The sequence below is a fragment of the Myotis daubentonii genome, chromosome 4 (genome assembly GCF_963259705.1).
Source record: "Myotis daubentonii chromosome 4, mMyoDau2.1, whole genome shotgun sequence".
Classification (NCBI taxonomy): domain Eukaryota; kingdom Metazoa; phylum Chordata; class Mammalia; order Chiroptera; family Vespertilionidae; genus Myotis; species Myotis daubentonii.
In genome coordinates this window covers 48,612,422-49,189,137 of record NC_081843.1, presented here as the reverse complement: position 1 = coordinate 49,189,137, position 576,716 = coordinate 48,612,422, and the positions used below count along the sequence as shown (strand labels likewise).

Below are 576,716 nucleotides of genomic sequence, written 5' to 3'. Positions count from 1 at the left end.
GGACCTGATCCCGGAAAAATATCATTTGGGCGCTTAGTAGGTGGGTACCCTTGGACGTCCATTCTTCAATGTAGAGGGAAATGTCATTTATTAGGTCCACATATGCATAGTAACTTGAATGTGGGTAACCATGATTTAAAGGCGGCCATATGTGTGATATAATTTCATGACTCTTGAATATGTAATAAGATGAAAAGGAATATACTTTCTCTGCATTTCAGGAGGAGGAATTCAAGCATTTAGTGTCTCATTGATTTAACCAAAGTCAAACATTAGCAGTATCATAGATATAAGCTTTATTGGACCAACTCAACAGATCAGATTTCAGTTTTACAAGTACATTTTTAACTTCATTGTCTTAACAGGAATAGTTGGATAGATTTAACTGATTAGCAATGTAGGGGAAATATACACATTTTTCATACTATCTTCCAAAACTGAATCAGGAAGAATCAGAGAATATGGACAGAGAGATTATAGCTAGTGAAACTGAAGCAGTAATCAAAAAACTCCCAACAGAAGTCCTGGACTAGATGGCTTCACAGGTGAACTTCGCCAAGCATTCAAAGAATTAACACCTATGCTTCTCAAACTGAGTAAGTGGCGGACTTCTGACGAGTCTGTTTCTGTCTCTCATCTTTGTTTGACCTCCTGCCCAATCGAGTGTGTTTTTATTTCGCCCACCGCCATTACTTTTCCCTTCTTGAGGCCGTGCGGAAAGATGAATTGGAACCGTCCCTGGAAGGACAGAGCATCTGAAGACAAGGTATTATTATTACCATAATTCTAAGCACCATTCTGCCAAGTACACCAAGAAAATGAATCATCCCTTGCCTTTGACAGACCGTAAGTATTGTTTCTGCAGTTCTGATCTGCAGATACTTAAAAAGCACACACTTCTGCCTGTGGTGCCACCTTCCCTCTGATCACCACCCATTCTTGAGTACCTTGAGTAGCACCACTCACGAGCACTGCATCTATGACGGCCGCTAGGACCCAGCCAGGTCTTTTACATCTTTGGTTACATTTATTACTAGGTATTTTATTTTATTTTTGATGGAATTGTAAATAGGATTGTTCTCTTAGTTTCTCTTTCTGCTAGTTCCTTATTGGTGTATAAAAATGCAACTGATTTCTGGATACTTATTTTGTATCCTGCTACTTTATTGAATTTATCAGTTCTAGTAACTTTTTGGTGGAATCTTTAGGGTTCTTTTAATACAATATCATGTCATCTGCAAATACCAGCAGTTTTACTTCTTTCTTTCCAATTTGGATGCCTTTTATTTCTTCTTGTTGTCTGGCTACTGTGGCTAGGACTTCCAGTACTATGTTGAACAAGAGTGGTGAAAGCAGACATCCCTGTCTTGTTTCAAGTCTTAAGGGAAATGCTTGTAGTTTTGAGTATGATGTTGGCTATGGGTTTGTGATACAGTATATAGCCCTGACCCTCCCAAGGTCTCCTAAACCCCCTGCCCTGTCCCTTCTGTGAATGGTCCCTTATCCCTCCTGCCCTGCCCCCTCTCTCACGGGCTTGTGAGGGCCGTGTGCTCTGGTCTCCAGGCTTCATCTCTCCTGGAGGTGCCGCGTGCTCACTCTCCGTACCTGAAACACATTTCTCACCCTCTTCATCTGTCTAAATCCTACCTGTGCTCTCAAGACACATCTCAAATATCATTTCAAATGTCATATCACAGAGTGATCTTTAAAAAATATAAATCACATCATGTCATTCTCCGCCTAAAAGCCGTAATGGTTCTGATAGCATTTTCAGCTCACCCAAGGGCCCTTTATCCACCCGTCTGCTCTCCCCTGCACCCCAGCCAGCCTGGCTCTCTCTGCCCTGGGGGCAGCTGCTGTTCCTTTGTGAGTGGCTTCCCCAGTTCTCCATATACCGAGCTCTGTCTCAACAGCTAAGTCTGAGTGTACCTATGACAAGATCTTGGGAAGCCCCTTTCTGAGCCTGCTGGGGAGTCACCCTGCAGAGGCCCCAACCCAGTCCTGTGGGTATCATGTGGGAACAGGCACACCGGTAAGGTGGTGACTGTCCCTGGTCGGCCAGGTGGGCCAAGGTAAGCAGGTGTTCTTGAAAGTGGGATGGGGGCAGGAGAGTGGGTCAGAGATGCCATGGGAAGGACTCAGCCTGAGTTGCTGGCTTTGAGGCTGGAGGAGGAAGGGACCTGGGGCCAAGGTATGCAGGCGGCCCCTGGAAGCTGGGAGTGGCTTTGCAGGGACACAGAAGGGAACTGTCCTGTAAGGAGTGGATTCTGCAGCACCCCAGGAGCAGGGGGCGGGGCCTCCTGGAGCCTCCAGGGAGGTGCGCAGCCTGATGAGCCTGCCTCGGTTTCTGACCCACACCACCTGCGATCACACACTTGGTGGCGTAGGCCACGCTGTTTGGGGCCACTTGTTAGGGCAGCAATGGAAAACCAGTATAGTGCCTATTGCTCCCTAGTCACATCACCTCAGTCTGTTTTCTTCATGGCTCTTAGATCTTCTGAAATAAAGTTCCTGTTCTCCTGTCTGTCTCCCAGCCCCTCTCAGCACCTGAAAGGTAACCTGTGAAGGCCTTGCCCCCAAGACCCAGGTCCAGGGAGTGCCACAGAGGAGGGGGCGGCACACACATATTGAATGAGTTTGGGAGCGAAGGGCTCCTTTCTGATTTTATAAAAGTTTATTTTTGTAACAAAACTGATTCATTAACATATAAATACGTATGATTTCTTAAACCTCTTTAGGACATCCCAAATAAATAAATAAATTCACGAAGGAAAACAAATGCTTTAAATTTGGGCGGGGGGGGGGAGGGGGGGCGGTGTCAAAGCCTGTGTTTCACTTTTTGGTTCAGAAATGCAGTTGCTACTTTGTGAGCTGCCTGGAGGAGGGAGAGGTTCCTGACAACAGACCCAGCTCACACTAGGATTTGCCTCCTGTCCCCCGTCCTCCCACAGGCCGGCCCTTTGGCCTCTGGTGGCCAGTGGGCCCGCGGTGCTGCTGACACTTCATCTCATGGTGTTGCTTCTGATGGGTCTGAGGGACTCCGATCCCGGGGCTGTGACAGCCCTGTGATCTTAGCTCCTCGAGTTGGCATTCATTTATTTGGGGGCCAGGAAGTGCAGCCATTCGAAGTGGGGGCACTCGGGTGCTGTTTGCTCATGACTGCAGGCCTTCCGGGAGAGGGGAAAGGCGGTGAAGTCCCCCCACTCCTGGCCCCCTGCCCGGCCACACCCTGGAGGGCAGGTCCCCTCCTGGTTCCTTTGAGGTTCCCAGGGGCAGTTTCAGGGACAGAGTGATGTGGGGGTCTGGATGGCCTCCCTGGGTGTAAGAAAGCAGGTGCTTTGGAATTAGGAGAGGGGACATGCTGTCCACAGAGGAACTTCGTTTCTTCTTGGGAAATGCTTCCTGTCAGGAGACTCCAGCAAATCTAACAGCAGTTCTGCAGAGGGATGAGTTTGCCGTCCAAAGGTGAAATTGTGAAAAGTAAAATGGGAAACCCAGATGAATCTGTTCTGCAGTGTGTCTGTTTTATGAGTCCTGCCCTGTGCGAGCGTGGGCAGGACGCGGATGGCAGGCACAGTGGCGGATGTCAGGCCCCACCGTGTCCGCTTTGCTCGCTGACGGTCCAGCCGCCAGTCGGCAGACCCACAAAGAGCAGCAGCTGTCGGGCCCCTGGTGGTGTTTGCTGCGAGTTGCCCCTGACTCTGGCAGGAAGGCATTTGAACAAGACTCGGTGACCCCAGGGCTGAGGGCTGTTGGCCCAGGACTGACGGAGAGGATGCCCTGGCCTGGGCTGTTTGTTTTGTGTGGCTGTGCCCGCAGCCCTTGTGCCACTGAGCAGCTTTCTGGCTGTCGCTCGGAGCTCAGACCAGAGCAGCGCCCAGGGCCACTTTCAGATGCTGTCATCACCAATGAGAACGACCTGTATTTCAAATAAATCACTTCTGGACAGCAGCCCAAGGATTGGACCCATATTTCCTCCCCCAGGCTAATAACAATAATTTTCTGTCCAAAGCCAGATACTCCAGCAAAATTAATATTGTAATCTCACTCAAACCCATCTCCAGCATGACTCAAGCTTTTTATGTTTCTGGTCCTCTCCACACCTGGAGCAGCTTTTCATTTCCTCTCTGCCTGTTCCTGTCCCACCACACGCAAAAATCAGGTTGTGATCACCACAAGCCCTGTGTATGGCCTGCACAACCTCCCTCTCTGACCTTCACACCCTCCCTTTCTGACCTGCACAACCTCCCATTCATATGCACAGCTTCCTTATCGAGGGTTCTTTTGGGTTTGTAGCTTCTGCTCTCATTTGAGATCTTGCGGGGTCCCCATGTCCTTGTATGTTAAACTAAGGTTGGATAATATGATTACCAAGATATTTCCATGCCTTGAGACCCAGTACGTTTTATGAATTCTAATATTAATGAAAACCTTGTAAAGAAATATAATTCTTTGGAATCCATACTTTTGATTTAGATACATCTGAATAGCGTGATGAAATCTCTTACCATCTTACCCTGCCCTGCCCAGATGTGAATCATCCATGCTTTATACACTTGTTTGTCAGATCGACCACCATGGTATCACAGTGCTTGTGCTCAAATAATATTTATTTTACTTAACAATGTCCTGAAAACCATTCATATAACATTTGTTAAAGTGTACTGTTAGAATTGTTCTATTCTGTTATTAGTTATTTTTGTTAATTGCTTACTGTGCCTAATTTGTAAATCAAACTTTATTGTAGGTATGTACGTATAGGAAAAAAACATAGTATTTATAGGGTTCCGTTTCAGGCATCCACTAGGGGTCTTGAACACAGGAATCATGGATAAAAGGTACCATGTATATAAATATAGATGTATATGGTGTCTTCTTTAGTGTTAAATATTTAGAAACTTAACCAATATTTTAGAAGTTGTGAGGTACAGACCCCCTCCCCCCCCACAATGTGTCATTAGCAGTAGTTTTCCTTGAAAAGATAGGAAATATTTTGATTATTTTTTGACGATTGACGTTACAGATACTAGGTTCATTTTCCAAGTGATAGGTCAAATACATACTCTCATTAATGATTATTTCTATTAATTGGGTAGATGGGCTTTCCTAAGGGCCAACTTAAATGTTCTTACTAAAAAATGTATTTCAACAAATAATTAGTAAATGAATCTCACTTTTCCTGGAGTTTGTGTAAAATATAATCATGCGCTCTTGAGTTTACTTTGGGGGAAGAAGACAGTGTATCCTGTGAACCAGAAACATTATCTTTCACTTTGAGAAGTAAGTTGGTGAGCAAAGCCAAATGAAGCTGGCATAACTTCTGTAGTCAAAGAGAAAGAAAATACAAATCCTGTTCCCGGGAAAGCACATTTAGTGAGGACTCCGAGGAATGTGCGGGACTGATAAGAGCACTCCTTCGGGTTTTTAATTGAAATGTGACTACAGCGAGGGATTGACAGAAACCACCTCTGATTGCCAGATAAATGCACAAATCCAGTGTCATTGAAAGCTTATAAGACAGATTTCTATAAAAGAGATTTTAAAAGTACCTCCTGCCTTGTTTATTCCAAAATGGGACAACCCCTTTATCTGACAACTGAATATTTAATAGCTACCTGGGTGTCATTGACAGTAAAGTAGGATTATTTCCATTTTCTCAGACTTTTAAAAGCTCCTTTGCTCCCCGTGGCTGTCTAAATGCAAAGTAGTCCGATAACATCACCAGCTACCATAAGGGCTTTCATGTTTGTTATTAGAGCAGAACACTCCCCTCTAAGGTGGTTGGTTTCCCAATGTGCCAAGAAATTTACTTTCCTGAGTGAGGTCTGACATTTGTGATGATCTCACCCTTACACATGCACCTTGGAGTGAATGTTGCACAGCATAGCATGCCCATTGGGAAGGAAGTAGCGTGGGTCTCCCTACCAACTTATTCCCCAGGAATGAAGCTTCTTGTACTCCATGCAAATCCGAACTAAATGTCTGCTTGCCTGCTCTCCCTCACCCTGTGTGTGAATGGAGCCCTTCCTTTAAATGTTCCCTACTCAGCAGACACAAGAGGTTTTACACAGACTTGACTGAGTTTCAGGACCAGAAAGAGAGGTGGGAGAGGGGGATCACACTCCCCAAAGGAAAACAAACCTGTACATATAGATTTGCTCCCTGTTCCAGATGGGCCCCCTACCGACACTCTATACTCTTGGCTCTGGACGCCCCCGAGTTGCTGGAGGCTGTCGATCTTCCTGTATGAGAGACTCCTTCCTCATTTCCACTTTCCTGGGTCTCAGGGCCCCAACACTTTTCCTTATCTGCTTATGAGGAAGCAATAAAGCACCTCCTAGTTTCAGCCTTTAACATTATTTTTACAGAGCAATTTAAGTTTAGCTACTTATTGGCTCAACTATGGGGTTTCAGAATAACATTTGCTTTTTTTTTTTTTTTTTTTTTACCCCTTCAGAGTAAAGTACATTTGAGTGTTCTGTTTTGCATTTTTCACCAGGATAGCTCTGGCTCTTAAAAGACCCTCTACATTTTGAGATGATGAATTATTCTTAAAGGCTATGAAAGTACCAAACCAAATTATTAAGCAGATGTGTCATCAGAGTACTTGAATTTTCCTTTCACTGAGTCAGTTTCTGCCAGTTTCAGCTAGTGGGAAATTTGTTTCCAAGAAAATATATGTGTGTGTGTGTGTGTGAACTGCCAGATGTTAAAAAATTTTTCCTTATACATTAATATTCCTGATGTTGCATAATTTACCTTATAGTGATACTTAGCAGAGGAGAATATTCGTACAAAAGCATACCCATACAAACATTTCTAAAAGAACTTGGGGAGGAGTTACAGGGAGTGAACTTCACTCCCAATCTATCATATCTATCAATCCTCACGTCCTATTCATGTTGCCTCCTTAATGTCTCTCAAATATCTCTCTTCTGTCCACTTGGCAGGTACCTGCTGAAAGGTGGTCTCTGCTATTTTTATATTCCCAGCTCATAAACAAGACTGGCAAATAGGAGGTGCTCATTTAAAGATTGCTGCATGACTGGGTGGACAGAGGAATGAATGAGAGGAACTAGTGGTGCTATAACTGAGGATGGACTCCTAGGCAGGATTTGAAACCAGAGCTGCCTGAGTCTAGATATGGAGCTCTTAGCCTCTGTTCTATGTTGCTTATACATTGTATCTCCATAACCTTAGTGTGGCTTGGTTATCATGTTTGCAAGAAGGAAGCAGCATCAAGGCAGGAGTGTAAGTTTAAAGGAAAAAAAGAAATGCTGGGAGGAGGGGCTCTGGGCATTCCTGACTCATTTCCCAGCTTTGCCTGGAGTTGCCTTAATTATTCTGGGGTCTGGGTAAGTTTTTAATGATAACTCTATACCAGGTAAACACTCAGTTCTCCCAAAAATTCATGTTATGGATGCAGAATCTAAGGTTCAGAGAGCTAATACCTCATACGAATACATATAGTAATACCTTACAACTGAGATTCAACCCTGACCTGTTCGTCTCAAGGCCTTGTCCTTGCCATAACTCCAAGTGACCTTTTGTGTGACAGTAAACAGTTACCTTGGGTAGATTCATACTATTTTATAGTGAAAGGATAGCACAGGGATTGTTTCCACTGCTTTGTGCTTGAGGAAATGGAGTGTAAAGAAAATGGACTTGACAGTGATCATGGGGCCAGTCATTCAAAAGCAATGCTAGGATCCAGGTTTCTGGGGTTCCATTGAGTCTTCTTTTGGCCACCAGAGTAAACTGCCTCTTTAAGTTTCAGGGACATCCTTCGATCAGTTATGTCCATATCTGTAAACCAACATGGTACAAGGGCGTCTGCTGCTGTCTTGAGGAAGTTCTCTCTGTCAGGGAGAGTGATTCACCAAGGGCCCCACCTTGGGCTCTGAGCTGTTTTCTTTGATGCCCAGTATGAGAAATTGATATTACTGATTGCTTGCAGGCTTTCTGTTAGATTTTTTTAAAACAACCCTGCCAGTCAGTTGTTTAAAAATGAAGGCTAATTATCCGCAGACTCCACAGTGATGGTGTATTGGCATTCGAATACTGCAAATATTTGACATGCATTATATACTAAATGTTTAAATTCACCCAACCCAAGTGTATGACTCTGGGACCCCCTAATATCTGCTGAAGTGTAGACCTCGGAGAGTTCATGAAGCAATGGGAACACTGATGAAATTAAACAAACTTGGGAAAAACAGACTGCTTTTCAACATGTATTATTGTCTCTCATTTGCATGACCAATTATAGGGAAGTTCCTTATTGTGAGATGCAATAATTTTATGTAATTGCAGCAGCTTCAGCAGTTTTGAAGGAGGTTTCCCTGGCTGAACACAGTCTCAGGGTAAACAAATTATGTTGATTTACTAGCAATTCTGCAAATGGGTTGTCTGGGGGAATCAAGGGGAGTCTTTTTATGAGGCACAAAGAAATTGCTCACTATTTGACATTTTAAATTGCTTACTTGGAATATGCAGAACTGCAGACATCTAATTGTATGTTGTCATCTCTGAGGAGCCACCATTTTGGGCTTGGATTTGTAGATTTTCTGTGTGATGATTAAGGGAGAGAAATGATACTCATTCACCCAAGTTGTAGAGGGCAGGGCAAGGCTATGAACATCCAGGATAAAGCAAAGAAGCTAGTCTACAGTAAATTCCTATATAAGACAGAGCTAATAGCTCTGCGGTTTTACTGAAATTAGCTCATACGAATGTTGTCACCCAAAGAGCAGCATGAGAAAGGAAGGCACATGGCAACCTAAAGATCTCCTTGTCTTGTAAAATCCAGGCGAGATAGGCTTTAGAGATGACCAAAGTATACCGCTGTTCACTCTGCAGGCAGGAACCTGGAGAGTTTGGACACGTCGTCCAGCATGCGGGAACCCCGAGAGGGTAGATGTGTCGACCAGTTGGCCAGTAGCTGGCTGTGGAGGAGCCAGGCTGAATCCTGCTGGCAGGGGTTTCTGGTCCCATTAGGGTGGACAATCCCAGGCAGTTTGATGCTGTCAGATAGGGTTTTGCAGAATTTTGCAAGCACCTTATGTCAACCTTTTTTTTTCTTTTTTCTGTGAGATCCAATAAACTGATCGTGGGTTTTCAGATGCCATTGAATTTAAAACATCAGAGGTGAGTAAACATGATTAGGTATGGGAAAAGAGACGATTAGTTGGGCTAATATTACTAAAGAAAAACTCCTAGAGTTGTCTGGAGATATTAGAGAGCAGTTAATACAGAAAGATGATACAATGCAACATAAATTACACAAGAAAGAATGGTAATATTTGAAGGGATAATACTTTTTCATAACTGAAAAGAGATGTAAGTTCTCAGATTGAAGAAGAACCACAATGTATTCAAAAAAGAATTTTAAAAACCTCTTTCTATATAGTTATCTAGTATTATCATTCTTTTCATCACAAACCTCATATTTTACTATACCCATGATATTGCAGATAATGCATCCATGAGTAAAATGCCTAAAATAGCCCCTATATTTGGAGAATTTATGCTCATCATAATCATTATATTCACAATCATCCTTAATGTCATCAGCAATAATGTTTATTGAGCTTCAGAAACTGAACTAAGCTTTTTAGGCCAATTACTTCATTTACTATCAAAGTCCTATTTTATAGCTTCTCCAGACTAACTGGAAGATGGCAATCTCTCTGTCTTCTTTTGAATAAAGTAAAGAAACTACAATTAAGTTTGCAGTAAAATCATGTCTCTTCTCACAGTCTGTAAAAGAAAAGCATTTTACATATATTTAATGTAATTCCAATGAATGACCAGCCCAATTAGATTAATTTATTAAATAATTCCGTGGACAATTATTGGTCACTTGCTATGCAGACTAAGGGGTGTAGGCCCTCTAAGATCTGAGGGTTGTGCCAATTATAGTTTATTGTATATTAATATAGCTCAAGACTTAGTGGCTCTAAACAACATCCATTTATTTGCTCATAATTCCATAGGTTGGCAATTAGGGCTGGGACAATACATTTCTGCTCCCCATGGTGATAGCTCACACATGAATTTGGGCTTTGGCTGGGGTGTCTGGTGTAGCTGGGATGGTTGACACGGCAGAGACCTCACTCTGCATGTTCTCACATTCTCCAAAAAGCTGTCTGGGCTTTTCCACAGGGTGGTGGAAGAGTTCCTAATAGGCAAGCACATTTAGGCCTTTATTGCATCATGTTTTCTAATGTCCCATTGGCCAAAGTAAGTCAGTGTGTGTGAGTACCCAGTGGGCATGGATACAGGAAAACATAATCCACTGGGGTCATTTTTATATCAGTTTAATTCAAGGGTAATTAGAAATTTAACTGGAGTCAAAATCTCAATGAACTGAAAATTGTGTGACAAATAAAATGTGAATTTTGCTATTCCCTTTACGATTATAAACCTTAGTCATTTCTTAGATCATGATCTGACGTATTCCCCGAGGGAATTAAGTCCAGATGGGCAGCCAATCTGATTCCTTACGTAAAAGCAGGCTTCCATTAAAACAGCTTCTAAAAACCTGTCCATTTAGCTGAGTGGGTTGGTTGGATACAGTTCCTCTAATGTGATCCTTTGGAGAGTTCACCTTCAAGGCTGTGAATTATTGCTTCTGTGGAAGGACCAAGTGACCAACCTTCCATTCCTATCTCATTGCCACAGGCACAGAAGCTCTTGACCTCTTTAGAAGCTGGATGCCTCCTAGTACACCGGACAGTTCAGCCTGCAAGAATAAATTAATCATTACTTTCTGGGTCGCTCCTGAAACAGTTCCTTTATCACCATCCATCTTTTTATAAACAAGATCTTTAAATTTGCTTTGTTAAAGAAAAGAATAATGTGGCTGCTTTTTGTGGGCTTGGGAGAAGAGTTTGGGGAGGGCATCATTTTATTTTATCTTGAGGAAGAGATTTTTAAACATTTATAAGTATATTTTTTAAGTCCTATGGTTCCTGAGGGTATCTGTGTCTTCAGAAAATTACTACTTATACACACTGTCGTGGACATTTGCTACCAACACTATTGTTCCTTTATTTCTTCCCCCAAACCCAGATTGCCATGTGGAAATGTATGTGTTTCATGGAACGCTGGTTCTATCCCTAGCTTTGGAGCTGGAACCGGAGATTGTAGCCAGACAAACAGTGAATTTTATTCCATTGGCCTGGGTTCAGATGTGAGCAGGTAACCTAAACTACAATTATTAGATTGAATTTGTGGGAATGTAGGGACAGTTATATTTTATTTTCTGCAAGTCAAGGAGGGAGAAGCCTGTGGAGCTGCTGATAGCAGTCTCTTTCAGGGCCACAGATGGGACCAGCCCTAAGGGAAGAAAGCCATGCTGAAGGCAGTGGCAAGAGAGGAAGAGATCAGGTCCAAGGTGACACCAGTGAACTGCTGAAGCAAGCTTTACCCGAGCAACTTCTTAGTTATGTGCATTAATAAATTACCGTTTATTTAATCTGGTTTGAATTAGGCTATATTGTTTATAAACTAAAGCATCTTAACTAATAGCCTCATAAAGCAGATGAAATTCTCATTTTGTAAAATCCCTTGACGGCCCCGGGGTGAGGAAGGGGATACTTTTAAAAGATGATAATGAAAGAGAGGATGATTATAACACAGAAGACAGGAACTTTGTCTAACACATTGTTCCTAGCAGAGACTCCTGTAAGAAGGACCTTGGCAGGTGACATTTAATGGCACAGGAACTAATGATGAAAAACATACAGAAATGGACTATGCTCTCTTATAGAATGACTAGAGGCCCGGTGCACAAATTCGTGCATGGGTGGGGTCTGGCCAGCCCAACCTCTGATTGGGGTGGAGGGGTGGGGCTAAATAGGGGCGGGGCTGGCCGGGAGTAGGGGCCATGGGTGGTTGGCCAGCTGGCCCCACCCCCTGGTCGAACTCCTGGTTGAACTCCCAGTTGAGAAGACAATTTGCATATTAGCCTTTTATTATCTAGCAGTGGTTCTCAACCTGTGGGTTGCGGCCCCTTTGGTGGTCGAACGACCCTTTCACAGGGGTCGCCTAAGACCATTCTGCATATCAGATATTTACATTACGATTCATAACAGTAGCAACATTACAGTAATGAAGTAGCAACGAAAATAATTTTATGGTTGGGTCACATGAGGAACTGTATTTAAAGGGCCAGAAGGTTGAGAACCACTGTTTTATAGGATAAGGACCATTTTCACCTGTGAACAGTTTGCCTCGGTATTCCTTTTATATGCAGAGTCATTTGCATTAAAATTAACTTATTGGGCACCTATTATGTACCAAATGCTTGGAATACAGAGCTTCATCATCATCATCTCTATATTCAAAAATTCAAAAAGCAAGAAGAAGGTGGGAGAGACCCAGTAAAATAATCAAAGTTCAATATAGCAAACCTGTACAAAGTGATAGAAGAAAATTGATAAAACAATCAATTCCATCTGTAGTCTAGCACAGTGGCTCCCAGATGCAAGTCCATGGTTGTTTTTTGTTTTCCTCTGGTAAAATGAGAAAATTTCTAGAACAACCAAATAAGTGTATAAAACCAAATTCATGAAATTGAAAACAATCATGTATTCTGAGATAATATTCTTCCTATTTTTTGGTTCTAACTTGTCCTATATATTATGATAGGTATGTGTGTGTGTGTGTGTGTGTGTGTATGTGTGTGTGTGTGATCTTTCTTGGCAAAGTAAAAAATGAACAATACTATATTAGGATTCCCTTATTTTTTAATAGTAACAATGTCTGCATTATAAAACATTGGGAATCACTTGTCTAGGACATAGTGGGGGTGGGCTTTCGGGTAAAGGTTATTCTGTAATGGATCTTGAAGAATAAATACAAGTTCAGTAGGCAGAGTAAAGGAACAGGTGGCTCAGCATAGCCCCTGGATATACTAGTAAGCTGGTCAGGCCTGTTTGAGGAATGGCTTGCATTTTGGCATATTTTAAAAAGATAGTATATGCAGGGAATGGCAACCTCTGAAGTTGAAATAATTGGCTTGATTCAAATATTAAAAGGCCTTGGATATTGTGCTAAAGAACTGAGATTTGACCTAATAGGCAGTTGGAGCCACTGAAGCATTTCAAACTGGGAGGTAACGTGCTCAGAAACATGATTTCGAAAGATAATAAAAGTAATAGGGAGTTGTGTTCACTTATTTGAGTGACATTTTCAGTGGATCCAAAAATAGAAGCTACTTTTAAAAACTGGTAAAGGACTCTGATCTTTATCAGCAGAAGGAATTGGTCAGTGACTCATACAAAAATGTGAATCACAAACTTGGCTATTTCAGACTATTGTCAAACTCTCTCTCTCTCTCTCTCTCTCTCTCTCTCTCTCTCGCTCACACACACACACACACACACACACACACACACACACACACCACATGCCACATCTACATGTGACTTCAGAGCACACCCTCTATTCCAGTAATCCCTCTTATTTCATTTTATCTTAGAGTTAGGAACAGTTTCTTGAACAAATATCTGCTGGTCTTCCCAGGAGCCAAGCCGTGTTTGCAAAGGAGCACCTTGGGAACCCTTGGGAGGCATCTGGTTACTATTATGAGGCGTCTGGGAAAGATAAGCTTGTGGAGTCTGTGCCTCTCTAAGGAGACACTCTATTTGGATTAGGAGATAGTTGTTAGTTTGTTTTCCCATTCTAAATGAAAATAAAATCAAAGAGCAACTAAACTGCCATTGCACCCACATCGCAGCACTGGATTAAAGTGAGGCATCATAGGCTGGAAAGAAAAGGCTTTGTGGTTGAAAAGAATTTTGTTGGAGTTCCAGGTCCTGGATTATTAGTTGTGTGACCCTGGCCAAGTATTTTAACCTTTATGGTTTTTCAGTTTGTTCAGGTGTCTCCTCAATCCCGTAACTTTGCCAAGAGTTTTATGTAAAACTAGAGGCCCGTTGCAGGAAGATTCCTGCCAGAATAGGGCTTCCTTAGGCCAGAGTGAAGTGGAGAAGGGAGCGAAACCCGCTGAGGCAGGATTTGCTCCTGCCTCTGCCACCCCGCTTGCTTCCCTCCCGCCTCCGCTGCCCCGCTTGCTTCTCTGCAGCTTCGCTCCCTTCTGCAGCTCTTGGCTTCCTTCTACGTTGTCTTCAGTCTTCGCTCCGCACCTGAGTATGCACATTAACTGCCATCTTTGTTGGGTTAATTTGCATACTCATCTGATTGGCTAGTGGGTGTAGCGGAGTGACACCAATTTGCATGTTTCTCTTTTATTAGTGTAAATGATGTAAGTAAAGCCCAGTTCCTGGCCATCATGGATGGTCACAGATGAACAGTTGACTTCTCACAGATGAGAATCACAGGCCACTATCATTTTATGTTTATAGGGTCCAGGCAAGAGTGTAAATGGAGGCCTATCAACACATGTCTTAATGCTTAAAAGTTATCAAGCAAACTAACGTACATTTAAATAAATATGGTATATGTCCTAGATTGCCAAATATACCTTCACAGTGAAAAGTTCAAAACTATGTGTAAAGTGACAGTATAACAAATAACTGTGGATGGTGCAACTCCAAATTAATTTCAAGTTCTCCAAAGACTGTGATTCCCTCTGGAAGATTCACTGGCAGCGGCCACTGGGCTGCGGCAGGAGGAAAGGAGGGGAAGGGATTTCTCTTTGACTTGCTGGACAGCCCATTCTCACTCCTCTATCCTCCCTGAGTTTCTCTTCCTCTTTCTGCTGGAGAGACCCCTTTATCCCTCCTAAGAATGCACTGCTTGCTCACTTACTACCTCCACCTCTGCCCCACCATCCGCTAATTTGTGAGGTTCAAAGTGTTGCAGCTTCAAGATTTTTCTGCACCTGCCTCATCTTATTCAAATTACCTCAATGCAAATTGCCATTGACACCCTTACCCTCACTAGCATTTCCCTTTTAAGTTTCTCAAAGGAACCTGAAGCTGGAAGGCCAGGCTTTTACATCCCCTCTCACCTATGGCCCAATGTAGTCCAAGGTAGTCTGTTCTCCTTATCTTTCTATATCTGACACTGTCCTAAAACAGGGTGTCATGTGAAATAGACAGATATGCCAGCCAGTGGGTTCCAGTTCTGTCCACTCACAATGCAGTAGCTGCCCTTGCCTGTCCCTTGGCCGAGGGTTATAGAGAGTGGTGGTCTCTCAGAGAGCTGGACCAGGGAAGGGGCCCACGCAGGACCTGGGACTGGAATTAGGACCACAGGGGTAGGGATCCCGAGTTCCTGACCTCAAACATTGTATAGACGGGGAAGCACAGCCTGCAGGTGGACACAATACCTTGTCCCTGTCTGTGAGCGGGGCTGTGGATGGAGAGGGCAAGATTGGAGACCCTCTGAAACACAGGGCTCAGCACAGGGGAACTTCTTTTCTAGGTCTGGGTGGAATGCTGCCTGTAAGAGACAGTTTTGCGCACGATCCTCTTCCCTGTTACTCCAGTCTGCTTGTTAGTGCCTCTGATTGCCTTTTTCTTCTTTGTTTTATCTTAATAGTGTTTTACCCTTTTTCCATGTCCCACTTGTTCCTACTTTCTTTCTCACTTCTCTGTATACCCCAAGTAGCTGTGTGTTCTCTATCCTTCTGGAGTTGCCTAATGTGGAGTTTATAAACAATTGACCACTTTTCATAGCTTGTTCATAATAATTACTAAAATATTACTCCTCATCTCCACCTATAGTTGAGCTACATGCTATTTTACCTCTGACTCAGGAACTCCACTCTTCATTATAAGGAAGAGGGGACATGTAGCAGGGTATTCATTGCTGTGTGAGATGATGATGTAGGGGAGGAACAACTTTACCTCTACCCATCTTAGATTTTCAGCTGGATTCTTTAACAAAGAGGCAAATTCACAAGGCAAAAACAAACAACTCATTAACATGTGCAGTGTACATCATGCAGGAAATTTTAGCGGAAAGTAACTTTTGCCGGCTGACCAGCAGACCCTGAGCAACGGATGAATGATTACTCTGATGCAGGATTGCTGTGAAAGAGAGGGCTAAGGGACTGCCTGGCTAAAGGAGCCAGACAGCCTCGATCGCCTGCCTCTTCAGACTTTTAGTGTAACAGCAGTTTGAGATAAAGTTTATCTTTTAGATACTATCAGTAGGGTAAGTAATCTTGGGAGGACACATGTGACTGCAGTGTCCTTTAAGCAAGGACACCTAATGATTAAGGATAAAGATTCCGGTAAACACCTGAGGGTTTGCATGTATACAGACTTGTTTGAAAAGGTCAAGGAACAAGTAGGGGCAGCTGCCTTCAGCCAAACTCCCCTAGGTCGGAATTCTGATAAACAGGGCAGGCCGCCTTCAGCTCACTTCCCTTTTCAGAATTTCCTCCTTACAGACTTTCCAACCAAGTCTCCCATGCTTCCCTGCAGTAACTCAATGCAAGGGCTTAATATTTCAGCTTGTAAAGCTTGTCCAACAAGGAACAATACATTTGTAGAGCAATGACAGGACAAAGGAAAGAAGTTTTGACTTTGCAGGGTGGCAAACCGTGGGAAGGTAATGCATGGGAGAGAACTAATGGAGGAAGGTTTGTTTGCAGATTCCTCTGGTGCCATCTCTGGGCTAAGGATCTGTCACTAGTAAAAGGAGAATTTACACCTTGCCTTTAGTCAGAAAAGGAGGAGCTTTTTCCTGTGTTTGTTGCTTTCTAATTGCTTTTATCTGAAATTAATTTTTAGGTCAAAGAGGCATTTTGGGGGTTGACATTCTGGTTTCCTTCATTGGGGAGTTGGGGGCACCTTGGAAGCCTATTACTGGAATATTGGACAGACAAAATGTTGTGGGTATACATGTGTGATGCTTCATGTCACTAAAAGTCATAGAATAAGTATTCAGATAGCAGCATGTATGGATTATAAAAGTATTTTAATGCATGAAGAAGTAGCAAAGTAATACCATTTATCTATATATATAAAATCCTAAGCAACTGTTACAACCGAACAACCACAATGGCCAGAACAACCAGTCGGCCAGTCGCTATGATGTGCAGTGACCACCAGGGGGCAGATGCTCAATGCAGGAGCTGCCCCCGGGTGGTCAGTGTGCTCCCACAGCCAACCTCCCATGTTCCCTACCCCGGCCAGCCGGCCCTGATCCACCCTGATTGGGACCAGCTGGCCAACCTCCTGCAGTCCCTCCCGCAAGCCGGTCCCTCCCCTTGTCTGGCAGGCCCTGATCAGCCAGCCCCAATCAGCCCGGCCCTGATCAGGACTGGGCAAGATGGCCCCAATCAGCCCTGGTCTCTGGCCAGGCCTAGGGACTCCACCCATGCATGAATTCATGCACCAGGCCTCAAGTGTAAAATAAAACTTCATATTGTCGACTTTAAACAAATAGCCAGATATTTCCCCACCAAAATGGGTTTATTTGGGAGTAACAAAGAATTATAATTCGGAACATGCAGCCCAATGGCAGAATGAATGCACAAGTTCAGAGAACAAAAGAGAGGAACTTTCTTTTATAGAGGAAAGGGGGAGTTCAGAGAGGCTATTGCAAATGAAGAGACTGGTAGAGGAAACTGGGAGTTCAAAGTGTAGTGGCTTTTCATTGGCTAAGTTGTAACAGTGGTTGCTAAGCAAAGGGAGGGTCCTTCTTTTTCCTGCTGGACTAGTATAGGAGAAAAACCTCTTCCTGTGGGAGATGGTATGTAGGGCCCCTTTTGCTTAGGGCAATTGATGAGTGGTAGGGTGTGAGAGCTCCCCCTATTGGCCCTCCCAACTCCAATATAAATGAGGTTTCTGTTTATTAATCTTCACAATATAAACGTATAGAGCGATTTTATAAAAACAAGAACACGAAGGGAGCCTAAACATGATTAATTCAACTCTCAGCATCTGAAATTCAAAAACAACAACATATCATTTTGTGGTGGGCAATCTATGTGTGGTTATTGAGTTCTTATCTCCTAGCCCACCACCTAGGTACTCCAGTCCTGCTTCTCGCTGTCATAACCTCCTTGGTGCCCTTGATCCTTCACACTTCTGGAGGGGAGTGGGCCAGATTTCACCCTACTGGGGAATCACCTAGCTCTCCCCTGGGGACTCTGGGAGGGCTTGCCATTTCTGCTTAAAAAGAAAGTCAATTTGTAGATCTAGGTTCTGGAAGGTGTGCTCCTCTTTTCATTTACTGGTTTTAAAATGATAATAAAACCTCAGAGAGAAGGCAGAAGAGGGTGGGTGGGTGGGATAAGAGATCAACCAAAGGACTTGTATCCATGCATATGAACATGACCAATGGACACAGACAGTAGGGGGATGGGGGCATGTTCTGGGGGGCGTGAGTGGGTGGGGAGAGGTCAATGGGGGGAAAAGGAGACATGTAAAACTGTCTACAATAAATAATTAATAGGAAAAAAAAGGGCTATTGAATTCTCCACTGGGGGGGATAAAGATAATAAAAGTTGCTTTGGGGTTCCCTTCTTCCTCTGTTCCTCCCACTTTACTACTTTGCTCATTAAAATGAAACTAGAATGACCAGTTGAACCAAAGTGTGAGCCAACTGTTGTAGACCAAGGCTAACTTATGGTTTTCAGCAGTGATATCCAGGGTTGAACGGGTAAGAGAATCTATTGAGCTGTCAAGATAAAGTTAGAAATGTCTATTTACTTTTTATCTTATCCTTAATTTTTAATTTTTCTGTATTTTTATAAACATAATACATTAAACTATATTAACTAAAGGTACAAGCTAACGGTAGTTGGAGATCACAGCTTTAAGAAGGTATTTGTTTGCTCACACCCTTAGGTCCTTTAAATGGTGATACAGCATTGGCATGCCACTGTGAGAAAGTCTTTTACTTTTCCACAACCTTTTTGGGGATGATCTGTACTTTTGGGGAGGTGGGTGAAAGGAGTTACCTGATTGCTCCAAAACATTTAATGGGTTGCTTGGTATTGTTAAAATGTAAACATTTAGTCCTAGAGTTTCCTCTTGATCCTGCAATGTTTCGCAACTGAGAGGTGCTGGTGGAGTCTTAGGAGGGACAGTTCTTCTTGGTGTGGGGCTTCTTGGGTATCACCAGAGGGTTAGCAGCCCTGGCCTCCACCCACTAAAAGGTGGGGCTTCCCCATTCTTTGGCAATAACCCCAACTCCCCGATGATTTCCTCAGAACCCTGAGGGAGGGGTCATTACCCACTCCTCTAAGGACAATTCTCCCCGAAAATTTGCTACCCCTTTCTGGCCTTTTTGCAAACACCCTATCCTCCCACACCTCCACCATGATACCCTCCCTGACTGTACCAACACACAAAGATCTCTCCCTCCTAGGAATTTACAATATCATGTATTAGGCAGATGTATATTTACTTTTGTGGTATCTATTATTTTGTCTTATGTCATTATTTAGTATGCATATGTTTTATAAACTTTTATGCTTCTATATATTACTTGCCCAATTAATTTATAAGCTAGCAAACCTGAAAGATGAGGTAAGAGAAAGAAAAGGCCTCCACAATGTTTCTTGTTCTGATCAATACCTCCATCTAAACAGCTTTCTAGGTTAGATTCCAGGAAAGCTTGGAATAGTCTCCAAGCAGTTTAGGAAGGACAGTAGAAATTTCATTATGGATTGAAAACTTTACATTTCTATTGTTCAGTTGAGTTTCGCTTTGGGACATTTTGGTTGAGTGAGCTTCAATAAACATGTTGGATAAATGAATTAAAAGTTTGAGCAACGAACCACTTGTGAGAACTTGATTGAAACCGCTTTCTTCCCTCACTATAATTGGAAAATTTCCATTTTTCCAATGAAAAGAATGTTCTTTCCCCAAATGTCTGTGTCTCCCCCGCCTCTTTCCAGCCACATTTATTGAACATAACAAAATTTTATATACAAAGACCTGGGTCTGCTGCCTCAAATGTGATCCTTTCTCACGAATACTTTTATAAGTTAGTTGATAGTGTAAAAAAGCAGCTGACTCTAAAATTAATACAGAAGTGCCCAATGCACATCAAATGAATGGCCTAACTATTAACTATTGTTAATAGTCTGTAAGGTAAGTAACATAGGTAGGATCCAGTCCCTCTGACCGGCTCCTGTGAGATGTTAAGAGGCCGTTTTGTGCACTGCCCTGTGACACCATTATGCTTCTTGATTGTAATGTTTCCATTATCTGATTTTAATTTTTATTGATTGATTGCTTTTAGAGAGAGAGGAAGAGGGAGAGAAAGAAACATCGATTTGTTGTCCCATGTATTTATGCATCCATTGGTTGATTCTTGTATGTGCCCTGTCTGGGGATCAAACCCGCAACCTTGGTGTATGAAGACTATGCTCTAATCAACTGAGCTACTGGGACAGGGTCCCCATTATCTAATTCTAGACACACCACAGGAATATCAGTGGGGTCTGAGGTTAGCTTAGCTGCTTGCTGGGTTAGAACAGATGTCACCCCAGCATGCTCATCTGACAGGGTCCCATAGCAGCCCAGGTTAAGTCCTTGTGAATCTGTGCACAGGACACCAACAATGGATGGATTCTCCACTGTGTCTTCCCAGTGCTACTCCACAGTTGCCTCCATCCACCAGCCATCCACTCCTGTCCAGGACCCCACAGCGCGTGGCTTTCTTCTCCACCATAAGCCTCCAGCACTCCAAAGTGTCTATGTCTTAACAGTAAAAATCACCAAGGATCTAGGTAGCACTTTTGCTAACACCAAAAGCTCTTTTTCCTAATTTAATGAAGTGAGGAGAAAGGCAGTGACAATTTAAATACGTTTATTTGCCTCCCAACCCCTCCCCACCCAGGAACATTTTGGATGACCTTCCTCTCCCTTCATGCTTGTTACTTCGAGTCTAACAGCCAATTAAAGTTGCATGGGGAAAGACCTATGAGAGCTTGTGGGTGGAAGAACAGAAATGCTAGGGAACATTTAATAAGTTGTCAGTGTGTGAATCGCCATAGGCCCGGCCTTTCGAGCTTGTTAAGCTTAGAGCAGAATCAGCAAGAATTACCAAGTTAAGGGGACCTAGCACCCGTGTCTGAGAGGCAAGAGTATGAAACTGATAAAGGCGAAGTAACAGCACAGGGTTCTGGTTCCCGTTCTGCCAGTATAATATGCCATTTGGCATTAGGATTATTTTGACCTGGAGGCAAATGAAAATCAACAGATGCAGAAAGACATCTTCCCAGATTTTCTGTTATCTGACTAAAAGCAGAAACTTCTGAAAATGGGAACTGCCATAAATCTCCTCTTCTGGGAAAGGTTCACGGCCATGAGGAAGGTAGAAAGTGGGCATAAGCAATCATTATCCTATGAGTTTCCCCTATAAAGTTACCTTCTCACAGTTTGCTGTCCCTGAAAGCAGACAGCCCTTTCCCTTGTCTTGTCGCTTCTCTACAAATGAATTGTTCTTTTGTTAAGATGCTAATAAGCCTAAGTTTTAACCACCCCTGTGGTTACTCAAGTCTTTCTACTTCGGTGTACTGAATATACACACCGTACATGTTAATAAACGTGTTTGTTTTTCTCTTGATCTGTGTTTTGTCAATCTGATTTCACAGGGCCCCCTCCAGAGAACCTCAGAGGGTAGAAGAAAAAGTAATATTTTTCTCCACCATGCAAGCCAGTGGAGTTAGGTTGAAGGGCATGGGGGTGGAAGTGCCAGGTTGCAAGTGCTGAGGTATTATCTGGGTTGGCCCCAAAGAATGGAGATATATCAAAACTCTCCTATTTGATAAGGTTGCCAGTTATAAAAACAGTCACAGGCATGTGAAATACAGCATAGTGAAATTGCCAATAATATTGTAATAACTATGTGTGGTGTCAGATAGGCACTAGACTTATTAGAATGATCACTTTGTAAGTTATGTAAATGTCTAATCACTATGTTGTATACTTGAAACTAGTATAATATTATATATCAACTGTAATTGAAAATAAAACATTATTAAAAGATAAAGATAAAATGTTGGGCCTGGACACAGATTAAGTCTCTTTGTAGTGAACTTGACAGTGTATTTGTTCCAGGAAAAGAGACGTATTCCTGCTAGAAATCGTGCTGCCAGGCTGGCAGTGCTGAAACTAAATGGCAGCAAAATCTCTGCAGGGCATGTATGAGTAAAAAACAGTATGAATTCAGAGAAGCAGGTTAGTGTCAGCTCAGCTCCATCCTCAGTTCTCTCCTTCCTGGTTGCCCCAGCCACACTGCCTTCTTCCCTGTTCCTCAGCTCCTGCCACACTCTCACCTCTGGGCCTTTCGGCTTAATTTTTTCTGCCTGGTTGTTAGTCACCTAGATAATCACATGGCCCACCTACTCGCTTCCTTCTGGTCTTGACGCAAATGGCACTTTCTCAGTGAGGCCATCCCTGAACACCCCATCCAAAATTGCCATCTTCTCTCTTATTATTTTTTCCCCAAGCTCTTATGATTATTTAACAGATTATAAAATGTGCTCATTAATCTTTTTCTTTCACCACTCTGCACTCCAAATCACAATATTAGCTTCATTAAAGGGAGGTTTTTGTCTGCTTTATTCACAGCTCTATCTTCCACACCTAAAAGAGTGTTGGGCATGTAGTAGGTCCTCAATAAATACTGGTTGAAGAAATTGAGGACTGGCCTCTCTAGTTCCGTGCAGCTCCCCATTGGCCCAGTTTTCATTCTGCAGACAGATAGCTCAGCCTCCACCCTGCACTCCCATCTACTTTGCTTCCTCTAGCTCCTGGGTTCTTACCTCACTGGGCTGCCCTCTTTGATATGAGGAGCATGCTTCCCAGGTCTCCTCCCTCTCTTACCTCTGTCTCTCTAGTCACAACACAACCTTCCAATGGGTTTTCACAGCTGGTAACTACAAAGAAGCAGACAGGGTTAGCTAAAATAACAATAATAGTGGCGAAACCGCCCCGCTGGCATGGCTCAGTGGTTGAGCCTTGACCTATGAACCAGAAGGTCACAGTTCTATTCCTGGTCAGGTCACATGCCAGTTGCTGGCTTAATCCCCAGTGTGGGGCGTGCAGGAGGCAGCCAATCAATGATTCTCTCTCATCATTGATGTTTCTATCTTTCCTTCTCCCTTCCCTCTCTGAAATCAATAACAATATATTTTTAAAAAAGAAATCACCAGTTATAGTGAATCTCACAAAGTATAAATATTACCCTTGGTTTCCAGCAACACGTAGAGGGTCTAAGCTTGCATTTGTTTTTCTGTCTCCCTCTATTTCCTTATTTGTGAAGCCAATGAGAGAGCGCTGTCCTTTTCATCTATTTTGAGTTTCCACTTTTTTTTTTTAACCTGAAGTCCTCCAAAGTCAGTTTCCCATTCTTGTCTCTTCTAAACCATCCCTGGGAAAGTCCCAGTGATCTTGTTAGGTGAGATTACAAGGTGAAAACCCCTCGGGGGCTATGTCTAATGCTGGTCTCTAGGTGGAATTTCTCCCTCTCCACTTGCTCTGACCCAGCAGTTTGACTTCCAGGAATTTGGTCTACAAATGAAACAACTGTGGACCCAGCTAAATGCACAAGGACGTTTATGGCAGTTATGTGTAGTAGGAAAAACTGAGGAATAACCCAAGTTTCCATCAGGAGGACAGATTCAACAAATAATGTTATGTTCTAGAATTCTATTGCCTGTTCAAAACATGGAGGCAAATTTTCAAGAGATATTTAACTATGTCGTCTCGCAGATTGTATCTGCAGAGAATAGCTCTGGAAAGAGAGGGAGTGGGTTGTAGCTGAGAAAGAGAGCTGAGTGCTGCAGTTCACTGTGTACATCTTCCATTCATGCCTTCTTTTATATTCTTCAAGACACTTTTGTAAATTTCCCAGTAAAGGCTTGCACATGTATTTTTAGGTTAATTGTAAAGTCCCTAAGACATTTTGACTTTGTTGTGAACAATGTTGTTTTCCTTTTATATTTTCTTGTTGATATGCTGATATATAAGAATGTATTGTATAAAGGGTTGATCTTGAATCTTTGCTGAACCTGTTCTTCATTCTAATAGATTAGTTCTAAGGGAACACACGGTGTTCTCGTATTCAGAGTCTCTTGAATTTTCTATGTAGCCAACCATATTCTTTGTAAATGACAACTTAGTGTTTTCTTGTTCAAGCCTTCTTTTTTTTTTTTGCTATGTATTTGCTTTCTTTTCTATTTTTTTAAATTTATTTTGGCTGAATTAATCAAGTATTCTGTACCCCCTCCATTTCTTCTTTGCTGGCTTGGAGGTAATTATCACTAAGTTTTTAGTATATATACTTCATTACATAATTTCTTTTTTGTAAAAAATCACCCATATGTATTTATTTAAAATATTCATCACAAGGACTCAACCAGAGACTTTATTTTCTGTACAGAAACCAAAGAAAGGAAAGACCATCTGAGGAGAAAATAAAGACAACACAGGGAGATAGGCTAGACGGCCAGTCAGGGCTCTTGGAGGGAGACCTGCTGTGAATAGTTTTCTTGTCGGTTCTCAAAGGTTGTGCGTGTTTCCAGAACTTAGCCGCATGTGTCTTCAAAGGGCTATTGATGTTGGATTCTCAGCAGGCCCTGCATGGAGAGCAGGATGGTTCTGATATCACACTGGACTGACCACTTGTCCTCCAGGATGTCCGCACAGAAGTGACTGGTGTCCACGTGGTGGTGGACACCACGTGGGCTGTGATGGTAGACACTGTGACAGTGGGTAGGCTCTGCGACTGTAGCGGCTGGTGAACTCTCTGGAGAGGCCTCAGGTCTTTACTGACTGTTTTGGTTGCTCCATGGATGGTCCGCCCATTTGAAGAGGCCCAAGTCAGGGAGAAAGAGATTCTCTTGTTGCCACACTTCCTGCCGATCATCAGGCTGGGTCCCCTCCTTTACAAGTGGCTATTGGGTGGTGGTTCTGGGAGGCCATCCAAGCCATGCTGGCAAGAACCCAGACCTTGGAGAACACGACTGCAACTCTTCACTATAATTTCTAATACAATCTAAACTTATTTTGCCCCACATAATAGGTATTCAGAGGTCACAGAAGAAGGAAGGATAAAAAGTATTTGGTTTGGCCCACAGTGAAGATTCTTAAACAGTATTTGGGAGCCTCTGCTCTTGATAAAGATGTTACAAAAAATGGACTAAGTCAAGATGTTACTCAGTAGGGAGGAGTAGCAAGTTCAATGGACATATATGAAGAGAGCCAAGAAACCAAATTAAAGCCACTGATATAAGACTCTGCTCAAATCACCTCTTCACGTTTTCCAGCCACACTGGAATCCCCTTATTTCAATTTCCTATTTTTCTCAGGGCCCCACAGTTAAATCCTTAGCTGATTTCTCATTGTCTTAAATATGGTAGTTCTCAGAGCTCTTCGAGGTTAGGCAGTAGGTCCTGAAGTTGTGTGTTGCTCAGGACACAGCTTTAGAATCTGTGGCATCAGAAAGTGTGTACCTTTCATTTGAGAGAACTGTGAAACGAAATTGTATATGTCTCCTCTTACTTAGCCCTGAGTAGAAGCCAGCTACAGGCATGGGTACTTCAGTTTTCAAAGGAAGCAATCACCTTGGGCTAAATCGCTTCATGTATTCAGGTACTCTGCTTTTTAAATAACCCTTCTGGGTGCTGATAAGAATGGTGAAGGTTGAAGAATCATATAATTGACTAACTAGGCTGAAGAGGTCTTAGATAAAATGAAATTTGTCTCCTCACCAATTAGAGACTTTTTCCTGTGGTGTTTTCCTGACATCCAATGGAAAGAAGTAAAGATTCTTAAGGTCAAATTGTTTTATTAAAGCCACAAGGCCTGTCTTAAGTGGAGAATGTAGACCCATAACCCCAAGGCTTGTCTTAAATCCAAATGTTTAAAGAACATATTGTATTTATTTGGAATAATATATATTTACTAGAGGCCCGGTGCACAAAATTCATGCACTCGGCAGCAGGGAGGTGGGGGTGGGGGGTGGAGTCCCTCAGCCTGGCCTGCTCCTTCTCACAGTCCGGGAGCCCTCGGGGGATGTCCGACTGATGGCTTAGGCCCACTCCCAAGCCAGCAGTCAGACATCCTTAGTGCTGCTGCAGAGGCGGGATAGGCTCCCTCCACTGTAGCTGTGCTTGTCAGCCATGAGCCTGGCTTCTGGCATACTGACCACCACAGGGCAGCTCTTGCGTTAAGCATCTGCCCCCTGGTGGTTAGTGCACATCATAGCGACCAGTTGTTCTGCCGTTCAGTCAATTTGCATATCAGCCTTTTATTATATAGGATTGTAAGGAATAGTGTACTTTTATGAAACATAGATGCCACATTACACAGCTTTAAATGACCTACCTCTTTAGTTTTTTTTCTCTTTTTCTTCTTTGTTCTAATATATAACCATATTCCATAAAACCTTGGGAGGAGAGAAACCAGTGCTGCTTGCTTTTGCCCCTGCAGCTGCTGGTATTAGAATAAAGATGCCTCTGGCAGTTTCTGGCTCAAGTCCAAATCAAAGCTTTGTTTCTTCCAAATCCTCGTGCCAGGCACCTGGCAGGTGTTCAAGTTATACCTGTTGATTAACTGAATTGAAAATGACTAACTTTTTTTTAATGAGGAACCCAGAGACCTGTAGGCATTTTCCTCTAGTATTTTCCATGAGAATTTGCCTGCCCTGCGTTTTGTGTAATCTTCTCTACTGGACACAGACTGTGAGGCAGGTGGTGAAGACACAATTTCTTGCCCCCAAATGTATATTGGAGAAGAGTCCATGGTTCTAATTAAACCCCCTGTTCTGTGTTTAAATTAAAGCAAATTAAATGCAGGTGGTAAAAAGCTTTGAAGGGTTATACTATATAGGCCATTTTCCTTTTAAATCAGAACATTTAGCCAATCATCTTATGAAAAAGCATGCCATTGAAATAGAGGCTGCCACCATTCTGCACTCTGGGTTCTTGTTTGTTTCCCTAGTTGGTGACATTTGGAGCGGCCCAGAGTTGCTGCCGACAGCAGGCTCCTTCAGGGCAGCAGGGTATTGTCTGACTTGTTTTGTCCAAAAACTCTTCTATTCCCCAGAAGACTGACAGCAAATAGACTTCTGTCTGAATAACAAGCAGAGGCGGGTGACAGGCTGACATTCTTCAAATTTCTACGGTAACCAGTCAATCCGCTGTACCTTCAGGCCTGCCCAACCTATAGTAAAGCATTAGAAGCCCGACTCCTGTCCAAATGGAGCAGGAAAGCTTAGTTTCAGGACTGGCAGGCAGTTTAAAAATCTCTCCGAAGAAGCACTTTTGTGAATTAAGAGTGTGTACAATGGCAGCTGATGTCCATTACTGAAATGGACATGTGAATAAATCAATCTGTTTCTGTTTAGAAAACACTTTCTCTTTAGATTTTTATAATGAAGCCTGAGGAATAAGAAGTCCTCCCGCCCCCTACACCCCCCAGGAGCTAGATGTGTTAGAATGTTAGGTTGTAAACCTAAGAGAGAGAGAATTCATTGATTTGGATGGATTAAATAGAATTTATTTGAAATTAATAAGATTTATATTACTTGAGATTTTTTATTTATACGTGTGTATAAGATGTCATCATATGGACACCAGGTCGAGAGAGTGCGCCACTGGTTTAGGGGAGAAGGAACCACCAGTGATGAATGTCACCTGCTTTATACTGTGAGTTGGGAAGACTAACCATCGGAAGGGAAGTGGCTCGCCTGTGCCTCTTTTATTTCCTGATGCCCCTTGTGAATGCTGGGTGGAGAGACTGCAATAAGAAAGCTCTGAGAGCCAGGCTCTTGGCGGGTTGATGAATAAATGAAGGAGCCCCAGGGAATACCTTGCACAGGAAAGAAAGGAAATCACTGTTAAAACCATCCAGCAGAACTTCTTTAAGTAATAGATATATAAATTAGTTTTTGTAAAAAGGATCCATTGAAACTGCAGGAGAGAGAAAGCAAAAAGTAAAAATATCTTTAAAAGTCTCATTACCTAGATCAGTGGTTCTCAACCTTCTGGCCCTTTAAATACAGTTCCTCATGTTGTGACTCAACCATAAAATTATTTTCGTTGCTACTTCATAACTACAATGTTGCTACTGTTATGAATCATAATGTAAATATCTGATATGCAGGATGGTCTTAGGCGACCCCTGTGAAAGGGTCATTTGACCGCCAAAGGGGTCGCAACCCACAGGTTGAGAACCACTGACCTAGATGAAAGCACTGTTTGCCATTTTTACTTTTAAAAAAGGTTCTCACCCAAGGATATCTTTATTGATTTTAGAGAGGGAGAGAGGGGGAGAGGGAGAGAGAGGGGAGGGGGGGAGAGAGAGATATCCATGTGAGAGAGAAACATCTATCGGTTGCCTCTGAAACATGCCCCAACCAGAGATTGAATCTGCAACTTACGTATGTGCCCTGACTAGGAATTGAATGCAAAACCTTTTGGTGTAAGGATGACACCCCAACCAACTGAGCCACTCAGTCAGGGCACTGTTTGCCATTTGTAAAGACAGGAGATATTACAGCAGGTCTATATGTTGGGATTGATTCAGAAGAGAGGGAGAAATTGATGATGTAAGAGTGAGAGAGGGGCAATCTTTCGAGCTTTGCCTTTGAGCAGGCGAGGCCAGGGGGTAGAGTATACTACTGGGGAGTGTGCTGTAGGTCGGAGACAGCAGGTGTACTAGTCCAGTGCAGGGCAGGCTTCTCTCCTAGGCAGTGCCCCTCTGGCTGGTGATTCTAAAACTGGAGCTCCAACCACGGTGCGGCTCTGCAGGTGAGACAGAGAGTGTGAGCCGAAATCTCAAGGGACATTTTAGGGGCCAGGCGTGGAAGTGGCTTGTATTACTTTCACGACATTCCTCCTAAACATCACACAACTATACATGCTCTAACCCTATGACAAGGAAGGCTGGAAAATAGAGTCTCCTGTTTAAAAAAGGAAGAAAGGCCGAAACCGGTTTGGCTCAGTGGACAGAGCGTCGGCCTGCGGACTGAAGGGTCCCAGGTTCGATTCCAGTCAAGGGCATGTACCTTGGTTGCAGGCACATCCCCAGTGGGAGATGTGTGGGAGGCGGCTGATCGATGTTTCTCTCCCATCGATGTTTCTAACTCTCTATCTCTCTCCCTTCCTCTCTGTAAAAAATCAATAAAATATATATTTTTTAAAAATAACAAAACTATTTTAAAAAATAAATAAAGAGGAAGAAAGGACTAAATGAGCTAGTCAGTTTTTGCTGTAGGAAGGAAGGCAGGACATATGTATGCAAATGATCTCTTGTTAGATGCAGTTGTGGAAATGTGCAGATGTTGTCTTAATTTCTCAGTGAAATAGGAAGTGAGGAAGTGGGGAGGCAGGAAAATTAAAGGTTGGAGGAAAGAGGGAATGGTGTGAAATGGTCAGGTAGAAGTGGGCGACTAGTAAATGCTCGGGGAAGTGTAGTAGAATACCTTCCAGGGAGCTGTAGGCAAGTGCTGGGGTTGTCTGTGGGTGCTGTTGCTCAGTGGGGTCAGAAGTGGGGAGACGAGTTGGAAGCTGAAGCCCACCAGGGCCCTATACATCTGTCTGTCATTCTCTGTGACAGCCTTGGCCTTTGAGAAGTATTGGCCACTGCTTCATTTCTGCCTCTAAACATCACACAAGTTCCTCTTTTGGTTAGCTCTAACCAGAATCCCCAGTGGGAAAGAAGTTTTAGAAAATGTAGTTTCTAGCTTGAGTCAAGGTAACAACAAAAACCAATCCAGTGTCCTGGCTTTATTTTTCAGCAAAGAACCTATCCATCACTCTCTGACATATTATATATGGACCGCCTTTGTTTCTTGTTATCACAAAATTTAACTCCATGAAGATATTGGTTTGCTATTATCATCTGCACTTACAACAATGTCTGGCATTGAAAGTATTTGTTGAGTGAATGGATAAGTTTTTTGGACATCTTCCCAGATCTTTTCCTATATATGTATAAGACAACAACACAGATATAGAAATAAGATTTTATAAAAATGGGATCATACTCTACACTTATAGCTCTGGGACCTCCCCCCCCCCCCGCCCCTTATCTCAAAGTCATAAACTTATTTCAGCAACAATAACTACTGGTCAATATCACATTTTTTTTAAATATATTTTATTGATTTTTTACAGAGAGGAAGGGAGAGAGATAGAGAGTTAGAAACATCGATGAGAGAGAAACATCGATCAGCTGCCTCCTGCACATCTCCCACTGGGGATATGCCCGCAACCCAGGTACATGCCCTTGACTGGAATCGAACCTGGGACCTTTCAGTCCGCAGGCCGACACTCTATCCACTGAGCCAAACTGGTTTCGGCTCAATATCACATTTTAAAATTGTTATAAAGAATTTCTTCATGTCTATCACAACCTAATTAAGAATTACATTGATGTGATTAATTTGTTCCTGATTGGTAGACATTGTGCTGTCCTGGCTCAAAGTTGATAAGGCAGTCTTGATGGAACCCACAGAATGGTCTTGACTGGATTCTTTGAAATAAAACCAATACAATATGACTTTTTCAATATAGCCTGAGTCATAGATGCATGCAAACATAGTTTGGCATGTTCCCCAGCCATAGAGTGCTCTTCAAGGGGTTCCTGTGAGCTAGAGGGCAGGGTGAGTAGGATATGGCACATGTTCACCAGAAGCTTTCTGTCAAATACCAGACTAGGCAGAGACAACTTGTACTTACTGAGCAATTTGGTCTCAGGCCCATGAAACTTAAAACCTGGTATGCCCAGACTCACAAGTTCTCAGATGCCTATGTACTCTATTCTTACAAATGTTCTCCATTCCTCCACTAATCAGATATGGGAAGAATAGGACAATGAAGGATGATGTTTACAGTATAAGTGTTTTGGAACCCAATCATACAGTCCTCTACTGGGGCTTAAGGCTGAGGTTTAAGTTGGGAAAGTGATAATATAGGGAAGCTCCATGAGGAGATATGCAAAACACTCTGAATTCAGGCCCAGGAAAGTGCAGAATCTCCTTGTTACTGGTGAAAATATCATGGACATGCCTCAAAATCAAGAATTTACCATCTTTGCAGTGTATCTGAACCAATTAAATCAAGTCTCTGGGAAGGGAGCCAAGACATTGACCTTTGAGAAATCTGAAGAAAGTGAGCATGAAATTTGCCACAAGTGGATGCATTTCTCCAATTTCCATCTGTGCTTTGAATTAGAGAGTCTGAGGCCTGTGACCGTGTGAGGCATGGGAGAGCTGTTTGAGTAAACTGTCAGGTGGTGTCAGTGGCAGCTGCGGCAGCAACCTGGTCAGAGAGTCTGCTTATGGGCCATCAGTGGGGACCTGCTGTCATCCACGGCTGGCAGAGTGTGAGCCTGGTCAGCTGAATTGTGGAGGACAGATCCCCACAGGGTGGCGTGCTCTTGGGCTCGTGACTGTGGCCACCATTCCCCTGGATTTCGCTGGTTCAGTCCCTGCCTGTGTGCTCCTTAGCTCTGTGCTTTCTGCTGTCATTGATGGCTGCTGGGGCTTCAATTTGCAAACATTTCTAGCAAATAATACAGTACGTGTAAAGTGCTCACTCCCCAGGGGAAGCCACTGGGGACCTTGTGAAGATCATCTTGTAATGAATTTACAGAAATATTAGTATTGTTATGTTCCTCATGTGATTGTCCTGTGGTTTCTTTTTGTTTTGTTTTCCCTAAGTGAGAAAAGTATGTTATCGTAAATATATATTGTATGATCCCATTTTTAAAAAAGCTAAGATTACCAAGCTTAAAAAAATGACTAAATATTGGTGTTTTCATGGAGAAAGGCCTGGAATGAAACACGTGTTATAAGTTTTGGTGTCCTGAGGTAGGTGGGGGGAGCAAGGATGAAACGAGAGGGATAATTAATTAATTTTTTTGAATTTGTGTTAATAATCACCAAGAGCACATGAACTTTGTAATGTTAGAAAAGGGATTTTGAAAAAAATTAAAATATATCATCAGAGATTTTTCAATCCCTTTGTGCTTAATATAAAACTCAGGCAGAAAGAGGGCTCCTTACAGAAAAAGATGATGGAATCTTGCTATTGACGTCACTACAAAACTAGCAGTGTTCATTCATTCATTCAACAAATGTTAACTGAGCCACGGCCATGTCCCAAGTACTGTCCTGGCATTGTTCTAGATGCTGGTGCAACAGCTAATGATGCCTTTACTGCCTTCTCTTGAGGAAGAGGCAGGTTCTAAACAACTGATATATGGGTCTGGTAGTGAGAAGTGGTGATGGAGAAAGCTGAGCAGAGGTAGAAATAGGGATGTGGATGATGGTCAGGGCAGACCTCCCTGAGGAGGCAACACTTCAGTAGAGATTTAAATCAAGCAAAGGAACAAGCCTTGGGAAATGGGGAGAAATGGGGAATAAGGTTCCAGACAAAGAGAACAATATGTTCAAAGAATAGCGAGAAGGCTGAGTGGCTCAGGAAAAGTAAAGGAGGGAGAAGAGGTCAGGGAGCTAGTCATAGCCCAGATGATACAGGTCTTATTGGTTGATGGTAAGGAGTTGTGATTTTCTTCTGAATGTGATGGGGATCAGTCATTAGAGGCTTGCGAGTAGGCAACATGATCTGATATACACATAAAAAGGCTCACTCTGGATGCAGGGTGAAAAGACTATTAGGGGACAAATGTGGAAGTCAGTGGCCAAATCGGAGACTGTTTTATTAGTCTGGACAGAAGACTAGGAGAATGTTGACCTCTTTAACTTGCTAGCGGGTACTCACTGTTTCTTTGGTGCCTATCCTTTGTTGCTCATGGGTACGAGGAAGACAAATTCAAAGGGAAGCCCCTATGAGGTCATAGGTGGGGATTGATTGAAGGCAGTGCACCCAAAATACATTACCTACGTGTCTGAACCACTTGATCGTGTAATTTATTTTTGCATCTGGGCCTTCTCAAGCCCAGTCCGAAAGGTAGCACTTCTATAATGTCATGGAACACTTCTAACCTTATGACTTGGTATCTTATCTAATAAAAGAGAAACATGTAACTTGACTGTACCTTTGCTACACTCACAAGCCATGCCCACCAGCCAATCAGAGCGACTATATGCAAATTAACCCAACCAAGATGGCGGCCAGCAGCCACGGAGCTGGAATAAGCAGAAGGCTTGGTTGCCCCGGTGATGGAGGAAGCCAAGCTTCCCGCCTGCCCTGGCCGGCTGTGGGCTCCGCTAAAGGCAACAAAGTTTCAATTATAGAAGATAAATAAATCCCAGATACCTGCCTCCAGCCAGCCTCCACTGGGAGCTTGGGTGGCTGGGGGCTGTGGCCAGCTTGCAAACAGCCATCAGCCCCTCACCCAAGATGGCCACACCCACATGGGGTGAGGGTCCCCGCTGAGGGGCTTGGCCAGCCTGCAAAAAGCCATCAGCCCCTCACCCAGACTAGCCAGCCACCCCAGTGGGGACCCCCACCCTTAAGGGGCTGTGGCCAGCCTGCAAACAGCCATCAGCCCCTCACCCAGGCTGGCCAGGCATCCCAGCGGGACCCCCACCCTGATCCAGAACACCCTTCAGGGCAAACAAGCTGGCCCCCACCCATGCACCAGGCCTCTATCCTATATAATAAAAGGGTAATATACAAATTGAACCTAACAGCAGAACGACTGGGAATGACCGGTCACTATGACACACACTGACCACCAGGGGGCAGACGCTCAATACAGGAGCTGCCCGCTAGAGGTCAGTGTGCTCCCACAGGGGGAGCTCTGCTCAGCCTCAAGCCAGGCTGACGGCTGCCAGTACAGCGGTGGTGGCGGGAGCCTCTCCCGCCTCAGCAGCACTAAGGATGTCCGACTGCAGCTTAGGCCTCTTCCCTGCTGGCAAGTGGACATCCCCCAAGGGCTCCTGGGCTGCCAGAGGGCACATGCTGGGCTAAGGAACCCCCTCGAGTACACAAATTTTTGTGCACCGGGCCTCTAGTATCCTATATAATAAAAGCCTAATATCCAAGTTGACCGAATGGTGGAACAACCTATCACTATGATGCATACTGACCACCAGGGGGCAGATGTTCAACACAGGAGCTGCCCCCAGCCCGTAGGCCCCAGGCTGGCCACGATGAGTGCCAGCAGGGGGCCCTTGATCACCCCACCGGTTGCTCCCCAGATTGGCCCTGATCACCAGTCAGGCCTAGGGACCCTACCTGTGCACGGATTTCGTGCACCAGGCCTCTAGTCATATAATAAGAAGCTCTTAATGGGCAATTCAAGTTGAATAGTTAGTGGTGTCCGATGCTCAAAAACTCTCTGAGCATGACCATATGAAGTTAAGCCTCTTAAAAAACTTCCCACTTTCCCACACATTATTTACTAGGTTTATTAGATATTTTAATATTTTGCTACTCTGATGAAGGTAAATGGCATTTTATTTTACCACTTTCATTCATTTTAACTGCTGGATGGAATTTTCAATGAATAGACTTTCTCTGATTATTAGTGATGTTAATCACTGTTTTATACATTCATTGGCCATTTGGATGTTGTCTTATATGATTTCCCAGTTCTTATAAATTATACATTTTATTGTTTGTCTTTTTTTCATAAATATGTATTTGGTATATGTATTGTTAATGTCTTCTTGCAGTCTATGACTTCCTTTTTATCTTTTGCTATGTGGATTACCAACATTTTTAGCATGATTTATTGAGTAGTATATTTTTTTCACTACTTAATTTGTAATACCTGCTTTATCATCTATTGGCACCCATATGTATTGGGGCTCCCCGAGCCAATATTGCATTGCTTAAATTATTATAGTCTTAGAGTAAGTCAGTATCTATAAAAGAGCTCTCATTATTATTTTTCCTTTAAAATAGCTTTGGTCACTCTTGGCTTACTGAGTGAGTTATAGATTAACTTGACAAGTTCCTTAAAAAGCCGTATTGAGACTTTGGTTGAAATTATATTGAATGTTAATATATTAATGTTAATATAGTATTTTCTAATGTTAGATGACCCTTAATTCCTAGGACAATCCTTGTTTCACCATGTTCTATTACTGTTTTTCTATATTGCTATAATGTTTGCTAATACTTTATGTAGGATTTTTACTTCCATATTCACCAGTAAATTGACTTGGATTCTTAACAAGAGGATAAGTGATTAAAACTAATGTTTTGTGAATGATGAGTAGAGATAAGGTGTGAAGTCATGGTTACCAACAGTCTAATTCCAGGAAAACGCATAGTAAATATATGCATTCTTCTAGAGTAAATAAATCAGGCAAAAACCTTAGGTAGGTCCGAAGATTATGATACCGAAAGGCAAACTCCATGCAAAAGCAAAGATGTAAGGGAACATTCCCTGTTACTGCTGTGGAAACAACTGCAGCAAAGCAAACATGACATAAAACTGTTCAGCAGAAACATTGCCTAAGGCAATTAGGAGCTAATTGTTTATGGAGGAGGAAATAGGCTAATTAAAAAGAGATTGAGGTTGGTATTAAAAGAAAGCAACGGATATTATAAAGAAAATGTTGAGGACCCAAAAGTGGTCCAAGGGATTTTGTTTGTTTGTTTTTGGATACTATACAAATACCAAAAAGGTTTTGGTCAGAGAGAAACCGTTGAAACAAGCATTTCTTCCCTTTAGCCTGTACCTCTGGGGCTCAGGGATATGAAAGAGCTACAGAATGGGTGCGTCTGAGTGTCCTTTCCAGATGTCAGGGCTGTAGATGTTGTCAGGGAGGTGCCCGGACTGCCATTTCTCTGACAGACAATGATGGTTCAGAGCGTGTTGCTATGCAGCTGCCTTTCCCTGAATGTGGTCAGACACCATTTGCTCATAGCAGCTTGGTTAAGTGGTTGACAGGTGCCTTGGCAGCTGACACAGGTGCAGGAGAGTGGAAGGGACATGGAGGGTAAAAGGCAGCCAGCACTTTTAAATGAATCGATATCATTCTCTCTAGTTCTTAGGAAAGCCTCTGAATGAGTCCCAGGGTGGTCTGCTCCTAATTGTGTGCTGACACTGCCTCACTCACATATGCATGCTGTGCTATAGTGGAGCACTGGACTGAGAAGAGAGGGCCAGGATTCCAGGCCTGCTGTCCTGTGTCAGGCTCTGCCAGGGACGCCTGGAAAGACCCAGACAAATCACTTCACCTCCAGGGCTTGCTTCTCTCTGTTTTATCTAGAGATCATGGACTATGCCAAGTGCGGTCCCTTAGCCCAGCGATTTTCAACCTTTTCCATCTCATGGCACACATGAACTAATTATACTAAAATTCTTCAGCACACCAACAAATATGTATATTTTGCCACTCTGACAAAAACAGGTATAATTTTGATTCATTCACACTGGGTGGCTAATGTTGTGTTGGCTGTTGTCACTTTTTTATTTGACAATCTAAGGGAAAAAGGTCAGTGCTCCTGACTAGAGTCAAGTATTGCATGTTTTAAAAATTCTTGCGACACACCAGTTGAAAATTGCTGCCTTAGTCTTACACCACTGTTGAAAAATAAAAGGCTATAACAATGACACAGAAACTTGAGATTTTTATCTTTAAAAAATGTGTTTAATCTTTTTTTAGCCCCACAAGGCTTTGTTCACATGAGATTTTTTTTTTTTTTTTTCAGAATTCAAAGGCAAAACACACACAGGAGCTGCCATTTGGGTTGAAGTGGGCTGACTGCATGGAGCCCACTCCTCGCCCCCTCCTCACTCACACCTCAGCACATGCCAAGGGGCCTCTGAGCAGGTGAGATTTAGGGCAATTTGTAAGCCACTCTTTTACAGATGAGAGCCCCTAATCTGAGAAGGAGTAATTAATTGGCTTGCAGGCACTAAATGGAAAGCTGTGATGAAAACCTAGGGCTCTTGACTCCTAGTCTAGTGTTTACTGTTAGATACCAGGTGATTCCTTTCTAAAAAATAATATGTTTTTATGGATTTCAAAGAGAGAAAGGAAAAGGGAGAGAGAGAGTTAGAAACATCAATGATGAGAGAGAAACATTGATCGGTTGCCTCCTGCACACCCCCTCCTGGGGACTGAGCTCACAACTCAGGCATGTGCCCTGACTGGGAATCAAACAGAGACCTCCTGGTTCATGATTCGGCACTCAACCACTGAGCAACACGGGCTGGGTCACCAGGTGACTCCTTTAATAAAGATTGGCAGAGTCCAGAAGGCACAATCTGATTCGTTGAAATTAGCCTGGGACTTGTGTTCCCACAATATGTTTTCTAACTAATCTGAAAACCCTCCAGCAACAATTAGAAATGCTAGGTAGAATATCACAAATATATTTTTTAGGAGGTGGGGGTATTAGACAAATATTGTTTTAAATGCAAAGTTGAACTCACAAGAAAAAGTGAGTGTGTTGTTTGCTGGGGCTGCCATGACAAACTACCACAGACTGGGTGGCTTAAGCAACAGAAAGTTATTTCCTCACAGTTCTGGCAGGCTGGAAGTCCCAGGTCAAGGTGCTGGAAAGATTAGTTCCTTCTGAGGCCTCTCTCCTTGGCTCTTAGGTGGCGGCCTTTTCACTGTGTCCTCACAAGGTCTTTTGTCTGTACTATCTGTATCCAGATTTCCTCTTTTTGTAAGGACACCAACCATACTGAATTAGGGCCCACCCCAATGACCTCATTTTAATGTAATTACCTATTTAAAGACCCTAACTATAATCACATTCTGAGGATAAGAGATTAGGACCTCAATATGAATTTGGGGTGCAGGGATGGGGGTAACAAAATTCAGCCCGTAAGGGTGATTTCCTAGTTTTTAAAACTAGAGAGAGATGATGTGGGAGCCCTGTTTAGAGTGTGCCCGATGTGGAAGGCCACCCTGAGTGCAGCACTCCTAGTCAGGGTGTTCAAGGCTAATTTGCTATACGCAGGTGCAAAAGCAAGGACACAGCAAGCGATACACTGCGCAAGCGTGCCTTTCTGCATTTGGCTCAAAGCCTCTTTTGTCTGAGCTTGTTTTGAGCTTGTATGTAAGCTGCCACTAACCAACCTGTGGCTGGCTGCTTTGTTTGCAATAAAGCATGTCCCATTTGCCTGCTTATACCCGAGTGTTGGTTCAGTTTCCTGCACCCAAAAGGGTCAAGTCCCTGACTGGGGAGCTTGCCCCTAACAGATGGAAATGATTGTTAGTGTGTTTGAGCTGATGTGGCCGACGCCATCAGTGGAGTGGAGGGAACTTTGATGCTCATCAGAGACAAGAGATGAAGTTTTGAACCTAAGCAAGACACAATGTTAGGACCAAAATTCAGCCCGTAAGGCTTTGAAAGCCTATACCTTCAGGGCAAAGGTAGGCTTGGGATAATGTACTGACTTACGCAGGGTAGTCAGACAGTGACCTTGCTCTAAAGGAGCTTGCAGCCTGCACAATAGAGATTGGACAAGCCCACAATAGCCATGTTACAATATAGACAGGAGCCCATGGGAGGCTGAGAAGGAACACAACAGGAATCCAAAGGAAGCAGCTGACTCAACTTTGTATTTCTCACTAGTATCTGGGGAAAAATAATTTTTAAAATTTTTTGCTGAGTAAAACAAAATGGCATAAACTTTGAAAGCCAGTTTAAGATTCTTAGTAAGCATTTTTTTCTCCCCTGGATGAATAAAAATGGCCAAAAGCATTTACAAGGTAGTTTTCTTAAATCTGGAAAAATATGAAGACAGAAGAGAAAAGGAAAAAGAAATAGGGAAAAGTAGGAGAAATGGAGATGGAATGGTGGGGAACAGTAATAGAGATAACAGCTATTGGTTCCAGTTTTAAAAGCAACAAAGATAACAGAAAATAGTACGTGCTTTTTTCCTTTCTGAAGGAAATACTGCTCTCAGAATTGCCAATGTCCTGTGAGCAGCGGGCGGAAGCTTTCATCTCCTGCAGTAACTCTAAAGAGGGACTTACTAGGAAGAGATGGGACTATATAGCCTTGGAGAAAAGGCTGTGATATTTGGAAACTGGAAACTGCAGGCGCTAACAATTGATCTACAGTAGCCATTGCTACTTTTTTTTCCATTCAGCTAACAAATATCAGCTGAAATATATCTAATTTTGTTCTTGATCCTTTATATTTCAAGTAAGAATTTTAAGTATAGTGCTAAAGAGGGAATGAAGTTTTGAGCCTTTATCTCCCCACCAGAGGTTCTGTGAGAAATGGGAAGAGAACAAGTTGTCTCAGGAAGAATCATCTATACCCTTGGAATTTGGATTGACATCATTAAACTCACAGGTATGTCTGTTGTGTATATCTAAATTCCCTCTCTGTATCTAACTACCTATCAGTATACAGTTGACCCTTGAACAATGCAGAGGTTAGGGTCACCGATTGCCCCACAGTCAAAAATTGCATATAACTTGCAACCCTCCAAAACCTTAACTACTAATAGCCTACTGTTGACCGGAAGCCTTACCAATAACATCAATCGTTGATTGACACATATATTATGTTATATGGATTATATACTGTATTCTTACAATAAAGTAAGCTACAGAAAATGTTATTAAGAAAATCACAAGGAAAAGAGAATACATTTATAGTATTTATGGAGAAAAAATCCACATATAAGTCAGCCCACGTAGTTCAAACCCACGTTGTTTAAGAGCCAACTGTGCTTTCTATATAGATAGATAGATTTGGGGAGTTCCCAAGGCTTATTGATTTTGAATCACATAATATCCAAGTTGGTGCTATAAATTGCCTTTTCTCATTTTTACATGAAAAGTTTCCATTTCATAGAGCTCGCATTTCACACGCTCCTCTGTACAAAAGCAGCTTTGCTAGTGATATTCAGAGCCTTTGGAAGATGCCCAATCTTTATAATAGCTTCAATGATGGCTCATTGAGCTTTGACTATTTATTTTGTTGAATTCTGTCTTGAGTCCACATTGAAAAAATCTCCTGTTGTGGTTGAGGTCTTTGCTGATAGCAGCAGCAGCATTATGGCATGCCCTTATTATTTGTGTTGCAAGGTCTATATAGTGTAGTTGGTTTGAAAGAGGTTTGGGGTGGATTTCCATGTACCTACCTGTAAAAACCCATTGTAACCTATAAATACAAGTAAGACAACATCAGGGCAGATTACTAATAGCATAGGCTCTGGAGCTTGTGCAGTTTGGGATGCCATTTTTAAGAGAGAGTGTACACAAATATCTTAACTTTGTAATCTGCAAAAGCATATGATCATGTGAACATATTGTTAAGGACCTTCTTCCTTAGAGAGGACCTTGGATGTGAGAGTTTATGCTTCATTAACATCACAGTGAATTTGCCTCTGGTTAGCACTTGTCTTTTCCTATTTCTTTCCCTCTCACTTAACTCCAAGTCCTTGGGGGCAGAGGCCATGCTTTTTAATCTGTTTATATTTAAGATTTTTAAAAAATGCTTATTAAACTGAATTGACCTGAAAGTGCATTAGGAACAGGCAGCCTTAATATTCTCACACTTTGTCCTGCAAAAACTAGGTCAAAAGTTCTTAGGAATGTGAAGGAATCTTCACTCATTAGCCTTATGCTTTTACTTATCTTGACAAGTTAGGGCATGATCTTTTTCTGTGAGGTTTCATGGTTAAAAATTTATCAGTGATTATTGTCACAGCAGTAATTAATAACAATGTAGAAGTTATGTTGTAAGATTGCTTGCAGAGTAATTGTTTTACATATAAGAAATAACTGTCTTTGGACTCATAATTGACCTATACTGATGAAAGTATTAGGAGGAGCAGAAAAGAAAGGAAAGATGGACGTAATTTGCAAAGAGCTGGGGTTTGCTTGTGTATGGTCATCTCTAGCTAAAGCCTGAAAACCTAGTGGATTTGTGGAGACCAGAGCAACTGACCCAGGTCAAAGCAGGTGTGCAGATACGCTGCAAGTAAAGAGTTTTACATCTCAGTAGTTTTGATAAGTTGATCTCATGTTCTACATCTTTTATATTTTGATTCAAGGAATGATAATGTAGATAAAAAGTCTGCAAGTTAAAATGATGTTTCACTTTAGAAAAAATATCAAACTGGCTATATTCTAAGATTAAAAGTGCTCTAAGCTCACCAGATACCTTTGCTCATTGATTGATCAACAAGTTATTGAGGGAAGAAGATATGAGGCAAATCAAATGTACTAATCAAAATGCTAGGAGGGTTTGTGGTATGCAGATGTGTGTATATAAATAAAATTTTATAGTGATTAACACATCTTTTGAAAAGTGGAAGTTTATGTCATATGATACTTTGACTTAGTCTTATATTTATAGTATTCCTTTTTAAATTGACACATTTTCTTTGGTTTTGTTCTTCCTTCCTCATACCCTGAATTCTTTTATCTGGCTCAATTATCTGAGCACCCATAGATGAGATGGAGGTGATTTTTCAAAGCCTAGCCTGATTGGGGGATATAAGGGAGGGAAAAAATTTTTCCTCTCCCCTCTCATCATGTTCAGTGATTGGGGCCTACTAATTGAACTGACAGAAGAAGGATTAACAGAAGAAAAAGCATACACATTTTATTTGATTTTAATATTTTTGATGTTTATTTGCATGGAGGCCTTCATAGATAAGATGTGAAAAGACCCCAAAGAGATGGTCATAGATTAAAAGTCTTTTATATGATTCTAACAAATGGCAATACATTTGTGGAAAAGTGACAAGAAAAAGTAAAAGGAGTCTGAGCTTCTGGGGGAAGGTAAATATATTGGGAAAACTAATGAAAGATAATGGGGATTTTAGTAAGGTAATGACTTCCTGTGATGTAAAGGAAGGAGCCCCACCTGGGAATCAAGAGACTTGTGTGCTGGCCATGGTTCTTCCTACAGCCATGGTGAATGGAAAGTCACTTTACTTGGGGGGTGTGTGTGTGTGGGTGCGGGGGTGGGGGGAGGGAAGTCAGAATAGATTATCATATTTGAAAGCATATTCCATGGAACACTATTCCTGGATAGAGCCTTCAAAGAATGGTTCCTTGGACAATTCAGCAAGCAACCTTCCTTTCTTGGAGATTCACAAAGCACATTAGCATTGAGAATTGCCCCAGTAAGGAAATCTTCCAAATGTGGTTTTACCCAGCATTGCCAAATATTATTGACCATTAAAATACTCTGTTTTTATTTTTTAAATTTTAAAATAGTGATGTTTAGGTACTCCTGACAATATAAAATACATTGGAAAAATCTAAGCTTGATGGTTTCTAAGACACCTTGCTGGTCTTACCCTGTATAATTAAAAAAATTAATTTACTTTAGAAAATAATTCATTTGTACATACTAATAGTATGTTGAGTGCTCTACAGATGGGGTCAAATAAAGTGCATTTGTTTTTTATTAAAGACTTGGTGATGTTAACACAGAAAATAAATAATACAATTGTTGGTATACTACAACAAAGATATGGTAATATAGGCAGAAAAATCAATTCATTTGTAATATGTGTACAATTTGCACACAATGGGCAGTTCAAGGAAAAGAATTGTGGGAGAGTTCTAGTTGGGAGGTGGGTGGGATATTAGTGAAAATATACAGTCATATGGGAGAAGCTAACGAGTGAGGAAAATGGGCAGGGGAAATTAGGGAGCATCTTAAAGAATCAACATTAGGTTTTGATATTGAAAGGATGGTAATACAGCCTTTGAAGTGGGAAGTCAAGGCAGTGCAGTGGGCAAGAGGCATATGAATCTGACTGAAGATGTGTAGTGCTGAAAGAGGGAGCTCTGAGATGGTGCAATATTTCACTCAGGACTGCCCTGTCCTGAGCTAGGATCTTCACTGTGGTTACAGAGGTGGAGATAGATACAAAGAGGACACTGGGACAGATTACATGTGAGCAAACATGGGCCAGGAAGAGGGAGTGAGAGATGAGCAGGAGTGATTCATTGGGATTGGTCCAAAAGCTGAGTTCCTTGATGCCAGTCAAGGGCCAACTTAGCAATCATGCCCATCTGAAGAGAGCAACCTTGGGCCTACTAGTTTAGCTCTTTTCTTCAGAGGAAGTATATGAAGCTATTCTCAATAAGGTATCTGAGAGGAGAAAGTTAATAGGGTAAAACTAAAATGGCTCAAAGGGATTAAAATAACACAGAGAAAGCAGTTTTCTATTAGAATTTAATGGAATGGCTTATGCTATTTGGCTGATTTTTGAAATTAGCAGCCCTATGCACTTATGGAAATTTTTCACATACCTTTCTGGTAAAAGTCATGCATAAAAAGAAAATAAAAATAGTAAAGGTTACTGAATATATGAAAATGTTGATTTTGTAGAGGTGTACTGTTTTTTAGAAGTATTTTTTTAAGGGGGTGATTTGTCTAGTACAGAGAAATTTAGAACTGGTTATCTACCAAAATCAACTTAGCGGCTTTTCTATTTTCTCAATTGCTTTTCCCAGGCAGAAATAATTATCAGTTGCTTTCTTCTTTCTAGCCTTTTCCGTCTCGTTTGAACACACAGGCCCTGTTATTTTTTTCACGTCTGCTTCCTACTAGATTTAAATTCTCTCAGGGTACCTGCATTTATTAACATAACAACACAAACATTATTCAGTTTTAAATTTCTTATAAGCCAATAGAATATTTAACATCTGACAGAATTTTCTGCATGGGCAGGAATAGTTGCTATTACTAAATCTATTAAAGATGTCTTTCTTAATATTTAATCATGATTTAAATGCTAATACATTGAAGCTCACAAACTTTATATGTCATAGTTACTTAAACCTTGAATGACGATCACAAAGTTCATCAAAATTTGCCTAAATATTTCAATTACAGTACAAGTCCCAGAGGTCAGTTTCTCTTAAATGTTTTATTCACCTTTAAAATGCATGTAATTATGCCAATAAATTAAAAGCTATAATTAAACCCATCTTAACAACAGTTCTAAAATATAAGTACTATCAGCATGATTACTTTGTTATTTGTACATCTATTTGTATGGCCACATTAGTTATAGGTGTCTATATTACACCTGCCCTTAAGAGAGGCAATACACTTTACAAGAGCCGAAGTTGCACTTCCTGGGTTGTTGCTTGTTGGGCCACAGGGCCTGGTTGTGTCCTCCATGGTGATTTCAATTTGCACTAGAAGTTCTTGGAGTGGGTTCTTGCTGTGGTTAAGTTCACCTGCCATGTATGTGAGCCTTGTAAAGCCATACTGTTCCTTGCAAGCTGGTGCTACCCTCTCTTTCTCCCATGTTCATCATGCCTTAGCTCCAGGGTGTTCCTCCTTAGTTCACAATGTACTTCTTTATGCCTTATTAGTGTTAGACTTTTCATTGTTCTCTGTTTATGGTTGCCGGTGCTAGTAATTCTGTTTCTGCATATCATCGGCTTCACTCTTACAGGACTTCTTAGCATGGAGAGATGTCTGAAGTCTCAGGTCATGCCCCAGGTCGGTGGTCATCTCAGAGACAGACCTTACTGATTCTTCTAACTGCAGGACCTCCAAGGACAAAAACTATGAAAAAGTTTCACAAGCTGTTTTCCTCCCAATGAAATGCATGTGTGGATGGCTTTCAGATACTGCCTGCATTGCTTTCAGCCTGACATTTGCAAGTGGGAGCCAAATCTCATTCAAAGGCTCCTGCATCTGTGTTGGCAGAGGGCTGTCTTGGCTACTTTTCGTAAACTTTCTTGGTGCCGAGAGGCCAAAGTTTATAGCTGAATGATGAATTCTACTCATAGATTCCTTAGGTTTTATACCATTACCTTTCTGGGCAAAGTCTACACCAGGGCAATCCCTTTCACTCTAAATAAAGAAATAAGGCAATAAGGCAAGTTAGCAGTATCCTTGAGCAAAGACTTGGGTGGCATTTGCATATGTCATTTCCTTCCTTAATACAAACAGATATTTATTCAGAAGAGTGTTATTTTCTTTGACCTATCTTTTTTTAAGAAACAACAGTAAAAACAAATATTATTCTCTACTAAAATAAAAATGGAATGTGTTACATTACTAGTATCAAAGGAATTCCAGACTCTATTGGGAATGGAGATTTACTGAGCTTTTCCCCAAACTTCCTATATTCTGTAAAATTGTCTCCTACTTGCATTTAAAAAAGGTTTCCTGTTAGAGGCTTCCAGAACCTTCTCTTAACTTCCTATTTTACTCATTCATTTATCTATAGTCAAATTTTCTAAGGTGGAATACAGGTGCTAGACATGGTACTAATGAAAGAACAAAATATGATTGGATTTAAAAGAAACTTTTCTTATAAAGGATTCTCTGTCCGCTGGCGGGGAGAGGAGATAAGAAGTATGGCTTCCACATCACTGAGTTCCGGTGCAGAAGTCCCAGCAGAACAGCCTCCAGGGTCAGGAGGAAGAATGGAACCTGGGGTGAAGCAGCGGAGCTGTGTGCCATCAGCAACAGGGCAGCACACACAACTCATCCTATGGTTATTTTAACTAGACTTTTATTGCCAGAAATATTGACTAGGCTTTAGGATAATAAAAAATATGACCAACTAAAGTTAGAATGCTTTTTATAAATTTGTACATTGTCAGTGTGGCAAACTTGTTTTCTCATTTCCAAGGAGATACATTTCATAAATATAGAAGCAAATAGGAAATGCAGGAATAAACTGCCATAGAAAGATTGTGACGTGATACTATCTTCTCTGAGTGATATCTGTTATGTGTACTCTCTTCAATCATAAATGTCTCAAGTAAGCCATGGAATGAATTGTCCTGTGTTGCTAACTAATGATGTTAGCGGTAGATTTAGCACATGGGGGATGTGGGACCATAGAGCAATATACTGTTGGCACTGTCTGTCTATCGGGGTGGGAGCTGTAATCTGTTTAATCATACTCTAATCTGCCTTGGGGATGCTTTTGCACTTTAGTGGAGAACCATCATAAGTCCAGCCCTAGTTGCATCATTTGTGGGCCCATTTTTCATTTTGCACCAGTACAAAATAAAGACATGGGGCTTTAAAAAAAAAAAAAAACAGGGAAAAAAAGTACACTTACAGGTGCTAAAATATATGAATAAAATAAAATTCCAAGTAAAGAAAGAATAAAACAAATTATTAACATGAATTTTATCATTCATCTTTATGTTGTAGAATTCTAGCTTTATTTTTTTCAATATGTATTTATTTATTTATTTTTTAGAGGCGGGGAGGGAGAGGTTGAGAGAGAACCATCCATCAGCTGCCTCCTGGAGGCTCCCTACTGGGGAGTGAGCACACAACCCGGACATGTACCCTGATCTAGAATTGAACCAGTGACCTTTTGGTGCATGGGACACGCTCAACCAACTGAGCCACACTAGCCAGTGCTAGAATGCCCATTTTAAATACAAACCCAAGAGCCATTAACTTGTATGCTGAATTGTGGATATCACACAATTTGTAGTTTGCAGCTCAAACAAGCAAATGTATAAAAGTAATTACTTCTGACATTTGGATGGGTCTTACAGTTAATGGAGAGCTTTATATTACTCTGTTTACAAATTAAGATATAAGCTACTATCATTGTTTTATGGATGAGCCAACAGGGGCTCAGAGAATATATTACACGCTTACTATCTCTATCAAGATAGAGAATCTTATTTAAGGTAATCTATTCTGTTAATGCTGTGTTTCTATCTCTTAAATCATATTGCTATCATAAAAAGTTTGAAATCTATAAAACTGCAGTTAGTTTTCCTTTATTCAGCACTTCATCAGATCCTCTTTCCTTCTGTGGTACCACAGGCTATGGGCCCTCTCTGATAAGCGGTAGTGTAGTGTGTAGGGTGCTGTACACCCCATTTTCTTGCTCTGCAAAGCCTTGCACAGGTCAATGTGAGGACAATAATAGCACCTAATTGGAAGGATTTTCATGAAGATAAAAATGAGGTACCACGTGCCAAGCACTCAGCAAGTGCCTGGCTGTGGTAAGCAATCACTGTAGAAAAGCTAGTGTTATTATTCTTTTGGGCGGCCTTTCTGTTGCTCATTAGCACTTGTATGGCAGAAGGAAGATTAGGGGAAGAAAAACAAATCCAACAGTTGTTAGTTTTTCTACTTCCCGCAAATATGATGAGACATTTCATTTTGGGACTAATTGAAATAAAAGAATATAAGACCTTTTTTTTAAAAAAAAATAGTTAAACACTGCATTTGATTTGAAGCTCCACAGGTTTTATTTGTTCCGATATCCCCAGTTGTGCCCCCAACTCATCTGGTAGTTATCTCTCCGGAGCAGAAGCATTAGCCTCTCTGGGCCCTGAGTGGAAGAAAGATAAAAAAGGGCACACCAGTGAAAATCTCTCATCCCTGGGAAAGAGAAGACCGTTGGGTCCCAGCTTTAGAGTGAATGGTTAAGCTGTCCGTGTCCAATTTGGGGGATTTAGAAGAATACCCAGCTGCCTGCTCAGCTCCCCGCCCCCCCCATACATATTTTTAACCTGGAATCATAAATTTGAAAATCCACCATCAGAGATAGGTTATTGCGTCAAAGCTCCTCTTCTATAAAGCAGACACCCTGGGGAGCTGTGCTGCTTTTAAGCTGCTAATTTACCTTCATAGCTTCTTTTCTTTTCAAGCTGAAGGAACTTGGGAGGTTAGAGTGGTGAATGGGATGGAGCAGTGGGCAAGGGTCAGAATCAGAAGTGGACAGCAGAAGAGGGGCAGCAGAAGACAGGTTTTGCTCTGCAGGTAGAGTTGATGAGCAGGAAAGATCAGTGGGCCTGAGTCAGGGACCTGGGTCTGCTCTTGTATTTGCACCAAGTCACTGAGCAGCCATGGCAGGTCACAGAGCTAACTCTTTGAGGGTCATCCCTGTTCTGATATTCTGTGATTCCCTGTCCCCATTGTGTTCAGTCTGATAGCTGGTTCTTAATTGCTAACCTAATTCCATTGTTGCAAGAAAACATACTGTGTATGATTTGAATGCTGATATCTATATTACAGGTTGTTTCATTGCCCAGAAAATGGTCTATCTCTGTAAATGCTTCATATGCTCTTGAAAAGATGTGTATTTTGCTGTTGTGTTCTATAAATGTCAATTAGGTCTAGTAGTTGGTTAATATAGTCTTGTAAATATTTCTTATATTCTTATAAATATTTCTGAAATATTTATATTCTTATAAATTGTTCTGTGATGCAGTTTAGTTACTTTGAAACAACTTAATCATTTTATGTCTTATCTTAAAACTTTGTTAGGTGGAGGCTATGCAGTTATAAAAAAAGAAGGATCTCTTACCCTTTGAGACAGCATCAAGGAACCTGGATAGTATTATGATCAACAAAATAAGCCAGTCAGAGAAAGACAAGTATCACATGGTCTCATTTATATGTGGAATCTAATGAACAAAATAAACAGACAAAATAAATCCAGAGACATGGAAGTATGGAACAGACTGACAAATCTCAGAGGGAATGGGGGAAGGGGGGCAGGAAGAGGTTAACCAAAGAACTTATATGCATAACCCATGGACACAGACAATAGTATGTTAGGCGGGGCTCGGGGTGGTGGTGGGGGGGTGGAGGGGGTCAACGGAAGTAAAAAGGGGCACATCTGTAATACTTTCAACAATAAAGGTAAATTAGAAAAACTTTCTTAGGTGGGATAAGAGCAGCATTTAATTGAGGGAAAATATCAGCCCACGACTGAGACAAAACCCTCCTGATAATTCTACCAGATGAAACATCTATTATGAGATTTTTCACTCTGGCTGATGGGAACAGAAATTACTTCTATTTCTGTTTAAGCTGCATGCATTCTTCTTTCTCATCTTTTCAGGTGATTCTTTTCCTGAACTTGGGTTGTTTCCTTACACACATGTCCTGCTCATTGCTTAGCTGGATTCTCAAAGAGGATGCTGCAGATTTCTAGAGTTTTCTGTCTGTGCAGCTCACTTCTTGCTGATATTTTGCTCTGTAAGATCTAAGCTTGCCTCCTTGAACTCCCAACTCCATCCCAACTTGGGAGACTGCTAGGCTCTCATCTGGGCTCCTCGTCTTTGTCAGCTGGGTCCTCCAGGAAGAAGATATTTAGACAATTAGCATGGAAGGAGGTTTTAAAGGGGATATTAACTGTGAATAATAAAAATGGGGAAGAAGCAGGATTGTACAGTTAAGGCTTCAAATTGCATGAAGATATGAAAGGAAAGGGGCATTGAAGAAAGATTAGGCAGCAGGAACTATAGAACACAACTTGGAGCTGATATCTCAGCCTATTCAACAGGAAGCTCTACCAAAGACTCCTTGATGGAGGAATCTTACACTTGGAAGAATTAGCCAGACGTGGTTTTTAAAAAAAAAAATTTAAAAATTGATTTCATAGAGGAAGGGAGGGGGAGAGAGAGATAGAAACATCAATGATGAGAGAGAATCATTGATTGGCTGCCTTCTGCACACTCCACACTGGGGATTGAGCCAGCAACCCAGTTATGGGCCCTGACTGGGAATCGAGCCGTGAGCTCCTGGTTCATAGGTAGATGTTCAGCCACTGAGCCCTGCTGGCCAGGCCAGACCTGCTTTTTGATTGAGTGCACGCTGCTTGGAAAGAGCATGATCTTGGTTTAAAAGTTGAGGAAAATCCTGAAGATTCTGAGAATTGTAGGACTTGAAGATAAACAGGAAGTTCTTTTCCTAAGGGAGAGCAAAGCAATAGAGCCTGTGGCTGCCAGTTATACTCCATGAAAGCAATTATAGCCTTTCTTAGTAAATAAATACCACTGAAACTAAATGTATACTTTGAATTATAACACAACATATATACTTTGTTGATTAAGTCAAGTAACACTTATCCAATACAAATTTGTAGAGCGCCCACTACATGCACAACACTGTTCCAGGCACTGGGAATATGGTGTTGAATAGACATTATACTTCATGAGCTTATGTTGTAGTGGAGATGCATTCAGTTGAGCTGTGCGGTTGATTTTAGGTATTACGCAACATAGCAAAGTATACACACCAGACTTGAGCTCTCTGAGGCCTTGAAGTCATTAAGCCTACCCAAAAGAGGAGTAGGCAGGCTCCCAGAGAATGCTGACAACAAATACATATTACGTGTTCCTCCCTCATCTGTTGTTCCCAAGCCAGACCTGAGAAGTTGCCTTTGAAAAAAGTAGCCAAGCTCACCAGCAACCCAGGGACTCCCTTCCCGGAGAGTGAAGAAAGGCATTCTAACATTTGCCAATGTAAGGTTGGCCCCCTCTGGAAATCTGTTCTTTTGGTCTTGGGACAAAGCCTAGGTTCCAAGGCTACCTTACTTCATAGCAAGAGCCAAATGTTGAGAGCTCAACTTGAGCCCGGGCTCCTCACCTTCTCTGATATATACTCATTGTATAGTGTTAAGATGCCAATGCTTCCAATTCCATTCCAAAAAGTGAAAATTTAATCACTTCCTATCTCCCTGGCCCAATTACATACCCAAAAAGTTTGTGGCTTAATAAAATTGTTCTTATTATTTAAAAAATATAGAAAGATTAACTATAAATTTTGGGTGATGAAACTTATAAAATGTACACTATGAAAAGGGCTTTGTAATTCAATGCTATTAATTATCCAATTCATTTACTGTCGATAAGGCACAAATCATACTGGCCATTTGAAAGGACATATGTAGTTCTTTAAGAATGGAAAAGCTATTTTTATAAAATAAACATATGAAAACATTATGATGAAAATCAGCTTTAGGGGGATAGAATAATTTGGGGCTTAATTTTCATTGGTATTAATTAATCAAAACTAATGTGTATTCCTCCCCCTAAGTCTAAAGACTTCTCTGACTCAGACACTAACTTATCTGGAAAGAGATGTCAGCAAATGATAGATGCTCTAGCAATGTAATGGAGATAGTCTAGGATCTATGGAGAGGCAGGTATTCTAAGATCCTAATCTAAGCAGAATCAAAAATAGATTCGGGCTGGAATATTCAAGTGGAAAGACCCTTTTAAATATAGATTTGGGACAGTGCTGTTGAGAGTACCCCCTGAATCTCAAACCTATAAGGGAATTCTGTCCCCTTACATACTGCTGAAATAGAAGTATATTCTGTGCTATCCAGACCTTCCTGTAGTTCCACACGGCTTGTGTTATTTTAGTATATTCATTTATGAGAATAACAGATTTTAGGTTATTTTTATGTCTTTGACAAGAAGACAATCTTTCATTACATTAATTGAATAAAGTGTAGCGGCCCCTGGCAGCTTTATGAATTTCACTCACCAGAGCAATTAATAGGGAATCTCATCTAGTGTGGATGGAGTGGGTGGGTTTGGAAGTTTTCGCTGAGAAACAGATAACTTCAAATTGGAGTTAGTGGGGGGGGGGGGGGAGGTGCGGGGGGGCCGGAGTGAAAGCAGTTCAGATACAAAGAACACTTTTTGGAAGGCCTCAGCTATAGAAAATGTAATATTCTTTACCTTTTTGAGGAACTAAATAAAAGACAGCATAACTATGAAAGAAGAGAATAGTGCAAGGGAAAGGTATAAGATGAAGTTAGAGAGGCAAACAGGAAGTAGATCCTGTAGGGTGTTATGAACCAGACTAAGTCAAATTTTGGCCTGATTATCTTTTTACCACAAAGTTCATTCTCTCTCTCTCTCTCTCTCTCTCTCTCTCTCTCTCTCTCTCATTTATTTATTTACTTATTAATTTATTAACTTTTTGGATCTAGTCACTGTTCTTAGCACTTGATATATAACATTTATTTCCCACAACATTCTAATGAGGTAGATGCTATTATTTTTTCCAATTTTACAGATAAGGTTAAATAACTTGTTCAAAATTACATGTCTACTGAGTGGTAGAGCTGGGTTTCCGATCCAGAACTATATATTTTCTCCCAAAAACAATGGGTTGTACTAAAGGATTTTAAGTGGAGGACAGATGCCATCAGTTATTATTTTTAAAAAATATATTTTATTGACTTTTTTTACAGAGAGGAAGGGAGAGGGATAGAGAGTTAGAAACATCAGTGAGAGAGAAACATCGATCAGCTGCCTCCTGCACACCCCCTACTGGGGATGTGCCTGCAACCAAGGTACATGCCCTTGACCGGAATCGAACCTGGGACCCTTCAGTCCGCAGGCTGACGCTCTATCCACTGAGCCAAACCAGTTAGGGCATCCATCAGTTATTTTTCAGAGCTTGCTCTACCCAAAATGTGGAGAAGGAATCTGGTAAAAGTGGGCAGACCAGCCAGGGGTCTATTGCAATATTCTAAATGAAAAACAATGGTGCCTTGAAACATGGCAGTGACTAAGGCTACAGAGTGATGAGATTAATTAAGAGATGATTTGATTTTTTTAAAGAGAGGCTTAGAATTGACACTTGAGGAGAACAAGTGATTGAGGTTGTCAAGCAAGTAGGTAGATGGTGATGCCACTTAATGAATAGGGTGCAATGAAAGAGAGCACATTTTAAGGGAAAGATGGGAAGTTCTGTTTTTCATGTGTTGAATTTGGAAGTGAACTATGGAATAGGCTTTCTAGTGGCTGGGTATAGGGCAGATGGGTAAATTTTGGGCTAGTATATGAACTTGAAATTCATCCTCATATGGATAGCACAGATTTTTAACTAAACTCATGGTAAGAGAGGAAATTGCTTGAAGAGAGTATAAACTGAGAAAAGAAGGCCGAGGACTGAAGAAGTAAATGGAAAACAAAAGCAAACTTATTTGAAGCTTTGATGAATCCGAGAGTTGTCTTATTGTGATGTAATATATTTTCTAAATTATGAAATAGTCACTGCAGTTAGTGAGAACCAGGTTAATAATTAGAGTATTATTTTAAATCTTAGATCCATGGCACTGTAAAAAGAAAATAAGTAACCATAGTATTTACTCTCGTCATGCACTGAATGCCTCCCAATCTAGTCTTATCCACGATGCTCTTTGTGACCCCAGAATAAGGATTGCTTGTTACTCTGCTCTGGAGTAGCCCTGGATGATAACGACAGAGCATCACAGATTAACACCCTGTATCACAAAGGAAACATTTTTGTGTTTCTCTTACTTGTTTTTTGTTTTGCTTTCTTTTATGATAAAAGCTGTCTTTCCTCTGGAAAAATGTCTTCCCATTTAAAATGTGAATTTTGTGTGCCAGGAAGTAATTTATTTACTGCATTCCTTTAGATTTATTGTGTTTGAGAGCACACATGTTAGGGATAGGAGGTTTCGAAGAGAAGAGACCAGATGGGTTATGGTCTAGCATATTTATTAATATCATGAGCACTCAATAGATACACAATATTTACAAATTACACTCACCATCCATTCATTAACCCACACACCATCACTTATTAATTAATCCTTTAGTGAAAAATCTATAATGTTATAGAGACTTGTCTTTTGAGCTTTACCAATGGCCAAATATGATGTATAAGACACCTGAATAGAAATAAAGCTTAAATAATATGTGTAAACATACATGCATCTGTATTGCTAAAATGACAAAGATAAACAATTGACAAAGATATGGTACAAATACTGTTAAAAAACTTTCAGTATCTACTAAAGTGGAATATATTCATTCCCTATGATGTATCTCTTACGTAAAATATCAACAAAATTGTGTATATATTCACCAAAATATGTATTCTAGAAAGGGCATAGCAGCTCTAGTCATCATGCTTACAAACTGGGAACTACCCAAATGTCCATCAATACTTACACAGAAAGTAGAAGACTATATGATAATGAGAATGAACATTGCAGACACATGCATAGGCATTTTTTTTTTGCAAAGGCAGCAAAATATCTTACTTGTAGGAAAGAATAGTCTTTTCAACAGATGATAATAGAACAACTCGATATTAAAAATCACATATTGGAAAATACCTTTCACAATTTGCAAAAAATAATTTTAGATTGATCATAGGCTTAAACATGAAAGCCAAAACTGTACAACTTATAGGATAATAAAAGGGAGAATATCTTTATGCCCTTGGTATAGGAATTTTTTTTTTACGTAGGACACAAAAAACATGAACCATAAAATAAATGGTAAATTGAACTTAATAAAAATTATAATCTGTGCTTATAACAAAACACTTTTAAGAAAATGAAAATGTAAGAGTGGGAGAAAATATTTACTCTACGTAACTGACAAAGGACATACTCAGAATATGTAAAAACTCTTTACAAATCATTAATTAAAAATATGAACAACCTAATTTAAAATTGGGCAAGAGACTTCTACAGACATTTCACAGAGGAGATGTAAGCTTATGAAGAGGTACCCAACATCATTAATCATATTGCAAATGCTAATTAAAACCATACTGAGGTCCCACTTCACACCCACTCTAATGGCTAAACTGGTAACACTAAATGTAGGTGCGAGTGCAAAATGGTACAGTCACTTTGGAATACAGTTTGGCAGTTTCTAATAAAAATTAAACATACATCTCATTTATTTCCTTATATAATTGGCTACAGCTCCCATTACTGTGCTAGACTGAAGTGATGGTTGTAACCTGCCTTATATTGTACTGGAATGTACCTAAAACATATCCATCAAATAAAATTTTGACTGTGTTGTTTGGATATATCCTTTATCTTTTATCAATTTAAAGGTTTTCCCTTCTAATTTTACTTTTCTGAAACTTTTTAACATTTTTATGGATGGAATGAATGTTAGATAATATGCATCTAAATGAAAATATTAATAGGATTTTTCTCCTTTTAGCTTCCAAATTGGTTAATTACATGAAGAGATTTGCCCGAGTTCAACTTTCTTTGCATTCTCAAAATAAACCCTATTTGATCATAATATATTACTATTTTTAATTAACAGTATTATTCCATTCAAATAGCTATTTTATTATTTTCATATGAGTATTCATAAGTGAAATGAGGACTTCAAAGAAAATTTGAAGAAAAAAGATAAATTTATTATGTGCAAATGTTTCTATATAATAAAAGCCTAATATGCAAATTGTCCCTTCAACTGGGAGTTTTACTGGGAGTTTGACCAGGGGGAAGGGAGGCCCTGGCCGGCAGCCAGCAGCTGCTAGGGACCCTACCCATGCACAAATTTCGTGCACTGGGCCTCTAGTATTATTATAGACTGAAAACAAGGAAAAAACAAAATTTCCTTACTTAGGACACAAAAAACACTAACCATAATGTAAATAGTAAATTGGACTTAATAAAAATTATAATCTGTGCTTATAATAAAATACTTTTAAGAAAATGAAAATGTAAGAGTATAGAGTAGTTATTCTACATAACTGACAAAGGAATACTTATATTCAGAATATGTAAAAACTCTTACAAATCAATAATTAAAAATATGAACAATCTAATTTAAAATTGGGCAAGAGACTTTCACAGATATTTCACAAAGGAAATGTAAGCTTATGAAAAGGTACCCAATAAGAGGAGAGTTTGGCAGGGTCACTGAATATAAGATTTTCTTATAAAAATAAGAAATTATGCCAAAATATTCATCTATAAAACCATTCCATTCATAATAGTATCAAAACTGTAAGTATATTGTCATTAACAGAAAAACCACAGGCCCTGGCCAGGTGGCTCAGTTGGTTGGAGTGTCATCCCATATACCAAAATGTTTAGGGTTTGATTCCTCCTCAGGACACATACCAAGGTTGTGAGTTAGATCCCCACTCGGGACAGGTGTAGGAGGTAACCAATCAATGTTCCTCTCCCTCCCTCCCAAGCATCATTTTCTCCTTATGTAAAATGGTGGTTAACCTAATTCACAGGGCCAATTTGAGAATTAACTGGAATACAGATAAGCAATGCAGACACCATAGAAGATATAATGAAGATTATACCAAGTTATTGATATAATCATAAGAAATAATATCAGAGGAAATATATTTTATGTGTTCCTGGAGTTTGTTAATAATTGGTTTTGACCCTTTCTGGAGAAATTCTAGAATGTGCTAAATTAATGCCAGGATTGAGTATATTACATGTGCTTTTAGGCTGTCCATAGCCACATTCATATGTCCATTGGTTTTTGAGGATTTTAAGGAAAAAATTAACTGGTCTCTTTAATTGAAGCCTCCTGTACTCTTTATAAAAATCATCACGTGGAACTAATGCTATTTTTTTCAAGTATGAAGCTATTAGATTAAAAACACACACACACAAGTAAGTGACAGGAAATCCTTATTGAGCCATCAAGATTTGGACAGGAGCACTTCAAAAGGCCCTTTGCACAGCAGTTAAGTGAGAAATGCATTCCCCACCTGTCAGGCAGGTGAAATAGGCTGCCCACGGAACTCAGTCCATTCTGTGAATGGGTGGGCGTAGTGCTATCAGAAAATACAAAGGAGTAGGAGAAGCCAGGACTTCAATAGGAGGGCTGCTGGCTCTGGGAGCAGCAGTGGCAGTTTGATGTTAAAGCAGGTCAAATCCTGTTATACCTATGAACAAGAGATTTAAAAAAGGACATGCAGCAGGCAAGAGGAAAGCTCATTGATTCCTTGGATATATATTGAAGCATAATATGAACCAGGTAGGAATATAGGTGTTGCAAGCTGGAATGATTAGGAAAGGCATCTATGGAGGAAGTGGATCTTGCGATGTGTCTTAAAGTTGGTAGGAATTGAAAAGACCAAGGAGAGAGATGAGGAATTTAGCAGCAAGGGGTTGTTACTTATGATGCTTAATTTTAGTTACATCATGGTTATTGTTTCTATTATGAACCGGACAGTTTTTTTCTTATTTCATTTTCTAATTGGTTTTGCTAATGCATATTTATTTTAATTCATTGACCTTCTACCCCTCAACTTTGCTAAAAACTCTCTTAGGACATAATATAACATGTGGTTCTTCATTATTTCTTCTATAAGGCCTGGGAATTCCCCAGAGTTCCTAACCCTATGGAGACATAGACTCTCGATAATAATCTCTCATAGTTTCTTGTCCTTCCTGACTGCAAATACTTTCTTTGGTGCCTATTCCAATTGGAGATCAGGAGAAACGTATGGCTGTCTTTCACTCAAATGGCCCTGTGGCAGCATGACAGGTAAGAATTCTGTCAGTTGCCCTCGGCTCCTTCTTGTTTCTTGTATTTATTATCTCTTGAGATAGAACTCTCTTGGTTCCAACTTTTTCAACAGTTTTCTCCTGACCATGTTTTTTACTGTGATTAAAATGTTCAAACTGATTTCATCCATTTTCTTCTATTCCTCCCACCTCTGCCCCATAATGTGTGTGGGCATATATGGAAATATAGAGGAATGAGACAGGACTGGTTGTTGAAACCAAAGCCTACTTTTCCCCCTAATGTATAGTCATGTGTTCAATTACTGTTTACTAAGTCCTTCATCTTTTCCCAGTGTTTTGAAAAGTACTTTCTTTATAAAGTGAAATTTCAAATCTTATTGGAATTTTGATTGAATTTTTTGTATATGTAGACTAATTTAGGTAGAATCTATATACTTTAATATTGTCTTTCTAGGCACGGACATGATATATTTCACCATTTACTCATGCCTTCTTTTATATCCTTCAGTAAATTCTTACATCTTTCTCTGTACAGACCTTGAACATTTCTTCTATGGTTTATTCTTAGATGCTTTATTATTTATGTTTTCATGTGAATGGGATCTTTTAAAAAGTAACATTTTCTAATCAACTATTGCTGTTATATAGAAAGGTCATTGTTTTTGCCATTCTTTTTCTTTTTGTTGTTCAGTTTGGATCATTTTATTAATCTATTTTTCTAGTTCATTGATCCCACTGCTAGATTCAAAATGCTATTAAACATATCTATTGGAATCTTGATTCCAATATTATATTTTTCAGTTGTACAATATACAGTTGATTCTTCTAACTTCAGTATCCAATACAGAATCATCTGAGTTTGTTTTTATTGGCTTTCAATCCCTTTGGGATTTGTCCTGTGGATCTTATGCCTTGGCATGCCTAGTAATCTGTTATTGAATGTAGGACCTTGTTTATTAAGAAAAAAAAGTTAGAGACACCAGATGATGTTTATTTCCATCAGAGATGGTTTACTTTTTCTTCTACCAGGAAAATAAGAGTATAGAGATGACTCCCTGTGTTCAGCCAGGGACTAAATCAGAGTGAAGCCCAAGCTGTAGATTGGGTAGGGCCCAGTGCTTGGTTTCCCCTGTTTCAAACCCATGGCTTTCCTTGGCTTTCATTTGAGAGCTTGACAGTTATTTGTCTCAGAATTGAGAGACTGATGGAATTTCTGTCCTGCTTTTAGAAGTATTAAGCTTACCTCTTTTATTTTATTTTCCCCCCTATCCCATGAAGCTACAGACATTGACAGTTATTCTAAGGGGAGAACAGCAGTGTCTTTGCAGATTCTCAAATCTCCAATTTTGTCACTTTAGCCCCATATAACTGCCAAAAGCTCTGTGGGCTTTTCTGTTCTACCAGGGCCCAAGTCTGGGTTCTGAGCTTCTGCATCAGCCCAGATAGGAGTGTTCTTACCCAAAAGTCAGTTGCAGCTCATTGGTGTGAATTATTCACTCTCTCTAGGAATTTTAAGTCTCCATGGCTCCTCTTCCTGGCAAGTATTTTTCTCTTAAGCACTACAAGAATGCAGAAAATTCCATTTTATCTTCTGAGGTTTTCTTCTTAGCGCTTAGCCTCCAGCCCAGCCCAGCTTTGGGAAGCCAGTTGTTTCCATTGCTTCTGAAGCTCTGGATTTCATAAGTGTTTTTAGTGTGAATGTTAAAGTGCTTACCATATCTTACTTACCCAGTAGTAGAAATGTCGGGACTTTTATTTTTATAAGTTGACCTTGATTGCAGCACAGTGTTTCCTTCACTGTGGCATTCTGACTCTCCCACATGGCCAGGGTTTCCCAGAATTGCTGAAATCCTAGGTCTGGTAGGGAAATCAGACCTGTGAGATATTACTTGGGCTGCGAAGTTGGCCACGTCTTTGAACATGAGCATTAACATGGCTGAGCCTTGGCCTTTTGAATTCACTTTCAACAATAATAGTACTGCTGCTCTTTTTATACAGTCACATTCCAACTTGTGAACTCTCAATGCTAATTGAACAATTGATTATTTAATACATGTCTTTAAGTTATAAGGGCATTTGGATGGCATGTTTTCTGAGCCCTTGTGCACTTGAAATTTTTCTGTTGCTTTCATACGTGTTTAACTGCATGTTTTAGATTATTATTACATGAATAATAAACTCATTGTCCCTATCCCAGGACTCTGCAGACATTTCTTCAATGTTTTCAGGCATTAAGTATGTCATCAGCCACAGTAATGTTTCTTCCTCAGTAGGAAGCTGTCTTTTATTTCCAGTTGCTTATGTTTGAGTGATTCTCTCCAGATCTTCTTCAGACCATAATGTGGGATAATTTTCCTCAGCACTCATCACACCTAAGTCCGTTTCTCTTTTCCTCCAAATCATACTATGAGAGTGAGGTGTTGCTTCCATTTTACTTCTCTGATGCAATAAATATAGGAATACAAAGGTGGGTAGAGTTTTGATAAATATTTGGATTTTGCTCTCCTCAAATTTCTGTAAAAGTTCCTATTTCAATGCTCTGCCAGCAAAGGTGTATTTCCATTCCTAGGCTTTGACTTATTTCTCCAAGATTGTTTTCCACATCTATGAGTTCAAATTCTGTAATAGTACTGCTTTTCCTTCCTTTAAAGAGGATTTTACTTCAACTAGTGAAATTTCCATTTTCTATTCTCTTTAGTGATACATTGAGCTCCTTTCTAATATCTCCTGTTGTAGCTTCATTTTGCCATTTACTTCTTATGGTTTTCTTTATGTAGATGACAGCTTCTTGGATTATTTTAGGAACACATGTTTTCCAAAATGACACTTTATTTCTTATAATAAGTAACTTCACACATCCACTATTACTCTGAATTTCTAGGAGAATGTTCCTTTCTCCCTATTATGCATTTATTCTCATAGGTCTAAAGCTTTTTTTTTTCTTTTTTCGGGCTTTTATTCAGCTAAGGCAGGAACTATCTAGGCCCTGTATTTGTCAAAAAACTGTATGTGTGGAATTCATTTGGCTTTACTCATTATCAACTTAGGTACTGGTCAAATCCCCTTGTCAAATCTACTGTTGATGTGAACAGCATCAGCCAAATTCCTAACATTGAGCAGGCATTTGTCTACTACAGCTTGGCTGTACAGAGGTGGGAGCTTCCCTTATTCCCAATGCTTGGCTGTCTGACACTCTGAACAGATGTAACCGATGAGAAACTATAATTACAGGGACAGACCAGTGCCAGGGCTTTTTCTGCCAGGGAATTTCCAAGCCCAACTGGAGCACCTCCCTGTAGGATCTGCACATCCTAGATTAAACTGTGTCCTCTGCGCTGCCCCCAACTCCCATGTTTGGTCTGATGGTTTGTTGCCTCTCAATGAAGAGAAACAGCAAAGGGGGCAGTGATCTGCCTACTCGAGGAATGTAATTAATAACTGACAGATACAGGATGGGGCAAAAGTAGGTTTATAGTTGAGAGTATGCAAAATGCAGAGTTTATTCTTGTATTATTATTTATGAACAAGAGGCCCAGTACATGAATTTGTGCATGGGTGGGGGCTGGCCGGCCCACCCTGATGGGGGCCGATTGGGGCCAGGCCGATGTGGGGTAGGAGCTGCAGGAGGTTGGCTGCCAGCTCCGTCCCCCCTATCGGGGTCTGGCTGGCCAGGTGGGGGGGCTGTGGGCGGTTGGCCGGCCAGCCCCGCACCCAGTTGGGGTGAGGGGAGCCGATTGGGGTAGGAGGACCGACCAGGGGCAGGCTGGCTAGGGGGAGGGGCTGCAGGAGGTCAGGGGCCGATTGGGTCGGTTGGCTGCCGCAGTGCATGTCATAGCAACCGGTTGTCCTGGTTATTCCGGTCGTTCCATTTTTCCAGTCGCTTGGCTTTTAGAGATTATTGTATTATTTTCTACATGAACAATTGTGAACCTACTTTTATCCCATCCTGTATGTAAAAATTGTTTTCAAAGTCAGAGTCTCTGGGCAAGGAATCAGTTGACAGAGGAGGAATAGATTCTTTTTTACCTTCTTTCAGACAGGTGGTAAATCAGAACAGCTTTTGTCAGCCACTATCGCTTTTCTTTTCTTTTTTAATCCTCTCTGATTTTTAGAGAGAGTAGAAGAGAGAGGGGAAGAGAGAGAGAAATATCAATGTGAGAGAAACACATTGATTAGTTGCCTCCTGCACCTGCCCTGATAGGGCCCAGGCCTGGGAAGAGCCTGCAACTGGGGTACATGCCCTTGAATCAAACCCGGATCTTTCAGTCCACAAGCTGGCGCTCTATCTACTGAGCCAAACCGGCTAGGGCTCTATCACTTTTTATAGTTAATAGAAATTTCTCACAGTTTCTGCTGTGGGTTATGATGACAATTCAAGTTTTCATCGTGAGAAGTTTTGAGTGTACGTTATTATGCCTAGAATGATGCTATTTTCAATGGGGAGTCACACTCTACTGTCCCTTGAACATAACATGTGAGAAACTGGGCATAAAGTATTCAATCCCCCTTCTTTATTGGTCTGATGAAATCTAAAACACTCCTGACCCATCTAGATAGACTTTTCCTTGATGGGGTTGGTGCCTTTAACTGAAAGAAGAATTCCATAGGCAGTGTGTAATTTTATTAAATTTACTTCACATGTGAGTCTGGAAGCAGTACTTACTATGTGCATGAACATTTTGAGTAAATTAACTTTAAATAAGTGATTGCTGGCTGAATGAATCAATAAAGGGATGCATGAGTAATCACTGAAATTCCTTACTTGACTGTTTTGTAATAATGACATTGAACTACATGTTTAGCTTCTTGGTGGTGAGACTGATGGAGCAGATGTTATTAATTGTGGAGCCTCTGTGACCTTTCAGTGACCCCACTGCTAACATAGGTATGATACACTGAGACCAGAGACACCAGTGTGGCTCCCTGGAGATTAGTTCTTTCTCCTGGCTCCTCCCACCAATAAGTATATAGCTAAATTACACCAATATTTTTTTTTCTCCAGTAGCTAATTTATCTTTTTATTTCTCTGATACTAAAAAATACAAATTTTCTTTCTCTTCCTCCATATATATCCCTGTGTATGCCTATCTTTTCTTCTTGCCATAAATACATGTGGCTAATTCCCTCATTTCCTGAAGTCTTACCTTTTTAATAAACTCTACTTTGACAGCCTATTAAAAATTTGCAACCCAAACTCTCACCTTGATTCCTTCAATCTCTCTTGTAATCTATTTTTATTCTATGGCACTAAGCATCTTCTAACAAACCATATTTTATATATTTGTATTCTTTGTTAGTTTATGTCCTTCCTCTTCACCATCATGGATATCAGGTTCATAAGGGCAGGCTTCTTTGTACGTTTTCTTTATGGATGTTTTCTAAGTAACGAGAACAGCATATAGTTCCTGTTTTTGAAGGTATGAATGAATGAGTGAATGAATAACATGCTGTTTCTCATTTTCATGCTGTTTCCTCAGTCTGGACTTTAGAGCCTTGCCTCCTGTGGAATTTTGCTTATTTTTTTTCTTTCTGTAATATTCAACTATTATGTTTTCCTGCATTCTGTCTACTCTGTAGAGGACATTTCTCTTTTGTTTTGGTAATGGTAGAAGGTGTTTATTGAAACTGTGGCTTATTTGGCCATGGTGTTTTTGTATAATGAAGTTCAGACTAGGGAAGTGGTGAGAGTGGTCAGATTTGCGATGTATTTTGAAGGAAGAGCTAGTAGGTTTTGGATTAGTTGGATATTAAAGTGTGACGGAAGGAATGGAGTTAAAGGTCATGCTAAGATATTGGACCTGAGTCTAAGTGGAGGGATAGAGGAGAAGATCACAGGAGGAACAAGTTGGGCAGGAAGGTAAGGGGATGGTGTTCGAATCAAAAGTTTGGTATATAGTGTGTGAAATCTGCAGCGTCTGTTGGACATCCAAATTAGAGATATTGAGTAAGCAATTGGATATCACAGATTGAAGTTCAGGGAAGAGGTCAGGGCTAAAAATAGAAATTTATGGTTCACGATTGTATTGATTGTATTTAAAACTTTAGGGTTAGATGAGCTCCCCTAGGAAGAAAATGTAGAAAGAGAGTGGTTCTGAGGAATTTCTCTCGGGGATTTTAATCTTCGTTGATTCACAAGGTAAGGAGAATCCAGTAAAGGGGACAGAGAAGGAACAGCTATTAGGAAGAGGAGACCTAGGAGAGTGTGGCATCCCAGAGGGCAGGAGAATAAGATTTTAAGGGGGAAGCAGTGATCAGATGTGACAATGCTATAGTAGTTCATTTAGGATGGGGACTGTGAATTGGCCACTAAATTTAGCAACTGGTAAGGCCTTAGTGACCTTAATAAGAGCAGTTTCAGTGGAGGGTTGGGAGGATAAAGCTCAATTGGAGTAGGTTCAAGAGAGACTGAATGGAAAAACTAAAACCATTCTTTTAAGGACTTTTGTTACAAAGAAGACCCAATAGTTGGATAGGACACAGTTGGATAGGATAGCTGGAGGGATACAGGATTATAGGAATATAGTAAAGAGATGAGGCAGGCAAGAAAGGGGACAACTGGAAGAGCCATGTTCTTGAGCTGGCAAATGGCGATGGGCTCCAGGGCTCCAGAGAAGGAGTTTCTGGAGGAGCCCAGGAAGTTTAAGACTTGGTGGGTAAAGGATACAAAATTATAAAGTTAGGTCTTATGATGAGGGCTTTGAATAATATTTTTCAGTTTTAAGTTTATCACATAGGACATAGGGAACCACTGCATACTTTGAGCAAGAGAAAGGTATGATTACAAGGACATGGTTCTGATTATGAGCCAACAACTTTAAAAATTAGTAATTTTTAAATTAGTAGTTTTTCTTTAAAAATTACTGATAGTCCTTTCTTCCAAGTGACTCTCCTCCAGATTCAGCCTTCTTTTATTTATTCTACTGTAGCTAGAATGTTTATAGTTTGCTTTTTTTTTTGCATTTTTTCCAGAGTTTATAGTTATCTGCAAAGATTAGGTTTAGTATGTACTACTGACTATATTGGAAGCAGAACGTAAGTCATATTTTTGGAAAGATATTCCAGTTGTATGAACCTAAAGCACACTTTCTAAACCCTTTGGCATGTCCTTTGGTGCCTCAGATATCAGCTATTAATGGCTCTCGAACGTTGAAATGCTTTAATTAGAACATATTATCATGATATTATCACACTTTCTGACTCAATGACATTATCAGAAATATACTCTTACAAGTAAACTGGACATTGAAAGGAAGGACCCAGGTACTGATAGTAAACATTTTTTTTTTTCCTAAACCATCTGGTCTAAACCATCTGGTCTAAGGCTCTAATACTTGACCGCTTCCTGTGCTAATTCAACTGTCACTTTGTGTATACATATTAGATGATCAGAGTATAACACTGTTTCTTGATTTCTCTTCATAATGATTAATAGGAATAAGCCACATATAGAGCTGAATGATCAAAGCATCATTCCTGAGAAAATCAATTTGTATTTACTCAGTTTGCTCAATCAATGTTAAATTAAACCAAGTCATAATATTGAAAATGAAAGCTGGCTCATACCAAGCCACTGATTGACTAGATGCAAAGCTATTTGAGTACCTCTTTTAAAAGGGCAGTAATTTTGATGTTAGACACTCAAGCAATGGTTTGAAATCATGTTGGTCAGTATAAACTTTTCAAGCTTCCTACATGTTCAACATAGCATAAATACAAAGTATCAAGTCTCTGTGGATTTTGACAATAATAGACTAGGTTTTCTAGAATGTGGTGAGTGAAGTATTGAATGATTACTAACTGAGAACTCAAGGCAAGGATAAAAATGATAGACTCTGTATTAAATACATAATTTGACGATGTGGGGAGCTTGAGTGTGTTATCCTATGTAATAAAAGCCTAATATGCTAAGTGTCTGGTCGTCTGGTCATCTGTTCAACCAATCAAAGCATAATATGCTAATGATATGCTAAGGAGGCTCAACCACTCACTGCGATGTGCAGAGCACCAGGGGGCAGACAGTCAACTGGTCAACCAGTCGCTATTATGTGCACTGACCACTAGGGGGCAGATGCTCCAACTGGTAGGTTAGTTTGCTGCTGGGGTCTGGCCAATTGGGACTGAGCAAGATGGGCCAGACATGTCCTGGAGTCCTCCCGTGGTCTCTCCCTGGCTGGCCAACCTCCCGCGTCCCTCCCCTGCCCTGATCGTGCACCGGTGGGGTCCCTCAGCCTGGCCTATACCCTCTTGCAACCTGGGACCCCTCAGGGGATGTTGGAGAGCCGGTTTGGGCCCGATGGCAGAATGATTGGTTGCTATGATGCACACTGACCACCAGGGGGCAGATGCTCAATGCAGGAGCTGCCCCCTGGTGGTCAGTGTGCTCCCACAGGGGGAATGCTGCTCAGCCAGAAGCTGGGCTTATGGCTGGTGGCTGGCCAGCGCAGTGGCAGTGGCAGTGGCAGGAACCTCTCCCACCTCCGTGGCAGCGTTAAGGATATCGGCTTATCAGTCAGACATCCCCCAAGGGCTCCTGGACTGAGAGAAGGCGCAGGCCGGGCTGAGGGACCCAGGTGCACCAGGCCTCTAGCAGTAATATATTAGGAAGTCAGTAGTGTGGCTGAAATACCAATCAAACCTCAGCTCCACAGTTCAGGACAAATAGCACCATTATCAGCACTATCAGCTGAGCACTGCAGTGTGCTTGTCATGCTACATGACAGGGAACAGGATGGGCAGTGTGTCTTCTTGTGGATATTAACTCATTAATTTAGTCATTCATTAAAAGTATGAATATGTTGGACAAAGTAGTTATTTACATTGTAATGAATTAAAATGAAATAAGATTTAAAAACTTAATTTCTTTTTACTTATTACATTTCAAGTGCCTCGTTACCCCTCTAGCTAGCGATGATGGTATTGGGTAGCGCAGGTCACTTGCATTGGGAAAAAAGTTCTAGACGTCCTGGCTGGACTTACTTATAGTCCTACAGAAAACACCTGTCAAAGCAGGTCATAGAACCCCAAAAGGGAGAACTTTGATAAGTTGAATGATATGGAGTTAAAAACTTTTGCATAGCCTATTATATCATCAACAAAATAACAGAGTGAAAACATTTTCCACTTTTAAGACAGATAAATGGTTAATTTTCATAGGTTTATGAAAAATTCACATAATTCAATAAGTTAAAGAAAAACAACTTGATTAAAAGTAAAGTCAAATGTCAAAAGAATATGGAAAGATTTTTAATCTCAGCCATTATTAAAATATACAAGTTCAAACAATGATGACATGCCATTAATATCTATTAGCTTGACAAAAATGAATAGTTTGGGTTCTAGTATAGATGTGGGGCCTGGCTCGGTGTGGCTCAGTGGTTGAGCATCACTCAACCACTGATTGATTACAGATTGATTCCCAGACAGAGCACATGCCTGGGTTGTAGGTTCAATCCCCAGTGGGGGGAATGCAGGAAGCAGCCAATTGATGATTCTCTCTCATCATTGATGTTCCTATTTCTCTCTCCCTCTCCCTTCTTCTCTGAAATCAATAAAAATATATTTTAAAAAAGATAAGAGAAGTTGCCCTATGAATTAAATACATTACTGTATATTTTCATGAATAAATTAGGGTTTCTAAAGGAAAGGATGAAAAGCAAGGATTAGACTGTGGTCAGTTTGGACTGCTGTAACAAAAATACCATAGAACTGGGTGGCTTAAACAACAAACATTTATTTCTTACAGTTCTGGAGGCTGGTAGGTCCAAGGTGAAGACACCAACAGAACCTGAGTCTAGAGAGGGCCTGCTTCTTGGCTGGTAAATGGTTGGCCCCCACTCTTATGACCCAATTACCTCCCAAAGTCCCCTCCTTCTAATACTGCTACATTGGTGTTTAGAATTTCAACATATGACTTTTGAGGGGACACAAACATTCAGTTCATAACACCAACGCTCTTTGCTACCTGTTTAAAAAATTTGCCCAATAGGCATCATGTTATATATATGTTTCTATATTTATTTATACTTTCATATTAGATTTTTGAAACTTTTCCATATCAAGTCAATGAATATGTAGTTTTAAAAATGACTGTATGGTATTTCGTTGTAGGCACATGCATTAACTCTTAGTTGTAGATATTAATCTTCTTTTGAAGCCCGTGGGCTACATCATGATTGGTCTGTATAAGTCATGGTGGTTCCATTCTTACTTATCCTCCCCTCCCCCCATACCCCCCCCCCCCGTACCCCATTAGCAACTCCCCTGGCCCCAACATTGCTTTAGAAGTTGTTATGTAACCCTGCCAATAAGACATGAGAGTTATCAGGAGGGCTCCTGAAAAACGTTTGCTTCTATAATTAAAAGAGATACTGCCCTAGCTGGTTTGGCTCAGTGAATAGAGCATCGGCCTGGGGACTGAAGGGTCCCAGGTTCAATTCCGGTCAAGGGCACATGCCCAGGGTACGGGCTCAATCCCCATTGGTTGCAGGAGGCAGCCAATCAATGATTCTCTGTCATCATTGATGTTTCTCTCTCTCCTTTGTCTCTCCCTCTCTCTTCCTCTCTGAAACCAATAAAATATATTAAAAAAAGAGAGATACTAATAGGAAATGGTCCCTCTACCACTGGATGTGGTAACTCTAACCTCGGTAGCCATCTTCTGGCCATGATGCATGCTAGCCTAAGGGCCAAGCTTATGTGCCATTGAGGACAGTGCAGAAATATGGACAAATCCTGGGCCCTTGAGGATGCTGATGAGCACTTAATTAATCCCAGAGCTACCCTATCTCCATACTTCCTGTAATATGAGGGAGTAAAATATTTGTATTTTTAAAGTCAATTAACTGAACTGGAATGTTTTGCTACTTGTAGCCAAAAACATCCTAATTTTTACAATTGGTATATATGTAACTTTGCTCACACACTTAATTTTTAAATCATTATAGACTCACAATAGGTTGTATAAATAGTATAGAAAGTCTAGCAACTCCCAATGGTAACATCTTGAATAACTGTAGTACAATATCAAAGCATGAAACTGACATTGGTACAATACTACAGATGTTATCCAGATTTCACTATTTTTACAAAAATTTCTCTGTGTATTCGTGTGTAATTCTATACAATTTTATCCCATATGTAGATTTGTGTAGCTACTACCACAATCAAGTTGTAGAATTATTCCATCAGCACAAAGGAACACTGTCTTGCTATCCCTAGACCCTACCTACCATGACAACCACTAATGTGTTCTTAACCTCTATAGTTTTGTCATTTTGGGGATGTTATCTCAATGAAATCACATAGTGTGCAATTTATTGGGACTGATTTTTTTTTCTTAGCATAATGCCCTGGAGAACCATTTGGGTTGTTAGATGTATACATAGTTGTTTGTTTTTATTGCTGAGGATGTTGACTTATCTGTATGTTATAGAATTTATTTCACTATTCACCCAAGGATGTTTGGGTTGTTTTCAGTTTTTGTTATTATCGTTAAGCTTTCATGAACATTAAGATACAGATTATGTGTGTGTGTGTGTGTGTGTGTGTTTGTGTGTAAGTTTTCATTTCTATGGGATAAATGCCAAAGAATGTGATTACTGGGTTATGTAGTAAGTACAATTTCATAATAAATTGCCAAAAATTTTTCTAGCATGGCTGTACTATTTTACATTCTGACTAGCAATCTATGAGAATTTCGGCTTCTCTGCAGTCACCAGCATTTGGAATTACACTACATTGTTAAGCTGTTCTAGTAAGTATGTGGTGATACCTCATTGAAACATTTTTCAGAGGATATATAGAAACTACTAACAATGGTTATATTAACAGAAACCATATGCAAAAGCAAGAGGAAGAATAGACATTTTATTTGTGTCCTGTTTGGTTTGGATTTTCTTATGTAGATATATTCATTAATTTAATAGAGGAGCAAGATTATGGGCCATTGTTTTTGGTTTTATCTTTGCATTTCTGTTTTAAAATCCATAATAAATGTTTAATGATTCTGGTATTATTTCAAATTGGAAGTAAATGTCTACATATCTCTCTCTCTATGTTGACACTAGAATTAATGTCAAGAAAAAGCTGCAGGCTTCTAATAACATTGACTGTCCTGGTTTTACATTTCACTGTCTCAATACTCATTTACCCAAACTGAATATAACTATTCCCTTGTGTCTACAAATTTGCCAGATTATATTCCGTTCTAGACATGAATCCATTTGTTGTCTTCTGAAGTCACGCAAAGCAGAATACATTTCCCTATTAAATGCCACATCTAATAGCATTTTGGAGTTTAATTGCTTGTCTTTTATGCAGCTAAGACAATGCAGAAAACATTGCATCATTCATTGCCTTCCTTGAAGTCCCTGTTTGTTTTCCCCACAATACTATATTTAGTCTCATATTGATCATTTTAAGAGGAATGTTTACACTTCACTGGTGTTTTGAATAGGGTCACATAAGAGTAAATGTGTAAACACTACTTATCTTCTGTCTGAATAATAAATCTGAGAAAGGCCCGCAAACCCTCTGCATTCATCAGAGACAGACAAATTGCCCAATCCAGCAACACAAAAGCAGCAGAAATAGAATGAAGTAGGACCTGACTCCTCCTGACAGGACAGGTGCATTGTAGCCGGGCAGAATCACGACAGCCACCTCATCACCTTTGAACCAGAATAGATTGATGGAGTGTTAAACCAGGCTGATTGTTCATGCCTCAACGTCCTTTGGCCAAAGACCAGTAGGTTGGGTTTCTTACTCATCACAATGAGGAAGAAACCACACCATAGGAGACTATGGGTGTCTTAGTAAGATGGTGGTAGAAAGAGACTATTATAGGATTAGGATTTTTACTGGATGAGATGGGAAAATGTCTGAGAAAGTTAGGCTTGTCTCTAAATTAGCTGTCAGGAACAAAGGGCAATTCTATGATTGGGTATCTCAATATTATATGCATAGAGGGGAGATGAGAATGCGCAGAGAATACTAGAGGATAAAGAAGTAGCAATTACTCATCTTAAGAGAAGAGTTGTTGGGCATTTTGTGGATGGTACAGTGACCTTGATTTTTGTCTTTGCTTAGAAAAAATTATGTAGTGGCCTTGCTATTTTCTCATTTAATCTGTGGTCTCAGGCTAACCTGGCCTGAGGTTGGCAGCTGTGAGATTGTTAATTCAATAAAAGAGCAATGTGGTCTAGCCGGGGGTGCCAGACCAGCTTCTGAATGTGAGTGGCTGCTGCTATTTTTTCTTTCTCACATGAACAAAAATGTTGATGCCATCATACTATCATTTGCTTTATGGACCACTGCTTGGCATATGCAATACTCACGTGGCTTTTAAGTCCATTTCATTTATATGTCACAGTTTTTTGACCTGACATTATTCCAAGGTTAAATGCAAACATAAAAGGCATGACTTTCCCGTCATCCTAGAAGTCAATCTCCAGAGCCTGTCAGATGGAGCCTTCTGCCTCCAGGCTAGGCTGCCCATAATGACTGAAAAATTGATGTCTTTTCTGCTTTTAATGATCTAACTGAAAGGAAGAAAATTCCACTATTGCCTTCAGAAGTCCATAACCTTCCCTCTGACCCTTTGGAAATGTTTTTGTACTCCACCCTCCATGCAGACGCTTTCTCTCCTGTGTACTTGAACTCATTTCCTAGAGCAGGCTTTAGAACTGAGCACTCAAAAACAGTCTTTGTGCCAGATCTGGCCAGCTAACCAATTTTATTTTGTATGTATTGTATCTTACAAAAAGTAGAGATTTTATATAAGATTCATCTTTTCACCTCCCTTAAAGATCAGAATATTTGGCCACACTGGAAAACAGTCTGGTTGGAGCTGTGTAAAAAGTTCCTTTAAGTTATCCAAAGATTGCCTGGCATAGCTTACTGCATTATTGCCCTATGCCACTTATTTGTGTTTCCTATCCAGGCCTCATAACATTTGAGTTTCCAACCGTGGTTTAGATGCCTTTACTCTGCTGTGTGTATATATTTCTCAAAATGGGCATGGATTATAAGGTGGTCTATGGGATATATTCAGTGTCCCTCAATAAACATAATGGACCTTTCTGGAGTGTTAATTATGCTTTAAGGTTTAGAAAACATTATTTTTATATTAAATTCAATATAGATATAGAATGCAATGAGAAATGGATTTAAAGGCAAATATGGAAATTAAAAGGTAACTCTTGCTTCAGGTAACACCCATGGGTAACACCCATGGGGTGTTATTGAGGAAGGATGTATGCCTTAATCTTTGCCATGGGAGACACTTGGTGGAAAAGTTATAGAAAAGCAGTATTAATATAATAATTTTGAGTTTATCTTTTTCTATTTTTTATATTTCCAGAATGTCACAGATAGTTGAAATAAAACTAAATTTAGATGTTAACTAACCTTTAATTGACCAATTTTTTTTTTTGGAGCATAAAAAAGTTATCAATACATAAAGCCAATGTATTAGATTTCCAGATTCCCAGTCCCATCTATTAAATGTATAATTGCTAGAAACAATGGCAAAAAGAGTTATACATATTATTTTATAGTATTTACTATCTTTTTGGTTTGATAATTATATTTGTTAATTATAGAATGGCAGGTATAAGATAACTTATTTCTCAAAGAAATTCAAAAGTCTTCCCTGACAGAATATGATATTTAGCTTCTGATGATGGTTAAACTAAATGATGTCAAATCAGACTCAAATGGATATTGCTGGTTATACCAGAAACAACATATTTGATTTTATAAGTTGGCACCTTTTAACCATGAATTTTTTTAGCCATGATAGTTTTAACTATGAATTTGCAATTATCTGAAGTACTATAGTTGTGATGGAGAGAGAGCGCTAATATTTCCCCCCATTTTTGACACTATGATGGACATAGCATAGTCATAGATCAAACTTCCTGCTTCTGGTATAACAAGGGTCATACATTTAGTTTTCTCCTCTATAGTCTCCTGAAACCTTTTCTTGTTATGTGGTTGGTGATTAGATTGAATTTGCATACCTATAGTTGAATAGTAATTGGTAACATTTTGAACAAAACGATATTACAATAGAAAGAATTTGATAAATTATTTGAGTTTATGGAAGCTGTAGTTTGAGTTGTAGAAGTAGTTAACTGATCTCAGAGGAGTAACCATGAGTCAGACTTGAATTTATTTCTTGGCAAATCTCCAGTGGTGAATTGCTTCCTTTTAAAATTCCTTTAGTTATTTATATCAACTACTATAATAGATCATAACTACTTTAATTTGTTTTGAAAGAAAGTGATTAATAACTACTGCCAAAAATACATGGTGCATAAAGACTATTTCATACCATATGCAAGTTTGAAACTTATGTATTCTTTTTTTAAAATCCTCACTCAAGGATATGTTTATTGATTTTTTGAGAGAGGAAGGGAGGGAGAGAGAGAGAGAGAGAAACATTGATTTGTTGCCTCCCATATGTACCCTCACCAGGGATTCAACCCGCAATCTAGGTATGTGCCCTGACCAGAAATAGAACCCACAACCTTTTTGGTGTACAAGATGGTACTCCAACCAACTGAACCACTTGGCTGGGGCTATGTATTTTTTGTAAATGGCTCTCTTACATGAAGTGTGGATAGTGTAATAAGTTAGCTTAAAGAATATTTAGTGTTTGCTTTTTAATCTAAAGGCAATAATATCACTGTTGGTTGAACAGGAGCTCCAGGTACTTATTAGATCTAAACATACAAATTACCTTTCATAGGTCAAAGTGGTTGAATGTTTGTAATTTCATTTGGTTTAACCTCAACTCTCCAATTGCCTGCTTGTTTTACTCATAGGATCTCAAGGAACCTCATACTCAACAGATCCAAGAACAAACACATGATCTTCTCCCACAAACTGGTGTCCCTGCATTAGATGTTACCACTGTCCATTCAGCTTAGGAAGCTGAAAAACTACACTCTGTTTTATACCTGATGCTGTAAAATTTGGGACTTATCTGTCTCTAGCACTGCCTCACACTATAGCTTATTGTCATTTCCTCAGATCTGATTTTTTTTTTTTGCTTTCTTATATTCCAAATTGCTGATTTGATTCTCAGCTTCATTTACTCTACTGTTGATTTCCTGTAAATTATTCTTCATTTCAGTTAGTGTATCCTTCATTTCTGACTGGTTTCTTTTTATGCTATTGAAGTTCTCACTAAGTTTGAGCATCCTTATAACCAGTGTTTTGAACTCTGCATCTAGTAGATTGCTCGTCTCTACTTTGTTTAGTTCCTTTATGGAGTTTTGTGCTGTTCTTTCATTTGGGAAATGTTTTTATGCCTCCTCATTTTGGCAGCCTTCCTATATTTGCTTCTACGTGTTAGGTAGAGCTACTATGTCTCCCAGGTTTGGTAGAGCGGCCTAATGTAGTAAGTGTGCTGAAGGGTCCAATGGCATAGCCTCCCCATTCACCCAATATGAGCACTCAAGGTGTGCCCCCTAAGTGGGCTGTGTAAATCCTCATAGTTGAGCCTTGATTGATGACGACATATCAATGGGAGGGACTTACCCCTGGGCCAGTCAGCTGCAAGGACTGGCTGTTGGACACTGACCACTAACCTCCAACCACCGTGGAGCATCAGCTGTGGAGGGGCCCCCTTGACAGAACATGGCTTAGTTCAGTGGGGCTCTGGTGCCCCTGAGTCTGCTCCTTGAGTGTGTCACTTGTAGAGGTGGGTGGGAGGTGATGCTTCCACGTGGTCTGAAGCTATCCTCTAGGTGCAGTGTCACTGTGGCCTTCTGGGAGATGCAGGCCAAGGCCAGCCTCCACATGTGTGCTGCCCTAGGGCACCTGGCGTGAGCTACAAAGTAAAGTGCACATGGCTGCTACTTGTGCTAGGGGGAGGTGGCCCGGGCAAGCTTGAGAACCAAGAACAGCTGCTGCTAGTGCCAGGTCTGGGGCCATTTACTGAGAGGTATGGGGTGCACTGAGACGAGATACTGCCTGTAGAGAGATTTTAGGAATATCTGACACATGAGCCATGACAGGCCATTCATATAGAAAAGCCCCTGGAAATAGCTTGAGTGGGCCTGAAAGTTGGGTGGGACAGGGTCTCAAGGAATCACTATGGCAGGGCAAACTGTGTGAGCCAGGTTGATTGAGTCTCAGATCTGATGCCTTACTTCAGGCTCTATGGGGGAAGGCTCAGAAAAGGAACAGTGGCCTCTGCCAGCACTTCTATCCTGGAGAAAGCTGCCCTTTCCCCCAGCTCTCGCATTGATGCCAGACAATGCAGTTTCTCCCTGTATGTTTCTGGAGCCTTTCAAGCTTCTGCCCCAGTGCTAGAGCTCAGCGGGAGTGAGTCCAAGTAAGTCCAAATAAGAGGACTCCCTCAGCCTCAATCCCTGCTGGTTTTCATAGCTAGAAGTCATGGGGTCTTTTCTTCCTGGCATGTGAACCTTGAGTTTGGGGGCCTGGTGTGGGCTGAGACCCCTTGTTCCTAGGGGGAACCACTGCAGCTCAGATATACCTCCTGATTTTTATCCACCACTCCTGCATATGGGACCAGCCCGGTCTGCATCTCTGCCCCTCCTTCTAGTCTAGATGTGGCTTCTCCTTTAATTCCCTGGTTTTAGAACTTCTATTCAGCCACATTTTAGGCAGTTCTGAATGATGGCTGTTCTGTAATTTAGTTGTAATTTTGATCTTTTACTCATCTTTATTGCATTTTTAATTATTGAGTTTTGAAAGTTTTTTTTTTTTAATATTCTGGATACAAATCTTTTTTTTTTTTATCAGATATATTCTTGGCAAAGCTTTTCTTCTTGTCTGTGGCTTGTAGAGTGTCTTTTCATTTCCTGAACAGTATCTTTTGAGGAGCCAAAGCTTGCAATTTTGATGAGGTCTAATTTATCAATGTTTTCTTTATATGGTTCATACTTTTTGTGACTTTTCAAGCACTTTTCTCCTATATTTCTTCTAAAAACTTTATAATTTTACCTTTTATAATTAGGTCTTTGGGAGTTTAATAAAAAATCTATACAACACTTTGAATTTTATATTTGATTTTGGCAATTGAAGTTTTTTTCAGACCAATTTTATATCCATACAAGTGAAAGATATATATTTTGAATTCTCAGTGACTCAGTATTCCTTTTTTTAAATTAAATCTTTATTGTTCAGATTATTACAGTTGTTCCTCTTTTTCCCCCCATAGCTCCACTCCACCTGGTTCTCACCCACCCTCTGCCCTTACCCCCGCACCCCACTGTCCTCATCCATAGGTGTATGATTTTTTCCAGTCTCTACCCGCACCCCCACACCCCTTTCCCCCAAGAATTGTCAGTCCATTCCCTTTCTATGCCCCTGATTCTATTATAATCACCAGTTCATTCTGTTTATCAGATTATTTATTCACTTGATTTTTAGATTCACTTGTTGATAGATGTGTATTTGTTGTTCATAATTTGTATCTTTACCTTTTTCTTCTTCTTCCTCTTCTTAAAGGATACCTTTCAGCATTTCATATAATACAGGTTTGGTGGTGATGAACTCCTTTAGCTTTTTCTTATCTGTGAAGCTCTTTATCTGACTTTCAATTCTGAATGATATCTTTGCTGGATAAAGTAATCTTGGTTGTAGGTTCTTGGCATTCATCACTTTGAATATTTCTTGCCACTCCCTTCTGGCCTGCATAGTTTCTATTGAGAAATCAGCTGATAGTCTTATGGGTATTCCCTTGTAGGTAACTGCCTTCCTTTCTCTTGCTGCTTTTAAGATTCTCTCTTTGTCTTTTGCTCTTGGCATTTTAATGATGATGTGTCTTGGTGTGGTCCTCTTTGGGTTCCTTTTGTTTGGGGTTCTCTGCACTTCCTGGACTTGTAAGTCTATTTCTTTCACCAGGTAGGGGGAGTTTTCTGTCATTATTTCTTCAAATAGGTTTTCAATATCTTGCTCTCTCTCTTCTTCTGGCACCCCCATAATTTGGATGTTGGTATGCTTGAAGTTGTCCCAGAGGCTCCTTACACTATCTTCATATTTTTGGATTCTTTTTCCTTTTTGCTTTTCTGGTTGGGTGTTTTTTACTTTTTCATACTTCAAATCTTTGTCTTGATTCTTGCAATCCTCTAGTCTGCTGTTGGGAGTCTGTATAATATTCTTTATTTCAGTCAGTGTATACTTAATTTCTAGTTGGTCCTTTTTCATATCCTCAAGGGTATCACTAGATTTATCAAGGGTCTCACTAAATTTATCGGTGGTCTCTAGAAAATTCTTGAAAAACCTTAAAAGTGTGGTTTTGAACTCTATATCCAGTAGTTTGCTTTCCTCCATTTCTGTCATTTGTGACCTGTTTCTTTGTCTCTGCATTTTGGCTCCTTCCCTGTGTTGATAGAGTGGCTTGCTGTGCTGGGTGTTCTATAGGGCTCAGTGGCTCAGCCTCCCCAATTACCTGAGGTGGACACTCTTGGTGCACCCCTTTGTGGGCTATGTGAACAGTTTTGTTGTAGTTAAGCCTTGATTGTTGTAGGTATCACTGGGAGGAATTGACCTCCAGGCCAATTGGCTGTGAGAATCAGCTGTGTCTACAGTGGGAGAACTTCTGGGCTGGAGACACCCTTATGAGGCAAGACTTGCTTTAGTGGGGCTTTGGTACTCACTGAGTCTGTCCTCTGAGTGTGTCCCTTATGGATCTGAGGAGTTGTAATCTGGATGGTCCCACTCTGACCACTGGGTACACTGGCTCTTGGATCTCTAAGGAGGTGCTAATTTAGCTTCTGCCTGAGGCTACCCAGCAGGAGAGATCTGAAGATTCCTCTTCTTTGTTTGGGGTTTGGAGGTGCCCAGATGAGGCCCAGCTGTGAAGCAATGCAAGCTGCTGTGGGGCCTTGGGCCTTCTTTTGGATGTTCTGGGTCTCTCTGACCCAGTTGCAGTTTGTTAGGTAATTTTAGATTGCAAAGGGCCAGGCCATTCATATGCAAAAGCCTCTGCACACAGCTTGGGTGGGGTGGGGTCTCAGGGAATCAACAGGGCGGAGCAAGCAGCTATGGCTGATCCTCAGCTATGCCCTAAGAGGCCCTGGGTCTCAGTGACCCGCGGTAATCTCTGCAAGCACCTCTTAGAGAAAGCCATCCTCGAGTTCCACCTGATGCCAGACAGTCCAGTTTCTCCCTGTATGAGTCGGTCCCCAGAGACTTGCCCGGAACTGGAGTTCAGAGCAGTTGGGAGCTTGTGACTCCCTCGCGATTGAAAAAGACAACTACGTCCTCAGTTGCTAGCCCTTTCACCATGCACCTCCATACCTCTGCACTTTACTTCTGCACCTCCTCTCAGTCTCAGTGTGCTTTTCTCTTTCCTTCTAGTTGTAGAATTTTCACTCAGCTAGCCTTCCTGTGGTTCTGGATGATGTCCGTTTTGTCTTTTAGTTGTATTTTTGAAGTGATTGTGCGAGGCAGCAATTTCAGGTGTTTACCTATGCCAACATCTTGGTTTCTCCTCAGTATTCTTTCTATAATATTCCTTAATTCATGTGTTACCCATGATACTAAAAGTTCTTTCCATGCCATCATTACAATTCAGTTTCTTTTTGAAGTCTACAAATATTGTGTGTCAATCACAGTTCCTTGGTTGCAAGCTTTGAGTTACACAGATAATTTATTGGAAACCAATGAAGAAGTTGAGGAACTAGGTTTTAAATAGAAGGAAATAATTTTCTCCAAAGGGTCTTGGAAGTATGAATGCTCTGTTGTCTTACTCAGGCACTTCCACTGCAATAAATGACCTGAAACCATGTTGCTATCTGGGTAGAGTGGGGGTAGGGTTATTCTTTTTTTTTTTTTGCTTCACAATTCAAAATGGTGGGTAGGAGGGGGGTGGAAACAAAAAATACCAATTGGCCTAACTTGGGCATGTACCGACTTCTTGGCTAAGAAGGGTGTCCTAATCAACAGCCTCATCAAGCTGTATTCTGTGGGAGGAAAGGTCCTTCCCTAAAATGAGTTTTGGGTGCTGATGCTTAAAAGCAGGGTGAATGCTCAGCTGCCCCAAACAATAGATGTTCTTTATATATAACATGTTTCTGTGAACTCTCCTAGCGCATATGTGTGTGTATTTCATCTCATATACAAAAACCAAATGATTGTAAATAAGTATGTCTGTCTAAATGAGGTGATCAGTCTGGCCCAAATTTGTCACTAAACAAACCAATTTGTAGTTCAGATTTAAGAGAGAAAATATGGATTAGAAAGAGAAAGAACTAGGAGCCAGGATAGCTATATTCTAGTTCCTTCTCTAGATATTAAGTAGCTTGGTATCTGGACAGGTCTTTTAATCTTTTTGAGTTTTAATTTCCTTAACTATAGAATAAAATTATTATGTCTAAGTCTCTTCCTGCTCTAAATTCTGTAATTCTAATGATATCATCTATGCAAATATTATTTGTTCTTGCATTAAGAACAGTATAGCAAGAAAATTAAATACACACAGACATACATACATAGGTACAGTAGGTTGGCAGACAAAATACAGGAAACCCCAATAAATTGAAACTTATATAAACAACAAACAAATAATGTTTACTAATAAGTAAAATTATTTGCTTATATGAAATTCAAATTTAACTGGATGCCCTGTATTTTTATTTGCTCAATATGGCTACCCTAAGACAGACAACAGATAGACAGACAGACACACACACACTTTGAAAGAGTCAATGGGTAGAAAGAACTACAAGCAAGTTCTGAAATAACATTGTCTCCACAATTTTTTCTTTTCTTTTTTCTTTTTTGCTAATCCTTACCCAAGGATATTTTTTACATTTTTTTAGAGAGAATGTAAGGGAGGGAGGGGGAAAGGGAAGTGAGAGAAAGGGAGAGAAACATTGATGTGAGAGACACACATAGATTGGTTGCCTTCTGGATGTGTCCAGAACAGGGCTGGCGATGGAACCTGAAACCCAGGTATGTGCCCTTGACCGGGAATTGAACCCAAGACTATTTGGTCTTTGGGCTGATGCTATAACCCTTGAGAACACTGACTAGGGCTATATAATTTTTTCTTTTCATATAGCAGCTTTAGTGTAATTTTTCAACTGAACTCAAGAGGGGTTTTATAGATGAAATAAAACCCTGCCCCTTCTGTATAAGACTATCTTGATTTGGTCTCTTTTAAGAAATAATATTTAATTCAAACAAATGTTTCTTATTCAATTTCATGAATGGCTTTGATAATTGTGCTATGATATACAAGCTCATGTTTGGTCTTCACCTGGGGCATAGAAGTATTTTTTAAAGCAGCTTAATGGGTTGATGGCTGAATGAGTATTTTGCCTTGTTGAGAGTTGAAGTTGGCTCTATCAATAAAACCCATTGTCTTTCTTAATCTCCTTTGTTTTGTGCTCTTGTACCCATTAATCACAAAGAAGCTGCTTATCCTTCATCATCTTGGCTTTGATGGATACTTTATGTAATAAGTCCAGACCATCAGCACTGAGTAATCACTTGGGGACTCCTGCTTATGAAGGTTCAATAACTCTACAACAGTGATACGGCTGATATATGAGCTCTTTTTCTTTCATGCTTTCCCGACTACATGTACCGAAATGACAGAATATCTTTATTCTGTCTTTGTAATTTGCAATTGCTTATTTTAACTTTGACATATAATGTATGAGAGCTTAACCTGAACAAGGACTTCTCATTTGTAAGTCACATTTTAGGTATTTGAAAGCATGCATGCTTTTAAGGACAAAATTTAATTTATCGACAAGAGTAAATTCTCTTTTGTTGTGATTCTAATATGGTAAGTATGTATAGTAAATGCCCTTAACAACCTATGGCTTTGCTGTCAGAAAATGTACCAGCATAAAACTAAAGTAGTAAAATGAAAAAAAAAATGAGTGGATTGGTTGCTTAGATAAGTAAATACAAAAGAAAATTGTCTGATTGTATTAAAACTCAACTGAAAATTAAATGAATTGTGGGGTAGTGATGTGAAGATTTTGTGATTCTTAAGGAATTTACTAGTGGTTTGGTAAGCAAGTTGAAAATTAAACAATTCCTTCACTAATTCAATTTCTGAAAATTATGGCCAAGAGAAAATGCTGAGTCACATATTCATACATTTCAGAAACATATTTAGTAAAATAGATATATGGCTTATCTAAACGTTTCCCCAGTCTATGAAGAACTTTTTATTGATTTCAGAGAGAGGGAGGGAGAGTAAGAGATAGAAATCCTGATGAGAGAGAAACATCAACTGGCTGCCTCCTGCATGCCCCCTACTGGGGATCGAACCTGCAACCAGGCATGTGCCCTGACCAGGAATGGAACAGGTGACCTCCTGGTGCATGGGGCAATGCTCAACCAACTGAGCCACACCTCTAGGCAATGAAGAACTTCTTTTTTTTTTTTTTTTGCAGAGTCCAATATTTATTTATTTTTTGATTAATTAAATCTTTATTGTTCAGATTATTACAGTTGTTCCTCTTTTTTCCCCCCATAACTCCCCTCCACCCAGTTCCCACCCCACCCTCCTTCCTCACTCCCCACCCACTGTCCTCATCCATAGGTGCACGATTTTTGTCGAGTCTCTTCCCACATCCCCCTCACCCCTTTCCCCCCCAAGAATAGTCAGTCCACTCCCTTTCTATGCCCCTGATTCTATTATAATCACCAGTTCATTCTGTTCATCAGATTATTCACTTGATTTTCAGATTCACTTGTTGATAGGTGTGTATTTGTTGTTCATAATTTGTATCTTTACCTTTTTCTTCTTCTTCCTCTTCTTAAAGGATACCTTTCAGCATTTCATATAATATAGGTTTGGTGGTGATGAACTCCTTTAGCTTTTTCTTATCTGTGAAGCTCTTTATCTGACCTTCAATTCTGAATGATAGCTTTGCTGGATAAAGTAATCTTGGTTGTAGGTTCTTGGCATTCATCACTTTGAATATTTCTTGCCACTCCCTTCTGGCTTGCAAAGTTTCTGTTGAGAAATCAGCTGACAGTCATATGGGTACTCCCTTGTAGATAACTGCCTTTCTCTCTCTTGCTGCTTTTAAGATTCTCTCTTTGTCTTTTGCTCTTGGCATTTTAATGATGATGTGTCTTGGTGTGGTCCTCTTTGGATTCCTTTTGTTTGGGGTTCTCTGCACTTCCTGGACTTGTAAGTCTATTTCTTTCACCAGGTAGGGGAAGTTTTCTGTCATTATTTCTTCAAATAGGTTTTCAATATCTTGCTCTCTCTCTTCTTCTGGCACCCCTATAATTCAGATATTGGTATGCTTGAAGCTGTCCCAGAAGCTCCTTACACTATCTTCGTATTTTTGGATTCTTTTTTCATTTTGCTTTTCTGGTTGGGTGTTTTTTGCTTCTTCGTACTTCAAATCGTTGACTTGATTCTTGCGATCCTCTAGTCTGCTGTTGGGATTCTGTATAATATTCTTTATTTCAGTCAGTGTATGCTTAATTTCTAGTTGGTTCTTTATCACAACCTCCAGGGTCTCATTAGATTTCTTGTAGGTCTCATTAAGTTTATCGGCAGTTTCTAGAAAATTCTTGAAAAACCTTAAAAGCGTGGTTTTGAACTCTATATCCAGTAGTTTGCTTTCCTCCATTTCTGTCATTTGTGACCTGTTTCTTTGTCTCCGCATTTTGGTTCCTTCCCTGTGTTGATAAAGTGGTTTTCTGTGCTAAGTGTCCTCTAGGGCCCAGTGGTTCAGCCTCCCCAATTACCTGAGGAGGACACTCTTGGTGCACCCCCTTGTGGTCTTTGTGCACAGTTTTGTTGTAGTTAAGCCTTTATTGTTGTAGTTACCACTGGGAGGAATTGACCTCCAGGCCAATTGGCTGTGAGAATCAGCTGTGTATGCAGTGGGAGAACTTCTGTGCTGGAGACACCCCTCTGGGGCAAGACTTGCTTCAATGGGGCTTTGGTGCTCACTGAGTCTGCCCCCTGAGTGTGTCCTTTTGGTTCTACAGAACTGCAAATTGGATTGTCCCACTCTGACCACTGGGTACACTGGCTCCTGGATCTCTAGGGAGGTGGTAATCTAACCTCTGCCTTAGGCTATCCAGCAAAAGCCTCCCTGCAGGGCTTGGCCGGGGCAGGTCCCACGGAATCAACAGGGCAGGGCTAGCAGTTATGGCTGCTCTTAGTCCAGCCCTCCGAGGCTCCGCTTCTCAGTGTCTAGGCAATCACTGTAAGCCCCTCTGAGAGAAAGCTGCCCTCGAGTTCCGACTGATGCCAGACAGTCCCCCTCCTCCGGTATGAGTCTGGGTCCCCAGAGACTCACCTGGAACTGGAGCTCAGAGCCTGAGACTCCCTCCGGATTGAAAGCGACAACCGCGCCCTCAGCCGCCAGCCCGCTCCATGTGCGCCTCTGTACCTTAGTATTTTACTTCTGCACTGCGCCTTCTCTGAGTCTTGGTATGCTTTTCTCTTTCCCTCTAGTTGTATAATTTCCACTCAGCCAGCCTCCCTATGGTTCTGGATGATGTCTGTTCTGTCTTTTAGTTGTATTTTTGAAGTGGTTGTTTGAGGCAGCAAACTCTGGTGTTTACCTATGCCGCCATCTTGGTTTCTCCCTCAAGAACTTTTTATTACATATTGTTTGGAGTCTTTTTTCCTCTGCTCATCCAAATTCAAAGGACAAATAGCCTAGTTCACAAGCATTGGGCGCATTCCTATTTCTAGTGGCTGTGGACTCATTCTGCTTCTCATATATTACGCACATGTCACCCTCAGAAGATCACAGAAAGACCCTATATTGTTGTCTGGACTAACCCCCTGGAAATATTTAAGATTATACATGCTAAATTCTTGGAAATGGTTTTATGGCTAAATTGGGCTTTTGACTTTTCCATTTTGAATTCAGTAAGAATAATCTGCATGGACATGTTCCCATTCACACACCCTGGAGTGGGTCTCTGACCATGGTGGCAATATTATCCTGCTTCACTATTTTGGGCTTTTGGATGACACTAGAGGACTGGCAAGATGTTGGTCTTCCTCTGCCTGTTGTCTGTTAACTTGTCATTGGAGCATGGATTGGCATTGACAGGAACACTTTTTCATAGGAAGCAGCCATTCGAAAGAGGAGAGAGAGGATTTATGCACATCAGCCATTTCTGGGATTTTTAGACAATTGAGGAGGATGGAGGAGATGTATTATATAAAGCTCCTAACCATGAGTCTTCAACTGACAAATTAGGGGATTTTCTCAGTCATTAACTGCTTGACTGGTTGAGAGTGCAAACTGCTTTGGATTGATTCTTGGTGACAATCTTGTTAAGCTGTGACACTTTGTGTCTCTAATGTCTTCATTCTAGTATAAAATGCTCACATAAAGCCCATTCAAAGGAAATATCTTTACATGAGGAAAGAGTAATATTTCAGCAGTCAACTTAAAAACTACCTTCACATATTACATATGAAATAATTTTAAATACTGGAGAAAAGGAAATATATTAATCAAATAAAATTGATCCCACATTTTCCATAAGGGCAAACATAAAACTTGGAATGATAAAATCCTTATGAGGTCAAAAAATCTGGTGATTCATTTATATCCAACATCTAACCATAGTGATAATAAAAGGTAGATAATTGTTGAGTTAGTTGTGTTATTGTTTTTAAATCCCTTGGTGCCTGCGACTGAGTGATGTTCTCCCACCATCCTCTCTCTTCCGTAATGAAAAGGTATGATTTTGAGAAGTAGCAAAATTTAAGCCTACCTTTCTTTTACAGGATGGTTTATAATATGATCTTTTATAAAACCCTAAAATCTTCACAAAGAAGTAGTGGGATACTTCCCCCTTTTGGAGGATATGATATAGAAATTGCTCTGTACCTGGTGAAACTGATTCAGCTCAGCATCTTGGAATTGTTTTCTTTCTTTCACTAGTACATAACCTTGACTCTCCATTATTTTTTTTCATCCTTTTGTCTTTTTTCTTCTATTTCTCTAAGCTTTAGCATTTCTTTGTTTCCTATTTTGTTATTTCCTTTCTTTTTTAAAAAATATATTTTATTGATTTTTTACAGAGAGGAAGGGAGAGGGATAGAGAGTTAGAAACATTGATGAGAGAGAAACATCGATCAGCTGCCTCCTGCACACTCCCCACTGGGGATGTGCCCGCAACCAAGGTACATTCCCTTGACCAGAATCGAACCTGGGACCCCTGAATCTGCAGGCTGATGATCTATCCACTGAGCCAAACCTGTTAAGTCTGTTATTTCCTTTCTTTTGCAGTGTTTCATCTAAGGGTATGGATATAAACTCTTTTGGGGCTAGAGACATTTATTATTCTTTTGTACTTCTCACCACTGTAAGTAGTTGTTATGTGCTGTTGAGTCAGCTACGGCTTCTGGTGACCCTATGAATGAACCATGTCCTTAATGTCCTATCCTCAATAGCCCTGCTCAGCTCCTATAGACTCATGCCTATGGTTTCTTTTATGCTATCAATTTATTTCATATTTGGTGTTCCTCTTTTCCTGTTGCCTTCTATTTTCCCCAGCATTGTTGTTGTCGTTTCCAAAAAGAACCCTGCTTTTTTGTGATGTACTCAAAGTAAGACAGCTTCAGTTTTGTTATTTTTGCTTCCAGTGATGTTTCAGACTTAATTTGCACTAGGACCACTTGTTCGTCTTTCTGGTGGCTCAAGGTATCCCTGGAGCTCTTGTCCAACACTGTGTTTCAAATGAATCATTTTTTTTTTCTTATCAGCCTTCTTCACTATCCAACTTTTGCATCTGTACATAGTAATTGAGAATACAGGGTGTTGATGACCTTAGCCTTGACCTCTAATGATACATCTTTGCTCTTGGTGATCTTTCCTAATTCTTCTATTGCTGCCCTTCTGAGTTTCATCTTTCTCTTGATTTCTTGGCTGCAGTCTCCATTTGACTTGATGACTGAGCCAAGATAAGCAAAATCGTTAATAATTTCAATGTTTTTGTTGTTTATGTTCAAGTTGTGAATTTCTTCCGTAGTCATAATTTCTCTCTTCTTGATGTTCAAATACAATCCTGAGTTGGTACTTTCTTCTTTCACTTTCCTCTTTTCTATATTATTTCAGTAAGATGGTGTCATCTGCATATCTTAAGTTATTGATATTTCTTCCATCAATTTTCAGTCCTTTTTTCACCTTAACAAGTAACAGACTATTATTGGATTTCTATATGTAGCTGTTGTAATGTTAGGCGCTTGATATTTATTATCTGTTCATTTTTTCAGTAACACAAATAGTAGGTTTAATTATCTGAATGTAAAGGTTCAAGTGGTGATGGATGTTAAGTAGACTTATCATGGTGAATATTTCACAGTTTTAAAAATATTGAATTGTTATGTTGTATGCCCAATACTAATATTGTGTTATGTCTATTGTATCTCAATAAAAAGGTTAAAAAGTGAGATTAAAAATGATTACATAACATTCTTAAGAGCAAACCACCATTAAGTAGTAGAGTTTAGAATTGAATGCAGATCTGTTTGACTCCAATGAATAATCTTTTGAATTCACAATTTACATTATATTAGTTTTCTATGAAGTCTAATGTCATATTAATATTATACATTATTGTGCATGTCTTGTTCACCAGTCATGGTATTAAATATTTTGTATATATATCACTCTACTGAATTCTCACAGCCATCACCTGCAGTAGGTATAAACACTTCATTGAAGAGGTTAAGTGACACCCCTGTTGTCACACAGGTAGTAAATGGAAATGTTTTAGAGCATTGCTCTGGAGTCATGTGCCACAAGATGCTAAATCTTGAGCCAATTTTCCAGGATACATTTTACGCACAGAATTAGACATAGTCATATATGACCCTGATTGCTATCATCAAGAATGAAGGACAAATGACAACTGCAAATTTATACAGTGTGTGTATTTTTATAAATGTGGTATTTCTGTTTTAAAAAGGGACCTAGCTGTATTAAAAATTTTCACTTTATTCACTTCCTCTGACTAGATCTGGCTTGTTATGAGGAGAAAAACAGGACTATGGTAGCCAGGTTATTTGAATACCAAATGTGGGTTCTTCCAATTTAGTTATTTGCTAATTGGCCTTTCCCTACCTGGCGTTTGCACATACATTTAAATAATACTTGCTGACCTGAAACTTTCAGGAGATCCTGCTAGCCTATGATCATAAAGAAGTATTTATACATTTTTAAATCATGAATTTCGGATGAGCAGTGTGGCAATAGCAACTGTTTTTGGTGAGCTGAATTTCATTGCTTTCTTTTACGTAAAAACACTAGACACAAGCATAAAAAACTATGACATTGCATTCTAAATCTTTGAGAAGTCAAACATGTGTGGAACATGTTAACTGTGGATTTCTTTGAAAAGCAATTTACTTTATAAATAGGATTAAAATCCCAGCTGTCACATGTGCTTCTTCATGCAGAAAATGCTTTGCACTACCCTAGGTTTTTGCCCAAATAGCTATTTTTTAAACCTGGCAACTGAATAGTTTAAAGTCTTTTGGGTCAAATTGGGTTGGTCTTAAATTATGGATGGACTTACCCAAGCATGGTTCATTTATATTGAACTTGCTTTTAGTGGAGAGCTGAACAGTGGGAAACCTATCAAAATGCTTAATCAGTTAGCTATCCCACACACTACAAGATGCTGGACGTTCATAATGCAGTAACACTTCATAAAGAACCGCACAGGGCTCAGCTGCACATGGTTGACACCCGCACAGCTCATTCCAGCTCTCTTCATTGCTACACAGTCCATTTATGGGCAAGCCGTTCTCATGGCTCTTGGGAGATTGGCATGCATCCACTGAATCTCAGAGCTAGAGATTCTTCTGGAATCCATCAAAGTTTTTTTCTGGGTTTGAATCCTGGTTCTACCTGTTACCAGTTCACCTACCATGGGCAAGTCATTTAGCTTCTCTGACCGTATTTCATCTCCAATTAAAGGGGATAAGAAAAGTTGTAAGATTATATAAAGAATTTACACAATGCTGGACCAGTAGCAAATACTCAATAATTGGTAGCTTTGTTACTGTCAGCAGGCAGAATACCTATTTACTCTAACCCAAGCAATTGTGATACTCTTCCATTATTAAATATCATTTTGAGATGGAGATTCCCATTCATTTCTAGGCAGCTCATTTCCATTTTTAACTTATGTGTAAGTTTGTTTTCTCCTGCCACATTAAAGATTTAAGACAAATTATCAAAGGCAAATTCCTTATTTAGGTAAAATGTTAAGTCATGCCATGTAAGATTTTCTCAGGCAGTTTTGTAAATGCCCACAAAAATTCTGTAAGAGACTTACAGAGGCCTCAGGACCTAGAATGGCACACTTTGCCTGTGACACGTAGAACTGGGTATGTTGGAAATAAACATAGTTGATGGAACACTGACTTTGCACCAGTCTGTGTACTCAATAACCTGGATACAAAGATAAACAAGGCACAGTTCTTGACCGTTGGGTTCTCTGGGAAACATGTAACCAATCTCATATTATATAGCACAGTTTATTGTTTTAGTGAACACTCACTTCTAGTATCTCCCCTTCTCTAAGCCTTTTTTGATAGTCCCCTCTATTTCCACATCCAGTCATCTCCTACTCCCCAACTTCCCACACCTTAGAGAAACTGGACTTTTCCTTTTGGTCTACTGTCCTCTCCTATCTCTTCCAACATCTCAGGGCTACATCCCTTCCACAAAACTGGCTGACAAATGCCTACGGGGTCTAAAACACTTGATTTAATTTCCAGTGGTAAATGTCTAACTCCTCAGGCAACCAGACAAACAGCCATTACACAATGATCCCAAGGAGAAGTTCATTCCCCTGTACAAACTCCACGGATCTGGTAACACAAAGACGGCCTGTTCCTAATTCTATGAAGGTTGAGATAAAGATGAATAAAATAGATAAAGTATTTAGAACCTCTTCATGCTGAAAACCAATGATTAGTCATCTTTCTCTGAAATGGTTATGATATAAAAAACTGACCTTATAGTAAAAATGCTTTAAAACTTGATTATTCTGGTTATTTCTAGCATAGCTGTTTATCTCTTCATAGTAAAAACTAAAGAAGAGAAAGACTTGACATTCTGGCATTGGAATTGGTATTTGAGGGACTAGGAGTAATGTGTTTGGAGCCCAGAATAGTCTTTTTAATAATTATTATTCCTTTCTGTGTATGAATTTGTGATTTTCTATCGTGTTCTGGGTGTACTTGGGTGAAGAAGACCTGCTTGGAGTAATGTGCTTAGAGTCTCTGCCTGGGCAGTTAGAAACCCAGGGGGCTGAGTTCTACTCTTTCTAAATCTATGGCACATAGAGATCATGTGTTCTCAAAACAAAAAACCCACACAACACATGCACTATTTTATAAAGCCTTAAAATTGGCAGATAGAAAAGAAGGCAAGGTTTAGAAATATTCCAATTCAGTGACCTTCAAACTTATATGTTCATGAACCCCTAAAAGAATTTTGAAAAACATATTTTTAGATTGGCATAATTTTTGTCATAAGTTTAAATAAATGCTAAGAGTATAATTTCTGATTGTAACACTGACCAGAGCAATTGCAAATATTGACATCTATAATAATAAAAGTATAATATGCTAATTAGACTGGACAGCTGAACGACCTTCCAGACATCATTCCAGACATCCTTCCGGATGAAGCCACGGCGGTGGAGGCCAAGGCAGAGGTGGTTAGAGGTAATCAGGCAGGCGGGCGAGCATTTAGGGGTGATCAGGCAGGCAGGTGAGTGGTTAGGGGCAATCAGGCAGCAGGCAGGCCAGCAGTTAGGAGCCAGCGGTCCCGGATTGTGAGAGGGATGTCCGACTGCCGGTTTAGGCCAGATCCCGCAATGGGATCGGGCCTAAACCAGCAGTCGGACATCCCTTGAGGGGTCTGGATGGCAAGAGGGTGCAGGCTGGGCTGAGGGACCTCTCCCCTACCCCCTGCATGAATTTCATGCACCGGGCCTCTAGTTTAAAAAATAAAACATCATTTTTTTCATGTATCTAATAGAATATAAATACAGCAGACATTTGGTAGCCAGCAACATCCTTTAAATTATACATGAAAAACTCTCTAACAATTACACATTTTGCATTCTCCATTTTTCTCCTTGACATTGCATTACCATTTCAAGTCCCACACAGAATTCTATCCTAATGTACTCTTTATAAATCCTCATAGAGATCATGTGTTCTCAAAACAAAAACAAAAACCCCATACAACACTTGCATGATTTTATAAAGCCTTAAAGTTGGCAGATAGAAAAAAAGACAAGGTTTAGAAATACTCTGATTCAGTGGCCTTCACACTTTAAATATAACTTTATTTTTGAAAGCCTTTTATTGATATTGCTTGTCCTCTCATACATTTCTGCAACTGTGTGTATGTACCTTTAATTTTTCAAAATATGTGTCACCATAAAGTTCTAAGAATTAAAACTTTTTTCTTGAATGAGTTATTACAATTGTTAATGCACACTTGATCAAAACAGTATTATTGATACTACATATTATTAAGCACAAAAAGTAATGTTTTATTATAAATATATCTCATTAAAGTGAAGGGAGTATCCTGTCCTTGATTTATCCCTTGGTTTGGTGCCCTGGAGATGTGTACTTTATAGAAGGCACTATGTAAGATTTCGAGCTGGACGCAGATATCAGAGGTCTAAGAAACACAGTCCTAATGCCTGCCTGCCCTAAAATAATGTAGAATATGGGTTATTTTATCACCTGTAGGAAATTTGAGATTTTCGTGACTGGATTTTCAGAATAGATAGTAACTTTGGGCGCAAAGAATTTCTTCCCTATTTTCTCAATATCACTTCAAACTGTATATGGACGTAAAATCCCCAGGAAAATAGCTCCTTCTTGGCCCCCTCCTTTACCCTGTTTGGAGAAATTGGAGGGGTAGCTAGACGCTCCTGCAGTTTTTCTACTCTTTAATCTTCTATAGTGTTTCTCCAAGTCTCTGAGACTTTCACAGAGCTGCCTGTGAGGTCAAAACCACTTTTACTACAACAACAACAACAATAATAATAATATATTATTTTTACTGTGCTGATATTTGCACTGCGGTACAAAGAACTTTAGTGGTAGCCATGGATTCCTTCCATGTCAGGTACTGACAGTTGGTAACGTGCCAGCTTCATTTAAGAATGTCTTTGATAGCTCTGGCCACCTATTCCTTCCTCTTTCTCTAAAATAAATGAAAACATATTAAAAAAGGAATGCTTTGATAAAGCAGTATACATTTATGATTATATTCAGTTTCAACAAGTAGATGCTTTCTAACATTCTGTGTAACAAATGGGAAGTACTCTTACAGCCCTTCTGGTCCTTACTGACCTAGGATGTTTGTCTTAAGGAAAAGCACATGTATGACTGTTTATCCCCTGGAACACATTTGTACTTGAAAAGACATTGACAGACTAACTGTGGTCCCTCTGACTTGGATATTTGACAGATATTTTCCTAAAAATGATTGATGTGATTCTAGCACGTTAAGGAAAACAGCTGATAGCATTTGCTGACAATTAGGATACTGGAAATTTCAAGTGCAATTTAGAATTTTGGAAAACTGGGGCTGCCACTAGGAGTTTGACAGCTGCTTAGTTCTTAAAGACTTTTCTGAGATTGGGTGGTATATGTTATATTTTTGAATATAAATTTAACATGTTTAATGGAAACATAAATATTTAAAAGATCTGGGTAATTAGTGAACTAATATTTTCTAAATGAATAAAGCGTAATTTCACTAACTCATGCGTGGGTAAAAGATCCATTCAAATGGTGAGATTCACCAACGGATTTTAACATGAGAGAGAAAAAATGTTCATTAATATGGGTTCAGATTCCACATTGAAGCTGTTCTTCAAGAAACTCTCACTTGTTGAATTTTAATGTAATATCAAAGAAGAATATCCACAGTTGTCTGAAAAGCTCATTAAAATATTATATTTTCCACTATCAATCAGCAGGAGGCCAGGTTTTCTTTACCTACTTTAATCAAAAATATCATATTAAAACAGAGTGAAAACAGACACAGGCAAGAGCATCCAGATGTCTCCTATAACATTAGCCATTAATAGATTTACGAAATTATAAAACATTGCCACTCTCCTCACTAAAGGGTTTGAGAAAATATACTTATTTTTCATAAAAACATGTTAACGTATAATGAGTTTATTGTTATTTTTAAGTGAGTTAATAAAAATTTTAAAATGACCAGTTTTAATGTCTAATATGCTGATATCAATAAATAATACCCATCTAAACAAAAGCTCTTTGGAGTCCTCAATATATTTTTGTTTGGTTTTGTTTTTGTTAATCCTCTCCAGAGGATATTTTTCCCATTGATATTTAGAGAGTGGAAGGGAGGGAGGGGGAGAGAGAGTGAGAGAGCAAGAGAGAGAGCGAGAGAGAGATTAGTTGCCTCCTGCACTCGCCTTGACTGGGGCCTGGAATCTTGTACCTGCAACCCAGGTACAAGCCCTTGATTAGGAATCAAACCTGTGACCTTTCAGTGCATAGAGAGGCTAACACTGTGATCACTGAGCAACACTGGCCAGGGCCTCAATAATTTTTAAGAACGTGAAGAGATCTTGAGACTACAATGTTTGAGAACACCATTCTAGAACAGTGGTTCTCAACCATGGCTGGACCTTAGAATCAGCTGGGGACCTTTTTTTTTTTTTCCTTTTCTATATTCCTATCTTGCCAATACCTATTAAAATATAAAACACACATGACTTTTTTTCTTTATTGATTAAGGTATTATATATGTGTCCTTATGCCCCCATTGCCTCCCCCCCCCCCCACTTATGCCCTCACCTCCCTGGTGTCTGTGTCCATTGGTTAGGCTTATATGCATGCATACAAGTCCTTTGGTTGATCTCTCCCCTTTACCCTCACCCTCCCCTACCTTCCCTTTGAGGTCTGACGGTCTAATCGATGCTTCTCTGTCTCTGGATCTGTTTTTGTTCATTAGTTTATGTTGTTCATTATATTTCACAAATTAGTGAGATCATGTGATATTTATCTTTCTCTGACTGGCTTATTTAGCTTAGCATAATGCTCTCCAGTTCCATCCATGCTGTTGCAAATGGTAAGAATTCCTTCTTTTTTTACAGCAGCGTAGTATTCCATTGTGTTGATGTACCATCGTTTTTTTTTTTTTAATACACTTATCTGAGGACCTTTAAACACTTCTAGTACTTGGGTCCGGCCCTCAGAAATTCTGGTTCATTGGTCTGGGTTGTAACCTAAGGAAAGGGGTTTGAAAACCTGTTCTGGTGAATCTAATGTGTAGCCAAGGGTGACAGGCCCTGCCCTGGCCTGAGTGCCTGATGATTACTTTAGGCACGAATACTCACAAACCCCGTAGAAACTCATTTCCTAGCATCTGTTTCCAGAGTAGAACGGGATGAACTCTTTTTGGTATCTCTAGAAACTCTTGTTCCTTGTTGCTCATGGAAAGCTGAGTTTTTAATTTATCTGTTTTTCTTTATATGGGGTGCTATTTTCATAAATCATTCTGGTTTCTACTTGCTTGCAACTTTTCCTTTCACTTATGCAAGTATTTATTTGATAAATTATTTGAAATGCGCTCTTTCTTTGCTATGGGTTTAACTGATGAAAGATAAGAAAGTTGGTTAAAAGTGACTGGAGAGTAACTTGGTTATACTAGGAAATCATAATAAAAGGGGTTCGATTTGAACAAAGGTTAGAGGCATTTTCCCTGGAAGAGCGGTAAGTTCCAGTGTGCAGTTCTGTGCAGTTGATAATTGCTTTATTTAAAGTTATTTATCACATAAGGTTTTTGCCTAGACTCTTAAAGGCTATCAGAATTAGTGTTCTAATGACCATATTTCTGTTTTCCTGAAATGTCCTTTTTTGGACATACTAACTTCTATTCATTCCAAGCATCTACTGTGTGGTACCACTGCTGACATATTAGCTACTAACTAGAGCAAGAATAATGCCATTTTTGCAAACATGGGTCTTGTTTCTCTATAAGCAGCGTAGTTCTACCCTGTGTTCAAAACTCCCAGAGCAAAGTTGGTGAGGAAATGTTCCCTCTGGCTCAGTTCTTTGTGATGCCTTGTACTGGCCACCAAGTGTCACCCTTGCTCTTTTTGCTATTGAAAAAATACTTTTACTGACAAAAGGACACTTAGTCCCAGTCCTGGTTCATAGAGTCTAGTTCTAATTGCAAGTGGTTGAAACCAGTTCTCTTGTTTAACATCATTTTAGCAACTTAGGGCTGATAGTTTGGGTCCTGCTGTTTGGGTAAATGGCACAGAGAGGAAATGGCAAAGATATGTGGATATGATGGATGTGCGCTTTTGTGTCCCACTCACCTGGGCCCACTGGGTTGCCCAGCTCATTTCTTATCTTGGAGAAATTATTCCGACAATTCTCTATGCAGGTGACCATTCAGAGTCAGCCACATGTAGATTCCTGTTAATGGGAATGAAATGCTGGTTATTTATAGCAGCAGAACCATGTAATTTGAAAGGGATAGAAAATGATTATGAACTCCATTTTCTTACCCATATAAGGCCAGTTATAGAAGCAGAATATATAGAGCACACTATTGAGAAAGAAATGTATTGTGATAAGGATGCTCAGAATCTCAATGACAATATTCTGTAGTATATGGCGTTTTAGTTCATTCTTTTAAGTTTTAGCCTATAGTTGGGGAAGGAGTCAATCAAACTGGATGTTAGTAAACAGATTTTCATAGTTGATGTCAGTACAAACTTGATGTCAACCTGGGCTCACAGGTAGAAATATGCTTTCGGTAAAGATGTATATTAATTTTTCTAGAATGTACATTCCTAGTTCCATGGTCAATGGGTATAAAATAATACTTAGAGCCTGCTGACAAGAGGTTAGACACATGGCAACTTCTTACATCTATCCATTGACCTTCTGAAATTCATAAAGCAGGGTTGGAAGCCTCAGTATTGGATCTAACCTGATTTTCATATGATCCAGGGCTGTGACTAAGAGATTAGACTTTGTTCTTCCTGCAATTCTCTGGTTCCCTAAAGGTTTCTCTATTAGGGCAAGCTGAGGTGGGCAAATAGAAACTGAGGGCTGGGGTAAGAATGGGGACCTGTGCTCACTGACACCCTCTCCCCCCAAATCCTATTCAAGAGGCATTACTTTTTAATATTGCACATACATCTTCTGGGTTGCTGTATTAAAATAAGGATGAGTATGAGCTAGGTGAGAGGCTTAAGGTAAAACATTACTGGCTCTGTAACACATTGTAAGCCACATTGTGTCATGAAGTGAATATGGACTTTGAATTCCTATATTTCTGGAAGTTAATTTCTGGTTCTGGCACATGTTAACTACATGACCTTAAGCAACTATCTTCACAACTCTAAGACTTAGTTTGTATAGTATTAAACTGAAAAATAATAGCATTAATTTTCCATGTGTTATAATTAAAATGTGTGTGTTTTCTTTTTGGAGAAGGAAGGGGGGTAAGTGCATAATAATCAATAAAAATTTTAAACAACTGGATGATGAAAAATACTCCTTAGTTCTCCTTTAGAATTTTCCATGGGCCATATCTCCCCAAATGAAAACGAACATAAAAAAAATACTTAAACTTCCCTACTAGGTAACTGTACTCTAGCCATTTAGTGAAATGTCAGAAGGTGGCAGTCCCAAAACAATTATTAGTTGATGGACTAGTTTTCTATTGATGCTGTAACAAATGAACAGAAACGTGGTGGTTTTAAACAACACAATTTTATAGTAATTCAGAGGGGTTAATTAAGTGGCTTCAAGGAACAGGTGCTCAAAGTGGTTTTCCTGGTTAACATTTCTCATATGTTCAAGGGCATAATCTTCTGTCTGGGTGGGGGTGGGGTGTGAGGAATAGGGTAACCTATAGCATGCAATAGGACCACAGTTACTCTGGTTATCACTGGAAGGAAAGAATTAAGTGGAGAGTAAAATTTTATTACTGTAGCAACAAAGTTATTATAAGGATGGCGTTATCATCAGGCTTCTTAAAAATGATCCTAGGGAGCACACAGAGGGACAATTAAAGGCATGGACATCTAATCAATAATACACGTGGAGAGCTCAAAGGTCTCTATGGAAGCTTTGGAAGAATGATTTGTCTCCTAATGTTTCAGGATAGATATGACTGTGGACCCATCCCGGGAAAGATGATCAAGGCTGTGGAGTTGAAGACCTCGTGGAGTCTCTTAGTAAGGACACTGGTGGGGCTTAAGTGGAACCACAAGAAATAGGATAGAGACTTGGATAAGACCCAAAAGTCTTGAATTTCTCCTAAATTCCCTTTGCCTATTAAAAACTTTTATAAAAGCCTTTCAATTACTACACTTGAGGCACTGGCCTCCCAAACTGATGCCAGTTCTCTTCAGCACCCATCCTTTCCACCTCTTTTTGCCTCCAGGACAGTTACAAGATTTAGAAACCAGCTTTGTTAAGAGGCTTAAATACAGGGCTTCTCAGAGCAGCAGTAGCCTATAGACGAAAAACATATAAAATCTCAGCATCTATAATTACAGCAGCGTGGGGAGCATACGGGAGTGAATTCTAAAGGTGTTTGAACAAGAGGGATGAGACAAAAGGCTCAAATAGCCAGATGCTCTGCTATGGGTGTACCACCAAGGAGTCAGGATTTGATGTGCTGGTTCAAGCACTTGGAAGTCATATTTATCATCTGCAGGGTTAGAAAATCTAAGTATAACTCAGTGATGGCCTAGATATTTAAGAACTTGGAACACTGAAGTTTCTCTGGAATACCATAAAGGTGAGTCTGAAGACTCAGGGAAATGGGAATGTTGGGAGAGCCTAGGGCAGGGGTGGGTAACCCCCTGGCACGCGTGCCAAACATGGCACGACAGTAACTTTTGCTGGCACGCGAAACCCTCTCTTATAATCTTCCATTTACAATTTTTTTCTTAATATTGACTTTTTTATTTTTTAGATAAATTCAGTGTAGGTGCATCTTAGATAAATAGTTTTACATAACAAGTTATCTTAAAGACTATAGACATAGATTGACGAGAGAGGGGAAGAGCAATTTCTATGCCTCTGCCTTAACTCTCCCTGCCTTCCTAGATCCGACCAGTGTTTTGGTTTCATCCACATACGCTTGTGAATCTTTGTTCTCAGTGATGAATTTTGTTAAGTCTCATAATAGGAGTAGCCTGACGGATGAAAGTAGTAGCTCGTGCATATCTCTGAAGGTCATGAAATATAAACCTGATGTAAAATCTCTGTCATCAGTGATGCAGCAGCAAAAGTCCCACTGATACTATCAAACAGAGTCATAAAGTTTTCTGTCGGACTATCAGTGTACATGTATCCATTAAAAAATAAATGTATTTTTCATCATCATAGACTGTGTTTTTGTCGCTCGAATGAATTTTATTATTTCTTCAAGGTTCTTCATATACGCACACCTTATGAGATATCAAGTAGGCGTAACATGTTCTCAAAAAATTAGGGTTGGCACACAGAAGAATTTTGAGTCAGAGATTTTGCTGGTTTTGGCACGCACTCACAAAAAGGTTGCCCACCCCTGGTCTAGGGCTTAATAATATATGCATCAATGTTTGACAATAAAAGGACATTTTTAGTTTTTAAAAACAATATTTTATACATGTAAAACTTCCTTCTTGAGTCCTCCTGTAAGGTTTTCAACATTTATCAAAACAACCTGTGGAAATAACATTATAAAGCATGGGAATTAGAATTATTTAGAATAATGAACAGAACACGATTTAGAATTGATGGCCATAGTTTTAAGACAACTAATTGCCTTATATAAAAATAAAATAGCATCATTGTAATGCTATCTTGAAAATTCAATTCTTAATAATGACCTTTGACAAACTGAACTTAAATAAACATTCACATTGCAAAAGCCATCTTTATTTAGATTTGGTCACTAAAACCAAAAGAATCCCTTGAAAGTGCTATTCTTTTCTTTTCCTTAAAAAATACTACTTAACAATTGTATGTCAGTTTGCTTTCCAAAAGTACTTAATATATTAGTCATATGTTATCTCACACCTTTATTTTCTTTTATTTTTTCTGTTTTATTTTTTTATTTTATTTTTTTGTTTACTTCTAACTATACATCTCTTTTTTAAAATTTTTGTTTTATTGCTTAAAGTATTACAAAGAGTATTATATATGTCTCCTTTTTTCCCCCTTCTTGACATTCCCCTGGCTTCCCCCATCCCCCAGTGTCTTATGTCCATTGGTTATGCTTATATGCATGCATACAAGTCCTCACACCTTTATTTTCAAATGCATAAACATTTGATTATAATTTAATAAATAGTTAAAGGAAATTCTTACACAAGAAATAGTATGCTGCCAGTATTCCCAGACTCCCTGTTTGCACCTAACTGATTTTTCCACAAAGTTAACCACTGTCCTAGATTCACTTGCTTTTTTGACATTCTGCTACTTATGAATGCAATTTTAGGCAGTCTATTTTTCTCTATTTTGCACTTTTTTTTTCAAAATTTTTATTTAAAAAGTGTCAGGCCAAGAGAAAAGTTGCAAGTGTTGTTAAGTTAATTGAAAGAGACATTTCTGGCATAATTAAAGAAATTTAAATATGGACTGAGTATTAAATTGTATTAAGAAATTTTAGTTTTTCTTAAGTACAATGATGCTAATTTGGCTAAGCAGAGGAATATTTTTAATTTTAGAAATGCATACTAAGATATTCAGGAGTGTATTATTAAGATGTCAATAACTTACTTTAAAATGTTTAAGTATAAAGAATAAAGTGAGTTTTAAAAGCATGTAGGCTGCCTAACCTGCAGTTGGAGGACAGAAGATGACCTTGTCATCCTTTGCCAGCGGCTACCATCTCCGTAAAAACAGCTCCTGGCTTGCACTGGATCCTGGCTGAGGCTGAATGAATGGCTATGAGTCACCGAGTATGTGACCTCAACTGCCACTGAACCTTAAAATTGGACATGCACAGAAACACTCTACATATTATAAACTGGAAGTTAAATATAGAGACCAGGTCTGACAGATCCAAAAGGCAGAAGTAAACTGTGGTCAGGTGGCTCAGACCCTGTATTTGGAACTCAAGAGGTTTCAGATGAAAGCATGGCCAAATTAACATTGTGTGCTAATTCGGGAGCTGGAGGAAACGTGTGTCCCTTATATTGAGGACATAAACTTTTCACTTTTCAAGAATAAGAGTGGATTAAAGATGGGCTCTGCTGTCTACCCCGCATTTGCCATTTCAGGGCTATCTTCATCCTTCTTCACCCTTGTCTATGCCATAGGAAGCTGATCTATGTGGATTATATAAACAAACTGTCTTAACCTCTGGCTTCAGATTGAGTTTGGCCAGTCAGAGATTGGAGGAAGAGAGGAACGTAAACGTATAATATTTATGTCTCTAGCCCTATCACTGTAGGAGGGAGCCTCTGGCTAACTGCTTCTCTTTACTACTTCTCTCAATAGTCATTCTGCATGACTGACTCTTGTTGAGTGCTAGTCATCTCTTCCTTCACTAGGGATGTAGGCTTGAAACAATGCCACTCTTCAAATTCTGTGGTACTCCATATTTTTCATGTTTCCTCTACATGCTGCTTTTGCCTTTGAAACTGGTCTTTTTATGAATCCTCCTCAAATTACTCTAATTTGGTGCCAACAATTGCCTGCTGATACCCTGCTAGATACTATGGTTGTTATCACAGCATGTTTATAAACTGATGGAAATGACGAAGTAGAGAGGGAAAACTTGATGATGCAGAAGTAAAAAAAAGATACTTGCAAGAGAGAAGGACTTTCATGGATCAGAGGGAATGGGAGCATTGGCAGGTTTGGTCTTAGTAAGGAGCTGGGAAAAGGTATCCATTGTAGTAGGAGGAAGGGCAGAGTATATGAGCAGAATTACAGGTTAGGTTGATAGATCTACCTGTTAGGGTAGATAAGCTGTTAGGGTACATAAGCTGTTTTTTCATTACTTTTATTTTCTCAGTGAATTAATAAATGTAACTTCATTAGCAAAGACTTCTTAAACAATACATAAAAAGCACTAGCCACAAAAGAAAAAAAATGATAACTTGAACATCATTAATATTAAGAAAGTATGTTTATCAAAAGACAATAAGAGAGCGAGAAGAAAATAAATTTATCTCTCTCTCTATCTCTCTATCTATCCATCCATTAAAGGATACACATCCAGGATATATAAAATCCTACAAATAAATAAGAAATAAGAAAAAGATAAATGGCCCAATGAAAAAAATACTCAAACTGGTACTTGACTTAAAATGATATCTAAATGGCTAAACACATATGAAAAAGTGCTCAATATCATTATTCATCAGAAAAATGCACATTAAAATCACATTGAAATGCCACTACACTCAAATAACAATGGCTAAAATTTAAAAGACTGACAATAACAAGTGTCAATGGGGACTTGGACTTAACCTAGTGAAGTTTAGTTAGTTTAATATTGCAAAGGGAGGCAAGGGAATTGAGCCTATGGACCAAGAAGTGATTTTAGCATGGAATCTGAGGTAGGGAAGTGGGAATGAGTACCTGAGGGGGCGGGGGGAATGGAAAGTGAAAAGATCTGTGATGGGACCTCATGTGCCTAAATAAGTTTGGGGGTTTTAACTCACTGCTTGTGCTTAGTATTAAGAATGCTCCATCTCTCTTCATCTTGTCACCACGAGTTGCACCTCAGGGACACAGGGGCATTACATCCAGGATGTATAGGAGGAGATATCCTCAAAATGCTTTCTTGCCCTCGAGAATACTTTTGTTCCCATTGAGTAGATGCATGCCTTTACAATGTCAGTTAGACTGTGTAAACACAACATTAATCTTTTTGTATAATCTTCTATTTATGTAAGTTAAAGCTATTCATTCCAGAGGAAAGCAGCTGTGCAGTAACTCCATTTCATGGTGAAAGGGTGACGAGCTAATGGGAGGTGATTTTTTTGAATGGCCAAACTGTCTTCAGTACTCATTTCATATAAACATAAACATTCACCTGGATGTTAAAAAGTAAGTGAATAATTTATATAATAAAGAGCTACTTTTAATTATTGCACTGAAGAGATTCTCAGGGTTGTTAGACAAGCTGCCAGGCTAACATATTGGCTTTTAAATTATTTCACTCATTCAGCCAGGAAAATGGTTTTATGTTTTTTTTTTCCCCTTTCCTGAATACAATAAAGAATGAAAGATAGCCAGCCTGGCTCATGAATACATAATGAACAGTGACTAGAAGAGCTGAGTCTGGTAGCACCGCAAAGAGTAAATCAACTATAAACTATCCCCTCGTTAATTTTCTGCTCAGCAAGGTGCCATTGTTATGAATTTGAGGCAACATATAAAGACTCACTGGGAAGGCTTCATACCCTAGTGACTTACAGGGCAGGTGCAAATACTGTTCTCCTCGGGTATCACCTGTGAGGGCTAGGCACCCTGGCTGCAGTGTTTTGCTTGTTTTCTATTTTCTCAAATGATGTTGCTATCTGCCTCTAAAACATCGTATTTTTATTTCTTTCCCAGTGCTTAAACAAAGAGATTCCATATTATTTCTGTCTTCTCAATTAATGTCACATGCTTTACCACTTATCAATGCATTATGACTGAAAATCCATCTATTATACCCTTGTTTTATTTCTAGATTTCAGTTTTATACCATTTGTTTCCCCAATTACATTGTAAAACCCTCCAGAGTCAGGGCATTGTCTGGATACTGCCCTCATTGTGCATATCACAGTGCTTTGTGCTCAATGTTTTTGTTTAAGAGATAGATGAGTGAAAAGATGATTGATTGCTGGATGGGTGGTTGCATGAATGAATTTGCAGATAACTGTGCACCTGGTTTGCTAAATGAGTGGGTAAAGGAGGATAAAATATTGACATATCAGGCTATGTTCTTTTTTGTGTTTGTTATTGTTCTTATGAATGGAAGTAAACTAGCCAATTTCCCAGTGAATTGAGTATTTTGAGTCCAAGTAATAAGAGCTGTAAATTAGGAAAGGCTATATTCACCAAACCTAAATATTTTATTTTTATATAATTTTTTGTTAATCATCTCTGGGGATATATTTTTTACATTGACTTTTTTAGAGAGAATAGAAGGGAGGAAACAGGGGGTGGGGAGAGAGAAACATCAATGTGAGAGAGACACATTGATTGGTTGCTTCCTGCATGCTCCAGGACCCTGGCAGGGAATGAACCCAGATATGTGCCCTGGGCTGGGTATCGAACCTGTCTGTATATTTTCAAATACTTTGATCTTTGGTATTTCCAAATACCTTGATCTTTTGGTTTTGCCATGAATATGATTGGATCAGCAATCCCACACACACACAAATATATATATATATAAGAGCTTTTAGGAGCCTCAAATTATTTTGCACACTTTAGGAAAAATAATACCAGTAGCAGGCATAATATTGATAAAATATTGTTTTTCATGTAAAAGAAATATATGCTCATGAAATAAGTTTCAGACAATATAAAATGTTTAAAGAAAGTAGCCATGACTTATATAACTCCAACACTGGAAGATAACTGCAAATATATCTGAAAAAAATGTGCTCTTTCTTTCTTTCTGCGTGTGTGTACTATTTTAAAATATAGGTTGGGTGTAAAGGGTCAGCCATCCCTCATCCTTAACCAGAACGCGAAGTAAGAAATGCGGGGAGACTTGCCTCTCTTTGATGTCTGCAGCAGACTGTTTCCAGGTGCTGCAGTTTCCACATTCATCTACTGTCACCCGTCCTCTGTTCCCCCCGCCCGCCCGCCCCCTCAGGGAGCCTTAAAATGTGTGAACTGCACTTCAGCATTGTTGGTAAGGCAAACTTTTGCTCTATTGCTGATTTTTGCTTCTTCCCAGAGCCAAGAAGAATGTAGCCCCTTTCAAAATCTCTTTCCTAAATGTGCAGCAGAAAGTCAGCAGTGGCGAGGATCCAGGGTCAGAAACCTGGCTTGGGGTCTTGATAGAATGTTTTCTCTGTTTATTATCAGCTAGGCTAAAAAAATCAGTAATATTTTTATTAAAGTGTTTCATCCTGACTGCTCTAATTTAAGGTAAAACACTAAACCTGCTCTAGATCCTGATATAGTTTTCTTCTTGAAACTTTCCTTTCAGATATGTCTCAACTTGAAGCAGAGATGGTAGGTAAAGTTGACAGTGCTGATGACAGAGGGGTCATAGCAGTGGAATCCTGTTGCTCTCACTGAGGTCTTTAAAGGGACCTCCTGATTCTTCTGACCTCAGTGGGAACTGGGGGAAGGATGCATTAATTGCTCCCCTTTTCTGTGGTTTGGAGAGAACTGCTGTCTGTTAGGTACAGAGAATGGAGACAGCCTCCCAGTACCTCATCAGAAAGGTTAGAGGTTTCCGTGTAACATGCCTTGCCTGCAAATGTGGACAATGCTATGCCTGAAGACTGGCTACAGTAGAGAGATCCTGACAGCCTGACCTGCATAAGTGTGCAAGGAAGACAGGTCCATGAGCAAGTGAAGGAAATTTACAACCCCTTCAAGGGACTCTCTAACTTGGAAGAGCAGGACCTAGCTGATGGGGACAGATGGCTCTAAATGAACTAGAACTAATGGAAGGAAATTTAAGTAATAGCCCGTGGGAACTCTCAAGGAGATAAAACTAGTATTAAAAGTACTTAGGGAACAAGATACCATCTTTTCTGCATTTGAAATTTGAATAGATGAACTTAGGAAAAAAAATGACTTCTCCTGAGCACAGAATTTAAAAGAAATCTCTCACAATGGGGAGCTAGAACACAGAGAGGGAGAGCTGATGTAGAAAAGGGTAAGAGACTTAGAGGATAACTCTAGGAGAGTTATATGGGGTATCCTGAATCCCAAGGAGCAAAGAAATTCTTAGTAGATTACAGCAGGGGAAAGATTACGTGTGTGTGTGTGTGTGTGTGTGTGTGTGTGTGTGTGTGTGTGTGTGTGTGTGTGTATAATAGCTTAGGATGCTTGGTATCACTAGAAACTAGAAGAAAATGGAATAAATTGTGTAGATCATTGAGGGTGAAGAACAACTATGATTCAAGAACTCAATTTTCAGTCAATATATCATTTATCATTCATCTGTGAGGACAGCACGGTAGGCATGATTGTAAAGATGGTCCCCAAACATTCTTCCCCTATTAAATAATAATGTTGATACTGATGTGAAGGGATTTTTCAGATACAATTAAAAATCCAAGTTAGTTGACCTTAAGATATGAAGATTATCCACGTGGTAACAGCAGATGAAGTCAGAGATTCACGCTATTGCTGGCTTTGAAGATGGAGAGGTCCATATGCCAAGGAATGTGGGCAGCCTTTGGGAGCTGACAAGGCCCCTGGCTGACAGCCAGGAAGAAAATGAGCGCCCCATTCCACCCACAAGGAGCTGGATTTGAGCACCACTCTGAGTGAGTTTAGAAGTGAATTTTCATCCAGAATTTCCAGATAAGAACCAATTTAGGCCAACACCTTGATTTCAGCCTGTGAAACCTTAAGCAGAGATTCCAGCCTGAGTTTCTGACCCATACAATTTTGAGATAATACTGGCTGTTTTAAATTTTAAGTTTTATTGAGAAATAATTGACATCACTGTATTTTAAGTTTGACTTATTTTACGTTTGATGGTTTGATTTAAATATAATTGTGAAATTATTACCACCACAGGTTCAGCTAATTCCCATTGTCTCAAATAAAAAAAAAAGAGAGAAGAAAAAAGAAAGAAAAAAAATTATCCTTGTGATGAGAACTCTTAGGATTAACTCTGTTAACAACTTTTCTATGTAGCACTGTTAACTATAGTCATCACGTTGTGCATCACATTTGTAGTACCTTACTTATCTTACAGCTGAAAGTTTGGACCTTTTGACCACCTCCCTCAGTTCTCCCTTTTCCACCTTCTACCTTCAGTAACCATAAGACTTATATGTTTTTCTGAGTTAGGTCCTTTTTTCTTTTTCTTTTTAGATTTCACATATAAGTCAGATCATACAGTATTTGTTTTTCTCTGCCTGACTTACTTTACATAGCATAATGCCCACAATGTCCACCCATGTCTTCAAAAGTGGTTGTATTTGCTCATTTTTAATGGCTCAATAATATTATATTGTATACGGATATATACTACACCTTTTTATCCACTCATCCACCAATGGATACTTTGTTTTTTTCGATATCTTATTATAAATAATGCTGCTATGACCATGAGAGTGCAGATAATTTTTTGAGTTAGTGTTTTTGTTTCCTTTGGATATATTCCCAGAAGTAGAATTGCTGGATCACATGGTAGTCCTATTTTTAATTTTCTAAGGATCCTTTCATACTTTTTACTTTATTTTTAAAATTTATTTTAAAATTTATTTTTTAATTCCAGCTGACATATGATAATATATTAGTTTCAGGTTTAAAACACAGAAATTAGGCATTATATAACTTATGATGAGACCACCCCAATAAATCTAGTACCCAGTAGATCCCATACATAGTAATTACAATATTTTGACAGATATTTTCATATGCTGTACTTTACATCCCTGTGACTATTTTTATAACTGGTAATTTGTACTTCTTAGTCCCTTTCACCTTTGTCACCTGTCCCCCTACCCACTCCCATCTGGTGACCAGCAGTTTGTCCTCTGAATCTATGAATTTGTGTCCTTTTTGTTTGTTCATTTATTTCACTTTTCACAGATAAGTGAAATCATATGATATTTGTTTTTCTGTCTGACATAATACCTTCTAGGTCCATCCATGTTGTTGCAAATGGTAAGAATTTTTTCTTTTTCGTGGCTGAGTAATATTCATTGTATATATAAATCATATCTTCTTTATTCATTCATCTATTAATGGATACCTAGGTTGCTTCCATATCTTGGTTATTGTACATAATGTGGCAGTGGACATAGAGGTTGCATATTCTTTTCAGATTAGTTTTTATATTTACTCAGATAAAATACCTGGGTGATATGATAATTCTATTTTTAATTTTTTGAGGAACTGCAATACTGCTTTCCATAGTGGCTACACCAATTTACAATCCCACTAACAATGCACAGATTTGGTGTCCACCTGCACTTGCGGCTGAGTGGGAGGAGTGTCCCACAAAGGAACAATGGCCCCTGGCAGTGCTTTTGTCCCTGGACAAAATTGCCCTGGCTTCTACCCGCCTAGTCCTCGCTCTGAAGTTAGTCAGTTTGGCTCCTCCCCATATGTCTGTTACTTTTTGAGATGCTGCTTCTGCACTGGAGCTTAGAGCAAGTGAGTGTGTGAGAAAGTGAGTCTGTGCACTATTTATTAAAGAAAACCACAGTCTCTAGCAGTCCGTTGTCTTTCTTAGGTGCAATTCCTGCTGAATGAACCAGATGTTATGGGGACTCCTCTTCTCTTGCCAGCACTGAAGCCCTGGGTTGGGGAGCTCAGTGAGGGTAGGAACCCTTTTTCTTCAGGGGGGACTTCTGCCTCACAATTCTTCATCGCCATACCATCGATTTGCAACCTGCTCGTTCCATGTCTCTGCCCCTCCTACCAGTCTCAATGTGGCTTCTTCTTGATAGCTTTAGTTATGGAACTTCTATTCACCTGGTCTTCAAGTGGTTCTCAATATTGATTGCTCTATAAAATTGTAATGTTGATGGGATCAAGGTAGGAGGCTAGGACAGACTGGCACTTTGACTGGCACTCCCTTTATACTGTTTTCCATAGTGGCTGCACCAATTTATACTTCCACCAACAATGCACAAGGGTTCCCTTTCCTCAACATCCATGCCAACGTTTATTACCGTGTGTGTGTGTGTGTGTGTGTGTGTGTGTGTGTGTGTGTGTGTGTATGAAATATATTTTATTGAATTTTACAGAGAGGAAGGGAGAGGAATAGAGAGTTAGAAACATAGATGAGAGAAACATCAATCAGCTGCCTCCTGCACACCCCCTACTGGGGATGTGCCCACAGTCAAGGTACGTGCCCTTGACCGGAATCGAACCTGGGACCCTTCAGTCCGCAGGCCAATGCTCTATCCACTGAGCCAAACTGGTCAGGGCACCTCTTGTGTTTTTGATGGTGGGCATTTTGACAGTCATGAGGTGATATCTCATTGTGGTTTTTAAAACTGTCCGGTTTCCTGTTCATTTGCTATGCAGCAATAGAAAATGAATAAAAGTGTATTTAAAAATATATACATTTTCAGAGAGCAAAATATCCCATGTCCTATCCTGAAAGAAACACCATACTCTCATTGAATTAAAACAGAAATCTTAAAATAGAGGGGAAAAATGGAGAGCAAACAGTAATAAGCAATGAGGCTTTCATTATAAGTGATTACAGGTACATAAAAAGAATAGAAATCTGTAACTGAGGTCGCTGTAAATGTTAATGAGTTAGACTGGTACTTAAAATTCTGAATTATCCTAGCAAAACCCACAAAATAATAAATGTTAAGAATAAAATATTAAGCAAAGATATATAAGGTGAATGCAAACTAAAAGGAAATAGAAACATATCTGATGTGATGATAAAGGGCCCTTCAAAGCCAAAGCATTTAATGATACAAGGAGGAATGTTATGTGGTGATAAAAGTTACAATCCACCAAGAAGATAAAACAACCACAAACTTTAATCACCAAATAAAAACTGCTAAGTGTATAAAGCAAAAATTCCTCCAAATACAAAGAAATCAAGATGAAAACAAAATGATACCTTTTAATATATGCCCCTCAGAATATAATGAATCAAGGAAGTAGATGATATAAATAATATAACCAACATAAATACATATCTATATTTTATAGGTATTTGGAGAGATAAGAACATGGTATAGATACAAAATCTTGTACTGAATAATAAAATATACTTTGCTTTTTCATGCTCATAGACCTGTTATTTTTTAAAACCAGTCATGTACATGGACAAATAAAGCTTAACAAAGTCTACAATGTAGAAGCTTTATAGGTTATATTTCCTAACCATAATCTAGGAAAGCCAACTATAATAATGTTAATTATGTGAAAAGTAAGAATTTACCATTAAAAAATGTCTGTATCAAAGAGGAAACCAAGACTGAAATTAAATATTATCTTTAAATTTTCAAAAATGAGGGGAAAAAATCCAACCAAGAGTAATAGAACATGATTAAAGCTGAATATTGAAGAAACTTTATGTCCTTAAATTTTTTTATGTTAATTAGAAAACAGAGACTAAAAATAAACTAATAGATTATCTAATGATTAAACACTTTTTTTATTTCTGGGATAGTACATATCATGATATATATGTTTATACTGCTTCTTTGGTTTACTAATATTCTGTTTAGAATATTTGTATATATTTTATCATTAGCAATAGACACTAATTTTAATTTTTATAGTATCAGTCACATTTTGATATCAGGTTTAGATTTGTTTCATACAATGAGTTGGGTTGTATTCTTTTTTCTCCCTCTCCCTTTGGAGGAGTTATTTATCATTATTATAACTATTTCTATTAAGTGCATGTTTAATAGCACTTGACTAAAAAATTATCTAGGCTTGATTTTATCCTTGTGGGAATGAATATTAACTACTGATTTAGTTTCTTAAAAAAACTAATGATTTTTTATTTCTTCTTGAATCAGTTTGGTAATTTATATGTATATGGGAATGTATGAAGTTCATCTAAGTTTTCAAATATATTGCTATAAAGTTTTTCTTTTTTTTAAAAAAATATATTTTATTGATTTTTTACAGAGAGGAAGGGAGAGAGATAAAGAGTTAGAAACATCGATGAGAGAGAAACATTGATCAGCCGCCTCCTGCACATCTCCCACCGGGGATGTGCCTGCAACCCAGGTACATGCCCTTGACTGGAATCGAACCTGGGACCTTTTAGTCCGCAGGCCGACACTCTATCCACTGAGCCAAACCGGTTTCAGCAAGTTTTTCTTTTTAATCTATGTTCCATTTATAGTTTTATCTTCCTTTTCATTATTAATATTGTATACTAGAGGCCCGGTGCAAGAATTCGTGCATGGGTGGGGCCCCTCTGCCTGGCCGGTGATGGAGGCCTATTGGAGGGCCGGCTGGCCAGGGTAGGGGGACCCTGGGAAGTTGGCCGGCCAGCCCCTGATCGGGGCCCTTTGGGGGGGCTTGTGTGGGGGGGAAGGCACAGGAGGTTGGCTGTGGGAGCACACTAACCACCAGGGGGCAGCACCTGCGTTGAGTGTCTGCTCCCTGGTGGCCAGTGCATGTCATAGCGACTGGCTGACTGGTCGTTCTGGTTGTTCAGTCTTAATGGTCGCAATGGTCACTTATGTTTTTATATATAGAGATGTCTCCTCCTTTTCCCCCTTGATTAATCTTGACAGAGATTTTTTTTAAAATTAGGCTTTTTAAAGCACCAACTTTGATTTTGTTGATCTTTTCTATTATATGTTTGTATTTAATTTTTTTCTGATCTTATTATTTTATTTTTCCTACTTAATTTGGATTTTTTTCCTGTTTTTTCTTTCTCTAACTTTTTACGCCATTTATTTTCTTCTAATATAAGAAGTTATGTGTATGCTTTTCTCTCTATGCATCACTTTATCTGTAGTTGAAGCTACAGCTAATAGTATTTTTTAAATTAATAAATCAAACTTTAAAAATTTAATGAAATCTCATTTTTATATAAGCTATGCTTTTGGCACAATTCATTTGGAAAACAATAAGGCAATACATAGCAAGAATCATAGGAATGGCTGTGTGATGCCATTGACTCAAGAAATCCACTCCAAAGAATTTTTCATAAATAAAAATTCCTGCAGGAGTAGCATCCTTGAAGGTGTTCTTAAAGTTATCAATCACAGCCAAATACTGAAACAACCTCAAAGCCCAGGATTTAGTATCTGTAAAAGGTGCTGTTTCTGTCTGCCTGGCTTGTTTCTTCCCCACCACTTCCGCAAACCCCTCTTAAACACAGGGGCAGGCACATGACCCAGGATGACCAATCAGATTGTCCCATCTCCATAGCTCACAGTGATTGGTTTAGAGATGAGCCAATAAAAGTTCTTTCCTAGGACTTTTTCTATTTTTTATTTTAAAAATTTCATTGAGTTTATTTGGGTGACATTGGTTAATAAAATTGTATAGGTTTCAGGTGTATGGTTCTATAATACATCATCTGTATATTGTATTGTGTGTTTACCACCCCAAGTCTCATTCCATTACCACTAATCCCCCTTCACACTCTTCTACTTCCCCCTTTCTTTCCCTCTGGCAATCATCATACTGTTGTCTGTGTCTATGAGTTGTTGTTGTTGTTGTGTTTGCTTAATCTCTTCACTTTTTTCACCCAGCCCTGAAACCCCCATCCCTTCTGACAGCTGTCAGTCTATTCATTATGAGTCTGTTTCTATTTTGTTTTTTTGTTTATTTTGTTCATTAGATTCCACATATGAGTGAAATCATATTGTACTTGTCTTTCTCTGACTAGCTTATTTCACTTAGCATTAATGCTCTCCAGGTTTCTGCCTGGAGACACATTTGGAATGTGGAGGGAGGTAGAGAATGCCAGGCACATTTGCAGTTGAGGAGGCAGAGGTAGGAGTTCAAGGTGTCTGAGATAGCTAGAAATTGTGAGAAAGAGTTCCTGAGAGCAAAGAATGTCACAGAAAAGAGTTCTACATACCTGAATGTGAGTTCCCTAGACTCTTTAGCTGCATAATGATATGCTCATGCATAGGATGTAATTCTGTATGTTCAAGCAAGAGAGCAACTAGGGAGCTGTGAGCTGAACAGTTCCCAGAATTCATCCAGAGCCACAGTGAAGAGTTCTCATTACTCACCTAGTGGATACCAAGAAAGACCACACCTTAGTATTGGGGCGAACCAAAATCTAGAAGTAAAGGCTACTCTGGACTCTAACAAAGCTTAAAGCAAAATTTGAAGGATCAAACTAAATAGCAAGTACTTAAATGTCATGGAGTTTATCATTATTAAAATTGTCACTCTTTGAAAGACATCATTAAGAAAGACTGGACAACTGGCCGGTAGCTATGACGCTCACTGACCACCAGGAGGCAGAACCTCAATGCATGAGCTGCCCCCTGGTGTTTATTGTGCTCCCACAGCCAACCTCCTGCGGCTGACCAGCCTCCTGCAGTCCCTTCCCCCGGCTGGCCGGCCCCAATCAGGACTGGGCAAGATGACCCTGATTGCAGGCCAGGCTGAGGGCCCCCCCAACCGTGCAAAAATTCATGCACTGGGCCTCTAGTATATACATAAAATAGATGTAAGAGTTCTTTTTATATTCTAAATACATAAAGAAATCTTATAACTCACTAGGGGCTCAGTGAACGAATTCGTGCACCTTGAAAGGAACTGTGGGCTGTGGTGGGTACAGGGGCGGGTCTCAGCCCATCCTCCGTGCCCCTGCCTGGCCCCTCCTGCTATGACCCCCAGTCCCCTACCTGCCAGCAGCTCTGCTCTTTCCACCTTCACTCCCACGCACTGACAGTGCCAGCCCCACTCACACCTGCTGACGGTGTGGAGCAATTGGGATTGGTGCCAGCAGCAGGTGCGAGCAGGACCGGTGCCATCAATGGGTGTGAGAAGCGGCTGCTTCCCTGATCACTCCTCAGAAGCAGGGGAAGGTGGAGAAGCCCTCAAGGGCTCAGGGTCGGCAGCAGCCGCTCGCACCCACTGCTGGCACCGAGCCATCAGGACCGGTGCCAGGCACCAGCAACCGGTGTGAGTGGGGCCGGCACCAGCAGTGGGTGTGAGTGGCGGGTCCAGTGCCAGCAGTGGGTGCGAGCAGGGCTGTCACGGGCAGCAGGTGTGAGAGGTGGCTGCTGGCCCTGATCACCCCTCAGGAGCAGGGGGAGGTAGAGAAGCCCTGAGGGGTGATCAGGGCCGGGCAGCTGCCACTCACACCTGCTGATGGTATAGAGTGAAGAATTTTAAGTAACCACCAGAGGTTCGCCCCGATGACAGCGACTGGCGCCCCACCTTGGTCTGGCGCCCCCGCTCACCTGCTCCACCATCCTGCTGCAGCCGACGCCCACCATGTTTCGTGCTCTTCTGCCTGCTGCTGACACCTGCCATGTTTTGTGCGTGCCCCTGGTGGTCAGCGCGTGTCATAGCGACTGGTTGTTCGGTTGTTCCACCGTTAGGTCTATTTGCATATTAGGGTTTTATATATATAGATAATAAGGAGACAAATAATCTAATATAATGTAAGCCAAAGATCTGAGAAGACCCTTCACAAAAGAACATATATAGTCACTAAGCAATGAAACATTGCTCAACATCATTAGTCAACAGAGAAATGAAAGTTAAATTCACAATGAGATACCACTACCACAATAACAAGAAAGGCTAAAATGGAAAGACTGACAATGCCAACTGTTGGTAAGTACGTGGAGCAATTAGAACTGACATTTTGCTAGTGGGAAGGTACAACGTTGAAAAACTGTTTGGCAATTTCTAATCAAGATAAACACATACATATCATATGACCTAGCAATTCTACCTCTAGATAGTCAAGGGAAATAAGCAACATCTACACAAAGACCTGTATATTATTGTTCATAGCAATTTTACTTATCATAGACAAAAACTGCATGTATTCCAAATTTTCATCAGTATATGAATGGATAAACAAATTATAGTAATCCATACAATTGTATACTACTTAGCAAAAAAAAGGGGGACTTTTTGTTACACATAGCAACATAGATGAATTTTTTAAATATTATGCTGGGTGAAAGAAGCCAGGCACAAAGAAGCGGATACTATGTGATTGTATTATATGAAAATCCTAGGGAAGACACATATAATTATAGTGATAGAAAGCAGATCAGTTACTAATTGTAGCCAGGAGCAGAGATTGGGAAGGGATGTGAAGAAAATCTTGTGGGGGAGCTGGAAATGTTCTATATTTTGATTGGCTATATGTTTAAATAAAGTTGATTTTTAAAAACATGGTCATTTGTCTCTTAAAGGCCTGTTACAGTTTACCTTTTTTTATTCAAAGTCAAGAGGTTGCCCTTTAGCTCTGCAAGATCCTGAATGTTTTGTATTCTCTCCTACTTTGTTCCACTTTTAGTTGAAAACCAGCCAATTATTTTATGAGCTCAACTCTTTTTGATTTTACCTCGTCAAATATGGCCTAATTTTTCTAAGGCTGCCATAACACAATTCCACAGATTGGGTGGCTTAAAGAATAAAAATTCATTTTCTCACAGTTCTGGAGGCTGGAAGACCAAGATAAGGTGCTAGTATGGGAGATTTCTCTTTTCCTTAGCTTGCAGAGGGTAGTCATTTTGCTGTATCCTCACATGGTCTTTTTTCTGTGCATTTGTCCTCCTTCTCTCTCTCTCCCTCTCTCTCTCTCTTCTTAGGAGGATACCAGTCATACTGGATTAGGACCTCACTTAAAACCTATGCAATTCTACAATCAGAGCACCAAGAATAGCAATTACAAACCTAATACAAAATCTTGCACAGTTAAAGGCATAAACACTATTATAAACACAGGCCTTTATTTGAGAAAATTAAATGGTTAGCGTGGTTTCATGGAGTTAATATAAGGAAAGTTACAGCTGATAAGTTATGGGACCAAGAGAACTAAGCCCTTACAAGAGAGAACAACTTACCAAAACTCAACCCAACCCAAATGTAATTAGATGGTTGTCACGTACAGACTTATATTCCTCTGTGGCTTTCTGTATTTTGCTGTATTAGTTTGTTTTCAACTGCTATTATTTGTGTAAAGTATTAACATACTGGAGTGAAAACATCATATAGGAACCAACAGTACAATATTATCCCCTATTTAACAATGACATATGAGTTTATTATAAATATAGTTGCAGAAATATGCATTGTAGCAGAAAGGCTGTATTAAACAGAAGAGTGGTATGGTGCTATAGGCTCTATAGTTGTCAGCCTAATTCTAATCTGAAGGCATCAGGAAAGGCTTTCTGGAGGAAATGACTGCAGCTAACACCTGAAGGATTTTTCAACGTCAAACTGTTAAAAATAATAAGAGGAAAGCATTTCAAACAGAGGAAATATTTTGGGAGAAATTCCCTGAAGTAAAAAGGCAAAAAAGAAATAAATCTGGGATTTCTGCAAGGAGCTAACGGAAGTTCAGTATAGTTGGAGGTGAGAGAGCAATTGGTGTGAGATGAAACGAGAGATTTAAAACATGGCCAAACCATGCAGGGGCTATTGGCTATATGAAAGATTTTTTTTTTTAGTAAAAATGGAAGGGAGTGACAAGATAAAATTTGGCTACTAAATGAAGAATAAATTATTACTGGGACAAGAGTGGGAGCAAGGAGACCAGTGAGAAGGTTATTGCAGTTATTTAACAAAAAGTAGATCATGCTTGGACCCAACTAACTACAGTGGAGAAAAGAATATATGGACTCAAGAACTTCAAAGAAGTAAAGCAAGTAACACTTAGTGCTGGGTGTTTGCATGAGACAGGGAGAGGATGGGGAGCATGAGAAAGGGGGACATGCAGAGTAAACAATATAAGGTTAATTTTGGTCTGTTGTCCCTAAAATACCAGAGATATTGTCCAGTTGCTGGTCAGATATATAAGCCTGTGTATCAGAAAACAGTATGGGCTGAGGATAAATTTGGGAGTTAATAGCACAAAGATGGTTATTAAAACCATGGAGTGAATGTAAATATTTAGAGAGTGCCTGAGAGAAAAAAATTGAGCTTGGATGGTGTTTATTTCACAATTTTAAAAAAATATATTTTATTGATTTTTTTACAGAGAGGAAGGGAGAGGCATAGAGAGTTAGAAACATCGATGAGAGAGAAACATTGATCAGCTGCCTCCCACACACCTCCTACTGGGGATGTACCTGCAACCAAGGTTGATCGAAATCAAACCCGGGACCCTTCAGTCCGCAGGCCAATGCTCTATCCACTGAGCCAAACCGGTTAGGGCTATTTCACAATTTTTTAAATTGAACTTATTGGGGTAACATTGGTTTGCAAAACCATACAGTTTCAAGTGTACAACTCAACAAAATATCATCTGCTCACTGCATCCACTGCCCCAGGCAAAGTCCCTTTCTTTCCCCTCCCCTCCCCTTCACCCCAGCCTTTGTCTGGCCTTCTGTCCTCTTGGTCAGTATAACTTAATCCCTGAGGAAACAATGGCTACGGAAATGCTGATGATGCAGCAGAGGAGAGTCAGATTGTGCCCAAGGTACCACATGGCTGTGCCTTCAGGGGTGTTTATCCATGTTAGCTGCTCACTGGTAGAGTCCCAGGAAGAACAGAAGGTAATCAGCTTTCTTCTCCTGTTCTAGCATTCAGGGTAGTTAGGATACTGAGCTGCTGCCAGTGATGTGCAGAGGGTCCAGTCCAGGATGCTGGGCTGCTATAACTGGTGTTTCTGAATTACATGGAAGTAATAAATATCGGTGAGGTACATTGGTTCTACCATTTACTAATCATGGTGCCTTGGGCAACTTGTCTGTGATTTGATTTATTTATATTTAAAATGGGCATAGTATACTAATTATAACATTGAGATATTGTGAGGATTGAATTATTTAATACATCTAAAGCACTTAGGCCAGCATGTCGTAAGCCTTAAATAAGCATAAGCTATAATTATTACTTATCTTTAGGTTCAATGTGAGCACAGAAGTAGGGGTCAAGAAAAAAAAGATAGATAAAAAATAGAGGAGTTTAACGGCTTCCCTCTATGAGCACAGCAGGAAATAAAAAGTTAATGGGTATAATACTGAATATGCCCATGCCTTCTTATAGGTAGGTAGCTGTCTGCTAAATGGCTTAATGTCCCCAGTGTCAGGCACTATGCATACTCATATCGACAGTAACTTCATGAGTCAATGAGTCAGAAACTCCCCTAAAAGTGACATTTTCTTGGCATTTTCTTTAACATCTTTATAGGTTGCCATCTAGATGGGAAAACCATAGTTCACGAATCAGTTACTCTGAGTTGGAAGTAAAACAGTGTTTAATGAGACAGAGTGTACTGGCTGGATATTGGAAGGACTTGAATCACCAATCTATGCCCTGGTTTACTCAGTAAGTCTGAAGTTGTCCTTCAGATCAAGCATGGGTGTCATACCTGTATCATTCATTCATTCATTCATTCAACAACTGTTTATTGAGAGCCTACACTGTGCTGGAGTGCCATTCTAGGACATATTATTGATCAAAACAGACAAAGATTCCCATTCTTATACAACCTGTATTCTACATTGTAAGGAAGGCATGGATGTGTAGATAATGCATGTAAAACAACTTGCATAGATTTCCTGGAAACAAAATTTCCAACCTGACTGAAATTTTTTTTTACTGGTTTATCTTGACTTTCTGACAACTTTATTCATACTGGTGAGCACCCCTTCTCTCTGATGCTTCCTATATTCTTAGCAATTACCACATACTTCTGATCTGTAAGTATACTGGGAACCACCTGGTCCAAACTTCTCATTTTTATAGATGTGACAATTAAGGCCCAGAAAATGAAAGGTACTTGGCTTACGTCTTCAGAGTGGCTGCCTTTGTCAGATGTAAGATTACTTGTAACAGATCCCCCTCCTCCTGAAAATTAGGTGAAAGGGAATAAATAAAATAGTCCACTGACTTTTTCTTCCACCCTAATGTATGATGCTCCAACTTTTGAGTCTTCCAATTGATGTTTGCTTATAGTGTATTTCTATTACACATCAGCCAGAAATGGGTTTGTCACCAGCAACAGTAAATACCAATACAACAGTGTCTTAAGTGAAATGGAAATTGATTTCTCTCTCATATGAAATAAATATAGAGATAGGCTTCTCAGGGGGTCGTATGGTAGCTCTGCAACCTTCCTGAATCAGGTCTTTGCAGCCCACCTCTCCACCATACCTGGAGTGTGGCCCTTGTCCCCATGTCTGAGTTCATGGCTCATCTAGCAATCATATCCGTATTGTAGACATCAGGGTAGTGGAAAGGGAAGAGAGTGGCAAAGCATGCGTGCCACTGTGTCAGCATTAGTGAGGGTGTGATCAGAAAAACAGGTCCACTAAGAATGAAGTAGAATAAGGGATTAATTTAGGAACTTGACCTTCCAAATGGTTTATGTTCTGCTATGTTAGTTCTGTGTAAAGACTGCAGGACAGAACACCTAGTAGAAAAGGTGGACATTTTCATGGTCAGGCTTTTGTGCCTAAATTAGATGCTGTGAAGGTATTGTATAGATGTGACTGAAGTCTATAATCAGTTTAAGTAAGAAAAATTATCCTTCATAATCTGGGGTTGACCGATTCAATAAGTAAAAGGCAGAACTGAGGTTCCAGGAAGATGAAGTTTCCCCTTCTGGCTGCAGCTTCACCTCCTGCCTGGGAAGGTCCCACCTGCTGTTCCTGATGGCCTGCCTGACAGATTGCAGGCTTGCCTAGCCAGCTTCCAGGGTAAGCCCACTTTTTGTAATAATTACCTTTATATACTTCCTTCCCGTCCTGTCTCTCTGGTGGAATCCTGACTGACACAGACAGAGAACAAGGGTACCCTAGAACCCACGAGGACGCAGTAAAACCTGCACTAATCTCGAACCATCTCCAAACCCACAATGCCGATGATGCTGGTGACCTGTGGGCAGAGCCCGGCCCTTTGTCAGGGAGCAAACGGGCTCTTTGTCCAGGAGCTGGAGGAGCAGCAGGATCCAGCAGGAGCTGCTGCAGGCTCAGCTGCTGCCATGCTGACGAGATGAGCCAGCAGATTGTGACAAGGTGCAGAAGCGGCAACAGCACCTGACTTCACAGTGACCTTCCGGGTATAAACATGGCTGCTGCTTCACCTTCCAAACCGTGGAAATGTCTCCTAGTCCAGAACCAAGCAGGGAGGGAAATTCTGAGAAACACTGTTCTAGCTTAGGTAGGTTGACACAAAACCAAACCACCCCCCCCAGGTATCTTGGGCGAGGTTTCTGGGGGGCACCCCCATAGCCCTTTATTTTATAGCTCATTGGCACAAGTGTGCAGACCACATCGGGCTGCAAGTCTAAAAATCAGGGGTTCTCTTCTAAAGAGAGGGAGGACGGACATCGGTGTCGATGACTAATCCTTTGTGAGAGGGCACCAGTCTTATAGGCCCAGTTCCTTCCTTCTAGAGCCTAATGTTTAGGAGGGGAAATTAGACACTGTTGTACAAAGCCATGTTGACCTTTGAGTTTTCAGTTAAATAGAAATATTTCCCCTTCATAGATAGTCTCTTGGAAAACTTCACAAAGTGTTTTTATATTTAAAGCACGTTTCATATATCAAGATGTTATCCTCAGGACAGCAATGAACCCCTAAAAGCTGGTGATTTTTTACCTTGGGTGTCAGAGAGGATCTTATAGATTAGCAGCAGGACTTTTGAGGGGATGTTTTGTTTCCCTAAAATAAGAAAATGCAGGGCAGTGACCAGGGACCTCCTGTACACGTGGACTGCCTTGGGGATCTCCTCTAGTACAAGGAAAAGGAAACCCACTCAGTTTGTTCTCTGTATCTACCAATCTGTTTCTGTTTTGTATGTTGTGTATTTTAGAGTCCATGTGTTGCTAGATTTATTGTGGTGATCACATCCTAAGGGATATAAATGTCAGATCACTATGTGGTATACCTGAATCTAATATGATATTGCATGTCAACTATACTTTAAAAACATTTTTATAAAGGAAAGAAAAGGAATCCCACTTATAAATTTACGTAGGTAGAACAGATTTTCTTTAAATGCCTCTTTGTACACAAATTCAACCAAATCAACTCCAGCTCATATTTGTGCAGTACTAATAATACTTAATGTGTTGAGCTTTAACACAGGCCAGATACTGGTCTAAGCAATTTACATAGATTATCATATTTAATTTCAGAAGAGCCCCATGAAGTATCGACTGTTACTCTTATTCACATTTTACAGACAAGGCGCTGATACACAAATAATTTCAACATGATCCTATAAATAGCCAGAATGAACCCAGGACACAGGGCTCCAGAGCTTTGCACTTGCATTTCCCTGATGCATCCTTGGATCTTGACTCATCTCAGAAACAGTATGTCCAGAACCTTGGCTCTACTAGGGCGGGAAAGTGAATACAGGGAAAAAGACTTTCAACAACAAGGACCTAAGGGTTTCTGCTTAGCTCATACATAACTAGAAAGTTAAATTAATGAGAAGCCCTATTCTAGGATCATTCTGAATAAATACAGGTAAATAATAACCTCTTACTATATTAGGATCTGCTCTAAAAGAAAAACCCAGAGGCCAGAAGGTGGAGGACAGGGAAGGAGTGGCAGAGGTGGATGGATTTCGCACCCCCACCTCGGACCTGCAGGAGTGCCCTTGGTGGAGGCTTGGCTTCTTCCACAGCCCTGGGCTAAGTTCTGTGAGGGCAGATGCTGTTGGTTGGTGTTTCTCTGCAGCACCCAGGGGTCCTTCAGGGGATTTGCACGGCACAGCGGCTCAAGAACTTGTTCCATCAGGAGGACTTGAAGGAAGGGGCTTGGGAGCCAGGTTTAGGACCTTCTAGACTAGTGCAGTAGGCTGCTGTAAGCCTCGGAGCAGTAGGTGGTGTTTTCTCCTGTGTCACCAGGACCCACTGGGGCCAGAAACCCATATGTGACGCTGTAAATAGCTGCTTTTTGTTGTTGTTGTTGAGGGGTTGGGGTGTTAACCAGAATTTGACACGGAGACAACCCAGACGTGTGTATCATGCTGATGGGCAGCCCTGAGACCCCAGTAAGCAGGCAGTCACATGTCAGAGGGTGTGGTTTTTGCATTGCTCTTGACATGGCTTCATACCTCTTTGACCAGGGGACTGACAGGCAAAAACCCAAACAGGTTGAGTGCTGCAGAAAACGATATGAGCCTGGAGCCTGAAAATTCATGAAGGACTCTTCCCCGCCCCCCCATCCCCACCCCCACCCCAGCATCTGATAACAAAAGGTCCCCAGCATGACAAATTGCCTGTCTGAAATTCACCTGTCTCAAAACCTGTTCTCTCTCTTTCTCTCTCTCTCCCCCCTCTCTCTCCTTAGAAATGGGGTATAGGAAACAGTGAACAGTAGCAATCAAAATCCAGAAGGCTACAGACATTTCTGCCATTCTCAGAATTTATGCACATCCCTGTTTCTGGAAGGCTCTCTGAGCCTACCCGCTCGGCGCGGCTGGTGAGTTCCCCGCAGCAGCTGGCAGCGGAGCTATAAATAGAACGGGCGGGAGGGAGCTCCGCGCGAGGAGCTGGCGGAGATTCCCGGCTCTCCCTCCGCCCGCCTCTGGCGCGTTCAGGGCCGGGGATGCCAGTGCGGGGGGAGGCGGGCTGGTGCGAGGGCGGAATTAACCCCTGCGGTACCCCGGGGCTCCGTGGAGCTGCGGGGGAGGGCGCGATGGAACACGCTGGGCATGGAAGTGAAGACAGGGTTCTAACCTCGCACTGGGAAAACCACCGTCTGTGATTTCTGTCCCTCCCCCTCTCTTGTCTTAAGCTCTGGTTAACACCTGAAATTCAGTGTTTTCAGTGTCCTCTTCTCTCTCTCTCTCTCTCTCTCTCTCTCTCTCTCTCTCTCTCTCTCATTTGTTCCAAGTCTTTTATTTGTTCCATGTCTTTTTCTTTTAAGTGGCTTAAATCCAAATCTTAAAATTACAACCATCCCCAAATTTGGTCTTGGGAATAATGTTGGCTTTCCGATTTCAGCGCGGCGTTCCCTCCCCCGTGCTGCTTTCTGCTGCTTAAGGACAGTTACTTCCCTCTGGAGGGTCGATCAAGGGGAAACGGTGCGGGTGTGTGTGTGTGTGTGTGTGTGTGTGTGTGTGTGTGTGTGTGTGTGAGAGAGAGAGAGAGAGAGAGAGAGAGAGAGAGAGAGAGAGAGAGAGAGATTTGGGCGCATGCACCCCCCTCGGTAGCTTCTAGGTATGCAGTGCCCTGACAGCCAGGCTTGCCCCCGCCAGCCAAGGACTGGAGAAGGAGGGAGTCCCCAATCCTGGCAGGGCATCCTGTCACCAGCTCCGGAATTCTGCACTGTCGATGCTGAAGCAGGGACAGGCAAGTAGGAGTTGGGTTCTTCAAAGGTGGATCCCAACCAACCAGCCACCAGCGGGCAGTGGGGGACGGGCTACATCGGCTAGCCCCATGTGCCCCCTGCCCGGACCCGCCCTGGGACTGACTCCCGGAGCCAGGAGGAGGGAGGGAGGGACACGCGCTCTCCCGGGCTCAGAGCTGTCATGGAATTTGACACTGGAGAGGCAGCGGGTCCCTGGCCAGGACTCCTGATCCTTCTCAAATGGAAACAGTTTCTCCCAGTGAACCTACTGGAATTCTCAGTGGAATCTCACTTCGGTTTTGCTTCCTGGTGCATTTAACCAAGGCCGCATTTCCCACTTGGGGCCAGGAAGGCGCCAAGTGGAACAGGGCTCCTGGTTGCAGAACAAGGTAAGCTCACCCTACGGTGACATTGACACGGGGGTGGGTGGAGGGCACAGATTTATCGGGACCATCCTTCCCCAGGCAGGATGGTTAGGTGAAGTTTGCCTTGGGCTTCACCTTCCCTCATCTCCCTCGTTGGGCCTCTGGTCCCTTCTCCACCCCTCTTTCTGGGCTATCTTTCCCCTGCCCCTATTCAGACCTTAAAAAGAAAAATTTCCCTGGGTGTGTGGATAGTTGAGGGACTCCCTTATGTTCCTATTTTCAGCATTTTAATGTTCTACACTAGAGGCCAGTGCCACAGTGCGATCTGAAAATTTCCATCTCTCCCAACCCCCGCCTGTCATCCTTGCTCCCTGTCTCAGTTCTCTGTTCCCCTTTCCTTATCCAGCTTACTTATATGCCTTTGCCTTCCCGCATTCTAACTTCTCTTTCCTGTCTTTGAAAATATGAACCAGAATAAAGGGAGACAGAGGGGACAATATCGTGACTTCGTGTGTGACAGGGTTATCAGCTGCATGGATTGATGGTTTATGAATCATTCGTTCATCAGCATTGTTGAGCACCTACTCTGTGCTGTTATTTAACTTTTTCTTGTATGGGATGATCAGATCATTCTCTTGAAAATAGACTGCCCCCCAAACTTTCCTCCAAGTGCCCCTCTACTTTTCTCTAGGCTGTGGGAATGGGAGGAGGGGGACGTAGAGTCTGTGGGAGAAGGGAAAGCTCATTCTGCCCAGGCTGGTTTGGTGCCTTGTGCTCTCAAGCCATGGAGCAGTAATAACAAAAATTGCACCCTGATAATAATAACTGGCATTTATGGAGTGCTTTTTGGTATTGTTCTAAAAATTTTACAAGTATTAACTTACTTAGAATTCATAACAACCCCACAAAGTAATGAATATTATTATCTCTTATTTTACACATGGAGAAACTCAGGAACAGATGATTTTAGTAATTTGTTCATGACAACCCAGCTAGTAAGTGGGAGAGCTGAGATTGAAACTCAAATGCTAGAACACAACTCTTAACCTAATATATGTCTCTTTCATCATATAGTCATCCAACCGCTCTGTGCTTGGCACTGTTTCAGGCCCTAGTGATGGAGGAGTGAATATACAACCACGATGCTTGGAGCTTATATTTTAGTTGAGGGAGACAGACAATATATCAGCAACCAAACTAGGTAATTTCAGGTAGTGGTAGATGCCACAAAGAAAACAGGGATGCGCTAGGGAGGGGTGACCTTCACCTGGTGAGTGGGCAGAGAAGTTCTCTTTGTGTTGGAAACATCCGTATCGAGACCTTGAAGCACTGAGGAGAAGAAATACCAATAGCTGGTGAACATATAAAGTGAAAGTAATTATCTTTAGTAATTATGGAAATATGAATCAAGGCCGGAATGAGATATCTTTTTACACTGATTTGTTTGGCCCAGAATTTTGAAAGCCTGATAATTTCAAGTGTTTGAAGAGGATGTGGATCCATAGGACTTTCAAAGATTGCTGGTGGGAGCATGAACTGGCACAATGATTTTAGAAAAAAGTTTGGCATTATATCCTAATTTGAACATTTGTACACTTGGGATCCAATAGTTCAACTTCCTCCTAGATTTATGCCAGTAGAAATTCTTGCACATGTTCAACAGGAGACTATATATATATATATATATATATATATATATATATATATATATATATATATATTCATAACAGCCTGGTTCCCAATAATGAAAACCTGGAAAGAACTCCAGTGCCCATCACTGGTGAAAAGATGAATAGTGCCCTATGCTCACATAGAGGAATATTATGCAACAGTCAAAATGAATACACTAAGTGACATAGAATTGAATTTTAGCAATATAATGTTAAATGAAAATTGTCTAAAAGATTATATATAGCATGGTTATCTTTTATAATATTAAAAGCTAGTAAAATGCCTCCCCCCAATTATATAGGAACACATATAGATATAATAGCATTATATAAATGCAAAATCAAGAGAATGAGAAGATTTGTACTAATGGTTAGTTACCTTAGATAAGGAGAAGCAGGGGACCTTATGGTTAGAGGCAAGTCATTGGCAAAGTCTCAGCTGTGTTTTGGCTGGTAGGGCCAGCTATGCTTGTTACATTAAAAATAATAGCTACACAATGAAATATGACAGGGCATCCATGGGCTAAAATATGAGAATATATGATGAACTAAATATTAAGACTAACCCTGTTGTACATACTGCGATTCAAACTGGAAGGGAAGAAAGAAAACACCTCAGTCAGAGGGAAGGGAGCTTGAAGTTTTATATTTTTAAGGAAGAGAAAGGTGGTCAGAGTAAGGGTGGACCAGCAGGTCAGAGAGGTAAACTGGGGCCAGATCAGTCAGCGCTTGGAAGTCAAGGTAAGAGCCAAAAGAGTTTTAAGCAGGGAAGTGAAGATTGGGTTTAAGAATTTAAAGGGCCACAGTGGATGCGATGTGGGGAATAGACTATGGGAGGGGCACTTACAAGGCTACTGCAGTAGTAGAAGGAAAATGGCAGCACAAGTGTGACTGTGTTTCTGCACAGTGTTATTTATTGCACAGGGCACCAGCCTGGAGGTCAAGTGGAAGTTGAAATCCAGCCCATGCTCTGCTTATCAGCAAACATCCTGGTTCTGGCAGTGAAGATCTGCAGGAAGGGCACCTTTTCTCAAATACGCATCAAGGGCTCTGTAGGCCTGCAGCAGCCCATGATGGATCAGGGCGGTGAGAATGGACTTGAAGAGATGTGGATGGACATGTTTTGGAGGTAGAATACACAGGACTCATTGATGGATTATAAATCAGGGTCGGTAGGGAAAGAGAGGCATCAAAGGTGACTCCTGGATTTTTGTTTGACTCTGAGAATATTGAGGCTGTTACAGAGAAGAGGAAGAACAGGAAGGGAAGAAAGTCATAACTTAGATATATTAATTTTGAAATGCCCTTAGACAGCCAAGTAAACATGTCTGGTAGGGAGCAGGATGTGAGCCTGAAACTTGAGGGAGAATTTGGGTCAAGAGACATAAATGTGGGAACTCTAAGACTGTGTGGAGATGGTACAGTTCAAGTTCCTTCACTTAGTTGTCATTGTCAGACTGTGAATTCCTTTGGAACAGAAACATTTTATTTGTCTTTTTTGTTCCCAGCAGAGTTTAAACTAGAATAGTTTATCAATAAATACTGGTGAGTAGATGACAGAAGATTACATAAACAATATAGGCGTGAAGAAATAGAGGGGAGCATGGAGGAGGTGTCCTCAGTGTCTGGGTCCTGCTAGTGTCCACAGGTGCATCTATGAAGTTTCCAATCCCTTCTGAGGCCAAAGCAAGTTTAATGGTGGTGCCAGCCCATTTGGAGGATATGACCAGGGGTGTTGGGGCCAGTGTCACAGGTGGACATCCAGAGCTATTCAGAGAAGCAAGGACTAGAGGGTGAAGACAGGAGAGTGGCCAGGAGGGTCCTGGGGACCAGAGAAGGAAGATGAAGGAGCACTGAGCTAGATCAGCAAGTCACTCAAGAATGTGGCCGGCTTTGTAGGTGCTGGGATAGAGTGAAATCAGAAAGAGGCGAGAGGACCAAGGGGCTGAATGAAAGGATCCAAGGCAGTCCGTACACATGGTTTGGTTTAAAGGGAGTGAATTGCAAGCCTATTTGATCATCTCCAGGTAACTAGCTTGGAACCTACCATCCCCATCCCCACAAGACCTCAGGCTGTATTGTCTGTTGTGACATCTCATTTAGGAAATGGCTGCTGATCCTTTCCTATGCTAGGAATCCCATCTCACCACTCTCCTAGGGCAACTCTGCAGCACCTGCCTGCATAATACCCTCCTGGTGTCTGGCCTGAGGGGCTGGCCCTGCCCTCCTACAAATGGCACCACATTTCATCACCCTGCTGATGTCTAGTTCCCTAGACACCACCCTCTGATTGCAGTTCATTTTTTAACCTGTCTGTCTCCTTTCCTCAAATGGCAGCACCTTGGCTCATCACTGGTGTATCTCTGGAGCCAGCACAGTGACTCGCTTAAGGTCTGTATGCAGGAATTGGGAAAGGAAGAGGGGGGAAAAAAAGAATTCTCCTTTTTTCACTTGGCCTTAAGATGACCTACATTCTGCATGGTAAACACACAAGGACCTCATATTTCTCAGAAAGCTGGGTAAAATATTGGGTAAGAATGTAGGCTCTGGAATAAAAGAGACCTAGAGTTCAATTTTAGCTCTACCACATCCAGCTTGATGATTTTACGTAACCTCTCTCAGATACTCAATTTCGTCATCTGTCAATGTGGAATGTCACAAAACCTGCTTATGTTGTTGTCTATAAAAATAAAAGCGTAATATGCTAATTAGACCGGAAGTCCTTCCTTCTGGACAAAGCTGCGGCAGGCAGGGGCCAAGGCAGAGGCGGCCACCATGGCCGCTGTGGTGCCAGGGGGTGAGAGGGGGGGTAGGGGGGGCACAAGGTCCTTGCATGAATTTTGTGCATCAGGCCACTAGTATGTTTTAAATAAAATAATGTGTAGCTTAGCATAGTACCCTGCTTATGCTAAGAACACAGTTAAGTTTAGCTGTTCTTAACACATTGTATGCGGGAAACGTGTTTACACGTTTTACGTATTTATACGTTCTACCAGTGTAGTAGAGCGCGGGACACATATTAATACGTTTCTTATAGACTAGCGGTAGAATGCGGGTAACGTATAAATACGTAAACTAAAGTTATCGTAATTTTACTGAACGTTGCCATTTGTGCAAAAAATTAGCAAAAATGGCCCGCGCCACCTGTTAGCGCGCGATAAAAACTACCTGCAAGCAATGTGTTAATTTCCAAGGCATTTAATAGTCAATTCCTCCTTTCTTGACTGGCTTCAAGTAATGCTTCTAATTCTGAGAATTTGGGCTCCTTACCCAGAGGAGCCAGTGCTCTGGAAGGAGGTAGGAGCCTCTTTGGCAGATGGAGAGCTGTTACTGGGCACATGGGCGACTGCTGTTTCATTTTTCACATCACTCCACATCGTATTCCTGTCTGAATAACAGTGAGGATTCAGAATTTATTTGTTCAACATTCCATAAACAGTGACTGAATGTCTTACTATGTAAATAGAGGCACAGTGATGACTAAGACTTGGTCCCTGCTTTCAATGAAATCATAGTCTAGTAGGGGAGACAGATAAATAAGCAGACAATTACAATATACCTATTAGTGGGATCACCTCTGCTGCAGACCCTGAGCCCAAGGCCCTCCCCACCCAGTGAACATAGTAGTAGTTATGTCCCTTGTGTTTGCACATCCATTTACAATATATTAATCATGTTCATTTCAAGTCATTTCATGTGGTTTTCATAATAGCTTTATGAAGAAGGTAGTGATTACTTCTCTCGTTTTATGAATTAAATCTAAGATTCCATTGAACAGATGCTTTTAAACAAGGCAAACTGACTTAAGCAGGACACTGCCAGGGTCTGTCTTCCAGCCTCTTCCATTGTCCCTCCATTGTTATTTTTTAAATTTATTTTGAGAATATGTTTTTTTAAACTTTATTGTTGAAAGTATTACATATGTCCCTCTTTCCCCATATTGACCTCACCCAGCCTGTCCTCACCCCCACTCCAGGCCTTCACCACCCTGTTGTCTGTGTCCATGGGTTATGCATATATGCATACGAATTCATTGGTTGATCTCTTCCCTGCCTTCCCTCTCAGGTTTGACAAAGGGGTCAAGAGCATACAATGGAGTCAAGACAGTCTCTTCAATAAGTGGTGCTGGGAAAATTGGACAGATACTTGCAAAAAAAAATGAAACTAGATCACCAACTTACACCATACACAAAAATAAACTCAAAATGGATAAAAGACTTAAATATAAGATGTGAACCCATAAAAACCTTAGAAGAAACCATAGGCAGAAAAATCTCAGACATCTCTTGTAGCAATATCTTTACCCTCCTTCGCTCTTACTCAGGGGTCAGTCTAGTTCACCACCCTTGTGGGGCTGAGGTTTAGTTTCATTCTGAGTTTATCCTCTTGGATTTGATGGCCAAGTTTAGCTTTTCTATTGGGACCTTTGCTCTCTGTGGACTTAAACTGACCACTCGTGCTGTTCATGTGGCTTTGTGCTACTATTTCGACCCCCAGGACTCCATCTTGGTACTGGCCACCAAGCAAAGCCCAGGTGAGGGACAGGGTGATCCCCAGGGGGAAGGATTAGAGAGAGAGAGAGAGAGAGAGAGAGAGAGAGAGAGAGAGAAGGAGGTTGATGAACTATGCTTGTGCACCTGGGAAGTGGAGAACGTGGCAGAAGAATCTTTTCAACCCTGAGTTTCACAAAGCGTGTTCAGGCAGTAGTATTGCTGGATGTGCACCCTGATCAGGGAAAGAATGTGAAAGTTACCTTAGCCGCTTCAAAAGTGGAATGACTTATTGACCTTTTCTCAGCAGTGTTTTAAAAGCAGTTGTTCATGTATGAAATACTTAGAAGTCTGATACAGAATACACCAGTGATTGAAATCTGCTTGCAGTTATATACATAGGAGTATATATTTTTCTTTTTATAAATTTACAATTTAGGGCGAGTAAAGCTCACAGACTTATTTGTGATGTGATTATAACATGGGAAAGTGAATTTGTTGCTGAAAACATGTGCTTTTCAAATCTAATCCTATACTTTTTTTTAAAAAAAAAAATAGTGTATTGGTTTTTAGAGAGAGAGGGAGAGGGAGAGAAACATCCACGTGAGAGTGTAACATCCATCCACTGACTCATGCACGCCCTCTACCAAGGATCAAGAACAAAATCCAGGCATATGCCCTGAACTGGACCGAATAGGCAACCTGTCGGTGCACATCTAGCCAACTGAGCCATACCAGCCAGGGCCAGTCTGATGTGGTTTTCCAATCTAATCCTGTATTTTTATTTTTGTGGAAGACATTATTGTGGGTGCCTGTGCTGCCCACAGAATGTCTGGGTGGGGCAGCTCAGCGCCGCCTGCCAGACCTGCAGTGCAGCAGCAGGAATATTCTGATTGTAGCAGCTCAGAAATCCCAAAAGATCAGCTTCCTCCCACAGACCTCTTCACCATTACCACAGTGCCTTTGACTATTTCTGTTATCTTATGCAGGGGGGAAATTGGTTAACTGTTTGTTTTTTTCATTTAAATATGAAGTTTGTGAAAAACATGAGAAATAAAAACCATCATTTATCAAAGATGGGTCTTAAAAACAGCTTTTGAGATTCCATATGCATCAATGTATTAGGGATTAAGTTATATTCGAATTACTGGTAAAGAAAGCCTACTCAAAATCTTATTTTGTAGGCAGGGAGACTAATAGGAATTAGTAAAAAGTCTAAATTATAATGTGTGTGTTTTAAGAAATACCTTTATTTTACTTTCAATTCATGCAGTGATGGTACCAATGAAGTGTTTTATGTGAGTTTCTTCTTTCATGTATGGAATTATTAACATCAGTTCAGTATAAATATTGTAGGTAAGTTCTTAAAAAAACCGTTTTCATTTTAAAGTGGTTAAATTTTTAGGAATTAATTTGTTTGGCAGAACTCTTCTTTACATCTAGGTAAACTTCAGCCTGAGCTAGTTCAACAGAGCATAATTTCTAAATCACTGAAACCTCAATGATTTTTACTATAAATTCAAATGGAAAAACTAAGCATCCAGTCACAGACAAATATTGATTTTCTACTTAACTTTAAGGAAGAGGTTTTTTTTTTTTTTTTTTAATTTTTTCCTTTCAGGTTGGAAAAAAGTTTACCACCTGACTTACACTGATCCCTTTGATGTGTTCTGGAAGGAGACAGGCCTACTGAGCAGACAGCTGTGCTTAGTGCACTCCGGACTCCACACTCCCGCCTTGATTGTGGATATAATATTTTTAATATATTTTCTCAAATAAATGACTGACCAGAACTAAGTCCCAATTGATGATTATCATGTATGTGTCTGAAGATGCTGGCTGCTTTTGGTCAGGCATCTCTGGCCAATTAGCATTGATTGGATCTTCCTGCTATGCTTTTTTCTGCCTCTATTGCAAATCAGAAACCTGATTTTGTCTTATGTGGGATGGTGGGGATCGATAAAGATGGAACCTGGCAGGCCAGCGCAGGTCTGCTTTGCAAAATGCGCTGATTCCTGGGCCCTACTTCCAGAGACTCTGACTCAGCATCAGAATTTCCCAGAATTTCTACTTCTAACCAGTGTCCAGGTAATGCTAATAGGGCAGGTCCGTGGAACACACTTGAGGCCACACTGGCCTAGACCATTAATCTTGAGGAAACTCAGGTGGTAACAATGAAATCATGTTGCAGAAACAGAACTCACTAGAACAGCAGTTGCCATCCTTTCGGACTTCACGGACCACCAGTGGTCCGCGGACCACCATCGGTTGGCCACCGCTGCTCCAAAGGTTTCCTTAACATGCCCAGTCTAGCAGAGGGGAGATAAGGCAATCGAGGATCACCTACTATCCAGTTTGGCTCAGACTGACATGGTTTTAGCACTGAAAGTCTCGTGTCCCAGGAAACCACTCAGTGCCAGGCAAATTGGAAAGTTGGTCACCCTGTAAGGCAGACGAAGCTAGCTTATCGTGGCAGCTTTATTAAGCATTGAAGTGATTAGTGTTTCCCTTAAATTTTAAACCCATGGTGGGTTTCAAGACAAGCCACAGAGCATACTGTGAAATGACATGTGACCAAGTGTAAGTGAGGCACTGCTGCTTAGAGCTTTTTAGAACCTCTTTGCTCACAAGTTGTGGTAAATCAAAGGTTTCCAAACTTGCCTGCACATTGCAATCACCTGGGGAGCTTAACAAGAAACAAAGAAACAGATGCCTGTGTATACTCCCAAGCCCCATTGTGAATTAATTGGTTTAGGGTGTGGCCTGAGCCCCTGTAGCTTTAAAAGGTCTCCAGATGGTTCTAATCTGCAGACAACTCTAGAATGACCCTGGTACACAGTCTGCAAAGGTGGCAGCTGTATATACCTCCCTCTGTCTGCGCATGTGCCACCCCATATGAGAGGGTAGGGCCGAGCACTGCCTGTGTGACTTGCTTTGAACAATAAAATTCAAAGAAAGTGAATTCTGGAGCTTTGAGCCCAGGCCACGAGAGGACTGGTAGCTTTGGCTTCCTCTGTCTTGGAATTCAGCCCCCACGGGAGGGGTCAAGTCAGAACACTCCAGGTGAAGAAGCTTCAGTTTGCCTGGGGGAGAGCAAGCCATTGCCTGAAGGAGCAGCGAGGCACGGATTTTTGAGTGAAGGTTTCTTGGACCTTCTAATCCAGCTCAGCTAACAGCTGAATTTGGCCAAGTGAGTACTCCAGCCGGTGCCACCAGGATCGGAATCATGCAGGCAAGCCCTCCATATCTTTGCTTTAAGTCATTTCATTTTGGGCAGTGGGTTATGCAACACTAAACAGCTGAAGTGCAAGTGTATATATAAGTGTATTCCTTGCACTGATGGGTAATAACAATATGAAGGGGCATTTTGAAAGGCCCTGTATTAGTGAGGAGTGCATTTTTTTGTTATCTCCAGATCAAAGTACAAAGCCAAATAAAACCCATATCACTGAATATATAAAGGGAAATTATTTTATTAATAAAAGTATTAGTGATGGTGAGCAAAGAGATTTCACTGCTGTCAACAAGTAGCTTCAACATGCCTCCTCTTGAATTTTCGAGAAAGCAGAGCCCAAGGCAGTGCAGCGGTTCTCAACCTGTGGGTCGCGACCCCTTTGGCGGTTGAACGACCCTTTCATAGGGGTCACCTAAGACCATCCTGCATATCAGATATTTACATTACAATTCATAACAGTAGCAACATTACAGTTATGAAGTAGCAACGAAAATAATTTTATGGTTGGGTCACAACATGAGGAACTATATTTAAAGGGCCAGAAGGTTGAGAACCACTGGCTTAGACTGTTGTCCATTTATTTGGGACTAGAGGCACGAAAACTCATGCAAGAGTCGGCCTTCCTTCCCCCGGCTGTTGGCACCGGTTTCCCTCTGGCACCCAGGACCCGGCTTTGCTCTGGCCCCAGCTTTTTCCAGAAGGATGTCTGGAAGGACGTTCAGAATGATGCTCAGAAGGGTGTTCAGTCTAATTAGCATATTACCCTTTTATTATTATAGATGTGCTACCTGGAGTGTAAAGGTGATAAGGCCAGAGTAAATGCCACGTGGTGCAGTGTAATGCCATGTATTACCACACTCGCTACTGTTTAACAAGGAGCTGGGGGGAGATGCACTGTGTCACTCCATGTGCATTTAGGGCTTTTCCAGAAGGGTTGCAAGGAGGAACTGTACCCTGGGGTAGTTTGTGGGAGAGAAAGAGAAAGAGGAGCTTAGCTTATGTCATTTTTTGTTGGTGGAGTTTTACCCTATGGAAAGCTAACTCCACATACTCTTGGCTCCTCAGTGGCTGCTTGGGAATCGGGCACCATGCCACAAAAGGTTATTTTTCCCAAGTCAAAAGTTGGAGGGGTACTTGTTCATGGGAGAGATGCTGACCAAGAGACAGAGGAGGAAGAGGTTGAGGGAATCTGAGAATGCTATTGTGTGGTTTTTGATCGATTTTTGAAAAAAAAAAATTTTTTTTTTTTTTTTTTACCAAAACAAACACTATGAGGTAACTTACGTTGATTCTGCTTTTACAAACTAAATCCTAAGGCTGAATTTACCCATTGGTGTAGATTCCCCTTCTGATGTTAGACATGTGCTCAGTATAAATGCAACAGTGGTCTCGACTGGTCTTTTCTTTTCCAGTCATCCCACCAAACACAGCACTCGTCCTGGACATTTGCAAAAGTGGTTGCAGCAGCTCTGCCTTCATCTTTGGCTCCACGGGTTTGGTTCTTATTTTACTGTGTTTGCAGTCAAGCCTCTTCTGGCATAGAACGGAGTGTGCATGCTTTATAGCCATGAGAGAGAGAGGACATCAATGAGCCGCCACTTCTGAGCATCCATCCATCCTTTTCGATGAGCTTTTAACCCTTAACTAGTCAGTCTCTTTTGCAATGGGGAAAGAGATTTCGAGTATAAACATTTGGCCATGTTTAATTATTTCATGAGGCTGGGTTGTTCCTAAATATCAATGCTTTATGTGACCGAGGCCATTATATATTGCAACTCAGTCACACCCTGTCTGTAGGAGCCATTATGTAAGAGAATCAAAAGTCTATTTAACAAATGGAAGGATTTATTGTTGCCGCATACTTTTTCTGGAAAAAATGTTTTTATTGGTTTCTCAGCAATCTGCTAATGAGATTTTTCTTTTCAATTGTCTTATGTACATAAGCAGTGAAGATTGCCAAGTTGAAAGGGCAGGGAAAAAAATTTTATCTGCAATTGTTTGTCCTGTGGACAGGCAGCGGGACTCCTATTTCCTATTATCGTGCTGAATGATGGATTATGATGACATTCATAACTGAGGTGAATCCCGCCATCAGTTTCCCTTCTCTACTTGGGGCTCCAAAGGTGGGGGTGGTGGTCTTCCTCTCATTTTTGTAGAAATATTCTAAGTAGTAAGCATAGGAAGACTTTTGTGGCATAGAGCAAGATATAAAGATTTGTGAAACATATCATACTTTTGTTCTTGTGCCATGTGGCAACATGGAATGGTCTTTGGAAAAGAAGAGTCCTAAGCTTTGCCTCAAGTTTTCTAACGACAATTATTAGGTTCATCTTATTCTCAAATGAAGGAAATTTGACACGCAGGTAATGTCCAGGTGGTCTCCACTTCCTGTGAGGATGGATCTTCTAAATGTTCCCTTAGACCTAACTGTTGCTCTTGAATGGAAGCTATGCTCTGAATGTGGAGATAGAGGTGTTGTTGATTTCATACTCTTTCTTTATTTTTATTTTTTTTTTTTTAAATATATTTTATTGATTTTTCACAGAGAGGAAGGGAGAGAGATAGAGAGTTAGGAACATCGATGAGAGAGAATCATCGATCAGCTGCCTCCTGCACATCTCCCACTGGGGATATGCCCGCAACCCAGGTACATGCCCTTGACCGGAATCGAACCTGGGACCTCTCAGTCCGCAGGCCGACGCTCTATCCACTGAGCCAAACCGGTTTCGGCCTCTTTCTTTATTAAATGAAAGTAATCCAATTCAAACTGGCTCAAGTAAATGAAGGGACTTGGTTGGTTCATGTAAGACAAAGGCAACTGGTATGACCACCAGTGATATTGTAAAGAGTTTTCTTCCTTTTTCTTTTTTTCTCTCTAGTTTTCTTTCTAATGCTAGATCCTTCTTTTGTTCATGATCACTTTGTTTTCAGGCACACTTTTCTCTATGGCTCTATGACTCAACAGATCTAAGCTTTATCTCTAAAGCTTGATTTTGTTTTAACAAAAAACCTAGAATTGAGTTGAAATGAACAGGTGTGTTCATATTTGCAAGGAATCTGAGAGCAACAGAGGGGTGTTCCCAGGGGAAATTCAAGATGCTGTACCAGAAAAATGGAAAGGATGCCAGGCTGGCAAGAATAACAAACATCCACTACTGTGGGAATGGGGCTCACTTCCTCCGAGTGTAAGAGATTCAGCTTTGAGAACTCACATGTCTAGTTTTGTCCGTTATCTGAAAATGGACCCGGGTTTTAGGAGTAAACTCACATTAACTGAGCTCAGAAAGACTGATGTATAAACTGAGTATGATTTATTAGTTCACAATGAAAAGGACATTCTGACAACTTCAAATGCCACTGTTGACTGAGCAGTCCAAGGAAGCCAATCATAAACAATTTGCTAATGGGTCACTGGAGGACCTGCCCTGGGAACCAGAGGACTGACATTCCCAGGGACATAGCAGCATTGTTTTTGGATGGAATATGAGAGTCTCCGTGAAATTTTGATTCTTTGGACGTTTCTTTGGGCCTGAACTTATCAAAGGATAGCTCGAACTAACTGCATTAAAATCACCAGGAAGCTTGATCAAATGCAGATCTTTGGTCTCACCCAGGCCTGCTATATTGGATTGTGGGAACCTCTATTTTCAACAAACTCTCCTGGTTTTCCCTCTGTAGTGTGAGAGTTACTCCTCTAAGCTAATTAAACGCTTAGGTTCACACAGTCTTTATTCTAACAGGATATAAATGATTAGATTTCTGCTTACTTATTGAACATTTTGGTTTTGACTACCTATCATAGCTCTCAATTTAAGGTATTTTTAGATTCATTTAAATTATAAAATTCTGATTAGAAAGTAATTATGTAGAAAGTTGGTAAAGGATGGAAAATATAATAAGGGATTTAATTAAATCATCTGTAATTTCATTATCATTTGTTGACTTTCTCTGTTGTGTGAGGGGATCCACACCCTACACCGCCCACACAGGGGGCTGGGTATATTACATATAGTCTTTGATTCCTGCTTTATTTACTCCAATTTAATTTGAAAGCATCTCTCACCATATTGTTAGTTTTCACTCACATGATAAAATGGCTATTCTCAAAATTTTCATTCATGTATATACAGACAGAATTTTATTCCCACAGATCATTAGTCATAGTTTTACCAAGTGTGTAAAAATGAGTGAGATGTATGTTTTACTTTAAAATTAAGCAGATAGAATCACAGATTTATTTTACAAACAAAAACTAACTTTTTCCAGGAGAGAGATTTTGACATATGTTCTTAATAAGGGAATATTTTAACAAAGTCACAAAGGTCATGGTTGATGGTTAATTGCCACAAGATTGTTAAATACAATTAATCTCCTGTTGGCGAAGTTGTTTACAAGTTTAAGTGAACAAAACTAAAGTTACATGAAATATTTTAATGAATGTATTTTCCATAACAATTGTACTTATTTTGAAGGCCATTTATCCTTGGAAGATAACTATTAAATTAATTTCTGAATATACATGAAAGATTTTTTCCCCTCTTAGAAGACAGTCCTGGGCAGAAATTCAACTTTGAGCTTATAAGGTATAAAAAATTAAGGATTTCACAGAAAATTTATGGCCACATAAAATTTTTATGGCTACGTAATGGTGTGCAGTCCTACCAGACCCTGTTGATTCACTGTTCCAGGTCAGCTGAGCCTGTCAGCCTGGGCCTCAGAGTCCTGGCTGGAGCTGCCTGACTTCCCTTCACACGGCGAAAGCCCGGCTGTTGTTGCTTCTGTTGGCACACATTTCAGGGTCCCCACACACAACACCCACAGACAAGGAGAGATTTTAGAGGCTCCCCCTTCCCTCATGATGCTGGAGGGGCCAGGTAATGATCTAGAGTTTGGGGGATTTAATGCATAATGAATGGACTTTGACCAAAGAGGCATGAGAGAGGAAGAGCCCATGGATAAACTCCTTGCCTTTCTTCTCATACCTTTGGAATATTTCAATAAGCAAGAGTTTATATAGCCTACGTGGACATGGAAGACTGCACAGCCAAACTTGTCTGTGGTGAAACTATTGCCAGCTCATTTACATACTGTTTTGTTCATGGCAAAATTATGCTCAGAGACTGAGATTGTCTTTGCCCATAATTTATTTAACACAGGTTCACTGTGTGAATTATAAGTCATAATATTTCACAAGCCAGTAGCATGCCGGATAATGTCTCTTAATAAGCCAATAAAGGAATAATATAGTCTGAACCAATGATAGATTAATTACACTATGGTTCCAGGCAAAGGGGAAATGAAAGAAATAAAATCCAAATTAAGTTGAGGTGTACCTTTCTATCAGTGTTCTTAAGAGAGCCAGTCCTTCCAACATTCAGCTGCTGGCTTAGGTCCCTCGCTGCTGGGCAAGTAGCTAGTGGTCAATGGCACCTGTGTTGGTAGGCAAGGTGGGCAGTCTGAAGATTATCATTCTAGGGATTATTACACAGCTCGAGCCACTGCCTATGAGTAGTCGTCTCAACAAGTCTCTTCCTGAGACTGCCATACAGTTTAATATCACTACCCACCGAGGGTAACTTGGCCAGAGCAGGCACAAAGGTCTCTAGATCTTAGGAGAGCTATTTAAGTCAGCAAGGAGTAGCCTGGCCCAGACCGAACACTCTCAAGCTGCTGTTCAAACCTCTTGGTTTTTACGGTTTAAAAGTAAACTGTGAAAACCACATGATGGACAGCACTGCAGTGACTATTGTGTCAATGACATAATGGTCCTCTCCACACTGAGAGTCGGGGAAGAAAGCCCTAGCATTCGAACTTCTAAAGAATTTCATCAAAACAAATGGGAGCAATTTTGTCCAAAACAATCTTTCAAAGCATGGATTTGAAATAATAACACTTCAGTACACAACAATCTACCCTGTGGTTTCACATCACTTATTTTATTTATATATCCTAAGGACGTATTTCCTTTACAAATCTATGTTCACATATCTACCAATACACCCTGTGATTCTAAGTCATTTACAGTTCAATTACAAACAGTCATATTTTGCGAGTAAATTTCTTTTGACACACTCAAGTCAGCACACAAAATATAGTTCCCCTACTTTGCACTCTATAACATGGGATTTCATTTGAATATGTGCTGGTGGTAAGTGGGCATTGTTTTCTTTCAAGTTTCTCAAGATAGGATAATATCTACAACTTTCAGAATTTTGCTGGAAATTTATTGAGCCTTCTTCTTACTGCCCCTATTCTTTTAAAATGAAAAATTATCTTTCCATTTTTTAAAAAAATTCTCATTGATCTTTAGTTTCTGTGAGGATCTAAGAAAGGAATTTTTATTGAACTATAATTGACATGTTATATTAGTTTCAGGTGTACAACATTGCCGGGGTCCAACCCCAGCGGGTCCAGGGGTCCCCAAAGGTGTAGACGGAGTCGGCGAAGAAGGAATGACACGGAGACAACGTTCAGTTGATCAGTAGCCTAGCCAGGATCTCCAGCCAGGATCTCCAGCCAAGTTCTGGTCTGGATCTCCAGAGAGGTTCTGCTCAGGTTCTCCAGTCAGGTTCAGTCACCAGGTTCTAGTCAGGCTCTCCTGCCAATCTCCGCAGTCAGGTTCAGTCCAGGATCCCCTGCCATGCTCTCTTGCCAGGCTCCGCCTCCAGGCTCCGAGGCCAGTCCCTGTCCAGGATCCTCCGGCATGCTCTCTCCAGCGAAGTTCTTCTGTCTCTAGAGAATGTTCTGTGTAGGTTCTGTGCCTAGGCTCTGTCTCTCTTGGTCCTGTCTTCCAAGCCCGGTGTTCTAAGTTCTGTGTCTGAAGTTCTGTCTCTCTGTCTGGTTACATCTGTATTTATACCAGTTGATTCAATCCTATCAATCTCTATTACAAAGGTTAGGGCGTTTCTTATCTCCATTCCAGGGAGTAAAGATTATGTAGCTTAAGCATGATTGTTTGTAGTGATTAACTACCCGCCTGGCACTTAGTTAAGGAGTTTCATCCCCTCCCTGACTTCAGGGAAAATTCCTACGTGGGGAAACAACCTTTCTCGGAGAAGTGACCTTGGTTAAAACACAGCGCCAAGAAGGTGAGCAAACATATTAAGAACCATATGCCATATATGCCAGGTCCCTTGAAACAGCAAGCATGGACCGGCTCCCGGCACAACATGAGTCACTATTATACTTATTGCAAAATGATTAGCACAATAAATCTAGTTAACATCTGTAACCACAGCGTTACACATTTTTTCCTTTAATGATAACTTTTAAGATTTACTCTATTAGCACCTTTGAAATATTATTAACTATAGTTACCATGCTGTTCATTACATCTCATGACATTTATTTCATAACTGAAAGTCTATATCTTTGACCCCCTTCACCCATTCTTCCCACCCCTCCACCCTGTACCTCTGGCAACCACCAATCTGTTATTTGTATCTATGACTTTCGGTTTTTTGGTTGTTTGCTTTGTTTTTTGTTTTTTAGATTTCACATATAAGTGAGATTATATGATATTTGTCTTTCTCTGTCTGACTTATTTCACTTAGCATAACACCCTCAAGGTTTATCCACGTGGTCACAAATGACAAGATTTTCTTCTTTTTTATGGCTGAATAATATTCCATTATATAGAGAGATATATAGATCTCTCTCTCTCTCTCTCTGTCCACCACGTTTTGTTTTGCCATTCATCTGTTTATGGTTATTTCCATATCTTGGCTATTGTAAATAATGCTGCGGTGCATATATCTTTTTGACTGATGTTTTAATTTCCTTCAGGTAAGAACCCAGAAATGGAATTCCTGGATCATAAATGGAATTATAAGTTTCATTTATAATTTTTTGAGGAATCTTCATTGTGCTTTCCATAGTGGCTGCACCAACTTACATTCCCACTAACAGTGCACAGCGTTCCCTTTTCTCCACATCCTCACCATTACTTGTTATTTCTTGTCGTTTTTATAATGGTCATTCTATCAGGTGTGAGGTGATATCTCATTGTGGTTTTGATTTGCATTTTCTGGGTGATTAGTGATGTTGAACACCCTTTCATGTACCTGTTGGCTATCTGTATGTCCTATTTGGAAAAATGTAGAAATTTAAAACTGATTAGCAAAACTAGGTAAAATTAATTTGCTCTAAAATTGGCTTCTGAATTGATGGGATCTGTCTTGAGAGTAGGCATGCTTTACAAAAATCTTTCTCTTACCTTATTGTCTAAAAGTTCATCAGTAGAGTTAATCTCTCATGAATTTTAAAAGCTGTGGTGTGTGTGAGGGGGAGAAGGAGAGCGGGAGATCTGTAAGTAGCTTATTAAAATGAAAACTTCTGAAAGACAAATGCTATGAGTTGTTATTCAAAAACACCAACAAAAATATCCTCACAATTTATGTAGTTAAAATGAAGAGGAAAACACCAAGAAGAGCATTTGAAAGGATAAACAGATCAGAGGGCACATTTTGCTCATTTCAGATTTGTTGAGGAGCAGTGTTTATGGATTTTTAAAGAAAAACATTCGGGGCAATGACACTGCCCATGTTTTCAGCCCCTCTTCACAAGGCTCCAGCTCAGTGCTGAGGAGCAAGCTTCCTTTGAAGTATTGTCTACGTGCAAGGCTGGTTCCGTGTAAGAGGAAATTGACTCAGAATTTTTTTCAAGTCCCAAAGAAATTAATGTCCTCAGAAGGAGTCTGAGGACACTGTCAGAATTAAAGATAACTTGGTGACAATTTAACAATGGAAAGAAGAAAGTCAGGCACTGAGTCCATGAAAATTAGAAGTGATTCATTGGAGGTTGTTTAAAATGGGAAATTCACCTTAATTTTGAAAATGAAGTTCTTGAACTGTACTCCTTGCAAAACTTGCTGGTTTACTAGTACTTCCCACGGAACCACAAGATATAAGAAGGCAGGTTTATTTCTTCCTGCCTCCTTCTCTCCCTCCCTCCTTCCTGTCTCTATTAAATCTAAACCTTTAGCACAGTGCTTATTGCAAGGTCAATTGGTAAGAAACTGTTGACTGAAACTGGTATAATGCTCAGTTTACTTGCCAAACACAGGTTGCAGATTAGAAGTGGTATACTTTTCATAGCCATGCAGTTCAGAGATATGAAAATTCTGATTGACTGTGATTATTCATGAAATTCTTAAAGATGTAATTGAGGGACTTATCTGAAGGCACGAGTTCAGAGGGTTAGATTTTGGAAGGGTAAGAATAATATGAGGCACAGAAGCAAATCATCCATGAGGAATTCCCTACATTTGCATTCCTCTGTATAACTTTGGACAGAGTCAAAAAGGTTAAGAAAGGCTGGCAATTTGCAAAATTTACCAGTTCCTCTTTGATCTGCAGGCTCACAAATTTCATTTCTCATTGAGAATTTACATGTGACTTACTTTAGTCAGTAGGGCACTGGCAAACATACCTGAAGAAGAACCTTGAAAAATGCTTGCACACTGGCCTTGTGTTTGATGCTTTGGAGACCCATGTCGCTGGTTCTACGTGACAAAGCATAGATTAGCTTACTGGGTGATGAAAAGGCACATGGCCCAGTCTACAGACAAAAACAGAGCCACTTAGCTCAAATGGGTGCATGCTTGAGCCCACGGGACACAAATAGGAGGAGCACCCTGCTGTATCCAGCTCAAATTGTGAGCTAGAGAGTTGTTTAAAGCCACTAAGTTTGGAATGGTTTGTTATTCTTTAGCCATAGATAGTTAATATCCCAGTAGTGCTGGGTAGCAATCCCACCCTTTCTTAAATTCCTCTTCCACAGTTCTTAGGGTCCTCAGTGGATATCACTGATGTTCTTTCTCAGAGACAGAATATTCTTGGCCATGATGCCTCAACCACATTCCTCCTCTTCGCCTCAGGGTCCCTGCACTGCTGGTGTCTGTGGGCAGTTGTCAGTGCCCAAAGGGGCAGCTCTTTTGCTGGTCACCGTGGAGATGACGTTCCTCCTGGCATTTGCCAGAGGTGCCCACACTGTAACATGCAGTCCAATTCATGTTGGAACCTCTGCTCTATCACAGTTAGGATAAATGAGAGGGATAATTGGAACAAAACCAGCACAGATGTGATTTGAGGGCTGGAGAGACCTTAGAGACCATCTATTCCAACATCTTACTTTGCAAAGAAGATCCTTGCAGAGAGCTTTGTCACTGGCCCAAGCTCCCATGGTATGAATGTCAGATCTGGGACCAAATCTGGAAATTATTTCCATTTTATTCACTTTTGCTTTTCTTATATCATTTAAGATTTTCTAAAAGAGATGTGTAGGTTTTTTTGAAAACTCATTAATAGTGATAAAAAAAAAGTCTGGGGTATTGGGGTATGTTGAATTAACCTCTAGGAAATAATTTGATTATAATGGCAGAAAGATGCCCATTTTTCCTTTTAAATTTGTATTATTCTACTTAAATGGCTGTTTCATTTAAAAGTGCTTTGGAGATGGAGCTATGGCTTAGGCAGGCCCTGTGGTGTTTGGAGACTTAAGCATCTTCTCCCAGCCAGCCAGGGTCTCAGGAGGCCTGAGTGGTGACCTCTGTGGAAACTTCTGCCACCACCCAGTGGGGACCTGCCTTAGCTCAGACACTGATTCCATCCTGGGGCAAACGTGGTGTGAATGGGGGACCCCAGAACTACCCTGGCATTTCTCAAGACCTCATGTGAGGTGAGGCTCAGTGTGGCAGAGAGAGGCCTAGAGTGCAGACACCCACAGTTGCCACCTTGGATCCTAGATTGTGGAGTTCTACTCTACAGAATGGGCAGCTGGGTACATAGGATGCGGGGCACTAAAAATGCTGGGGAAATGCAGGGGCATTTATATTCCAGGCTCAAAAGGGAAAAGGCCTTGCCCTGAATCTCATGGGCCCGTGACTCTCCTGTTTTGCCCATTCCCATCAGGTGACAGGTGGCCCTTATAAGCATTCCCTTTCCTTTTTGTCTTCACTGTGATCATGGCAACTGGCTTTCCTTTCCAGTCCTTGGGAAACCAAAGGTGCAGGAGCTGCTGAGGGAGCACAGACCTGTGTTCTCCAGAAGGCTCCACGCCTGCCCAGCACTGGGGCCAGGGGGCAGTCACTCTGACGCATCATCTATAAAAAGCCACTCCGCACAGAGCAGGTGTGTGAAAATGGGAGAACATATCTCTGTCTCAGCGAGGAGATGGATGATCAGAGGAGGAGCATGGTGAAGGCCTGCCCCTCTCCTCACCTGCGCACCGTGTGCCCTTGGAAACAGAGATCAGGAGAGACGATTTAGACAAATGTGTTTCTTAGGCATATTCTTAAAGTATTCCAAAGCTTTTCTCTCTGAGTATATTCTCTTATCCACGTTACTGGATTAATAGTACTGCTTCAAATAAACAAAGTGCATATTCCTTAAGGAAAATGATCGGTGCAGTTACAGTATAGGTTTGAGGAGACCGTCCATGGCCCAAATGTAGCACAGAAAAACCGGGCCGTCTGTCATAACATTTCATTTTCAAGCTTCTGATGGGCATTAAACATGATTAAAAGGGATTTAAAAATTAATGAAAAATATCTTAAGGGTCTCGCTTTACACTGGAAATCAAAATTGAGAATCACATCAATGATTTAAGGTAAATTAGAGTATGGAACACACAGGCCCTACAAAGTAATGACCTTGGTCATGACTCCAGAATGGGGGCTGACTCATCCCTGTCCTGTCGACATGAAAATTAGCAGAGCTTCTTTTTTAATCCTTATTCAAGGATATGTTTGTTGATTTTAGAGAAAGGAAGGGAGACACAGAGGGAGAGAGAAACATCCATGTGACAGAGAAACATCAATGGGTTGCCTCCTGTAAGCACCCCTGACCAGGGACCCAACCCACAACCTGGGTATGTGCCCTGATGAAGAATTGAACCTGCAACCTTTCAATGCATGGGAGGATGCTCCAACCAACTGAGTCTCCCAGCCAGGACCAAGTGGAGCTTTGATTCTTGGCTTGATTTCCTCTACATACACATTAATTCATGTATTCTCAGTGCAGTGCCTATTTTGGGTCATTGCTGAGCTGGACACTAGGAATCTAAGAAGAGAGGACATAATTGAGGCTCCTTCCCTCATGCCCTGTGCCTTGATTAGGACCAAAGAGTGTGCAAAATTCTTTGTACACCCGGTGGAAAGAGAGATCAATTCCTTTGGGAATGGGATTTTCTAGATGAGAAGGTGGGCCTTACAGGCTTCTAAAAGGTGGAGAGGGATAGATCTTCCATATAAAAGTGTTTGGAGGCTTAGAGGAATATTTAGAAAGTGGTTTGCTTCCTGTTATGGCTGAAGCATAGGTGGGTAGAGGAAGAGATTGGTGGCAGATGGTTAGGCAAGAAGATGCAGAGTTGGGACATATTGCCAGGGGTTTCAGATTCTGAATCAGGATTTAGACTTGATGCTTCATATCCTGTTACCTCTTCCTGCAGAGTGCTTGCTAACATCCTGAGCAGACATGGTATTTATCAGAATTATTAGTGAGAAAAAATGTCATTTTTGTGTGTGTATGTCTGTCAACCTTATTATCTGACATTAGAAATTTACTCAGAAGTTCCCTTTGCAGGGTGGAGATTTGGGTTAGGAGTTGACTTTTATTGCCCAAGTATACTCAGACCACCTTACTAGCCCTAGCCTCAAACATACACAAAGCCCTAATAGCCGTATACAAACCTTTGCAGAAGCGTCCACTCACTAGGTTTCTGGGTGAGGTCAAGGACACTCTCTATTAAGTTAATTTCCATTTAAAAATTAAGGGGAAATGTTTCAAGGATTTTTGCATTTCATGCAATCCATCAGAATTTTAAATTTATTCTAATGCAAACTTCGATCCAACATAAGTCATTCAAAAACTTGACAAGTGGTGAATATAATATAGCACTGTTAGCCATGATAAAATACAAATCAATTACTCTGCTAGTGAGATATAATGTAATCAGAATCATGTTAAACTCTTTCTTAATTAGACAGCACAGCAGAGTGGAAATAGTTTGGACTTTGGAGTAGGACAGACCCAGGCTCAAATGGTAGCTCTCTCCTTTCTAGCTTTCCCAAGTTCAGCAAGTTATTTTTTCCAAGTCTCAGATGCCTCCGTTACACAATAGGGATAACAATAGTTAGCATGTTGAGTCACTCAGGAACAACTAGCATATAGTTGCCTTTGTTTAATCCAGTCTGTAATGACCATAGGCCATCCACTCCATGAGGCCAAATGGCATGTTGGTTTTGCTTACCTCATTGTCTGCCATATAGTAGGCTCTCAGTATTTACTGGAGGGAGGGGGGAGGGTTTAAATATATATATATATATATGTATATATTTCTTATTAATTTCAGAGAGAAAAGGAGAGGGAGAGATAGAAACATCAATGATGAGAAAGAATCATTGATTGGCTGCCTCCTGCATGCCCCCCACTGGGGATGGGGCCTGAAACCTGGGCATGTGCCCTGACCTGGAATCAAACTGTGACCTCCTGGTTCATAGCCAATGCTCAACCACTGAGCCACACCAGTTGGGCTGAGGGAGGGATCATCTATGAAGCAGTTCTCAAATATTTCTTGCCACAGCCATAAGGTCTAAGTGGAAAATCAATAAGCAATAGTTATGTAATGAGAGAGACAGAGACAGACAGTTAAATAGTTATTTGATGGTGGGGAAGGGGGGTGGGGAGGGAATGAGCAGATGAGGATAGAAAATTGTATAGCTCAGATAGTCTCAGTCTATTCTCTCCTATAATTCATACCTGCATTTCCAACAGGCTCACCTTGCTCTCCTGAGTTTCTTTGTTTGGAATTTACCTATTTTATATAAAAAAAAACCTAAAAGGAAAGAACCCTAGTCCATTCACATTCAGTTGCTATTGTTTGGAAGTGGGAAGAGATGAGATATCTGCCCCTGGGAGCATCTCTCCTAAAGACAGGGGCAGGAAATGAGCCAGATGCTGGTCTCTCCTCTAGGCTCTTCTCCACATGCCAGATTCCAAGCCATAACATTCTCCTGAATGGTCATGAATGAGAAAATTGAAAGTTGGAGAGATAAAGCAACTTGATTAAGGTCACACATTTAGCAAACAGCACAACTTGTTGCATATTTATATTCTGATTTTGCTATCAAGAGAATTCTAGCCACAAAAAAAGAGTTGGGAACTTTTTTCTTTTTCTGAAAGAATTTGCATAAGATCTTCTATGTATGTTTGATACATGGAAGCCATCTGGGCCTGGGGATATCTGTGTGGGAAGGTTTTTATTTAAACATTAAATTTCTTTAATAGACATGGGACTACTTAGATTATTAGTTTCTTTTGTGTCAGTTTTTGAATCTTTCATGGAATTTGGTTACTTTATCTATTTTGACAAATGTATTGATATGAAATTATTTGTAACTAGAGGCCCAGCGCACGATTAAATCGTGCGCGTGTAGGGTCCCCTAGGCTTAGCCTGCCATCAGGGGCCATGTCCGCTGTCCCACAATGCCTTGCACAGTCTGCAGACACTGCCGACACCTTGCATACTCCTGGGACACTGCCAGCATCCCGCCTGCTGTGAGAGCCGCTGCTCGTTTGATCCTTTTATGATATAGATATGGTCCCCTTGTTTCTGTAGGGTCCATAGCAGTGTCTCCTCTTTTATTTTGATCAGTCTGTCTAGAGGTTTCTTTTGTAAGGACACAACCAAAACACTCAGGAGGAGGAGTGTTTTTTATTTGCGTGGAATTTCATCTCTGAGTTTGCGAAGTCCCATTTTCCTGAAACCAGTCCTAGAAGAGGTGAATTGGGGATTTAGGAGAAGTGGAGGCAAAACCAGTGTCCAGAGTTTCTGTTCCATTGTGGAGTTGCATCCAGTACAGCATTAGTCCATTAGTCCATTGTGTGTGGGGTCCACATGGCTGTGGACCATGTGGCCTGCAACAAGGGGGGGTGGGAGAGAGAGAGAGAGAGAGAGAGAGAGAGAGAGAGAGAGAGAGAGAGAGAGAGAGAGAGAACGAGAGAGAACTTTTTTGTTCAGGAGTTTTTAAATACCTCAAATCTTCCCATACTTGCAGTGGCAATGCCTATTCAGGTCAATGACCTATTCCCAGGTGTGACTGACACATAAGTACCTTCCCTACGTCACCGTCAACTGCCCCTTCCCCCAGGATCTGTGGGGAACAGACCAGTGGCTTTGCAGCTTCCTAGCAAAGCTGCATAAATGGCATGCCTATGTTAACTGGCCTTCCCTTTGCTCCTTTCCTGTCATTAATAACTGGGTTTATTACAACTGTATCAGTATGTCTTAGAGTGCTATATAAGTTGATGGGTGAGGATTTAGGAAAGTCTTTACAGTGGTCAAGAAGACTTAAGTGGGAGAGAAAAATCAGGATATTTTTATTCTCTTAAGGTTTTTTTCTATGGCACACTCAGACAAAACAAAAATATATCATAAGAAAAATATATCAGTGCATATATGACCTGAGGAGAAAAGGCTAGTTTTGTTGCTTTGTGAAGAACAGACATGAATAATTACCTCAAATTGGAAGGCTGGATAAAATCTTCACAGGTTTATGTGTCCTCCAGGGACGACTGCGTCCATAACCATTACTGTATACTTGTGCCTCCTCTTATTAGATTTCTTCAGTGGGGAATGTATGTACCTTATCATATTCTTTCCCACCTTCTCTCAGAGGGAGTTCTTCCCTTAGTCAAACCTGAACAGGTATTGTGATACTTCAGACCCAAATCTCAAGATGTATTGAGAACCAGAAACCTATCAGGCACTGTGACAAAATCTAAACACTGTTCCATAATATTTTTCTCTTTATGTTACCCTTAGTATATCTTTATAGTTTCTGAATATAGATATAGTACATTTACAGATTGAATAAGGAACATATGAATAGAGTTTTTCACATTATTTTCATCCTTATAGTGCCATCCTGAGAAAGAGTTTGCAGAGGTCTGCGATACCTCTAGTTTTCTCTGCTTGGTGCTTTTTCCCGTTTCCTTTCTTCTGATACCAATAACTGCCTTCTACTTCCTTAGGGGAATCCCTGCCCTGCTCACATGGTTCCAGTTAATGACAGTCCCCTGATTCCCTCTTGTGACAGATCCTGGTCAGTCATAATGACCACCCCCATTGTCTTATTCACAGTGAAAGGTTCAGAAATTGCATGTGATTCCAGCGGACCCTATAAAAGTTCTCCCTGGCACTTTCCTACTGAAACTGATGTAGAGAAAAATGCTCTCTTGCTTTTGGGGTCATGCTACTAGATGGATATACATTTGGAGTTGCTTTGAAAATCCAAGTTGTCTAGAGAAGGATAGAACGAGGTCAAAATGTTGAGGTGAGCCTAAATGAAATAAAAAGATAAAAATTACTCAGTGGCTTGAAGCCCTGGATCCAGCCATGTTTGAACTGCATTTTATGAGCAAATCCTGAATTTCTTTTCCCTTAAGATAGTTTAAATGGGTGTCTTAGGTTCTTCAGGCTGCTATGACAAAGTATGGGTGGCTTGTAAACAACAGAAATCTATTTCTCACAGTTCTGGCAGCTGGAAAAGTGAAATGAGGGTGCCAGCATGGCTGAATTCTGGTGGCAACCCTGTTCCAGGCTGCAGACTGCTGACTTCTTATTGTACAGACCCATGGCAGAGAGCAGGGGGAAGAAGCAGGCTCTGCTGACACCCTAAGGGCACTATATCATACCTGAGGGCTCCACCAAAATGACCTCATCTAACCATAAATTACCTCCCAGAGGCCCCACCTCCTAGTACCACCACACTGGAGAGCAAGGTTTCAACCTATGAACTTGGGGAGGATACAAACATTCAATCCCTAACAGTGGATTTTTATCACTTGCAACCTAAAGAGTTTACCTTATTATAGATATTTTTGCCTCATTTTACAGATGAAAACCTGAGGTATTGTGAGGTTAAGTAACCAATCTATATCTGTATATAGTGGGGAGGCTTGAATGCATCAAGTTCTTATTTCAACTAATCATTCTGTCTGAGATTACCATGCTGCTCAGTAATAAACACCTTGTAGTGTTTTGGGTGGGTTTGTTTTTTTTTAGTTATTTTGTCTTTTTTTTGTGGCTGAACTTTTCCTTTCCCTGAAGAGAGCCTGCTGAACTGACTGTAAGCTTTTCTGCTCACACCCTAGCAGGTGGGCCATATCTGTGTGGCTGCCTGGCTCCACTGTGACACTCTTTGCTTCCCCAGCTTCCTCAATTCCCATGCTCCAGGTCTTCCTCTCAAAATAGGTGATCACATCTACCAGGCCTGAGGTATTTGAAATCTGCTTCTGAAGATGACTGGGATGGATTCAAGCTGACCATTTACCTTAGAATGGGTTTGGCCTCTTGCAGAGTTTTTCCAAAGATACCCCAGAGTGGGCAGGTGAAGGTGGAAGAAAGGATTCTCCTATTGGTTTCAACATGTATTGGCTGCCTTGTCTGTCCCTAGACAGCCCCCTATCGTCCTGTGAGCCCAAAAGACAGAACAAAATGGGCTTAGAATTGAGAAAAAAACACTTCTACATTTTTTTGAGTCAGAAAAGGAACAAGAAATGTGATTCCTTAAAGGTTAAGTAGAGTAACGTGTCACAATTCAGCTTGCTGGAGAAAGAGCTGCTCCACAGTGAATTTTAAGGAAATACTTTAAGCACCAAGAATTTTATAAAGAACATATTTTGACCATTATAAGATTGACATCTTTCTAAGATGTTTGCATACCCTCTTGCTTCGCTCTCTGAATTTAAACTCTTTCCTTAGAGTTCTGAGGGCCTCATTGTTGATTATTTCTGATGACCACACTATGGACTACTCTGTGCTTTTTAAAATAATTCAATTCTGCTTTCTTTCATATTAATATTTCTGTGTATTTTTAAATGCTAATATTCTCTCCAACTATTCCTTCTTATGGCTGTTAAAATGTCCTTTGTTGTTGCTTTAAATCTTCTGTCAGATTTTATACGTCTTCTGTACGAGATTTCTCCAGTTTTCTCTAGGGGAGTAGAGCATGAAGAATTTGTGGCAGCATTTTATCTCTGGCCACATACACATCTCTTCCATTTACCTCTCTGTCTCAAGGCAGGCTTGGACACAAAGCACCGCGGGTCCCAGGGAGAGAAAGAAAGCAGAACTTGGCCAGAGACCTACTCAGTAACTGGCATTTTGCTGGCCACTTAAGGCAGGGGTCCTCAAACTTTTTAAACAGGGGGCCAGTTCACTGTCCCTCAGACCGTTGGAGGGCCAGACTCTAGTTTAAAAAAAAACTATGAACAAATTCCTATGCACACTGCACATATCTTATTTTGAAGTAAAAAAACAAAACGGGAACAAATACAATATTTGTATTTGCATGTGGCCCGGGGGCCGTAGTTTGAGGACCCCTGACTTAAGGGTTTTGGCTCTTTGCCTTATCTCATTTAAACCACACAACAAGGCATACCGCAGGATGTGCCAGGTACTGTGCTAGAAGCTTTACCCAGATTCACTCACTTAGTGCTCAAAACCCCCCGTGCACCTCAAAAGAGGGAGGTTAATTGGAAAGTGAAACAAAGCATAAACTTTGACCTCAGTGCACTAGGTCCTGGGGCAGATTTGGCAACATGATGGAATTACAAGTTCTATCCTAGAGGGTTCTCATTAACAAGTTCAATTTCCCAGGGTCACAAAGCAAGTGGCAGAAATGAAATTCAATTCCGATTATTTCAGAGTTCATGCTCTTAACCACCACCCACATGGTCTTAATTCCTTATCTATAGCTTGTTCTTTTTCCCTCTGCTTAGGACAGCAGGTAGCCTCGAGAGCTTCATCTGCCTGACTCCTCCTGGCTCTTCTTCCCTGGGGTGAGATTCTGCTCTCTGTATATTCCACTTACCTGGAGAAGACTCTCCCTCTGCCCCCAAGGATCCCTACCTGACTTTCAAATGGGGCTCTGTATATGCACCTGTTACATCATTTGGACATAGTGCCTAAAAGAGTTTAGTTGTCCAGGTTATTTAATTTTTTTAATATAAGTGAGTCTATCTTTTATCAAGCACACCAGCACTGCATATATAAACCCTGGCCCTAACTTGATGGGCCTCCAGGTATGGATCCACAGGTTGTGATCACTGCCTCGGAGCAGCATAATTTAATGGCAGAGAGCCTGGCTCAGCCGTCAAATAGACTTGGGTTCAAACCATGACTGAAACTCTCTAAAATCCACAATCTTGACCATGAAGCTCAACTACCACCTCACAAAACTATCTTTCTCTAAGGCTGTTGTCACATTCAGATGAGATCAGGCCTTTAAAGTGCTGAGCACATATTATCAAGGCAGCAATCTATTCCAGTACAGGCATCCATGGTTTGGAGTTAAAAGGAGGTTAAGCAGAGAATGAACACAATCAGGAATTATAAGCGGTGTTACATAATAAAATCAGAATAAGGACTTGCATTGTGTAGTTGGTAAAGAGACTTATAATCAGGTTATGGAATGATAGCCCACACCTCTCAGGGTCATTCCATCAGGTATCATTCCTCTCCCTGCCCCCTCTGTCAATGGTTACTGTTCAGAATTCAGACCTGGACTTTCAGACCTTACTCATCTCCTCCCGGTGTGGGTGTGGGTAGTACCACTATGGCTTCAAGACAGTCCTCTCCCTCCAGGTACTGCCAAGCTCTGCCCCTTTCCACCAACCTTCTCCTTTGACTCCCTCTACATCCTTACCTCACCTCCAGTTCTCCTGAGGGCTTAGGCTTCTATCACAAAAGCCAGGAAGCCCTTGTAGGCTATGTCTGTGGAGTCTGTGCAATCCTATACCAGGAATGGGGAGAATAGGATAGGGTCTATATTTGATGGGGAAGGGAACGTGGAAATGGCAGAGAAGAAAGTTCTCCTTTGTATATAGGAATGTTACTTAGCCTTTCTATTGGACTAACATGCACAGTTCTAGTAGAAGGTGGTGTGGAGGATCCAGAGCCCCACAGGTTTCATTCTTCCACACAGGGAAGTCCCTGAGACTCTGCCTCAGAAACTATAGGGATCTACCAGGCTGATTGAAAACCATAGACACAGAGAAAAAAATGCTCAAAGATACTAAGCATTCATAGCATTCATTTTAAATCCTTTAGAGCAGTGGTTCTCAACCTTCCTAATGCCGCGACCCTTTAATACAGTTCCTCATGTTGTGATGACCCCCAACCATAAAATTATTTTCGTTGCTACTTCATAACTGTAATTTTGCTACTGTTATGAATCATAATGTAAATATCTGATAGGCAGGATGTGTTTTCATTGTCACAAATTGAACATAAAGCATAGTGATTAATCACAAAAAACAATATGTAATTATATACGTGTTTTCTGATGGTCTTAGGCGAGACCCCTGTGAAAGGGTCGTTCGACCCCCAAAGGGGTCGCAACCCACAGGTTGAGAACTGCTGCTTTAGAGGTTGGCTCAATGTAATAGCAACTGAACTAAGCATACTTTCTATACTGTATCCCATGTTATCTTTCCATGACTTCAATAGAACAGGCTCTGGTCTAATTTCCATTCTATGGATGAGGAAACAGATGCATAGAGACCAAGTAACTAGCTCACGGTTACCCAGCAAGTAAGTAGAGGAACAAAGATTTGAACTCAGGTCTGTTTGATGCTGTGCCCTGGCAATTAGATCTCTTGCTGTAAAGGGGTCCTGAATGTATTAAGTCTAAAGAGGAGACTTAGTCTAAAGGTTAGATTTGATAAAATATTCTTTTTGAAATTATCTTTTAAGAAAGTTTTTTTCCTAGGTGACATTACAAATTAATTAATGGTTCTAACTTGGTTTTTACATGTGGGGATCTGACTATGGTTGGGAAGATAGTTTCAACAGAATCCAGTCAATTGTAATCTGTTTGGATTATAGACTGTCTGACCTACAAATGAGTTCCAGCATTTAAAAGGAGAATGAAACGCAGAGTACTGCAATATCTGTGCAAATCCATTAGCACTGCTGGAAAACTGGCTGTGTCCTCTAGTTGGTGAGTCACAAGTGTCATTAGTATATGTTTAGCATTCATTCATGCTTCATGGATAAAGCAGATAAAGTTTCCCATCTATTTAAAGTATGGGAGTACAGACTACTTGTTTAGAACTTCTGTTTTGCCTTAAGCTCTGAATGTGGCCACTAGCTCCACTGAGGTTCATCCAATGAGTCATCTTTGTCATGCATCCTTCTTCCTTGTTCCTCCTTTTAATTTTCTGCTTACTGGCTGCCAGTGCCCTAGGCTTCCTCCAACCTCCTGTATTAGTTTCTTGTGATGCTGCAACAAATACCATAAACTTAGTGACTTAAAACAACATGGGCTTATTATCTTGTAATTCTAGATTCAGAAATCAGAAAGGAGTTATATAGGGGGGAAATCAAGCTAATGCAGAGCTGGTTCCTTCTAGATTCTCTAGGGGAGACTCTGTTCCTTGCCTTTCTCAGCATCCGGAAGCTGTCTTTGTTCCTTGGTTCCTTGGTTCCTCATCCTTCTCCCTGGCTTCAATACTAGGCTACTAGGCCCTCTCTGTCTGACCTTCCTGCCTCCTTTTTTTTTTTTTTTTGAGGACCTGTAGTGATTACAGTGGACCCACCTAGGTAATCTCCCATCTCAAGATCTTTAACTTTAACTTAATCATACCTTCAAAACCCCTTTTACCAGGTAAGGTAACATCCAGAGATTCCAGGAATTAGGAATGTCTGTATTGCTTTGGAAGGCATTGTTCAATTTACCATACGTCACTCTTATTCAGGACTTCTCAAAGAAAAGAAAAGAAAAGAAAAGAAAAGAAAGGTTCCAAGGTTTAATGAGCATGACATAAGCAAAGAGATTTGACTTCACTGTTGAATTTCACATTACATTCATTGTCAGACCATGAATTAAGAACTTCACTTCTCAGAGAGAATGATATAATTGGGACTTTGAATCAATTCACTAATATCCCTCCAAGCTATAAAATTGCGTAACTTGACAAATTATTTATATTAAAATATAAATGACTTGAAGCCACTTTACTGTGGATTCAGCTTTTCTTTAAAGGATTGACTTTATTCTGAAAATAATGGTTCATCAAATTTGATGTGAGAAGTATTATCTTTAAGCAAAGAAACATATTCAGAGCTACTGGAATCATGCCACATAGGCAACCAAGCTCTTCAATATTAAGGTCTGTTCAACTTGAGGCCAGTCACATACATCCATATGCAGGCCAGGTTTTTCAAAGTATGGTCCATGGATCTCTGCAGTTGTATCATCTGGGACACTAATTTATTAAAAATGGACAGTTCTGGGCCCCAGCTCAGTATGGTATAATGGGTGATAGTTGGCATATAATGAATGACTCAAAGTTAATCACTGGAACAAAAAGTTTGAGAAACACTGAAAAATAAACAAATTTTGGGTAACAACTTATAGCATTATAAAAATCATAAATTGTTAGACTGAAAATGTCTGGTCTACTTCCTTTTCCCACCACTGTATTTATTGTACAGATAAGAAAACTAAGGCATAGAGGGGTGAAATTTCTTGCCCAAGTCCAACAACTACTTAAGACAGAGTTAAGACTGCACATTGAGTCTTCTGACCTCATATTTAGAGCTCATTGACAGTACCAATTAAAGTCTTTCTTCTGGAAAAGTAATTTTTGACCAGATTATAGTACTTTCCTGTCAACATAGTAGTTTCTACCTTTGAAATGACACCTTATGACCATAGATGTCATCATTTTCTAGTTGACTTGCATGATTGATGTGAGGATCACAAAAAAAATATTTCTTTTAAATAACATATTTAAAGAAAATTTGATTTATATAACATTAAAACCAATACTCAAATAAGTCATTAAATATATTTGTGCTTTTAAATATAAAATATCATGCCTGAAATGTGCTCCTGTGTATTAACTCCATAAGAATATGAAATACCCTATGTACTACACAAATTACAATCTATCATTTTATCTTTATTTCTAACTTAAACATCTCTATAAATCTCAATATTATGGACCATAAATAAATGATCTAGAAGCAGTGGATGAAAACAGGGTAGAAAGGAATGCGATATCACAGAATGTAATTTTAATGCAAATTTGACTCTTGAACCATGTTAATGTTTTACATATTATAAAGGGAAAGTTGAATTTAAGAGGATGGAGAAACAACAAAAGTAAAATGACATCAACTTTATAACAACAACAACAACAAAATAGCCCAAGTAACTTTTATATGTGGTTCTCTGACTTTATCCCTTTGGTGTGATATATTCTAAGAGCAAAATGAATTCCAGATGAATATTAACTTTGTAAGTTTGTTAGGGCTGGTATGAATGTATTCTCAAATTTTGTATTTATAAGATTAATCAAAGAGCTAACTATATTGTTCTTGAAACCAGTATTCTCACTGTGGAGGAGAAAAAGTAAAATATGGAATGATAAATGAGAGGGAAGTCTCTCCTTAGATGTATGAAAACAATGTATGTATGTTGCACATGTATGTATCTATGTGTTTTGTGCACCTAAAGGGCCTAGAAGCAATGAACCCTTGGTGGCATTGAGATACCTAGAGCCCAGATTTTGGTTTCTAAATGGAAGGGACTGGGGCTCTTTGCAGAAATTTTGGATTTTGGGTGTGTAAACATAGCCTAAATTATTTTGTTATATGAGAAAGTAGGAAGTGCTCCAAAACTGGTATGGAAATGTCTAGGTTCAGGAAAGCACTCCCACCGTAAAAACTGGTATAATTTAAATATTGAAAGAATACTTTCAATAAAAAATGTTAAAAACAGTATCAAAGAACCCACAAGTCAACAGCAATACACAATTTTACATCTATACATAATTATAAATATATCAACCTTGTAGATAGTTTTTGACATGTATTTATTGTATATACAGGCACATATATCTTACATTAAGTTCTTCAATAAATGTCTTTCACTGTTACTATTGCTATAACTTGTATTTTATATGATTGTATATTAAAACTGAGTATGCCTATAAATATGAAACTGAATATTATGTCATGTAGTTTGGCAGTTTTTGTAATTTATACTGAGATCTAGTTTGTAAATTTTATGAATAGCCACAGAATTTTAGAATTAGGGAAAATTTTAGGAAATATTTGGTTTAGTATTCATTCATCTCACAAATAGTAGTTTTTATTAAGACTGATAGGACAGAATTATACAAGACCTGGTACAGGCCGCATACTATGCATCCCTAGGGGGCGCCATTTACTTAATGGTTTATGCAATGGCACAAAATGTGAGGCAATTAATTGCAACACCCTGGTTCCTGGAGATCAAACAGTGGAAAAGGTAAGACAGTCCAGACTTCTGAAACTTTTCAGTCTAGAGAAGAAAAATATACATACAAATAAGCAATACCCAAGTGATAAAAGCGACATGACAGGTGTCTATGGGAGCTCATAGAAGAAGCCCCTATCACAGAAGAGGAGGTTGAAAGGAGACTTCCTGAGAAAATGTTACATTGTGCTGAGATCTGAATGAAGAAGAGAGGCTGGAGAAAGCAAAGGAAAGGGAGAGAGAGATGGAGGAGGAACGTTCAGGCCGACTTAACTGCAAGCTCTTGAAGATGTAGAGAGAGGATGGTTTAGCTAAGGGAGTGGAAATAGCCTTGCTGCAGGAGCAAAGAAATGCTCAGGAAGCCAGCAGCTGCCGAGAGTCACCTACACTGCCTTCTCCTCGGATTCATTAATGAACACATTAAATTACAACAGTTTTATTCATTACAAGTACAATTATACACCCTTGGCAATGTTCTGTCAGCAATGATGCTACAGTGTAATCTCAGATAAATCCTCACCCTAGACTAGAGCTTGTCAGTTCCAGAGGGCGGCAACCATGTCCTGCTCATCTTAACACAGCAGAATCCTTATTGTTTGCTCACAGTTCATCTTTGAAGATGTGCTGGTTGTTGAGTTGTTGAGGCCGCTATTAATAAAAATTACAGAAATATAAATATTTATTACAGAAAGATGTTTGACCTGGATATGAGGTATTTGCATATTCAACAGTGAAAAGCAAAAACAAAGAAGCTAAAAGCAAAAGCATATCAACTTCTCTGACAGCGTTCTGTTTGCTAGTTCCATTTGCTTCTGGTATGTTTCCTGTTAGCAGTCATCTGTAAATCAAGTCACCTCTAAGTCAAACAAAATTGAATTGATAAAATGATATTAGTCAATCTTAAGAGAGCCTTAAAAAAATCAAAATACATTATGTTCCTATTTTTAACAGTGTTTATGTAACACTGCTTTCATCTAATCAGATTATTATGTAATTTCATTTTAAATATATTTTACATTACTTTTTGCTGTCAGAATACTAGGGTAACTTTTTGCTAATGGAATGTCATATTTACTTTTTTTTTTTAAATTAGGTTCTTGAAATTTGTAGGGATTTAAGTTAGTCCTGAAAGAAGTTCATAAAAGCCTTAGTCCTCAGTCCTCAGCTGAGTTAGGTAAAAGCAGAACTTGTAATGTTCATTTACCATTTATTGTTATGGTTTTTCTAAGATATTTTATATTATTTTTGTCAGTCAGATGTGATCATTCATCTATTATTTTCCAAAGTTGTTCCTATGGGTAAAGTATATTCTATGTTTTTCTTTCCAACTGATTATTATTCTGAAATATATTGTTATTTCCAATATGTTCCCCCAACATTTTACTATAAAAAAAATTTCAAGTTGCTGCTGATATATAAAGAATAGCAATTTTATTCAGAAAAAAAGAGTTGAAGAGAATGATACTCTGCCAACCTCACTTGGTAAAGCCTAGCTAATTATTTTTTATATCCCTTTTCCAAACACCACTATACAGTTGTAGCCTTGCCCAAGGCATCAAATTTATATGACTAGCCTTGGAAGACTAATTTGTATAGAGAAAATACAACTTGGAAGGTGTGGGCAGATGGTGGAAACAAGAGTAGAAGAAAAATTAACGACCACTTTATGTATATACTAGAGGCCTGGTGCATCAAAATTCATGCACTGGAGGAGGGGTCCCTCAGCCCGGCCTGCCCCCTCTCAGAGTCTGGGAGCCCTCAGGGGTGGGAGGTGACCCGGCGATCAGGGGAAGGCAAAGCCCCATCACACCTCTGCTGCTGCCACTGCCAGCAGCACAAGCCTCAGCCAGCCCTGGTTACCTGTGCCTCGGGCGGCCCTGGGCAGGTAGGGGGTTGGGGGGACTGGGGGACTCCGGAGGCTGGAGGGCCCAGTCTTGCTGAGTGCCTGCCACCCCAGTGGGGCTGAGGGAACTGGTCGCCACCATCTTGTGGCTGTGGGTGCTGCATCTTTTAGGGCATGGCAGTCAATTAGCATATTCCCTCCTTATTGGCTGTGGGCACCACCATCTTTGAGGGCGTGGCAGTCAATTAGCATATCCCCTCCTTATTGACTGTGGGCGCCGCCATCTTTGAGGGTGGGGCAGTAAATTAGCATATTCCCTTTTTATTGGCTATGGGAGCCATCATCTTTGAGGGCAGGGCAGTCAATTAGCATATTCCCTCTTTATTAGATAGGATATAGACATAGATGTAAAGAATCAATATAAAAATCAACAATAGAATTCATTTCCCAGGACCATAAGGCCAAGATTGAGACATTATTTCATTTTATTAAGTAAATGTTTCAAAAATTTGAGCTGGAAATAAGTATTTAACTTGCTTCAATTACAATGATACCTTAACACCATGATATCTTAGGCCCCTACCATAGAACATCAATGGTCTGACCATCAAGATTCAAAACTAGAGCCATGTAAGTCTACACAAAATAACCTATAGTAAAATAATAATAATAAATTAATCCATCATATTTTCTGAAAAATTAATCATTTTGAGCTTAATAGTGCAATTATAAAATACAGGAGTAAACTTCTCTTTGAGGCAAGGTGGTGGAAGGTGGAAATCTTAAATATTCTAGGTCTTTTGCTTTTACACATATATTCTAGAATCAGCTTGTTGATATCTACAAAATAGCTTGCTGTGGTATTGATTGCTTTCTGTTGAATCTATTGATCAGTTTTGGAGAAATTAACATCTTAATAATATTGAGTCTTCCAACATGAACATGGAACATTTATTTAGATCCTCTTTGATTTCTTTTATCAGTATTTTGTGTTTTCTATGTATAATCTTATACATATTTTGTTAACCCCAAAATGTGTTGGGAGTTAATTGGAAACCGAATAAGAACCAATCCTATCTAGATTTCTTTTCCCACATTTGAAAGACAAATTTGTGCTAAAAATATTTCATGTTCTATTTTTATTTAATAATGCTATGCACACATAAATACTGGAAGCAACACTTAGTCTCAGGTATTTCATTGAAACTGGCGGCAACTATGCTGAGCTGGAAAGGAAGTGCCCACAGAAATTGACAGTGAAAGGGCGAGGACTACGCCCTCCACCTTGCCCCAGGGTAAGGGCTATGCCCTCCACCTTGCCCCAGGGTAAGGGCTATGCCCTCCATCTTACCTTGGCCATGTGCTCAGCAAGGCTTCTTCCAGGAAGCCAAGCCGCTGCTGGCCACGCCCAGGATTTCTCTGGACTGGCCAATGATAGTCAAGGGAAGTGCATGCCATCACTATGACCACATCCTGTGTAATGAGACACCGACTCGCGCCTGGCCAATCGGCAGGGCCCACAGTCCTTTCTCCTCCCCTTACCCCAACCCCCTATAAAACCTCTCTCCACACAGAGTTTTCTCTCTCTATGCCACCTGCTGCTGTGCCAGTAAGGGGGGCAGGGGAGCCAAACCTAGGTTTGAAATAAATGACTCTTTGTTTTTGCATCGGACTCACTGGCTCCCTGTGGGTCCTTGGGAATCTTGAAATCTGGGCACAACAACAGTAGCCATTCTTCTCAAGATAAGGGTGAGATTTGGTCTTTTTTATTCCAAGAATAATTAAAAATCTTTATTTTTTATGTGAGATATTCCTCTTTTTGGATGTTGGTAATTAGTTAAAACAAACAAGCATGGTGAATTGAATACAGGGAGGCAAACAATAAATTTGGTGACTGTCAGAATTCCATAGGCCACTAGTTTGTGATCTTTTACTATTTATAAAATAGGGAAATAGAGGCTCAAATAAGGTAGAATGAGCGATTTACACAGATAATTAAAATCGGGCATATTTATGATTTCCAGATCATAGTGTTTTGTTTTGTTTTAAATTGTCCTATGCTTCTATCCAGTTAATTGTGCTGATTATTTTCTGGGCAGTGGGAAATAGTTTAAGCTTTAGGCATTTGTAATTTTAATAACTTGTGAACTTAGTCATTTATTGCTTTACTAGAGGCCCGGTGCACAAAAATTTGTGCACTCACGGGGGTCCCTCAGCTCCGCCTGTGCCCTCTCACAGTCTGGGACCCCTCGGGGGATGACCACCTGCTGGCTTAGGCCTGCTCCCTGGGGGATTGGCCTAAGCTGGTAATCAGACATCCCTCTGGCAGCCTGGCAGCCCTCGGGGGATGTCCATTTGCCAGCGGGGAGCAGGCCTAAGCTGCAGTCGGACATCCTTAGCACTGCTGAGGAGGCGGGAGAGGGTCCCACCACCACCGCTGTACTGGAAGCCATCAGCCTGGCTTGTGGCTGAGCAGAGCTCCCCCATGTGGGAGCGCACTGACCACCAGAGGGAAGCTCCTGCATTGAGCGTCTGCCCCCTGGTGGTCAGTGTGTGTCATAGTGACCAGTCATTCCAAGTCGTTCTGCTGTTAGGGTCAGTTTGCATATTACCCTTTTACTATATAGGATAGAGGCCTGATGCATGGGTCGGGGCCAGCTGGTTTGCCCTGAAGTGTGTCCCGGATCAGGGTGGGGGTCCCGCTGGGGTGGCTGGCCAGCCTGGGTGAGGGGCTTTTGTCTGTTTGCAGGCTGGCCACAGCCCCTTCACTGTGGGGGTCCCCACTGGGGTGCCTGGCCAGCCTGGATGAGGGGCTGAGGGCTGTTTTCAGGCTGACCACACCCCCTTAAGGGTGGGGGGGGGGTCCTGTTGGGGTGCCTGGCCAGTCTGGGTGAGGGCCTGATGGCTGTTTGCAGGCTGGCCAAACCCCCCAGCAGGGACCCTCACCCCATGAGTGTGTGGCCGTCCTAGGGTGAGAGGCTGATGGCTGTTTGTAGGCTGGCCACAGCCCCAGCCACCCAAGCTCCCAGTGGAGGCTGGCTGGAAGCAAGTATCTGGGATTTATTTATCTTCTATAATTGAAACTTTGTTGCTTTTAGCGGAGCCAACAGCCACCAGGGCAGGCGGGAAGCTTGGCTTCCTCCATCACCAGGGCAACCAAGCCCCCTGCTTGCTCCAGCTCTATGGCTGCTGGCCACCATCTTGATTAGCTTAATTTGCATATAGTTGCTCTGATTGGCTGGTGGGAGTGGCTTGGGGTATAGCAGAGGTGTGGTCAATTTGCATGTTTCTCTTTTATTAGATTAGATAACATATTACCACAAATTTAGTGGTTTAAAATATATACATTTATTATCTCACTTTCTGTTGGTCAGGAATCTTGGCGCAGATTAGTTCTAAGGGTCTCTCACAGGGTTCAGTGATGGTGTGACCAGGGCTGGAGTCCCACCTGATGCTTGGTTGGGGAAGGATCAGCTTCAGACCTCCCATGGTTGTTGGCAGGATTCTGTTCCTTGTGGGTTGTTGGAATGACCGCCTCAGTTCCTTGCTGATTTTTGGCCAAAGTCTTCCCTGAGTTCTTTGCCATCTAGGCTACTTTCTTGGTCAATGCCAGCAATTCAGAAAGTCTTCGGGCAAGAAGAAAATGACAGTATTATGTAACATAATTAAGAAAGGGACTTCTCATCAACTTTGCTTTATTCTCTTGTTTAGAAACTTATCACAGGCCTTGTTAACACTCAGGGGAAGGGATTGATTACATAAGAACATGGGGTATCAGAAAGTAGAAATAAAGTCTGTCCATCATAACTAGTCTCAGAGATAATTACATCCCTTCTCCAGAGAAGCACAACTTTTTAAAATTTTCTTAGTCATACATCCTAGAGCATAATGACACAACTGAATATGACCAAATAAATGCAGTGGCATGGGACATACAGGGAGGATTCAGGTTTTGTAATTAGATGTGTCCTCTCGTGTGAAGCAAACTCTCAGGGGGAAGGGTTTGAAAAAATAGACAAACAACGGATAACAGTTCAATGACAGTGCGAAGGGGTCCAAAAGTGGGCCCAGCAGTGACAGAGCGCAGGGATAGAGAATCCAGGTGAACAAGGCAGATGGAGAATTTGTCAGCAACATGTCCCTGTCAAGGTGTGGGCATTTCTAGCAGTAATCCAGTCCCTGGACTTGCAAGAATGTGAGGAAGGAGCCAATACTGAACAAATATCAAAAGAAAGATATAGGCCTAAGGAATAACTGTGCACACATTTTTACTAGAACTCCAACAAGTATTTCAGGAGATGGCTTTAGATAAGAAACCTAGACGTCACACCTAAATTACAAGGTCAAGACCAGCTCAGGTGAATCCCAGAGCATTTAAGATTCTTAACTCATTAATTTTCTCTTGCCCTTTGGCAGGATTGTGTCTAGAGTTTGCAAAGGAATTAAACCTGCCGCTATGAGAAGAGGGAGCTCTAGAACAGAAAATAGTGCAGGATCTCTTGTCAGGTGACTCCTCCAAGGCCTCAGAGACTTTGGCAACAAAAGCAGCCTTGCTCTCATCTCCTCCCCCCGCACCCCCCCCCACCTTTTTCCCCCCCCTCTTTGACACACTGCCTCCAGGGGCTACAAATATTTCCCTTCAGCTCCCAAAGGAATTTCTATTGTAAGCCTTTTTCAAATGATGGGATAAAATACCTTGTATCTTAGTCCTTTTTTTAAAAAAGTGATTTTAAATATTTTAAATTTATTTTTAGAGATAGAGGAAGGGAGAGGGAGAGAGAGAAACATGGACGTGTTTCATGGAGCTAAATATCAATTGGCTGCCTCCAGCATGCCCCCCACTGGGGATTAAGCCTGAAACTCAGGCATGTGCACTGACTAGGAATCCCAGCAACTTTTCAGTGCATGGGATGATGCCCAACCAACTGAGCCACACCAGCCAGAGTCTAGTCTTTGAATTTTAAACATTCTGGGAGAGGTGGAAGAGTTACATAGGAAAGTGGTCCTTATCTATATCTATATGAATTTATACCTACAGATAGCTACTTATCTTTCAATAAAAGGTCATCTGTCTATTCACTCATGGAAATATTATTTGGTGAGCACTCATTGGTGCTATGAACTGTGTTAGTGCTAGAATAAAACTGTTAGAAAAATGCACATTATTCTTTCCTTAAAGATCTTTAGTCTAGTGAGGTGTCAGACTTACCAGTGATTCACCCACACATGGCAAAGCTGGGGCTCTAGTAGGGCCCAGAAATAGAGACACATGGGTCATCATAGAGGAACAGGCTTGGTCATGAGGACCATTTTAAACCGGGTTTAGGATATTATCTTTTCTATAACATGATCAGGGTGGAAGGGTCTTTTTTCTTTTTTCTTTTTTTTTAATCGTAAGAGATCACTTTGCCTATAGTGCAGAATGGATTGAAGAGGGGGCCAGAGTGGGTTCAGGGAGATCAGTAGTATGTATATTACAGTAAAAGATAATGTAGTTCAGCTAGGGTGGGGCTACAGACATGCAGAAAATGAGTTTTAAAGATGCTTTAGGAGGTGTAAATCAGGAGGCCTTGCTGAGACTGCTTTCTGGCTTGTATAACTGAATGGACGGTAGTTCCAGTCCCTGAGATAGACAGCCCTGGAAGAGGTCCACAGGTTTTAGGGGAGGAGAATTTAACAGCAGGTTGAGTTAAGATTTGGATTTGTGGATTCCAGGAACCATCTGAAATGTTCAAAAAGAATGTCAGGTGGGAAGATGCTAGATGGGTCTAGAGCAGCGATGGCGAACCTGTGACACCCGTCAGAGGGGACACGCGAACTCATTTTTTTGGTTGATTTTTCTTTGATAAATGGCATTTAAATATAGAAAATAAATATCAAAAATATAAGTCTTTGTTTTACTATGGTTGCAAATATCAAAAAATTTCTATATGTGACACGGCACCAGAGTTAGGGTTTTTCAAAATGCTGACACGCCGAGCTCAAAAGGTTCGCCATCACTGGTCTATAACTTAGAGTAAAAGTTTGGGCTCTATGTAATTCTGGTACTTGGCAATTCCTGGGCATAGATGATATGACCCAGGCAAGGGACTAGAAGGAGAAGTTCATGGGAACAACAATAAGGAATAAGTAGACCAGAGTTCCATAACTACTTTAGAAAAGCTTCTGGGTCACGCAGACTTCGGCAAAACTCACTGATCTAATTTGACTTTTTTCACCAATTACTTATGGTGACTTTGGGCCTGAGGATAGTATAGTAATTATATAAACTGAATAAAGCAGTTAATCTCAAAGGATTTATATTACAAACCTAATTAAAAGCTGAAAATGCAAATAAGTAAGTGGGTAGAGCAACAGGAAGTATGTATATTAAATTGTGTTTTATTTCCAGACTGAATTAATTTCTGGAAAGATGAATAAGACCAGTTTTGCATGTGGGAGTGAGGACATATTACTTCACAATGTGTATGTCTGTATGTAGTAATGGCATCTCTCTCCATCCTCTCAGGTTTAGAGAAAATAATTCCTTTGATTGGGTAACTTTATACACATGGAAACTTGAAAGGTAGAAATTAATTTAATCAATTAGCCAAAGTCTGAATTGCTTTAGGCTTTGACTTCAAATACTGAAATAGGGATGCCCTTGTTAAGGACAGAGTAGGAGTCAGTATTCTGAGAACAGAAAGGAATCTTATTGAAGGCAGGTCTCCCCTGGGGATTCTGTAAAACTTGAAAAAAAAGTTGCTTTTTTGCTTTAAAATTCTCTAAATAGGACCATTTTATTTTTCTTATTTGGGAGACTTTCAATATTTAACTAGTTTGAAGTTCTTTTTCATGTCTAATCAAACTTCTTTTTTTCTTTTTTTTTTTTATCCTGAGATTTATTTACCTTCTATAATTGAAACATTGTTGCCATCACTGGCGCTCCCAGCTCTGAGGCGGCGGCCAGCTGAAAGCAGGTATCTGGTTTAGCTTCTATAATTGAAACATTGTTGCTTCCGGAGCTCAGAGCTGGGCTGTGGCAGGCAGGGAACCTGGGCTTCCTCCATCACTGGAGCAAGCAAGCCTCATGTTTTCTTCAGCTGCTTGGCTGCCGGCCACCATATTTGTTGGCAGTTAATGTGCATATTGCCCTGATTAGCCAATGGGAAGCGTAGTGGAGGTATAGTTAATTACCCTTTTTGTCTTTTATTAGATAGGATTATTGACTATATTCTCTATGCAGTACTTTACATCCCTGGGACTATTTTATAACCACCAATATGTACTCAATCCCTTCAACTTTTAAACTCAGCCCCCTCTTCTTCCCATCTGGTAACCATCAGCTGTTCTCTCTATCTATGAGTCATTTCTGTTTTTTTTTTCTTCTTTATTTTGTTCTTTAGATTCCACATTTCTTCTCATTCAGAATGACTGGCAGCTGCCTAGAATATTTCATATAATTCTTCATATAAGTGAGGAGATTAACGAAGTCAGATCTTAGCCTTAGCATCCAAGTTAAAATAGCAGTGCATAATTTTACACTTTATGTAAAGGTATCATAGGCAACCAGTTAGTGACAACCCACAACTTCAGCCAACCAAGCCTTTACTCAAAAGTCCCTTTTCCAAACCTTTAACATATGCGCATTTTTCTTCCAGTTTCTCTATAGTTGTTTAGATTAGAAGTAGATATGTAGAATGATAGTTCCGCATGTGAAAAGTTAAACTGACGCAGACCTTTCCTGTTGACTTGGACTACATTGGTGGAATTTATTTGCTCATTTAACAAATGCTTGTGCAGTCTCCTGTCTGCGCCAGGCACTGTTACGGGTCTAGGACTACAGCTGAGAAAGTAAAATGAACAATTGAAACATGTCTCCCCTCCAGGACCATAAAACAGAATGATCATTTGGGTGACTCTGGATATTGGAAACCAACTGTTTCTTGCTAATCTAGTGTCTTCAGATATCATATCACTGTTGGTTTTACAATCAGTCACCCAAACAATATCCATTGAGTGTCCACGTATGCCAGGCATTGGCTCTGATGAAGCCAGGAAGAGGAAGTCAAAACACAGATCACATAAACAACCTCAGTCAATCAAAAGACGTTGCAACATAACACAGAATTAACAACTGAACAAGTGGCTAGGATTCAGAGGAGATGTTTGCTAAATTATGTCATAAAGTATTTTTTCCATTCACAATGTTAGTGGAACATACATAGCATAAAAATCATTCGAGGTCTGCCTGTATTCTACCAACTAATAGCACGATGTGGAGAAATTCTAATTCTCCTTCCTCATGCTGGGAATTTCTTTGCTCTGAAGCAATTTAGTAACTTGTCAGGGTTGCAGTAAATTCACTAACCCTAGTGATTATTCCATACGGTTAAGTTTGTTAAATACATGCTTCTGAGTAGCAAAATGTGAACAAAATTTTAGATGTTCCAGGAAACATCAAAAAGCCTGTATGAAGGCATCTGAATAGATAAGATTGATGAAAAAGCCCTGTGAAAATCCTTCCTAATCACTTAGATAATTTTCATCATCCTTTATGGAAGATGACACCAATGCCATTGTTGCTATGGAAGTGTCAGATTCTCTTTGTAACAGATGTTACTATCCAGATTTCCAAAGTTTTGCCACCTTGTTTGAGTCATGGTAGTCTATCTATCACTTGAGAAATAACCATTCTGGGTGATTTGGGAGAAAACACACATTGTGACTAAAAGGGAATAAAGAGATAATAGTAGACCACCTTTGGGTTATCACCAAGCTGAATAATGTGATTTCTCTTGGTGTTCAATTCCAGATTTATGAGGAATGGGCCAATCAGCTTTGAGTTAATAAAAGCCCCAACATTTTGGGCAATAGCTGCTTGGTCCAGTAGTAGATAAATATGTGCTTGTTGGAATCTCTTGGTCTTTTGAAATTGGTATGTAAAGATACCTGGCTTTATTTTTATAGGCGAGTTCAGGACAAGACAAAGCATAATTGGACACACTTGCTTAGCAGTAACCAGAGAGCAGCAGACCTAGGACCCAACTGGAGATGTTTATATGAGAATGACACTGTAACAACAGAACTTGGGAGCTGTGATGCCTGGGCACTATATTCTGCCCTGTGAATATAGGGATGGAGGATGCAGATCTGTAGAGGCTGAGAAGAATGAAGCAGAAAGTAGAGAATAGAAGAGATAAGAGATGAGGGAGAGTTCGAGTGGTTCCAGTTCCTTCCAGGTGAAGTGGCTGTGAAATGCTTACTCAGGAGCCCAGATGGAAGGTCAAGCTCCCTTGAGTCACACAGAGTGAGAGTGAGAGAGAGGTGAATCCCCACAGGAAAACCAGAAGCTCATTGTCAGAGGAAGGGAGAATACATATCAGGAAAACATAACAATGGTTGACCTCTGTGATCAAAGAGGCAAAGAAAGAATTATTCACCAATTGGAAGTTTTTTGATTTCCTGATCAAAGTAACCCCAAAATTAGGAGGAGTCATTATTATATTTCAATTTTTAAAAGAATTAAGAAAATGTAAATGTAAAAAAATATTTTCTTTATCTCCATTAATATTGATTTTTGTGATCATTTGATCAGGAGTCAGTTGATATTTGGCTCATATGAGAAAGGGTTCACTAGGAAATTAATTGTGTCAGAAGAGAGTTGCTATTTACCCACATAAGAAAATACTGTTGAAGGCAAATACTTCATGCAAACATTGCTGATCATTATAAACATGTTTTCCAGGCCCATGTTGAAACTTAAAACAGCATTGAGTAATTCAAATGTAGAAATGATATTTCCCTGTCATTCAAATTTGGTAAACTTCTACTTGGACTTCATTTGTCATTCTTTGGCAAGTTCTAGGAGACTGATCTCAAACAACTGTCAATTAATTTATGCTGCTTAAAAATTATTCTTGAGTTAGAGATATGAGGACATGTTCTTATCTTTTGCTTCCCTGGACAATTACTCACCAGTTTGTTCAATTCATCATAAAATTGCCATCTGTTGCCATGAGTATGAGAAATTATGTAGGGAGAGGGGCAGACAACTCTTGCTTGATAGTGGCCTTTCATTGCCTTCTCTGCTTTTAAGAAGGTTAGGAAGGCTCTGTGACCTTCACAGTGGTAGACAGTCAGCCATAGAAACAGTGGGAATAGAAAGCATGAGCACATAGAACCAAGAAGGGAATTTAATTTCTGGCTTTCTTTTTATAGGAGAGTCTAGGACATGACTAAGCATACCGAAAAGCTTGTTTAACAGTAGCAGAGAGACTCAGACCCAGGGCCCACTGGAGGTTTTCTAAGCAGGCCACTTTTTCACCTACACTGTGTGACAACTCAGAACCCAAGGAGCTATTTTCACGAAGCTTAAGGAAGGCCGTCTGTTTCCTGCCCATTCTCCTTTTTAACTCACTACGACTGCCCTGGAAACCCTTTGAGTGCCTCATCTTTTTCTACTGAACAGTGAATGTCTGAGCTTAGTCCCTCCCACGTGGGAGTAGCCAGCACCATTGCCTGGGATGTGTTTCTTCAGCAATGCCAAAATGCTCTGGGGACACCATGTTGCCGATGAAATGACTGGAGAACAGTGAAGTACTTAAACCTATGGGGCTGTTCATTAGTATGTATGGACCAGGTGTTCAGAGAAGAGACAAACCAAAGAGCCTGGAGGAAATAAGACTTTACCTGTCCTGGAAGGGGCGGGAACATTGAGGGAGGTCATTGAGAAGAAGGGAAGATTTCCAGGTGGGGAGAACCATATGAACCAATAATGAACTGGGAATAACAACATTATCAATATTCATGGAGCCTTTATTGTGTAAGGCACTTTGCCACATGTTTGACGTGCATGATCTCATTTAACCTCCAGAGATAGGCACTGTTATCACTCCTGCATTAGTGCTGAGGAAAGAATCTCAGGGAGGTGCATTGGTTTGCCCAAAGTCGCATGGTTATTAAGTGGTAGAGGCTCGAGTACATCAGACAGATTTAACTGAAAAGAGGAGGAGAGGTTGGCCCTGCTGTAGCCAGAGGTTTATGTTGTTATAAAGCTGCTCTGCACCCTTAGCCTTTAGCTCAAAAGAACAGTACAGCCATGGAATTGGAGAGCTGTAAAAGGGAGGGTTTAATCTATAGAATTTCCCCAGCCTAGTGAAAGCTAAACCTTTGATGCACACATCTCATATAATAAAAGGCTAATCTGCAAATAGACCGAACAGTGGAACAACTGTACAACCGGTCGCTATGATGTGCACTGACCACCAGGGGGCGTGCGTGGAATATGGCGGGCATCAGCAGCAGGTGGCAGAGTGCAGAATATGGTGGGCATTGGCCATGGTGTGATGGTGGAGCAGGTGAGCAGGAGTGCCAGACCAAGGTGGGGCGCCGGTAGCTGTCATTGGGGCGAGCCTCTGGTGGTTATGAAAAAATCTTTGTTCCCACCTGGCGCTTGCACCCACTACCAATGCCAAACCACTGCTCACACCCACTGCACCCTGATCGCTCCGTGCTGTAGGCAGGTGCAAACAGCGGCTGCCAGCCCCAATTGCCCCTCAGGGCTTCTCCACCTCCCCCTACTCCGGAGAGGCGATCGGGGCTGGTAGCTGCCTCTCGCACCCACTGCTGGCACCCAGTGCTGGCCCTGACCGCTTGCACCCTCAGCAGGTGCAAGCAGCAGCTGCTGGCTCTGATCGCCCCTGAGGGTTTCTCTACCTCCCCCTGCTTTTGAGGGGTGATGGGGCAGCAGCAGCCACACACACCTGCTGCTGGCGCCAGCCCCAGTGGCTATCTGTGAATAAAAAGTCTTTGTGCTTTAATTTTTTTCAGCTTACATAACATGAATTTACACATACCAGTTTTCTGATTTGGCTCCACTATATTTAGCTGATGTTATTTCTAACCACTATTATTTTACACATCGTCTGATACAGATATGCTGCCAATCTCTGAGGCCTCCTCTATTTTCTGTGAAGGTCTTGCCTCTGCATTGAGCATTCTAATCTGCTCTACTGGGACACCCTTCTCCCTCCCCTGTGTCTCATCATGGCCTCCCTTTTCTTCAAAGCCCAATTTAAGATCTGCATGTTTTAAGAAGCCCTCATTATGGACTCCAGTCCACTCTGATATCTCCCTTCTCCCCTCTAGTCATTTTGAAAAGCATAGACTCCATTTGCTCCAGTCTTTGAGAAAAGCATACATGTCCTTGAAATCCACAGAGCTCCAAGAAGCTTTCATCACTAAGCAGAAGTACTATGGCCCAAACATTCTATTCAGGTGGCTATGCTGAAGAAGGAAGACTGAAGCATAATTACTATGTCTTGGTGTCTGGTATAAAGTTTTTTAAAAAATATGTTTTATTGATTTTTTTTTTTTTTACAGAGAGGAAGGGAGAGGGATAGAGAGTTAGAAACATCGATGAGAGAAAAACATCGATCAGCTGCCTCCTGCACACCCCCTACTGGGGATGTGCCTGCAACCAAGGTACATGCCCTTGACTGGAATCAAACCTGGGACCCTTCAGTCCACAGGCCGACACTCTGTCCACTGAGCCAAACTGGTTAGGGCTGGTATAAAGTTTTGAGATAATGGAGATCATTATTACTATGTCTTTAGGAGATGGAAAGTCACCAGGAACAAAAAGAAACACACACACACACACACACACACACACACACACATACACACACACAGGCAAAATTGTTTCTTTATCCAATCAGGGGCATATATGGAATCTATGCCAGGGAAGGTGAACAATATCTCTTTTAAATGAACTTTATTTAGGGCAGTACTTCTCTTTTTGATCACCAGTTAGCCAGGAAACTCTTGATTTTTTTAATAAATCCCCAAAGATTATGGAAATGTACCTGTGGTTTCATTAAATTGCACTTAAGTTCATTTTTCATGTGGAAAATGAGCTTCAGGCTTCAGTATGATGAATCGTTTCCTCCTGTGTGACAGTGGTGGAGGAAGTTCATTTAGTGCTGCTGCAGTAGTCTTGGTTGTCTCCTATTTTATCCTGGTGATTAATAGGATTACAGTGGAGTGATCACAGCTGCCTATTTGTTTATTCCATCACTGCGGTCAGTGTCAATGCTCTTCAGGATTCTCTTGGTTTTGAAACCTAGTGTGTAATGTTCATAATGTAATAAAACGTCTGCTGTATCATTGCCCCATGGCTGTTGAAGTGAGCAAAATGAACACTCTCAGAGCCGTCCAGGGTTGGGGATTTTGGTCATGTGTTTGGGAAGTTTTCATTGAGGACTGAGGGGGGGGGGCAGTGCAGTCAGAGAGGCCACTATGTACTTTGGGACCCAGTGGCAGAGAGTGAGCGGTGGGGTACAAAGGAGGAGGTCAAATAGCAAGTGACTGATGTCTTACTTGACTTTGGTACCATCTATAATAATATAAATAGTAAATGAGCCCAAATAATAATGATTTTTCATATTTGTTCAGACTGTGAAACACCTTGCCATTTTGTGGAGTCATGAAATACTGACATATTTAAATAAACTTAGTTTGATTTAATGTAAACTAGGAGATATATATTTTATGTCTGTGTCCACTACATGATTCTGGGAATGGCATACTTAAAAGTATGAGCTGCTGTCTCTGGGGTCAGTTCTACACTCAGACGGGCAAGTGGTGCCCCTGTCCTACGCCTCATGCCTTGAGGTGCCCTGTGCCTTCCTTGATGCTTGAAGCTGTCCCTGGGGCTTTTAGTGCTATCTGTTCAGGGTGCCCTGGGCCTAGATTGGGACATGAGTGGGCCCCAGTCTCATTTTCTCCCATTTGGAGTATCTGCAGCTCTCTATCTCATGGAACAGATTGACCAGATATAATTGTGGAATTTGCACCTATGGGGTCACCCCAGGACTCCTTGCTGGGCTCATATGACTGGGGCCTGTCACTATTGCTGGTTAGTCAACTATGTATTTATTTTTTTTCTTTTTTTTATTGTCTAAAGTTTTACGTATGTCTCCTTTTTCCCCAATTGACCCCCCCCCCACCCAGCCATTCCCACCCTGGGCAAGCCCCCACTGCTCCAGTGTCTGTGTCCATTGGTTATATGCAGGCATACAAGTCCTTTGGTTGCTATCTAACCACCCTCCCCTACCATTTGTCTCTGGATCTATTCTTGTTCATCAAATTATGTTGATCATTATATCCCACGTGATATTTATCTTTCTCCGACTGGCTTATTTTGCTTAGCATAATGCTTTCCAGTTCCATCCATGCTGTTGCAAATGGTAAAAGTTCCTTCTTTTTTATAGCGGCATAGTATTCCATTGTGTAGATGTACCATAGTTTTTTAATCCACTCATCTGCTGATGGGCACTTAAGCTGTTTCCAAATCTTAGCTATTGTAAATTGTGCTGCTATGAACATAGGGGTGCATATGTCCTTTATGATTGGTGTTTCTGGTTTCTTGGGATATAGTCCTAGAAGTGGGATCACTGGGTCAAATGGGAGTTCCATTTTTAACTTTTTGAGGAAACTCCATACTGTTTTCCACAATGGCTGCACCAGTCTGCATTCCCACCAGCAGTGCAGAGGGTTCCTTTTTCTCCACATCCTCTCCAGCGCTTGTCGTTTGTTGATTTGTTGATGATAGCCATTCTGACAGGTGTGAGATGGTATCTCATTGTTGTTTTGATTTGCATCTCTCGGATGATTAGTGACTTTGAGCATGTTTTCCTATGTCTCTGGGCCTTCTGTATGTCCTCTTTTGAATAGTGTCTATTTAGATCCTTTGCCCATAGGTATTTCTTTTGAGAGCTCTCACAAGATGAGACTGTCAAAATGGCACTCATATTAGCATTTTGGGTAACTTTCACACCTGTTGGGCATAGGAGGAGTTTATCTATGTCCCACCACTATCCTTTGGGTTTGAGCCATTTATAGGGACCCATGTTTTGGCTCTTGCCTGTCCATGTAGTGGCTGTTACCTGCAGTCACCCAGGATCTCCTGCATCCAGGAAGTTGCTCCATTCCCTCCACAGGCACCATGCTGGGCTTTGCCTATATCCCCACAGGTATTTTAAGATTTTCTCTGAGTGCAAAGGGATCCCTCCGCATAACATCCCCTCTTGCTTCAAATTGATGTGGTGATGTCATGCTCTCCCTTTATTCTCCTCATTGGTGGTAATGTGTGGAAAGCCAGGGTGAGGTCAACCTGAAAGGTCACATTCTAGGAATGCTGTGACTATATCCTAAGAGCTCAAAGAAAGACATGGGGTTGGAGGATGTTGTTCTATATTTATGCCACACTTTTTTCAACAGTACACTTTAAATGACCAAAAAACAAATGATCATTTGCATTTTCCTGCGTCTTCTATGGAAGACTTGCGTTTGTGGACATTGTCAGTGAAGTGAAATAAAAACTTTTTATTCAGTGGAAGCCAGTATTCATGGGAAGCATGATAGATGATGTAGAGTCAGGAGTAATGATGTAACCAGCATTAAATAAATGAAATTAGGGAGTTACAGAGGCAAGAAATCCTACTTTTTTCCCAATACAAATAGATTCTGAAGAGGCATGGCATTGTGAGTGATAATAGCATTGCTACCTTTTTCTCACGTGAGTGATGTGAAATTAGCCAGGCATGATGCATGTGGCAATAAATGACATGCCTTTGTAAGTCCTGAACCTGGGCAGGAAGAGATGGTGCTTGGACACTAAGAAGAAAATTCACATGTTAAATTGGAAAATGAACAACATATATCTCTACCTTTTATTTTATCTTTTCATTGAAAAATCACTGTACCTGACATGAGCCCATGAATTCTGTATTACACTGAAAAACTCAAATTGCCAGTATTAGACGTGGGGTCCACAAAATGATTTGCCAAGGGCCCCTTTCACCCCCGGGATGGGCCAGTTGGAGAGCGTATCTGTTACTTGTCCTTGGGATATAAGAAGCTCTCTGCACTGCCCATTGGAGGAAGCATGCTGAGCTTAGACTCGAAGCTGGAATTGACTCTCTTCAATAAAAAGGAGAGGAATGTGAAGCCAAGAGGGAGGATAAGAGCCAGTAGAGAATGAGATCCAAAGCGGGAGGAGAGTACATAGAAGAGAAGCCTGCAGACATAGAAAGAGAAACTGCTCCTGGGGAGAGAAGTTACAGGCAGCAGATATTTAGTTAAGAACATCAGAGGAAAATAATCTCTTTAAAATAGGAGATGAACCCCCCTGTCTTTTAAAATATGTGCTGTATGTGTTTGGGGACACAGAGTCACCATTTTCGGCAACTGTAATTAAGAACTTTTGAAGAAGGACATATCTGTCCATCATAGAGCAGGCTTATGTGACAAAGAACAGTGTGACAGACATGGTATAAGAACAGCATAGAATGAACAATGCAACACAAAGATAAATCCCGATTAAAACTGAACCAGGCAGCACTCCTACTAATTGAGGCCATGTTTCCTTTTGTCCAGAGATCTGTCATACCTCTAATTCATTACAATTTTCCAAATAATTATTGACAAATTCTTTAATCACATTTCAAGCAGCTATTATTTTGCCCATTTTAAATCTATATTTAGAGGTTTGCATATATTCAAAACAAGCAGGTGCATTCTCAGCATAGCATCGTTGATACTAAGATGAGTTCTAATACTCAATAAGGTACATTGCCTTAATGCCTTTGGTCAGGTCTAATAAAATCTGTGGCCTTTTTCTTTTTTCACCTTGACTTCTGGATACATTTAAAGATTCTGTTGTATTTCTCCTAGTCTATATGCTCCTACTTCCAGTTTTCAGTAAATGCCTCTAAAATGTTGTCCCCTTCAGGGACTCCCTTGCAGCTACTCAATTTCTTGATATATTTTTCTTGTTCTTACTAATTGGAATTTTTGGCTACACCAGTCATACAGCTGCTTATTCAACTTATCTGGTCCTTACCTGTCTTCTTTAGAAATGCTCTCTTATATTGAAAGGTCTGTTTCTCAATAAATAAGATGTTACAAACACCTCATGCTTTTTATAGTCATAAAATATGCATTATTATTATGTATTTTATTGAATTCCTTAATTTTCTGTTAGTTTGATCAGTTAAGATGGCTGTCTTAAGAAAGACAATAGGGGGGCAAGGATGATAAGTAGATAGAAATTACCAAAGGTTTAACTTCAGAGTTATTGGATGTTCAAATAAAAGAACCTTTAAATGACTTCCCCAAGTTCTCCGTCAATATCACAAATAATTCATGAATATTGGTAACTTTTCTTCAGAAACTCAGAAAGAAAAATCACAGACCCAATTACATGGATCTATGCAGAATGGAAATTCACTGTGGGCAGTAAGGTAAAGGACACTGTAGCTTTGCAGAATCTAAATTATTACAGATAGAAAGTACAACCTCAAAAACATGATCTACCCCTTGGAATGTACTGTAGATGGTGAAGTAAGGAACTTTGTGTATGCATGCTTTGGGGGAATATAAATTATTACAAGAAGCAACTATAACCTCAAATCACTCCCCTAGCCCAGCCGCAGTTACCTGTGTGACCTCATCTATTACTGTCCACCTTGTTCTCTGTCCTAGTTACAGTGCCCTCTTCCCTAGTCTTCAGCAAACACTTGCCCCAGGAAGGTACAATCACTGTTTCCTCTGTTCTGAATGTCCTTCTGCAAGAAACCTACGTAGTTTGTCTCCTCACTTCCTTTCAGTCTTCTACCAGATCTCTCCAGCTCGCTGTGGCTTTTCCTCCCTTCTTACACAAAAATGGCGCATACCTCCAACACACACACACACACACACACACACACACACAATTTGCCTTCCCAGCTTTATTTTTCTTCTCAGCATGATCAGATGCATCACTGTAAATATTTTATTCATCCATCTTGTTACCTTGTCTTTCCCCTTCACCAGATGTAATCTTTGGAGGATGAAGACTTCTGTTCTATTCTGATCACTGCTGTATCCCCAACACTCAACTAAAAGAGACAATTGGCTACTGAGAAGTTTTCTCTAATCTCTATGTATCAAACAAAGAGTGTCATAACAGAATATGTTAAACTTAGGAATTTGATACAAAAAAAGAAACCAAGTCAACTTTTTATACCCTTATGGTAGGTATTAGGCCATAGGTTTAAAACAAAAGCAATACCCCAAACAACAAATCATTTTTATTCTCTTCAAAAGTCATGCTAAGCGATCTGGCACCTTTTCTGGGAGAGTTGGACTATTGCCCTCTATTTTATCTTGGGATCTCAAGCTGAAATTGAGGTAGAAAGATTCATTTTTATACCCTGTTACATTGGTATTAACATCTTAAAATTCATTCTAATAAATATCACTGGTTTAACTTCAATAAACTAGTGAACATGAAATTGTAGGGATTGTTGCTCCCAAATATATTCTGAAGTAAATAGGAAACATGTTCACTTCCATGTGCCTTCTACTTTTCAGCTTCCTCAAAAGGGAGGAGTTCACTTATTTGGTGGTCTCTCTGCTTCTCTGTAGATCTGCAGGACAACCAGAAACAGCATCCTGAAATTAACCCGGAGTCAGCCTGGAGTATTTTTCATAGCAGGTCACATTTATTGAACAATTACCATGTGCTATCTATGCTTTCATGCACTCTATGTGTAATGACTAGTAAATTGTCACACAAATCCTGAAAGTTAAGAAATATTCCTACCCCACTCTGCAAATAGAATTCTGAGGCTCTGACAGTTTGTCACTGTTCAAGTGACAGAGCCATTAAGTAAGTGGTTAGAGCCAAGGTAGACTCCACACTGCAATAGAGAATGTATTGGGTTTATGAGCAAGGGTATCTAGTGCAAATGGTACTTCTGCATCTCTCTGCGCCTGTGGATGTGACTAGACATTTATAACTTCTCAGAACATCAGGACCACATCTGTTAGTAAGGGATTTGAGAGGTGGGCTGAGAAATCCAGATCTACTTTTGGGTGATTTATTAACTAAAATTCAGGGCTTTTTTTCTTTTTAGAACTCCTACTAAGAAAATGAAATGTAATTGGATTAGTTTCTAGAATTGCCATAACAAAGTACCACAAACTGGGTGAAATAAAACAACAGTTTCTTGTCTCATAGTTTTGGGGGTCAGAAGTCTAAAATCAAGATGCTGGCAGGGCCATTCTCCCTCTGAAGCCTGTAGGGGAATCCTTCCTTGTCTCTCCAAGTTTCTGGTAGCCCCAGGCATTCTCTGGCTTGTACCTGCATCACTCCTCTTGTCTCTCTTCACATGACATTCCTCCTGGGTCTCTTCACATCCTCCTTTCCCTCTTTGTCCAAATTTTCCCAAATTTTACAAGGATACCAGTCAGATTGGATTAGGGCCTACCATTATTACTTATTTGAACTTGATTACCTCTGTAAAGACCCTGTTTCCAAATAAGATCACATTCTGAGATACTGGAAGTTATAACTTCAGCATATCTTTTTGGGAGATGCAATTCTATGTATAACAATGATTCTATTGATTCATGTTCTCTCTGGGACTCATGTTAAGATTAAGCTGTGGTTCTCTGTTTAGAGTCTGCCAGCTTTTCCTTAAGGGGATCCTTAAAATTAAGTCAGTCTGGATTCCTTATTCAGGTTATTTTCTGTCTAATACTTAAAAACAGGAAATCAAATGGAAAAATATCAAAGGCAATTCCACTAATCTAAATCTTACTTGAGCTTTCCTGCATTCATGAATTCCCCCAAGTCTACTCTAAATCCAGAGTAATATTTAATTTCCCTGCCTAGGTAATTTAAAACTATGTGTTGTTCTAGAATAGATAAATAAAAGTGTATGGGATTATGTTATGTTAACTTGTATTATTCAGGGTCCTAGCTGAAAAGAGATGACACACTCAGATTAAGATAATTCAAGGATTTAATAAAAGGTAATTTGCAATGGTGTAGGTTTGGTGTCTTGGGCTAACAACAATAGAGCTGTTACTATCCCTAGATCTGAAGGAAAGAGAAGCAATGAGCTTTAATTGTGGACACAGGAGGGAGCAAGGAAAATAGATACCCTAACTCCTGCTGTTCTTTAACTCCTGCTGTGTCTCTCCATTAGCCAAATCCAATTGTAATCCACAGTAAAAGAGAGACCTTTGGTATTGTCCATACCTATCAGGCTAGCAAGGGTGTAGGACAAATATGAAGTGCATGGGAAGATATCCAACACAACTGGTCCCTTTTACACCTCAGTCTCCACTTTTTTTTCCTTCCTCTTGTTGAAACTCGACGAAGGGAATACAAGAAATTCCATCAGTCACTTTATTAGGGTTGATGCCAATATGGTCATACTCTTACCTAACACATTAGCTGCCACTGATGCTCTTCATATAAGATAGCAAGAAGAAAAAGGAAAGGTTAAGAGTGTTAGACAATATAGTGACATGAAATATAGCTGCTAAAGTTCCTGATTTGGTTTCAGGTCACACTGCTAATTATAGCAGCCTTCTTCTCCAATCATGTTCCCCTTAATTCTGCCACAACCCCAGGTGGATGATGTTCTTTCTCCAGTTGGTGGCCCAATATTTCATTCATGTGGAATCTGAGTCCTCAATGGTCTATTTTTGTTAGATCACTGCAGTTTCCCATTGACTGCTACTGTTGGACAAGGAGATGCTTGGAGGTGACTCATTGAATGCCTGGGTTTCACACAGAGTCCTCCATTGTGTGGCAGCAACCCAATTTCCTCCTTGTCGGGGTCAGTGATCTTGACCTGCCTCTCAGACTCCTGGTTTGGTGGCATAGGAAACCCAAAATGATCTGGGGATATTCTGTTTCTATTTTATTTCTCATAACTCTCTTTCCTAGTAGAATCACTCTTCCTGTGGACCCTAGAGCTTCCAAATGCATCAAGTTTAAAGTTCTTTGTGAACATTATTAGATGTAATTGTGAGAGGAGTTACTCCTACGTCTACTCTTGTTCCCAGACCCATTCATTCTGATAATGAGGGAGACAGCACTAAATATTAGCTGTAAATTTAAGACATATACCTCATCCTGTAAGACATCACCTTGATCTTGCTCTCTAGTATATCAGCTCTTGCCATCATTTAAGAATGCAAAGAAGTTTCTGCTTATAATTTCATTATTTTCTGATATAAAGTTTAATAAGGAGGTTTTTAGCATACTTATATATAAGTTCATATATATTGTTCTTTTGTTTTAGTTATGTGAATAATTTGTTTATTCATTCTTGTTTGGTATAGAGTACTTAATCCTACAGTCTTTCTAATAATAGAGCGGTATATTTTTCTTAGCTTTCTTTCCTGGTTATTTAGGCACTAGTGACTTAGCAGGATGAGAAAATGTGGGCCCCTGCCATTATTTCATTCATTCAGGAAGTTGAGGACCATTAGGGAGAAATAGGGACTTTGGATCTTCCTGTTAGAGCTACTCAAACAGGATTCAGCTTTCCTTTTCTTGTCTACCAAAATGTGGCTCTCCTGCCCAGCTCTTGTGAATTAACATCCTGTAATTCTATTTCTTTGACCATATGACAGATAGTTTTTGCCATATCAGCTTTATTGCGTTACTGTCACCTCTGACTTGCAGAATTGGGTGTAGATTTAGTCTGGTTTTATACCTATGGTCCATCTGGATCTCCTTACCTAGCTTTGCTTCTCTTCATCTCTACTCAATATATAAGAAAGCTTATGTACCTTGTAGCATTTGTTTTTCACAGCCCAGAACTAACAGAATCCATGCAAGTATATAACCAGGATAAATGCAGAGAGCCTAACTCTATGCATGTGAGACACAGGTTTTCATATAAGTTAATGTACAGTAGCCTTTCAAAAAAGCTCAGTGCTTTCGTCTGACTACTCTAGCTGTCCTGAGTAGCTTAGAGAATTTGGCCTCAGTCTGGGACAAGCCCACAACCCAGACATGTGCCCTGACCATGAATCAAACTGTGACCTCCTGGTTCACAGGTTGACACTCAACCACTGAGCCTTGCTGACCAGGCTTTGTTTTTAAATCAATTGCTATAAAGGGTATGTGGAAACAATAATGAACACTTTAACGGAACCAAGTTAAATATAATCTTCCAAAAAATAAAATTCTAGGAAAATAAATTAATTTTGCTTATTGCTTCTATCTTAAGTGTTTACCAAGTGGTCAAAATTTGCAGTAATCCTTCCAATTTACTGTAGTTCATATTTTTCACTATGTTAACATTCAGTTAAGTTCATAACTAAAATATTTAATGAATATTTTATGCATATGCAGAACATTTCAGACCAACTATTCAAACTCTGTATTTATTGATAGAAACAGATTGACAGTGAATTCGGTGAAGGTTTTGTTCTGTTGGTTTTTTATTTAAAGAAGAGTCGTTAATACAAGCTATATTTCAAGAGAATATTCTGCAAGTATATTTGTTGTCTTTATTCTTTTATCTATGACAAAATATGGCAAAGAATGTGAATTTTAGGAGGGCACATGTCTATTTTACTCACCATCATATCTCCAGCATGAAGCACAGTTCTTGGTCCCCAGTGATGTTCAATAAATATTTTGAGTAAATGAGCAACTTATATGATTCATTACTTGACATTCCATCTACACATTTTAATGAGTCAGAAAATAAAGTTTCTTTACCTTTTATATGCTTCTCTTTCAATTGGGTGGGGTCCGTATGTTTAGTAACCAAACATGGTATTCAAATCTCTGTTTTTCTTTGGAATTAGAAGCTGGGATGCATATTTTTAGATGAATAGTCAGTAATGGTGTTAGTTACTTATTCTATTCCTTCAAGCAGTGGTTCTTTAACACCTGAATGATAAACTGTAAGAAATACGGATACCTGGGCATGGGACCGTCTATGAGGGAGGGAAGAGGAGGCGAGGGAAGAGAAGAGTACTACAGATGAAGCTGAAGCAAAGGTGGAAAGAGGTACACAGGCCAGAAGCTACCAATGTTCATTTTTTGTTTCTAGATTTTCTTCTATGCACTTTCATTTGTTGGAAGAGTTACAGTTTGGTTTCTGGTCACACTTTTTGACAATCACACTAGTTCTATGGAGAGTTCCAAAAATAAAAGGAATTCATACTATAGGTTCTACATCAGAAGTTCTGCCTGTGCCAACATCTATTTTATATGCTTAAGTTGAGTAATTGGGCTGCTATAATATGACTTGAAATGTACAACATCTTGTAATAGAGAACAACGTATTTAGTAACTAATCCTTTTACATGACCACCTCTCTATTCTTCACTTCCTAACTTGGAACTTTCTCTCTTATATGACTAGAATATATCTTAAAGTACTTTTCAAAAAAAAACATGAATGGTGATTTTTCTGTGTACTTCGCTTATCTGAGAACTTTGTGTGGTTTTCACATATGAATAAATGATTTGATGGATATGAAATTTTGACTAAAACCATTTTTACTACAGACTGTAAATTTGCCATTGTCTTTTGGCGTTATGTATTGCTCAGGAAAGGTCTGGAACTGGCCTGGCTCCCTCTCCAATTCCTCCCACCCCACTTTTAAATTTGAGAAACAAAGGAAAACACACACATCGGCACACACATATACACACACACTACAAAGAAGGAAAATATATACATAATTTGTGTGTCATTTTTGGAATCACAGAGTTTATTATAGAGGTTAAATAGGTATTTAATAATAACAATAAATAATATATAATATCTATTATGCAATAATACATGATACATGTTATAGAGGTTAAATAATATAGTACTTACTTTTTTATGAACTTTCTCCTACACCTATACACCCATATCTACATATTCATATATTCAACTGTATATTTATTTTTCAAAAGTCAGAAGTTGCTCTACATATTGGTCAATGACTTGCTTTTTTCAAAAATCTAAGAATACATTATAAACTTTTTGATCATTTCATATAGCCATTCATGTAGAATATCCACAATTAAATGAAAGGCAATTAAAACACTCCTGCTTGCCGAACCGGTTTTGCTCAGTGGATAGAGCATCAGCCTTCGAACTGAGGGGTCCCAGGTTCGATTCCAGTCAAGGGCATGTACCTTGGTTGCGGGTGCATCCCTAGTAGGGGGCGTGCAGGAGGCAGCTGATTGATCTTTCTCTCTCATTGATGTTTCTAGCTCTCTATCCCTCTCCCTTCTTCTCTGTAGAAAATCAATAAAATATATATTTTTTAAAAAATACTCCTGCTTTCCAACTATGTATCAAGATGAGACCAGATTTTCTTTTCATATGCTTCATTCAACCAAAGCAACATATTTCAGCAGATTGAATGCATTTTTGTTTCATAAAACAATTATTTTCATATAAGTATATTATTTATTTCACATAAAATGATTTAATCATTGTTTTAAAATTAATAAGTGCATGTTTGTTTGTTTTTTAAATATATTTTATTGATTTTTTTACAGAGAAGAAGGGAGAGGGATAGAGAGCTAGAAACATCGATGAGAGAGAAACATCAATCAGCTGCCTCCTGCACACCCCCCAGTGGGGATGTGCCCGCAACCAAGGTACATGCCCTTGACCGGAATCGAACCTGGGACCCTTCAGTCCGCAGGCTGACGCTCTATACACTGAGCCAAACCAGTTAGGGCAATAAGTGCATGTTTTAAAAGATTTATTACTTTTAATTTCCTAATGGCAAATAATGATCAATATAGCCCTTATAGACTGAGGCATTTGGGGGATCCTCAGTAATTTTTGAAATTGTAAAGAGATCTTGAGACTAAATATGGGAGTTGGTTGGCATACAGAATAAGACTTATTTTTAAGCCTACACACTAGCTAAGTGCTGTGTGTGCCTGATACTCTCTAGGGATCTTTGTGGTTTTGGGGGCTTTGTGGTATTGCTTTCCACACCCAATACCCACATGTTCTCTGAACTACTTTTCTCAGAAATATACTTTGGTATAAAAGTAATGCCTAGAAGTGTAATAAGTAATCCCCAAAAGATTCTATAAGTAATTTGATTAGAATATTTGTTACCCATCTACATCAATGCACTAACATTTTATCACCTAACTTATAGGTAGAAATTCCTACTTTGATAACAACAAGCAAATTTACTTATGAAGAACAAAAGTACACAGATATTCAAATTGTATAAATTAATGTTGGCTTATGAGCATTTTAGAATTTGTTTACTTTTGTGTTTGTGTACTATTAATGACTTAAAAAAGTAAAACTAAAAATGTTTTATTGATGCCTACATATTAGTCTGTTACAAAAAGTTACTGTCATCATCTTTATTTTTGAAAACCAAATACCAATAAGAAACTTTCAGTTGTAAACTGATGTTAATAAGTTCCATCTGAGTAGAGTTTGAGGGAAAAAAATGTTTTTATCTCTCACAATAAAGTGCACAGGCTTGGATGTGCCTTGAGGACATCCAATGAGTTTTCATGATATCATTCTGCCACTCCAGTTTCCCTTCCTCTGACTGTGTGGGACAATAAAGGGGGTTGTGATGATGAGAAGGGAGGGGAAAGTCAGTTGTAGATTGGAGTTGCTTATCTCCTCTTACTATTGTTTCAGCTGCAACAAAGAAGAATATATATATATATATATATATATATATATATATATATATATATATATCAACACTAATAAAAGAGAAAAATGGTAATTGGCGTACGACGATACCCTTTTCATTGGCTAATCAGGGCTATATGCAAATTAACTGCCAACTAAGATTGGCAGTTAACTGCCAACAAGATGGTGGTTAATTTGCATATGTAGGCACAATGCAGGGAGGCGAAAGGGAAAGCAGGAAGAAGCCCCCTGCCACTGACAGTGATCGGAAACCCAGGGGGGAGCTAAGAGCTGGGGGGCAGGGCAAAGGCGGCCCTGGGGCCGTCTTTGCCCTGCCCCCCAGCCATGATCAGAGAATCAGGCGCCTTTTCCGCCCTGGCCAGTGATAGCAGGAAGTAGGGGTGGAGCCAGTGATGGGAGCTGGGCACGGTCGAAGCTGGCAGTCCCAGGAGCTAGAGGCCCCTTGCCTGGGCCTAAAGTGAAGCCCACGAGAGGCATCCTGCAGGGGCAGGGGCGGAGCCCGCGCAATCGCGGCGCCCCCCGCTGCCACTGCGGGTCCCCGCTGCCCGGGCCGGACGCCTAGGCCAGAGGCGTCAGGCCTGGGCAAGGGGCCGATCCTGCGATTGGAGGGTGATGGGGGTCAACGCCTGATGGCTCCCAGTATGTGAGAGGGGGCAGGCTGGGCTGAGGGACACTCCCCCCCCCCACATACCCAGTGCACGAATTTCGTGCACCGGGCCCCTAGTATATATATATATATATATATATATATATATATATATATATATATATATATATCTTGAAAAAGTCAGTTCAATGAAAAGTCCAATCAAATTGATTATATGATGATATATGGATACTCTTTCCCCCAAATTAAGAGCTTAATGGAAGCTTTTTACTTTTTAACTGATGGTAATATTGACCTAGAGTCACAGCCTCAGCTCTTGCTGGCACAGAACTTATGAGTTTGAAGGAAGGTGGAAGGATATATTTCTAATACATTTGGCTTTGAAATTGGTGGGATTGTCTAGAAAAATAAAATCTCTGCATGGTGTAATAGAGAATGTGCTTTCTATCTCATTTCTTCATTAAAATAGGAAATGAAAATACTAATGTTTGTATTCATGCAATGTTAACACTATAGCTTCATAGATAAGAATGAGGATATTAAACTCTCCTTGTTCTCAGAGCAGCAAGATAGTGACAGATAAATTATATTGTTTTTACTCATGTGGAGCTAATTCCTATTTTTTAGCTTATTCATTTCTTCTTAAATATAAATAGATATTAAAACCAGAAAGTCAAAGCTCAGATGTTATGGCTGAGAATAAATGCTTTGGAATAGGAATGAAAATGTCTCAGTTAATAGTTTTAATTACCACTTTGGTTCTGCTACATCGACTTATTTAAGTTGCTACAGGGAAAATGTCATTTTTAAAAAGTGATGTTTTAGGATTAAAAGAAAATGTTAGCAAGATCATGAAAAGTGGGCAATAATTTTCATTTCAGCAAAACATTTAAAAGTATTTATTTGGTATTTTTCCCATTTTGCCAAAATCCCTAAACAGTTTTTTAAAAACGCTGTGACCAACATTATGTGCAGGTGAATTCATATATATAATTTTTGTTGGCCTAGTGAGTACCTATACGATAGGCATATTTGAAGGGAGTTTTATTTGATTGTGCCTAGGCCATTGTGCTTCACTTTACTCATTCATGTGACACATCTCTATGGGAGCCTCTTCTGTGGCTGCCATGGTGCTCAGAACCAGGATTATCATGATGGACAAGAACAAATTGGTCCCTACTTTCATAGAGAGCATAGTGTGGTGAGAAAAGAAAGACATTGCATACGTATAGCGTAAGGTATTAGTGTAGCTTCAGATTTGATAAGAGATCTAAAGGATGAATAGGAGTTACCCATACAATGAGGAGAGAAAACCTGTTCCTGGAAGAGAGGACAGTATGGATAAAAGACATGTGATGGGAGGGAGCATGGCTAATAAGAGGAATTGAAAAAAGATCAATATGGCTAAAGTGTTGAGAAAACTCAAGGAGATAGTCAGGATGAGGCAAAAAATATAACAAGATGATATGATAATACAAAAGGGATATGGTATTGGCCTGAGTGAGGGTGATAATAATAGGGATGAAGAGAAATAGACTATAGTTGAATTAGTTTTGATAAGATGAGATTTTGGAAGTGAGAAGACATGAGTCGAGAATGGACATGGGCAATATGGACGTGAAGACCTGGGGTGAGTAGGTAGGGGTGGGCAGGAGTGGGGGAAAGGCGGGAGGATGGGAGTTGTCTGTAATACTATCAACAATAAAAAATATATACCAATGGACACAGAAACTAGGGGGGTGAGGACATGTGCTGAGGATGGGAGTGGCCAGGGAGAGGTCAATAGGGAAAAAAGGAGACATATGTAATACTTTAATAAATAAATAACTTTTAAAAATAAAATAATAGCTCAAAACCATGAAATAAAATACACAAGAGTTCAAAGAAAACCAATTATACTGAAATATATTTATCAAAAAGTGCTGTGAGTGCACAAGAATGGGCTTTACCACCATAAGTGCCCAGGTAGAGATTAGATGTTAATCCTAGAACTTCAGGAATATCTTAGCCAGATGAAATGTCTGAGGCTATAATTTTATGGTTCCAATTTTAACAATTTCCTGAACAATACTTTCACCATGTCTTTAAATAAATAGTCCTTTTATATTTTCAGACATTCATGATACAGACAGTAGGCAGTGGATGTATGAGTCATGTATGAGTCAGAAGCTCGGGTTGTACCCAATCAGAACTGGAAGGCCAGATTTGACAGCCAATAGAATTTAGATGATGTGGCAGATATAGTTTATTTGCCTGTTCAGATCCATATCTCACCCTTTGCAGCAGGGAGCAGTCCTATATGGATTACTCAACAGATATTTCTGCCCTCTGACATCAGATTATATTCTGCTAATAGGGACCCTTGACAAGAACTGAGAAGGGGCTGAAGTTTTACTATACTTTTAAGCAAATGAGTTAGCTTACCACAGAAGCTAACAGAAGACATGAGGACTCCTGATCAGAGATGTATATTTACAGCAATAGAAATAGCTAGAGTATCAGCATTTTCTTGTGTGTGCTTCCTAAACCCTAATGTCCCAGGGCAATGTGAGGAAGGACTGGTGACATCTGCACAGGAGAAGTACCTTGACCTTAGGGAATCTGATTTTTTTGTAATAGGCAGAAAGCATGTCTGCCCTTGGCTCTGGAGGGGAACACTACCTTTATCTTCCAAGACCATGTGCTGTGCCAATATCCTTGAAAAGATAGTCCAGAACAAAGACAGAGCAAAGGTCTCTGCTCTCAAGATGTGTAGAAATGTGAAAAATCTATGGAGAATTTCTCCCAACAATCCGTGGAAGGCAGTCAATGGGAGGAGTGAGAAGAGTGAGGTCAAATGCATCTATTTCCCTCCCTTGGAGATTGCTTAGGTCTGGTCATGTCCGTCAATAGGAAATCACTTCTCTCACGGTGACCTTCTCTATACAACCCTCTCAAAGTTCCAATTATCACACGCTGTCCTAGTTCCTTTGTGTCTAGGGATGGTAATCTTTCCTTATTTCCCCTAGTCTCAGGTTACTGCACCATCACATGAAGTTCCCTCATATCCTGTCCACATCTTTGTAAATAGCTTCTGTGCTCTGACTTAAGTGTGCCATCTGTTTCCTGTTATAATTCTGAATGATACTAAGTTCACTGAGTCACGGGAATGGATAAGGTGGGAGATAGTGAAGATTGAGAAGAAAGCCCTGGCTGGCTGGCTTAGTTGGAAATCTGTTTTTTAAAGTATGCTATTGGAACCAGGATGAGCCTAAAATTAAGATGAGAAGTACTTATACCATGTGGTAGCAAGAACGAATACAGCCTTTAACTGTATTAAAACAATCTATTTTTACTTCAGCCCTAAATAATTTAAAATTATCTTTCCATTTTAACATTAAGGCTAAATTATAGAGTCATTGCCATCAAAACAATTATTGGTAAACAAAACTGACTACATCCTCTCCATGTGGATGCTAATATGGATAGCCTGGACTATTGGAGACTAAACTTATTGAGGTGACATGTGAATGGAATGGAAATAGCAACCTTGAAAATTCACAAAATTAAAGTTGTCCAACAATATTAGTGCCCCTAAGAAAAATAAAGTACAATACATTCTAAGGGCCAGGATATGACCATTATAAAATGGAATTCTGTGACTGGAATTGAGTTCTTGAGATTGTGGGTGCACATTAGTGGTGTACATATTTCAATTTAGTAATGCAAGGAGCCTGTGAGTTGTGAGTAATTTAGCCTCCTCTTTTGTTAGGCACAAGCTGTATAGCCAATGTTAAAACTGTAGTTAAATAAAGCATCTAATAAAGACTTTACATGTCAAGAATTATTTTGGCCTTTTCTAATACTAATAATAGCACTTATTTAGAGCTTATCACATGCCAGGCACACTGTTTTAAGTGCTTTACATATAATAATAAATGCAGTGTTCCCAGTGATTCCACAAGGAAAGTACTGTTATCCAATTTCACATATGAGAAAACTAAGGCCAAGAAAGTACACCACGCTTAAACTTTCAAAGCCGGTAAGTGGCAAAAGTCAGATACAAACCCAGATAGTCTGGCTTCAGGCTCCATGCTCTTACCCACTTTCTATATTTGTTCTGACTCTTGTGAATATGTTTTTTTTTTCTTATTAACTTTGCCAATTGGTAACAAGAAGCAGTCTGTATTGTCTCATGATTTTTTCATCCTCAATTTAAAAATAATTCCTTTTTATCCAGTTTAATTCTATGATGCAAACACTCTTAGCTAATACCCTGAATTCTCATTTTCCTCTGTCTTTTGCATCTGGCAAACCCTTTCTCCTGATGAGCCCAACTCTTTGCTTTCTTGGTGTTTACTCCATAGCAACTGAGAACGGCTGGAGACAGGTACACAGGAGAGCAGATGGTTTTATATATTAGATACCACCAACCTCAGGTGGGTCTCACATGCGGCCTGCCTCTATTTCTCTAACCAACTCACTCTCCAGTGTATAATGACTTTTCCAAACTTCCTGTAGCCAATTGTGCTTTTCCAAAGAAGGTCACATCAGTATCCCCCTTGCTAATATAACAGTGTGAACTTGCTATTCCTTCTGTTAGAAAGGGGAGGTTTATTACCTCTCTTTGGATGTAGGCAGCTATATTATTAAAGGAGGGGCTTTCAAGTGGGTCATAAAAGGTGATATAGTTTACACTTGGTTTTCCTGAGAGGGTTTCTAAGGGTCAGAACCAGGCACTGTGTTGTGAGGAAGCCCAAGCAGACTTCTTGAAAGGCTTCAGAATACATGGAGATGTTCCAGGCAGCAGCCCTCACCGGGATTCTAACCACAGCCACTATCAGTCTTCAGACATCTGAGAGAGTGAATTGTCACGATTTCATGCCCCAGTCACTCACTTACCTCCTGCCTTCACATCTTCTGAGCTGAGGTCCTAGATATTTGGGAGTAGAAGTAAGCCATTCCTTGTTATGCCTTCTCCAAATTCTTGACACACAGAATTCTTGAGGACAGTAAAATGGTTATTATTTTTATCACTAAGATTGATTTGTTATACAGCAATAGTAACTAAAATGCCTTTTCTATTGTTTTGTTCATCCTCACCAGAGAATATTTTTCCATTGATATTTTAGAGAGGGTGGAAGGGAAGGTGAGAGACAGAGGGAGAGAAGCATCCATGTTAGGGAGACACATGGATTGGTTGCCTCTCACACTTGCCCTGACTAGGGATGGGGATTGGGATCAAGTCTGAAACAGAGGTGTGTGCCCTTGATTAGAATCAAACCTGAGACCCTTCAGTCCGCAGGTCAATGCTCTATCCACTGAGCCAAACTGGCTAGGGTGAAATGCCTTCTCTACAGTCTTTGGTTTTAAAACTCCCCGTATCCCCCCATCTCACGCTGAGCATCTAACCTTGCCATCTACTTCAGAGCGAGAAGTGATCTGATGAGAATGCTGTCTTATTTTGAACTAACAAACATATAAATCTGCCTCGATATGCACTCATTCTCTTCTTTTCTCCTATTAGAGAAGAGTAATTCCTCCCACTTAAGACTCATCTACTTATATTCTGTAACAGCTAACCAATAAACTAATAGTAACAATTATCTCTTTTATTATATTTTGAATCATTCTATTTGAACATCTTATTTAAAAAATATTGAGATATATGTGAAGTACAATAAACTATAATATTGAAAATGTGCAAGTTGGCTAATTTAAACATTTATGGATTCATGAGAAACCACCACACTCAAGATAATGAACATTTAACCCAAAAGTATCTTTGTGTTCATTTGTAGCCCACCTCATGCTCTACCCCAATTCCAAGCAATCACTGACCTTCTTTCTGTCACTAGTGATCAGTTTGTATATTAGATAATTTCATGTAAATGGAATCATATAGCATGTACACGGTTGCCTTCTCTCACTTATAATAGTGATTTTTGAGATTCATTCATGTTGCAAACATCAGTTGTTTGTAACTTTTTATTGCTGAATATTATACCATTGTATAGGTATTTCCTGATTTTATTCACTAATAGATGGACTTTTGATTTGTTTCTGTTTTTTAGATATATACATAATCTAGGTAGCATTATAAATGCTACACACATACACACACACACACACACACTCACACACATATATACACACACACACATGCTCTCTCAGAGTTTCCACATATACATGAGTCTGATTATAAGTTCTCTATTGGTTGTCAATGGCCTTTTTATATTTCTCTGTGTCAATACCGTGTTTTCTTTAATTTAGCCATATAACTGGAAAATCCCCTATACTTAATCATCTACTTCAAAATAGTCTGGGGTATTTTCTTTGTATTTTATTCTATGGATAGGAACATTCTATTGGCTAAGCTCACTGTTCTCAGCTTCAGTGGATGATGTAATGATGTGTTGTGGTTTTCTGTAGGGTGTGTAACAAAAACCAGTCCTTGTTCTCACACTCGTTAAAATTATGCCAAATGTTAATAATTGGAGTGAGATTTTAATATCATTCATAAATATGGCAGTGGACCCAAGAATTCTGACCTTATATCACTACCACCTCTCCTCACTCGCAATAAGATACCCAGGGGGAATATATATATGTAAATATGCATACATGTATACATGGAACAATGTCAAATGGGAATGTTCTCACTGGAACTCAGGTCCTCGGGGTTGGAAGACAAGTGTAACCCAGAGGATGGGGGTGGAGACTCTTCACCTTTCTCAGACAAAACTTTAAGCCCACAACAAAAGGTAAGAGTCAGAATGAGAGAAGAATAGGCCAGAGTATATGAAAATGAATGCTGAATTTCACATGGGAAAAGACATTCTGACTGCAAAGGATGAAGCAGAGGCAAGTGAGGGAAATGAGTGGACATGTTCTGAGGATTTGATGCTGATCTCTTATATCCTCTGCAGCTGGGTAAAGATAGGAAGAATATCAAAGAACTATTATCATGTGTTTTATCTTCTAATGCACTCTGACCTCTCTCATGTGGCCCAGTAAGGGTCCAATCTGACCAATCAGTTTCATGTTTTCCCCTCTTGGTGAGAAGTGAGGTGGAAAGAAATAGTGAATATGGACTTAGCTGTTCTTCTTTCCCATATTATGGGGACTGTTGGGCTAAGTCGTAGAAGCTTAATATAGATCCCAGGTTACGGATGTTTTATAGAACTCACTATTCAATATGTCAAAGATAAGGATTGATAAAATTGTTTGAGATAAGATGATTTTAATCATTGTGAAACAGGAATCGGTTTAGGCTCTCTTATTAACCTGCACCTTAATGGCTTGAATTCCTTCTAGATCAGTTAGATGCACACGTTCCTGCTGTGGTGAGTAGAAGAATTATGATTCCTACTTAGTGTGTTATATTATCATTTACTAGGAGCCATCTAAGTAGAAAATTGATTGTTATTTAATAATTGTCAAAAATTTGGCTTGAGATCAACTACACTAATCCGAAAGCATCTTTTTTTTGGCAGTTTTTCTTCATCACTTATATGCAGCACTCTGACAGAGCAGGTCAAACCATTCAATTACCTGACAATACATTTTATAACCAACTGATCTTAAATAATTCACCAAGAAGCTACTTTGCATAAAATGACACCTTGTATGGATTTTATTAAAAATGTATTCAGGCAATAGTGGGAAAATGTTAATGACCATATTGAAATTTTTCTATGAAAAATCATTTTTGTCATATTCTATGGTATAGAGTACTGAGCCTCATTTGGTTGCATGCTAAGAGACCAGAACTTCTTTTCAAAGGACAAATCTGGCCATATTTGTGGAAGTCTGATGAAATGTCACACCTCCTCATGAAATTGGGGTGGCTACATATAAATGAACATAAATGGACACATTTTCATAAGAAGATTCTAACCATATCCTACTTTCCATGTGCTGAAAGTTGAAACTCATGGCTCTTCCTTCAACTGATAACATAAAATATTTGTACCTCATGTCTTATCAGAGAATATAGACTCAAAATCTGTCTCCTGTATTTCCCAACACCACACACACACACACACACACACACCATATGTCTTAAATTGTATTCTTAAACTCAGTTAGACCTTTACAAACTATCATACTTGGGCAACATTAGTGTCCTCTTTATGAAGTTCTACAAAAAAAAAGAATTCATGATCTCAAGCTATTCTTTTCCTGAGAATTAATTTATTTTCATCATTTTACTTTTTTGCTTTGGCCTGTTAGGACAGTCAAATTCATGTCTGTTACCCAGTTTTAATAACTGAATAGATGTGGTGGTCTGGCTCTCAAGTACCAATCCTTACATTTCAATTCAGATATTCCACTGGTCCCTAATTTTTTATTTAATATTCTTGTGTTATAGGCATCAGTGACCACATCTAAAAGTATTAATGCAAAAGCTGTTTTTAGGAAGGAGGTAGGCACATCAGTAGCTTTGTCACGCCAGATATTTAAAAATATCAACTACAGAAAGTAACCTTTCACATTTCCTTTATTTATAACACATACCTCACAGGGGGGATGCCCTCTGAGAGGGAGCAGAAACTTGATACTTCAATTTGTTTCTCATTGCTTTGCAAAATATCAGTACTCTTCCTTTGACTAAGTCATTTTTGGAAAAATCAATGAACGAGTTCAATGACATTTACAAATCATTCAATGAATAAGTTCTTTCAAAAGCACCACACCATTTTCCCTTTCACTCTCCTGCTCCTTGGGGGCAGGGCACAAATCCTCCATTTACATTCAGGTTCTTATTACTCTCCTCATTACATATATGGAGATGCATTATTACAGCCCTATGGAATTCCCTCTCTAGATTTAAAACTTATCTAAAATTCTGGAATTCCAGAATTTTGCTCTTCTTAAGTGCTTTTTTTTGGAGGGGGGGGGGCTGTGTTATCTCCATTTTCATATTTTCCCTGATGCCCAACCCTATTATGAATCAATATCTTTGTGACAACTCACTAAAGATTTTGCGCAATGATTACACAGGTACTCTTTGATCTGTAGAAGGTCATTTTATGGCTGCTTGGCCATGCCTTTGTGACTTCTCTGACTTTATGTAGCCTGAAACTAAACTAAATTTTGGAGTGGAAAAACTTTATAATTTTAAGCATTTCAATTTGCAAGGTGTATAGTATTGGGAACTATAGTGTGTGTAGTATTGGGAACCATAGTTGTTGTGTAAAGCAAGCATGTCAAACTCGTGGCCCACGGGCCACATGTGGCCCACAATGAATATTTTTGCGTCCCAGCCAATATAACAGTATATAAGAAACATTTTAATAAAAATTTTATAACTTAGTTTTTACAATATCCTGTTATACATAATTATTAATAATGAACACAATGTTCGCTAATGACTGATTACTATAATCCTATTGCATTCATTTCCCTTACGTGCCTTATGCGCAGGCGCACCATTTCTCTCCACTAATTAGCAGCGAATATTTTAGCAGCTGATTGAAATGTCATTGGTCTTGGACTGACTTGTTTGGTGTGTACAGGAAATATTTCACTTTCGGAGAACAAGAAAAATAGGTTTATTTGTGTTATGCTTATTAATTTGTGCAGTTACTCATTGCCTGGTAAGTTAATGTTCAAGAAAAAATACTAATTTTTATTAAAATGTTCTATTATTTTATGTTAACGATTACTCATTTATTTCAGCCCTTTGCATTCAGCATGTCTCTATAGAAATAAACCTTCGTTTCTGTGAAAATTAAAGCTTTTGTTTTTTTGTGGCCCACATAAACTTAAACCTTGTTTACTTGGCCAGTGTTAGCCTTGAGTTTGACATGCTTGGTGTAAAGCAATAAAGATAAAAAAAACATGGAATCTGGTTTAGATCTTAGGAATTTAGGATATCTTATGGGTCTTAGGATGCCATCCTATTCGAAGCCTGACCAAGGGTTAGGGAACTTTTTAAATAAATATACTATATTTTTATTGATTTCAGAAAGGAAGGGAGAGGGATAGAGATAGAAACATCAATGATGAGAGAGAATCATTGATCAGTTGCCTCCTGCCTGCTCCACACCGGAATTGGGTTGTTGGCTGGGGGAGGTAGGGAATTCATACGAAGACTTTGTAAAAGCCCTAGGAGATGGTCATAATGCCTTCTTCAGTTGGTTCACAGTTCTGCACAACCATCACTTTATCCCAACAGAACAATTCACACCTTAAAGTGACCTACTGGCACCATTCATTAATTCAGCAAATAATTAATGCCTATTATGGGCAAGGCATCATGCAAAGTACCTAATAAATATTAACAAAGGAATAGAAAAGATGTTTCCATTTCCAGGATGTTGTTGTTTTTTTAGTTCTAAAATTTAATGGTTTTAAATTGAGTGTGATTGCCATTTTTTACCTTTATTGTTAAGAGGACTATAGATTTTCCAAATTTCTTTCATTGCTCTTCTCCCAGTCTGGGTTTCATCTCAGCCCCAGTTCTTCACCACCTTATTGTCTATTTTCATGGGCAATGCATATATACATATTAGGTCTTTGGTTAACCTCTTCCCACCCCTCTTCCCTCTGAGATTCATCAGTCCTATCTTGTTTTTGAAATTCTAAGACTTACAGTATTACCTATTAAGCAAAGTCTTCAACCATTCCAGCCTTCTTATCACCTACCAACACATTTAATTCTGACTTTTTCCAGTAATCAATATCTATACATAAAAGTTGCACAGATTTTTAGAGAACAGAAAGATTAGGCTTATACTCTCTCAACTCTCTTTTATCTATCACTGAGATATTCACAGGTTCTTAAGAATTAGAAAATGACTTTGGCCTTCTGACAATTAGGAGAAATATAGTGAGTGGGAAAGTTATATTCCATAATGGAAGATTTCAACTAGGAAAACTATAGAGGGGTGACTTATATATAGTTTCATATGCTCATATAGGGTGGGTATGTGTATAAAATTTCCCCATTTAGTTATTTCATTTTATTGTATATTAAAATGTGTACATTTTGGTACATGCAACTTTAACTTTGGTACAAAACCAACATGTACATGGCTATTTAAATGACGTTTCCAGTTTATAATGTAGTCTACTTAATCATTCTTCTATTAATTATCATTGAAATTGTTTCCAATTTTTTTTTATTATCAACCGTACTTTAGCTTTAGTTAAAAACATATACATTCTCTTAGATAACATGTATAAGAACATGTCTGGGACCTATAGGTAAAATCAAATATTTGAAGACACTATTTTGTATGACATTCTTCAGATTTTGCACAGACTGGTTTCTGAAATTGTAACATGATTTTTAGGGCTTGGTATTTAACATGCCAGAAATTGAAAAGAGGAACTTTGAAGAATTCCAGTGGAAACATGTCCTCCTTCCCAGAAGAGGGATTTTCAATTTTTGTGTGTGTATATTACCTTCAAGTATTAACACTTCATCTGTGTGGATTGATGAATGCTTAAAAATATTATAGAATATTTTTATTAAATTATTCCTCATTTTCCATAAGTGACCATGCCTAAAAGCACAAATTCAGAAGTATCTAAGAAAATCATCAGTGTTACTGGCAATGGGATGATGGATTTAATAAGAATAGAATTATGAAATATCTTTTATTTTAATGCTCCTGAAATGCCTTTATGGCAAAGTATTATAAGGAAAGAGCCTTTATATATCTAGTTTTCATAAACCAATTCTAAACTCTACATTTTCCCAAAATTTCTTATTTATTTATTTACTTTAAAAATTTTAAATATATTTTTATTGATTTCAGAGAGGAAAGGAGAGGGAGAGAGAGATAGAAACATCAATGAAAAGAGAGAATCATTGATAGACTGCCTCCTGCACACCCCCTACTCAGGATCAAGTCCGCAACCCAGGCATGTGCCCTTGACCGGAATTGAACCTGGGACCTTTTAGTCCACAGGCTGATGCTCTATCCACTGAGTAAACCGGCTAGGGCCCAAAATTTCTCTTTTAGCAAAATGCTTCTTACAACTCAATATGATTCTTAATCTCTTCAGGTGGGTTAAAATTTAGGGCAGCTGAAATAAGTGTTGAAGAGAAAAAAATTATAGAAAACTCAAGGACAGTTGGCAAATTTTATGTCCTAATATAACCTATTAGTGGTTGCCACAGCTTCACAAGATACATAAACTCTGCTGGAAACTTTGTGCTGCCTTAGAAAACACCGCACACAACGATTCTGAAGAATTGCTTCCTGCAATAAGTTTATTTTCTAGCCAAGTGGTGATACAGACAGACCCGCAACAGATGTGAATGGCTTCCCTATAGAGTTTAGAATCGTCTCGACGAGAGCAATTAGATTACAGGAATTGCTCTGCCCACTGTCTCATTTTAACTTTATAAAACACAAGTTTTGTAGTATTGCACATTTCACTTCTTAACTGACCTTTGCCTGAAATGGTCTACCCTCTAGCCAACAAGACTGGAAGAATTTATTCTGTATTGCATGTGCTTTGATGTATATTTCAAAGATTTCAGCCACTGCCAGGCAAGCTGTGTTTGCTCAGATTCAATAGAAAACCTTTGTCTGGCATGCCCTTGAAGATGAATTTGTCTATTTCCCTTTGCAATGAAACAGCATTTCATGAAATTTAATTCCTGCCTGCTTCCTCTGGTCATGGATTAATATACAATATTTCATCCTTGAGATGATTTTGGATGCTCTAAAAACAGCCAAATGTCAATTAAATTAACTGTATTCTATGACCAAGGCAAGGCAGGGAATTGGGAAGTTATTTGAACCCTCAGTACGTGAAATCAAAGCCTCTTTAATGGGCTACGTGAGTCGTGCTGTATCCTCACTTCAGGAAATAACTAAAATCCTCAGCTCCCTCTAACACTGCTTCACTTCTGATGTCTAATACCATTCACCACTGGGGCTTTTCTTTTTCCTTCTTCTCAGCATGTAATACCAACGTGGGCATGTTGGGAGAGAGGTAGTTATAAGCTATGGTTTTAGAAGTATTTTTCTAAAAAGACTAGAAATGGTTAGCATTGTCATGTTAACAACTGTTTTCTCTTTAGGCTAGGGTTTTGGGGAATTCTTTAATATTCTTCTAACACATAAGGAAACTCTTATACCCTGCCACTTACATGTTTCACAAAGTCTCTCCCTGAGGATTGGAGGTCTGTTTCTGCTCATAATGACTTCTATAGATTTTGGGTCTCTGCCATATTAAGTTGTACACTTTTATACATAGCAACTGTTGTTTCTTCTAAAAAATAATGTGCTCATAAATACCTCAACAGAATCTTGAAAAGTCAGGTGTATGTACAGAGGCAAATAAGATTTATAATTGGATATGGTGGGATCTGCATAGCTTTTTAAAAGATGAGGAGTTTGTCGGTGTGTTCAAAGAGAAAAGCTTGGTAGGATTCTTTCTATTATGAAAACCCTGGTAAAAAATAGGTTTAGTTTTATAGATGAAATAATATTTCAATTCCAATAGTGAATGATGAAAGGAGACATAATGTATAGGTATACACCAGGTTACATATTTTCCAGGGGAAAATTGTGACCCCAAAATTCATGTAGTAAATGACCAGAAATGAAATTAAATCCATGAAATATGATTTCATTTATTTTGAGGGTTAACATAGTCCATAAAATTAGTGGCAATTGTTCTTTTGTTGAATTGCTGTATAATTTGCCATTTTGCCAAAGTTATTGTGAACAATGAAAAGAATTTGCTTTGCTTAATGTTTGATGTCAATTCTGAAATGAATCACAAGTTATATTACCTGAAAACAGATGAGTTTCAAAAGTAATTTCAATACTATTATTTCTTAGACTAATATAATATGCTTATCCATATATTTTATTGTGGAGAATTACATTTATTCTGTAATTGTCTCCCCCTTGTTTTTGCCTGGTAGTTCCTCAACTGACTGCTTTCTAATGTCGACCAGTGTTCCTCAAATTTAAGATCATTAACAGTTTGAGCTGTTAATAATTATTAAATTATTAAATATAGAATTGTTCAAACTGTTCAAACTGTTCAAACTGTATTATTCTTAGTTCTTGGGCCTGTTTTATGCAATGTAACATTTTTAACAGCATCCCTGCCCTGTAACTACAGAGGACAGTAGCACCTTCCCCCGACTTGTGGCAATTGTACCTGTCATCAGACATTGTCAGATGGCCCCTAGGGCATAAAATTGCCCCGGGGTTGAGAACCACTGCAGACAAAGCAATAATACTATGTCTGGTTCTAATTTTTTTATTCAATTTCTTAATTCCTTATTCACTTGGAAATAATTTGTCATTCATTTATGTCAAAGAAAATAATGAAATAAACGTTGAGCCTGCTTCTCCCGGGGCTTGAAAAACTTTGGGAGGCTGAACATGTAAGTTTAGCTTATCAAACATTTTGCTCATGGGCCAGCATTACTCAAATACTTTACATTCTAAATTCCACGAGGAAAACTTTGCACACATGACTGAGAAGAATGCAATTGCTTGTGATGATGTATTTATAAGGCCATGCTATTATTATTATTATTATTATTATTATTATTATTATTACTAGAAGCTATTAGTCAATAGTCATGACTCTCATTTAAATATAAAATTGACACACATCAAAGATTTCTTTCATTCAACATATTAATTAGTGAGAGAACCAGTAAGATATTAAACTGGCCCAAAGAGCATTTGAGAAGCTAGGTACCTGTAGGCAATAGAATAAATAAATCTTAGACACAGAACTGGTTAATGTTTTCTAAGGACAGCAATAACTTTGGGAGATTTATTTTCTGCCAAACAAAAATGATTTACATCTCTGCAAGATAAAGTGTACAAGTTAACATAGAATTTCACTAACTCTTAGACTTTTAATCAATATTCTTAATAGTGTTTAGACATCTATTCATTGACAGAGATATTTATCTTTCCTTAAGTAAATCCCCCACCGCCAGAAGATCTCTCTCCTTCCCATGTGCAACCTCCTCTTCTCCATTCTTCTTTCTTTTTCCTTCAAGGGGAAACAGATGTTTTGCTTTTTAAAAAATCATCATCTCGCTGAAAGTCTCACTGAGTAAGTGGTCTACCATCACTGCATCTGTTTTCCACACCCTAAAATCAGGTATCTAATATCTTTGAATTATTGAATCCAAAGTATAAAATCTTAGATAATAACAATAATATTGTTTTATATATCTCACCTCACCCAAGAAAATAATTATAGGCTAATAATAATTAATATGTGAAATAATAGCATGCCATTGTTGAGGATCTAAGGTAAATTTTGGTATATTAATTGGTCTATATGGAATATATATGTATATATATATATGTATATGTATATATATATATATATATATATATATATACACACACACACACACACACACACACACACACACAAGGTGTTAAATAATTCCAAAAAATAAACATTTCATAAATATAAGAAATTAAAAACAATAGAGTACTTACTTTTTCATGAGTGCTTTAATTAAAATTGTTCTAACTCTATGAAGATCTATAATTTTTTCTAAAGGTAAAATGAGCTCTGGCCAGTGTTCCTCAGTTGGTTGGGCAGCCTCCCTTGCACCAAAAAGTTGCCAGTTCAATTCCAGATCAGGGCACATGCCTGGGTTGCAGGCTTGATCCCCCATGGGGGCATGCAGGAGGCAGCAGATCGATGTAGTTCTCTCATAAATGTTTCTCTCTCTTCTTCTCTCTCTAAAAGTCAATAAAAAACATTTTTAAAAATCAATTGAAAATGAAGTAATTAATCAAAACTTAAATATCCTAGTGTTCTGGGTTTTTTTTATTTATTTAAAATATTCCTTCCTCAAACAATGAAAAAAAGACAAGAAAAGGAATAATTCTAAGCAGTTAGACACTGGATTAAATAAAGGCCTCTTAAATTCTTATGGTTTCGAGGTCTTTATAAAACAGCATATGTTATGACTCAAGTGCTAAAACCTGTCAATTTTAGATAAGCCCATCTTAAACTTAGACTGCCTTACAGTTTTAATGCACGACATTGTGAAAGGCAATAACCCTAACCTTAAATGTGACTCCTTTTGTATTCTTCCATTTCATTCCTCATTCCCTTCCACAAAGGAAGATATGAAGGTTATAACTCTACTAAAATCAGTAAAATGCTTCTTACATTTTATTAGTATCTAAATAAGAAACATACAGACTTCTTGGAGTGTTTCTTTTGACTTCTACAAAGGCCCAGCTTTCCCCATAACTTAAAACTTGTAATAAATAGAAGGGGGCCAATGACAGTTCTATAAACTAGTTGCCATCTGCAGTTGCTTTCCACTTTGGTCTGATTTGCTTAATCTATTGGCAGAATGTATCCATCTGAAGATAAATGAATTTAGACAGAGCATAGCTATGTAATCATATTACATTTCAGGAGAAACTGTATGTGGTCAAACTTGTTAAAGGTAAGTCTGTTTCTAGGGAAGCAAAACATTTTCAAATCTGTTAGGAGATTATCAGAAGCTCTAGATGAAAAGTTTCAGGTACAATTACCTTTTTTTCTCTCTCTAAAGCCTGATCTCTCTTTATTTCCCTTGCAATCCCTCTTAGATTCATAGCCTTCCCACCTCAATTCATTTAGCCTTTTAGTGGGGCTCTTCCTGGTTTTATGTAACACTATTCTTTTGACATTGTTAAGTGCTTCCTTTGAACGGTATAAAAAAAACACAGCAGTTAATTTCCCATTGCATTTTATCTCAGTCTAACATTTAGATTAGTCATGGAGGTAGGGTTTCATTTGTCATTTTGTTAAGGAGGTCACAACGTGTGGCTGTATGAAATTTAGGTTGTAGTTTGATGTTCTGGGTTGATGTATTTTCTGAGTTAATATCAGAAGTACTTGGCAACTGAATTATCTTTTCTTTTTCTATGACCCTATATCTGGTAATACTTTAAGAGGGAGTATGGAAATGGCTTAACCCTTGGAGATCGAAAGTGAAGACATTAGCATCTGTAGGCTTGTTGAGATTACTCCAAGAGAGAATTCATCTGATGGAACATAGACTTAAGGAACCGTATTAATGACTCATTGCTATGTTGCAAATTGTTCCCAAACAGCAGTTTAAAACAATGAACATTATCTCACAGTTTCTAGGATCAGAGATCTGTGCATGGCTTCACTCTATGGTTCTGGCTCAGGTTCCCTCCCAGGTTTTAGTGAAGCTGTTGGCTGAATCTGCAGTCCTCAGGCTCCACTGGAGCTGGAGAGTCTGTGTGCAAACTCACTCTTTTTGAATATCGGTGCATCTCTATTCCTTGCTGGCTATTGTCCGAGGCTGCAATGTGCTTCTTCACAGGGATAATCATAACTTGGGAGCTTGCTTCCCCCAGAGTGATACAAGAGAGGGAGAAGAGAACAAGACAGTGCCCAAGACAGAAGCCACCATCCAATAGCCTACAGAAGGGACATAGCATCACATCAACCATAGTAGATTGTCACACAGACCATCTCTTATACAGTGCAAGAGAGTCCTCCACGAGGACTCCTGAATTGGCACCAAAAATCTTACAGCTCTCATTTAGTAGATGCCTACTAAGTGCGTGACTGAAATGACCTCTTCCCTTCCTCCACATGATGCTTTCAAGCGGAGAATATTATCTTTATTTAGAAAATAGAGGCTCAAAGGAGATTAATAACTAGACTAAGGTCACAGAGCCAGTAAGTTGGTAAACAGCCCATGCTCTGTTCACTATATTAGAATGTCTTTACCTTGGGAATCTGCCCTGTCCATTTTTAGACAGTGTTTAAACTTCTAAAAGAAAATGTCAAACATTTTCCACTCAGGCTTTCCTTGGTTCATCTCTATCTCCCTAGGCACCATCACCACTCCTACAGCAATGCTAGCTGCCGAGTTCCTCAGAGCAGAGCATGTACACATTCAAATAAGGCTCAGTCATATCGTAGTTTTAAAAAATTTGTTTTATTGAACACTTAAAAAAATCAAATACTACATTCTCACAATGTGATAGAGGCCATGCAAAGAAGTAGAAGAAATGGATTTTATCATCAAGGAACTCAAAATATTTAGAGAGTTAAAACAAGAAACAGTTGAAACCATTCACATTTGTCCATTTTGACTAACCCAAGGTTCCCCCCTTTTCTTTAAACTATTAAATATATTTTTAAGAAAGTTGAAGGCAATTACTGTAAGTCAATGTCCATATATCTTTTGCCTAATGTACCAGGATGAGTACACTCTGTGGACAAATACAAGAAAACAGAATGGAATGTAAGTTAAGTGCTGAATAAGAAATGGTGAACTAGTTGTCATTGACAAGTCCATCACTATTGTGCTGTTGTTTCCCCACCCAGATTCATCTGGCCATGTTTTTTCCTTCAGGCCTCAATTTGAGGGCATGATCTTCCCCACACAGAACTTTAGTCAGTCACTTCTACCACGTCTCATTTTGTACAGGGAAGGAAATTTATTATATTTAGAATTTACTTTATTCATTTATTGCCACAATTACAGTTGGCAATACATTTTGAACAGTATTTGTAGTCCCAACAAGTATATTCTTCCTTCAATCCCTTGTTCTATCTTTATGGCTAACCCTACTACATACTGAACTTGGGTTGAGTTGAAACAAGAGCATGTATTATTTTAATAACAATTTAAAAAGAAAAATATCAGCACTTTCATCTGGCTATTTTTTAAAACATATTATTATTGATTTCATAGAGGGAGAGGGAGAGAGAGATAGAAACATCAATGATGAGAGAGAAACATTGATTAGCTGCCTCCTGCACGCCCCCTCCTGGGGATTGAGCCCACAACCCAGGCATGTGCCTTTGACCAGAATCGAACCTGGGAGACTTTAATCTGCAGGTCGATGCTCTATCCACTGAGCAAACCAGCTAGGGCATCCGGGCTATTTTTAAAATAAATCTAAGTGTCATATAAAAAATACTGTTTATAAGCTGCTACTGTATTAACATCAGTGGATAGTTTGGCATTATTATATATGCATATATAAAGGCTCCTTCAGTGCTTGAAAGTATAAAACTATGAATAAAACAGAATACTTTCATCTGAATCCATCTTTATTAATAACCATTCATAAAGAAAATATTATTGGAGTCTTGACCAGGAGAAACATAATAAATAAAATATTGGAGTTTTGACCTGAAGAAATGCCAGGTTTGTAGTTCCATTGCCTTTCAGAGTTTTTACAAGAAAGGTCTCTGGCATTTGTGCTGTTCCCACACCTCTAAGGTTGATGATTTAAAAAATATTTAAAAACTTTTTCAGTTACAATTGATGTGTGATATTATATTAGTTTCAGGTGTACAACCCAGTGATTAGACATTATATAACTTACAAAATGATCACCCTGATAAATCTAGTACCTATTTGACAACATACATAGGTATTACAATACTAGTGACCCAGTGCATGGATTCATGCACATTGAAAGGAAATTAATTAGAAGGTGGCCAGTGGAGCCAACCTCCCGCGGTCCCTCCCCACCATCTGCGGAGTGAGCAGGGTCCCTCTGGCAGGGGGGTCCCTAGGCCTGGCCTGTGGGGATCATGCTGAAATCAGCTTTCCGACATCCTTCAGGGGTCCTGGAGTGCGAGAGGTCACTCTGCAAAGTTGCTGTCATACAGAGTGTGGGACGCAAACACAAGTATGCAGTAAACCAGAGTCGGGGCCAACAGTGCCCCAGCAACAACATAACCCATGGCTGAAGGTAAAATCACATGGCCCTGTGAGGAATCGGGCTCCCTCCTCTCTGGTTTTGGGGTGTGTCACCCAAGAATCACCGCTGCCAAGTCACTGCAGCTCGGCAGTTCCTGTGTTCAGCGTCTGTCCCCTGGTGGTCAGTGCGTGTCATAGCGACCGGTCGGACAGTTAGCATATTAGCCTTATATAGAGAGAGATTATTGACTTAGCATAGAGAATATAGTCACAGTTGTTTTTAAATGACTCTGAGTTTCATGCTTTTGTTTGCCAGCTACACATACTATATCCAGATGTGAGTGATCAGCAGAATGAGTTACCCTATTGCATAGAATAAATGTTATTCACTTTTCTTTATAAATATTTTTAAAACTTACTGGACAGAATGTGATAGTTGAAAATGAACATAAAGTAAATATAAACACATTAAATAAGCAATTTAAAGCTTTGCACTTTTAAAAGCCTAAAAGGTGGCAGCAGAACGGTCTGTATGTAGGCAGGGGCCACCTGGACACTCTGACCATCTTTGCTGAAGTAGAGAGAGGGTTAGTTAGTCTCTTCCCAAATGTGGGTCTAAAATGGCAATAAAAAACCTCTTTAAGTGCATTATCTTTTAAAAGTTTGGTTAGCATTTGTATCAAATTAGAATTTTTGAAAAATATTACACTAAAAATTATTATACTTGTCAGCTATGGTTAATGTTAAAACTTATAATCCATTTTAATAAATTTGACACAAATCCTTTGAAGAGATTGCCTAACAAAATAGAAAAAACAAATTGCTACCAAAAGGCATGATTTATTAGGTAATGGTAAAGAGGTTTCAAAGAGTTTGCTGTAAATTAAAAATATAGAGCAGAATCTTTATGAAAAAAAAGTAGTAATGGGAATGTATTTCCTCAGTATCATGAAAACATGAATCATTAAATCATGATAAAATTTGATCATTGTAAGACTAAAATTAATACAAAAGAAAATAGAATTAGAACTCTCATGTTACTCTGGTTAAGAGGTAATTTATAGCAAATTTTAATGACCATTTTTTATTTTTTGCTTTTCATAGATGATGAAAGCTTTTGCACTAACCATATTTCTTTGTGTTTTTGTAATTAATGTTGAAATATAACTGCTACATAATGAAAGAGAAACAAGTAAGTATTCTTCATTAAAAATTAGCTTCACACACTTGACTTTTATTAAAGAGGATAAAACTTATATGTACTCTTTTCCTCCCTTCAGTTTAACCTGCTTGATAGGCATACAACTATTATACCTCAAATACTATGTAGTTATTTGGGTGCTGTATTTGAACCATGGCATGGCTAATGAAAAAAACACACAATAGAAAATATTATATTTAAGGGATTTTTTAAATCAGTAAAAAAAGAATAAACTTTATTTAAAAAATTAAAAAACATTAATATATGTATATCAAGAAAGAAATGAAGTTAATGCTTTATATTTCCCTGAAGAAATTGAATAAATGTTCTATGGGAATTGTTAGAATTCTCCTCCTACTCCCCTCTTTGTATATACTATAAATGAGGCAGACAAATGAAAAATGTTCAAGAATGTTGGACAAAGAGATGCAGAAACATACAGAGTAAAATCACCTCATGAATATATATCACTTGAATTTACAGTTTGAGCTTGAAACATAAGATGGGGAAAGGATAGTCAGGAAGCTCTCTCAGGACATTTAGCTACAGTGACACCTTTCAGTTATTTAAGTTTCCACATTTATTATGTCATCAAATGGGTCTTCGGAGGTAACATGTACTAACATTGTAATGCACAAATCTCAATTGAGCAATTTTAAATGAAATCGCCTTATCCATTTTCTTAATTGCATCTTTAGATAAGAAGTTTTAACTTGATGAAACATAATTTATAATATTTTTATTTTATAATTACTGTTTTCTGTATCTTAAGAAATTTGCCGATTCCTAGTTCAAGATGACATTCCTTTATGTTTTTCCTAAAGGCTTTATAGATTTTGTTTTTTTCATGTAAGTCTATTATACACCATGAATTAATATTTTGTATGGTATAAGGTAGGGTTCAAAAAAATTTTTTTTCATATTACATCCAGTTGTTCCTATATCTTTTGTTGAAAGGATTTTGCTTTGGCATTTTTGTTGAAAATCAATTTACTGTGTAAGTCTGCATCTATTTCTGTACTTTCTTTTATCATATATTTTGTGAATACCCAACTTCTTGATTTTTAATGCTTTATAGAAAGTCTTGAATTTGGACCATAGAAGTCCTCTATTTTTGTTTTTCTTTTTAAGATTATTAAAATTTTTATATCCTTTGCATTTCTATATCTATTTTGAATAAGCTAGTTAATTTCTATAAAATGTATCTGCTGGGATATTGATTTGAAGGAATAGCATTTGATCTACCTATTCATGAACATGATATATTTCTTCATTTATTGGGTTTCTTTTATTTTTCTAACAATATGTAGAGGTATGCATGATTTTGTCAAATTTATTTTTATGCATTTTGTTTTCATGTTATTGTAACTTGAATGGATTTTAATTTCATTTTCTAATTATCTATTGCTACCATATAAAATATATTATTGGAGATTGACTTTATATACTTTGGCTTTCCCACATTGACACTTTGGTTTTATGGTATTTTTGTAGATTTCTTAGGATTATTTTTGTACACGAACATGTCTATGAAAATAAAAGCAATTTTATTTCTCCAATTATTTTTATGAAGACATGATGTTAAAACTACAATATTATAATGAAGTAACAGAATAAACTGTGCAAAACATTCTTTTAAAATTATATTTATGGGGTAGCATTGGCTAAAATTAAATAAATGCCAGGTGTACAGCTTTATGATACAATATCTATATATTCCACTGTATGTTCCCTACTCAAAGTCTAGTCTCCTTTTGTCATGTCACCAGATATTTGACACCCTTTATCCTCTTTATTCCCTCTCCACCCTTTACCCCTCTGGTAACCACCATACTATTATCTGTATCTATGAGTTTGTTTGTTTGCTTTTTGTTTTATATGCCACATATGAGCAAAATCATATGATTCTTGTCCTTTTTTCATCTGGCTTATTTCACTTAATACGATACTTTCATGATCCACCCATGTTGCTGCCAATGCAATATTTCATCTTTTTTATTGCTGAATGGAGATAAGTTTATCTATTCTCTTACAAATGGACACCTTGGCCATTTCCAGTTTTTGGTTCTATTAACAAGCTTGCTATGAATTGCTTTCATGCAAGTCTTTTTTTGGACATCTTTTCTCGTGGCTAAATACCTAGTATTGAAATTGCTTAGCCATACAGTAGACATATATTTGGTTTCTATTTTTAGTAAAATTAGTTTCTCAGAAGCTTCCAACCTTTCCAAAGGGGTTGCATCATTTGCAAGAAAGTTTCAGGCAATCTACTTCCTTGCCAACATTTGATTTTGTGAGTCTTTAATTATAGTGGAGCCCCCGAAAGCCTGAGTGACTTAGTGGAGCAGAATTCTGGGCGTACCAATTTTAGACAAGTAGAATGACAAAGATAGATTTTGTTGTGTCAGTCCTCTGAGATTTCAGGGCCAATTTGTCACCACAGCATAACATGCTTTGTCCTTATTAATAAAACTTCCAAAACTCAGTAGGAGAAAAGAGCATTTCAAGACACTGTTGCATAAAAGACTCATTTTGAAAACAATGTGCTGAATTGTCTGATAAAGAGGAGATAGCATCTATTCAGTCAGCTGTAGACTAGCAGGAAAAAGCAAGCTTAAATTAAGACAAATACATGAGAGGAGTCTTCAGTTTTCTAATTCAATAGGTTACTCTTATGCTTTTGCAAAATATCACTGTGTGTAGGTAAAATTGACTAAGTTTTAGTTGTGCAACATGAAGAGCTAATTGAACATATATTAAAACCTGAAGTTTTAACTTTAACAAACATATTTAAAAATGTATTTGAGAATAGTCTGGTTAAAATCACCCAGTAAAGAAGACACTGAAGTAACTTTACAGTGGATCCTAATGGCACAAAAGTATTTACCAGTAATCTGGTTTCTTTATATGCTTCACAGTCATTTTTATGTTACATTAACTTCATTTTGTATTCTTTGGATCATTCTCATACTGCTCAAAGTGCAGTGGGTTGTGGCCTAATTGCCTTATTTTTCAGTATTAAATAACCTATAAAAATGAATAGTATGAATTAAAAGAAATGAACCTTTGTCATTGCAGGTGGTATAGGAAAGCAAAACAATAGAATAATCCCAAAATGGACCAGTGGGAACTTAACTTAAATCTGAATTAACTGAAGTAAATATAACTCAAGGATAATCTCTATTTTACAAACAATACATCTTTATCAATATTTACAGCTAATTAATCTGTCCATATCCTAACTGCTCAGCAGTATATCATAAACCATAAGTGATGATACTTACAGGCTTTTAAAAATTATCCAAATCATTCCTTTTCAAAAGCATCTGCTTTCTACTATAATTAGAAAGGGGAGGGTATATAAAGGACAGATTTGATTTACCCAGTTATTTTTCAAAAGTAGGATTGTTAATGTCTTAACTCATAATCAATAGTGTTTTCCTTCCCACTGTAACTATTTTCTATAGTTCCATTCAATACCAAAGTTCATAAAAATTGGCATAGTTATCATAAATGCTAGTTAGATTAGTTTCCTTCTTTGATTGTATTTTTTGTTGGCTGTGTGGGTTTTTTTTTTTTTTTTTTTTACAAAGTAGACAAATCTAAAAGCATTCCTAAATCCAATCTGAAATGAGAAAATCCTTAATATATTTGCTAACTTGCTTAATTAAGATACCTGATTCTGTGACTTCAGCTATCAGCTCAAAATATGTGAACTCTCATATGTAGAGATCTTAAATTAAGACTTTCCTCTTTCTTCCAGGATTAGTTCCTAAGGTGGTTTTAGTACCAAATTCAGGCCCTTGTTTTTTCTTTTGAATTTCTCTCAAATAGCTCCTTCTTTCTCTCCCATAATCCTCCTCCTTAGCTCTTCCAGATCCTCCATTGCTCACCAGCACTGGGATAGTGGCTCATTTACTGGTCTTGCCTTCCTTTCTTGACTCCAGTCTATCTATCATCCACATAACCAGAGCAGCCCTCCTGAAATACTCCTTTCATATGGTTTTCACCTGCATAGCACTCTGGTGCACCTCTTTTGTCCATGGAGTAAAATAAAAGGGTGACAGCTTCAGACTGGAGGATTTACACAGGTCTGGTTCCCTCTCATCTTTGGTCACATCTTAACTAAAAGTCCCTCCACTCTAGCCAAGCCAATCTTTGGACTAGACAACAAAATTATAGTTCCCTTTTCTGATTTGAGCCCTTTATTTCTATATTTCTCACTACTGTGTGCCCAACTATATCCATTTTAGTGCATATTTACTACATTCCTTCCTTTTTATAGACTTTTTCCTTTAGTCGACACCTATTCTGTGGGCATCTGCAGTGGATCATGTCTCCAAAGGCGATCTTGATGGGAACCGAGGAAAGTGTCTTTGTGCCTAACTCGCTTATGACTTAGTTCCTGTTTTGTGTGACATGTAGCAGAAAGAATACTGGGCTGTGAGGAGACCTCTCAGAGTAACTGCTCTCTGAAAGTACAGAGTACCTCATTCTGTTTACTTTCTCACCACCTTACAGTGTCAGTAGCTAAAAAGGCACTCAGTACATTTTTTTTGTTGAATAAACTGTGCCTTAGAGAGGTCTTACCCTTCCTAGGATATAATCTTCTGAACCAAGAAAGGGAAATTTGAAATTAGTGTATTGCTGAAGCAATTCCATGGTGCTCATCATTGTACAATGTATTTTCTATGGCCATGAATTATTGGTCAAATTTCTATACCCATATATTATATTGAACTAGAGGCCCAATGCACGAAATTCATGCAAGGGTAGGTTTTCCTTCCCTCCGCTACCAGCACCCGGGCTTCCCTCCGGCTGCTGGCACCTGGGACCTGGGCTTCCCTCCGGCTGCTGGCACCTGGGACCTGGGCTTCCCTCCACTGCCAGCACCCGGGACACGGGCTTCCCTCTGGCTGCCGGCACCTGGGCTTCCCCTGGCTGCTGGCATCCAGCCCCAGCCCCTGCCCACACCCACCCGGGCCTGGCACTGCCTGAGTTTGCCGCCACTCCTCCTTTCCCCCTTGATTGATCACCCCACCGGCCGGTAGCCTAGGCCTCCATCTGCGGGGCAATTGTGGGGTGATGGCAGGCCCCTGCCCCGACCAATCATATCACACCCACCTTGGCTGGCCTGGCACTAGTGCATGTCATAGCGTGGTCATCCAGACGGTCATTGTGCTGTTCGGCTTTTCAGTCGATTTGCATATTACGCTTTTATTATCATAGATGGTCTTTGCAGAAAGACCTATAAATTCTCGATAGATGTGTGTTGCTTGATTTCCAGCATCTTAAGTATTTTTATTATAGCTCTTGTCTGGGGACATTATTGTTTCACCTCCCTCCCCTTTTCAAATCATTGTAGGAGTTGTTTTGTGTTCTTGAAATAAAGGCAAACAGTAACATTCCTAATATAGTGTGACTGTCACAGATGACTTTCTGGAACATTAAGTTTGCTTATATTTACCACTTGAGGACAGTTTTAGGAAAGAAAACATTAAATCCTTTTCTTAAATGATACTCATCTCTCCAGTGATACTCAATACACCAAAGTTACCCAGCTCTGCCATTTACATGCTGAGAGGCATATAAAAACAGAATGCAGCTTCTTATCTCAAATTCTGTCGTTAAACTAAAGGCCCCATTGCAGTCACAAGTGACTTAAAGCCTAGAAGGGCTGGTGTGTAGGCAACGTGCATGTAGGAACCAAATTTTCCTATAGAAATATCCCAGCTAGGCTGGGATGGCACTGGGTTTCAGACTTTTTTTTATGCTGCTTATTCAGTCTGTACAGATTAGCATTACCAACACCATACCATGATCTCAAAGATTAAAACAAAAATGAGAATAATTCACATTTTGTTGGATAGATAGTACATACACACTTCTCTCCATCTATGACAGAAAATCAAGCATAGATACAAATCAGTTTCTGACCTTATCTGAGTCCTCAAATTTCCCTGACAATGTATCTGTGTCAATTCCCTCTTCCAACTGTTGGGGTAAACCATCCAGATTCTCATCCTTAAGTCTCCTTTTGTCGTCACTCTCAGTGGAAGATTTTTACCTTTAACTTCATAGAGAGAGTAAAGGATGCTAAGTGATAATTCCCTTAAGTCCTAACTTTTATCCATACTGACTTCCTTCACTCCTGTTTAAATGCAGGAGAACAATGTCTAAGGCCAGATCTGACACATGGCTCTGACGTGTATGGGTCAAACCATCCCTCACGACCAATATAGTTGATATTTCCATTATCCCTATTGTCCCCATTTATAGTTATCACAATATTATCAACTACATTTCCTATGCTTTACTCATTTCCCTGTGACTATTTTGTAACTACCAATTTGTGCTTCATAATCCCTTCCCCTCTTTCACCCAGTGCCCCAATCTCACTCCCCTCTCTGTATCTATGAGTTTGTTCACCTTTCTGTGTTTTTTTTGTTTGTTTTTTGCTATGAACCATATTTTTGTCCTTACCACTTGTATGTATGCCTGAACCCCCACTAGGGCCCATTACTTTTTCATATTTGATAAAGTCTCCATATTGATAATATTAAGTATTTTATATTAAATATAGCATAAAATACTACCTTCTATTAAAATAGCAAATGTTTTATTGTTATATTAAATAGTATATATTTATTAAATACATTATAGTGAGTATTAATTCTATATAGCATATTTAATACAATAACTATATCAAGTGTAATGGTAATAGTGAAAACAAATTTAGTCAAAGTATTTATTAAAAAGTTTTGTCAGCTCTTATTTCCAGATAAATGCTAATTTTGTTTATTCTACATATAAAGTGGACTATAATTCATCATTAAAAAGGAACAAAATACTAATTAATATCTTTTATAACATTGCTAATCCTTAAAAACATTGTGCTAAGTGAAAGAAACCAGTCACAAAAGGTCATAATTCCATTTATAGGAAATGCTTATAATAGGTAAATCTATAGAGACAGAGAATAGTGGTTTCCTGGGGATGGAAGAGTTGAAGAGAACTGTGTAGTGATTGATAATGGGGACTTTTGTAGTGATGAAAATATTCTAAAATTGATTATAGTGATGGTGGAACAACCTTGCAAATATACTAAAAAGCATTGAATTGTACATTTTAAATGGGTATAGTATATTGTATGCGAATTATATCTCTATAGGCTGTTATAAAAATTTTACTAAAAATAAGTAAATGTGAATCACATTTTATTTGTTTTCTACCTGAACTGCAAGTATAAAGGCTGCATACAGCTTTCAAGAACATGCAAAGACTCAAGGTATTTTGCTATCATGAGTTCTCATTAGACAGTGGGCTTCAGATAACCAAGATTACTGGAGAGATAGTAGTGTAATAACAGGTTGATAAGCATTAACTATATATTTACCTGTAGGAGTAAGACTAAATGATTGTTATCAATTTATACCTCCTGTCTTATCCTAAATAATAATAGCCCCCTTTAGTCTCAAAACTTTTCTGACTTAGTAAATTATATACCCAGTATTAATGCCCTTGAGTTATGGGAGGCAGTAGCATGTGTGAAGGAAGAGGAAGTTGACACAGGTAAGGACAGATACCAGCAGCACACTGGCAAAGAGTGGGGGATTCCTCCCAGCATCTGCAGCTTCTTCCTGTGCTCATCACTGTGTTCCTTTGCGCATTGGTAATCCCCAGAGGGGTCAAATGCTTGCTTTCAAAGAATGAATAATGAAAATGGATTCATGGTACCGAGGCAGCAGTTGTAATTTAGACAAGGTAAAGCTACAACCTGAGTGCCTTTCAACCCTCCAACACTTAAAAATAAAAACTTTCTGTGAAGGAAGATTTTAAAAGCAACCTCAATGTTGATTCAAAGGAGTAATTCCGTAGTCATCGACAACTAACTTCTATGTTACAGCCACATGGTTTTGGTAACAAGAAACAGATGGTATCTATCATCAGTTCCAAATGAATAATTAGACACTGTCTCTCTTATTATTTGCAGTGGAGATCAGAGGAAAGGTTTACTTATCACCTTCACATAACCAAGGGCTTAGGATACGGGAGAAATGTATTGGTTTAGTGACAGTTTATTTTGACAATAGAATAACTTGGATATACTTAATGAAATATTTTCATTTTTCAAATGGACACAGTTCACAGTTTGTCTTTGTATTGTGTAGGAAGCCAGCAAGATATAAATCATTAAAATTTTATTCCTATTGGAATATAGACTTGTCAGCTATAACCAGGGTCTAGTTTGAGGATAAAAACTCTAATCACTTTCATCTTCTCTACTATGGTGAATAAGAAGAAAATTTCTAAAGGGTGATTTTGAAGTGGAAATGTACTTTATATTCAGCTTGGAGACAGAAGCTGGATAAAGAACAGTAAAAAAGAGTTACTTTTCTTCATTGAGAAGCATACTAGTATTCCTTATGTTCAGTTACACTAAACCCTTTCCAGTATGATTATGAACTAAACCTCTAAGGCAGGAAGGGGTCATGCTGGACCCAGACCTTGAAAAATAGTCAAGTGTAGTTACTATAGTTAAATCAATAATCTGATTAGAACTCAAAACACAAAACTATTACAGATCAGACCTCTCTTTGCATTCTCTCCTTGAGCCACTCTCTCTTCACATCAAAATTTCCACCAGGTATTTCTGCATTGGCCAGTGCCTGTATCCCATGCCTCTGGTAAGAGATAAAATGGGAAGGGTGGACTGTTATCTCATCATCACCTGTAGCCTTCACATTTTAGAAACTCTTTTTGCACTTTTATGTTAGACAGTGGATATAAATTTGTCTTGGAACATTTCTGTTTGGGCCAAAATTCTTGAGCAGTTTTTATTTCCTAGAATAAAACTAAGAAATTAGCAAGTTTTAGTGCTCTACCACCTAGAATAAGAGGCATTTTTATTAACTGGCCTGCTATCCACGTTATATTCATGGACAAATGTAGCATTTAATTCTTTTTTTAAAAAAAAATGAGGTATAATTGACATATAACATTAGTTTAATATGTACATAATGATTCAATATTGGTTATTTTTAATTCTAACATACAACTCAGTTATTTTATTGAAAAGAACATTAAGTTTGGTTTGATGAAGTTACTTCAACTGGGATTCTACTCTCTGGCTATGGTTTTCAAATGTTTTTGATTTAGTGATTCACTATTTTTCAACCAATAACTATATTTCTTTCATCAGTATGACATTACTATACCAAGAAAAAAGAAATAGTTTGAAATTTCAGTGTGTGAAAAAATGAAACCAGAAAGTAACTTATTTTCTCATTTTCGTCTAAGAAAGGAGACGGTACTTTTTAACAAATGTTGCTAGAACAATTAGTATTAGGTTGAACTAACATGGAAGATAACTGACTATTAGTACAGGGCTCTGTAATACATGACAATTGTGGATGCTCAATTGATTTAATTCAGTTTTGACACTTGAGAAAACTTAGGTTGCTGGATCTCAATGTTGCTAAAACCAGTATGTCTGCACTTCCTAGAACAGAAGATCTCAAAGTGTGGTCTTAGGACCATTGGATCAAAATCATCTGAGTTTCTATGTGAAAATAAATGCCTGTGCTTCATTCCATATTTATAAAATACGTACAAGTAATATGGTGAGAAAATGAAAGCTTTCTCACTGAGATTAGGAACAAGAAAATGATGTCTCCTGTCATTACTTTTTTCAGCATCATGCTGAAAGTCCTAAGTACTACAATAAGAAAAGAAAAGAAAAAGAAGATATGCAGAATGATAAAAAAAGAAATAAAAACTTTGTTCACATATGACATGATTCTCTATGTAGAAAATGTAAAATAATTGACAAAAAAACTCCTGGAACTAATAAGCAATTACAACAAAGTTTCTGGATGCAAGGTTAATACATAAACATAAATTACTTTTCTGTATGCCATCAATGAACAAGTGTAATTTAAAATAAAAAACACAATACTATGTATATTAGCACCCTTCAGAATACCTAGGGTATAAGTCTAACAAAATATGTACAAGTAATGTGAAGAAAACTATAAAACTCTAATGTAAGGAATCAGTAAGTGGAGAGATAATCCATGTTCAAGGATAGGAAGACTCAATATAGTCAAGAGGTCAATATTGAGTCTATAGATTCAATGCAATCCAAATCAGAATCTCTGCTAGTTATTTGTGGCTACTGAAAATTTTATTCTAAAATTTATATCAAGAGGCAAAAGATCCAGCATACCCAACATAATACTGAAGAACAGAGGACTAACCTATTTCACTGCAAAACCTACTATAAAACTATAGTGATCAAGACAGTATAATGTTGATGAAATAATAGACAAATAGATCAGTGGAACAGAATAGAGAGCCTATAGTCCTGCATAGATATAGTCAACTGATATTTGACAAGAGAACAAAGGCTATCAATATAATATATAAAAGATAGTCTTTTTAACAAATGGTACTGGAATAACTGGACATTTATATGCAAAGAAAGAATGAATCTAGACACAATCCTTACACTTTTAACAAAAATGAACTGAAAATAGGTCACAGCCCAGCCGGCATAGCTCAGTGATTGAATGTCAATCCATGAACCAGGTCACAGTTGGATTCCCTGTCAGGGCACATGCTTGGGTTGTGGGCTCGATCCCCAGGAGGAGGCATGAAGGAGGTAGCCAATGGATGATTCTCTTTCATCATTGGTGTTTCTATCTCTCTTTTCCTCTCCCTTCCTCTCTCTGAAATCTATAAAGAAAGTTTTGCTTACCAGGTAAGAAGATAAACACAAAACAATGAAAGATGGCCAATAAACTCAGTAAGTGGGTAAACTATAATTTGAAGAAATACAAATACTAAGGCAATCTTTGAAAACAGATTTTTAAAAAGTATTTCTTAAAATCCTAAAAGGTCAAAGAATAAGTATCATTCATAAAACAAGAAAAAGAAATCGTGACATACAAACAGACAGATGTTTTCCAGAACAGGGAAAATAAAAAAGAACCAATTAGAAATTCTAGGACTGAAAACTATGGTTATTTTTTAATTAATAAATTGACATAACTAAGGACATGATTAATAAATTAGAAGACCCAAAATAAAATACTAAGAGGTTTTATTTTTTAAAAAATGAAGTTACACCTGGCCAGGAAATAGATTGAAAAGTTCCAACATATGCCTAATATGTGTTCTAAAAATAAAAATTATAACAATGGGAAAGAGGCCTGATTTGAAGTAATGAGAAAGTATCTCCTGAATTGAAGAAAGAAATAGTGACCAAAGTGGTGAATATGAGAAGCAAAAATCCTATATACAGTATGATGACACCACCACCCTATATGACACTTTTTTTGTGAAATATAAAAGTGCCCTCTGATGATGCTGTCCTTTAATTTCATGACTTGAGTGAGCGCCCTTAGCCTAGTTTTCAGCCCCCAACTTGTTCCCGTAGCCATATTCCTTTGAACGGGGAAAAATTTGCAGAAACATACATAGTGTGGCCTCAAGTAAAAAAAAATGAGAGAATCAAATTAGGATTTGATTTACAGACTTCTTACAAAGTAGAAACAATTACACTGAGATTATTCCACCCCTAGTGTTAATACTAAAAGCCATTAGAATAAAATCTTTAAATGCTGAGGGAAAAGGAATCATAACCAGAGGCTCTACCGGTATACAAGACTATATTATCATTCAAGAATAAGTATAAACAAAGTCTAATGGAATTTATTTCTTACAGATTCTTGCTGAGAGAACTATAAAAGGATGGACTCCAGAAAGTGGAAAAGTGGATCCAAGGAATGGAGTGGGATATAAGCAATAGCGGTGAGTAAAAATAGTAGTAACATATGTGCATTTAATTAAAACCTCATAGATACCTTTTACGTTTAAACATGGTGATTTTGTTGAAAAAACTGATAAAGTTAGGTCAGCTTGAATTTACTTCCATTGGACTCTCCTTTCTGCCCATGGTTTCAAGTATTTTCAATGTAGGAACTCACTCCTTTTCAGCAATTAATTGCTGTTTCTCTCAGTAGCTGACCATCATTATATTAAGAAAAGATAAACAGTTGGAATTTCAATAATATAAGAAAAAAACAGAAAGTAACTTTTTATTTGTCTTTGTAATCCCTGGGAAGTTTCACCTTTTGCTTAGAAAAGTTACTACCATATAAAAGATGCTCAAAAAATATCTCTCAAGTTAATAAATATATTCTTAATTAAATTGTAAGAATATTTTTGATGGGAGAGAGTATTTTGGTGGGATTATAGAATCATATCATTGATTTCTTTTTACCAGAAGACAGTGATAAAAATGCAGCTGGCTAAAAACATGTTGCAATGTCTATATTTAAAGAACGTATAGCAATCTTCAAAGAATAATTTTTGAAGAGGCAGTTTCCTGAGGAGTATTTTTCCTTAAATAAATTAATCTTAGGTTTAAAAAATTACTTGGTTTTCTTTGGACAACAAAAAAAGGTTATTGTTTGGGAAGCAGAAACATTTTTAAAGATAAAGTTCTTAGTGAAATTTTCTTTCAGAATATGTCACACAGTCACTTTTATATGGAACAGAGAGACATAAGCTTGTCACCTTGACTTGCTCAACCTAGAAGCAATTTTTACGTTGAAGCTGCATGGCTAGCCTAGTATTAATTTGGGGCATTCTCAAACAACACCTGGCAGTTCCAACCCTGTGGTAAAATTATCATCTTGGCAGAATAATGGTCATTTTCCTACACTTTGCTCCATATTCAGCTTTCTAGTCAGTAGTTGCATACATTTATGGTACTGGTGCTAATACTCAAATTCCTTTTGTTAATTCTGTGATTACCTTAGAAAAACATGGCTTTTGTCCATGTTCTCCCGGCTGCCGAGCCTGAGTGAGACATTAATGTTAAAAGCCAGACTTTTCATGAAGTAGGTGGTCCTGGTCTCAAAATATCTATCTACTTGGTACCTGTTGGCAAGTCAACTATGAAAACATCTAGGTCTTATATGTGGGTGTTTTGGGTTGTTGTTTTTTTTAATCTGAGGTTATTGATATTAAAACTTGTGATGTGGCTACCTGCTGAGAGTGAGCTGTCATGGACAGTACATTTGGATTCGGATATTTAATTACTTAGGGCAGCAGGATGAATGCCAGGGCTCACAATCCATATTGAGGTCTTTTCTGCTTTCCTGCCTTCTATCTTCCTATGAAAAGCCGGTCAGCATCTATTGATTTATGACAAAAATAAAACATAAACCTAATAAATATCCAATAGTTTCTTCTATCTTTTGCTACATATTTTAAAGAAGATGTATACTTTGGATCAACAGTTAAAGAAATGTAAATACATAGACACAATTATACTCCAATTAATAGCATTCATTGTTTGACATTAACACTTTCCCAGGCTTGATAACCATGATTAATCTACTGGAATGAAATGATTTACAAAGAGATATAGCGGTAACTCTGGAGCTGTGGGGCTGCAGAAAAACTTGTTTGGAGAAAAATCTCAAGGAAATACATTTATTTGCCCCTTCAAAATCAACTTGAATGAACTGCTTTGAAATTATGAGGAAGAGGGGATCCATTTCATTTTTCTTTAACCATATTTTTAAATGGTTCAATAAATAGTGTAGAGTACATTACGCATGCAATAAAATTAATGGTCATTTTGACAGACTGAAGTCACACTGGGTACTGGAAGACAGCCGTGATCAGGAGAGAAGGGTATTACTCAGACTTTGTTTAGGATATGGAAACCACAGCAATTTTAACAGGATATAATATAATGAATTGTCAGCCAGGAAGTCAAAACCTATGAAAGGGAGAAGTAAGGTTTCACAGAACATCCCTAGGGCTAAGAAAATAAAGGGAAGAGTTTAGGATTAGTAAAAATTTAGAAGCTTGAATGAGGGAGGGACTCAGTGCTTAGGACTTAGATTTCTGGGGATCTGCATTAGTGCTTCAGGAATGCCACAAAGGTGCTGCATGGGGCTGGGAGCCAAACCTTTGAGGAGGGGGCACCAGTTGGCTACCTGGGAGTCCAACATCACTGTGAGGGGCCACGGTGATGTTGGTTCTGCCAGTGCTGGAAAAAAATCTAACTGGAATTAACGGCACTATTGGAACAGTCAGCCAGTGGCAGGGATGCTGAAAGTAAAAGGAATGAAAACAGGAAATAACCTAGTAGCAAAGTACATCTTCTATCTCTTCTGTCTACTCTCTCCCTAATACATCCTCTTGGCAGAGCCTAAAAATGACCTAACTAGCAAAAAACTGCTTTGCAGAGTCCCAGCCCCAGAATCACAAAAACAGAGAAGAAAGAAGAGTAGATTTGGAGTTAAGAGACGATAGTTGAATATCAAGCACAAGAAAAAAATAACTGACTTGGCTTGCTTGCCTTTTATATGTTTATTTCATGAAGGTTATATTCCATATTTTGGATTTCATATCTTTAGGTAAAAGTAACCATTTTTCAAAAAATATTTTTATTGCTGAATTAGCTCAATTAGAATGAAGAGAAAGTCATTGAATAAAGATGGTTGGCTGAACAAATGCTCGTGCTTCCCCAAATCTCTTAAAACGGCTGAAACAGTATTTTTAAAAATAACCTTGATTATAAAACAATAATAATTCATGACAGAAGGAAAGGACATTAGGTCAAAAGAAAGCAGATGAGTTTGATTCATGCAGAACGACACTGTAGAAAAGGCAGAACACAAAAGGAAGGAGGCGCGCACCACTGCGGATGTGGGAGTGACTCGCAGGGAGCTGCAACCTCAAAGTCAGTGAATGCAAGAAGCGGTTAGGGCCTCTGAAACCTGGGGATCTGCAGCAGTGTAATTCCCTTCTGAGGGGAAAAACCAGTCTCCCGTGGTGCTGAGCAGGGAGCAAGAGCAGTTTGCTGTCATGATAAAGTGATGACAGTATGTAGCTGTGAGACTAGAGAGGTAGTCCCTTGTGTGTGTGGTTCGTGCCCTGCAGGAGGAGCATGGAGCTGCAAACAAACTCACCCACAAACCATGCCCAGGCTTTTCCACAAGCCCCTGGGGGAGCTATCCAAGAAAGCGGCATGCATCTCAAGAGTCAGACATTGACTCTGGAACACAAAGAGAATCAAGGATCGCACACAGAAATCGATCTCTATCAGAGTCAGTACATTCACCAAATAGATGACTTGACACCTGAAAATTTAGTTAATTGAATGAAGGAAAATAGTGAAAGAAGTTATAATTGATAATAAAAAGATGATGTCTCTTTTACAAAGCCATTATTGGAAGAAAAATAGATACCTTGGTAATTACAAATCACTAGAGGCCCGGTGCACAAAATTCATGCAGGGGGGTGGGGAGGAGGCGGTCCTCAGCCCAGCCTGCACCCTCTCACAATCTGGGACCCCTCTGGGGATTGGGCCTAAACCAGCAGTTGGACATCCCTATCGCAATCTGGAACTGCTGGCTCCTAACCACTCACCTGCCTGCCTGCCTGATCACCCCTAACTGCTCACCTGCCTGCCTGATTGCCCCTAACCACTCTGCCTGACTTCCTGATCACCCCTAACTGCTCACCTGCATGCCTGATTGCCCCAACCACTTTGCCTGCCTGCATGATCCCCCCTAAGCACCTCTGCCTCAGCCCCAGCCACCGCGGCATGACGTCCAAAGATCGTTCGGCTGTCCAGTCTAATTAGCATATTATGCTTTTATTATTATAGATTGGTAATTTTAAAATAATCTTAATAATAAAATAATTCATGAAAGAAAGAAAGCAGATGGGAAAAAAAGAAAGCAGATGAATTTGTTTCATGCATTAACATGGATTAACAACAGTACTTACACCAATTTAAATATCTCAGTAGAAATTTCAGTATCTCATTAGTTAGCTTAATGGCAGAGTAGACACAGATAAAGACTGAATTTAAAAAGTCAAGGGTTTCTTCAATACAGGGAACAAAAGACAGACATTAAAAATGGCTTTTGTAAAAAATGTCTTAAAATTTTATGTTTTATGGAAGATGGGTCCAGAATGTGCAATATAGCTGTCTTATGAGCATTCCAAACACATAGAACAGAGGGGGTGAAATGGAAGAAGTAATCAAATAAATTATTTAGAAAACATTTCAAAGTGAAATAAACATTAATTCAAAGGGCCCACCAAGTGGCCAGTGGATTAAATAATAAAAGACATCTGTCTTTTGTCTTCACTATTATATTCATAACATATAAAACAGTGCTTGGCCCATAGTAGGTGCTCAATTAATATTTATTGAATGAACGAAGCTAAACATGAAATGGTAAATTTTGAGAACACCATAGATAAAGAAAAAAAATACCCAAAGGGGGCGGGGGGAGACAGAAATAAGAATTAGGTTTGCATTAGACTTAACAATAGGAGATACTAAGTGGGACAAAATTACAAATTCTGAGGGATATTGATTTTGAACCTAATATCTTATAGTCAGTCACATGAACATTTAAGGGTGAGTATAAAAAAAGATATTGACAAATATGCTAAGACTTAGAAATACAATATTTACAGACCACTGTAAAATAAGTATTTAAACTTGTGCTCTGGCAAGACAAAAATGATTGAAGAATAATATAAACTTGTGAGCAAGTAAATAAATAAAGTGGATAGTGAAGCCCATATAATTATGCTTCATTAAAAATAATAAGCCCTGGCCAGGTAGCTCAGTTGGTTTGAACATCTTCCCAATACGCCAAGGGTTCAGGTTTGATCCCCAGGTCAGGGCACATACAAGAATCAACCAATGAATGCATAAATAAGTGGAACAAATCTATGTTCCTCTCTCTTTCTCTCTCTCCCACTCCTCCTCCTCCTCTTTTTTTTCCTCCTCCTCCACTTCCTCTTCCTCCTTCATTTCCACTTTCTCTAAAAACTCAATGAAAAAAATATCCTCAGATGAGGATTAACAAAAAATAAATAAATAAAATTGAAAAATTAGTAACCCTTCTCAATTAGTAACCCCATGGAGACCCTTCTCAGTATAAGCCTCAAAATAAAATGAAGAGCATATGAATTAGGGGTTCTGTTAGGTAAAGTATACAAAATATACATAAAAATTAGCATGTGGAACAAAGGAGAAAATCTTGAATATGGCATTCACCAAAATAACAAAATAAAATTACGTTTGGTGACTGCATTTCACATTTTAAATGTTCCCAACCAAACAAATTTAAAAAGCAGTCAGCTTGCCCTAGCCGGCTTGGCTCAGTGGATAGAGCGTCAGCCTGTGGACTGAAGGGTCCCAGGTTTGATTCAGGTCAAGGGCATGTACCTTGGTTGCGGGCACATCCCCAGTGGGGGGTGTGCAGGAGGCAGCTGATCCATGTTTCTCTCTCATCGATGTTTCTGACTCTCTATCCCTCTCCCTTCCTCTCTGTAAGAAATCAATAAAATATATTTTTTAAAAAAAGCAGTCAGCTTGAAATATATAATTTTAAAGTATCTATCTGTCTTTTAAATAAAGTCATGATGTTGCATTCTGCTTCTGAATATAAATATAAAAATAGTTCAGTTAAAATAATTTGATTTCCTTAATTTTTAAAATAATTACATTAATAGGAAATGCAAAACTTCAAAAATATAAGATTACCCTAGAAATGAAAACAAATTTACTTATCCTTTTTTAGAACTTCAGATGAAGATTTTTTTCATTATATAACTCGATGTTCATTTTCAAAAAGATTCATGTGATAATGATTTTAGTTTTTAGAATTTGAGCCCTGGAAAATATGAACTACTAGTTTGTTTTCTTTTATCATCTAATAACATTTCTACAATTGCTTTTTGCTTTTTTTATGTCTAGGAGCTTTCAAGTTACCTTAGTATTCAAATAGAACAATTATAGTACCGTTGGCATAGTTACCTCCTCCTTTTTGCTAAAGCCCTTCCTTCTATCTTAAAGTTAACCTCCTTATAGTCCCTTGTGTTTTATATATACGTTCCTGAAGTTCCTTCAAATATTGTATATTTATAAAAATATTTCTCTTTAAAAATTATATTTTTCATTATTTCATTTAGGAGATGAAGGTAGGGGAGCAATAGTTAATATATATATTTTAAGCAAAGCAAAAATAGCCTTGTTTTGTTCAGATTTAATTATTGGAAAAAGTCTAATTACTATTGTGGATACTACTAAGAAAGATAGAAGCAATTGGACCTTTGAAACTATGTGACAATCTAGGGATGATGGTACAGTGCAATAAGCCCCCGTTCTAGAGCCAGAAAATGGGGTGGGTAGAGGTTGAAAGGGGACTGAGCCCTGGAAATGGACTTGAACTTGCAATGGATACTCCTCACAGCTGAAGCACACCTCACAAAATCTTGTCTGGTTTTGCTTGGATTGAATGTCAGATACCAAGTTGTTATAACAAACTAGAGGCCCAGTGCATGAAATTTGTGCACTGGTAGGGTCCCTAGCAGCTGCTGGCTGCTGTCCAGGCAACCCCTTCCTTCCCCCGGCTGCCTGCCACCACTGCCGGCCAGAGCCTCCCTCCCTTCCTCTGGCCTGCCCCGCCCCCTGGTCAAACTCCTGGACAAACTCCTGGTTGAGGGGACAATTTGCATACTATGCTTTTATTATATAGGATAGACTTAAAATTGGAAAATGTCTCAAACACAATAGAAATTAAAGAGTTTAAATTAAAATAAGAGATTGCATTCCTGTTGAGATGGATTCACAACTAGTTTTGCCCTTTAGATGTATTTATTTTTAAATAAGAATTATGGGAGGTAAGTTTGGAGCTAAAGTAGGAGTCTTCATTTCTGATAAACATTGACAATGATAGACCAAAGGGTAAGTGGTGGCGTTATTTTAAAGTTGCCCAGGGAAACTGTTCTGTTCTCTGACATTTAGTTCCTTTATATGATGGTGGATGACACTGTGATCAGTTATGCAGATAATGACCACCATGGTCACATTTATTAGCCTTCTACTTCTAATATTACTCTAACCAAGTGTAAATTAAGTTTGCCAGTTATGGTTTAAAAACTGGGACAGCCAATTAGAGAAAATTTAGGCTGAGTTGGTTGGCTAAAATTTGTGTAATTAGGAAAGGTGAATCCTCCAGAGCCCTGTCCATCACTGGATGACTTAATCACATCTTATCCTCAATTCCATTAAATACTTTGCTTTTCTATTAAAACCTTATACTTGGCAGTAGGCTGTTACAGGTAGACAGTTCCGTAAAATAATTGGACTTGAGGCCATTAACATCTGAGTTGGCAAAAATAAGTTTAAATGAATTGAGTTCAACGTATTAAGTTCAGTTAAAAATTGCAATTTTTATCCACTGATTTCAATTTATTTTTTTACTTTCAAGACTTGTAGTGATATCCCAAAGATAAATGATATTGCAGAAACTATGGGAATCCCAGTATTTTATATTTCATGAAGAATCTGTGATTTGGCCATACTTTTTATTGTTTTGAGTTGAAATAAAACATGGCACAGAGAAGTACATTATTAACATGAGAGGCTTCACTAAATAGAGAAATAATGGTCTAGTATGAATTGGAAATAGAATCAGAACATGTCATCAGTACTATTTACAAGTTATTACATTAACTTTAATTCTAAATTAGTTTAATGAAAATATATGAAATGAATATTCCACCTTAAATCATGCATTCTTTTCTTCTCTTTCTTTATAAATGATAAAAATTACATTTAAAAGAAAGAAAACTAAATGGTCACTGGTAACCATAAAAAAGCATTTCAAATTTGCATATTGCCGCCCTATCCGGTTTGGCTCAGTGGATAGAGCATTGGCCTGCAGACTGAAAGGTCCCAAGTTTGATTCCGGTCAAGGGCATGTACCTTGGTTGTGGGCACATCCCCAGTAGGGGGTGTGCAGGAGGCAGCTGATCGATGTTTCTCTCTCATCAATGTTTCTAACTCTCTATCCCTCTCCCTTCCTCTCTGTAAAAAATCAATAAACTATATTTTAAAAAATTTGCATATTGCCTTCCAATCTGTCCATATGTATATCAGCCTTGTAACATCCTAGTTACAGGAGGGCTTTTTATGTATTCATGAGATGCATAACTATATTCACAATAGGAATATGTCAAAATAAATCAGTCTTAACTAAAAGTTTCTCCAAAACTTTATCATTAGATAATCTCATTTGTTTAAGTTTTTAATAAAAATTTTCCATTCTATTATCTTCTCTAGCATACAGTCCTGTTTTTTAACCCTGTGGTATCACATACTTTTATCTTAAAGCAAATATTAATAAATTGGTAATAAAGTCAAAGAGCACTGTGTTCAGAAATATTCAGACTCTTCATAATATTTTAACAAATGATTGATTAGCAGTGCTGCTCATGGAAGCAAGATTTTCTTATGAAGAAGAGAATCTTATTGTTAATGTTCAGAGGTATTTTTTGCATTCTATTTAGTTTTCTTACCAGATAAAAAATAATTTTCTTTCCTTTTTCTTTGTTTGATAATACTTTATTTTTAATAATTTTTTTTATTTTCTCAATTACATGTGACTTACATTATTAGGTTCGGGTGTACATCTTATTGATTAGACATTGGATAACTTACTAAGTGATAACCCAGAAATCTAGCACCCATCTGCAACCACACATAGATTTAGAATGTTATTGACTGTGTTTTCTATGCTATACTTTATATCCCCATGACTATACTGTAACAACCAATTTGTACTTCTTAATCCTTTCACCTTTTGCACCCATCCTCCCAACCTCCCTCCCATCTGGCAACCATCAAACTGTCTGTATCTATAAGTCTGTTTCTTTTATGTTTGTTCATTTATTTTGTGTGTTTTTTTTAGATTCAAATGCTAATAGATATGTATTTCTTGCCATTTTATTTTCTCCTTCTCCTTCTCCTTCTCCTTCTCCTTCTCCTTTTCCTTCTCCTTCTCCTTCTCCAAGACCCTTTAACATTTCATATAATACTTGGTTTGGTGGTGATGAATTACTTTAGCTTTTTCTTGTCTGGGAAGAGCTGTATCTGTCCTTTGATCCTAAATGATAGCTTTGCTGGGTAGAGTAATCTTGGTTGTAGGGCCTTGCTATTCATTACTTTGAATATTTCTTGCCACTCCATTCTCACCAGCAAAGTTTCTGTTGAGAAATCAGCTTACAGTCTTAAGGGAGCTCCCTTGTAAGTGACTAACTGCTTTTCTCTTGCTGCTTTGAAGGTTCTCTCTTTGTCTTTAACTTTTTGCATTTTAATTATGATGTGTCTTGGTGTGGGTCTTTTTGGTTCATCTTGTTTTGGATTCTCTGTGCTTCCTGGTCTATTAACTTCAGCTAGTTAGGAAAGTTTTCTGTCATTATTTTTTCAAATAGGTTTTTTTTATTTCTTGTTCTCTCTCTTCTCCTGGCATCCCCATGATGTGGATGTTAGTATGCTTAAAATTGAGACTCCTTACACTATCCTCATATTTGGGGAGTTATTTTTTCTTTTAGCAGTTCTGATTGGGTGTTTCTGCTTCCCTAGATCCCAAATAACTGATTTAATTATCAGCTTCATCTCCTCTACTACTGATTCCCTGTAAATTCTTCATTTCAGTTAACATATTCTTCATTTCTGACTCTTTTTTATGTTTTCTATTTCCATTTTTATGTGTCCTATCTCTTTGTTGGTATCATTAAATTCACCTACTCATCCCCTTAAGTTAATTGAGCATCCTTATAACAAGTGTTTTGAATTCTGCATCTGGTAGATTGCTTGTCTCCATTTTGTTTAGTTGTTGTTGTTTTTTTCTGGAGTTTTGTTCCGTTCTTTCATTTGAGATATGTTTCTTTGCCTCCTCATGTAGGCTGCCTCCCTATGTTTGCTTCTGTTTATCAGGTAGAGCTGCTATATCTCCCAAGCTTGGTAGAGTGGATTTAAGTGGTAGGTGTCCTGTAGGGTCCAGTGGAACAGTTTTCCTGATCACCCAAGCTGGGCCTTCCAGGTATATGCCCATTGTGGCTGTGTGCATTTCCTTATTGTAATTGAGCCTTGATTGCTGTTGGCAAATAAATGGAAGGGATTTACCCCCAGGCCAATCATCTGCAAGGACTGGCTGTGACCTCAGGCCACCATGGAGAATCAGTTGTGCAGGGGCCCACTCCAAAGAGCAGTACTTACTTCAGCAGGCTCTGTTGCCCCTGAGTTTTCCCCTTAGGTGTGTCACTTATGGAGGTGGTTAAATGGTGGTGCTTCAACGTGGTCTGAAGCTGTCCACTCAGTGCTCTGGCTATGGGACCTCCCAGGAGGTTCAGGCCAAGGTCAGATGCCACCTGTGTTCTTCATGGGGTCACCCAGCATGAGCTACAAAGTGATCTGCAGATGGCTCTACTTGTGCTGGGCTTGGAGGTGACCAGTCCAGGCCAAGCTGCAAAGCAAGGCCAGCTACTGCCAGTGCAGAGCCTGGGGCCGCTTAGGGAGAGATAAAGGGCATGCTGAGGGCAGCTGCTGCTTGTTTAAGATATTTAGAGAAATCTGAAACATGAGTCAAGACAGGCCATTCATATGAAAAAGCCACTGGAAATAGCTTGAATGGGCCTGCAATTGGGGTGGGGCATGATCTCAGGGAATTATAAGGGTGGAACCAACAGGGTGAGCCAGGTTGATGGAGTCTCAGATATGGTGCTCACCTGCTGGCTCTGTGGAGGGAGGGCTCATCAAAGGAACAGTGGCCTCTGCCAGTGCTTATGTCTTGGAGAAAGCCACCCCTTCAGCTCTAGTCCTGATGTCAGATAATTCAGTTCTTCCTCGTATGTTTCTGGTCCCTTTCAAGCTGCTGCCCCAGTGCTGTAGCTCAGAGGGAGGGAGTCTGAGTTGGTCCATGCACAGGCCCTTTAAGAGGAACTGCCTTGTACTCCAGCAGCCCTCTCTCTTCCTCAGCCTCAATGCCCACTAGTTTTTACAGCCCAAAGTTATGGGGACTTTTCTTCCTGGCACTGGAACCCTGAGCTGGGGGACCCTGGAGTGGGGCTGGGACTGCTACTCCTCAGGGGAGACCTCTGTAGCTAAGATATACCTCCCAATTATCTCCCAATTATCTACCACATGTGGGTGTGGACCAGCCTGTTCTGCATCCCCACCCCTTCTACCAGTCTTGATGTGACTTCTTTAAGTCCCTAGTTGTAGGACTTCAATTCAGCCAAATTTCAAGTGGTTCTGAATGATGGTTGTTCTGTAGTTTGGTTTTAATTTTGATGTGGCTGTGGGAGGATGTGAGTCTCCTGCTTACCTACACTGTCATCTTAACTGGAAGTCTGACAAGGGTTATTCTGAAGAGATCTTCTCACTGAGATTGATAGTTGTGGGATCCAATTTGGATAAAAATGGAACTTTCTCTCCTTCCTTTTCTCCTCTCTTCTCTTTACCTCCCTTCCCCTTTCCTTTTAGGAAGCCCAGGGCTGGAAAAGCCTTTTGAGAGTTAGAAATTTCTGCAACTTCTACCTTGTTGCCTCATTACCCTTAGCACATTGATTCCTCCTTATAGTCAAGCTCCAGTCATGACAGAACATTCCAGAGGGCAGGAAGGCAGGAGAGGAAATGCCAGTCTCTTGCCTTTTAAAACTAGTTTTTCTTCTTATAAAATGTTCTACAGCTCTGAATCCTTGATCATGTTCTATTTGTGGGTCAATTGGAGTAGCTCCTGACATATTAACATGCAAACACTATATATTATGATCACTCACATGTCTGAGAACATATTTCTTTCTGCCTTAGTCATGAAAAGCAGCTTGTATAGAATTTTTTAAAAAATGTGTCACAATCTTCTCTTATCATTATTTGCATGTTTTTCCTTAAATCCTTGTATTTTATAAAATGGTGAACATATCTAGAACTAATGACTTAGAAATCCCCCCCTTTTTTTTTCTAATGTGAACTAATATATGCAGATTTTTTTTTATTTTCATAGTTTTAAAACATACCAGAAATTCCTTTTTTTCTTATAGTTCAAAATTTACTAATAGGTTTATGTAAATCGGTCAGTCTCAGAACACAAGCCTTTTCAATTTGCTCAGAAAATATGGGGTGTGCTTTATCTCTGGTTGTTTTTGTTTTGATGCTTCTGCTTTTACATTTAAGAAAACTACATAGTGGTTTGCATGTTTTGTTTCCCATCAGGCATCACTTGCATTATTTTAATTTCCTCCCATTCTTCAGAGCACTGAGAAGCTCTTGAGTTTTCACACTCTTCACTGATACACATCTCCTTAGAACGGACACTTCTTGCTACAGTCTCCAACGTGAATTTTAACTTAGCTATAGCATTTATTTTTAGCAACCAATCCTTAGCCCAGTTATTTGACTTTTCAACTAGCTATTTCAGTCTTTTATATCATAGAGGCCATGTCTCTTGAACTTTATTGAAGATGTCAAACAGTTCTTGGAAGTTTTCTTCTGATTCCTATTCTGAATTATAGGAAGTATAATTTATTTTCTAAATTTATACCTTATTTGACCATATTTTTCATAAGTCACATGTATTTTTTTTTCCTCTCATTCTCAAACAATGTAAGATCCAAATTTTCAGTAAATGGAGAGAGAAGACTGACCTTGATTTTGCCCTTTGTTCAGATGTGTGATGTAAAGATTTCCTTATCAGATAAACAAGTTGATCTGAAAAGCCAATATGTAGCTTCCACTTAAATTCTTAGATTTTAGATTCTTCACTCAATAAGATATTGTTTGGAGAAACACTCATCCAAAAATGCACTGTGCTACTTACTTCACAGTTGTCAGGGACCTGCAGTCTCAGTTCTATGGTGTGTGGAGGAGGTGGTGGTAGTGTAGACAGGGCAGTGAGGAAGAGTGTCCAAGGACAGGATTCTACTTACCCTGAGTGGTAGTATCTAGGGATTGTAGCACATGGCTCCCAGTCTAGTGAGTAGCGTGCCTCTCGGGAGCAAAGACTGGTCTAGTTTGGCCTTTTCCACTCTTTTTTAAGATAGTCTTTAGATCATGAATCAAGTTCAGGATATTTCATTAATTAAAACCTGGAAAGGGTTTTCTCAATCTGTGTAGACTGGCACTCAGAAACTTAAACATTTTTATTTGCCACATTGGGAAAGGCGTAATGGAAATCTGCTTTAAGTTTCATAATTATCTGTAAACATGAATATTCTTTTGAAAGCTTTGTTTTCTCATCTTCTCCCACATAAACGCAAAGGAGGACACCCAGTATATCATTTCAAAGTCACCCCTCTTTGTCCTCGCCTGCCCCCAGATAATAGGGCTCTCTCTTTCCTCAGCACATGATTAACCTAACTACCATTCCAAACAAAACAGCACCGTTATTTTCGTAAGCATGTTCATAAAATGTGAAAATCCAACTTCTCCTTTGTTCCATTATTGCATCCATTATTTAGTTTCATTATAAAACATTGAGGGTGAGAAAGGATAATTAATGCAATTAAGTTCTCATGGTTTATTAATTCCCTAATTTTAGCACATGTTTTAATGGAATTCTAGCACAAAAATGAAGCAGAAATTCATTACCTTCATTATAGTAGTGCCACATAGAATAAAATAATAACTCTGAAACTCAAAATATTCTATAAATGAGAATTGATGATTTAATAGAGAGTCTCTAAACTACACATACAGATTACAAATGTGTATGCATTTTTCTTTTTCTATGTTTCTGGATAAACAGATTTAGGGAAATGGGAGAAGTGAGACTTAGCTATTCATTTTTAAAGGATACATCTGTATCATCACACTGTAGCTTGCTTTAAATATTACTGAATGCACATCTCAACAATCTTTTTCTTGTGACTTTGAGATTAAAATTCAATCATCATGTCTTGGAAAACCACTAAATATTAGATCATGTAATAAAAAATATTTGCATTTACTTTCTAATGCTCACAACAATTGATGGGGAGCCGGGGTATAAAAACTGGTTAGGGATATGTTCAAATTACCCACATGGTCAGAGGAGAAAACTAAGTGAAGGTGGTGAGGGGGCACCATGCTAGCATTGTTAGGGATGTGAAACTGGAAGTGGAATGCAATCTAAGGCTGTCCAATTTAAACTATTCAGGTTCCATTTTACTAGTATCCACTTTAGGTGAGGGGGTATGTGAGTGTAATATGCAAATACCCATATTTGAATGGATCATACCTATTTTTCTGTTCCTTGGGGGCATGAAAGTCCATGTTATTTTCAAATTGTGTATCATTTATCATTTGTACTCTTTAGGTAGCAGAATAGTTATTTATCTTTATAAAAGCTACTAATATTATAAAATAATTGCTAATATTCCTTTCAATATTTAAACCAAGAGTAGGTAAGTGTGTATGTGGTGAGCTTATGGAGGGATAGAAAAACAAATTTTTCCTCCATTTTTTTGTCCTAAAATTTATTGGGGTTCTTCACTATTATTCTTTTCCTTTAGAACTAAGACCCAGAATTGAATTAATCACAGCCTTAGGTTCAAATCACATGCTCCTTGTTGCTCCATATTTATTTGTCTAACTGTGAACCCAGAACCTAAAGCAAAAGCTAAGACCTTGGAAATAACAACTGGCATCTTTTGCCTCCCTCAATCTAGGCTAAGTATTATCTTGAATCATGTGTTTGTCATTGGCCTATCTTCCTTTCTGTATGTGAAATACATATCTATTGCTTCCATGTATATTACACATATACACTTGCACACATATATAAACACACTTATTTTTGTTTAACTTTATGAAAAAAATCATGCTATATGTAATATTTGTAAATTAATTTTTTATAATATTGCATTGCCAAGATTCATCTGTTTTTTGTCTGCTATGGTAGTTTGTTCATTTTAACATCTGTGAGATATACCATATCATAGTATCAACTCTCCAAGGTAAAATCACTATTCAGAATAGGTTCTTTCTATAGTGAACAATGCTGTTAAAAATATTCTTGAAAGTACAACGATCTGTTGTACGTGTGCATGTGTTTCTCTTGGGAATATATTCATAAGATAGAAGTTATGTGGTTTTTCAGCTGCAGGAGTTCAACATTAATGTCAAAATTTCAAACTGATTTCTAATATGAATGTACCACTTCCCACTTACATTTTGAGTTGTTTATTGTTACCTTGGGTATATACAAACATTGATGCATCCTTTGATGAATATCCAACCACTGATATTCATTGAGCATCAACAGATGGACAGTGGGCTGGGCTTGTCCTACAGGAAAACCAAGAAACTTTCCTTTCAAAAGCTTTTCCATCTGGTAGATTCAAATCTTCATTTCATGATGTGGGTTGAAAAAATCACAGAGAAAGGGAGGTAGCGATAAAGATACAAGAGAAAGAGAGATCTGTTCTGTATGTGTGAGGAGAGAACTTGAGCAAGCCATTTAAGCTCCTAGAACTTCTGCAAATTGAGGGAGGTAGACTAGATTGATACTTTTCAAATTGTATCTTGTGGTGACCTTGCTCAGTATATCTGTGGAGGTATGAATGTTGGAGATTATTTGGTGACTGAAGGTGGAGATAAGGTAGGGAAGAAGAGACTTGTTTAGGACTCTAGGAGATCCACCAATGCTGCTAACAAAGCAGTTTCATTTTTATCTCTAACTATTTTATATTTCATGTGATAAAGGTCTTCCATTGTTGAGACCAATCAAAATTGTGAACCATACTGCTGTAGATGATCTCTTAAATCCCTTTCTCCCGTAATGTCCTGTGATTGCTCGCTGTGTTATTTAGGGTAATTAATGCTAGCTGCTAACACTGATAAAGACCAACTCCCAGTGGGTTAGCCAGCATAGATTTATTTTTAATTCACACATAGCCTGCTATGGGTTGGCAGGGCCTCTTTTCCATTAGGTGACACAGGAGCACAGTTCTCTCAGTCTTGTGATGCTGTGCTCTCACCCTGTGGCCTGTTGGGTTATAGCAGGACAGGTCAAGAACAATGAAGGAAGCGCACCCATCCTTAATTGACTCAGCTCAGAAGTGACACCATCTCAAAGCCCATTGGCCAAACCAAGTCACATAGCCCCAACTTCACCATAGAGGAGGCTAGGACATATAGGGGAACACATTAAATACTTGGCACACACTAACTCTAGTGCATGGACCATGTGCAAGAAGCATAAATCAGATGCAAAAGGGCAGAGTGATCACAGACAAGGCGGATACAGTTGCAGAGATTTCCTCAGAAGGTACTTTATTATCCTCATACAGTTATCCCTTTCAAAAGATTTCGATTTGTTTTCTAGAAAATATACAATGTACCCCCGAGGACCCATATTTTCTTATTTTTATGGTTGAAAGATAAAATATAAAAAAATGGGTTATTGTGATGATATCAGAGGAATGGTGGAGTGAGAAATCCCATTGGCCTCTCCCCTTGAATTTCCAACAATTTGAACAGGTAAAATTCAACATAGGATTCCCTGCTTAATTCTTAAATGCATCTGAGAGATATGCACATTGAAACATCTAAAGATAGGCAAGTGGCAGTGAACCAGGGAGGTAAGAAAGGAGAAGAGCTCAAAGGAGACCTGGACACAGCCCTCTAGCTAGGAACTCACTGGGAGGAATTAGGTTGTGACTAGCACTCCCTTCAGCCAGAAGGAGCAAAGAGATTTAGTGAGCATTCCTGCAGGAGTGGGCAGTTGTGACTGAGCCCAATGACCTGGGCAGGGATAACGCACAGAAGTGCAGCCATGGTTGTCGGGCAATCAGCATCCACGGGGATTGGGCCTAAACCGGCAGTCAGACATCCCTCTCGTCCCTCACTGCCTCTGCCTGCCAGCCTGATCACCCCTAACTGCCCACGCCTGCCAAACTGATTGCCCCTTAACTGCTCCCCTGCTGGCTTGATCGCCCCTAACTGCTCTCCCCTGCTGATTTGATCGCCCTTAACTGTCCTCCCCTGCCAGCCTGATCTTCCTAACTGCCTCTGCCTTGGCTACTGCCACCATGGCTTTGTCCGGAAGGACATCCAGAAGATGTCTGGTCTAATTAGCATATTATCCTTTTATTAGTATAGATGGAATTGACATAGGGAAGAAGAGAAAGACTTGAGAAAAAAAAATGAAAAAATTCTATGAGAACTGACTCTATCAGAAAGAGCAGTAGATATACCAGAAGAAGAAAGGGAGAATGGAACTGAGAGTCTATTCAAACAAATAGTGACAAGAACTTCCTAAACCTATGGAGAAAGCTATATCCTTGAATCCAACAAGCAAACAGAACACCTAATTACCTAAATTCAAAGAGGCCTTCTCCAAGGCACATTGTATTAAAACTGTTAAAAATAAATGACAAAGGAAAAAGTCTCAAAGAAGCAAGGGAAAAGAAGAAAGTAACTTGTACAGGAAAACTCATTAGGTTATGTGACTTTTCAGCAGAAACTCTACAAGCTATAAGAGAGTAGAACCAAATATTCACACTACTGAGTGAGATAAATTAACAGCCAAGAATAATATATCCAGAAAAGTTCTCCTGTAGATATGAAGGAGAAATACCTTTCTGAGAAGCTGAGGCAAATTATCATCAGAACACCTTCACTGAAAGAAATACTCTAGGGGGTTATTCCACCTGAAACAAAGACCAAAATGTCATAAAACTATGAGTAAGATTACCAACAAGCTTACAACTTAAATAGAGATAATTTGTGACACCAAACACGTAAAAGGGGAGATGGTAAAGATCTGAATTTTCAAAAGAGGATGGAGATTAGATGCAGTCACTTTAACCTCCCCTTCATAATTTCAGGAAATTCTGGATTTGGGGGAAAGTCCTAACCAGATGTGAGTGAAGCACCTTTTAAAGCTGCCCTTTAGTCCAGCCAGCATGACTCAGTGGTTGAGCTGGATCTATGAACCAGTAGCTCATGGTTCGATTCCTGGTCAAGGCACATGCCTGGGTTGCAGGCTCAATCCCCAGTATGGGGTGTACAGGAGGCAGCCGATGGATGATTCTCTCTCATCATTGATGTTTCTATCTCTTCCTCTCCATTCCTCTTGGAAATCAATAAAACATATTTTTTTAAAAAGATGTGGTACATATACACTACTCAGCCATAAGAAAAGATGAAATATTGCCATTTGCAACAACTGGATGGACCTTGAGAGTATTATGCTAAGTGAAATAAGACAGTCAGAAAAAGCTAAGACCCATATGATTTCACTCATATGTGGGATATAAAATTGAAATGCATAGACACAGACAATAGTATGCTGGTTACGAGAGGGAAGGGAGGTGGGAGGTAGTAAATGGCAAAGGGGGGGGAATATATGGTGATGGAAGATGATTTGACTTTGGGCATACAATGCAATATACAGATCATTTATCATAGAAATGTACACTTGGAACCTATATAATCTTATTAACCAATGTCACCCCAATAAATTTATTAAAAAATTAGCCTGTTTGTCTCTATTGAACTAAAATTTAAATTTTAAGAAAGCAAATTTATCAGGTTCTACCATGAGGAGTAAGTACAGAAACTTATGTTAATTTAGGATGTAATTCCCCCAACCCATGGTTTATCAGCTCAAGCAATCTGTTTTCTTTTATACAGATCAAAATGCAAAGGCCCTTTTCTCATGAAGTGTGTGCTTGTCTTTTGTGTGTGTCATGCTGAGCTGAAGTAGAACAAAAAGTACAAATAGTCTTTCTTTCTGACCATCTCTGATGTGTTAATGGCATTCTTGAGCTTGATGATACATCTTGATCATCTAGTTCTGCGTGCCATTTCCTAGTGGTACACATACTTCATGTGGTTCACTTTCCGAAACAACAGATTTAATTTTGATATTGCTGTTCATCTGGAGAGATTCAAAGATTGCATCAGAAGCAATTAAATCATTTCAGGAAAGGGCCACTGCTGAGTGAGTCTGTTCTTTGGAAGGTGATTCTGGTGACTCAAAGCAATGGTAAGCGTGTAATGAAAAGAAGCCCATGCCGGTGTGGGGGTGTAGCCAAAAGTAGAATTGGAAAGTAGTTCGGCTCCAGAAGCATAGATAAAATTACAAACCCAGTGATGTAGGAAATGCCTGCCTTTATGGGACATGTTTCTGCTGCTATGAGAATGAAGAGAAGAAAAGTTGACTGGTGTGAGAAATAGAGGCCCGAGAGCAGATGTTTATTGAAATATTTGAAGAAATATATTTAGGAGCTTAAAAAATCACTTTTGCAAAGAAAATAACAATTTTGTTTCTTGACCTTGTTTTGAAATGGAGCCTAACTGGGGCAAGGCAGATTTAGGAACAAAGAAAATGGTATACGACTATGTTATTCTTCACCCTGTCTCTCTCAGTTGAAGGTGCACTTGAAAAAGGAGCAAAAAAACTGCTCATTTATGCTCAGCAATTTGAATCATTTGGTAACTGTTTGTTCTGCTGCTTCCAATGGTTACTGAAATCCAAGTAGTAAAGATGGTCCTTTGCAGTATGACTTAATGAAGTAACTCTCCAGTGGTTTTCTGGTGGGACTTTGCTCCTTCCAACCATTTACTTTTTTGCCAGTTTGATTGAGGAAAGTTTCTGAGATCTTTATTTACTGTCAAAGCCTTCTAATCATCAGCTGTAAACACCAAAAAACAATGTACATAAGAGATATAATAAAGGTAAATGGAAATCTTAACTTTTTGAAGCATTCGACTTGAGATTATTTTTATAGCTGAATTTTAACTAGACCTTTTTAAAAATGTAATTTCTATATTATTTAAAGAATCCAAGGAATAGAAAAAATTTGGAAGCTTCCTAATTCATTTTAAGAAACCAGCATAACTTTAACAGCAAAACCTTGTAGAGATAGTACCCCATAAGAAAACTAAAGATAATTTTCACTTTAAAATATTTATGTGAAAAGTCAAATAAAATGTTAGCTTATCCAATTAAGCCATGTATGGAAAAAATAATAATCCATGAATAAGTGAAACTTACTTCAAGAATGCAAGCATAATGAACTCACATAAAGAGAGACTAAAAAAAATATCCTACTTTGCAACAAAAAAAATTAAGCTACATAGGAATAAACTTAACTAAGAAAGTATAAGACCTGTACTCGGAAAGTTACAGGAAGCTGAAAAAAAGAGATAGAGGAAGATATAAACAAGTGGAAGAATAAACCATGTTCATGGATTGGTAGAATCAACATCATTAAAATGTCCATGCTACCTAAAGCAATCTACAACTCCAATACAATTCCCATTAAAATACCAACAGCATATTTCACAGACTTAGAACAAACTCTCCAAAAATTCATATGGAATAAAAAAAGGCTCCAAATAGCCACAGCAATTCTGAGAAAGAAGAACAAAGTTATAGGAATCACAATACTAGATACCAAGCTATATTACAGAGTCACTGTTCTCAGAATTGCCTGGTACTGGCACAAGAACAAACACATAGACCAATGGAATAGAACAGAGAATCCAGAGAAGCCATTATGCTCAATTAATATTTGACAAAAGAGGCAAGAGCATACAATGGAGTCAAGACAGTCTCTTCAATAAATGGTGCTGGGAAAATTGAACAGATACATTCAAAAAAATGAAACTTAACCACGAATTTACACCATACACAAAATAAACTCAAAATGGATAAAAGACTTAAGCGTAAGACAGGAAACTATAAAAATCTTAGAAGAAGCCATAGGCAGCAAAATATCCAACATATCATAACAATATCTATACTGATACAGCTTCTAGGACAATGGAAACTAAGGAGAAAATAAGCAAATGAGACTATATCAAAATAAAAAGTGTCTGCACAGCAAAAGAAACCATCAACAAAACAACAAGAAAGCCCACTGCATGGGAGAACATATTTGCCAATGTTACATCCAATAAGGGTTTAATCTTCAAATTTATAGGAACTCATATAACTTAACAAAAGGAAGATAAACAATCCAATCAAAAAATGGGCAAAGGACCTAAATAGACACTTCTTGAAAGTGGACATATGAAAACAAGAGACATATGAAAACATGCTCAAAGTCACTAATCATCCAAGAGATGCAAATCAAAACAACAATGAGATATCATATCACACCTGTCAGAATGGCTATAATCAACAAATCAACAAACAACATGTGCTGGTGAGGTTGCGGAGAAAAAGGAACCCTCATACACTGCTGGTGGGAATGCAGACTGGTGCCGCCACTGTGGAGAACAGTATGGAGTTCCCTCAAAAAAATAAAAATGGACCTCCCCTTTGACCCAGTAATCACATTTCTAGGAATATATCCCAAGAAATCAGAAACACCAATCAGAAAGAATATATGCACCCCTATGTTCATAGCACTACAATTTACAATCACTAAGATGTGGAAATAGGCTAAGTGCCCAGCAGCAGATGAATGGATTAAAAAGCTGTGGTACATCTACACACTGCAAATGAGTAACAGCATAGATGGATCTGGTGAATTATGCTAAGTGAAATGAGCCAGTCAGAGAAAGATATATATTACATGATCTCACTTGTTTGTGGAATATAATAAACAACATAAATTGGTGAACAAAAATATATAGAGAGACATAGAAGCATCAAACAGACCAACAAACCTCAGAAGGAAGGCGGGGGGAGGGGTAAGAGATCAACCAAAGGACTTTTATGCATGGATATAAGCAAAACTAATGGACACAGACACTAGGGGGTGAGGGCATGTGCTGGGGGGTGGGAGAGGGTCAGTGAGGGGTGGGGAGAGGTCAATGGGGAAAAAGAAGACATGTAACACTTTCAACAATAAAGAATTTTTTTAAAAAGAATGCAAGCATAGTCAAACATTAGTAAATCAAAGATAAAATATATAAAATAATTACAGTTATTTAATTGTATTGGAGGATGCAGGTGATAAATATTATATTATCTCTATATAGAAAAGCCTAAGCGACCCTTTTGACCAAACGACTGGAATGACCAGTCAACCACTCGACCAGTCGCTGTAATGTGCACTGACCACTAGGGGCAGTCAGTCACTCAACACAGGAGCTGCCCCCAGTGGTCAGTGAGCTCCCACAGCCAATCTCCTGGGCCCCTCCCCCTGGCCAGTCAGCCCTCTGATAAGCCTCAATCGCCGGCTAGGCCGAGAGACCCCACCCATGCATGATTTCATGCACTGGGCCTCTAGTATATTACATACAAATAATATAGACACTGATAAAATTTATCAGTCATTCCTCTTAAAATATTATAAAATAGAATAAAATTCCTTAGACATGGTAAAATCGAACGACCCTTTCACAGGGGTCGCCTACATACATCCTGCATATCAGATATTTACATTATGATTCATAACAGTAGCAAAGTTACAGTTATGAAGTAGCAATGAAAACAATTTTATGGTTGGGGGTCACCACAACATGAGGAACTGTATTAAAGGGTCATGGCATTAGGAAGGTTGAGAACCACTGACTTACATATTACTACTATAATATATTACTATAATATATTACTACTATTATTCTACAGAGTTTTAAAAATTATAACTAATGTAATCAGACAAATATTTTTTATAAATACTTGAATGACCAACATAAATATTTGAAAAGAAATTAAACATTTGTTTACGAATAATATACTAAAATCTCAAAAGGCATTATGAAGAACTCTTAAGCTAGATAGGGGAATTAGTAAAATGACTGAATAAAATAATATATGTCTATAAAGTAAAGCTTTGGTGCAAACTAGCACTATTTAGTTTGTAAAGATTATTTTGGAGGGAGAAAAATTTATGTCTGTATATATCCTGATCCAAAAAGAAAACCAAAATCATAAAACACCTAAAAATAGAAGATACTTGATTATATAAAGAGGGTATGAAGTATTATAAAAGTACTTAATAAGACCCAAATAAATAGTAAATGCATAGATAAGATGCTCTAATATTATAAAAATAGCAATCATTTCAAACATACTACATAAATTAATACAATTCTACTCAGCATTTCAATGGACATTTTTATATTAGGTAAAAACTACTTAAAACAGATTATATAGTAGGATAAATGTTTAAGAGAACTAAAACATCTTAAGTAAAAAGCAAAGATGGTTCTGCATTAACAAAAGCCTGAACTATACAGAATTACTACAAACACAACATTTATCAATTTTTACAAAAATGTAAATAATTGTGATGATGAAACCTAAAATATTTCAAAATAGATTCAATTTTGTATGGGTTATTATACAATAAGGATAAATTTTTAATTGAGTAGATAAAGAATGATTTATTTAATAAAGATTCCTGCCATGTGGAAGAGTAAAAGCTATCTTCCACAATATAAAAAAATGTATTCTATGTTGAATATTTAAATGTAAACAATAAGGATATTAGAAGAAAATTTATGAGAATCTATACTAATAAAAGGGTAATATGGTAATTAGACTGGATAGACCAGACATCTTCTGGACAAAGCCACGGTGATGGGGGCTGAGGCAGAGGTGGTTTGGGGCAATCAGGCCGGCAGGGGAGAGCAGTTAGGTGCGATCAGGCAGGTAGGCACAGGGGGTTAGGTGCAATAAGGCAGGCAGGCAAGTGGTTAGGTGAGATCAGGCAGGCAGACAGAGGGGGTTAGGGGCAACGAGGCAGGCATGCAGAGTGGTTAGGGGCGATCAAGCAGGCAGGCAGGTGAGCGGTTAGGAGCCAGTGGTCCTGGATTGTGAGAGGGATCCCAGATTGGAAAGGGTGCAGGCCGGGCTGAGGGACCACCCTGCCTCCGGTGCATGAATTTCATGCACCAGGCCTTTTGTATTTATATAATTTGGGGATGTAAGAGACAATCAAAATTAGACATGATACCCAGAAGACTTATAGATACACATATCACTTTTAAAAATCATATATAGCTATCTAAAGCCATGTAGTGTCACACTGGCTGGGTAGCTCAGTTGGTAAGAGCGTCATCTAATAAGCTAAGGTTGCAGGTTCCACCTCTGGTCAGGACACATACAAGAAGGAACCAATGAATGCATAAATAAATGTAACAACAAATCAATGCTTCTCTCTCTTTCTCCCTCTCTTTCTCTCCATCTCTCTCTCTCCCTCTCCCTCTCTAAAAATCTATATAAATAAAAGCCTAAGCAACCATTACGACTGAACAACTGGAACAACCGGAACTACCAGTCCACCAGTCGCTCTGGTGCACACTGGTCACCAGGAGGCAGATGCTCAACGCAGGAGCTGCCCCCGGGTGGTCAGTGTGCTCCCACAGCCAACCTCCCATGCCAGCCAACCACCCAGGGTCCCTCCCTCCGGCTGGCCGGCCCCCATCAGCCCCTGGTGCTAAACCAGTTATAGACAACCTGCTTCTGGGTCGGGGTTTCATATGTAGCAGAGCAGATCCCTTGCTGCGATCTATTGAAAGTCCGCCCTCAACACAAGGGTTTGTTTCACTCCCATCCTCTCCCTTCCCTGGAGGCCACGCACCCACCACAGCAGCAGTGGTGGTGGTGCAGCAGCGAGGGAAAGAGGCAGGGGGAAGCAAGGAACCGCAAGGTGGAGGGGTGCTGACAGCAGCGTCAGTTCCTTTCATGCCTGGCCCGGCGGCCATTGCCTCTTCTCCCAACCCTGCTGGGGCCTTTGGGTCCCAGGTTGGGACAGGGAACTGGGGGTGAGTGGCAGCAGACACAGCCCCTTTCCCAGGGGGATTGAGGCTGGCTCCCTCTTGGGAGCCAGCGGCACCCTCCCGCAGTCCCTCTCCCCAGCTGGCCAACCTCCCGTGGTCTCCCACCCCCACCCCTGTGCACAAATTCGTGCACCAGGCCTCTAGTCAATCAATCAAAAAAAGTATTTATAAAGCCATGTAGTGTGAGATTTTACCAACCTGCAAATTAGCACATCAGCCTTCTACCCTTCCATCGATGCTGTCAGTACATATACGTCCCCGTTCAGATACAAAGGACTTTATTACCCACGGAAAGTGCTAGAATATTGGCATTTTCTTGTGCCTGTTTCCAGAGCCCCAATTCCCACACAGCAAAGTGCAGAGCATCAGGTGACCCTTGCAAGCATTGTGGGTTACAGGGGAAGCTCATTTTTATCATGGACAATAAGCAAGCCTGCCCTTTACTCCAGAGGGAAGTACTACCTCTATCTGTCCTGGCTGTTCTCTGGAGGATAGTATGGGGTACATGCAGGCAGTGCCTCTGTCCAGCAGAGAGACAGAAGGCCAGGGGGCCCATGCAGAGTTGTCTCCCAACAATTAACATAAACAAAAGTAAAATAAATTTTATACAAATATTTAGATCACTTAAAAAAAGCATTGTTTAATGGTTGATTGGTTTTAGATAGAGAGGAAGGAAAATGGAGTGAGAGAGAGAGAGAAACATTGTTGTTTTTCAATTGATTGCCTCCTTTATGCACACCATCCAGGGATCGAACCTGCAAACTGGGTATTGACTGGGAATTGAACCCGCAACCATTCAGTGCATGGGACGATGCTCCAACCAACTGGACCACACAGGCCAGGGCTAGATCACTGTTAACACACAATGTTATGTGAGTGTGTGTGTGTGTATTTAATGTGTGTGTGTGTGTGTGTGTGTGTGTATAATATGTGTAGTTTTGACCCAAAAATCCAGTCTTCATAAGTACTTATTTATAAGGATATTACATAAGCATTGTATATAGTGATAGGTATTGAGATACAACCTAAATGTCCATCAAAAGAAGAATGGTTACATTCATTCAAATATTTCTCTATTCAGTTATTAGAAAGGCCAGTGTTAGATATAATTTCTATTGAACTGGAGGGAGATTTGTGTTATAACAGTAGATGGAATAAAACAACTTTAGAGTAAATGTTAAGGAGAAAGACAGGGAGAGGAAGTGAAAGGGAATGAGGGGAAAAAAGAAGAAAGGAAAGTGTTATACATGCATATATGTGTATGTGTTGTGTGTATCTATATGTGTCTATATGTATATGTGTATATACATATATATTTATGTATCTTTGTGAACATGGAAAAAGGGATAGAAAAATACATTACATTGGATTCCTTAGGGGGAAGTGCAACAAAGGGGGGTAGCTATTAACTTTTTCTAAAATGCTGTTCATCTTTGTGTTGTTTCCTCTATTAAAAATTATTTAATAAAAAAATGAAAACATAAAATAGACTATTACTTTAGCAGTAAATGAGTCTCAACATGTTATGTTTGGACTCCTTCATTCATTTGTTCATTAAACAAATCTTATTGAGTACCTTCTAAACAAATATTATTGAGTATCTTCTGTGACTACAGCAGTGAACAAAAATTTTTTTTTCTCACCTCATGGAAATTTTATTATAGTGGAGATTTCAGAAAATACGTAGTATATTTCATTCTGAAAAAAAAAAAATCCCTTAAATCTAACTTGTTTGGATTATGGCTTGGAGAAAGGTATTGTAAATTCTCACTGTCAAGTGGAAAGGAAAATATAAATAAAAACCTACAATGACATCTGAAGTCAACTCAACCATAAAACAACAATTCATGAATATGCCTATTTATGTCACCATCAGAGCAGTACTTGGGGCTGGAGTAAACAGGAGTTGAAGAAGTTCCCATCCAGAGACCTTTATTGCTATAAAAACACTCTTAAACCCCTGTCTTCAACCACTGCAGGTGACAAGTACTGGATCCCAAAAGGCAGGATTCACTGAAAGTAACTTCAGGATGCGTGGTTACTGTTGAACCTCAGTGACACCCGGCAAACCTCACCTCAGCAGCTGGGCGACTCATATGCAAGTGCACGTGAGAATGCTCCTGAATGACGCAGTCCTGAGAACCCAGAGCTAAAGGGAAGCTTTAAAAGGTGCTTTTTTCCACATCTAGTTAGGACTTCCCACAAATCCAGAATTTCCTAAAGTTAGGAAGGGGAGCTTAAAGTGACTGCACAATTTTCCTGTTGGAGCAGGTGGTAAACAGATTTCAGGCAGTAGCGTCAGTAGAATTTTTGGACCTAATAACTACAAAGATTTTTTTTTTTGCTTGTTTCCTTAAAAGAGAAAGAAAGCAAGCAAGAAAAATGCAGGCTAATTTTCTTTAATCAGAAACTCTGGCCCTGCTGTCACTGTGGTCGCCTTTGGTATGCAGGTGAGGGCGGTGAAGAGGAATTGGGTGTCTGTTCTGACTTAAAATGACCTGGATGTTGGCAGGATTACTGGTGGATAGGCTTTCTCTAGGCGCATAATAAAACGCCTCACATTTGTGCAGCATTTTATACTTCACCAAATATGTTCACATATATTATTTCATTGAATCTTTTCAAAACTGCTGTTAGGAACAAGCAGTTCAATGGGGGAAGATGAATTGCCTGAAGTTTACATGGAAACTCTATCAAAAGTAGATTTTCCAATTTCCCGCACAGCATGCTTTCAGCCACATTATAGTTGCTGTCTTTTTATTCAGAGAAGCCTGATGAGCTGCTTGACTATTTGCTCGAACAACTTATCTGACTGTAACATAACAATATAAGCAATTTTCTTGACAAATTCTAATGTTCTTTCTCAAAAAGCAAAAAAAGTAAAACATAGAGCTGCCTGAGACGATCAACTTCACGCTGTTCATTTCCAAATGAAGACAGTGAGGTCTAGCACAGCAGAACCACTCTGACAGCGTCGTCCAGCAAGGTGGGGGAGCCTTGGGAATGAACTAACACCCCTGACACACTGAGCCAGGGAGTGCTCTTTCTGGTCTCCTGGGCAGCTCTGCCTAGCTCATCACCCCATGTGCCCTCCCCCCACCCCCCTTTAAAACTCACAGGGCATTCGTTCTGAAGATCAGTGAAGTTGTTGGCCCCTACCCCTCAGGGACATAAAGGCTTACAAAGGGATTTCCTAGGATAGAAATGATTTCTTGCAGCATCAGCGTGGTCTTCAGGTTTCAGTCCAACATTGTGAATTTGATTGCTGGTTTCCACCAATCTGTTGGTTGAATTGTGTCTGGATTTAATTCCTGCCTTCAAGAATGTGAAGCTCTCTCTGTAATTCTGTCTGTAAAGCTCTCTCTATACTCGTACTTCCAGAAGTAGCTTTCTCTATAAAATTGCCTTGATAAATATTCAACTACTCCTTTGAGATCAAAATGTGTGTCAATACTGAGGAGGTCAAGGCGTACTGTAATTTTGTTTATTTATACTTATAAGAAACACCAAATGTGTGTAATTTGGCATGATTATATATCCCTAGGTAGTAAAATTATTTGTGATTGCTTTAGGCAGTAAGAACAGTTTAAACTTTTAGAGATAAATTGTGTTTTTGAAATTTTAGAAAAGATAGCTAATGTCAAGGTCATTTTTCATGTCTATGATTTTCTACCTATTTAAATGATGTATTTTGGCCTCTGAGCTGAATTGTTTATAGAGTAGAAAAAAATCATTGAAAATCCAGAAAGGCTATATAACGATTAATAATTATGCCAAGTTAAATCAACATTATCATCATATAAAACTAAAAAAATCTAATGTTTTGGTATCATACTACTGAGTTTTATTGCACATTTTTTTAAGTTTATTAAATAGGAGAACATTTGTAAAAGTCATCCTTCCAAGAGAATTTCCAAAGTCAGTTGGTCTTTATCTCTCAAATGAAAAACACAGTGTTACTTTTACTGCATTTATAAGCCTTAATAAACAATGTCTTTTTCATATAACATAATTTAATAGTAATTTCTAAAATCAAAATTAATAAATTCTTGGAATGCTTTTAATTGATAAAGAAGAAAATAACATTTTCATTGGAATCTACATCCTCTGATTTGCCTAATTGTTTCACAAAAATCCAACAAAACATGTTACCTGGCAATAGTAAGATAATATCACTGGCTAATGAGTAGAATCAAAAGGTGATGTGAACTAAAACGATAAGGAATGTCTGTGCTAGCACTGTCTAATAATGGCCAGTTTCCTACACCTGCTTGTATCCTCTTTTTTTTTTTTAAATATATTTTATTGATTTTTTACAGAGAGGAAGGGAGAGAGATAGAGAGTTAGAAACATCGATGAGAGAGAAACATCGATCAGCTGCCTCCTGCACATCTCCCACTGGGGATGTGCCCGCAACCCAGGTACATGCCCTTGACCGGAATCGAACCTGGGACCTTTCAGTCCGCAGGCCGACGCTCTATCCACTGAGCCAAACCGGTCTCGGCTTGTATCCTCTTGTTATTCACTTGAGGGACTAATCTTGGTCACCATCTTCCCATACATTTCCAAAGGTTCATTTAGATTTAAATGAACAAGTTCAGTTAGTTAGCTTTGGAACTCTGGTTCTATTATTTATAAGCACCAAAAAGCTAGCAAAATGCTGGACATGTGGCCCAAAGAATCTTCTTGAATAACTTCTGGGAGGATTTTTTAAATATATTTTTAAAATTAATTTCAGAGAGGAAGGGCAAGGAAGAGAGATATAGAAACATCAATGTTGAGAGAGAATCATTGATCAGCTGCTTCCTGCACGCGTCACATGGGGATCGAGCCTGCAACCAGAACATGTGTCCTGACTGGAAATTGAACCTTGACCTCCTCCTGGTTCAGAGATTGATGCTCAACCACTGAGCTGTGCTGGCCCCTCTGCGGGGATTTTTAAATGAACAGACTTGGTTTGAAAACAGATTACGACCTACTTTCAAGTTATCTGTTGAATACTCACATAACCTGCAAAAGATTATTACCTGACTAATCTTTTTCGGTAGCCGAAACTTGCTAAGACCATGCTCACTCACAGCCCGTTCCCTGATGGAATTTGGCAGAATGATCTTTTTCTCAGTGAGTTTTGATGCTAGGACAGCTGTGAGCTTCCTACTAGCCACACTGTGCTAATTTGCATATTTTAGAAAACATGGCAGGTGTTCTGTAAGCCCAGTTGAGTCAGGAGACTGTGATCCAATGGTGAGACATGCCTACGAAGTTGGTAAAATTATGCCTATTTTATAGGGTGTTTAAATGATAAAATATTTTTAATACGCCCTCCAAAATATCTGACATCTAGGCTCTATCCTAGACCCGCAGAATGTTGAGGAAAGGGCCCTGGAGGCTATTCTTAACAAGGAATGGATGAGACTTTGTGTATTTGGCCCAGCCTGGGTTGCTTGGCCAGCATTTGGGAACTAATTCTAGAATTTTATAGAGCACCTGGCATTCTACCTGGAATATAAATGGTTGCTACTGATGCTACTTTTGTTGCTGTTCTTTATGATTACTTATTTCAATAAAGAAAAGAATAGTCCAGCCTTTAGAATTGCCCGGAAAATATAATGGGCTGCCTTCGAAGATGCTGACATCACTGTAATGAAACTTGAATATGGTTGAGTCTATAGCCTGGTGGTTAAAGAGCACACTCTCTGGAGCTAGACTGCCTAAGTTTGAATACTAACATTTCCACTAAATAGTTCTCTATCCTCAGTCAGTGACAATGATGCTGTTGACTCCTCTGTTAAGTTAGAGATAATAAATAGTACCTATTTCCATAATTTAGTTGTAAAAGTGACCATATCTCAAAGTATATTCTAAATCAGTGTTGTGTCATAATATAGTTTTGGGCACTTCTTTTCTTTCTGAATGGTATACAACATAATGATGGCTTCTTACAATTAACAGTAGTTTAGATTTAATGAAATATGGTAAACTATTTAACCCATTGAAATTGCTCATAACAGTGACACATAGCAAGACCTCAAGAGAGTAGCTATTATTGATTTGTTTCCTTTTTTCAGGGGAGGAATTATGTTTCATGTGTGTCTCTAGATTTGATATTTACCTCTTCCAAATTTAATTTGAAACTTTCCTTATGCCTCACTAAGCACAATTATTTTCAGAATTGAATATTAATTGTCTATGTTTTCCACCTGAGACTCTGGACTTCCCTTTCTTTTTGCTTTCCATCTCTATTTAGAGCAGAACTCTAGGCTCTTCACCAGATGGATGACTGTTTAGGAGGGTTCTCCATGCTTTCTGCATTATTTGGATTGGGTCATAGCTGTTTTACTTGATACTCTCAGTCCTAGACATTCATGTATAAATAATACCCTTTCATTCAAATTCTTACATGGGCAGGAAAGGGGGAAAATGTTAGGGGCTTAAGGTAATTTGGATACACATGATTTCAGTTTGAGAGGAGTTGTTATCCTCAAAATTATATTAAGAAAACTCATCATCCTCAGTAGAATGCTGACCAAAGGTAGTTTCACAGCCGAATGATACCTAAAGTACCTCTTTTAATTTATCTCAGTTAGAACCGACAAGGCTAATGACTGGTTTAGTTATTTTTGGAATATTCCAGTTAATATAAAATATATACTTGACCAAATTCCAAAAGAATACGTGAGGTGCATAATAATAAAAGGTAAGAAACTTTTGAATCAAAGAGCTTAGAGTCTGTCTGAATGAAGGAGAGGGTATACTAGTAAATGTTTCTAGGCACTTTTATGAAAGATTGCATAGCTTATGCAATAAGTTGGGTTTTATTTACTGTCAGTATAAGTAAAAATAAAGTGTAGACCTGGCTGGTGGGCTTAGTGGTTAGAGTGTGGACTTACACTTTGAAGGGTCACGGGATTCAATTCTGAGCCAAGGGCACATACTTGGGTTGGAGGTTCAATCCCCTGCTCCAGTCAGGGCACATGCAAGAAGCAACCAATCAATGTATCTCTCTCTTATCAATGTTTTTCTCTCTCTTTTTTCTCTCTCTGTCCTTTTACCTCCTGCCTCCCTCCCTCTCTCTCTAAAAAGCAATGGGAAAACTATCCTTGAGTGAGAATTAACAACAACAACAAAATCAAGTGTACATGGTTTTATAATCTCATTTATCAAATACAGAATGGTATCAATCTTATTTACAGAGAAGAAAACAATCTTTGAAACTAGTTTAAGCAACTGGCATGTTGATTTCTGATCATTGAGAGATATACTGTACATTATCTAATGCAAGCATTTCCAAATAATATTACTGGTTCACTTTCATGATAATGAATATATTATTACCACATTCACTTATGTTGCTCCCATTTACCTGGAAGTTGCAGAGCCTTCTCTGAGATAATAGCAACATGTAGTAACCAATTTTTTCAACTGGAGCAGTTCTGGGAGTGAAGGCAGCACTGTTGACAATTGTGCCAGGACAGGGGAGAGAACCAGGACTGCCATGGTGAAGACTGCAGGATGTTCCACACTATCCTGTTCAGACCTACGCTGATAGGAAGTTTTCAAGAGTAAAATGCTATAGAGAGAAGGATTTTGCATAAAATAAAGCAGGAGTATAGTGTAGACAATCAAACTAGCAAGGCATTATGTAAGTTTGAGGGAGGGATCGAGACAGCCACCTGGGCTGCGAAGGCCTACTCTTGCACGAATGTCATGCATCGGGCCTCTAGTGTTCTTGTAAAGAGACTAAAAATACCAAGTCTAGGGTGAGCATTTTGGGTAAACCTTTAGTAAAATGAATATTATATTACAAACTAGCTATGCTATTTCTTTAACTGATGCCTCTGCCCAAAGTCAGCATGATTCCCTGATTTTAGCAGGTGTGGATTTAGGATAAGGAACCTTGACCTCATGACTGTCTCTTGTTGGATTTCTAAGCCGACCCACATAAGGTCTTAGGAGAACTGGAAGTGTCTCTTTTATTGAGGAGTAAAGAGATCACTCACTTAGTGTTGAGCTTATTTCAAAGGTTCTCTGATACCAGAGGCTTAGAAATGAAAGGTTTCTGTATGTGTTTTGATGTGTCCAAACAAAATTAGAGACATTTCCAGTACTTGGATGAAAATGTCAGCTGATAATATGAAAAGGTAGAGTGCACAGGGCACATCTCAGGACGTCCGATGAAAATGGCATCCAGGAGATGGCTGGTAATTGGATACTAGAAATGATATAACGAAGTCTCTGCCCTCTGAAGGAATGCAGGCATGAGTCTGTGAAATATGCAAGTATGATTCAGAGTGAGCCACACCATGGTCTATTTGAGGCCACACATAGAGCCCCATTGGTATGACTGAGTTGCTACTACTGCCTGAGTCTCAGCTTTGTAGTAACTGAAAGGAGATGAATACTTGTCACCATTTACCTACCCATAGTGCTGAGTAGATTGTGATGGCCTATAAGCAGGTTATCTCTGGCTTTAAGGTTTTAAGGACATAGCCAGGCCAGAAGGTACCCAGGATGCAGATTCGGTTTGACTGGCCAGCCACATTAGCACCAATATTTAAAAATAGAATAATTTCACACACAAATATTGATTTCTAATTCTCTGAATAATTGCAAGCTCCTGTAATACTGGCTCCACATTGCATCCTGGTAGCAATCACTACAACCCCTTAATCACATGAATTCCTTGTAGAGGAAAGTGCTCTCAACTCACCACAGGCCTTTCTTCAACACTGAATTGTGGTGTCTGCTATCTCATTATAGTGTGTCTGCTTAGCCTTTCTAAACATTTGGCTTTGTAACCCTGATCTAGACTAATGAGAAGTCACCATGGCTTAATGAAAGTTCAAACGTTTGGGAAAAACAGAGATCTTGAGATTCTTTCTATTCCATGTATTAGATGTATAGCTTTGAACAAATTACTTAACTTCTTCGAGTCTCAGTTTACATACTTGTAAAATGAAAGGACTGATGCCTACTTTGCAAGATTGTTTTAAGGATTCAAGAAAATATATAGTAAAAATGTTTTAAGAAAATTAATATATAATATATAAATATACAAGTATATAAATTGCCATATTGCCTGTTGTACAGAATAATAAATAAGTGCTAGTTATTATTTGGTACTTTCTACATTGTTATGTAATAAAACAAATTACTTCATTAAGACTTCTCTTTAATAACATTAAAAAAACTATAAAATAAACTGTGCGTTAGATATGGTGACATGTTGCATTCCATTGGTCACTGTTACATTTTGCATCTTCTCACAATATTGTACTTATAGGTTATTTTGTTGTTGTTTTTTCCTTACATTTCCTTTAAAGTATAGATTCCTTTACTTCTGAGCTTATTTTCTTAATAGTTAATCGAAGAAATATAGTAACATAGTTTGTGGTATATACAATTTTTCTCTGTTTCTTATACTACTTTAAAAATATTTTCCATTGTACTGTATGTATGTGTATTAGGGGGGAGTGGGGAAGGAGAGAGATGGTGAGATAATGTGATGATGTTTGTGGTCACACAAGGAAGTGGGGAATCAGGCAGGGCTATCAGTCTCACGGACATTTCCCTGGCCCACCACTCCAACAAGCCGCTTTGCTGCCACAGGCGTCTCTTTCATAAGCAGAGTCTTTCCCCTGGCTTGTTAAAAACTGCTTGCATCCCAATGAGCTCTCTCTGAAGGGTAGCACTTTTTTTTTCAATCCTCAACCGAGGACATGCTTAGAGAGAGGGAGAAACATCAATCAACTGCCTTTGCACATGCCACTATTGGGGATGAACCACAACCCAGGTGTGTGCCCTGCCTAGGAATCAAACCAGCATCCATTCCGTGCCCAGGACTACACTTAACCAACTGAGTCACTCTGGTGGGGCAGGTAGCACTTCTTGAATACCCTTTCTGTACATCTTGAACGGTCAATAAGATCCTTTCCATTTTTGCTCATAAAGGAAAGTAAAAGTTTCTTTTCCTTTTTTCCCCCCTCAGCAAAACCCACTGACTGCCTTCCATTCCATCTGGGATGCTGGGGATGTGGGCCTAGATATTTTTCCTAATGCCTTCAACCCCTAAATAAGGAAGCTCTGGAATTAATAATCAGATAGAAGAGGCTGTCTTGTGTGAATGCCTGTCCGATGGGAAGAGCAGAGCACCTGGTCAAGTACACAGAAAGAGAAGAACCAGCTTCCTATCTGGCCAGGACAGAGACAGTAACAGAGGCAAGATGGGCAACAGATAAATGAAAGCTTTTCTCTAGATGCTCACATAAAGCCCGCAGAAATAAACAATGACAATGTGGTTTTTCTCATTTGTTGGAAGGCTTCTAAAAATGATACTTTAAGAGGAGGGGAAGATCTATCTTCATTTTTATCTCTTCTCATTATAGCAATTCATCTCTACCCTATTTATACCATGGGCTTTTTACAGCTTATGAATCTTTTCTAATTATTTTTCAGAAAGAGTTTCATGGCTGTATTAGATTGTCGAATGCTTGTTAAATCTTTATTGAATCCTTATTGTGTAATTAATCTGTGAGGCTTGGAACTGTACTTTAAGGAGCTTTTTCCCTAAACGAATGAATGTAGGTGTACTTCATCAGCCTGGTCACTGTGGAAAGCTCTCGGATGCTCAGGAAAAGGAACTCGACAGCTCACAGTGTTTTCACTGATTATAAAGTTTATCGACCTTTTCTTCTGCAATTCTCTGACAAAAATATTTGTATACAATGAAAACACTTCTGGGGGGAAATATGAAACCCTGAAAATATATTGCAGTATTTTATAATAGACTATTTAGAAGAGGCTTCATCTTATTGAAAAGCAATACAGAAAGATAGAAAATATAAAAATATACTCAGTATTTCCATCTATTCTTTACTTATTTTTTTGATATAAGGAAATGTATTCTAAAAGATCTTTATATGTTTCTACATGAAAGAAAAAGAAACTCTTCCAAATGCAATATCTGAGTCTTGTATACATGCAAATTAGAAATGTTTACTGTACTGATCTTGAGATTATAGGGAGAAGATAGCAGTTTCTCTGAAATGACAAATTATTTTCATTTCTTTTTTTTAAAATTTCAAATTGCATTTGTTTTTTTCCTTTCTTCTAAATGTATTTTATTGATTTTTTTACAGAGAGGAAGGGAGAGGGATAGAGAATTAGAAACATCGATGAGAGAGAAACATTGATCAGCTACCTCCTGCACACTCCCTACTGGGAATGTGCCCGCAACCAAGGTACATGCCCTTGACCGGAATTGAACCTGGGATCCCCCCCCCCCCCCAATCCACAGGCTGACGCTCCATCCATTGAGCCAAACCGGTTAGGGCCGTTTTCATTTATTTAAAGCTCATATCAAGGCAGCTGTAGCTAAAATGCACCTTAGTGTAGGTCATCTAATTTCTGCAGAAAGGTCTTCTGAACCCTTGGTAGAGCAGGGTGGTTGAGTTGAAGCAGTTCCCACTGTCTGCACAATGGGGCTTACAAAGAAGTTTCACAATAAATATGCCAGAGAAAAGTAAGCAATCGTAATAAGTATTAGGTTCTTTTAGCTTATATTGTTTTTTATGTATTTTAATATTGCACTTGCATTAAGCCTTTTCTTTAGCATATTCATGCCTTAAGACAGTTAATTATCTGCCTTATATTGCCAGTGCTCATTCTATCTCTTAATCTCCTGAAACTCTAACTTAAACACACACACACGCACACACACACACACACATTTAAATGAAATGTGTTCATTTTACTTGGTGAAAAATAATTGATAATATTTTCAACTGACTAGAAAGTCCACACACAATTGTGTTGAAAGATCCGATCTTACCATCCAGTGACTATCTATAGACTTGGCTTAAAATAAATCTTAAGTAATCTGATGAATTTATGAATTTAGATTTATACATTCTGGTAAATCAATAAGAATTTATTGTTCTGGCACTTAAAAAGTGGGTTGTTTCCAGAGCATAGGTTGCCAAATACAGAACTCTAAAGCTGGGGAGACAGTTTGCTTTAAGTTAGCCATGTCCTTCTTACTTGGTTGGGGTAGGGGTGATGTTACAGAGTTAAAGGAGAAAGATGGACGGATCAGCTGAAGATGTGCCATGGAAATGTGGTGTTTAAAACTATTCCTCTTCTATAGACAAGTTCTATAGAAGAGGTGGAAACCCCAGGAAATGCTGAAAGTCCTCAACAGTGATTGGCAAGGCGTTCCCATTTCTCCCTGGCATATGTCATAGACCTGTGTTATTCTAAGAATCATTTCTGTGGGCACCTGCATTCATTAAAAAACAAAGTTAAATGGTCAAAATTGGGAAATATCTTTAGTAAATTTCAAACACTGTTGTGTGGGGGGTTTTTTTATATTCTCATTTTCTAATTTGTGTCTCCATTAGCATATCCATTATTTCTTTAGCTTAATTCCTGAGTTGAAAGAGGAGACTTTGATATTCAAATGACTTATAAAATGTAAAAATGCTTTAACCCACTAATAACAAGATCAAAGTAAATTCTTTCTGTTTTTAAATGAAAAATCTAAATAGTCTCTTTTTCTCTCTAAAGAATACCTACTCCTAGATTGAACGATTGTTGACCTTTTTGGACTGCCTACTGTTTAATGAATATAATGATTAATTCATAGAGATTTAGGAGGTGGCTGGGGAGGGAAAAGTAAAGATAAAAAGACGGAGGGAGCAGAGAGAGCTTGTGGGTGATGGGGTAAGTTTAATGAGAAGAATTTATTATAGGTAAAAGCAAAGTCCTGCTCTTCGTTTCAATAAATCAGTGGCACAAGTACAGCTTATTCTCTAGATCAGTAGACATGCAGAAGGCCCTGTGGCTTCCCGAGAAGCTGACATGACCAGGGCTGCACAACAGGAGAATTTCGTCTAGGCCGCCTGACTCAGTCACTCCCTCAGTCACTGCCTGGTCTAGGAACTGTCACTGAAGAAGACTACCAGGACCAGTAGCAAATCACTTTGTAAATAAGTGCTGGGTATGTCTTGGCAAAATGCTGGTTCAAGTATATAAAAGGGTCCTCCCAGGCTTCCCCATCTCTGTTATTGTTCGTTCTGCCCCCAGAAAATATTAGCACTAATTCACATCTATCTGCATTACTACTACTCTTTGCTTTCCAGTTATTCAGTCTCTTCACAGCAGCTAAAGCACCATTTTAAACATGTAATTCAGCTCACATTTATCCTCATGACAGTCCTCCAATTGTATTAAGTGGACGAAAATCCAAACTCATCCTGTGCCCTCAGCACCCTCTGTGTTCCAGCTCCTGCCCATCCTTTCAGCCCACCTTCTACCACCCTCTCTATGGCTCAGGATTCTCTAGCCACATAGCCCTTCCATTCCTTGAAGACCCCAGAGGGAATGCATCTCTATCTATGAGCTCTTGAAGTAATGATCCCTTCTGTCTGGAATCCTCTTACCCCACTCTTCCCAATACTTGATCCCCAATTTAAAAACTCTGTTGTCTTTATCAACTCAACCTATATTATTTTTATAGGACTTACCACACATAATTTCCCCGTTTAACTGTTGTCACTCTGTCTCTCTTTCACATTAGACTATAATATGAAAACAGAGAGCCTATCTAGTTTGTTGACTCCTTTCATTCAGGCATTTAATACTGTAAGTACATGAAGAATTAGAAAAGCAAGGAGGCCCTACGACCAGTAGATAAAGAGAGAGGACAAAAAATGGAGTGGGCATATGGAGTTAATAGTAAAGATATTTATGCAGAGGCTAGATGACTGCTTGATGGAAATAGAGGTTTTTCACTTAATTGCTTACTATTGATCATTTGTCTGTATTAGTCACTGTGAAGGCACATACTAGTAGGTATACAAAGAGGAAAACATTAGGTCCCTGCCTGCGCCTGCCCTCAGGAGTTTACAATCCAAGGAGGAGGAAGGTATGTGAAACCTTATAAATGCAGTGTAATGTTGGGTTAGAGCTATACACAAGGTGCAATGCCAAAATTTGACCGAACGAAACAGGGTATAGGGAACTTCAGTGATTCTTGGAAGAAAAGAGGACTTTTCCAGATGGGTTAGGAGTTAAGGAGGGCTTTCTCAGTAAGTCGGCAATATAAAGAGGGCATGGTGTGTTCTGGGAAATGTAATGAACTTTCTGTGGCCTTAATGGAGAATTTGTAGAGGTGAGAGAGAAACACACGATGAGATAAGAGGTGGTGAGACAGGCAGGAGCCAGGTCAGAAAAGGCCTTGTACGCTCCTGTAGGGAATTTGGATTGTATCTTGTAGGCAGAGAGGAACCATTGTGCAATGATCCGATTTTCATTTTGGAAAGATGACCGCAGCAGCAGGGGAGTGGTTTCAGAAGACTGAGATTGGAAGCAATTTGGAGTTATTTTTACAGTCGAATCAGAGATGATAGACGCTTAAATTGGAGTGTTTGGAGGCCATGGGGATACATAGAAATTTAGGAGGTAGTAAAACCAAGGGTTTAGGTTGCCCTCCTACTCTGATTGAAAAGTTGTTCAAAGTTTTAGAAGAAAAATATTTAGATATCATTCCTTTTTTCCCTCTTTCTCCCTCCCAGCCCACATCCAATTTTCAGCAAGTCTTTTCAGTTTTTTCTCAAAAGTTATTCTAAATTTGTCTCCTAACCTATCTTTTTTTCTACTACCCTGCTACAAGATACCATCTTTTCTCTAAACTATGCAAAAGCTCTCTGTCTTCCTCCTTCCTCTCTAGTCCCTCAACAATCCATTCTCCACAGAGCAGCTGGAGTGATCTTTCAAAAAAAAAAAGCAATTCAGACTATATCATTCCCCTGCTAGCAGCTTCACTTCCCACTTAGAATTAAATCCCAGAGCCTTTCCCTGGTCTACAAACTGGAGTCTGACCTAATCTTGAAATGACAACTCAGCTTCACTGTCCTTATCTCATTGCCTTTGTCTGCAGTATTCTTCTTCCAGATCCTTTCATGCTTTAACCCTTCTTGTCAATCAGATCTTTGGATCGTGCTGCACGCATAAGTATCTATAGGTGTTTGTGGGTATATATATATCTATATGTGCAGAGACCAAGAGTTATTCCTTGTTGTAGTTTTAGTTCTTTAAAAGCAAAACCCTTGAATATCTTGTCCTCTGCTGTATGCCAGCATCCAGCACAGTACCTGGGGCATAGCAGAATGTGATACATACTTTTTAGAATGAATGAATAAGTGAAAGAAAAGAGCTCTGTCTTGGTGCCTTTAACTGCCTTTTCTCCATGAGAGCATTTTAGGGGAATCCCTTTCCCTTCCTGTCTGGTTTGCCTTCTCGTCCAGCCTGAAGTCTCCCCTGACAGCTGAGTGTTCCTGGAGACACTGGTAGTTGACTTTTGTTTGCAAATGGAAAACTGGCAACCCTCTCCCCTTTCTCTTCTTACAGTGTTTGTCTGGAGTAAGGCAAGCCACAAATCTGCTCCAAGCTTACCAGCTGAGATTAGAGAGCAGAAAGAAGGGGGAAGAGATGGAGACCATTTCCCTACAAGACCATGTGGCATAGGTCTACCACAACTCAGTACCCTGGGCCCTTGGTTTCCCCAGCGTCATCATGCTAACTGTGATTTATTTTTAATTGGTTCAAGTATAAACATGTGGTAAATATATGGGGTCTAAATTACTAATAACACATTCTCAGGTGTTTTTGTTAACATTTGAAGTTCCCCTTTCAGGAATCTACTCTCCAAAGATCTCTACAGAAATGATTCCAACATTATGATTTAAAATGGCATGCATATATGCATAACCCATGGACACAGACAATAGTGGGGTGGGGGTATGTGTGTGGTTCAGGGGTTAATGGGGGTAAAAGAGGGACATATCTAATATTTTCAGCAAGAAAGATAAATTTAAAAGATAATACAACATCTACAGACGCATTCACTAGCATCAGAGATTAAAGAATTACATTTTTTATGGTGAAATGAGTCGGGTTCAAGACATTCAGTTGGCTGGAAAGATGACAAAGGCACCTTTGCCCTTCCATGAGGTAAGGACCTGGAATATCTGCCCTTCTGTGACCCATGCAGGTGGCAAGGCCCGCAGGTCTCACAGCACTTCAAGTGCAGACCTCAGTTTGTCCCAGTCCTACTGCCCACTCATCCCTTCCCGCAGGCCCTGGGAACACGATGTCGTGAAAAGGCAGGCTGATCTCACCATCAGAATATTGTGTGCTGGCCTCCGAGTGAACCTTCCCTATAAAGTCCTAATCAGAGTGCCCACAGGCAGAGAACCAGAACATGACTGAAATTATAGGAGCAGGATGTATAAGGTTTCTGCACCTGCCTCCTAAGAAATGTTTATATGTGATGTAGGATTCTCTCTGGTAATTAATTATTTTTGCCTCAATGTACGACTAATCATGAGGGTGTGGGGGAGCAGGCACTTGTTAATTGTCAGATACTGTTGGCATTTATTAAAGATCCTGGTCCTGGTGAATAGCAAGATGGCTTAGGATGTGCTCAGCTCCCTCTCATCACCTGGATACCAGCAATTGAGGGCCCACCAGCTTTCCTTCAGGCCCCACTGGACAGGGCAGTTGCCATTGAAGAGAAGGCCTGGGGAGAGCGGGGCATACAGTGCTGATTGCCTTGGTTGGTCACCAATGACCTGCACATCTGGACATCTTGCCTGGGAGAACTAGGAAGGCTCATTCAAAACAAGCACAGAGTGCTGTGCACCCCTTTGTTATACATTTGAATCCTCATGGTGGCATGGCTTTTGTGCAGAGAAAGTTCAGTGTGGGGCTTCAGCAATATATACCCAAACCTAAAGAGATTCGCGTCTCGATTTATAATGTCCTGGCATCAGCATCTTGCTAATGCTGATCTGTATTTTCTGATTTGACTTCATTCCCATGCTCATCCAGTTTTCCTGAACCAGCCTTTTCTTATTGCAGCATATTCAAACATAACTGCACAAGAAAGCAGTCTCCTGCTATTAATGGCTCAACTAGTTTTCTCCATAGTTGATCCTGCAAAAGTACAAACTTAATAGCCTCTGACTCTGAAAAGGGAGAATGATATCTAAAGATCAGCCATTTAGAAAATTAGTATTTTGGTTCATTAAAGCAAATTGCAGTTAAAATGCAAAAGTGTTACATAACTTCCAAAGTTAATATAAGACTTACCAACATGTTTCAAGAGAGTCGATTTAGCAGAGTGGATAAGAGCATGGCTTCTGAGCCCAACCGCCTGGGGGTGAATCCAGGCTCTGATGCAGGCTAGCGTAATGAACTTGGAAAATTTATTTCACTGTGCTGCAGGTTCCCTACCTATAAAGTGACAAAAAAGAATAGCAGCTGTTACATGGGATTGATTTAAAGTTAAATTCTGTAAAGCTTGAGAAGTGCTTAAAATATGGCTGAAACTTATGTTTTGAAAAATTAACTTATCAATACTTTCATAATCATCCTTAATTATAACTTTGATAGACAGGAAGCTTGTTGTAATGGAAAGAATGACTGGGCCCTATTTGCAGCATATCAACCAACCAGCTCTGGAACTTTTAAATTAAGTGATTTGACTTTCCTGGGCTCTATTCCTCTTATTTGTAAAGAGAGGGATTGGCCTTGATAATTTCCATGTTTCCCTGTAATACTAGAATGGTATAATTCTGCTATATCATTCTCCTCTCTGGAGTTTAAAGGAAGTATTTTAAAAGAGGGCCACAAAAAGACATAAGAATAATAAGGTAAATAGAAAAAAGAGAGTGTGTTTAAATTTCTTTTGACTTGGAGGCAGAACCACTGGGGCCAGACTTGGCTACTTACTTGTCTTTCCTAATCTGTTCCAACCTTCACTTTTTCTTCTTCTTTTTGGTTTGGTCTGTTTCTTGGCAAGCACATTGATTGGAAGATAAAAAAAGGAAAAAGCTTTGATTGAGGTTAAGTGGTTTACAGATGGGTGTGATGAGTGTGTGTGTGGTGGGGGGTATGTGTAGGCACACATCTGGTCTCAAGAAGCCTGAAAAATTCAGTATCCAGAGACAGTATGAAAGTCAGGCCAGTGGTCTTATCTCAAAAGAGATAGACTCCTGCACCTCATGGGATTGGAACTGTAAAAGCTGTTATTTTTATTTAAAAATATGTAACCCATGATATGCAATTAGACAGACTTTCTCCTGTATAGCAAAGAGCTCTCTCTCCTTACCGCACCATGGATGGGTTGCCCTGTTCAACTTGTGTTCTTATCTTGACACCTTTGCAACTCAGTGGCCGGTATAATCCACAATCCGGCCTTTCCTGTCCCAACAAGATAACTCTAACTACTTCTGGTTCTTAAGATCTTTGTGTATCAAATACACAAATTTCTGCTTTCAAGCTTTAGCTCATATAGGGAATCCTGCCTTTTCTGAAAAGTGATCCTGTTTGTTAGAATACTAAGTGATCAAACAATAAAATGGCCAACTTGATCATCACCTTAAAGACTGTTCCATCACTCCTTCCTCTCCCAGAGGAGTTAGAAACTTCAGGGAGAGTCTCCTCAACAAAGGGGTATTTGTCCAAATGGTGTCTGAAGGGAATGAGCTGAGGGCAGGGGATTCTCATTCAGATCCCCTCACTCACCCTGAGCTTGACCCAAAGGCAAGCAGGGCCACTTGAGCTGCTACTCTCTCAAGGACATGGTGGGAACATTCTCTACCCCACAGCTGTGCAGTGCAGTTTAATGAGGAAGTGTATGTGTCCCTGATCTATGGACTAGAAAACATCTTTCCAATTAGGTGATTACTTTAAGCTCCCAGTTAAATATGCCTTAGTGATCCACTCTACCTTTATAGTTAGAAATGGTTTATCTTTTTTCCCCAAGAGCTTGAAGTTTCCTATCCTTTTCATTATTTCTATACCTTTATGCACTTTCTTCATACTTGGGACATGATCATTAACAATACTCGTTCTGTGACTATTTCTGTGTATAATTGTGATGAGAGCCACACTTCTGGTACTTTTGAGCTCTTCTTTTCATAGCATCTACTTTATACAAGTATAAAACATGAGGCAAACTAGAGAAATCATCTGGTCTCTTTAGATAAAGCAAAACTTCATGAAATATAAATTAAAAGTTCTGGTGCTTTTGTCATATAACTATGAACTATAGAGTAGTAGTAACAAGAAAGAAAATGGAAGTGACTTCTTCCCTATTGACAGCACAGGGAAGGCCCCCTCCTGGTACCAGTGTTTCTCTGTTCATCATGGTTGCTGCCCTCCTACCAAACCTAGAACAAATACTCTAGGTTATTATTTTTGAACATTGAAGATTTTAAGAGAAACTGGAAGCGATTTTCAAGAAAAGCAGACTGCAAAGAGTTGGTCTCATCAGTGAAGTGAAAAGAGTTCTACCTGTAGGCCTGGAATTGGGAGCTGAGCTAATGCTGCTAGTAGCGTCCGTGTTCATGGATCTTCCCACACAAATGACACCCACAAATGGCAGCAGTCCCCCTAGAGGAACCCATCTGCCTCTTTGCTCTGTAAGTCGTGCCTTTACCTTATAGTCCTTGGAAGTGTGCTACCCTCCTGATAATGACAGGAGCAAATGCCCCCAGGGATATATGCATATCAGATGGATTCTACCCACTACTTAGAAACCTAATTCAGTATATATGTTTTTTAATGAGAATATGTCTTTTCTTTGTATCAACCATTTGGTTTTTAGTATTTTGTACAGAAGAGAGCTAGGACTAAATGATTTTTAATTAGAGATCATAGACAACTTTTGAGGAACCAAGCAGTTTCTTCAGCATCATCTCCTTTAACTCTCACACTATCCCTGTGAGGGAGATACTGTTTTTACAGGAGAAAGTTGAGATTCAGAATGAGTAACTTTTCTATGTCCCTGAACTGGCCGGTCATAGAACCATTTGTAAAATATATTCAGAAAACTATCCTCTTATTTGCTACCTTTTACATTTGTGATATTGTGAAAGATTCTTTTATAAAATGAATCAGTGTTACACGTTGTATTAGGGTTCTACAGAGAAACAGAGCCAATAGGATCTGTGTGTGCATGTTTATACATATACATATACCCATACATATACATGAACATATACATACACATGAACATATATGTGTGTGCATATACAGAGAGATTGATTGATTGGTTATAAGGAATTGAGTCATATGATTATGGAGGCTGAAAAGTTCTAAGATCACCAGTTCACAAGTTAGAGACTTGAGAGAGCTGATCATGTAGTTCCAATCCGAGTCCGAAGGCCTGAGAATCAGGAGAGCCAGTGGTGTAAGTTTTAATCCAAAATCAGGCAGGCTCCAGACCCAAGAAGAGCCAATGTTTGAGTCCAGATCTAGGCAGTCAAGCGGGAGGAGTTCCCTCTTACTCAGCACTTTTGGTCTACTTTAACTGATTGGGTGTTACCTGCTCACATTAGATAGAGCAATCTGCTTTATTCACTCTACCTATTCAATCGTTAATCTCATCTAAAGTCACTCTTAACAGACACACCAGAATAATGTTTGACCAAACATCTAGATACTCCATGGCCCAGTGAAGTTGACCCAAAGCCTTAACCATTACATAGGCAGGTTATGGTTTTTAGGCAATCAGCACTGGTGTTTATTGACTGCCCACCTGTGCTCAGCTCCCTGACAGGCAATGAAAAAGATTTCAACAAATCAGAGCATATTGTATCTGCCCAGGAGGGATTAGAGAAGTCAGGGCTGATCTTACCATCAAGAGGAAATGTTCTTTGGAGCAGTGTTGTCTGTTAGGAATAGAGAGTGAGCCACAAACATGAACCACATGTGTAGTTTTAGATTTCCCAGTAGCCCCTTTTTAAAAAAGCATATTTTAATAACATATTTTACCCTATATTTCAAAATCTTGTAATAAGCAACATAAAAATTATTAATGAGCTACTTTACACTATTTTTTTGTCCCAAGTCTTTGAATAGGGTATATTTTGCAGCTACAGCACATCTCAGTTCACATCTCAGCACATCTTCAGTCCAGCCACTGTTCAAGTGCTCCACAGCCACACCTGACTAGTGCTGGCTGATTGGCAGTGCAGCCATAGCGCCTGCTGTCAGTGCTCTATCACGTCTCATTGTGTGTGTCTCTTAGACCAAGTGACTGAGGGTTTAGGGGAAAGAGCATCTGTTTGGAGGATTTGCTATACACAGAGGTCTAAATGATATTTCTCAGGGTAAGCTTCCTGAGAAAATCAGACCTGGATTATTGGCAGTTACTGTCTATCTACAAGCTACCAGAACTACATTGTTACTTGATTATCTGTTTGTTTTTTGGTTTTATTTTTTTAGAGCAGAATAGGCTTGTTCTTTGGCAATCCTGCTTCTAGCTATTACTTTATTAAAAATTAAGTTTATTGATTTGACTTTGGTTAATAAAATTATATAGATTTCAACTGTACAATTCTATGATGCATCAACTGTATATTTCATTGTGTGTCTACCACCCAGAAAAACAGAATCACAGACAAATGGAACAGAAGTAAGAGCCTATAAATAAAGCCATGTGTACATGGCCAATTCATTATCAACAAAGGAGCCAAAAACATACACTGGAGAAAAGAAAGCTTCTTCAATAAATAGTGCTGGGAAAATTGGAAAGCCACATGCGAAAGAATGAAACTAGACTGCTGTTGTTCCCCACATATAAAGTTAAATCAAAATGTATCAAAGACCTAAATATAAGATCTAAAACAATAAATTACATAGAAGAAAATGTAGCTACTAAACTTAGGGATCTTGGTCTTAGAGATGATTTTATGAATTTGACCCCAAAGACAAGGGAAGTAAAGGCAAAGATAAATGAATGGGGACTATATCAAACTAACAAGCTTGTAGCTATTACTTCTTGCCCTGCATTACTCATGTCACTTCCGTCTCAGGTCTCATTTACTGTTCTATGCCACATGAGAAATGCCTGGGCCTGGTGTGCAAAAGAATGAGCCAAATCACACTTTATACAAGTTTCTTATATTGCAAAACAATCAAGGGTGGGAATAAAATCAGAAGATTTTACTGATTTCCATGAAATGTACATGATATTATGCATTCCTCTCATTTCTAGTTCCCACCAGCTGCCACCTTTTAGATAAAGTTCTGCAGTTTCCCCTGAGGATACCTTATATATCACACACGTACTCTTAAGATAATGAGAGAGTTCCATTTCCAATCAACCTTTCTCCTGTCCCACTGGGTTACTGATAATAAGATGCTACAGGAACACTCTTTCCTCTTTCTTTCTCCATGAATCTTAGGCAGACTTTTCCTTAAGGGCATTTCATTATTCATAGTCTGAGCCTCTTCCAACTCATGGAATTGCCTTTGATGGCTTTTTTTTTTTTTTTTTAGTTTCAGTTGGAGGGTGGACAGTGTTATTGATATTACATATTCAGGGGGGAATCATCTCAACTCTTAAGGAACCAGGGCCACAGAAAGTAGTGGCTGCCCCTGAATTTTGAGATAGAATAAATAGATTTAGAATCTAGTGCCTATTGTTCTATAATGGTATTTTTCTTAGAACATAACTTTGCTGAATAAAACAGAGAACAAGTTTTTAAATCCCCTTTGTCCTCTTAGATAAAGATTATTTTATTTTCCCTGAGAAAATAATAAAAAAATATTCCCTGAATAGCCATTAAAGGGTTTTTCCCTAAAGAAGGGGGAAAACTTTCATATCCTATTAACATTTACATTACTGTCAGACTTAGTTATGTAAATGTAGCTAATTCAGGCACTTGGGTCTAGATCAGTGGTTTCCAGCCTTTTTTAGGCCATGCCCACCTAAGCATCTCTAAAATCCTGATGCCCCCATGACATATAATTCTTATTATTCAAAAAGTGAACTCCTATTCACATGGAGGAAGCCTAAAAGGTCATTAACTTGATCTAAACAAGCTTCTAAAGAATATGGCATCCATGAAAGGGAAAAATATCTAGTAAAAGAATGAAAGGATAGTTGAAGTACTGAAGGAGAAATCACTAAAAATTTGTTTTAATAATAATAATAATACGAAGTGATATGAAAAATAGCAAATAAAGTTTCAAAAAATATAATAGAGAACTGAAATGCATAAGTATGTCACAATACATATTTATATACTGTAGATGAGATCCCCTAGAACCATAAGAAATGCAAAAAATTCAGTTACTAACTCTTTCTTGAATTGCCCCCCTTAAAAATCAAATTGCCCCCTGTGGGGTGTGTGTCCTACTTTGGGAACCACTGGTCTAGATGCAGAAGTTTTGAGTCAACTTATAGTTAAATTATTTTTCCTTGATGTCTGAAACCAGTCTTTCTTTTCCTCTCTTCAGAAGCTCTATGACCATTGTTTCTTTCTGGGACAATGTGTGTTTTTTTCACAAGGAACTCCCTTGAGTTGTGACAAAACACCTGAAATGCCACTTCCTGTTGATCCCACCCCCACCACTTCTTGATATTTCCAAAACTGTCTTGTTTGCCCCACCCCAAAGTTGCACACAGTGTTCACTAACACTCACCAAAGTTCATATATCTTGGCAAAACCAGCTAAACCAAATTAGAGGAAAATACAAGAGCTGATGAATAGAGAAAAGTGTCTGACCCATTGTACTAGCTCATTTATCATGCATTCACTTGCCTTTCTACCCTCATTTTCCTGATTTCTGTCATCAGCCTTTATTATTATTATTTTATTATTATTTGGTGCTGAAACCCAGGGCCAGCTTTTATTATTAATATGCATCTTTATGGTTATTATTCTTTCTATGTCGAACTTCTAGAATTGGAGTCCAGCTCTCTGTTCCCAAGATTAACCAATGATTCATACAAAAGCAGAACAGCCCACAGAGCTGCAAAGCTGATTGTGGTAGCGTCTCTCACCTTCTGCCTCACCAGCCTTTTATTGCAGCACTTTGCACTTGCACAGGTTAATATGAAGCTTCCTTGGTGCAAACCCAACCCGACTCCTTCCACTGCTGCACAGGTGGGTCAGGGTTTGTGTCGGGATACCTGAACAGAAAGAGCTGAGGAAGGAGAGCTTGATCAGAGGTGCCTCTTAGGAGCCTGGGGACTTAAAAACCAGAACCATTCTCCAGAATCCAGCCTGGAGTTCTGATGCCAGGTCTCGGGGATCATTACTCTACCAGAGAGAACCATTTGATCTAATCCCTGTGCTACAGCTCTTGGGAATAGTGCTGCCAAGCTAGACAACACTGAGTTATTCTATTTTTACTGTCCTAGAGCTCAAGGTGAGAAATTCAACTCAAGAGTATGAGTGCAGCACAGAGGGCTGTTCCCATTGCCAGGGCAGCAGGTTCAGAATAAGAAAGAGAAGCAAGTCATCCTCTCTCAGGACTCCCCGCCATCAGTGGGGGGTCCCCTGCAGATCCCCAGAGACTGGAGGCACAAGAGACCCTCTAACTGACAAGGTTGAACCTTAAATCATGAGCTCACCCATAAGGCCTTTAAAAACATATAGGCTCCTCCTAAAAGCTAGTAGAATACCCTCTCCTCCTTAATATGCCTCTTCATTTCATCCATGTGTCTCTAAGGATCAGAAGCAATATTCTCCAGGTTCACAAACTAGATCTTAAATGCTCAGTTTTCTCTCCCACCCCCCTTTTTCTTATTGATTAAGGAATTATATATGTGTCCTTATCCTCCCATTGCCCCCCGCCCCAACACCCCACTCATCCCCTCACCCCCCTGATGTCTGTGTCCATTGGTTAGGCTTATATGCATGCATACAAGTCCTTTGGTTGATCTCTTCCCCTTACCCCCACCCTCCCCTACCATCTCTCTGAAGTTTGACAGTCTGATCGGTGCTTCTCTGTCTCTGGATCTGTTTTTGTTATCAGTTTATGTTGTTCATTATATTCCACAAATGAGTGAGATCAAGTGATATTTATCTTTCTCTGACTGGCTTATTTCACTTAGCATAACTCTCTTCAGTTTCATCCATGCTATTGCAAATGGTAAGAATTCCTTCTTTTTTACTGCAGCGTAGTATTCTATTGTGTGGATGTACCACAGTTTTTTAATCCACTCATCTGCTGATGGGCACTTAGGCTCTTTCCAAATCTTAGCTATGGTAAATTGTGCTGCTATGAACATAGGGGTGCATATATCAAATGTTGGAGATTAAACCCTTATCAGTGACAACATTGGCAAATACGTTCTCCCATGCAGTGGGCTTTCTTGTTGTTTTGTTGATGGTTTCTTTTGCTGTACAAAAGCTTTTTATTTGTTTATTTTCTCTTTAGTTTCCATTGCCCTAGGAGATGTATCAGTGAAGAAATTGCTTCGGCATATGTCTGAGATTTTGCTGTCTGTGGATTCCTCTAATATTTTTATGGTTTCCCATCAAATGCTCAGTTTTCTAATCATTTATTCTGATTATCTTGAATTGTCTGTGACTATATAACCTAAAACTATGGCCTACACGTAATCTTAAACATAGCATCTGTAAAGGCATTTAGCATGATGTAAGTTTCAGTTCATTTTTCTAGTCTTCTTTCCTAGTCTCCAACTCTTCACTATCAGCCTAACACATGAACTTTCCTGAAGGGGGCAAAAAGGAAGTAGTTTCTTTAAAGTTCTTAGCTGATTGACAAAATCACAGGTTTCCATCCGGTGGTTCTTAACTTTTTTCCGGGGTCGGGGAATGGAGATCACAGAATGCTATCGATTCTCACCAAAATAATTACACATGCAAACAAATTCACACTTGCAGGTTATTTTAGAACTCCATGAAGTCTGTCCGTTAACCCAGATCCATCCATCAATCCTAAGTTAGGGACTTGTGACTAGAAAGAAGTCTTACCTTCCATCAGATTCCAATGAAAATGAAACCTGCCCATCAGATTCCAAAATTTAAAGACACAAAGTTCAGGCCTTCCTCCGTGTGCAGATACTAGGAGAAATTGGCAGTTTGTTACTTCCAGCTTTCAGAACTGTGAGAAATAAACTTCTGTTGTTTATAAGCAATAAAATTAAATAAATAAAGACACAAAGTTTATAGGTGGAAACTAATTTGATTGCTTCAACTCTTATTTTAGTAATAGTGAAAGTAATATTTCTTACTTTTTAATCAGCTTGGATTCAAAGTAATAAAATGAAGGCCAGTCTCCGACTTTTCCAAAATAGCATGTGCAAACATTTTTCTGATGAATTTTGGTTTACTTTTTCCCTGGGTACCTTTGGGCTGTTTATAACAGCATGCAACCTACCAGGGCTTCTTTGGTCTTAATATTTTGAGAGTTTCTGCTGTTTCTTAAACGCATCTGATCCATATAGTTTGGTCCTGTTACCTTACTTTTTATTTCTATTGAGACAGAAAAAAATTTATGGTAATTGTGGCCATGTGAAGGGTCATAATAAACAATTATATTAGCTCTTATTCAAATGTGAAGTGCTTTTATTGTCTAATAACTTCCAGCAAATCAGCCTGTACAGAGCAATTTGCTTTAGATAGATAACATGTTGAAAATATGGATAATAATCCTGGAATTTACATCACATTTTAGTGTTCAAGACAAGAATGTGATAACATATTGTAAAAGCCATTTTATCTGGCATCTTATCAGGATTTTTCTCTACTTATTAATACATTTGAAACCACTAATACAAAAACAGTCGATATATATGAAACTGAAGCACAATGGGACCCATTAAGGATTAAATTATGTTCACAAATGTTGCATTGTAATGTACCATCTTTTACTCCCACTATTTGCAGGTTGATAATATATGCTTGATAGAACTGATAAAACTGTACTCAGAACACTTTGTAACAGTTTTAATATTAAATAAGTTGCACAGAGTAAAATCTTAAAAATACAGAAAAAAGCAAAGAAAATTAAAGTACCATAATCCTATTACTGGAGTGACTATAGAATGATAGTGATTTCTCATAGGAAACTTTAACCTCTGTCATGATAGCAGAAATTTTAATCCTCAGTCACCTATCATGTTTGCTTATGCTTTACTTTTTTCATTTCAACATGATATTTCTTGTTAATCTCTGTTTTTTAATAGGGTAAACTTTTTGTGTATATATGATGTGTAAGACTTTTTGAAATTTAAAGTGAGTATAGCATCGTGGATAGGAGCTTGGGCGTCTGGGTCAGCTCTTTCCATTCCAAGCTTGGCCCTGCCATTTTCATGCTGTGTGAACTTGAGCAACTTGCATTTCTCCTTTGTTTCAACTTTATGACCTGTAAAATGGTGATGATTGTCATACCAACATCATAGAGAGTTTTCCTAATGGGAAATGTTTGAATTCATAGATGTAAAGTTAAGTGCATTACCTGATACTTAATAAATGTTAACTCTTAATGCCAGCTATTCGTGTGAACATAGGTTGTGCTTTTGAATGAAAACAATTTTTCCCTATGTATCACTTTCACATGTATGTTCTTCACAGATGTTTGAAGACTGATGAGTGGGCACTGAAGCCACACTTCCTTTGTTCAAATGCCTGTTCTGCACTTATTGGTTGTGTAATCTGGGTCAAGCAATTTATTCTCTCTATAGTTCCATTTCCTAAGCTATTAAGTGTATTAAATGTACTTACCTAGCTGAGTTATTATGAGGACTAAATAAATTAGTATGTGTAAAACATGTAGAGTTATATATAGCACATAATTCATGATAAACATTAGCTATCATATCCACATATATTTAAATGCATATATTTAAAACTCCTTTTTCTTCATCAGTGTCTAAAATAGAACAAAATATTTTTATTTCCACAGAGTATTAAAATAACCTGGGAACCACAATCCTAAAATTTTACACTTTTAATCTATATTTTTATGTCAAATTATTATACTCTAAAATATTATTTTCAAAAGTTTTTAAAGATTTTAGTTTATTTTAGAGAGCTGGAAACCTGGGCAGGCCTGTGCTCCCACTAGAACTTGAACTGGCAACCTTTTGGTGCACAGGATGACACCCAACCAACTGAGCCATATGGCCAGGGATCTCTTTAAGATTTTTATTCTTGGCTTTTGTTAATAAAGTTACGTTTAATCAATTTAGATAGTTGGCACTTGAAAGTTTTCTGTTCAACAGAAATGATCTCATTTTAGCATCTAAAAAAAGATCTATCCTTGTCTTTTTATGGTGAGAATGTTGAAGCCTGAGAAATATTTAATCACTAATCCTATCTAATAAAGAGGGAATATGCTAATTGACCCTCACACCATTGTAAAGATGGTGGTGTCCACAGCCACAAGATGGCTGGCAGGGAAGGGCAGTTGTGGGCGACCAGGCCTGCAGGGGAGGGCAGTTGGGGCAACCAGGCCTACAGGGGAGGGCAGTTGGGGGCAACTGGCCAGCAGGGGAGGGCAGTTGGAGGTGATCGGACCAGCAGTAGAGCAGTTAGGGGTTGATCAGGCTGGCAGGGAAGTGGTCAGGCTGGCAGACAGAAGCAGTTAGGGGCAATCAGTCAGGTAGGCAGGCGAGGGTTTAGGAGCCAGCAGTCTTGGATTGTGAGAGGGATGTCCCACAGGGATCAGGCCTAAACAGGGAGTTGGACATACCCCGAGGGGCCCCAGATTGGAGAGGGTGCAGGCTGGGCTGAGGGACACCCACCCCCTGCACGAATTTCATGCACCAGGCCTCTAGTTCAGTTATAAGGAGATTAATACGTTAACACATTGCATACCACATAGAAATCTCTAAGACATACGCCAGGGACTGGACGTTTTAGGGCAAACTGCACGTTATTTAAATCATCATAATGCACTTTAGGTGTTGTTTTTCAATAATTATAACATTTTTTTTACAAAAACAATTAAACAATTAAAGTTCCTAGTACTTTTTTAACGTATGGTACTGCATAAAACATTTTCCTCTATGAAGAGGGACCAAACAAAATTTACATAAGTATCTCGATTCGCTCCTTTTTCCATGGACGTGAAAAACGAGAACACTCGTGAGCGGTCCTTAACAGATGGCGGGCGAAACACAAGAAAACTCCTGAGCGGTACGAAATGTGTTAAAAGCTCTAGTCAAAAAGGTAGATACCATCCATAATCATATGGGTGATATCAGCAGAGAAGGAAATTATAAGGATAATCAAACAGAAATGCTAGAAATTAAATAAAGATGTAATTAAAGTTAAATGAGGTCATAAGGGTTGAGGCCTGGATTCAATAGGATTAAGGTCTTTATAAGAGACACCAGTGAGCTTGTTTTCTTTATCTCCACATGCATGCACCAATGTGAGGACATAGTGAGGAGGCAGTTGTCTACAAGCTAGGAAGAGAGCCCACAACTAGGAAGTGAATTGGCCAACACAGGATCTGGAGCGTCTATCCTCCAGAACTGCGAGAAAATAAATTTCTGTTGTTTAAGCTACCCAGTTTCGTTATTATTTATTTTTTTGTTTGTTTTTTGGTTAAGACAGCTGAAGCAGACTCATACAGTGAGATAAAAGACACTGGCAAATCCAATGGGGAGGAAACCTGAACAAACACATGAAGAAAGAATGTGTGGGCTGTTCGGGTATATCCAAGTGAATTAATATTGCTAGAATATGAAAAAACAGGATGTGATAAATGGGGGAAAATGCCAATAAAAATAATGATAAAGAAATGAGACCGTTTCCTAGAAGTCCTTAAACGTCATACTGAGGAACCTGGAATTTATTCCTTAAAAAGTAAATGAGAATTACGTAGTGAATTCACATAGTTATATCTGTGCGGGTTTTTAAATTATCATTTTAAATTAGCAATTAGCAGTTGTGTGAATGATGACTTTGTTGTGGACATAAATTGAGGTTGAGGAGGTCATTAGGAAGCTGTTTCAGTCTTCCAAGTAACAAATGATGAAGACTTAAGCTACTACACAAGACATAAAGATGGAAAGGGATGAAATAGATCTAAACACTATTGTGTAGGTAAAATAACAAGTATTTTCCTTGAAATAAATTGTAAGTAAAAGAAAAATATAAGGGTCCTTGCAGGTAGAAATGGATCCCAATTTGTAAGGGCCTGAAGCATACAATATGGAAAATAATGCAAAATTGTAAAATAAAAATTTGCTCAGCCCCACCCAATTTAGCTTCATGATAAATGCACCTCCATTGGCATATTTTATGTTTGAATATGAGGGTAGATCATGTGCCACTAACTCAGCTAACAATGATAGAGAAAGGACAAAATTAGGGAGAAAGATTGTGGGCTTAGTTTTGGATATCCTCCTGTAGACATCAAAGAAGCGAGTAAAGACATTTGAAAGGGTGTTTGATTTAATAGTCTGAAGTTTATGAAATCTGAATTTCAAAAATAAATACATTAATTTAGGAGTCATAAGAGAACAAGAACAAGTTGAAACTAAGAAAAATAATTAGATCATTCCAGGGAAGGTGAGAAGATTGATAAAAGGAGAAGAGTGAGTATGAAATACTGAGGAAAACTAACATTTTAGTGTAAGCAGACTCAGTGCAGGACCAGGTAATATTATAGTTCAGTGGCCTGGGTATTAATGGCCACTAAACTATTAATACCTAGCAATGGGAATTGAGAGAATGGGTGTTGTTTCAAAAATTTTAGTTGACTAATAAGACTAGAAGAACAATTTGACAATGGAGGAATAAAACAGAAACGTGGACTAAAAATGATAAAGAGTTTCTAGTGCTTGGGCTAGTTGAGTAGGTGAAACTGTCATTTACTAATATGGGAAGTCAGACAGAACAGGTTTAGGGAAAAATGTTAATTTGAAGTGCCTCTAGAATATCATGAAACAAATGTCTATTAATAGTTGGAAATACAGCCAGCAATTGTTGAATCTCTTCATTTACCAATGTAAAGAAAAGAAGTTCCAGAATGTTATATCATTTGTCTAGTGTTGCATAGTAACTGGTGCTCTTACAGATGGTGAGTTCAGAATCATAAGCAATTAGGGGTATTCTAAGCTTCAAGAGTGGGGGCAGTTACTGGAAAAACATTCAGAAAATACCCACAGACAGCTTCCTGGAGAATACCGAACACCAAGAAAGTAGAGGGTGAAGAGCCAAGTTAAAAGCAACCACTCTTAAGTCCCTCTTCCCTCAACTCCTCGACACTCACCAATTTGCTGTCTGTCTTTATGGATTTACCTATTCTGGATAGTTCATACAAACGATGTTATATATTTTAGGGGCTTTCGAATGTGGCTTCTTTTAGCATAATGTTGTGTGATTTTTCGATTTATCCAAGTTATACCATGTATCAGTACTTCATTCCTTTTTATGACCAAATAATATTTTGATCTGTGTATATACCATAATTTATCTGTTCATCCATTGATGACCATTTGAGTTGTTTCCACCTATATAGTTATTATAAATAGTGCTGCTATGAATATGTACATATATTTGTTTGAAAATCTGTTTTCAATTATTTTGAGTATATACCTAAGAGAATTGTTGGTTCATATGGTAATTCTGTTTGTCTTTTTGTGGATCACCAAACTGTTTTCCACAACAAGTGAAATCTAACATGATTCCCATCAATAATGTATAAGGGTTCTAATTTGTTCACAAGCTTGCCAACATTTTTTTGGTGTGTGATAGCAATCCTTGTGGGTATAAAGTGTATCTCATTGTGGTTTTGCTTTGCATTTCCCTAATGACTAATGGTGCTAAGCATCTTTTCATGTGCTTGTCGGCCACTTATATATCTTCTTTGAAGAAATTTCTATTTATAACCTTTCTTCATTTTATTTTTTTAAATATATTTTATTGATTTTTTTTACAGAGAGGAAGGGAGAAGGAGAGGAATAGAGACTTAGAAACATCGATGAGAGAGAAACATCGATTCAGCTGCTTCCTGCACACTCCCTACTGGGGATGTGCCCGCAACCAAGGTACATGCCCTTGACTGGAATCGAACCTGGGACCCTTCAGTCCACAGGCTGATGCTCTATCCACTGAGCCAAACCGGTCAGGGCACCTTTGTTCATTTTATTATTGGGTTGTTTGCTTTTTGTTATTGAGTGTACATGTTGTTTATGTTCTGGAGACTAACCCCTTGTTTGATAAGTTATTTGGAAATATTTTAATCCAATCTGTAGGTTGCCTTTTCACTTTCTTGCTAATGTCCTTTGATACATAAAAATTTTAAATTGATGAAGTAAAATTATCTATTTTTTTTATTTTCTTGCATATACTTTTGGTGTCATATTTAAGAATCTATTAAAAACCAAGGTTGTTCCCTACCTGGTTTGGCTCAGTGGATAGAACGTTGACCTGCAGATAGAAGGGTCCTGGGTTCTATTCTGATCAAGGGCACATACCTCCATTGAAGGCCCTGGTCTTGGCACATGCAGGAGGCAGCCAATCAATGTGTTTCTCTCACATTGATATTTCTCTCTGCCTTTCCCTCTATCTTCCACTGTCTCTAAAAATCAATGGAAAAATATCCTCCAGTGAGGATTTAAAAACAAACAAACATACACACAAAACCAAGGTTGTGAGGATTTACTACTACATTTTTTCCCTATAATACTACAGTTTTAGCCCTTTATTTAGGTCATTAATCTATTTTTAGAGTAGAGGTCCAACTTAATTCTTTTGCATTTGAATATGTAGTTATCCCATTACCATTTGTTAAAAAGATTAATCTTTCCCCATTGAATAGTCTTGGCACCCTTATTGAAAATCAATTGGTCATAGTGGTCTGTGTTTATTTGTAGACTCTCAATTTTGTTTCATTGGTTTATATGTCTATCCTTATAATGGCACCACACTTTTGATTACTGTATCTTTGTAATAAGTTTTGAAATCAGAAGTGAGTCCTCCAACTTGGTTCTTTTTCAAGATTGTTTTGGACTATTTACTCAGTTTCAAGATTTTTGGTTCACAATATGAATTTAAAAATCAATTTTTCTTTTCTGTGAAAAGGATTGTTGAAATTTTGATAGAATTGTTTTGAATCTGTAGATCACTTTGGGTAATATTGCCATCTTAAAATATTGAATATAGGCTAACTTTCCATTTATTTCAATTTTTTAAAATTTCCTTCAACAGTTTCTTTTAATTTTGAGTGGATAAGTGTTTCACTTCTTTGGTTAGATGTATTCATAGGTATTTTATTATTTTGGATGTCATTGTAAATAGAATTTTTATTAATTTCCTTTTTGTATTATTCATTGCTGGTGTATAAAATTACAGCTGATACTGTGTAATACTTATACCCTGTGTTTTGCTGAATTTATTTTTCATTAAAGAATATTGGCATGCAGTTTTCTTATCTTATACTATATTTGGCCTTTGGTATCAGGGTAATGCGGGACTTATAGAGTAAGTTAAGAATTGTTGCATACCAAGACTCAGAGGAGGCGCAGTGCGGAAGTAAAATACTAAGGTACAGAGGCGCACGCAGAGCCGCAGAGCGGGCTGGTGGCTGAGGGCAAGGTTGTCATTTTCAACGGGAGGGAGTCTCAGCCTCTGAGCTCCAATTCCGGGCGAGTCTCTGGGGACCCAGAGTCATACGGGAGAAGCGGGACTGTCTGGCATCAGTCGGAACTCGAGGGCAGCTTTCTCTCAGAGGGGCTTGCAGCAATTACCGGGACATTGAGAAGCGAAGCCTCTGAGAGCAGCCATAACTGCTATCCCCACCCTGTTGATCCTGTGGGACCCACCCCGCCCAAGCCCTGCAGGGAGGCTTTTGCTGGATAGCCTAAGGCAGAGGCTAGATTAGCACCTCCCTAGAGACCCAGGAGCCAATGTACCCAGAGGTCAGAGTGGGACCATCCAGTTTGCAGCTCCGTGGAACCATAAAGGACACACTCAGGGGGCAGACTCAGTGAGCACCAAAGCCCCATTGAAGCAAGTCTTGCCCCAGAGGGGTGTCTCCAGCACAGAAGTTCTCCCACTGCAGACACAGCTGATTCTCACAGCCAATTGGCCTGGAGGTCAATTCCTCCCAGTGATATCTACAACAATCAAAGCTTAACTACAACAAGACTGTGCACAAAGACCACAAGGGGGTGCACCAAGAGTGTCCTCCTCAGGTAATTGGGGAGGCTGAACCACTCGGCCCTAGAGGACACTAGCACAGAAAACCACTTTATCAACACAGAGAAGCATTAAAAATGTGGAGACAAAGAAAAAGGGCACAAATGACAGAAATGGAGGAAAGCAACCTACTGGATATAGAGTTCAAAACCACACTTTTAAGATTTTTCAAGAATTTTCTAGAAATTGCCGATAAACTTAATGAGACCTACAAGAAATCTAATGAGACCTTGAGGTTGTGATAAAGGACCAACTAGAAATTAAGCATACACTGACTGAAATAAAGAATATTATACAGACTCCCAACAGCAGACTAGAGGATCCCAAGAATCAAGTCAACGATTTGAAATACGAAGAAGCAAAAAACACCTAACTGGAAAAGCAAAATGAAAAAAGAATCCAAAAATACGAAGATAGTGTAAGGAGCCTCTGGGACAGCTTCAAGCGTACCAATATCCGAATTATAGGGGTGCCAGAAGAAAAGAGAGAGCAAGATATTGAAAACCTATTTGAAGAAATAATGACAGAAAACTTCCCCTACCTGGTGAAAGAAATAGGCTTACAAGTCCAGGTAGCACAGATAACCTCAAACAGAAGGAATCCAAAGAGGACCACACCAAGACACATCATCATTAAAATGCCAAGAGCAAAAGACAAAGAGAGAATCTTAAAAGCAGGAAGAGAAAGAAAGTCAGTTACCTACAAGGGAGTACCCATACGACTGTCAGCTGATTTCTCAACAGAAACTTTGCAGGCCAGAAGGGAGTGGCAAGAAATATTCAGTGATGAATGCCAAGAACCTACACCCAAGATTACTTTATCCAGCAAAGCTATCATTCAGAATTGAAGGTCAGATAAAGAGCTTCACAGATAAGAAAAAGCTAAAGGAATTCATCACCACCAAACCAGTGTTATAAGAAATGCTGAAAGGTATCCTTTAAAAAGAGGAAGAAGATAAAGGTAAAGATACAAATTATGACCAACAAATACACATCTATCAACAAGTGAATCTGAAAATCAAGTGAATAATCTGATGAACAGACTGAACTGGTGATTATAATAGAATCAGGGGCATAGAAAGCGAGTGGACTGACTATTCTTGGCGGGGGGGGGGGGGAGGACAAAGGGTGTGGGAGGTGTGGGAAGAGACTGGACAAAAATCGTGCACCTATGGATGAGGACAGTGGGTGGGGAGGGAGGAGGGTGGGGTGGGAACTTGGTGGAGGGGAGTTATGGGGGGGAAAAAGAGGAACAAATGTAATAATAATAATAAAGAAGAATTATTCCCTCCTGCTCTATTATTTTAGTATGAGAAAGATAGGTATTAATTAATTTTTATATGTTTGATAGAAATTACCAGTTAGTGAAGCCTGGTTTTGCACTTTTCTTTGTTGGGAGGTTGGCTGTAGATTAAATCTCTGTACTTGTTATAGGTGTATTTGGATTTTCTATTTCTTCTCAAATCAGTTTTGATAATGTGTTCATTTCTAAAATTTTCTATTCATCCAGGTTATATAATTCATGTATAATCCTTTGTCATATTCTCTCATAATCCTTTTTGTTTTTTATAAGATCAGTAGTAATATCCCCACTTCCATTCTGATTTTAGTTGTGTGCATTTATTTCCTTTTTTCTTAGTCAGTCTAACGAAAGTTTCATTAATTTTGTTGATTTTATAAAGAATCAACTTTTGGTTTCAATGATTCTGTATTTTGCTATTTTCTATTTTACTTATCTTTATTCTTATCTTTATCATTTCCGTCCTTCTTCCAGCTTTGACTTTAATTTGCTCTTCTTTTTTAGTTCCTTAAGGTATAAAGGTAGATTATTGATTTAACATGGTTCTCTCTGGTAATGTAGGTATTTACAGCTATAACTTTCCCTTTGAATTCTGCTTTTACTGCATTGCATACGTTTTGGCAATGTTGTCTTTTTGTTTTCATTTGTCTACATTTTTTGTTTCCCTTGTGGTTTCTTCTTTGACCTATTGATTATTTAAGACTATGTTGTTTAATTTCCACAATAATAAACTTTTCAGTTCTTGTGTTGTTGTTTTCTAGCTTTATTACATTGCTATTGGGACAGATAATTTATATGATTGTAATCCTTTTAAATTTATTGAGATTTGTTTTGTGGTCTAACATATGGCCTATCCTAGAAAATGTTCCACATGCACTTGAGAAAAATGTGTGTCCTGCTATAATTATTTTTATGCATAAAATAAGGTACATCAGATTATAAAGGAAAACTTAGAATACAGTTATTAAAATATTTTAATTTGTGTAATATAGTAATATATGGCTTTTAAATTAAAACCTTAAATAATCTACCATAAAGTAATAATGCATATAAACATAATTTTCAAAATACCTTCATAATCTAATGTGATATAAAAATATCTGTCATTTCTATTGGTCACAAAGTCATACTATTGTAGTATTAGTAATTAAAGAAAAAAATGCATTTCAGTTAAAGGTTAATGAAAATAAAGGTATCAGTTTTTCCCACTCAAGCTCATTGACACTGAATTCTATCCTCAGACCCTCAGGAGGCCTAAGGACTGCAGGTTAAAATACCTGTTTAAAAGACACTGCTCTAAGCCATGGGATGAATCTTTTCCCTGAGATTAAAGGGAGGAAAATGGGCAACTTCCTAATAGCCCTACACCAAGTCATGTCCAGTCTAATGTTTCCTGCTGATCGCATGGGCCAAACTGGAATCAAACAATGCAAGTTCATCCTGGTGTATTGATGGAAAGAAAATGCTGAAATTCTTCCTCTGCTGCTGATGCTTAGAATATAGCAAAGCCTTAAACATTTCCTAAGACCAGAAAAGAAAGTCTTATTTCTGAGGCTTACTTAGTATTTATGAAGTCCCAAGAGGTTTCGGTAAAAATAGCCTTGGGTAAGAGTAAATTGCTGTTTTTAATTATTATCATTAAAAATAAATATTTACAGAAAATTGGGCTGAAGGCCATCTGGCCCAAGCACATTTGTAAGGGAGGCCATAAAGCACTAAAAGGGCATGGGGAGAGCATGGTGTACAATGGATCTATAGCTTCTCAAGGTTCTAGTTTAGGTCATCAACTGGAAAGGGCATTTACAAATTAAAATAAGCATCAAGTGACTCAATACGAAGAATTAATGAGTATTGTTTGTCTTTTTAATTTTTGAAAACATTTCATACTTTGACATTGAAATGTGGTGATATATATTTCTTTCTTTTCCACCTTGCATAAATCTTTATTATTTTACTGAGAGTTGTAAAAAAAAAAAAAAAGCATTTTAAACATTAAGCTATTTACATGGCCTTGGTATAGGTCATTTTATTTCAGTGGTTCTTTGTGAATAGTATTTCCTCCTTAACTATTTCCTTGACTGGGAATCAAACCATGACTTCCTGGTTCATAGGTCAATGCTCAACCACTGAGCCACACCGCATGGGCCAACATAATGTTTTAAATACAGGTGTTAACTTTATTAGTCAGATAATTTCTTTTACCTACATTTCTTTAGCTTTTTTTTTTTTTGCATCTCTTATTTTAATATCAAAGGCACTTAATATATCTATAAGGAAAATATCCTTTAAATAGTGGACTATAACATTTTTAACTACTATAAGTGTATTTTTAATTAAATACACATTCATTGGTATTATTTTAATGGTTGGTTGTTTTTTTCTTGAATTGATTAAGGTATTAAAGATGTGTCCTTATCCCCATATTGCCCCCCCCACACACACACACCCACTCATACCCTCACTCTCCTGGTGTCTATGTCCATTGGTTAGGCTTATATGCATGCATACAAGTCCTTCGGTTAATCTCTCCCCCTTACCCCCACCCTCCCCTACCTTCACTCTGAGGTTTGACGGTCTGATCAATGCTTCTCTGTCTCTGGATGTGTTTTTGTTGATCAGTTTATGTTGTTCATTATATTCCACAAATGAGTGAGATCAAGTGATATTTATCTTTCTCTGACTGGCTTATTTCACTTAGCATAATGCTCTCTAGTTCCATCCATGCTGTTGCAAATGGTAAGAATTCCTTCTTATTTTTTCTTACTTTTTTACCACAGCATTATATTACATTGTGTTACCTACATTTCTTAATTATTACAAATTATTATTTACTGATAAAAACAAATCAGAAAAAGAATGATCATGTATTTTTATATACCATTCAGAACAAATTGACAAAAGAATACTGTTAAGAACTAGTGAAAGAAAAAAAAAAAAAAAGAACTAGTGAAAGGAAGAGTTTGGTAGGAGGACTCTCCTGTTTTGCTGTTGGGGAAGTAAACTGATATAACACGTTTGGGAAGTAATTTGCAATTTATCTCATGAACCTTGAGATAGCCATACTATTAGACTTCATAATTCAACTTGAGTATGTTTCCTAAAAACATTTTGAAATATAAATGTGGGAAACTGATATAGGGTTGAGCCTCGGACTGACCTGCAGGCAAAGTCACAAACAAGCCCCAGCTTAGAGGGCACAGTCCTCTTAGCATAATTAGGCTTGACCTTATAACACTCCCTAGATCTTATCTGGGAAGCTAATGGGCTGAGGAAGTGCAGGAAGTGTAACCATGGTCAAAACAAGTGAAACTCACAAGAACTGTGTAACTATGGTAACCATTACCTTGTTTACCTCTCACTATAAAAAGCTTGGTGAGGCCTGAGCACGGTGGAAGTCCTTCTCCTTGAGTTGGACTTGTCTGCCTGGTCCCCCAATATTCCCAAATTATCTCGTGTCTTTTCTTTTTCATTTGTGTGCGGCTCCTCTTACAGACCTGAACCCTGAACCACGCAGGACGTGGAGGGAAACACTTAGGACATCTGGTGCCCAAACCAGGTTACACTTCCTGCACTTCCTCAGCCCATTAGCTTCCCAGATAAGATCTAAGGAGTGTTATAAGGTCAAGCCTAATTATGCTAAGAGGACTGAGCCCTCTAAGCTGGGACTTGTTTGTGACTTTGCCAGCAGGTCAGTCCGAGGCTCAACCCTATATCAGTTTCCAACATATAAAAAAATCTTTCTGTGAAAATATATTCACCACAGGACTATTTATGAAATTAAAAAGTGAAATAATCTTAATATTACCTAATAGAGGTTGGGTTATATAAGGATGTACTATTTATTTGGTCATTAAAATAATATGTATTAAGTGTTCATAATAACATGGAAAATGTGCAGTATATAACAAGAAAGCTTGTTTGTACAGTGGCAAAACCATAAGCTCTGAACTATGTACTGGGCCAAGTTGCTTAAATTCCCTGGGTCTCAGTTTCCTTATATGTAAAATGGGAGTGATAAAACTGTAAAATGACAGAAACTCCTTTGAATGATGACCATGAAGATTAGGAGTTAGTATATCTCAATTGCTTAACAGGACCTGGCAGAGTAAAGTGCTAGCTGTGAGCTGCTAGCTGCTGTTAGTATCATTGTGACTGTAGGTTTATGACAGTAGACTCAGGCAAAGAAGCCAGTAGATATCGGCAAAGAATACAAGTTCTTCAATGTGGGCAAAAGATCCAACTTATTGCAGAAAGATGTTCTGCTGGGTAAGAGACACAGAAGTACGTATTCATAGTCAGAGGACCAAGGTTCCCTTGCCACCCACCCCATAAGGGCTAGTGCCCATCAGCTTACCAACTGCAAACCACAGTAGCAATCCTGGCACACTCCTAAGTGGTCACCAACAGAGGAAAAGTTGAATTTAAGAACTTATATACATATATGCATAACACATGGATACAGACAATAGTGTGATAGGTCCGGGGGGATGAGGGCAGGGTAGATGGGTCAATGAGGAGAAAGAGGGGGATATCTGTAATACTTTCAACAAGATAATTTTTTTAAAAGTTGAATTTGGGTCAGTTTTTAGTCATATCTTGCCCTGAGCAGGCCCAGTCTTTAGGGTTGTGAAACATATTTGAAATTTAATATTAAGGGAATAAACTAGGTTGAAAATGATGATATTAAGTATCATCACAAATATTCTATAAGAAATAATCCTGAATACAAACCAAAAATTAAATTAAAGAAACCAAAATGTACCCAGAAGTTGTTCTTGAGTAGTAAGGCCTTGGATTGATTATTTTGTCCACTTTCAAATTTTCTGTTTTCCAAAATTCTATAATTTGAATGTACCATATATAAACTGAAATGTGTCATATATATAAACTCAAGGAATGACAGTGACTAAGTTCTTTATAATGTTTAATACCTCTACCTGGTGGACTATGAAGTGTTTTTCATGAGGAATTTGTGTAATAAGTTTGCAAGAATTTAGCCAAGCCACATTTGATCAGTATCAGTATAAATTAGGATGCTTCCATTTGAAAGTATCAGAAATATTGATCAAACCTGAATAACAAATATAGGGAATTTATTAATAATCAATCCAGAGGGTAAAGGTTAATTTAATGGCTTAATAAATGTCATCAAGAATCCCATCTACCCCCCACCCCACCCTGTCTCCTTCCTTACTTTCCTTCCATTGTCTCATTCTTTTTTTCTGTTTTCTTGCTCTTTCTATCTCGGCTTCTCTGAAGGTAGTTTATTCTAAGCCTGTTTCCTCTGTATTTGTCTGCAGCAACCAAGACTATAGCCCTCCTCATTCACACATACACAAATGTTCTGATTGGGCAACTTAGGTCACATGATTATTTCTGAACCAATCATTTTGGCTAAGAGAATGTCATGCACCATTTGGCATAAGCCTGATTTTTTTTGCTCATTTCTGAATCAATGACTGAGCCAAAGTAAAAAGGATTATCCTGAATGTTTCAGAGCACAATCAAAATTTGCTTATTTAATAAGTCCTCGTTTCTAAATGCTTTAAAAACTGTTTAAATGAAAAGCATAAACCCAGCTCTTAAGAGTTGTCTCTTTTTCCCTTTCCTTCTGCTGCTTCTCCTCAGGGTTCAGTTCAGATTCAGGGAGGATGGTTACTGATGTGTCCCACCATTCTATGGTAAGGCAGTGATATCTGTGTCTTCTGTCTTTACTGGTTTCCACTGAGACACTATCTCATATGGTTCCATCACTGTGCCCTGGCAGAAACCACAGTTGATATCTCTGGTCTTGCCCAGCACCTCCAGGCATGAGCTCCATGGATTCTGTTTCAACTTCACTGTTTTGGGGCCTTCCAGGTCATTCTCTGCCACTTCTGTGCCCCTTTGAGTAAGTGGTGGTGACCCAAGTAGGTTGTTTGGGACTTTGTAAAGCTATGTCCAAACCTACTCAGTCATTTATTCCCTTCAGTCATTACATTATTCACAGGTCCATGCTGGAAAGTAACCTCCACTACAAGGCTTCCAGTTTCCTGGGCTACACCCTTGAAAGTCTGGTGGTGATTCATCCCCAAATGGGGTTTTGTTGTCCACCCAGCACTCAGCCCTCCTATTCTCTTCATAGTCAACATTTTTTCCCCCTTCTTACAATGCCATTAGTTCTCTCTCTAATAATTTATTTTCCACTTAAACTTTATGACCTCTTCCTTCAGGGTTTAGCTCTTGATTTTCAAGCAAAGTTTTTAAAATCCCCCAACTTTTCAGTCTCATGCCCAGCTCCATGCATTTAAAAGTGACTTTCAGGACTATTACCTATACTATAAAATTTTTAGTCTACTTGGAGTTCAAAAGCCTGGGAATAAACTCTTTGTTCTCATTGAGTTATTTTCTGTCCTTTCTTCCTTGGAGCAATAGACCTTAGCCTTCACCTCTAGTTTTAATTACAGAAGGGCTTTAGGGTAAAATACAGCCTTCAAGTAATTGCATTGAGGAATATTTGAAAACATTGTCGTTCTGCCATAATAAATGCCCAGAATCACGCCTACATTAAACAGTACAGGGGTTCAAAGAAAAAAGAAATTAAGTTCTAGCAGAGTATATCAGATATTATTCATGAAAGTAGTGGGATTTGATCTAATTCTTAAAGAATGATAAGTTTGTTAAGACGAAAAGGAGCCCTAGCCAGCGGACTGAAGGGTCCTAGGTTCGATTCTGGTCAAGGGCGCATGCCTGGGTTGCAGGATTGACCCCCAGTAGGAGGCATGCCAACCAATGATTCTCTCTCATCATTGATGTTTCTATCTCTCTCTCCCTGTCCCTTCCTCTCTGAAATCAGTAAAAATATATTTTTTTTAAAAAAAAGAAGAAGAAAAGGAAAAAGAAATGGAGTATTTTTGGTGGTTTTCCTTTGTTGTAAATTATATGGTTGAATATATTCTATGATGAGCTACTTCTTTAGCAAACTGAGACAGGAACTGATCTGCATATTTGTAGCTATATTTATCACAAATATCATTTCCCTCAAGAGGACACTTGTCTTAGTTCATTTGGACTACTATAACAGAATATCAGACTAAGTGGTTTACAAGTAACAGAAATTTATTTCTCATAGTTTCAGAGGCTGGGAAGTCCAAGATCTAGGTGCCAACAAATTTGGTGTCTGGTAGGGCCTGCTTCCTGTTTCATAGAGGGCTGTCTCCTCACTGAGTCCTTACAGAGCAGAAGGGGTGAGAGAGCTCTCAGTCCCCATTCTCCCTCAGAACTCCATATGCATCCCTATGCGCTTGGTTGAGGAGGACAACTTCTCTGATAGAGGAGAGGGCTGCTCTTTGGTCAATTTCTGAGGACTTTTTTTATATATATATAAGGGCACTGATTCCATTCAGGAGGGCTTCACTCTCATGGCCTAGGTACCCACCTTCAAATACCACCACATTGAGAGTTAGATTTCAGCATATGAATTTTGGAGGGACATTCAACATATAACAGTACTTCACTTAGCCTCAACTTCAGAAAGTATTTATAGAGCATGTATTTGCTCACTTAACTGTCTTAAATTTCTTGCTGCAGTTGGTTATCCAGTACTGTTTACATGAAGGCACTGGATTGCAGCGGTGCCTCTCACAATGGTGTCACAAGTGATCTTTGTTCAGTTTCCTTTACATGATAATGTAAAAAATAAACAAATAAAAAAGGTAAATTTCTTACTTTTAGTGATGATTCACAATGGAAAATATTTTCAAATAGTAAAATTTTAGTTTCTTTGATTAGTGTTCTTATTTGTTTGTATTTATTTGCTTTGTTTTCAAACTAGAATCTATAGATTGTTCTTAAGAGTTCTTATACTACCACATAAATAAATTCTCTAAGGAGTATCTTCTACCAGAAACTGTTCTTACTAATGCCTAAGTTTGAATTATAGCTTCATTGTTTTTTAGCTCTATAATCTTGGATATTTATTTAACCTCTCTGTTTCCTCTCCTGCAGCTACTTTCATTATGATTAGAATTACCTACTAGCACAAGTAGGTCTGCTGAGGCCCTTTTTCTTTGGCCTTTTCTCCATTTACACAAAACTCTCATAATTTATTTTACTCTAATGCTGGTGTCATGAGTACTCTGTCAGTAACTGTACATGGCACCCTTTCTGAAAGGTTTCAGCTCCCCATACACCATGCTTTCTTCACAGTTTTCCTCCTAAGACATCTTCACTGAGCAATAAGAGAAGGTCAGTGCTGGAGCCAAACTGGCATGGCTTAATTGTGGATGCAATCAGCACTTCCCAACTGATAGGATTCTGTGTTCTATTTAACCTCTCAGCTAAGAAGTTACTCCATAGAAAATTACAGGAGGGCTGAAATGATCCTCTCAGCATTGGGAAGATTTGAACTCACAGGTTAAGAACATTTTTATGCTGAGATGAGACCAAATTCACTTATTTGACTAAAGCAATGTAACACCCAAGGTTTAAGTCCCTGGTAAATATATAACACTTTACATATATTATTTCTAACACTCCCTTCAAAAAATTATTGTGATGTATGAATTATTATTTCTATTTTAGATGTGAAACTACTGATATCCAGTATTAAATGACACCAAGAAGTAGTATAATTCACATCTGTCAAACTTCACTGTATCATTTCTACTATATTATTCTACCTTCCTAAGACTTGAAACTTATCCATCAGAACTTTAGATAGAGAGCACGCTGCTAATTGAAAGTGCTCTTAGCTAAGAGATGATGTCTCCCACAGCACCTCTTTTGTGTACTATTGAATTTGTAATCCTGTGTAACCCTGCATACTTATTAACAGTTTATTTGTAAGTAAAGTATGTCTCCACTGAGTAAATTGCTTATGGGTTGAGAACTTGTTTGTATTTCTTTACAATACCCTATCATATCTAGCATAAACATTTGCTCATTCCAAAAATATTTATTTACAACCTACTACATTCAAAGAACCGTATTAGATAGATGCTGCTGCAGGAAAATATAAAAAACACGAGATCTCTAATTGTGAGGAGGCTCTTTAATAGCAGAGCCAAAACAACTGGAATACTAGTTATCATGGAAGAAATAAAAGGAGATGATGGTTATTGGTGTTTTGGAAGCAATTAGAAAAATGAGATCAGATGGTTGGCAAAAGAAAAGAAGACCAAGTAAATGACAAGATGCAAATATAATGTTATTGTATTTATTTTACATTACAATCCTCTGAAAAAAGGGAAAATAAAAGAAGAGTCTTTTTCAGATCTTTGATTCCACCCTTGCATCTGAAAGTTCTGAAGCAATTAGACTAAAGCAGAATATTCTGGACAGTTTGGTGAATTTTGACAAAAGGTCATGGCAGACAACCAACCAAGCCTGGGTTTAGAATAGGTGTCTCCGATGCAGCTTAGTAATACAATTACCACTAGCAGATTAAATAAGTTACCCAAGCATGTGCCACTTTGCATTTCAGGGCCCACACTGGCTAGACTCAGAGGGTAAGGGATAAGATAGTCCAGCCACTGTGGAAGTTCAAAGGTAAGGGAGAAGACTTCTCCCTGATGGCAAGGACCAGAGAGGCTCCATAGACAAGGACATGCAGGCAAATGTAACAATCTTAGCAAAGCACAGTGGCAGGAGTCTGGGATATATGCCAGTGTACTGGACCCAGTTTGCCAAAAAGTCAATTAAATTTGGCATACTAGCCACTGACTTTTGGTGAACTGTCCTTCCTCTGGAAATCGTAGGACATATATAAAAAAGAAGAGATGACTACAATGCATTATTGCTCTCCTACTGGCCTTTGTATATTTCACTTTCTCAGCAAAGCTTTATGATAGGCATTCTATATCATAAAAGGCTAATATGCAAATTGACCGAACAGCAGAACAACTGGTCACTATGATGTGTACTGACCATCAGGGGACAGATGCTCAATGCAGAAGCTGCCCCCTGGTGTTCAGTGCGCTCCCACAGGGGAACACCGCTCAGCTAGAAGCCAGGCTCACGGCTGGTGAACACAGCAGCGGTGGCGAGAGCCTCTCCCACCTCTGTGGCAGTGCTAAGGATGTCTGACTGCAGGCTTAGGCCCTGCAGTCAAACATCCCCTGAGGGCTCCCAGACTGCTAGAGGGTGCAGGCTGGGCTGAGGTACCTGCCCCCGTGCATGAATTTCATGCACCAGGACTCTACTTAATTATACTATTTTTCAGATGAGAAAAACAACATTAAAGTCACAGGGTGAGGGCCCAAGATCCCAGCCACTTACTTAAAGAGCTATGATTTGAACACAGATTTGCTCGGCTTTAATGCCCTGTAATTCCTGCTTCAACACACATTCCACATTTCTATTGAAGTAGAGTTATGAAGGGAAATGGGTGGAAAGAGGTTGATAAGCACCATCAGGGTCCACAGCTTGAATGCTAAACCAAAGAGCTTAAACCTGAGAACCGGAAACCACTGAATCATTGGAAAAAGAGAGTGGCAGTACTTTAACAAAATTAATCTTATAATCAGTGAGCAGTACCAAGACCAGTTAAAACCCTACTGCAATAGATCCTATAAGAAATATGAACTTAACTAGGGTTACAACATACCAATAAATAGGTAGGAAAAAAAAGATTTTAAAGAGATAGAATGACAAATCCATAGAAAGTGTTGTTATTGAGTGAAGTAGAAGCCATTCTAGAGGGCAAATTCAGGAGGAGGATGTATTATATTCCTGATGTTTAGCATTTGAGGTATCAATTGTACACACAAGCAGAGCCATCCTTCAGGTAGACAGAATTTTGTGACTTGCCCTTGGAAAAAGTTTTGGCTGAGGTATGATTTGGGAGTCATTTACATAAAAAACAAAGTAATGAGAAGTGGTGCCAAGCACTGCTACATACTTCATTTTGAATAAAATTACTGAAGAAGGAAAATGCATTTAGAAAATAGAGTTGGGATGAGGACTATGCCTCTACATACATTAGATCATTGAAGAGAGTCCCTAGAGGGAGAAGGGTTGGTCAGAGAAGGGGGAGAAAAAGAAAAGAAGACTGATTTTCAGAGGCCAATAGCAAAAAGGGAGGAATTAGATCATCAATAAAACCAATATTTCAGACTGTTTGAGGAAGCTAACACCATTGCATATTTTAGTAAATGAAGAAATCACCATAACATTAGGAAATATAATGTGATGAAAAATGACAACCAGGAAAGCTATATAGCTGGAGGTTAGGGATTGGGTGGGCTATTGGCTATGAGAGCCAAATAGTATGCCAAAAGTTGTATACAAAACCTTCAAAAATCCAATGAGACCCACTATGTGCTATGTCTGTTTTTTTGTATGTTGACCTTAAACAAATAGACCACCGGAAATTTTTCTAGCAAAAATGGGTTTGTTCAGGGAAAAAAATTGCAATTCAGGGCTTGCAGTCTAATGGCAAACCATGTTTTAATCCAGAAAAACAGAGAGGAACACTCTTTTATAGACTTGGAAAAAGCTATTGTAAATGAAGAATCCATTGGAGGAAACTGAAAGTTCAAAGTATAGTGCCTTTTCACTGGCTGAGCTATGGCAGCCTCCCATTGGCTGAGTTGTTACCAGGCAAGGTAACAACTTTTCTTCCTCCTACTTAGGTAGTAAAATAGTATCACTTCTTATTGCAGATATAAGTTATGCCTCTTCCTCTTGGGGTCAGCAATGTGTGTTGAGTGACACATTGGGAAGAGTTCTCTTTTCTGGCCTCCTGACTCCATTTAAAATGAAGTTTCTGTTTATTAATTTTCACATTTCTCCCCTTTTGATCAAGACTGTTCTCCAAAAGCATTGCTGAGCAAGAGTCAGGTTTTTCCAGACAATGGCCTTTTGTCCCTCGACACCAGGAAGGACCTCTCCTGGTGTCCTGTCTCACATAGGAAGGAAAGTGTACAGATTGAAAACCTCTAGTGGTCACATCTGAGTCACAGGGAGGGGTAGGAGGGAGATCTCTCAAGCATTTCCCATGTAAAGTCTGTATCTTAGAATAGTGACTAGGGAGAAGGGACACTCAGAACTGAACAAATCACATAAGCACTTTGGGAAGACACAGTGCAGGATAAAACCTGAGCAATTATACAGCATGTGATTACAAAAGAAACTGTTTGGGGGGAAAAGTCATCAATAATACAGCCTGTAGTTTGCAAATTCAGAGACTATGAATTGTAGAAGAAGAATCCAGAGTCAGTTAATAGTCCAGATGAAAGAGAGACTTCTGTGAATCTTAAACCTCCTAAATGCCTGGTCTAAACATCTTTGGAACGCTGTCTCATCAGGAGTCATCTGCTTCAGTTTCAGGAAATCTTCACCTTCAGGTCATGGACGGTGCAGGTCCAGGCAGGGTTGGGTGCTTTCTTTAGATGTGCCACGTGAGTCCCGGAGTCCACTCCTGGCGTTTGGTAGCACAAGGGTTGCTCAGCGGGACTGGAAAGGGCCTTGTCAGCTAGGTTGACCAGTCTTGCTCGAGGTGTCTTTTTCAATACCCAGGTCACAATGTGTTTGGCTTAAGGTCATCTCCACGGAACACACTGTGAGCAGATTGTTCTATCAGGACATGGTTAATTTTGGTAGAAGCAATTAGGCCTTTAAGTACATCTCCTTTTATCAGCTGCAGATCGAAAGAGACAAGGACCAGGTACGTTGGCCACCCTGCGACTTTCTCAAAGGGTGATCATTTATGAATTCCAAAGGGGACAGATCTGAGATTTAGAAGGACCAATGGCAATGTGTTTCACAGTATTCGGAGGGTTTTTACAACCGATGCCAACTGAGTCTTAATAATGCTACTAATGTGTTCGACTGCACCTGAGGCCTGAGGGTGGTAAGTGCAGTGAATGTGTTGCAAAACCGGCCAAAAATCACAGACTTGTCAAAACACCTGACTGGTAAAAAGAGTTCCCTGCCCTAGCCGGTTTGGTTCAGCGGATAGAGCGTTGGCCTGCGGACTGAAGGGTCCCAGGTTTGATTCCGGTCAAGGGCATGTACCTGGGTTGCGGGCACATCCCCAGTAGGGGGCGTGCAAGAGGCAGCTGAATCGATGTTTCTCTCTCATCGATGTTTCTAACTCTGTATCCCTCTCCCTCTCCCTTCCTCTCTGTAAAAAATCAATAAGATACATTTTTTTTTAAAAAAAAAGAGTTCCCTAGCCCAGCTAGTGTGGCTCAGTGGTTGAGCATTGACCCAGGAGGCCATGGTTCAATTCCCGGTCAGGATATATGCTGAGGTTGTGGGCTCCATCCCCAGTAGTGGTGTGCAGGAGGTAGCCAATCAATGATTCTCTGTCATCATTTGTTTCTTTCTATCTCTCTCTCTCCCTCTCCCTTCCTCTCTAAAATCAATAAAGATATATTTAAAAAGAAAAGTTCCCTGAAGCGTTAAGTTTGTGACAATCTCTTTTCCAGTGTCCTGGCTCTTTGCCATAATAGCAGAAATTAGGAGGTTTTTGGTTTCATACAGGGACATTTATCTACCAGAGTTGGGAAATAAGAATATTAGTGGTTTTCCCTTCAGATGATGCATCTGGGATGCGAGCAAGCTGACTTGCCAAGTTGATCAAATCTGGAGTGGCCGCAGTCTCCTATTACATTCTGGTCCTTTTAACTTAAAAATAAAGGTCTCAGTTCAGCCCATTAATAAACAGAGAGTTAAAAGCTACTGGAGTGGGATCAGCATCTGAAGGAAGACCAGAATTTGAGTTGAAAACCATCTGAAGTCAGTTGTAACAGTCATGGGCAGCTTCATCAGACTTTTGAGAGTAAGCATGAATTTTGTTCCAATCAGCAGACTTTGGGAAAGCCCTCGGATTTGCCCGATGAAATCAGGGATTTCCCAATGCCGATTATGTAACAAGCCAGTGGAATAGTCTCATGGTTGTAATCCTAATGATCTTTCGGGATTTTCCCATTCAGTGGTTTTCATCCAGTGCTGAGCATGGCCTTCACCAACAAGCATATGAACTAGCTCATATAAATCAGATTGATAAGTCTGAATGACTATATTAAATTCCTCAGCAAATCTGTGGGCATCTTCAGTTACTTTGGGAAAAGCGTCCATTGTGACTCGCAGTTCAGCTTTAGTCCAGGGAATATAAGAAATTAGGGAGTTAGCCTTTTGATCTTTAAAGGGACAGGAAGAGGGGATGGGGAGAGGTTCAGAGGAGGAGGAAGATGGCATGGAAGTGGAGCCTGAGAGAAAGGAACTAGGGAACAGAGCATAAGGCTTGAAGAACCACTTTGCCTTTCCTTACGTGTTTGTTTGTCTCAGTTAATTTTAAAATCTTATTCTGCAAAGAAGTGATTTAGACTGCTGGTAATGTTCGGAAGTCTCAAAATACTAATCAATGCAGGCATTCCATTCAGTTTTGACAGTTTTAGCTCTATGGTTGTCCAATTTGGTTTTAAGAAAAGTAAGTTTGGGGACTTCAAAAGTTCTGTATACTGGCCAATGTACTGATATTGGTCAAATCAGGCCATTTAATTAGAAATGTGTATTAAGAGGGACTGCAGTTTCTAAACATAAAATTGCCAGGGTCCCCCCCAAAAGGGGGGGAGTGATAATTAGGATTCCATTTTTGTAAAAACCCTCACCAGCTTGCAAGACAGACACCAGAAAAGTTTCACTAGAAACAGTATGATTTCGAAAAGTTGGACTAAAGGCTGAACAGCATAGCTTCAGCAGGAAGTCTGGTTCCAACAAGGCATTGAATCAAAAGCTGAGCAGTAGATTTCTAATAGGAACAGTCTGATTCCAAAAGGAATTGGGCTAGCACAGTTCCAGTGGAACAGCGTAATTTCAAGAGTCAGGCCCAAGTGCCAACCAAGTAATCACATACAAAACAAGGCCTTAACCAGAAAATGATGAAGCCTTAAATTAGATCCTAAATAGGGTTTGGGTAGAGTCAAAAATGCAAACAGATTAGAAGCTCAGATCCAGAAGAATGACCCACCCTCAAATTCCAGGGTCTATGAGCAAGCAATTAAATCAGTGGACTCTGTGGGTACCATAGCTGTTTACTCACTACCCCACTTACCACCAACAGTGGGCCCTTACTGCTATTTGACTGGTAAGTGATCCAGTTCCAATATCCCCCCATAGCATCTTTCTACAGTTAGTCTCGATACCAACTATTTTATCCTTGGTTCTACTGAAAGCCCAGATTAGGATAAAGACTTGTATGAAGGTAGTTCATTCGAGAAGATATCCCTAGAGAGCAAGAGCTGCAGTGAGGAAATTGGGAAGAAAAGCAGAAAATGAGAGAAAGATTATGTGATAATTCACTATCAAGTTGGACACCTTGCAGATGACTGATGCTTGAGCCTCTATTTGTTAAGAGTAGCTTCGTGGTCATTAACTCCCCTGAAATTCTAGGCTATATATTTCCACAAATGTCCCACATGTCAGTATCAGGAAACCCCCATAATAAGGAGCGAGAGCACAGTTGAGGCATTGTCAGAGCATGTGTGAAGTTGGCCAAAGATAGTGCAGAACAGTCATGGAAGATAATGGCTCTAGTAAGAGTTGGGGCTGAAAGGATGTGAAAAACGGCATAATAGTTATCCAGCCCACTACACCGCAGTGGTTCACACCAGGATGGACGGATGATTGGGACTAATCGAAAAATAAATGAGTCCCTATATCTTTGCTTCATCTACTAATTTATAGAATCAAAATCTGATGCTAAATTATTCCCTTTGTGAAAAGGAAAGTGAAAACTCGTTAATAATTGTAATTGATAGAACATTTGTTTTCATTTTCTAACAATTCTTTGTCAAAGGATTTGGTAATTTTATAGCTAGCTTTACCTCAGGACTCCAGATTCAAGAAACTAGAGTGTTAAATTCCAACACTTGGTGTAGGCTCAAAGAAGCTGAAAATTTAATGTTATTGTCTGATTTATTGTCTTACCATTAGTGAACTAGCTAAAAATATATTTAATTTGGGGAAAGTCAGCAATCACACTCACTTATGCCCATTTGAGAGACTTCATATTACCTTTAAAATGCTTCATATGGGCCAAGAGTTTTCCCTGAGGCAGACAAAATTGGAGTAGTATGTTACAGAGGAAAATAGCAATTCAAAGTTAAAATCAGGTATATAACATAACGTAACGTAACGTAATGTAATGTAACGTAACGTAACATAACATAGCATAACTAGACTCAATCATGAAAGCCAAGTTCAGCTTTCAGCCTGATCACTCATGGAAGCAGTGGAACAATAAATCAATGTTTATAGACTGGATTATCCTCCTGAGTTATTCCCAGAAGAAAGCAACATGCAAATTCAGCCTCATTCTATCATTCCATCTTTCGTTTGTATAAGTTGAAGCTTATTAACATGTTAAGCGCCCAGCCTGTTTTGTCTTCCAGATGGAAAGAATAGTGTCAGTTACCGGTGACTGACTGGGCGCTTAATGTGTTAATATACACAAGGGCCTGTGCACGAAGTTCATGCATGCATAGGGTCCCTAGGACTGGCTGGCAATCAGGACCAATCAAGGCCTTCCTTCCCCCTGCTGCCGGCTGCCGGCTGCCAGCCAGGGCCTTCCTTCAGTCCACACTGCTCCCTGGTGGTCAGCGCACATCATAGCAAGTGGTTGAACTCCAAGTCAGTCCAACTCCCAAGGGGACAATTTGCATATTAACCTTTTATTATATAGGATTTCCCCACAACTATTAGGAAAGACGAGGCAACCATTGCTTGGATTAGTCCTTTGCAAAAAGGGCAGGCAATTGATACCACAGGTCAGTGGACATAATAAAGGCAAGTGAAGTCATTCTTCGTTTGTCAGACAAGTGTAAAACAAGAAAGAAAGTGACCAACGCTACAAGACAAGTGCAAAGTGACTTCTGGTTCAAAAACTGGAAAGAAAATATGCAGTCTCTGGTGTGACGTCAGGAATGTCTTTGCAAATAGGCCAGAGTCTGAACTGCACCTCGAAGGGACAGGTTGGGTTTTGAAAGGTGAAAGTGAGCTGGAATGGCACCTCTGCTATCCTTTAAGACCCAACCCAAACACAGCACCTTTCTCAAAGCTTTACCTTAGTTCTTTCAAGTCGCAGAAATCACCTTCTCGTCAAGCTTTCTGTACCTCTTCCCTAGCATTTAAAACATACTGTCTTAGATCATGGCTGCATGCATGTCTCAGTGCCCTTACCAGAGTGAGGACAGCTTGAAAGCTGGGTTCGTGTCCGACTCTCTCATGGAGCACCAGTGTTCTGCACAGCACTCCAGGCGGGGTAACTGTGCAGTAAACCAAGGCATGACTAAGAAAGGCGAGGAGGAGCACAGCAAGCAGAGCTTGCTCTGGTCTTATTCTGAGAATGCTTCTTCATTCACCTCATTACTTTCTCACTAGCCAAGTCCTCCTTTCTGCCCTGTGGCAGTGTGCCCTCCTCTGTTTACACACTAACACGAGAGAGAAAGAGAGGGAGGGGGTGAGAGACAGAGGATCCACCTTAATGCAGAGACACCACAGTGCCCCCTGACAGCACCCGAGTGATAAATGGAAGAGCCTGTGCAAACTCAAGGCTGCTTTTCAACTCTGGAAGAGCAGCTTGGCAGTGCAGAAGGGATGTTTCATTTTCTTTCCTCTATTGAAAAATAAGTTTTAAAACACAGTAGAGTGAGGGCCAGAAAAAAACTAAAAGTGTGGCTTTAATAATCAACATTTGATAATTTGTCATTTTCTTAGAAACTCATTTTCCAGGGGGGGATTGTACAGTTTCCTCACTAAACTACTCCAAAGCTTAATTTTTTTTTTTCAAATGACCATTTACTAAAATGTATTCAGAGAAAACTGGAAAAGTATGAACAGAGGGCTAGGACATGCAACTGTGCCTTTATTGGACATGGATATTTCACAAATTAATAAGTTACTGAAGGGTTGGCATATGAAAATGGGCAGATAAAATTGCACTTGCCTGTTTAATAATGTGCAGTGGGAAGCAGAGGGCTAAGTGACATATGTGAAACAGGAGTCTATGCTCATCAACTGTGGCCTGAATCAACTAAAATGCTCCGGGTTTTAAAGCGAAACTCATTTTCTTTGCCTGAAGGCAAATGTGTACCAGGAAATGAGGACAGCACTATCTAAGCTCCGATATATTGTAATGTTTGAGTTGCTCATCAATCAAAGTCTATTTTCCTTCACAGTCACATGACAGTTTCCTGTCTCATACAAGCTTGGGAACAGGGAAACTTTTGAGGTGGAGAATCTGCTTTTCTATAAATTTGAGCAATCGCTGGCTGAAAGAAGGTCACATTAACATTAAGCCTAAGTGGACTTTATTTAAAGTGACCTTTTGTCTCTGTATCAAGTGCGCTTTTTAAATGTTAGGCATTGGTAAATTTTCTCCTAAAAAGATGTTGGCACTGACTAGAAATGACTTGCCCAGACATATTTGTGGTTATTGAAGTAAAAGGTAAACATATAAATAAAGTACCATTTTATTTACTGTCTCATTTATGGCAGATAGAGATACTCTTTGGATTCAGCAAATTAAAGGGACTCTATTAGCAAGCACTGATTTATAAAATAAGAGTCTCAATGGTTTATTTAATAGCCATTGGCCATGAATGTGGAATCTATCCAGTGAGAGACTCTTTTTGGCCAGCATCCTTTGGCAACATCTTCTTCATTTATAGTTGGATGAAAATTATTATTTTTTCTTTTAAAAAGTCTATTTTCACTTTTTTTGGCAGACTCCCTCTCTCGTGGAAAATCATTCCACAGTAATTTCTTTCCTCTTTGTACTTTGCATTGTTGTGTTGTGTGTGTGTGTGTGTGTGTGTGTGTGTGTGTGTGTGTGTGTGTGTGTGTTTCTTTTACTGTTTTGTTTTATCAAGATTCAGGGAGTCAAGCATGCAGAATACATAGCGAGGGCCAAATATTTACTAGGTGTTTAGTGTGTTACTGTTGTAATTAATAGGGTCTTTCCTCGTGGATTAGGAATGAACCTTTGGTTTCCTTTGCAATACATTTGACTTGGATGTCCAAGTTCTTGCTCTGCCACTTGCTGCATTGATATGTTGAGCCAGCTACATTTCCCTGAGCCTCAGTTCCTGACCTACAAATGAGGAAAGTCTGTACCATCTCACAGAGCACTCTGATGTTTAATGAGATGAATGCAATAATACATTGGATTCTGTGAGCACAGTACACACAGTATTCATATTGAGAGGCAGAAAGACCCAAACCTCACAATGAATTATTCCCTGCCTTATCTACTTCTATTTATATCAGTGAATCAGGGACATATCTCCAAAGAGTGGAGAGAATGAATGGAAAGAAAGATCTTAGGAGCCCACTGTAGAAATAAAAGAAGGGAGAAATCTCCCTGGCTTTCTCAGCCCCCTGGCAAGTAGAACCATTAAAATGCTAATGAACAGGAGGGGGAGGGGGGGGCGGGGCTGCCCCAGCTCTCTCAGTGCTTCTTGGCTGGAGTCTCTGGCACAGCCTCTCCCCTCTTCCTGCTGCTGGCTCTTTGAACAGGCTGTCCAGGCATTTTTAAGTTTGGCAACCAATGCGATAAATTGCTTCTTCTTATAATAACTCAAATAATTTGATTTGGCTTGCCACTAAGCCTTTCCCCCCTTGATTCATTCTGTAGAAATAGGAGAGGGAAATGAAAATGTCCACATGGACCCAGCCTAATTCCATCTTCTGTACAAACCCCCATATGGTCAAGAACCCAAGTGATGCCCTTTTCCAGAACAGCTGACCCTGTCCAAAATTCTTAGCACTAATGCCTAAGGCCTTCTAAGGATCGAATGGAACCCCTGGAAAATTTATATTTGCAGAGGTATGTAAGCTATCCTCGTGTAAATTCCTGTAAGGGTTAAGCCCTAATGATTGAGGAAGATATAAAATGGAAAAATCAGATATAACTGGAAAGGATTGCACTTGACATAATATCCTAGCAACCTCCCAGTTTTCAAGGCAATGTTGATTTTATGCGGTGCTATTCAAAGCTATGCCTTTAATGTTATTGCTAAACATGGCTAATTTTCTCAGTTATGTATGTAGCTCAAGGAAGTTCTATAAGACTGAAAAATCCCAAGTTATAAGTAATTGGAAAGTTCCTGTTTAATTATATTTTTGAGCTAGAAACATGTCTTTTTCTGATTTTTCTGTCTTGCTATTATGTTTATAAGCTGTGCTGCCCCTCTAGAAGCTTGTTTTGATCTCTGTAGAAAAGAAGATACTGGCCAGAGTAGTGGTTGTTACATGTTTTCTTTGTTTTTGTTCATTTGGCTTCCACTTACATCGCTCCTGTAGTTGGCTTCATCATTCAAATATTTATTCTGAAATAAATAGAGCTTTGGTTTTCCTTCTGCTGGGACATTGAATATTATCAATTCCTTTAAATTAAAGTAGACCTTCCCATTCCCAAGGGAGCCTTCTCAAGGCCTTCAACAATCCTCAACTGATAAATTCCCAGGGGCATTTCATTTCCCCTTCCACAAAACAGTTAGAAATAGCTGAACATTTTAACTGAACTCAGACCCTTAACAATTCTAGGTATATGAGCATAAGTCATTTTTATGTATTTAGATGTTAAAGACACACTTAAAATAAGCCCAATATAATATTATGTATAATCTTTTCCTAGTAGCCTAAATCAGCAAAACTGCTACAGTGATGATAAAATGTGCTGAAGTGTGGACAAGGATGAAGATGAAGATGAAATGTATTACACAGCAGTGTGAAGTAGGTCGCAGCAGCGCGGGAAGGTGACCCTGAGCTTGGGGCTGTATCTGTAAGATATCAGAGATGTTCTGCCCTCAGACTCTTTAGCCTTCCTTCTTGGATATGCACATTTGCAAGAGGCATCTTTATTTAATATATGTCCATTTTCTTTAACTCTGAAGGCATGTTTTTGCAGCTCAGTGGCCCTCTCCTATTAATTTTACAACATGGGACATTTCCAGAAACACTTCCTAAGACTTACTCACGGAAAAGCTCAGTCCAGTAGTCTCACTAAATTGTTTCATAGAAATATTTGCACAGACTTTGGCTTCTTGCAATATCACTGTTCAGTTAAAAGGTTTTGGGTAATGTTGTTTTCTTATATAACCAAATAACTACTTATTCGATTTTGTTGAAAATTTTTATCACACTTGCTGAAATGGTCTCATGGATCACTTTTTTTCTGTTTCTACAGTATTTACATAGCTGTTCCTGTTTCATAGCTATGAGCCACCTTCTAATAAATTTTTAAAATTAATATACTTTAATTTTAGGGGAGTTTTATGTTTATAGAAAAATTGAGCAGTAACTAGAGTTCCTACATAACCCTCTTTCCCTGAACACAGTTTTTCTATTAACATCTGCATTATCGCTACATTATTATTGACTAAAGCCCATAGTTTACATTATTGTTCACTTTTTTGTATAGTAGAGTTCTATGGCTTTAGACAAACAAGTAATGCCATATTTTCATCATTACATTATCATATAGAATATCGTCACTGCTCTAAAAATGCCCTGTTCTCCTGTTCATCTCTTGCTCTTCTGCCCCACCCACCACCCTCCAGCAACTCCTGGGAACCACTGATCTTTTTACCAGCTCAATAGTGTTGCCTTTTCTAATATAGTAAACCCTCAATCTTGTAGACCTTGATTTAAGAGATTTTGGATTTAACAGACAAAATTTCTGATCTTTATGACATATGTGAAAATTAACATCCAGTTAATTTAAAAATGCTTTTAACCATTATTTGTTTATAATTAAATTAGCAGTTGTATATTTTTGCTTATTAATTCACTGTCATTTTTAACAAATTTTAGTGAATAGGCCATATGTTGGGAAAAACACTATAGTAATTTTGCTGACATAAATAAATATTATGTGTCTACAGCTATAGTCTATATACTTAAATCCAAGAGTTACTGTTCATAAATAATGTTTGGTGAATGATTACCATGTGGCCATACCACATCACCAGCAGTAATTGGTTCTACTGTGCAGCGCTATGACTTTGTGCAGCAGTTATTTTTTTTAATATATATATTTTTATTGATTTCAGAGAGGAAGGGAGAGGGAGAGAGAGATAGAAACATCAATGATGAGAGAGAATCATTGATCGGCTGCCTCCTGCACACCCCACACTAGGGATTGAGCCCGCAACCCGGGCATATGCCCTGACCTGACTGGGAATCAAACCATGACTTCATGGTTCATGGATTGACACTGAGCCAAACAGTCTGGGCAAAGCAGTTTTAACTAGGGCCAGCTAATGTTCCCACATGAGCTAAGCCATGTCTCAGCTGTGTGAATTTGTTTACTCTCGGTGACTAGTGAATGCATGCATTTACTAGACCTATTCAGTATAAATTTATAATTGCTATAATACATATGGAAAACTTTTCTGTGAAATTAAACTTTTCATACATACTTAATTTTAATTATACAAACATGTCTACATAAGTAAAAAAAGGTAAACAAAATTGTTATTTTTTTTTAACAGATGCATTTGGACAACCTACTTTATTACATAATGTATTATATAATGTTTCATCTTTAATGGACACCCCCTTGCCTGAATTATTTGATTATATTCAGGATTTACTATACAACTGTTCCCTGTTCAAACAAATTTTTTCTGGCTAAGAACCATGCCTTTGACTTATATTATTTTCCCTTCATTTTCATCGCTGAACTACCAGATTTTTTTAAAGAAGACTATGACTTTTACTGCCAAAAGGTTAGTATCAAAGTAGCAAAAGTGTAGAACAATGATAGCCAGACTGAGGTACAGTATTTAGAGGCCACCTCGGAGAGGCCCACTCACTTGCTAAGTGACACCTTCTTACATTATGAAGCCTTGAAGCATACGAGTCTAATTTATTCCTGAACAAAAGGATAAATTGCTATGTGGCATGGACCTTCAGGTGCTCTTGGATTACACCCAGAGGGTTAATTCCACAAATTTATCCACAGCTTAGCTTGACTCGTAGGCTATTAAACCAATGGAATCAGAAGGTATCAGTGACCACAACACAAGTGTCTTACAATGGGAACAAATAGGAATCAGAATTTTCTCAACGATATTCATTGCTCTCAACCATCTTTGCACCAAGATGTGAGCACCTCCATTCTCTTGTTTTTGTGTACGTTGTGTTGTGAGTTATGTTTCTCATAAACCTGACAAATCCAATTAATTCAAGCACCACTGTTACCAGATACAGGCCTCTCACAATTTGAGCTCTTTGGTTATCCGGTCAGATGTAGCACCAGCATTTATTTTACAGAGCTATCAAAAGGCAAGTTTAATGCATGCCATGGAACATGACTAAAATAAACAGCTCTATACTATACTATCCGTGCAAGGCAGAAACTTTTAAAAAAACATATCTTAGCCCTGGTTGGTGTGACTCAGTTGGTTGAAGCATTGTCCCATACACCAGAAGGTGGTGGGTTTGATTCCCAGTCAGAGCACATACCCAGATTGTGGGTTCAACCCCCAATAGGTACACATACAGGAGGCAACCGATCGACATGTCTTTCTCCCTTCCTCTCTCTCTATAAATATATATACACATATATACATATATATGTATATACTATAGATATAGCACATCTTTTAAAAATGGGCTTTTTTTATGATTTATCATTCATACTCATTTTATTGCTCCATTAGTGCTGAGATGGTTTAAAAATAAAATATTTTATTATACTAATATTTTTACCGTTCAAGAAATAAACAACATCAATTGAATATAGATTGCAATAGTTGCCAGCTCCCATTACTGCATATTTAGGGGACTATTCAAATTTCTTTATTTTGTTGAATATGGACTAATCAAATATTTTGACTGTTGAAATGATGTGTTTCTTAAAATAAAGCAATATGTTACACATTTAATAAAATTATATCTAGAAAGATGTAAGAAACAAAGAAAGGATACTCGGGAGTTTTCCGGGTCCTTGATAAAGGCACTTCTCTGTGGAGTGATTTTGTTGGAACATTCCAATCTTAGAAGCAAGGGTTATCTAAGACTCGCAGATACAGAGAGTAAGGAATCAGGTATCATCCTGAAGGTGGCATTTGGAGGGAAGTAGGAAAACCATTTGGCCTAGGCCTTATATTTACCAAGGGCCTCAAATTGAGAGGCTGCCTTCAAATTAGCTTATGCACGTGGCAATGAGAGACACTGACAGCACAAAAAGATGTCCATCGCATACCTTCTGTAGCTTGCCATTGTTGTGAGTTATTTTACTATTTCTTCATCTATCAAGAGCCTTCTAAATGGAAGTGGCCAGGGGATCTTCTGACTTATAGGAGGTGTGACGTGGTACCTTACAGAACTTACAGGTCTGTATTATTACAAATTCCTTTTTGCAAGAAGGACATCCTATGCAGCGTTTCAGCATATAAAACACATAGATCGAACTGCTCTCCTATAACAAGGCCATCTGAGCCACCTCCTGGCCTTCAAGGTGACACTGAAATTACCTCTGAGGAAACTTAGGGCCTCAGAAAACAAGTTTTGGAAATCACTGGACTGGCTGAATCCCTTAGAACTATAGATACCAAAATCTAGGTTCAGAGAGGTTACATATCCTGGTCAAGATTGCCAAGTAGACTTCCAGATACACGATTGAATATTTTCCCCCAGTAGAAATGGTAGTTTTTCTGTGATCCCATGTTATTCTGGGTTAACAAGCCAAGGGTCCTCAGGAATGATGGTGGTAAGCTCTTAACCTGGGCCCACAAATAAACACATATAGAAAACATACTACAACCAGTCATGTTAAGGAAACAAATGTGTATAAATATTTAATATATATCACTAATTAGCCCACTTATTTAAAACATGCTGCAATGAAGTTATATTAAGATTCTCTCTCTCTCTCTCTCTCTCTCTCTCTCTCTCTCTATATATATATATATATATATATATATATATATATATATATACTTTAGAGGCTCAATGCACAAAAATTCATGCAAGAGTAGGCCTTCCTTCCCCTGGCTGCCGGCACCAGCTTCCCTCCGGCCCCAGCTTCGTCCGGGATGACATTCGGTCTAATTAGCATATTACCCTTTTATTATTATTATATATATGTAAATTTATATTTACACACAAGAACAGTAGTAACAGCTGACTCCATATACACACATGTGCAAAAAGAAGGCAGGGAAAAGAGCAGGACAGGGTGCTCTGTGAATCATTGAAGTCACTTAACAAATGTTTATGGAATAAATTCCAGATTCCGAGCTCATGCTAAAGCCCTTTGAGAACAGCAACTGCCTTCCAGAAGAGGCCTTTTCCGAAGAGTGGCATCTTTGCAACTTCTTCCTAGATCATTTTGTTTTGATTTTGTTTTGTTGCTGCATTTCTTCATTTCTCTTCCTAGTGAACACCTACTGACTCTTTGCTGCTCCATCACTTTCTGCTTTTGAGACATTGCCTCTAGAGAGCTTATAGAAATAAAAAGAAAATAGAGGCTTGTCTGGACTGCAGAAATTTTGAAGTTTATTGATCTCTTTTTTTTTTTCCAGGAAGCCAGCTGTATAATGTCTGAAATCCAGCTTAAAGGAACACACTTTTTACAAAGCTTACATCACCCAGTCTTCAATTCCCTATTAGAGCATCATTTCTCAATACACTTTCAGTTAATCCCACTTGCCCAGGTAATTTTGACTTCACAGATCCCAGCCTCGAAATAAAAAGATCCCAAATGGCTGATGCCAATTCTATAAATAATTGTTTAGACTTGCAACAGTAGCGAAAATCATCTGTTCTTCCTTAGACTGTAATTGTTGGACTCACACCTGTTTTGATTTGAAATAACTTGTTTCTGACTTTGATTCCTTTTAGAATTTTACTTTCATATCTAACACTACCCCATCCCCATTTTTGGCTTTACCAATGCTATGGAGGTGGTGACTAGTCTGAAATGTCCTGCCTCTCCATGATGCATAATAGCAAGGCTTAGAGGGAGCAAGCATTTTGGAGATTGATCTTAAAGCCATTTTTCAAATGAGTAATAGGGGCTGAGGGAGATAAAGTGCCTCACAGAGGCAGGAGGCTATTGGTGGTATATATATATATGGAAGTGAAGTATTGAGAGAAGCAGATCCAATATCAGAGCACTGAAGGGATGGTTAAGAACAAAAAGAAGAAATACCAGGAGACATGAGAGTGGCTTACACATTAGCTATTATACTGATTTCCACAATAATCACATATTGAGAAAAATGGGCATGATGTGTTGCCAAGGAACTGCCCGCTGCCTGCTGATCTTTACAGCAGTACAGTGTGACCATGAAGTAGGTTGTAAGACAATGAGGGGAAAAAGAGAAAAGGGATCAGGAGGGGACAGAGCTAATGGGCAGATCAAACCACAGAGAAACCATACACCTGGACAGCTGCTCCAGTGTGTCAGGACTAAACACCAGTGTGCGCCTCCCTAAGTTGCTTTGCATTGCTACACCAGGCGCTATCCAGTGATGGTGAACCTTTTGAGCTCGGTGTGTCAGCATTTTAAAAAACCCCAACTTAACTCTGGTGCAGTGTCACATATAGAAATTTTTTGGTCTTTGCAACCATAGTAAAACAAAGATTTTTGTTTTTGATATTTATTTTATATATTTAAATGCCATTTAACAAAGAAAAATCAACCAAAAAAATGAGTTCACGTGTCACCTCTGACACGCGTGTTATAGGTTCACCATCACTGCACTATACTGATTGCTGCTCTGCACCTGACATTGATTTGCTCATTACCTCTCTACTCTTCAGTTGGACTTTTTATATTCCTACTTTCTGGAAATGCTTGTTAGTTCAGTTTACTTTTTGCCTAGTCAGGATAAAGCTGTGTTTTGAGAGAAGGTAATACAGTTTAAAGATAGGCTCTTTATGTGCCCTATCTGCGGATATTGCCTTGAATTCATTTTGGAACATTTGAAGTACATTGCCACATTCTTATAATCACTCATAATTTTTTTGTTTGATGTCCTCATGGAACATCTTTTCTAGTAAAATCTGGAGGATGGCCACATATGTAGGTATTAGTGGAGTATGTATTTTGTTTAATGTATTTATAACTCCAGATCTGAAAGAGTTAAGACTCCAAACAATATACAAATTAGCTGTAGTATACTATATATCATACTATATATAATCATATACTTATATAACAATTATAATATAATATGAGAACTCAAATGTGATAATTAATTATACTAATAAAAGGGTAATATGCTAATTAGACCAGGTCGACCAGCCATCTTCCGGATATCTGACTTCCTTCTGGACAAAGCCATGGTGGTGGGGGTCGAGGCAGAGGCTGTTAGGGGTGATCAGGCTGGCAGGGGAGGGCAGTTGGGGGCAACCAGGCAGGCAGAAGCAGTTAGGGTCAATCAGGCTGGCAGGGGAGAGCAGTTGGGGGCAAGATCAGGCCAGCAGGGGAGGACAGTTAGGGGCAATTAGGCAGGCAGGCAGAGAAGTTAGGGGCAATCAGGCAGGCAGGCAGAGAGTTTAGGGCAGTGGTTCTCAACTTTCCTAATGCCGTGACCCTTTAATACAGTTCTTCATGTTGTGGTGACCCCCCAATTTCATTGTTACAAATTGAACATAATTAAAGCATAGTGATTAATCACAAAAATAATATGTAATTATATATGTGATTTCTGATGATCTTAGGCAACCCCTGTGAAAGAGTCATTCGACCCCCAAAGAGGTCGCGACCTACAGGTTGAGAACCGCTGGGTTAGGAGCAATCAGGCAGGAAGGCAGAGGCAATCAGGAGCGATCAGAAAGGCAGGCAGGTGAGTGGTTAGGAGCCAGCAGTCCCAGATTGGGAGAGGGATGTCCGACTGCCAGTTTAGGCCCGATCCCACAGGGGACCTCAATTGGAGAGGATGCAGGCTGGGCTGAGGGGACCGCCCACCCCCATGCACGAATTTCGTGCACTGGGCCACTAGTTATATATAAATTGCTGTACCATATTATTGTTCACTGGTTGACAGGCACTGGAATTACATTATTTCACTAATATAAATTAACTAGGGTTCAATGACTAAATTTGTACACTCTGGCTAAAATCATAGGTACAGTTTAAATTCTCTTCCTTCATAAACCATCTTACAAACTCCCTACAGTATGCCCTTTGGAAAGTCTTATTTCCTACATAAGGATGTGTTATTTCATGTTTTGTGTTCTTTTAAGCCATTTTCAGTGAGCAATGTAAGTGATAAACCTGAGTACTGTCAGTGGGGTCTGGGATAGTTCAAACACGGTATTCTTTTTTGTTGTTGTTTTTTCAGAAAATGCTGTAATTCTCATAATAGTGGGAAAAGATTTTGGAATAAGAGAGAGAGAGAGAGAGAGAATGAATATGTGTGTGGGTAGAAAGAAAGAAACAGATATTAAGACAGACTGAGAAGTTAGAGGTAATATTTTGGAGGAAAGAGTTGATTATGCATAGGAGAGTCTGAACTGCACCCAAACTGGTGGGTAGAGTTTTACAGAGAGGCAATGCAAGGAAAGGGAACATTCCAGTAAAAGAAGCTTCATGGACAAAGTGTCTAAAAGCTGAAAGTGAGAGGTACAATCTGAGGGCCGTGAGAAGGATGATGAGGCTGGGCTATGGGTACTGAAGGGAAGATGGATCTTCTACCCAAATGGGAAGAAGTGTGCAGAAGAATGTGCTTTATTCTCTACAACATGAGCCACCAGAGGCCTCTAGACAGAGAGTATTGTGGTCATATCTGCCTGTGGTCATATCTTAAAGAGTGGGGGCATCGGGAAAACGGTGCTTCTCAACAATTGCTCTGAAAGCGCATGAGAGACCAAATCTTGCCACACAGGGGTTAGAATCCCCGGGATGCCTTGTGGTCCATGTTCAGCTCTCTTCCAGCAGCTGGTTGCCTTTACCGCCTTCTGACCACATTAGGCATTCAGTAAAGGACCTTAATGAAGGAGGTTTCATTTTTAGGTAAATTACATTTTTGCAATCTGTGTGTCCCAAGTCCTTGGCCCTGTCCTTGCCTTTCCATTTGGCAAGTTTCGACTCTAACTGGGAACATAGAGAAAATGCCGCTTACAAGCTAAAGGGAAATAGTGCAGGAGGGGGTGCTTTCTCTCCTCCATCTAGCTCCTCCCACCAAATGTTGTTCAAAAAGCAGACTTTAAAGGGGCCAAGAGCAAATCCCTCTCTCTCTCTCTCTCTCTCTCTCTCTCTCTCTCTCTCTCTCTCACACACACACACACACACACACACACACACACACACACACACAAATGAGAGGTGAAATGGGATGAAAGCAGGAAAATAATGAGACCAATGTGTTTGCTCTCAATAAAAAGTCACATTTTTTTCCTGAGCCCAATTGAGAACAATTCTTAGTTTTGATACTCTGAGTAGACAAAGGATCCCAGCATTCGCCCTGCAAGACATTGTGAACAGTCATTTGAAACAAAGTCTTGGTGGTTATTAAAGCATCATCAGTTTTAATTTTTTCTCAGCTTCCTCACTTGAAATAGATGTAAAAGTTGGTTTAATTTCAGTTGGTGTATGTGGGAACAGAGTCCCATGGATCCCAGAACCAAGTTGTCCTTCTGGAATGTCCTCCAGTTCACAATGGGATCTGAGTAAATATGCTTTTTTGATCTTATAACCCAGCTTCCATCATTACATGGCTTCATAAGCACAGATCAAGGTCACAAGTCTATCCTGAGTTGATTTCAGTGAGGTATATTGTAAGAACTGAGGAATAACTGCCCCCCCCCCAAACACACACACACACACACACACACACACACACACACACACACACAAAATTGCATAGGGCACAGAGGCTTGGAATTAGATAAGTTATTGAAATCCAGATCAAACTAAATTTGTAGAATCAAAGGGGCAATTTTCTGATACTGGTAATGATCATCACTGAATTATCTCCATTTGTTCTTTCTTTTTCTGTGCTGTGACTTCTTTTGGACCAAAGATGAGGCAGCATTTGGGCAACGCTGTCTGTGTTATTCACTTCCAAAAGGAAAGTTTAGCTTGTTCAATTTTATAAATCAAAGAGATAGTTGAAAATATAATGACACTGATCATTGCACCTCACACTGCCAGTCCTAGGGTAGCTAATGCTACAAGACAGTTGTCAGCAGTCCTTTCAGATGGCTAAAAAGACTATGCATTTCTGCCTGATGCAGTCCTTAATTACATTCTCACATCCCTGTCCTCAATTCATGCTTGCCCTCATCATTCCTTTGTTAGAATGTTCCAACAGCCTCTTTGTGTCTATATATATTTTTTACCTGTAAAAATATTACCAGCTAAATGTTCTTGCTGTAGACTAAATATCCCTTATGACTTTCTTCTTCCTGGATACTGATAATATCCGTCCATCCCTGAGTGTCTTTAGCACATGACACCCATCTGCTGATACAGAATGCCCAGCTCCCACCAAGTCTAGCTCTCCCAAGAATCTGGAATCCCCAGAAGGTTTCTTTCCCGTATATTTGACTGCTCAGCCCCCACCTTTTGCCACTTCTCTGCCAGGGGTGGTGTGGCCTTGATACTGCTCTGTCCTGCTCATTAGGGTGCCATCATATCTCCTGTTGCTCTCCTGGGCATAGTCTTTCTCTATAGGCAGAAACCCTGTACCCCCCTGTGAGAATAACCCTCTGTAGGGGTTTGCAGCAGAGGAGGGAAAACTGACCCTGTCCCATATGGGCACTGTTCTCTAGATGGATCCCAAGGCCCAAGTGTGTTACAGGGTGCGTTGAAATAGCCCATTTAATTACTAGTCTATCTCAGTCTCCTATTAGGAACTTGACTACAACTATTATAGTTGCCTACAACAGAAGTGAATTCTATATGAGCTGTAAAGCTGATGTTGTACTCAGATTCTTCCATCCTCTCAACTAGGGAGTGGTCATTATATCAGACTTATTGTGCCAGTCCAGAGACTTCATAGGGTGAGTTCTATCCCAAGGTACTCCTTATCAACACTCCCCATTGTGGGTCACACACACACACACACACACACACACACACACACACACACACTTCTAATGGAGTACTCCATACATTTTTCTATTTATGCATCCATTTTTGAACTCCTAGCAATTCCCAGTCCTAAGTTAGGTATTTATCATATTTTGAAAAGTTGGATTGTGTAACCTCATATTTTAAAGACTTTCCATTATATACAACATGTCAGAGCTCCTAGAATGATCCCTATAATCCTACAGATAATTCCCCCCCCCCCAGCCTCATTTCCTGCCACCTTTAAGCACCCCCTTCTCTAGATAATAGTTTCCTGTGGGTCTTTGTCAACATATATGATTTCCACACATCCAAACCTCTACAAGGGTTATTCCCTTTCTGGGAGCAAACTGTCCTCAATTTATGTGAAGATGCAGTTCAAAAGCCACCTCTCTGGAAAGCGTCCTTTGGTGGCTGTAGTGACTTCCTCTTCTGATTCCTGTGGGCACTCGTCCACACTGAAGGACTTGCTGCGTGTGTGGGTAATCATCCATGAGCAGGATCTCCCTCGCACATTAAGCAATACTTCCCTTCCAGATAGGATGACCTTGACGTACTCAATTTTATACCTCATTTGACTGCAGAGAAAATTAGCATGTATGCTCAGTGTTCATACATGATGGCAAAGTGTGAAAAGAACAATACTTATGATTATATACACACCTTATTTACAAAACAGACCTACCTTATTATCATGAATTACTCCTCACCAAACTTCCTGCTTCTCTGGTGGATTATTTGCTCTCTTCTATTCCTGGCTGAAGTGCTGCAGAGCCAACAGGTAGTTCGATGGCTGTGCTCCAGCAGTTGGAGAAGCCATCCAGTTTCTGGCAATAAACATGACAGAATTCTGAGGCATGGAAGAAAAGCTAAAGGTTGGCTTGGAAGGAAGAAGATGGAAATGAAAAATGAATGAAAGAGAGTCTGCGAGGGAAAAAGGGCTAGAGGAATGCAGCTTGGAAATGTAAGAAGCTGCATGTGGATGAGCTGGATATGGAAGACCAGGGAGCCACAGGGAAAGGGCGCTGAGAGATGGAAGTTGAGCTGCTCTGTGAAAGTTTTGTTTAACCCTCACAGTCTGAAGAAGGCAGTGTGGTGTGGGATAAGGCTCATTCAGCAATGAATCAGCCACATGCAGACCAAGAAGACATACTGGTATTTTATCAATATTAACAAAACATCAGGAGACACAGAAGCCTCATTAATTTGAATTCTATTAATATACAATTTGTGGTATTTTAAGGAGATGTAATGAAATGTAGCTTTTTGCTCTCTGCAGAATTTACTATGCAAATTTATAGTATAAATAATTAATCTACTTAAGAAAATCAACTGCTTTCAAGTACCCTCAAGCACCTCAGATGTACTGTTTACATTAAAACAATGATTTATTTTCTTCTTTAACAAGTGACCAAATATGTTCTCTATAAACATCTATCAGCCTGTTCTTGGTTAAGATATCTTTAAAAATATATTTTTATTGATTTTAGAGAGAGGAAGAAGAGGGAGAGGTAGAAATATCAAGGATAAGAATCATCCATTGGCTGCCTCCTGCATGCCCCCTGCAGGAGATAGAGCCCGCAACCTACTAGTAGGCATGTTCCCTGACCAGGAATCGAACTGTGACCTTCTGCATCATGGGCCAATGCTCAACCACTGAGCCACACCGGCCAGGCTCAGTTAACATATTTTAATTTGTAAATGTCTGTAAGTAACAGAACTGCATTTCTTAAGAAGTATTCCCTTTTTCCCAAAGCAGATGATCTTCTACTTAAATAATACCCATTAATAGGTCCCCCCCCCCCCGTCAATATTTGAATGTATATTGAACATCTGCTCAGTTACAGGACTTGTGCTCCCCATCTGGGACTACCAGAGAACCAACCTCAAATCTGTTCACAGATGCTAAGAGTTTAGTTGGGATTTTTAATGTATGCGAAAATGTCTATAATACAAAAATGGAAAACCTAAAATTTCCACAAGGAAGAGTATGCATGAGTTCTTTGGGACCTCAGAGGAGGCAAATACTGTATTAGTTATGTCATTTGTTTATTCTTTTAATTCCAGGATTATAATTTCAGGAGCCATGCAGATTAAAAGAATAAATGTTCTCTACTCTCAGGAGTTTATAATCCAGAGCAGGGTTGAGTAGAAGAGACTGAAAGCATGTGACAGAGACAGACTGGTAGTTAATTAGTGGGAGAAGTGGATGACCTACTGTATGAGCTGGGTGTCTCCTCAGCAGCAACAAGTGTGACATGAGGGAAAGATAGCTTATTAGACAATGGATAAAAATTCTCCTCCACTTTTTGCAACCCCAATAAGATGCAAGAATTAAGTGAAATGAAATAGCACAGAAGATTCCAGAATAATTTAGTAGTTAGTAAGCCTAAATGATAGGAAAATGAGGAGAGTGGTGATTGGACAGGCAAAGCTGAAAGGAAACTATGAAATGGCTTAATTGTCATGATAAGGATTGTGTAGTTTGTTTGGGGTTATTATTCAACCAGATTTGAGGAGAATGAGTTCTGAGGAGGTCTTAGGCTCCTGAACAGCTACCCCATAGTGACAAAACTATCTGTAGCTAGCTGGTCAAAAGCACTGGTCATTATCTGCACACTTGATGAAGATGTGAAGAAAAGGGAACCTTTGTGCACTATTGGTTGGAATGAAATTGGTGCAACCACTACAGAAACTGGTATAAAGATTCCTTAGAAATTAACAATAGAACTATCATATGATCCAGTAATCCAATGCTGGTATGTATCCAAAAAAATCCAAATGCACTAGAAAAGATATATGCACCTCCATGTTCATTGCAGCATTATTACAATAGCCAAGATATGGAAACCACCTAAGTATTTATTGATAAATGATAAAGAAATTATATATATGTATAAAATTATATGATAAAGAAATTATATATGTATATATATATATATATATATATATATATATATATATATATATTGCACACACACACACACACACACACAATGGGACATTATTCAGGCATAAAAATAATGAGATCTTGCCATTTGCAACAACATGGATGGACCTAAAGGCCATTATGCTGAGATAAGTCAGAGAACGATACATGTTGTATGATCTCTCTTATATATGTAATCTAAAACTCAAACAAACAAAACTCAAGCTCATAATAAAGAGAACATATTGGTGGTTATAAGAGTTAGAGAATGGGAGAAATGGATGACCTGATGTATGTTTTTGTTGTTTTATTTTAGTTTAAATAAATTGAATAAAAGTTAAAAATAAGTAAAAAACAAAAAGTAATAATTAACTTGTCATTAGGACTTGTGAGAAGATTGGACCAGAATTGTCAGATTATTTCCTAGTTAAGGTGTGAGGTACTATGAGCTTTAAGTATGGCAGTAGATTTGTGAATGGAAAGAAAGGGTTGAATATATGAACCATCTATTCATAGTTGACTTCACTGTTTGATAGACCTATATAAGAGGCTAAAAAGGTTAATATCAATTAGAAAGCTAAGTCTTCCACCCCAAATGATGAGGATAATATTAGGATCATTCAAGGAAACTGGGAAATGCATCCAGCCTATAAAGAAAAATAATAGATTCAGTTTCACTTGTGTTTAGTTGGTGCAGTTATAAGTAGAAGATTAAAGTCAAACCAGTCACAATGACATTTTTATGTCATTGAATTTGAAATTAATATTGAATATATTAAAATTTTTAAAAAATTAATGGAATTTTTCTTAATTTTTAATATAAACTTATAAATATTGTTCTTTATAAATTTAGAAAATCATGTAAGATGAAAACAATTATTTTCAAGGGATTCTTTGAATAATTTTTAGTAAATTCAAATTTATTAAATTCAACATTATGAATCCATTAAACAATTTGTCCTATTTTATATCTTAATTAAATCCCCCTTAAACATTAAATTGCATTTATAAATTTAATAGAATTCATTTAAATTTTAAATACTTCCCATGTCTGATCTGGAACATTTAGAACCCTCATACGCAAATTCTTCCAAATATGAATTTGTAATTTCTTATTAGTCTAATAAAGTTTATATGTATAAAGTATTACAGATTATTATATTACATTATAATTGATATGTATTTATTAATATGTATTTTATTAAATACAGTAGAGGCCCAATGCATGAAATTCATGCATGGGTAGGGTCCCTAGGCCTGGCCAATGATCAGAGCCGATCTGCGGGGCAACTGGTAGGGTGATCAGGAGGCTCCCACTGGAACCCATGTTGGCTGGCCTGGAGCCTGTGGGCTGGGGGCAGCTCCTGTGTTGAGCGTCTGTGCCCTGGTGGTCAGTGTGCATCAGAGCGACCAGTCGTTCCACCAGTCGTTCTGCTGTTCGGTCAATTTGCGTATTAGACTTTTATTATATAGGATATTATACAATTTATATTCTATAATAAAAGCATAATATGCAAATCGACTGAATGGCCGAACAGCAGACAGCCACACTATGGCACCCACTGGCACCAGGCCAACCAAAGTGGGTGCGATGCAATTGGTCGGGGGCCTGGCCATCACGCCATGATCACCCTGCAGAAGGAGGCCCAGGCCATTGGCCAGCGGAGTGATCAATCAGAGGCCTCCATGATCTTCCCAAAGAGGGAGACCCAGGCCATTGACTAGTGGGCTGCAGCCGGTGGGCAGAGCCTCCCTCTGTGGGGGCAATCCATCGCAGAGTCCTGGCTGGGTGGGCGGGGCCTATTTCTTTGGGGCAATTGATCACGGGGCTCCCAGACTGTGAGAGGGTGCATGCCGAATTGCGTGCACCGGGCCTCTAGTTATATATAATTTCAAGTCCTTTATATATATATATATATATATATATATATATATATATATATATATCAATAATTTAATAGATTTAATACAATTTATTATAACTTTCAACTTAAAATCACAAGTCTAAAATTATTTTTATATTTGAAAGTGGATTTCAAGGTTAGTATGTCAGGTATTCTAATATTGTTAAATTTTCTCACACATTACAAGCATTTAAAAAAGTGAGATACACAACTTATCTTGATATTCACACTAAAGTACTAATATAATGCACTTAATTTATTTCATTTCTATATTTAATTCTAAATTTTCTCATAGGTAAAAATTAGCTCTCATTAAGAGAATCCATGTGAATGACAGGAGGTTGATTATTAACCAGTGATGCTTGAACAGGACAGAGGTCCTGAGAGCTATGTGGTTTCGTGATAATTCCTCTGTGCTGCACATAGACACTTTGTGTACTTTCTATGATCAATATGGCCACTGGGACTCACAGTCCATCCTTTTCAGCTAAGTCTGGTTTCTCCTGGATTAAAATTCCCCTCTGTACCACTGTATTCCCACAGAGATCACAGCAAACACCCTTCACTACTAGATGGGATTCTGCCTATTTTTAGTTTTCAGAATACTGTATTCTGCCTGTTTTTAGTTTTTAAAACACTTGAAGGCCATTTAACATTTCCTCTGTGTATAAGGAAGCCTACATTTCTAGCGTGACAGTTAACTGCCTCACAAACCTCCTCAAATGCCTTCAGAATTCCCTATTCTTTCTTTATTTTCCAAATCATTTTGTCTGGCCCCATCTCTAAGCATTTTAATGTCATCCATTCAGTTGTGCATACCTCACATATCTAAATAGTCATCCCACTTAACAAATCTAGAGAGAGATTTTGGGTGGTCTCCATAAAATGCAGATGAAGCCTGTATCCATAGAAAGGAATGCATGTATTGTTGGTGGGAATGTAAATTGGCACAGCTATTATGGAAAACAATATGGAGGTTCTAAAAAAAATAAAAAATAGAACTAACATATGACCTAGAAATTCTACTTCTGAGTACATATCTGAAGAAAACAAAATCATTATGCAGAAGAGATATCTGTGTCCCCATGTTCATTACATCATTACTTACAACAGTCAAATAGCCAAGATATGGGAACAACCTAAATTTCTATCCATAGATTAATAAATAAAGAAAATGTGGCATATATATATATATATATACATATATATATATATATATCTCAACACTAATAAAAGAGAAAAATGGTAATTGGCGTACGAGCTACCCTTTTCATTGGCTAATCAGGGCTATATGCAAATTAACTGCCAACTAAGATTGGCAGTTAACTGCCAACAAGATGGCGGTTAATTTGCATATGTAGGCACAATGCAGGGAGGCGAAAGGGAAAGCAGGAAGAAGCCCCCTGCCACTGACAGTGATCGGAAACCCAGAGGGGAGCTAAGAGCTGGGGGGCAGGGCAAAGGCGGCCCTGGGGCCGCCTTTGCCCTGCCCCCCAGCCATGATCGGAGAATCAGGTGCCTTTTCTGCCCTGGCCAGTGATAGCAGGAAGTAGGGGTGGAGCCAGCAATGGGAGCTGGGCACGGTCGAGGCTGGCAGTCCCAGGAGCTAGGGGTCCCTTGCCTGGGCCTAAAGCGAAGCCCACGGTCGTGGGGCCGCTGCAGCTGCGGGTCCCCGCTGCCCGGGCCGGAAGCCTCAGCCAGAGGCGTCAGGCCTGGGCAAGGGGCCGATCCTGCGATTGGAGGGTGATGGGGGTCAACGCCTGAGGGTTCCCAGTATGTGAGAGGGGGCAGGCTGGGCTGAGGGACACTCCCCCCCCCCCCACACACACCCAGTGCACGAATTTCGTGCACCGAGCCCCTAGTATGTATATATATGTATGTATAGTGTGTGTGTGTGTGTGTGTGTGTGAGAGAGAGAGAGAGAGAGAGAGAGAGAGAGAGAGAGAGAGAGAGAAAAGTACTGTATGATCTCACTTTTATGCAAAGTCTAAAAATAATGAACTTGTAGAAACAGAGATCAGATTTGTGGTTGCCAGAGCAGGGGATGGGGTGGGAAAAATATGTGAAGTGTTCAAAAGGTACCAACTGACAGTTGTAAGATAAATAAGTTCTGGGATGTAACATATACCATGGTGACTTTAGTTAACAATACCGTATGGCATATTTGAAAGTTGCTAAGAGAGTAGATTTTTAAAGTTCTCATCAAGGAAAAATGTAACTATGAGAGGTAATGGATGTTGACTGAATTTATTGTGGCAATTATTTTGCAATATATACACATATATAAAATCTCATATTGTACACATTAAACTTACAGAATGTTATGTCAATTATTTTTTAAATATATTTTATTGATTTTTTACAGAGAGGAAGGGAGAGGGATAGAGAGCTAGAAACATCGATGAGAGAGAAACATGGATCAACTGCCTCCTGCATATTTCCCACTGGAGATGTGCCCACAACCAAGGTACATGCCCTTGACCAGAATTGAACCTGGGGCCTTTCAGTCTACAGGCTGATGCTGTATCCACTGAGCCAAACCAGTTAGGGAAATATGTCAATTATTTTTAATAAAACTAGAAAATAATGAAAGAAATGAGTGCATGTAGAAATGAGCAGACCAAATTACAGAACCTTAAGTGTTGCCCAAGTTCAAGAATTAAGAGAAGGAAAAAGCAAAAGAAACAGCAAATGTAGTTAGAAACATGGGAGAAGATCCAGGGTCCCATGGAGCCATGAAAACTAATGGAAAGAGCTTTATGGATAGTTTCATGGAGACTGATGGTAGTTTCAAAGAACTAAGTGGTCATGTGAAATTAGGAATGAGAAAAAGTATTCAGATTTGACTGGAAAGAATCTAGTTGAGAACTGGTTTTTATTTAAGTCATGTTCCTGATATTACTGCCAATTTGCTTTCTCAAAAACTAAATGATGAGAATGATTGTAAGTCTACAGGAATGAATTTATACTGTTCAAGGCTGAAGTAGGGTCATAATTGCATTTAAGTATATGAATAAGAATAAGTTAGTTGTTTAATGTGTTTTGTGCTGGGGTCCTACCCCAGCAGGTCCAGGGGTTCCCAAAGGTGTGGACGGAGTCAGCGAAGAAGGAATGACACGGAGACAGCGTTCAGTTGATCAGCAGCCTAGCCAGGATCTCCAGCCAAGATCTCCAGCCAAGTTCTGGTCTGGATCTCCAGAGAGGTTCTGCTTAGGATCTCCAGCCAGGTTCCGTCCAGATGCCGGGGTCCAACCCCAGTGGGTCCAGGGGTCCCCAAAGGTGTGGACGGAGTCGGCGAAGAAGGAATGACATGGAGACAGCGTTCAGTTGATCAGCAGCCTAGCCAGGATCTCTAGCCAGGATCTTCAGCCAAGTTCTGTTCAGGATCTCCAGCAAAGTTCTGGTTAGGATCTCCAGCCAGGTTCTGTGTCCATGTTCTCTTGCTAGGTTCTCCAGCCAGGTTCTCCAGGTTCTCCAGCCAGGTTCTGTAGCCATGTTCCCTCGCTAGGTTCTCCAGCCAGGTTCTGTCCAGGTTCTCCAGCCAGGTTCACTCACCAGGTTCTAGTCAGGTTCTCTTGCCATGTTCTATCCAGGTTCTGTAGCCAGGTTCTGTCTCTAGGTTCTTCAGCCAGGTTCTCTTGCTAGGTTCTGTGTCTAGGTTCTGTGGCCAGTTTCTGTCCAGGATCTTTTGCCATGTTCTCTCCAGCGAAGTTCTTCTGTCTCTGGGTTCTGTGTAGGTTCTGTGTCTAGGTTCTGTGTCCTGTTGTCTTGCTACATCTGTATTTATACCAGTTGATTCCAATCCTATCAATCTCTATTCCAAAGGTTAGGGCGTTTCTTATCTCCATTCCAGAGAGTAAAGATTATGTAGCTTAAGCATGATTGTTCTTAGTTAAAGTGATTAATTACCCACCTGGCACTTAGTTAAGGGGTTTCATTCCCTCCCTAACTTCAGGGGAAAATCCCTACCTGGGGAAACAACCTTTCTCAGAGAGGTGACCTTGGTTAAAACACATAGTGCCAAGAAGATGAGCAAACATATTAAGAACAGTATGCCATATATGCCAGGTCCCTTGAAACAGCAAGGATGGACTGGCTCCCGGCAGTTTTGCAAAGTGTTTAATGACAGTAAATATGTTTAAAGTGTGCACATACAAGAAATAATCATTAAATATAGAGAAGAACATCATGAGAGTATCTGACCTTAAGTACCTTTAAGAAGACCATAGGAAATCATTATAAATTTATGTATGTATCATAGTTTTAGGAAAATAGGAGAGTGAGATATCTAGGTTCTTTTAAAAGCCTTGTTCTGAATTCTTACTTGTAAAGAAATTGAATAATGTATCTGAAATGCCAAGAAGAATTCCTAGAACATAAAGAGTACTAAAATAATATTAGACATCTTGCCACCAGCTCTAGATATTCATTCAGTCATTACAAAAATGTATGTGCATCCTCTGTCTTAGGTATTAGGGAAAAATTATTGAATAAGATATTATACCAACACCCCTTACATCCTAGTGGGGGAGACATATTACAAAGTAAACAAACATATGAATAATATAATTATAATTTATTAGTTGTTATGAAGAACCTAAATAGGGGACAGAAGTGCAGAACACCTAAGGGCCCTGGGGAAGGCTACTTCTCAAAGATCTTTAAGAATGCCATCTCAGTGAGTTCAAATACTGGGAAGAGGATGGATACCAGAGCAAAGCTGGAGAGACAAGATGGAGTTTGTAGACACTATTGACAGGACCTGCTGAGATATTGGATATGATGAAGGAGGGAATTTGGGAAAAGATATTTATGCCATGGGCAATGGGGTGCCATAAAATGAGATAGGTAATCAGGTGGATAAGGCCTAAGAGAAGTGTGGGATTAATAAATTAGTATTTGAACTCACTGAGATGAAAGTGCCTGGAATAACTTTAAGTTGTCATACCAAAGTATAAAAAGGGTGTCCTGTGGAGTTAGAGAAAAGGACACACAGTAATAAATACAGTAAAGAAGCAATTATCATTATTCATGGAATAATAAGTCAACATATGAAAAAGTGGGCACAACTTACTTAAGTACCAGGGGTACTCAGATAACCGTTTGTGGAATGAATCAGGAGAGGTTTCTTATCTTACATGGTCTGTGGCAATATACCTAATGGCTCCTTTGAACAGATATACAAAGTTTGAGAATGTAGCCAAAGCTCTCCTTTATTGCCATAACAAGGTTTGCTGATTTGTGATCATTTCAAGTTGTTCTTGCTGAATGACCATGTCAATAGTATTTTCGTCCAGGGGAAAAAAAATCCACACTTGGCTAGTGCTGAATTTTAACATGCAGAGCCCAGCATGAATTCCTAGCTTCAGTTTAACTAGATTTTTCTTTCTGAGACAAATAAGCCAACATGTTAAAAGTTTTATTTAACATCTGACTTGCCTTCAGTCATTAGACAGAAAAATTAAGGCTGCAAGTCTGAATTGCACCTGTGATAAAACCAGTCACTGGGAATAAAAGATTTGATGTATTGAATTTGTACCAGTTAGAGAATCTGGTTATGTTTTCATTTTTCTCAAGTCATTTCCTTGAAAAAAATTCAACCAACTATGCACTTTGAGTACCTTTGCAGGACTTTTTATGAGTAGAATTTTTTTAAGGTCCATTAAGCCAACATTGTAGTACTTTCACTTCTGTATTTTAAGTTGTGCTTTCCTTTTATCTTTCATGCACAATTTAGCAGGTGAACACAAAATATTCAAGTTCTATTTCCACCTGAAATCCTAACACTAAAAACTGGTTAAAGCCAAAAAGGACTTCCATGAATTAGTAATAAGCACAGGGAGGTGATGATAAAGTAGACCTAAGCTGTCACTGAACACTTGTAAGTATGCATCCATAACTAGGGTCAAGGAAAGGTCCTTTTGGTATCTTAATCAAGTGCCATGCATGGGTTCATTCTCAGGACATTCCAGAAAGGTAGGCATTTTACAGAATAAAGTACTGAAATTTAGAAAGATCAAGTAATCTGACAAGAACATGGGTGGAGCAGGATTTAAATTCAGGTCTTCCTCTATAGCTTTTTCAACTACGCTACATCACCATACAAGGAGGTTAGGTACCAGCCCATCAAATTAAATATAACCCACAAGGAGAATGAAGAATAGTACATACTACAGTTACAGCTTTGGAAAACCCAGCATTCTTTCTGGGTTTGGGACTTTCTTGTGGGAGAGGTGAAATTTTCTTGTCCCTAGCCCTTGTTGGTGACCCCAGCAGCCTTGGTTCCCCTGGAGGTGAAGGTGAAGAGGAGAGATGGCTAATGAGTTAAGAGGCATCTGTTGATTTCCAGTGCACCTTTTCTTAAAAGTGACTGGAGAAAGTATTCCAGCAATATGAGGGAGAAAAAATTCAGAAAAAGGAAAGCATGAGGCCCAGGAAATAAGGAGAGAATCCTTGGCCCTGGGCCATTCAAGAACCTGGGGACTTATGGGGTCAGTCCTTGGTGACAGCCCCTGCTGTTCTTTTGTGTGTAGGCTCCCTTGGCCCATTCAGACTGGTGGCTCTTTCTTTTCTGCCCAAGCCAGGTAAGGCTGGTCCTCACAAAGGACCCCTAAATAACAGTACTTGGTGGGGTTTCTCATAGTCACTTAGACAGCCACCTCTTGCTGAAGTCTTGCTGCCCCCTAGTACCATCTTGGAGAAGGCCAGTCAGAAAACCTGTCACTCAGGCCCTCTTCCCAGGTGTCATATTTGGTTAGTCCCAACCTCTACACCCGTGTCAGAAAATACAGTTTCAGTTCTTCATGGTCCTGGCCCCAAGTTGCAAATGTGTGGTGTTAAACAAACTCTGACTCCTGCCTCTGTATTTGAAACATCTTTAAAGCGACAAATATTTAAAAATGAGAAGAGGTAACGTAAAATGTTGGATTTCATGCTTCTCTTAATAATGCAGGAAATCTGGCAATATTGGCCCACAGACATGGAAGGCAACAGCTAGCTCTAGATGAATTGGGTCAGTTTCCTTCAGGTGGGGCAGACACTTCTCAGTTACCACAACTCCCACCACTCCTATTGTCTTATATGCAAAAGGTTTTATTCATTTCAAGTCCCCTGTAGGTATTTGAGTCTGCAACCTCTACCTAGACCACACCGCAGAGCCACATTTATTAGCTTCTCTCTGCTGAATAAAGAGAGCCCCAGTTTGGAATACAGAAGTTCTAATTCTAGAATTCTCTTAAAAGGGATGAGAAAAGAAGGAAAATAAAACACAAATTGACATTTTTTTCATTTTGCCACCTACAACAGAAGAAAATGTGCTTAGAAAAGATGAAATACTTGCCGATGGATACATAATTCTAATCAGAATTTGAATTCAGGACTTTCTGCATTCAAAGTCCAAATCTTTTCCAATTCATAATGAAAAAGAGCATTATGAAATAGAGCAAAAGTTTAATATATTTCCTCAAAAGGATAGTTTATTGATTCCACCCTGAAATACTTAACTTTATCTATGAAAAGAGAAATTCAAGTGATCACTTGTCAAAAGAGTGAGCAGATTGTCATTGCTTGTGTTCTATTTAAGTTTTCCCAACCTCCTACTTGACAACCAAATTACAATGTATTATTATACAAATATTTTCACTATTTGTAACCAATTGATAAATGCCAAACAACTATGATTTGAGGATTGCTAATGTATTTGTGATATATATATATATATATATATATATATATATATATATAATGCATATTGACACATACACACACATATATATATCACGCATATTAAGACATACACACACACACACACACACGTGTGTGTGTTCCCAAAGCAGGTGTCTTTCGTTAAAATGATCAATAACCAGAATATAATGTAAATTTCTATAAAAATATGCCATTACTCATAAAATACTAATGACAAAGGTTTATAGACTTTTCTATTCTTAAATTTACTTTTATGGCCAAATTATATAAGTGTTAAAAACTTTTACTCTTTTCAATTTTACTTGATAATGGCACAAGCCTGGTATTGGTTTAAAATAAGACATAAAACAGAAACTAAATTACATAATGCATTTTTTTAGGTTATATCCCCAGAATGGTGTTTTACAATCCTCGTAATCACTTAATCAAATAGCATGTTAAAATGCATCCTTAGGCAAGGTATGGTAAGGAATGTCATCAAACGCAAGTTAAATTGACATATTTCCATAGAGCATTTATTTTAACAAATAAATGCTGAATTGATGTAGATGCACAGAATATCAAGAATTACAGAATTTCTGCCGAAAACCGGTTTGGCTCAGTGGATAGAGCGTCGGCCTGCGGACTGAAAAGTCCCAGGTTCGATTCCGGTCAAGGGCATGTACCTGGGTTGCGGGCACATCCCCAGTAGGAGATGTGCAGGAGTCAGCTCATCGATGTTTCTCTCTCATCGATGTTTCTAACTCTCTATCTCTCTCCCTTCTTCTCTGTAAAAAATCAATAAAATATATTTTTTAAAAAAAGAATTACAGAATTTCTAATCTCAGACAAACCATGTAGTATGTGTGGGGAGGGAGAGAGGGGGCATTGATTATTTTTTATGGGGTGTAGATGCAAGATTCCTTCCAGAAAGATTTCTTCAGAATTAACAGTCAAACCAAGATATGTGACCGGCAAATAGGTACTCCATAGTAAAGCCTTAACAAACCCGACTACATTGATTTCTTGGAAAGCTAAAATTATTTTTAGAAAACCAATATTCTAAGATAAAGGTTACATAACTAGAATATTTATTTTAATAATTTTTGAGACAATTCTTTAAAAATGAGATATATTTCTCTGTTTTAGTAAATAGACTATGGTTTAAAGTTTTCTTGACCCCTCAAGATTACCATCTGTGACAGTAAATTTTGTGTGCCAATTGTCAAGATATTTGGTGGAACATTGTTCTGGGTGTGCCTGTGGGAGTTTTGTGAATTAAATTAACATTTTAATTGAAGACAGAGTAAAACAGATCGCCCTGCCTAATGTGGGTGGTCCTATCAATTACGACTTGAGTAGAACAAGAAGGCTGAGTGAGAAGTAACTCTTCAGTCTGACTGCCTTGAATTGGTACATCAGTCTTCTCCTGCCTTCAGACTTGAATTGAAATATTGGCTCTTCTTGGGTCTCAACTCTCCTGATCTTGGAATGAAATTTACACTGTTGGCTCTCCTAGTCCTCAAGCCTTTGGACTCAGCCTGGAACTATAGCATGTGAGCCAATTTCTTTTAGTAAGTCATGTTAACATGAAGGGGAGCTGAGTGAAGACTAAATAGAACTCTCTATATTACTTTTTATAAATCTAAGATTATTTTAAAATATAAAGTTTAACAAAACAGTGAGAATTCTCCAGGAAAGAGTTTGAAACTTAAGGAATGATTCTCAAATTTTAATAATTTCATAAAGTGACTTAAAATAATGTGTATAATTAGGAACACATTACCATTCTAGGAGATTAAATGGAAATTGTATCTCAAAACACAGTAAAAAAAAAAAATACAAAGAAGTGGAAATCCTGAGTGAAAAAAATTTATTTGGAAGACATATCTAGGACAAAAAAAATATGTGAATTATTTATATTCTAGAAAAAGGAAAAATAAGAGTTGAATAATAAATAATAAAATATACAGAGGAAAAATACCCTGACCTGAAGAAAGAATAGAGCTGTTAGACTGACTCATCAAGTCTGTAGAATAATTCATGGGGAAAAAATTCCAATATATTGAAGTATACCCTAATAAAACTTTCTGAATTCCAAGAACATAGAGAAAATCTTACAAGCTTCCATCTGAGACCAAAGGTTATTTTCATTTGAAAGGAAATCAAACTAGCATCTGGATTCCCAATAACAACACTAGCAGTTAAAATATAGTAAAATAACATTTGCAGGGTTCTCAGAGGAAATGAGTCCATTCCAAGAACCCTATAACCACATATCCTATATAATAAAGAGGTGATATGCAAATAGACCCTCACTCCATTACACCGTCACAAGATGGCTGCGCCCACAGTGCAGGCAGGGTTCCCGTAATGAGCGGTCAGTAGGAACCTGAGACTGCAGGGTACCAGGCCGGGCCAGGGGACCTAAGGCTACACCCCCCGCCCAGTGGGGCTTGACAGGGGACATCAGGCTGCGACCCCCCCCTCCCCCCGGCGGGGCTTGACGGGGGTTGGGCTAGCCAGGTGTAGATCTCACCCAATGGGGGTGGGGCCAGCCGGGTCTGGGTCTCATGCAATTTTGAGGTGCATGCGGGTGGGTGGGGACTTGACTCTGGGTCCCACGGTGTGCCCCAGACTCTGACAGGAGGAAGATTGTCATATACATTTTACTAATTTTCTTTCATCTCTGACACTTCTATTATAGAGAAAGGGCAAATATTAAATATTTAAAATATTTCCTCTAATTCCCTTTTAATGTGCATGAATTTTGTGCACCAGGCCACTAGTACTAATATGTTGTTCATCTGACAATAGAAGGACATCTGAGACATATAAGGATTATAAGAATATACCCCACTAAATGGAAAGTGAATTGAAACATGATTGAAGTAAAGAATGATGAAGAATACAAGAAATTGTGATAAGCAATGAATCATATTTATATATGATATGATATATATATATCATATATGATTTATATATATATAAATATATACATATATACATATATATATACACACACAAACATATACATCAAAATTCACTGGAGTGGTTATGAGAACATGAATAGGAATTGTATTATTAAATAATTTTAAACTTCTCTAAGTCCTATGAGGTAAGAAGATATTGATGAGCAAATGAAGTTAGAGGAAGAAAAAAAAGCTTAATATGTATTAAATTAATAATTGCAAAGTTCCTCACAAATATTATTTAGAAACATTTAATTTGCAATGATTATAGTTTTAAAAAGTCTACTTATTTATTTGCTACAGAAGATAATTGCATGTGGCTTTACTATTTTTAGTTCCCTGAACTATTAGTTTTTCCTGTTTTATTTTCTTTAAAGTTTCTCAAACTGTGTATTGTTTTTGATTGTTTATTTTATTAAAGGCTAATGGGGTGTGTTTTTGACCACAGTTCTCCTTTAGCATGGATTACACAAAAATATTTATCTTTTATACTTGCTGTCCACATAAAATAAATACATAAGATTTTTAATGCTATAGAAAAACTATTGCCACATGAGCACGACCACCTCCATCCCCCCTCAACCAGTGATAGATGAAATAGTTCCAGAGAGTTAGTGGAATTAACTATTTATAGTAAAGTTCAGGAAATTGCTACTTTAGTTCGTCTAATGGCCCAAAGATCATTTACCTCCTAAAGGTAAATAGGTACTTTATGGATAAAACTGGGCCCAACCTGTGGTTGATCTCCAGATTCCCTCTTACCTGCATAAAAATCTGATACCTAGAATCTGATTCTGTCATAGCTCTTGCCCTTACGTGTCCAATTATTTCCATTTTGGAAAAAAAATTCATTGGAGGCCTAATTAACTCTGGGATGGCAAGTGGTATCTGGACTTCAGGGGCAACCAACAGAGAGTATTTAATAACCTTGAAGAAAGACCACAGTATGGTTGCATTTCCATAAAGCAAAACAAAATAAAGCAAAAAGAAAAAGTAAGTCCATATCTATGAGTTCAGTACTTTACTCCATACATGAATAAATAAAGTAACAAGACTTTGATTCTTTGGAAGTTTGTATAGCCTCTAGGTTTTTCTTTTTGCCTACAGCAACAACTTCTTATTTATTTAACTTTAATTCAACAAGCACCTATTGCACATCTCCCCTGTGTCTGATGCTAGTGGGCATGAGGAACCATTGGTTACAATGCTGGAAAATACAGAACGGGGCATATAAGAGATCAAGAAAAGTCTCAGAGTATGTTTGCATGCCTGAGTCTTATGTTGTTTTTCCCCTCCCTTTCATTGTATTTTAAAAACGTATTTATTCAAGTCTCACCCCACAAGCAGCAGCTAAAAGCTGTCCTTCATGACCACCACCACATCCACTTCCTAGTACTTACCGTTATCAACCTGATAGTCTCCTTCCTTCAACTTTATATACAAATAGAAGCACATAATTTTTATTTGTGGAATCATGCTGTATGAATGGTTTTGTCACTTGGTTTAAACTAATGATAAGTTTTGGTCATTCCAATTCTTTACATATATGTCTAGGTCATCCTTTAACAAAATTATTGTAGGATACTTTTTAATGGGCATTTATTTTATTCTTTTTTTCTGTACTGTATCATGCTGCAGTGAAGGTCATTACAAATATATGCATGAAAATATTTTTAAAGAATAGATTTCTATTAGTGGACTTATTAGGTGAAAAGTTGTATATTTAACATTTTGATGTTACAAACTAGGCTTTACCAATGTATACTCCTATCTATGGTCTGTGAGAAAGCTGATTTCTTGCAGCCTCACCAATGCTTTATATTGTATCATCATTCAATCTAATAGAAAAAAAAAATCAGTTTGCATTTCCTTGATTATTCAGACTTTCTTTGACCATTTGTATTTCATATTTTTTATTTTTAAAATATATTTTTATTGATTTCAGAGAGGAAGGAAGAGGGAGAGAGATATAGAAACATCAGTGATGAGAGAGAATCATTGATCGGCTGCCTCCTGCAAGCCCCCCACTTGGGATTGAGCCCACAACCTGGGCATGTGCCCTTGACCAGAATAAAACCTGGGACCTTTCAGTTCACAGGCTGACGCTCTATCCACTGAGCCAAACCGGCCAGGGCTCATCTTTTTAAAAATTGTTTGTTTGTATCCTTTTATTATTCCTCCATCCAGTTTTTTAAAATTTTACTCTTAATTTCTTAGACTTTTTAAAAAACATGCTTGATATTAATCCTTGGTCTGTTAAATATGGCACTTGTCTCTTTGGTTTTGGTTCCTGAGGATGTTTTATCCTGACATAAGATCAAATCAGCTGTCTTTTCCTTTATGTCTGTTGAGTTTAGTCAATTACTTAGGAAAATCTCCATCTTAAGCTCATAAAACTATATCTCCTTTACATTTCTCCATACTTCTCTAGTTTTGCTTCTTACTGTTAGGGTTGCTGAAGGAGGAACACACGAGGCCAAGTGGTAAGGGATTATAAATTTATTAGGTCATCTGGATACCAGATGGGCTGAGCCCCCAAATGGCGCCAGCCCCCAAAGACGGGGAGTCAGAGGTTTTTAAAGGACTCTAGGCGGGCTTTTTCTGTGCAGAGAATTCTCTGTGCAGGTCCGGGTTCTGGGAAAGTCCAGAGGGGAGAGAGAATGGTCTTAGCAAGTGGAATGTGGTCTAAGCAAGTGGAATGTCCGTTGTGAAGTGGCCTAAAGGTCAGTCCCCAGGGGAGAGGGTATTCATTCAATTATTTGATCAAACCTAACGCATATAGTGAGTTGTATTTTTAAGGATTAGTCAGAGCAGCCACATGAAGAAGACTGAGAAAGGCTTCTAAACATTTATTTGAGGTAATTTTCCCAGATTTTAGAAATTGAATGAGAAAGAAACAAAGTGCCTTGTCCTTTGAACTTCTTGAGGACATTATCTGTGTTACAGCCACGGATATATTCAAGTGTACCCTGATGTTTCCTCTTCTTGTCTATTTCCTCTTCCAGTCTGCTGATAACTGGGCTCTCTCTAGTTAGTTATCTGAAAGACTTCATCCTTCTTTCATTCCCTGACCTGTCCTAACGACTGGGAAACCAACAATCTCCTTAAGCCTGGGAGAATGAAGAAAAAAAAAAAGGAAATAGATCATAAGAGCCTTCTAAGCAACTTGTTAAAGAGGGACAAAGGAGAAGTGAAAGGCCCTTTCTTGCCCCTGCCTTATGTGAATCCATATGAGGCTAACTTCTCCTCCCATCCCTCTGCATGAAGCTCTAACACACAAGGTCAACACTCAGGCCCGCTATGGGGAAGGTAGTTCTCCATCACTTAAGTCCCATTGCACCAGTTGTAGCAAAAGCCGTTTCAGGACCGCCTTCTCTCTGTTGTTCTCCAAAGCCCTGATCTGGGGATAAGCAAAAGACAAAAATCTAGAACAGGAAACCTAAGAGTCCTTTATCTTGGAACGCCCTTTAATATCTGAGAACATACTTTTTGCTTAATCTGATTTCAATGGTACACGTCATGTAATTTATCTTCCAGAACAGGGTGTTCTGTTTCTACATCTTTCTTCCATTGTCTATGGGACTACTAAAAAATTGAAAAAACAAACAAGTTTTTTTTACTCTTAGCAAAATACTTAATACATTTAAACAAAACATGACTTTTATCTTGGCTAAAAACGCAAACAAAAAACTCCATGAGTAAATTATTTCATTGTGTAAGCATGGGAAGTGGTCAGGAATTTTGCTTTCCTCGGATACAATGCCCACCTCCACACCCCCTTAAATAAACATCTGTGAGAGGGTTTGGAGCTGTAGGCCCTGCCTTCTTAACAGGGCCTCTGACTTGCCTGGTCTCTCTTTTGAAGGGAGCATGAGTGTGATTCCAGTGCTACTGTCCCTTGTCAATATCAAATAAGTGTCCGGCCTCCTACAGGATGCCCGCCTTGTGCTTTGCCTTCCTGGTTGCTGAGGCCTTTAAGATGTGTGCTTCAAGCAGCCGAACCACATGCTGCAGGCTGGCTGTGGAGTGCACTCTCGTTGCCAACCCTCAAAATGAGAGCATACATAGTACTTCCAAAACTGCCACTAATAACCTCTTACAAAGGCTTCAGTCTCACCATGTTGTGAGTATATGTCTGAGCCACAAAAGGGTGAGAGAGCGAAGGTGTTCATTCAGACAATTACTGGCCATGAGTAACCATTACCAGTCATCTTCGAGAATGCTATGATTTGCAAATTTATTCTTACACTCTAGATTGTCTTTTCACTCTCATGTTGAAGTGCTTTGAAACACCAAAGTTTTAATTTTGATGAAGTCCAGAGTAGCTATTTTCTTTTACAACTTATGCGTTTAGTGTCATGTCTAAGAAAGTATTGCTTAATCCAAAGTCATGACACACCTATGCTTTTTACAAATAGTTTCACAGTGTGTTTTTGTTTTGTTTTGTTTGTTTGTTTTCACATTTAGGTGTTTAATCCATTCAGAATTAGTTTTTGTGTTTGCTGTAAGGAAGGGGCCCAAGTTAGTTTTTTACATGTGGATATCCAGTTTTCCTAGCACCATTGTTGAAAAAACTATCTTATCCTCATTGACTTATCTTGGCATCTGTGTTAAAAATCAATTGGCCATAAATGTAAAGGCTTATTTCTAGACTGTCAATTCTGTTCCATTGATCTCTATATCTATTCTTATTCCATTACACACTTTTTAAAAAATTTAGAAATAACTTTTTATTGTAATGTCTATAGCATAGACATGGATAAAGTTGACGCTTGTCAAGTTATCTGCCATAACAGAAGGATTTTAGATTACCCCACCTTTAATTTTAACAAGCATGCTGAGATCAAGCAGCTTGTATATTCAAAAGAGCTAGGATGTCTTTCAGAAAAAAATCAGTATCTATTATGAGTAAACTATCCATGAGGCATGTATTCAGGTCTATCAACATTATGTAGCACCTACTAGGTACCTGGAATTCTTCTAATTGTTGGGGTCACATTGCCCAGAAAGCAAGGCATCTCACAATCCAGGCTTCTGGGAGCTCTATTACTCACTATCTTGATTACTATAGCTTTGTAGGAATATTTTATTTAACAAATGTGAGTAATTAAAATTTGTTTCTATACTTCAAGATTGTTTTCTATTCTGGGCTACTTGCATTTCCATGTGAATTTTAGGATCAGTTTGTCAATTTCTTAAAAAAGTCAACTAGGGCCAAAACCGGTTTGGCTCAGTGGATAGAGCGTCGGCCTGCGGACTGAAAGGTCCCGGGTTCGATTCCGGTCAAGGGCATGTACCTGGGTTGCGGGCACATCCCCAGTGGGAGATGTGCAGGAGTCAGCTCATCGATGTTTCTCTCTCATCGATGTTTCTAACTCTCTATCTCTCTCCCTTCCTCTCTGTAAAAAATCAATAAAATATATTTTAAAAAAAAAAGTCAACTAGGATCTTGATAAGAATTTGAATCAGTAGATTAATAATATTAAATCTCCTAATTCATGAATATAGCATGTCTCTCCACTTATTTAGGACTTATTTAGTTTCTTCCAACAATATTTGTTAGTTTGTGTAAAAGTTTTGCTCTTTTGTTGATGCATTTCTATTAGTTGCACATTAAATTGTTTTTAAATTTCATTTTAAATTACTCATTGCTAGTGTAGAGAAATACAGTTGGTTTTTAAATATTAATATTATATCCAGAAATCTGCTGAACTTATTAGTTCTAATAAAATTTTAGTGGGTTCCTTAGGAGTTTTCTATACACAAAATCACGTCATCTGTGAATAGAGATACTTTTACTTCTTTCTTTCCCTCTGGGTGTCTTTTATTTCCTTTGCTTGCCTAATTCACTGGCTAGAGCTTTCAGTACACTATTTAATGGAAGCAGACAGATCAGATATTGTCTTGGTTCTGATCTTAGGAGGGAAGCTTAGGAGGGAGTAACTATGATATTAGCAGTGAATTTTTCATAGATGCCTTTTATAGTTTTGAGAAAATACCCTGCTATTTCTAGTTGGTTGGCTATGTTTATCATAAGAGGGTTTTGCATTTTTTTTCAAGTGTTTTTTTCTGTCTATCAAGATGATTATATGGTTTTGTCTTTAATTCTGTTGGCATGCTATATTACACAAATTGAATTTTGATGATAATCTAACCTTACATTCCTATGATAAACCCCACTTGAGATTATATATATATATATATATATATATATATATATATATATATATATGATACTTTTTATATATTGATGTATTCAGTTTGATTATATTTTGTTGAGGATTTTTGCATCTATATTCATAAATTATGTCCATCTGTGGTTTTCTTTTGATGTCCTCAAGGTCAATGATTTGTTTTCCTTTCGGCTCAAATCTACTATTGAGATCCTCTCGTGAATTTTTCTTTTTGAATACTATACTTTTCAACTCCAGAATTTTCATTTGATTCTTTTAGATAATTTCTATCTCTTTATCAGTATTCTTTGTTCGATGCACCATTCCTATTATACCCCCCTTTAACCATTCTTTAAGTTTGGTTCAGGGCCTAGTATGTTAACTTAGCTGGTTTGAGGCTGGATGATCTGCTTCCCTCTGAATGATGGGAGTGTGCTTAAAAGCCTAGAAGTGCCTGAGTCATTTTTCCTACCTTAAGGTAAAATAACATGAGGATTAAGCCAATATGTATAAAGGAGGACAATGATGGGAAGAGATCCAAGGAATGTGTTGGAATGCTGATGGTGACTTAACATTTGAATCAATCAGCACTGAAGTCTTCCCTAATTATATTTTCAGTTATATGAGCCTAGAAATACCCCTTGTTAGGAGAACTTGGCTTGTGAATGAAAGTATCTAATCGTTTTAACTAATTACTAAGTAACTAATAGTTTTAACATGTAGCAAGGGCAAAACACTGTGTCAAATATTGAGTTTTGTCATTATATTTGTCTAGTATATATATCTGTTGTGTGTTTTTCCTAATATGATGTATTATTTATATCATTTTGTACATACAGATAATTATAGTACATTAATAATTAAAATGGTATAGAAAATGTGCTACCTGGTATATTAGGTGAGGAAGAATAGGCAAATGTTGAAGAAAATTTATCAGCATTTAGAATGTTTTGTTGCTGATGACACTATTATGTTTAATTCAAATTAGAAAATTGTGGTTCTTTCTCTTTATATGAGTAGGCACCAACTCTCCTTGCCCTAAGACAATTATTTGGGGATGGGGTTTTACAAATAGTTTCAGATAGATAGAAAATAAGATAAAGATAAACAAAGGGTGATAGATTTCCTGAGCCTGTTTGGCAAGAAGTGGAAAAGAAAAATATAACGAACTGATGAATAAGACATGGGAATAGAATTAACAGGGAAAGGAGAGAGAGAGAGAGAGAGAGAGAGAGAGAGAGAGAGAGAGAGAGAGAGAGAGAGAGAGAGAGAGAGAGAGAGAGAGAGAATATGAATGAATAGTGTGTCCTAATCCTAAAAGAGAAGAAAACAATGTTGGGAAAATATATTGGATTTCAGGGGGGAAATATAGCTTTGAAAACTTTTGTGGCCTCATTATATTTTAGTTTTGAGCAACCATGGACTTTTGGAATCACCATGTGGTCGATATGACCTCATTATTTAGGGATGGATTTGCATATCTTTGACCCCCACATGTGTTAACTCTTGACCCCAACTGTGAGACACAGGGGTTTCTCTCTCTTTCTGGCACACAGCCTGGCTTCCTTTCTTGGAATATGGGGAGAAACAACAACACCGAGAGGACAGCTCTTCCAGGGCACCGACCAGGGAGGCAGGCCGATCCCTGCAGGACTGTAAACAAGTTCCTCTAAGCCCCGGGCAGGGAGCTTGAGTCTGTCCCTTCTCCCTTATTATATAAAAAGACAAAATGGACATTGCATGTGTCAATATGCACACTTCGTTGGCCTTCGACTTATATTATGGATGTTGCCCAAAATAAGGAATGCATGAGCTTCCAGCAGAGTAGACAGAATACTGTGTATGAATAGACCAGGATATGTTTTTCTAAAAATACTTTTTAATTAGGCACCTTGGGCCTGAATGATTACATTCCTGCCATTTCATCCACACTTGTATTAGATCCTTATATATTATTCTACTCTTCAAATGAAGTCAACAAGGGGACAATAGTTAAGGATCACAGAATCCCAATCAAGCCAGTGAGGAAATGTCAGTTAGGCTATTCAAACGCAGTGAATGGTAATGTTAAGTCACTATTGGCCATTCCTGGCCTAGCAGTAAAGCGCAAGCCTGTAGGAGTTGATAGAGTAATAGGTTATTCTTGTATGAAGGAAAGGCTAAGAGAATGTTAAACAGACTTGCCAGACAGAATCAGAAGACCGTGTTTAAAGTCTGGCTGTTCCCTGCTACTCACTAGCTATGTGATCTGGGGCAGCTCAGGCAGTACATGTCAGGTGTTATCATCACCTATAAGATGAAGATGATAAGAACACCTTTTCCTACCTTCCATAAGGGTTCTTAATGAGATTCAAATAAAATGACACATGAGAAACCGCTTTATAAACTACAATGTGCTGTCCATTAATTTTTTTATGACTTTCTAGATTTGGATGTGTGTTTCTAAGTGCCAAGGGATATTTGTTTATGAAGTCCACAGACTATTTTTTTAAAATATATTTTATTGATTTTTTGCAGAGAGAAAGGGAGAGGGATAGAGAGTTAGAAACATCAATGAGAGAGAAACATCGATCAGCTGCCTCCTGCACATCTCCCACTGGGGATATGCCCGCAACCCAGGTACATGCCCTTGACCGGAATCGAACCTGGGACCCCTCAGTCCGCAGGCCGACACTCTATCCACTGAGCCAAACTGATTTCGGCAACACAGACTATTCTTAAAAGACATCATAGTCAATCATTTCAACCTACAGTGGGGCCTTGACTTACGAGTGTCCCGACTAACGAGTTTTTCGAGATATGAGCCATCTCTCGGCCGATTTTTTGCTTTGAGTTGCGAGCTAAAATTCGGGTTACGAGCCAGCTTCAGAGACCCCACCGCTAGTTGGCACAGCGAACATCACAGTGAACGCCACAACATCAGCCCAGCATCACGTGTCTCACTCGTTCACTTTATGATTTGACATACGAGTAATCTGAGTTACGAGCTCCATCACAGAACGAATTAAACTCGTAAGTCAAGGCCCCACTGTATTTAATTACGTAACAGATCAATTCTACTAACAAAACTAGTATAATTTCTCTCTCTTTTTTTTTCTTCTAGCACTGCTGAGACTTATAAACACTCTAGTTAGCAGGGGACAAGGATGAGAGTAGATAAATTTGGAAAGTTAATGAAGTTAGTGAATAGGCCCCAACATGATAAGTAGTCCCTGAATAAGAGTAGCATTGCTAAAAATTAACAAGACTATCATCAGTACTCTTATTCAGGTCTTGATACTTTCTAATCACAATGCAGAAGAATAGAGAATACACATAATAAATATTATTCTAATGTTTTCTTTAAATGTAGTAAATTTTGTATGAAGCTAGGGCAATATGTGGTTTAAAAATAACAGCTGTTTTATGACTTTTCAAAAATTGTTCTGCTCCAGGAAATGTAGCTAAGAAAACAACTCTGATCGTGCCCTGCCTCCCATTTGCATTTACTGCTAAGCCAGCTAAGTCCAGAGAGGCTGAATCTTATCACAATATCTGTGTTTGGCACCACCAAATAATTTACTCACCGAGGCAAAGAAAAAAGAAATTCTCAGGAAAACACTTATTTTGTTTCCCTCACCACACAGTGTGGGGCACAGATGCTCTGGACCCCTGCCTCTACTGCTCTGGCTGCCTTTGGATATAGATCTGAAACATCCAAATTCAAGAGAGCCCTGCTTTTTAAGGAACAACAGAGAGAGGGAACCCCGACAAATAAATCCTATGAATAAGAGAATTATAAATAATGGCATAATATAAGTCTGAATAAAATAAGGAACCAGAGTGCAAACAATCAGTTTTTCCCCCAAGTCCCTGAGGTCTGGGAAAATTATTATTCTAAGACTGTTAAGTATGTGTGTGTGTGGTGGCGGGGGGGGGGGGGGGGGGGGAGTGTTATGTGTGTTTGCGTATTCACAATCTTGAAATACAACAAATATGGGAAAACAATTATTCTAGTATATAAGAAAAAAATAGACAATTTTTACAAAATAACTATACTGGTGAAAATAAAGGTATTTAATTGATTAATTTTGAAATGCATTTCATGGATGAGTAGGACCTCTGGTGTTAAACTAGAGAAAGTTCACAACTTATATATCTTACTGGCAGAAAGAGAAGCAAATGTAATTTTCCAAAAGCTTATCATTGGAGGTTGTGGGCCCTTGTTTTGTGACCTTTCCTCCAACACTTGATTTTCTCCCTCTCTCCTTGCCTCCTCACTCTCACAAGTATAAATGAGGGCTACTATGTGCTAGGCACTATCCACATGAAAGAATATTGTCTTTGTTGTTCTGATTACTTAACGTTACATATTACATGTATTTCTGCAATCCTATATGGGGGGAAAAAGCAAGATTACAGTATACATATAGTATACATATTTTAAATGTTTCTATCTTAGCTTAAAATTCATTTGTTAATTTTATAAAGACAAAAAGAATGATGAAAACAAGACCTCTTAAGTGTGTCCCATGTCATAACCCAATAGTGTAAGATGCCTCAAACAATAAAGTCAGGAGGATTCAGACAAAAAAACAATGAAACGTAAAATTGCTAGGACATCTTTTTTTTAAAAAAAAAATATTTTTATTGATTCCAGAAAGGAAGGGAGAGGGAGAGAGAAAAAGAGAAAGATCAATGATGAGAGAGAATCATTGATTGGCAGCCTCCTGCATGCCCCACACTGGGGATCGAGCCTGCAACCTGGGTATATGCCCTAACCAGGAATTGATCCATGACCTTCTGGTTCATAGTTCGACACCCAACCACTGAGCCACGCTGGCTCGGCTGCTGGGACATCTTGTGATTTTTCATCATCATACCAATAGAGGGTTATCGAACTCCCCAAATGCAAGCATCTATTAGCAAGATGATTTTTTGAGTGTGTGTGATCAGATGATTCCTGAAAACAGAAAGATAAATATCTGATGGACTTTTCTCCCCCTCCAATCACAGAGGGTTTCACATTATTACTTCATGAGCTTTTTAAAAATATTGACTAGGTGGGAGCATTGTTAATCTGAGTTTTGCTATTCTGACAGTTCCTCAAGCTGTGGTGCAAATCTCTATTTCTTCCTTACCTTGTGCATTCCATCCTTCCCCTGAGCTCCCTTTGTGAGCAGTGGGAATCCCACACATAATGCCATGAATCTCAGTAAACACTCTTTGTTTCTATATGATTAATGGCATTGCACCTAGTGCCATACTAAGGCATGGAAATATACATGGAAAATGATACAATATTTTTCTCTATTATTTTGTTTATGGAACCTCTTTGAAAGCCTTGACTTTGCTAATTGAGAAAGTCAGTTCAACACAGAGGGTGCAGCCATTATCTTTCTTAGAATATTTTGTTAACTCTAGAAACATGTCTAATGTAATACTGGTAACAATATTTACATATTTTGGGGGTGGTCTATTTAATTTTCCATCTAAATTTATGAAAAGCTAATTAATTTTCATGAAAACATTTCTTTGAAGTATTTAGATTTGTAAGAATAAGTCAAACTTCTTCAATCAGCATCATAGAGCAATTAGAAGGCAGCTGTATAATTTGTTACAAAGTGAAAATAAATGTGATGAATATTGTGCTTGAGTTGGATTTTGTTTCACACCAGGTGAATAACTTTTATTTAGAAGTTTTCCTTGTAATTCCAAATTATTCATTAGAATTGTTTTTTTTTCCTTTTCCTTTTTTAAGAATTGTTTTAATAGTCATTCTCACCACACAATTCATGCAGTATCTACTCAGCCACCCCAAAGATTCAATGAGCTTCATAATTCCAAACAAGTTCTATTAAACTGCCAAAAATCCTAATAGATTATAAAAATGAAATGCAGTCTCCAATTTTTAGCCGTACAAATTCTATTCTTGACTATTGAGAAATGCAAGTTCTGACACTATTCATTATGTCAAGTTGAGGACTGTGGAACTAAAAGCAATCCCCACCTTTCTTCTGGATGTTTTTACTTGCCCTTACAAAAAATTAAAATTGTCTAAGCCATGTCCAAAGGATACCCTAAAATGAATTATTCACTCCATGGCACTGAACACACACACACACACACACTTGGAGCTGGTAAGCGGTAAGCAACTTTAGGGCAGGTGCAGTGCGAGTAGAATATCAGGAAATTGGATCCAGCTGAGAATTCCAATTACCTAATGAGGGTGATCTGCTTTCACTCTAATTTCTTGGTGTATCTAATTCATTATCATCTCTAGCATAAAAATCATGCTTTAAAATCACACTTAAAAAAATGGAAATAAATATTCATCTGGCCGAGTTCTTTTATTTGGGTGGAGGAGACGGAAATTTCAAGTTACAAAGAAATACAAACGATAAAGACTTAAGATGGAGCAGTAACAAAGAATCCTCGAAAGGGTCCGCCACTGCTTTGTTCTGGTACACTGCTTAAGAGAAGGACACATCACAGGGAATTTGTGAAACACAAAATGCAATTTTTATTGGTCTGCTGGGGAGTAAAATAATTATACCTAGCTCTAGCAAAAATCCTGCACTGTCCTCGGGCAGCTCTTATTCAGCCCGAGCTATCATTATTAGTAATTTCCAGCCAGGCTCTGACTACCGGCGTGAATCAGCCCGCGCCAGGCCCCTCTCTCGCCCGCCGCAGCAGTCCGGGCTTGGCAAGGAAGATGCTCGGTGTTTGCGCATAGGTGACCCGCCTTTGCTTTGTGTCTGTGCTGCAGGTGGGGAGGAGGAAGAGGAACAGAGGAGGAGCTGGCGGCCGGCGGTCGCTGAGCAGCCCCCCAGACCCTCGAGGAAGCCCCCTTTCCACGGCCGAAGAAACCCACGGACCTACCCACTGGGGTGGCCAGAGGGCCTGAGCGCAAGAGCCCAGGACCCGGCGGTCGGGGGCGCCAGCCCCTCATGTTCCGCAGAAGGCGCAAATGTGAGCAGGCGGTAGCGGGGAAAGCCCTCCGCCCCCGCCAGGGGGACCCGGGAAGCCCGTGCGGGCTTCTCCCGCGGATGGCGGGGATCCCCCTCTCCGGCCCCGCCCCCATCCTCCTCGGGCCCGTGTGTCAGACGGTTAACCCTACCCGCGCCGCAGAACGCTAGGGCGAAAGCTCCGCGCAACCAATCCCGACTCCCGGGCTCTGGCACTGAGCGGCCGGGAAAGATCCGCGCTGATTTTAAGGGCAAACCTAGGCTCAGGCCCCGTGGTTATTCCCGAGCCCTCGTGTAGCCAGTCGCCAAACTTTTTCTCTCCAAAGCGGGCCCCCCACAGTTATCTGGCTGGCAGCCGAAGCCCACTCTCTGCAGGACAATTAGGGAGAGGTGGGTGTGGAGCGGGGGGCTGCTGATCTGCAGCCTTTTGAGGCGTGCCTGGCGGCGGAGGAGTGGACGGCTCCGCACTGTCCCTGCGCCTGACCCTTTGCCGGGTGGCCCAACGTGCTGCAGTCCCCGGCGCAGGTGATCTAGACTGCACGTCAGGCAGTAGTTAGGTGGGGGAGAGGGGGGCGCGACACGGAAGGAAGGGAGGGACACCCCTTTCTTTTCTCCTACCCCTGCAGCCTGGCTGCACTGCGTGGGGGCTCCCCATCCTTAGCGGTGCTCACAGGCGCTCCCAATCGGCAGGTGGAATCCTCGCCCTCACCTTGTCCTGCGCACCCTTGGATTTTCACCCTGCAGATCCCTCTCCCTATTTTCCCTCTCTCACACACGCGCTCCCCTGAGCCGCGCGCCGCAAACTCAGTCTTGGTCCCCGCAGGTGATGTCATGCCCATTGTTTTGGTGCGCCCAACCAATCGGACTCGCCGCCTGGATTCTACCGGAGCCGGCATGGGCCCTTCCTCGCACCAGCAGCAGGAGTCCCCGCTCCCGACCATAACGCATTGCGCAGGGTGCACCACCGCCTGGTCTCCCTGCAGCTTTAATAGCCCTGACATGGAAACCCCATTGCAGTTTCAGCGCGGCTTCTTCTCAGAGCAGCCGCCGCCGCCGCGCTCCTCACACCTGCATTGCCAGCAGCAGCAGCAGAGCCAGGACAAGCCGTGCCCGCCCTTCGCGTCCCTCCCGCACGCACACCACCACCCGCACCTCGCGCACCAGCAGCCGGGTAGCGGCGGCAGCAGCCCATGCCTCCGGTGCAACAGCTGCGCCTCCTCCGGTGCCCCCGGGGCGGGGGCGGGGGCGGGGGATAACCTGTCCCTTCTGCTCCGCACCTCCTCGCCCGGCGGCGCCTTCCGGACCCGCACCTCCTCGCCGCTGTCGGGCTCGTCGTGCTGCTGCTGCTCGTCGCGCCGGGGCAGCCAGCTCAATGTGAGCGAGCTGACTCCGTCCAGCCATGCCAGTGCGCTCCGGCAGCAGTACGCGCAGCAGCCCGCGTCCGCCTCCCTGTACCACCAGTGCCACAGCCTGCAGCCCGCCGCCAGCCCCACGGGCAGCCTCGGCAGCCTGGGCTCCGGGCCCCCGCTCTCGCACCACCACCACCACCCCCACTTGGCGCACCACCAGCACCACCAGTCCCAGGCACGCCGCGAGAGCAACCCCTTCACCGAAATAGCCATGAGCAGCTGCAGGTACAACGGGGGCGTCATGCGTCCGCTGAGCAACTTGAGCGCGTCCCGCCGAAACCTGCACGAGATGGACTCGGAGGCACAGCCCCTCCAGCCACCCGCGTCCGTCGGAGGAGGTGGCGGCGCGTCCTCTCCGTCTGCAGTCGCCGCTGCAGCGTCGTCCTCAGCCCCCGAGATCGTGGTGTCAAAGCCGGAGCACAACAACTCCAATAACCTGGCGCTCTATGGAACCGGCGGCGGCGGCAGCACTGGAGGCGGCGGCGGCAGCGGCAGCGGGCATGGCAGCAGCAGTGGCACCAAGTCTAGCAAGAAGAAGAACCAGAACATCGGCTACAAGCTGGGCCACCGGCGTGCCCTCTTCGAGAAGCGCAAGCGCCTCAGTGACTACGCGCTCATCTTCGGCATGTTCGGCATCGTGGTTATGGTCATTGAGACCGAGCTGTCGTGGGGCGCCTACGACAAGGTACGCGCTCGAACCCCTGTCCACCCTTCCGGGGCTGCAGAGCGGGATGCCAGGTGGTTGGGGTTGGCACTGGCGGGAACTCCCTGCCTGCCAGTTGCGAGCTTTCCCGGGACAATCGGAGGGCAGTGCCCGCTGGGACAGTGAACGCGGCTCAGAAGCGCACGCTTAGTCCGCAAGGCAACTCCGGAGAGGAAGCCTTTCCGTGCGCAAAGTTCTGGAGACAGTGAGTGCCCAGCGCGTTTGGGTAAATTAAAGAAGTGGTTCCAGGAGTGTGTGGGAAAGCATGCTTTATTCCTCTTCTGGTGCTCGGGGTTTAGGAGGCCCTTTCAACCCGGAGAGCTTAAACTCAGGAGTAACTTCCTCTCCGGTTCCTAGAGCTAGGAGCTGCACTTGGGTCTGTGATGGCGAGACCCCGCTGCTTGGCTGTCTGGTCACCCGCCTTCCCAGCTGTCCTCTCCTCTTGCTTGCCTTTGAGGCTAAGTGATGTGACAGATCATAGAGCCAAGATAGGGGTCCCCCCAACCCAGCTGGGAGTTCAAGGCCCACTTGGTGGGGGACTCACTGACCCTCCCAACCCCTCACCACTCAGGGGCCTAGGTGGTTGGTTGAAAGTGCTTCTTTCTTAAAAGTGCTTCTGTCTGACTGTGTTGCAGGCGTCGCTGTATTCCTTAGCTCTGAAATGCCTTATCAGTCTCTCCACGATCATTCTGCTCGGTCTGATCATCGTGTACCACGCCAGGGAAATACAGGTAACTTAGGTTCTGCTGTTTATGAATGACCCAGAGTCATGCTTCCAGCCCGGAGAAGCTCAAGGCAGCAGAGCTTTTTTTCCAAGCCCTCATGTCCTTGCTTGAGGTTACAGAAGAAACATGCTGCATTCTTACATACCACATGACCTGTTCCTTCAAGAAGTTAAAAACAAAACAGTGCAGCATGCAAGCATGCAGTCATTTCTGGGATGTATTTATCAAGCCCTTCAGATTTTCCCCTGTCTTCTTTCAGGTGATCCACTTTTGCACTTTTTGTCCTTAAGGTCAGTTATGCACTAGCCTTAGTCTGAAGGGTAAACGTGTATTCTTGTTTGATACCACCACTTCCTAGTGGTGCCTCATTATGGAAGGTTGTATCCATTTGGATCATCTCCTATAGTGTAACCTAGGGGAGAAAATAGGCTGGTGATATTCCTAGCTAATGTATATAAATAAGACATGAGAAATCTCTAACCCTTTCTATAGCCCCCATCATTAAAAAATAATAGTAAGTTTTGAATACAAATTCTGTATATATGGTATGTGATAGATTCTTAGCTACAATCATTACATCATTTTTCAAAAATGTCAGTCAAGAGCAAAGGCTACTGCTCTTGTGAGCAGTCTTGTTAGGAAAATGTTTTAAATGCAGCCAGGAGCTCTATTGTTAGATTGGCTGTTGCTGACAACTTCAGAATCCTCTATACAATATTCATGGGTTGTATTTTGAGTGGTATACTTTGCTGTAACCTTCAGTCAAGGATATGTTAAGATTTGTGAATTAAAATCGAGTTTTCAAAAATTAGGAGTGATTTGGGATTTTCCAGTGTAGAATTTACACTGGTATGTATTTTCCGATATTTTTGGAGCAATTGTGAGACATTTGGTGGAACTATTAAAAATTTGACCTGCTGTCTTTTAGGAGTGGCCTTTGAATTTAAAACATTGTATAGAACATGCCATTGAAGGAACTGAGCGTTAATTAGAAATTAAATTAATTTTAAGTTAGTAATTAGCAAATATGTATATACATATATAGATATATATACACTAAATATGGAAGAAACCAATTTTAACAGTTGTCCAAACAAAATAAAAATGCACATGACCCCAAATGAGGAGGGAGAAATTACTTCATCTTGCTTTCAAATTTGCAAAAACTTTGAAAAGTGCGATTTTGAAGGAATGAGGTTAGAGAATGAAAATTAGAAAGAATATTTAGAGTAAGTAGTAAAACTGCACTGGGAAAACCAGGCAAATACATATTTGAACTCTTTAAAATTTAATAACTTACATAGATCTCTCTTTAATTAGGTGCTAATGGTCATAGGTGTTTGAGATTCAAACCTTTTAAAGTGATACTAAAATGTAATTCAAACGCTATGAGTGTATCTTTTCATTTTGACTTGAAGAGTAGACAGAGCTGGAAGGAACAAAATAGGTCTAAGAATTCTTTGACTCAATTTTCAGATGAGGCCCTGAAGTCAGAAGAGGTGAGTAGCTTGCTGGATCACGCAGCTAGACAGTTCAGAGCATGACCAGGCCCTGTCCTCCAAGCCTGGAGTCCAGAATGCTTCCTGCTCTTCCTGCTGTATTCTGCTACTGCTTGCCAGCAGCCCTGAAATGTGGACATTCGCTTGGTTTCTCTCTACATCCAAATGTTTGGTATATGAAGAGGGTTAAACTTAGAAGATAATTATAGAATATTTTAGGTATTTTTAAAAATCAAGTAACTAATTCTTTTTTCTTGGATATCAGAGTGGTTTTACTCAGTTCACTCTAGAAAGAGACCTTGGCGTTTGCTGTTTTTTGTTGTTGTTGTTTTTACTTTTTAATAAACATCAGCCTTCCTGTTATTACATGTTCCTCCTGAAAAGCACACAGCTACACAAGCATTCATGAGGGAGGACATTGGATGGTATTAACATCAAAAAACAAGTGTCTTCCTAAAGACAGTGACTTTTTAAGAATTATTGAGATATTTTTGAAATAACATAGGAGTGTGAGAGGAGCTGCCAAATGTTAATTACAGGCTGTAAGAAAAAATTGATCCCATGTTAGAACTCCTGAAACTTACAGAAAATAATAAAATATCGGAAATCATATTTTTGTAGATTATGTCATACTTGAAAGAATTCTACTCATTGGCTAATTTTGAGGACAAGTTCTGTTACAAAAATGCATAGATATATTGGTTATGTATGGCATGAGTGAGAAAAATGAAGATCAGCACAACAAACTTCTCTACTGTTGGGGTCATAAAACACTACAAAATGTTAGATTTTTTAAATTGGGTTTATTTAAAATGGCATATGGTTTCTATTCAAATAATCACACTTAATGGAATTTTAAAATACATGCTTGTGTAATACCAGTTGTTTGGGATATAGATTTTACATTCAGTATTTTATCTAGAGCAGTGATTTTCAACCTTTTCCATCACATGGCACACATAAACTAATTACTAAAATTCTGCATATTTGCCAATCTTACAAAAAATAGGTATAGTTTTGATTCATTCACACTGGATGGCTATAGTTGTGTTGGCTGTTGTCATAGTTTTTATCTGACAATCTAAGGAAAAGCGGTCAGTGCCCCTGACTAAAAAGTCAGGTATTGCATGTTTCAAAAATTCTTATGGCACACCAGTTGAAAATTTCTGATCTAGAGGGATTTCCTCAGGCTGAAGCTCTATATTATTACCTGAAATGCTTAAAGAAAAAAAAATAGAAATTGACCACATGAATGTGGAGATTCTGACCTAGAAGTCAAGAACCAGAAATAAAACAGGATTGTTCTAATAGATTCAGAGGATAGTTGGTGGTACTGTCCAAATACTTCTGAAGCTCAGTGAAACCAAATTCTCAGACTTATTTTTTACTTATAGATGTCACTGCTATAAGTTCTTTAATAAGTCTTAGGCAAATAGGCAATCTCAGTTTACTAGTAAGAATTTCTAATATATTTATTAGCTTTGAGTTAAGGAACTAAATGCAGGGATTATGTTGTCATTCAGAGCATGTCCTTGGATGTAGCATGTGTCTAAAATGGCATTTTTTTTTTCCTTTTAGCATATCAACATGATGATGGGAGAGAGAGCTAACTAGTGTTGGTTTTGGTACATGGTATGATTTCTCACTGCATTCAGGAAAAGCAAATGTAATAGCCAACATTCTGGCTCTGTATATCAGAATTGATTAACAAATCATGGGGAGACCTTGACATTTCCAAGGAGAACCTTGGAAAGCAAGTCACTGTGACCTTTTGTATAATGTTTATATACACACTGACAAACTAAGATGGTTCAGGTGAGTCATGGACGGAAGTGCTCGAATTAATATAGTGTAATGAAGAATAGAGCTCAATATATTTCAGTTTGGTGTCATTTTTCAGTACCACAGACAGCTCAATGCATCAAGCTATAGCTTGTTCATTTAATTGATTACTTGTACACCCCTCCAATAAAAAGTGAAATCACTATTTTTTTATCAGTAGGTTTATAGAAAATCAGATTTAGTGGGCAGAGTTTTCAGCTACTAAGATATTAGACTTTTTCCAATAGACATCTGGCCTTACTTCATATAGTCTTCAGAAAAGCGCCCCCCCCCCCGCCCCCCGAACAAAAGGTATAAATAAAATAACCTAGGTAAGTGCCTATCTATGTATCACAACCCTCTGACAAAGGAGAGGTGCTATAAAAGAGATTTCTTTTATACAATTTGGAAAGCTAGTTACTATCACTTGATACTAATTAATAGGGGCGAAAAACCCAGAGGCATGGTATCCCGTGACTTTTTTATGTCTGTCCCCTCCACCCCCCGCCACCACTTTTTCTGTGGGCTTGGAAGGATTTCTCTGATGGAATAAACACTAAACAAAGTTCACATACTCTTTAAGATTTTCAACATGAAATTTTTTGTAGATTTCACTTCATCTTTTCAACACTAACATGTTCTAATTTCTCTTAGGGAAGCAGCTTTAGTTGAAAGAGTTGTTTAGTATTCTGAGTTAAGCAAACACAAGATTCTAGGTTGGAAAAGAAAGCTCTTTGGAGTCTGATCTTTCTGGTTATCGTGGGATTTGGAAAAATGGAAAGTGCTATATTTTAAAGTTGAAAACATTTTTGTTTGATTTCATTTTTGTAATAATATAATTACATAATAAATAGCATTAGAGAAACACTGATTTTTCTTTGGTATCGTTTGCAGTGGAATAACTCTACTCATTCTCTTTCAAGGTAGCTTTTCAGAGATGGACAATATAGATCTGAAACCGGAAGATCAGAAATTAAAATTTCTCTCTGCTCCTGCATCTAGGCCACACAAAGGATGTTCTCTTCCCCACTCCTACAGAGAGCAAGTAGACATTTCTAGACCATGCAGAATATACTGCATATAGTCATTATTCTTATTAATGAAATAATAATAAACACACATAGTAAAAATAACAAATAGTACAGAAGAGTTTAAAATAAATAGAATAGTCACATTCTCCATACTCTCAGTCTTGTTTCTCAGAGACAACCACTTTGAAGTTTTTCATATATGCTTCCAGAATTTTCAAGAATGAACACTTAGGTGTTTTGAGATAACACACATGCTTTTACTTTGTAATATATCTTGGAAGTTTTCCTTATCAGCGCATAGAAATCTGTCTCATCCTTTTGTAGCAGCAGCATATTATCCCATTATGGATGTATTATGGTTTGTTGATAGGTGCTTTGAGTTTTCTAGGTGTTTGCTATTATAAGCAATGCTAAAAATGAGCACCATGGTATACTTATTTTAATCTACTGATTGGAATATATGCATATGGTAAGTATTCAGTAGTCAGATTTCTGGATCAAATGGAGTTTGTTTTAAATGGAAAGGTATTGTTCACCAGCCCTTCAAAAAGGTTCTCAGAGTTGACATTGCCTGCTTTCCACACATATTCCTCTATCGCATGGTTAACACTGGATATTATAAAACAGAATTTTAAATATCTTCGGCTTCTAAAATGTTTACTGCCTTCCTGAAAAACTTTTTGGAGAAAAATTATTTAAGGACAAAGTGCATAGCCTCATAAGCTTATTTGCAACATTCCCTAAAATCTAGTGGTGCATTGTCTAATCTGATAAATAGAATAAGCATCGTAAAGTTGCCATCAGAATAAAATATTTGCCAACTTTTATTTTACTTTTCTTTAAAAAAAATTTGGAGGAGGTTGGTGAAGATGAAGGAAGCTGAAAACCTAGAAGGAATGGTCCTAGAATGGTCTTTAGGTCTCTGCTTTATCTGTGAGGGAGATGAGAATTACTGGGGGACTGTAAGACTCCAAAAGAGAGAGTAGAAAACTTGCATGCATTGCTTTGCTATGTGGTGGTCTGTATTGCCAGCAACTTCTACATCAGTTGTAATGAGACTCTCAGTCCCTTTGACTCAGTGTAGACACTGTCGTAACGAAATCACTCGGGACTAATTTTCTCCGCCTGCCTGTGCAAAGATCTCTGCATTATTAATGGGTGTGCCGCTAAATAAAACGATCCTGGTGTGTTTACAGAGCAGCATCACAAATGAATGAAGAGTGGAACGTTAGGTTTACCACAAGTGGGTTTGCTTGATCTGCCAAGTTGTTTCTGGGCCACGTTTTTACAGCTTGGAAAGAAGGGCACTGTGGGCTGTAATTGTCCCAACCACATCTGGCAGGGCACACAGAGGGAGCCTGCACTGGTTTTACTTCAGGGGTTATTTTTCATCAGGCTAGAAGGTGTTTAATGGGGCCATTTTAAATATATTTTTATTGATTTCAGTGAGGAATGGATAGGGAGAGAGATAGACACATCAATGATAAGAGAGAATCATTGATGGGCTGCCTCCTGCAAGCGCCCTACTGGGGATCAAGCCTGAAACCTGGGCATGTGCCCTGACTGGGAATCCAGTCGTGAACTCCTGGTCCATAGGTCAGCACTCAACCACACCAGCTGGGCTAATGGGGCCGTTTTAGAGGGAATTTTTGCTCATGAGGAAATAATTTGATGTTTGCTACTTTAAAAGTATATTCTTAATCTGAAATTCCCTAAGCATTCTATTAATAAAACTAGAAACTGCGTGGAGGAGACCTGAATTGTTATCTGGCACAGTTCTCACCCAGCATGGGAACTCCCTTTATGTCAACTTTGATAAAAGTGGTTGCCCACTTTCAGCTTGAACCCTCTTCCCATGATTGTCAGTTCATCTGTACAAGGCTGTCCCATTGCCAGGCAGCTCTTATTTTTAGGAATATTTTTCTTATGTTGAGACAAAGTCTAAAGAATTTTTTAGCTCTGCAAACATAGTAGTGATAAGGCAGTAAAGTCCATTCCCTCTTGCAACTGACATTGCAAGCATAAGGAAACAAAAATTAAGTAAAGAAACAAACTCCTTATTCTGGTAAGTGCCACGAAAAAAGGTATAAGGACTGAGACAGAAAATAATTGGGGGTGCAAGGTTGATGATCAAAGGAACACTCTCTAAGGCAATGACTTTTAAACTGAGGCATAAAGGGTAAGAAATAGCTAATTTGGCAGAATCTGTGAGAACAACCTGTGCAAAGGCCTGGTGACTGAACTTACTGCACCCAAACACATGACAGCAAACCAGTGTGTCCCACACTGGGAGAATGGTCCCAGATGGGGTGGGAGAGAATGCAACGTTATGATATTGAAGGGTCATAGGGCATGTCAAGGATTTTTGGATTTGTTTCAAACTTCAGTAGGGAAGTCATTGAAACACTTAAAGCATGGAAGAGTCATGATCCAACTTACGTTTTAGAAGATCTTTTGTTGATGCTCTGAGGAGATTGGTCTGGAGACTAAAAGGAGACCCTTGACAAGTCATGTCATAGTGAAAGATGATCACCTGGCTTTGGAGCAGTAGTGGAGGTGAGGAGAAGTGGTCTGATCTGAGATCTATATTGGTGTTAGAATGAACTTCCTAGTGGATTGGATGTGACAAGTGAGGGCAAGGGACTATAGAAAGATGATTCTCAGGATTCTGGTTGGAGCAGTCGAGTGTATGGTGCCAGGAGGTAGAAGACTTAAACTGAAGTGTAGGACGTGGAGTCAGAAATATGTTTTGGCATAATACATTTGATATGCCTCTGACTTTACAAGAGAAACTAGAGTTCAGAGGAAAGGTCTGTAGTGGAAATTTAAATTTGGGCGTAATGAACATAGAGACTAATTAAACCCACAGGGATTAATAGAATTGCTGAGAGAGAATAGAAAGATGAGAAGGTCGACAGTCAATCAACCTCTGACATCTAGAGGTTGAGTAAAGGAAGAACTAGGAAAGAGAGATAAGAGTGAACTGTACCCGAGGTGAACATGGGAGTGTTGTAAGGAGGCACAGTGCTGCGTGTGGAATACCATGACATCTGTTAATAAGGGGTAGAGAAGGGCCTTTTGAAGTTGGAAAGTTGAAGGTCATTGCTGACCTTGATGAGCTGTTTCAGTCGAGTGACAGAGACAGAAGACAGACTGTAATTTCCAGTATAAAAGGAAAAATTGATTCCCCCTTTTACAGAACCACAGAACAAACATTTAAACATTGGGTGAGTCCCTTTCAATGTCTTCCTAATTAAATAGTCCCAGTTTCTTTGACTATTCCTCATCAGACATTGAATGTCCCCAATCACATTCTTCTGGGCTTACTCTGTTTTGTTGAATTCCCTCTGTGGAGAAGAAGGTCAGAAATGTACCCAGTACTCTCAGATGCCCATGGGGTTGTTACCTCCCTTCATTAGAGATGCTCCCTGATATTGACTGTTATTAGTCTAGAACAGTCATTGCTTCACAGGAACTGTTGCCAAGTAACACTTGTAAAATTGTAATTGAACTGAATGTTTGTTTTACATTTATTAACCTTGTTAAATAGCATCTTTGTTTCAGACCAAGGTTTCATCCTGTCAGAATGATTTGAATCCTAATTTTGATGTTTATTTGACAAACATTTTTTAGTTTCAGAAAATGCCATGTGTGGACTGGCTAGGGGATTGGTAAGATCCAAGGTTTCAAATTTGTGTAAAATTCTGTTCCAGAAACAGAGTCAACATTAGTGTCTGCTACCTGCTTTGCACACTTGCCAATGACACATTTAACTCTTCTTCCTAGCTTTACGCTAACCGTGAGTTTGAAAAGTGATGCTGTGCTTGAGCCACAGACAGAACTCAGCAGGACTTTTCTGTTGTTGCTGTCCTCTCATCTGTGATACTTGATACAGCCTTTTAAATAATAACAACTCTGTGAACCCTGTCAGCTAGCCCACATTTCTCACAAGAGTGTCATGAGGACTGTTCGATCCCTTGCTGAAGTCCGCATGTTCTCTGTGAAAGGCAATCTCATCACCTATTATATCCAAGAAGGAAACAATGCAGGCTTCATGACTACATGCCTTTCCTCTTAAAAACTTTGTTTTTCTCTCCAGATTATAATTTTTTATTGATTAAGGTATTACATATGTGTCCTTATGCCCCCATTGCGCCCCCAATCCTCCCACTCGTGCCCTCGCCTCCCTGGTGTCTGTGTCCATTGCTTAGGCTCATATGCATGCATACAAGTCCTTTGGCTGATCTCTCCCCCTTACAGATCCAGAGACAGAGAAGCATCTTTCATACTGTCAAACCTCAGATTATAAATTTCATAACTATTCAAGTTAGAGAATTTATAAAACATAAAAAAGATTATGTTAGTTTAATCTCACCACCCAGAGGTAATTATTATTTATGTAATAATGTTTTATATTAAGTAGATGGTCATAGTATTTGCTATATATCTATATAAGAAATTTGGTCTTCTTTTCATGTAACTTTCAATTAATTTCCCCATGCCATTAAACATTCTCAGTAGCCCCCATTTCTCCCCACCATATAGATGTAATCAATTTAATTGTTTCCCTTATTTTTAGACCTTAAGAAAAATTAGAAAGAACCTATTTAAAATTACTTTTACATGAGTACTATTGCAGATGAACTTTTGTGAGCATATCTGATTATTTCCTAAGGATAAGTTGCCAAGCAAGAAATTACTGAGTTAAAGGATATTATTTAAGACAAATTACAACGTTTATATTACTCCTTTCATTTTTAAAGTACTTACAGACCAGTTCGTTAAATGACAGATGTGGTATTTCCTGGAATGTCTAGGTCTAATTTACCGGTTAGTATTTTGAGTACTTTGTAAGTCTGGGTAGCTTCTCTACCTTTCTATTTCTCCATCACTTTGGTTTCTCAGTATTGCCTAACCAGATTGGTAAAAGAGGATCTATTCGTTTTTAATAGTTAAAGTTTATGTAGAAACAGTGTGAAAGCAGTTTTGGAAGATAACTTTGTCCCCAAATGTTCCCAATTCTTTTTATTATAGCAGCTGTAAAAATTATAATTTCTGACATGTTTCTCTAAAACTTTCCTGCTGAGCAGAGCAATCGGACTCTCCTTTGAGTTGTTTAAGGTTTTCTGCAGCGCAGCCTCATGGCTTTGTGCACTGCCTCTGGGGCCACTGGGTCTGGGCTCATTCCCAGCTCTGCCACTAATTAGCTGTGTGACCTTGGGCAAGTTATTTAGTCTCTCTGTCCTTCAATTTCCTTGTCTATAAAATGGGGAATATAGAGAACCTTTTTCATTGAGTTGCTATGAGAATTGAGAGTGTGTATGTATACACATACATACACTCAATATGTGTATGTATATAAATGAAAGGGTATATATATGCTCATATATGTATATATACACATTACACACATACAATGTACCTAGAACACTGATTGGCACGTGGTGATGGCTACCTAGGTGTCAGCTGCTGGGTATTTTTAGCTCTTTTGGGGTTAACTGGGGTGGAAGGGGAAGAATTGTAGCCCAGCCTCTCTGGTCTTTGGGAAATAGTAATGATTTTCTTTTTACAAGTTTTATGAGAGGGAACAAAAAGATAAAGTGGGCATTTGAACAATGACCATTAGTTTATTAATAATCTAGACTGTGCATATGTGTGTGTTCTTTTTTTTTTTAAAAAAAAAAAAAGCTTTGATCTATATTAAGGATAGCCAATTTTTTAAACTGAGTCAGTTCAGATTCTCCCTGAGGCAAATTGGCTATCTGAAGAAGTAAATGTTCATTCTAGGTGTATCAAGTCTATAAACTAGTGTTACAGAACTATAATGTTATGACTAGCAGTTTTTACTAAAATAACCATTTCTCCTATAAACCTACCTAGGTGTGGCTTCCTGCGGGCAGTAGGGCTACAGGCATCCAGGGCACAGCTGACAGTATCTCCTCATCACTAATTAGGACCTTGGTGACTTAAAGGGCTTACATGAGGCACTCTGAAATGTGAGCAAAGGGAATCGTTTGGATAATGGAAAATTCTGGTATTCAACCTCTTGTATTCACGCCAACGACATGAGCTTGTTATTGACAGAATTGTAAGCGTATAGGATATTGAAATAATTTCTTTTCTTTTTCTGGACTGAGTTTGTGTCTGGTAAGAGTGTTTTTTCATATGCCACCACTCCAACCACAGTGCTTGAAGCACAGGTATTAAAGAATTGAGAAGAAGAATGTTGATGTGTTAACATGACAAGTAGCATTTCAAGGTGTTCTTGGGCCAGTGATTAGATTTTTATTGAGCTTGCATCCTCCTTTCTGTTTTCATCTCACTAGTTGAATCTGTACTATGCCATCTCTCTTTTTGTTATTGTTGTGTGAGTTTTGGACTTGGCTTTTTGCATTTATAAAACACATTGGGATTGAGACATCATACACTTTGAACTGAACCATGTAGACAGACTATTTTTAACAGCCAGTATTCTACATCAATAATTTGTCCTTTGTACTCTTGAATATTCTGAGTATTTTTACCCAATTATCTACTATCTATAATAGTTTTCCAATAGGTATTATGATGGAGTTGTTTCCAAGCAATTGTATCCAAGCCTACATATCCAAATCTATTGAAATTTGGATATGTAGGCTTTATTGCTTGGTTAGTGAGGTGGTCTTCTTTCTACCAGGAAGTTTTGATCTTCCAAGGACATTCTATGCAGTATTTGGAGATTAGTTTAAACAGAAACATCCTGAATTCTGGGGAGGAAGCATTAAGCACTATAGTACTCTTTTCTTGGTTTTGACCTTGGATAGTGCTTTTCTGAGAATAGTGTCTACTGTCATGAGGGTTAAAAATATATGGGTACTCATTTTTAAATTGCTTAACTTTTTACTGAGTGGCTGAAGGAAATTATATCCTAGTATTGGATTTAACCTTAAGGTCATGGATTTTTTTTAAAAACATTCAAAAATAATAATTAAACTGAATATTTATTGAAGTGCTTGCATATAATGTGATATAAAAGTGATGGCTGTGTGATTTATAACAGTCACCTCATGCTTTTTCAAAGGCATATCTAGTACTTCTAGAATATATTCAAAGCTATTGACAGATAACAATTCAGTTTATGTGGGTTTAGTTATGAAAATTTTAGACTGAATCTTAACTTTTAGAAACTTGCCATAGGTTTATATTCATATAAGTGAATCCTCCCATACTTAGGAAATGTTCTTATATCTGTCCTTGGGAGTGAGAATAGCTTAAGATATATTTATTTAGTTAAATATGATATTAGTTCGCTATCTAAACCTGTAGTAATATTGCAAAATTGTAATTCTGTTTTTATGTACTATTTATTATATTTTATTTTATTTTTCCATCACCATTTATTGTCCATGTCCAGGAGTTCTGTCTTTTTTTTGCTTTTTAAAAATATTTTGAATAGCATTATACATTTTGCATTAGTATTTTACTCAAGATCTTCACTATTTGTTTCTATTTGCCAATGTCAAAGAGGATACTTAGTGAAAATGCATTTGGTCAGACTTTCAAAAATTAAGCAGTAGTACTACAAAGAGAAATATCCAATATGCCTGTTTTGAGGCAGGGGAGGAAGCAGCAACACTGTTATTAGGGTTGAAAACTACTTTTTTAAAAAATTTCCTTGATTTGGAATTCATTGGCTTGTATAGATTTTGTATATCATTTAAAAAACTCAATCTGTGTTCTTTTCTTCCTTCAGTACATTTATCTCGCACAATCTTCTTTATCCTTTTGGACAACTATCCCTACCTTTTAGCTGCTATGTGTTGGCTAGGTTCTGCTTCATGTTTGGGAATCTGTCCCTTGGGCGTTCCTTGCATTGGGCGATGATGATCCTGCCCACGCGCTGTCATAGTCACTGTCTCTTGAAGTCTGATACCGTGTACACAGATTGCTTCAGTGGCAGCTATTTCGAAATAATTTATCCATCAAGTGCCCCTCCCCCCCTCCCTCCTCCTCTCTCTCTCTCTCCCCCTCTCTCTCTCTCTCTCTCTCTCTCTCTCTCTCTCTCTCTCTCTCTCTCTCTCTCTCCCCAACTGGCCATAGAAAGAAAGCGAACATGTGTTAAGGACTTAGTCCCACAAGCCCATGTCAGAACATCCTGCATGGAAACCACACGGCATAATCAGCGGGTAAGCATTTGCTCTGCACCATTTGCCCAGCAACAAGCGGTCTTCTCTGCACCGCCGTGCAGGAGCGCACATTACAAGATGATCAGTGGGATGGAGGGTGGGATGAAAGCTCATCTTTAAGACCTGAATGATGACATGCTGCCACATGGGAACCTACTCAGCCAATGCAAGGGAATAGGATTGGGAGGCTGGAGGAGTAGAGGTGATGAGCTCAGAAACCAAGGTGATTCCCAGGCTGAACATGAATTTTCATTCATTTTTTCTCATTTCTTTCTCCTCTATTGGTATAATTATGACCTGTACCTTTACTGTAGGATTAAAACAGTTGATTTTTACCCTTTTTCCTTAAACACAATGGGGGAAATTACAACAAAGCACTACAAATCTGGTCCTCTTTACCAGGAAGATAAGAGCAGGATTTCAAAATCATTTCATTGACTTTGTTTTAAATTTGCCTATTGGATTCTTTCTTCTAAGGAGGGCCCTCCCTACCCAGCAATCTCTGAGGCTGCTACTGGGTGTGTTTACATAGGCCATTGCTCTCAGCGCCCCAGCCTTATTTTCCGTTGGGAATAGTCTGGGGAAACACGCTGTGTTCTGAGATTTCCAGCCATGTCAGGATTCCCTAGCTGACTCTGATCCTGAGGGACAAGTTGAGGATACGTGCAGCTCTCTGATACCCTTGGGTGCGTCCCTGTTGCTGGAGGGAGGACAAATAGGCATAAACATAACGTTTCCTGGTCCTGGTGGATGGTATTTGGCACTTGTATTTATGTTGAGTGCTAAAACTTTGTGAAAGTGGAAGAGCCACAGCCTGGAGGCAGTGGGTGCCATCTGGCGGGGCCTGTCACTGTCCAACAGGGTGTGGGAGGCAACACAAAGGATAGCCCCCCAGAGGACAGGGGAGGACGAGCAGTTGGACAGATACACCTGCTATCTGGACAGGCACATGTGCTTTTGGGAAGCAGCCAGGGGACAGTTAAGAACTCTGGCTCTGGATCTAGACAGATTGGGGTTAGAGCTCAGCCTCACCCAGATGACCATGAGAAGAAAATTTTAGTCCTCTCAGCCCCATTTTCTATATCCGCACAGTGGAGATGATAAATATACCTATCTCATTAGATTGTTTGGAGGATTCAATGAGACAGTGTTTATGAAGAACCTAGCATGACACCTGGCACATTATACATGGCACACTCAGTAAATGTTAACACTTCCATCATTATTATTAATAAGTACTGTAGCCCTCGCAGGGAAGCAGAGTCTAGAGTGTAGGAGGATCTCATGGTAGGGAGGTGGGGGTAATAATGCCCTGTATTCCAAGGTGGCTGAGCTAAGTTCTGGAGAGACAGAAATTGGCCAGAAAAGGCTGATACTTGATTAGTTCGAGCAAAGGCATGGCAAACTAGAGCTCACGGGTATCTGGTCTCCTGGGAAAATCTAGCCTGCCTGTTTTTACAAATAACGTTTTATTGGAACACTGCCATGCCTGTTTGTTTACATATTGTCTGTTACTGCTGTAGCAGAGCTGAGTAGTTGCACCAGAGACCATGTGGCCTACAAAGTCAAAGTGTCTACTCTGGTGCTTTACTGAAAAAATTTGCTGACCCTTGAGTTAGAGCCCAGGATGGTCCAGAAAGGCAGGGAGAAACAGGCACAAAAATGTTCCTTCTGCCTTTGTATGAAAAGTAATTTTTATTCTGTGCTCTGATTTTAGTCTTATTAAGGTATGTGTTTTGTGGAGGTTCAGGCAGACCTGCTGGCAACCTGGGAAGTGAAGATTTCTGCTATGACCCCAATCCTCAGTCTCCCTGTAGGAGCTTGCACTTCTGGGTCTGTGGTGACATGGCCTGTTGGAATTAAACTTATGTCATCACGTAGGAGTAGAATGTCTGTAGTAGGAACTACTTTCATTGGGGGTCTAAGCAGGAATTTTGGGGCTTAGAGTCTTTTCTGGTGGAGTCCAGTGATGAGAGTCTGGTCGTCTCGGACCCTTTGTATTCTGTCACTGAGTCTCAGGAAAATTAGCTTGGGGCTGCCTTACAGTCTCATGACACTGTTGGTGTAGCTGGCCTCCATCAGGAAGTGGGGCTCATTTGTTTCCTATTTTGAAGAAAGTGTTTTATAGTTGATTGTTCTTTAATTCCATAACTTTTCATTTTTAAAAAATCACAAATTAAGTTGGGAAGTAGTAGAGTGTTGTTTTTTTCTGTAGGTCTGGAATATTACTGTGTGTATAATTTATTAATTTACTTATTTATGTTCCCTACTGATTAAAGTTCTATTTTATATAGATAATCTCCACTCACTCTCAGCTGCCTCATGGACAACTCCCCTTGGAAGTCCTGTAGGCCTTCTCTATTCCCCCAGGCCCCTCCTTAACCTCTTTCATGTGTTCTCTTAGCAAAGGACTGCTCTCTAAGCCAAGGACTTCAGCTTCGCTATCCACCCAGGGCCCCAGTGAGGAAGCTTGGTTTTTTTTCCTCCCCCACTCATCTCCCCTCCTTATTCCTCACCCCCCCTACCCCTGCACAGAGTCACTGGGTCCTACAGGTGTTACCTCTGCTTCCTGGTAACATTCTCAAATGCCTTAGTTCTGCGTTTATGAACTTTGATTTTTCCCAGGTCCTCCTGTAATCTCTATTATATTTATATTTAATTATATTTTATATTATACCATATTATATACTATGTTGTATATTATTATCCTCTCTAATAAAAGAGAAACATGGTAATTAGCCGTACGTCTGCTACCCTTCCCATTGGCTAATCAGGGCGATATGCAAATTAACTGCCAGCCAAGATGGCGGCCGGCAGCCAGGCTACTGACACGAACAGGAGGCTTGCTTGCTTCAGTGATGGAGGACTCCAACGTTCCCCGCCTGCCGCTGCTGGGCTCTGAGTTGCTAAGAAACATTGTTACAAATATAGAAGCTAAACAAAACCCCAGAAACCTGTTTTCAGTCAGCCGGGATCTCAGAGCTGGAGTCGCAACAAAGTTTCAAATACAGAAAGTTAACAAAGCCAGAAACCTGCTTTCAGCAGCGAGGTCTCACAGCTAAAGCCGGCTCTCAGCTCCAGTGACAGCCATAAATCCAAGAATTAAAAAAAAAAAGGAAAAAAGAAGCGGTTGGGAGCTTCAGTCACCCGCCAGCCTGAAAATGGCCCTCAGCCCCTCACCCAGACTGGCCAGGCACCCCAGTGGGGACCCCCACCCTGAAGGGGGTGTGACCAGATGCAAACAGCCATCATTGCCTCATCCAGGCTGGCTAGGCACCCAAGCGGGACCCCCACCCTGATCCAGGACACCCTTCAGGGCAAACCAGCCGGCCCCCACCCGTGCACCAGGCCTCTATCCTATATAGTAAAAGGGTAATATGCCTCCCAGCACCAGGATCAGCAGAGCTGAGAGGCCTCCCGGGACTGGGATCAGCGTGACAGGAGGCAGCGCCCAAACCCCCTGATCTCCCTGCGGCTCTGTGTGTGACAGGGGGCGGGGCCACAACCTCCCTATCCACCCTGCTCTGTTCGTGACAGGGGAAGGCGCCTCAACCCCCTGATCGGCCCTGCTCTGTGCCTGATAGGGGGGAGCTCCCCAACCCCCTGATCGGCCCTGCTCTGTGTGTGACAGGGTGCGGCCCCCCCAACCCCCCCATGGGCCCTACTCTGTGTGTGACAGGGTGGAGCCGCAACCTCCCCATCGGCCCTGCCCTGAATGTGACAGAGGGTAGTACCCCAACCCCCTGATCGGCCCTGCTCTGTGGGTGACAGGGCGGCGCCCCAACCTCCCCATCGACCATGCCTTGGGTGTGACAGGGGTCGGTGCCCCAACCCCCAAATTGGCCCTACCCTGAGTGTGACTGAGGGTGGCATCACAACCTCCTGGTCGCCCTGCTCTGTGCATGACAGGGGAGAGCTCCCCAACCCCCTGATCGGCCCTGCTCTGTGCGTGACGGGAGAGCTCCCCAAACCCCTGATCGGCCCTGCTCTGTGCGTGACAGGGGGGAGCTCCCCAACCCCCTCCCTGATCAGCCCTGCTCTCTGTATGACAGGGTGCGGAGCCCCAACCCCCCTGATGGGCCCTGCTCTGTGCATGACAGGGGGCAGTGCCCCAACCCCCTGATCTGCCCTGCTCTGTGCGTGACAGGGGGTGGCGCCGCAACCCCCCAATCGGCCCTACCCTGAGCATGACTGAGGGTGGCATCGCAAACTCTTGATCCGCCCTGCTCTGTGCATGACAGGGGGCGGCACCCCAACTCCCCAATCGGCCCTGCTCTGAGCCCGACCAGGGGCTGCGGGTCAGGCACCTAGGGATTGGGCTTGCCCTCTGCCACCCGGGAGTGGGCCTAAGCCAGCAGGTCGTTATCTCCCGAGGGGTCCCAGACTGTGAGAGGGCACAAGTGGGGCTGAGGGACACCACCCCCCCCGCCAGTGCACAAATTTTTATGCACCAGACCTCTAGTGATAATATAATGTACAATATGTAATATGTAACTATATATACATATATTATACATATTATATATTGAGGCTTATATATACTTATGTATTGTGACAATATAATATATTACATATACACTATTGTAGTATGATATCTAATATAATTATAGATTATATTATATTACATATTTGATATATTATATAAAATATATATTTATATCAAATTGATTTAAAATATGTTAAAATGTTAGTATATGTTATAGCATATATTATATTTTATTTATATTTTAATGTTTATGTTATTTTATACTATATTTAGTATTTTTCTTTAATTCAACTCTTTTTGACCTTATTTTAAGTAACAATACCTGTAATATTACAGATTTTAGTATAATTGCATATGTTTTCTAATGCACAAAAAATTACAACTGTAAGTAAACACCATTCCTTCTAGAATGTTCTAAGAGGAGCATGCAAAGCCCCTTTGGGAATTTCTGCCTTGGTTTTGACCCTTGTCATTTTTAATGTGTATGAATGTATTCTCCCTGCTTCCAGTTTGACAACTCTCCTTCTTCCCCCCTACCCCCACTTCTTTCAGGTGGCCCAGCCTCCCACTGCTGCAAGAATATCTACCCAAACATAAATCTAATTCTGTCACATCACTTCTGAAGTGATTTCATGGCCATCTGTTGTTGTCAGGGTGACCTTCTTTAATGTAGGTGATTCACAACCCAGCTCTCATGATCTGGCCCCTATCTGCCTGTCTACCCCTCTCAGCTCTGTTTGTATACCCCAATATGCCACTTCTGCTCTAGCAATACTGAACTACTTGCAGTTCCCCAAGTAGTTCAGTATTCCATGACTCTGTGCCTGGAATACCTTTCCCCCTTTATTTGTCCAAATCCTGCTGCTGTATGAAAATTCAACTTCAGAGTCATCTCTGCCCGGCAGCTTTCCGTGCCAACCACCTCACTCAGTTGGACTTAGCTGCCCTCCTTTTTCTAGCTGCCCAGCAGTTTCACATAGTGGTAAAGAGCCCTGACATGAAATGGAGCTTGATTCAAACCCAGGTTTTCCTAACTTCCCACCAATGGCTTCTGGCAACGTAGTCACAGCTCTCAACTTTACAGTTTCTCATCTGTAAAATGGGGAATGGGGAGAATTGAACCTATCTCATGAGGTGACTGTGAGTGTTATACTGAGATTATATACTTAGACCAGTGCTGAGCACATGGTAATCACACAGACAGTGTGATTATTGTTGTCTTTATTGCATTCGCCATTATTAATCATGACCTCTGTGATCCTCAGTTGTTTTTTTTCATGTAACTGGGGATAAGGATCATGGGGTTCTGTTATGACTGCATGATGTGCTCGGGGGCCAGTCAAGGCGGGAGAGAATGGTGGTGTCCTTGGTACAGCATACGGCTGGTTCATTACACATATTTTTGCCCCCAAGGGGCATCACCAGCTGCACCACTGTATGCTGCCATCCATCACGCCATGGAACTTACCAGGGGAGGGGCCATGGCAGGAGCAAGTCCTCTTCTCCTGTCCATATTTTCTTTCTGACAGTGCCAGGACTGTGCTGGGCATTAAGGTTTGGGTGGGGATCCTACCTTTTGATTGTACAATTTCCTCTTTAACTTGGAAGAATATGATAATATTCATGGATCTAGATAATTGTACCTGTAAGAGAATGATAAATTATCATCCTATTATTAGATGAGCCATGAGTTTAATGTTCACTCATGTATATAACTTTTTCCATATTTTAATCATGGTTCAGAAATAGGCTGAAAATGGTTGCTCAGTTGATAGCAACTTAGATGGCCACGGCATATGTTTTCTCTTTGTTTTACTTTATTAATAATCTGCAGTGCAATCCTGACTTCCATTGCTGTTACAGTGGGTTTTCTAGCTTTTCAGTTAGTCTTAATAGGGGACCATCTCTGGCATCCATAAGACCTCCAAGTCAGCTGGTGCCACTGATCCTTTCTGTGACAGATAGCCGTTTCTGAGGTTAGTAAATAAAGCCAATTGTTGTTGGCAGTGCATATTTGCCCGCCTGAACCTCGGTTACAGTGGTTTGATGTATACGTGTCTGCATGAGATCATTGCTGCCTCTAGGGGAAATAGTAAATCTGTAGTCAGTTTATTCAAGTGTTGGCATTTATGTTCTCTGTGTCCAGGTGGTAACATTAGGAAACTCAAGTTACTCTGTTTTTGGCATTTGACTTAGACACCTCTTTCTATGCATGTTAGGACAGAAAAAGAAAGCCACCCTGGGAGACAATTCCTCTCCCTCCCGGGACTCAGTAGTTCTCTTGTCTAATGAAAAGCTTTTATTCCCCTTGTCCATTTATGCAGCCTTTTGTCATCTCTGGACATCGGCCACTCCCAGGATTAGCAACTTGCCTGTGTTAAACCATGTGATGGGACCTAGTCATGTTGAGAACTTTTCTCTGGACTGTTTGTGTTTAATGTTATGTTCCTGGTTTAAAGACTGTTTGAGTGAACTTTTTGTGAATGTGTGAACCTTCTTGAGTATAGAAGATGAAGTTAATAGAAACAATGAGTCTCTTATAAAAGTGTTTTCTAATTTGCCCATAGCTATAATAACCAATCTATGACTGTTAGTGGAAGAACTGTTTAACTAGGTTTTGTGCAATTTTCAGAAGACTTTGGACAGGTTTTCTTAGTCTAAATCTCTGGTTCCTGAATTTGAACCTGTAGACTACAGTGGGGTATGTATGTGTAGACCCTGTATTCTCTTATTACTCTTCCACTCAGATGGTATTTAGTGAATATCTAAAAATTAGGTGTGGTGACAAAGGTAACATTGAGATGAAAGTGATATTTCTTAAGGAATATGCTAAAATATTGACTGCCTGAGGATAACTATGGTCGTAAGAGGGAAGATCAGGCAAAAGGGACATATTGGAAGATAAAGTAAGAGGCACATAATGCTTCTCAGTGGGTGCGGGAAAGGAATAGGAGACCAGCAACATGATTACTGTGGAAACTTGTTGAGCAATGTAAAAGAGAAGTCAGGGTTTGTTAGCCACCTGCTTTATTCTTTGGAAAGGCAAATAACTAATATGTATTAAAATAACCAATATGTGTCATGTATCTGTTGTGGACAGGCAATGTGCTAAGTCTATTTATACACATTGTCTCATTTAACGTAGATTATAATTCTTATTCAGCTAGTGAATAGTAAAACTGAGAGTCAAATTCAAATCTATGACCTCAAAGGTTCTGTTCTTTTTGTAACATGGTCCTTACTGTTAGGTATAATTTTATTTGGAATATATCAGGAAAGTACAATTTTCCATGTCAGTTAAAACTATAAAGTGAAGTAATGACTTCCTGAAAAGCTATGATATTCAAACATTGGGTTCATTTTAATATAGATGAAGGAGATGGTTTCCTCTGAATTTTACATTATGTTACCTTTAACTCACCATAGTTGATTAAGGAGACTGTGGTAGAACAATCTATATCCATAATTAATCCTTCGATAAAATGTGTCTTGTTTAGTCTTTTTCATATGTCTCTAGTTGTTCAGAAAGAGCTGCAGTGAAAGCATAGAAGCCAATACTCAATTATCCATGAAAGAGAAGTAGAGGATGGGAAAGAATGCTAGTGACTAATAAAATTTGGACAGTATCGGAGTCTGTGCCATAACTGTGCTCCACTCTGTAATTCCCACCTTAACCCCTCATTCAGGTCTGATAACATTTACCTTCACATATTTCCCTAGTGTAGCAATAAACTCAACCAAACTAAGTGGCTTGGTAGTCCAAAGAAATATTTCTTTCAAAGGAGACTTGTAATTGACTGTAGCATAGCATTGATAATGATTTTTAGACCACAGAAGGGCTGTACTGGCAAGGACTTTGATTGATTAATTGTATGTACCATGAGTATAGGAGGGAGAAGTGAGTGGCAGCCTGTCTGTCTCTTTTCTGTTACCTTAAACATATAATTTACCTTTACTTCTCTATGCAGATAAATTATGAATCTTTGAGTAAGGAAGGTACTCAATTTAAAACATAATCATTGCCCAACAGGCGTGCCTCAGTGGTTGAGTGTCGACTTACGAACCAGGAGCTCATGGTTCTATTCCTGGTCAGGGCACATGCCCAGGTTGAGGGCGCGGTCCCCAGTGTAGGGTGTGCAGGAGGCAGCAGATTGGTGATTCTCTCTCATCGTCGATGTTTCTCTCCCTCTCCCTCTTCCTTCCTCTCTTATATTATATATATTCCCTTAATTATTATATATAATTAAGGGAACTGTCATGTTATTTCTACATGTGCAGATTTGTCCCTCTCTTAGGAAGTTTACTTTAATAAACATGGAATGAATTTGGTTTGGTGAAATGCTCTACCTTCTAATAGGAAAGCTAAGCAGATATGTGACCCCTTCCTTGTTGTTAAAAGTGGTGAGTGTGAAGATTTCATGAACTGTCAGGCCATCAGTCTTCTATCTCTCCTGCCTGCCTGCCTGCACGTGTTTGCTTCCTTCCTTCCTTCCTTCTCTTCTTTTCTTTCATTCATTCCCTCCCTCCCTTTTTCTTTTTACTCTCTCTCCCTTTTTTTCTTAACATGGAATGTAAGTTAGACCCTGGACACTAAAACCTTACGTTGTTTGCTTGTACTGTTTCATATTTGAAATTTGAGAATACCTACTTGTTTTTATGTATATAACTGATGTCATCCATGAGGATCACCTTCAATGCATATAGTGAATATTGTTGAAGAAAAGCCAGATCCCTCCTTGGGCTTATAAGTTTCTTTGTGATCTGATCTTTCCTATCCCTTCAGCCTCATTAATCATTAACAGCATTACCCCTCCCCCCCTCTGTGTACACACCCACACACACACACACACACACACACACACACACACACATTATTGGAACCATCCTAAACGATTTGAAGAGCCAAAGCTATATGTCATTCTCAGCTCTCTGTTCCTCTGTCTGTGCTGCACCTGTTACCTGGAATATATATACTCTCATCCATCTGCCTTTGGACCCGCTCAGGTTTCCCTCTCTGGCAGGCGTTTCCTGATCCCACAGGCTGACCTACTTGTCTTCCTCCTTCACTAGCCTCTTGTACTAATATAATACTGTCACGATGATGGTGCACATGGGTAATATTTGTTTAGCCCTCTCTGTGTGCCTGCGAGTGTGCAAAGGGCCATGCTTACATTGCCCTGTAATCATAAATAACTGAGAGTAGTAGGCATTTTTATCTCATTGAGGAATGGGAAGTATGGAGAAGTTAAGTGACTTGCCCAAGATCACAATGTTTGATTGTGGTGGAACCTTCCCAGTGGAATTCTAACCAGTGAATTGTACAGATTTTTCTCCCCTATATTGTGAGGTCCTTGACATCATGGACTGTTTCATTGATTTTGTTTCTCCCCTAAAGGCTGACTTGTGGTATAGGCTCAAAACATTTGCTCCATTAAATTTCATTGAAATCTTATTTACAATACACTAGCCAGTCTTTCTATTACCTCTCCAGATTTTAGAATGTAGAACAGAGAGTCAGCTGATTTTATTTATTTTCCTTGAGGTTTTTGTGTATTCTCTACCAATTTAACTATCATATATCCTCAGTATCACAATTTGGTAGTAGCCTGAGTTTTGAATTTAATATGTTCAAAATAAGTATAGAACTTTAAAAATCCTGCCATCTGAAAGATTGAGTGAGATTTCTTCCTCTCATTCTAAATTTCTGTCACTAGCATTAACCTCAGGAATGGGAGGAGGACAGGTGATGCTCTGAATAAGGTAAAGAACTAGATGACTAAAATGACAGAAAATACATTCTGCCCCTCAGAATTATTTTGCCACAGATGGGTTGTACTCCTTATTTACCGCCACAAGATAGTTGCTTCTTTTGTATAACCTTCCTTAAGAAGTGTGTGGTGTTTTACTTTCTACTTTCCCGTGTTAAAATATTTTTAATTTTTTTTTCAATTACAGTGACACACAATATTATATTAGTTTCATGTGTGCAGTATAGTGGTTAGACATTTATATAACTTACAAAGTTATTACTCCAATAAGTCTAGTACCCATCATATATAATTATTACAATATTATTGATTATATTCCCTAGGCTGTACTTTACATCCCATGACTGTTTTTATAATTGGCAACTTGTCCTTAATCCCTTCACCTTTTTCACACAGTCCCCAATCCTCCTCCCATCCGACAAATAATTTAACATACTGTACTTCCTACCTTCCTTATTTTCTGCATCCTACCGTTAGGATAGAGTAGTTTTATGTTAGGCCATTAGGATAGAAAAAATGGACCTAACATGAGTTCTGGAGAAAATCAAACTTGATTATGGCCCATCTGATTATTTCTTCTTTAATGCAACAGGGAGAAAGGCTATTTGTCTAATATGAATTCAAAGAACATAAAGTGATAAGTTACCAGCCCCGACTGACTGGTCATATCATGTCGGTATTCAGAGCTAGTCCTCATGATTAGGACTCCATTACATTAGTTCAGGCATGGCTAGTTGTGGCAAATGTGCACTTACTGTCTATTTTATCATGTTGTTTTTTTCAACCAGAAAAGTAACTATTAATATAACAACTCATGGCAGCCATGACATAGTCGGGTATAATGTTTTTAAAAGGAAGTTAGTGCATTTTGCTTAACCTTGACTGCCATCAGACTGGGTTTAACATGTTTTATAATGCTCTATTCTAACTAACTTTGAAGGCTCTGCTTAGAAAACATAAAACACAACACAATAAAACAACTGAAAAAATTCTCCCTGTGGTTTGTACTTGGACTTCAGGCTCTTGTATCGCATGCTCCTGGGATGCGTTCCCAGTTGCCAAGACTCTGAACAGCTGAGCTAAGGAGTCATTCTGGTGACCTTCTGCTTTCACAGCTTCTTCAATGGGTTCAGCTCCAGCAGCCTTTTGTTGTCCATGAAAAAGGAAAGAAGGAAGTCCCCTAGCCCAGTGCTGCGAGGGAGACTCTGAGACTAGGTTTCATGACATTTCAGAAGCATTTGTTCTCAAAGGCTCTCCAGCTTCTTGCCTGTCAGCAGTAGAGGGTTTTTGTACCCCCCTCCCCCAACACCAACACCACCCCCAGACTTTATTTATCATGGGTAAAAAGAACATTACCATCAAAGGTGAAATATTCTTCATTTTCTTCCAAGTCTCATTTTCTCCTGTCTACAGAGGCTCCTGCCATTCAGAAATGGATGTGTATCCTTCCAGTCCATGCTTGCATATGCTAATAAAATAGAAATGCATTTACAAACAATCTATAGTATTTGTACTTCTTTACATTTCTCATAGATGCTCTGCCATATCTATCATTTTACAACTTGCTCTATTTTTTTACTCTACATTATTTTTTTACTCTGTATTTTGGATGTATAGTCTAGTTCATTTACATTGATTATAGCAACTGTTCTTTTTATACTTTATTTCTGACACTTATTTTGAATTCATAGTGCTTTCTCACTACTTCTATCTTTCTCTTTTCTTTCCTTATGTTTTGTGATGTGAAGATTTTTAAAAATTCACTGTTTTGCTTTAACAGTTTAGAAGTTATACAATTGGTTTTCCTTTTTTAGTGGTTACACTTAAAATTTTACCAAATATATATTTTTAATGGTGTCTGAAGTTAATCAGAAATTCTGTCATTCTGCCACACAATATAATGACTCTTAAAGCCCTTCATTTAATCTCCCTTCCTCCCTGCATCTATGATGTCCAGTATTTTATTTACATCTTGCTTTTCCAACCTTATCCAAGTGAGGTTGGTGCTTATAATTATCTACAGTCAATTTTCTTTCTTTTTAAAAATATTTTTTACATATATTTTTATTGATTTCAGAGTGGAAGGGATAGGTAGAGAGTGATAGGAACATCAATGATGAGAGAGAATCATTGATTGGCTGACTCTTGCACATCCCCTACTGAGGATCAAGCCTGCAACCCAGGCATGTGCCCTTGACTGGAATCGAACCTGGGACCCTTTAGTCCGCAGGCTAACACTCTTTCCACTGAGTAAAACCAGCTAGGACTACAGTCAATTTTCACTTAGACTTACTAGCATGCTTACTTGTTCCTTTGTTGCTCCCATTCCTTTCTTCTGGGTTCTGTTTCTTCTAGTTTGTAGTATGTCCTTGGAGTCACTTCCATTCTTCACTTTGTGTCTGAAAATGTCTTGGACCGTTTTGCTCCAATTATAATGTTTTTAAAAGGAAGTTAGTGCATTTTGCTTAACCTTGACTGCCATCAGACTGGGTTTGTTTTATAATGCTCTATTCTAACTAACTTTGAAGGCTTCACTTAGAAAACATAAAACACAGCACAATAAAACAACTGAAAAAATTCTCCCTGTGGTTTGTACTTAGACTTCAGGCTCTTGTGTTGCATGCTTCTGAGATGTGTTCCCAGTTGCTAAGACTCCGAGCATTTGAGCTAAGGAGTCATTCTGGTGACCTTCTTCTTTCCCAGCTTCTTCAATGGGTTCAGCTCCAGCAGCCTTTTGTTGTCCATGGGAAAGGAAAGAAGGAAGTCCCCTAGCCCAGTGCTGCGAGGGAGACTCTGAGACTAGGTTTCATGACATTTCAGAAGCATTTGTTCTCAGAGGCTCTCCAGCTTCTTGCCTGTCTGCAGTAGAGGGTTTTTGTCCACCCCTGCCCCCCCAGATTTTATTTATCAAAGGTGAAAAAGAACATTACCACCAAAGGTGAAATATTCTACATTTTCTTCCAAGTCTCATTTTCTGTGTATAGACTTCTGGACTAAACCTTAGAACTTTGAAGATTATAATCCATTATTCTACATCAATTTTTAACAACAATCTAGAGCAGAACATTTCTAAAATTTACACATGATTCTATATACCACTGCCTTAAAAAAGAGAATCAGTTAAGTCTCATAGATTCTTTGTTAAAGTCATTGCCTGGACCAGGAGATTTTGCATTGTTCGGTAATATGGTGATGCCATTTTGGTGATTGACATGGATAGATTGTTTGTTCCTTCATTCAATGAGTTAAGACTGTTGGGTCTTTTCAGACCTGTGTCTGCTTTATAGAGAGTATGTGTGGTTATGTGTTTTGTGTTGTGTCTTTCCTCTGTGTCCGTGGTAGGAAGTATAGCTGATTTAGTACGACTGATGTACTGAATATAACAGTTCTCTTCTTTCAGTTTGTTCTTTTCTTCCCCACTGTTGAATGCTATGGCTCTAGATAACCAAACTTATCAGTAGTACATGGGTTCATTTGATGTTCTTACTAGCATTGTCTCTGTTTTCTTCCTAGAATTGTTTTATAACTGGCTAAGTATTGATGAGTAGCAGTAAACTTATTACAGTCATAGATTCTAAAGCTGGATTGCTTGGGTTCATATCTAACCCCATACTTTAATACCATATAACCCTGGCTCATTTCTTAACCCCTGAGCCTCAGCTTCCTCATTCCAAAGATAGAGAAGAAAATAGTATCTACCTTCTTGAGTGGTTGTGTGTTTTATGTGAAATCATACATGTAGCAGGTTAGAACAGTGGCTGGCCCTATTTACATGTGGGAGTTCAACACACTTTAAAACAAAGTTCAAGTTTCATCTCAGGTATTATATGAAACTCTATACAACCAAAGCTTTACAGTGTTCAAGATGAAGAATATCTAACTTAGAGAAAGTCTAAACTAGGAAGTAGTCTATTTCTGTTACCACAGGGCATTAAATACAAATGTGCAAGTTTATTTAAATATTTGCTCCTGCCAGAGAAGCAGAAGGTCCAAGGTGCTACTGTCATCTAAGATCATCAGGGAGTAAAGATGTGACATTTTAGAAATAATAATGTAAATTACTGGATAAGTGGTTATTTGCTTTATAAATATTTGATTTGCATTCAACTTTTCAGCTCAACCTGATGCCCCCATCAAATATTATGAATGCTAGATGACCTGAACTTTAGCCTTAGGTTTTTCAGTAACTCACAATGTGACCATGACCAAACTTTTTCAATTGCCTCTGGCTTTCATTGGACTGTTATAAGGGCAAATGTGATAAAAATGTGCCCTGGCTGGTTTGGCTCAGTGGATAGAGCGTCGGCCTGCGGACTGAAGTGTCCTGGGTTTGATTCCGGTCAGGGGCATGTACCTTGGTTGCGGGCACATCCCCAGTGGGGAGTGTGCAGGAGGCGGCTGATCGATGTTTCTCTCTCATCGATGTTCCTAACTCTCTATCCCTCTCCCTTCCTCTCTGTAAAAAATCAATAAAATATATTTAATAAAACAAGTGATAAAAATGTGAGCTGCCTTTTAGCTAGCTATTTTTAAATTTTATTTTTAATTACTGTTGACATTCAGTATTACTTTATATTAGTTTCAGGTGTACAACACAGTGGTTAAGCAGTTATATAATCTACAAAGTGACTCCCCCAATAATTCAGGTACCTACATGATACCCTACATAGTTATTACAATATTACTGACTATGTTCCCTATGCTATATTGTACATCTCAGTGACTATTTTGTAACTACCAGTTTGTACTTCTTAATCCCTTCACCTTTTCACACAGCTCCAATTCCCCTTCCCATCTGACAACCATCAATTTGTTTTCTGCATCTATGACTATTTTCCATTTTGTTGCCCATTTATTTTGTTCTGTAGATTCCACATAGAAGTAAAATCATGGTATTTGTCTTTCTCTGTCTGACTTATTTTACTTAACATAACACCCTATAGGTCCATCCATGTTGTTGCAAATGGTAAGCTTGAATTCTTTTTTATGACTCTGTTATGTATATGTATCACAACTTCTTTATCCACTCATTTATTGATGCACACTTGGGTTGCTTCCATATCTTGGCTATTATAATAATGTTGCAATAAACATAGGGGTGCATATATCTTTTCAAATTAGTGTTTTGGGTTTCTTTGGATATATGCCCAGAAGTGGAATTGCTGGGTCATAGGGTTTGCCATAGATGGTCTTTACATATGAGAGTTCCCTTTTCTCCACATCCTTAGCCAGTGCTTGTTTTTGGTTGATTTTTGATGATAGCCATTCTGTTAGGTGATATCTCATGGTTTAATTTGCGTTTCTCTGATGTTTAATGACATTGAGCTTCTTTTCACAGGTCTGTTGGCCATCTGCATGTCCTCTTTGAAGAAGAGTCTATTTAGGTCCTTTGTTTATTTTTTTAAATTGGATTGTTTGTTTATTTTGTGTTGGGTTGTATGAGTTCTTTATAAATTTTGGATATTGACCCCTTCTTGGATGTATCATTGGCAGATATGTTCTTCCATTTAGTAGGTTGTCTCTTCATTTTGTTGATGTTTTCCTTTGCTGTGAAAAAACCCTTTTTAGTTTGATGTAGTACCATTTGTTTATTTTTGTTTGTTTCCCTTACCTAAGAAGATATATCAGGAAAAAAAATACTGCTAAGAGAAACATCAGAGAGATTACTTCCTATGTTTTCTTCTAGGAGTTTTATGGTTTTGAGTCTCAAACTTAAGTCTTTAATCCATTTTGAATTTATTTTTATGTATGGTGTAAGAAGGTGGTCTAATTTCATGGGGTTTTTTTTTGCATGTAACTGTTCAGTTTTCCCAACACCCTTTATTGAATAAAATATTTACTCTATTGTATGTCTTTGCCACCTTTGTCATATACTAATTGATCGTATACAACTGAGTTTAATTAGAAGCTCTCTGTTCTATTGATCTATGTGTCTGTTTTTATGCCAGTACCATGCAGTTTTTATTACTATAGCCTTGTAGTATCAGGTAGCATGATACCTCCAACTTTGATCTTCTTTCTCTAGATTACTGTGGCTGTTCAGGGTCTTGTATGTTTCCATATAAATTTGGGATTATTTGCTCTAGTTTGGTGAAAATGCCATTACTATTCTGATAGAGATTGCATTGAATCTATAGATTGGATAGCATGGACATTTTAATGATGTTAGTTCTTCCTATCCATGAGTATAGGATATTAATCCATTTATTCATATCTTCTTAAGTTTCTTTCTTCAATGTCTTTAATATTTTGAGTACAGGTGTTTTACCCACTTAATTAAATTTATTTCTCAATATTTTGTATTTTGATACAATTGTAAATTGGATTTTTTTAAAAAAATGTCTCTTTCTGATAGTTTATTACTGTATAAAAATGCAACCAATTCTTTTTTTATTATTATTAGTTAAGGTATTACAAATGTGTTAATTATTATTTTTTACCCTGCTACTTTACTGAATTCATTTATCAATTCTAGTAGTTTTTTGGTAGGATCTTTAGGGTTCTTTTTATACAGTAGCATGTCCTTTGCAAATAATGACAGTGTTACGTATTCCTTTCCACTTTTGATACCTTTTATTTTTTTTAATTGTTGGATTGCTGTGGCTAGCACTTTCAATAATATGTTGAGTAAGAGTGGTGAAAGAAGAATGGGCTTTTAGTTTTTCCCCATTGAGTATAATGTTAACTGTGGTGTTTTCACCTACGGCCTTTATTATGTTGAGATATGTTCCTTCCATTCCCATTGTACTGAGAGTTTTTATCATAAATGGGTGATAGATTTTGTCAAAAGCTTTTTCTGTGTCTATTGATATGATCATATGATGTTATTTTTTATCTTATTTATATGGTGTATCATATTAATTGATTTGTGGATATTGATCCAATCTTGAATTCAAGAAATAAATTCCACTTAATCATGGCGTATATCCTTTTCATGTATTTTTGAATTCCATTTGCTAATATTTTGTTGAGGATTTTTTGCATGTATGTTCATCAAGGACATTGAACTATAATATTTTTAAATTTTGTAATGTCTTTTTCTGGGTTTTTAATAAGGATAATTCTGTCCTCATAAAATTATGATGGAGAGCCTTCGCACTTCTTGAATTTTTAGGAATAGCTTGAGAAGGATAGATGTTAGTTTTTCTTCAAATGTTTGGTAAAATCCACCTGTGAATTCATCTGGTCCAGGACTTTTGTTTGTGAGATTTTTTGTTTTTAATTACTGCTTTAGTTTTGTTGGTTGTTATCAATCTGTTCAGATTTTCTGTTTCTTCTTGATTTAGTCTTGGAAGGTTGTATGTTTCCAGGAATTTATCCATTTTGTCCCAAAATTATTTGAGTACACTTATCAAAATTTATAGACAGTTAACATCAGTATATCAGTGAAAAATTAGTAAAAAACTAACCATGGAGGAATTTGATTTATTTCTCATTTCTTCTAGTCTTGATTTTTGTCCCTTCTAATAGCTACAATAAGTGATGCTAGTATCTGTGTCCACCTCTATTCCACCTTCAGTTCATTAAGAGTACATTCATTGGAAGCCAACTATTGACACAATACTAAAATTAATTATTATGAAAGAAACTAACATTTGTTGAGCACTATCTCATTCAATTGTCTTTCAGCCCTGGGGGAGAAATACTCTAACCAGGCCTTAACAAATGATTAAACTGAGGCTTAGAAAGGTATTTCTGAGGTCACAGAATTAGTCTGTGGTAGATGTCAGAGTGGAATCTAGATCTGACTGATTCTAGAGTCTAGAGCACAAGCTCTTAAGCCATGCACCATATTGCTTTCTATGAACCTAAAGGGGAATAAAATTCTTCTAGCTTTTGGAAGAAGTTCAAGAATAATTTTTAAAGATGATTTACACAAATTCCAATGCAATGTGCGCATAGTTAACTGATATAATACCTCAGCATGTATAAAATGCCCAAGTGGAACAGCAGAAGGTGGGGCCCATTTGTGAGAAGCCACATGAAAGAGAGTTAAGATTCTAAATAAGTTTTAAGATCAGCAGGGCATGAATTTATGACAACCTTACCTAGAATTAGACAATTCTAGGATTTTTGTCTGTAGACAAAGCTCTTGTCTAAGCCAGAAGAGAATTTCAGAAATGCATCGTTTTCAGCAAATGTTCAGAATTCTTTCAAAAATAGGTACAGTCGAAGTTTCTAGCGCTCTTTTTAATTCTGACTTTCCTCTAATTTGTCTTTCCTTACCAATTTCCCTTCCTCCTTTTCCATGGCTAATTTTCCTGTTTTCATATCACTGGTTAATATTTAATTCCTGTACTTGCCCCTCCTGGGGATCCATGGACTATTAGTTACTCATGGAGTAATTTTTACTAGGGTCAGCAGAGTGGGTGGTTGTCTTATAATAATCATACAAGGTTGAAATTATTTTAATTAGTTTGTAGATGACAAACTGATGCTGAGAGGGACTAAGTATCTTGCTCAAAGCCACTTAGATAGTAAGTGGTCAAGCCAAAAATTAAATCTAAGCTTTTCTGCCTCCAAAACATGTGTGTGTTTCCCATGAGTCATAGTACATTATATTCTGAGCAGGTGGTTGATATTTAAAAGGGACGAACAAACGCCACCCACCCAGAAATAACTCCACCACTCACTAGTTATTGTGCTTTGAGTGATTCGAGATGCACCCCTTTTGGATTGTCCCCTAGTTGGCTGTTCTTTACTTGAAGTGTTTAAGTTAATAATTATTCTTTATTTTTTAGACCTTGACACAGCACTTTAATGTACAATAAATTAAATGCAGGAATACTTTTAGCTGCTCAAATAATAGAAAACCTAACTAACAGGGTCTTAAAAAAAATAGGGTAAGTGGTTGTTGCTGGCTCAGTGACGTAAGATATCATGCTGGAATTATTGTGATTTTTTTTGGACTTTTTCTCATGGTCACAAGATAGCTAGCTGCTACAGACTCAGGCATCCCCTCTGTTAAGGTTTGGAGGCGGGGAAAGAAGAGGGCTATGCTAGCCAGGTGTCTTTTTTTTTTTTTTTTTTTTTTTTTATCCAAAGAAGCAAAGACATTCTAATTAGTCCTTCAACAACCTTTTGCTTATGACTTCCAGTCTGAATTGAAGTATATGGCTACACACACCTGCAAAAGACCCTGAGAAAGTCGATATTTCTGTAATGGAGATGGGCAAGAGAGATAAGGGATGGGAATTAGGTTGGAGAGTTAACAAGTATTGTCCACAACATATGGTATGTGTTCATCATTGTAATTACTTTCAGAGACAGCAAATGTCATTTCTATTTTATAGATGATGGAAATAAGGCCCATGAAGTTTAAATGACCTCTCAAGGTCATATAACAAGCTAGACTATCTGGAATCTGATCCTTGGTTTTCTGCATTCCAGGCCAGGGGAAGAGGTCAGGGGAGGCTACAGCATAGAATGGTATATGGTGCCTTCCCCTCATTGTCCCTTTTATTTATTAAAATATTTATTTTCTCACATGGTTCCAAAAGTAAAAAGCATTAGATATTATATAATTAAAAGTCTCTTTTTTATTTCTAATCTCCAGCCAGGATCATGTTATGGATGTTCCTAATTTGTTTTATCCATTTCCCTATTAATGGATAGTTAGATTTCTTCACCCAGGGAACAGTTAGTTACCCAGAGATGAGTATTTTATTGCACTAATTTTTGAAATCCTCCTCCTTGGACACAGAAAACTCTCAGGGCAGGGTGAGTGCACAGGGTTGTTGGAATGGGCAAGAGGCCCTAAAAGCAGAGAGGCTATAGGATGTGTGGTGAAGGGATGACAAACAGCTCTGCTTATTTCCTCCCAGTTTTGCTCAGAACTGGACAGTCAGTATGAATTCTGAACATAGCCTTCCTGTTTCTCCCCCCCCCCCCCCCGCCCCACCCACCCCATAAGTCTGTGCTGATGGTCTTAGAGAAAATCCCTGTGAGACCATTGAAAAGTCTTCTTTCTTCCCCTGTTTGTCCTTTGACCTAGTCTGTGATGGGCAATCATGGTCTAACTTCTTTGATGATTGAGTCTTGGCAATGCCTTAATTAAGAAAAACCTCATTCTTTGGCTTGCCTCTTTAGTGACTTTTTCGCTCTATTTCACCCAAAAGCTGATTTCTAAAGAAAGATCCTCTTTTTTGGATGAATACATTTCTGTGAATTTTCTTTTAGACCATTATTCCCCAAATATCCTAGAACTCAACTTGGAAGTTTATAGTTCTGAGTTATAGAGTCCAGGCAACCACTGTGGAAAAAAGGGGTGGGCTCCAGGTACCATTCCATGGTGTAGCCTCCCCGACCCCTTTTCTGCATTTCCTCAGCATCTTCTTCACTCCTCTGTTCCAGCAATTTCCACAGGCACTGTAATCATTCATCCATACTTATCCTCTTCACTGAACACTAGGAGGTTTTCTTCATCTTTGTATCTGTAGAACCTTACAAATAGAAGCATGCAACAATTAAGTGAAATGAAAAAGAGCTCAGTTTTATTGAATATTTGGTTTAAATGTTAACCAAGAAATTATATTTATTTTTGTTCTTTGTGTTGAAACAGTTATGTAATGTAATAATTCAAGGTTTTGCTTTAGTAAGCAAAATATTTTAGATACAAATTGGACTCAACGTGTTTGGTCATGTAGGTTGTCCTTATGAATGTCAGTTATTTCTTTCTAGTTTTGTAGCTTTGTACATTTTGGACTATTTGTTGGGATGCATTTGAATGTCTAATGAGTTCATTAATTCTAATTTCTCTTCCTCTCTTTTTTGCAATTATTTTCTCATATTTATTATTAGCTTATTTATTATTAACTTAGTTATTATTAACTTATTTATTCACATGGTTACAAAATTTAAAAGTATGAAAGATAATATAATTAAAAGTCTTCCATTCATTGCTGATCCCCACTCAGTTCATCACCCCTAAGCAACACTTGCCATTAATTTCTAGAATATTCTTTCAGAGATATTTTATACATGTTCAAATACAAATGCATTCTTCCCCTTAAAAAATTACACAAGTAGTGCCATATAGCTGTGCTTTTTAAACTCAGTTACCTACTAGGCCACTTTCTTTAATAGTACGTAACAATTTTCCTCATCTGTTTTTAATGGTCATTTTGTGGATGACTCTAATTTGCTTAACTCCTTTCCCTATTAGTGGAACTTAGATTATTTCTAGTCTTTTGCTAATATGCAAGCAATGCTGTAGCAAATGACCACATATTTTCATAGTAGAGGTGCAAATATATCAGTGAGACAAATTTCATGTAAGGGAGTGGAACTGCATGGTCAATGAGGATGTGCATTTATAACCTGATAAATTGACCTACTCCTGATAAATTGTACCAACTTATACTTCTATCTACAATATGTGAAAGTAACTGTTTCCCCATATGTTCACTAGCATAGTGTGATATAAAAGTTTTAGGTCTTTTTCAATATGAAAGGTCAAGAAAAATGGGTCTCATTTTTCTCATGGCTGAGCTTTCTTAAAGAGCCATTTTTAGTTCCTTTTTCATTAACTGCTGTTTGTGTCCTTTGCTCACCTTTTTGGTGCCCTGCTCACCTTTCTTAAGGAGTTGTAGGAACTTTGATCTATTCGGGAAATTAGACCTCCGTATTAACAGTTGTGAACATTTTCTCCAAAGTTTGGTGTTTGTCTTTTTATTCTCTTTACTATACTTTTGGCCAGGTGCAGAAGACAAAAGCTTAATGTAGTCAAATGTATCACTGTTTTCCTTTAAAGCACTGTTTTGTTTTGTTTTTGTCAGAGTTAAATGGCCTCCCTTTTTGCAAACTTACAAAATAAATCATATATGATTTCTCTTTATATGTTGGTCGTTTCATTTCCATATCTATTAGTAAATATTCATTTGCCTAGACTTTTTCTTGATTAATTGGTATGAGACAGCACTTCAACTTTATACTTTGTCCAGATGGCTACTTAGTTGTCCCCAAGTTATTTTTTAATAAATTGTGTTTCCCCACTGATTTGATTGTCTACCTTTATAATACTATGGAATTCAGTGTATTTGGTTTATTTTGGACTTTCTACTCTGGACTCTCCATTATTTTATGTGCCAGTTCCACTTAGCTTTAATTATTAATTTGTTTCATAACTTATACAGGCTGTTTCTCCCTTATTACTCTTCTTTTTTTGACATTTCCTGGTTATTCTACCTATGCTTACTTAATCAATTATTTTATTTAGTATGTATTTTTTTCAGCTACAGTTTGCATTGAATATTATTTTATACTAGGGACCCGGTGCACGAAATTCGTGCACTGGGTGTGTGTGTGGGGGGGGAGTGTCCCTCAGCCCAGCCTGCCCCCTCTCACATACTGGGAGCCCTCAGGCGTTAACCCCCATCACCCTCCAATCACAGGATCGGCCCCTTGCCCAGGCCTGACGCCTCTGGCCTAGGCGTCCGGCCCGGGCAACGGGGACCTGCAGTGGTAGCGGGGGGGGGGGGGGGGGGAAGAGCCGCGATCGCGTGGGCTCTGCCCCTGCCTCTGCAGGATGCCTCTGGCTGAGGCGTCCGGCCCGGGCAGTGGGGACCCGCAGCTGCAGCGGCCCCGCGATCGTGGGCTTCGCTTTAGGCCCAGGCAAGGGGCCCCTAGCTCCTGGGACTGCCAGCTTCGACCATGCCCAGCTCCCATCGCTGGCTCCACCCCTACTTCCTGCTATCACTGGCCAGGGCAGAAAAGGCACCTGATTCTCCGATCATGGCTGGGGGGCAGGGCAAAGGCGGCCCCAGGGCCGCCTTTGCCCTGCCCCCCAGCTCTTAGCTCCCCCCTGGGTTTCTGATCACTGTCAGTGGCAGGGGGCTTCTTCCTGCTTTCCCTTTCGCCTCCCTGCATTGTGCCTACATATGCAAATTAACCGCCATCTTGTTGGCAGTTAACTGCCAATCTTAGTTGGCAGTTAACTGCCAATCTTAGTTGGCAGTTAATTTGCATATAGCCCTGATTAGCCAATGAAAAGGGTATCGTCATACGCCAATTACCATTTTTCTCTTTTATTAGTGTAGATTACTTTCAGGTGTACAGCATAATGGTTAGACATGTATATAATTTATGACTGATCCCCTAATAAGTCTAGTACCTATCTGGTAATAACTAATACATAGTTATTACAATCTTATTAACTATATTCCATATGCTGCACTTTATATTCTGTGACTATTTTATAACTATCCATTTGTATTTCTTAGTCCCTTTATTTTTTTCCACCCAGTCCCTCAACCCTCTCCCATCTGACAAGCATCAGGTTGCTCTCTGCATCTGTGAGTTTGTTTATGTTTTGTTTGTTTGCTTATTTTGTTCTTTAGATTCCACATATAAGTGAAATCATATGGTATTTGCTTTCTCTGTCTGACTTATTTCACTTAGCATGATAGTCTCTAGGTCCATCTATGCTGTAACAGATAGTAATATTTCATTCATTTTTATGGCTGAGTAACAGTCTATTATATATATGTACCAAATCTTCTTTATCCTTGCTGGGCACTTAGGTTGCTTCCATATCTTGACTATTCTAAATAATGATGCGTGAACATAGGGGTGTATATATCTTTTCAAATTAGTGTTTTGGGTTACTTTGGATAAATACCCCGAAGTGGAATTGCTGGGTCATAAGGTAGTTCTGTTTTTAATTTTTGGAGGAACTTTCACACTGTTTTCCATAGTGGATGCACCAGTTGACAGTCCCACCAACAGTGCACGAGGGTTTCCTTTTCTCTACTTCCTTGCCAACCCTTGTTGTTTGTTGATTTATCGATGCTAGCCATCCTGGCAAGTGTGAAGAGATATTTCATGTGGTTTCACTTTTCATTTCTCTGATGATTAGTGACATTGAGCATCTTTTCATATGTCTACTGGCCATATGCATGTCATTCAGTATGTAGTTTTTAAGCACCACTTTTGTGCTGAGCACTGCCCTGGATTCTACTAGAAAGGAAAACCAATATGTATAAGACACTATTCCAGATCAGACCACAAAGCTTACAGCCTCATCGAGGAGGAAAAGCACATGTAGAAAGTGGCCAGGGCTTCTGCAGCGGAGCTCCTCACTCTCCCACTCTGGCTGAGCAGAGGTTTCCACACCAGCGGTTGATCTGATCATGTGGCTGTACTCCTCTCACTAAACCCCAGGCCCTCTTCCTGCTGATCACTCTCACTGCCCATTCATCTTGGACAACGAGCTTGAAGTATGTTTTGGGTATCTGAGCAAATATCAAACAGCTGCACTGAAAAGTTCAAGTTGTGATGGGACATATGCTGAGGGCACATTTTGTTTTACTGCAAGTTACTTTTAGTCCTTTGGCAAAACCATTAACCATAGCTCCAGAATTAAAGTAGATTAAACACACTGCTATGCTTTCACTCTACAATCTTTCTTCTCTTAGCAACATCAAAGTGAAAAATGAATATAGAGATGTGTTAATATCTGTCATACCAATTATTTTAACTCCCCAAGTGATCGTAAAACAGATCATATGTATTATATTGATCATGTAGAATATAATAGGAATATTTTTATAGTTATATTTTAATACTTGACTTGGAATCAGTTTTAGATAACTATGATGTTTAAAATGTTTTCATTTTCTATATAGAATATCAAGTGCATTAACAGTCTCTACATCTAGTAAATATTATTTTACAGTTTGAATCAACAGCCCTTACCCTTGACTCCTAAGACAACACTTTCTTTTCTTCCTATTTTACAGATTGGCTTGGCCTTCCCACTACCCTCCACATTTGGGGTTCCTCAGCACTTGGCCATTTTTTCTTTGGATCTCATAAAGCTACATAAATACTGAAGCCTTCCAGATTTATTTCAATAGTTCAGATTTCTCCTCTGAATACTGGCATATATTACTGCCTACATGGCATCTATAGTCAGATGACAGAAGCCAAAATGGAACCTTTTTTTTCCTCTCTCCCCAACCCTTCCCCCCACACCAACTCATTGTACTCAGGAAATGGCAGTCACCAGCTGTGTTTCTCAGAGTAGAAACTCAGCTTTATATGGTTCTTCCCTTTTTTTAAATCACTTCCACTTTAGAACTCCCATCAGAAAGGTCTAGCAAGATCTCCAAACTGTTATCTCTAGTGAACCCACTATTTGCATTTCTATGGCAACCCCACCACCTGATCCAGGTCATGGGGACACTGACTGTAACCAATCAGATGCATTAGAGCTTCCTAACATCTCATTCCTCATGTACTCTGGTTTCCTCATAGCAATAAGGATAAGCCATGTAAGCTATAAGTCAGATGGTGTGATTTCTCTGTCTAATACCCTTCAGTGGGTTCCCGCTGCACATGGAATGAAATCACTCTTTATACCATTGTGAACAAGGTCCTGAATGTCTTGTCCGTATTGTCTCTTCAGATTCATCTCCTTTCACTCTGCCCCTGGATGATTAAGTTTCAAGCACTCTGGTGTGCTTTTTTCTTTAGCATGTAAGCTTTTGTAATGCCCCTGGCCTTTACATGTGCTAGCTCCTCTGCCTAACATGTTCTTCTCCTGGCTCTTTGGATGGTTAGCTCTTCTCATGACCTGTCCAGGTCTCATCTTAAGTGGTACTTCTCCAGATGCTTTCCCTGATGGCCACGCCTGCTGTCACCTCTAATTTATTGTTCTCTATTTCATCTTTTGTTTGTTTCCTTTATAGCAGTGTCCACAGACATAATTACTTTATTAAATTGCTCTAAGTCTGCTTTCTTGACTTTGTCTTCTCTGATGGTAAAGTTAGTTTCATGAAGCTGATACTTCATCAGCTGTAAATCCTATTGTATGCCTAGTACATAGCCTAGTGCCTGGCACATAGTGACTATGCAGTATACTGGATATTTAGTAAATGAATAAACAAAGGCATAAGCAGCAATTAAGAATGGGGATTATGTGGAAAGTAGAAGAAAATATTTCTTAACTTTAGCATTGAAATATGTATATACTGTGGTAAAATAAAACCAAAAGTGAAATTATTTCAGGTGTTGATGAAATCCCTGATAGTATTAAGCCACTGTGTAATAGTAAATTTTTTTTTGAGCGGGGGGGGGGAGATATTAGAGAAGAATGCTGTCTGGACTTCCTATGGAATTGCAAAATTATGCTGCTGCAGTGACTTAGTATTTAGTAAGATGTATCCTCTACAAATTTGAAAAATGTCATATATTTATTTCACTTGTGTTATGCTTTAGGATTCTTTTCTTCCATGAGCATTTTTATTGATTGATTAATTAATTGGTTGGTTGATTGATGAGAGAGAAAGAAAAAGAGAGAAACATCAATTTGTTGTTCCACTTATTATGCATTCATTGGTTGCTTCTTGGATGTGCCCTGACAAAGGATCAAATTTGAAACCTTGTTTTATCGGGAAGACCAACTGAGCTACCTGGCCAGGGCCTTCTGTGAGCATATTTAATTCACATTAGGACCTATCCAGTGATCAGGATACTCAATATTAAATGAGAAATAGCAAGGCAGTTTCTTTAATAAATATTTACCTCTACTAAGTGGACATGACTCCTGTCTTCAAGGAGCCTCACAGCCGAGTAGGGGTAACATACTTACAAAGAAACCCTTATTGTCCTCTCTGACAGCATCTGTAAGAGACACATACAGGGATCTTGGTAGAAAAAAGGAGGGGATTTTTAGATTTAGCTGTGGCCTGGACAGTATCCTAAAGGAGCTGACTTTGAAGTTTTGTTTGAAAGGAATAAGCATTTTTGAGGTAGGAAGATGTTCCACTCCATAAGACTGTATGTACAAAGACTTAGAAACATGATTAGGGTGGTGTGCTCCAGAATCTGCAACCAGAGGGAAATGCAACCAGAGGCAATGAGGTTAAAGAGATAACCCAACTGCATTGTGGAATAGGAGCCTTTGAATGGTTTTAATCTTGACAGCAATGGAATTATATAATTCCACATTTCAAAAAGGTTATTAGAGGATGGAGGGTAGCTTCCAGGAGGAGGAACGTGATAGTGGGAAAGGAAGGCATGAAGAGATGACTCAGGAAAGTACAGAGAGGAGTCAGAGATGGATCTCAGTAGAGCAGGGGCATTTAGTTGGGGAGGAGGAAGGTGGTTTTCAGGGAAACTGAGATGGAGCCTTCAGAGTGGCAGCAGATGGAAATAGTAATATGTCACACAAGCTAAGAGAAGATATCTTTTTTAGGAAGGAAGGAGTAAGGTCAAGTTAGATAAAAGTAAAGCTGGAAGGAGTGACTTCGTAATTAAGGTGTCTTTAACAACCTCTATAAGAGTAGTCTTGGTAGAGTGATGGGGCAAAAGCCACTTCAGGGTCTTGGAGGATAAAAGAAAATTCAGGCCCTGACGGGTGTGCCTTGGTTTGTTGGGCATTGTCCCATGCACTGAAGGGTTGCCTTTGATTCCTGATCAGGGTTCAGGCCCAGGTTGTGGGCTCCATCTCCAGTACCCACCTGGCCCCATACATATTACAATATTATGCATGAGGCAGCCAATCTATGATGTTTTGCTATCACATCTATGTTTCTCTCTCTCCCTCTCTTTCCCTTCTCTCTCTCTCTAAAAATCAATTTAAAATATTTTTTTAAAAAAGAATTCAGAAAATCAGTACCGCCTAGATCAGACATAGAGCTAATGGAGGTTCTTCTTTGTTTGAGATCCTCTGTATCCAATGAATAGTAGAGATTTGAACTTGCTCGTAGTCTGCTGAAAGAGAGAGAGAAGAAGACAGAAACTAAACAAACAAAATAGAAACAGCTCATAGAGAACAGACTGGTGGTTGCCAGAAGGGAGGGGCATTGTGGGGCTGTGTGAAAATGGTGAAGGGATTAAGAAGTACAAATTGATAGTTATAGAATAGCCTAGGGCAGTGGTCGGCAAACTACGGCTCGCGAGCCATATGCGGCTCTTTGGCCCCTTGAGTGTGGCCACGAAGTTTCAATCGCACTGTACATGCGTGCCCGCATGTGGTATTTTGTGGAAGAGCCACACTCAAGGGGCCACAGTTTGTCGACCACTGGCCTAAGGGATGTAAAGTACAACATAGGGAACATAGTCAATAATATTGTGATATGTATGGGGCCAGGTGGGTACTTAAAATATCGGGGACCACTCTGTGAAGTACAAGCCTGTCTAACCACTATATTGTACATCTGAAACTAGTACAGATTAATACTGAATATCAACTGTAATTAAAAAAAAAGAAAATAGTCTCTCACTACAGGAGAATTAGATTTTGGTGTAAAATTGCTTTAGACAGGTAGAGCAATAGAAAAGGAAAATATGGAGAGAAAGGTGAGATGTAGGTAAGTTTGTAGCTGAAGTATAAAATAGAGGATATTTCTGATATTGGGGAGACAGTGTGCTGAGAGAACAAGGAACAAAGATAGCCCTTGGGAAGAAAGCTGATGGTTTGGAGCAGATGCTATGGAGACAAGGAAAAAAGGAAAAGATCACAGATGATGAGGAGAGTTCAGCTGAGCTTGAAGGCATGGGCATGTGTTGGCCCCAGTCCACTCAAAGCAGCGTGGACATCAGGTCCCAGTTTGGAGGTTACGTGGGCAGGCCCACCAGAAGGTTTAGGGGGTAGGGCTGCTGAGAATGCCAGGGAGATAATGGTTGAAGTGATGGGAATGAATAGAGAACCAGCCTAGTCAGGGAACTGAGCAGAGGGGACAATGAAAAGGGGCCCTGAAAAGAGAGAGTAGAGTGAGGTCAGAGGAGCCAGTGCACCGTGAATGAAGGCCAGTCCCGTAATTGTACGTCTAAATTGGAGTTTCTAAGTTACCTGGAAAAGTGCTTATTCTGCATTTATGCTGCTGTTGCCCAAAATGGTATTGAGAACCCATCTTGGAATTTAGCTCAGAATCTGCAGCACAGCTTTTTATTATCTGGAGCGTTGGTGATTCTTAGCCCCTTTGGGGGTGGATTTGATTTTTTCCAAGTTGTGCAGAGCTAAGTTCAGTGAAGAAAATAGACAATCAAACTGGGTAATACCATTTTCAGTAGAAATGGAAATATAGATTTAAATAACAATACTGGTTTCTTTCTGTGATTTGTAACAGGACCTATGAGCAATTACCGAAGAGAGCGGGTACCACATTTTTGGAACGTGTACATATAGCTTCTCAAAGGAACTAGTTTGAGGGACACGTTATTTTGGATATAAACATCTTAAGAGATTTGGGGATCACATTTCTTCAGACTTACACAGTACTCAGTAAATTACTCACTGATAGGAAGTTTGGAAGTCTCCTGCCATTACATCTATACAATATTTTGTATAAATTATTGAAATCCTTTATGCCGATATGATATTCAAAGTAGTGATATTGAAAAGGAATATTTCTATAGCCAGCTTGGGATGCTTTATTTATGAGCTATTTCTTTACTGGACACTGGAAAAATGTAATTTTTGTTATCTATTAGCATCTGTCAAACACTTCAAGGTTCCCTAGATGAAAAGTTATGATAAAGGCATACCTATAGCCATTATGTTGTCATAAGTTAATTTGTTAAAACTTCGATATGTTTCTGAGAGATTTTGCTAGTTTTCACCTCCTTGAGACTCTAGAGAAGAGTAGTAATTTTGTCCTCAGATGTCTGCCCTTACAGAGTAACACTGATGGCAGTGTTTAATGACAGCAGGAGAAATAACTACCTGCTGCAGAGAAATGCACCTAGAATGGGAATTTGCAATCATCTAACATAGGGGAGGGGGCACTTTCCTGCCTCGAGAGGAGCAGAGCATAGAATCCAGCCCCAGTGGAAACCTGCTCTGCCACGTCTATGATTGAATTCCCTGCGAACGCTCGGTTCTTATTTGGGTTGCTTTCATCTCATGCTTCCTTTTAAAGCTGGCTACTTACCAGAAGGCAAAAAATATGTCATCTTCCTTAGTGGGGGAGCGCTATTGGCATTCTGGCCAAACAGGTCTTTCTGGTGCGTGGGACTCCCGGAATTTTGCAGCATGGTTGGCACCCTTGGCTTCCTGATGCTAAATACCAGTGGCCCCCACAAAGTCACTGTGGCCCTCAGAAATGTCACCACACATTTGCAAATGCTTCTGGTTGTTCATGGACTCCTAGAGCATGGTGAACTTGTTTACTGAAAAGACAGGGAAGCCAGGAAACATATCTCTCTCTCTCTCTCTCTCTCTCTCTCTCTCTCTCTCTCTCTCTCTCTTCCTCTTCCTCTTCCTCTTCCTCTTCCTCTTCCTCTTCCTCTGTCTATATATCTAATCTATCCATCCATCTACCTGTCTCCTTTTTCTTTCTTTTCTTTTTATTTTATTTCATTGTGGTGTGAGGAATGACAGAAATAGGAAAAAGGAATATTTATTAAAGAAAGAAAGATGGAAAACAAATAATCCCAGGGAAGGCCAGGGGGGAGCAGAAGACAAGAGATAGAACATATAGCAGGTGAGGACACTGGAAGAAAGGCTTCTGCCACATTGACTGGAGTCTCTTGTGATTTTCTCTCTGAAGCCAAGAATAAGATTTCCTGTAAGAACGCTCATGTGTAGTTGCATTATAGGGTATAACTGATTGCAGAGGCGCCATAAATAGATTTCACTGAAAATGTAGTTAGAATTGTGTAAGGATTTAGATCCAAACCCTTCAAGGGAAAACAGTCTGTCATAAGGCAAGTTCATCCGACCTCATCTGAGGGAGGGTGCTTTACTGTGCTAGGCCCAAGCCCCTTATTTTAAAATGATGCTCCTTACATGATTGGCCAGGAGCATGGACCCCAAAATACTTTCAGCTCCTGGGTAGCACGTTTTCAATTTTTACAAAATGAAAGTCTCCTTTCGTGCCAATACCACTTTCTAAAAATAGTGTACCTGGCTAGCATTTAAAGTCATACCCTCTAGCTTGCCATGATTGCTAGAAGTCATCTGTTATGTATTTTTAAGATCTGCACTAACACTTGTGGACCATTCATGCCATACTGAAGCTGATTTTCTACTTTATTTTTTCAGTTGTTCATGGTGGACAATGGAGCAGATGACTGGAGAATAGCCATGACTTATGAGCGTATTTTCTTCATCTGCTTGGAAATACTGGTGTGTGCTATTCATCCCATACCTGGGAATTATACGTTCACATGGACGGCCCGGCTTGCCTTCTCCTATGCCCCATCCACAACCACCGCTGATGTGGATATTATTTTATCTATACCAATGTTCTTAAGACTCTATCTGATTGCCAGAGTCATGCTTTTACATAGCAAACTTTTCACTGATGCCTCCTCTAGAAGCATTGGAGCACTTAATAAGATAAACTTCAATACGCGTTTTGTTATGAAGACTTTAATGACTATATGCCCAGGAACTGTACTCTTGGTTTTTAGTATCTCATTATGGATAATTGCCGCATGGACTGTCCGAGCTTGTGAAAGGTAAGTTTGTTTCTTTTCCTGAGAACATAATTTGCCATATGGTGTTCTTGAAAGCGGGAGAAAGAACACATTTTAGATTAGAGGCCCACAGTGACTCACTCTTGAAAATTTTGGATTCTCAGATGGGCTTCTTTTAAATGAGTATGATAAACCTTTTTTAAAGATTTTTGCATACATCAATGCCGTGATGATTATGTGTATTTCTTTTTAATTTGATCAGTTTTCAATAGATGGGTGCCTTTATTATCTATGAAAAATTTTGGAGACTTACAAATTGAATAGGAGACCTCTATCAGAAATGTTTGTTGAATGGATATACTGATTCATTTTGGTGCCTCATTGGTTATAGCATTCACTACTGCTGAGACAGAAATCCGAGCTAAAAATGGTGATGCAAGGTGTCTGAAATTTAGGGAAATCTCAAAGTGGTTTGTTGATTGTAATGCCTATCTATAATAGTGTTCATGTGATTACTAATTAGGAGCTTGTAGATATAATATTCAGTTTTATCAAACTCTCCACAGTTAGTGAAAAGTAGCTGTGTGTATTTGTTTTGTGTCTGAAAAGTTATGGTGTTCTAGAACTAGACACACATTCTCAGAATACAGGAGCTGCTCAGTGAGTCCAAATTAATCAGTTTTGGCATCAGTAATGTTAACCTTGCTATTTTATAAACAGGCAAAAATGGATTTGTTACATAGATGGGAGGAACTCTGTCATGACGGGGGAATCTCATGTGACCTTGGTTAAGAAAAATCAAGTTGAAATTCCAATAGACAGGAATTATTTAAAAACGTATAGCACTCTTAAATATTAGGATGTTGGTCTTTGTTGTAACAAGGTGTGTTTTAATTTAGTTTTTGAAAATACAAGTTTTATATACACACACAGTTTAGTGCAGAAAAATATCTGTATGAGAATTGCTGCAAAACAAACAAACCCATAGCACCCCTCCCTCATTTCTACTTTCCAGAAGTAATCACTTTAAATTCTTTTCATATTTCTAAATGATACTGCTTATATTGCTACATCTAGATTTTTCATCTACATTTTTATGGAAGCTGGGGTTTTAGTTTTCTTTCACTTACATGTACACACCCTTTTATAACTACCCTCCCCCAAAGCAATTTCTATCTTCCCAATAGTTATGTAAACACCAATACCTATATTCGATGTTTATATTATTATGACTATGTGAACTGCGGTTGTAGTTGAACATTGTAGTATATTAGAATCATTTTGCCTTTCCTGCATGTCTTTTTATTTTCTCTGGAATTAATAATTGCCTCATTTTATTTACTAAGTTTTTTTTATTTGCTTAGTTTTCTATCTACATTCCACTAAATCATCTCTAAATTCTCCCACAAAAAGATGTAAATCTTTTTATACTAGACTCATGTATATTGGGCAGCCTATCGATTTAACCTTGACTAAATGATTCTTGGGGCTTTTGGACCTGCTTCTCTTCATGTTGGGGATTTCCTTTGTCTTTTTATGTGGAGAACCCGTTTCCTTGAATCCTGGTTCTCCTTCTTTCTTCATTTATTCCTTTGTTTTGGCAGGATTCATCTTCGTGAAGTTTTTAAGAAACGATAGTGGGTGGAGATGTAGGTTTTAAAAATTTTATGGCAAATATTTATTCTCCTCTGATGTTTAAATAACCAGGCTGGATATAAAATTCTATATTAGAACTCATTTTCCCTCAGAATACTGAAGATTTAATTTTCCTCTGGCACCTAGGGTCCCAGAATCTTATGCTATTCTCACTTTTGATCTCTTCTATCCTGAACTCTTTTAGGATCAATACTCTAAAATTGCACAAGAATGTATCTTGATGTGAATCTATTTTAATCCAGTGTATTGGGAATTTAGTGGGCCTCTTCAATCTTGGGATTAGTGTCCTTCAGTTCTTGGAAATTTCCTTGAATCATTGAATGATTTTTGTGCCTGTATTTTGGTGTGTGGATATTAGTTCTCCTGTATTAGTTCTTTAATTTTCTTACTTTTTTTCTATATTGTTTTTCATCTCTGTTTTTACTCTATAGATGGGAGGTAACCTTAATTTTATCTTTAAACTGTCTGTGGGGATTTTATTTCTTTTTTTCTATGCATTATTTTTAATGGCTCATTTTTTATCTCTGAATGCCTACTTTTTAAAAGTCATATTATGCTTGTCTTTTATAGATGTACTGTTTTATTTCTCTGGCGATGTTAATGATCATTTTTTTCTCTATGTATATTTTTGTTTCCCTAAAGATTCTTTTTTTTTTCTGTTTGTTTTTGGCTTCTAATTTAGAAGCTTATAAGTGTTTAGGTGACTTTGACTGTCTGTCCATACTGACAAGGGAGCTACTAAAGACCTGACTGGATACTTTCTATGCAAATCTAGAACTTGTTCCTGGGGCTTCACCAAAGGGTGATTGGGTGTGGGGTGTGGAGCACTGATTTAGTATCTTTACATATTTTCGGGGGGTGGGGAGGATTCTGAGCAATCTGACTGCTCCTTGGGAAGTCTTTTCAATAATAATAGAAGCTTGAATGACAGCACTCTGAATTGAAGGGGCGAAAAAAGGTCTCAGCAGTTAATATGTGAGCCTGTCTTTGTTTTTCTAGTTGCAGCACAGTAGGCCTGCTCTCCTCAGTGTTTGATGCCCTGTAGTCAGCCCACAGACCTTGTATTTTACCCCCTCCAGACAATAAACTTCCAGACTCCTGCAGGTTGGCAAAAGGCATTACCAGTGGGAAACGAGATGTCTAACTGCTTTTATGTAGTATTTGAACCTGTGCTCACCTTTAAGGCTCTGCCATTGTCTCCACTTACAGAGGTACTGGTGTCTAAAATTCCTGAGTCTTTATGGGGTGGGTGGTGTTGATTCTCAATGGAAATTTGGTTGCTTCTTGATTTTTTCAACACTGCTAGTCTAGAATTCTTCTTTTTCAAGTCAGGTCAGTTATCAGCTGTCAGTTGTCTTTCTAGCTTCTTTACTGTTGTCTTGTCACTCATTCTTGTTGTCCTTATGATGCCAGAGGGCTCACGGGGAGGCCAAGGGAGGCCTCCACTGAGTGGCTGTGTCCAGGTTCTTGTCACCAGACAAGAAAGGATTCAAGAGCACGACAGAGAGATTCAACAAAGCAAGCAGACTTATTAAAGTGGCAGTACACACTGGAGGAGAGGAGTGCGGGCAAACTCAAGTAGTGAGTCACATTGATAGGATCTGGGTGGAGGTTTAGATCAGCTATGGGCAAGGGTAGAGAGAGGGGGTGGTTCATGGTCTCTGACACTGGGGAGGGAGGTGGTTTCCTGGGCAGCTCATCTCAGTCCCTCCTCTCTGGATGGTGGCATGGTGAACTGAGGGCCTAGCGGGTTCAAAACTGGCAAGAAGGTCAGCATAGCTGCCAATTCTGGGCAGAGACCAGTTTTTGTTTGTCTCAACTATTTTTTTTTACCCCAGGAAATTGGAAGGTGTGTGGGGGGTGATATTTGGGGGGGGGGGGGGCGGCAGCGAGGGAATAGGTATCTAGCCACAAGTCCCATCCAAAGTGTTCTAATCTAGAAGGGGAGGGGAGGAATATAACCAGGGCCTCTGTTCCCTCTGATAACTTTCCTGCCTCATTTATGGGTTCTACTTGCTCATTTTATGGGGCCGTAGGGTCAGCATATTTGTTGACTTGGTCTGCTCTTATCAGAAATTCTGAAGTGTCTAGTTTTTGATATTATGTATCTGAACCTTTTTTTTTTTTTAGCACTTCTCAGGATTAAAGTTTTCCTTTCAAAGAAAGGTAGGCTCCTTATGGCAATGCTTTGTTTCCTAGCAATCACAGTATTTAGAGCTTTATATTTTCTCCAGCAGATGTACCTATGAAGTTTGAAGAATAAATATCAAAAACCTTAGTTGACATACCCATTTAGTTTATGGAGATTATGCATAACAATGTAACAATGGGAAGAAAAGCGGTTTAATAATGTGAATATCTAAATGGGTGGGCCTTGTACATCTGCTTCCCACGGGCCAATTAAATAAAATAGCCTCAGCAGTGTGCAAATGCTTCCCATTTTCTTTTCAAAAACAGTTCATCTTAGCTGTTATCATAACCCATTGTCACCATATACAATGGTGACAATGTATGTCAGCAAGCCTAAGGCAAGTTGTACCAAACCTTCTTAGAAGCTTGTTTTTTAATGTGCTCAAATTGTTAGGTGAGGGATCATTCCTGTTTCTGTCTAGAAGGCACTAGAAAGTGGAAATCGCCTATTTCCTATCAAGAATGAGAGTGTTGCCAGCAGGTACATAAAAGGGAACCAGTCTGTGAAGGTGGGGAAGGGAGAAACACCAGACTTTGGACTGGCACACTGGGGTTGAGTCCTAATGGTACCATGTAAGGCTGAGTATCCGCAGACCAAGCAGCTAAATCTTCTTTGCCTTTGTTTCTTCATTGAAAACTAAGTGGATTGATAAGCTTTCAGCTTCCCAATGTAACATTTTGTAATTTCTTGTACAAATGTGTAAAAGAAAAGAAAATCATTAACCAGCCTTGTGATGGTAGATTTTCCACATTTTGTTTTTCCTTAAACTTCCCATTTTGGTACATATAATCTCCATATTGTGGCTTGTAAGAGACAAAGGTATAAAAAATTGCTTTGTTTTTCATAAAGTTGATTTTTAATATGATGTCTTCTGCATTTTATACTTTCTTAGATGTTAAGTTTCATTGGATCTGTAAAGATAGCATGTTCAACCCAAAGAGGGTTTTGATGGTTCTATAAAGATAGCGTGCTATCTTTACAACTGGAGAAGGTCAGTAGCTGTTTTGCAAGGAGCAGTTACACCAAGTGTTACACAAAGAAAGCGTTTTGTTGTATCTCTTTCTTTTTTACTATAAAAGTTCTCTGAGCATTTAATATGTGAATGTGTATTGGGAATATCCATGAGGAAAAAAGCACTTTTTTAAAAAAAATATATTTTATTGATTTTTTACAGAGAGGAAGGGAGAGAGATAGAGAGTTAGAAACATCGATGAGAGAGAAACATCGATCAGCTGCCTCCTGCACACCTCCCACTGGGGATATGCCCGCAACCCAGGTACATGCCCTTGACCGGAATCGAACCTGGGACCTTTCAGTCCGCAGGCCGACGCTCTATCCACTGAGCCAAACCGGTTTCGGCAAAAGCACTTTTATTTGGCACATCTTCTGGGAAACCCAGTTGGCATACGTCAGTACTGAAGTTTCAGAAATAGAAAAGAATGGTAGCTTTCCATGCAGTTTGGGAATTTAGATTAAAAAAAGTTCTTTGTTTAATATATTCTAGAGGCCTGGTGCACAAAAATTTGTGCACTCACTCAGGGGGGTCCCTCAGCCCGGCCTATGCCCTCTTGCAGTCTGGGACCCCTTGGAAGATGTCCACCTGCTGGCTTAGGCCCGCTCCCTGGGGTATCGGGCCCAAGCTGGCAGTCAGACATCCCTCTGGCAGCCAGGCAGCCCACGGGGGATGTCCACTTACCAGCAGAGAGCAGACCTAAGCTGCAGTCAGACATCCTTAGCATTGCTGAGGAGGCAGGAGAGGCTCCGCCACCATCGCTGTGCTGGCAGCCATCAGCCTGGCTTGTGGCTGAGCAGAGATCCCCCTGTGGGAGTGCACAGACCACCATGGGACAGCTCCTGCATTGCGTGTCTGCCCCCGGTGGTCAGTGTGTGTCATAGTGACCAGTGATTCCCAGTCGTTCTGCTGTTAGGGTCAATTTTCATATTACCCTTTTATTATATAGGATAGAGGCCTAGTGCACGGGTGGGGGCCGGCTGGTTTGCCCTGAAGGGTGTCCCGGATCAGGGTGGGGGTCCCGCTTGGGTGCCTGGCCAGCCTGGGTGAGGGGCTGATGGCTGTTTGCAGGCTGGCCAAGCCCCCTGGCAATGGAAGCTCCAAACCTCTCCTTTTTTCTTTTTTCTTTTATTCTGTGATTTATTTACCTTCTCAGAGCCAGCCAGGTATCTGGGTTTATTTATCTTCTATAATTGAAACTTTGTTGACTTGAGTGAAGCTCAGAGACAGCCACAGCAGGCAAGAAGCTTGGCTTCCTCCATCACTGGAGCAACCAAGCCTCCTGCTTGCTCCAGCTCCGTGGCTGCTGGTCGCCATCTTGGTTGGGTTAATTTGCATATAGTTGCTCTGACTGGCGTGGCTTAAGGTGTAGCGAAGGAATGGTCAATTTGCATGTTTGTCTTTTATTAGTGTAGATTGTTCCTCCAAGTTCCATAATGTGGAAGAGAGGGCAAGTTTGGAATGGAGAAGAAAAAGGGAGAAAGAAAAGGGATCTGGGAACTATGTGGCAGTTACCAAGCACAAAAGCAGATGCTGTAATCATCTCTAATAAACTGGAGATGCTCAGAACCATTTCTCTTACTGAAAAAAGATTCATTTCGTTAGGACATTAGCAGCTACATTACACAAACTTACTGTTTTTATTTATCTCATTGTTATATCTCTAGGAGCATTTCAGTATGCATTAAGGAGATGCATTAGTTAAGAGAAAAGTTTTTCTAAAAATGACAAGAATGGTTTGCTTTTTTCAAAGTGGAAAAATTGGAGAAACAAGCAAATGGAACTTGTTTTTAATAGACTCTGATCATCTAAGCTGTGTTTTAGATGTATTAGAATAATATTTTATCACTAAAAACTGACAGATGAGAATTAATGGTATTTATTTTTTAAATTAGCAAACAGCCAGGCGCTTCAATTCTGTTTAGCATCTATTATACAGTTTATTAAAAGTTTGTTTCATTTCTTCCGTTAATCAAGTTAGGCTTTTCTCTGTTTTTTAAACTCTCTCACAAATAATTTCCTGCATTGCACTTTTTAAAAATTATTTTTTAAATCATTTTTAACATATTTTATTGATTTTTTACAGAGAGGAAGAGAGAGGGATAGAGAGTTAGAAACATCAATGAGAGAGAAACATCGATCAGCTGCTTCCTGAACACCCCCCACTGGGAATGTGCCCGCAACTAAGGTACATGCCCTTGACCAGAATCGAACCTGGGACCTTTCAGTCCACAGGCCCACGCTCTACCCACTGAGCCAAACCAGTTAGGGCCTGCATTGCACTTTTTAATATTGCCTGGAAGGAAGATGATTTCTGAAATGCACTTGATACTTACTTTTTTATAACATAGAATATTGTGAAGTATAACAGTCAAATCATGGCCCAAAATAAAACCTTATACAACATATATCTCATATAAAATAGCTGCTTTTTTAAAAAAATCTTTATTGTTGAAAGTATTACATATGTCCCCCTTTCCCCCATTGACCCTTTCTAGCCTGCCCCCAATCCCTGCCCCAGGCCATCACCACACTATTGTCTGTGTCCATCGGTTACATGTATATGCACATAAGTTCTTTGGTTGATCTCTTCCAACCCACCCACCCCCACCTTCCCTCTGAGATTAGACAGTCTGTTCCATGCTTCTGTGTCTCTGGATCTATTTTGTTAATCACTTTATTTTGTTCATTAGATTCCACATATGAGTGAAATCATGTGATAGTTGTCTTTCTCTGACTGACTTATTTCGCTTAGCATAATATTCTTCAGGTCTCTCCATGCTGTCTCAAAGGGTTAGAGATCCTTCTTTTTTACGGCTGCATAGTATTCCATGGTGTAACTGTACCACATCTTTTTATCCACTGAACTACTAATGGGCACTTGGGCTCTTTCCAGATCTTAACAGTTGTAAATTGCACTGCTATGAACATAGGGTTGCACACATTCTTTCTTATTGGTGTTTAAGGTTTCTTAGGATATATTCCTGGAAGTGTGATCACTGAGTCAAATGGCAGCTCCATATTAATTTTTTTAGGAAAATTCATATTCTTTTCCATAATGACTGCACCAGTCTGCATTCCCACCAGTGGTGTACTAAGGTTCCCTTTTCTCCACATCCTGACAAGCACCTGTCCTTTGTTGATTTGTTGATGATAGCCATTCTGGCAGGTGTGAGGTGATACCTCATTGTTGTTTTAATTTGCATCTCTGTAATGATTAGTGACTCTGAGCATTTCTTCATATGTATCTTGGCCATCTGTATGTGCACTCTGGAGAAGTATCTATTTAGGTCCTTTGCCCATAAAATAGCTACTTTTAACACAAGGATTGGTTATGTCTTCTGACACCAATACTCTGTTACGCAGAAGTTGGTAAGGAAAGCCCTTGAAGCATGAGAATATCTTATTTTATAACTACACAGGTTTCCATCCTGGTAGCACCGATTTGTAGAGGCTCTGTGATTTGGGATTCCACTCTGTGAGTAAGGGCCTTGAATGTCACCTCAGTTTTCTACATACTAAGATAAAATGAATACCCTTACTCCTGAGAACCAATAACCAAAATATGGAATGGTAGTTGTTTACAGCTAGGAAATTAATTCAGCATTGTTGTGGTCACCTTTTTGTGGCATAAATCAGTTACTCTAAGATCATACCCAATGACTTCCTCTACATCGAGCAGGACTTTATGTAAAACTGAACTGTAAGTTTCAATATGTAATAAACTGTTTAGAATGCTTAAATGATCTGGGTTCTAATTTTCAAGTTTCTCATTTCAAAAGTTTGAGTGTGTTTTTGTTTTTTATATGATAGAAAACATTTTTTGCAAGGAGGGGGAGATAGGTGGGATCTGAAATTCTCATTTGTCCTATTTGCTTTTTATTATTTATATTGGATAAAATGTAGGAGAATATGAAATCAGGAACTACATTTTCAGACACCAGCTTGTTTTCTTGATTTACCATCCATGGTTTTATTTTATATTTTTAGGAGGCTCAGAGGCCTGCAAATTCTCAAGCCCTGCCCATCGGAGCTGCTTTATTTCTTTTTGATTTACTTTCATTTGAAACACGTGACTTGTGATTGAGTTTCTTCAGTAGTCGTAGAAGCAGTCATAAAACATGCATTGCAGGGCCAGGGAAACATCCTGCTGGCACCTTCTCTTCATATAGTGTACTGAATCATCTGATTCTTTCTCACCACTTCAGGTTTCAGCTGTTGCTAAGTAAACTCTAAGCATTTCATCAATGGATTTGTAACTGGTGGTTGATGGTAATGTAATACTTTGTAAACTAAATACTTCCAGGGTCTGATTCATACATTCAGACATAGCATTTTCGGGCTCATAAGTGAGTCACAACTTTAAAATGGGCTCTTTTAAGGTATAAAAATCGGCAGTTTGAAAGCATTCAGGATGCATCTGTGACTTGCGAAGTGTTTTCCAAGTAAATTGGCCATGAAGTCTTACAGAAAGAAAAGCCAATTCTCTCTCAAGCTCAATTTTCTCTTCATTCCTACATACATATGATTTGTTTTTTTGTCTGCCTCCTGAGAGAACAGTGAGGATTAATAGTTGTTGGCAAGATGCTTGGAAATCCTGGTTTGAAGAGTGCAGTTTGAGAATATCAGCAGTGATTATATGCAAGCAGAAAAGACAGCTCAGAAATTCAACCTCACTGATCTCAGAGTACATTAGTCCTCCCCATCCTGACACCCAGGCTGATGTTTACACTTTATGGAATATGGGTCTGGAGCACCTTTGGGATTCAGAAAATCCCTTTGATTATCAATATAGTACTTTAAACAGGGTGCATGTATGCAATCATGTGTGCACCATTCTCATGCAATTCAGAACCTTGGTTCCAGATAAAAACAAAGAACATGTCAATGCCCTAACGTTTTGTCTTTAAGAAAATTAGTATATTTCTTAGACATATGTGGGGCTTGGTTGGAGAAAACTCAAGCTTTTCCTACCTGCCTGCAGGATTTTCTATTTGTTTAAAGTTTATATCCTTTTTTTTTTTAAGGTTACCTTATTGCAAAAGATCATTAAAATAACAAAAAAAAATAAGATAAGAAAAGTAGCTTATGTGCAGTAAAGTACACACATTTGGAATTGCATACCGCTTGGACAAGTCTTCCTTGTATTATAATGTTAAATTTTCATACCCTTAGTACACATTAAAGGGCTCCTTTAATGCCGTGGGAATTCATTAGGGAATAAGGTGGGTTTTAGAGTTGTATCCCAGAGCTGGGGTATGGAGCACCTGCTGTTTATGAGGCAGACTGCTTGACTTGACTCCCCTGGGAAGGACTGGATGAGCCATTTTTCCGCCGCTAGCTGGGCTGGTAGAGCAGCATCTGGCCTATTGATGCTCTTTGAGGCCCCGAGGAGGGCAGTGTCAGTCCTTGAACTCTCCAACTCTGCCAGTTCCAGCCTTGAGTGTCCCCGATTCAAAGCCCATGGATTAATAAATAATCTGATCACTGCCAAATTCCTAGGGATGTTGGGAAAGGTCCAATCATCAGATATTTACACCTAGCATGGTGGCAAAGTCAAAGCCATTTTGAGAACATGGTCATTTTTCAATAATTTATTGATGAATAAATAAAGGATTAAAAAAACTTCATGTGCAGTTTCACCGTAATTTTTGATTTAAGTGTAAAAAGAAAAGAGGATTCTTGTCATTCTTGTGGGGTTTTGAAACAACTTTATTGAGGCATAAGTTATGTACATATATTGTGAATATACAATTCAATAGTTTTCAGTGAATGTCTATAACTTTGCAACCATCACCTCTATTGAGTTTTAATCAGTTCTGTCACCCCCAAAATATCCCTGTTCCCATTTGTGCTAAGTCCCTGTTCCTTTTAGTTGCAGGCAACCACTAATATACTATCTGTCTCCATAGATTTGCTTTTCTGGGCCTTTCATAGAAATGGAATTAGGTAATATATAGCTTTGCATCTGGTTTCTTTTGCACAGCTCAAATTTCTGGTGTACTAGTACATCCTTGTTGTAGTATGCATCATAGTTTGTTCCTCTTTATTTGATGATGAATGGTGTTCCGTTGTAAGGATATGACACATTTTAGTCATCCAGTCACCAGTTGATATACACTTAAAAGGTTTCCTGTTTGGGGCTGTTTTGAATAGAATTGCTGTGAACTTTTGCACAGAAGTCTCTGTATGAATATATGTTTTTGTTTTTAGTAGACATATAGGAGTGGCTGCACCATTTTACATTCCCATCAGATATCAGCAATATATAAGGGTTCCAGTTTTATCACAACCTTGAAAACATTGTCATATATGTATATGGATATATCACATTGTCAGGCATATACATATATATAAACATATACATATACATACAGTTATTTATATAATCTAATAATCACCCTAGTGAGTGTAAAGTAGTATCTTATTATGGTTGTAATTTTCTATTCTCTAATGACTGATGATGGTAAGCACTTTTAATATGATCATTAGCCATTTGTATATCTTCTTAGGCAAAATATCTATTTAAATTCTTTGCCCATTTTTAAACTGGGTCATTTGTCTTATTAAATCGTAAGTGTTCTTTATCTATTCTTGTTGCCCATCCTTTATCAGATATATGATATGCAAATATTTTTTGTGGCTTGACTTTTCATTTTCATTCTCGTGTTTTTATACGTGTGGAAGCTACATATACTTGCCTTTCTCTAAATCAGTTTGCCTCACCTCCCAAAGCCACACAGGAAAAAAAGCCAGCTACTTATACCCAGGGAATGTAAACTTTTTGAAGAGACTTGATTTTCTTAAGTTTTCTGCTTTCCATGCTTCTCTTTGCTGGCCATTTCCTACCCTGATGTCTAGCTTTTCTAGTAACCCCTATTTTTTAGTAATAGTAAAGAGAGGAAGGAGCAAGGGAGAAATATCTTTACAGTTTCTTGCATTGCTTTTATAATTGCAGTATCTATGAAGAATGAAGTGCAGAAAGCATGCGATTTTTACACTGAGGGTGAAAGAAGTTCCTGACTTGCATCCAGTGGGGATATTTAAAATTCTTGTGTGTGTTTTTTTGTTTGTTTTTTATTTTTCCCAGTTGAGGCAATACTTTGTTTTCATAGATCCACAGCTTTCTTCATGGCCAAGAGCAAATATTTGTAACTTGTCCGACCCTACTTTAGGTATGTAGATAAAGATTGTTAAAAAACAAGCTGCCACCTCCCTTTTGTGTGGCCTGGCCAGATACTATGATGGTCCACACCCATGACTTCGGAAGAGTATTAATCAGGCCATGGGCTTCCTGACCAGATGACCACTGTTAGACTCTTCTTCATGGTGCGCTTCATATTGCAGGGACAGGATATCATAGTACAACACACAAGGATGTGGCAATTGATATTTGCCATTCGGTATCCCACAGTGGCTAAGGGGCAAAAGAATTTGAGTGACTACTGCCTAATATCACTGCTTTCAGGTCTCCTCTCATAGATTTAGTATTCTCAAAGCTTTCTGTGTTACATAATATATACTATATTCATTTATGGAGTTGTATTTAATATTCTAACAAAAGAAGATACAATTATAAAATACATTTTTGCAGACTCTGTGGTATCTAATGTTGCGGCTATAGAACCTCTTATGAAATTTCATATAAGATTCCTGGTCTGTAAATATGAAAGCCACAAAGTAAGGTACAATGTATTCAGATCGAGGGGCTTGGCAGGAAATCTCCTGCCAGTGATCATAGTGAAAAGTTAAATTTAGTAGCTTTCTTGATTTAAAGAAATGGTTCCTAATATTTCATGTGAATCAGCATATTAATGACCATAAGTTCTCTGTTTTTGGACAAAAGTATGGCTTTGCTATGTGTCTATGGAGAATCTCCACTTATTATTACTTTGGAGGCAGTTGTATTACAAAATGAAGCATCCAGTACAGAAAGATCACTTTGGTCAGAAATTTAACTTTGTTTAGTGGTGGCCAGCCCTTAGAATTTCTTACTTTCTATATGTCTGGAAAGAGATGATTATATATTTAGCTGTACTAGTTACTAAGGTAGTCTGCCTACTGTGCTTTCTGCTGGTTAGTAAAGTGTTTTGCCTTGTTTTGATTTGTTTTAAATAGGTTCTAAGAAGCTCCGGGGTGTCAGTTTGAAGTGAGAGGCCACTCTGTCAGGTTCTGTATTCCAGTTTAAAGATACTCCATTTGCTATATCCTGATAGCTTTTATTCCTCTTCTCATCCACCATTCACCTCCTTTATCATCTGGATTCTGTTCTTTCGGCCTTACTAAGGTCATGGGCATTTATCATGATGGAGTGTGTGTTTCGGCTAGGTGCGTGATGATGGAGGGTTGGATGGTAAATGAAATTAAGATGCCAGCAGGTTTGATGTGGCCTTGAAGAAGAACCTGGAAGACTATTGTAGTTATTAATCACAGGCATCGTGAGCTCAAAGCTTATGTCTGATCTGGGTTAGGGGATGCGTTCTCCAGTTTTAAGGTATTCTCTGAGTGCCTCTGGTACTCTACACGCTGTGCAAATGGAGGTACAAAAGCCCCACCTGAACCAACTTCTCAAGGTTAAAGACAATATCTGTACAGCTCGATCCCCACAGCCCAGAGCCCTTTAATATCTGGGTCAGATAAGACCTTACAAGTCATCCAATTCTATCAGGTCAAGACTAACACCAACCACCAGCGCTCCACACGGACCTGTGGGGCGAATGTTTCTGCACAGATAGGCACCATCAGTCAGAACAACAGAAGGCTAATTAGCAGCACTTCGTGAATTACTTCAGATGTTAAAGTGCAACCCAATAAGAGTCATTATAAGGAACACCACTAATGCAATAATGTATGAGACCTGTGGAAAAAACTCTGAAGTCTTTATTTCTAGGAACTGGTTCATTTGCAAGTAATTAGAGTTTTATTATTTAGTAAGTTAACAAAGGTTAATGGGGAGCTCTGTGTTCATTTAAAATTTCTTTGAAGCAGGAGTGAAAATAGCCCTGGCTGAATTTTTGAAGACTGCAGGCACACTGGTCTAGGAAACCTGAAACCTTCATTATGCCCCACAGGCTCAGCCTCACAGGAACATGACAGGCAACGCAGCCCTGCGTGACACCCTCTCAGCGTCCCTCTGCAAGGCCTTTCATTTACTCTGCTGGAGCACACAGACTTCTGACAGACTTGCTCGGTCTTTTATCTTGGATCTTACTTTGTGGGCTCTCAGTTTCTGTGTGGCTACAGTCACTGACTGGGATGAGCAGAGGGAGGGCAGAGGGAACCCCACCCTGCAGCGACTTTTGTGACAGCCCTCCACAGAGCAGAGAAACATGCAGACAGATGGGAGTGCCCCTAAGGCAGCATTCCATCTTTCTTTCACAAAATTTCTCTCATGTTCTAAGTTCATTGCTCCTGTCCCTCTTGCCATCAACTTAGGTCCTGTGGTGTATTTAATGTCACGGGTACTTCCTGAAAGCCTCGTTAATGGTAAATACATGTAATAAGCAACCTAGCCTTGCTCCTGTTAGAAATGCACACAGCAAGGGCTGCTCCCGTGCTCTGCAGGACTTCTGAGAATCCTAGCCACAGGAGAAAAGGAAAAAAGCATCAGGAGTTTTAAACCAGGAGGTTTAACTTTCTCATGCAATCATATGCTTAACCACAGTTTTGAAGGGGTCCAAGTAGGTTCTTTGAAATATAACATGACTTTTGTTTGTGGTCTTTTCTTTTATCTGGTTTAGTCTTTGTCTTAATCTGTGCATCTTATTGATCATTTTTTAGGGACAAATATCAGGGAGAACTGAGGGAATAAAAATATTCTTTCCAGTGTACTGAGCTCTCTGTAGCAGGGGTTCTCAAACTATGGCCTATGAGCCAAATTTGGCCCACTGTTTGTTTTTGGACAGCCCATGACCTATGAATAGTTTTTACCTTTTTAAATCATTGTGACAGAGACCATATGTGGCCTACAAAGCCTATAATATTTGTAATCTATCATTTTATGGAACAAGTTAACTGACTTGAAAGTAGCATCATTTTTGTCAAGTTTGTTTCAAGTACAATGTGATATAAAAGATTTTTCTAATTTTATTTTGAGTTTCAGATAATGAATTGATATTTATCATAGCTTGAATAAGGCATTTTATTAATTTTTTTAAATGATCATTATCATATATTTAGGACTAAATATAAACTTTTTGTGATGAAGGATCAATCATTGACACTGGCTTATGGGATAGGTCCAGGTGTCATAAGGATGTTAATCAGTGATCTAAGCTATGCTGACTAATACTAGCTAAATGCTGGTATAATTTATTTTGGCTACAAAATAAAAGAAAAGCTACATCCTTTGTCCACCTAAATATAAAGCAGTGATATATGAAAAAAGTGCTCTGATCTATTGAGGGATCTAGTCTTTGGGGTTTTGACCTCATTGACCTTGAGTAACATCAGTGGAAACACTGAATCGTTAAGATTAGCCAAAGAACATATATGCATATATGCAAAGCCCATGGATACAGACAACAGTGTGGTCATGGCTGAGGGGCTGGGGAAGAACTGGGTAGAGGGGGCAAAGTAGGGGGGCAAATGGAGGACATCTGTAATAGTGTCAACAATAAACATTGAAAAAAGAAATGTATCCACTGAGCCAAACCAGCTAGGGATATATATATATATATATATATATATTTGTTGATTTTAGAGAAGAAGGAAGAGCAAGAGAGAGATAGAAACATTGATTGGCTGCCTCCTGCATGCCCCACCCTAGGGATCAAGCCCACAACCTGGGCATGTGCCTTGACCAGGAATCGAACTATGACCTCCTGGTTCATAGGTGGATGCTCAACCACTGAGCAATATGGTGCAATATGCACATTTTGTAACATAGAAACCCACACCTGAAACCTATATGTTCATGTTGACCAATGTCACCCTAATCAATTTAATAAATGGGGGAAAAATATTAAGAAAAACAAAATCTAATATGGACGTTGTGGAGGGGCAGATCTTAGGATGGATTTAGAGCTAAAGCCTTCCAAACATAAGCATTTAACATTGCCAGAATGATTTCACTTCGACTAGGAGGATAATCTAAAGTATTCTTTGCCATATTGTTCTCCACAATATGTAGCTAAGCTATGGCTACAACAGTGGCTTCATGATGCTTATTGTTGGTACTTCTAAGGGTAAAACAATCTTTATTGTGGTTATGTTAATGGAGTGTCAGCATAAAATACCATGATTGTTTTAGTCCTATGGTCTCTGCTTCCAAACACAGAACTGTTTCTAGCAAGTCAGCTTATGTAACTTTATATGGGACAAATTGACCAGCAAAAGATTAAAATAATTCCTGTTTGATTTTCTAGTATGAATCTCTAGTAAGTCCTTTGTGAGGTTTTTTGGCTATTTCTCTTAAGCATTACTGCCTTTTCTATAAACACAATGTTCCTCAGAAAAGTATAAAGGGAGAAGCTATAATTTGGCTAATATACCAGATATCTGAGACAATATCATGGGTGTTGATAACATTATTTATTTTTCTTTAGGAAAGCATTCAGAGAACGTGTTTTGTAGGAGATTCAGAGCTTTAATGGCATTTTTGCTTGATAGGAATTTCATATTGTTGTCGCATCACAGCTTCTTCTATCTTCACTTCCTCCTCCCATCTGACCCTTCAGACTGACTGTAGATCTATCTCATTTTGGCTAGGCCTGTTCTCACCCCAAAGAATTATCATTTCATGGCAGTTGTCATGCTCAGTAAAAATAAGGTATCCCTTCCTTCCCCAATGTTTTGGATGGACACATTTTTCATACGTAAGACAGATAGGTGGGATGTGAAATTGCAATTTGCTTCTTTCTCAAAATGAGTTTATTTTTTGAATGCTGCAGATTTTTATACCTTTCCAACCCAGCCTTAAGTTGTCTTAACCACTTTCCAATTGATTTTACACATAGCCTTGGATGTTCTTGTTTAAGCATATATTACATTTGCTTTATATAGATTGTCTTTGTTGGAAAAGAAGAAATCCTGGGTTAATGGTTACTAGTGAACCAACATAAAGGGTGTCCCAAAATTCACGCAAGAAGTAATTTTGATAGAAAACACAGGTTTATAATTAAAAATTGTACATTTTTATTGATTCATAAAGCTTACAGTATAGGGTTATGTATGGAATAGCATATCGGGTAAATGGCCTCCGCGGCTTTGCTGGCACATACGCACTCTTTTGTTATTGCCTGAGCAGCCGCATTTTCGAAGAAGAATGGTCCGATGATGCCTCCAGCCCCAAATCTGCACCAAACAGTGACACGTTGTGGATGCATTTGTTTCTCAACAATCACTCGTGGATTTTCTGAACCCCAAATGTGACAATTTTGTGGATTAACCAAGCCATCAAGATGAAAATGAAAATGAGCCTCATTGAAATTCAGCCACATTTATGCAAAACGGTCATGGAAAATTTCAACAAAAGAGTACGTATGTGTCAGCAAAGCCATGGAGGCCATTTACCCGATATGCTATTCCATACATAACCCTACACTGTATACTTTATTAATCAATAAAAAATTTACAATTTTAAATTATAAACCTGTGTTTTCTATCAAAATTACTTCTTGCGTGAATTTTGGGACACCCTTTATTTAGCTGAAATTGTAAAAAAAGAAATGAAAAATAAAAGCCAACATGTGGGTTAAACTTTGTTATGGTGGCTTAAATTTTAAAAGGATGTATCTGTAATTTTCTTGCTTTTATTTAAATTGAAAGTAATCTTGGCATGTTTTGAAAGGAAGCACCATGTTTGAACCATCCTTGTTTCCCAGTTTTTCATGATCAGTATTTAGTCACTGATATTCTACTAAAACCATTCTGCTAATTTGTCTTTTCTTAAATCACCATTAGGCACAAAGAAAAAAAAAAGAGAACTTGTGCTGCTCTAAGTGGCATCTCTGCATTAAGGAGATTATTTATATGTGTCTTAGTGTTCTATTAAACCAGAAAAAGGCTGTATGTGCAAGTCTCTTAAGGACTAGGAATGGCTGGACAGTATATATAATTAGAGTGGTATATATAATATTATTATATTATAAACAATTTGAATGCCATTGTTTCAGTACCCTTTGGATCAAGGGGGAATCCTTTTTGTCATCATGGACACTGTGGTGATGAGGCCAACCCAGTAAGTCTGGTTGCATTGTCCCCTCGAGTTTGCTTTGGGCACAGCTATAAGCTAGTCTCTCTGAGCAAACATGCGCCTCATAGAACAGGCCATCGTCAGAGACTTATAGATAACTGACAGACACAAATCTGACTGGAATTGCTCAGAAAGGAAGTTCTGCTAAGGTCAGTTGGCATTTCACCTGGCAAATGATTAGGACTTTTATAGTTGATAGAGTCCATAGTTTTATGAGCCTTGGGGCTTGTTCCTATTGATTAGCCAGATTCTGTGGCAAATAAAGTTAAAACAGGGAAATACGCTGGACCCCAGGACCCAGCACATGAGCTGGCGCAAAGCCGGTGTTCAGTAAGTTCATTAATTGCCAGTTGAGCGTCACCTGAAGCAAAGCAACAAGGCACACATCCCAATCTACAAGAAGTACTATGTCGGTGATTCACAGCTCAGCTCCTGCAGGCCAGGGTGGTGGCTTTGACTCTTCATGTACTGCTAAATAAGCCCTGGAACAAAGCCAGCAATAAATAGATGTTGCATAAGAGAATTGGTGGTTAATTCTGGATGTTTTGCTAATTTTTAAGGTCTTGTCCTTAAGTCCTCAGACCTAATTAAATTGGAACAGAGCTTCCCACCCGCTCATCACCCACTCCATCCCCGCCCCCCAAAATACAGGCAAAAATACTGAATCACAGAATGACTTTAAATGAGGAGACAAATAAAAATCTAACCTCTTCAGAGACTTAGAAAGTGTTTCATACGGTGTTTTCTACTCTGTAAGTTAGAGTTGCCTTATTAAGAGAAAAATAAATGCTACAACTGGGTCCTGGAGTAGGTAATGAGATGAGAAAGAAAATTCCCACCCATTATCTCATTTACTAATATACATGTATATTGGGGAGCATAACTATACAAATGGTATAATCTTTGCCCGCCAGGAATTTGCAATATAGTAGGGTAAATGTGTAAATAAACTATAATATGAGCAAGAATAAGATAGCCACTGCCGGGAGCCGGTCCATCCTTGCTGTTTCAAAGGACCTGGCATATATGGCATACTGTTCTTAAAATGTTTGCTCGCCTTCGTGGCACTATTTGTTTTAACCAAGGTCTCCTCTCTGAGAAAGGTTGTTTCCCCAGGTAGGGATTTTCCCCAGAAGTTAGGGAGGGAATGAAACCCCTCAACTAAGTGCCAGGCAGGTAATTAATCACTTTAACTATGAACAATCATGCTTAAGCTACATAATCTTTACTCCCTGGAATGGAGATAAGAAACGCCCTAACCTTTGGAATAGAGATTGATAGGATTGGAATCAACTGGTATAAATACAGATGCAACAAGACAGCAAGACACAGAACTTAGAAGACAGAACCAAGAGAGACAGAACCTAGGCACAGAACCTACACAGAACGTTCTCTAGAGACAGAAGAACTTCGCTGGAGAGAACATGGCAAAAGATCCTGGACAGAAACTGGCCTCAGAACCTAGAGACAGAACCTAGCGAGAGAACATGGCAAAAGATCCTGGACTGAACCTGACTACAGAAATTGGCAAGAGAACCTGACTAGAACCTGGTGACTGAACCTGGCTGGAGAACCTGGACAGAACCTGGCTGGAGAACCTAGCGAGGGAACATGGACACAGAACCTGGCTGGAGATCCTAACCAGAACTTCGCTGGAGATCCAGACCAGAACTTGGCTGGAGATCCTGGCTAGAGATCCTGGCTAGGCTGCTGATCAACTGAACGCTGTCTCTGTGTCATTCCTTCTTCGCCGACTCCGTCCACACCTTTGGGGACCCCTGGACCTGCTGGGGTTGGACCCCGGCATCTGGCGCCCGAACAGGGACCCCTAGGTAAGCGCCCTGCACTCGGGACGGATAGGACTCCACCATAGGAAGAGGGTGGATAGTCTTCGCCGACTCCGTCCACACCTTTGGGAACCCCTGGAACAGGATTCCCCTAGGTAAGCCCCCCCCCCCCATTGAGAACCCCACACTCGGGATGGATAAGACTCCACCAGGGTACTGCAGACCCCCCTATAGAGGATAAGTAGGGTAAGAAGGTGGATAGTACAGAACTTAGATTGAGAAGATGTGCCATACTGAGTCTAAAGAAAAAAGACTCCGTATTGATCTTTTAACATATATGCTTGCTAGCAGAGGAGTTAAGGTTACTCCCAGTCAGATGGAACATTTTTATACAAGAAATACGTCCATGCTTTTCTGAGGAAGGAAAGGTGCCAGAAAGGTAAATGTAGAGGCATGGGAGAAGGTAGGCCCAAGGAGCCTTATCCTTAACCCCACTGCAGCCTTTCCACCCCGGGAAAGTGCAGGATTGGCAAGCTCTCCCTGGGGTGATAGATCAGGACTCAGGTAATAGCGGAAAGCGCCAATCCTACTCTTAAAATGGATACAAGAGAGCATTTCAGGTTTTTCTTTTAAATGCCTGCTTTTAAAAAATAAAAAAGGGGGAATTTGCTGGGAGCCGGTCCATGCTTGCTGTTTCAAGGGACCTGGCATATATGGCATACTGTTCTTAATATGTTTGCTCACCTTCTTGACACTATGTGTTTTAACCAAGGTCTCTGAGAAAGGTTGTTTCCCCAGGTAGGGATTTTCCCCTGAAGTTAGGGAGGGAATGAAACCCCTCAACTAAGTGCCAGGCAGGTAATTAATCACTTTAACTACGAACAATCATGCTTAAGCTACATAATCTTTACTCCCTGGAATGGAGATAAGAAACGCCCTAACCTTTGGAATAGAGATTGATAGGATTGGAATCAACTGGTATAAATACAGATGCAACAAGACAGCAAGACACAGAACTTAGAAGACAGAACCAAGAGAGACAGAACCTAGGCACAGAACCTACAAAGAACGTTCTCTAGAGACAGAAGAACTTCGCTGGAGAGAACATGGCAAAAGATCCTGGACAGAAACTGGCCTCAGAACCTAGAGACAGAACCTAGCAAGAGAACATGGCAAAAGATCCTGGACTGAACCTGGCTGGAGAACCTAGCGAGGGAACATGGCTACAGAACCTGGCTGGAGAACCTGGAGAACCTAGCAAGAGAACATGGACACAGAACCTGGCTGGAGATCCTAACCAGAACTTCGCTGGAGATCCAGACCAGAACCTCTCTGGAGATCCAGACCAGAACTTGGCTGGAGATCCTGGCTAGAGATCCTGGCTAGGCTGCTGATCAACTGAACACTGTCTCCGTGTCCTTCCTTCTTTCGCCGACTCCGTCCACACCTTTGGGGACCCCTGGACCTGCTGGGGTTGGACCCCAGCAAGCCACCATAGCTGAGGGTCACGCACACAAATCATAAATCATAATTTTAAAACTTAGGACATGACTTCCTATAGAAGGATACATTTGACTTGGGACTTAGAATGTCAAAGGCCAAACAGTGAGGAAATCTAGCCCCTTCTGAGGAACAGCCTAAATAAGGGGTATGGGGAAGGGAAAGTGCAGGGCATGGGTAAGGGGCATTTGTTTCCACAGCAAAGAATTTATAAAGGATTGAGATTAGCTAAAATAGGGCTGCTGTGCAGGACAATGAGGAGTGTGGCTTTTAGATCTAGTCCCGAATACTTCCTTCATGATGTTTGTGTTACCTGCATTATTTTTTTAGTGGAACTTCTATTAAATTGGCATTTATTTTTCTAGAATACATTCACTTTAAAAGGAGCTTACTATCACTATGGCAAATAATAACCCTATATTACCTGCTCTAAATAAATCCAGAAACCCAATACTGGTATTAAATTCTAATTTGACCTTGTTTCCTTTCTACTGCTCTGAGCTGAGCCTATAGGTTTGTTACAGTGGGAGGTCAACAAATGTTTAAGAGTTGATCCTGACCTGCTAGCAGCACAAAGCTAGTGCTCTTTCTTACCTGTCAGAAGGATCAAAAGAGGAGCAAAATGAAAATAAATGACTTATTAAAAATACGATATTTTTAAATCCTGAGTCTCTGTGCTAGTGAAATTCACCTCATATACCTCCTACAACCTTGGCCTGGGCCACTGCCCCAATCCTATACTTTCTGAAACTCTGCTTCAGGCACTGGAGAGAGCCTGAAGGGTTTTAGGCATATGAGTAATTTAAAAGCTGCCAGTACCTTAGGAGGAAAATCCTGGCAGTGGTATTGTAAAGGGCATCTGGGAACAGGAAATCCAGCTGAGAGGCTATCACAGGATCTAGACCAGGGGTCCTCAAACTACGGCCCGCGAGCCACATGCAAATACAAATATTGTATTTGTTCCTGTTTTGTTTTTTTACTTCAAAATAAGATATGTGCAGTGTGCATAGGAATTTGTTCATAGTTTTTTTTTAAACTATAGTCCGGCCCTCCAACTGTCTGAGGGACAGTGAACTGGCCCCCTGTTTAAAAAGTTTGAGGACCCCTGACCTAGACCATAGGAGAGGGGCCTGGAGGAAGGGATGGATCCTTCCACGTGCCAGGTACTGAGAGAGTAGTACCCAGTGACCTATGGGGCTCAGAGATAAGGCTTCGGAGAGGAATCTGAGATTCTAACTTGTATGAAGTGATGAAGGTTGTAGGGACTTAAAGATGTACTGAACATGGGAGGAGAGAGTTGAAAAGGGAGCAGTGAGGGATTTATTTTGGAGATGCCAAAAAGATGTTGAAAGGAGCGAATAAGGTCCTTAAGATAAGCCACCGGGATGCCACCTTTATCTAACGCAGTGGTTCTCAACCTTCCTAATGCCGCGACCCTTTAATACAGTTCCTCATGTTGTGGTGACCCCCAATTTCATTGTTACAAATTGAACATAATTAAAGCATAGTGATCAATCACAAAAACAATATGTAATTATATATGTGTTTTCCGATGGTCTTAGGCGACCCCTGTGAAAGGGTCGTTCGACCCCCAAAGGGGTCGCGACCCACAGGTTGAGAACCGCTGATCTAAAGCGATGGGAAGAGAGGAAGAGGAAAAAATAGGTTAAGGCTCAAAGAAAAGGGAGTTAAGAGGATTCCCATCAGATGACCTTCAGTCTCTCCGAAATGAATGATAAAGCTTTGTATGCAAAGCAAGCTTGGTGAAGACATGGTAATCTAAATTCAGTAAAGGAAAGATATTGTAATCTGTTCTACCCAAGGTCTTGGTATGAATAAGGAACTGCCATGCTTTTAAATATTAAAAATTCTCCATAAATCTCAAAATATTGCAACTTCAGATTCACTTGACACCTACTAAGGAAGTTCACCTAGAAACTAATATACTCTGATTCTTGCACATGTGAGAGTCCCAATTCTGTGTGACCTACACCTACAGTCCTACAATGCACAGATCAACGTGTCAGTCACAGGATTTTCAAGTTTAGGGATGGGAGGAATTCTCAAGGTGACCTGTCCAACTATTAATTTAGTTCTTGAATCATATCAACCTCACAAAGTATCATTCATGCCATTCTTGGAACCTCAAACGACGCCCTTCCCAACTCCTGGAAAAGCCTATTCTTTCCTTGGGCCAACTTACTCTATTGTTAAATATACTGAAATTCCCTCCGAGTAGTATGTACAATAAAAACAATTTTAGTGCATTACTAGCTGGCTGGGCCCGAGTTTCTAGGTGATGCTTCCTCACCTCCCTGCCCTAATGAATCCCATTGGAATTAGAAAAATCATGCTGACACCTTGGTTAATGGCCACAGGGTTTACTTAATGCAAATATGGGTTTGCTTCTGTTTGATGATGTTTGGAGTAGTTTAATTAAATATTTACAGCCGCCGGAACCGGTTTGGCTCAGTGGATAGAGCGTCGGCCTGCGGACTGAAAGGTCCCAGGTTCGATTCCGGTCAAGGGCATGTACCTGGGTTGCGGGCACATCCCCAGTAGGAGGTGTGCAGGAGGCAGCTGATCGATGTTTCTCTCTCATCGATGTTTCTGACTCTCTATCTCTCTCCCTTCCTCTCTGTAAAAAATCAATAAAATATATGTTTTTTTAAAAAATATTTACAGTGAAAGACCATTTGAATACAGATTTGAAGATGCATTGTGTTTCTCTCTTCAGAGCTTCTAAAATACTTTCATCTCTAACCTACTTATGCATCTGTCCTCACTTCTACCTGGGATTACACATAGTACTTTGTTTGTGTTGGACCCACCAGACCACAGCTATCTAAAGCCTTCTCTTTCATGTGTTACTTCATTTATCCATCTGTCCACTGCACCGTGCTAGGCTCTGCTCCAGGTCTTGGTTGAGATCAGGGACAGGTTGCCTATATTCTCTGGACTCTTCTGTAGATGAGTCAGCAGCCTAGCCCAGTGCTGGGCACATTGTAACTGTTCCATAAATAGCTGATAAATCAGTGGAAAGTGTTGGATAGTGACTTAGAGGGTGGTAAGTTCTTTTGCGGCTAGATAAGAAGGGTGAGTGAGGCATATGCCTCATAGAATTTAAGGTTTAGCAAGTTAGCAAATAGTGTTTTGAAATACATTCAAAAAATGAACAAACAAAATCTGTGCCTGTGCCTAGCCCCCAGGACATCTCAGTGCCACAGAGGTGAAGGGTGGGTAAGAAAGCAGTTGAAGGAGCAAATGCTGACTGTCTCATTCTCCTCCATCCTCCCCAAGCATCAGAGGCCCTTTCAGTGTGGCCTTTTATCTGCCTGATGAGCACATGGTTCTGCCTCGGCTGCCAGCACAGCTGGTGTTACAAAGAAGGAAAGCTAGTGGGAAAACATTTATTCTCAAAAATGTTGGAAAGGATGGCTGAATGGGGGTGGCACATGTGTGAATAAGTGCAGGGTTGAACTGTCCTTCAGTGTTGTGGGAAGTTGGGGAAAATGGATGCGCGTGTATCATTAGGCAACATGTCACAGTTCAGGTTCCAGGGAGGGCTGTACTTTCTCTCTAATAATAGCACCTGATTCAACACTGTCACAGTGTCCCTTCCCTACTCTGCACCTTCTCTCTTCATTGTCCCAATAGCAATAGATTCTGCCCATTGGTTCCTCAGGGCATAGTTTTGCTTTATTTCCCAGGAGGAGGGGGAAACTTACAGTGATTTGAGAACGAGTCTTCATTATCCTCATTCAGCCTCTACGGAAATTAGCAAATAGTGTTTTTTCCTAAAATAATTGGAGGAAAATAGATTTTTTTATTATTTTCAGTTAAGAACTAACCTTGAACTTTGATTCGCAGAGAAAAAAGGAGAGGATGACATTCCCTTTAGTTATGCCCATGAAACAATCATATATGACGGTATGTGAGCTTTGGTTTCTAGCTTCTGTGATTCCAAAACTTCACTGAAAAGCTCATAGAATTGGAAAAATTAAGAAAGCCTGCTTCATAGATATTTCTAAATGTATACCAGTCTCTTTTGTATTAAATAATTAACATAAAGGAGTTCTTAAAAATCTGGAATTATGTTATCCAGTTAAAGCACAGTTGAATATTATGTTTTACCTTTCCTTTATTCAAGTTTCACAAATTTAAAAGGACGTAAACATTTTTTTTAGGATTTATCTTTACTGCCTGTCAAAACCCAAATATGCTTGTAGCTCTATTGAAAGCTTCCGTCCTAAGAAATGAGGTTAAAAAAATACAAATCAAAAACGGATCTGATTTACTCATTTGCAAAATGAAGTAGTTGGACTAACCAGTCCAGTCCCTCCCAGCTGGAATTCTGTTCTTTGTGCTCTGGGATGGTTTGGAGGCCGTCGGTAGGCACTCTAGAGATGAATCGTCAATGTGGTGATTAAGATTTGTTGAGCCATTGACGTCATTTAGTCCAATCTAGCAATCTGTGATATAGTGATGCATTATGATAAAGAAAAACAGTTTCCTGTTCCAGGGGAGGCATGCATGTACTTAGATAAACTACTAAGACGTGAGTTTCATGAGAGAAAGATTCAAACTGTGCCTGGTGCCTACACATGCTCATTAAGTCTTTGCCGGACTATCCTGGAAAACAGACATCAGTATCCCATACATTCTTTTTTTTTTTAATATGTTTTATTGATTTTTTACAGAGAGGAGGGGAGAGGGATAGGGAGTTAGAAACATCAATGAGAGAAACATCGATCAGCTGCCTCTTGCACGCCCCCTACTGGGGATGTGCCCGCAACCAAGGTACATGCCCTTGACCAAAATCGAACCTGGGACCCTTGAGTCTGCAGGCTGACGCTCTATCCGCTGAGCCAAACCGGTGAGGGCCCATACATTCTAACGAGGGGAGTTATCACCTTCAAGGGGGTGAACATAGGCCTTGAGGGAATGAAAAAATTTTGCTCTTTTGGTATAAAATTTAAATACACATAAAATATAAAATTTGACCTATAGTAACCCGTGATATTAAAATATCATGTAGGGTGATTAGGTAATAAAAAATAAATAAGGCTCCATGGGGGGGGGGGTGAAGAAAGGTTGAGAAATAGAAATATAGATTATGCTCAAAGTTGTAGCTGGAGAGTCTGAGGCTTAGGAAGTTAAGGAGGCCTGACTTGGTTACCTGGCAAGCAAGTGGCATGGCTGGCCCTTGGACCCGCCCTGACTGACTCCAAAGGCTACTGTGCATTGCAAACTAGCCTGACTTTGGTCGTTGGCTGGGAGGGGTCAGCAGGGCAGGCTTTAGGGACCTTAGTTTAGGTATTATGTCCATAAAGTTAGCCCAACTTGATGGAGGTACTGCTCCCTGTTTCTAAACAGGCTGTTGTGTCGTGCAGAGGAGTGTCCTGTACTGGTGCATGTACGAAATTCATTTTACTTATTTTGATGACAGCTACGGTGGAGTTTTTTAAATGTGTATTTTAAAAGGAATTTCAGGGATTCTGAAAAAATATGACATTGTAAATTTAAGGCCTATGCCATTGGCATAGGTTAAATCCACATAGGCAAATAATTGTACCTCTTTGCTGCCTTCTGGCAGCAAATTCATTCGTTCTCAGCACTTGAGGCACTGAATGCACCCAAACGTAGGAGCCACTGGAGTATCATTGAATTCTTGTGATAACTTAGATCTTATTCTTGTGTTGCGAGTGAATGATACAAGTTGAGATGATTTGTAAGAACAGCATTGCAGTTTTGGGTCCTGTTTATGAATTTAGCCAGAACCTCTGAGGAGGGTTTGGGGGGGGGGTGCGGTTACCGAGAGTGAGACCCAAGTACAGCACATCTCCTTGGTGACCTGTGCTTGTTCTGAGCCTCAACACAGAGGTATTTTCCATTCAAGTCACCTAAGGACACTCTGCCAAACACCTTTGATGTTCCTGACTTCTAATGCTCCCAGTTAAGAAAAGATTAGCAAAGGAATCACAGTTGGTGCATTTTGGATTTAGTCTAATGAATATAATGATTCAGCATGGAAATTTCTAGGATGAGAAAAGAAATAAAGGAGGGAGGGAGGTTTCCCTGAAAAGGAAAGGAGAACTGTAAAGAGAAAATGTGTTTAAATTGCAGCAGCGATGTTTCAGCTTAATGTAAGGAGAATAAGTACCTTGGGAATGAGAGTCATTCAATACTGGAACCAGTTAGCCAGGGAAGTACTGGCATGGCCTTCTCTGTGGCTCTTTAAATAGAAGATTGATTTCTTATCTGGCTGGAATGATGTTGGGATAAGTCTGCTTGGACGGTAAACACAATTTGCCTTGGTTTCCTATGTCCAGTGGGTCTCTGATTTTCCCTTTTGTTCAAAGTAACTTTATATATTGAGTTGAAGAGAACCAGTAGAGTGGTTGTAGCGTAGCCAGGGGTGGGCAAACTTTTTGACTCGAGGGCCACAATGGGTTCTTAAACTGGACCTGAGGGCCGGAACAAAAGCATGGATGGAGTGTTTGTGTGAACTAATATAAATTCAAAGTAAACATCATTACATAAAAGGGTACGGTCTTTTTTTTCAATAGTTTTATTAATTTCAAACGGGCAGGATCCGGCCCGCGGGCCGTAGTTTGCCCACGGCTGGTAGAGCCTAAAGCTTGATGACTTGGCTTTGAATTCCAGCTCTGCTTCCCAGCAGCTAGAGATCTTGTGGATCTTGCCTAAATTCTGTGCCTCTGTTTACTCATCTGTAAAGCGGGGTAAAATTGTACCTATGTGTGAGACAGGTGTCATGAGGATTCAATAAGCTGATATTTTTTAAATGCCGTATAAAGATTTATTAAAATAAAATCTTTTAAAGACTTATTAAGTCAAAAATTTGTCATCTTTATTTAACAACTTCAAAAGACTCTTACCAGTGCCATTAAAGCTGTATGCATATATTATGAGCTCATATCTAGAAGCACATTATTTAAATAAACCTTTCCATGCTTTTAAGGTATTTCATGTTTAAAGATTTAGGTATTTGCATAGTATGTCTGAATTATCAAGAGAATCCAAAGAAATAAAACCTCCCTCTGTTTTGATGCTTTTGTCACCTTGACAGCTGTGGGTCAGATGGTGTATTAGTTACATTCGGTAGCCTAAACAGGGCTGCCTCTGAGGACATTGCTTTCTGGAAGCTTTCTCAGGTGGTGCTGGAGGTGCTGCCTGTGTCCTTAATGCTCCTGGTTTCTGCTTACAGCCCAGTGATCTCTCTCCCTGTGCCTTAAAGTCCCCAGCACTTTTGCAACGCATGCTGCAGATGCTCCTCCTTGTTGCAATTCTACTTGCCTCTTGGCCATTCCACCTGGTGCATTACATATTTACCGACTTTCCCACCATTTAAGTCATCATTCCCGATGCTTTTGATACCTACCATTTAAGTCATCATTCCCGATGCTTTTGATACCCACATGGACAGCACATCCATCACCCTGGGCTCCAAGGCCATCCGCTTTTGTCCTTGATCGTTATTTCACCTCATCCACTCACCTCCCTGGTGCTACCCTAGACTAGGGCTTCTCAACCTTTCCCATGCAGAGGAGTCATCTGTGTTCTTGTCAAGGTGCAATTTAAAATCAGTAGGTCAGACATGGGACCTGAGATTATGCATTTCTCACAGGCTCCCAGGTGATACTGATGCTGCTGGTCCAAGGACCTCATTTTGAATTAGAAAGGCTCTCTTCATGTCAAAAACATCCACCTGCAGATCCTGTTGGCTCTCCCTTCAAAATTATATCCTGTGTCCACCCACTTCACAGCACCTCCTCACTGCCACCCTAGTCGCAGGTTAATGTAAGGAGGATAAATACCTCCATCTCTCATTCTTACGGGAAAGTAGGTCATAAAGAATTACTCCTGTAATTGCCTTCTACCTGGGCTCACTCCTGCTCCTATGGTCAGGTTCCCATCCAGCAGCCAGGATCCTTTAAAAATGTAAACAAGATCCTATAACTTCCCTAATCAAAACCCACCAGTGACTTTTATCACACGGTGAAGAAATCCAAGGGGCTTTCCATGACCTGCCTCTTCCTACTTCTCCACGCTGATCTTGCAGCTCTCCCTGGCACTTGTCAATCCTGCCTCTCCTTGGGGCCTGGCCTCCCCGAGCGCCCTTCCAGTTTTGCATAGGCTCTTCCTTATCACACCAGCTGCTGGATCAGATGTCCCCTCTTTAGGGAGATGGGTCCTGACAACCTAATTGAAAATTGTTCCCCTCCTCCCCAAGGGGCGTCACTGTCTGTCCACTTACTCTGCTCTGTTTTCCTTCATAGCACTTATTACCTGACATTTTCTATAACAAAATATCTGCAGTACTTTCTGGGTACCGGGTGATGTCTAAGTACTTAGAAATATTAATTCATTCAACTTCTTAATACCCCTTGTTATCCCCATTTTACAAAGTAAGGAGCTGGAGCACCAGGAGGCTAAGTCACTTATTGAGACCAAATAGCTACTTCATATTGGAGCCAGAATTGGAGCTCAGCTGTCTGGCTTCAAAATCCGTGTTTTCTAAGTCCCTGTGCTATTCTGCCCTCCACTCTTTGTGTGATATAACTATATATTTTAGAAATGTTATCTAATATATAAATATGTGTTTGTTATTTCCTAGCTCTCCTAATAGAATGTAAACTCCATGTAGGCAGGGACTTATTTCATCTAGTTAACTGCTGTTCACCCAGCACCTAGAACCCTGCTGGGCACATAGTAGGCACCCAGAACAATTATTGGATAAATGAATTCTGCTGGTGTTACTCTGTATTTAAAAGCACCGATTGATTGTTTAAAGCAGTGGTTCTCAACCTTCCTAATGCCACGACCCTTTAATACAGTTCCTCATGTTGTAGTGACCTTCAATTTCATTGTTACAAATTGAACATAATTAAAGCATAGGGATCAATCACAAAAATAATATGTAATTATATATGTGTTTTCCGATGGTCTTAGGCAACCCCTGTGAAAGGGTCATTCGACCCCCAAAGGGGTCGCGACCCACAGTTTGAGAACCGCTGGTAAAGAAACGTGTGTAAATATTAGTATTTTCATGAAAGTATGAATGGGGCCTTTTTTATAATAGAAGACTATGTTACTTAAGTCATAAATTTTTAATAAAACTACTTACCATTACATATTTAGAACCTAGCTTTTCTTAAGAATTTAAGCTCAACTTGTAAATCTTAATATACTGTTGACAAATATAATAAATAAAAAACAATCAGCTTTACTATTTCTTTTATTAATGATTAATTCAAGTTGATTAGACTAAATTCTTAAACAGTCTCATTTACAAACTTGGTGAATTAAATTGACTTTGCTTTAAGTTCTATTTTAATGTATTCATTTTTCTTTTTATGCATCTCAAATGCCTGATAAGCATTTACAACACAAGTCAAACTTCTCAAATTGCTTCTTAAATTTCTCTTATTAATCTAATAAGCCAAGCTTATAGCAAATCAAATTCACTTAAATATGCTAACACTGTTTTTACAAACTTAATCAAATTGTTTAAATCTCAGCATGAAAACATAGCTTTAGTAGAAAAAATTAGATTATTCCTCAACTTAACCTAAAAATAACATACAAAAGGGTTGCATACGGCATTGTTTCTATTAAATTTTAAGCCTAGTTAGTGTTCAAATTTCACCAGCCTTTTGGAGAGTTCTTGCCTCCTACGCAGGCTGAAGCACTGACCCAGCTGCTCACTGAGGGTGGGCACAGGACATAGAGGCTGTGCTCATGTGATCAAAAGATTTCCCTGAGCTGAAAATGAACACGCCAGGCCTTTTATTCTAGTTGCTCTGCAAAGAGGGCTCTCAGGCACCCTTCCTCAGATGAAATTGATTCTCATTTCCAAGTTTCACCTTTATATCCCTTCCTCACCTGATTCTTTTGTAATTTTTTCTTCAACTTTTAGACTTCATTGCAACTACTTCCCTGACTGTGATTGAATTCTGCATCCTTTCCCATTGCTCTGACTCACACCCTTGAGTCATAGCAATGGCAGTCTCCATTTGTTGAACTGTGTGTATTTCAGTTAATTGCTTTTTTTTAAATTAATAACTTTACTAAGGTATAATTCATATGTATCAGTACACATTGCATATATCAGTGATTCATTCATTCTTGTGGCCCAATAATATTGCATTGTATAGATATACCACATTTTGTTTATCCATTTGTCAGTTGATGGACATTTGGGTTGCTTCCAACTTTTGTCCATTATGAATAATACTGCTATTAATACAAATTTTTGTGTGGACATACATTTTCAAATCTTTTGGGTATATCCCTAGGAGTAGAATTGCTGGACTGTGTGGCAACTCTATGTTTAATCATTTGAGGAGCTTCTAGATTTCCGGAGTGGCTGCACCATTTTACATGGCCACCAGGAGTTTATAAGGGTTTGAATTTTTTCTTTTCTTTCTCTCTCTTTCTCTTTCTCTTTCTCTTTCTCTTTCTCTTTCTCTTTCTCTTTCTCTTTCTCTTTCTCTTTCTCTTTCTCTTCCTCTTCCTCTTCCTCTTCCTCTTTCTCTTTTTCTTTCTTTTTCTTTCTTTCTTCTTAATTTATTAATTAAAATACTTATTATTGAAAGGATTACATATGTCCTCTTTTTCCCCCATTGATTCCTTCTAGCCTGCCACCACCCCCTGCCCCAGGCCTTCGCCACACTATTGTCTGTGTCCATAGGTTATGCATACAAGTACTTTGGTTGATCTCTTCCCATCCACCCACTTCTACCTTCTCTCTGAGATTGGACAGTCTGGTCCATGCTTCTATGTTCATCAGTTTATTTTATTCATTAGATTCCACATATGAATGAGAGCATGTGATACTTATCTTCCTCTGACTGGCTTATTTCATTTAGAATAATGCTCTCCAGGTCCCTCCATTCTGACTCAAGGGGTAAGAGACCCTTCTTTTTTAGTGTTGCATAGTATTCCATGATGTAAATGTACCATAGCTTTTTTATCCACTCATCTACTGATGGGCACTTCGGCTGCTTCCAGATCGTAACTCTTGTAAATAGCACTGCTTTGAACATAGAGGTGCATATGTTCTTTCTGATGTGTTTCAGGCTTTTTATGATATGTTCCTAGAAATGGGGGTCACTGGGTTAATTTTTCAATTTGTTGTGGAGTGGTATCTAACTGGTCTTTATTTGCATTTCCCTAGTAGCCAATGATATCAGATACATGATTTGCAAATATCTTCTCTCATTGTGTGGGTTGTCTTTTCACTTTTTTGATAGTACTTTGAAGCACAGAAGTTGTTAATAAAATCCAATATAAGTGTTTTATTTTTGGTGGCCATGTTTTTGATGTCATATTTAAGAAACCATTTCTAAATTTGAGGTTATACATTTAAGTTTTCCCCTAAGAGTTGTATGGTATTAGTTCTTATATTTAGATATTTCATCCAGTTTTGAGTTGATTTTCATATCTGGCATAAGAGTCAAACTCATTCTTATACTTGTAGCTATTGAGCTGTCTCTGGACCATTTTTTGAAAAACTGTTTTTTCCTCCATTGAATACTTTTGGCACCCTTGTTGAAAATCAGTTGACCATAAATGTATAGGTTTATTTCTGGACTCTCAATATCTGTTCTATTGATTTCTATGTCTGTTCTTCTGACACTACCACTTTGTGTTGATTATAGTTGCCTTGTGGTAAGTTTTGAAATTGGGGAGTCCACAATGCCATTGCTCTGTTTTCTTTTCTTTTTCAATTAAAGTTGACATTTAATATTTTATTTTGAATGTACAGCATAATAGCTAAATATTTATATAACTTAAGAAGTGACCACCCAATAAATCTAGTACCCGCCTGGCAAAATACTTAGTACTTTATATTCTCATGACTATTATATAGCTTGAAATTTGTACTTGTTAATGCCCTCACCTTTTTCACCCAGCCCTCCCACCCCACTTCCATCCGGCAAAGATCAATTTGTTCTCTGTATCTATAAGTTTGTTTCTGTTTTATTTGTTTGTTTACTTTATTAGATTCCACATATAAGTGGAATAATATGGCATTTGTCTTTTCGTGTATGACTTATTTCACTTAACATAATACCGTCTAGGTTCATCCATGTTGTCCCAAATGGTAAGATTTCATTCTTTTTTATGGCCAAGTAATATCTCATTGTATGTAAGTACCACATCTTTTCTTTCCATTCTTCTATTGATGGGCACTTAGGATACTTCCATATATTGGCTGTTGTAAATAATGCTGCAAGGAACATAGCGAATCATCTATCTTTTGGAATTAGTGTTTTGGATTTCTTTGGATAAATACCCAAAAGTGGAATCATCGGGTTATATGGCAGTTCTATTTTTAATTTTTTGAAGAACCACTATACTGTTTTCTATAGTGGCTGCACCAATTTACAATGCTAGCAACAGTACACGAGGGTTCCCTTTTCTCCATATCCTTGTCAACACTTGTTTGTTGATTTATTGATGATAGCCCTTCTGGCCGGTGTGAGGTGATATCTCATTGTGATTTTAATTTGCATCTCTCTGATGATTAATGACACTGAGCATCTTTCTATGTCTGTTAGCCATTTGTCCTCTTTGGAGAAATGTTTATTCAGTCCTCTGACCTTTTTTTTAATTGGATTGTTTGGGGTTTTTTGGTGTTGAATTATATTAGTTCTTTATAAATTTTGGATATTAACCCCTTACTGGATGTATCATTGGTGAATATCTTCCTCCATTTAGTAGGTTGTCTTTTCTTTTTGTTGATGTTTTTCTTTGCTGTACAAAATCTTTTTAGTTTGATGTAGTCCCATTTGTTTATTTTTGTTTCCTTTGTCCAAGGAGACATATCTAAAAAAGTTTTTTACTGAGAGTGATGTTAAAGAATTTACTACCTATGTTTTCTTGTAAGAGTTTTATAGCTGTTCCTTTTTTTCAAGAAAAATTTGGCTATTTGAAGTCCTTTGCATGCTATATGAATTTGAGGATCAGTTTACCCATGTCCACACAGAAGCCAGCTAGGATTCTGACATGGATTGCATTGAATCTGTAGATTGACTTGGGAAATATTTCCTATCTTATTGGATGCTCCAATTTACATTGCCACCAACTGTACACAGGGCTCACTTTTCTTTACGTCCTTGCCAATATGTGTTATCTCCTGTGTTTGTTTTTTTAAAAATAATAACCATTCTAATAGGTATCAACTGATATCCCATTTTGGTTTTGATTTGCATTACTCTGGTGATTAGTTATGTTGGGCATTCTTTGTTCTTGTTGGTCATCCTTGTGTCTTCTTTGGAAAAATATCTATTAAAATCTTCTGCCTATATTTAAATTACATTGCTTGTTTTCTTGCAGTTAAGTTGTATGAGTCCTTTTTATATTTTAGATATTAGCCCTTTATCAGATTATGATTTGCAAATATCTTCTCCTATTCAGTAGGTTGCCTTTTTATTTGGCTAATGGTTTCACTTGCTGTGCAGAAGTTTTTATTTTCATGTAGACCCACTTGTTGCTTTTTCTTTTGGTGTCAGATACAAAAATTATTAGCAAGACCTATGTCGAGGAGCTTACTGCCATTTTCCTTTAGCAGTTTATGGTTTCAGGTCTTACCTTCATGTCTTTAATTCATTTTGAGCTATATTTTGTGGATGGTATAAACAGTAGTCGAGTTTCATTCTTTTATGTGTTGCTGTCCAGTTTTCCCAACACCATTTATTGAAGAGACTGTCTTTTCCCCATTATATATTCTTGGCTCCTTTGTAATAAAGAAATTGATCATGTATGCATGGTTTTATTTCTGGGTTCTCTATTTTGCCCCATTGATCTATGTGTCTATTATTATGCTAATACCATACTCTTGATTACTATAACTTTGTAATATAGTTTGAAATCAGGGCACATGGTGCCTCTAGCTTTGTTGTTTCTCAAGATTGCATTGGGTATTTGGCATTTTTTATGGTTCCATATAAAGTTTAGGATTTGTTGCTATTTCTGTAAAAAATGCCATTAGAATTTTGACAGAAATTACACTGAATCTGTAAATTTCTTTGGGTAGTATGGATATTTTAACAATATTGATTCTTCCAATTCTTGGGCATGGAATATCTTTCTATTGTATCGCCTTCAATTTCTTTCATTAATATCTTGTCGTTTTCAATATACAGGTTTTTCATTTCCTTGGTTAAATTTATACCTATTTATTTCATTTTTGATGAAATTATAAATGAGATTATTTTCTTAATTTCTCTTTCTAATGGTTCATTATTTGTGTATATAAATGTAAGAGGTTTTTTGTATTCTGTAAATTTATTGAATTTGTTTATTAGTTTTCACAGTTTTTAATGGTGTCTTTAGGGTTTTCTTTAGATAATATATGCCATCTGCAAATAGTCACAGTTTTACTTCTTCCTTTTCAATGTGGATGTCTTTCATTTCTCTTTTTTGCTGAATTGCTATGACTAGGACTTCCAGTACTATGTTGAATAAAAGTGGCAAGCATGGGCATCCTTGTACTGTTCCTGATTATACTGGGAAAGATTTCAGCTTTTCACCACTGAGTATGATGCTATCTTAGGGCTTGTTATATATGAATTTTATTATGTCTAGGTATGTTGCCTCTGTACCTGCTTTGCTGAGTTTTCATCATAAATGAATGTTGAGCTTTGTCATATGCTTTTATTGTCTCTATTGAGGTGGTAATATGATTTTCATCCTTCATTTTGTTAATGTGGGGTATCATATGAACTGATTTACAGATGTTGGACCATTCTTGCATCTCTGGAAGAAATCCTACTTGATCATGTTGTATGATCCTTTTAATGGGCTGTGGAATTCAGTTTGCTAACATTTTGTTGAGAATTATGTTCATCAGTGATATTGGCTTATACTTTTCTTACTAGGTCTTTGTCTGGTGTTGGTAGCAGGGTGATGCTGGCCTCACAAAATTAGTTTGGAAGAGTTCTCTCCTCTTCTATTCTTTTTGGAAGAGTTCGAGAGGGTTGGTATTTACTCACCAGTGAAGCTATATGGTCCTGGACTTTTGTTTGTTGGGAGGTTTTTGATTACTGATTCAATCACCTTACTATTAATTGGTCTATTCAGATTTTCTATTCATGTTTCAGTCTTTGAAGCTATTTTAAGTGGAATTTTATTCTAATTTTATTTTTAGATTGTTCATTATAAGTATGCGATTGGTTTGTGTATATTATCATTAATCCTGTCACCTGTTGACTTTATTAGTTCTAATATTTCTTAGTGGATTTTTAGGGGTTTTTATATGCAAGATCATGTCATCTGTGAATATAGATGTTTTACTTCTGCATTTTTTAAATTTCATTTTTCAATTACAGTTTGCATTCAAATTTTTTTGTATTAGTTTTAAGTGTATAGCATAGCACAATTGGTAGTTACAAAGTAGGCATGGAGATGTAAGGTACAGTATAAGGAATATCCTATATAATAAAAGCCTAATATACAAATTGACCAAACGGCAGAACAACCAGCAGAACGACCAGTCTCTATGACATGCACTGACCACCAGGAGGAAGACACTCAATGCAGGAGCTGCCCCCAGCCTGCAGGCCCCAGGCCAGCCAAGGCAGGTGCCAGTGGGGGCCCCCCGATTGCCCCACTGGTCACCCCACAAATCAGCCCTGATCTCCGGCCAGGCCTAGGGATCCTACCCATGCATGAATTTCGGGCACTGGGCCTCTAGTAGTTAATAATCCTATATAATAAAAGCCTAATATGCTAAGTGTCTGGTCATCCAATTGTCCATTCAACCAATCAAAGCATAATATGCTAATGATATGCTAAAGCCGCTCAACTACTCCCTATGATGTGCACTGACCACCAGGGAGCAGACAACCAGTCAATCAATTGCTGTGACATGCATTGACCACCAGGGGGCAGACACTCTGATTGGTAGGTTAGCTTGCTACTGGGGTCTGGCCAATTGGGACTGAGCGAGACAGGTTGGACAGACCCTGGAGCCCTCCCACGATCCCTCCCTGGCTGTCCAAACTCCTGCGTTCCTCCCCATCCCCAATCATGCACCAGTGGGGTCCCTCGGCCTGGCCTGCACCCTCTTGGAATCGGGACCCCTCAGGGGATGTTGGAGAGCTGGTTTCGGCTCCATCCCACTCAATGCAGAAGCTGCCCCCTGGTGGTCAGTGTGCTCCCACAGGGGGAGTGCTGTTCAGCCAGAAGCCAGGATCACGGCTGGCAAGTGCAGTGGCAGTGGTGGGAGCCTCTCCCGCCTCCACAGCAGTGCTAAGGATGTCCGACTGCTGGCTGTCAGTCGGACATCCACCGAAGGCTCCCAGACTGTGAGAGGGTGCAGGCTGGGCTGAGGGACCACCCTCCCCAAGTGCACAAATTTCATGCACCAGGCTTCCAGTTTACACTAATAAAAGAGAAGCATGCAAATTGGTGTCACTCTGCTATGCCCACCAGCCAATAGAACAACTATGCAATTTAACCCAACAAAGATGGTGGTTAATTTGCATACACAGGCGCAGAGCGAAGACTGAAGGCTCCGGCTGGAGTGAAGAGTGAAGACTGAAGACTGAAGACTGAAGAGGCTTGGCTTCTCCACTGCAGCCGGACCAAAGACCTGGGTCCCAGGTGCCGGAGGAAAACCGGTGCCAGCAGCCAGGGGAAGGAAGGCCTATTGCACAAATCTTCGTGCAACGGGCTTCTAGTATTGTAATAACTATCGATGGTATTAGGTGGGCACTTGAATTTTAGAGGGAACACTCTTACTTACTTTGTAACCAATATGAATGCCCCTTCCTTCCTTCCTTCCTCTTTCCCTCCTTCCCTCCCTCACTCCCTTCTTCCCTTCCTTCCTTCCTTCTTTCCTTCTTTCCTTTTCTTCTCTTCCTTTTTCTTTCTGCCTATTGAGATACTAGGACATTGGGTACAATGTTGAATAGAAGTGGTGAGTCCTTGTCTTGTTCCTGATCTTAGCAAAAAGTGTCCAGTCTTTTGCCAGGAGCATGATGTTAGCTGAGGGGTTTTCGTAGTTGGCCTTTTCCAGATTGAGGAAGTTCACTCACATTCCTAATTAGTTGAATGTTTTGTATCATGAAAGTGTGTTGGATACTTTCTCTGTGTTTATTTGAGATGATCAGGTGATTTTGTTTTTTATTCTGTCAGTGTGGTATATTTTACATTAATTGATTTTAGATGTTAAATCAAACTTGTGTTTCTGGGATAAATCCCACTTGGTCATGGTGTATAATTCTTTATATATATATATATATAATCTGGATTGTTTTCCTGGTATTTTTTGAGAACTTTTGCCTCTATATTCATGTAAGATATTGGTCTATAGTTCTGTGTGTGTGATGTCTCCAGTTTTGGTATCAGGTAAATACAGTTACTAAAATGAGATAGGAAGTGTTCCCTCTTCTCTATTTTGGAAGTGTTTATGAAGAATTGGTTTAATTATTCTTTAAATTTTTGGTAGAATTCATTGATTTCTTTTTAGGATTCTCCTTTGGCTGTCTGCTCCATCTTGCTTATTCTTGAAATTTATAGTAAATGTGAATATCTGTAACATAAGTAGTTACTTGAAATGTTTTTAAAACATGGTAGCACGTTTTAGTGCTATTGTGGAATGAAGAAGAACACTCAAATGAAAATTTTTTATACAATTGTGTATTCAGTGATTTCATATGGGGGAGGGGCAGAATCACCTGGATTATTCATATCACATAATGTCTAGTAGGGTGCTTTTTGAGGTTACTGTTTTACTTTTCTAATTTTTCCCCTCAGTTTTTATATATATTCTGTAGTGGAAGTATACAAAGTTAACTTTCTGAACCTTTCTATGTGCTGAAGCACTGTAAGATTCTTGGAGGGAAAGTTAAGTTTCACATTTCATAACCTGTAAGAAAAGTTTGCTTATTATGAGGTAGGAAACTTTTAATGGTTCCTTCTAAATGAACCAAGTGGGAACATACATGTTGCCTGTCATCCTACAGATCCTGAATTCATCTGTTTTGCCACTATCACACCCCATGTTTCCCTTACTTGTTTCCTTTTCACCTTTTCCCTTTTCCCAGAGCATACATAGCCTGGCACTTCCCCTGAATTCTAGGTCTCCGAGGTTTCTTCTTTTCTGCTCACCAAGTACTTTCGTAATCTTGCTATTTCTTTGAAATGTTTTCTAATTAATAATAACACAAAAGTGACACATGGATGCAATGGGAGTGCTCAAACTGCAGGGGAGAAAGCAGAAAAGGGAGAGATATTAAATAGAACTGGATGAATGCTGAGTATGATTGGCCACTGTGTGGATTGTCCAAAAGGTGGGGATGGTGGATTACAGGTGACAAGGGCCATCAGAGTGGCTATTCGGGTATTTTTCTGGCTTGTAAATTCCCATCAAACCCATCCCATTCTTGTTAATTAAAGTCTAAATAATGTTATATTGGTCTCACAGATTATAGAATCTATTCTCTGATGCTGTTTTACTTCAATTGGTGATAAAAGCACTATAAAAGAATATTTCTTGTATATGCTGATTTCTCCTGGAATATTTCCTCACAGCTTTCAGTAAATGGGTTCTTCCCCTGATTAGTCTCTTTCTTGCAAGTCGTTGAAGATTGGTTTGGAACACTAAGGATTAGCTTTATTAATAAGGTGGGGAATGGCCTAAATGACCTATAGGCCTTTGCACACTTACCTGTTTTATTCTGTTTAATCTTTTAATGATGCCTTTTGACCTACTTAGCATTGTACCATAACAGAGTGAATCCATCATAGACATGTCTAAATAAATTAGTAGCATTAATTTAAAAGTGCTATTTCAGACCTAAATTTTGTGTGCCTCTATCTTCTGAAATTGAAACACATCATAATGGGCCTTTGCTCTTATGAAAGGGCAATATATGCATGAAAAGATTAAAGAAGATCTAATGTAATACCTCAGGCCTAATTCTGTCACAAATAGGAATAAACCATATTCATTTCAGAACACTTAAGGGCTGGTCAATGATTATTCTTTCTTCCTCTGTTTCTTTATATCTTTCATATTTATTCAATGAAAAGATGATAGCTCTTTTATCTGTTTTCAGTCTAAATTTTACAAAGTAATTTTGTTAGAATGTGGTTTTTCATTTCACTGTCTCAATTTTATGGGGATTTTCTCATTAGAATAATGAAAGAATGTGTTTTAATAACAAATATAAAGTAATAAGTGCTTTAAAGAGATAAGTATTAAATGAATCTGTTACATCCTTTTAAGGAAGATATTAGTTCTTTCGGGCTTATTTTCAATACATTATACTCATGGAATACTTGATATCTCCTAAAGTGTAATTCTAATTCTGTTCCTTGCACCTACAAAATACTAGTTTGAACACTTTTAACACTTTAGAAAAACATGTCTTCAATATAAAAGTATTTTTAAAACGTAGGTAGAATTTTTACAACATTGCCTAAAAAATTACCCAGGTATAATCAATGTTAATACTTCTGTCTTTTCTAATACATGTTTTTAAAACTTTATTTGTTTGTTGGTTTTTCCCTTTTGAAGACTGTAGCTAGGATAGAATCCAAAGCTGTCCGTGAAGTCTTGAGGATGCATTGTGTCTCCTTCACCAACTTTATCTGTAGCCATTCTCTCCTCCTCTCCCCAACTTTGTTGCTCCAAATACCACACAAGTCTTTTATTTGTTTTGGCCCCTCAAAAAGCCAAGACTTCACTGTCTCAGTGCCTTGGAGTATGTTTCTTTACCAGAATATTCTCTTTCCAATGGTGTTTGTCCCTTTTCTGCACCTTAGTTGCAGTCTTGAGTTTGTCATACTCTGCAGTTCATATAATCTTTATTAGTCTTTATTAGTTCTATTATTTTTCTTCTTCAAATCCCATGCCTACTCTTCCCTTCCTTCCCCTCCGAAAGGTAGCCATTCAGTTTTGTTAAGTACAGTTGACCCTAGACTAACATGGGTTTGAACTAAATAGCTGCATTTATATGCATATTTTTCAATAAATGTACAGTTGACACTTCATATCCCCAGGTTTCACATCTGCAGATTCAACCAACCACAGATCAAAAACAGTATTTTTCATCTGCAGTTGGTAATTTGGGGATGTGGAGGGCCATCTGTATGCATTGTTCTAGGCCATCTATATATATAAAAGCCTAAGCAACAGGCCAACCCACCAACAGTTCGACTGTCCGACCAGTAGCTATGATGTGCCCTGACCACCAGGGGGCAGATGCTCAGTGCAGGAGCTGCCAAGCTGCGGTGACTCGGCAGTTGTGGTTTTCAGGTGATGCATCTGGAACCAGAGAGGAGGGAGCCTGATTCTGGGATGCATCACCTGAGAACCGCCCTCTCGCAATCCAGGAACCCTTGGGGGATGTTGGGGAGCTGGTTTCAGCCCGATCCCCGCAGGCCAGGCCGAGGGACCCCACCAGTGCACAAATCCATGCACCGGACCTCTAGCCCATTGCAGAGGTCATGGGTCTGGCCCTTACAGAAACTTTTCGACTCGATTAACTAAATGATGAGATGTGCAGGACCTACTGGCTGTGGCCCCAATGTCTGGCACCCCGGCCGGCCCATCCACTTAATATCAATTTCCAGTGGAGGCAGTGAATTTTCCCACTACTACTCTTGGCTGGGAAACTGGTTGAGGCTTTCCTCCTTCTGGGCAGGTAGACAGTAGCACCAACGGGCAACCTCTAGGGATGGAAGGAGGCAAAGGAGCAGCTCAGGTGGGAAGAGGGAGGTTCCTGCTGCCACAAGACTCCGCCTGGGTGGAAGTGCCTGGGTGGGAGCCTGACACTGAGCAGGGTCTTGCCCTAGGCCGACTAGATTCCAGGCTAAGTAAATCCTGTTTGCTAAATAACTACATTTTGGAGCTAAATGCCCACAAGTCATCAGTTACCACCAAACTTAGGGGAAAGTGAGATGAAAGAAGTGACACAGATGCAGAGAGAAAGTGACATAATATTGGGAGAAGAAAGGAGGGAGCCTGATTCCAGGGTGTGTCACCCGAGAACTACCCTCTTGCAATCCAGGACTCCTGGGGGGATGGTGGAGAGCTGGTTTCTACTTGATCCTTGCAAGTCAGGCTGAGAGACCCCATGGGTGCACAAATCCATGCACCGGGCCTCTAGTTTTATATAAGGGAGTCAAGCAGCAGCATATTTTGGTACCCACTGGGGTCTTGGAACCAAATTCCCATGGATAACGAGGGATGACTTGTAATTAAGTTTTGGGGGAGTCAAAAGTCATACATGGATTTTTAACTGTACAGGGGGTGGGTGGGTGCTGCTCCTAATCCTGTTGTTTAAAGGTCAACTGTATACATTTTTGAGATATGTTCTGTCTTTAAAAGCTATGTAGTGTTTTCTGTGGGTGCATGTGTTTTTAATTTTTATTAATGGTATTGTGTTAATAGATCTTATTCAGTTTCTTTTTCCTTTCCAATACTGTTTTGGGACTCATTTGTGTTACTGTTTGCAGATCTTATTATTTTGAGTGCTGTGTGGTAGTCCAGTGCATGCATCACCATACTTCACTTTCCTCCCAGTGATGGGCACTGCAGCCATGCTGTGACTAACATTCTCAGATGGGTTCTTTCACCCATCTCTTCACAAGATTAATCCCAACTCCTCATCCGATCTTAATTTCACTTCCTCAGAGTCACGTTGCCTGGCCTTATTAGCACCTTACTTCCATTCCCCATCTAAATTAAGCCCTGTGGTGGGCTTCTGAGACATTTATTGAAATATTGACTCCAGTTTGCAACTACAGTTGACTCTTGAACGACACAGGAATTAGGGGGTGCTGACCCCCACACAGTTGAAAGTCTGCATGTAAATTTGGAATTCCCAAACACATACTATAGTCATTTCTAGGTGTCTGCAAATTGGTTGCAAGACTCCCTACAGATACCAGAATCCGTGGATGCTCAAGTTCCTCATACAAAATGGCATAGAATAATGCCTACCCCCAGCCCCCCACATCCCCAGATTCCCAAACATGGATTGAAAATACTGTTTTCAACCTGCAGTTGGTTGAATCTACAGATAGGGAACCTGGGGATATGAAGGGCCAACTGTATATTTATTGAAAAAAAACCTGCATGTAAGTGGACCCACGCAATTCATACCTGTTCAAGGGTCAATTTAAATTGGTGACTGTGTTTCCCACCAGACTGTGAGCTCTTTGACTGTAGGGCAGAGGTGGGGAACCTTTTTTTTTTTTTTGCCAAGGGCCATTTGGATATTTATACCATCATTTGCTGTCCATACAAAAGTATCAACTTAAAAATTAGCCTGCTGTATTTGTCAAACATTTAATTAACTCACCCCTAATGCCTTGGCAGGACCAGACCAAATGATTTTGTGGGCCTTATATGTCCTGTGGGCCAGATGTTCCCCACCCCTGCTGTAGGGACTGAATCCTTTTGGTTCATGACTCTTTCCCTGCTGCTTGACGTGCCTTTCACTCCAACATCTCTGCATATCTGAATCTGGATGATGCTTGCTTCATCACTTCAAAAAAAATTTTTTTGCCTTTAAGTATGTATTATTCTTATTATTTGAAAGCCAGCAATGAGATACCAGGTAAGAGTAACTGAGGTAGACTGCTTACTTGTAATCCTCTGTTATTACGCAGGAGCCCTATTGTGTGTCCTAAGCTTAGGTCCCAGTCTTTTAGTGAATCCATGCCCTGGCCTGTGATCATCACAAGGGCTTCTCAGGTTTTTCCTCCCTTGAGATGAGATAGGATGGCTAGAGGGACTAGAGTTCGGTTAATTTCCTTCCCCCTTATTCAATTTTGGGAGGGTAGGAGTTGGATTTTTCCCTTTTCCCAGTTCGTTATGCCCTGCTAAAAGTTTCTTATGAGAGCAGGCGTATTTTAAAGGGAATGAAATGCTCTGGGCTTATGGTAAAACTGTTATTTTCCTGTGTAGATTCTGAAAGCAGGATGGGATTTGCCTATGATCTTCCCCCTAAGGTCCTAATGGGGCTCCTGGAGGCGAAACTCACAAAAGGCCATGCCTCCCCTGCTGGAGGCTCAGGCCTCCAGGAGTTTCCTTTCTCCAGCTAATTGCTCTGTCTCCAGCAATGAGTCAATTGATTACCCTTTAAATATTCTTAGCTGTTGTTTGCATCAGAGGTGGTTTCTGGGCAGTCTCTGTGCCAGGTAAGCTTCACTTTTCTGTGTCTGCTTCTGTCTCTTGATTTTCAAGGTGCTTATTTTTGTCCTGTGGTTTCAGTTCTCTGCTGGATCTAAGAAGGGTTGTTGATTTTTAAGTTTTCTTGTTGTGAGGATGAGAATGACAATCTCCAACCTCGTTGTATGGCAGACTAGAACCCAGAAGTCTAGACGTTTTATTTTTAATTACTGCACAGTATTCCATTGAGTGGCTGTGTGTCTAACCCTTGTTAAAATTTTCTTTTGAGAGAAGAAAAAATATTTTCATGTTAGCAAAAGCATCACAGAATTGTATGCTTTTTTTTTTAACCAAGGAATTCATTTTATTTTAGATGTTTTTAATTTTATTGATTAATAGGCTGTTTAGATTTTTCTCAGTTAAACCTTGCTTTCCACACCTAGGAATAAATATGGTATATTAGATAATAATCATTTTAAAATCTATAATTTTAAATTTTTACGTGAATATAAAGGCAACGTTTACTCATTCCTTCTACAAGGAAACTTTCTTTGGGGTTATTTTCAGGAAGGCACACACAATTCATTTACTAAATAAATTAGTGTTTGAACGTTTATTTTACTTTTATTATTAAACTTCTTTGTAAGGATTGCCTTACATTCTGTTTGTCATTGTTTTCAACCCCAGGTGTGAGTTTTCCCTTTGAAAACCTGGAACTGGTTAGCAGTGTAGCTTGTTGGTTTTAATCTATTCGCACGTGCTTGAAAAGCTACATTCACATATCTTGTTTCTAAAGAAATTGTTAAGATCATCTTATCGTAGTTGAAATATAAAATGACAACCTGCAGCTCATCATCTCTAACTTCAAAATAAGGAAATACTCCTAAGAAAAGGCTCTACCAGCTTAGGTTATAATTATCAAAGTGGTTAGAATATTTACATTGGTTTTTGCCGTGTTTTTTAGGTTTTAGGTATTTCAAAGGTATAATACATTTGGGCTTGGTTTTCTGTCAACCTTGAGGTAACGCTATTTTGGAATTGATTGTGTGAATGTGGTAATAGTTCGGGTGATTCTCTTCTTTCCCCTACAAACCCATTAACCTGTCATAAATTAGGGGGGCAGAGAAAGCCTTAAATTGAACACTCGTGACTTTACTTGTATGTAATGTGATTAGTTGGATAAGCCCTTAGAAAATCAACCCCATGAAGCCAGCATAGAAAGTCCTGGCTTTTGGACTTGATGTTTATTCTGGAATTCCACCTGGACACACAGACACCTGAGAGCTGTTTGTCTTTCATTCTCCTGATACTTTGGTTCTCCATCTTTTAGACCAGTGGTTCTCAACCTTGGCTGCACATTAGAATCACCTGGGAATCTTTTTAAAATCCTGATTTCTGGGCCTCATCCTCCGGAAATTCTGTTTCTCTGTTATTAATGTTGTGGCGTCACCCCATAACAAAGAAACAGAATTTCCGGAGGATGAGGTCCAGAAATCAAGATTTTAAAAAGATTCCCAGGTGATTCTAATGTGCAGCCAAGGTTGAGAACCACTGTTTTAGACTATCTCACATTGACATTTAATAAAAGACCTGGTGGTAGGTTTTTCATTTGTTAAATGAAGCATGTAAACATGAAAGGAAAAAAGAACAATGAATTACGTATTTCAGCTTTCCAGTGTTATTTTCCATATTCTGTAGTTATTGTAAAACGGTACTGCCCAACAGAACTTTCCACAGTGATGGCACCGTTGTTTTTTGTTTGTTTGTTTGTTTGTTTGTTTGCACTATTCAATACTAACTATTAGCCATATGTGGTTACTGAGCCTTTGCAATGTGGCTAGCATTATGGTGGACAAGATTTTAAAATTTTATTTAATTTTAATTAAATTTAAGCAAGTAATTTCAGCTAGTGGTTACCATATTGGACAGCACATATTTCAGTATTTGTTTGTTGGCTGGTTATTCTTTTAATATCTATAAAATTGTGTGTGCTTCTGTGCGTGTACTACAGTGAGGCCTTGACTTACGAGTTTAATTCCTTCCGAGACTGAGCTCGTTAAGGAGCTCGTTAACCCAAATTACTCTTTCAACTCAATGCAAAAAATCTTCGGAGAGACAGCTAGTATCTCAAAAAACTTGTTAGACGGGACACTCATAAGTCAAGGCCCCACTGTATAAGAAAAGTTGAACTTTAAGCCTTTCATCCAAAGAAAGCTATCAAGAAGAAAGATTGGCACAAAAACTATAGAATTGGTGTTATATATAGAATCTGTAAGAATTGTCAAAGAGATCATTTAAAACGTAATAAACTTGGTACACAGAATTAAATGGACTTCTTCCCAGAACAATGAGAGAGCAGTCTAGGAATTGAAAAGGGTGTCTGCTAGAAAGAAGGAGAAAAGGGGACAGTGGGAGAGAGAGGGGAAGTGAGGATATGGATGGATGTAGGAGTTATTTATTAAAATTTTAAAAATCTAACTGAGGTAATGTTACCGCACTGGCTCTCTAATACGGAAGGGGAAAAGCTAATTTCATCTAGCTGCTTTCTGTCACTATGCTTTCTGAACACTATGCAGAAAATAGTGTTCTGCATAGTCTGTTAATTCCTTCACAAGAGATAACCTTCTTTCAGATTAAAGATAGAAAAAGCTATAAGTAGAAAATAAAAAAGTGTTAAGTTTGCAGATTTGGAGACTACTGAAAGTATGACATAGCTCAGAACCCTGATGATGAACGCAAAGGGTTTTTTTCTAACTATTGTGGTCCTGTAGTATCACTTTAAACTAAAGAGCCAACATTCCTATAGGACTACCTGGAGTAAGAGGACTTCTGTCCTAGGAAGGTGGTAAGTTGTGAGTCCGGGGAGTGAGGGAGGGGTCAAGTAGCAATACTTGGTAATGTTTGAGGAGTAAGACTGTCTGGTTGAGCAGTAAATATTTTTTCTTCTGTGAAGCTTTATTTCTTTATTACGTTTCTTTATTACACATTTCTTTTTCTCTAGTTACATCTATCTTGCTTTTTAAAAATGTCTCCCAAAAGATTAGCATCCAGTTCTGTGGGCATAGTAACGTATTTTGACCAGTTAAACCAAAACAAAACACAAAGCCCCACCTTACCTCAGCCAATCTGTTAATATATTTCATTTCACCTTTATCTCCTTCTTAGTGTTTCTAAAGCAACTGTGCAGCTGTTTCCTGCCTTAGAGAAAGAAAACAGATTGGCAGCAATCTGCCCAGTTTCAGGGTTCTGGCCAGGGTGTGACAGTCCTGAACATAATGGTTGCAGGAGAACACCCTTTCTGTGTTTACGTTTTAAAATGTGGTAGTGCCACAATGGTAACAAAAGGGAGGTTGAATGTTTTGGAGACTGAAATGCTTAGCACCAGTCTAGTTTGGACAAACTGCCCTGTGGACTAATTCCCATTACTCCACGTGCCTGTATGGAATTTTGGTCAGTGGCATTTGGGAGGATTAAGATAGGAGAAAGTGTTGAATTCCAGAGATGGGACATGGCATTATTAGCAAAATATTTCTGTTGCATCTTTTGATGTGTTGGGGACAGGATAGAAAATGGGCTTAACAGCTAGAATCCCTAATCTCACACCTCACTCTAAAAAAAAAAAAAGAAAACAAAATTATTCAGAAGAGCTTTGGGAACGTGCCTGGGTGTCCCCGGTGGCTTGTTTAGTCATGCCAACGACAGCAGCACCAACAAACACAGTCTCTGTGATGCCTCCTCCTGTCCCAGCTCATTGGGAGAAGTTGGTAATGTTTCCATGCTTCAGACATGTCCCGAGCATGTTGTCACTTGGCTCACTGGTCATCTTATCTTAGCAGATGGTCAAAAAGGAATTCTGCTCTGGTTCCTCCCCTGGAGTTTTGGCTGTTTTATTTTCCTGTCTGAAACTGTTGTTCTTGTGAAGTGGGCAACGAAAACGTCAAAGCCCTGGTCTCAAGAAACTCAAAGCCCCTATCTTGAAGAATGTGTGTGTGTGTGTGTGTGTGTGTGTGTGTGTGTGTGTGTGTGTGTACATGTGTACAACCTTGATGCTTTGGTGGGTTTGTTGGAAAGGCATGCTTAATAACTTTCTGTGGTGTCTTTGTAGAATATATTAGTATCAACAGAATATAACCAAAACACATTTTAAGTGTAAACTTAACTTAGACATTACTAGTATAGTACATGTTTTTCAATACACTTCAAGGAAAAAAAGTATATAAAGAAATCTGGGCTTCCATATGCAGCAATATGGTAAATTTGATATCCTGGTTACCTTTTACAAAACACCTAGAAGAGCTAGAGAAAAGGAAAATGCATAGCTGAACATGCAAGAAGATCAGAGAAATCTCTAAATACAAAATGTATAGTTGTCAGTAGAAATGCAGATATAAACTGGTTCTCAGGCTTCAGCTCCTCTACTCATAGTACCCAAGAGGTTTAACTTTTATAGGTTTTTTTTTTAAAGGAAAAACCATAGTAAAGGTTATAATTTATATTGGAACATGATATATACATGCATAACAGCAGGCAGCAGAGTTTGTAGCAACATGTGCAGTTCTGAGGGTCCATGTTAAAGTATCGTCTGTTATATTGTATTCCATTCTGTTTTTATTATAAAATGCTGGTCATGGTGGTGATTCTCAATCTTGCCTATTCATTCAGGTCACCTGGGAGCTATAAAAATATACATTGCTGATCCCATCCTCTGCGATTCTGATTTAATTGGTCTTGGGTTGTAGCCTGGAAGTCAGGGCTTTAAGCACTCCCTGGGAGATTCTAATGGTAGCCAAGGTTGAGAACCACAGCACTAAATTTATTTCACTACTAATGGGACATGACAGTAGTTTGAAAAGCACTGCTCTAAGGGGACACACCTTTAATGAATGAGCAGACTAAATATAAAATCTCCCACCACAGAAGGAAACCAAACAAACAAAAAACACAGCTATCTCCCAGCCTGAGTGGTGCGTGTGCTTGGTGGGGTTGGATGTAGAAAGTGGGCTCCCTAAAGAATATGTAACCACAGGCCTGCTCACACTTGTGTTTGGATCTATACTACTACACGCTGCAACATCAATATTTGAATCCCTGGTAGGGAACACCCTGAGTCATCTGGCAAAAGCAAATACAAACCTCTGCAAAAGGACACACCTCAACCCAGGTCCAGCAGGACGTCTTGCCCAACATAAGACATGAGCCTTTCTCCAACCAGCCAAAGCTGCAAAATGGTGAGGATACAAACCACCAAGGGAGTAAGCAGAAATAACATACAGAAAAACGGAACAAGGTGTACACCCCGCCTGCAGAGCTTCAAATATGGAGACAAAAACCCTAAACTGATTGAAGAAAGATCAAATAAAATGCAGAATTATACTATCAAAAGACCCCAAAAAATCATTTAAAAGTACCAAACAGGAATCTCAGTGGTAAGTGGCTGATTAGACGCAGCTAATTCACAGAGAATTAGTAAATTGGAAGGTAGAGCCAAAGAAATACTTCTCAAATGTTGCATATTTTGGGAAATCTGAACGAAATGAAGAGACATAGGGAATAGTGAAAAGGTTTAAATATCTCAAATGAGACTTCCAGAAGAAAAAAATAATGAAAATGGGGGACATGACTTGGAGTTCTCTTTAAATTGATGAGATGAAGCCTCAGATTCTGGAAGCCCAATAAATCTCAAGCAAGGTAAAGAAAAAGAAATCTATATATTGTAGACTTGTTGTAGTAACATTACAGAACATCAAGTGAAATATCTTAAAAGGAATCAGAAAAGATAAATGTGTCACAGTGATTGCTATTCCTATATCCCAACTTAAAAAATAAATCAAAACAGAAGCTGGAATACTGTGGCATATCTTCAATATAGAAATTCTACACCTACCTAAACTTCATTTTAAAACAAGGTAAAAATTAAGCCATTATTAGACTATCAAAAAGTGAGAGTGTTTCTCATCAGCAGATCCTCCCTAAATGGACTTTTAAATGATGTCCTTCAGAAAGGATTAGATTTAAAGCCTCTGCAGGCCAGATATTACTCAGGGAGTAGGAGGGTTACTGACCGGAAATCTGAAGTCAAGTATGTTTGTTGAAAGTTATAAGGATAACCAGTAGAATAATAAAAGCTGGAATAATTTAAATTATTGATAATTTAAATAACAACAAGCAAATAGAGGATTAAACAATTTTTATGGTATGGAGGAAGCATATTGCAAGTAGGTGATTTTAAAGAAATTTTAAAATAATATGTTAGATTTACAGCGGTTCTCAACCTGTGGGTCGCGACCCCTTTGGAGGTCGAATGGCCCTTTCACAAGGGGTCGCCTAAGACCATCCTGCATATCAGATATTTACATTACGATTCATAACGGTAGCAAAATTACAGTTATGAAGTAGCAACGAAAATAATTTTATGGTTGGGGTCACAACATGAGGAACTGTATTTAAAGGGCCAGAATGTTGAGAACCACTGTGTTAGAAACAAACCCAAGAATACTAGTAATTACAACAAATGAGATTAGTAATTTTCTTTTAAATTCTACCTATATAAAGTTTATGAGATATATTTAAAACATAAGTACATAAGTGGGTTGAAAATAAAAATAAAAGATTAGCACAGCCAGCCCAGTGTGGCTCAGTGGTTGAGTGTCCACCTATGAACCAGGAGGTCACAGTTTGATTTCTAATCAGGACACATGCCCAGGTCGTGGGCTCAATCCCCAGTAGGGGGCATGCAGGAAGCAGCTGATTGATTCTCTCTCATCCTTGATGTTTGTCTCATCATTGATGTTTCTATCTCTTTCTCCTCCCTTCCTCTCTGAAATCAATAAAAATATATTTTAAAAGAGAAAATAAAAGATTGGGAAAAGATGCAGTAGGAGAATACTAATCTAAAGAAGGTAGGTACAGCTTTGTTAATATTAAATAGTCTTTAAAGCATAAGCTTTATTAGAAATAAAAAAGACCATTACGTAACTAAATTACAGTTCATCAGAAACATATAGAATTCTAAATTTGTCTGTATATATTGAATTCTGTAGCTTTAAAAATACATTTAAAAAGACAATAAGGAACTTATTAGCAGTAATTTATACATGCACCATCATAGTGTGAGATTAAAACAACTCAACATTTAGTGGATCATGCAGATAAAATGTTAGAAAGTTATAACTTTCTATAACTTTATGTATATATATATACATGTGTGTGTATATACATATATATGTATATTAGTACCCCAGTGTATGGATTCGTGCACATTGAAAGGAAATTAATTAGAAGAAATATTTTAATATTGCTATTCGTGTCTTGCTCATGAAAAGAAAATAGGATTCTACCGAGTCTCCTGTCTACCTACACCAGGACTTCTGTGAGGATCAAATGAGATGAGGCACAGGAAAACGCTTCACAGACATTTGGTTAAACTGTAAAATGTTTGCACCTGGCTATAAAGCAAATCGGGTTCCTGGGCTGAAGAAACTCCAAAGAGGCTAGTCTCTAGGGAGAGGAAGCCAGGTGTTACTACATGACTTCATTACCCGGTGCCCACAGCCACCATTTCCAGGCTGAGGTGGGCTGTGGGCCGCATTTTGCACCATGGGATCTCAGTAGCATTGGCTGTGATTTGGTGGGGTGTCACTCCAGGATGGTGGCGGGGCCTGTTTCCCACTTGTGAGAAGCCCAGTGTTGGCTTGTTGGCACCAGGTCTGTGGTGCTGTTTATTTTTAAATGGCCAGTGCATGTCATGGCAGCTCCTGCATTGAGCGTCTGCCCCCTTGTGGTCAGTGCATGTCATAGCTATCAGCTGGATGGATGGACACAGCCTTTTATATATATAGATATCTTGTAGATAACTTAAATAACACAATTAACAAGCTTGACCTACATATATTTAATGATACAGCCAGAAATTAGTGAATATGTATCCCTTTCTGGCATTCATAGAGTTATTTAGTAGTTACCCATGATTCATGAAATGTCTCAGTAGATGCTATATAATTAGTATCAAAGTATAGTCTATGTTATTGGACAACAGTGCAGAGAAGTTAGAAATCAAAATTACAAAGGTAACTAAATCTAAATTAAAAATATCCCCCTTTTGGCTTCCTAGTACCTAGCAATAATCACTATTTTCCCTGACAAAAGCTCCATGATCATGAGGCTTATAATCTTCTAAACTATAAATCAATATAGAATTTTTTAAAAATAATCAGATCATTCTGATTATATCATTCTGTGTGTGTGTGTTTTTTAACTCAGCAGGCTATCACAAATATATTTCCATGGTAGCACACATAGCTGTCCTATAATAACTAATACAGCCTTCTATCTAAAACAATTTAACAAAAGAGGCACATGACCTTGGGTTGCCTCACTTTGCTCTCAGTGATCTATTGTTCAATAGCCTGTGCTTCTAGAATTCAACTAAGAAAGAATCAAGACTATCAACAAGTAGTCAAAAATATAGGTTTTAAAGCTGTGATGGATTTTATTCATGGAAAAAAATAAGTGGTGGTTTCAGTGAGCACTTTCTTCCTTTTCATTAGACAGTATTTTTATGTTGCTCAAAATACCATTTCTCCAGTGGCCGAAAATTAGAAAGGGAAGGAAGCTGCTGGAGTAGGAATAAGGGCAGTTAGTGACAACCTGACAGTATGGCAGTCAGATAAACAAATACAACAGCAAAAATATCACAACATTAGAAACTACCGTCTAGCGCATTTTTATTTGAGGACAAATTCCCTCCCCAGTGGAGCATCTCTGTCACAGCAGAACAAATATCTAGAATCAAATATATAGAGACAATTTTTGTCATGAAGAAAAAAGTATCTTCTGTTGTACATACTCAAGAGGACAAGGACATTTATGTAGTGAGTTGGAGGGGGGTGGGGGAAGACCATAAGCTGTAAAAATGGTTTGATGTAGAGAGTTACCTGGTTATGTGGAATTCAATGATCAGAAATTCACGGAGGTGAGCTAAACTTTGACAAGACCCTTCACCAACTAGGACCTCAACTGTGGTACCGTTGTTTCCTCCCTGCCCTCTTTCAGCAAATCTCTGTTGAGCACCTGCGCTTTCTAACAGACCTTGCCAGATGCTGCCAGGGCTGATGGGTGGCCATTTAAAAAGACTGGGACCGTGGACCTGCCTCTAGAATTCACAGGCTAGCGGGATAGCTGAAAGAGGTGCACCAGGAACAACAGTGCACGTTAGAGATAAATGCCCAAGAGAGGGACAGAAAATACTATGATAGTATGAAATATGTGTCATTTGAACAAGACCTTAAGACAATTACACAGTTGTGAACCAAGGGAGAGATGGGGGACAAGTGGAAGAGAGAACACACAAGTGGGTAGTTCTGCTCGAGAATGTAGTGTGTAAAGGAAAGGTCAGAGAGCAGATTGGGACCTCATTTAGAGGACCCCAAATGCCAGCATAAGTTTTTAAGTGTTTTCTGCAAGAGAATGCCTGATTAAATTTCTGAGAGCATGGGGGTCTTTAATTCAGTACTAACAGTTGATTTACATTTTTTCTGCTTCAGTGAAAGTCTTGTAAGTTATTTTCAGCATTTGGTCACATAATGTTCATTGTTCTCTTGTAGAAAGAACTTTACAATCGTTAGAAGCTGCTTCACTGGGATTATGTAAGGAATGTCTTGCTTCACGAGTCTAAATTGGATTGAAGAGTTAAAAAAGAACAAGAACACAGGATCTCAAATTATCCATTGCATAAAATATTTAATTTCTTATGAATAAGTGGATTTCACTAAAATTATTTTTCAGCCTTCAGGGGCTCTCGGGAAAGCAGTTAATGAAGGATACTGATTTTAGAAGCTTTTAAAATTTTTATAGTAGAAATAATCTGTGAAGACACATGAAGTAGATCCATGAGTAGCAAGTATTGAAACCCTGATGCAGTTGGCAAGCCTCAGACTTACTAAGAAGAGGAAGCCTGAGCATGTGGTTGGAAGTGTAGAGAGACCTGGGTTCTAATTCTTGTCTGCAACTGATTACTTCTCTCACCTTGGACATTCAGTTCACATTTCTGGCCTTTAATTTCTTTAGCTATTAAATGAGAAGGTTAAAATATATGGCTTCTAAGATCCTATTTATCAGTTCATAAGTATCCTATATAATAAAAGGCTAATATGCAAATCAACTGAACAGTGGAACGACCAGTCACTATGATGCACACTGACCACCAGGGGGCAGATGCTCAATGCAGGAGCTGCCCCCTGGTGGTCACTGCGCTCCCACAGGGGGGAGAGGTGCTCAGCCAGAAGCCGGGCTCACAGCAGGTGGGCATCCCCTGAGGGCCCCAGACTGTGAGAGGGTGCAGGCCAGGCTGAGGGACCACCCTCCCCCAGTGCACGAATGTTGTGCACTGGCCTCTAGTAGGGAAATAAGATAGCGAATACTCAGAGGAAAAACTTTGGAGCGAAGAAATGTAAGTTTTAATTACTAGTTATCCAATTTTCTTTCTTTAAATTAAACATGATGGAGAAGGTATTTTTTTCCTAGTTTTTCTGAGCTATCTTTCCATCTTATCTTGTTTCAATTATGAATGATTTTATTGATTGACATTAAAATCCACTACTGTGTTATTTCCTTGCCTAATCAACTGCTTCTGTTGGTGCAGAGCCCTGGATTACCTTTCATCTTGAGTATTTTGTAGTCATTAGATCCTTTGGAACTGAGGCCTGTTGCTATTTATCTGTGACACACATACATGGTAATAACTTGTGGTACTTAATAAATTGTTGTAAAATTTGTTTGCTGTTTCACTGTGTAAATCTTGTAGGCTATTTCTAGAAATTTGTCACATAATCTTCATTGGAATCATATGGAAAGAATTTTTGAATCATTAGGTGCTGTTTCATTGGTATTATATAAGAAATATCTTTCTTTTAGAGTCAAAATCAAACTGAAGAGTTAAAAAAAGAACAAAAACACAAGAATCAAAAATTAGCACATGCCTAAAATATATAGTATCCTACATATTGAGGAGCTTGTCCTTTTGGGGAAAGGAGTTAATAATAATTGTATTTAATTTGATAGGTTTAGAATTATTGAACTAAAACTAATATTATATCCAGGTTTTCACAGAATTCATTAAGTGTTAATTTGTTAAAGTTTAGACACATTAGCAATCAACAAATTACAACATATCACAACAGAAAGTAGTTAAAAACTGTAAGAGCATGAACATTAATATTCTAAGTAATATATTTATCTTACTATTTGGCTACATGACAAAAATACAGGTGTGTTAAGTTTTGTTTATCCTGCTGTTATGTCCCTATTCCAAACAAATAACTTCCAAAATTAGAATTTCTTTAGTGATTAAGTGTGTAGGAGTTGAACTTCTTGTAATTCATTACACATTTATTGGGCTCCGACTGGTAACCAAGTATTGAGCTAGTCAATGGGGTTTCAGAGGCATTCCCCCCTTGGGTGCTCAATGACCATGAACGAGACAAAAAACAAAATGAAATTGCAATTTAACACAGATGCTGCAGTACACATCTGGACCTGTGCCTAAGGAAAGTATGGAATACTTCTCAGATGGGTGGGTGTTGAAGATGGGGAATGAGGTAAGGACAATTAGCAGCCAAGGGGAAAAGCAGCAGAGCCTGGCTGGTAGCTGGTGATAGGAGGAAGAAGTACAGAAAAGATGGGTGGGGACCAAATTGTAAATGACCTTGGATATTCTGCTAAGGAGATAGGAATTTTCTTTCTAAGGAAAATTGAATGTTGTGAGACAATAGGAGGCATTGAACATTATGAGACAAAGTAACATCGTTAGAATTATGTTTCAGAAAGGCAAAGGATGATGTAGAGTGATAGGCCTGAGACCAGGAGACTGGGGCGCTGGTCAAATGTTCGTTGCATTTGACTAAGCCTCCATTATCTCACTCCTAGAATAAGGTGGAAGTGGGAATTCTTTTACTTATTTATTCACTAAAAATATATTTTTGCACATCTACCATGCAACAGTCATGGCACTAACTAGCAGTGGGCACATAGCTTTGAAGAAGACAGCATGCACCCCTGTGGCAGTGGTAAGAATGCAGTAGGGCTGATTACCAGTGTCAAGAGAGCATGTGGAAGGGGGTGCCTGACGCACTCATAGGAGGAGGAGGGGTGACAGTGTTGAAGGTGGGATGTGGAGAACTGGAAGCCAGGTTAAAGGGGAGTCAGGTATAAGAAGAAAGGACATTGTGTGCAGAGGCTTGGAGGGGTCAGAACAACTGTACCCCATGAACTGAAAGTGCTTCAGCTGGAGCTTAGCATGCAAGTTTGAGACAAGCAAGAACAAAGACTGGAGAGGCTAGCAGAGTCCAGGCCAAGAAGGAATGGCCCAGTTTGGAAACATTTGAAAGTAGATGCCCCAGAACATCCAGGTTCCTTGATTTTAGCGATGAGGCATAGTTAAAGGTGACACCAACTTGTCTGATTTGGGGCAGCATAGCATCTGTTAAGTAACCTTAACAGAGCAGAGGAATATAGATGGAAGGCAGCCATGTGTGATGCATAAATGGCGCTGATTGGAGACAGGACCATTGGTATGTCTGGGTACTGCCCTGACCTGACCTCCCCAGAGCCCTGTGTGTACCCAGCTGTCGTGGTGAACACCATCCTTCCTGTCTCGCCCTCCAGTCAACGTATTAGGACTCAGACCTGGGGGAAGCCCACTGCCCTTTTGAGTTAACCCTCAAATTGCCCCGAAATAGTTTGACTCCTTGCAACCCACATTGTACCAAGCACAGTGATTTGCACAGTGCGTCTTCATTGTCTATGAGTTATGTTCTGTTACTAAGCCACCATTTCAAGTCCACCAGGTGTCCTTGCTGATCCTGGTCATTCTCAGAAAACAAGGTGGAGGTGGTTCCTAAGTTGTATGTGATGGAATGCACTAGTAACATAGCATATCATAGCATATGCCCTGGACAATATATAAAATGACATCTGCCAAGTGATTACCTGATAAGCACCCTTTGTAATGTGTATGTATAAACTGAGAATCAAATAAATCCTTAATTTCATAGAAACAAAAATGCCCTACAACAAACTTTATCTCCATTTGGTGACCAAAAAAACAATGAGTGGCAGTTATTATTGAGCCCCCTCTTTAATTTTAGAAGTAAACACTTTGATAAAGTGTTCAGCTGCCTTTATGTCAGTGAGAGACTTTATGAAAATGTTATTTTTTAAATTTTTATTGTTGATGCTATTACAAATGTCCCCCATTATCCTCCCCTTTGTCCACCTCCACCCAGCCCCTGACCCTACCTGGCCTTCACCACACTATTATCCAGCCGTGGGCAAACTACGGCCCGTGGGCCGGATCTGGCCCGTTCGGCTGTTCTATCCGGCCCGCGGGGCTGAAAGAGCGGAGGGTTCTCTTGCTCTCCCCTCTGCTCCTTCACCAGCAGCAGTGTTAACATGACAACGTCGGGAAACACGGCCGCAGCTCCTTCTTCTGAGTCCAATTTAAGAACCCATTGTGGCCCTCGAGTCAAAAAGTTTGCCCACCCCTGCATCTGTGTCCATGGGCTATGCTTATGTTTTGGTTAATCTCTTCACCTTCTTTTATCCAGTCTCCTTTCCTCCCTCCCCCCTGACAGCTCTCAGTCTGTTCCATACATCCATGCCTCTAGTTCTATTTTATTCTTCATTTTATTTTGTTGATTAGATTCCACACATAAGTGAGATCATATGGTATTTGTTTTTCTCTGACCGGCCTATTTTGCTTAGCATAACGAAGCTCCATACTGTTCTCCACAGTGGCTGCACCAGTCTGCATTCCCATTAGCAGTGCACCAGGGTTCCCTTTCCTCCACATCCTCACCAGCGCTTGTTGTTTGTTGATTTATTGATGGTAGCCATTCTGACAGTTGTGAGGATATTGAAAATGTTATTTTTTAAGAAAAACACAAGCTAAGAAACAAGCATGTTAATTAAATCAAATGGAGCAAAAGAAAGACATTGTGGGCTGCATTGCTCTTCACACTGCTTCCAAGTTATTGCTATGTATAAGCTACGTGGCTGAGTAAGTAAAGTATTCATTCACACCATTGAAACATCTTTTTTGAAATAATTTTGACATATGTCAAAAGATATAGAATATAAAAGATCATCTATGCACTCATTCCCATGACTTTTTTCTGTAGTTTGCTATCAATATACTTATCACTAAACAATACCCAAAATTATCATATAAATATATGAATTGTTGGATCCTGGTTCTGTCCTTTTTTTCAATAGGATGCCAAGGGAGCAGAGTTTGAATACTGATAATGAGAGAAGCAGTCTGGTATTCAGGTTGTTTGATTTGGAAAGCTGTCAACCCTAAAGACACCTGCCCTGCAATAATGTTTGTGGTGCCCTCCTTGAGCACCAGCTGTGTCCCACAATATGGGCAGGACTTGGGAAAGTGACTAAAACAGGCCTGACAAGAAGAAAGGGGGTGCCTGTGGAGATCACATTTTGCTTTGCTCATTCTGCAGAATTGTTGGGTAGGGGTATTTGACCTTCCCTGGTGGCCCCAGCCTGCCCATGACTAGGGAAGCTTTGCATGTTTGAATGAATTCATATACACAAATTAATCAAAATTCTATTTATTTCTTTAAAATTCCTTTTTCTCCCTTTACCCAAGAAGCATAACAACAAAATAAGCCACCAAATGGTAATAGAGCATGGACTGTCATGCTAAATGTTTATGTAGTTTAAGGTCCTTCAGCCCATTCTACTTTGGTGGAAAGGAAGTTGAGAGTGAACATGATGGATAAATTAAAATAGAAATGTTATTCAGGTATGATTATATGGGTTCTGTGGCTCTCCTGCCTCTGCTTTTCTTGCTGTCAAACATGATAGCTAGTCACCCCACATGGCTATTTAATTTTAATTTTAATAGACACATGTAGCTAGGGGCTACTGAATTGGACTGCACAGACATTAAACATTTTCATAATTTTGCAGAACGTTCTTCTGGACAATGCTGTAATGAAGTTCATACTTCCCATTCTAATTGTATTTTTCAGGTCAAATATTTTCTATAAGCTGCCTCAAAGCCTATGTAGAACACATAGAAATACTTTTGCCCCTGAGGTACCCTGTGTTTGCCAAGCTATGCTCATCCAAATTGTTAACCTGATTTAGTGGGTGGAGGATAAAGCTAGTGTTGATCCTGTTGACTTTTACCTGCATAGCTAGCTAGCCCTTCATCTAAGTTCACCACACAGAGGACTCTGTGCTTTAGATCCAACTGTTGCACTTGGCTAAGGGTTTGGCTGCTGTGATTCTAATTTTGTCTTTTTAATGGCAGGAAATGTTTCTGGCCTTGGAAGGCTCACATTTGGTTAGTACAACTGAACAGGCATAGAATTTAAGAGATCATATCATTGCCGTGTTGGCCGTACTGCAGAGCTGACTGACGGGCATTGCACAACTAAGCTTAAGCTCATGGGTTTGTTTGACTTTTGTAATTCTGATCCTGGGTGGCGTTCCATTGCCTGCAAGCAGCTAAAGTGCAGAGGTCATTTTCCATCCAGTCTTCCTTTTGCAGTATTCTTTTTTATTGATTCCTGAATTCTCTGTGCAACAAAGTTAATCTCACCAAATTGGCAAGCTAACATTGTGATTCCTGGCCGGGGGGGAGGGGGGGATGTCGCTGTATGTGGCATCATCGATCATTTTACTTGTGTATTTTGGGGAGCTGAGTATGTAGCCCACTTTGCTAAGAATGCACACTCTCTGCTTCTCCAGGTGATGAGCATTCAGCCAGGAAGAGTTTTTATTACCATTTTACGTTCTTTAAATACTAAAATATGAAAGATAATGAAGGAATTTTTAGTTGTTTTCCTGTTCTCATTTTTCTGTTCCCAGAGTAGTTGGAAACTTTAGTCGGAACTAGTGAAAGCTATGTGATCTGTTTGTGCATGATGCTAAGCAATGATGGTGGTTTTTATTTTTTTAACTTGTTAGTAGGTGGCTAGAATCAAAGCTTTTTGATTATTCATGGTTTATGTAGTGATTTTGCTTCCACCATTGTTTACATTTTTTCAAACTTTCATTTGCAGGAATTTCAACTGTTTACTCACTTTCATTATTTTCAGCCTCTGTTTCTTTCTTGTTACTCCACTCTTCATTCTTTCCTATATTCTGCTTGCATACAATTTTTTTCTAGCTTTAATAAGACATATTGTTTCAATTGCAATTCATTTCGATTGTTTCTGTTCTGAGGACCCTACATAGTGGGGAATTGATAGGCCCTTGGTGGTGGGCGGGGTTCAAGGAAGCTGTGTTCCTGCTCTTGTTCCTCCTTCGTGAGCCTAGACTTGTGCTTTAATTCAGTGCGTGACGTGTGGCATTGCAGCCTGTAATTGACCTACGCTGGGTCAAGCAAGGTGCCTTAGCAAGCAATCTGGGACTAATTTTTAGAAATTAAGTGGGAAATTTAACTGGTAAACCTCAAAAACTACCTTCTCAGGAACTCTGCGGTCCTTCTCCTCAGCCTCGTTGGAGTCACCTTCAGCTCAGTGTCCCTGACAGCTCTCTGCACTCTTGATTTGGTGGCTCAGTTTTCTGACTCTGCTTCTTTCTCTCTGAGGAATAAAACGATGACATTCAGGAATGTTTTGCTTCCCTGGAGCATAGCCTGGAATGGGAAGTGCTGGAGGCGAAGACTTCTAAGTAGGAAGTTTCATTTGCTGCACTTGGAAAATTAAAAATTTAGAAATCATTTATGATAAGTGCCTACTGTCAGTGTTGCACCTTGGAGCTGGGTTGATTTGGATCATTGGGGCATATTCTTTCTCAGTTGACTGAAAGCCCTGCACAGGAACCCTGTCAGAAGTTTCTCAGAAATACATGGAAGATACTAGACACAGATGTACCTTCCTCCCCCCACCTGCCCCCTGGGGATGGAAGTACTAGTGTTGGTGGGAGGAAGGGCACTGAAGAGGCGGGAGAACAGAATGGCATAGAAAGGTGGCAAGCTTTTTTCTTTTTCTTTTTTCCTTTGGACTTCTTATTGCTGAGCATCCCTTTTGCTTCCTACTCGCCTTACTGACGCACCCTCACCCCGTGGTGCCTTTGCTCTGCCAAGAGAGCTCCTGACTCACGCCTCCTTGCCCGCCTTCCTCTCTGCAGTCCTTTTGCTCTTTTACATCTGAGTGGTGCTGTGTTCATTGACAGTGAGTGACAAAGGGATGTGGGGCGGGTAGAAAGGAGCAAAAAACTAAAAGCTGCCTGTGCTCAGAAAAGCCCTAACATTTGCCACCTTATCTGTGTGCAAGAAGGTACACGTGCAAAAGTAATGACTTTTCTTTGTCTACTTTTACACAATGGAGAACACAGAGGTGAGAACTGACCAAGTAGTAGCATTTGTTTGTGTTTGTTTAATCTTCACTGTTGAAAGTATTACATTGGTCCTTCTTTTCCCCCAATTAACCTCTGTCAGCCCCCCCCCCCCCACAGGCCCTCACCACCCCATTGTCTGTGTCCACGGGTTTGTGCGACTATGCATCCAAGTTCATTGGTTGGTCTCTTCCCACCTACTCTCCCCTGCCTTCCCTCTGAGGTTCAACAGTCTGTCCATGCTACTATGTCTCTGGTCTATTAGTATTTGGATGGTGCTTTGTAAGCTCAGCGCTCACAGCCATCCATCCTTTGTATACCTGGTATGATCCTCCCATTGGAGGGAAGGAACAAAGCCTGGTCTTTGGTCTAGAAAATCTCGGGGCGGGGGGTTGGGGGGGGGAGGTGAAATATTAAGACATGCTGCCACCTCAGATTATGTTAGATTGGGTCCAGAATGGAGTCAGAGTCCAGAGATATGCACACATGCCTCAAGGGGGTCCCTAAGGGGGCTGCTGGGTGTAGGAGTGGCCCCGGCTTGTTTGTCTCAACAATGACTCCTATTTCCCACATGGAGCAACACCTGCTTCCAGGTGGCCAGGAGGGGGGCTTTCCCTTGAAGGTATTCCCAAGAATGTCCCCTCTCAATCCTGTCTCTGGCACTGGTCAAGCCAAACGCAGCACAGCAGCCTTGGAGCTAAACTGGTGTGGCACTGCCACCTAGTGACTGTCTGTCCCACTGCTCCTGTTGGCCTCCCAGAAGGAGAGTGGACCTGTCTGCTTACTGCCACCCAGGTAGAAAGTCGTGGACGGTAAGTTTTAGTAGGAAGCTTCTAAGACCACAGGCCGCCAGGCCAGTGCAGACACGCTCTGTCTGCAGTCAGCTGAGCCGGGCAAACATTGACATGAACTATCTTAAGTGCCTTTGAAAAATTGACTTTTGGGTAAGGGAATCTTGAGTTCTTGCTGAGCATGGCTCCATCTTTGTCTCCTGGTCTCCACCTTCCCCTTGGAGGAGCTCCCAGGATGTGCAAGATGCAGGCACAGAGCAGGAGCTGGAGGAATTAGCTGCCCCAGATAATTAAAATAACTACTGGTTAGGAAGTTAGTAAAGAGACAGAAGGGGGGAAAAACTTGGTCAGAAACGCTAGCCCTGGTTATAACATTGCTCTGAAAGTTGATATTTCTTTTATTCCTGGAGAGTAGCAAAGGTTTGAGAATATAATTTGTCCCCAAATGCCAAGTTTTCTAGCTTCACTGCTCTCCAGGTTTTCTGAGGGCCATTGCAGAGTCCAGCTGCCCTGAGACTCTAGACCAGTGGTTCTCAGTGGCGGTAGTACTGGCCACGTGGACCGTTTTGTTCATCTGTGGAGAGGTTTTTGGGGTGTTTTTTTTTTTGCTTGTCATTGGGTGGGCCAGGGATACTCTGTACTCTGTACTGCATTGCACATTCCCATTCAACAAAGAACTGTTCTGCATCCCACTCGACCTTGGTCTGACCTCCTGGACATTCTCTGTACAAAAACTCTGTTTCTAATTTTCTTAGTTTAGACATAAATCCATTTTAAATAAAAACAAAATGTTTTTGCTCAGTTGTAATATACACTTAATTTTTATATAATGCTATAATTTTTCGTATGTAAATTGAAGGGAAACTGTCATTTGTTTATTTGTAATTTGACCAAAAGTTGTTCCCATCCCAGAAAATCCCATCAGCTATGGAAGTGCCCCTGTGACATTTGAATTGCCAGCCATCAGACTAAATTGTATTCCAGTGCTTTTACATGTAGGTGCTATCATTGGAATGCTTCTTATGTCTTCCAGGTTAACCTTGCCTGGGAATTTAGATATTGAAATACAAGACTTATTGTAAATTACTGCTATTTTACATCTCCAAATCACAATTAAGATAGTATATTGATTTTTGTTTTATAAATCACATCTATACTAATAAAAGGGTAATATGCTAATTAGATCGCGAGACCTTCCAGGAGACCTTCTGGAAAAAGCCATGGTGGTGGGGCCGAGGCAGAGGCAGTTAGGGGCGATCAGGCCAGGAGGGGAGAACAGTTGGGGGTGATCAGGCTTGTGGGGCGGGGCAGTTGGTAGCGAGCAGGTTGGCGGGGGAGGGGCAGTTGGGGGCAAAGCAGGCTGGTGATGCGGGCAGTTGGGGGTGCAGGCTGGCAGGCAGAGTGGTTAGGGGCGATCAGGCAGGCAGGCAGGTGAGCTGTTAGGAGCCAGTGGTCCCAGAATGCAAGAGAGCAGTCAGACATCCCCCGAGGGGTTCCAGATTGGCGAGGATGCAGGCCAGGCTGAGGGACACCCTCTGCCCCCTGCATGAATTTCATGCACCTGGCCACTAGTATATAGATAACTTACATTATCTGAATTTCATTTCAAAATATTAAAAGAGGACATTAGGTCTACTAGGATTGAGAACCTATGATTACATGGAGTTTTTCCATTCAGGGGAATCTCTCATGATGGATACATACACACTGTGGTCTTTCTCCATCTCACTTTTAGGAGCCAGACTTACTACTATGGTTCTCTGACCTGGAAGTTTTCTCCTAAACCTGGGTATATTTCACTAAACCCCATTATCGAAGAGAACCTGAATGCTGATTAGACCTTTCAGATCTTTTTATAATATGTTCATATGGTACCATTGTGTTCATACAGGTTTTTTGTTTTTGTTTGGTTTAGATTTTGTTTTTTGTTTTAAGGTATTTCTTTTTTTTATTATTCAATTACAATTGAAATATAATAATAGTTCAAGTGTAGCACATAGTGATTAGACACTTATATAACTTAGGAACTGATCACCCAGTAAGTCTAGTACACATCTGGCACCATACATAGTTATTTTGATGTTTTTAGCTATATTCCCTATGCTGTTATTTTACATTTCTGTGACTATTTTCGTAACTGGCAATCAGTACTTTTTAATCCCTTTCCCTTTTTGCCCAGCCCTCCAACCCCTCTCTCAGCTGGCCACCATCAATTTGTTCTATGGGAATTCTATGGTGAGATACAGTGGGGCCTTGACTTACTAGTTTAATTCGTTCTGAGACCGAGCTCGTTAAGGAGCTCGTTAACTCAAATTACTCTGTCAACTCAATGCAAAAAATCGGCTGAGAGACAGCTGGTATCTCAAAAAACTCGTTAGTCGGGACACTCGTAAGTCAAGGCCCCACTGTATATATATCACCTCTTCTTTATCCAGTAGTTGATGGACAGTTAGGTTGCTTCCATATATTGTCTATTGTAAATAATGCTGCAATGGATATAGGCGTGCATATGTCTTTTTGATTTAGTGTTTTGGATTTCCTCAAATAAATACCCAGAAGTGAGATTGCTTGGTCATATGATAATTCTATTTTTAATTTTTTGAGGAACCTCCACACTGTTTTCTATAGTGGCTGCACCAATTTACAATCCCACCAGCAGTGCAAGAAGGTTCCATTTTCTCCACATTCTCACCAACAGTTATTTGTTGATTTATTGTTAATAGCCATTCTGACAGTTGTGAAGTAATATTTCATTGTGGTATAATTTGCATTTCTCTGATTGGTGATGGTGAGCATCTTTTCAGATGTCTATTGGCCCTGTGCATATCCTCTTTGGAGAAATGTCTATTCAGGTTCTCTGCCCATTTTTTAATCAGATTGTTTATTGTTTTTTTTGTTATTGAATTATGTGTGTTCCTTATATATTTTTTATATTAATCCCTTATCAGATGTATCTTTGTTGAATATCTTCTCCCTTGCTATCCATTGTCTTTTTAATTTGTTGATGGTTTCTTTCACTGCAAAGCTTTTTAGTTTGGGGTAGTCCCGTTTGTTTATTTTTTTTCTTTTGTGTGCTGCTCCTTTGCTGTTCTTTTGGTGAGTGGAGCTTATTGTTGTGCAATGAATTCGTTGTAAGGTGGCTAGGTGGAAAGCTGCATTTTTGATAGAGAACTCTTGATATTAGTATGTGATTGTCTTTTCACTGAAGCTGTTCTGTCTATCCAGAGAAAAAGCATTCTTACTTTGTATTAGTTAATTCTAATATAGGGTTGGGGATAGGGAATGAAGAAAGGAAACTAGGAATGCTACTGTTCAGTTTGGAAACTTGGATTTATAGCCACGTTTTCAGCCCCAAACATCTTTCCTGACCGTAGCTGTGTCCTGGGTTAGAATCTCCAGTCTATCCCTAGAGGAGAAAAAACCTCTATCGCTTGTTAGTTATCTGGCGTACCAGGTAGGGGCAGGAACCTGAGCATCTATTATTCCACATATTTTGATATAATCAATTCTCCTGTTTTCACCATGGGATCTCCAAGTTGTGAATCTTCCATGGATTCTTTGACTGTTAGTGCCTTTTAACTGGGAGTATTTAGACCATTTGTATTTAATGTGGTTACAGATATGCTTGGTAAATTAGTCCTCTTGCAGTTTGCTTTTTACTTGTCTCATCTATTCTTTACTCATATTGTTTTCTCTATTTTAGTCTCCTTTTGGATTATTTCTCTATTATTCCATCATATACCTGGTATTCTTTATTTAGTTACCAGTTATTACTCTTATGTATTATTCTATTGGTTCCTTTAGGGTTTATAACATACCTATATATTTAGGCATATTATAACTGAATTATCAGTCTTATCCTCGCCCTAAAGTTACACCAGTTACTACAACCTATCTTCAAGTGATTCTGTACCACTTTCGATATAGTACTTCCACTTTTCCATCCTTGGATAGTTTTACATGCATGTACTGATCAGTTAGTACTCAGCTGAATAATCAAGATCCCCTGGTGGGTCCCTGGATCCCTCTCTGTGCAGATTTGCCCTCTCTGGTTTTTGGCTCTGTGAACTCCCGCATTCTCAGCGCTGTCCTTCAACTGGGGGAACCCTCACTGGGCCTACCCGGTTTTCCCCATGAGCTACGTCCAGAGATTCTCTTCACTTTGGTTGTTTACCATCTCTCGGGAGTCACTGTTCTTTGTTACTAGATTATGTATGTCTTGTTAACTATTGTTATAAATATTTTTTCTGGTTTTGTAGCTTTCTTAACAATATGCGTAAATCCAGTCCCTTGTTCCATCATCGCGGGAAACAGAATTCCCTTTGTACTTTCATTGTATAAAAATGTGTTATTTCTTATTCTCTGATTTATCCTTTCCTTTTTTCTTTTTTTTTTTTTGTTCTTGTGGGTTTATACCTCTTTTTTATAGCCTTACTACCATTTTAGTGTATTTCTGAAAAGAGAGCTGATGGTTGATTGATCCCTTGCATTTAAATCCTCATAATACTTTTTACTATATAACTAAGGCTAATATTTGAGATCAGAGCTAACAATTAAGATGAGATGATTTTACCATTTATAATGCTAATAATAAATGTAGAAAAGCATTAAGGAACATAGTTTGTCAGCTATTAACCTCCAGTGTTGAATTATTTTCAGGTGTAAAAATACCATGTATATTGCATACAGATCATGGAATATAACATGACAAATTTGATTCATGTCAAACAATGGGCAAGACTCATTTCTATCCACGTTTTGTATCTATATATGTGATATTGAAGGCCTAGTATGTGGCCAAGGGCAAGTCAGTTGAGAAAAAATGTCTTACATTGTCACACTGATTAATTCAAAAACACTAGTTACCTACTATATTCTTCTAAGCATTGTGTGAAGATATAGCAATGAAAGAGACACAGTCTTTGCCCTCAAATTCTTTATAGTTTAGAATCTAGGGCTATTCTAGATGAGTCAATTATATGTTACATGTCTTATGACCCATATTGGTGGTGCTAGGAATTTCTATAACAGTGGTTCTCAACCTTGGCTGCACATTAGAATCACCTGGGAATCTTTTTAAAATCCTGATTTCTGGGCCTCATCCTCCGGAAATTCTGTTTCTTTGTTATGGGGTGGGGCCACAACATTAGTAACAAAGAAACAGAATTTCCGGAGGATGAGGCCCAGAAATCAGGATTTTAAAAAGATTCCCAGGTGATTCTAATGTGCAGCCAAGGTTGAGAACCACTGATCTATAAGAAGCTCCTGGGATACAAAGAGAGTACTAGTGGTCATGCTGACCAAAAGCTAATGGTATGTAGAGTTCGGAGAAGGGGATCCACGAGCAGATTCTTAAAGTACAAATCAGGGCTAGGAAGATGGGAGACAGTGGTTCCAGGTAAAGGGAAGTGCACCTGCAGAGAGGGCCATGAAAGAGGATGACATCATTGCCAGCCATTAGTGTAGCCAAAGGTCCCGTTACTTATGGAAGGTGCTGAGGGTGGTGCAGGAGTGCTGGGCAGAGGCTGCCTCATTCAGAGGGAAGATAATCTCTGTGAATTTAAACAAATATTATGGAAAGCTGTCATACTTATGATCTAAGGAAAGAGACAGTGGTAGACGCACAGTCAGCAATGAATGAAGAAATGAATGGAAACTAAGAAAAGGAACATTGTGCTTCTTTTAAATCCTTAAAGCTGATCTCACAGACTTTAAGTCTATGAGTCATGCGGTGCTATAAAACAGTTCACTAAGTCTTCTCCTCAAACCCCAAAGTCCTTATTTTAAAAACTTGAGGTTATCAGGCATTTCTTGCACTAAGTTTAAACTTATTTCATGTATTTTTTTACTTTATTTTTTTATTGATTTCAGAGGAAGAGGAAGGGAGAAAGAGAAACATTGAATTGTTGCTCCATTTATTTACCCATTCATTGGTTTATTCATTGGTATGTGCCCTGACCAGGGATCAAACCCCCAACCTTGGTGTATCAAGATGATGCTCTAACCAACTGAGCTACCCAGACAGGATTTATTTAATGTATTTTTAATGAATCCCACATTCATATTGAGCAGAATTGGAAATTTGCCATCCAAGTCTTTCTCAGAACAGTTCTCCTTGTGGAGAGGATTGGAATAGAGTGAATAAGTGTGTGACATGAAATTTTAGAAGAAATGTTTTGAAATGTTTTAACCATTGAAGTTATACATATTAATCATTTGCAATGGTGTGAATATGACATAAATTCAAAGCCTGGCAGGGTTCTAAGTGATAATCTCATGTTATAATTAAGTGTAAGGATTTTCTATATAAGTACATGATAATATCATGTTGTTAAGTCTAATATTTATGCCTGAGTTGCCAAGAAAGAAATCTTGATTATTCTAATAGTATCTAATATGGTCCCTAATTGCCTACCTCTTCTTGACTATTCTCAACTGAGTATGTCTGAATATAACACCAATGTTAGCATAAGATATTATTTTTCCATTCTGAGCTATTTTTCAGGCAGGTTTATTATTTCGTAAGCAAAAAAAAAAAAAAGAGAGAGAGAGAGAGTTAATTTACCACTGGATCCCAAATTCTAAAATACCAACTCCTAAAAAGATATTTACTTCTAATTAGACCCTTCAATATGGGATTACAACCTCTGACCCAGTGTAATGTGCATAGCATATAATAAATATTGACTAAATAATAATTATGGCACAATACTTGACAGTGCTTGGCAGAGTCAAATGAGGATGGAAGAAATTAGTATTTAAAACTGTATTAGTTAAAGGTAAGCAACTAAAAAGGAGTCAGTTTCCCTAAATGTTTTAGTGAATGCTTTTATTTTTTCAAAGTCACTTACTGCTTCCAACTTTGAAAATGAGAAGAGCTACAGGAAGAACAGTCTTCCAAACCTGTGCCAAAACTGAGATTTCCTTGTGGGCCCCAGCCGTGAAGGTGCCCCCAGGGGCCTGTGTTTATATATGAGCTCTTGCACTCCTCTTTGTAGTTGCTCTACCAAAGGACAACCATGTGCCTAGCAGTTTTGTTTTAGCCACTCATGAGTAGAAATAAGTTAAAGATTTCATTCAGGCATGGTCACGTTTTCTAAGTCTAGTGATTGAGGACACTGTTGAAATAGAAAGGGTGGAAGACTATAACTTTTTCAGCCATGTTTCAGATTTCCCATGTCTTAAAACATTAGTGTAAAATGCGAATGAATGCAAGTCAAGAACTGGGCACATAGTAAGCGCTCAACAAATATTTCATATGCACCAGGGAATTAAGGCCACCAACTCTTGAATGCATCAGATCTTTATGTAAATCACGCTTTGTTAAGAAGAAACTGTCTCACAATTAAATATTGAATAGGCACTGATTTTCAACCCGTGTGTAATACCTGACTATTTAGTCAGTGGCACTGATCTTTTTCCCCTTAGATTGTAAAAAAAAAAAAAAAAAAAGACAACAGCCAACACATCCGATACCCATCCAGTATGAATGAATCAGTGTATGGCAGAATTTTAGTTTATGTGTGCCATGAGAAGAAAAAGGTTGAAAATCACTGTAATAGGTATGAACTCTTTTGCCTCCCTTCTTTTGTATCGCCCACACCCATGCCAGGGAAGTGCATTCCCTGTTTTAGGCAACTGCTTAATGAGGACTACTCCAGAGCCCCAAGGTCATGCATCGGTTAGAATCCAAAGCTTACATCTAAGGGGCTTGTTTGAAATGAAAACCACATTGTGACATGGAAGCCCCATTACGCAGGCCTGGCAGCTCCCAGAGCCTGTGAGCTCATATTGTAGCTGAAGGATAGCATGGACCACATCACCCTACTCGTATGTACATGTTATTTAACAGGGGAAATGCACTTATTTGTCTTCCTAGAAAGCCAGGAATACCTCTTGGCCTCCCTGTTGGCAATGAAAGTCTCTCTACCAAGCCATTCTGGGAGAGGGGAGTCCACAGCTAGGACATGGTGGCAGTCCCTGGGGTAGAATGGTGGGAGATTCTGTCCTTCTGCAACCAGAAACTTTCAGGATGCTTATCAGCAAGGGTTGGCTTTTCTTTCAGAAGATATAGTGATTGTTTTCTCTATTACTTACTCTGGGAATCTACCATTCTGGACAGGTTTTCTCTTTCCCTAGACCAGAGTAGCTTGAAATACTATTTCTTAGCTTCTCTTACTATATTTGGGAAAAAACAAAGGTAGAGAAGTAATAAGCATGGGTCTTTCTGTATAGACAGCTGTAAGACCCACTAATACTACAGAGGAAAGCTCATATTCAATGAACCTTCTCAACTTCTGGTTATAGCAGCAGGAGCCTTGCCATTAAATGAAGGACAGGGGGAAAGGCACACAGAACCCGTTGATCCAGTGTAGGTTGTATGTGGGATCAATCCTGGGGCTCAGGCCAGGGGCCAGCCTCCTTACCACATAGCTCTGGCAGCACAGTGAGCCAAATTTAAGGCAGGATTAAGTTCATGCAAGCCAGGAAGTTATCAGATAGTGTTAAGAATAAGAAAAAAAAAAAAAAAAGGAAAGCCATCCGCACTGGCATCTGAAAGCTGGGCAGGAAGGGTGATCCTTACAAGAAGTTGGGTGATGAGCAAGAAAGGCCTTTGGTGACCAGAGTCTGGGGTGTGACTGTCATGGAGACAAAAGAAGGGCCACTCTACCCCATGACTTCATAGAACATGCATGCAGAGCAAGTTCTTCTAGGGAAACAACCCACAGGTTGTACGCATGTGGATAGCAGTGTCCACAGAGTGGGCCAGGTTACTGTTTAGTGTTGCTAATTCAAACAGAACGTTATAGGATATGTTTCTGAAATAATCACCTTCCTCCTCACTAGAAAAACTCGATACTTTAGAGAATAATCAGGATAAACTGTATCCCTCCCCTTACTATAACTCTGTGTATGCAACTATTGAGGCAACAGCTTTTATTACGCTCTGGTTCTTGGCAGGGACTATGTGATCAAAGGTACAGCTAGTGCAGGGCCTCTAGGTCAACAGTTCAGCATAGTCCTATGGTGGAGAAATACACAGGATACTGAGGGAGAAATACACAGGGAGCTTGGACAAGAGTAGATTGAAGGGTCCCACTTGAATTTCTATTGAAAAATGACTAAAAGTAGGCCAATTAGGGAAATTAAGTTTGCAAAGGACACTCTAAGCAAAGGGAACAGCATGGCTGTTACAAAGGTGTGGATTGAGATTGGGCAGCTGCATATTGACCTATAAGTGAGACACACCAATGAGCATCAAGGAATGATGAGACTACCATGGGCCAGGGCAGGGCTCAAGGATAAATATGCATTTATCAACTTACACCAGTGAGAAAATAGTTTTTATATTTTACAGTTTCTCTTTCAGATTATTTTTAAAGCTGCGGAACATCCTGCTGTCCTTCAGATTGCATAGGTGGAACCTCAAATTTATCATTGAGAGCTTTGAAAACCTAGAGCAGTTTACAGAAGATACTTAGTGAATTCATTGAATTGAATCAAACTGGCCTTAGCAACCACAATGTAGATTAATTATAAAGGCCTGGCTTTGTTTGCTATTTTTCAGGTACCATGATCAACAGGATGTTACTAGCAACTTCCTTGGAGCAATGTGGTTGATATCAATAACTTTTCTCTCCATTGGTTATGGTGACATGGTACCTAACACATACTGTGGGAAAGGAGTCTGTTTGCTTACTGGAATTATGGTAAGTGTCTTTTTACTTTCAATCTCTTTTATTTATACTCAAGAAGGCACTTAAACTGTTGGGTCCATGTGCGGAAATCATTGTAAGCAACTCGGGTTCCCAAGCAGGAAAACCATGTAATAAATCAGTTCTGTGTTGGGAGAGGACATCAGTTTTGATCTTTTTCTTCTCGTCATGCAGCTCTGTTGAGGACATAGACTTGCTAGATTGCCCTTTGTGGGCGGTGCACTCATTTGATGAACAAAATATCTTAGAGTTCCAGCTTCAGAGTCAGAACATTCTTTGTGTACCTCTGGGTTCTGCTATTTTCTGCCTGCTGTGTGGACTTGAGTAAGTTTCTCTTCTCTGAGTCTTACTCTCCTCATCTGTAAAATGTGGATCATAAGAATCGTGAAGTGTGTCAAAAGGGTTAAAGAATTCCATGACATTTTATCCGTTAGTTTAGATGAGATTTATTATTTTAATAAATATTTGTTGAGTGCCAGGCACTGGCCCAGATACTGAAAATACAGCAAAAGAAGACAGAAACTGTTCTTGCCCTGCCTTCTTGAAACGTGTAGGGGAAGAACCTGCACTTAAAATAATTAGCAAATAATTGTTAATCACACTTGTGACAAATATATGAGGAAGTAAAGCTTCTGATCTGATTTGGGAACTGAGGGATGAGATCTGCTCAGAGAAATAGATCTCCATGAAGTTGACTTTTACCTTTTCACTGAGGTGGGAAAGGGGGTAGCCAGGCAAAGCAGGAAGAAGGAAGGGCATTCTGGAAGAGGAAATGGTTTATTTGAAGATAATGAGGCAAGGAGGAGCACGGCACATTTGAGCAAGTTTACTAGGCCAGGAGTGTGCACAGTAAAGTGGGAAAACATCATGGCATGAGTCTGGGGACAGGTCTTATGGGAGCACTTGAGAAAGGTGTGCTGCCTGGAGTGGCCTGCCACTGTTCATCGGGGAGGCCTGCAGGCTCAGATACCTTCCTTGCCCCTTCCACGTATACTATTTGTGTTAGATATATGAAAATTGTAGGCTAACACGCCATCTAAAATTTACTAATGTTGTATGAACTTTTAAATGTTTAAGCCAGAGGTAGTTTCAAATTGTTGCACCATTTTGAGTGACTTAGAGTCTCCTTATCTGCTTTTGATTATAGCGAAGAGTGTTACCTTGATATTTGTTTGGCTTCTGCCTACACAAGGAAGTGAACTGCTAAGGCAGGAAATTCCCAGAATTTCTGAAGCTTGGCATTCCTGCCCAATGAGAGGTAGGCTTCCCACATGATGGCTTTTGAATGGTGGCCAGGGGAGCATGTACCCTCCCAGCAGCTGCCCAAAGGTTGTTCCAAGAGTCAGAACTAGCTAGGAGGACTGAGTCTATGGCATGGAGAGGTGGGAACAATCTTCTCCCACTTGGTAGTATTGAACTGAGAAAAGGCAGCTTGAGGTGAAAATAAAATCCAGTTCCAATGGTCAGGTCACACTTAGTAACAAGATGACCATTCCAAGTCCCAATTGTGGAAAAATATTATTTTGGGTCATAATTTAACTGTAAAGTAAAATTACAGTTTTGTGAATTTTAGAGAACTTTTATTTCATTACAATTGTTATGGTCCATTGTGTTTACTATTGGATTATTTCCTGAAAAGATAGCATTTTATTATATAGTATAATGCTTTGGAAAACAAAATTTGCATGGGTGTATTTTTGAAGGGCCCATAACAAGCCCACAAGGGATAAGAATAATGCTACTTATAAAAAAATAGAACCAATAATTGCAGTATTTCCCCCCATGCTTTTTAGAAACAACTTTCTTGGTGTTCTTTTTTGGCAAGATGTCCCTCACTTTATTTTTGAATTAGGTATGAGTCAGGATTTGTGCAAACAGCCTCATTTGCCATGGGATCAGAGCCAAATTTAAAGTTAACTTTGCCAGGATCTTGTGGTACTTTTATCTTTTCTCTCTTTCTTTGTCCTTAATGTCTCAAGAACGGTTCCTTCAAAATTTCATCTGACAGCACAAATCTTTTATTTAGGTGCTTGAACTACTTCCTTACATAGATTTTACTAGTAGTCTTTCTTTGTTTTGAAAATAGAAGTTATAAGCAAAAGCAATCTTAATCGATACGGGCAGAAAAATGTTATGTGCAGTTCAATTTACAGTGATGTGGTCCTGTCTTCTAAGCTCATGGTGAAACAGTCCTACAGTCCTCGGGCTAAGGAGCTCATTCCATCCCCCACATAAAGAATAGACTTTTTCTTAACTGACCCATCAAAGATCATTTGCTTGTTTTTAGAGAAATGCTGTAATCTTTGACTAGCCTATTTGAAATACTGTGTAGAACTTGATTGTCTTTATCCCTGAGCCAACACATGGAGACAAGTAGTCTTCTGGGAGTTGACTATATCCCATATAATTTCCTAGGGAGCAAGAGCTTACAAATGGAGGTCACCTAGAAACTAGTATGGAGAGTATTGGCTGACAGTATAGATTTCTAAAAAAATAATTTTTTTCATAGTTCATATAAAAGGTTAGTTTCCTTTATATGAAATGCATGTCTGTTTTGTCAGACAAGTGTTGTTTTCTTTTATTAAATACCAGTTTGTCACTTTTGAGTTATCTAAGCCAGATAGGACTTGTTTTTATTTTGAGTGTTTTTTTGCCTATTCCCCCTTGGATTTTTGCAATGCATGTTTAGGTAAAATGTGTATAGGCAGATTTCCCATGAGTCATCTCTCTGTCTCTGTCTCTCTCCCTCCTTGTGCCCTTTAGTTTAGTAAATTGTGAAAAAGAAATACAATTTACAACACTCCTGAGAGAGGCCAGGGTAATTCCTGAATCATCTTGTATATTTTTTCTGAAGTGCTGTGTGTCTTTGTGCTTTTACATTTAGATTTTCTTATCCTCTGATTTATGAAATTTTGATAGAATTTATACCTTTGTTTTTTTTTCACTTTGGAGTAAAATACAATGATCTAAATGCTAATACCACAGAGCTTTCCCATTTCAGAAATGTACATGTAAAGAAATTAGCTCTGCTTCGTTTCTTCATATAGCTAATAAAAGTAATGAATTATTTCTTAGCATCATTGTAGATGTTCATATTTCATTAGTAAAACTCAAAATTAAATTGTAATTTAATAGTTTTAAAGCTTAATTTGTGCCATGAGTTATATTCTGTGGAGCCAAGGACATTAATATTAACATGCAGTGCTCTGAGCAAAAATGTATTGTTAAACCATGAGGAGAGAGTTTTCCAGAATATTTCTAAAAAAGAAACAAATGGCCTTATCAAAAATAACCTCTTCTCACCTAAAATGCAAATTGTGAATCCAAGACCATTGTAAATCCAAGACCATCATGCTAAGCTTTTCTTGTACTTTTTTAGGCTGTGTTTATAATTTTATACATAGATGATAATGGAAATACTAAGATAAGTGTATCTTAGATACTGAAATGCTTTCACAGAAATTCCATTGTGATGGATAAAACCAGGCAATAATAAATGTTCCTTTTACCAAGACCTACCTACTATTAGAACTTAAGAGACAAAGATCTCTTCCTCTCTCCTGGATATCCTGGATTTAAAAGCATAGAATTGCCTAATAGACCAAGTCTCTCATTAACCTTCAAGAGAAAGCCACGAAGGTTGTATATACCTGTTTTTCTATCCTTCCTCTCTTTAAGAAGGTACCAAGGACATGAAGATTTATTATTGTAAATGTCATGATAACCTATGAGAGGCTCAATTTTAAGTGGCTTTTATTCTTTTTGTTTAAGGTAGTAGGCAACTAACATTGTTCCAGCATGGTGTCTTAGCTTTCTGTGAGCAGCAGCAGGTAGTTTCTCAGTATCTCCAACTTTATAACAGAGAAAGTAATTGTTTTGCTTAACACTTAAAAAGTTATCCCATCTACCATTTTATATTTGTACATAAATATAATACATGCTGAAAGTTTTAGTTTTTTCTTATCTATGAATATACAGGGTGGGGCAGAAGTTTACAGCTGTGAGTATACAAAACAGAGTCTATTCTTATATTAATTATTGCATTATTTTCCACACAAACAACTGTAAACCTACTTTGTTGGCCCCCAACTTGTGTATGATGTTTCAAGAGTAGGATATAGCCTCATTGGTAAGAGTAATTTTTTTATTCTCCTTCTGTAAAATTATAACAGATCTTACCATGTAGGTATGGATGATGGAATTCTTTGGCATAATTATCTTTAAATATAGAGTATTATCTGCCCAGTTTTAGGGACACACATGATCAGATAAGCAGACCTCTAAAGTGATCTATAAACCCCTAGATATGTGTGATTTAGACTTTCTGTCTTTGCTTTTAAGAAAAAACTCTGCCAGTGGGGCTAGAGAAAGTAGACTACAGACAGCCATCCTCGATATTGCATGTGTGAAGGGAGGGAGGGAGGGAGGGAGGGAGGAAGGAAGGGAGGGAGGGAGGGAGGGAGGGAGGGAGGAAGGAAAGAGAAGGAAAGAAGGAAGGAAGAAAAGAAGGAAGGAATGCAAAAAGGAAGGAAGGAAGGCAAGAAAGAAGGAAGGAAGGAAAGAAGGAAAGAAAACAAACCCAGTGTCTTTTTTACATGTCTCATACAATTTGACATGAGGTGGTTAATTCCAAATAGTAGTTTGGAAGAGGTTATTTTACTTTTTGTTTTTGGCTTTCTTTGGTGTGTTCATTGAATCTCATCGAATAAAGTCCAGTGAGGAGAGAGTATCTTTAAGTTATTATAATAGTTTCTGTTTTGTGCAGAGCTGCAGCAGAGGTGGGTGGGCCTTTGCAGACTTAAGGCTCAATTCCCCACCAGCGCCCTAAGCAGACCTTCTCTTCTCCCCTCGGAAATGTCTGAGGGAAGGTGACAGCTGCTTTCTTCCAGGTACAGCAAGTGTCGCTGGGAGTGTTGTGGCCTTCTAGCATTCAACATGTCCGTATAATGGCACCTAATTTTTCTAAACTGTCAGCATATTTACTTGGCAGAGCTGCCCTTCCTGTCTCTAAAATGCATACGTTCACTTTAACACTGTTGCTTATCAGGAGAGAGAAACCTAGTGATGACTCATTACTGATGACCAGTTTTATGTGGCACTTCCTTCTTTCCAGCACCAAAGAACATAAAGGAGTTGAACAGGCAAATGGCTAAAGATTTGGGTTTCCCAAACCCAGGTTTTATCACTGAATTAAAAAAAACCACACATATCCTCTCCTCTCTTCCTTAAGATAAGGATATTTGTGTTGATCTCTACCCTCTTATCAACAAATATCAACTTGTATTTGAAGATCCTCAGAGGTAGGGCATGAGGGAATTTGTCTTCAAAATACCCTTGAATGTTGTTCATTTTTATGACCTACAGAGATCTTGCAAAACTCTAATGGGATATAATATTAAAGCTGAGTGTTTTATAGAATTTTATTTGCCAGAATTGTTTTACATAGTTTTATGAAAGAATAATTATACATGTCAGGCAGATGCATTGAAAATGTATTTATTGCTCCAGGATATTGTGTCAGTCAACCCCAGGGACAGACAAATGGGCAATGATGGCAAATACTCATTTTACCTTTTGTTTGGAAGACAAGTTGATATTTTAAAATGAAATTTAACCTTAAAGTTGTTTAATTAATATAGGTGTATATTAAATAAAAAGCATACTTTTTTCAAATTAACTATATTATGAGACATTTGAATTACTGATAGCCTAATAAATTGGCTACCAAACAAGTTTGATCTTTTAGGAGCCATTGTACACAGGGAGATAATTTAACATGAAATATTTTGAACATTATTATTTTTTTAGCAGTCATTCTCTGGGGTGAGAATTCTGGAATTTCCAAAGAAAAAATATGTTGAATCTTTTCCAGATACCATTTTTCAGTGTTTTTTCCAAAAAATATTCTCTATTTTTCAGTTACAGCTTACATAAAACATTGTTAGTTTCAAGTATACAATATAGTGCTTAGACATTTATATAACTTACAAAGTGATCACTCTAAAAAGTCTAGTACCAAACTGATATCATATATAGCTATTATAATATTATTGACTATATTCCCTATGTTTGTTTTTATAACTGGAAATTTGTACTTCTTAATCCCTTTACCCTTTTCACCCATACCTCCATCCCACCTACCCTCAGCCCTGGCAACCATCAGTTTGTTTGATTCCACATATAAGTAAAATCATATGGTATTTATCTTTCTCTGACTTATTTCACTTAGTACAATACCCTCTAGGTCCATCCATGTTATCGCAAATGGTAAGATTTCATTCTCTTTCTATTGTATAAATGTACCACTCCTTTATCCATTTGTCTACTGATGGACACGAGTTGTTTCTGTGTCTTGGCTATTATAAATAATGCTGCAGTGAACATAGGGGTGCTATCTTTTTAAATAAGTGTTTTGAATTTCTTCAGATAAATACTCAGCCATGGTATTGTTGGGTCAAATGGTAGTTCCAATTTTTTTTTTTTTTTAAGGAACCTCCATACTGTTCTCCATGGTGCCTGTACTAATTTGCAATCCCTCCAACAGGGTTCCATTTTCTCCATATCCTTGCCAACACTTATTGCTTTATACCTGTCAGAATGGCTAAAATCAACATCTCCTTGTGGTTTTAATTTGCATTTCCCTAATGATTAGTGATGTTGAGCATGTTTTCATATGTCTATTGACCTTCTGTATGTGGTCTTTGGAGAAATGTCTCTTCAGGTCCTCTGACCATTTTTAATAGGAAATTTTGGGGTGTTTTTTCTTATTTATATTTTGGAAATTAACCCCTTATCATATGTATCGCTGATACATATCTTCACCCATTTCATTGTCTGTCTTCTCATTTTGTTGATGGTTTCCTTCCCTGTGCACAACTTTTTAGACCCATTTGTTTGTTTTGTTTCTCTTGCCTGAGGAGCATATCAAAAAAAAAATAAGAGCAGTGTTAAAAAGTTTACTGCCTATGGTTTGAGTCTTACGTAAGCCTTTAATCCATTCTAAGTTTATTCTTGTATATGATGTAAGAAAGTAATCCAGTTTTCCTAAGAGCATCCATTGAAGAGACTGTCTTTACCCTATTGAATGTTCTTACCTCCTTTGTCATAGATGAAGTGACCAAATGGGTTTGGGTTTATTTCTGGGCTCTCTTCTATTGATCTATGTGTCTGTTTTTATGATAGTGCCATGCTATTTTGATTACTATAGCCTTGTACTATAATTTGATATCAGTCAGTATGCTATTAAATTTCCCTTTTCTATAGGCTTGTAATCTTAAGTTATGATCCCTGGAAGTATTTGTAGGATCTGCATAACCAAGTTATCTAAAGTAAAAATATCACTTCTTTGAATTTTTGAAATATTATGTGGTAAAATGATCTTGGGGAAACGAGGGACCAACGTGACTTACGGTTTCAGTGCTATGATGAAGAGTACTACATTTTAATTTGGCAGTATAAAGGGTGTCCAAAAAATGTATATACACTTTAACAGTTGATAGCTCAATTTTGAAAATGAAATGTATTTTAATAAACACTGCCTTCATAATTATTCAAAGTGTGTATACATTTTTGGGAGACACCCTACATAAGACTCTCTAGGTGTTGGGGGCAAATATAGCTTATGCTGTCTGATTTTCAGTTCACTTTGGTCTGGTATAAGGTAATGAGCATTAATAATTATCTTTTTTAAGGACGAGGCCTCTTCCCTACCCTTCTTCTCCCTTTAGCAATATCTAATTTGTTAGAGAGATGATTTTTTTAAAAAATATACAGGTTTTCCTTGACTAGTTTAATACATTATCTTCATTTAGTTTTTGGTGGCCTGAGCATCTTCAAGTGGCAGGTTGGTGATTTGCTTAGCTTTTCCTGAGAACAAAGTGAAATGGGAGAACAGTAATCAGGATACATTTTCTGACTTTGCTGAAAGGAATATGACTCATCTTGTTAAGGCATACAGGGATCTTCATTTCAGAGAGTAACATATGTTAGTCCCAACTGTTTCTGTACCCATTGTGATGGGTACAAAAAATGTTGTGAAAGCATATTTACTTGCATTCTTATTCACTCTATGAAACAGAATGGTCATGGAAATAAACACTGAGTGGACATTAACATCATACCATTACTTAAATTACTATAATAATTAATGTGTTGGCAGGAATTTACCTTGAACCTAGAAAGCTTTTGGAGGTGAGCCAGTTTTGCATAACAAAAAGAGTAAGTTATTTTGAAACCCAATTCTACCTATACCAAATTGTCTTATGATTTATTAAGAACCTAGGGAGTTTATGGTTTCCCTAATTAAAATAAGGCAGATAAGGAATAAAGGAGGTTGCATTTGAACAATCATAAGGTTAAATTACTACAGAGGCTCTTGAGGTACAATTTAAAGGATACATCTAGGATCATGGAATGAGGGATAAATGTAATAAATTGTCAGATTCACTTGTTTCTCCAGTTTGCAATGAAGGTACTCATTTTATTGCACAAGATTTGGGTGAGCTAGAGAACATGCAGCAAGAAATGGGCCAGCAGCAGGAAAAATAGAGCCCAGAAATAAACACAAATTGAAGGTTTCCAAAGGCTCTTGACACCAGTGATTTTCCACTTCTGTTAGGATTTTGATTTCCTTCCAGAGGATCTCAGCAGTGGCCACCTGCCAGGGGAGAACAATATTCAAGTTAGAGTGCCAGCTGCCGCTCACAGCTATCTTTATAGCGATTAGAAGTCCCTCAGATTTTTACATTCTCTGCTTATTCAGTAATAATCCCCACTCTTGAATTTCCCATGACTCACTGATTGAGGAGTACCTGAGCGCATACATGTAGCAGGTGATCCTGGACAGTATGTCCTCACTTAACGTGAGCTGGAAGTGAAACAACGTATAACAAAACCAATCTAACCATAGGCTAATTGATATAAATAAAAGTTAAGTTCCTCGGGCATCCCATCAACATGATAAGGAAATGACTTTGAACAAATTGACATTATTCAAGGACCTGCTGTACTTGTCAAGCAACTGATAGACATTTGTACCAACCACAATATGACTTACTGTGAGTAACCCCTCATAGCATAACAGAACTATTTAGATTCTGTGGCAGATGTTTTAAAGTCAACAAAATAGGTATAGCTGCTTCCAAAGGCAATTCTTTTCCTTCACTGGTACCCAGCTCTGAAGTCACCTTGCTTCCATCGTCTACATACCACACAAAATATCAGGAAAACCATCGAAGCAGCCCAGGCATTTATGACCTCTCTGTCCTCTGCCTATACTTTCCTTGTTTATCATTTCCTAAATGTCTTTATGATGAAATGGCTCTGATACAAACCTTTAGCTTGTTTGTTCAAAATAGAAAGCGGTAGGTCACCATATTCCCTTAATATCCTTTCTCATCTAAAGCAATGACTCTGTTGGAATCACCTAGCAAGCTTTAAAACATTCTGATGCTTGAGTTTTTCCCCTGGAGATTATAATTTAATTGGTTGGGGGCACAGCCTCTCAGCATTGGAATTTTTACAAACTCTTCAAGTGATTCTAGTCAAGGTTAAGAACTGCTTATTTAAAGTTGTATCAGTTTTAAATAGGAACAATATTGATTTATTTTGGTCATTAACCATATTGCTCAATTTTTTGAACATTCATACTATAAGAGTTTACCATAAAATAAGGTGAATTTGATACTCTTGTTTTGCTTTGAAGTACAATGCTTCATAGATATGGAAATGACCACAAATAAAAATATAGGTAAAAGGTATTATCAGATGAGATAAAGGATGGAATATATCAGTGATGATTACAGTTCATAACTGAAGAATCTCACTCATTTTTGTTGTCTCATTTCTGAATCTGAGGTTAAACCACGTAATGTCTAAATACTTTCTAGTCTCTTTCTCTGATCATATGAACAATATCACTTCGTTTCTGAGGATACTGATTTCTTCATAGAGCTGTATGGAAGGACATACGTATTCAAACACTCTGGAAATATTGTATTTAAACAATATTGGCTCATTCAAAAGGCCATGTCTTGGTCATAATTATCAGGTTGTAGAGGACAGGGCAAGTGTATTTATTTTCTTTCATTCTCAACTTGTCTCTCCTGCCAGATTTGTTGTAATAACTCATCCCAGTGAGCCTAAAAATGCCTTCTTTGGTCTGTAACTGAATGGCTAAATTACATTATTAATTAAAATAAAATGAGTCTAATTATATAATAAAACATAAGTGATTCAAAAGGATCATTTTACTAGGTTAAATTTTTTGAAGATTAATATGTAAAGGTTAGGTTATATGTTTTCTAAAACCACAAATTGTCACTTTTTAAATGTATAATTATTTTTTGCATAAGTAATATGTATTTATTATAGAAAATACAGAATATACAGAAAAATCACAAAGAACAAAATAAGTTATTGATATTTCAACCACTGAAATACAACTTTTCACAGTTGGGCTAACTACTTCTTTTCAGTTTTCCAAATATGGATCATTTTTTTAAAAATTAGGAGCAAATTATATATAGTTTTCTAATTTGCTTATTTAAACATTATATTATCTTTAAATATTCTAGAAATAATTGTAATACAGTTATATATTATGGATATGCTGTAAGTAATAACCATTCCTCAATATTAGATGTTTAAGATGTAGACCACCACATTTTTAAAGTACAGAGTTGCTATTATAACTAGTGATTTTTAGAGCTGCTATCATTTTGACTCACATAAAGGGAATGCTATTAAAACCTGGTTTAAAAAGATTCAAGCCTGTTGAAAGACCCAGAAGTATTGCCAACATCTCATTGTTCGTGCCCCTCTTCAGTGGGCTCTTGCCTTAACCTTCCTGTTCATCATCTGTCCACTAAGATGGCTTGGTAATCTCTACTGCTCTGTGGTCCTTTCAGGGATGAGATTCTGTGTGTCGCTCAGGACCTCCCTTCGTAGCACCCAGGTAGCTCCTCAGCCGGCCCCGTCCCTACCTGCCAGTGGTCTGGCTGTGTGCAGGTCCAGTAAAGTGGCTGCAGCATGACCTCACCTAGGCTCTCCCATAGGTGCCCGAGCCTTGCCTCATGACCCTGTATGGAGTCAGCCAAGATGACCCCACATCTCATGACTTGGAATGTGTACCTTGATCATGGAGCAGGGGTACCACAGAGAACACCATGACCATAATTTAAAAAAAAAAAAAAAAAGGCGGTCCATACCTTTCTTAGTGCTGGTAAAGCCCTCTAGTAGTATTATGGTTCTCTTACCTTCAGCACTTAATGTATCAGTGTGATCTGTTATATATGTAGAACAGTTAGAAGTTGTACAATGCATCACTCTTCATCCCCAGTATATCACAGTTGATTGGCCTGAAGACCTGCTGGTCTTATTTTGAGAGAAGATTATGAAATATTATTTTTAGACAATTCTTATTTCTACTCTGTGCATTCATCTAATGTATCCATCCCTGTTATATGTATAGGGGTATAACATTTATTCTGTTTTTAAAAAGACTCTGGAAATTCAGCAAGTTACTTTTTTACCATCTATACTTTATAATTAAGATGTGTCTGATTCACAGAGCATGCTTTAGTTCTTAACATCTATGAACTAAGTTTTTTTTAATCCCAATATAAAGACACATTGCTTGTTGACCATGCATTTTTATTAAAGATACTGAATATTATAGTGGGGTGTGTTTTCACTTCCAGACCCTTATGTACTTGGTGCTAAACATGTTCTACTGTGGCTGAGGCGAAAAGTGAAAGTAATAACTCTTTGGGTTTCTCTTTTCTCTGGTTTTTAGGGTGCTGGTTGCACAGCCCTGGTGGTAGCTGTAGTGGCAAGGAAGCTAGAACTTACCAAAGCAGAAAAGCACGTGCACAACTTCATGATGGATACTCAGCTGACAAAAAGAGTAAGTCACCACCCACTATCTGCAAAGGGAATATTATTTTAGGTGTTTTCAGTGTTGGATAACATGCTTTTTGTCTTGACCTCCAAAGCCAAAATGACATGGCTTAGTCTTAAAATGTGAAAATATGGAATTGGTTCTGAGAGTAGACTCTTCCTAACTTTAGGTCAAATAGGAAATAATTGGACAATCTTGGTATTTACTCAAGGATAAAATTAGACCACATAAATCTTTAAAAATAGTCATTCTTAACATTTAAGTTGGCAGTATAGAAAAAGAGACCAATATCAGATTGAACAGGAAGAAATACAGTGTCAATGTAATACAGAAATTTTATGGGAACGTGATTCAATAAATATTTGACTGACCTCCTATAAGCCAGTCACTATTCAACAACCCTTAATGTTTAGGACTCCAAGGTGTTAGGGCAGATACAGACTCTTTCCATGACTTAAAGGATATCAGAGAGATGTTGAAAATACCATCTGGAGGGGAAATCAATGTCCAATTATAAAGACTCAATGAAAATAGTAATCACATGTGTACAGAGTACTCACCCTTTGCCAGCCACTGCTCTGTGTCATGTATAAAAACTTGTTTCATCTTCACAACAACCTGGTGAGGAAAATGCTGGTATTATGCAAGCCAAGATGCAGAGAAGTTTAGTAACTTACATCAGGAGGAAAATCCTATAAAAAGGAAAATGATTTTTACCACACTAACTTTTTAGCCTCCCTTGCATTGGTTCTCAACCTTCCTAATGCCGTGACCCTTTAATACAGTTCCTCATGTTGTGGTGACCCCCAACCATAAAATTATTTTCATTGCTACTGCATAACTGTAATTTTGCTACTGTTATGAATCGTAATGTAAATATCTGATATGCAGGTTGTATGTTCATTGTTTGCGACCCACAGGTTGAGAACCGCTGTCACTTGAAATACCAAAGTCAAAAATAACTAACACTTACTTTATAGCAGTGTCATCTTGCTACATAACCACTTCTCAAAGTAGAATTCAATTAGGCTGTCATTAAAATAACAAAATTCATGGTCATTTGGTAAATTCATTCTTAAAAGAATCAATAGAGATTTCAAGCAGAGTTCCATTTTCAGAGTTTTTGCTCACTTTTGACTTTGGTTCTGTGTATAAAAGTAATCATGTTTAATTTGGTAAAATAATTCCTAATAAATCAGTCACTTTAATGCATATTTTATTTGTTTGGATAATATTTATGAAATGGAAAGATGAATTCCAATTGCCCTGATAAATTATGTCTCACCTGTCAGACACTACTGTGAGACTTCATTGCAGTTAGCAAGTCCACATACATTCTGGATGATCAAAGCCATGATCATCTAGATGTCATGCTTTCGTACTGGATTTACCACTTTGGAACATCTACTCTACATAATATTTGCTCAAATCCTGAATTCATTATCCAAACTAATTTCTAAATGTTACAGAAAAGCACTTGGAGAGTAGACGGAGAGGTAAATGAGCTAAATGGAGAGTTAGGTTCTTGTCATTTTCAAAGATATACTGGGAAATGAAAACACACACACATTAGATTATTGTGTGTCCACATCTAATCCAAAATTGTAGCAGATGTTTTGTCTATCTCATCATGTACTTGTTTGGATGAGTTCTGTACTGTGCAGTTTATGTTTAAGAGACAGAAGTTGTACAATATCAAAAGAAAGAGTCCTTAAAGTGCGAGCATAATCCAAATAATTTTACATGAAGATATTACATTCTTTCACAGGAATTAAGTTAATGCCACACTTAAGATATGAGGCAGAAAAATACCTTAAAACACCGTGTATAAGTATTGTCAACAGTGAAGAAAAAAATGTGACAGAATCACAAATAAGAAAACCAACTGTCACGCTTAGGCAGACTTCCCCCTGGTTCACAAGCAGGCATTTAGTTTTTTATCTTAAAGAAAATAAGTAACTCCTTTAAATTTACTCTGGGATATTGATACTCTATATCCATATTATTAAAGCATTTTAGAAAAGACAAAGGCTTTGATTTTTAAAACCTACAGCGTAACATTATTATATACTGCCTTTGATTAAAGAATTTTGTGAAGTTCAGAGTTCTTCCCATTCCAGGTTGGTTTTTTAATTTAGTTATTTCAGCACTGCTGTCCTTTAGGACTGAATAATACATTGCCTTGCAGGACTTGGTGTATTGTTGGATGTTTATCAGCATTTTGTCCTCTGCACACTAGATGCCAGCAGAAATATCCCACACACACATTTGTGACAATCCAAACTGCCTCTAGACATTGCCAAATGTCCCCTAACGGTACAAAATTGCAATAGTGAGAACCACTGCTTTAGCTTGCTATTGCCCAAGGATTCAGAGACTGAGATAATTCCTTTTAACAGATAATCTTTAAGTGTACTGAATTTTTGCTGTAATCTCCTTCCTGGGACTAATAGATATTCATTTAACAAAATATACTATATACTTCCCATAGTTGGGGTTCTGTGTTAACTGCTGAGGATAGACAGCTGAAATACCATATTCTAGGATACAGAGACTTATGCTTTTATAGTACTGCTCTTTTAAAGCAAATTGGATGAAGGCTCTGTTTTTTTCTCTGCTTGGCCAAAATGCACTTGTGTTCTTTCTCACGAGTCCCCTAAAGTCCAGTTAAGTTCTTAGTTACTTTAGATAAACTCCCTATTGGTAATTTTCTGTTATGAGTCAGATTGTTTGTAAGAAATGCTGTTCTAGTTTCAAATTCTCCACGGTGCTTCATTAACTCTGTTTATCTCATTCCTACTTAAAAGGGTAGCTACTCTGCCTGTTTCTTTGGACCAGTCTCTTATAGGTTTGAGAAGACTTTCCATCCAGCAGGCTTGCTGACAGATTGACTTTTATAGGCAACATGTCGCTAAGTACAGGTACAGATGTTTAACTGGCCTTAGAACCAAAGGTAAATTTCTAGCTTAGAATACTGTAATATTGATATTATAGCAATACAATATTCGAAAATAATAGTTATTTTATACAAAGTCATCAACTTAATGAGTGTCATTTACTTGAAACTTGATTCCATTCATTTATTTGTGGAATGTCTAAATGGGCCCATTTAGAATTTTTAACTTTTTAAATAAAAAGTCTAAAATATTTAATGATCATTAATGAATAGCTCCTGGGGGATAACCAAGAGTAGATGAGGACCTAGAAAATGTACATAGTTGCTAAGATTAAAGATTAAAAATATAAAACTCAACTACCCCCTGAAAACACTACTTTGTTTCTCTGTTTGACTACCTCAACCATATAAAATACTGTGTTTGAAAGTAGGACACACTACTCATTGGGCAGCAGCATGAAGGAGTTTTATATAATTCCAAAAGTTTACATGACACTCTGCAATTTAGAAGTGGCCTATAGGTACATGTATACAGAATAATCTGATGATTTCAAAAGGAAAGCATCATAGCCATAACATGTCACAGGGCTTAGTATGAGAGGACCAACTATCTAACAGACTTGAAGTTTATCACCTCACAGAAGTAGTATTTATCATGCTGTATTTTTTGGCAGTATATTATTACTATTCATTTCGGTCTGAACCAAGAGGAAATCTTGGAGTTCAGCTCTCTGAATCCTTTCATTTTGGAAAGAACAAATTTTTAAAATAGCTGGATGTACCATGAAGGATAATTATACATATTAATGTCCACTGTGGGTGTTTCCAATCCTATTAAGAATTCCCAATAAGATCCATAATAAGAACACTATTATGTGGTTATGTAATTTTGTTGCTTGTGTGTCTCTTAACATGGGAAAGGAAATTCTAGAGGATTTACTCTATGTAGCGCTTACATTGTCCTTAGCCATATAGCCCAGTGGTTTGAAACACAAAAGGAATGGATCCCTTGACCTTGCCCTGTTCCACAGTCACAGCATTCACCCACCCTGTACCTGGTCTATCGGAGAACTCGGTGGGCACGGTGAGAGCCCTGAGAGCCCGTGACATCCCAGTGCACAGGCTCAGTAGCATTGTCTGTATTTGTCCTGGGCGTCACCCTCAGCATATGTGGCAGGATTTTACTGTAGTTTCCAGATTGAGAAGCAAGAAACTCCCCTGCTTGGTTGGAGTGGGAAAAGATGAAAGAGATCAAGAGGTACAGATTGCCAGTTATAAAAATAGTCATGGGGACGTACAACATAGGAAATATAGCCAGTAATATTGTAATAACTACATTTGGTGCCAGGTACCGTAGGTACTAGACTTATGGGAGTGATCACTTCGTAAAGTATAGCAATGTCTAATCACTATGCTATACACCTGAAACGATTATGTTATATGTCAGCTGTAATTTGAAAGTAAGTTTAAAAGAAATGGTTCTCTTTAAAAAACAAAACTGTCCTCCTCCTTATCAGAGATTATGTTCCTTTCCCTTACATTCAGGAGGAGTGGAAATACTGCACTTAAGCCTCTGAAGGGAGAGGCAAGAGGAAGAAAAACAAAGCAATATATGTTGAAAAAAGTCACAGTAAGATAAAGGAAAGGAAAACTATAAACAAAGTACTCTTTTAAACAGTGCTCTAATTACATGTGTCATTTACCATTGAACAAAGCCAATAGTCAGTGAAAAGTATCAGCATTAAGTGCTTTTGTGGTTGATGAAGTACTGTTACACTTTATGGCTTTAATATTTTATAATTACCTATGAGTCAGCAATATAACAGTTCATATCCTTTATACCCATGAAAGTGGGTTTAAGGCATCTGGGTAAGTGGTATTACTTTTAGTAGTATAAATTATTTTAGGGCCTTTCTTTTCTCAAATTATTAAGCTATCTGATTATTAATCGGCCTCTCAGGTATTTCTGATAAAAGATTTGAATTGGAGTTGAGCATTAGTGAGGCAGAACAAATGTTATTTCCCTTTTCCCCTGTGTGTGTGGAGGGGGGATGAGAGAGGAGGCAGAGTCCTTTCCTGTCAAGAAAGAATCCTCCTCTCACTCTCCTTATTTTTTGAAATATAGGAAATAAGTTAGATTTCATAGTGCTGTTGGCCCATTAACTGGCACTAAATTTCTGAGTATATTTGTAAATTCCTCATACAAACTATCATGGTATCTAGCATGTGGTGGAGACTCAATAAACATGGAAATGCACTGACCCATTTAGATTTTAGATCTCTTCTCTAACCTGTACAGCCTTCTTTCCAAGAGGATCCTTTGGCTGATAAATATTCATCTGCTTCCTGATCAGAAGTGTTTATTTATGATGCAAATTATACACACTCTGGTGCCAAATTTAACCCTGGAGACATTTATTTCATACCATCTCTAGGGCCAAGGCACTGAGCTAGGGAGACACAAAGATTCATGACACAGCTCCTGCCCTCCAAGCATTTGTGAACATCCTGGGAAAAGGAGTAAGGCAGTGGTTCCCAACCTTTTTTTGGCCATGCCCCACCTAAGCATCTCTGAAATCCCGATTGCCTGCCCCCGCCCCCCTGCCCCGTGACATATAATTCTTATTCAAAAAGTGAACTCCTATTCACATGGAGGAAGCCTAAAAGGCCATTAACTTGGTCTAAACAAGCTTCCAAAGAACATGGCATCCATGAAATAGAAAAATAAAAGAACAAAAGGACAGTTGAAGTAGTGAGGAAGAAATCACTAAGAAATTGTTTAATAATATGAAGTGATATGAAAAAAAAGCAAATAAAGTTTCAAAACATGTACTAGAGAACTGAAGTGCACAAATATGTCACAATATATATTTATATACTGTATATGAGACCCCTAGAACCATAAGAAATGCAAAAAATTCACTGTTAACTCATTCTCGAATTGCCTCCCCCCCTCGCCCTCCCCCCGTGGGGCATGTGCCCCATGTTGGGAACCACTGGAGTAGATGACTGACCTTAGGGCTCTTAATTGTGCAAACAAGGCACACTCCCCCCCACCCCCCAGATGCACTTCTCTTTCATGCTAATGATCAGAAATACATAGAACCTGCTTCTCCTGGAAGTTTGCGGATCACTTTCATGTAACAATCCCCTACAGTTCAAACCTGTAAAACACTGAAGTGCTTTCCACCCTGTAGTCTCCCTGTCTGCTGTTCCCTTTCAACCCTATGAGAGACTGGAAAAACCTACTAGAAACACACCTGACCATTAGGCAAAGGATACCTTTTTCTATTTGTGGACATACTGTTTTGTGGCTGCTATTTTTGAAAAGTATCAGTTAAATTTGATGCTTTGAGAGGTTAATTCCTATGTTTGAAAACCTATTAAAGAATTATAAAAGGGGATTTTTCAACATGAAAGCATACATATGTATTTTTAACAGGTTTTTAAAAGCAACTGTAGGGATTTTACTTTCAAATGAGAAGTCATTTTCGGTTTCAGCCTGTCAGCTAAGATGAGTGAATACAAATACTGCAACATAAGGCCTCAGGCAGCACTCACCCCATTGAATTCTGAAATTGAAGTCAACAACGTATACTGCATCCAGCTCCTTACCTCTGAAAAGGTCGTACAAGGGTCAGATGGAAAAGCCTTCTGAAAGGTGACTCCTACCTCTGTGAGGAAGAGAAATGTGTTTCCATAAGAATAAAGAGCCAAGAATTACCTGGAATACCTTTGAACGCCCCTGTGGACGGTGGCGACTTTCCTCATCCGCGGCTGGCGCTCAGTCCCTAAGTGTCAGTCGCTGTTCCGTTGGTTTCAGAATGCTGTCCATGCAGAGGCTGATGAATGTCCAGGGGATGTGACCAAAAGCCACTCCTAAAAGCAATTTTAGGAAACCAGTCATTTTCTTACAATAGGTTCTAGGGATACAGTTTCACTCAAAAATAAAACTTTTCAGCACCATGAAAAAGGCTAACATGAAAAAATATACATACGGACATGGGCCCATAATCTTAGTGTAATGCTAAGGTTCTTATTGTAAATTTAAGGACTAAAAGGACTTTACTAATATTTCTCTTGAACCTCACATAATGATGAGGAAACAAAAATCGTACAAGGTTGGCTAGCCCCCTTGACTGGACTTGGTTAGTAGAAAGACCAGCATGTACTCCAGTCCAGCTCACTGTTCTGTCTTCCCCACCACAAGCCGTCCTTAAAGCGTTGTCTGCCTCCACCCAGCCCCCTACTAGCTGGCAGCTCTCCATGTGAACATCTTTATGCCTCTCTCAAACGGTTGTTCTGAGAGCAGGTGATTAACAACAACAAGCCCACACGAAAGCTCTGGGTCTTCGGGTGGACCATCGCTAGGAAGTATTCACACCTTCCATCAGGTCTTGGCAGTGTTACTGTAATGCTTTCATCCTTAGGTTTGTCCCATTCATTTGAAATGAAGTATACATTTCAATTACCAACAAAATCATGACAACATAGACGTCTGTCAATTAATTAAGTGGGCTTACCAACTCAGTTTGCTAGGATACTCTGGGAGCTAGGAGGCTGGGTCCCTGTACAAGCAGCAGTGGAAATGTGCCCTCCTTCCCATTGTGCACAGCCAGACATGCCGAGCAGGCTCACAAAGGCAAGATTAACCTTGGCCTTCTGGCCTGTTGCCTTTCTCCAGGGAAATGAAGAACACCGAGAGCACAATTGCAATACAAGGTAGAGAAATAAACACCTCTTGATTTTTTTTTTAAGTGGTTGAATGAAAAGAAAGTCCCTGATAGGGTAGAGTTTGGCCCAGGAAGAGATCAGTAGCTCCCTAATATTTCAGTTTAAATATTGTTCCCACACAGATACTGGTACTTTTTAGATCCATGCATATTCTGTTTTTTAAACTTTTAGACTTATGTAAAAAAGAATTTTTGAGACATAGTTACTAAACAGAGCTAGAGCTTATCATGATCATTGGGGTGAAGACTATGACCCCCCAGCCAAGTTGCAAAGGATTCTGCTTTGGAATTTATCAACTGCTTTTTTTGTTTATTTTCCTAACAGGTGAAAAACGCAGCTGCCAATGTACTCAGGGAAACATGGCTAATTTACAAAAATACAAAGCTAGTAAAAAAGATAGATCATGCAAAAGTAAGAAAACATCAACGAAAATTCTTGCAAGCTATTCATCAGTAAGTACCATTCTTCATTTTCCTCCTGCTTTTGTATCTCTAGGTTTTAATTCTAGCACTTGGTTATTCTTCTCTCATGAGGGAGGAAAAAAAGAAAACGTCGTCAGGCTTGTTCCCAGAGGACGGTATTTGGCACTTTAATAATTTCATAAATGAAATCGTGAGCAAAGTTGTCGGTTCTTGTATGATTAGGAATCATTTATTATTGGGAGAATAGTCATTTAATATATATAGTAATTGAATGTCTTCTCAGTTTCTTTAGAAGCAGTAATTTCAGTTAAAATTGTGTTTCTTAATTTAACATTCATATAGTTTGCTCTAACATGTTTAGTTTGTATCTACTGCAAAATCTTGAAAAAAAGTAACATTTTATTGTCTGGCTATTTTTTAATACTCTGCCTAGCATCTTTATATGAAGGTAGTACTATAGTTGATTTACTACTTGAATTTTTAAATGAGTTTTTAATCAGGACTTGGGGGTTTTCTCTGTGCTACGTGTTCATTGTAGATTTTATAGTTCCTATGGACCCTGTGCTCTTTTATCATTGTCCTGACTTTATTCAGGCCACCAGAGTTCAAGTCTTTCATGCCATTTCATTGATACATTATATCACTATCACAGATGTTAAAGTACAGATTTATATCTAGTGAGCTTCAGTAATAATCTGAAAGCCCCAGGTCCTTCTCCCCCAGGCTGGCGGCATCCTTACCGTAAGTACATTCATGTGGGTGTCCATTATGATGCTCTACAGACTTGCTCTTAATGCCATTTCCAAATGAGGAAGAGCAGACATGGTCACATTTGTGGGTCAGCAAAGAGGCTGTCCTCGTGCAACCTCCCGGGGTAATCATAGAAACGTGGGGAAGTACTAGGTCTCTTGACTAGTCAGTGAAATGTCTTCGAGAGCTAACTAGCACAGCAGAGGAGAAAACTCTGAGGCTGGAGTTTTCATTTTCTATATTTAGATAATTTGTATGTCTTATATTTCACTAACATTCTGTGAGAAATCACTAAGCATTCATATTACCTGTCCAACGAACTTCCCCTTTTAACTAAGTATCACTGAAAATGTGGAATATGTCTGTAATTATGGTCATATATGGACTATCGAGAAATTGCAGCTTTCTTAATGAAAAGAGAATTCACGTACTCTGAGACCTAAATTAGAGGGAGCCTGCACACGCAGTGGAGTAGCTGGCCCTTGGTGCTAGTCTCTCACGCTCTTTTCCTTGCTGCCACCAACAAGCTCTGTGACTCGTCTAGATACAGACTATGCTATTTACCCAGGAAAGCTAGGATTTTAAGATAATACTCCTCTAACATCTGGGAAAGAGTAAAAGGGAAGAGCAAGAGAGGAACACTGTATTTGATGTGGCTCCCGAGAAAGAGTTGCTCCCTGGAGCTCACAGCTGTCTGTGACTGGGTCCTACCACCTAGGAGCACTTGTCTAGACATCTCCATTCCCTGAAGCTTGGAGCTAAGAGAGTGAGTCCCTTGACAGATGCTGAGCCGTCACCTCTGCTCTCATCAGGCCTTTCATCCTTTCTGAGGACAAGCTTCTTCCCCAAGGGTCACCTGACACAACTCTCCCACACCCCAACCATGTAGCACAGTAACCCCAACATTCACACAAGGGGCACTCATGCTATGCTGTGGAGAAATCATTCTCTGCACTTTTAATTTTCCTAGACTAACACATACTAAAATATATTAAATATATTAGAAAGAAAACTCACCTGTGTGGGAGTGGAAATAGCGAGTTCAGTCACTGCACGCGTCCAGCAGCCACACATCCCCTTTCCTCCAGGATTGTATTTGTGTCCCTTCCTGTCATTGTGACCTACTAAATGTATAATTAAATGTGATTTGCCTTTGATGCCTTGGATAAATTTTCATATTCTTTTTTAAATGCTTTGACAGTTTTTTTGTAACATAATTCTGTAGCCATGTGTAAATGGTGGGTATTTATGTTGTCACATAGCTCTTAAATCTGAATATATTCACACTCAAAAATTTGGGGGACAATTTAAGGGTGTTCACTATACAATCTTTTCAACTTTGCTATAGGTTTGAAGTTTTTCATAATCAAATGTCAGGAAAATTATCTTTCAGTAAACCAAGTTTAAAAACTGTCCCTGAGCTGTTGGTGCATTGACCTGATCATAAGGGTTTTGTGGCTCCTTCAGCATGCTTCTTTTGCATAGACTAATAGAGGAGAAAAACATGTGTTATTCCTCTGCTTCCTGCAGACATTTCTTATTCTGTTTCTTCTGTAGCAGTGTATACTCCTAAAGCAGATGAGTTTCCAGCAACTCAAAAATGTTCTGAATTGTTTTATAAATTAGTCTTTGGGTGATTGGGTTTCCTTTGAGGTGGGAGGGACCTTGTACTTTGTGAAAAAGTCCACCTGAGAATTTATGTGGGCTGGGTTTGGCTAGTTTATTCTAATCATACAGTAACTATCTTTCATTTTAAGTTAGTGAAATCACAAAGGAAAGCACATAGGGCTCGATTCCTAAGGGCAAGGCCTTTATTGCCCACTGTTCACACCCAGTGAGACTGTCAGCCTTGTGTGTCAGCACTGGGTGAAGTCAGACTTTGCTAGTTGAGGGAAAATTGACAAACTCATTGGGTAGAGCTCTCCCGGCCTCTCCTATTCTCTGATGTGTCCTGAGAGCTTTGTCAATAGCTCTCTCTCTCCCCTTCTGCCAGCCGCCCTCTATTTCAAATCTTTCTCTTTTCCGAGCTTCATAGCCTTTCTCCCGACACGTGCCCTCTCTAGTCTCGGATGGAAGCCGAACTCTGTAGGCTGTGTCCTCTTCTCAGTAACATATCTGTCTTTGTGGATGGGCACTCAGTGCCACGAAGCAATCTGTGTCTATAACAATTCACCCCTTTTCTGGTAGCAGCTTTAACTTTAAAGTTTATCATTCTTCTATCTCACCTCTATCGACCCATCAATCAGTATAACTTGTCTCAGAGCCAAGAAATTCAACAAACAATTTTTATAACATATCGAGTGTTGCATTACCTACCTTTCAGAAAGCCAGGCTTCCAAACAGCCCCAACTCAGAAAAGATATACCCTTCAAAAAAAAAACAAACACAAACACACACACCACATCATTATAATCCTATTGTTTAGAATATTATCCTTTTAACCCTTAAACATTTTTGCATTCATATTAGGCAGAAATGTTTCCTTAAACATTCTATCTCAAAGAGGCCAAGATGTCACGATACAAGTTCTTCCTTCTGAACTCTAGTTCTGGAGGAAACTATGGGCTTTCGGGTGGGGGATGAATAGCAGCAATGAAGAGGGATGATAATATATTGAATAGTGTTTCTCTTTGATCAATATGCCAAAATCCTACAGAATCTTAACAGGATCTTCCAGCCAATGAATCGAGCCCCTTGTGCACCACTGAACACCACACTGTGTTATTGTGTTCCAGAGTATTTCACAGTTTCTTTTCTTTTGTTTTGTCTTTTTATTTCAACAAAATGAAAATAGAGCTCGGAAGTAAGTTGTGTGAGCCGCTCCGTCAACATTTGCAGAATTCTCTACCGGCTGCATGCACCCAAGCGGATCCTTTATTTGTGAATTTTAGTAGTCTGATTGCTGCTATGGAAATGTGATCCAAAATCATGATATTTTCCTGTGATAAGTGAAGTTCACAAGGAAGAAATCAACATATGTTTCTTATTCTTTTGGGGGAAGAAAAATGTAAAATACACATCTGCGTGTTACCTTTTATTCTGGCAGCTGCAGCTTCAGTAGGCTTTTTCTACCAGTTCTACACCACAGGCAGTCTAAGCAGCAACAAAGCGAGACGCTTTAAGTTCAGGGAGCAGCGAAAGGAATTCCAATCAAATAGGGCTACTCTAGGTCAGCTTTCCAGATGAGTAGAAAATAAAATGGGCAAAATTCTACTGTCAGAAACATAATCTAGGAACCCAGGAGAAGAAAATTACGCTCCATTGATTGGAACATGATGTACTCACCTCAGCCAAGGAACCAGCTCTGGACCCTCCTTCAGACTTGCTGAGTCCAGAACTTTCTCTGCATTTATAAGTTGCTGGAGGTTTCTGGTCTGGTGACCCCAAACTTCAGGCATTCATGTACCAACTATACTATTACTTAAATTTGAAAAGAAAGCTTGATATAAATCCCTGTCATAAATGGATAAGAACTATATCCTTCTCAGCAAAGAGAGGTAAAAGCAATATCAATTGACAATTGAAACACTGGTAATGAATTCTACCCACAGGCTGTTACCTGTAGAAACTCTCTGAGCTGAGAGCCTGCTCTCTGTTTCCTTTTTTTAAAAGAAGATAGCATGTATTAGAAGATAAAAACAGTACAGGGCTGGCCTAAGACCTTTTTCTTATAATAATCAGGAATTAGACGAGAATTAAAAGGAATTACTTTCTCTCCACCTGTTTTAGTATTGTCTAATGTCTTAGTCATCTAGAGTACCTCTTGGTATAAACCCAGCACCTTGGGAACATTATAATAACCTAGCCCACTTTATTTCATGCATGAAGGAATTGATGGTCACTTTAGGGCCAGGGAAGGGTGGCATCCATGTCTGACACTGTGGTTCTCCCTGCTACATTTCTCACTAGTAAGTCACACATCTTTAAAGTTTGTGTGTGTTTTTAAAGGGGGGATTGTTTTTGTTTTTGACTTGTTTTTTAAGAGGCAGACATCAAGACTTGAAACCCTTGTAAATACTTAAGGAAACATTTCTCAACACTATATTAAATTTAAATCTATGTTTGTGAAACTCTTTTAGACTAGGACATATTCCATCTCTATAATAGCATTGAAAAGGAGCCGTTCTTATAAACACAGTCGCAATGACAAGTTATAACCTTAAACTGTTTTAGATTGCTAAAGAGCATGATGTAGGCAGGTGTCAGTTAAATTCTCCCTGGCAGAAGGAACTATCTCTTCACTATACAGCAGATTTGGTGACATATTGGATATCCTAGTTTCAGAACAAAATCACTGAGCATCGGGAACATTTGTTACAAAAATCTCCCTGGCAGTAAAATCTTGCCCTGTGAATATTTTTCTTCTTCTTTGTAATTACCTTTAATTTAATTTGGGAAATAATAAAAAGTATTCTCTCCAGTTTTACCACTACACTTTGTAAAATTATTCATCAGCAAAGTAAAAAGGTTAGCATAGATATATATTTTTTTTATTAGGTAGTTCAGAGAAACCTGCTTCTCTTTTGGAGCAAGGCTTTGAATTGTTGGCTTAAAGAACAAAATGGCACTTTTTAGTTGGAAAACCTTAATTTCTTGGTACCATAGTAAAGACTGAATTAAGTATTTGTTAAAATATTACAATAAATGAATTAAGGAATAGTTCTCATTCAGAAAGATTTTTTTGTAACAGTGACTTTTTAACTATCAGATATATGCAATGGTATTTAAAAGTATCTAAAAGTAACTTTATAAGTAACGATCCCATCTGTCAGATACTTTAATTGTCCTCTGACTTTTATGTACAATAAAAAGGGAAATTCTCCCAAGGAAATGGTCTGGCTTCTCTTCAAGTTCAATGGCAGTTTAAGATAAAAGTCAGGTGAAGAGTAAGAGAATTATGTGTTTTGAGTTGTCTTGCTGCTGGTTGAATAAAAGTTGTATTTTTTGCTAATAAGAATCTCACTTATCACTGTGTCTCATCAGGTTCAAATACCTAACCCAATCCATTTCAGACTAAACAGGGCTAACACCTGTATCTAGTCACATAGGCATAGGAAGGTGCTCACTGCTCTAAGTGATGCAATTCCAGTTGCTTTGCATATTTCTTCCTATGTCTATTTGTCACGATACTGGGGCTTTAATGAATGTTTTGGCTTTTCTCATATGGTTAATTCCTTATGAGCCTTTCTTAATTCAATGTTAACTACCTGGTGAACAGTTGTCCTATGGACACCTCATCCCTTACTCTCTCTCCTTTCCTTTTTGCGGTGTTGGGGAAGCATGCTTCTCATTGTAGCAGATACATAACCAGTTTGGACTTTACCCCAAATATTTAAGGCATTATCCATGCAGTTATTGCCCTTGTCAATTTTGTGCATGCTTTTTGGAAGGCATATGATAGCCATAGAAAGAAAGAAACATTTCTGACTTCAGATTCTGTCTTTTAGATTAAGAAGTGTAAAAATGGAGCAGAGGAAACTGAATGACCAAGCAAATACCTTGGTGGACCTGGCAAAGGTAAGCTGGGGTCTCAGCCCTCATGATTGCATCTGTTGGAATTAACCACGGCACAATAATTAATAATGCTGACACAGGGGGCCACCCTAAATTTATTTAACAAGTCAGCCAACCAACTGCCCCAAAATGATGGTCCAACTTAGAATTTTTTTTTAAACTCTTACTTAATATGTTCTTTTCCTGCCTGTATACATTATTCAACTGCATTCTAAAAGCTTTTCTACTTGCAGTGATTTGGACCAACATTAAGAAACATAAGTGGAATAGGAGACAATACCTTGGGGATTCTTATTTGTAGTTCAGTCTCATCCCTATGAGAACAAAACTACATCTTGGTTTTAACTATGAGGCTTAGGAGGACTCAACAATAAACACTTTTTATGTATTTTAAGCAAAATCAGAAGAATGTACATTTAAATTAAAATACCAGAAATTACATCTTAGCATGAAAGTTGTCTTTCAAAAAAAGGTATCACTTTTGTATAACTTATGGTTCTTTCTCCATTTCATAATTTAAAAATTAATAGTTCCCAAATTCTTCTGACACATTTATAAGCTGTATCTGGTTGATTTTTCCTTGTTCTTCCAAGTAAACTCCACTTTTAAAATATGAATATTTGTCAACAATCACAACATTGCATTTTCTTGGACTAATTCTAAAGATGGGATTAGGATAGCATTTATGTGTGTTCAGCCTCTTAATATAAATGCTTTGAAAGAGGCAACTCTCAATTGGATCTGTACGTTCAGTTGTTTGATAAATCAGCTGTGTCATTTGTAAAGCCTCAAGTATCTACACTAATAAAAGAGAAAAATGGTAATTGGCGTACGGCGATACCCTTTTCATTGGCTAATCAGGGCTATATGCAAATTAACTGCCCACTAAGATTGGCAGTTAACTGCCAACAAGATGGCGTTAATTTGCATATGTAGGCACAATGCAGGGAGGCGAAAGGGAAAGCAGGAAGAAGCCCCCTGCCACTGACAGTGATCGGAAACCCAGGGGGGAGCTAAGAGCTGGGGGGCATGATCAGAGAATCAGGTGCCTTTTCCGCCCTGCCCCCCCAGCCATGATCGGAGAATCAGGTGCCTTTTCCGCCCTGGCCAGTGATAGCAGGAAGTAGGGGTGGAGCCAGCGATGGGAGCTGGGCACGGTCGAAGCTGGCAGTCCCAGGAGCTAGGGGTCCCTTGCCTGGGCCTAAAGCGGAGCCTGCAATCTCGGGGCCGCTGCAGCTGCGGGTCCCCGCTGCCCGGGCCGGACGCCTAGGCCAGAGGTATTAGGCCTGGGCAGGGGTGGAGCCTGCAACTGCAGGGAGCTGGGGGTCCCCTGTCCAGGCCTGACACCTCTGCCGGAGGCCTCAGGCCTGGTCAAGGGGCCGATCCGGTGATTGGTGATCGGAGGGTGATGAGGGTCAACTCCTCTGGCTGAGGCATCAGGCCTGGGCGGGGGCCAGAGCCAGTGATCGGGGGGAGATGGGGGTCCCCTGTCCAAGCCTGACACCTCTGGCGGAGGCGTCAGGCCTGGGTAAGGGGCCGATCAGGCGATCGGAGGGTGATGGGGGTCTACGCCTCTGGCGGAGGCGTCAGGCCTGGGCAAGGGGCAGAGCCAGCAATCGGAGGGGTCTGGGGGTCCCCTGCCCAGGCCTGACGCCTGGGCCAGAGGCATCAGGCCTGGGGTGGGGGCAGAACCAGTGATGGGGGGGAAATGAGGGTCCCCTGCCCAGGCCTGACGCCTCTGGCCCATGCATCAGGCTGGGGAAGGGGCTGATCCTGCGATTGGAAGGTGATGGGGTCAACGCCTGAGGGCTCCCAGTATGTGAGAGGGGGCAGGCTGGGCTGAGGGACGCTCCCCCCACACACACCCAGTGCACGAATTTCGTGCACCGGGCCCCTAGTAATCTATAAAATCCACACATACTATTTCTGGTATCATGAAATAATACATCTAAAGTATATTCACTTTCATGTATATCAGTAACACATAAGATATAAATATTGAAGATGAATATTTGATACCTCAGAAATAGAATATAAGTGAAGTATTTAATGACTTACCTCTGGGAGAGTATATATCACGCATTTAAGCTGGGAAGCACACATATGAGGCTTAGAAACATCCTTGATTAGTATTTACACATGACATTTGCTTGGATACTTCATGAACAAAGATGAGGCAAGCTCTTTCATCGCTTCTATGTCAAATGATAAAAGAAATTAGGAATTAGGAATTTTTATGAAAAAAAGACCACTTGGAAATAATATATATGTTATATCAGTTATATCATGATATATATATATATATATATATATATATATATATATATCCTTTTACTTACGATATAATATTTGTTATATATAGTAACTATATGATTTTACTTTAAAATTCTTTAAGATATATAAAGAATACTGTTTAATTCTTTGGTGCCATGCTTATTATTATGACTGCAGCACTGTCTATGCCACAAGGGTTCAATATTTTCTGGATGAATGGATATTGTTCACAGTCTCAATACTACATAGTAAAAAAATAAAAAGTTAATGCGTTTTGTCTCCATTGCCCAACTCAAACTAGCTGTCTGTGTTCTGAATAGTAACTTCCTTACATAGTCAGTCCATTTATCATCATTAGGAGAACGTTCCACAGGCCGGTTCGGCAGGAAAAGAGCACACGTTGCAACGGGAAATGAGGTAAAAGAAGGAAGGCTCAGAGAAAGGGGACTGTGACTTGGGGAAAACTTAAAGGACCTAAGGCTTACAGCTCCAGTCTTCCCTTCCTGGCCACCCTCTCCCCTCTCTACCTCTATGTCAGTCATCCCTGAGAGCCTCTGGGATACTTCTGGAAATAAACTGGGAGTCAGAGTCATGAACAGCCTCTGATCAAGACAATCAATTGCAAAATTCACTAGGATACCAAAAGCATCTTCCATTTCAAACCATTTAGCATCTGATTAAACCATAGCCAACAAGGTAGCCTGGTAACTTCAGTATCGTCAACTTTTTATTCTCTCGTTGATTATCTGTAAAAATGCTCTTTAACCCGCAGAGCCATAATTTGAAACATGGGACAGCAGAAGATATTAACAAGTTTTTTACAGCTTTAAGTTCCTAAATTACACCATCAAGTCAGTTTGTCTTAAACTTTGTTTTCCACCCATAGAATTTGTGCTACATCCTAATACTATCCATACTATTATTTGTTTTTCTAAAATCTCCTGTTTTTAAAAATTAACCTTGCCCTAATTACTAGTACACATTACAAAATGCATGCAGTGCACTAACATTTGTATAATCATTAAACTATATATATATAAATATTAAATCAAAACATGTTTGTCTATCTGTACACCAGAAATCATTGGACATACCACCTACAGTATTCTCAGGGGCGGGATCTAATTAATGCCTAAGATATTACAATTCTAAGTCCTGGCATCGAACACACACATACCCTGAAATTTTCTTTGCAAGATCCTAGTAAAGTGCCCAGGTAACTGACGCCCCGCCCCTGTTGCACTGATTGTCCCCAAAAGGAGACCAGCCCTCAAGCTCTGAGAATTGACGGTTTCTTCCAGGACCCGTGTAATTAAGACTTAGTTCTTGGTTTTTCTATTCCTCTCAATCCTGTTTTCCAGACCCAGAATATCATGTATGACATGATTTCCGACTTAAACGAAAGGAGTGAAGACTTCGAGAAGAGGATTGTTACCCTGGAAACGAAATTAGAGACTTTGATTGGTAGCATCCACGCCCTCCCCGGGCTCATCAGCCAGACCATCAGACAGCAGCAGAGAGACTTCATTGAGGCCCAGATGGAGAACTACGACAAGCAAGTCGCCTACAATGCCGAGCGGTCCCGGTCCTCATCCAGGAGGCGGCGGTCCTCCTCCACAGCGCCACCAACTTCATCAGAGAGTAGCTAGAAGAGAATCAGTTAACCACAAACTAAGACTTTTTGCCATCATATGGTCAATATTTTAGCTTTTATTGTAAAGCCCCTATGGTTCTAATCAGTGTTATCCGGGTTCTGATGTCAGAATCCTGGGAACCTGAACACTAAGTTTTAGGCCAAAATGAGTGAAAACTCTTTTTTTTTTTTCCTTTCTTTCAGATGCACAGGGAATGCACCTATTATTGCTATATAGATTGTTCCTCCTGTAATTTCACTAACTTTTTATTCATGCACTTCAAACAAACTTTACTACTACATTATATGATATATAATAAAAAAAGTTAATTTCTGCACATACTGGTTTGGTCAATTGACATTTCTGAAGATTCACATCTCTCCTTATTTTCAGGTAAAATGACTGAATATCACCTGATACATGTTGATAATTTTGATTTCCAGAAGTTTGGCAGGTTGGAAAAAAACTTTCAATTATTATATTTACTAGGATGTTCCATCATTATGAAATATTATAGTCACATCATTTGACCCAGCCCAGTTTACTATTTGAGTTTATAGCCTCATTTCTAATTTGGTTTCCAAATTATGTGGAAAATGAGGTGGTTCTATCAAAACATAAAATAAGACGTACAGATGTTTTAAATAATTATTTCATTCCAAGCTTAAAAAAAATAACTCAAAGAAATTATCAGGGTACACCATTGTCTGTGAACTGATATTGCAGAATTTAGGTCTAAATTAGTTGTCATCTTTTTCCATATATTCATTCATTATTTGGGTTGGGATTATACACATGCATTTGCATACTTCCTAATAACTTAATAAACATAATTTTTAACATGGTACATATCACCTAAGAAATGGTCCCCATTTAATCTGTATTTCCTTACTTGGTACAAGGAAGTAAATGGCATCTGGTAAATTTAAGGAGCTTCATTACACTTGTTTCATGAGTGGTTAAGGTTGGTTTCTGTAAAAGAGAACTGGGTAGTTACTGCTGCAAACACATCTCTTTTCCATTGGTTTTAGAACAACCCCCCTTGAAATGATAGTAATGTGGAATTCCCTCACATGGTGGTACTTGCAGAGTCTGCAGAAAGAACTGACCTGAGGTGGTAGGGATAACACATAAAAACAAGGTTTCACTTAGCCCGCTGCTGGGTTGCCCTAAAACTAAAAATGACCCCTTTATTTTCAGAGAATTTCTGCTTTGCCATCTTCCCCTTTATTTTACACCATATCTTTGGGGTCTACCTTACAACATTGCAAGTTGCTTAGGATACCAAGTACTTTTCTTCTGTAACACAAAACTACAATGATATATTTCATCATCTTCCATAGTTCAGTGAGTAAAGTCACTTTCATAGCTAGTCTCCATAATCAATGCAAAATCTAACATTTCCATTCAAGATCAAGGATGTAAAACGATGATTCCTTTCGATTGAGAATAAATTACCATTATTACCCATCCAAAGTGGCTGAAAATAAAGCTCATTTACACTTCTTCTATATGTCTATGTAGGATGAGGACAAAGTTTGGAATGTCCTTTAATAAATGAAAGAAAACCAGAGCACGCTTATAGCAATATACTGCTGAGTTAAATGAATTTAAAAATCCTGCATTATCAGGATTTCTACTTCATGAGTGAAACTAAAGTTTCCTTTATGTATTCTGGGTTGCATACAAAAATATATCAAGTATTTGGTATAAACATTGGATATAAGAAAAAAATTTTGAAAGATAATTTGTTCTTGCAACTGATGCAGTTAATTCTTGTGTATATTCTACCTCTATTGTGACTAAAAGGCAAAGTAGGAGATAATTAAGTCTAATTATCATTTTACTGATGAATTAGCACTACCATCCAAAACCACTAGAAGACTAAGGAGAAAATAGTATTTTCTTCTGTTGAAGGAAAGAGGAGAGTTTTAATTTCCATGTCATTATCTTGTGTTTATTCTCTTCTTCCAAATTAGCAGCAATTCATGTAAGATGTCATTCTTTTGTCTTCTAAATTGATCTTACTTTTCCTGTTCCTCTATGCAAAGTACATGAAGACTAGTAGAGATGCAAAAAAAAAGTGTAGGATCTTTTGTCTATTTTTTTTCTAAGTACCAAGAAAGTCACAATTTAAAAGAGGAAGAGAGGACCATCTGTTGCATAGACATGGTTGGCAATATGCTGAATGAACCCTACATTACCAAGACTCTTCCATGAACATTATGCAAAATCCTCTGAATCTCCTAAAATGACTGCTCTTTTGTGGTGACATATACCTTGCTATAATTTGCACTTTGTTTTTCAAAGTTTCTAATAATGAGTCTTGTTACACCTCAGCCTACCATACCTTGGCCTCACTATTTCTCCACAGCCAGTACAAGAGCATAAGGCTAGAACAAATCACTTTGAATTACAATGACACCACCTTCCTCAATAATGTTCTTAATCTGCCCTTTTTGTACACAGTTGACAGAAGATTCCAATAAAGATGAACAAAATACATAACAGGTAGTAGATCTACTAAATTTCACATGCTTTCTCCCTAATTTCTCCTCCCTTGGTGATTGTTTTACAGAGATTCTCCCATCAAAGCATCTCGAATAATCAATTTTATTCCAAACAGAATATGAAATTTGTAGAAAAACCAATTAGAGTTAATATGAATCTTCAAAGATGGATTGAAATACTAGAGCCTTCCTATTTTGCCACTTTGCCCAGTCTTGAGAAATAGAACGATGAAGGTAAAAAATATGAGGTTAAAAGTCAGGTCTGGGTTTGGAAATTACTTCTGCCTCTTGATAGCTCTATGTATGTGAACAGCCTTAATCCTTCTGCCCCTTTATCTCATCTACAAAATGAGTATTCAAATATAGATATCAGTGAGACTCTTGCAAAACCTAATGTTTTATCAAATCATGGTAGATACTTTTTGTTACTATTTCCAGTATAAGGCAACAAACATTAAATACCCCATTACATGCCTGTTTAATTTTATTATAACTTTTAACAGCTGGCAGGATAGTTTATAACATCTCTCTCTTACCTATCTAATTCTTAAATCAAGTGACTGGATTCTGGTTTAGTTGTTCAGTTCCTGGTCCTATCACTGATTTTTGTTTAATCTGATCTAGAATACCAATAGGTATGTATGTGTTGTCTTTGTGATTCTGACATACTTTTTTCTTCTTGGCATCTCATCTCACAAGACCTGTTCATGAATATGATCCGGGAATGTAGAGGGTTCTTGTCCTCTGTGCCTAGGACTTGGGGTACTCACTTGGGGATGTGCTGGTACAGTCACCCAAGAAGTGGACCAAAGGGCTCAACTCCTTTTCCATATCCGTCCCTAAAGATCATGAGCCTCCATGTACTTCTCCCAGCCTGAGTAACACACTGATCCAGTTTGTGTGTTTTAAATGAATTGTCAAGTTAATCCACTAAGAAAAAAGTACCAGACTGGTTGTTTGATTATTAGAATCCTAGTAAATGTTGTTGGGCTTGGAGTCCCCTGGAATAAGGGCCATGACCTGAGGAACTTCTGCCCATCTCACTGTCACTATTGCTAGAGTCAGGTTTTCAGGCCAATGAAGAAAAGAAAGAAGAAGAAAAAAGCCTGTCAAGGCTGCTTTCTAGTGCTTCTGTTAAATATGTCCTGAATCAGGGAATCCATAATTAGAAAATACGTATTATAACTTCATAGGCCCTGGCCAGTTTGGCTCAGTGGATAGAGCGTCGGCCTGCAGACTGAAGGGTCCCAGGTTCGATTCCGGTCAAGGGCATGTACCCTGATTGCAGGCACATCCCCAATAGGGAGTGTTCAGGAGGCAGCTGATCGATGTTTCTCTCTCATCGATGTTTCTAATTCTCTATCCCTCTCCCTTCCTCTCTGTAAAAAAAATCAATAAAATATATATTTTTAAAAATAACTTCACAGATATGTCCCCTTTTAATTTTTAGAAATACTCTGAATCCCCCCTCCCCCCGAAAATCGTCTTTTCTCTACTTAGGAATTTTCTTCTGCCCCAATGTTTACAGTCCCCAGACGGTAATGGGATGGGGGATGGGGACAGCTACAAAAGAAATTAGAAATTACCAGACAATAGTGGGGTAAAGGCCTGGGGAGGGGACAGGACTCAGGGGGAGGGCTCAATGAGAAAAAGAAGGGGACATCTAAAATACTTTAAACAATAAAGATAAAACTTTTAAAAAAAGACATTCCTAGATGCCTACCTGGTGGTGCCAGGAGCACCAGATTGGCGTTCGCTCAATGTTTGGTGCAGCTAAAAGCTGAGTGTGAGGAAGGCCATGGTCAGTTGACTGTGGCCAGAGATCTGAACAGGGGGATGCTTTCTCCTACCTTCCAATTTTGTAATAACCTGACTCCTCTACTTGTTAGGAAAGCAGCTCTTCTCTCTCTTCAGAGTCCAACTGCATAAGTATTAATCCGGGGGGGGGGGGGGGCGGGGGCGGGGGAGAATAATTGTTGGAGAAGGGGTTACAAATGCAGAATGGAATTAAGCTATGAAGAACCCTGTGGTACTGAACTGGAATCGAAGGCATCAGTATGAACTCATGGATATAGATATAGATACAGGTGTGTGTTTAAATAAATGTATGCTTGTATATTTATTTTAATTCCATTTGCTGAAAAGCCCTAGAAGCAAAAATATCCCAAACCTATTGCTTTGTCCTTGGATGCTAAATACTATTCTCCTTGTAAAAATGGCAGATTTCAGGAGTGTAGCAGAGAAATTCAAATGAGCCTAGAACAGTGATGGTGAACCTTTTGAGCTCGGCATGTCAGCATTTTGAAAAACCCTAACTTAACTCTGATGCTGTGTCACATATAGAAATTTTTTGATATTTGCAACCATAGTGAAACAAAGACTTATATTTTTGATATTTATTTTATATATTTAAATGCCATTTAACAAAGAAAAATCAACCAAAAAAATGAGTTCGCGTGTCACCTCTGACACACGTGTCATAGGTTCGCCATCACTGGCCTAGAACATCATATACTAGAAAGTAAGACACATATAAATGAGGACAGGAGGACACAAAGGCTAGCCTGCACACATCATAAAATCACAAATCTGGGATCATTGGAGCATAAGCAATATTAATAGTTTATGACCCATTATATAAAAATATCTAATAGTCTTTGCTTAATACATAAAAAGGGAAAGCTCTTCCTCATAGTGGGTTAAAGTCTGTGAAGAACACGATGTATATTTACATAGTATCAGATACCTTTCAATACATTTATTTTACTAATTACTAAGGGTTAATGGTAATTTCACTGTTAAGAAAAAGGAAATGAAAAACTAGAGACCAGCTCCTTACCCATAGAAACAAAGTCACATCGCCAATAATAGAGCAGGCCCATGTCATATGCCTCCTGAAATGATGTAATACGGACACTTCTAACATATTCCTGCCAAAAATGCATAACCTGAATCTAGTAATGAGGAACAAACAGACAAATCCAAAGAGGTAGGCCAACAATGGATAAATAAATGTAAATTGATTTTTTAAAAACTAGCCTTACTCTTTAAAAATGTCAATTTTAGAAAAGACAAAAACAAAATATGAGGAAATGCTTCAGGTGAAGGGAAAATGTATAGACATGACAACTAAGTGCACATCATCTTTCTGGATTAGATTCTGGTCTAGGAGGAAAATACATAAATGACTTTACAGGGACAACTGGCAAAGGATTAGGACTATGGATTAGGTAATAGTTTTCTATTTCAAATTTTCTTTTTTTTTCTAACTATATTGTAGTTATAAAGGACAAGTCTTTGTTCTCAAAAAATACACATTCCAGAATTTATCATAATGGAGCATACTGTCTTTAACTTCCTCTCAGATGGTTTAGAAGTATGTCACCTGTTCATGAGGTGGAAAAGAAGGTGGATGGAGGGAAGGAGAACGATCAAGCAGTGGAAAAAATGTTAACAATTAATAATTTAGTTAGAGGGCATATATAAGTTCTTTGTATTATTCCTACAACTTTTCTGTAAGTTTGAAATCATATAAAATAAAACATTATGAAATAAAGAACCATCAATAGGAAATAGGTATAGTTAATAATTCTTTACAGAAAGTAAAAAGAATGGGATAGGTCTACATACAGTTATGGAAAGCTTGCCAATGTATAGTATTATAGATTCTTTTTAAGTTTGGAAAATAAATGGATTATCCCACATATGTAACATATAAAACCATATATGTCTCTGCATTCATATAAACATGTGAAAGTGCACAGAAAAATTATGACAGACTATATTTAAAAATATAGTCTTGGTTATCTCTGAGCAGGAGTGAAAATGGAGTGATCAAAGAAGACATCTACTTCATCAGTGGCGTTTAATTTTTTTTAAAGAAAAATGTGTTCTTGTAGTAATGAAAACTAAATAAAAGGGAAAATGTTTAAAACATACTAGAAAGTGGACAAGCGATAAAACAGGAGAAAATGGGAAAGTATGGACTCACAAGTACTGGGAAAGGATTACCTTTGAATAGAACAGTTATGTTTGTTCTAATCCCCAAAAAGAAATTTTCTGAAGCTAGACACAGGTATAGACATGTTTGGAGGTCTGGATGAGGGAAACTCTTTCATACCTAAAGACCTCTGCCTCTCTAAGCAATTGAAATCATGGTCAGTTACTAAATAAGTTAAAGAGGGGGCTTTCAGAACAAACTTAGTCTGAAGAAAACAACTGAATAGGAGACATGATAGTTGTCTTCAAATACTTGGAAGGCTTTGAGAACCATCGAGATCTTGAAAGGTTTTGGCTCAAAATCATGGCTTTCCAACAATGAAACAGGCAGTCTTGACTGGTAATAGGTCTCTGGCATCAGAATTGCTTAAGCAGAGGTTTGAGGATATTATTGATCACATTCTGTGTGTACCAAAATATGTCAAGTCTCTACCTCTTGCTTATGGTCCAACCACTCTCACCAGTTTTCTGTCAGAAGTGAAGAAGCTATATAGTAAGGCCTTTCCATTGCCAAATTATAGGGTGTCCCAAAATTCACGCAAGATTTACAAATCTTGCGTGAATTTTGGGACTCCGTATATTTGACTCCAGAATGCATATCTTTAAAAACATTATTGTAAGCTATTTCTAATGGTACTAAAATATATTTAAAAATACACACTATCTACCACCTATCTTAAAAAAGAAAACATCTCAAAATTGAAATCTATTGTATTCCTCACGTTGTACCCACTTTTCACTGCATCTCCATCTAGCCTACCAGAGCTAATCATTATCCTGAACTAAATGCCTATCTTCCTCTTGCTCTTGCTTTTTAAATATTTTATAACATGTACTCTCTATTTGTATTTATTTTATGACTTACTATAACTTTACATTTTTTTTAAAAAAAATAGTAGTTAGTATATTTCACTATGTGTTATTTTCTGTTAATTCCCTTTTCAGCTCAACATTGTGAAATTCATAAATGTGTGTGGGAAGTTGGATAGCTTATTATAATATCTTTATTTTGGTGATGGACATTTAAGCCAATTTCAATATTATCGTCACTACACATGATGCTGATATAAAAATTCTTGTGCACATCATTGTGTACATATACGTGTGAGGGTTGCCAGAGCCCAGATTGCCAGCCATTGCGATACGGTCCCCCGTTTGCCATGACTGCTTTATTAGAGAGCTGAGATGGTGACCCCCTCAGGCTTGACGCTGACCAGGTGTGGGCTGGGGTAAGATTACCGTCTCCATTGACTCTAGTGTGTCATGAACTATTCTCATTGTCTATGTTTCTCAAGTCACATGCGAGTGTTAAGAGCTGATTTAGAGCAATGGTTCTAAAACTCTACAAAGAGGGATTTTTAAAGTCCTAGTTGTCTGCAGATAGTACTTTCATTAAATGCACAATAGATGACATGGCAGCATCAAATTACTCTCAAAGATTCTAAATGCTTTCACCTAGTTTTGGTTATGATGTCTTCTTAAACTGGTCACAACAATTTCCAGATTGCTACCTATCTGAGAGGACCACACTCCAAGTAGCACCGTTCTAGATTATATACCTAGGAGTTGAACTGCTGTGCAATAGAATTTGCACACCTTGAAATTTACTAATTTGGTCAAATTACACTCCAAAGTACTGGAACCAATTTGCATCCTATTGATGGAAGAAAATTGTTCACACTATATATATCATATAGTTACTGGTACCAACTCAACTATTAGTATTGGTACAATTTTTAACTTTTGCAATCTGATAGGCATGAAGTTCTATCTCCTTGTGTTTTTGAGTTGCAACACCTTTTCATGTTCATTGGATGGGTAGGTTTCTACTTTTTAGTTGCCTATTCATTCCTTTGCTCATTTTTTCCTTATTTAGTAGTATTTTGTTTACTGATTTACAGGTCTTCATATGTTTTGAAATTACTCATTTAATTTTGGTTATAATTCTTAAGATATATATTTGTTGCAGGCTTTAATTTGCTAATAGTTCATTTAGAAGTTTTGCTTTATGTTTTTACATGGTATTGGCCTATAATTTTATTTTCTTATACTGTATTAATATTGTAAAAGTAACTGTTTAGAACCGAAGTGACCCCTTTTGTCTTATTTTAGGATTTTCTCTTTTTAAATTTTTTAAATTGCACTTAAATAGTAGTTGAGAGTTTACTTGAACTTGCATAGAAAATTATTGGGCCTCCGATTTTCTATGGAAAGATAATTTACCACTAATTGATTCATTTTTAAAAAATTAGTTTTGAGTTTACCGAAGAGTTCTCTTTTCTGAATCACTTAAAATGTTTTATTTTCTAACAACAATTCCATTATACTTTTGGTTTTATTTGAATAAAGTTTATCATGGCATCCTTTACATTTTTTTCTTTAAATCTACTATGTCCATTGGCATAACTCCTATTTAAACTCTTTAATAAATAATAACACAAGAATAAACTCTGTTTCGCATACTCACAACTGTAAACCTACTTTTGCCCCAGCTTATATATCTATTTCTTCCTCCATCTTTATTTTCTTTCATCTTCATTTTTATTTTGTTTTTTAATGGTATTCTTTTTCATACTTTCTAAGTTGGACACTTAGCTCAATGTTTAACCTAAAATTTCCCCCTTCAAGAACTAGTTAATTGTGTTTACATTTTGTTAAATAACCCTTTTTTGAAGTATTACAGACACACAGAAAGGTACACAAATCATAAGATTACAATTCGATACATGTTACTGGAGTCCAGATACTCCCATCATGACCTCTTTAGACATTATTCCCTCTCCTTTCCAAAGGTAATTATTATTCCAACGGCTAACAACAGAGAATACTTTAGCTTATTTTGAACTTTATAGAGTAAGTATGCATTGGTGAGTTGCATTTTTCATCCAACATTGTCTGTGACATCCATCTATGGTGTACTGGTTGCCGGAGTTTGTTCATGTTTATTGCTATAGTATTTCCATTGTACATTTATATCACAATTAGCTTATCTTTTCTAATGTTAATGTTCATCTGGGTTGTGTTGAAGTTTTTACTAAGAATAATGCTACCACAAACATTCCTATACATGTATTTTAGGGAACACATGCATGCATTTCTGTTTGATATAAATGTAGGAATGGAATTGTTGAAACATGGGTCACATGAATATGTTCAACTTCAGTAGTTGAAGTAGTTACTGACAAATAATTTTCCAAACTGGTTGTATTTATTTGCATTCCCAAAGTGGTATATGATAATTCCAATTCTTCTACATTGTCAGAAATACTAGATATAGTTGTTCTGTTTAATATTGGCTATTCTGGTGGGTATATAGCAATTGCTTAGTGTAGTTTAAATTTCCATTTCTCTGATTAACTGTGAAGTTAAGCATACATTTGCAGGAATTCTTTTATACATGCCAGTTAAAAATCCATTGCCTTCTGGCTTATATTGTTATAATTAAAAGGCGACTTTTTGTCAGTTGTTTTCTTTAAAAAAAAAACACAACTTTTTTCTCTTGCTAAGTTTGAATCTAATTCTATGATGATCGGTAGTGTCATGATTTGTCTAGATATTAATTTCTATTATGTATTTTGCTTGAGACTTGATATACTTTCTGAATTTAAAAAATCATAATTTCTGCAGTTCTGAAAAGTTTTTTTAGTATTCTTTCTCCATGTCTCTCTATTCTCCTTTACTGACATTCCAATTAGTTGAATATTAGACATTCGCATTTCATATTCTGTCTCTTGACCTCACTTTGTTATTTTATACAGCATTCTGGATATTCTCTTCAGCTCTATCTTGTAGTTTAGTAATTCTTTTAGTGTTTAGTCTGTGCTTTAGGTAACATTCTGCTCTTTTCTTCATTAGCATTGGCCTTCCTTATCTCCTTGGAACTTTCTGAGCTATTTTCTGCCTTAGAGTTTACACAGGCTGCTGCATTTTACTTGAAAGCTCTGTCTCCCAGACACAGAAAATAGCTCTCTGGGTACAGCTAATTTTTCATCATTTAGGCCCCAATATTAGTGTAGCCTTCTCAGAAGTGACTACTAATGAAACTAAAACATCAAAATTGTATTATGCAGTTAAATCTATACTTAAAAGAAAATATGGTTTTAAAATGGGTTGGGGGCTGATATTAGAAAGGCAGAATATCATAAATTAAAGAGGTAGTAAACAGTTCACAGCCAGTTGTCCTGGAGGTCAAATCCCCCTAGTATTAACTACAACATTCAAGGCTTAACTACAACAAGACTGCGCACAAAGACCACTAGGGGGTGCACCAAGAAAGCATAAAAAATGCGGAGACAAAGAAACAGGACAAAATTGTCAATGGAGGATATTGAGTTCAGAACCACACTTTTAAGGTCTCTCAAGAACTGTCTAGAAGCTGCTGATAAACTTATTGAGATCTACAAGAAATCTAATGAGACCCTCGATGTGGTGATAAAGAACCAACTAGAAAATAAGCATACACGGACTGAAATAACGAATATTATACAGACTCCCAACAGCAGACCAGAGGAGCGCAAGAATCAAGTCAAAGATTTGAAATGCGAAGAAGCAAAAAACACCCAACTGGAAAAGCAAAATGAAAAAAAAATCCAAAAATACGAAGATAGTGTAAGGAGCCTCTGGGACAGCTTCAAGCGTACCAACATCAGAATTATAGGGGTGCCAGAAGATGAGAGAGAGCAAGATATTGAAAACCTATTTGAAGAAATAATGACAGAAAACTTCCCCCACCTGGTGAAAGAAATAGACTTACAAGTCCAGGAAGTGCAGAGAACCCCAAACAAAAGGAATCCAAAGAGGACCACACCAAGACACATCATAATTAAAATGCCAACAGCAAAAGACAAAGAGAGAATCTTAAAAGCAGCAAGAGAAAGAAACTCAGTTACCTACAAGGGACTACCCATACGACTGTCAGCTGATTTCTCAACAGAAACTTTGCAGGCCAGAAGGGAGTGGCAAGAAATATTCAAAGTGATGAATACCAAGAACCTACAACCAAGACTATTTTATCCAGCAAAACTATGATTCAGAAGTGAAGGCCAGATAAAGAGCTTCACAGATAAGGAAAAGCTAAAGGAGTTCATCACCACCAAACCAGTATTATATGAAATGCTGAAAGGTATCCTTTAAGAAGAGGAAGAAGAAGAAAAAGATAAAGATACAAATTATGAACAACAAATATGCACCTATCAACAAGGGAATCTAAGAATCAAGTGAATAAATAATCTGATGAACAGAATAAACTGTTAATTATAATAGAACCAGGGACATAGAAAGGGAATGGACTGGCTATTCTTTGCAGCGGTTGCTGGGACTCTGAAAGGCAGAGAAAGGGGTGTGGGAGATGCGGGAAGAGACTGAACAAAAATCGTGCACCTATGGATGAGGACAGTGGGTGGGGAGTGAGGGCGGAGGGTGGGGTAGGAACTGGAAGGAGGGGAGTTATGGGGGGGAAAAAAGAGGAACAAATGTAATAATCTGAACAATAAAGATTTAATTTAAAAAAGCATAAAAAAATTAATGAGGTAGTAAACAAAGTATAGAGATTCCTCAGTGCCAAAATATTTGTTTTTTTAAACATGTCTATAAAATTAATAAACCTTTAGCTAATGTGATTAAGACTAACACAAAACCAAATAAATAGTCAACATAACTTATGATAAAGAATAAATCACCATAGATACCACAGACATTAAAAAGATATTGAAAGGACATTATAAAAAATTATAAGCAGTACATTTGAAACCTTAGATAAAATGTTTTTAGAAAAACATAACTTTCCAAGATTTATTGAAATAGAAAGTATGAAGAGGCCTATATTACTTAAGAAATTAGATTTATAGTTAGAAAATTCACCATAGACCATTCCAAGGTTAGATAAACTTACCAATGAATTCTACCAAACATTTAAATAAGTAATAACAAGAATAGACATACAAAATACTTCTTAGTTCATTCTATGAGGACAGAAAAACTTCATACTAAAACCTGAAAAGCATATTATAAGAAAAAATACTATCCACCAATCTCTCTTACGAGTACCAATGCAACAATTATGAAACCATATATTGACACACTAAATCTAAGCTATGTCTACGCATGTATCTATTTACCCATCTATCTGAGTTTATTCAGGAATTGCAAAGGTGGTTTAACATTCAAAATTCAATCAGAGTAATTCACCACATTAACAGAATAAAGGGGAAAATATGATTATTACAATAAATTTATAAAAAGCACTTGATAAACTTAAACATCTATTTATTAAAATGATTTGGCAAACTAGGAAGAGAAAGTTTCTTCCTTAATCCAACTGAAGGATGATGTCCATAGACATCTTATTTATAGTAATTCCTTCTTATTCACAGGGGATACATTCTAAGACCCCATGGATTCCTGAAACCTCAGAGCATACCAAACCTCATATATTATATGTTTTTCCTATACATGCATACCTATGATAAAATTTAATTTACAAATTAGGCACAGTAAGAAGTTAACAATATTTAATAATAAAATAGAACAATTATAATAACTTTCTGGAGGTTCTTCAGGGGCTCTGCAGTTTCTTTATATAATTTAGTACCTTATGGCCTCTCCCAACACTTGTCTATGCATGTGCATATAGGTCAACCCTAAGCAGTGACATGACTCAAGTTTCTTGCCCAGGAAACTCCTGTGTTCCTAAGCAAATCAGGAGATTCTGGGATGGATATTGATGAGCCACAAATACCCTAGATCTATCTGAATCCCATCCAGAAAGGATGGTGCTTATATGTTATTCAAGACCTGCCATGATTTTTCCTCAATATTGCCCTTTTGTAGCAGAGTGAAATGCTTGGCCTCTCTCACTCCATCTTGTTCAAGCCTGCTTTGTTCCCACAACCTTTAGCTTCTTGCATATAAACATATTAATCATTAGAGGAATTCTGCTTGTGGCTTGAGTTTTACAAAAATAGTTACTAGAAAGTGCCTCTTCGGAGAAGAAAAGGGAAGTATGCATTGTTTATCAGGAACCTATTGACTGGACTCACATCAACTAGGTCAGTGGTCAGCAAACTGCAGCTCGCGAGCCACATGCAGCTCTTTGGCCCCTTGAGTGTGGCCACGAAGTTTCAATCGCACTGTACGTGGCCGCCCGCACGTGGTATTTTGTGGAAGAGCCACACTCAAGGGACCGCAGTTTGCCGACCACTGACCTAGGTCAACAGACTAAGCACAATCTTCCTCAAACCCGTGCTGGAGGTGGTCATCCTTCACCTCTTGGCCTTCCTATTTCCCCCTTCCCTTGAGATAAAAAAGCCTGGACTCTGCTTTCAGAAGATAGATTTGAGGCTTCACTATGTCTCCCATCTCCTCAATTGGTTCCTCCTTGGTCAATAAACCTCTCCTTACTCCAAATCCTGACGTTTTGAGTTTTGGCCTTTGCAGCTTCGGGCACACGAACTTTGGAGCAGTAACACTTTCACTTTCTTGAACGTGTTTTCCTTTAATGTGTCCTTGGAATTCCCTTTTCCTCCCCTAATCCTGCTGTTATAATCCTGCCTCTTGTCTGGGGCTCAGTTCCAATGCTACTTCCTCTGTAGCCTTCCTTGCTAATCCCAGCTGAAAATAAGGGCTCCTTCCTCGGGCTCTCAGCTTCCACAACATTCTCCTTGAGTTCTTAACATACCCTGCCTCCTGGGGCAGCTGAGACATACAAGACCCCTCAAACAGCGAACAGAGTCGTGTTTATTTAGGGCTTCCCTCAGAGAATCAACGAACAATGAATTGTACATGGTACGTGCCCGTGAGTGTTTACTAATTGAACAGAAGTGTGTTGGCCTTGCAGCCAGTATCCTAGCAAGGGTCCTTGGCCTTGATTAGAAGAAAAATACTCATCGTCTCCTATCAGCCCGTTTTGAGTGCTTTGTGTTCTCCAGTTGGCATCTTGAGCAGTCAGTTGATCTTCACACTGAGAGCTTGATCTGGAGCTGCTGCTGCGTGGAGCCAAGCAGCAGGCTGGATGTGGCTGAACCACATTATGGCCAAGTGCCAGGGGCATTTGCTTTCAAACACTTAACATTTGCTTTGTGTTACCCTTTTATTCCAAAGATGAAAATTGAAAGGGAAGCAAGTGAGGCAGGGCTTTCTTCTTTTCTTTCTGCAAGAGCAGCTTGTTTCCATGACATTTATACAGGGAGCTTTTTCTAAATGACAAGCAGATTGTTAGATGTTATTTTCTGTCTCTTTGCTTTGGATCTTCGCTTAGTGGGTGTAATGTAAGAGAGACAGCCTTACTAGGAGGGTGACTGTCAGGTATACGGATTCGGGAGGGGAGCGGGTGGGGGCTCGTGGAGTCCCCTCTGCTGGGGTTGCTATAGCAGCAGCCTAGCAGATTCTGGCTAGAAGTTGTAAGATGTATTAGTGTACTTTTTACATGGAGTAACATTCCTGCAGATAAAAAGGGTCTGCTCTTTTTAGCTTTTTCTCTTAGTGAAGAAAACGGAATACTCATAGAAGAAGCCATCCAGGGGGACAGAGGAAGTCCTCAGCACCCAGGCCCAGATGAAGTGGTCGCGTTTAGGCTGGTGTTAGGATCTGTCTTCTGTAGAAAATCAGTCAGTCTCAGAAGTATCCGGTCCCCAGGCTCCTCCCCCAGAGTTCTGAGTTCCCAGTGAGGCCGCAGCAATGGAATAAGGTATCAACAGGCTCTACAACCCTGACCCCAGCCACTCTCCACCGAAGAGGTTGGCATCCCCGTCCGCACCACACTGCTGGTTACAAATTGTTTTCACTCACATTATCTCTTTCAAATAACTCCAAGGAGACTGGCTTCATTCTACATCAGAAGTCTCTCCTTTTACTAAGCCCCCTCCTCATTCTCACTGTTACTGCCTTGGTTCAGGCCTCATCACTGCTCACATGAACTTGGGCAACGTGCCTATAATCACTGGGCCTTTAACCCAATCCTTTTACTTTCGTGAGGGCAATAAATTACCCTGTAAAACAAACCTTAATATGTCATTCCACCTAACTGAAGAACTCAACTGCCTCCCTGCTGTCTAAAAGACAAAATCCAAACTGCTTAGGACAACATAGAAGGCCCTTCACTTCTAGTTCTAAATGTCCTTTCCTCCTTGCCCATTCCCCTGACAGTGCTGGCTGCCCCTTCCCCCTTCCCCATAGCATCCCACAGTGTGGTCCTCAAACATCATGCACGGAATTAGCATTATATGCCCACAGATTTGTATTTGGCCAGAAAAGCTTTTAAACAATCATTTTGAGCTTAAAGAGCTTTAAACAGGCATGTACCTCCAGTTGGACACAGCCCCCTTTAGAATTCTGCCTCCCTCCCTCCACTCTGCATATTTATATCACTTGCCTGGCCCCTGAAGGCATTTAATTCATATCTCCTGAACAGGAACAGCATTTCCTTCCTGGTAATTAAATCCCCACCTTCATAACCTAGAGCAAATATTACTACCAATTCAAAATGTAGGATGGCTTGCCCAGTAAGGCGGCTGCTGCATTTGCTGGTGTCCCTCCCCCTCTTCTCATTCCTCTACAATAGCATGGATGGAACTGTGATAATTAGTGTGTATGTCCCTCTACTCAACCATATTGTCAGCTTCCTTGGAAAAAGTCAATCTTAAAAATCTCTATATACACACTGAGTAGCAAAGTGCTGAACTGAATAAACAATTGTTAGATCAATGATCACCATTTTACAGGCAGTGACAAACCCAGGTCTCGAGTTGGTTAAGCATATTCGGTGTCATAGACCTTATAACTGGCACCACCTCAAGGTGAGTCCTTGTCTTCTAACACCAGGTTTTTCACAGGTTCGTACACTCCCAGAGCCGCAGAACCCAAACAGCCACCCATTCTTTGTTCTAGTCAACCATCTTTGTTGAGTATAGCTGGGTCTGTACATCATGGGAGGTATAACTAAAACATCGATGAATTCCATGTGACTTTTGTGGTGTAGACAATGGCAATAAAATATAAGTATTCCCGAACTTTCTCCTCCCCTCCCCTTCCAAGGAGATTAGCTGTCGGTCCATTGTACTTCCAAGGGCAATGTAAGGAAGCAGAAATGAAGAAATGAGCTGAAAGGAGGGGCTTGATGGTTTTAAGAGAGTAACTGGAGGCAGCTAGAGAAGAAAATATTCAGAACTAAAAAGATGGGAAGAAGAAAAGCTACTGCGTCATATCGGATTTGGTGAACAACGGGGCTCAAAAGAATTTTGAGAAAATTTTGCTGTTATGTGATGTTGTGCAAGTTCCAGTCTCACTCTACCCCTGAAAAAGGCCTTCACCATGGAGGGCTCTGTGAACCCTCCAAGCCATAGGAGTCACGTTGGGGTTTGTTTGGGATGTGTCACAGTAGTTATGCGAAATAACAATATAAAGGCTCAGGGTCATTTTTGGTAGCATCATTAGTTATTGTTTCATATTCAATCAAACTTAAGAATCATCAGATATTAAAGCAGAGGCCAAGAGAAACTACCTGATTTTTCAGTTCCTTACAAAGTCAGAGGAGGAGTTATCCCCCACACCCCCCCAAAAAATTGTTTTAGATGCTGAACAAGGGCCACCTAAAGACAGAATGGAAGAGCTAGGATCCTCCAGGGTGCTAAGAAATAAATTATAAGCATGGTGAAGTAAAGAAAAAAATTCTTTGAGTGAAAACTGAAATTTTCATCCATGAAGAAGGAAGAGGGTTGCTCCTCTCTTTGATAGGATTTGTGATCCATATTTCATCAACTGCTGCATCCCTGCCCTTTGATCTCAAGGAAGGGCAAATGAAGCAATGCCTGAAAACCATATGTACCCAATAAATGCTTCACTAATGCATAGACTCATTACTGTTTGTTTCATCAGCTATCTCTAATCCATCCATTTCTGGATCAAGTTAAGATCATAGCAAAGACATTCTAATATCAATGTTTTCAGAAACATTTCATTTGATAACTATATTTTCCATCCTTTAGATATCAGGCAGCATAGTACAGCTGCATAATGAGAATACCTTTCTATTGTCATTGAAATAATGATTCAGAAGTGGCTCAAAGAGGTAAGGAAGTGGCTCTGAAAGGCAAGAGATGACCATACATTCATATCAAACATGAACCAGCAAAAGGCATTGAATGGTCTGCACACATTTAAGGATGTTGGGCTGAAAGATTCTAGTCTGCTGGTTGTCTAGCGTACTTGACTTTCTCTATCTGTGCCATCAACTGACTGTCAACTAACAGGGCATTCCTCTGGTTCTCTAATATTTCAAGTAAACTATGATCATGCATTACAGTACTCAATATTGGGTTAAGGCAATAATTCTCCTTAAATTAATCTATAGACTCAATGATATCCCATTAAAATCTCAGCAGTTTATTCTATATAAATTGACAAGCTGATTTTAAAATGTATATGAAAATGCAAAGAACCTACTATAGCCAAGATAACATTGAAAAATAAGGTAGAGGAACCAAGATGGCGGCATAGGTTAACACCGGAGTTTGCTGCTTTGAACAACTACTTCAAAAGTGAAACCAAAAAACGGAAGGGACATCACGCAGAACCACAGGAACGCTGGCTGAGTGGAAGTCCTACAACTAGGAGGAAAGAGAAACGCACACGGACACTCAGAGGAGGCTCAGTGCTGAAGTCAAATTCTGAGGTGCGGAGTGCGCCAAGCGGGCTGGAGGCGGAGGGTGCGGTTGTTGTTTTCAATTGGGAGGGAGTCGCAGACTCTGAGCTCCAGATCCGGCGAGTCTTTAGGGACCCAGACTCAGGCGGGAGAGGCGGGACTGTCTGGCTTCGGTCAGAGCCAGTGCAGCTTTCTCTCCGAGCTTTGCAGCGGGTGCTGGGACTCAGAGAGGCAGAGCCCCTGGGGACAGGACTGAGAGCCGCCATAACTGCTCTCTTCAGCCCACCCTGTTGATCCTGTGCGACCCGCCCCGCCCAAGCCCTGCACAGAGGCATTTGCTGGATAGCCTCAGGCAAAGGCTAGATTAGCACCTCCCTAGAGGAAAGAAGTTCTCTCACTGCTGACACAGCTGATTCTCATAGCCACTTGGCCTGGAGGTCAAACCCTCCCTGGAATTAGCTACAACAATCAAGATTTAACTATAAGACCTCGAACAAAGACCACTAGGGGTGCACCAAGGAAGCATAACAAAATGCGGAGACAAAGAAACAGGACAAAATTGTCAATGGAAGATATAGAGTTCAGAACCACACTTTTAAGGTCTCTCAAGAACTGTTTAGAAGCTGCCGATAAACTTAATGAGATCTACACGAAAACTAATAAGACCCTCGATCTTATATTGGGGAACCAACTAGAAATTAAGCATACACGGACTGAAATAACGAATATTATACAGACGCCCGACAGCAGACCAGAGGAGCGCAAGAATCAAGTCAATGATTTGAAATGCGAGGAAGCAAAAAACATCCAACCGGAAAAGCAAAATGAAAAAAGAATCCAAAAATGCGAGGATAGTGTAAGGAGCCTCTGGGACAGCTTCAAGCGTACCAACATCAGAATTATAGGGGTGCCAGAAGATGAGAGAGAGCAAGATATTGAAAACCTATTTGAAGAAATAATGACAGAAAACTTCCCCCACCTGGTGAAAGAAATGGACTTACAGGTCCAAGAAGCGCGGAGAACTCCAAACAAAAGGAATCCAAAGAGGACCACACCAAGACACATCATCATTAAAATGCCAAGAGCAAAAGATAAAGAGAGAATCTTAAAAACAGCAAGAGAAAGAAACTCAGTTACCTACAAGGGAATACCCATATGACTGTCAGCTGATTTCTCAACAGAAACTTTGCAGGCCAGAAGGGAGTGGCAAGAAATATTCAAAGTGATGAATACCAAGAACCTACAACCAAGATTACTTTATCCAGCAAAGCTATCATTCAGAATTGAAGGTCAGATAAAGAGCTTCACAGATAAGGAAAAGCTAAAGGAGTTCATCACCACCAAACCAGGATTATATGAAATGCTGAAAGGTATCCTTTAAGAAGAGGAAGAGGAAGAAAAAGGTAAAGATACAAATTATGAACAACAAATATGCATCTATCAACAAGTGAATCTAAGAATCAAGTAAATAAATAATCTGATGAACAGAATGAACTGTTGATTATAATAGAATCAGGGACATAGAAAGGGAATGGACTGACTATTCTTGTGGGGGAAAGGGGTGTGGGAGATGTGGGAAGAGACTGAACAAAAATCGTGCACCTATGGATGAGGACAGTGGGTGGGGAGTGAGGGCGGAGGGTGGGGCGGGAACTGGGAGGAGGGGAGTTATGGTGGGAAAAAAGAGGAACAAATGTAATAATCTGAACAATAAAGATTTAATTAAAAAAATAAAATAAAATAAAAATAAAAAAAAGAACTTTACATTTTAAAATAAATTTATTATATCTTTACTTTAAGATGGAAATAAAAACAATAAATAGGTCTTAAAAAAGAAAAAGAAAAAAAAAAGAAATATAAGAACAAAGATGAAAGAATCAAATCACCTGATTTTTAAGGTTTACTTAATATTAGTGTGATTTTTGGCATAATTATATATAATGTACAACAATGGAAGAGAATTCATAAATATATATTCAGAGAGAATATGTATAAATATATACCCACATATATACATGTTTTGTGTATGTGTGTATAGCAATTGGATAACCATATTTTTAAAAAGTAATGACTTACTTCATACCACATACATAAATTAACTAGAAATTGATCAGTCTCTGAACTATAAAATTGCTAAAATAAAACATAGTAAAAAGTCTTTCTGACCTTGGGATTGGCAAAGATTTCACAGACAGGACACAAAAGCAAGAATCATAAAATAAAAAATTGATAAACTGCACTTTATAAAAAATTTATGGTAGTCAAGACACTATTGTCACATTTTACATTCTAATACATATATAATCACTTTGGGAAACATCTTGACATTTTCTTCTAAAATTATATATATACTTATCATATAATGCAGAAATTGTACTGCTAAGTCTGTGCCCAAGAGAAATGATAGCATATGTCTAGAAAACACTTTTATATGGATGTTTGGAGAAGTTAAAAACTGGGGGGAAAAAATCCACCAACAGGTAAATTGTTAAACAAATTGTCGCATATTAATAAATGAAATACTACTCAGCAAGAAAAAAATGAACTATATACTCAGTATCATGGATGACTCTCAAATATAGTAGGCAGAGCAACAAAACCCAGACACAAAAGAGTTCATATTCTGGCTCCATTTATGGGAGACAAAATTAATCCACTGTGATGAAATTAGATCTGTTGTTGCCTTGGGCAGGGAGAAAGAAGAGGAATTGACTACTGAGGGGTATGAAGAAACCTTCCTGGGTGATGAAAATTTTCTATATCTTGATTTGGATGGTGGTTACATGAGTACATACATATATCAACATATATATGCACACTTAAAATGAATATATATTATTGTATACAAATTACATTTTATTTCATTGGATTTTTTAAAATGTAATCACATTGCAGTTCAATCTAATGATGAGGCTGAGGAAATCATTTTCTCTCTACTGGATTTTCAGTCTTAAAAGTAGGTGACATATGTTTTTTTCTATCCTTGAGTTCATAGTTAGCACTACTCAATGGATGCTTGTTTCATGAGCCAGACTGATGCTGAACTTAAAGACAGATCAGAGTAGCTGCTCCTTACTTAACATGATGTTAAATTACATTAATGAAACTAGGGCACTGGTTTTTGATTTTCCAAAATGCCATGAGGTTTGGTAGTCAAAAAATATTTTTCTCTTCATAAGATTATACATATTCTCTAATGCATCTACGGTCAATTCTGTTCAAAGTAAACAAATACTACAAGTTCAATGTCATTCTTGAAGAAACTATTTTCTCTAAAAGCATCAGTGGAGATATTACTTTGTATGCTACTTACTTTTTACTCTTAATGATACAGGAAAATGTCACTTTTAGTCAGAGAAAACATTTTGCAATTTCATGGACTCCCATTATTAAATCCACGTTTGCTATATAGTCCTTCATTGTATTCTCAAGTAACAGTGAAAAGCCTTGGAAGTGTTTGGATTTTAATGTTGCTTTAGTTACCTTCATAAAACTAGTAATTTAGGACACTGTGGCACCTAAATAAGCCAATAGCCCCTGGGATTGTGGATTTAAGAAATGTTGTACTTGACGTCGTTCAAGATTGTCCAAGCATGTAAGTTTTGCTGAATGACTATTCTGACATTGTGATTGCCTATTCAAGTCATCAGTTTCTTTACTGCCACAGTCTATCCAGAGAAAAATAAAAATTCTTTAATGATCCCTAAGGAAAAAATCAACTAATTGGCTAGCTTCCATGTATGGCAGTAAGATGGAGTCCATGAGTCACTGATTAAAGAAAATATTGGCAAAAGTTAATAACTATTTATTAGAAATTTCCTATATGTCAGATATTCCATGGGATGTGAGATTCAGAAATAGATAAGGCATGATCTCTTATGTAGGAATCTACCAGTGTCTCTGCAGAATTCAAGTAAAAATGTATGTGGATAATGTCAAATATATCCACATGACTCAAAGTACATGTAGACATTTTAGAATTCCAGTAGTTCTGTAAGTGCTTCAGTTCTCTATTCGGTGTGATCGTGATCTGATAGATAAAGCACTGAATTGGGAATTAGATCGTCTAAGCAGTATTTTATATCACTTACTTGCTACTTCACATCCTATCTATCTTCCTGACTACAACATGAGGTAATTCATGGAGGAAAATGCATCATTTATCTTTGTAACCCCCACCTCTATCAAAGTGTTAGCACTAGTAGGCATTAAACTAACACAGTTGAACGAATGAAAGATGCGTTTAACTCCAACTATCTAGAGTTATAAGTTGTGGTTCTTAATCTCTTTTGATTCATAAACTCACTTGAGAACTGGAAAAAATATGTATTTACCAGAAGCAAATGCATATAATGCAGTCATGTGCATGTTAGTTTAGGGATAATGTGACGCTCATTTTGTGGTCTACATATTAATTTTATATAGAAAGTTTTAAAATTAATATGAATTTTCTTGTCTATAAATTAATAATCTGCTATTTAGCCTGTCAGATCTCTTAAAATTTGCTTTGGAATGAAAAATGCTCTAGAAGGCTACTATCCAAATTATATTGGTTATATTTCTAGCTCTACCATTACTGTGTGACTTTGGATGAGTTCCATACACAATCTGGGCTTCAGTTCCAGACTTGTAAATTAGGGAGGTTGAACTAAGATAATTTCTGAAGTTCCTTATGTCTCTGAAATTCTCATTTCCAAAGCATTGTAATTTCTCTGATGAAAGAAGGAATTTGTGAAATACGAGTAATGACTTTATTTACATAGGAGGGGAGCACTAAGCATTGCAAAGATTTAATAATTTTTTTAATTATTAAACACTGTGCAGATAGAAGGAGTCCAAAATTAGATTTAGAGCTCATACATGTATAAATTTTCAGGAGTCTTGAGATTTCCAAAGTGTAAGAGAGCAACAGCCTCTCTCTCCAATGGTTATTGGACTTTAAACATAACTTAAATACTGGGAATAGCCCATTAGCCAAAATGCTTCGGATTCCCAAGTCTATAATAAGGGATGCTTATAGAAAAGAAGGTTTGGGCCGAAACCGGTTTGGCTCGGTGGATAGAGCATCGACTTGCGGACTGAAAGGTCCCAGGTTTGATTCCAGTCAAGGGCATGTACCTGGGTTGCCCCAGTAGGAGATGTACAGGAGGCAGCTGATCGATGTTTCTCTCTCATCGATGTTTCTAACTCTATCTCTCTCCCTTCCTCTCTGTAAAAAATCAATAAAATATATTAAAAAAGAAAAAAGAAAAGAAGGTTTGGGCAAAATGATGGTATTCAAAATGTAAAGTACTTCCTGTGAGACTAAGGTCTTTTCTTGGAATCAGATATAATATGCTGTGACAGTATTGTGTTAGATTCATTTTTCTAAAGTGCTACTTATAAATAATTTTTATAGAATAAACAAATGAATAAAAATAGAGTATGCCTATTTATTTTTAACTTATTTAATTGTGACACATGAAGAATTCTCCTAGGACGAACAAAAACTTAGAGATCCTTAGGTTTAGGATGGTCATATATCCTGGTTTACATAGGACAGTTTTAGTTTACATGTTTTGTACCATGTAACTATTAATAGTTTCTATTTTACTTAAATTCCCAGTTTGTACAGAAGTTTAAATGGTTACTCTACTTCAAGAAATGTTTTTGTATCAGCTAACTATGGCCACAATAATATTGTGTAACAACCACACAATGTCAGTGGCATACAAGTATTTGTTTAGTTCACAAGTATGGGCACTGGCTGCTGGTTAGCTATGTGAAGCCAGGGTAGACTTTTTCGCATCTCTCTCATCCTCTTTCTCAGACTCAGTGGCTAACATAGGCATCACCTCCTCATAGTGATGGCAGAGAGCAAGACCAAATGCATGATATTTCCCAAGATTTTTTTTTTTATCACATCATGCCCACTAACATTCCACTGACTAATGGAAATCACAAAGGAATTTCAAATTAAGGGGTAGAAAAACATCTTTTGTGGAAGGAGCTGCAACGTCATATGGCACAGCACCTGAACACTGGGAGGATGAAATCAACTCCAGCTCTTCAAATGGCAAATAATTACTACCACGTTTGAGTAATTCATGAATGAGACCACCTGCATTGCAAGGTAGATGCTTTTACCTGTCACATTATACTCCAGTGTCTTTCCTAGAACCACGGGAGAGAAACTTTATCACAAGCCGAAGCTATCTGGCTTTCACAAAGCATTTAAGGCCAATAGATAAGAGTAAAGACAGTGGTGGATGGGTGATGTTTTCCTCTGAGAATCCTGTCTCTAACCTGTACTCTGATTGCATAAGAGAGTGGGGCTAAGAAGTTTCCAAACTATGTACAAGTCCAATTTTTCTTCTGATGTCTGTTATAGAACATTCACTCTCCCCTCAGCCACGCAGGAGACAGGCAACAGAATCAGAGACAAGCCACTGAGTACAGCCTGAGCTGTACAGCTGTACACATTTCCTTAAGAGCAAAACAACTGGACAGAGTTAATGAACGTCTGAGCTGCATAAACCATGTTTTATTGATAATTGAGGAAAACCCCATGTTCGTCTCACTGAAACATTCCATCAGGATCCTGCACTCTATGTTCCAGGTTTAAGGAGCTGGATTCATATAATCTCCCTAAACCTACCTGCTGTATGATTTTTATTTGGTCCTTCAAGTAGGATATTGTCCAACACAGAGGAGTCTCTTTAGCAATGGCTACCATCTCTTACTCCTCTTATTCCCTATCCATCAGGAAGGTGAAAGGACATGTGTACATCCAAGATGCTGTCAATTTTCAAGGCTCTGAACAATTCGATAAGTACATACTGGCTCTCATAGTCGATCATTCTAGCTCAACAGACAGAAGCAATTATCCAGAAATCATCAAGTTGAGTGAGATGGGACACTGGAGCACAGCACCGGAAGTGGCTGGTGTGTAATCAAGTTAGGTTCTACCATTAAGTTAATGTGAGATGTGAGGTCACTGGGCTTCCATTTTCTGATCTGTATCAAATTGTACTGAACAGTTTTCATGATTCTTTCCAATCATCTCAGAATTTATGGAGTCCATGATAAATGTATGATGCAGTGCCAAATGTGGATGCTCCAAGCTTTGGGAAATAAATACCCAGCCATTACAGGATCCTGGACAAGGAGAGAGGTACTAATATTTCTTAAAAGGAACATTTTGTTCCTTCTCATCCTCTTTTCATAAATTAATTTCCTAAACAAATCCTACAGCTCTCCAATTAGAAACTTGTTATTTCCTCCTATCAAGGTCAAAATACAAGCTCATCCTCACACAATTCCTTTTGGGAGTTGGAGAATATAAAACAATTAATGGGTAAATGATCAGTGACAGAAACAAAAATGGTGTAAGCATAAATCCTCTATCCTCTACTTTAACATTATAAATTTACTCCAACATTTGCAGAACTAGGAATCAAATTAAGATGAGGATGTGAAGATGAATAAAGGAAAAATGTTATTTCTTTCAAAGAGTACAGAATTCAATAGGCAGATAAATTCACAAATAAAGACCATCTAGCGATAGCAGTGTCAAACATGTTATAAAGTTTCATAAAGGTGGTTATGGAGGTCCAGACATTGAATACCTAACTGCAAATAGCTTTTCAGTAATGATTAACACTCCTACATTGAGTTATGCACAACAGAGCCTTTGACACAGATTATTTTGTTCCCCAATGTCCTATGATAAACATATGATGCTTTTATTACCAGCCTCCTGCTTTTGCAGAAAAAGAAACTAAGTCTGAGAGAGATTTAATAACTTGCTTTTAGACATTATTGGAATTATACAGTACTCTACTGTAAAAAAACACAAAACCAACACACGACCTTTAAAGACACTTGTAATCTTTACACTAGTAATTCCACACCTAAGAATTTAGCTGATGTGACTCTCTTGCATAGACAATACAATATCCTGAGTTAAGTTCATTTTTAGCCAAAATTCATGTATCTTAGAGTGAAATTTGTAATGATAATCATATTAATGACTCATAAATAAGGAAATACCTTTGATTGCTTAAAAAACAATTATCTTAATTATGTTAGTTATTATATTCTCCTAAGATGATAAAATAGATCATTTAAAAGATTTTCCAATAAAGATAAACATAGAGGATCCCCTATCATTAATAAAATAAATATTTTGCTTAAAAAAACAACAAACATAAATATGTATTAAAGAAAAATCTTTATTTTCTGCCTGAGCAGTGTGGCTCAGTTGGTTGGAGGGCTATCCCATACACCAGAAGGCTGTGGGTCAATTCCTGGTCAGGGCACATACCCAGGTTGCAGGTTTGACCCCTGATCAGGGTACATAAGGGCGTCAACCTATCGATGTTTCTCTTTCTCTCTCTCTCTCTCTCTCTCTCTCTCTCTCTCTCTCTCTCTCTCTCCTTTTCCCTCTCTTTAAAATCAAATTCTTAAAAAATATCCTCTGGTGAGGATTTAAAAAACAATCTGTATTTCCTAAGAAGCCACTTTATCACTTATATTTAATTTAGAACAAAAACAAATGAAAACTATTTTAGATAAAACTGCTTTCTAACCTGTATATATATTTTCCCCAACTTTTAAAAAATATTTTATTTTTTCCAAATCTCTAAAAATCTTTATTGATATTTCACATGAGAAGCAATGAAACAGTTTGATTATTGACCTTTCCCATATACCTAACTTCTTCCAATGTATAGTCCCGCCTCCCTACTCCAGATTTTAAAAATAACTTGTCAAGTCTTTGAGAGAAAAACCACATCTTAAGGGAAAAAGCAAAACATTATGCTCCTCACAAAAATGATACCATGTTAGGAAAAACTGCAAGAAATACATTAAATATATTTCTGTTTGATATCACAGCTTTAAGCATACCCCAGAGTAAAGGAAAAATTGCTTTGCGATATACAATGGTGTGCCCTGATTTAAGTAAATCTGTGGATATAAAGTGATGGTTTGCATTACATGAATCTTCTCCACTCTAACAGAAAACTTCCCAATTTCATAAAAGTGTTGCTATAGAGTAGATAACTAGACACTAGGCAGAAAAGGGGAAGTAAAAAGTTGGGGTGAGGTAAGATAAAAGCTACAAATTGGGGGGAGAGGGGGCTAATGGGGGGGATGAGGACACATTTGTAATACCTTAACTAATAAAGAATTTAAAGATAAAAAAGCTACAAATTAATCAACAAGTAAAAGAGTTAAATATTCTCTAAAATTACAGGATAAGTCAATAAGAAAGTGTTATCTGATTTACAATCACACATATATGCACGTAGACAATACAATATCCTGAGTTAAGTTCATTTTTAGCCAAAATTCCTATATCTTGGAGTGAAATTTGTAATAATAATCAGATTGATGATTCATAAAGTAAGGAAATACCTTTGAAATTGCTTTACCCCAAATTTACAGGCCCTTAGCTGCTACAGAAAGTGAATCACAACTTTGTATTACTGAGTATTTTTCAGTCATTTCATAATGTCATTGTCATTAATTTCAATTTATTAACTGTTTGTTTATGCCAAGCACTTCATGTATCACTGGATTTTAATTTTCACAATTATCATAACAGAAAACAATCACAGGTTAAGTGATATGTCCAAACATAGTCAATAAGAAGCAGAGTTGGGATTTGAATTCAGGTGTAACTAATTTTCATGTGTCATTCTCATCACACTATATAAGTCCTATATATGTATGTATGTATTGTAAACTTGTATGTTTTTCCTTTATTCCTCTTATCACAGACTAAAATGTTAAATATCTGAGATATTTCATTAATATCTGTTATCTTACAATTGGAAAGAAAAAATTTAAAATGTCATTATTTGCAGATGAAATGATACTACATAGAAAGAACTGTTAATGATTCCACCAACAAACTACTAGAACTAATAAATGAATTCAGCAAAGAAGCAAGTACAAAATTAATATTCAGAAATCAATTGTATTTTTGTACACCAATAACAAACTATCAGAAAGAGTAATTTAAAAAATAATCACATTTACAGTTGCATCAAAAAGAGTAAAACACCTAAGAATACATTTAACCAAGGAGGTAAATGATCTATACTCAGAAAACTATAAGACATTGGAAAAATAAAGTGAAGAAGATACAAATAAATGGAAGCATATACCATGCTCATAAATAGGAATAATTAAAATAATTAAAAATGCCCACACTCCTCAAAGCAATCTACAAATCAACACAACCCCTATCAAAATGCCAAGGGCATTTTTCGCAGAACTAGAACAAATAATTACAAAATTTTTATGGAACCACAAAAGACACAAAGCAATATTGAAAAAGAACAAAATTGAAAGTATCACACTACCTGATATCAAACTGATATACCACAATGCTATAGTACTCAAAACAGCATGTCCCAGCCTGTGTGGCTCAGTTGGTTGGGCATCATCCTATGCACTGAAAGGTTGCCCATTCCCTATCTGGTGAGGGTACATGCCAGGGTTTCAGGCTTGATCCCCAATAGGGGGCATGCAGGAAGCAGCAAGTATGTTTCTATCTCTCTCCCTCTTCCTCTCCCTCCCTCTCTCTGAAATCAATGAAAACATATTTTTAAAAAACAACATGGTACTTGCATAAAATCAGACACATAGACCAATGGAATAGTATAGAGAACTGAGAAATAAACCCATGTCTATATGGATAAGTAATTCATGACAGAGGATGAAAGAATATACAATGGGGTAAAGATAGTCTCTTCAATAAATGGTGTTGCAAAAACTAGACAGATACAGGCGAAAAAAGGAATAAAACTGGATCACTTGTTTACAGCATATATGAGAATAAACTCAAAATGGATTAAAGATTTAAATGTCAGACTAGAAACCATAAAACTCCTAGATGAAAATATAGGCAGGAAACTCTTTTATGTCACTCTTAGCCATATTTCTTGGGTATCTCCGCCAGGCAAGGGAAACAAGAAAAAAATAAACAGGACTACATCAAACAAAAACAGTTTTTGCACAGCAAAGGAAAACATCAACAAAACAAAAATACAGCCTACTAAATGGGAGAAGATATTTGCAAATGATACATCTGAGAAGAGTTAATATCCAAAATATATAAGAAACTCAGGCAACACTGAGAAAATATTACAAAATTTAAAAATGAGCAGAGAGTCTGAAAAGACTTTTCTTCAAAGAGAACATACAGATGCCAATAAACATGAAAAGATGGTCAACATCACTAGTCATCAGGGAAATGCCAATTAAAAAACCACAATATCACCTCACACCTGTCAGAATAGTTATGCTATATATTAAAAGCCTAGGACTAGGTGGTGTCACACGCTTGCACAACATTGTCACAAGATGATGGCCACCACAAGATGGCCACGCGCACAGCGGAGGCGGAGCCCAGCGGCCGTTCCATGTGGTGAGGCCTGGGGGTTCTGCGGCTCTGCGCAGCATGGAGGCAGCTGGTCTCGGCATCTCTGCCACCTCGCATGGAGGAGGAAGGTTCCAGTGGAGGAGTCAGGTCACGGCAGGAGAGGGCAGTTGGGGGCAATCAGGCCAGCAAGGGAGCAGTTAGGTGTCAATCAGGCTGGCAGGGGATTGGTTAGAGACAATCAGGCTGGCAGGCAGAAGCGGTTAGGGGCAATCAGGCAGGCAAGTGGTTAGGAGGCAGTGGTCCCAGATTGTGAGAGGGCTGTCTGACTGCTGGTTTAGGCCCAATCCCACAGGCCTAAACTGGAGGTCGGACATCCTCCGAGGGGTCCCAGATTAGAGAGGGTGCAGGCCGGGTTGAGAGACACCCCCACCCCCGTGCATGAATTTCGTGCACCGGGCCTCTAGTTATCAATAAACAATAAGTGTTGGTGAGGATCTGGAAGAAAAGGAACCCTCATGGTATATCCACTATGGAAAATAGTATGGAGATTCCACAAATAATTAAAATCGAACTACTATATGACCCAGCAATTCCACTTTTGAGTTTTTATCCAAAGAAATACAAAACACTAATTTGAAAAGACATACAGTCTTATATCATTGCAACATTATTTATAATTGCCAAGATATGAAACAAACTAAGTGTATACCAATAGATGATTGGATAAAGAAGAGGTGGTGCATATATACAATGGAATATTACTTGACCATAAAAAATAATGAAATCTTACCATTTGCAATAACATGGATGGACCTAGAGCAGTGGTTCTCAACCTTCCTAATGCTGCGACCCTTTAATACAGTTCCTCATATTGTGGTGACCCCCAACCATAACATTATTTTCATTGCTACTTCATAACTGCAATTTTGCTACTGTTATGAATCGTATTGTAAATATCTGATATGCAGGATGTATTTTCATTGTTACAAATTGAACATAATTAAAGCATAGTGATTAATCACAAAAACAATATGTAATTATATAGTAATTATATATGTGTTTTCCGATGGTCTTAGGTGACCCCTGTGAGAGGGTCGTTCGACCCCCAAAGGGGTCGCGACCCACAGGTTGAGAACCGCTGACCTAGAGATTATGCTACGTGAAATAAGTCATACAGAAAGAAAAATACCATATCATTTTACATATATGTGAAATCTAAAAAACAAACAAGCAAAACAGGAACAAACTTATAAACACAGAGGACAAACTGATGGTTATCAAGTAGGAGGGTGGTTGGGGAGCTGAATGAAAAAGGTGAAGAAATTAAGTACAATTTTTTTCATGAAAGATAATGAGACTATGATTATATTAAAAAAACCAACACTACAAAAAACAGAGGTAGACAGTCGGTTTGAAAACTTACAGATTACAATTTGCCAGTAATAAAGTACAGCACAGGGGATACAGTCGACAATGTTGGAATAACTATGTATGGTGTCATGCGGCTGCTAAACTTACCAGAGTGGTCACTTCATACGTTCTACAAATATCTAATCACGATGTTGTACACCTAAAACTAATATAATATTGTATGTCACCTGAAATAAAAAATTAATTTAAAATAAATTCAAGCAGTAAAAAACGTGTACAGTAAAATCTCATTTTTTATAAACATCTCTCTATCTGGATTTAAATTTGAATGAGTAAGAATAATGGTAAAAGTACACACTAGGTTCTTATGGAGGTAAAAGGGGAGATTACTTAATTATTTATATATTTTTTATATTCTTTTACTTGTTATATTAACCATATATTTCTTTCTAATTAAAAGATTTGACATTAAAAATGATTTTTATTTCAATAGCAAGAAATAGCATACATATTTTTAGGTTCTTCCATATTACTTTTATTACTTGCTATTAAAAAATACTTTTTTTGTAATTGGGAAAGTTTATTTTCTGGTAATCATAGATGCATGCCTATTCAATATTTAGTATGTATTTTTATACCCATGCTGTTTTTATTAAATGCCATAATTTACAGGTTTACAATGAAGGGGGGGGAAGCTTTTTAACAAAAGCTTTTTATACTCATTAAATTCATAACACAACTCAGAGCAAAATGTACTGCCCATGAGTTCACCAAAGCTGCTCTTGTTGACTTTTAATCAATCCTGTTGATGGAAGCTAATTAAAACAGCACTAGCTTTTATGGGCCTAAGGGAATCTTCATTGATGTTCTCCTAACAAACCAGCATTTTAAGAGGGACACTCTAGGCCAGGGGTGGGCAACCCCTGGCACGCGTGACAAACATGGCACGCCAGTAACTTTTGCTGGCACGCGAAACCCTCTCTTATAATCTTCCATTTACAATTTTTTTCTTAATATCGACTTTTTTATTTTTCAGATAAATTCAGTGTAGGTGCATCTTAGATAAATAAATAATTTTACAGTTATCTTAAAGACCATAGACATGGATTGACGAGAGAGGGGAAGAGCAATTTCTATGCCTCTGCCTTAACTTTCCCTGCCTTCCTAGATCCGACCAGTGTTTTGGTTTCAGCCTCAGACGCAATGAGTTTTCATTGACAACACAACCGCCTCACCTACTTATTCAAAATTTCACTCTATAAAAATGAAACCTTCTTTCTCTCTTTGCCCACCGGTACTAATGAAAGGGGAATAAATTTCTATGTTTCTCTCGGCAGCAAAAGTCCCACTGATAATATCAAACAGAGTCATAAAGTTTTCTGTTGGACTATCAGTGTACATGTATACATTAAAAAATAAATGTATTTTTCATCATCATATACTGTGTTTTTGTCGCTCGAATGAATTTTATTATTTCTTCAAGGTTCTTCACATACGTACACGTTAAGAGATATCAAGTAGGCATAACCTGTTCTCAAAAAATTAGGGTTGGCACGCAGAAGAATTTTGAGTCAGAGATTTTGCTGGTTTTGGCACGCACTCACAAAAAGGTTGCCCACCCCAGTCCTAGGCCAAACTGGATCAGTTTTTAGCAATGCCAGAAGCCAGTTCGAGTTATGGCCTTTTGTTGTAGATGGGTGATTTTCTGGGAATGTGATACATTAATATGATGAAAAGAGCCAAATCTCGACAAGATCTCACTCCATTTAGGCACACGCAGAAGAATAGGAAATGATACATGGAGATGTACAACATATAGCCACTTGGAGAAATATTTGGAAAGAGAACATAGATTTGGAATGAAACAAAAACCTGCACCTCTTAATTTGGTTCAAAACTTGCTTATTGAGAGCATAATATGCTTATTCACCTATTTAGCCTACAAAACCTTTATTTGAATTTCAGATTACATTGTCAACTTCTATGATATAAGGATAAAGCAATGAAAAGACCAGCCGTGTCACCAACCCAAATGCTGCCATTTTAAGAACTAGAAAGTGCTCTCCTTTCTCAAGATGATTTACTGCCATCCACCTAAAAAATGTTGTGAGAAATATACAAACCTAAGATGACTACAGATATGAATGGTTGCCCTGGAGTTGTGCAGTGTCCAAAGTACACAACATCCTAGCAACTGGTACATAAGATGAACATATCATCAGATCACTTCAATGGTGAGTGTCCAAGTCAGAGATACATACCAGGGGCTAAGGACCCAGATTGCGAGTTCAAAATATGCTCTATTGAAGAGATGATGACTGAGCTCAGTTTAGGCTAACTTTTTCAATTTTAGTATGCTTTTGTCTGAATACAAAGAAAAGGTGAGTCTCTGACAGATGCAGGACAGAGCAGCGAAGGCTACTTGAAGGTAGAGGTTCTATAGGTAAAAAGGTGGATAAATGTGGCAAGAAGATATCATTTCATTACTAGAATGTTATTTTCTTCAGAATAAAGAAAGAGCCATTCTCTTCTTCACCCTTCTCATCTATAACAAGTCTCAACCTTTTGGTAACTACATCGTAAAGATCCCTCAGATCTACAATATTAACATCATCTTTTGGGGGAATGACTAGATATCTGGGAGAGAAAAGGAAGGCAGAGGTTCACAGAATGGGAATTCTTGGCACCTCCACAGAAAAGAAATCACAGCCATGCCTCAGTATCATGTGCATGAGCTCTAGTCTTAAAAGTTGACTGAGAATGAGGAAATCCATTATGTTTACAGATACATTTGCCAAAAGCAAGTAGGGAAAGAGCAAGCGTATCACTTAAAAAGAAATGTACAGCCTTGGCCGGTGGTGCTCAGTGGTTAGAGTGTCAGCCCACAGCCAAAGGGTCTCACATTTGTTCCCATCAAGGGCATGTACCTGGGTTGCAGGTTCATCTCCAGCCCATTCGGGGCTCGTGTGGGAGGCAACCAATCCATGTGTCTCTCTCACATCGATGTTTCTCTCTTTCTCCCCCTCTGTCCCTTCCTACTATTCTCTCTAAAAATCAATGGAAAAAAATATCCTCAGCTGAGAATTAACAAAACAACAACAAAAAAGGAATGTACACCATATAATTTTTGCCTAGCATCACCCAAATCGAACACTGTTGGGCCATTAAGCGCCTATCCAAAGCTCAGAAACTGGCAAAAAAAATTTTTTTCACATTTCTTTAAGCTTTCCCACTTAAAATAATTCTTAAAAATATGGTTCCAATCCTAATACGGAATTCATTTCTTTCTTTTATACAGCAGCCCATATGCCATCAAGAAGGAGGGAGGGGAACAATTGCCTTGGTTGGGCTCAACCATATGTGAAATGATCAGTGGCAAACACACTGGAGCAGAATGTGTATGGTGGGTGTTTCCCTGGCTTTAGTCACTGTGGGCAAGAATCCTACCAGGAACCCAGAAAAAAATACTAGATGTGGGGAAAGGGAAAGGGCTATGTTCCTACATCACCTTTCTTCAAGGTACTTAAAGTGTTAGATTGAAAACAGAGAATGATTTGGTGAAACAGGTAAAAGGTAGTATTATTTGTATCAATCTTTCAGGTGCAAGAAAATAATAAAAACATACAGTTTATTCACAGAGTGAAGCACTCATAGAAATGTGTTACCTTCCCAATAAAAACCCTCAAACCCCACCACCCCCTGTCTGGTTACTATTTTAATATTTTTAGTATTTTTATTATGTTAACAAGAGTTTTAAACAGTGGTACAGGATTGAGTTTCCAGGAGAATGTGTGGCCTGATGTATTTTATAACTAACAAGTAAATATTTATCCACCTTTTCTTTTCATGAGCTAGGTAAGCATTTCCATCTATTTTTCTAAGCTGTCATCCATTTCTTTTTGGTGATCATCAGCAATGGTATATATCAAGTCATAAATGTACAGACACCCAAAATATTAAGGAAGTCATAGCCTCAAGATTCTGTAGAGTTATTTCAATAAGCAGATCCCAGCCATATTTTTTTAGTTTAAAATCTTGCTATTATTCCAGGGATTATGCTACAAAACTTTTATGAGAGTGTCAGCATCTGAATGGTGACTACTGTGGACTATGTTCCTACATCACTTTTCTTCAAGGTAACTGAGAGTGTTAGGCTGAAAATAGAGAATGACTAATGCTCTCACATCTTCACTGGAAGTGGAGAGAAACTGCCCTACTGGAGAGACAAATGCAACCAAGACCTCAACCCTGGCCTAACAAAAAGGCTTACCTAAATACAAAGTGAATCCTTACCCAGAGTGTAAGTTGCATAGCGTTGTGTCTAAATATCTTGCTTTAAATCATCTAAGAGTGATCCAGTCTAGAGCCATCTACAAAATAATCAGAGGATCCTCCCTTCCCATTCTGGTTACAGTCTGTAAAGGTCTTGTGGCTAGAACATCCCCAAGCCTGTTTTATCTCCTTTATGCACGAGAAGAAAATACATCAAGGACTTACATGTATATATGCATAACCCATGGACACAGACAATAGTGTGGTGAAGGCCTAGGGAGGGGGCGGACAGAGGGGGTTAATGGGGGGGGACATTTGTAATACTTTCAACAACAAAGATAAGAAAAAGAAGAGAAAAAAGAAAACACATCAAGGAATCTAAATCCTTTCCTGGGTATCAGGATGCCGGAATGGATCCAATATTTGGTGACAGTCTGCTAACTCTGAATGTACCAAGAATATACCTCCTAGACCCCAGGCCTCAAGTGTAACTAAAGTGACAAGTAGGGCAAGAGAGGAGCAGGAGATGCATTTCAGCTTGGGGTTAGAAGAGAGCATACCGGGATAATTCTAACTTCAGATGTATTCGGTTCAAGGGGTCTTAAGAACATCTTGCAATGCTTTTGCCTCTGAGATGTTTAAAAAAACACAAAAAAGATTTATACAAGATTTATTACCAGGCTTCTTTCTGATCAACTAAAGGAGTAAAATAAAGCATTCACAGAGGACATCTGTATATCATCTAGGATTGCTCTCCCCCATTCTAATGGCACCAAATTATAACCAGAAGCTGGACATACTGGGGTTTTGTTTTTGTTGTTGTTTTTAATGGGCAGATTCAGGCCATGGAAACTCCAGTGAAATAAAGAGCCCAGCACTGAGTGTGGGGTTTTGAGACATTGATCCTAACTTAAAAGCTTTAATTAATTGTCCTACTTCAGGCTACCAATAGATCTATGCTTTTGCTCTTAGCACCACTACCTTTATAAAAAATACATGGAATGAAAATGTGAAGAAATAAAAGAGAATGATGAATGTACTCACATTTAAAGACTGAAAGGAGAGAAGAGGAACCTTTTCAAATGCCACCTGGGAGAACTTAGTGTTTCTCATTCAAAAGTTGCTTATCATATTTCCTGCCCATTTGCTTGACTCTGTTTATTATTTTAGTTTTCTCTGAACTTTAACACAATTTGGGATAAAGACAAAAACAAGCTTTTGGATGATTGCTTTATCCCTGATAATTGCATTCCAATTTTTAAAAATGTGTATAACAGCACGGCCTCATGCTACAAACTGAAGTTTTTGGAAAAAAAGATACTTTTTTTTTAACAGCAGTTTTTAGGTTCACATCAAAATGGAGTGGTGAGTACAGAGGGCTCCCATATACCCCTGCCCTCACATATGCACAGCCTCCCCCATTATTAATATAACCACAACAGAGTGGTACATTTGTTATAACAATGAATCTATAGTGATATACCATAATCACCCATGGTCCATAGTCTAAATTAGGGTTCACTCTTGTGGTTGTACATTCTATGAATTTGGACAAAAGTATAATAATATGTACCCACAATAATATCATACAGAATAGTTTAACTGCCCTAAAAATCCCCTGTGCTCCACCTATTCATCTCCCCCTTCCCCCACCCCCTGGGCAACTACTGACCATTTTATTGTCTTCATAGTTTTGCCTCTTCCAGAATGTCATATAGTTGGAATACAGTATGTGACCTTTTCAGATTGGCTTCTTTCATTTAATATGCATTTAAGGTTCCTCCAAATCTTTTCATAGTTTGACAGCTTACAAATTTCTTCTGAGTAATATTCCATTGTTTATCAGGGATGGGGAACCTTTTTCCTGCCAGGGGCCATTTGGATATTTATAACATCAGTCACTTAATATAATTCACTTAATTTAAATTTATAATGCTACTAGAGGCCCCGTACACAAATTCGTGCACGGGTGGGGTCCCTCGGCCTGACCAGCGATTGGGGCAGATCAGGCATCTGGCCTAGTCCTGATCGAACTGATCAGGGCCGGCCAGAAGTAGGGGCCACGGGAGGTTGGCCAGCTGGGGGGAGGGGCCATGGGAGGTTGGCTGTGGGAGTGCACTGACCACCAGGGGGCAGCTCTGCATTGAGCGTCTGCCCCCTGGTGGTCAGTGCGCATCATAGCGACTGGTCGACCAGTTGTTTGGTCATTCAGTTGTTTGGTCGCTTAGGTATATATATATATGTGTGTGTGTGTGTGTGTGTGTGTGTGTGTGTGTGTGTGTGTGTGTGTGTGTTTGTAAATGATTAACAAAAGCTCCTAGATTTATTGAATTTTGAGTCCTGCCTGTGGTTGCCTTGGCAGATCCAGACCAATGATTTCACAGGCCTTATACAGCCAGCAGGCCAGACGTTCCCCATCCCTGGTTTAGATGTACCACATCTAGTTCACTCGTCCATTCCCCTACTGTAGAACATCTTAGTTGTGTCCAAGTTTGGGTAATTATGAATAAAGCTTCTATAAACATCCACATGCAGGATTTTGTGTGGATTAAGTTTTCAACTCCATTGCATAAGTATCCAGGAGTACAACTGCTGGATCATGTGGTAAGAATATGTCAATTTTTTTTTTTTTTATTGCTTAAAGTATTACAAAGGGTATTACATATGTATCCATTTTATCCCCCCGCCCTAGACAGTCCCCTAGCCTCCCTTATCACCCAGTGTCTTATGTCCATTGGTTATGCTTATATGCATGCATACAAGTCCTTTAGTTGATCTCTTACCCCCCTACCTCCTGCCCCCCAACCCTCCCCGGCCTTCCCGCTGCAGTTTGACAATCTGTTTGAGGCAGCTCTGCCTCTGTATCTATTATTGTTCAAAAGTTTAGAATGGTCTCTATTGTCCATGAATGAGTGAGATCATGTGGTATTTTTCCTTCATTGACTGGCTTATTTCACTTAGCATAATGCTCTCCAGTTCCATCCATGACGTTGCAAATGGTAAGAGTTCCTTCCTTTTTACAGCAGCATAGTATTCCATCGTGTAGATGTACCACAGTTTTCTAATCCATTCATCTACTGATGGGCACTTAGGCTGTTTCCAGATCTTAGCTATGGTGAATTGTGCTGCTATGAACATAGGGGTGCATATATCCTTTCTGATTGGTGTTTCTGGTTTCTTGGGATATATTCCTAGAAGTGGGATCACAGGGTCAAATGGGAGTTCCATTTTCAGTTTTTTAAGGAAACTCCATACTGTCTTCCATAGTGGCTGCACCAGTCTGCATTCCCACCAGCAGTGCACAAGTGTTCCTTTTTCTCCACATCCTCTCCAGCACTTGTCGTTTGTTGATTTGTTGATGATAGCCAGTCTGACAGGTGTGAGATGGTACCTCATTGCTGTTTTGATTTGCATCTCTCGGATGATTAGTGACTTTGAGCATGTTTTCATATGTCTCTTGGCTTTCTGAATGTCCTCTTTTGAAAGGTGTCTATTTAGGTCCTTTGCCCATTTTTTGATTGGATTGTTTATCTTCCTTTTGTTAAGTTGTATGAGTTCCCTATAAATTTTGGAGATTAGGCCCTTATCAGATATGTCATTGGCAAATATGTTTTCCCACACAGTGGGTTTTCTCGTTGTTTTGTTGATGGTTTCTTTTGCTGTGCAGAAGCTTTTTATTTTGATGTAGTCCCATTTGTTCATTTTTTCTTTAGTTTCAAGTGCCCTAGGAGCTGTATCAGTGAAGAAATTGCTTCGGCATATGTCTGAGATTTTCTTGCCTTTGGATTCTTCTAGAATTTTTATGGTTTCCTGTCGTACATTTAAGTCCTTTATCCATTTTGAGTTTATTTTTGTGTATGGTGTAAGTTGGTGGTCTAGTTTCATTTTCTTGCATATATCTGTCCAATTTTCCCAACACCATTTATTGAAGAGACTATCTTGGCTCCATTGTATGTTCTTGCCTCCTTTGTCAAATATTAATTGAGCATATTGGTTCGGGCCGATTTCTGGGCTCTCTATTCTATTCCATTGATCTATATGCCTATTCTTGTGCCAGTACCAGGCAGTTTTGAGAACAGTGGCTTTGTAATACAACTTGATATCTGGTATTGAGATCCCACCTACTTTGTTCTTTTTCAGGATTGCTGCAGCTATTCGGGGTCTTTTTTTATTCCAGATGAATTTTTGGAAAGTTCGTTCTAGATCTCTGAAGTATGCTGTTGGTACTTTAATGGGAAGTGCGTTGAATTTATAGATTGCTTTGGGTAGTATGGACATTTTAATGATGTTGATTCTACCAATCCATGAACACGGTATGTTCTTCCATCTGTTTATGTCTTCCTCTATGTCTTTTTTCAACGTCCTGTAGTTTTCTGAGTAGAGGTCTTTTACCTCTTTAGTTAAGTTTATTCCTAGGTAGCTTAGTTTTTTCGGTGCAATGGTAAACGAGATTGTTTTTATAATCTCTCTTTCTGAAAGTTCACTATTGGTGTATAGAAATGCCTCAGATTTCTTGGGGTTAATTTTGTATCCTGCTACATTGCCAAATTCATGTATTAAGTCTAGTAGCTTTTTGATGGAATCTCTAGGGTTTTGTATGTATAATATCATGTCGTCTGCAAATAAGGACAGTTTTACTTCCTCTTTTCCAATTTGGATGCCTTTTATTTCTTCTTCTTGCCGAATTGCAATGGCTAACACTTCCAGTACTATGTTGAACAGGAGTGGTGAGAGGGGGCATCCCTGTCTTGTTCCTGTTCTTAGGGGAAATGGTGTTAGTTTTTGTCCGTTGAGTATGATGTTGGCTGTGGGCCTGTCATATATGGCTTTTATTATGTTGAGGTATGATCCTTCTACTCCCACCTTGCTGAGAGTTTTTATCAAAAATGGGTGTTGAATTTTGTCAAATGCTTTTTCTGTGTCAATTTTTTTAAGAAACAGCAAAACTGACTTCTAAAATGACTGTGCTTTTCTGCATGAAAGTTCCTGTTGCTCCACATCCTCACCAGCATTTGGTGTTGTCAGTATTTTGAATTTTGGCCATTCTAAATAGGTCTGTAGGGTACCCCATAGTTATTTTTATTTGCAATTCCTAGATAACATAGGATGTTGATCATATTTTCATGTTTACTTGTCATCTATATATCTTTTGGGTGAAGTGCTTGTCCAGAACTTTTGTCCATTTTTAAACTGGGTTTGTTTTCTCATTAAGTTATAGAATTCTTTGTATATTTTGGATAACAGGCCTTTATCAGGTATGTCTTTTGCTAATATTTTCTCCCGGACCTTGGCTTGCTTTCACACTTTGACACACTGAGCTTTCTTTTTCATAGAAAAAGGTGCTTATTTGGGAGAACGGGATATTTTTTTGGCAGTCTGTCGCTTCAGTTATGGTTTAGCTATCCAAATTGTTATTCTAGAACAAAGATTTTCTGGATCCTCCCCCATTCAGAAAGACAGGTATTTCATACACCCCAAAATTACCCCATTCATAAATTAATTTGGCTAGACTTTTGCTCTTCTAACTCTTTTATTCTCAACCATTTCATTTTTTCTTTTCCTACCCATTTCAAAATTGACAGGTTTTGACATCCAACTAATTTTCTCCAGAGATCAGCAATAAACTGAATTTTGTGTGTAAAAACTAGGAGAGTTGAAAAGGCTATCATACCCAAGCTGCTCAGCTACTAGTATATTTGACTTTATGGCAAAATACTCTCTTAGGGTTTATTAGTGGGACAGCCATAAAGAGAGATCACTTTAGCATTAAAGCCCTGCATTCTAGAGAGAAAAGCATAAACTTATGATAGGGAAGGGAACTGAGAGTCATTCCTATTTTAGAAAATTCCTCATTAGAAAATTATAGGAGATTTGACAAGGAGCAATGGCACTGACCAAAGGAAGGAACAACATAATTAATAAAGATTTACACGGGGAATCCCTAGCATGAGCAAGGTAGGGATTAGTTTGCCTAGAATAAAAACCAACTGCTTGTCTTTTCTGAATACTAACAAGGTGTCAGGGCAAACTGTCACACTTGACAGGTAAACAGAGCTCTATGTTTATAATTCCCTAGAATTAGTGACTGAACTAAGCCCAGAAAACATTCTATAAGGTATGTGATTATTTAAATGGGTCCTGATTGAATACAAAGAAAACAAAACCTCCCTGCCAATTCTTTTCTTTACAGGAAGTGTTGTCCTTTGTTGTGGCTGCGGTTAAACACTGAATGTTTCATCAGGGAGAGCTTTGACTGGAAATGGCAGCTCACATTTAAGATCCCACCAGAATCATATCATCATCTTTTGTTTCCAAACTTACTTATATCATGGAACTAAGTACTTTGTTGCTGAAGACACACAGAATCCTACCCAGGTCTACATATTCAGGTCAGATTGAGAGAGTCCTAGGGGTAGGAGTGATGGAAAGGAAGTTATTCATAAGCAATTCATGAGTCCTCTCAGGAAACTCCAAAAGGGTAGGCCTCTCCTCATTCAAAATGAGTTAGAAAACTGTGGTACATCTACACAATGGAATACTATGCTGCTGTAAAAAAGAAGGAATTCTTCTTATCATTTGCAACAGCATGGATGGAACTGGAGAACATTATGCTAAGCAAAATAAGCCAGTCAGAGAAAGATCTCACTCATTTGTGGAATATAATGAACATCATAAATTGATGAACAAAAATAGATACAGAGACAAAGAAGCATCAAACAGACTGTCAAACTTCAGTGGAAAGGCGGGGGAAGCGGGGGGGAGAGATAAACCAAATGACTTGTACGCATGCATATAAACATAACCAATGGACACAGACACTCGGGGGGGGGGGAGGGTGAGGGCATGTGCCAGGAGACTGGGGGAGGCCAGGGGAGGGAGAACAATAGGGGAAAAAAATGAGACATATGTTCTACTATTTGTAATACTTTAAACAATTTTTAAAAAGAGTTACAAACAAAACCTGTAATACAGGGCTTATAAAAAAAATTCTCCTACATAAAAAGAGGACAATCGCTCTAAAGAAAAGGATGTAACTTAATATTTTCTATAAGAACAAATAAATGTGGCCCAGCCAGAGTGGCTCAGTTGGTTGGAGTATTCTCCCATGCACTGAAAGGTTGCCAGTTTGATTCCCTATCAGGGAACATGCCCAGTTATGGGTTCAACGGTGGGAGTGTGTGTGGGAGGCAACCGGTTGAATGTTTCTCTCTTACCTAATGTCTCTCTTTCTCTCCCTTCCTTTCTCTAAGCATATCCTTGTGTGAGGATTAAAAGCTAAAAACAAAAACTAAACCTGAGGATAATGCCTAGTGCATACCATCACTAATCCTACATAATAAAAGGCTAATATGCAAATAGACTGAATGGCGGAACAACCGGAACAACCTAACTGGTCACTATGATGTGCACTAACCACCAGGGGGCATGTGTAGAACATGGCAGGCTTTGGCCATGGCAGGATCGTGGAGCAGGTAAGCAGGGGCGCCAGACCAAGGCAGAGCGCCGGTCGCTGTCATCGGGGCAAGCATCTGGTGATTACTGAAAATTCTTTGCTCCTGTGTGCCACAGTCCAGCCCTGTGCTTACACCTGCTGCTGACACTGGCCCCGCTTGCACCGGCTGCCGGTGCCTGGCACCGGTCCCGATCACTCAGCACCATCAGCGCGTGCGAGGGCAGTTGCTGGCCCCGATCATCCCTGAGGGCTTTTCCATCTTCCCCTGCTCCTGAGGGTCAATCAGGGCAGCAGCCACCACTCACACCCACTGGTGGCACCGGCCCCAATCAGTCCATGCCATCAGCAGGTGCAAGTGGGGCCAGTGCCTTCAGCTCTGAGAATGGGATTTGGCCCAGGCCGTAATTTTGAAGGATTTGGAACTAGACAGAGGTCCTTCCTGTATATCATGGAAGTTCTTAGTAACTGCTGTAATCCTATCTAATAAAAGAGAAAAATGGTAATTGGCGTACGACGATACCCTTTTCATTGGCTAATCAGGGCTATATGCAAATTAACTGCCAACTATGATTGGCAGTTAACTGCCAACTATGATTGACAGTTAACTGCCAACTATGATTGGCAGTTAACTGCCAACAAGATGGCGGTTAATTTGCATATGTAGGCACAATGCAGGGAAGCGAAAGGGAAAGCAGGAAGCAGCCCCCTGCCACTGACAGTGATCAGAAACCCAGGGGGGAGCTAAGAGCTGGGGGGCAGCCATGATCGGAGAATCAGGTGCCTTTGCCGCCCTGGCCAGTGATAGCAGGAAGTAGGGGTGGAGCCAGCGATGGGAGCTGGACACGGTCGAAGCTGGCAGTCCCGGGAGCTAGGGGTCCCTTGCCTGGGCCTAAAGCGGAGCCCACGATCGCGGGGCCGCTGCAGCTGGGGGTCCCCGCTGCCTGGGCCGGACGCCTAGGCCAGAGGCATCCTGCAGGGGCAGGGGTGGAGCCTGCAACCGCGGGGAGCTGGGGGTCCCCTGCCCAGGCCTGACACCTCTGCCGGAGGCCTCAGGCCTGGTCAAGGGGCCGATCCGGTGATTGGTGATCGGAGGGTGATGAGGGTCAACTCCTCTGGCCGAGGCATCAGGCCTGGGTGGGGGGCGGAGCCGGGGATTGGGGGATATGATGGTCCCCTTGGGTCAGAGTTGCCCTGGGTCAGAGGCGTCAGGCTTGGGCGGGGGGTGGAGCAAGCGATCAGAGGGAGATGGGGGTCCCCTGCCCAGGCATGATTCCTGGGCCAGAGGCCTCAGGCCTGGGCGGGGGCCAGAGCCAGTGATCGGGGGGAGATGGGGGTCCCCTGTCCAAGCCTGACACCTCTGGCGGAGGCGTCAGGCCTGGGCAAGGGGCCGATCCTGCGATTGGAGGGTGATGGGGGTCAACGCCTGAGGGCTCCCAGTATGTGAGAGGGGGCAGGCTGGGCTGAGGGACACTCCCCCCCACACACACCCAGTGCACGAATTTCGTGCACCGGGCCCCTAGTTTAGTTAATAAAAGACCAACCCATCCAGCACAGAGTAGCTTAAAATCAGTAAATAATAAGAAAAGAACTTGCTAAGTGCTGAGCACCACTGCATCTTACTTATGTTAGTCCAAAAGTCAGAGCTTGGTTTGCTATTTTCTCACCACTATATATAGATGTTTGTATCCTTGCGGAAGACTTCATTTCTTTGTAGTTGGCGAAATTGCCATAATGCCTAGCAGTGCTATGCATTCATTATACTCAATACGGTTTGAGTTCCAGAACAAATTTACCACATTTTACTAAATTTTGTGAGCTAAATCCTGAACACTTTCTCCAGGCCAAGCATTCCCTAAGTGTCATAAGAGTGGACCCAATTATTCTAAATATTCTCAAAGCAAAGAGACTTTTAAGACCAGCAAAATTAAAAAATTATTTCTGACACAAAAATATTTATGCCAAGTTCCTTGTTTATTTCATTCCCATTATTTGTTGTTCCTAGATTTTTTTTACAGCTACTTCACCAAGCTTCAGCATGACCCTTAATTCAATGTGTGCTGGTGAATACAAATATATTTCCAAATAATTCTATTACTTTAGAAAATAACTGCTCAATAAATTTGGTGTCGGTTGAAGCAACTATGCCCTTTGAGCTTCTAATTAAAAATAGATATAAACACATACATATTAGTATATCAGGAGGGGGTTCATTATACCTGTATTGGCTCTAACTATTATAATCTTAGTGAAATAAGCCATAAAGAAGAAACTTTCAAAATCCATACTTAATACTTCTAGCTTCTGGTTCTATATGTAATGATCTTGGAATCACCACTCTGTCCTAATAACAAGTAAAAAGCTGAACACACTGAAGAAAATCAACAACTTTTCTAGGATCCATAAGAGAAGAAAGGACACAGAACAAACCACTGCCCCCAAGATTAGAGAAGCAGACGGGCAAATGTAGGGAGCCCTGGCTTCCCACAGCAGAGACTCTTGAGGGGAAACCACTATGGGAAGCAGTGCTGAGAGAGGGAAGCCTGAGCTGCAATTGATGAATTGTCAGAGGTTCAGTGTGGACAACTCTCAGAGTTAAAAACTTCAGGGGAACCCAGTCATAAGGGGCCTTCACAATACTGTGAGATTTATTTCCAGCAGCTCGACCAGGTTCCCTTAGGAAAAATCAAGGGGAAATAATCTTCTCAGGCTTCGGGCAGAAAGTGGGGAAAAGGAACTATTTTGAAATATACCAGATCACTCTATTCTTCTTAACCAGGCCTGGCCTCAAGATAAGCTATTTAACCAGAGCCCAACCTACTAAGGATATTATCAGAGCTTAACCAACTGGGAAGGGAAACAGCCAACTCCAGATCCCTCTAGCCATCCTGCCCCCCCAAAAGGAGGAAAACTCTTAGAAATACTTGTGAAGTTCACAGTCCAGAGCACAATATTACTAAAAGACCGAGAACTCACAGGCCTTTAGAATGCTTTCCCACCCCCCACACCTCACAATCTCATTACTGATGGAACATTTAAAGCAATTACTTTTACCAGGTACATCATGTTTAGCTACCAAAAAAAAATTACAAGGCATACCGAAAGGTAAAAAAAAAACACGTCTACAATTTGAAGCGACAAAGCAAGTATCAGAACCAGACACAGCAGGAATGTTGAAATTATCGGACAGGTAATTTAAAACAACTATAATTAATATGTATGGGTTCTAATGGATAAAGTAGACAGCCTGCAAGAACAGATGGGCAATGTAAGCAAAGAGAAAAACTGAGAAAGAACCAAAAAGAAATGCTGGCGATCAAAAACATTGTACCAGAAATGAAGAATGCCTTTGATGGGCTTTTTAGTAGGCTGAATACAGCTGAGGACAGAATCCCTGAGGTACAGCTATATCATACAAATCCTCAAAAACTGAAAATCAGAAAGAACAAAGACTGAAATAAAAGATCATATATAAGGATATTGGGACAATTGAAAAAGGTGTAATACATGTGTAATGGGAATACTAGAAGAAGAAAGAGAAAGAAACAGAGGAAATATTTCAAGTAAAATGATTGGGAATTTTCCCAAAAGTAATGTCAAACACCAAAACACAGATCCAGGAAGCTCAGAGAACACCAAGCAGGATAAATGCCCCAAATAACACTGAGGTATATAATTTTTAGATTAGAAAAGCAAAGATTAAAAATCCTGAAAGAAACATACCTGACCTTTAGAGAAACAAAGTTAAGAATTACATTCAACTTCTCTTTAGAAACCATGCAAGCAAGAAGAGAGGAGTGAAATATTTAAATTTTTCAGACAAAAAGCAACCTAGAATTTTGTACCCTGTGATATTATCTGTCAAAAGTGAAGGAGAAATAAAGACTTTCCTAGACAAATAAAAATTGAGGAACTTTTTTTGCCAGTAGACCTGTCTGGCAAGAAATGTTAAAATAAGTTCTTCAGAGAGAAGGTTTTTCTCAGAATCTTGGACCTACATAAAGAAAGAGCATCAGAGGACAAATAAGTGAAGGTGAAACAAAATCCAAACTAGACCTTGAGTAAAATGAGAAGTATGAATGTGGGAAACAACCTAGGATACTGAGAAACAACTTTGTCTAGTTGGGTATCATTTTGATAACTGGAATAATCTTTTTCTCAGTTTGTGGCAACAATGTGAAAGAATGACATAAGCAAAGGAAGAAAGAAAGGAAGCTACTTTCACAAAAACTGTCTACCCTTTCTGCAGTCATAGAAATTCTAATGAATGAATGAGTGAGTGAGTGAGTGAATGATCTTCCTGAAGCTGCCTTTGCTCCTAGTCCTCATGCTGACTTGATCCAAATTACATAAGCTTAAAACAGAGGAAACTGATAAAGTGGAAAGGGTAGGCAGGGACCCTTGGTTCTAATCTATTCCCTTCTTCTAACTAGGTCATTTACAAGAGACCAGGTCACTTTGCCTCTCTGGGCCTGATTTTCTTCATCTATGAAGTAGAGGCAGTTAGGTAGCCTAGATAATAATGTCTGCAGACCCTTGTGGCTCCAAAGTTTATTGTTCTAGTTAGGAGAAATTCCAATGGTTTTAAGAAAAGTCTTAAAAAGTATTTCTCTACTAGAATACCTGGAATTCATTTCACAGATGTCATGCAAATATTTAAGGCAGAGAAAGGGGTGTTAGAACAAATCTTTATTTATATAGATTAATTGCAATTGGGATAGTTTGGTCTAAATAAAAGAATAAAAAGTCAAAAATTCCCTTATGAAATCAAGTAGAAAGAAAAGGGTAAGTTGTCTCAGGCCATCAGGATACCAAATTCCAGCTCTAGATGTGTTTCTCATTCAAATCAATTATATGTTTCTTTGCCACAAAACCATTCAATTTCTAAGCAAAAATATGAAGACTTCCCTGATTTTCTTAACTAGAAGAGGCCTCTCCATTTTCTCAATTCCTGCTGGCCCTCCTACCTCTCACACAGCCCCTATCACCTCCCACACTATTAAATAATTATATGAATACACATGTTATATTCCTTGGTAGACCAGGGGCTTCTTTATTTATCCCTGATGACACATTGTCTGCTTTGCAAATACAAAACACTCTTTATTGATGGATGGGTGAGTGAGTGAGTGAATGACTGAGAGGAAAAATGGAAGTTAACAATATACACATGGGTGCATATGTAGCAATGCATGAGATGGCATCTAGCTCCATAAGGGAACTGAAACTCCTAAGTATTGGAACTGTGTACATAGTAAGAACTAAACTCAATAGAATGATCAGATCACTAAGAAAATAGGGCTTGATTCTTCTCCGTGGAGAAGAAATGACCTGCCATATATGAGAGGACAATAAAAATACTTACTAGTCAAGCCTGGCCTGGCTCATTTAAGGTACTAATGCCTTGACATGCTGGTAATTTCTCAGAGGTAGAGGTTCTTATTTTTAACAATATTATATAAGCAACTTAAGCTTCCTTCTCCCCTTAGACTCCAACCATGAATATCACAGCTAAATAGTCCTCATTCTTTCCTCCCAACTCACAATCACTTTCTATCCTCTTCCTTAAAGGTAGTGTTTAATGGGAACAGGACAAAATTTGGACCTGACAAAAGCTAAACACTCTCCACCATCATATCCCTTGGTATCAGAATTTGCATAAGAAAAACCTTTATAACCTAAAAACAAAGCAAAAAGAACTTAAAACTTTAGTTTACATTTCTCAAAGTATTAGCATAACCGTAGAGATCGACTGTGGGTTATTATGTACAGGAAAGCAAGAAGAAAAAATTGTCTTAAGATGTAATTCTTAAACCAAACCACTCACTGCCATTTATAGCCACAAACAAAATGATATCAGCTTTCATCTTAAGAAACAGAAAAGAAATATTAAAATGTGACACCTTCTTTTCTACTTCTGTCTTACAAATGTCTGTCATGTGACTAAGAAAGGGAAATGCTATTAGCAATAAAAATCAAAGGAATTTTTACCTTATACCAAAATAAACTCAAGGCCTGCTTAGACCCAATAACACATGATGATATATTTAATTATAAACTATTGAATGAATAGGGGGGCGGAGAGGATGCTATTCTAGGTTATAAACACTCCAAAGGCAGCAACATCTCAGGAAACAGAACTACTACTTTGCACCCCAACTCCTGCTCCAACCCGCCACACATTAGTTTTGGTCACCAAGCTGTCACAACAGTTGGCAAGCTGGTATTCAACACAGACATCTCTGGACAAGGAAATTGTACCTCCAGTGAAATTCAAAGTACATCTTGAAACTTAATGAACATCTTATCCATTTGAACAAATGAAAGCTTAAATTAGATTGCTCCAGGATCTCAATGTTAAATATGTGTACAATTCAATTACTCACACCAACACTGTCCCCATAACTTATTTTCACTCCACTCCCTATTCAAGAAAACAAGCCCGAGCAAAGGAGATAATGATGGAATGTTATATGAGTATTTAGATGGAGCATTTAGTCAGCACATCAGAGGGAAAGTTTAGAGAAGGTCAGAAGCAAGACCTCTTTCTTTCTGAGCACAGCAGCTGCTTATAAAGGCTGGCTGGGACCTCCATGAAACTTGAACCAGTGGAGAATCAGACTGAAACTGAATAGCCCAAACTCCATGGTTGTGCCTGGAGGTCAGGGGCCGTACTGTTGGAGCCTGCTTCCCTTGCCATACACATGGCCCAACCTGGCTTCATGTCGTCAGACTACTTTTGTCCCATCTATTTCAGAAATATTTCCATGAGAGATCTTCCAGGGAGATTCAAGCATGGATCAGGACTATACTAGCACATGATATTGGAGACCAAGACAAACAAACAAAACCCCAGTCTCTAACATCAAAAACATGAAAGCCAATTACTTTTTTGGACAATTGCCTGGATTGGCTAGTTTACTTACCTGTATAGACTAATTTAAGGTAAATCTAGCATAGACTAATTTAAAGTAAATCTAGCAATCTTCTAGAACTCTGAGGTGTCAGTACTTGACCTTCACTCAGAATGATTCAGATGTCACTTTTCAAAAAATCCAAGAGGCTCTGTGTGTGGGTCACATCCATTTCCACACATGCATTCTTAGTGTCATGGGGACTGAGCATGGCCATCTGCAGGCAGACATGGAGGAGCAGCACTTGGGTGACTGAACAAGTGTACTGGTTAAAAGCAGGATTAATCACAGGATGACTCAGAATATAAAAGTTTGGGTGAAATCAAGTGTACAGAATAGTGGAGAATAAAGAAGGAACCTGGATTTCGCTACTGTTTGCTATAGGTTTGCTACTCTGGTGATATCACTAGCAAGTCATTAAACTCTTTAGGCCCCGGTTTTTTAATGTGTAAAAATAAAGAAGTTGAACTGTTAGTATTGATTTCGCTATATAAAACACCTCACCAGCTTCAGAAAAGGAATTGAACTAGTAGGATTTCTAAATTTACTTTTAGTTCTTACATGACTTTGTTCTTTTGAATAAAATCAAAGTAAGTGAGAATAATAGCTCTAGAGACAATACTTCTATGATGACAAATGAGACTCTCGGTCACCAAGAAAATGCCCCCATAGCAAAGCCACCAATTAGGACATCAGGATGAGTTTGACCTCAAGAAATAGATAACCTCGATGCAACTGTATTAAATAAGAGGAAAACTTTTTCCTCTCTTATTAGAGGATTTTAAAATTTAGTGCAACTGAAAAAGTGTTATCCAAGACCCACACTCTTTACATTTTGCCAAACTGTCACCTCCAGCAAATGAGCCTTTTTCTCCACTGAGCTATTCTAATGCTCACAGGTGGCTGCAGCAGCTCCAGGAATCATATCCTCATGACAATGTCCAGTAGAAAAACAGGAGCCACATTTCCCCTGTTTGGGGTGTTTCATTATATCAGCAAAAAGAAGAAATTCCCAAAAGTTCCCAGCAAGTTTCCATTCAAGTCTCAGAAAAAAATGTTACTCACACCACCCATTTGAAAGTAAAAAATGGACCAGGAGGTTTGGCTTAGTGCAATTATAGATTCACTGCCCTGGTCCTGGAAATGTGGCTGGCTTCCCCTAAAGTCACTCTGTGTGGGAAATGGGTGCTATTAGGAAAGACGTGAGGGAACAGCTTTTGAGGGGGCAACCAAAATTACTACATAGGGAAGGTCCCTGAACCATACAATAATACTTTATTTTATAGGAATTAGCTAGATCAATGACCCATTATTATAAAATTGGATACTGCTCAAATTTGCCATTATGTTAGCAGGGTATACTTAGCAAATTAAATATAATACCAAAGAGGATTGCTGCCTCTTTACAGTTTCTGACATATTAGTAGAACAATTTTTAAATAATAATATTGTAGATATCAACCTGATCTTTCCTAGATAATCCTTTTTTTATCTTATTGGAGCAGAGGCATGAGGAAAACAGAAGAGAAGGTGACTAAATAGTACAGACTAGAGCCAGGAAGTTGCTGAATCAATACAGAGAGAATAATGCTGAAGGACAATTTAAGACGTGAGTAACAGGCAGAATTAGCAGCTGCTAGTGACTGGATGTAGATGGTAAAGGAGAAAAGGACAACATTTCTAGGGGAGAAATGAGAGATTATAAATCCAAGCTTGTGGACAGTTGCATTTGAAGTTCCTGTTCGAGTCTGTTTGGCGTTCAGCTCAGATGCTTCCCAAGACTAACATCTTTCTTTAGGAGGAGAATGAAAGAGAGAAGGAAAGAATAAGAAAACAACTCAACCGGAAGGAAATGAACAGGGGAAGAAAACTGTTCAGAGAGAGAAACAGTGGAACTAGAAGAGAAATATGTCATGGAGGTTAAGGAAATACATATTTAAGGTAAAAGAGTAGTACGTACGAAATAAAATGAGGTTCCAAAGTCATTCATTTTAGCAACAAAAAAATAGGCTATTTAATGGGACCTGGCATTATAGATGTGAAAGATAACAGTGGCTTCAGGAGAGAATATGAGTTTAGGGAGTGAGAACTAGAGACAACAGAGTAGCCAGAGGGAGTAAGGATTAAAAGGGGACATTTGGTTTGGAGGATCGACAGACCCAAGCACCTGTATAGGCTGCACAGAGGGAGCATTTAGAGATAAAAGGGGTTTAAAAACAACAGAAGAGGAGATAATAATCACATTTAATAATATAGTAAACTTTTTTTAAGTCACTTCTAACAGACATAATTAATTTAACAAAAATTGTTTGAGTGGCCTATTATTGCAACACTGGGTCAACAGCAGGAAATAAACAGATAAACACTATTTTTCTAGTAAAACACTACGGCTCCTCAAATTAATTCTAATAAGAAATCGATGATACATATCTGTTACTTACAGTTCTAGAAACTGTAGACCTTGCTAGGAAAATGTGGAAAAGTTTACACATTGTCTCAGTGGAGAAGCCCCAAGAATAAAAGTTATAGTTGTATACAAATAAATACTACAAGATTTAATAAATAACAATACAAGAATAGAACTCCATGTCCCCCATACTCCCGATTGTAAAACTACTTGTGCCCATCACTGTATATTCCTGTGGCTGTTTTGAATACCTGTCCCTTGAGGTATTAGTGGCCTCTTTCTCGCGGGGCAGTGGAATTCTGGGCCCTCTTAGACCAAGCAGAGGAACCAGTTTAAGATTAGGATATGAGAATAGGACTGGAAGAGAAGTGTCTGTAAACCTGATGCTGGGAAGTTTTCTCTGTTTCAGAAAGGCAGAGAAGTCTTTACAACCGGTTACAAAAGCCATGGCATCCACTCAGCACTACAGTCAGGCCTCCAGCCCCTCCTAGGGCCATCACCCATGGGACTAACAACTTCAGATCAAGAAACCTTAGGGAACCTTGTAGCAGCTGCTTCCACTGTCTCTCACTTCTAAGCACAGGTCCCTCCTAAATGCAGCAGCACGCGCCTTTCTGAGGGTATACACTCATTCCTCTTAGCTCCGACTACACGCATATTCCACTGTATTACTTTGCTTATTATGCTCCACAGATATTGCCTTTTTTTTTTTTTTAACAAATTGAAGGTTTGTAGCAATGCTGCCTCCTGCACATCTGTCAGCACCATTTCTCCAGCAGGCTCAGATGATGGTTAGTAGTTTTTAGCAATGAAGTATTTTTAAATGAAGGTATGCACATTGTTTTTATAGGCATCATGCTATTGCTCACTTACTAGACTACAGTATGGTGTAAACATAACTTTTCTATGCACTGGGAAACCAAGACATTTGTGTGACTCACTTTATTGCGATACTCACTTTATTGCGATGCCCTGGAACCGCAGTGCAATATCTCTTGAGGTATGCCTGCATTGTGATCATCCTCGTCTCTCCTCGCCCCAAGAGTTGACAGCCTCAGCTTCTTTTCTGAAGGATTTCTCCTCTCCCCCAAATCCTCAACCCCCAATTTGCCACTTCTCTAAAACCAGGATTATTCACGCCTCAGTTCCCACCCCAGGCCTTTGCACTCAACATTGCTTATGCTCAGAAAACTCTGCCCCAGAAAATCATGGGGCCCACTTCCTTTAGGTCTCTGCTCGAAATGTCTTATCAGAAGGGAATTTCCTGATCCTTCTGCGAGAATAGCACCCCCTTCCGTATGCATCAACTACCAGATTGCTTTCTCCACAGCACATTTCAGTCCCTGTCATGTTTGTTTGCTTTCTGTCCCGCACCTGGTCCCAGCACCAGAATGTCAATTCCACAAAAGCAGGGATTTTTGGTTCACTGCTGTATCCTCCTGGCCTGTGACAGAGCCTGGCACATAGCAGCTGCTCAGTTATCATGGCCTGGATGATTCTACAACACATCCGTACATCACCAACACTTCCACATGGCTTGTTTCTCTTCTTCAACATCAATTCCTCCAGGAAGTACGGTATTGTCTGGCTCTTCACTTTTATCCCCCTCCAAACCTAGGCTCAGTTCATTACCTTTCCATCAAAGCACCTGGTTGCTGAGAAAATAAATAGACCACAACCTTCAAAAGGTACTGTGACTCACAAAACAGATGATCTGCACCAAAACAAAATGTCAAGACAACTAAGCTGAAAATGTTTTAACATCAACTCATTCAGATTCATATATTATGAGATAAGACCCCAGACCAACAGATTTAAAAGTCCAAGAGAAACACTTCCAAAATGGAAATCCACTCTAAAAATCTCCTATATAAAAGCAATGATCCAAGTCAACTCCTTTACAACTCTAGAAATTAACCAATGATCTGCAGTAACTCCAAGAAGCATTTATTTAGGAAAACTGGCTCAATCTCAGTAGAAACAGCAAGATTCATGACTCCCTACTCCTCTCCACAGCTCTGTGGTAGCTTTGAAAATCAGAAGCTTCACAATGATGCTAGCCACGAAGGCCATCAGCTTGGCTGATGCTGGCTGATCACCTGCACTACATGAATCCTAAAAGGTAAGACCACTCAATGGCCCCACACTCTCCTAGTTTGCAAATTTTGACTAATCTTTATTTAGATCTTTCTTACAATTTCTGCCCTAAAACCACCTGATGACAAAGCCAAGTCCTTGTCCCCCTCCCACCACCACCATTTCTGTGAGAATGTTTCTCCAACTTCCCCTTTCATAGACATGGTTGAGACTGTCAGAGTGATGATCTTCCTGGTTCCGCAAGTCTAATAAACACAGCTTTGTGTGATCAGTGGGCCTCCCTGCTGGTCGTTGGCAGGGCCTTGGGCTTCATATGACTGGAAATTTCTCTCTCTCTCTCTCTCTCTCTCTCTCTCTCTCTCTCTCTCTCTCTCTCTCTCTCTCTCTCTCAATAGCCTATGAGTCAATTTTTCTCTATAGCACCAAGGGGAGCACAAATCCTGGAATGTAGTAGACCCTAAATTCCTATTGAGTGACTGAATGTATTCAAGGGTGAAAGTTGGGAGATTTAAAATGTGGCATCTGCAGTTTAGTTTGCAGTTTGTTTTAATGAGAAATTAAATACCTGAGCACACATGTCTTTGCCTATTCAGTGAAAGAATAGAAACAAAGGCAAAGAACACAGGAACAGAACAAGGTGCCAAGAATGTTCTCTTAAGAGAAGACAGAACAGCATGCCAACAGGAATGAACCGGAGCCACAGATATCGAGTCACAGAATTCATCTTAGTCATTAAAATGAAATTGTTCATATATAACATGTGCTACATTAAAATGGCAAATTTGACATACTTGTAACATTTGTTTCTTTTGAGGAAAACATAGATGTGATCAAGTTAATAGAGAAGAGAGCAAATGGAATGCCCCCTCTCACCACTCGTTTTTTAATGCAGACTTTATGGTCTATCTTTCATTTTTGCCCTTTGCATAGGGACATGGGTACAGAAGAGCATTTCTCTATGCAGGACAAACAACAATATAGTGATGAGTAGATGCTGACACTAGGTGTTGGTGTTGGGAGGCCATAGGGAATGATGGCGATGTCACAAAACTGGTTATGCCACTTCTAATTGGAGGCAGGTGCCGTACAGAAAACAGACCTGGTGCCACCATCCCTCCCATTTCCTAAGAGAATCTAAACAACAAAGATTGTCAGGTGGGCTTTCCCAATATTTAGATGTTGTTCTAAATTTGATGAAGAATGAGGAAAAAGAAATTTAAAAGGGCAGGGGCAGGGGGAAGGAAGGGAAGAAAGAAACATTGTGAAACAAACACAAAAATGTTTGTGGACCACCCATTTCCACCCTTGCTCTAGTCTACCTACTACTTTCCCAGATGGGGAAAATATACCAAGAGAAGAAACATGGCTAGTCAGTATCAGGAGCAAGAACCCAGGTTGCCATCTTCCTGGGCCTCTCCTTTTAGTACATCTTCCTAGTGTCGTTTGTCCCATAACCTTAATCTCAATCACATAAACATTTTCTTTTGGCACTTGGTAGCCTTTCTCCTGGGAATGCAGTGTGCTGACAAAGCAATGCCACTCGCTGCCACTCAGGGAAAGGAGAGCAGAGGTGAGCACACACTTCTCTTCGAGTGAAAGTACTCAATGAATCTTCAGCTTCTAAGAGGTGTACTTCCTGGATCTTTGACAATATGACCCAAGGGGCTGAAGAGTGCTCAAAGGTAAAAGTTTATTTAATTCCATCTTACCACCAAGCTCAGCCTGGCACAGTAATTTTCTCCTGAGCCTCTCCCAGCATTTTAGAACTTTCCATCTCATATATTCACTAATCAAGGTTGCCCAGGAAAAGATTAGTCATGCTGACGAAGATGAGGTATGGATAACAGAAAACTTAGACCTGGCAGATAGGAATGGGAGCTGAGGGGAGGGGGCGGGGCGGGGACAAAGAACAAAACAATGCAGTGGGCCTCCTCTCCTTTCAGCAGAAAGTTTAATTTCAGAAACTCTTTCTGAAGTGTTTTATAGCATTGCTCTCTCTGATGCGGATGCTCTGTTAACTGCTTATCCTTTTCAGGATCTGTGGCCCTTTTTGATCACAAAGTAAGTTAAAAGAATCTTAAGAAGAGTTGTGATTATATGTCTGACAGGAAAACAGGATAATTAGCTCACAGAAGGTACCAGGCTAGAGCCAAAATGCTCTGGCCAGGATTTATATCAAGAGAGAAATGAACCCCTTTTCCCAATATATAGTTTTATTTCTTTCTTAGGGGATCAGACAAACACCCCTGAATCTTGATTAGCTACGACTTCGCAATATTAGTAGGAGTCACCTGGGAGAATGTTAAGAATACAAATGCCTGAGTCTTACTACAGACCCCATGACTTAGCATTCTCCCTGGATGATCCTGATGTACAAAATGTTTGGGAACAAGGAAGCTGAGGGAAAGTTTCACATCCTAAGACAAAAATAATGCAGGGTTTTTAGAGGATGACTCAGCGTGATAGAGCAAAAAACACTGCACTCTAAGTGAACAATGAGGAAAATGCATTAACTAGACCAATTTGATCACCAAGAGTAGAGCTTGGAACATTCCATCAATTTTGAGTGGAATTATTCTAAGAAGATGGCTGCCATAGATCTGCCCTCCATTTGCATACAAATGCTCATAACAGCATTATTCATTAGTCCCAAATTGGGAATAACTCTTCAACAGGCGAATGGTTAAACAAATGGTGGTACATCCAAACCATGGAATACTACTCAATAAAAGAAAATGAACCATTGATTCATACACAACAACTCAGACCACAAAGGAAAGATGCTAAGTGGGTGAAAAAAGCCATTTTCAAAAGGCTATACTGTATGATTCCATTTATATAATACTCTGGCAAAAACAAAATAACAGAAATGGAGGACAGACTGATGGTTACCAGCAGTTAAAGAAGCCCCCCCAAAAGCTTCTAGCATAGGGGGGAAAGTCTCTTTTTAAAAAGAACTTTGAAGTAGATTAACAATTTCTATCAGTTATAATAGAAGCAAGAATCTGCCTAGTTCTGAAGGAAAAATTGTTTTGATCCTAGAATTTCATGCCAAATAACAAATTATTTAGTTGTGAGGACAAAATAAAGACTTTCACATATACAAAGAAGAAAAGAAACAAATTACTAGCAGGGAACCTCTCAAAGATCTAGAACAGTGGTTGGCAAACTCATTAGTCAACAGAGCCAAATATCAACAGTACAACGATTGAAATTTCTTTTGAGAGCCAAATTTTTTAAACTTAAACTATATAGGTAGGTACATTGTTATTAACTTAATTAGGGTACTCCTAAGCTGGCCTTTGCTAAAAACGTCTTCAATCTGATTGAGGTACATTCGCTGAGGTCGACCTCTTCCAACTCTCCCATCCACACTCGTCTTGTATACTTGTTTCGTCTATCTCTTTTTGTTCATCCTCTCTATATGTCCAAACCATCTCAACATACCTTTCTCAATCCTCGACACTACATCTTCTTTCACTCCACAACGTTCCCTAAAATTAACTTAATAAAGTTTCAATTGCACTGTGTGTGCGTGCCCGCACGTGGTATTTTGTGGAAGAGCCACACTCAAGGGGCCAAGAGCTGCATGTGGCTCGCAAGCCACGGTTTGCCGACCACTGATCTAGAACATAGAATGTTTGCTTCATATATCTGAGAAAGATTTTACCTGCACAATTTATTGATACTTTAGGAGTTGTCTATTCACTAGTACAATTACTAGAAGAGAAACTTTTAATAGGTAGAAATTATTCCAAACATCAGTAATCAAAATAAAAGCCAGTGGGTTTAAATTTCCACTATATAGATATACTTAACATTAAAATTAGTTCTTTGTACCAGTCATTTTATAAGTGCTCTTTCTAATTTCATTCTAGTATCAATTTTATGGGGAATTCCATAAGTATACTATATAGAAATAATACTCTATATTAGTATTTTATACATGAAGAAACTGAGGGTCAAAAAATTAAAATATGTGCATAGGATCTTATAGCTATGAAGGAAAAGAGTGAAAATGCAAATCTGGGAAATCTAACTTCAGAGAACATATTCTGCAAAAGTACTTCCAATTATAAGAGGCCCAAATAAACTTAATGCTATGAACTCAGGGACTAGTATTCTCATGAATACTTTGTGAGGAATCAACTAGAGAAAAAGGTTCAAACAACCAAAATATCTGAAGAGACATTAACATAAAGTCTGGTGGTGAGTATTAACAATATTAAATATTATTCTAAATAAGCATTACAGGTGAAAGTGTAGCAATTAATGGCTACATACTCCAACAATGCAGATTAAGCACAACTATATAAAATAGGAGAATAGGAAAAGCATATACATATATTTTCATTAACCACATTGATGGTGAAGTATTTTTATTGTTATTCTGAGACTATTATGTGTGTGTTTATAATGTGGGATAAAACAACTGAGCATTTCTGGAATATTCCTAGTGTAAAACAAAGAGATACAGAAGATATTTCTGTAGTCCTGAATGTGAACTGGGAAAATTAGTACTCTTTCACAATCTATTTTACACATGCACTCAGACAATCATACTTGCATACATTGTAGTTCTGACCACTGGAATACGCGCAAGACAATGATCAACACACTAGTACTGAACATCCCTATGACACAGAGGATAGATAGTCTTGAAATCCTAGTTCCAATCACAAGAAACCAGAGCTTCCTGGACAAGGATTGATTCCAGGTATAAAGCAGAAAATGGACAAGATAACCCTTGAATAGCACATAGGGAGGAAGCAATCTTCAAGACTATTCTAGTCATGTCAAAAGACTTAAGAGCCAACTTGAAGATACTTCTCCTGGCTATATATATAGGAAATTTTGAGTTTCAATAAGGATAATAATTGAGATAGATTAACACCCATCAAATATGTGTATAGACATGAGCTCATAATGATAATATACTAATTCACTAACTCAGAGGATCATAAGGAATCAATTAATCATCTTCAAAATTGATAAATAAAAGAATCAAGCATTTATCTTGGTTAACGGATAGTTGTGAGCATCACTTACTGACTCATTCTTCAGCACTGTCTACCTTGGTAACTATCTCATCTAGTAGGTCTTCATATTAACTATTATGTTTTCATACCTAATATTTCCAGTTATTTTTAAAATATAACTCATTGTTTTTTCACATTGTTTATAGCCTCCTTTATCTCTTAAGTATATTTATTATACTTATTTTAAGCTCTGTTCCAATAATTCTACTTTAGGCTAAACATGCTTTTCAACTTATTGTCTTGCTGTTAGAGCTGAGGTGAGAAAACCAATTTTTCAGTCAAGGGCTAGGTAGTAAGCATTTTTTGTTTTGTGGACCAGATGGTCTCTATCGCGACTAGGACATAGAATAGTTCTACCACTGCAGTGTGAAACTAGCTATAGACAATACATGAATGAAAGAACGTGGCTGTACTCTAATAATACTTAGTTTATGGACACTGAAATGTGAATTTTGTATAATTTTAATGTCACAAAACAGTATCCTTCTATTCTGTTTTCAATCATGTAAAATGTAAAAACCACCTTTGGCTTGGGGATCATATCTAAACAGTGGAGGCTGGATTTGGTCCAGGGGCTGCAATTTATTGACCACTATATATAGTGAGTGGTTGTACTGGTTTTGGGGATTATGTTTCCCTGGGTATTTTAGCTGCTCAAAATCTTTGTATTTCCTGTTGAAGGCTAATACATATTTAAATAAATACTTATTTGGTTAGGAATTAACTATGACTGTACATTATTTCTATTGGTTAGTCTTAGATAGACTAACTTTCTACTAGTCTCACTGTGAAGACCCTAAAAGGGCCAGAAGCACTGAGATAGTGATGATTTTAACCATGGTACCTCCAACTATTATGGCAAATCCCAAGAAGTTGAACGCATATCTCTATTGATTTTGTTTGTAATGAGTGTGAGAAGACTGAATTTCTCTGCTTTAAAAAAAAAACCACAACCAACTGTAAGGAAACTCTAAATGTGTGCCAAGATTAGTCAGGCATCACACTGTTTATATCTTATCTTTAGGAAAAAAAATCAGGAAGAAACACAAAGCTATCAGTTGAACACCATATGGAGCTACAGGAGGCCTAGAACAGCCAGACACTTTTCAAGTTCTGAACCACATGACTCTGCTGTCCTCCATGAAAGCTGTCTTTCCCTGAGCCTCCTGAAGCACAGAAACAAGACACTAGAGGCATCTGGGTTTGGAAAGATCACAACTCTGAAGCTGGGTGGCTAATTTTCTTTCGATAACATTGTAATAATCATTACTCTGACTCCCTGTATTGTTCTATGTCAACTGCCCACTCTGACCTGCCCTAATTCTCTCATGGTATAAGAGGCAAAAATAGCAATCTATGAAGCTGGCCGCACAGTCACCAAGACAGTAGAGTAAACTCCAACATTTCCTAGTCCATAGTTCTGTCAGGCAATGAGGATGCGAAGTAGGAAAGGTGAGACAATGTGGATATGCATCTAAATGATGTGTAATTTGCATAGACTTTGAATTGTAAGGGAAACAAAAGGCATATTATTCTACATGGAAAATCTTAGCTCAAATGATTACTTAGGTCAGGCTTCCCAATATCCTCCCTAGAATTTCCACCAAAGTGGAGCCTCTTCCTCTAATTATAATTTACTTCATTTACATGTGGTTTCTCTTGTTATGCCATTGTCATGAGAAGAGAGTCCCATTTCCTGGGCAACTAGGAACAGTTTGGTCGTCAATTGGTCAAACTGCAATTGTATTCTTGGTTCTCCTTGTCTTAGTCTTTGTCCGCCCTGCTTTTTCCCTATTTCTCCAAAAACCTTTGGTAGCCTGTTCTGGTTCCTTTAAAATCTGATTTCATACATTTTACTTGAGCTTCTTCTGATCCATACCGCCCCGTACAATGAAAGCTTTTTATCATATGCCCCTATAATCTTCAGTAAGTACTCACACTAAGTATTAAAAATATTATTTTCTAGGCAGTACTCAGAACCTCCTCTCATAAGCTCCTCTCACGCATACATATAATCATTAAAGCACAGAAGTTTATCTCATTCATTACATCACCTGCTACAATTTTAAAATTCCTATCATACACCATAGCTTAGCACTCCAGATCATCTCAATTTAAATTAGGTAAATAATTAAAATCTAAATCTTAAAATATCCTTGCAAAGTTAGGTTATTTCCCTTTTTACATACTGATGCTCACAAGAAGTTCATTTATTATATTTGAAAGCATTTAGAACAAAATTAATTTTCTGAAATGAAACCTAGAGAGTCAGTTTCTACTTGAGGCATGATCACCAAAATCCTAGTTTAAGATACTGTCAAGAACCTTGCTAATGTGGTTCAAAGGGATTGGATACAGGCTAATGGGTATATATGGAGACAGGAAGGAACAAGAATTGGCACTGTGTACTGTAAATAGGCCTTACAGGAATTCAGAACAAGCCAATCAAACATGTCTCAAAGTAAAGGAACAACAGCATCTCTCACAGGCAGCTTAATCTTATTACATCAAATAGACCTCATGACCCGCCCCTGCCCCCGCCCCCACCACCACCACCAAACTTGCTCCTCCCCAATTCTTCCCTACCTTAGCCCATGGTAATATCAAAAAAATAAGAGCCAAATTTGATTCTTCTCTATCCCTGTCTCCTCAAATTCAATCTTCAGCAAGACCCTTTTAAGTATTCCCATTATTATTCTCTTATAATCCACTCTACATAGCACTCAGAGTGATTTTTTTAACCCATGAATTAAATGCCCCAGCTACAGGCTTCCATTTAAGGTAATATCAACAGACATCAAGCTGCCTAGTTCTTGAATCAAACTGCATCAGCAAAGCAAAACTCACTCATTCCCGAGGGGAAAAGCAGGGTCACCACCCAGGTGTCCCTGAGGAGCCTGTGCCTTCCCTTTGTAGCATGCCTAGCATGCCCACAGGCCCATGTCCCAGAGCCCTTCTGACAGAGTTCTCACTGCCTTGGAAGAAAGTTTAAAATCCTGACCATGGCCTACAAAGCCAGCCTGATCTAGCTGCCCCCTGCTTCTCGGACCTCATCTGGTACCACACTCCCCTGGGCCCAGTTAATAACTAGAACTTAGGAAGGACTTTCCTCCCTGGGATCTCTGTACTTGCTGTCGCCTTTACCCCAAATCCTCTTTTCCCAAATTTGGTCCAATGAGCTCCTTATTTTCATTCATGTCTCAGTGTCCATGTCATCTCCTCACACAGGCCACTCTTTTATTTCCTCCTACCCCTTATAATGATCCAAAATTATGTTGTTTATCTATTTGTTGGCTTATGTATAATGAGTGTCATCTCATTAAAATGTAAGCTCACTGGCAGGAAGAATCTTACTTGTCTTTGCTCCCTACTGTACCCCTATGTACTCCCCTGGCACAGAATCTATTCTCTTCGGATCTTATAAGAGTGAGACAGATATGGTTGAGAAGCAATAGAAGCAGCTTAGGCTCTCCATAAATGTTTGATGAATAAATTAATAAAGGTGGACAAGGGGAGGAGTCAGAGGTTGGTACTTTGAAAACTCCACAGAAGTATCTCTAGGCAAAACCCTAAGAAAGGAAAGGTAGTTCATGAAAAAGCACACTGATCCGTAGGCTATGTCAGGATTAGGTGGGGTTGTATCATAGAGAATAAAAGGCTCAAAAAGAAAAGATATTTCTAGTTTGTAGCTAGGATCTTAACACTATAGCTACATTTCAATGCTGTTAAATTTTTACAAGGAACAAATATTTTCAATGTAGATAAGCATTTATGTTCTTAAAAGAGAAATATTAATGTATCCTGAAGATTAACATAATTACTTTCTCTGTAACTATATTTGATTTAGGACAGAAGGACAGGAAAATAGTGTTTTTCTTGCTTTGTTGTTTTAAATGTTATCTATGAAAAGGCAGCCCCTCCAAAATTGCTTTCTGAAAAAGCCCCTTACGAAGCACATTGCATAAACGCAGGGGGAGGTGCTACTTCTGGACATATAAACACAGAATATCATGTTGCTGGTAATATTCCACCGGATAAAGCTCTTCAAAACCAAAATCATCAGCTATTAGATAGCTCTCCTTGTTGGATAGATAATAATAAAGTCAATCTGCAAAATACTTTTCGGGGCAGCCTTGCCTCTCTCCAATCCTGTATCTGTCTTTAAATCAATAACAAAGGGCCTTCTTATTCTAAATCAGTTTCAGATCACACCCAAAAATTGGTAGTGAGAGTTTAAGATTTAACATGTAGGACAAAATAGCAAAAACAATCTTTAAAGTTCTAGCCCAAGTCACCAATTCTTCTACTTGTATGACCTAGGGCAGTCGTTGGCAAACTGCGGCTCGCGAGCCACATGCGGCTCTTTGGCCCCTTGAAGTGTGGCTCTTCCACAAAATACCACATGTGGGTGCACACGTACAGTGCGATTGAAACTTCGTGGCCCATGAGCAGAAGTCCGTATTTTGTGGAAGAGCCACACTCAAGGGGCCAAAGAGCCGCGTGTGGCTCGCGAGCCGCAGTTTGCTGACCACTGACCTAGGGTAATCATTTTCCCACCCCCAGGTTTCAAATCTCTCGTCTTCACTAAGAGGGCAACATCAAAACTTATCCCTACAAGTAGGGTCAGGCATGGACCCCTGCTGCCAGGTACACAGAGGTTTGACATTTAGATGATCTGCCACTTGAAGTCAGTTTAAAACTTATCCCTAGGTTATGTTCAGCTCTTGGATTTGGTGGAGACTTACTTGCATCCAGCATCTGAGACAATGCTGTAAAAATAATGAAGCACTCAAGGAGAATCTGTGACAGGCCCTCGGGCTATGTCACAGTCTGAGAGAAAGGCTCATCTACTGACATAGGAAGAAATTTGGCCAAGAAACAGTTACCAGGAAGCACTTGTGTGTGTGTTTTTCCCCACGAAAGACTTGGAATCAAGGAAGAGTTGATCATTCGGTCCTACCTTCCTTGTTTTTACTTGGTTATATTGAGCACTGGCACTCCAGTTTCAACTTGGGTGAATGACACACAAGTTGTGATGCCCTTATATGTATCTATTTGTTCATATGATAACTAGAGGCCCGGTGCACAGATTCGTGCACTGGTGGGGTCCCTCAGCCTGGCCTGTGCTCTCTCACAATCTGAGACTGCTCACGGGACGTAAGACTACCAGTTCAGCCCAATCCCTGCAGGCCAGGCCAAGGGACCCCGCCAGTGCACAAATCTGTGCACTGGGCCTCTAGTATGCATATAAGATCTTTGGTTAATCCCTTCCAGCTCTCCCCCCACCCTCCTTCCCTCTGAGATTCATCAGTCTGTTCCATGTTTCCATGCCTGTACGTTGAGCATATGCCCCTTGGTGGTCATTACGTGTCATAGCTACTGGTTGGACAGTCACTTAGGCTTTTATATATATAGATATGTAGAACTAAAATGCATTCCAACTCCCTACAGTGTTTTTGCACAACTGTTGAGAAGCAGGCACCAGGAAATTCTGATGTGACTGTTCATGATGAACTACAGCCACATGGATTGAATTGTTCACATGTCTACAGAATGCCCTCAAATAACCATCACTAAGAGTGAATGGCAATACACAATATATAATCTTTTATCAAAAATATCCCTGCTTTTGATTAGAAAACTCCTGCTTTTCTCATATACTTATTTTAAAATCAACCACTTCCTTTTTATTTAAAACTCTTTCCATTTGGGGAAAGTCTTCATCTAGTTTCTTGGAAAGGCTCTATAAAATGTTCATGCCTGTATCTCTAAGTACCTACCTCTTTTCTTATTCAAAGAAATGTTTTCAGTGAGCATAATGCAGCCTTTATGAATTTTTAACTGACATTCTTTGTACCTTTCTCTCTCTCACTAAAATGGAAAATTGTCTTCTCAGGAAGCTTTTCTGAGCCTTAAATTTTTTTTAAGATTTTTAATTTTCCATTTCTAAGTTTAGCACCACACGAATGAAGCTAATCATTTCGTGCCCTAATCATTACAAGATGGGCATTTATAAAACCATCACTAAAACACTAGTTACGGAAGCCTTTCATGGCTCCCAGCTATTCAGGGATAATGATAGCAAAGCGTCTTGCACAGGACTGGTTCTCTCAGGAGAGTCTCTGGGCCTTCCTAACACTACTCCCTCCACATCCACAGATGCCCAGGGACTTCCGGCTGCCACCCACCATATGCGCCAAATTCCAAAATCTCTCCTCTCTTTGAGCCCTAACCCATGATGCTTGGGTCTCAGAGAACTGTGAAGAACATCAACCCAATAAATAAATTCACTGTGAAAGGCAGAGGTGACCATATTGCCCATGCCTACCTCCCAGCAGTGCTGTTCCCTTAGAGTTCTCTAGGACATTCACTGAGGACAGTGAGGCAGGAGCCAAGTGGGTTTCCTCCCTAGAGCACTGAGGCACCCTGCCCAGGCCTATGTCCACCGCGGGTCCTACATATATGTGTGTGAATAAAACTAAAATTCTTCTGAGATTGGATATAATTTGGAAGGAGGTGGGAGTTCGTTTCTAACTTTCAGTAGATTGCAATGTCCTGAGCAGAATAACAGCATAAAATATCAGAATTCTTGCCACTGCAGCCTTGGCCAGGCATTCTTCATCCTTACCACCTTCCTGTCGTGGAGGGAAGAGTGCACCATAAGAAATGCATCCCCAATTAAACCAGCCCTATATGCTCCCTCCTTCAGGCCCATCCCAGTATGGAAACACTTTCAGAAGAAAAATAAACCTCACTTGCTAAACCCTGGAAAGAAAAGTCCTTCTTTATTGACGGTTTCTTGAGAAGGCAACATAGCATACAGGAAAGTCAGAAAGCAAATTATTTCTGAAATTCTTGTTTACATATCCTTCTCCCCAATATCCCATGTATACTCTCCCCCCCCCCCCCCGTCCTCCTGCCCCTAGTTTTCCTTACCTCCTTATTTTTTATCTCATTCTCTCATCCAAAATAATTTGCCCTGCTATCAAGTTCTATCATCCCTTCATTTTACCCTCCTATCAGCATGATAAACACCCCACTTTTTTTTCCTCTCTCACATGAGATAAGAGCTAAAGAGGAGCTGAGAGTGGAATGCAGAAGAGCTAACAGACAAGAGACAGAGTGAGAGCTGTATTTACCATCTCAGATGCAGAGACCACGTACAGTGGGACACCTGTGTTCCCAGGTGTAGTATCCAACAGATGTGTTCAGCTCTGATTCCTGTAGGAAATGATGTGGGGTGCAGGGTGAGGGAGGAGCACTTTCCGCTTAGAGAACAAATGCGGGCTCACGTGCAGCATGTACATAAGCCAGATGAGGAAATCCATTGTTGGCAGGAGTGGGTCATGGAAGGACACAGAATCCAGCGTCTGGGGGCAAAGGGATCGCATAAGTCAGAGAAGCTATCTGGACTGTAGGCAAGTAGTCAACTTGATCAAAAAGCGAGTGTATTGGAAGGCTACAGAATAGTTCGCAGGAATGAAGAAAAGATGAAGATTTTTAAATTTAATCTGAAAGGATGGGAACCAGATCAGCTTTGTGGAACCACAAAACAGAAAGTAATGGGCACTGTTTTTAGGATGCCACCCTCAGGATGAATTAATCCCAATAATTTTTCTATTTTTATGTCATTTTACTCGTGTAAGAATCAGAGCTGACCATGTCAGTGAAAACAGTGCCAAGGAGAAGCAGGAAGTCTAGGGAACACGGTGACGTGGAATCCTCCCAGGACCCTGACTGTGGCTCCTGGCAGGAAGGTTCACTGCCAGCCCCTGGAATGAGCAGCTGAGAAGAGCCTGGCAGGGATTAAACACCCCACCCCCTTCTCCCTGTCTGATGCCAGGAGACCAATGCTGGAGTTCCCTGAACCGTTTTGAGTGCTGGGAGGAAAGTGAAAAGAAAAGAGAGCAGCTCTAACCTCCCGTCTTTTAAACAAACAGGAATTACAATGCAAGACAGACTGGCATTTTAAAGATTTCTATCTTTTTTCTTTTAATCCTCACCTGAGGATGTGTTTTCCGATTTGAGGGAGGGAGAGAGAGAAATCTATGTGAGAAACATTGATCAGTTGGTTGCCTCCCACATGCGCCCCAACCAGGGATCGAACCCACAACCCAGGTATATGCCCTGACTGGGAATCAAACCAGCAACCTTTTTGGTGCAGGGGATGATGCTCAACCAACTGAGCCACCACCTGGCTGGGGCAAGATTTCTATCTGAAATTCAGAGTGATAGTCTATAAAATAGGAACTCTTAAGCCTGATGTGCTCACTTCATCTAAAATCAGTATCACGATACCATGTTTCCCTTGTGCTGTCCCAGAACCAATTACTACCTTTGTTAGAAACACTGAACTTGGTCAGCCAGCCTGTGATTGTAAACTGGTTTTTCATATTCTCAACTACAGATAGGCTAGGCGTATCCCTATCAAGTTGTTCAACTTAGTTTTCTCCAATCACTACACATGCCCCATTTCTTCTTTCACTCGTGCCGGCGCTAGGCTGGCCATTACTGCACTCCATCCTATGGGCACTTCCTAGTCTGCCAAAATGTCAGTCTATTCATAAGAAGCCCTGTCTTCATTCAGTATTTTATACCCCATCTGAGGCGTCTCAAAGAGTGAAACAGAAGTTCCTAAGATCTCACTCCATACGGACATAATTCAAATGTAGAATAAGATGCTTATGGTTTAAGTACCATATTCATTTTCTATTGCTGGGCAAGAATTACCACAAACTTACTTAAGATTCAAAACAATACCCATGTGTCATCTCCCAGATTCTGTAGGTCAGATGTCCAAGCATTGGTGAGCCGGGTCTTCTGGCTCAGGGCCTCGATAGGCTGAAATCAGGTGCTGACCAAAGCTGTAACTTCACCCGAGGCATGGGGTGCCCTTCCAAGCTCATTCAGATTATTGGTAGAATTCAGGTTTTTGCACTTGTAAAATACTTTATTGCTTAGTGACACATACATATTAAATAGAAATGCTGGGGGGAGGCCATGAAAAGTGAAATTAAAACTAGTGTGCTAGATAGAAGTCAGTCAATTAAAGATCAATCAGCCAGAATATATTATGGAATTTTAATGTAGGTAAGAAAAGAAGATTCAATGTAACATTTCTAATATACATGTACATTTTCTAGGGTAATAATAATAGCTTTTGCAATAATAAAAAGCTCTTTTACAATCAATCAAAATAAGTATCTAAACTGCAGTTTACATCAGCTAACATCTAGCAATACTAATATTTACATATTAGATTACTAGTAATATCTCAAAATATCCTTATCTAATAAAAGAGAAACATGGTAATTGGCGTACGACCGCTACCCTTCCCATTGGCTAATTGGGTGATATGCAAATTAACTGTCAGCCAAGATGGCGGCCGGCAGCCAGGCAGCTTACACTGAACATGAGGCTTGCTTGCTTCAGTGACGGAGGACTCCAACGTTCCCCGCCTGCCTTGCTGGCCTCTCAGCCTGCAGTTTAAGAAACATTGTAACAAATAGAAGCTAAAAAAAACCCCAGAAACCAGCTTTCAGGGAGCTGGGATCTCAGAGCTGGAGTTGATACAGAGTTTCGATTGTAGAACCGAAACAAACCAGATACCTGCTTTCAGGAGTGGAGGCCTAAGAGCTGAAGCCTCAGAGCTAAAGCTGGCCCAGAGTAAAAAAAAAAAGAAAAAAGAAAAAAAGGAGCAGTTGGGAGCTTCAGTCACAGCCTGAAAACAGCCCTCAGCCCCTCACCCAGACTGGCCAGGCACCCCAGTGGGGACCCCCACCCTGATCCAGGACACCCTTCACGGCAAACCAGCCAGCCCCCACCCATGCACCAGGCCTCTATTCTATATAGTAAACGGGTAATGTGCCGGGATCAGCGTGACAGGGGGCAGCGCCCAAACCCCCTGATCGCCCTGTGGCTCTGTGTGACAGGGGGCAGGGCCACAACCTCCCTATCAGCCCTGCTCTGTTCCTGACAGGGGAAGGCGCCCCAACCCCCTGATCGGCCCTGCTCTGTGTGTGACAGGGTGTGGTGCCCCAACCCCCCCCCCCACCCCACGGGCCCTGCTCTGTGTGTGACGGGATAGAGCCATAACCTCCCCATCGGCCCTGCCCTGAGTGTGAGAGTGGCGGCACCCCAACCCCCTGATCGGCCCTGCTCTGTGGGTGATAGAGGGCGGCGCCCCAACCCCCCCCCCCCACCACGGGCTCTGCTCTGTGTGTGATAGGGTAGAGCCATAACCTCCCCATTGGCCTTGCCCTGAGTGTGAGAGTGGCGGTGCCCCAACCCCCTGATCAGCCCTGCTCTGTGGGTGATAGAGGGCAGCGCCCCAACCCCCTGATCGGTCCTGCTCTGTGTGTGACAGGGGGCGGTGCCCCAACTCCCTTATCGGCCCTACTCTGTGAGTGACAGGGGGGAGCTCCCCAACCCCCTGATTGGCCCTGCTCTGTGCGTGACAGGGTATGGAGCCCCAACCCCCCTGATTGGCCCTGCTCTGTGCGTGACAGGGGGTGGCACCACAACCTCCCCATCGACCCTGCCTTGAGTGTGACAGGGGGCGGTGCCCCAACCCCCCAATCAGCCCTACCCTGAGTGTGACTGAGGGTGGCATCGCAACATCCCGATCCGCCCTGCTCTGTGCATGACAGGGGGCGGCGCCCCAACTCCCCAATCGGCCCTGCTCTGAGCCCGACCAGGGGCTGCACCTAGGGATTAGGCCTGCCCTCTGCCACCCGGGAGCAGGCCTAAGCCAGCAGGTCGTTATCTCCCGAGGGGTCCCAGACTGCTAGAGGGCACAGGCTGGGCTGGGGGACCCTCCCCCTCCCCCTCCAAGTGCACAAATTTTTGTGCACCGGGCCTCTAGTCCTATATAATAAAAGCCCAGAGACCATAATGACAGAACAACCAGAACGACTGCTCGACCAGTCACTATGAGGTGCACTGACCACCTTTTGGTCCCTTTCCCCGGCTGTCAGGCTCCGATTGTCGATGGCGAATGGGGAACTGGGGTGGGTGCCAAAGGATGCGGGCAGCGCCAGGCCAAGGCCCCTGCCCCACCAGTCACCTCACACACAGAGGGCGACCCGCGGCAGGGGTGGGGCCCACGAGTGGGTGAGAACGGCCGACCTCTTGGTCACTCTCCCTGGCTGGCAGGCTCCCATTGCCCTATGGTGAATGGGGAACTGGGGTGGGAGGGGGCAGGGCCAGCTGCTGGCTGCTGGGGAGGATGGCCCTGATCACAGGCTAGGCCTAGGGACCATACCTGTGCGCAATTTTGTGCACCAGGCCTCTAGTATAAATTATAATGACTGTAAATGAAAGTACCTTGCAAACATTTGGTTTCTTCAAGATTTCTGATCATTCCTAAAAATCACCTCACACTTAGATGATCCTGCCAACAGTTCACTGAGAAAATGGAGATGATTAGTTCTGTGCTCCACCTTCTCACTACCAGCCCGCCAATTATTTGCTTTTTACACAAACACACTCATGTCCATCTCCTCCAACCTTGTCAAAGAAAAGCTTTCCATTCATATACCATATTTCACCCCATCTTGCCTCTTCCTAAGTAGACTTCATTATCTGCCTTTCTCCCTCCCACCCTTTATAACTGGGAGCACATACTAAAATGGCTATCCTGACACATATGAAATCAGATGGAGTTTCAGAAAGCACTTTTCTGTAGCCATTATAGTATCTGTAACATTTTAGACATCCAAGCAAAAACAAACAATAATGACAACAACAAAAAAACAAAAGCAGAAAAGCCATTAAGAAGATGTGACTGTGGTGACTGCTAGCTAGGAGTCCCCTCTGAGACTAAAAGACTCAGGACTGCATCCCCAGGATACTGCTGTCTTATGCAGAGCCTGGGCAATTGGTCTTACCTTGCCACATTTAAGATCTCTTTCTAGCAACCTGAGAGGCACTGAGAGTTAGAAAACAAAGAATTAGAATACTTCAAAGGAAATGCATCCAAGCAGGTATTGATAACACTGCTGGACCCAACATTCAAGCCTTTTCCAGTTGGTCCATTGGCCTCTAACAAAATAGGTTGGCCTGAACAAACCGATGAAGTTTGGGTCAGAGCCTCTTCCCCAATGGAAAGTTTTAATCTATTTGATAGTCTTTAAAAATGGTAAAATTTTATAATGACGACCAGAGCTTAACCTACTGGGTTGAAAAAAACACTTTTCTCTGTGAAAACCACTAAAAATGGTGTAAAGTGTGAGTCTCAGAATAAACAAGTGCCCAGAAGCCCATTCTGAAAAGACTTTTCTACTCTGCGTGCTTGAGGTGAGTATTTTATCGTGAAAAGAAGCACGTATGAAATGTGCCAGGTCCCTTTCTCATTGACATTTGATCACAAGCCAAGACCATTACCAATCAAAGGCATTAACCCCTAGTTCATTTACCAATAGAGCCCCCATTTCAACCCCAGCATAAAATAACCTTAAAAGTTAATAGCACTTACAAAAATCATGTATTAGATTAAAATGCTTAATTATAACACTTTAAAAAATATTTATTGAAGCAAAGCACAGGTAGTTTATATAACTTAGAGTTTCCATGTCTCTATCAAATACATCTCCTTCTTCCAATTCAGCCAGCTCCAGAAAGTCTCAATTAGCTATTATTGATATTGATAATGCTGTACCAAATGGCTTAAACATAAATGGACCTTGAACATTCTCCCCAAATCATATAGTACCCCCCGTTTCCTTTACCACACCATATACCAAGACTGTTACCTTTCAGTTTCCTGAATGTGCCAAGCCTGTTTCTATCCTCTATATGGCCTTCTCTCATGCTATTTTGACCTAAAACACTTTTGTCTTCTCCTCAGACTAACATGAAATATCTTTCGGCTATTGGGTAATCTTTTTCCCCAAAATTGAACAGAGGAATCTGCTTAATGCTTGCAAAATTTCCTATGTTCTTTTAAAACCATATACAAATTATAACTTGTATAATGTCTCTATCCCCTATACACTGAAAACTTCATGAACTCCATGATTATTATGGTCTTGTTCACCATTCTATCCCCAGCACTTGATATATTGCCCATAACATAGTAGGAAATACTGATATGACCAGATTGATTATTGCTGAGAATTTCTTAGGCAGAAAGTCTCAGCAAATCTCTTAATGCATAAAAATTTAGGCCTTTAAGGTACTTGTTAGTTCCCTGGTAGTCTCCTTTGGCCATAGTAGACATAGTCTTAATCAGGGGTCCTCAAACTTTTTAAACAGGGGGCCAGTTCACTGTCCCTCAGACCGTTGGAGGGCCGGACTAAAGTTTAAAAAAAAAACAACTATGAACAAATTCCTGTGCACACTGCACATATCTTATTTTGAAGTAAAAAAAACAAAACGGGAACAAATACAATATTTGTATTTGAATGTGGCCCGCGGGCTGTAGTTTGAGGACCCCTGGTCTTAATGATAGTAAAAAATTTAGTTCTCATTTTTAGCTGTTATTGCTCAAAAACTCACTCCTACCCAAATCTATGATGTCTATGAACTTGAGAAGAGTATTTTCTGGCTAGCAAGTTTGTCTGTTGATTCTCAGAAGTCTCCAACTCCCTGTCAAAGCTGTGGCATTCTCTTCTGCTGGAAGATTAATTGATGCAATTAGCAACAACTCTTGGATTACTCAAGGGGCTTAGTCATGGATCTTATTGATCAGCCCCTAAAAAATACCATGAAAAGAAATACGAGGAAAAGGTTAATAGTGAATATAAACTTGGTATTTATGTTGACTTTAAGCCGTTAAAGGAGAAACTCAAGGATCCTTTAGGCCACTACATTTAGAAGGATGAAGGAGAAATACCTCATCTTTAGCAAGGCAAAGGAACTTTTGACAGAACTTTACTGACAGGAAAAAATCACTCCTGAGAGAGCTATAGCTTCATTGTCACTGGGTCCACAAGTGAGGGGTAACTATTGTGTAATTATTACCTGCGTAATGCTGATATCAAGGCCACAAAGGACAGTTAGAAAAGCATATTAGGGACCAGTATCCCTCATTAACATAGACTCAAAGTGATTAATGATATTACCAAATAGAATATAGACATGTATAAAAGGGATAAAATGAACAGTGGGGTTTTATCTCAAGAATAAAGATTGACTTAATTTATGAAACTTAAACAATATAACTCATCAGAGTAATGTATTATAGAACAATTATATTATCATTTAAATAGGTATAGAAAAAGTATTTGACACATCCATTCATGATAAAAATACTTACAAATTTAGAAGCAAATTTCTCAACAAAATAGAGTATATAAGGAAGACCAACAGCTAATAAGGTACCTAACTTTGAAATACTGAACACTTTTCTCCCTAAGATCACAGTAATGAAAGGATGCCTATTCTTACCGCTTCTATTCAACATTGGAATGGGGGGGGGGCGGATATTGCCATTAGGCAAGAGGAAAAAAATAAAAGACAGAAAAATTGGACAGAAAAAAGTCAAATTTTCTTTAATTGGTGCAAATATAAACAAATAGACCATTTAAGACTAAATAGAATGTCTAGAAACATCCTAATTTATAACAAAGTTACTACAGGTTAATCTCTTCAATAAATGATGCTAAATCAATTGGCTAACACATGAAAAAAAATAGCTTTGATTCCTTCCTCACATCATACATAAAAGTTAACTTCACATGAATTCTAGGTACAAATATTAAAGAAAAAAGATTTTAGAAGGTAAAATAGGAGAATATTCTCATGACCTTGAGTTAGGCAAAGATTTCCTAAACAGGAAAAAAAGGCACTAACCATAAATGAAAGACTAAGAATTAGAATTTATTAAAAATAATACACAATTTCTGTTAATCAAAATGAGCCATTCATGAATAAAAAGCCAAGCCAAGGAGAGGAAGAAGACATTAAAATCTATATAGAACAATAGAAAAAAGAAAGACTAGTGTCCAAAGTATCTAAAGAATTCCTATAAATGAGTAAGAAAAAATGAATAACAGCAATGGCGGGGGAGAGTGGGGAACTTAGACCCCTCAAAAAAAAAAAAAAAAGAATACCCAAATGACCAATCAACAGCAACAAAATCCCTGACAATATCAAGTGTTGCAAAGATGTGGAGCTTGCAACTCTCACTTTAAAAGCTAAATATTCACAGGTCCAATGATCTATCAATTCCATCCCATTATTTACTAACAGCAATGTAGACATACAAAGACCTAGGAAAGGGTGCTCCTGGCCAGGAACGGGAGCAGGATAAATATGGGAAATGGGTAGTCCTCAAAATTTAAGGAGATCTCCCTGTCAGGGTGATGAAAGTGCCAGTGTGGTCATGAGAACGAGGGCTTCTTTCAATGTTGTACCCCCGGTTCCATTTTTGCCTCCCCCTAGTCTCTGCTCTGGTCCTGGCAGCAGTATTTATGCTAGCCAGAACACCCAATAGCTGAGTACACGGTGTTGTATTTATAAAATTCACTATAGTGAAAAGAATGGACTAGTAATGTGCACTGGCACGTATTACAAACATAATGTGAAGCATAAGAAGCCTGTCACAAAATAGTACATGGTTCTATTCACAGAAGATTAAAAACAGGCAAAGCTGATCAGTTTTAGTCAGAATAATGATTAGTTTTGGAGGGGATACTAATTTTGAGGGTGCACAATGGAGGCTCCTGAAGTCCTGGCAAAATTCTGTATTTTAGTCAGTGTGCAAGTTCCATAGTACCGGTAATCACCGACTGAGATGGACATATGTTATTTATCATCATATGTCACAATTTACGCACTTCTCTATGTGTGATTCAATGAAAAGTTTTACCCCCCAAAATCCAACCAGCACTGGGAAATGAACAATCACTTCTGGATACTGACACACTGAAGAAAAGGAGTGTGGGGACTGTACAGGGGGAGGGGTACCAATGGACTTCCCAGTACCTGTAATGTTTCATTTATTTTAAATTATACCAAAATAAACATGGAAAAATGGTAGACTCTGATAATGGCGAGGAAACAGCTCATTGTTTTACTCTATACTTTTCTCTTTCAAACGTTTTGTCCTTTAAAAATCTGTGTGTTATCTGGAATTGGGATCTGATCCACCAAGAGGACAGTTTAAGCCACATGATTACCAACACCTTTTACAAAATGCTATAAAGCTCTTCCTTCCCAGTAGACTTCTCATTCCGCTCCTGCCAAGGCAAAATATATTTGCAATAAGCCCTTCAATTTTGTGTGAGAAAATCATGCAAAATGAGGAGAGTTTGTTTTAGCTTTCCTTTAATATTACAGGTTTTAAAATCGAAGCTTCAAAAAGAATATCCTGCTCCTTTGTGTCTCCATCAAAGTCTGATACGTTTTGAAAAACAAATTACAAGTGGCTCTGTTCACCTCTCACTGATCCCAGATCACAGAAAAAGAAAATGAATACGATAAACTTTGCACTTTCCAGGCCTTCTGTGTGACAGACCCTCAACTGCAGACCCAAAGCTGGAAGAGTTCATCTTCACTCTCCCTTTTGCCTTTTAAGGTTAGTTTTATAAGAAACTACCAGGAATGCTGGGACTTTTCATTACACTTCAGTTAGCCTTTTGTTCACCTCCACTGAAGAAATAGTTTCCTCTCTTATATGAGAGGTAGACCGGCTAGAAATACCTTCTCCTCCCCCATATCATCTGTGGGAATGGACTTCCATGGTACAGGACAGAACCAACGAACAGCTTTCAACAGATACAAACCAGCCCAAGAATGGGCATCCAACCTACGGCAGACAGGCTCTGTGAGTAAGCTCTCTGTGAGCCTGGCCCTGCTCTCCATTGATTCCAATTCTCTCCTAGCTCTAGGCTCAGTTATAAGTTGGGGGAGGGGAGGAGATAGAGCAGAGGATATCAGAGATGGATCCAACAGTATGTCTCCACACTCCATCAACCATCTCCTGTTACAAATGGGCAGGGCCCAGAGGATCTTCTGTGAAATACTCATCGCTAGAGATGCTTTTTTTTTTTTTTTTTAGGTGAAGAGAAAGCTTGCAATGGTCAAATGTAATTTGAAAAAGCAAAATAACAAACCCCTCCTGGAGATTCACAAGGCATGTTTATATGTCAAAGGCTTTAAAAAATATAGTAATAAAACCCCAAAACATCTGATTAATAATTTTAACTTAGTGTTTCCCCAAGCCTACGTGCCCATCAATCTTTGTTTTCCATATAACAGATATTAGCACATTGAGAGGGGCATATATTGAAATATCCTATTCTGTAGCTTTTTTTTACAGTAATTGTTGACACTATTATAGATGTCCCCCAATTTCCTCCATTTTTCCAACCTCCACTCTGACCCTGCCCCCCACTCTGGCCTTCACCACTCTGTTGTCTGTGGCCATGGGTTATGTATATATGTTCTTTGGCTAATCTCTTCACCTTCTTTCATCCAATGCCCCCTCCCTCCTCACTCTGCCATCTGTCCTGTAGCTTTATAGGCACAAGGAGATTGGAAGTATGTGTGGGTGTCTTGACTCTCATCTCCTATCCCAAATGCTGATGGAGAGGGGAAGGGAGGAAAGGGGAATGGAGGGCTTTTCCTATAGGCACACCTGAGTGATTCAATTTACTGCTACTATGTGTGAATGACTATAGTTATGATTGAGTAGCCAAACATGCCAAAAATTAGTAGGCTGAAGCACACTACACAGATTTATAACTGGACAGTTTGTAGCTGATCCCCAGACATGCAAGAGAAGAACTCTTTTCACATCCCTCAGGACCATTGGCAAAACTCAGCTCTGACTGGCTTGAGCAGCAGTCCCTTCCTGAAGAATCACTGGCCCAGCACCGCCTTCCTGGGTTACCTTTCAGCTGGGCCCTAAAAGATTTATGCTTCAGCTCAGACAAACCCTGGGATGAAGTGCAAGAGAAATGTGGGGAATTGGGGGGGATCACGCCCTGTTTAGTTAGCTATTACTTCATTAAAAACCACTCTAGCATTTAGAGGTGTAAAGCAATGATTTATTGTTGCTCACAGTTCTGTGACTTGGCTGGTCTCAGCTGCGCAATTCATTTGCTTCATGTTGTATAACTGAGGCCACTCATGTGGCTACATTCACCTGGAACTGGAATATTTAAGACCTATCCTCTAGGTCTCTCACATCACTGTTCATCTAGCCTGGACTTCCGTATAGCAGGGCAACTGGGTTCCAAGAGAAGGTAAGAGCTCCCAGTTATCTTATGGCCTCAGCTCAGAAATTGCAGAACGCCATTTGTGATACGTTCTAGTGACCAAGGCAAGTTGCAAGGCCAGCCCAGATTTAAGGGTCCAGACTTCACCTATTGATAGGAGAGAAGCATTCACACAGGAATAAGAAGGTTGTGGATGGTTACTTTGGGAGACCATCTATCAAAACATCCAACACTTCACATTCCACAGCTTTAGTTGGTAGTAAATAGAAAAAAAAAGTCAACATTATTCCAATAAAGAGGGCCCTAGTAAAGCAAATTCAAAACTTGGTCCTTTTTTATCAAACTATATGACCCTTTAGAAAGACAAAGAAAAAACATGACTGACCCCTCTAGTAGAGACTAATGGAACACCAAATTCATTCTATTCTCTCAATTTCTAAAGTTAATTCCTTAGGAGGTGACTAGAATAATGTATCCTGGATTAATATTAAGTTCCATTTTGGACAAATTGTATTTCCTGGCTACTCAGTAAATTATAAATTAAACTTCTAATTTGGTTCATGTTTTCATGCCTCATTTACACTCCTTCCCAAGGAATAAGTAAGTATCCTCCTTATCAAGTCCAAGTGACCTCTGAGGCTGGATTTAGCCAGATCCAAGGGAGAAAGCTAAATATTTATTTAACAGTATTATCACCTTCTCTTAAAGGAACCAGCTCTTCTTTTTGCCTCATTCACGATATGAAGCATAAGGGAAAGATTGAGTAGATTGGGGAGCTGCCTATGTAGTCCATTTTGATAGATGCAAAGAAAGGGCCCTGCCCAAAAATAATCCTCACAGCTGCCGAGATATGATGCCTGAAATTCCACCACAGAGATTTATTTCATTCAGTTACGGTACTGACTCTCCTGGGATCCAAGGACAGAATTCAAAGACCTTAGGATATGGGAACACATGGCATCATTATCATGCATTAGCTTCCCAACATGGTGTCAATGACTAAACCAGGACCTCTGAACAGTGAGGAAAACCCAAGAGTTGGGGGTCTTTGAGGGCCAGAAAGGTGGGTGTGTCTCCTTAGACAAGCTATATGTACCTGGAGGTAGGGGCACCCCAAGGGTAAAGAAGGATGAAGAAACAGGGCATGCCTCCTTAATTTCAAAATGTTCTGAAGATTGTTTGTGGGAGGGAAAGAGCACAGGAGAGAGAGGGAGGGAAAGAAAATTAAAAGGATACATTGCAAGTACATTCTCCCAAAGTTACCTTTTCAAAAATTTTATATTTTTCCATCACTATTGTTAAGACCATGACGAAAAACTTGAAGAAATCAATGTGCATAGCAAAGAGAATTAAAAGAGGAATTTTTGACTTAACCTTTACCCCTACTCAGGAAAAATACAGAAAAGACTGTAAACCAAAAAGCTAATACTTATATGGTACATTCCATGAGTCATAATATATTCTAAAAACTTTACACATATTAGTTTATTTGATCATTGCAAAAGTCCTGTGATGTAGGTGCTCTTACTATTCCCATTTTTGAGATGGGAAAACTGAGGCCAGGAAAGCAGACAGACTTTGCAGGGTGTCACAGCTAGTAAATAGCAAAGCCAGAATTTGAAACCAGGCAGTTGGACGGCTAGAACTCAAAATCTCCCTTTATCACTACAAATGTGTGCTTGCCAGGGACCATTATGTATCCAAGTGCTTACATATGCAGAAAACATGCTAAAGAGATAAAGAACTGTTTTCAGTTCTTCCCTCTGAGAAAGAAAAAATTGAATCTGGTGTTAGTTATTTCTTATTGAATTACTACTAGTATTATTAGAATTTTTATTGGGTGTGTTTCACATTTATAAAAGTAATATTAAAATAATGTTTCCTTCAAAAATAACAATATTTTTCTAGAAATTACTTTTCTAATATTTAGTTAAAGTAACCCAAAATTCATGGTCAATAATGAAAAACTGCTAGAAAATTAAATCAAATCTCTACCTCTGAGAAGCATCATTTCTTCACTTCTTTTCTCTCTCTCTTTTTTTAAAATCCTCACCAGAGGATTTTTAAAACTGACTTTAGAGAGAGAGGCAGGGAGAGGGGGAGAGAGATATAGAGATAGACATCAATGTGAGAGAGAGAAATATCAATCAGTTGCCTCTTGTACTCAAGTGGGAATGGAACCCACAATCCGGGTGTGTGCTAAGACTGGAATTCGAACCAATGATCTTTTGGTGTACAGGATGATGCTCCAACCAACTTAGCTGCCCAATCAGGGCAACCCTTATTTTATTAAACCAAAGGTCGTGTCACAAAGTCCAGCTGCCTGATGCCTGGCATAGTTGACACCCCAGTGCCCCTCAGGGACTGTGACCAGTCTGAACCTGCTGGGTGTCAGCAATACACACAGCAGAACATGAGGCCAGTTCTGAAAATGTACCTCTCTCGATTTCTTGTTGGTTAGGTGTTTGGTCAACTATAAATGCCAGAGATGAGGTTTAATCTTCATCTATCATGTTCTCTACCACTCCTCTCTCTGTCTTCCCCTGACCAACCAACCTTCTCCTCAAATGGTGAAAAGATTGAGTCATTTTGCTTAAGTGAGAGAAGAGCTCAAAACTTCAAGTAAAATTACTTCCATCGATTGTCACCATTAGATCTAGCCACTTAGACTAATTTAATAGAAATCAAAGTTAGATTTTAGCCAGAGAAGGCAGGAGTATCACAAATGTACCATCATCCATCTCTATTCGTAAATTGTTAATGCTTGAAAGCACTAAGTCTAAAGATTAGGAGCTTTGCTTATTGGGATGGAACTGTAGTATTCAGCATTTAAAATCCAGTGAGAGAACTTCCTGCCCTATGATATGGCTTTGAGTTAATTGAAGCAAATCATACATTAGGAATGAGAAATGGAGTTTCCAAAAGCTAACACTAAATTCCTCTGCAATTCATCCAGAGGAAGCAAAAGCATCTTCACCTCCTCCAGAGTCGCCCTCTGGTGGTTTCCAACCCAGCTCAGCTCTATGCTCCTCCCACTCAGAGGCATGTGGAGCTTCCATGAGTGCTCACAATGATTGAGAGGTACTGCTGGCATCTGACGACTCTTAGCCAGTGTTGCTAAATGTTCTGCAATGAGCCATAGAAGGGTGCTGCAGTCTCCACTGAAATAGCATTGAGAGCATCCTTATGGAATGATACTACATTAGACAGCTGTCTGCTTATCTGGATGAACAAATTAAGTCACCATCTTGGAAAGTCATATCTCCTCCTCATTTTTAATTAAGTGAAAGTCTGCAATTCAACTCTACCCTGTTTCGGTCAAAGGGATCAAAGGAATTACTTGAGTGATAAGTATACCTGGTGAACAGAGAATACTAGGAGAAAATCCTCCTTTAAGCACAAGTAATACCTGTGGAATTCTGTAACATAGGAGGACATCAAGTGGTTGGATTTGGAAAAGAGGCAGTGGGTAAAGACAAAGATCTGAGCCAAAGTAGGCTATCATATGTCTTTCTTCCCTTCTCCCCTTTCTCCCAAAATAGTTATTGAATGACTGCTATCTTGTCAGGATTGTGTGAGACACTGTGAAACAATGTTGAACAACAAGTGACATGGTTTTTACTCTCACAGGGTATACATGTTATTGTGAGAGGGTAACATTAATAAAAATAATCCCACAAGTAAGCTAATGAATGAGAACCAATGTGATTGTTAGTTGCATTACCTCTAGATGCAAGGAGCACCAGACAAATATTACCTTTGTCGTATAATTCCTGAGTTCCATTCCTGAGACACAGAACTTGGATAACGCCATTTTTTTTCCGAGACATGCAAATGCACATTGGCTTGGATTACAATGTGGGCTCTAAGTGGTTAGAGGAGAACCTTGTAGATTTTTCAGAACAGAGCACTTAAATATGACTCAGTTCAGAAGGTGTCATCAGAGATGAGTGACCCTACTTCCAGATACAGTCTTAATGATCCCCTCCCACAGAGAGTCCACAGCGCTATCAACAACAAAGGTGGTCTTGAGATTGCTCCTGGGGCTTTCAAGAAGAGTCAATATCATGAAACTAATTCCACAAATGCTTGTAGGATGCAAACTCTGGGCCTTGCTCCCTGTGCGTACACAAAGATGACTAAACAGCAGCCCAACGGGCCCCAATTGAAGGAGAGCTGGTCATACAATGTGAGGTGTCACACGAACCCAGTGGCCAAGTATCATGGGACCACAGAGGAAGAGACTGCTTCCTCCTGCGTTGTGTTCTGAGATAACTGTCTGATTCCAAACGAGAATGACTAGAGATGGAGAACTTGTTTCAGCCTTTCCTGGTAGATAGAGACATTCAGTGTTGTTTACTTTAGATAGACTATCCTGTGACAAAAGGTCTGACTTAAAAAAAATGTTTTTATTGATTTTAAGAGAGTTAGAAAGGGGGTTGGATAGATAGAAACATTGATGAGAGAAAGTCTTCATCCATCAGCTGCCTCCTGCAAACACCCCCAATGGGGATTGAGCCCAAAACACAGGGATGTGCCCTGACTGGGAATTGAACCAGTGACCTATTGGTTCATGGGTCAATGCTCAACCACTGAGCCACACCAAACAGGCCAAAAGATCTGACTTTTTTTTTTTTTTTGGGGGGGGATTCCTTTTTTTTTTTATTGCTTAAAGTATTACAAAGGGTATTACATATGTATCCATTTTATCCCCCCGCCCTAGACAGTCCCCTAGCCTCCCCTATCACCCAGTGTCTTATGTCCATTGGTTATGCTTATATGCATGCATACAAGTCCTTTAGTTGATCTCTTACCCCCCTACCTCCTGCCCCCCAACCCTCCCCGGCCTTCCCGCTGCAGTTTGACAATCTGTTTGAGGCAGCTCTGCCTCTGTATCTATTATTGTTCAAAAGTTTATAATGGTCTCTATTGTCCATGAATGAGTGAGATCATGTGGTATTTTTCCTTTATTGACTGGCTTATTTCACTTAGCATAATGCTCTCCAGTTCCATCCATGACGTTGCAAATGGTAAGAGTTCCTTCCTTTTTACAGCAGCATAGTATTCCATTGTGTAGATGTACCACAGTTTTCTAATCCATTCATCTACTGATGGGCACTTAGGCTGTTTCCAGATCTTAGCTATGGTGAATTGTGCTGCTATGAACATAGGGGTGCATATATCCTTTCTGATTGGTGTTTCTGGTTTCTTGGGATATATTCCTAGAAGTGGGATCACAGGGTCAAATGGGAGTTCCATTTTCAGTTTTTTAAGGAAACTCCATACTGTCTTCCATAGTGGCTGCACCAGTCTGCATTCCCACCAGCAGTGCACAAGTGTTCCTTTTTCTCCACATCCTCTCCAGCAATTGTCGTTTGTTGATTTGTTGATGATAGCCAGTCTGACGGGTGTGAGATGGTACCTCATTGCTGTTTTGATTTGCATCTCTCGGATGATTAGTGACTTTGAGCATGTTTTCATATGTCTCTTGGCTTTCTGGATGTCCTCTTTTGAAAGGTGTCTATTTAGGTCCTTTGCCCATTTTTTGATTGGATTGTTTATCTTTCTTTTGTTAAGTTGTATGAGTTCCCTATAAATTTTGGAGATTAGGCCCTTATCAGATATGTCATTGGCAAATATGTTTTCCCACACAGTGGGTTTTCTCGTTGTTTTGTTGATGGTTTCTTTTGTTGTGCAGAAGCTTTTTATTTTGATGTAGTCCCATTTGTTCATTTTTTCTTTAGTTTCAAGTGCCCTAGGAGCTGTATCAGTGAAGAAACTGCTTCGGCATATGTCTGAGATTTTGTTGCCTTTGGATTCTTCTAGAATTTTTATGGTTTCCCGTCATACATTTAAGTCCTTTATCCATTTTGAGTTTATTTTTGTGTATGGTGTAAGTTGGTGGTCTAGTTTCATTTTCTTGCATATATCTGTCCAATTTTCCCAGCACCATTTATTGAAGAGACTATCTTGGCTCCATTGTATGTTCTTGCCTCCTTTGTCAAATATTAATTGAGCATATTGGTTCGGGCCGATTTCTGGGCTCTCTATTCTATTCCATTGAAGATCTGACTTTTTAAATTGAGTCTGGATTCTCCATATTCTTGTCCAAAATCTGTGTGTGAAATGCTACTTTACTAGTAGGACGATTTAACTCAGGCTAGCTGAATGGGGAGTTGGGATACTTCCCTGCAGCTTGCAGGGAGGCAGCTGTGACTTTTTTTAGCACTGCCTGCCTCATTCCCAGAAACCTGCTGCTCCAGAGAAAGGAAGGGCCTTTCTGCACCTTCACCCCTGACTTTTCCCAAACAGGAGTGAGAGTCCACGGCAACGTCACCAGGACGCAATCTGCTGACTCTCTTCCTTGATGTCAAACTAAGGAGAGCTCTGCTGCCTCCCAAGGCTAGAGAAGCTGCTCGATTTACTTTTCAGGGTTGGTCTCCATCTGGAAGCAATAGGGCATCAAAGCAAAAGCCTCATTTAGCTGCTAGGGAATCTGAAAAAGAACTAAGGATCCATTGGGGCATCAGCAGGAAGAATCCCAGAATATAAGCTCCTTCTAGGCAACAGAAATCCACGTAGTGAAAATAAGAGAGTTGGAGAGCCTATCTACCCTTCAGGATCCTAGGCTTTCTCTCTAGCTCTCCCCACCTTTACCTCATTATCTTAATACCTGGCAGTTTCCATTTAGGGAGGCAAACTCAGGTCTGGTTCCACCAGGGCACAGCAGTGCATAAGGAAGCCATGAGTCTCACTTGGGCAAGGCACAGTAAATATTTCCCTGTGCACCACACTGAACCAGCTCATAAATTTCTATCATTTTTTTCCACAACAATTTCCTAAAAATGTCTCTGGTTTAGCTTCAGCCCATTTCTTCTAGCTCCCATGAAAGGTATCAGATGTGGGAGTTAGAATAATACCAGTTCTTTCCTTAAAAAGCCAGTACATCAGATTATGTCAAAGGATGCAGTGTTATTTATACACAATATCCATGAAGATTAAGATGGTGAAGATATTTATGTATAAAGTACACCCCTCTCCCAAACATCTGAAGAGAGTATGAGGCAACTTTTACTATAGTAAGGCAGCAGAAATAGGTGGTAATAGCATCTTGAAATTTGGGCTAGAGGCAGGCATTATTAACCACATGTGAGAACTCAGGAATGCAGCACATAGAGGTTAGTGATGCCTTCTCCATGCTGGCTTTCTTCAGCCTGACTTCCTAGGTGGTATCCTAGTTCTGGTCTGGGGACCCATGGCTGGTGAAAGTGACTACCAGTTCTCCTGGAGCAGCATAGAATGACTGACCAAGCTAAGATGAGATCTGGGGGCATGAGACAACTTCACCAAAATCTGGGAGGTACAACTCTAATGCTGACACTTTAGAGGCAGTGGAACCATAGATCAATGTAAAAGTATCTGATCATCATCCAGGCATAAGAGACTACTTTTACCATTGCCTATTATTCTTTAGAGAAAATGATCTTTGATAAAGATGTGCATCATGTCCAAAGGATAAAGCATAACTATTTTATCGTTATTTCCAATCAGATGGTGGATTGCACTAGTATTATAACTGTGGGGCTTAAGAAAGGTATATGCCAAGAACTTACTTCTACACTCTGGCCAGACAAAGAGTACCAGGGTTAGGGAACTGGAACAATAAAGCAGAAACATATATATATCATCCTCTCCTCATCTTCAGATCCCCACATTCCAAGACTTTGGGAGCCACATCCAGGAGTTGCCAAGTTCTAAATACCTCTCCAATCCACCTCTTCCTTTCCACCCCTCTGGCCAATCATGTACTCAGAAGCAAACCATTCCAAGAACCTCCCACCTTGACCCTGTCAATCTCAACTCCACATCACCACCAAGTATCTTTGCTAAAATCAAATTTAATAATGTATTCTACTGCTACAAATGATTTAATGACTTTCTATTACTAGATAGAATGAATGACTTTCAATCTAGAGGTGATAAAACTGAACTCCTTAGAGTGGCATCTGAGGACTTTTAACTCACAGTCTATCTTCTCATCTTTATCCCCACACTCCAATATCACAGCCTTCTCCCCATTCAGCACACTTTCATGCTCTAAGCACCCCAGAATACTCACCAGGCAAGCTCTGTGCTTATACACCAACTAGAGGCCTGCTGCACAAAAATTTGTGCACTCACGGGGGGGTCCCTCAGCCCAGCTTTTGCCTTCTCGCAGTCTGGGACCGCTCGGGAGATGTCCACCTGCCGGCTTAGGCCCACTCCCTGGGGGGATTGGGCCTAAGCTGGCTATCAAACATCCCTCTGGCAGCCCGGCAGCACTCGGGGGATGTCCACTTGCCAGTGGGGAGCAGGCCTAAGCTGCAGTCAGACATCCTTAGCACTGCTAAGGAGGTGAGAGAGGCTCCCGCCACCACCGCTGTGCTGGTAGCCATCAGCCTGGCTTGTGGCTGAGCAGAGCTCCCCCTGTGGGAGCGCACTGACCACCAGGAGGCAGCTCCTGCATTGAGGGTCTGCCCCCTGGTGGTCAGTATGTGTCATAGTGACCAGACATTCCCAGTCATTCTGCTGTTAGGGTCAGTTTGCATATTACCCTTTCATTATATAGGACAGTGGTTCTCAACCCTTTAAATACAGTTCCTCATGTTGTGACCCAACCATAAAATTATTTTCGTTTCTTCTTCATAACTGTAATGTTGCTACTGTTATGAATTGTAATGTAAATATCTGATATGCAGGATGGTCTTAGGCAACCCCTGGAAAGGGTCGTTCGACTGCCAAAGGGGTCGCAACCCACAGGTTGAGAACCGCTGATATAGGATAACCTTCACCTAAAGTGCTCTTTCCCACCATCTATCTGCACCTGGAACCCTTATTCAAATGTCACTTTGCCTGAAATCTCTGGGCAGAATCATCTATTGCCTCTATATTCACCTAACACTTTGTGTGCGCCTGTCCTCTTTACACAATGAACAGGTAATTCTGAGTGTCCACTATGTGCCAAGAATACAATAGTGAGTAGAGAAAGAAGAGGCCCAGTTCCCACCATCATGTGGCTTACATGGAGGATACACAGGTTACAAATGCAAACATCATTAAAAGTACTAAAGGGAGAGGCATGTGGGCTTCAAGAATAAGTAATAGGTGTAAGTGACCTACAGAGATCCGGGAAGGCTTTCCTAAGTTAGAGACTTATGAGGTGAAATCTGATGGGTACACCAGGCAAAGGGGAACAAGAGTTCTATTCAAACCAAAGTCTTCAGACCCATTCCACTCCTGGGACTCATTATTATCATCTGTAACAATATGAGGCAATAATTAAGGGTAAGCACTTAAAAGGTTTTAGAGTAACTTGACAGAGTCATTTTATATGTCTTAAACCTCATGAAAGTGAGGCTTGCATTGTGAGCAGTTTTTTTAAAGATGATCAATTCCTGTTGAGAGGGAGAGGTTGAATACAGAAAATAGACTGGCCAGGCACCCCAGTGGGGACCCCCACCCTGATCCAGGACACCCTTCACGGCAAACCAGCCAGCCCCCACCCATGCACCAGGCCTCTATTCTATATAGTAAACGGGTAATGTGCCGGGATCAGCGTGACAGGGGGCAGCGCCCAAACCCCCTGATCGCCCTGTGGCTCTGTGTGACAGGGGGCAGGGCCACAACCTCCCTATCAGCCCTGCTCTGTTCCTGACAGGGGAAGGCGCCCCAACCCCCTGATCGGCCCTGCTCTGTGTGTGACAGGGTGTGGTGCCCCAACCCCCCCCCCCCACCCCACGGGCCCTGCTCTGTGTGTGACGGGATAGAGCCATAACCTCCCCATCGGCCCTGCCCTGAGTGTGAGAGTGGCGGCACCCCAACCCCCTGATCGGCCCTGCTCTGTGGGTGATAGAGGGCGGCGCCCCAACCCCCTGCTTTCTTCTGGTTATTAATCATGTCGGCAGCAGCCCTGTCCAGCCAACGAGTGCTAAAGAGCAGGAGGGGAGGGGTGAGGCCAAGGAGCTTGAGCAGTGCCAGTTTTTATTTGGGTTTGTTACACTCAACTAAATTGGATGTGTCTTCTGCCATGAGCCACACCTCCCGCAGTGTTCACACTTCGGGGAGTCAGGGAAGCTCACATTGAGGTCCTGAAAGTTCCAAAACCGTTATCAGATCTATGGCTCCCTCTCGCCCTCCTCATCCAATGCACTCCCCTTGCCTAGAAGCCTCGCCATTGGCAACTCTGCCTCCCCAGCTTGTTATAACGTAGAACTGGGTATCTCTGGGACACTTCTCCTCCTAGAGCTCACCCATCTAATCAAAGAACCATTAGATGGGCCTTGGAGAATTAGGCCACTTATTTTTTGAGCGGGGATCAGACTGGCAGCCCACAGATGGAATCCAGCTGGCAGATAATTTTGTTTGGCCCACACAGTTTTTGAAAGAACGTTTCATATAAAAATCCATCTTTCCAGCTTCTCTTTAAAAAATCAGATGACCTGGCAATCCTCAATTCCCCTTGTTCTGCATGGCAGAAAGTGGCTAGATCCGAGCTTTGGCTGTCCTCTTTAGAGGGGCATGCCGTAGAGTTCTCCCTCCTCATCCCTCTGACCTACTCCCTATGGCCTTAAATCCAGCCCCCTGTAGAGTTTGCTGCTCACCTGGCCCCTGGTTTTAGAGGACCTATGTGGTATTGCTCTAATCGTCTTTCCCTGACTCCACATTGCATTCTGACAGTTCATTTTTATTCCTCATGTTTAGGGTTTCTATATTTTAATGCTCTACTTTTTCACCTTTCCTATTGGTCATTTTTTTTTATTATTTAGTGTGTTTAAAGAGTAAAAATATAGTACACATTCTTTTATTTCTTCATAAATACCTGTCGTCTTTACCTGACTTCCTGACTTTTTTATATATACTACTTCTAAAATGGGCAGTAAGCAAAAACAGATCGCAAAATGCTTGGTTATCAGAAATAATGAAATTGTTTAAAAATGCTTTCTTTAAGCCTAAAAATGATGTTACTATGATATTGCAAAAAAAAATCGTAATGGCCTGTGTATTAATAGAAGAATCAAGCAACAGAACAAAGAGAATGTTAAACCAACCTATTTTCCTTTGTTTCATTTTTTTTTTTTTTTTTAGTTTTCATGGTAATCTGGATATGCAAAAAAATTAAATAGCTTCCTTTTTAGTAAAATCCTTAAGACATAGTATCAGAAGTGAAGGAAACATATAAAGATGATCCACTCCTAGCTGGAGGCAATCTATATGGCTAGTCTTCAAGATGTATGATAATCCAATAAAAGAGTATGATGCTACGCATGTGGATTGGAACATTTTCTTTCTGAGAGAAGATCTGTACCCTCACAGAGAAAGGCATGCTGATCAGAGTTTGATCCCATCACTTCCCAGCAGTCCCTCTGCCTCCATTCTTGCCCCTTCTGCCATCCATTCTCTCATAGGGCAGGCAGCGACTGCTTTAAAAACATATCCCACTAATGTTCATCTCTTCGAAACCTTTTAATGGCTTCTCACACACTTAGGATAAAATCCCTAGCATGGCCTTTGAGGCCCTGCATAGTCAACCACTGCCCCCCTCTGACCTCTGTGTCCTCTCCCCTTTTTCTCCCTTCCTCACTGTGCACACTGACCGCCCTGTTGTTCCTGAACAAATCATGTGTGCTCTGACCATGGGGCCTTCTCACTTGCTGTTCCATATGCCTCCCTCGCCCCCAGCTCTTCCATAGCTTGGCTTCTCTTTGTCATTTGGGCCACTGTTCAAATGTCATTATGTCACAGAAGTCTTCTCTGATCATTCTATCTTAAAAGTATCTTTTGGTCACTATCTGACATATTACTCTTTTTAATGATCTCACAGCACTCATTACCATCTGAAATCTTATCTGTTTCACCCTCTAGCAATATTGTCTCCTTACGAACCAGGGACCATGCCTTCATTCTTCACCACTACATCCTCATCCCATTGGTTGTATTACTGAGTTTTATTGGCAACAACATGGAACTTAGAGAGGGAAAATGGCTCATGCAAAGTCTCACAGCTCATCCAAAGCAGAGGTCATCATGTAACCACACCTGCTGAAACAATCCACGAATTTATTCATAATCCCATTATTTTCTGTATAATCTTCCATTATTTTCCATATTTTTATTATTTTGTCAATTGTAATGAGATTTTTATTTTGTAAGACTGTATCACATTTAATATATATTCATATTCAATAATGAAATCTTTTCAAAGAAAATGCTCTATCTGATAGATTCTAAAGGCTGCCCACTGATTTCATTAAATTTAATAAGAATTATTTAAGAGCAGTCTAATCAGCAGATAGAGATAGTCATTTGATTTCAGTTCATTTCCTATTATATCTCAATGCTATATTTATTAGCTGTGTTTTTATAATATTTATTTTCAAAGAATGATATGTGATGCTATTATTTATCATTCTATATGGTTCTTCAACCACTTGTAGTAATGTTTCATAACACAGCAATAATAAAGCTATTAAAGTTAAATGTATATAAGTTTTTTGTCATCCTAAGGAGTCAAATTGCTAGTGAGTTTAAATTTTCTTTCCCAGACAACACGTATGTAATTAATTGCCAGTGTTACTAATTGATTAAATTACTCCTGAATGACTCCAGGGCTAGATGAATTCCTGTAAGCTGGTGGTATGAATGGTATGGATCTTCCCTTTGACAAAAACTCAAAGCTGTATTCAAAGCCAAGAACTATAGCATAGTAACTCACTACTAGGCCACATAAAAAACTACATAAATTTTTTTAAAAAAATTGGGTTGTCTCACACTGGCCGGGTGATTCAGTTGGTTACAGCATCATCCCCTTCACCAGAAAGGTCTGATTCCCATTCAGGGCACATACCTAGGTTGAGGATTTGATCCCTGGTCAAGGACAATCCATTCCCTAGAACAAAGCAGCAACCTGACTAAAGACTGAGAAGTGTTTATGATCTCAAACCTCTGCAGAAAAGGATGGGTTTCTTTGACTCATGACATGGAGAAGTCTGCCAGAGTGAGACCCATCAACCTCCTTGCTGCCTGTCATGCTTCCATCCAACACAGCAGGCACTTGGAAGGGAGGTTTACAGTACAGTTGTTCTCTGAGCCTACATGAATTCCGACCCTGTTAAACAACTAGTAAACCCAACTCCACAGTTTCTGGTTTAAGTTTAGGTGGAGAATAGAGAGGGGGATGCAGATTGGAGGAGGAGCATGTCCACTGAGAAGACTCAGGGTGGGATGCACTTCCTGAAGCCTCAATGAAGTTACTGGGGAGTCAACACCACAGAGGTGGTAGCTGTGAAGTCAAACATTCAGGAACATGACTCTGTGTTCCTGATTGGGAATCAGGGAAGAATCTTTGAGACATGAAAAATCTTCTCTTTTTGGACTCTACATCAACTAGGTCAATGAGGCTATTAGCTGGAGAACTGAGCTCTGATCTTTCTAATTCTAAATATTTTATTTAAAAAGAGGAAAAATCCTCTACTCCCAGCTCCAGATAAAATGTACACCAAGCCTGTTGACCACTCTATGCCAGGTCCTTCCTCAGCAAAATGAAACCTACTTCTTGTTATGTGATAATTCCTCATTGAGAGATATTCTGCCAGAATGAGGGAGATTGAGAGAGAAAGAGAGAGAGAGTTTTGGGTAAGGAATTACATAAATCTACATGTCCTGACTCCTACAATGTGCAAATATTTTAAGTAACAGCAGAGACCAGGTTAGTTGAATGTATGATACCTATCACCCAAATTATTAGCTATCACTAGAGTTCATTGAGTGGCTGAAAGGGAAAGCAGGACTTCCCCATCAATCTGATTAAGCTATTTTCCTGTTCAAAAACGTTCAGTGACACCGATATCCTGCAACAGTCAAATCTGCCTTCTAAGATCTGTCTGAACCTGATGCTCCCACCATCCAACCCACCACCCTCTTGTCCTGTAGACATGCCTTCTTTTCCAGGGTGCCTGGCCACCTTGTCCTTAAAAATATCCAATGTTAGTTCCTCATCCCATACTCATTTTTGTTGTTGGGTGTGTTTTGTGTTTTTTTTTTCATCTAAAACATCCTTTTTGCAAATCAGATCTGCTCAAATCCCTTCTTTCCCTGATAATCTCACCCTTCACTGAATCTTCTGAAAAGGATTCCTCTCAAATAAGGCACCATCTTATTTGGTTTACATTTCACATTCTTCTTCATAATTAAAATTAAAATGTTGTGAACATAGGACCCAATATTCCCCACTTCTTTATGAAGTAAAAATGTCTTGGCAGAATAGTGAGTACTTGGTAAATTGTTAATGCACTTTAGTTATTTATTGTCCTGATTTCTGACTATTATTACACATGCTAAATCTCATGATTATAAATACAATTTCATTAGGAATGTTTTTGACAAATCTGCCAAAGCTCAATTAATACTTATAATATTAAAGTGGCATGGTCAAAAACCAAGCTACTTCATAAACTGTATTTGTAACAACTATCATCCTTATAATGATTCTGTGCTTTTTAATTCCCAAGGAATTTGAATTTAAACCCTTCTACTTGCCACCATTTAAGTTAATGTGCCATATATAAGTATAGGAAAACCTGGGGAAACCCATAAGAAAAGCCTAAATGAAACCTCTTGTCCAAATTGTAAGTAAGCCAGCAGGATTCCCCAGCCAGAAGGCAAGAATAGAAGTGTATTTTTTTTTGTATCTTTCAGGAGCTGACAGTCTCAGTTCTCTTTCTTATTTTAATCTCTAGTTTCAAAGGTCATCATTTGAAAGCAGTGGGTATAACAGAAAGAATCCAAAAGGACTGTCTATTGTTTCCTTACTTCTTTCTCAGTGAGTCTCGTGTGTGTGTGTGTGTGTGTGTGTGTGTGTGTGTGTGTGTGTGTGTTGGGGGGTGTATATAAAGTGAGAACTTCTTCATTACTAAAGAAATAGCTTTTGAAGAGCTCTGAGCAAGGACAGTTAACTGGTTGACCACTTTCCCGCAGGAGACGGGGCGTAGGGAAGGGAATACCCCATAAGGTAGTTTTCATCTGATTTGTGAAGTATCTGTCCTGGGAAGGCAGAGGTTCAAGGTCACAGGATTTGAACAACACAGGAAAAGGAGAGGGCTGTCTTTAGTAGGTCTCTTGTAAAGTACAGAGATAACAAATTCCCCAGAAGCAAAGTGGACCTGAGGATCCAGTTCACATACTTTGCTTTAGGTTAGCCTTAATGAGTGGGAAATACATGCTCTGACTGTTGAGCCAAGTTTGAACACAGGAGTTTTAAAAGGTTGGCTTGACCCCCCCAATACATCTCCCTAGACTATAACCTGAAATTCTTAACTTTACAGGTAACCTTTTGTTTGATATATCATTACCAGGAAGCAGTGTTTATTTGCATCTGCAGCCCTGGGCAGGTGGCTCAGTTGGTTGGAGCATCATCCCATGCACCAAAAAGGTTTGGGGTTTGATCCCAAGTCAGGGTGCGTAGGGGAAGCAACCAATCAATGTTTCTCTCTTACATAAATGTTTCTCTTTTTCTCCCTTCATCTCTCTCTAAAATCAATTAAACATATCCTCAGGTGAGGATTAAAAAATACAACTGCAATTCAGATGTTAAGTGAGATTCCTCTCCATCCTGACTTCCCTTAAACCCAAGTAGGACTGGCTTTAACACAGCCAGAAAAAAATTAATGTTCTCCTAGAGATTTCTACTAATACTCAAAGATCTGGGATCCTTCTGGCCTTATCTGCCTCAGGGATACTAAATAGACCTTCCCTCCCCTTCCAACATCAGTTTTCATGTGACCCCTAA

At 39.3% G+C, this 576,716-nt stretch overlaps 1 protein-coding gene, 1 long non-coding RNA gene and 1 pseudogene across 7 annotated transcripts; 1 reads left to right on the top strand and 2 right to left on the bottom strand.

Moving 5' to 3' along the window:
• Positions 1 to 20,077: 20,077 nt before the first annotated feature.
• LOC132232400 (ragulator complex protein LAMTOR5-like) lies at positions 20,078 to 20,552 on the bottom strand (annotated as a pseudogene).
• A 99,140-nt stretch (positions 20,553 to 119,692) lies between these two features.
• Positions 119,693 to 483,998, top strand: KCNN2 (potassium calcium-activated channel subfamily N member 2). 5 transcript variants are annotated; one of them, XM_059693865.1, is made up of 11 exons: positions 119,697 to 120,247; positions 214,445 to 214,530; positions 334,000 to 334,202; positions 335,022 to 336,292; positions 336,946 to 337,041; positions 380,795 to 381,213; positions 453,391 to 453,532; positions 465,333 to 465,443; positions 473,392 to 473,519; positions 479,687 to 479,756; positions 483,389 to 483,998. In XM_059693865.1, exons 3-11 carry the CDS (start codon positions 334,181 to 334,183, stop codon positions 483,674 to 483,676), a joined length of 2,547 nt encoding a protein of 848 aa, XP_059549848.1. In that variant the 5' UTR covers positions 119,697 to 120,247; positions 214,445 to 214,530; positions 334,000 to 334,180; the 3' UTR covers positions 483,677 to 483,998. The 5 variants fall into 5 exon arrangements, with proteins under 5 accessions (XP_059549849.1, XP_059549848.1, XP_059549853.1 ...); XM_059693866.1 differs by lacking the exons at positions 380,795 to 381,213; positions 453,391 to 453,532 and having other exon boundaries at positions 119,693 to 120,247; XM_059693867.1 differs by lacking the exons at positions 119,697 to 120,247; positions 214,445 to 214,530; positions 334,000 to 334,202; positions 335,022 to 336,292 and adding an exon at positions 336,395 to 336,515.
• On the bottom strand, positions 461,847 to 466,524 carry LOC132233349 (uncharacterized). 2 transcript variants are annotated; one of them, XR_009452602.1, is made up of 5 exons: positions 466,411 to 466,524; positions 465,998 to 466,055; positions 465,389 to 465,462; positions 464,794 to 464,911; positions 461,847 to 462,194 (listed from the first exon to the last, which is right to left on the bottom strand). It is a non-coding gene; the product is annotated as an uncharacterized LOC132233349 (long non-coding RNA). The 2 variants fall into 2 exon arrangements; XR_009452601.1 differs by lacking the exon at positions 466,411 to 466,524 and having other exon boundaries at positions 465,998 to 466,121.
• Positions 483,999 to 576,716: the final 92,718 nt, after the last annotated feature.

What these genes read in the sequence shown, in the direction of transcription:
- KCNN2 (XM_059693865.1), top strand. Translation starts at nt 334,181, where the DNA reads ATGTTCCGCAGAAGGCGCAAAT. An exon ending in GTTCCGCAGAAGGCGCAAAT is followed by an intron (nt 334,203 to 335,021) that starts GTGAGCAGGCGG and finishes TGGTCCCCGCAG; the next exon opens with GTGATGTCATGCCCATTGTT. An exon ending in ACTGTCCGAGCTTGTGAAAG is followed by an intron (nt 381,214 to 453,390) that starts GTAAGTTTGTTT and finishes GCTATTTTTCAG; the next exon opens with GTACCATGATCAACAGGATG.